Genomic DNA, 457323 nt, shown 5'->3' on the forward strand with positions numbered 1-457323 from the left:
AGTAACTGCAGGAAAGGAACGCAGAGCTTATCCCATTTACAAGTCCGGAAGCAACAGAAATCACTCTAACTACCTCTCCTACTGCCACAGACTCTGACTGTGAGGACAGACATATAAAAAAAAAGTTTGAGAGAGAGAGGTAGATTATGGAAAGCTCAATTCTGAATCTTTATATTTATGTTTGACTTGTTAAACCTTGTGTTACCTTTGCACTTATGGATAAAGGATACATAAAACTAGCGCAAAGTAAAATCCCCACTGTGAAATTTTATTGAGTTCCTATGGAATTTATTTTGCTTAAAAGGAGCCCTCTCTTGTAATCCTGCTTCCCTCCCCTCTATCTGCCAAGAGGAGACAATCTTAAAGTAGGGTGTAATTAGATGAAAGATCATAGCCCTGTTCCATCCTGCCAAGAAGAGAGGAAAGCCATCATTATTTCCTTGGGGAATGTTCTCAAGTCCAATCTCTGCATCCTCATTGGACTGCTTATTTCAGGAAACTTTGTATCTCCCAATGGTTGCGTAGAAAACAAGCATTCTGTTACCAAAGTCAATTAAGGCAGGAGATTTTTATTTATAGATAGTGAGGTACAGTGTGTATCGCTGTGTTATTCACAACAGCTAAGATAGGGAATCAGCTTACATGCCCATCACTGGATGCATGCATAAAGAAAATGTTTTACCCATCATATCTATTTTCCAGTCAGCCTGTGGGCCAAATCTAGCCTGCCATCTCTTTGTATAAATAAAGTTTTATTGGAAAGCAGCCATGAATATTCATCTACATGTTGCTGTTTTCCCACTGCAACAGCAGAATTAAGTAGTTGAGACAGAGGCTAAGGCAGTCACAAGCGAGCCCTTTTCAGAAATAGTTTGCCAATCCTTGTTCTATAATAGTAGAACATACAACTTTAAGTATCTAGAATAGAGACTTCATTTTCCAGCTCCCTGAAGCCATGCCATATGGCTAAAGTGTTGTCAATAAGATGTAAGTGGAAATTGTATACAACTTCATCTAGAACAAGATAATTTGAGAACACGGGCCATGCCCCTGGAAAAATAGGCTGAGGATAGGTGGGTCCCTAACACCATAGAGCATATACTAGACCTGGACATTCTGCCAGTGATATGGGAAAAGGTAACTCCCAACCTGTTAGATGATCAGTATGCTGAGTTTCTGGTCTCACAACAATGAGGAATGAAGTTGTGAACCAAAGGAGGAAGTTAGGAAAGTTTTATTGGGAATTAGGAGAAGAATAGCTCCTAGATTTCCAGGAGGGGGTCTTGAGTGGGAGACCACTGATGCTTTTGTCAGGGATAATTTTTACAGCAAAATCACACTGTGGGTACAATGTGGGTCAAATAACAATCAACCCACAGGTACAGCCACTTAGCTAATATTGACCCAATAAGGAAACGAGTCACATAGCAAGGGTACATGGAAAGGACAGAGGAATTCTAAAGAAGGCAGGAGACTATGGGTCCAGGTATTCTGGTCACCTACCTTTGTCTCTGATGTCTAGCTGGGCCCCCTGGGCCAGCTGGTGCTAATTATAGTACGGTCTCAAGCTGCCATCTCTCTTGCAGGCCTGGGTATTGCATCTCCATCCTGAGGCCCAGCTCTCTTTAAATTTACCTCCAGCCACAATTCTGATGCCTTTATTGTTTTTTTGTCCTGACTGCCTCAAGGGCCCAATCTCTCTGGCTGCATATTAATTTCTGTGTAACTCAACTCTCTATAATACCAGGATTTCTAGATGAGAGGAAAATAAATCCTTATTTTGGATTTTAAGACTCTCACAACTATATACAATCCCAATATGTTAGGGTATGTCCTAAAGCTAATGAGCTTTTGTAATGCCTCTTCCTTCCTCAAACCAAAACACATGATGTCTGCCTTCAAGTCAAAGACATGTTACCAGAGTTATTTAAAATAATTTCAAATATGTGACCCCTCCCTCAACCAGTCTGCAAAAGCATGGTTATGGTGAGGTTCCTTGTTTGCTTCTAACACTTTATTTTTATAAGCTGTTAACTTATCAGTTTATCATCCTGGTCCTTAATTGGATAAGGACAGGATGTTATTTCTTGTAATTATAATGACTAGTAAACAAAGTTGTCATGCCTCAAATAATTGAAAATGCCAAACTCAAAATGTGTATTTTCCTAATGTGTCATTGCAAATTAATAGGCATTTAGGAGGAGGGGGAATCAGGGACACATGGGCTCCAATACAACCTTTCCCTCCAGCTGTTATTGTCTTTTTGCCTTCATTGTTGAGTGATAAAACTGTTCCACACGACAGGAGAGACACTGGTGCCTGGTGACAGTCTTAACAAAATGCCTTTGGATTGACTTAATTAGCACCTGGGAGCCCAGGCGGGACTGGAGGGCTCCCGTCCCCTGTGGCAAGCGGCCCACTGGGTCTCATTCTCTCATTCCCCTCCAGCTTCCTCAGGGCCAACATTTGTCATCTATTCTTGTCATTACTCTTGGCTCACCACTTTCTCTAGGGTTAAAAAGGTGGAAATAGAAGACTTTCTAGAAATACGGCAGTTTATCCAACTATTTTGCTTTCATGTGATGAGAAAATGTTTGAGAATTTGAAGGTGAATCCTCAGTAATAGAAACATGCAAGTGGAACTGTGGAATTGGGGAGAGTGACAGTAGAATTGCTGCCTTTCACCTGCTCACTTTCTAGAGAACTGAGGCCCACAGAAGGGAGGTGTTTTGTCCAAAGTCATGGAAAAATCTAGGCTAGAAAATAAAATCTTCTATTCATAATCCCAGGTTCTTTCCATGAACTGGGCATATTGTTTCAGTCTCGAGCTTTGTCACTTTTTTGTTTTGTTTGTTTTTTGAGACAGTGTCTCACTATGCAGTTCAGGCTGACCTTGAACTCACTGTGTAGCCCAAGCTGGCCTCGAATTAATGGCAATCCTCCTGCCTCAGCCTCTCAAACTTAAAAGACATGTACTCCATACTTCCAACAAAAACTCCTTCTATGAATGGAGATGATACAATGCTTTCTCCCTAAAGTGGGAAACAAGGGTATATATGCCTACTCTTCATCTGTCCTTTAGACTTTGAAACATAGGTCTAAACCAAAATAGTCTGGCAATAAAATGACACAACTAGGATAGGATTGGCACGGCAGAAGCAAAATCTTTATATGTAGATGAAATGATCATCTACAGAGAAAATACTAAGAAATCTCTAGGAGCCCCTAGAACTTGTACTTGAATTTAGCAGAATTAGAAAATGCAAGGTATATATAAAAATTCAGGTCTATGTATACTTGCTATAAATGAAGAACTGGATATTGAAATTTAAAAGTTATGTAGGAGTACAAAGGACCCAGAAAAGCCAAAAACAAAAACAAAAACAAAAACAAAAGCAAAAACAGTGTTGAAAGACGTTTAGCACCCAATTTTAAGACTTCTTCTAAAGCTACAGTAATCAAGGCAGTGTTGGTGTAAGGAAAGACATATAGATCATTGGAATAAAACAGAGAATCTAGAAATAGAACCACACATATATGGTCCACTGAGTTTTGAAAGATTATTTAACATTAGCATTTATAGAATATAAACTTGATTCAAGAGCCGAGGAAGAGATAGTGTCTTCAGCAAATGGCACTAGAACACCTGGTATCCGTATATAAAAAATTAACCTCAACCCTTTTTTTCCATACATGAAAATAAATTGAAGGGATCTATGAACCTGAATAAGAAAGCCTAAAAGTATAAAACTTTAAGAAGAAATTATAAGGGAAAATATTTATGAATTCAGGGTAGGCAAGAACTACCTAGGATACAAAAAACATGATGTATAAAAGAAAAAAATTGATAAATGAGATTCCATCAAAATTTAGAACTTCAAATGACATCACTAAAATGAAAAGTAGTCCTTAAACAGACCATATTTCCAATGCATATAACGTATGACCAGAATATATAAAGAATTCTTAGAGCTCGTTAACAGACAACCCAATTAAAATGTAGACATAAGATGATAAATAGCCATTATAGCACAAGGAATGGTGTGCACCTCTAGAATCAGAAAAATACTAATCAGTACAATAATAAGATTGAATTATACACTCATTAGGGAGATGAAGTCAAAAGTTTTAAAAACCTTGTCATGACTTTTTCTTTTTGTTGGATTCTCCCCGTTTGAGTTTAATTTGTCATGCCCAACAGATTCATTCTGCTGGGTTTCCTGGGGTTGTGATCTTCATTGTCTTTGCCTAGGGTGTTGCATAAAATTTTTTGGAATGCTGGTTTGGTATTTATGAAGCTCCTGAGGTGCTCTTTATCATGAAAGTATCTTATTTCTCCATCCATTATGAAAGATAGTTTTGCAGGGTACATCAATCTGGGTTGGAGGCTGTTTTCCTTTAGGGCTTGAAATACATCACTCCAAGGTCTTCTTGCCTTGAGGGTTTGCATTGAGCAGTCTGCTGTGATTCTGATGGGCTTTCCTTTGTATGTGATTTGTTTCTTTTCTCTCACTGCTTGTAGAATTTTATTCTTCTGTTGGATTTCTGGAATCCTAACTATTATATGCCTATGTGTAGATTTTTTTGATCAAGGCTAGCTGGAGTCCTATACATCTCACTTATCTGTATGTCAAGTTCTTTTCCACTCCTTGGGAAGTTTTCTGGCATCACTTCTGTGAACAGTTTTTTTATGTCATCTGCACTCTCTCCTCTTTCTTCAGTGACTCCAATCAGTCTTATGTTATTCTTCTTTGCATCGTCTAGCAGCTGCTGGATTGATTTCTCGTGTTCCCTTACAATTTTAAAGTGATTTTTCTTTTCCTGGCCACTAATTGCAATCTTTTCTTCTATATTGGAAATTCTATCCTCACATTGGTTCATTCTGCCATGCAGACTTTTGATGGAGTTTTTAATCTCCTAGAAATCTGTTTGTATCTGTTTTATGGATTCCATTTGTTTCTTATGTTGGGATTCCATCATGTTCCTCAGATCCTCTATTTTTTTATCTGTGTCCTCTCTAGATTTATTAATCATGTCTTGCACCATGAGCAAAATTTTTGCTATTATCTGAGTAATTATTTCTGATTTCATTTTTCCCAGATCCTCTTTTGTTGCCAGTTCAGAGAGTCCAGGTGGTTGAGTATCAGAGTGTTCCATCTTGTTTCCCTTTGGGGTTGCTGTAGGTGATCTGGAAGTCTGTTTTTGAGGCTTGTTTATGTGTCTTCTCATTTCCACGGGGTGGGGGGGGGGCATGTGCTTCTGGCACCCACGAGGCTCACCTTCTCTGCCCTAGGAGCTTGGGATGGCAGTTGGGGAGCTTCCTTCTGGGTGCTGGGACCAGCTCAGCTTCTCTGCCCTAGGAGCTTGGGATGGAGGTGGGGAGCTTCCTTCCAGGTGCTGGGACTGGCTCAGCTTCACTTGGTCCTTTGCTATTTTTAAGAAATTTTTGTTTTCTTGGCCACTAATTCCAACTCTGTCTTCTATATCTGATATTCTGTCTTCACATTGGCCCATTCTGCTGTGTAAACTATCAATGGAGTTTTTAATCTCCTGGAAATCTGTTTGCATATGTTTTATCAATTCCATTTGTTTCCTATATTGAGATTCCGTCATGTTCCTCAGCTCCTCTATTTTTTCATCTGTGCCTGCTCTAGAGTTATTAATCATTTCTTGCACTATGGACACAATCTCTGTTGTTGTCTGAGGAAGTTTTTCTGATTTCATTTTTTCTAGATCCCTTTTCTTTGCTGGTTCAGGGAGTCCAGATCATTGAGTATCAGATTGTTCCATCCTGTTTCCCTTTTGTGTTGCCTTAGGTGATCTGGAAGTCTGGTTTTGAGACTTGTTTATGTGTCTTCTCATTTCAACAGACGCAGCCTGCTGTGCCTTTGTTGATGCGAGTTTTTGTTCACCCAGTGGTCTTCAATTCTCAACAAGCCACCAAGAGGCCTTTTCTCTGCTGTTCACCACTTCTCTAATTCCTGGGTTCAGAATGGTGGCCTTCTGGATCCCTGTGTTGCCCTGTTGTCCTGGCAGGGTTCTTGCTGTGGGCTCTGCACACTTGTGGTGGTATCTGGGCATGCCTCTTGCTGGTACCTGTTCCCTTGTGTAGCTGTTTTCTGGGAGGGTCTTTGGCTGTGGGCCATACACTCAAGTCCCTCATGTCTGAGCAGGCTTCTGGCTGGGGTCTGCAGGCACTTACCAATGGTATCTGGGAGGGCCTCTGGCTGGGACCTGATTCCACCTGCTCAGCTCTGGTCCATGCAGGTTTCTCGCTGGGATCTGGGCAAACACTTACAAATGGAATTTGTGTGGGCCTCTGACTGTTGCTTGTGTTCCTGTGGAGCTCTTTTCATGGCGGTACCCTGGCTGGGATCTGCATGACCCCACGCACCTCTGGTCCATGCAGGGTTTTGCTGGGATCTGAATATTTGAAGACATACTATAATCTACAATGTGTTACTTTCTTTTAGAGACAAGGTCTCACTTTGTAGTTCAGGCTGGACTTGAATTCACTATGTAGTCCAGGCTGGCCCTGAACACATGGAGATCCTCCTGCCTAGGCATCCTTAGTGCTGGGATTACAGGAGTGTACCACCACACCCTGCTCTAACATGTATTTTTATTTCTTTGTTCTGACATTTTTGGAGGAGTCTATCCCTTGGTTGCTTCTTGAGAAAGGGTGCATAAGAGCTAAATTTATTCAGACCTTACATGTCCAAGAATATCTTTTTATCTAATGGCAGTGTATTTGGGAATAGAATTTGAGATTAGAAATAATTTTTTTTATAATCTCCACTACTGTTCTCTCTTCTTTACAGTGTCACTATTGAGAAATCCCATGTCATTCTAGTGCTTGTGTGTAACTTTTTTCCTTTAAGGGAAAAAAGTTTATTTTTTGTCTCCTGTCCTGAAATCTTAGTGATATGTCAATGGTTTTATTTTTATTCCTTGTGCTGAACATTTAGTAGGCTCTCTAAATTTGGAAATTCATATCCTTCGATGTAGGAAATTTTCTTGAATTGTTCTTTGATAATTTCCTGCCCTAGAGCTGAACATGGTGTTGTTACGGAAATCTCGGAAAGAAATATACGGAGACACAGAATTCAGATAAAATAATAAAATTTCTTCTCACGAGCAGAAGGGAATGCCAGAAACCAGTCTGGTCAATATCCCCACACCCTTTGTTCAGCATTTTGCTTTTTATATCCTTTTTAGACATTATCTCATCCCTAGTGGTCTTTGATATGTAAATACAATTCCAGTTCCTATTTACAAGTCACAGGCACAAGATAGGCCATATACATTGTAAATTCACCCTGGCCTGGTAACTTTGTTAGGTTAATGAAGTTACTAGTTAGAGTCAGATAATCTTCACCTTAAACGAGGAGATACAGGAAAAGCAAATCTTTTTTTTTTAAATTCTTTTATTGGTACATTGTAGGTATACAACACAATTACATTTCTCATTGGGAATTGTACCTTTACATAATGCATCTTGGTTCTTATTTTTTCCCCATTCCTAGCCCTCCCTTCACGCCCTCCACCCTTCCCTATTTACAAAGACTTTATTTCCATTTTTTCCATTTCTCATCATTTTTCCTTTCCCTTCTTTCCTTTCCCCTACCCCTCCCATTACCCCTACCCCTTTGGACCTTTTCTTCCTATTTTACATTTTCGATTATTCATTCTAATCATTGGTACATTTTAGGTATACAATATAATGACATTCATTGTTGGAAATTTGCACCTTTACATAGTCTCTCTTGGTTCTTATTTTTCACCCTTGCTCAGCCCTCCCTTCAACCCCTCCAGTCCTCCCCATTTACAAAGATTTTGTTCCTATTTTTCCATTTTCTCATATTAATCCCATTCCCTTCTATCCTTTCCCCTAGCCCTCCCACTTCCTTCCCCTTTGCCCCTTTTCTTCCTATTTCACATTACCTATTATACATTTAGTCCTTATTTACACTTTCAGTTTCTCACACCAGAGAAACTATTCGGTATTTGTTCATGTGTGTCCTATTTATTTCACTTAAGAGTATTGGCTCAATGTGCATCCACTTAGCTATAAATGTCTCTAATTTCTCATTTTTTATGGCTGAGTAGTACTCCATTTTATAAAAAAAAACCCCATATTTTCTTGATCCAGTCTCCAGTTGATGGGCATTTGGGCTGTTTCCAAGTTTTAGCTATTACAAACTGTGCTGCTATGAACATGGGCACACATATATCACTGTGGTATGATTCTTTTAATTCTTTGGGGAAGATCCCCAGCAGTGGAATAGTAGGGTCAAATGGGACTTCCAGTCCTAGTTCTTTGAGGTATCTCCATACTGATTTCCACAGTGCTTGCACCAGTCTACACTCCCACCAGCAGTGGAGCAGGGTTCCTCTTTCCCCACAGCCCCACCAGCATTTGTTATTGGTTGATTTCATGATAGCAGCCATTCTTTCTGGGGTGAGGTGGAATCTCAGCATTGTTTTCATTTGCATCTCTCGAATGACCAGTGATGTTGAACATTTTTTCATGTATTTATTTGCTATTTCTACTTCTTTGTCTGAGAAATGTCTGTTCATTTGAGATGCCCATTTTCAGATTGGGTCTTTAAATTTGAGAGGTCTGATCTTTTTAAGTTCTTTATAGATTCGAGATAGTAGGCCTTTGTCTGAGGAAGAGCAGGTGAAGATTTTTTCCCACATTGTGGGTTGTCTCTTCACACTGCTGGTGGTTTCTCTTGCTGTGCAGAAGCTTTTAATAAGAAGAGATCCTACTTGTTGATTGTTTGTGCTAGTTCATGGGCAACTGAGGTTTTGTTCATAAAATCTTTTCCTACACCGATGTCTTCAAGGGTTCTACCTAACCTCTGTTCCAACTGGTTCAGAGTTTCTATTTTAATATTTAGCTCTTTAATCCATTTTGATTTTAGTTTAGTACATGGTGAGAGATACAGGTCTAGTTTTAATCTTTGGCAAGTTGAAGTCCAATTTTTCCAGCACCATTTATTAAAGAGGCGATCTTTTCTCCAGTGAGGGTGTTTGGCTCCTTTATCGAAGATGAGATGGCTGAGTGTGTCTGGTGTTGTTTCTGCATCTTCTAATCTGTTCCACTGGTCCTCAAGTCATTTCTTTGCCAGTACCATGCTGTTTTTATCACAGTAGCTTTGTAGTATAGTTGCATGTTGGGGATTGTGATACCCCCTGCCATGTCTCTGTTATCTAGAATTGCTTTTGCTCTTCTGGGTCTCTTCTTGTTCCAAATGAATTTTTGGATTGTTTTCTCAAGGTCTATAAAGTATGCTGCTGGGATCTCAATTGGAATTGCATTAAATCTATATAGCAGTTTTGGAAGTATGGCCATTTTCACTATATTAATCCTTCCTACCCAGGAGCAGGGGATGTCTGTCCATTTTCTGATATCATCTTCAATCTCTCTTTTCAGAGTGCCATAGTTTTCAGAGAAGAGGTCTTTGATTTCTTTCATTAGGTTGATTCCTAGGTATTTCAGTTTTTTGGATGCTATTGTGAAAGGAATTATTTACCCCATTTCTCTCTCAGTGAGTCTGTCATTGGTGTAGAGGAAAGCTATTGATTTTTGTGTGCTGACCTTGTAACCAGCTACTTGACTCAATTTGGTTATTAAGTCTAGAAGACTTTTGGTGGGAGTTCTTGGGGTCTTCTACATAGAGTATCATGTCATCTGCAAATAATGACAATTTGACTTCTCCATTACCTATCTTTATTCCTTTTATTTCTTTCTCTTGTCTAATTGCCATGGCTAATGTTTCCAGAACTATATTCAACAAGAGTGGTGATAGTGGACATCCTTGTCTTGTTCCTGATTTTAGTGTGAAGGATTTCAGTTTTTGACTATTTAGTATGATATTGGCTGTTGGTTTTTCATAGATGGCTTCTATCGTTTGAGGTAGAGACCATCTATTCCAATTTTTTGTAGGGTTTTTTTTTTTTATCATAAATACATGTTGGATTTTGTCAAATGCTTTTTCTGCATCTATGGAAATAATCATATGGTTTTTGTCCTTGGCTCTATTGATATAGTATATTACATTGATTGATTTTTGTATATTGAACCATCCCTGCATCCCTGGGATGAATCCCACTTGATCAGGGTGTATGATCTTCTTGATGATCTTCTGCATTCTGTTTGCCATTATCTTATTAAGAATTTTTGCATCCATGTTCATTAGTGAGATTGGCCTATAGTTCTCTTTTCCAGTTGGGTGTTTCTCTGCTTTGGGGATCAAGGTGGTGCTTGCTTCCAGGAATGAATTTGGGAGTAATTTCTTTGAAGAGTTTAAAGAGTAGTGGCAGCAGTTCCTCTCTAAATGTCTTGTGGAATTCAGCAGTGAAGCCATCAGGGCCCGGGCTTTTCTTAGTTGATAAGTTTTTAATTACATTTTCAATTTCATTGGTTGATATTGGGTTGTTCAGAATTTTTAGGTCTTCTTCGTTCAACTTTGGTAATTCATATGTATCTAGGAATCTGCCTATTTCTTCTGTGTTGTCCATCTTTTTGGCGTATAGGTTCTGGAAGTAGGTATTGATGATCCTCTGGATTTCAGCTGGGTCTGTTGTCATTTCACCCTTTTCATTCCTAATTGCATGGATTTGGGCCTTTTATTTCCTTTTTCTGACAAGGTTGGCTGAAGGTTTGTCAATTTTGTTGATTCTTTCAAAGAACCAACTCTTGGCTTCATTGATTTTTTTTGTATCATTCTCTTAGTCTCCATTGCATTGATTTCTGCTCTGATCTTTATAATTTCCTCCCTTGTATGAGCTTTGGGGTTGTCCTGCTCTTTTTTCTAGAAGCTTGGGGTTCAGCATCAGGTTGTTTAATTGGGCTCATTCTGTTTTCCTAATATGCATATTCAGGGCTATGAATTTCCCTCATAAAACTGCTTTCATTGTGTCCCATAGATTCCAATAAGTTGTATTGTCATTGTCATTTAATTGAAGGAACTGTCTGATTTCTTCTTTAATTTCCTCTGTGACCCATTGGTTATTCAGAAGTGTGTTGTTCAATTTCCATGTGTTTATGAAATTTTTGAGTTTCTTTTGCTATGGATCTCCAATTTCATCACACTATGGTCTGATAATATACAGGGGATAACTTCAATTCCTTTGCACTTACTTAAACATGTTCTATGTGTGAGTATGTGGTCTATTTTGGAGAATGACCCATGTACAGCTGAGAAGAATGTGTATTCTGATTTTGTGGGGTGGAAGACCCTGTAAACATCTGTTAAGTTCATTTGTTCAAGAGTTCCATTGAGTTCTAGTATTTCATTACTTATCTTTAGTTGATCTATCTATTTGTGACAGTGGGGTGTTGAGGTCCCCCACTACAATTGTATTAGTGCATATATGACTTTTCATGTCCGTTAGTATTTGTTTTATATAGTTGGGTGCACTAGTGTTTGGTGCATAGATATTTATGATTGTCATCTCTTCCTCTTGGATTGTTCCCTTTACAAGGATGTAGTGCCCTTCTTCATCTCTCTTAATCAGTGTTGGTTTGAAATCTACTTGATCTGCCAAGAGGATAGCTACTCCTGCTTTTTTTCAGTTTCCTGTTTCATGCAGTATTGTTTTCCACCCTTTAACTTTCAGTCTATGAGTTTCCTTTTGAATTAAGTGTGTTTCTTGTATGCAGTATATTGTTGGATTTTGCTTCTTGACCCATTCTACCAGTCTATTTCTTTTGATTGGTGAGTTGAGACCATTAACGTTGATGGTTATAACTGAAACGTATTGACTTGTTATTGCCATGACTTTTTCTTTTTGTTGGGTTCTCCCCCTTTCCATTTAATTTCTTGTCATGCCAGATGGGTTCATTCTGCTTTGCTTCCTGGGGTTGTGATCCTCAATGTCTGTTCCCAGGCTATTGTGTAAAATTGTTTGGAGTGCTGGTTTGGTATTCTCAAAGTTCCTAAGGTGCTCTTTGTCATGAAAGTATCTTATTTCTCCATCCATTTTGAAAGATAGTTTTGCAGGGTACATCAATCTGGTTTGGAGGCTGTTTTCCTTTAGGGCTTGAAATACATCACTCCGAGCTCTTCTTGCCTTGAGGGTTTGCATTGAGCAGTCTGCTGTGATTCTGATGGGCTTTCCTTTGTATGTGATTTGTTTCTTTTCTCTCACTGCTTGGAGAACTTTGTTCTTCTGTTGTGTTTCTGGAATCTTAACAATTATATGCCTATGTGTAGATTTTTTTTGATCAAGGCTATTTGGAGTCCTATATGCCTCACTTATCTGTATGGGAAGTTCTTTTCCTCTGCTTGGGAAGTTTTCTGCCATTATTTCTGTGAAGAGATTTTTTTATGTCATCTCCACTCTCTCCTGTTTCTTCATTGAGCCCAATCAGTCTTATGTTATTCTTCTTTGCATCATCAAGCAGCTGCTGGATTGATTTCTCATGTTCCCTTATAATTTTGAAGCAATTTTTCTTTTCCTGGTCACTAATTGCAATCTTATCTTCTATATCTGAAATTCTGTCCTCACATTGGCTCATTCTACTGTGTAAACTTTCAGTGGAGATTTTCATGTCCTGGAAATCTATTTGCATCTGTTTTATGGATTGCATTTGTTTCTTATGTTGGGATTCCATCGTGTTCCTCAGCTCCTCTCTAGATTTATTAATCATGTCTTGCACTAGGGGCACAATTTCTCCTGTTATCTGAGAAATTATTGCTGATTTCATTTTTTCCAGATCCCCTTTTTTTGCCAGTTCAGTGGGTCCAGGTGGTTGAGTATCAGCGTGTTCCATCTTATTTCCCTTTGGGGTTGCTGTAGGTGATCTGGAAGTCTGGTTTTGAGACCTATTTACGTGTTTTCTCATTTTGACTGGGGCAGGGGGCTGTTAGCGCCTGCACGGATTACCTCCTCTGAGCTGGGTGAGGTGGGACAGGAGCCAGGAGCAGCGGTAGGGATGGTGACCCAAAAGCCCTTTCCTGTGGGCTGGGAGCATTGGGAGTGATGGTGGCCAGGAAGCCCCTTCCTCTGGACCAGGAGCAGTGGGATGGCGGCTCAGAAGCCCCTATCTCTGGGCCAGGAGCAGCAGGACAGAAGGTGGCCCAAAAGCCCTTTTTTCTGGGCTGGGAGCAGCAGGAGGGATGGTGACTGGGAAGCCCCTTCCTCTGGACCAGGAGCAGTGGGACGGCGGCTCAGAAGCCCCTACGGTGGGCCAGGAGCAGTGGGACTCAGTACCTTGGTCTGGTGGTCTGGTGTCCTCTGCGTCTTTGTAGTGTGGAACCAGGTGGCTGCCTGTCTGCAGTGGGGTGATTTGGTGTCTTCCGCATGACTCAGGACCTTGGTAGGGTGTGCACACACCTGCCTGTCTTCAGCAGGCTGATTCGGCATGTTCTGTGCCACTTGGGACCTTGGTAGGGCGTGGGCAGACCTGCGTGTCTGCAGCAGGGTGATTTGGCATCTTCTGCATGACTCGGAACCTTGGTAGGGCTGAAAAGCAAATCTTAAAAGAACACATTACTCATTTTGCTTCTACAACTACCTTAATATTCAATCTATTAAGTTATCTAAAACTTTTCCATATCATTCCTCCCTCTGTTTACTTTGGGATAATTCTTCTATCCATTACAAGTTCTATCCAGTTTATTTACATTTTTTAACACTAGCATTTGGTAGTCTTGAGCTGCAGCACTGCGCTACCATATAAATTTTGAAATCCATTGGATGACACAAGGACCAAACATTAATAGTAATATTATAACAAGAAGGGAACTCAGAAGAGTTCCTATCCAAGTTTTTTCATTCTGCCCAAGTAAAATTAATCTCACAGGACAGCTCTCCTATACCAAATTTCTCATCAAGAGCCTTGATCTGATATTTTAGTTTGTCTAGTGATTTTTGTACTACATCAGATTTATTAGCATATTAACAACTCTCTTCTCCAAGAAGTAAGCAAGTCCCTCCTTTTTGGGCTGTGAGCATGTCTATTCTGTAATGACATTACCCAGTGAATCTAGTTGGGTTTCCAAAGCCTGAAGCGTGTCTCGAATTTCCTCAAGATCTTTTTAAACTTCTTGTCCTAATGAAATATATTACTCCTTGTAGCCAAATAAGATCCCATGGGGCTGGCATATACATAGATATAGGATTACATTGACCTTGTTTACAATTATTACAATTACCAGTGGCTCGTCCAACAAGGGAGCTGTTGATCCAAATTTGTGTTTTCTCTTTGCAATATAATTTTTCATTAGAATAGCCCCGCACAGTCAGAAGTTACCCCAGGTCCCCCACAATGTTTTTATCAAAGAATATTGTAAACGGATAGCCTTCCAGTTCCCATTTTACTGTTTTAAAAGTCACATAATGCTCATCAAACTTTTCATAACTAGGCCTAAACACCCGTAGTTCGAAAACAAAGAAACTTAAGGCAGTGGTGATCTGGTACAACACAATAACCCATGTCGGCCTTGTTGGTGCTTCCATTCTTCAGCCATGCATTGACTCAGCAGCCTCTGGAGTGGTGAGAGCAGGGCTTTGAGTGCACTGTCTTTCTCAGCTTTCAGCATCAGCTTTATTGTTACCTTGTGCAATGAAGTCTTTGCCTTTCTGATGTCCTGAACAATATATTACTGTGACTTTGCTAGGTTCCCACACTGCCTCTAGCAACTGTGTAATTTCCTGTTTATTTCTAATTAGCTTCCCTTCTGCCATGAGAAGACCTCACTCTCAGTAAATCATGCCAATGATGTATAATGTAGCAAATGCATAGCAAAAGTATATATATATATATATACCTTTTTTTTACCCTTTGTCCATCGGAGTGCCTGTATGAGTGCCCAGAGCTTAGCACATTGTACCGATGGCCCTGGCTAGGACCACCTCATCCTTCATGGTTACCACATATCCAGCATAATGAACCCCGTCTTCCATGAAGCTGCTCCCATCCGTGAACAGAACGAGGTCAGCTTCAGACAATGGTGTCATTTGCAACTCAGGGTGGCTGCAAAAGAGCTCATCAGTGACACTTAAGCAGTCATGATCAGGGAGGGCTTCTCTCCATGGACAAGAAGGCAGCAGGATTTAAAGTTTTTATAGAAATAACCCACAAGCAGGATTCTCACAGAGAAGGGCTTGATACTGAGTAACCCAATTATTTGAGAGCCAACGATGCTCCCTTGTGTTTAGCAGTTCTAGGACCGGGTGTGGAACCTGCAGTCGGTTCCTGACCTAAAGTCAGCTTGTCTGTTTTTGTGAATCAACAGAACTGAAGTTGCTAAGGCCCAAAAACAATGAGGCCATCCTTTTGATACTGAATCTAAATTCTTAGACAAATATGCCACCAGGTTGATTCCATGGGCCTATTTCTTGGGTCAACACTCCAAGGGCCACCTGGGTTGGGTTTTTTTAGTCACATAAAGAGTAAAAGGCTGCCTAAGTCAATTTTAATTTTTTAAAAGCTTTCTCACATTCTACAGTCCAATGCAGATGATTCTCCTCCCATCCCTTTAGGGCTTCATAAAGGAGTTTAGAGATTTCTGTAAAACCCAGAATCCAAATACTACAGAAGCCTGCTGCCCCAAGAACCTCCCAGCTGCTTCTTGGTTTGGGGTTTAGGGATGGCACTAATAACCTGTTTTTTAATTTCCTAGGCAATGCATGCCCTGTGTTATTTGAAATCCTAAATATTTAACCAACTGTACACAAATCTGGGCTTTTTCCCATGATACCTTACATCCAGTTTTCCTGTAAGTGCAGCAACAACTTTTTGGTGCCTTCCCAGCACTGTTCTTGGGTTGAGCTTCATAACAGTAAGTCAGCCACATATTGCAGTAGGACACAGCTATATTGTTCCATGGGGAAGGCAAGCAAGTCCTTGGCTAGGGCTTCCCCCAAAAGCATGGGTGAGTTTTAAGTCCCTCTGGGAATCTAGTCCAAGTAAACTGAGTCTTTTTCCCATCACTCAGGTCTTCCCATTCAAATGCAAAGATTGGTTGACTAAGGAGAGTGATGAGAAGGCAAAAGAAGGCATCTTTTAAGTCCAAACAAGAAAACCATGCTGCTTCTGGGGGTATCAGACCCAACACAGCATAGGGGTTAGGGACCACTGGGTGCAGCGTTACCGTTCTGTCATTTACAGCCCATAGATCTTGCACTGGCCTATAGTCCCCATCAGGTTTCTGAACAGGCAGCAAAGGGGTGTTCCAAGGTGACGTACGTTCTCTAATAAGTCCCAATTCCTTTAATCTCATGATATGGGGTTTAATTCCAATTCGGGCTTGCCTGGACATTGGGTATTGTTTTACACCAATGGGGCAGAATTGTCTTTTAATTTTATAACTGTGGGTGGATGATTCTTAGCTAAGCCTGGGGGCAATTCCTCTGGAAACATAGTTCTTAATTCTTGCAGAGCCTGGAAAACATCATCCACATTGTAACACTGCCATTCACCCTCTCTTTCAGTTGTTACCCTCATGATGCGATCTCTTCCTGGGTCTACATGCAGAGATGCATTTCCTCATTGGGTGAAAGTTATTGTAGCTCCCAATTTAGGTAATAAATCTCTTCCTAGTAAGGGGCTAGGACATTCTGGCATATACAAGAATTCATGTTTCACTTTATGTCCTCCAATTTCACATGTCCTTTCATAGCAAAACTGGCGCTTTTCTGAAATTCCAGTGGCACCAATCACTTGGATGCACTCTCCGCTCAGAGGGGCAACTGGAGCTGTTACTCCTGAATGTTCCTCCCCACTCTCCACCCTTAAGGACATATTTTGGCCCCTATCTATATATCACCATGGGCACATGGGGGCCTAGCTGCATTGAGCCCAGTCTGTGTCTGTCACTGTCCTCATCACAGGCAACAACGTGCCAGTATCCTTCCTTTCCTTCAAGTCCCACTTTTTCTTTTCCTTGAGCCTTGTCTTTCTTTTTCCTTCTCTTCCTTGGCTCCCATAGCTACTGCTATCTTCCTTCCTGGCTCTCTTTCTCTTTCACTGTCTCTCTATTCTCATACACTTTCTCAGCTAATTGCAACAATTGCGTTATATTCATGCCTTCCTAAGTCTCCTGCCTTTGGATTTTCCTTCTAATGTCTGGTGCTGACTGGGTTACAAAAGTTGTATTAATTAGCTAATGGTTTTCAGGAACAGTAGGATCAAAAGGTGTATACATTCTGTAAACTTTACAGAGCTACTCATAAAATCTCTCAGGGCTCTCATTGGGCTCCTGCTGTGTTTCTAGCATTTTAATCATATTTGTAGGCCTTTTACTTGCAGCCCACATTCCTGCTAATAAGGATGTCTGATACTTTCTCAAGTTTTCCTGTCCTGGTTGGGTATTGGGATCCCAATTGGGCCACACCTTTACTGGGAATTGCTGTTCATATCCAGTATCTGGATTCTGCATAGCATCTGGTATTCTACTGGCATTAACTTTTTAATTTTTCCTAAAACTCTCTGTATATTTTAGAGGTTAACAAAATTCTACAAAGTTTTTCACAGTCTTCCCAATTAGGACAATGGATAGCAAAGATGGAATCAAATAACTGAAGCATTTTGGAGGGGTCTTGGCAGAGAATAAATGACCTTTTTCTCTGGACCAAGCCTCTTTTTTTAATCCTTTTTAAAGTCAAATCTCAAATATCACAGCTTGGTCTGACATATTTGTGCCTTTTTCCAACAGTTTTTTCTAACTCACTATAAAGCAGGTCATATTGTAACCTGTTGGCTCTTAAACCCTTTGAAGATGACCAATGTACACATGTTATAGTAACATATTTAGAATTTAACCCTTTGATAACCAATGTAAACATATTTAAACCTTTTATAACATAGTTGAAACCAACAAACATACATTTTTCTTTTGATAAATCACTTTCATGTATCTTTTGACATACCTAGACCTTCTGGTCTTATATATTTTTTTATCTTTTTAACAAGACAAACATACAAAATTTTTTATATCAAAATTGTATCTCTTTTACTTATAGCTTTTAAATATATATTTTTATCTCACTATAGACCTTTCATCACAAACTAGTCTTTAGCTGTTAAAATTTTAAAGTGTCCCTTTTTTCATTCTCAGATTGTTGCACTTTAAATTTGGTTGGCTGCCAATTGAATGGTAGTAACCTTGAGGGTTTTTTTTTCAACAAAGTGCAGAAAAGAGCAAGTTAACCTTATAATTACAATTGAAGAATTTGCAATGTACAATACTTTAAGCACACCAATTAAACATCAGCTCAAACTGAAACACAGATACATTTATCAATTAACTAAAATTTGTAACCCTTGTAAAATTTCTTACTTTCTCTGGCTTTATGTCCTTCAGAGCTTTTTTTTTTTTTAGCTGTTTTTAATCCATTACTTATTTTTTCTTACTAATTTTTAAAATTTGAGTGTAAGCCTTATTCGATCCTTTCTGAGTCTGACCACAGCACGGTGCTCTGAAGCCAAGCAGTTTTCATGCTTCTGTCCCCACCTCCTCCAAACCTGTGAATTTAGCAACTCAAAAGGAGGGGGAAAGTCTAAATTCTCTCGGTCCGGATCTGAAAGGACTGGTTACTTTTCAGCATCGTCCCCTTTCTGACAGAGGACCAGGATGTTGCTTTTTGCTTCTGGGGCACATATATGAAGCCAAGGAGGCATTCTGTGGCACCATTTGAACCACAAATCAATATAGGGAAATTGATCTGGATGTTCCCATCCAGGGGCAGTGACTGTTAGCCAGATGGACCAGAGGAGACCCTCACCTAGGGATCTCTCAGTTGGCCAAGTTAGGCAAAGCTTGGGCCATTCTAACTCACAAAAGGCTCTTAAATTTTGGGGTTTCATCTTAATACCATAATTTCCAGTAAAACCTTTCTTAAAATTCCTAAGCATGCATTCCAAAACAGTAGGACGAGGTGTTTCTGTCCCCGTGATCGGCTGATCAGAGCGTTGGTGCCTATATGGGTACCCTTGTATGGAGACGCAAGACAAACAAAGGTAGGGGATCACTCGCTTGCCTGCCTGGCTGCGGGCTTCTTGGCCATTTTAAGGTCCATTCAGGCTAAGGTGGGCTGTCATGTAAGCTCACCATTGCGCCTTTGTTAAACGCGACCACACACAAATTCTACAACTCGGGGAGGACTCTTTAAGTGCAAGCGCTTCCTCCCTGTCTAGTTCCTCAGCTCGTTCCACACACTCTCCTGTCCAGAACTCTTTCACTCACACATTTATTCAGAAGTTATCACATTCCCTCCCGGTGACCCCCTAACCTTAACCAAAACAAATGAAAGAAGCTACCTCCCCAAATGGCAAAGTACAAGGGGTGATCAGGCCCCTGTGCTGTATTTGCCCAAAGTTACAGAATACAAATTCACAAGGCGAAACCGAAAGTTAACGACTAGGGGGTTTCCCGGGGTTTCTCACCCAGCAAAGGAAAGAGACAGATGAGACACCAAGAGCAGCAGTCCTCCTTCTGTAGTCTCCTTCTCGGGTTCGGGTAAACCTCCAACGGTGAGCGGGTCTCTGTGTCCTGTTGGGGAGCCTAGGAAATTAGTCCCAGGGGCGCGCCTTTTCTCTTGAGGAGGCAGAGAGCCGTTCCCTCCAGTGGGGTTCGGGCTGATCCCCAAAAGGGCTATTTCATTCCCGATTCCTGGGCAATGCACCAAATGTTACGGAAATCTTGGAAAGAAATACACAGAGACACAGAATTCGGATAAAATAATAAAATTTCTTCTCGGAGTGGACAGGAACTCCAGAAACCAGTCTGGTCCGTATCTGCGCCCCCTTTGTTCAGCATTTCCCTTTTTATATCCTTTTTAGCCATTATCTCATCCTTAGTGGTCTTTGATATGTAAATACAATTCTAGTTCCTATTTACAAGTCACAGACACAAGATAGGCCATATACATTGTAAATTCACCCTGGCCTGTAACTTTGTTAGGTTAATGAAGTTGCTGGTTAGAGTCAGATAGTCTTCACCTTAAACAAGGAGTTATAGGAAAAGCAAATCTTAAAAGAACACATTACTTATTTTGCTTCTACAACTACCTTAATATTCAATCTTTTAAGTTATCTAAAACTTTTCCATATCAGTGTTGTATGCTTGTAATCCCAGATGTAGGTAGTTGTAGGTGGGAAGATATCAAATTCAGGGCCAACTTGACCAACATAGCAAGACTAATCTCAAAAAAAAGAAAAAAGAAATTCCTGCTAATGTTTACTAGCTATAAAATCAACTCAAAAGAGACAATAGACTTAAATGTAAGACTTGAACTATGAAACTACTATAAGAAAACACAACGGAAATGCTTCAGGACATCAGAAGAGGCAAGGATTTCTTTTTTTTTTTTGATAAGTCCCCAAAGACACAGGGAATAAAAGAAAAAATAAATACAATTACTTCAAACTAAAAAGCTTCTACACTGCAAAGGAAACAATCAATACAGTGAAAAAACACCCTACAGAATGGAAGAAAATATTTGCAAACTATACACGTGACAAGGGGTTACTATCCTATGTATATAAGGAACTTAAATACCCAATAGCAAAATAGTTAAAATAAAACAGTTCAATTTAAAATGGGCACTAGACCCAATTAGATATTTCTAAAAAAAAAAAAAGGAAAATATATTTAAAAAGCCAGGTATAGTGGTGAGTACCTATAATCTAAGAGGCAGGAGAATTACTCGAGTCCAAGAGTTTCAATGCATACTGCTGGTGGGAATGTGAATTGGTAAAGCCAATATGGGAAGCAGTGTGGAGGCTCCTCAAAGAATAAATAGTAGAATTATTGTGCTGGTGGAGGTGGGGCTCTGTGGTAGAGCACTTGCCTGACATGTAGAAGATGCTAGGTTCAATCCACAGGACTACAAAAAATGATAATAAATAAAATTTAAATAAAGTAACTATAAAATTACTGTATGATTCAGAAACCCTACTACTGGGTATATATCCAAGGAAATGAAATCATATGTCAGAGAGACAGACATTACATCTCCCAGTATTGGTTATCTACACCTTCAGAGTACTTCATAAATCAGTGAATCATATTTGGGGGAATTCTTAGAATCTTGTTATACCCTCATTTCTTTTTAGAAATGTTTATTTTTTATGCCTCATCCAAAAAATCCTTGCCCTTTCCAATGTCCTGAAACAGTTCCCCTAGGTTTTCTTATAGTACTTGGATAATTTCAGGTCTTATATTTATGTCTATTGTCCATTTTGAATTGATTGTGTAGCTGGTAATTTTTTTTGTTTGTTTTTTGTTTTCATACCGGGATCAAAGTTGGGACCTTGCACTTTTGAGGCAGGTGATGGAACCACTGAGCTAAATCCCTGCCCCTGTAGCTGGTAAATATTAACCATCCCTGCTCAAAGAAATCCCACTCATCAGAACATGGATGAAAACCCCAGAGATAGTGATGTTAAGATAAAAGAACTGGTGGTATGCACTGAATCCATTTGAATATAAAAGTAAGATTAAACAACCAAAGGAATTATGGTTGCCAAAAGCTGTAAATACTGTAAACCCTGACAAAATGGAAATAATATGAGCCACAAAGATTGGGAGGGTAGATGACATATAAAAATATTAATATTTTATTTAGTAGAACAAGTAGTCAATTGACACTATAAATCAAGAAATATGGGCTGTTCTGATTTCCTCTTCTCTTGGTATGTATTTTTTACACATATTCTTTAGGCTGTCTTCTTTGCTATCTTCTCCTTTTATGTCTTTCTTTAAAAAAATGTTCACTAAATATTAATCTACATAAGCTAAATACATAATAAATACAGTTGATGTGAATTTGCAAGTTGTATGGGTTGGTAATTTCTATGAGGATTAGGAATATGTTTCATTCATTTTTGAATGCTCTGAGCACTTGGCATAGGGACTTGAACAAAGAAGATCATCAATAAATTTTTTGAATAAATGAATTAATTTTCTTTGTTTTGTACACATTTTATTGCTAGAATAATGGCTGAGACTAGCTGGAAATATAAGGAAAATGAACCATAATTGGAGAATGTAATAAAGCCTGTCATCCAAGCTGAGACACCTATTATGAATGCTTCTGATGCCTCATTAAAGACATTGTATTGTTTTCAGAATCCATTTCCCTCAGTAAATAATTTCTTCAAACTGTAATCATGTACACTGCCATCAAAATGATCATTTCCAAATGCAGATCTGATCTGCCACTTCTCAGTTTAAAAATCTCCAATAATTGACTTCTGACTATACAGCAAAATCCAGATTTTAAGGATGTTGCTGAAGTTTCTCTATGACCTGCCCTTGGTCTAATACACTCTACACACCAGTGGTGACAAACGTATGGCACACATGTTATAGTATTTTTCTTTGAAGACAAAAGATGATAATGCATGAGTTGTTTTTTTTCTAAACTAAAACCTCAGCTGAGCGTGGTGCATGCCTGCCATTCCAGCACTTGGGAGGCTGAGGCAGGAGGATTACCATGCATTCCAGGACAGCCTGGTCTACATAGTGAGTTCAAGGCCAGCCTGAAGTACAAAGTGAGACCTTGTCTCATATAAAAAAAAGGAAAGGAAAAAATAAACTAAAACTTCAGCATTCAAGTTTAATTGCAGTGCTGGCACTTTGTGATAAATAAGTGGGTTTGGGGTTGCTGCTTGGCATTGTCTTGAAAAGGTTTGCCATTACTACTACACGCTATCCATCGGGACACCTGCTGTTCCTGGAACATGCTATATACAGTTGTGCTTCTGTGTCTTTGCTCATGTTACTTCCTCTCCTCAAAATGTCACTTTTGTTGGGTGATATGTTACATGCTTTAGTCCTGGTTACTTGGAAGGCTGAAGCTGGAGTATTGTTTAAGCCTAGGAGTTTGAGGCCACCCGGGTGAGTTAGCAAACCCTGCCTCAAAAAAATATATAGATGTAGCTCACACCAGAGCCTTTACCTGGCATTGTGCAAGGGCTTGGGTTCAATCCCCAGTATTGCTAAATAATTAATAAATAAGTAGCTATTCCTCATCCCATATCCTTCTCTTCTGCCTTCTTCCATCATTACACTCCATTCCTTACGGTCCAACTCAAATGTTTTATCTTCAAGGCATAAATATCTGTCCCAAGCTTAAATAATGGCATGATTTCTGCTTTTGTAACAGTTTGCTCATGATCCACGTATTGCACTATACCTAATTGTATATACATTTAATATTTTCTCCTTAGGAGCTTCTTGATTTGTGTTTTCTTCCTTCATATTTGGGCTATATCTTATATATTCTAGAAATTTATCATAGGGCCTGACATTAAATGGTCAATATGTGTAGTTTGGTCAGGGATTTAGCTCAGCAGCACAGTGCCTACCTGGCAAGCGCAAGGTCCTGAGTTTGATCCCTGGTACCAAGAAAAAAAAAGGACATGTATTGCTTATATTTTAATGAGGAAAAATACACACTTATTTTGAGTGTAAGAGGACTAAGTTTAAAAATCCTAAGGGTTAGGAGAAGGTAAAAAAGCTATTTCTTAAATGGTCCTGATACAAGGGGAGAGTTGAATATTTCTCCATGGGAAAACTATTCTGTGAAAACTATACATATTGTTTAAATTTAAACAAATATACATCTAACTTAAAGCAAGTATATACCTACTGTTCTTAGAAAGCTGTAAAGTAATCTGAATGTAGATGCTTTTTAGTCAGAGAACAGTGCTCCATTCAAATGTGCAAATCTGTGTGTGGAACAGAATCCTTGCTACTGCCAACACTGATGCAGAAAAGACAGAAACAGTTTCTTTCCTTTCTGTGGCTTCATGACATGTGTGTCAATGGATTATTTCTTTAGAGGTGTGAATGTTCTTGTTTGAGTCCTTGCTATTAGGAGACTAGTCTGAGATCAAAAGGATACAAGAATGTGAGGACAGATATGATCTTTACTGCTTACTAGAGAAATAATTATTCAAAGAGACTGTCCTGGCCTTCATGGGGCTCTTCTGGAACCTATGCATAGAGACTGAATAACTCAATCTTTGTAAAAAAAAAAAAAATGCTGATGTTGGACTATTATTTTAAAATTTAGTCTCCTTGGATTAGAGGTTAAAGTCACACTCAGGTATGGAGGGTGTATTTTCCTCTAAAAGAGTTGATATTTCCATGGTTAATCACCGTAAGAAGAGGTAGCACCTAGGATAGAAAATGGAACTTTGAGGGGACAGGGATTTAGCTCAGTGGCACCAAGCCTGCCTTGCAAGTGCAAGGTCCTGAGTTTGATCCCTGGTACAAAAGAAAAAAAGAGAAAAGAATAGAAAATGGGACTTTGAGAGTGGACCCTAACCTGGGTGAAAAGAATTGTTTTATTCTCTGAGGTTCACAGTGGTTAGGCCACATGGTCTGGGGAACACTTGCTGGAGAGGGGAAGCTGTCTCTAGCCACAGAGGAACAGGCTGAGAGCTTGACAGTAGGCAGGGCTGTATCTAGCTCATGAGGACTTAAGAGCAGCTATATCCTGATTGCAGGTTTTACTTTGGATTATTCTTCCTTTCTAAACATTGTTAAAAGTTACAGCCTAGACTTAGCTGTGCCAGGGGGAGTTTACTAGCTTTCCCAGGCTGAGACAAAAATACAACATTTGCAACTTAAAGGAGGACATGTTTATTTTGACTCACAGTTTCAGTGAGTTTAGTCCATGGCTGGCTGGCTCTGGGGCAGAAACACCATGCATATCCTTGTTTATAGCAGCACAGTTTATAATAGCTGAATCTTGGAAGCAGCTTATGTGTTCATCAATAGATGAATGGATAAAGAAAATATGGCATTTATAAACAATGGAGTATTATTCTTCAATAAAAAGTCATTTGTAGGAAAATGGATGTGCCTTGAAATCATAATGTTACGTGAAATAAATTGGACACAGAAGCTTAAATATCTCGTGATTTCTCTTATATGAGAAACACAAATTACAAATAAAAAGCAGAATAAATGATAGATAATACGAAGAAGGGTGATAGATCTTTCTCAAATTGGAAGGAGTTCAAGAGATGGAGGGAATGAGAGGGGAAGCAAAAGGGGATGAAAAAAGGAATTGAGATGTGTTATGTATATGTTCCAACTCCACACAAGGAATGTAAACAATATGTACTGCAAACATGTACTAATATGGAAAAGAAAAGTTAAAGTTCTTAATTTAAAAAAAAAAAAGATCCGGTGGGGGAAAGCTGCTCATTGTCACAGCAGTGAGGAAGAAGAGAGAGGAAAGAGGAGCCAAGGATAAGAACAAACCCTTCAATGTCACATTTCTAGTGACCCTCCTCTAACAAGGCTCCACCTCCTAACAGCACATTTAGCTTGAACTCATCAGTGGGTCCTCATAATCCAATCAACCTTCAAACAAATGAGATGTCTGAGGGATATTTTAGATCCAAACTATAATATTCTACCCCTACCCCTGGATGCCAAGAGACTCATATCCAACTTATTATGCAAAATGCATTTAGTGCATTTAGTTCCAGCGTTGCTGAAAAGTCCAAGTCTAAAATCTTCTCTGAGACTCAAGATAATTCTCAGCAGTGAGACCCTGTGAAAATCAAAAGCAAAGTTAAATACTTCCAATATAGCATAGTACAGGATAAGCATTACCTGTCCAAAAGGGAGGAACAGGTGAATGGAAAGGAATGAGACCAAAGCAAGACTGAAATCCAAAGGAATGGGATCAAAGCAAGACAGAAAATCCAGCAAAGCAAGTAGTAAATCCTGTAGCTCTATGTCCAACACCCAGGGCAGGTTTCTGTGATATGTTAACTTCAAAGGGCATAGGTAGCCCCTCCCCTATGGCCTTGCAGGTTGCCGTCTACATTGCCTCTCTGCCTCTGCTCACTGACCACAGTTTTCCTCAGCAGAATTTCAGTATTCTTGGCATCTCCAACTTCCTGGGGTCTCCACTACTCTTCCAGCTTCACTTTCACAGCTTCATGCTCTCAGGGTCTCTTTGCTTGGCCTTCCAGGTCTTCCTTTGAAATCTGGGTGCAAGCCTCCATGACCCCATAACTTAACTCTTGCATTTTTCGTGCCTGAAAAACCAGCACTATGTGGATGTCACCAAGATCTCCCACCAACTTGAGCAGTAGCCTGACCCTCCTTGGTTCATGGATGCAGAAGCCTCTGATTGCCCGGATGGCTGAGTAAGGTGAAATGAATCCTGGGAAACTAATTCCCTGGGTGGTCCTTTTGAGCAGAGGGCACAGGGGATCTCTTCTCAAATGAAAGCTTTACAGTTTTGCATCCTTGAGCCTGCAAAGGATGGGGTCTGGCCAATTCCTGAGATGCCTTGAAGCCATCTTTACTATTGTATTTATTGGGCTGGGGATTTAGCTCAGTGGTTCTGCTGCCTGCCTTGCAAAAGCAAGGACCTGAGTTTGGTCCCGATACCAAAAAAAAGAAGAAAAAAAAAAAGATTCTATTATTGTATTTATTATTGAAGCAAAGAAGTTGGCTTTTTTAAAATACTAATCTTTTCAGCAAGGACACTGTCCTTTGCCCCAGCTTCACAAGTACTTTCCTTTCTGGTCAAGCTTTATATCATTCAGCTCTACTTTTTGCTCCTCATTCTCACTGTTAATCTGACTGAAAGCAGCCAGCAGTATGCATGTCACAGCCTACATCTTGTCCCTACATTCTGGTAGGATACTTTGAAATTTCCTCCACAAGATTTACTAGTTCACTGCCCTTAATCAGGTTCCCGAAAAGAATCAGGGGTTGGGGAAAATGTAGACAGTTATTTTGCTAGAATGTAACACAACATGGCCTTTAGGCCAACTTCCAATTGAGTCTTTGTTCCCAGTTGAAACCTCCTGTGCCTGGTCTTTACTGTCCACCTTCCTATCAGCATTCTGGTTTTCTGTAGAATTACCGGTATCATACATGAAGCACTATTCAGAACATTCTAGGGCTTCTCTAGCCTGCATCTCCAAACCTTTCCAAGTTCCTCCTGCAAAACAGTTCTAAAAGTTTCTAACCACATGTCAGGTAGCGTCATAGCAACAACTCCACTCTTTGTACCAATTTTCTGTTTATTCAGTTTTCCAGTCACTGGGACAAAATGCCTGACACCCATAACTTAAAGGAGGAGAGGTTTTGGCTTATAGTTCCAATGGGTTTAGTCCATGGCTGGCTGGATCCAAAGCCAAAACAGCACGGTAGAAGGATGTGGTAGAGGAAAGCTGCTCATTGTCATGGCATCCAGGAAGCAGAGAAAGGAGAGGAGCCAAGGACAAGTATATACCCTGCAATGTCACAGCCCCAGTGACCCATCTCCAACCAGGCCCAACCTCCTAATAGCACATTCAGCTACTGAACATATCAATGGATAAATCCACTGATGAGTATAGCATCCTTACTATCTGATCATATTCCAAACACATTAGACTGGGAAATAGTTTAGATCTAAGCCATAACAGGGAGTCTTTTTTAAAAAATAAATTTTATTTTATTTTATCCTTTTCCCAACAGGTAGTCTTTGATGGGAAGGAACTATTTTGTGATATTCTGGTGAAGACAGGGCAGTGCTCCTTCCTGCCCAAACCCGAGATAATGGTGAAGTTTGCATTGTCTGGAGAGAGAGAGAGAGAGAGAGAGAGAGAGAGAGAGAGAGAGAGAGAGATCAGAGTGGGAGAACAGGAGGCTAGAGGACATCTAAAGCAGACACAGGAGTTCAGTTATTTCAGGCATATATGGGAGACTGTGTCACCCCTGGGGACTCCTTCATTATAGAGAAGGGGGTTGATATCCTAATAATTTGGAAGATATGGGTTCAGAGCCTTTGTAATTTGCAGTTTTATTTTAAATATAGCTTCTAGACACCTGAAAGCTCTGACATTCTAGTTCTTATTGGTACATGAGGCCTTGTATTGAATAAACTTTCAATCCTGAGCATCTTGCTCCACAGACTTGAGAAAAACAAAGGCAAAGTATTCCCCCAGGATATCCCCCCCCCATTAAGTATATTGGTACATTTTAGGTATATAATACAGTTACATTCATCATTGGGATCTTGTACCTTTACATGATGCATCTTGGTTCTTATATTTTCCCCATTCTCCTGTCCTCCCTTCACCCCCTCCACCCTTCCCTACTCTCTCTTGCATTTTGAGGACAGGGTCTCAGTATGCAGCTCAGGCTGGTCTTGTACTCAGCAGGTACCCAAGGCTGGTTTTGAACTTGCAGTGACCCTCCTGCCTCAGCTTCCTGAGTGCTAGGATTACAGGCATGCATCACTATGCCTGCAGTCCCCAGCTGTTCTTTATATGAGCCTTTTTCCTAGTTTCCCTTAGGCTTCTGCTCATGAGCCTTGTTTTAGAGGCATACATTTAGAGACCTGCATTTCTTTCATTATTTTTCCATCTGTTTTTGTCACAAAGTGTACTTACATTTGAGAGGAAGGGAGAATTTCCAGCTGGATCTTATGTACTAACATGGATGAATATTTAACTGGATTTTCAATGAGGTGAGCTTTCAAGTACACATAATTTTCTTAGACTGGGCAGGGGTGCTATTTAACACATTGGCATAGCAGCTACAATCTCCTCACTATTGATTGCATCCATGGTCATACTTTGGAGAAAGATGGTATTCAATTCCTTAGAGCTTTTCTGGACTCATGGTGCTTTGCCTTTTCATTCTAACAGCTGCTGATTTGCATAACCTGTTGAAGACACCTCCTTACCATCACACTCATGGGCTTTCTCTAGCTTCTTGGACAATTTTTCTTGCTCCTGTAGATTTTATGATAAAGAGCAACTTTCACCGATGACAAAAATTTTTTGTCTGAAATCTTTCATTATCTTTTTTCAGAAACACAACAAAGCTGAACTTTATAGATTACTACTTTGGCATGGTAATGATTTTACTGGTCTCCAAGACATTCTTAAAATTCCTAGTTTCTTTAAGATCTTCCCTTGGGATGTACATGCTGTAGAACATCTATTAATTTCATTTATATCTGCTCAACATTTATAGAATACCTTTTATGTTGTAGGCATCATACTGCTTTAGCAGTATGGAACTATAAAGCTCATGCTTAGTTTTATACCTGGAACACTTGATTCACTGGTTCTAGTCCCATAACTAATTCTGCCAGGAACTGTAGGAACCTCCTCCTATGGATACCAAATACCATAAAGAAGGCAGTCAACAAGGTTATTAGGGTTATACAGTAACTGAAGGAGGGAGGGAGAGAGTGGGAGGGAGAGAGAATATGCAAAAACTTGGGAGAAAGGTTGGTATCCAAAGACATTAGGGAAAAATCATATTTTAAAGGTTGGGGTCTAGGAATATGGCACTAACATAAAAACCAAAAAACAAACCACCACTGTCAAGAAAAACAGGTATTTTTTCTGGCCTAATATAGGCTTTAAATTTTTTATATGTTATAAACAACAAAAACAGTTTAAACAAAATAGGAAATTACACATATTTCATTCTTTTAAATAAATACATTTATTACAGTACTATTGTTTTGCATTGACATAGCCTTATTTCCCCCTCCCATTCTGGAGATTAAACCCAGGGCCTTGAATATGCTAGGCAAGCACTCCACCATTTATAAATTGGATGCCCATCCTAATTTATAATCTTTAAGGGGGAATATCACATCTCTTAGTGAAGTTTTGGTAAAGAACTTGAAGTTTTTATATGTGTGTGTGTGGGGGGAGGTCACAAAGAAAAAGAAGTATTTATTTTCTTTGTGATGTATACCTCCAGACATAGCGCATTGCTTTGTTCAGAAAATCTTTTTTTTTTTCTCATTAAGTTTATTGGTACATTTTAGGTATGAGGAAATCTTGAAGACGTGATAATTTTAATTCTAAAGGAGCAAGGCTCTATCGATCGCTTTGCCCCTTACCAGCTTTAGAAGCACACCTTGGTCTCCTTGTCTTCTGAAAAATCGAAGAAAGGAGAAAAGAATGTTAAAGTGCGGGTTTCCCAGGGGCAAAGCTGTGCTGACGAGCCTTCTCTGCAGTCTGACTCGGGCGGCTGGAGGACACCTCCAGCAGGGCGGCCGCCGAACACGCAGTCGCGGCTCCCGAGCTCTGCAGGTGCAGGGACTGCGCTCCCGCGCCCTGCGGGTTCCTCACTCGGTTGCCAGAAGGCAGCAACCACGGTGGCGCGGGGTGCGGGCCTTGGCCCCCAAAACAGGTCAGACTACTCCAGGGCGCCGACAGGATGCAGTAGAGTCTCCACACCTGCGCTGGGGAGGGAAAACAGAGAGCAGCCGAGGGTTTGGGACGCTGGAGGGTAGGTCCGACTCGCCTCAGTTGGGACTGTTTCTCCTGATTGCCTCCCCAGGCCGCCCATCATCGCAGCCCCTATCTTTATTGGCTTTTCTGTCTGCCACTCAGTTCCGCCGCGCTGCTCCCTATTGGTCTCCTCGGGTCGAGGCCCCGCCCTGCGAGCCGGGCCGGGGCGACGAGGAGCTGGGCTGGAGAGCTAAAGCGAGCGCGAGAAAGCAAGAGAGCGCGGCGCCGGCGGCTCTGGAGAAGAAGGCGGAGGGGGAAGAACAGCAGGGGCAGCAGGCAGCGGCGGCGACCGCCCGGGGTGATGGTACAGGCTCCCCGGGCCGGCGCGGGGCTGCCGGGCTGAGGACGCCCGTTCGGGTCTGCAGCGCCGCCGCGTCGCTCCCGGGGCCGGCCCGGGCGAGCGGGCGGGAAGATGCTGAGCAGGCTGATGAGCGGCAGCAGCAGGAGCCTGGAGCGCGAGTACAGCTGCACCGTGCGGCTGCTGGACGACAGCGAGTACACCTGCACCTTCCAGGTTAGCAGCCCGCCCCGCCTGGCCCGCCGGTGGGCGCGCGCCCGCGGTTTCCTCCCGGCCGCCCCGTCGGGCGCGGCCACGCGGCGCTTAGTCTCGCGGCCGGGAGGACGGGGGTTTCTGTCACGGAGCCTCCCGGGCACTTGTGGGTCAGAGCTTCGCGAGGCAGGGCTCACCGCCCCTGCCTCAGTGGCCTATCGAGGGTCCGGCCCGCCGGCCCCGCCTTTGTGTCCCCGAGTCCGGTCGCGTGGGCAGTTCCGGGGGGCGCGAGGCAACAAGTCCGGGAGGCCTGGGGCTGGCGTGATCGGGGAGCAGGGCTGAGCTGAGAAACGCCGGCAGTGTGGTCGTGCTGCCCAGCATTTCTTTCGGGACCTGGGATTTTTGAAAGGGTTTTTGACCCTTGCTCAGACCCCTTGCACGGCGCCTGGGCGGCACGTCAGGAGTAGCTGTCCTCCCCGGGAACGCGGCCACAAAGTAGACTGGAACGGGACCGAGCCCCGTGCCGAGTCCGCCGCCGCCGGGAGCAGCCTGGGCTCGCTGCTCTTTGTGGAGAAACAGATTGAGCTGAACCCGGAGGGCTCTCACCTGATCCCATCCTTGCCTTTGCCGCAAGGAATCAGAGTAGGCTTCACGGCTCGGCTGTGACAGACAAAAACTGCCTTTCTGGGGCCGACCCTCGCCCCCTACCCCCGTTTGTTTGTTTGTTTCTTTATTTATTTTTGCTGACAGTGCTCATAGCGGAAAACAGTGGCGTGCGAGAAAGATGCTGGGTAGTATAGGACAGCAGCTGCGCTGCTGACTTCAGCGCCCCCCCTCCCCCCAACCCCACCAAACAGTTCTGGGCTTGAGAGCTACTGCTTCCAGAAATCCGTGAGGGTTGAGAAAGAGCACAAAATATCTTTTTAAGGGTACTTGAATAGATTGAACTGTCATAAAGAGGCTAGCCACCAAATGAAAGGATTTTTGTAGTTGAGTACGATAGAGAGATGTTATGTATTGTTCCCTGACTGAATGGGTGGCATGCTACTTTTTGTTTCAATTGTGTCATTGCGCCCTGTACATTGTTTTATTCATTTGTTTTGGTGGAGGAGGAGTTGACATCTTTGCCATTTGAGTACATTGTCAAGAGCTTTAAAAAATCTTTATTCTTTTATCTTAAAATTTAAAGCATTTACGTAATAACCTATCAAAGGTATCGTGAGATTCAGACTTCATTAGTCTTAAGAATACTTTAGAAGTATGTGGTGAAAAAAAATTCCTAGAGCAAGTCATTAACTTTTACCAAGATATAGTATACTGTACAAATGAAACACAGTTCACATTACTATTCCACTAGACATGATTGATAACTTTGTGTTTTTTGGGGGGGGGGTTGGTACCGGGGATCGAACTCGGGTCCTTGTGCTTGTGCAGCAAGAGATGAAACCACTGAGCTAAATCCCCGGCCCAACTTTGTGGTTTTAAGGTATTACAAGGCAGTAGTTATTTTTCCCAGTTAGTAGAATGTATGAGATTGTAATGTCATGATAATTTTTTTCATTTGCTATTGAGAAAAAAGTAAGTTAAGCGGGATTTACTGGGTATATGCTTGCTGTATCCTACTATGGTTGTGGTTATCGACCTGCTGCTCTTATTTTACATTATTATAATTTAATGTTATAAAACATTTAAGCATAAAGTCATATGGCCACACAACGGTAAGTATCCATGATTTAGACAATTGTGCATTGTGATTCTTGCTAAGAATCTAAAGAAATACAGGGATTCTAAAATATATATGTAGTGTTATTCTTAGGCACCACTATTTGAATTACTTTGGTTTTCACCCCTGTGAGAAAATACAATAATATGAAATTATTATTCTTTACATATGGCTTTATTTGAGCATTTAGAGATTGAGCTTTTCTGAACTTTTCCTCCTGTACATTTCTGTAGATGTGTGTGTGTGTACGTGAGCACGTGTGCATGTGCTTATTTGTCAAACACTGGGTACAGTCTTTTAAATTAGAATAGAAAGAATGTGTGAGCTACTTATTGGTTCAGTAATATTTCCAACATTTTAAGAATTGCGGTACTGTATTTTTAAAATTTTGTGGTGATGATTTGAACTTTTTTTCCTTAAAGTGTTGTATGCTATGTTTGTGCTCAAATAAAGTGTGTATTTTACAAAGATTTTCATGACTTTTGAGGTAGAGACCCATTTAGGGTATTACAGATTTAGAAATATGTCCCTGGGTTGGAATGATGATGGCCACACTTGGTAAATTTTAGTTGTAGGCAATTCTGTGGAAGTACTGTATTGGTCTAGACTTTCATGCTGGAGCAGATATACTGATCTAGCATTTAGGATACGATTATTAAGGTGGTCAAATCCCCTGTATCTTTTCAGTGATGGTTGCCACAGTTACCAAATCAGCTTTTCATTTTTTCTGATATGCAGATGTATTTGTAGACCATGAAAAATCAAAGTATACATAGGAGGGTTGTAGTATAATTGCTTCCCTGTGAAGAACATTGTTCATAGCTCCCTGACAGTTTTGAAGGTCATTGCTTCATAAATGCAGATCTGGTCCCTATTTTTCACTCATTTGTTTTATTTATGCATATCTACTTTTTAAACTACATTTACTACCTTTATTATTTTGTTTAGGAGAAAATAGGAAAAATTAGAAAAGCAAAAGCTACTTAATCTTTGAACTCAGACTGAATGGAATCATTTAAATGCCTAGGCATGTAATATCCCAAGGAATATATTTTTAATGTTTAAAAGTTTATAAATTATAAAGGATATATATGACAATTATTAGTTGAAAGATATCGAGAAATTATTGATAAAAGCATATTTTTAAAGTGGGAAATATTAATAGCTTTTTTGTGATTAATGAAAGATAAAGCTACTGTAGAAGTGAATTTGATTTTACTGGGGATACATTAAAATAACTAATTCAGCATCTAGGTTAAGATAATTTTTAATAAGCTACTGCCATAAATAAAATGTGTATGCAGAGTCTGTTCCATAGTAGAGCCAGCACTTGGATTTGGTTAGGGTTTACCCACTTAGTAATTTCAGCACCTTGGAGGAGGGAGAGAGAGAGAGAAAATGAATTGAGCTCTGTGCTTGCCGGGCACTGTCCATGTGTCCTTATCTCTTTTCTCCCGCCATAGCCTTATAGATTGATTGTATATCCATCATACCCGATGAAGAAATGGGATTGTGGATTGGTGGGTAGGCCCTTGTTTGTTGAATGGCTAATCATGTGCTTAGGTACTTAGGTATTTTTCTTATACCTAACATCAACCATTTGAGAGATAGTTGGTATTATTTCTATTTTACAGATGAAAAAATAGGTCCAGAGCATCAGAGGAACTTAATCAGTGTTAGGAGCTGGCCCTGCCATATTTAAACATTGGTCTTTTGTCTCTTAATCCTATGATTGTATCCCCTCTCCATTCTGGCTCCCCAAGTCACTTTACCTTTCTTACTTTACTAAAATCATCTATAAGATGGAAACAATACTTATTTCATAGTAAAAAGAAAATTATTTAGAACTATTATAAATAAGGAACATTTAAAAAGACGAATATGCATTGTGACTTATTAATTCAAATAAAAATAGTATTGGAAAATGTTTTACTTTTTTTAGGAAAATAAATTAGGCTAAGTCTTAATTCCCCCTAAAATGATTTCTGATTAATCTCAATGAAATTGCAAACTCTCTGGCTGGGATAGCTTGATTCTTTATTAGGGCCCTTTTTAAAATTCAAGAGTTCACATTTATTTTCCTTGTTTCCTACTAAGTCTTTGGCTTTAGAAATACATTTATTTATTCTTGAACTATGATTTGTCTTTTCTAAGAATTTCTGCTTTATATTTGGTTAAGTAGAATCCCTCAGTAATGCAAAATGGATGTTAGAAAATTAGAATAATTTTATTCATAGAGCAAAACCACAAAGCTATTCTATTTTCATGAATATTGGTTTTTTTAAAAAATTAATTTTAACAGGTAATTGTGCTTCGTAGCCTTACTACAGTAGCATGTCAATTAGACTCTAAGTCTTGAACCAGGACAGTTCCAGAATTCACACTCTAGAATCTTAGAAGCACTTGTATTTTTCTTAATTTCTGTATTAAATATTTAATGTATAAAACTAATGCAAATCTGTGTTTTTGGTAAAGAAAGTAAATTCTAGATATTGTGGTCTATTCTTTTTAGTGTTTAAAGAAGTGTCAGTGGCAACCAAGAGAGATCCAGAAGCATTCACCACAGCAGATTTTACTCATGGGTATTTGTATGAATTTGCATTCTATTAAATGCTTGGACTGAATTGTTAAATGAGGCAGTTCAACCTAATGTATAATAAAAGAGCATGTGTTTTTTGAGTCCTGTTTGTTACATTGCCCAGAAACCCCTTTATTGTAGTTGTGCTCTCATTAATATCAGATGTTTTTAAAAGACATTTTTGTTACACAGTTGTAGTGGTTTATGTATAGGTATGAACATGTTTAAAACAAAATAAACAGGCATTAATTTTAGAAGAGATTTACCAATCATGTAATAATTAATATATTAAAACTCTTAAAATGATCCAAAATATTTTTATGGTAGATTATAATTTAGAATTTGTAAAAGAACACCTATTTCAAAGCCTTACTTACAGTTCAATAAATCCGTTCTGATTTTTTTGCTTGTTGTGTTAACTTCAATGCTAACATTTCTTGTGCCTAAAAACAAACATTTTTAACAACTATATAACTTTTATAATTTCAACCTATCCCATTCCAAATACTTTTCCTCTGCAACCTCTCTCCATGGTGACAAGTATAGAATGTAAATGTAGTATTTATGGAGCCTTTGATGTCTCTGATAAATTTCTGCATTATCATTAGTTAAATTAATGGAGCCCAGTCTGTAAGCATCTATGACTTTTTGGTTTATCCCCTAAAATTTCAAACCTTTCAAGGTTTTTTTTTTTTACCTATTCCTGTCATTTAGAGAGCTTGGTTTTAATGAATACTGTGTAGTGCAATGTTTCGTGGAGCATTAGAAGTCTGCTAGAATTAGAATTTTGAATGTAGGGATCACTATACCCACAGAAGCCTTCTTCACTCCTTTCCCCTAAATCAGTACCACCTGAGATGGGATGTAGACCTCACAGCATCATATCTAATCTTTGCCCCAATAGAAAGTTAACAGTGCTACCCAATCTGTTTCTAGTTATGTCTATTTTAAGCTGTCTTCAACTTTACCAGCCTCACCTATAACATTCTGTCTGATCTGCAGACCCTGGTTTGTGGATCAGCTTCTTGTGGGATACTCTTCCCCCAGGTGTGCCTAGCCAGGGCTTGTACAACACATGTGACTGTCATGGACAATTAGCAGCAACCTTCTGGCTTCTCTTTCTTTCTTGTGTGGTACTCAGGAAGGGATGGTGTTGCTTTTCTGGAGGCAGGGGCAGTCATTGTCCCTCTTGTTTTCTGGCCTTGACTCTTCTGCCTCAGAAAACCTGAATGGTGCTCTTATGTAGCTGAGAAATTTGAAAAGTATTAAATCATCTTCATTCCCATGTTACTGAGTGAATGGTAGTTTCTCTAGAGAGCAAAACACCTAGTCATATATCCATTCTAGCACTGAAGCAGACTATAGACTGTTGACCAATACAATTCTTTGAACTTCTACAAATACTTGAACTATAGGTGGAGTCAAAGGTAGACAGAGAACAGAGAGTCTTTAGTGTTATGGTCTCAAACCCCAGTTTTTCTTTTTTTTTTTTTTTGGTACCGGGGATCAAACTTGGGTCCTTGCGCTTGCGCAGCAGTCGGTGAAACCACTGAGCTAAATCCCCGCTCCTAACCCCAGTTTTTCTGAGACACTAAACCCTAGCTCTAAATCATGTACCCCTGGCCTCCCAAGGCCACCACGTGATCCTTCTTATTGTCAGTATTTTGACCAAGATAGACCACTGTGTTGGTCTTCTACCAATTGTAATTGCTTATTACTTCTAGGGATTTTTTTTTTTTTTTACTTTTGTGATTTTTCCAGCTTCTGTATATTCTACATTTGGAAGACAGAAACTTATAAAAACTCTTAGGTTCAAAAATTGCAGGCTTGGATTAAACACAAACTTAGATGGATCAAGTTCTCTAAAGAGATCCTTCCATGCCATGCTCATACAGGCAAATTAATTGGGCCACATGCTTGGCAACCGCTAAGTTTGTGTACAATAGCTCCATTCACTTGTCTACAGAAAACACCCTGTTGACAGTGATTATAGCTTTCATTTCTCCCCTCCTCTACTCCTGACTCCTTGCATGACCATGACCTCATTTGCTCGTTCATATTTAGAGGCACTTTAGACCACTCCAGAAATGCTTCAGGACTCACTCCTGAATGTTAATGATCATTTCAAAGCTGAGAAAACCATTGCCACCAAGGGAAACCGTTCAGGATCTGGAACAAATCTAGCTGTTCTCATGTTTCTCTCATCATCTTCCTATGTCACAATCCAAGCCATCCTTTCCTTTTGTAGAAATTGGGAACTCTTTCAAAAGCATGGAAGACAGAGGAAGGAATGGGTTAAAGCAATGTTTTGTTTTCCACAGTCTTCTTCAGACATCAACATCAGTATCACCTGACTACTTGTTTGACAGGTAAATTCTTGACCCTACCCCAGACATAGTGAATTAGAAACTAGAGATGGAGCACAGCAGTATGTTTTTTTTTGGTACCGGGGATTGAACTCGGGTGCTTGGGCTTGCGTAGCAGGCGACGAAACCACTGAGCTAGATCCCCGGCCCACACAGCAGTATGTTTTAATAAACTTTCCAGATGATTCTTATGTTTTTCAAGGATTGAGAATCATTACTAATGGAGTATGGCTACAGCAGTAGATATTTTAGTAGATAAAATTGACAGGTCTTGTTGGTTGAATATAGAAGTGAGGGAGAAGAAGCAAAGAACAAACTCCACATTGCTCATTTTATTTCTGTATGGTCTTTTACCTTTTACAAGGTAAAAACTGGGTTTATGATTGGCGTATCTTCCTCTAGTAGCCAGGATTCCAAAGACTCTATGATGGGTTATTATACTAGTTTGATGCTGTTATATTTACCAGTGTGAATTAATTTTTTATCTCCTTATTTAAAAACTATGATTATTTTATGTGTGTATATTGTTTTTAAACAAATTTTTTGCACAACTTAAATCATTGGGGAAAAGGAACAGTAAGTATCCTTGTCATCCAAGAACTTAAAATTAAGGTGAAATTGGCAAACACATAAATAGCAAACCACAGACATCGTGGAACTAGGGGCTAAGACAAAGTGATACCCCCACGGCAGTGCAAATGTGGGAGGGAGCTTGGAAAAAGGGGGAGACCTCAAATCAATACGCATTTCTCAGTGGAGATTAGATTTGAACTAGGTTATGAAGGATTTCCAAAAGCAGAAAATAGATGTGGGGATGGGTAGAGGGTATTCCAGGCTAAACAGCAGGCTGCTTCTGGAGAGAAAATCTGCAGATGTAAAGTCTTTAGGTTTTCCTTTAGTATGTATATTTGACTTGCTTTGGTATAGTTGAATCAAACAACAAAAATGTACTTGCTTAGGGATAATTACTTTCAACAAATTTCAGTCATACTTGACATGTTGAGAAGAGCCAGCCCAAACTAAAAATAAACATATGAAGCTGGTGTTGAATTTAATCTAATTCTATAATGCAAGTTAGGATTCTTCTCAGAACAATGGCATCTTACAACAAAAAAGGTAGATTCAGATTTAAATATTGTGTAGTTGCAGTAGCTATGTATGGATTTTATTTCCAAGAGACTTCTTCTCTTTGGTATCAGTTTAATGATCTGATTAAAAAAAGAGGGTTAGCAAATTCCAACTTTTAGCTGATATTTGAAAATCCTTTGATGGATACACTACAGCCTCAATTGGACATTAACAGTTAAGAAATGTGACCCCTGAGCCCCAAAAGGCACATTTTCAGCCTCTCTGTCCTTAAACCTAAGTGTTCACCGACAATAGTTTCTCTAGAGGATGAGGAATACTTCCCTGGACTCCCCAGGGGTCCCCAGGGACCCTCCCTGCCAGCTCCAAAGTTCCCTGCCCTACACAGGGTGCACTTTGAGCACTCAGCACAATGCCAGGCTAGAGCTTTACGGATGGGCACCTGCAAGAAGGCATTACTTGGCATTCACGCAGTCAGTGTTCAGAGGCATGCCAATGTTAATAGGTTATTTTGCTCTGGAAAAGGAGAAAAAGAAGGGCTAGTCTAAGGACTGATGAATAGGATTACTGACAATAGGAGCACTCTTTTGTTGGAGAGATTAATAAAGGGGCTTGCTCTGAAGTAGTATTATGGGAGCCAAAAAATTTAGCAAAGACTCATAGGTCCAAGACCTGAAAAAAGGGGTACATCAAAATGCTGTGCCCCCAGGCACACTCAAATGTCTGGTTACTTCCATTGAACCTGTAGGAATAAACCAAAACATTGGGAACTCCATAGTCAGGTACTGATACTTTGCAGTCAGGCAAATTATCTTTTACTTCATTACCCCAACTCTGGCACCTCCCCACTTACTTAATTTAACTTAAGGGCCAGTAGTCTGGGCCTCAGCCTAATTCTGAGGATACCTAAGTGGAAAAGCTGGCTTCAGGATTCCTGGAGGATTCCAAATGCTCTAGGCAGGTGCCACTAAGATTTTCATTTTGTTAGATGTGAGCCAAACAGATAAGAATGTTGATCAGAACACAAGAAGGCAGATTCAGTCAATTCACTAAAAGCTCTCACATACTTCTAGGGATAATTTTAGGCTGGAGAAAGCAGCCCAGCCAGTCCTTGTTCAGATTTTTGCCTCTAGAAAAATCCAGACCCTTGAAGTTATTTTTGGAATTGGAGGCTTGTGGATCAGAAGGACTTCATGAACTGGCATAGATGTTTGGAAAGTTTTTTTTTAGAGCCTGAAATTTCATAGCACACAGCTATCTATCAATAGAATATCCCATCAGCTCTTTGAGAGGCCACTCAGAAGCTATTCCATCAAAGAAATTTGACTGTTGATTTGGCTTTTTTTTTTTTTTTTTTTTGGTACTGGGGATCGAACTCGGGACCTTGTGCTTGCATGGCAGGCGGCAGCACCACTGAGCCAAATCCCAGGCCCATGAAATTTGACTGTTGAGAGATAAAATCTGATAAAAAATAGTTCCAGTAGTAGAATGTAACTTCAACTTGTGTCCAGCATCAGGTTCTCAAATTCTTAAATGTGAAGAAGGTAAAATTTAAAAAGTGCATGGGAGTTTGCTTGGTGTAGCTGCAGGATATAAAACTGTGAACCAACTATTGCAATGTCAGATTTTATGTGTAGCATAGCTCATCTGAAAAACCAACACTTTTAGTTTAGTTTTTGATACATTTTGAGTAATTTAGATAAGCTTGTTAAAATGAATAACTACATTACAGAAAACACATCTAAGAATAGTTTTCTAATTTTATGGTAAAGAGATTACTGATACTCTAATTTTTAATATTGGGTATACTAGACAGTGATTATTTTTGAGAAATAAAATGATATACTGTCTTGCTGCAAATTGGGTCTTTCAGGATGTCATTATAAAATATTATGGACTATTTTAAATAATATCTTTACTTTCTGATTGAAAGAAAATGACACAAAGAGTGGAAAACTACTTTGCTTCATTTTCTGAATTATACAATTTTATTTTCTACCAGATTTCCTGACATGATAGCTTTTCTCCCACCTCATCATCTCCTTTGCTTTGTGCTAATTTATACTTTTGGCCACTCATTTAATATAATCCCTTAATGTTATTTCTCATTTATTTAGTGCTGGGGATTGAACTCAGGGCCTCACTTATTCTAAGCATAGACTCTATCACATCCCCAGCCTTCTTATACCATTTCCAGTTGCTGTCACTGCTGACATGGGCTTTTTGGTCATGGTCAGATTCTTTGGTGGTGGTCATTGTTAGGAAAAGAGGAGGAAAAGAAACAAGGGTTATGAGCTCAGCAGCACGGGTTCATTTCAAAACAGAGCTGAGAGGGACCATCCTGGCACTTTGGAAGAGCAGTGCCTCTCGTACAGGCTATGTGGTCTTTTATGAGGTCATTTTAGTGAACGGAAGTTGTGGCTACCTGCCAAGGACAAAGCTTGAGTGATGGCTGTCTAAGGACAAGATTGGAAAAGTAGAGAGGTAATGATTGCTATCAATAGCAGGGCTGAGTAATGATATGAGTCATGGGGTGGGGAGTTTGGAATGATGTCTGGTTAGCCTAGGACGGTGGTGCTCGAATTCCTTCAGTCGTACCTTCTGTTGGTGGTGGTAGGAGGTGTTATGAAAAGGTGTAATGATGATGTAGGTAAATGTATACCAAAGCATACTGTGATGCATGTTTACATTTATTTAACCTAAGAGTGTTATGTATTTCAGTTAACTGGAACTTGAGACATAATGAATGGAAATCTCAGGCGGGGGCTTTAGCTCAGTGGTGCTGCCTTCTGCCTCGAAAGCACAAGGTCCTGAGTTCGATCACGGGTACCCCCCCCCCAAAGGAAATCTGTCTTGTATAAAGTGAAACCTTGGGACACTAACTTAAAGATTCCTGAAGACTTTGTGTTTCAGTTGTACTGGGTTGTTGTTTTTTCAAACGGGATCTCACTATTTTAGTTTAGTCTGGGATTATAGGTGTGCACAACCATGGTCAGTTTGAACTGAGTATTATATATTTATTTCCATTAACTTGTTTTCTCAATTTTTTTTTTTTTTTTTGGTACCAGGGATCAGACTTTGTCCTTGTGCTTGTGAGGCAGGGGCAGAACCACTGAGCTAAATCCCGGCCCCTTACTGTGTCTTTCTTTAGGTCTAGTATTTTGGGGATGAGAAGACATTGGCCATGGCTAGGGAAGTTTTTACTCTGGATAATTTAAATTTATGAGATATCAGACAGAATTACAGTAATTGGTTAAAGGGAGAAGCAAAAGATCAAACCCTGAGATACTGAGGACGGAAGCCAGGTGTGCTGGCTCACCCCTATAATCCTAGTACAATGGTGGGCTGAGGCAGGAGGATCTCAAATTCAAGCCCATCTGGGCAATTTATTGACAGAGTGAGACTCCTTGTCTCAAAATAAAAAATTTAATAAAGGGCTGAGGATATAGTTCAGTGCAAAGGCCCTGGGCTCAGTCCTCAGTACTGCAAAGAAACAGCCCCATCAACAACAAAAAAATTAAAGGTAGAACAACATGACTCAAACATAAACACCTAGAGATCTGGAGAGAGAATTTGGAAAAATAGATTGGGGATAGTGAAAGAATAATGGATATCTATTCTTTGTTGTTGTGGCTCTGTATGATAGTAGAGGCTTAATGGTTTAATGAAGTAGTCTGAGTTTGGCCTCCATGTGAGGTTGATATTTAAAATATTCAGCAATCAGTGGGACATAGTGAGTAGCTCCCTGAGCAAGACAGCCAGAGTGCCTGGAGTTGGGTCTAGGGCCCTCTGCTGGGCCAGACACTGAATATGTTGCATTCTGAGGCTTCCCGTTTGTGCTTGCTGGATGTGCAGTCTAAGTGGTCTAGGTTTTACCCATGTGGGGAACAGCAGATCCATTCCCATCTTTCACAGGATTCCCAAATACAACTCTGTTCATTTTCTCTTTTAAAAAATCCGTCCTTATTTCCCCATTGCCCACTGGATGCCAGTAGCCTTTTAGCATGGCATAGAAGGGCTTCCATGACCTTCCTGCTGTCTTACTTTCTAGCGCTGTGCCATCTTATTCTCCGTATCTATCCGCTCTCACCACAGAGTTCATCAGACTCTCATCACCTCCCAATTCCAGGGAAGACTCCCTCCCTGGTGTTGCTGGGCAGTGCCTTGGGGGCCTTATTATAGCAGTTACCACTTTGAAATGTAAATATTTATTTACTTACATGTCTACTTTTCACTAGACTGAACTGTTTAAAGGGCAGAGATTACATGTTTTATTTTCCTTTCTTTATTCATTTGGTGTTGCTGTGTGTCCAGCTTGGGGCCTCATGTGTGGCCTCATGTACTGTACAACTGTGCTATAACCCCAGGCCCAGATATTATATCTTTGTTGAGTTAGTATGGTGATCGTAGACATGCATGAACAAAAGTATTAGCTCTGAAAAAGATGATTATTAATAATGTAAATCTAATGTTACCTCTAGCTTGAGGTAAATAGATTTAAAAAAGAGATCAGATATTCTGGTTTTGAGAGGTAGAAGGTAGTTAGTGGTGAGGGTTGTGTTACTTGGGGAATATAAAAACCATTGAATTGTATGCTTTAAAGTAGTGAATTTTTCTTTTTTTTTTTTTTTTGCTTTGTAGAACAATGTTTATTCCACACATATTAAGCACCTAGTACAGTGGTTTTCCACCCTGGATGCAGATTATACTGTCAAGGGAAGACTTAAAAACATCAATGTCCTGGCTGCATCCCAGATAAATTAAAATCAATGATCAACATTTTTAAATCCCCAGGTGAATCTAAGGTTCTAATGTTGCAGAAATCTCAGAAAGAAATACAAAGAGACTCAGAATTCGGATAAAATAATAAAATTTCTTCTTGCGAGGGAGCAGGAATGCCAGAAACTGGTCTGGCTAGTATCTGCACCCCTTTGTTCAGCATTTCCCTTTTTATATCCTTTTTAGCCATTATCTCATCCCTAGTGGTCTTTGATGTGTAAATACAATTCCAGTTCCTATTTACAAGTCACAGACATAAGATAGGCACTTATACCTTGTAAATTCACCCTGGCATTGTAACTTTGTTAGGTTAATGAAGTTACCAGTTAGAGTCAGATAATCGTCACCTTAAACAAGGAGTTATGGGAAAAGCAAATCTTAAAAGAACACATTACTTATTTTGCTTCTACCACTACCTTAATATTCAATCTATTAAGTTATCTAAAACTTTTCCGTATCATTCCTCCCTCTGTTTACTTCAGGATAATTCTTCTATCCATTACAAGTTCTATCCAGTTTATCTACATTTCTTAACACTAACATTTGGTAGTCTTGAACTGCAGCACTGCGCTACTGTATAAATTTTGAAATCCATTGGATGACACAAGAACCAAACATTAATAGTAATATTATAACAAGAAGGGGACTCAGAAGAGTTCCTATCCAAGTGTTTTCCATCCTGCCCAAGTAAAATTAATCCCATAGGACAGCTCTCCTATACCAATTTTCTCATCAAAAGCCTTGATCTGATCTTTCAGTTTGCCTAGTGATTCTTGTACTACACCAGATTTATTAGCATATTAACAACTCTCTTTACCAAGAAATAAGCAAGTCCCTCCTTTCTGGGCTGTGAGCAAATCGAGAGCATGCCTATTCTATAATGACATTGGCCATTGACTCTAGTTGGGTTTCTAAAGCCTGAAGTCCGTCTCAGATTTCCTCAAGATCTTTTAAAATTTCTTGTCCTAATGAAATATATTACTCCTTGTAGCCAAATAAGATCCCATGGGGCTGGCATATACATAGATACAGGATTACACTGACCTTGTTTACAATTATTACAATTACCAGTGGCTCGTCCAACAAGGGAGCCGTTGATCCAAACTTGTGTTTTCTCTTTGCAATATAATTTTTCATTAGAATAGCCCCGCACAGTCAGAAGTTACTCCAGGTCCCCCACAATATTTTTATCAAAGAATATTGTAAACGGATAGCCTTCCAGTTCCCATTTTACTGTTTTAAAAGTCACATAATGTTCATCAAACTTTTTATTACTAGGCCTAAACACGCACAGTTCAAAAACAAAGAAACTTAAGGCAGTGGTGATCTGGTACAACACAATAACCCATGTCGGCCTTGTTGGTGCTTCCATTCTTCAGCTGTGCGTTGACTCACCAGCCTCCAGAGTGATGAGAGCAGGGCTTTGAGTGCGTTGTCTTTCTCAGCTTTCAGCATCAGCTTTATTGTTACCTTGTGCAATGAAGTCTTTGCCTTTCTGATGTCCTGAACGATATATATTACTGTGACTTTGCTAGGTTCCCACACTGCCTCTAGCAACTGTATAATTTCCTGTTTATTTTTAATTAGCTTCCCTTCTGCCATGAGAAGACCTTGCTCTCAGTAAATCATGCCATGGATGTGCAGTGTAGCAAATGCGTAGTGAAAGTCCTTATATATATTTACCTTTTTACCCTTTGCCCATCGGAGTGCCTGTATGAGTGCCCAGAGCTTAGCACATTGCACTGACTAAGGAAGGGGCCCTGGCTAGGACCACCTCATCCTTCATGGTTACCGCACATCCAGCATGACAAACCCCATCTTCCACGAAGCTGCCCCCATCCGTGAACAGAACAAGGTCAGCATTGGACAAGGGTGCCATTTGTAGGTCAGGGCAGCTGGAAAAGAGCTCATCAGTGACACTCAAGCAGTCATGATCGGGAGGGCCTGTCTCCGTGGGCAAGAAGGTAGCAGGATTTAAAGCTTTTACAGGAATAAACTGTAAGCAGGGGTTCTCGCAGAGAAGGGCTTGGTACTGAGTAACCCAATAATTTGTGAGCCAACGATGCTCCCTTGTGTTCAGTAGTTCTAGGACTGCGTGTGGAACCTGCACAGTCAGTTCCCGACCTAAAGTCAGCTTGTCTGCTTCTTGGATCAACAGAACTGAAGCTGCTAAGGCCCAAAGACAAGGAGGCCATCCTTTTGCTACTGGATCTAAGTTCTTAGACAAATATGCCACCGGTTGGTTCCCTGGGCCTACTGCTTGGGTCAACACTCCAAGGGCCACATGGTTCTTCTCAGTCACATAAAGAACAAAAGGCTGCTTTACATCCGGTATGCCTAAAGCAAGGGCAGCTGTTAAGGTTGGTTTTAGTCTCTTAAAAGCCTTTTTTTTTCTGTGCCCAAAGTAAATGATTTTTTTCCTTTAGAGCTTTATAAAGAGGTTTAGTGATCTATGCAAAACCAGAAATCCAAATTCTACAGAAGCCTGTTACCCCAAGGAACTCCCTCAGCTGTCTCCCATCTCATTCATCTTCCCTCTTACCCGTTCCTTCTCTCACTGACTCTTTTCACATGCACTTTTTTTAGCCAATCGTAGCAACTGTGTTATATTCATACCCTCCCAAGTTTCTTGTTTTTGAATTTTCTTCTAATATCTTGAGCTGACTGGGTCACAAAGTCGTATTGAGTAACTAACTGATGGTTTTCAGGAACAGCAGGATCAAAAGGTGTATACATTCTGTAAACTTTACAGAGCTACTCATAAAATCTCTCAGGGCTCTCTTTGGGCTCCTGCCATGTTTCTAGCACTTTAATCATATTTGTAGGCCTTTTACTTGCAGCTCATATCCCTGCCAGGAGGGTGGTCTGATAATTGCTTAAACTGTCCTGGCGTCCTGGGGTGTTGGGGTTCCAGTTGGGCCGCTCATTCACTGGAAATTGCTGTTCGTGTCAAGTGTCTGGATTTTGTGTGCCTGCCGGCATTCTAGGAGCATTGATCTTTTTAATTTCTCCTAAAACTCTGCATTTTTAGAGGTTAACAAAGTTTTACAAAGTTCTTTACAGTCCTTCCAGTTAGGACAATGGGTAGCAAAAATGGAATCAAATAAATGAAGCATTTTGGAGTGGTCTTGCGAAAGAATAAATGACTTCCTTTTTTTCTGGACCTAGCCTCCTTTTCCTTTTTTTTAAGTCAAATCTCAAATACCACACCTTGGTCTGACATATTTGTGCCTTTTTCCAACAATCTTTTTTTCTAACTCACTATAAAGGAGGAGGTCATATTGTAACCTGCTGGCTCTTAAACCCTTTGAGGATGACCAATGTACACATATGATAGTAACATATTTAGAATTTAATCCTTTGATGACAACTAATGTAAACATATTCAAACTTTTTATAACAAACTTAAAACCAACAAACATACATATTTTTGATAAATTACTTTCGCGCATCTTTTGACATACCTAGGCCTTCTGGTCTTGTATTTTTTAAAAATCTTTTTAACAAGACAAACATACAAAAACTTTTTATATCAAAATTGTATCTCTTCTACTTAAGCTTTTAAACCTATATATTTTAATCTCACTATAGACCTTTTATCACAAACATCTTTAGCTGTTAAAATTTTAAAGTGTCCCTTTTTTTCATTCTCAGATTGTTACACTTTAAATTTGGTTGGCTGTCAATAGAATGGTAGTAACCTGGAGGTTTTTTTTTTTTTTTTTTTTGTCAACAAAGTACAGAAAAGAGCAAGTTAACCTTATAATTTTTTTTTTTTTTTTGGTACCGGGGATTGAACTCAGGTCCTTGTGCTTGTGCAGCAGGCGGCGAAACCACTGAGCTAAATCCCTGGCCCCAACCTTATAATTATAATTGAAGAATTTGCAATGTACAAAAAATACTTTAAGCACACCAATTAAACATCAACTCAAACTGAAACAGATACATTTATCAATTAACTAAAATTTGTAACTTTTCAAACTGAAACAGATACATTTATCAATTAGCTACAATTTGTAACTTGTAAAATTTCTTACTTTCTCTGGCTTTGTTTTATGTCCATCACAGCTTTTTTAGCTGTTTTCAATCCATTACTTATTTTTTCTTACTAATTTTTAAAATTTGAGTGTAAGCCTTATTCGATCCTTTCTGAGTCTGACCACAGCACGGTGCTCTGAAGCCAAGCAGTTTTCATGCTTCTGTCCCCACCTCCTCCAAACCTGTGAATTTAGCAACTCAAAAGGAGGGGGAAAGTCTAAACTCTCTCGGTCCGGATCTGAAAGGACTGGTTACTTTTCAGCATCGTCCCCTTTCTGACAGAGGACCAGGATGTTGCTTTTTGCTTCTGGGGCACATATATGAAGCCAAGGAGGCATTCTGTGGCACCATTTGAACCATAAATCAATATAGGGAAATTGATCTGGATGTTCCCATCCAGGGGCAGTGACTGTTAGCCAGATGGACCAGAGGAGACCCTCACCTAGGGATCTCCCAGTTGGCCAAGCTAGGCAAAGCTTGGGCCATTCTAACTCACAAAAGGCTCTTAAGTTTTGGGGTTTCATCTTAATACCATAATTTCCAGTAAAACCTTTCTTAAAATTCTTAAGCATGCATTCCAAAACAGTAGGACGAGGTGTTTCTGTCCCCATGATCGGCCGATCAGAGTGTTGGTGTGTGTATGAGTACCCTTGTACGAAGATGCAAGACAGACAAAGGTGGGGGATCACTCGCTCGGCTGCCTGGCTGCTGGCTTCTCAGCCATTGTAAGGTCTGTTCACGCTAAGGTGGGCTGTTGCCTAAGCTCACCATTGTGCCTTTGTTAAACGCGACCACACACAAATTCTACAAATTCTACGAGTCAGGGAGGACTCTTTAAGTGTAAGCCCTTCCTCCTTCTGTCTAGTTCCACAGCTCGTTCCACACACTCTCCTATCCAGAACTCTTTCACTCACGCATTTATTCAGAAGTTATCACATTCCCTCCCGGTGACCCCCTAACCTTAACCAAAACAAATGAAAGAAGCTACCTCCCCAAATGGCAAAGCACAAGGCGTGATCAGGCCCCTGTGCTGTATTTGCCCAAAGTTACAAAATACAAATTCACAAAGAGAAACCAAAAGTTAGTGACTGGGGGCTTCCCAGGGTTTCTCACCCAGCAAAGAAAAGAGACAGACGAGACACCAAGAGCAGCAGTCCTCCTTCTGTCATCTCCGACTCGGGTTCGGGCGATCCTCCGCCAGTGGGCGGGGCTCTGTGTCCTGTTGGGGAGCCTAGGAAATTAGTCCCAGGGGCGCGCCTTTTCTCTGGAGGACACAAAGAGCCGCTCCCTCCGGTGGGGTTCAGGCCGATGCCAAAAAGGGCTATTTCATTCCCAATTCCCGTCCAATGCACCAAATGTTGCAGAAATCTTGGAAAGAAATACACGGAGACACAGAATTTGGGTAAAATAATAAAATTTCTTCTCGCGAGTGGGCGGGAACACCAGAAACAGGTTTGGTCAGTATCCGCTCCCCCTTTGTTCAGCATTTCCCTTTTTATGTCCTTTTTAGCCATTATCTCATCCCTAGTGGTGTTTGATGTGTAAATATAATTGCAGTTCCCATTTACAAGTCACAGACACAAGATAGGCCATATACATTGTAAATTCACCCCAGCATGATAACTTGAAGTTACCGGTTAGGGTTAGATAACCGTCACCTTAAACAAGGAGTTATGGGAAAAGCAAATCTTAAAAGAACACATTACTTATTTTGCTTCTACAACTACCTTAATATTCAATCTATTAAGCTATCTAACACTTTTCCATATCACTAACACTACTCTGCTCCCTGAATACAAGTAAAGTAGGGTCCTTGCTTTCTTTTTTTTTATGGTGAATTTGTATTGATGCCAACATCAGTTTCCCGGTTTTGATGGAGTGGTTACTTCACAAGTTACTGTGAGAGAATCTGGGTGAAGTGTACATGGAATGTCCCTCTACTATTTTTGCACTTTCTTGTATGATTATAATTATTATGTAATACAGTCTTAAAAAGGCAATTAAAGTGCTGGGGATGTAGTTCAGTGGTGCCCCACCTGCCTAGCAAGTACAAGGTCCTGAGTTCAATCCCTGGTACAGCCAAAAAAAGAAAAAAGACAATTAAATGAGCTTTGCTGGCCAAATATATATATTATTAAGTGTAGATTTATGGTTTAGCTTTCTTAATTAGGATCCCATTATTTTTCAGAATTGTATAGGATTGTTTATAAAGAGGTAAACTTAGACGTGACACTCTTTCAATAAAAAGAGTTTAGAAATATCTTGGTAGTATTCTTTTCTGTATCCTTATATTTTCTTTGACTGTTCCTTAAAATATTTCTCTGACATGATTATATTAAAATGAACTGACAACGTATGTGTATCATAACAACATACTGCTATTGTGTCTTAGGGAGTCATTTGAGATAACAGCCATATTATATATTTTAAATTTGTAATTGTGTTACTTGATCCAAACAAATGTGTTCAGTTTTTGCTTTGTTTTATGCTCTGTGATAGGCACTTTGTATGCATCCTTACATTTAATTGGATAGAAAGTGTTATTGTTCTTAATTACAGATGAGCACAGCAAGGTTTAGAGAAGTTAAATAACTTTATATCCCAGGAGTAGTAAAGAAGGGAACTGGAATTTGAGCTCAGGTCTGTGTGACTTCAGAGTTGTTATGACTGTTTTATGAAGTAGGCATACAGCTTAATGGCAAAAACACTGGGGGAGTCAGAAGACTTTTGTTAAATGCCTGACCCTAACTAACTTTGTGATGCTGGGCAGGTAACTTAACCTCAAAGATGCAGTGTAACCTCCCATCTACAAAAAGAGCAGGCTCAAATGAAGGATCTCGCCAGTCCCTTTTAGGGTGGACATCATGTAGTTCCCAAGAAGTTTGTTCATGGCTCAATAAGTGTTTTTCTCTTATGTTCCCTCAGGGAAGGCTATTCTTTATAAATGAAGTTATTCTTTGTTTTGTTTTTTTTTGGTACCAGGGATCCAACTCAGGTCCTTGTGCTTGCAAGGCAGGTGGCAGAAACCACTGAGCTAAATCCCCGGCCCCGAAGTTATTCTTTTTAAAGAAAGAGGTATGAAAGAGAGAGCTTGATGATTGCTTTAGTATGTTATCTGGTCCTCAGTTTTGCAGAACACAAAATACAGTTTTATCTGCTTGATCAACATAGATTGGGTTCTGTGTGATTGATTCATGTTAACCAAATATCAGAATCCCTCTTAATTATAGTTGGGAAAGTTAATATTAATTTCTGCCATTGTAGGCAATGCTTTCAGGATCAAAGACTTTGGAAAATCAAATCAGACAGTTGTTTTGGAAAGCAGAATGCATCAAATTGTTTTGAGGGGTATTCTTCCAGGTTGGGTAAAAGTCTTAAATGATCTCTATTTCATGATAGAATAGAGTTTTAGTAATGGTGTATTTGTCAGATTAATTTTTTCTTTCTCCCTTGGATAGTACTTAATTCAACACTGACAGCTTTTAGTCCATCTCTCATCATCCCTCCACTTTATGAAGAATATTGCACCTGTGCTAATACAACATATTTCAGATATGTGAATTTTCCTCCTCCCACTCCTCCTCCTCCTTCTTTCTCTCCTCCTTCTCCTCTCCCCACTCCTCTTTTCCAACAGGTAAGGGATACACTCTTTACTTTGATTAGACTAAGTATGTCTCAAGATTCAATTCTAAATAGTTTTCCCCCAAAATTATTGAACTTGATTAAATAATTAATTTTATATTGACATTCACTAGTTTGCCTTTAATAAGGAAGCCTTTATGTAACTGATTCTAAATTCCCAGGGGTTCATTTCTGCCATGGTTCTCATATATGACCATATTATCATTCTATAATAGATATTGTTGTATAATCTTGGTGATATACAGAGGATTTGTACTCTGCATATGTTATAGAACTCAGTTAACCTAGTATATTTGAATGATTTTCATTATTCCTTTGCTGTCAAGTTTCCAGATACTGTTTTCTAAATCTCTATGATGTAAACTTGCCTTTTTAAAAGGCTGGATGTGGTTGTACTAGTAGTTTCAGCTCAGGCTGAGGTGGGAGAATGGCTTGGCCCAGGAGTTCAAGGGTACCCTGGGCAATATAGCGAGACCCTCTTTGGGAAAAAAGTCAAGTTGAGGGGGGGTACAATTATACAGTAAAATTTGCTCCTTTTTAGTCTGTAGTTGTCTGAATTTTGACAAATGTATGTAGTTGTATAAGTATCATATACAGAATATTGTGTAAAATTTCCTTGTTCCCCTTTGTGGACAGTCTATTCTTCTTTCTCTAGCTTCTGGCAACAGTAAATCTTTTATTTTTTATTTTTGGGGACTGGGGTTCAAACTCAGGACCTTGCACTTGCCAGGCATCCCCAGCCCTGGCAACAGTAAATCTTGACTTCTGTCCTTATAGTTTTGTCTTTTCTACAGTGTTGTAAATAGAATCATACAATAGGTAATCTTTTGAGTCTGGCTGTTTTCATTTAGCAAAATGACTTTTTTGAGATACAATTTTTATACCATAAAGTTAATCTGTTTAAGGTATATACTTTATAATTTTTAGTATACTTTCAGAGTTTTGCAACAATCAACATAATCTACTTTTAGAACATATGTATCACCTCCAAAATGAAGATTCATTAGCAGTTACTTTCCCTCTCTGATTCCCCTTTCCTAAACTCTCAGTCCTAAGAAGACACAAATTTATATTCTGTCTTTGTAGAGTTACTGACTCTGGACATTTCAGTTAATGCTGTCTTACAATATGTGATATTTTATAACTTAATATATATACAGAGTCCACCAGAAAATGTATACATACTTCAGGAAAAGAAAAACTTGTGTAAATATTTTAATACTAAATTTATTGAGACATCATGAGATTAATACAAGTTACCTTTGGCCTGTACAGTTACAAGAGGTGCTCAGAGTGGTGGCCATGAGCTTCCAGGCATTTATTAGCATGGTGAACTGCTGCTCGGGGAACCTTGATTATCGAGATTGCTGAACATGCATTTTCAGTTTCTTCTCTCAAGGATGGGCAGAGTAGTTTTCTGTGATACATGTTGTGCTCTAAGTCCCCCCACAAAAGGGTAACACTCTCTGTTGAAAAACATCATACTATTTTTCTTTTCCTGAAGTGTGTATACATTTTTTGGCTGACTCCATAAAATTATATAAATTTTGGGGGTGCTGGAGTTTGAAGCCGGACTTCACACATGCTAGGCAAGGGCTTTACCATTGAGCTATATACTCCGCAGCCCAAGCATGATGTTTCTGAGGCTTGTCCATGTAGTCATATGTATTAGTACTTTATTCTTGCCAAATTATCTGTTGTATGGTTATACCACATTTGTTTATTCATCAGTTGGTGAATATTTGCATTTTAAAACTTTTTGGCTATTATAGGTAATGCCATGAACTCCAAGGTTCATGTTTTTGTGTGGAAATATGTTATTTCTTTTGGGTTACTTACATACCTAGGAGTGAAATTACTGGGTCATACGGTAATAACTCTTTAACATTTCCAGCAACTGTGAAACAGTTTTCCACTGCATTTAGATGAGGGTTCTAGTATTTCCTGGGCATTCTTCACTATCGTGTGTGTGTGTGTGTGTGTGTGTTTTATTCTGTTCATTCTAATGAGTATGGGATAGCAGTTCATTGTGGTTTTGATTTGCATTTTCCAAATGACTAAAGATGTTTCGCATCTATTGACATACTTATGAGCCGTTTGTGTATATGTTTTTTATAGTTTTTTTCATTTTGGTTTTTTTGTTTCTCTCTCTCTCTGTCTCTGTCTCTTTCTCTCTTTTTCTTTGTAGCTCAGGCTGGCCTTGAACTCACTGTGTAGTCCAGCTTCAGGCTCCCAAGTGATGAGATTACAGGTATGCCCCACCACACCAGGCTTTGCCATTTGTATATATTTTTAGAGAGAAATGTCTATTAAAATCTTATGCTTTTTTGTTTTTTGACAGTACTGGAGATTGAATTCAGAGCCTTTGTATTGAGTTACATTCCCCATTGAATTGTCTCGGTCTCTTTTGTTGAAGATCAGTTGACCATAAATGTATGAGTTTTATTTCTGGACTCTTAATTTTGATCTACCTTTATTTCAGTACCATACTGTCTTGATTAATTTAGCTTTGCAGTAAGTTTTGAAATAGGAAAGTATGAGTCTACCAACTTTATTTTGCTACAAGATTGTTTTGGCTAATATTGGTCTATAGTGATTCCATATGAATTAGGATAAGCGTGTCAATTTCTGCAAAAAAGCCACATAGAAGTTTGATAGGAATTATATTGAATCTGTAGGTAATTCAGGGAGTGTTGTCATCCTGATAACGTTAAGCCTCCTGATTCATGAACATAGGATGTCTTTTCATTTACTTACTTTTCTGATTTTTTAAACAGTAGTTTGTGGTTTTTTCAGTATGAGCATAGTGCTTTTGTGATTCATTCATGGGAGTGTGTATTAGCAATTTGCTCGTTTTTTGTTGCTGAGTAATATTTCTTTTTAATGACTATCACAATTTGTTAATCTACGAAGGAGTTTATGGTCATTTGTTTTCATTTTGGGGGGCAAATATAAACAAGGCTGAAAAAATGTCACATATGTCAGCAATGACAAACCTTTTAGAGACCAGTGCCCAAACTACAACCCAAAACCCACTTATTTATGGCAAAGTGCCAACACTGCAATTAAACCTGAATACTGAGGCTTTAGTTTAGAAAAAAATAACTTATACATTAACATCTTTTGTCTTAAAAGAGAAACAAATAGCGCGGGCCATAGGTTTGCCATCACTAACATAGGTTTGCATTTCACTTAAGTAAATATCAAGGAATCACTATATATATGTTTGTTTTATTTCTTTTATGTGAAATTGCCAAATGGATTTCCAAAGTAGCTTGTCATTTTGCATTCTAGCAAGCCATACTGTATCTGAAAATTCCAGTTGCTCTACATCCTCACCCTCACCAGTACTTGGTATTTTAAAAAAGCTATTCTGTCTGATGTGAAAAACTAAAAGTATAAATAAAGTTCAAATGCTATAGTTGATAATGTGAAATAGGAAGAAAAGGTCTAAAGGAGTTGGGGAAGTGGGAAGGGTAGGGGAAAGGAAAGAAGGGAAAAGAAAAAATATGATCAAAGGAGAAAATGGAAACGAAGTCTCTGTAAATAGGGAAGGGTGGAGGAGGTGAAGGGAGGGCAGGGGAAGGGGGAAAAAATAAGAACCAAGATACATCATGTAAAAGTACAAGATCCCAGTGATAAATATAACTGTATTCTATACCTAAAATGTACCAATAAACTTAATGATTCAAAAAAGCTATTCTGATAGGTATGTGATGATATTTCATTGAGGTTTTCATGTGCATTTCTCTAATCACTAATGATATTGAATTAGTTTGGATTCATGAAATCTTAGACTTAAAAACATTTTTTTTTTGGTACTGGGGATCAAACACAGGACCTTGTGCTTGCCAGGCAGGTGCGACCCCGCTGCTAAGCTACATCCCCAGCTCCTAAAAAATATTTTTAAAAACTTTTGCAGGACTGGAGTTTGAATCCAGGAGGCACATACCCAGCCCTTTAAAAAAATTTGAAGCAGAGTGTTACTAAGTTGCCTGGGGTGGCAATTTGGGATCCTTTGAGGTGGCCTCCCAAGTAGCTGGGATCACAGGCATGTGTCATCACATGTGGCAATCCTAGACTTTCGAAGTTGGAGGAGACAAGAAAGAGAGAGTTCTTTACCATTTTGTTTGTTTGTTTGTTTGTTTTGAGACGGGTTTTGGTATGTAATTCAGGCTGGCCTTGAACTTACTGTGTAGCCCAGGATGGTCTGGAATTTACAGTAATCCTGCCTCAGCCTCCCAAGTGCTGAGATTATAGCCAGCAAGTCTTGCTTCATTCTTAGTTTTTATATTGTATTCCTCAGACATTTTAACTTTATTTATTTTATTTTTTGCAGTACTAGGAACTGAACCCTGGGCCTTTTCACTTAGCTACATTTCCAGCTCTTTTCAAATTTTTTTGTATTGAGACAGGGTCTTGTTAAATCTCTAAATTGCCAAGGTTGAGTTCGAACTTGTGATGCTTTTTTCTCAGCCCCCCAGAATGCTGGATTACAGGCATTTGCCTCCATGCCAGAGTCCTCAGACATTTCATGGGACCAAGGGCATACTGAGGTGGTGTGATCTGAACACACTCCATAGAAGGGCTCTACTTTTGTCAGTTTTTATTTAGTATTTGAGTTTCCATGAGAAACATTCTTAGAAAAAAGGGTGCATCCACCAGAACAACAACAACAAAGTTTGAAAGCTACTGAACTCAGTTTTTTTTTTTTTAACGGATAAAACTGAGACCGAGAGAAGTAAATTGCTTTACCCAAGGTTGTATAGTGTAGATAAACTCATACAATAGTGTCCTTATTCTTCAGTACGCTACCTTGTCATAACTGTCAAATTCTACTGTTTATTAGCTCCAGGAAGAATTATGTCAAAAAGTCTGCTGATCAAAATTTGTTGAAACCAAGACAGGCATGGTGGCACCTGCTTGTGATCCCAGCCCTCTGAGAAGGCAACAGAGGATAATCTTGAGTTCAAGACCAGCCTAGGCTACATAGTAAGACCCTTTCTCAAACAAACAAAAAAATTTAAAGGGCTGGAGTCATAGCTCAAGGCTCTGGGTTCAGTAGCTAATACCCCAGGAAAAAAATTGTTGAAATCATAAATACTAAAAAGGTTTCTTTTATACTGAAAAATAGTAGATGGATAAAGTAGATGGAACTCACCATTCATGAGTTAGTTGTACTGAAAAGTGAGGCTCATCTTTCTATTAGGAAACCATTTCTAGTGCAAAACCTTGTAAAATTACCTTGCTTGGTTTCTATATACGAAATGTAGCACATCTGTCAGAGGTTATAAATGACAATCCATTATGGAAATAAGTGAAGAATAAGCAGGGATTTGCCACGGGAAGACAGACATTATATGTTATTTTCAGTTTTGACAAACACTGGCTGGGAGTACAGAGAGGCTGGCCATGAACTTAGTAGTCCAAGCAGGTTTATTGGTGGGCCTGAGAGGAACCTGTCTGATCTGGGGGACAGCAGAGAGAAGGGTTATCTTACAGACTTAGGGTTTTAAGGGTTTGGAAGGGGCGGGAGAGTCTCCTGACATGAGACTTTAAGCAGGGGAGTTTTGATTCCCATTTTTGGGTATTCTGGCCATTTTCCCTGGGAAATCAAAAGTTAAATAAACAGAGACTTAGATCTCCTGACATGGTGGGCTTTGGTTGTCCAAATCTTCTGTCCAGTCTCTATCATTTTAGGTTCTAAAGGGGTATAGGGAAATGGGCTGCTCTCTCTGGTCTGGCTGCTTCCTCCTGATGAGGGCTGTGAGGGGCTTCTTGGAGTCGGATTGACTGGAATGTAAGTGCTGTCTTGAGATATTCTTGGGTAGTTGCCCTGGAGATGGCCACCATGCTCTCCTGAAAAAAATCTTTATAAGTAATTTATGCAAGGCAGAAATAACAAGATGAGGACAATAATAATGAGAGACATCAGAAGAGGGAGTAGCCAATGGAGAAGGAGGGGCAAGATGTTTTGTGAGGCAGTGCCTAGGAGTCTTGAGGCTCAGTCTTTGAGCCTCTTGGCTCCATCTCTAACTGTCCCTGATTTATTAGCGAAGTGATATTTTTCTTATAGGAGGGTGCAGATGCCTCCATGACAGGTCGTGAAATAGAGACCTCAGTGATTTTCAAGGATTACCAAGGCTAGAGAATCTACATGGCCTTGGAGGTATCCTGGCTGGTCAGAAACTTCTCTTAGGCCCTCTGCTACCTCCTTTGAGAGATGAGTGAATTCAGACAGGGAGACTCCCAGACCCCTTATTCCAGTAGCCGTTCTGATCAGGACTCCCAGGGTGATTAATAGAGGGGCCAGTTGAACTACACCTTGAACCCTGACAAGGGTAATGGGTGGGACAGGAATAGGAAGGTCAGATGTGGCTATATTGAGAGTGGGAGAAAGGAGGCCCAGTGTGCAGGTTCCTGTCCAGTTTGTGGGGAAACAGACACATATCTAAAAGATGCCAGTATCTAGGGAGAGTCATCTGGAGAGGCCAAATGGAGAAAGGAGGAGGAGATCAGGAGATGGATTGGGGAGAAGGTGGCAGTCAGCCTTGAACATATGCTGTATGGGAAAGGAGGAGCCAAAGGCTGTGACTGTCAAAGGAGAGAGAGGTGAAGCTGGCTGTAGTACTGTAGGGCCTTCCTGGCTGAGAGTGGCACATTTTTGATTTAAGAAGATTTGGCCGTAGGGTGTATCATGATGTTTGCATTCTGGGCCACACCATGAGCTAAGGGGTATCTTTTAGGGATCCTTTCCTTTATCCTGGCAATATTTGGATGTGGTAGAGTTTAGACTGTCTTGAAAAGAAGTGTACCCAGGTATTCATAAGAGGGTTCCTAGATGATTAATATTTCAGTGATCAGAAGGTTGGAGGAGTTGGATTGTAGCTTGACAGGAGGAAAGAGAAGGGGTCAAGTGGAGAAGCAGAGTTTTGTTGTAGGCTGGTGACACAGAGAGCGGTACCGTGGGCCAGGTGTGGTCCTGACTGTGATGGGCCCGTGATGTACCTTTGTGGAGCCAAAGGGTTTTGAGAGTCTTACAGATTCCCTCTAGTCCTTCTGGGAGCCTAATATCAGAACCTTCAGCCAGGGCCATGTCTCTGGGGTTGGCTTTTTCAGAGGCAAATAATCCAGCTAGGGTAGACATCAAGAACTCCAAGAGGGCAGGGATGACTAAATCAGCCATTTGGGCCAGGTGGAGGCAGATCCAGAAAGGGTGCTGTATGGAACTATTTATATTTTTGAGTGATTTTGGCAGCCAGAGTGAGAGTCTTGTTGAAATAAGTGGGGAGAGCTTGGGATAGTGGGGCGGGGGCCGGAAATGAGAATGAAAAAGAGTCAGAAGTAGGTAAGATACATTTTTTTGGACAGACTCTGTATTCAAAATACAGAAATGATTGAACTTGAAAAAAGAAATGAAACTTTAAAAATTCCAATAGTGGTCAATGATTATAATAATTCTATGGGTGGTGTTGGCAGAGTTGACCAACATCTAACAAGCTATCCTGTAATCAAAAAGTGAGGAAAAATATTATTATAAAATATTTATGCACCTTCTGGACCAAACAATATGGAACTCATCTGTTACTTATTCAGAACAAAGGGGTTGAGGGCCGGGGATTTAGCTCAGTGGTTTCGCCGCCTGTTGCGCAAGCACAAGGACCTGAGTTTGATCCCCGGTACCAAAAAAACCCAACAGAACAAAGAGGTTGAAAAAGTCATTTACAATTTAGATTAAATCTAATAGACCAAATAGTTGAGAAATATAGGTTAACATAATAACAACCAGGATGTCCATCATTGATGTCTTCACCATTACATTTAATGGGTAGACATTTTATTGAAATTATAACCACCCACAGGAAAAAAGAAAAGACCAATATGACCGTGTAAAGTGTGTTGCTCAAAGAAAGACAATAATCCAAAAAGAATTTGGAGACTAGGATACTACTGTCCAGGTTGTAACATTGTATTGTGTATTAATGTTTTAAGATGTACCATATATAGAAAAATTATTGACTAAATTTAATAAAATTATCATTTCATATTTCCTATTATCTTATAAAAATTAATGGAAAGGTGCAATTTTTGGTTATCTTGTATTTAAATAATTGGACCGGTAAGTGGTTAAAGAAGTGAAGTGGATCCAGGCTGTAAGTGCCTTAGTTTTGCTGCTGTGGGGTTGTCAAGGGTAACCTGATGGGGACTCTATCATTGGGGTTTTAAACTCTGTGGGGAAGGGTTCTAAGATACACCCAATCTCCAAGGTGCAATGATGAGGTTGAGGAGGGAGGGTCTGTCTCTGTGGAGGATTGTGGGAGTCTGGTGTTGACTCATTCCCATAGGAGGACTCTGAGATTGTTAAGTAGAGGATTGCCTAAGGGAAGGGCAATTTGGGGGTTGAGTCAGGAAAGAGTAAGGCAAGAAGAGGTCTGTCAGAGGAATTCGAAATGACTGAGCATGAGAGAGAGGCATATGTGGGAGAGAGCAGACTTTAAGGAGAGCAAAGGCCAAGAGTTTTATCCAATTTAGCTGATGTTGAAGGGAGAGCTTGGTAAGACTCTGTATGAGGAGACTGTTAGCCTTTTCCACCTGACCAGATGATTGAGGCTTATTAGGAATATGGACTTTCCAGGTGATATTTAGGGCATTGGCTACTTGTTGGGTGATCTGGGAGGTGAATTCAGTCCCATTGTCAGTTTGGATTGAAGAGGGGAGGTCCAAATGGGGTATGGTTTCTGTAAATAAGATAGGAGTAACTGTAGAGGCCCTCTTATTGGAGGTAGGGAAGGCCTTGATCCACCCTGAAAAGGTGTACCAAAACAAGGAGATACTTAAGTTTTTTGATAGGGAACATGTGAGAGAAGTCTATCAGTTCCTGGGAGGAATCCTCTGGCTTAGTGAGTCGGGAAGGGGGAAGATGTTAAATTGGGGGTTAGTGGTCAGAAAATATGACAGTTTGAGGAAATTTTGGTAAGGGTGGCCTTTAGGTCAGGGATGAAGTATATGTGAGACTTTAGGAAGTGGGAGAGGGAGAAGGTTCCTGCATAAACTTGATCGTGAAAGGAAGGAAGAAATTTGTGTTGTATTTGCTCTGAGATAGCAAGTTTCCCATGTGTGAACCACAATGGTCCCTCTTGGATAGCTCCTTTTTCATGAGAGTCTGGAGTTCTTGGGGTGTGAAGGAGGGGATGAGGGGAACAGGAATTGGGGTATGGCTCTCTGTTTGGCTGGTTTGTCTGCCTGATTATTTCCTTAGGTGATCTGTCCAAGATGTTTGTTAAGAAAGATGGAGTGCTGATGTCCTCTGCTATGTTTTACAGCCGCCTAATGGGGGAGTAGTGTGGCCTCCAGGGTCCACTTTGTGTTTTTTTTCAAAACATTTATTGGTACATTTTAGATATACATAATGATAAATTCATCATAGGGAATTTGTACCTGTACACGATATATCTTGCTTCTTCTTTACTTCCCATTCCCCCCTCCCTTTGACCTCACTTCCCCTCCTTATATACAAAGCTTTGTTTCTATTTTTTCCTTCTATTTTCTTTTTTTCTTGTCCCTTCTTTCCTTTCCCCCTCCTCCCTCCCTTGTTCTCCTTCTCATTTGAATATTTTCTTCCCATTGCCCAATATCTGTTTAACATTTTAGTCCTTATTTCCACTTTTGGTTTCTCACACCAGAGAAACAGTGTGGTATTTAAACATGTGTGTCCGATTTATCTCATTTAAGAGTATGGTCTCAAGGTGCATCTATTTAGCTATAAAAGTCTCAAGCTCATCCTTCTTTATGGCAGAATAGTACTCCATTGTATAAAAAAAAACCCCACATCATCTTTGTCCATTTATTGGTTGATGGGCATTTGGGCTTTTCCCAAGATTTAGCTATTACAAATTGTGCCACTATTAAACATGGGTGTGCATATATCACTATGGTACGATGCTTTTAATTCTTTTGGGAAGATACCGGGAAGGGAATAGCTGGGTCAAATGGAACCTCCAGTTTTAGTTCTCTGAGGAATCTCCACACTGATTTCCACAGTGCTTGCACCAGTCTACACTCCCACCAGCAGTGGAGCAGGGTTCCTCTTTCCCCACAGCCCCACCAGCATTTGTTATTGGTTGATTTCATGATAGCAGCCATTCTTTCTGGAGTGAAATGGAATCTCAGTGTTATTTTAATTTGCATCTCTCCAGTGACCAGAGATGCTGAACTTTTTTCATATATTTATTTGCTGTTTCTCCTTCTTCATCTGAGAAGTCTATTCATTTCAGATGTCCATTTTTGGATTGGGTCTTTACACTTGGGGGGATCTGATTTTTTTTTTTAGTTCTTTATGTATTCTAGATAGTAATCCTTTGTCTTCTAGATAGTAATCCTTTGTCTGAGGAACAGCTAGCAAAAATTTTTACCCACATTGTGAGTTGATGGTTTCTTTTGCTGTGTAAAAGCTTTTTTTTATTGGTACTGGGAATCGAACTCGGGACCTTGCACTTGTGAGGCAGGCGGCGGAACCACTGAGCTAAATCCCTGGCCCTGCAAAAGCTTTTTAATAAGATGAGATCCCAGTTGATTCTTTGTGATATTTCCTGTGTGATTGGGGTTTTGTTTATAAAGTCTTTGCCTACACCAATGTCTTTGAAAGTTCTACCTATTCTATCTTCCAGCAGATTGTTTGTTTAATATTTAGATCTTTGATCTATTTCTATTTTAGTTTTGTGCATGGTGAAAGATATTGGTCTAGTTTCAATCTTTGAGCAAGTGGAAACCAGTTTATCCAGTACTATGTATTAAAATGTGTATCTTTCTTCCAATGAAGGTGTTTGACTCCTTTGTCAAAGATAAGGTGGCTGAGCATGTCTGAACTTGTTTCTGCATCTTCTGATCTGTTCTATTGATCCTCAGGTATGTTTTCTTTGCCAGTACCATGTTGTTTTTTTCACAGTAGCTTTGCAGTATAATTTCAAGTCAGGGATTGTGACACCCCCTGCCTTGCCTTTGCTGCTCATGATTGCCTTTGTTGCTCATGTCTCTTCTGGTTCCAAATGAATTTTAGGATTGTTTTCTCTAATTCTGTGAGGTATGCTGTTGGAATTTGATTGGGATTGCTTTGAATCTATATAATAATTTTGGAAGCATGGCCATTTTCACTACTTTGGTTCTTCCTACCCAAGAACAAGGGATATTTTTCCATTTTCCAGTATCCTCTTCGATCTCCATTTTTCAGAGTACTGTAGTTTTCAATACAGAGGTCTTTTACTTTCTTCGTTAGATTGATTCCTAGGTATTTCAGTTTTTTGGATGCTATTGTGAAAAGTGTTGTTTCCCTAATTTCTCTCTCAGTGAGTTTATTATTCATGTACAGGAAGGCTATTTATTTTTGAGTATTGAGTTTGTGTTCAGCTATGCTACTGAATTTGTTTATCAAATCTAGAAGTCTTGGTGGAGTTTTGGGGTCTCCTATGTAGAGTATCATGTCATCTACAAATAATGATAATTTAACTTCTTCCTCTCTTATCCTTATTCTTTTTATTTATTTCTCTTGTCTAATTGCTCTGGCTAATGTTTCCCAAACTATATTGAGTAGGAGTGGTGACAGTGGATGTCCTTGTCTTGTTCCTGATTTTAGAGTGAAAATTTTCAGCTTTTGTCCATTTAGTGTGATGTTGGCTGATGACTGAGATAAAAACCATCTATTCCAATTTTCTGTAGGGTTTTTAAAAATCATGAATGGGCGTTGGACCTTGTCAAAGGCTTTTTCTGCATCTATTGAGAGGATCATATGGTTTTTGTCCTTGGCGCTGTAAATATTGTATATCACATTTACTGTTATTTGTGTATGTTGAACCATCCCTGCATCCCTGGAATCAATCCTACTTGGTCATGGTGTATACCTTTCTTGATGATTTCCTGCGTTATGTTTGGCAGTATCTTACTGAGGATTTTTGTGTCTATGTTCATTAGGGAGATTGGCCTGTAGTTCTCTTTTTTGGTTGGATCATTTCCTGGCTTTGGTAACAGGGTAACTAATGCTTGCTTCCAGGAATGAATTTGGGAGTATTGCTTCTCTTTCCATTTCATTAAAGAGTTTTAGAACTAGTGGCATTAGGTCTTCTTTAAGTTTCTTGCAGAATTCAGCAGTGAATCCATTAGGGCTTGGGCTTTTTTTTGTTGGTAGGTTTTTAAATTATATCTTCAATTTCATTGACTGATATTGGTTTATTTAGAATTTTTATATCTTCTTGATTCACTTTTGGTAATTCATATATATCTAGGAATCTGTCCATTTCTTCTGTATTTTTCATCTTATTAGAGTAGAGGCTCTTGAAATAGGTACTGATGATCTTTTGGATTTCTGCAGGATTTGGTGTGATTTCACCCTTTTCATTCCTACTTGCATGTATTTTTTCCTTTTTTGATAAGGTTGCCTTAGGGTTTGTCAATTTTATTTAATCTTTCAAAGAACCAACTCTTTGATTCATTGATTCTTTGTATTTTTTTCTTTTTGGTACCAGGGATCGAACTCAGGTCCTTGCGCTTGCGCAGCAGGCGGCGAAACCACTGAGCTAAATCCTTGGCCCTGTATTGTTTTCTTAGTCTCCATTGCATTAATTTTTGCTCTGATCTTTATAATTTCCTCCTTCATACGCAGTTTGGGCTTGACTTGCTCTTTGTTTTCTAGAAGCTTGAGGTTCAACATTAGATTGTTTATTTGAACACATTCTGTTTTCCTGTTGTGGGTATTCACTGCTATAAATTTCTCTTGTAGGACTGCTTCCATTGCATTCCATAAATTCTGGTACATTGTATTGACATTATCATTTAATTGTAGAAACTGTCTAATTTCTTCTTTATTTCATTTGGGACCCATTGGTTGTTCAGGAGGGTGTTAATTTCCCTGTGTTTATGAAGTTTTTGTGGTTTCTTTTGCCATTGAATTCCAATTTCTTTTTTTTTTTAAATTCTTTTATTGGTACATTGTAGATATACAACACAATTACATTTCTCTTTGGGAATTGTACCTTTACATAATGCATCTTGGTTCTTATTTTTTCCCCATTCCTAGCCCTCCCTTCACTCCCTCCACCCTTCCCTATTTACAAAGACTTTATTTCCATTTTTTCCATTTCTCATCGTTTTTCCTTTCCCTTCTTTCCTTTTCCCTGCCCCTCCCACTACCCCTACCCCTTTGGACCTTTTCTTCCTATTTTACATTATCGATTATTCATTCTAATCACTGGGTACATTTTAGGCATACAATATAATGACTTTCAGCATTGGAAATTTGCACCTTTACATAGTCTCTCTTGGTTCTTATTTTTCACCCTTGCCCAGCCCTCCCTTCAACCCCTCCAGTCCTCCCTATTTACAAAGATTTTGTTCCTGTTTTTCCATTTTCTCATATTAATCCCATTCCCTTCTATCCTTTCCCCTAGCCCTCCCACTTCCTTCCCCTTTGCCCCTTTTCTTCCTATTTCACATTACCTATTATACATTTAGTCCTTATTTACACTTTCAGTTTCTCACACTAGAGAAACTATTCAGTATTTATTCATGTGTGTCCTATTTATTTCATTTAAGAGTATCACCTCAATGTGCATCCACTTAGCTATAAATGTCTCTAATTTCTCATTTTTTATGGCTGAGTAGTACTCCATTTTATAAAAAAACCCCACATTTTCTTTATCCAGTCTCCAGTTGATGGGCATTTGGGCTTTTTCCAAGTTTTAGCTATTACAAACTGTGCTGGTATGAACATGGGTGCACATATATCACTGTAGTATGATTCTTTTAGTTCTTTGGGGAAGATCCCCAGCAGTGGAATAGTGGAGTCAAATGGGACTTCCAGTCCTAGTTCTTTGAGGTATCTCCATACTGATTTCCACAGTGGTTGCATCAGTCTACACTCCCACCAGCAGTGGAGCAGGGTTTCTCTTTCCCTACAGCCCCGCCAGCATTTGTTATTGGTTGATTTCATGATAGCAGCCATTGAATTCCAATTTCATTGCACTATGGTCTGATAATATGCATGGGATAATTTTAATTCTTTTGAATTTACTTAAGCATGTTCTATGAACTTGTTTTTGAGAATGTCCCATGTGGAGCTGAGAAGAATGTATATTCTGATGTTGTGGGGTATAGACATCTACTAAGTACATTTGTTCAAAAGTTTGGTTCAGTTCTAATATTTCATTATTGATTTTTTGTCTAATTGATCTATTTGTGACAGTGGGATATTGAGGTCCCCCATTACAATTGTATTAGTGCTTATTTGATTTTTCATTTCCATTAATATTTGTTTTGTATAGTTGGGTACACTGCTATTTTGTACATATATACTTAGATTGTTATCTCTTCCTCTTGGATTGTACCTTTTACAAGGATGTAGTGAGTTTCTTTGTCTCTCTTAATCAGTCTTGGCTTGAAATCCACTGTCTGCAAAGAGAATGGCTATCCCTGGTTTTTTCCAGGTTCCTGTTGCATGGAGTGTTGTTTTCCATCCTTTGACTTTCAATCTATTAATTTCTTTTTAAATTAAATGTTTTTCTTGTATGTAGCATATGGTTGGATCTTGCTTCTTAATCCATTCTGCCAGTCTCCCCCCCCATCCCCACCCCCATACTGGGGATCCCAGGACCTTGTGCTTGCCAGGAAAGTGGGGTACCACTGAGCTACATCCCTGGTCCAGTTTGTTTCTTTTGATTGGTGAATTGAGACCATTAACATTGATGGTTATAACTGATATGTATTGATCTATCCCAGTCATGTTATTTTCCTGTTGTTGGCTCCCTTCTTTCCTTCTCTGTTGAGTTTCTTCCCTTGCCTTGTGCATTCATTCTGTTGGGTTCATGAAGTTGTAATCCTTGTTATCTCTTTCTAGAATATCCTTCAGAGTACTTTGGAGTGCTGGTTTGGTGTTCATGAAGTTTCTCAGGTGTTTTCTGTCATGGAAGTATCTTATTTCACCTTTTTTTTTGATACCAGGAATTTCTCTATCAATTTTGAAAGATAGTTTTGTGGGGTATATCAGTCTGGGTTGGAGATTGTTTACCTTCAAAAGGGCTTGAAATACTTCACTCCAAGCCCTCCTTGACTCGAGACGTCTGCTGTGATTCTGATGGGCTTTCCATTATAGGTGATTTGTTTCTTTTCTCTAAAAGCTTTTAATTGTTCTTTTTTTTTTTTTTTTTTTTTGGTTTTTTGAGGCAGGGTCTCTCTTTGTAGTTCAGGCTGGACCTGAACTCACTGTGAACTCACTGGCCTTGAACTCATGGTGGTCCTCCTTCCTCAGCTGGGATTACAGGTATGTGCCGCCACACCTGGCTCTAATACTCTGTTGTTGTGTTAAATTTCTGGGTTCTTGACTATTATATGCCTTGAGGAAGATTTTTTTTTTTTATCATGGCTAATTGGAGTTCTATATGCCTCACATATCTGTATGTCAAATTGTTTCTCCCTGTTTGGGAAGTTTTTTCCATTACCTCTGGAGCAGTTTTTTTTTTTTTTAAGTTTATAAGCATTTTAATTATTTCTTTAAAAAAATTTTTTATTGGTATATTTTAGGTATACAATATAATGACATTCATCATTGGAAATCTGCACCTTTACATAATCTCTCTTGGTTCTTTTTTTTTCCCCCCATTAAGTTTATTGGTACATTTTCGGTATAAAATACAGTTACGTTCATCATTGGGATCTTGTACCATTACATGAGTATCTTGGTTCTTTTTTTATTTCCCCTTCCCTTGCCCTCCCTTCACCCCCTCCACCCTTCCCTTTTTGTAAAGACTTTGTTTCTATTTTTTTCCTTTTCTCATATTTTTTCTTTTCCCTTTTTTCCTTTCCCCTACCCCTCCCACTTCCCCTGCACCTTTAGACCTTTTCTTCCTGTTTCACAATATCAATTATACATTTTTTAAATTACAATATCAAGATCTAGGAGACATTACCACAGATTTTACAGGATTTAAAAGGATATAGAAAGCATATTTCAAAAAGCTGTTTTGAGGGCCAGGGATTTAGCTCAGTGGTTTCGCCGCCTGCTGTGCAAGCGCAAGGACCCGAGTTCAATCCCTGGTCCCCCCCCCCCAAAAAAAAATCTGTTTTGAAATAAATTTGACAACTTCTGAGAAGTACCTTGGAAGACAAATTAATGAAACTTAACTCTAGAGGAAATATAAAATTTGAATAGCACCTATTAAAGAAAGTATATCCCTAGCTTGAAAACCTACCTATATGACAACAGCAGGCTCATAAACATTTTAACTGATAAATTATATCAAACAATTAAAGCAGAAAAAAGAAGGAACACTTCTCCCCTCATTTTAGGAAATCAACATTGTGCTAATCCTAAAACTGGATATTAAGATAATAGAAGAAAAAAGTATGAACATAGATAGAAATTTGTTTAACAAAACAAACTATTAGAAGTCAGATCTGGCAGGATGTAGAAAGTGGTTTTGTTATAGGGATGGCAGTGTTGGTTCAGCACTGGGAGATCTACCCCCAAAAGTCATCATTTTAACAGAGGAAAGGAAAAAGCCATATGATCCTGTCAGTAGTTGGAGAAAAAGTATTGGACTAAATTCTACAGCTGTTCATGGTAAAAGCTATCAAGAGACTAGAAGTAGAACAGAACCTTCTCAACAGATTAAAGACATGTACTCCATACTTCCAGCAAAAATGCCTTATATGAATGGAGAAGATACAATGCTTTCTCCCTAACGTGGGGAACAAGGGCAGATATGCTTACTCTTTATCTGTCCATTAAACTTTGAAACCTAGACCCAACCAAAATAGTCTGGCAATAGAATGATACAACTAGGATAGGATTGGCACGGCAGAAGCAAAATCTTTATATGTAGATGAAATGATCATCTACAGAGAAAATACTAAGGAATCTCTAGGAGCCCCTAGAACTTACACTTGAATTTAGCAGGATTAGAAAACACAAGGTATATATAAAAATTCAGGTCTGTGTATACTTGCTATAAATGAAGAATTGGATATTGAAATTTAAAAGTTATGTAGGAGTACAAAGGACCTAGAAAAGTTAAAAAAAACAAGACAACCCCCCCCTCCAAAACAAAAACAGTGTTGGAAGACATTTAATACCTAATTTTAAGACTTCTTCTAAAGCTACAGCAATCAAGGCAGTGTTGGTGTAAGGAAAGACATATAGATCATTTGGATAAAACAGAGAATCTACAAATAGAACCACACATATATGGTCCACTGAGTTTTGAAAGATTATTTAACATTAGCATTTTATAGAATATAAACTCAATTCAAGAGCCAAGGAAGAGATAGTATCTTCAGCAAATGGCACTAGAACACCTGGTATCCGTATATAAAAAATTAACCTCAACCTTTTATTTCCATACATAAAAATAACTTGAAAGGATCAATGAACCTAAACATGAAAAACTACAACTATAAAACTTTAAGAAGAAATTATAACGGAAAATGTTTATGAATTCAGGGTAGGCAAGAACTACCTGTTATACAAAAGACATGATGTATGAAAGAAAAAACTTGATAAATGAGATTCCATCAAAATTTAGAACTTTAAATGACATCATTAAAATGAAAGTAGTCCTTATACAGACCATATTTCCAATGCATATAACCTATCACCAGAATATATAAAGAATTCTTAGAGCTCATTAATAGACAACCCAATTAGAAAGTAGACATAAGAAGATGATAAATAGCCAGTACAGCACAAGAAAAGGTGTGCAACTCTAGAATCAGAAAAATACTAATCAGTACAATAATAAGATTGAATTACACATTTATTAGGGAGATGAAGTTCAAAGTTTTAAAAGCCTTGTCATGCCTTTTTCTTTTTGTTGGATGATTCTCCCCTTTTGGGTTTAATTTGTCACGCCCAATGGATTCATTCTGCTGGGCTTCCTGGGGTTGTGATCCTCATTGTCTTTTCCTAGGATATTGTCTCAAATTTTTTGGAGTGCCGGTTTGATATTCATGAAGCTCCTAAGGTGCTCTTTATCATGAAAGTATCTTATTTCTCCAACCATTTTGAAAGATAATTTTGCAGGGTACATCAATCTGGGTTGGAGGCTGTTTTCCTTTAGGGCTTGGAATACATCACTCCAAGCTCTTCTTGCCTTGAGGGTTTGCATTGAGCAGTCTGCTGTGATTCTGATGGGCTTTCCTTTGCATGTGATTTGTTTCTTTTCTTTCACTGCTTGTAGAATTTTGTTCTTTTGTTGGATTTCTGGAATCCTAACTATTATATGCCTATCTGTAGATTTTTTTTTATTAAGGCTAGCTGGAGTCCTATATGCCTCACTTATCTGTATGTCAAGTTCTCTTCCCCTGCTTGAGAAGTTTTCTGCCATCACTTCTGTAAACAGTTTTTTTATGTCATCTGCACTCTCTCCTCTTTCTTCATTGACTCCAATCAGTCTTATGTTATTCTTCTTTGCATTGTCTAGCAGCTGCTGGAGTGATTTCTCGTGTTCCTTTATAATTTTAAAGCAATTTTTCTTTTTCTGGTCACTAATTGCAATCTTTTCTTCTATATCTGAAATTCTGTCCTCACATTGGTTCATTCTGCTGCGCAGACTTTCAATGGAGTTTTTAATCTCCTAGAAATCTGTTTGTATCTGTTTTATGGATTCCATTTGTTTCCTATGTTGGGATTCCATCATGTTCCTCAGATCCTCTATTTTTTTATCTGTGTCCTCTCTAGATTTATTAATCATGTCTTGCACCATGAGCAAAATCTTTGCTGTTATCTGAGTAATTATTTCTGATTTCATTTTTCCCAGATTGTCTTTTGTTTCCTGTTCAGAGAGTCCGGGTGGTTGAGTATCAGATTGTTCCATCTCGTTTCCCTTTGTGGTTGCTGTAGGTGATCTGGAAGTCTGTTTCTGAGGTTTGTTCACGTGTCTTCTCATTTCCACGGAGGGGAAAGGTGTTGCTTCTGGCACCCGCATGGCTCACCTTCTGTGCCCTAGGAGCTTGGGATGGCAGTGGGGGAGCTTCCTTCCAGGTTCTGGGACCGGCTCACCTTCTCTGCCCTCTCTTGGTTCTTATTGGAACAATTTTTTTTTTAATGTCATTTGTGCTATCTTCTGCTTTTTCATTGACTCCAATGAAGCTTATGTCATTCTTCTTTGCATCAAGTAGCAACTGCTACATGGTCCCATCCTATTTTTAAGAAATCTTTCTTTTCATGATCGCTCACTGCAATCCTATCTTGTATATCTGATATTCTGTCCTCACATTGGCTCATTTTGTTGCATATACTTTCAATGGAGTTTTTCTTATCTCCTGAATATGTTTGAATCTGTTTCATGAATTCCATTTCTTTCATTTGCTGTGTGGTCATGGTTTCCATCATTTTCCTAAGCTCCTCTATTATTTTTTTTAATCTGTAGCTGCTCTAGAGTCACTAAGCATGTCTTTCATTCTGGTCACTGTCTCTGTAGGTGTATGAGAAATTATTTCTGCTTCGATTTTTTTTTTTATAGCCTTGTTCATCTGGTTTACTCCCACTGTTACCATTTCAGAGAGTCCAGGTGGGTCACTTTCAGATTGTTCCACCTCACTGCCCCTGGATTTGTCTCTCATGAGCTGAAAGTCTGGGGCATGTTGTTTAAGTGTCTTCTCATTTTCTGTTTTTTAAAATTTGAGTTCCTGGATCGATCTTGTAGATTGCTTTTTGTGAGTAGCTTTATTGTTAGTGTTCAGAACCCTTAGGGAATGACTACTTCTCAGACATGTCTTCCTAGTGTAGCTGGCTTTTGGGTTTTGTGTCTGTTGCAAGATCCTACCTCTTCAATTTATTAGGGATGAAAAGTTTCTGAATACTTGGCCCAGCCCCTGGTTCTTTGTCACTGGCTCATAGTATTTTTTAAGACCTTTACACAGTGTCAGTCTTGGTATACCAGGAAGAACAACTGATTAGCACAATTATGTCACCTTGGCTGAAGTGGTACAATCAGCAATAACATCAGCATCAAACAGCCTAGAAAATGACAAAGTGTGGTAGCCATTAATTTACCATCTTTAAGTGTATGAACTAGATTTGTGCTTATATAACAAAATGTAGGGTGAACCAGAACATTTTATGCAATAAATAACCCCTCAATATGGCAATTTTACCCTTTGGGGAGAAAATTTAAAAGGGACTATGGGGAAAAAAATAGAGAAATAGAAGAGATTTGAAGTGAGATTGAAGGAGGAAGGAAGATCATAAAACTTTGGGAAATTGGTTAAGAAGACAGGAGAGAAAGAGAGAAGGAAGAATTAAAAACAATAACAGAATGGAACAACCACAACAAAAAAACTAGAAACCATGTTCACACTCATGTAAAAACAAGAACAAACGATCACAAAAAATGAAATAGAACAAGAACAAAAACCAGAAAAAGAGGAGAAAAGAAAAAAAAAAAGAAGCAAGGAAAAAAATAAAAGAAACAACAACAAAAAAGTCCAAACAAGGAGTGTCTGTGCTGTCACTGGTAGACAATGTGGGCAGACAGAGACCAGATCTGAGTTGTTTAATCCCATCAAGCCAGCCGTAGATTTATGGTAGAGTAGTAGATATCCCAGCAAGCCTGGACTTTTAGTTCCAGTGAATTTCAAGCTGGTTTCTGGCTATGAGGCTGGACCTGGATTTGTTGAGCCAATAGCAGTCCATGTGCCTCCTACCAGCTTGAACTGTGTTCTCTGACCTCCTGCTGACTTGCACTTGGCACCTTTACTGTGACACAGGGCGCTAGTAGATGGAGTTGGCCTGTAGCTATTTTGAGTTCCCAGCTCAGTTGGCCCCTCTCCAAGATGGCTACCACCTGCTCCTCGGTGATGTCTGAACCTGAGTAATTCACTAGCTTCTGCAGTCTACTGTGTCTGCTGCTTTGTTCTGCTGGTGTGTTTCTCCATGGAGGCCTCTGGGGTCATCAGTAGTCACCATGTGTGTGCAGGTTTGTCCTGCCTTACCAGTGCTTTGAGTCCAGATTTTGGGACAAAGCACTGCCCACAACCTCCTTCATTTTTTTTGAAGTCTCTGTCTTCATTCTCCCCTTGGACTTCAGGTCTTGCTTTAGATCCTTCCTGAGTCCTGGGGACCCAATTCCCTCCTTCTCTCCCTTGCACTACTATATTTCAGTGTCAGGACACCAAATCTCAGAGAGGCTCTTTTTCTGCTGCTTGTGACTCTGCCATCTTCCTGGAAGTTGGATGGAGGGGTCCATTTTGTATAAGTGTTTTCTTTGCTGTCAGGAAACTCCTGTCATGCTAGTTTTGGGTGTTCAAGTCTATATAAATGTTGATAGTTTTATCTTTTGTCAGAGTGAGTACTTTGGTAAGAGTTATAAATTCAGCTTGTTATAAAGGGGTACCCAGGGGAGAAGTGCTGCCTCAATGACCTCTTGAGGGGGGAAACATGATTTGTCATCATGGTACCCCTTGGTGGCATATCTTGACTAGAGTGGGCAGCTGTTCATGTATAGTTACTCCCATGAACCAGTCAAGGAATCTTGGGATGTGTTCTGAAGTGACCCAGTAAGAACAGGTGAGGGAGAAGTTGAGGTATTCAATACAGCCATGTTGTGGGTCAGGTTCAGGGGTCTCAGCAGAGGGTAGTAGGATGGCAGGATTAAGGCCAGTAGTCCGGTGGAAGGAGATGGAAGGTTGTATGAATTGGGAGTGTTGAGATTTGGACTCTGGAGGGAGATAGCAAAGTTAGAGCTTGGTGACTAAATAGATTATGTGAATAAGAGACAGAGGGGTTGGTGAAAAGTGAGGGTTTTTTGTTACGGGGGATCAAATCCAGGACCTTGTGATTGCCATGCAGGTGGAGGAACCACTGAGCTAAATCCTGGCCCAAAAGTAAGTTTTTGAACCTTGGGAATTAGAAGACCTGCTGTTGCTAGAACCTGTAGGGGCATGTGGCCATCCTTTTGTAACAGTGTCTAGTTGTTTTTGTATTGCCTGAAGGCTAGGCCAGGAGTCCCAGGGTATATCCCCTTTCGCTAGTTATAAAAAGAAGGAATGATTTTATGGATTTGGGGAGAGAAGCACACTGGCTTTGAGGAATACTTTCTTGAGAGCAAAGAAGGTGACGGGGGCCAGATCAACCTTGGGGACCTTTTCTTGGAAGTCTCCCTGGGGGGCCTCTTAAAGGGGTTTGGTAATTAGTGAGAAGTTGGGTATCCATAGTCAAAAGTAGCTAAGAAGACCCAAAAAGGAGAGGAAGTTTCTCTTGCTGGTCTGGAAAGGGAGTTTTTGGTTTGCCTGCTTTCAATGAGGAGAAATACAATGGGATGTAGGAGTGAGATGAAGACTGAGACAGGAAGCTTGTTGGATGAATTGAGCCCTGAGTTCAGACATTTGGTACCCTCTGTTGGCCAGGAAGTTTAGAAGGGTGATCGTGTGAAAGAGGTCATTGACATATTGGAGTAGGCAACTAAGGGTTAGGCTAAGGTCGTGCAAGTCCTTTTGTAAGGCTTGGCTTCACAAATGAGAACTATCTCTGAACCCCTGGGGCAGGACCGTGCAGTTGAGCTGTTGGGTCTGTAGGGAGACTGTAGACTGACTGGAGTCAGTCCAGGTGAATGAGAAAAGCTGTTGGGAGTCAGAGCCAAGAGATGCTGAAGAAATCATCTTTGAGATCTAGAAGTATATAGCAGGAAGTTCAGGAGGAGTAAAGGAGAAGAGGGTGTATGGGTTAGGACATTTGGGTGGGTTGGGATGATGGCCTTGTTTATTTCCCAAAGGTCTTATGTAAGCTGATATGACCCATCAGGGTTTTTAATGGAAGGATTGGGGTGTTGTGAGGAGAGTGGGTTAGTATGAGCATGTGTGATTTGAGTAAACACACTATGACGGGTTGGAGACCCAGGTGGCTGTCAGGGCTGAGGGGCTATTGGGTGACCATGATCGCTTGAGCAGGATCATTCAGGGCTATTTTTAAGAGTTGGTAGTAGGAGGTGCTAGAAGGATTTTTAGTGTCCCAGACTCTGGGACTGGCCTAGCATTTGGGCCAGTGGAGGGAGAGTGAAGATATTTGGTCTATTGGCAAGATGAGAGAGGGTTGTATAGGGAGCAAGGGAATGTGAAGATAGGGCTCTGTATAGTGCCAAATGTCTCATCCCAGAAGGGATGATGGACAGTGTGGGATAACTAGAAAAGAATGTGTGAAAGAAGAAGTTCCTAGGGAACAGTATAGGGGAGGGGCTTTAAAAAGCCCACAGGGTCAGGAATCTGTCCCAGGACATCTCCTGGGAGCCACTGGAGATCAGAGTCTGAGCTGCTGGAGCAGGATGGAGGTTTTCTGGCAGCCGAGAGGAAGCTTCCTCCTTGGTCGACAGCCAGAAGCCCCCTCCTCGTCAGAAAGAGAATGATTGGGAAGAGTGGGACGCAGATCGAACCTCTCCACCTGTCAAGAGAGGCTGGAGAAGTCGAGTCTGACCCTCTAGGGCATGGCAGTTGCATGGAGCTGGGTTGGGTGTTGGGTGAGATCTGGCGAAGAGACCCTTGCCTGAAGTTGGCGAGGGTGGCGGGAGGCAGGAAAGGGAAGGCCAATTATGAGTTCAGACAGTCAGGTTCCGAGGCCCCTCCCAAGGGTGGAGGGCAGTGAGCTGTTTGAGGGGTGAAGGACTCTCAGGACCCAGGAGTCAGCTCAGGATGAGCTATGCTGCCCCCTCAAGCTCAGGAGTCCAAGCAGATTTATTGGCAAACCTGAGTGGGACCTCTCTGGTCTGGTGGGCAGAAGAGAGAAGGTTCTCTCTTACAGACTTGGGAGGTTTAAGGGGTTGAAAGGGGTGGGAGAGTCACCTGAGAGGAGACTTTAAGCAGGAGACTTTGGTTCCCGTTTTGGTAATCTGTCCTTTGGCAGAGAGTTAGGTCTCCCGATGAGGAGGCCTTTGGTCAGACATCTACTTCTGTTCAGTCTATCACTGGCAGTGGCTCATCAGTGTTGAAAGGGGTAAACTAGAATTCATTAGATGCAATCATAATGGTTAGGATAAGTTACATTTTCTTAAAGAAGGATTCATTTCTGAAATCCTTCATTGTGATTTTTCTAAAACTTGCTGGAGTGTAAAAATAATTCCATATTGACAATTTTGAGATTGACTGGAGGACTGATGAGTGAGCAGTGTATGGTTAAATTGAGCAGAATTTTATTAGAATGCCTTTAGTGGATTTTAGTAGGCATTTTATTTAATAATGGTATTGTGGCAAACAGTAAGTTCTGGCTTTTCTATCAAATGGGATTGTCTCTATCTTGAGCTCTCGCTTACCCTGAACAGGCACCAGTCACAAAGTTGCCTGCTCAGTTCAAACCCTGGGAACACGGCTATAAACCAAAGATAACTTATCAAGAGCCAAGGACTTTCTGCTCTCTACATTCCCCTTCCTTCCGCATCCCTTCCTCCTCCGCTCTGATTCCTCCCGAGCCACCTGAGTTAGCCAGTTGGGACAGATTATGAACCTTCTACCAGCCAATACAAAGAGCTCAGCTACCCCTCCTGCATTAGGGATAAAAGAGCCAATCTTTTTTGTTCCAGCGCTCCATGTGCCCTTCTGCAGAAGTAAACTTTTGTCTTGAGTCCTCTTGGCTGTTGGAGTACATTTTTCTGTCACTGACAATTAGTCTGGAGACCTATTTCTTTTCTTTTTTTGGTACCGGAGATCGAACTCAGGACCTTACACTTGTGGGGCAGGCGCCAGAACCACTGAGCTAAATCCTCAGCCCTGGGGACCTATTTCTAACAGCTTAATGAAGGGAGCATCATATTTGTACTCTGAAAACTTGAATCAAATCTTGGCTTTGCTTCTTGCTACCTTTGTGACCTTCAGTGAGTCACTTTATTTCAGTGAGTGACTTTTTGTATGTGTTTCTGCCCCCCTAAAGGTTACAAGAGATGATACTGATATCTACCTGGCCTAAATTCCCAGAGTTGTATGAGGGTGACCTAGAAAAAAAGAGAAAATGTATATAAAAGTATTTTGTAAATATTAAGGTGGTATTGGTCATAATCTTATTAGTAATAACAATTTTTGGAACTGTGATATATAGTGTTTTTTAAAAGCCAGTTTTTCCTTTCTCATATTTGGCTATGATTTACTTGTATTCTATTGCCCTCTGTCCTATGTCTCTAGTTGTTTGGTGAAATTATGCTTTATCTAGAGTCCTCCTTTTCTTTTAGATAAATGACCCCTTTTGATCTCTGTCCAATGGAAAAGATGGCTGTATGAATTTTCTCCTGTGAGAAACATTAGGGTTTATTTTGTATAAACATTTAGCTTCACAAGTCTGATTTAAAGTATTGAACCTATAAGTAGCATGTAGGTTTTTTTCCTTTGGCATTGAATTTCTTTTTTTTGTGGTTTTCTTTTACTACTGCCTTTCTCTGGGCATCCTTTAGATGTATTTGAAATCTAATATGCTTTTGCCCTGGCCAAATCCAGTGGATTGTCTGTAATATAGCTCATGGTACCTTAATTACAACATACTTTGTGGATATGAATGGCTAGGTCACTCCTCTGCCATTGATGGAGTTAGAATTCTTTGCCAGTCTGCAGTAACTGTGGACAATGGAAACAACTCTTTCTCATCTGCTTGTGAAATGGAAGTATCTTCCTTTTTCTTATATCTATGGCTTATAAGGTTGTTACTTCTAGTGTTATAAAATTGTATGTTTTAGTAGTATTGTAATGAATGGCTCCTTTGGATAACAATCATATAGCATAAAATACTGTTTTATTGTTAGATCTACCTTCATCATTTGAAGCAATATTTTAAAAATAATAGCATATCCTATTTTCTGAAATTAAAGGCTAGTTTTCAAAGAGTTGCTGAATGCAGTTCTAAATTAAAGAAAATAGAAATACTGATATTTCTAATTTATGTAGAATTACTGCTGGCTTATATTCTTATTTTAGAAAACATACTGTATAGTTAAATAAAAATGATGTGCAGTGATAATGTGTTAAAAGCCAGCACATAATCATGTAAGGAGTTATGTCTCCAATAATGACATTCTCAGGTCATTATGTTCACAGCAATCTTTCATTTCCATGCCTGGGAAAGCAGAGCCCAGAAGGGAGTGGATGAAGGTGTCTGTTCCAGTTGAATTATTCTCTGGGAATTCAAAATTTGGTGTAATCAGTCATAGCTAGGGGAAAATTATATCTTGCCTTATAACAATCTCTTTTGCAAAGATATTCTGGTGGCAGCTTTCTCAATGTGCATTACTGTATGCCTCATAGTATATTGAAAACAAAAATCCTAGGTTCCTAAATACAGATTGAAATAATAACCAAAAGCTTGTAATATTGAATACTCAGTGGACCTGTGAATTGGGCACTTTGAACAGTTTGATAAGTGATTTGACTGGAAATAGAATAACTTTTCTAAAATAACATGTAGACTTAATTAGGTGGCAATTATAGTTTATCTTTTATATTTTAAAGTAATATATACATTAAATCACTTTCTAAAATTCCCACCATTCTGTGATAGTTTAGTATATTTTATATTTAGATTGTTACTAAAAAAATATGCACTAATGTATACTTTAAGGAGAGTAGGTTCCTATGCTTGGTAACCTACAATATTTTTCTGGGCTATCAAAATGTCTGCAAATATTTTGTAGGCATATATTTTGTCACCAAGCTATGATAATTCTAGATTTTAATGCTGTAAGTTTTAAAAAAACATGTCAACATGAGTGGATTGTATCAGTAAAAGCAATTATGATGTAGAGTAATATAGATATATTTTGTTAAGAGTAGATCATTTTCTAAGATAAGTTATTGTAAATAGTTTTTCTTTTTTAAAAATTGTGTTTTGAGACAGGATCTCACTAAGTTCCCCAAGCCTCCTGCCTCAGTCTACTGGGTAGCTAGAATTACAGGTGTGTCCCATTACATTCTGATAGGAAGTATTTTTAAATGAACCATCTATAGAACTCTATATCCCTTTGTTAAATGAAGAATTATGTATATATATTAAAGTAATATATAACTCAGTCTAGAGTTTTTATATTATAAGTGTGAATGTATAACCATTTGGATATTTGTGGAATAGACAAAAGCCGGTGGTTTATTCTAAGGGCAAAAGCTTCATTGCTACAAAACATGCATTTTATACAATAATGTATATTTCAGTTTAGCAAGAAGAGAAGATTTTGCTTTCTGTTTTTAGTTTAGTTTAAACCTTTGAACTGAAGGAGACCTGTAGCAGCAGGTGTGTTAGGGTGGAACAGGTCAAAAAATAAATCAAGGTGGGGGATGTGGCTCAGTGGTAGTTCAAGAGTATTAACATTCATTTCAATTTTTTTTTTCTGTACGGGGGAACGAACTCGGGACCTTGCACTTGCCAGGCAGGTGGTGGCACCACTGAGCTAAATCCCCGGGCCTAACATTCATTTCAGTTTGACAGTGAGCAAATATAGGCATGATTCCATCACTAATCCTTGTGAGAACTTAATTTGGTGATCTTCTATATATGAAAGAGTTCTAAACTCTAAAGGACTCTCAGACAATTAAAAATTCTATTGAAGGTTTGGGGCACAGAAGTGACCAGGGTGAAGTCAGAACTAGAAGACAGGGCTGTTGTCGGTGACCCATTACTGAGAGATACCTTAAAACAATAAGAAGACATGAAAAATGGATCCCATAGCTCCCAGATGATGCAAACAAGACTAATACAAGATTAATTGGAAAGAATGAAAATCAGAAGACAGTACAAATGGCATAAAAAACCTATTTACTGAACTGACAGTAGAAAACTTTCCAAATAAGGGAAATGAATTTAGTATACAGATAAGTGAGGCAACTAGAACCCCAAATAGTCACATTTAGAAAAGAAGCTTTCCAACTGGATAAAAAAGCTGTGATTTTTCTATAAAATGGAGTACTACTCAGCCATAAAGAATGAGAAACTAGAGACATTTACAGCTAAATGGATACACATTGAGGTCATACTCTTTAAGTGAAATAAATCGGACATACACGTGTAAATACCGAATAGTTTCTCTGATGTGAAAAGCTAAAAGTGTAAATAAGGTTCAAATGGCGTAATTGATAATGTGAAATTGGAAGAAAAGGTCTAAAGGAGTAGGGGAAGTGGAAACGGTAGGGGAAAGGAGAGAAGGGGAAAGAAAAAATACGAGAAAAGGAAGAAAATGGAAACAAAGTCTCTGTAAATAGGGAAGGGTGGAGGGGGTGAAGGGAGGGTAGGGGAATGGGGAAAAAATAAGAACCAAGATACATCATGGAAAGGTACAAGATCCCAATGATGAATGTAAATGTACTGTATACCTAAAATGTACCAATAAACTTAATGGAAGAAAAAAAAAAAGAAAAGAAGCTCTCCACAAGACATCATGATAAAATCCCAGAAATCCAATACAAGAACAGAATCTTAAAAGCTATTAGAGAAAAGCAACAAATCACTATGAAAGAAAACCCATTAGAATTAGAAAAGATATCTCAACACAGACCAAGAGCTTGAAGTATTTCAAGCTCTAATAGAAAACAATATCCAACCCAGGCTGATATGTCTTGTAAAACTTATCTTTCAAAACTGATAAGTAATGAGATACTGAATGATAAAGAGCAGCTAAGGAAATTCAGGACTATTAAACCAGCGCTCCAAAAAAATCCTTAACGATGCCCTGAATACACCAGGTAAGATGAGCATTTAAGTAGAAGAGAAAGATAGGGGATCAGCAACAGGAAAATAAGTTAATGACAGGAGTATATCAATACCTATCAATAGTAACTCTATTGTGAATGGCCTGTTCCCCAGAGAGAAGACACAGACTGGCAGAATGGGTCAAGAAACAAAATGCAATGGTGTGCTCTATATGAGAAACACATGTAACCCCCCAAAAAACCTCAGACTAAAAATCGAAGGATGGAAACATTATTCCATGCCAGGGGAACCTGAAAAAAACTAGGTATAGCTATCCTATATTCAGAAAAAGTGAACTTTAAGCCAAAACTGATCAAAAGAGATAAAGAAGACCACCACATATTTGGTAAGGGAACAGTCTAACAGGAAGAGACAAGAATTATTAGCATGTATGAGCCAAAGAATGGCATATCTATCTAACTTTATAAAACAAGTACTACTGGATGTAAAAGACCAAATAAAAATAAACACAATTATAGTGGGGACCTCAACACCCCACTATCACAGGTGGGCAGATCAGTGCTTGCTTCAGCAGCACATATACAAGTAGACAGATAAACCAGACCAAAAAAAAATCAACAAAGAAGTATTAGGGTTGAACCAAACCTTTGAACAAATACACTCAGTATCTACAGTGTTCCACCCAACAACAGAATATACACTTTTCAGCAGCGCATAGAACTTTTTCCAAAATAGACCACATACTAGTCGGCAAAACAAGCTTATGTAATATAAAAAGAACTGAAATTATACCATGCATATTATCAGGTCATAGCACAATGAAATTAGATACCAGTAACAAAAGATAAAACAAATCATGCAAGTGAATGAAAATTAAATAGTAAAATCTTAAATAAACAGTGGGTTCCAGAAGAAATCAAGTAAGAAACAAGACAGTTTCTAGAACTGAATGGTGACCCCAGACAACATTCCAGGAGTTATGGGACACAGTGAGAGGCAAGTTCATAGCTGTGAATGCCCACGTCACAAAAACAGAGTGAGCCCAAATACATGATGATACATCTCAAGGTCCTAGAAGAACAAGAACAATCCAAACCCAAAGCTTGTACAAGGAAGGGAATTATAAAGATCAGAATAGAAATTAATGAAATTGAGACCAAAGGGGGGGAAAACAAAGAATTAATGCATTGAAGAGTCAGTTCTTCAAAAGAATAAACAAAATAGATAGACCCAGAGCCAATCTAACCAAAAAAGGAGAGAAAAGACCTAAATAAATGCAATTAGAAGTGAAAAAGGTGAAATCACAATGGACACCGCCAGAAAAAAAATCAACTATTTCTCCAACCTATACACCAATAAATTGGAGAATTCAGAAGTAATGATGGATTCCTAGATACATTGGTTTATGAAAACCAAACCAAGAAGATTAAAAACCCCTGAATAATCTGATAACAGGCAATGAAATTGAGGCAGTAAAAAAAATCTAACAAGTATGAAAAGCCCAGGTGCACATGGGTTCACTGGTGAATTCTGCAAAAATTTCAGGGAAGTTCTAATACCAGATTCCTCAAGCCTTTTAACACATTGATCTTGTGGCAATTTGTATGTCTCACTGCCAGGCAGCTTGAACCATCAATGGTAAATGCTTGACTGTCCCATTGGGCAAGTTTTTATTAAGTTTATTAGTAGGAAGACCTATAAAGTGATTAGATTTGTTTATATCACCAGTGGCACAAGTCGCCTGATGACAGTCATTCATGTACCAATGGTGGCTCAAATTGGTGGGAATGTGTTAATGAAATTGAAAGGGAAGGAATATTCCCTAAGTTATTTCTGGAAGCTACTGTCACCCTGATTCCAAAACCAGACAAGGAGCCAACTGCAAAAGAGAACTATAGACCAACCTCTATAATGAATATAGATGCAGAAATCCTCAACAAGATAATGGCAAACGAATGCAGTGAACCATCAAAAGCATCATACATCATGAACAAGCATCCCAGGGATTCAAGGATGGTCCAACATATGCAAATTAAAAAGTGGAATATACCACATAAACTGAAGCAATGACAGAAATCACACAGTCCTCTCAATAGACACAGAAAAAGCCTTTGTTAAAATCCAACATCCTTTCATGAGAAAGCATTGAAAAAAATAGGCATAGAAAAACCTTATCTCAATCTGATAAAAGGCATTTTTGACAAATCTACTGCCAAAATCATATTAAATGGGGAAAAACTGAAAGCTTTCCCTCTAAAATCATGAACAAGATAAAAATGTCCACTATAACCACTCCTGCACAGCAAAGTACTCAAAACACTAGCAAGAGGGCCAGGGATGTAGCTCGGTGGCACAGTGCCTGGCCGGCAAGTGCGAGGCCCTGGGTTCAATTCCCAGTACCACAAAAGAAAAGTGAAAAAAAAGATCAAAAAAAAAGAAAAAGCCCCTAAAAAAAACACTAGCAAGAACAATTAGGCAAGAAAAAAATTAAAAAGTGATGTATAAAAAAGAAAGAGGTCAAATTGTCATTTATAGTTGATGTGATCTTCTACTGGAATATCCAAGAAATTTACCAAATGTAGCAGGACACAAATCAACACAGAAAAATTAATAGCATTCCTATATAGTAGTAATTAACCCATTGAGAAAGAAATTAGGAAAAAATTTTCATTTAAAATAACATCAAGAAAAACTAAATACTTAGGAATTAACCTAAGGAAGTGAAAGACCTCTACTCAAAAACGGTAGCACCCTGAAAAGGAAATTGAAGAGGACATGAAAAAATGGAAAGATTCCCTGTTCCTGGATTGGCAGAATCAATATAGTCAAAATGGTCATACTTCTCAAACTGATTTACAGATTTAATGCAATCCCAATCAAAATTCCAACTGCATTCTTCACAGAACTAGAGAAAAGTATCCTAAATTTTATATGGAACCAGAATAGACCCAGAATAGCAAAAACAATCCTGGGTAACAGGAGCAAAGCAGGCAATATCACAATCCTGGAGTTGAAGTTATATTACAAAGCTGCAGTGATACATCATGGTACTGACACAAAGAAGACATGAGGATCAGTGGAACAGAGTAGAAGATGCAGAAACCACTCAGTGCATTCAACTATTTGATGATCTTTGACAAATGGGTCAAAAACATACACTGGAGGAAAGATAGCCTCTTTAATAAATGGTGTTGGAAAGACTGGCTATCTACATGCAGAAGTTTGAGTCTAGATCTACACGCAGAACATTGGGTCTAGATCCATATCTTTCACCATGTACTAAACCAAAATCAAAATCATTCAAGGACCTAAATGTAACAACAGAAACACTTAACCTACTAAAAGACAAAATAGGTAAAACTCCTGAAGTCTTAGGCATAGGCAAGGACTTCCTGAATAGAACCAAATTACACAGGAAATAGTACCAAGAATCAACAAATGCAGTCTTATTAAATTAAAAAGCTTATGGACAGCAAAAGAGACAGCCAACAGAGTGGAAAGAATACCTACAGAATGGGAAAAAAATGTTGGCAGCTGCATGCTGTATCAGACACAGGGCACTAATATCTAGAATATATATGGAATTAAAAAAAAATAGGCCTCCCAAAGTAAAAGATCTAATCAAAAAATGAGCAAGTGAAATGAATAGACATTTCATAGATGTACCAATGGCCCATAAGAACATGAAATGTTTAACTTCTCTGGCCATTAGAGAAATGCAAATTAAACAACACTAAGATTACATTTTACCCCAGAAAGAATGGTCATCACCAAAAAATCAAATAATAACAAAAGCTGGCTAGGTTATGTGGAAAAAAGAACCCTTGTGCACTATTGCTGGGAATGCAAACTAGTACAACCACTATGGAAATTAGTATGGAGATTCCTCAAAAGACTAAAACTAGAAATTCCATTTGACCCAGTTATTCTCCTTGTAGGTGTCTTATTGAAAGCATTAGAAGATATCAGGTTACAGTATTATGTGGATACCTGTTTTCACAGTAGCACAATTTATAATAGTGAGATCTTGAAGTGGCTTATGTGTCCCCCAAAGACAACTGGACAAGCACAATGTGCAGTATATTCCTGCAAAGTCACAGTTCAGAGTTTACAGCCTCAGTCATTTGTGAACTTTTCCTTAGAACCTAAGTAATAATTGTTCGTGGAAACCCCTGCAGTTTCTTGAAAACCACAAACATCCTCTGCAATTGTTTTTTTGGCAGAGGTTTGCAAGTAGCCTATCCGAGAGCAATCTTCAGTTTTCCTTGCTGCTGACTGGCTGCTGCCCTGTAACCCATCTGCAACAGATGCACTGGCACTCCCGCGTCATAACAGCTTGCTGTACTTCATGTAAGATTTTGTTCTTAAATCCCTAAAATGCTGCCAAAATGCCCTGCACATTCTAAGGCTTCTGGCAATGAACCTATGTGCCAGAAGTTTCAGATACTCCCAAGAGAAGGCTTAACTACTGGATTTGTTCCGGGAACTAAAAAGTTATGCTGCAGTGGGGTAATAGAAATTTATAGGCATTTTCCTGACCATGTATGACATTTACGGTTTTTCACAATTTGCAGGTGCTCTAGGAACATAACCCCCGTGAATTTTGGGGATCCACTGTATTTACATACAATGGAGTGCTAGTCTGCCATAAAGAAGGATAAACTTAAGTCATTTTCGGGAAAATGCATGTGTCTTGAGATCATAATGTTACATGAAATCAGACACATAACTTAAATATTGTCTGGTTTCTCTTCTATGAGAAACCCAAAGTATAAATAAACAACCAGTAGAAGATAAATAGTAGGAAGTAGGCAGATCTTTTTCACAGGGGAAAGGGATGAAAAGATGGAGGGAGGGAAGGGAAAAGGGATGAAATAAGGAATTAAGATATGTTCTGTACATGTTCCAAGTCCACACTAGGAATGTACACATTATGTATTGCCAATATGTACAAAAAGGGCAGGGGGGAGATGAAGAGATGGATGGATAGGGAGGGAGAAAAGGGAAAGGGGATTTTAAAAAGAATTAAGATATATTTTGTACATATACCAATTCCCCACAATAAATGTAAACATGTACTACAAACATACACTAGAGGGCCGGGGATTTAGCTCAGTGGTTTTGCTGCCTGCTCTGCAAGTGCAAGGACCCGAGTTCGATCCCTGGTACAAAAAAACAAACATACACTAGGAAAAAATAAGTCTAGATTATGGTAATATATTGAGTGCAATTTTAAATTGGTACTGTCTTTCTGAAAAGATTGGCAAGATCACTCCTGTAACTGTACCCCAAGGAAATGATAAAAATGCAAGAATATAGTTTTTATATGAAGATGTTCATTAGAATGTTATTTATAATAGTGAAAAAATTTTAATTCATGTATAAAATAAATTATGGTATGTCAGATAATAGAATAAATAAACATCTATACAAAGACCTGATTTCAGAAGGGTCTGTTTCAGCTTGAGTCCAAATGTCTCTGCAAAGCCTCATGTGGTTATAGGTGGAGCTTTTCAGAGGTAGCTGGATCTACTGGAGTGTGTGATGCTGGGATTAAGTGTGTGATTACTAAATTAGTCCACCGGTTGGTTTGGCATCGTTCTGAGTGTGTGTAATGGGAAGGCCCATCCTGGGTGTGAGTTTTACCCATCTTAATGGCATGTAGCCTGGATAGAATATAAGGAAGAGAGAAAGGGATGCTCTCATTCCCTTGCTGCTTGGTGCCTGCTGCTTTTGCTGTCTTCTTCCTGCCATGGACTATTTCTTCTTTGCCATCCTGCCTTGGAGCCAGCTGATTGTGGACTGAAACTTCTAAAAACTGAGCTACAAAAAAACCTTTCCTGCATTTTTTTTGGTACCAGGGATCGAACATGGGGTCTTACACTTGAGAGGCAGGCGGTGGAACTACTGAGCTAAACCCTTGGCCCAAAACCTTTCCTACTTTAACTTTGGATGTTGGGTATTTTGTCTCAGCAATGAGAAAAGTAACTAAGACAGGGTCTTTTATAAAATTTAGTGTATATTAGCTGAATTAAGCTAAGTAATTCATAAAATCATTGAAAGTATTTCAATTTCCTGGGCTGTTATATTAGATTATCACAGACTTAGTGTCTTAAAACAAGAGACTTTTTGACTGGGGATGTAGCTCAGTGGTAGAGCACTTGCCTAGCATGCATGAGGCCTGGGTTCCATTCCTAGCATCATAAACAAAAAACTCAGAGACTTTTTTTTCTGTCACAATTCTGCAGGGTCTGTGTCTAAAAACCAGTATCGTTGGGTGGAAATCGAGCCAGGCTGGGCTTCCTTCAGAGGCTCCACTAGAGCTTTTTCTAGCACTCTGCAGCCCCAGCCTTCTTTGTCTTGCAGTGATTCTTTGACCATATCTCTCCAGTTTTAGTCACAAAGCCTTTTTCTCTTCTGTACGTAATTTTCCTCTGGCTCTCAGGATATTTGTGATTGTGCCTAGGGCTCATTCAGATAGTTCAGGATAATGTCCCCCACTTCAAGATCCTTAGTCACATCTCTACAGAAAGACCTTTTTTATATTTATAGGTTCCAGAGATTAGACTTGATATCTTTTTGTTTGTTTGTTTTTGGTACCGGGAATCGAACTCGGGTCCTTGTGCTTTTGCGGCAAGCGGCGGAACCACTGAGCTAAATCCCCGGCCCATAGACTTGATATCTTTTGAGGCAATTATTCAGCCAACTATAGAAGGTAGTACATCGGTAGTACATTGTCTCTGAGTGTTAGCATTATGCAAGATTTTAATTTTATTTCCTTTTTTTTGGTACTGGGGATCAGACTTAGGACCTTGCGCTTGCCAGGTAGGCGTGGTGCCACTGAGCTAAATCCCTAATTTTAGTTCTTATAACTTCTGTCTTCTAGGAAGTTTTAGGGAAATAATATTAACTCTATTAGCTTCTCTTAAACTGTATCAGATATGGTTTATTTTAAATTTTTATTGGTCTATGTTTGTTATACATGTTTATACACCTTATGTGGGATTGGTACATGTACCTAACACATCCTAATACCTTTTTTTCCATCCTCTTTCCCTCCCTTTCCTTTCTACCTTCTCTTTCCATCCCTTGATTGCTTCCCATTTGAGAAAGGTCTGTCCTCTTACTTCCTATTATCTTTTATTTTGTTCTTTACTTATAATTTGGGTTTCTCATATAAAAGGAACTATGTGATATTTAAGTTTGTGTGTCTGATTTACTTCACTTTATGGTCTCCAGGTACACTGTTTTGGATTTCTTGAATATCAAGTCAGTCTGCCTAGATATTCAGAAGATATTTAGGAACAATAAAAATAAAGATTTTTCTCCTCTCTAGTTTTTGTTTATTCATTTCTTCCTGGTATTAGGAATTGAACCCAGGGAATTGTGTGTGGTAGGCAAGTGCTGTTCTGCTAAGCTGCACCCTCAGCTCTCCTCCAGTTTAATGTTGGTGGATTTCTTTTGAAATTGTACCCTTCTAGGACATACAGAACCCCACTGTAGTTTTTTCTCCCATGTATTGCTTGTAAAAAATTTTTAACCACTGTATTTTGTAATAATTAACTTTCCCATTTTAATTGATGAAGAACACATAAAAATTTCAAGTAGAACTTCTGATCATTATAAAGTAACAAATGCAAAAAAATCTTAAGGGTCAATGTAGAGTTTACATTGGACTCTGTGAAATACTGAAAATACGTCATAGATTATTACCATTTTCCCTTTTGGACATAGCTATAAAGGACATTTTTATTCCTACATATTCTGACAACTCTAGGTTAAGAACATTAGTAAAATTTATTTTTTGTAATATCTTTGAACAGATACTTTCTCTTTTTAGGGAAAAGTAATATGGCATTTTTGTATGAAATTAATCATTGAATCCAAAATTAAACTTATAAATTTCTTTCTTTAATAAAAACACTTCTTTTGTCAGGTCCTTTAGCTTTTGGACACATTCAGAATTTCTGTGCTTACATCAATGAGCACCCTAATTTACCTTTTATCTTCAACTCTCCATTTTGCCTACTTTTTTTGTTTGGTACAGGGGAGCCTTCACACGGAGCTACATCCCCAGCTCTTTTTAAAAGTGATTTTCTGAGATAGAGTCCTGCTAAGTCACCCAGTTGCTGAGGGTGGGCTTCAATTTGTGATTCTCCTGCTTCAGCCTCCTTGAGTACCGGGATTACAGTTGTGTGCCATCACACCTGGTTCTTTTTTTTAACTTTAGAATGAATTTATTATCCCATTTCATTTTGATGGGCAGATCGTACTCTGGTGAAATTTTAAGATGGGAAAGCTCAGCTGTGTGTTTATAACTTTAGGTGCAAATAGGATCTCATCCATTTCTTTTTGCTCATACATGCCTGTGTTGAAGATGTCTTCATTTATTTCCAAATTTAATTAGGGATTGGGATATCCCAGGTTGCTGCAAGATTGAAATTTTATTACAAGGTATTTGATTAATTCTGTGACTAATGCTGCTTTTGCTACTAGCTGGGCCCTTGTTCTTGCCTGCTCTTTGGATTTCTTGAAGTCTTTTCTTAATAACAGATGAAGGGGAATGTTACCAGCAGTAGGTTTAAGACTACATAAAGAATGGTGAACTTGTAGGTGGAGGGTGGGTTTCGGTTCTTTAGATTACTTTATTTTGTTAAATGTCAAGATAGCTGCTGGAAATTACAGTGAATCTTTTCCAAATGTATCGTATTTTACTATATAACTGTAACATAAGAGAATTTTCTGCTGTAGTCAGTTAAGGTGACATGATCAAGTCCACAATGTCATTTCTGAGTTTTATTGTGTGCTGCAGTATCTGGCTCCCTCCATTTTACATACGTATTGGATAATGCCTACATATTTTATCCAGAATAGTATTACCTCAATAATAATAGCAATAAATGGGCCGAATCGATTTAACTTAGTAAAAGGGTGCACCTGGGGATTTTAACTTTATGTATTATTTTCAATTACAACTAACAAAGATCATTACTTTCTTCTGCTATCCATGTACGTGGAAACTATACTTGAAAAGTGACAACAAAAATCATAAGAGTTAAACAAATGAGTAATTTTGAAAATTTCAAGAAACTTTACAAGGGACACCAGAGTTGGGAATTGGCAGGAATTCTTATTTCCACTGTGAACAGAGGGAAGTGGAAGAGCAAAGGTCAGCCTTTGTATTTAGTCTCCATCAGTGGAGTTAGGTCTGTTTCACAGAAAAGCTGTGGTGATTTTGGTTAACCAGTATTTCCTTTACATATTGAAACATGTATGTTAATTATGACTTTTAATATTCAGAAGCTGAATGGATCATATTGTTTGTAAAGTTTGAGAGCCATGAAAATGGGTTTGGAGAGTGATATTCTCCTGTAGGGTGAATTATTGCAAGATTAAAACTGTCCATAGCTTTGGAGTTGCTGTTGCATTGGGAAACTAGTTGATTTAAGAGAGAAGTTGCCACTGAAATGATAGTTTTTTTACGGCATTGCAGTATAATAATACTGTTAGGCAAAGGTGAAACAAACATTTTTTCCAGAAGTTTCTCCCTGACATGTTTTTCTTGTAATTTTCTTGTGACATTGGGAAAAACCAGTGATGTTATCTTTATTTTTACCAATGTGTCTGCGGGGGTTACTTGAAGAAAAATGAAATATATATATATACATATCTATATCTCAGTATATATCACTTTTTAAAGTAGAATAAAATGTCTTATACAGGAAAGAATACCTTATGTCCTATATATTGGTCAAAGATTTCTACTAGTTAAGCTCCCAGAAAGTAGAGTATAATTATTTTGATAAATTTTTGAGTTTTAAAAGTTTATTGTAAGCCTGGACTACATAGTGAGTTCAAAGCCAGCCTGAACCATGTAGTGAGACCCTGTCTCAAAAACCAAAAACCAAACCAAACAAATGAAAATTTATTGTAGGAAACAACCCAAATATCTGTCAGATGAATTGAAGAATAAATTGTGGTATAGTACATCCATGAAATAGAATACCATGCAGCACTGAAATGGAACAAGCTGCTGATATATTTAATGTGAATGAATCACGAATGTACTATGTTAGGTGAAAGAAGTTTATGTGACACTGTGGATAAAAACAAAAATTAGGAACAGAAATCACACCAGTGATTGTAAAAAACTGAAAATGAGGAGAAGTTGACTACTAATGATGGGAATATTCTCTCTCTTTTTTTTTTTTTTGGTCCTGGGGATCAAACTCGGAACCTTGGGCTTGTGAGGCAGGCGGCGGCACCACTGAGCTCAATCCCCGGCCCTCTCTATCTCTTTTTTTGTTTGTTTGTTTTATTTTGTTATTTTAGGCAGAGTCTCACCACGTAGCTCAGACTGGCCTTGAATTCACTATGTAGCCCAAGCTGGCCTCTAACCTGCAGCAGCCATCATGCCTCAGCTGCCCAAGTGCTGGGATTACAGACAGAGGCCACCATGCCCAGCTCTGGAATATTCTATGTCTTGACTGTGCTTGTGGTTATGTGTCTAATATTTGTCAGAACACATTACATTGGCCCTCCATGGGGCCACATCTATGGGTTTTACATTCATGGATTCAACCAACAGTGGATTGAAAAGAAAACTGCAATTGTATGAATATGTGCAGACTATTTGTCTTGTCATTCACTAAACAATACAGTGTACTTATATAGCATATATATATATATATATATACACTTTTAAATTTCATATAGTCTTTAATATGGTAAAAGAAATCATGCCCACCATGTCCTGTGTGGTCCAATTTATGAGTCTACAATTTATGAGATCCTGTGGTCAGGTAAACTTACTGGAATTCAAGTTCACAGGGCCTAGAGTTTAAGAGGAATGGTGGCAGGGAGGTGATTTCCTAGCAAAGCTGCCTGTGAAAGGAAGTGTTGTGGTTGAGATCCAGAATGTCTTCGAGGAGGCTGTGTTGAAGGCTTGGTTGCCAGGTGATGGGCTTGGAGAAAGGAACTGGATTATGAGGGCTCTAACTATTGATGGAGCCATAATTCCATAGGGTTATTGGGATGTGCTGAAACACCAGATGGGGCCTAGTTAGGGGAAATAGGCCACTGGGGTCCCCAGCCCCTTTCCTGCCCTCCCGTATGCCCCCGTCCTTCTTCCCTTTCTCCCTCTGCTTCCCAGCTGCCATGGAGTGAGCAGCTTTCTTCTACCATACACTTCTGCCATGATCTTCCTGCCTCACCTCAGGCATAAACCAATGGAGTCAGCTGACCATAGACTGAAACCTCTAAAACGATGAGCCCAAATAAACCTTTCCTCCTTTGAGTTGTTATTCTCAGATATTTTGTCACAGCAATGAAAAGCTGACTAATACAAAAGGGGACAGTGGAGAACTGATCAAGTTTTGAGCTGGGGGGTTGGGGAGAGGACTCATGTCCAAAGTGCAGTCAGGGCCCTGGGCCAGCTGCCGGGATACACCTGCCAGGAGGCAGTCATTGGACTCCATACCTGTGAACACAAGATCCTTTTACAAATTGCCTTGGCAGGAGCAAACATAACCCACAAACCGCACACACATGAAAAGTTATCTACTTCTGTGCCCCATTTGAAAAGACTCAGTTTGATGGGCACACTGCTCCCACAGAAAGAACCTGGTAGTTTTATCTTTTCACTTAAAGAGCTAAAACTTGTATGTATTATATACAGCATTTATATTGAGTAGTGTAAATAATTTAGAGATGATTTAAAGTATATGGGAGAATGTACCTATGCAAATAGTATGCCATTTCATATAAAGGGCCCCAGCAACCACAAATTATGGTTTCTTGCAACTACTCCCCACAGATACTGAAGGATGTCTGTATTTTAAAAGGGTGAATTTTACTTTGCTGTAAATTATACCTCATTAAATCTGACTCTCCCTCAAAAGTTAGGTATGCTGAACGGCTCCTCAACAAATATTGATTTGCTCGAATTAGATTAATCTGCTATTTACTGTCTGCTAGCTACTAGCCCATTTTATCTAATTCCTAATGGCAAGCAACAGAAACTGACTTTAAAATTTTTTTTTGAGACAGGGTCTCATTTTGTCGTTCAGGCTGGTCTTGAATTCACTATGCAGCCAAGACTGACATCGAACTTGTGGCAGCCCTCCTGCCTCAGCCTCCTGAATGCTGGGGTTACAGAAATGCACCACTGTGGCCAGCTTTGACTTTGATTGATTTTAACAGGAAGGAACTTTATTGGAAGGACATTGGGTAGCTTAGAAAATGTATAGGAAGGACACAGAAACACCTTGGAAAATGGACAATCAGAAGGCTAGAGCAAAGGGAAGCAATACTCCCAAATTCATTCCTGGAAGCAAGCATTACCTTGATCCCCAAAGCAGAGAAAGACCCAACTGAAAAAGAGAACTATAGGGCAATCTCACTAATGAACACAGATGGAAAAATCCTTAATAAGATAATGGCAAACAGAAGGCTAGAGCACACCCGGGATCCAGAATAACACTACAGAGCCAGTGTGTAGAACACACTGCTCCACTGCTGTGAATTCTGGGCACTGAAACTTTTCCTATCTACTTGTAAGGAAGCAGATACCTACTTGTAAATACCTAAGCGAGTGCCTTTGGATGAGGGGAGAATACCTATGTAAAGAGATGAACTCAAAACATTGCTAAATGACTAATTAGAGTACAGATGCAATGCATAAATAATGTTTACACTTGATAAACCAGTATGGTGATGTCTAATATGATTCTTCACAATTTAATACATCGTATGTTGTAATGGACTTAACACACTCGTGTGAAATAAATATTTTCTGAATTTTGGTGCCTATAATCTTTTGTCGCTTTTGTATGGACCATCATTCTGAACTGTCATAATTTTTGTTGCCACTCCTGTCTCCTAAGTCTTCAGTTAATACTTGATCTCATGGAAACTCTGTGAAGCCCAGCCTGCAAGAGGTTGTGACTTGGGTGCAGAATTCATGGGATAAAATCACTGACAGCTGTGTTGTCACTGCACTAGGAGCAGGCTACATGGACAGGAAGTGCTCATTTGAGGAGGGCTCTATTGCTGGACATGAGAGAGTGAGGCCAATGGGTTGACAGGAAATGGAGTAGCAAGAAATTCAGGCTGGAATTCAGGGTTTGGAGAGTTATGACAATGCTCCAGAAGAAGATGACATGACCGTATTTGAATAAATGTAGATTTTTGTACATGAATATAGATTTTTGTATGTGAATAAATGTAGGTTGCTGTCTGTGAATAAATATAGATTGTTGTACATGAAAAAATAATATATCCCCTGAAAATAATCCCTATTGTGTCTTTTGGAGCAAAAATTAATATAAGACCTTGTCTTATTTTGGGGAAAATAGGGTATAAAAGACCCTTGACCACCTATAAATGGTGCAGTGCCAAGGCTGGGCTCCAAGTAGCAGTTTTCCTGCCTCAGCCTTCTAGAGTGCAGATAAATGTCTGAGGAGAGAGATAGATTTAATATAATTTAAATATTGGACAGTGTCTACATGTATTGAAACATTACATATATTCTATAACTTTGATGATTTTATATATCAATTAAAAATAATTTTAAACATACAAAGAAATATAAAAATGTTTAAAGGCTAGAAAATATAGAAGTGAAAATACAAAAGATTATTTGATAATTGTGAAGAAACTTATCTTAAAAGTTGAGGAAAAAATTGAAAGCAAAATAATACTTCAGCTATGTGAGTAGACAAACCTAAAACCTTCTGTGGGTCGGATAAAGAAATTAAATCTCAGTAAGGTAGTCTGTCAGAATCAGAGTTTGTGATGGTGAAGCTGAGTTTATGTTTTTAAAAAAATAGCTTTACTGAGATATAATTTGTCATCAGTTCATCCTTTAAAGGAATGTAGTTCACTGGTTTTTAGAACATTCAGAATTTTTCCCCTATTAACACTAATTTTTTGAGTATTTTTCTCTCTTTAAAAAGACATTTTAGGGCCAGAAGATATGGCTCAGTGGTACAATTGCTTTCCTTGTATGTGCAAGGCCCTAGGTTTAAACTTTAGCACTACAAAATAAAAACAAACCATTTCATTCAATAGATTACCAGGTTTTGGGGTGTTGGCTTTTCCTTCTGGAACTGGCTTCCAGGTTGTTTTCCTCTAGAACAAAGAATTGAATCAAACAAGCAAAACTGGTGGCGACATTTATGTGAAAAATTAAGTGAAGGTTAGGGAGAAACTGGCTTTGCAAAGTAAACGAGCTGAGTAAAAGAGGGAAAAATAAAATTAAAATATAAAACAAAAGCACACTGTAGGGCACAGGATGGGCTACCATAATGATAGTGGCTTCTGTGTACTTTTATTAGTTTTACACATAGTAGGAACCTTTGAGAACTTCCCCATATGGGCTTGGAGGGAAGTTCTCCTATCTCAATTAGTAGTTGCTCCATTCTCTCCTACTTCCAGTTCCTAGAAAACAGTAATCTTTCTGTTTCTATGAATTTTCCTGCTTTGTGTATTTCTTATAAATGGAATATTCAGTATGTGGTTTTTTATTTGTCTTGTTTCAGTAGCATTGTGTTTCCAAAGAGTTTATCCATACTGTAGCATGTACCAGTGCTTTTATCACTTTTTCCTTTGTGGTATAATATGACCTAAAATTCTGTGTTTTAATAATTTTAAGTGTACAGCTGTGACATGACCTACATCCTCATTGTTGTGCTCCATTCCTTTTTAGTGCCAAATGATAGTCCATTGTATAGATATACCACAGTTTGTTTATTCAGTTAGCATTTGGTAGGCATTAGATTGTTTTCACTTTTGGCCATTATTGTTACTGGAATGTTAGGGCAAAGCCCTGGCTCCAAGGGGTCCCAACAGACTAGGTTCTGCAATCTGTTTCAGAATGTTAATTGAAAAGATGTGCAGTGGTGAAGGTGGGAGAGGAACTTCAGTCAGTATAGCTACACAGGAAAGACAAGGGGACCAGCATGCTCCGCTGCATGGTATGGGGTAGGGTACTTACGTGAGCTTTAGGTATAAATAGAGGACGAACTGGGGCAGAGGGCAACTTGGTTCCCATCATGAGAGTATTGTTCCTGCTTAGGAGTAGAGCCTGTGTTGCCATCATTGTGTAGTTGCTTCAGCTTAGGGGTGATCAATTCTAGAGACTCCACTATTCCTGGAACCCCAGTGATTGCAGGTTTAGGACAAAGACTTGTGGCATTCAAGTGCCACCCTAGGTGGTCAGGAACAGGATGTAAAAGCTGGTAGTTGAAGCCATGCCCAGTGGATTATGCCTGTAATCTCAGCTTCTCCAGGGTGTTGAGGCAGGAGAATCACAAGTTTGAGACCAGCCTGAGGAACTAGTGAGACCCTGTCTCAAAATAAAAAGCTTCAGAGGCATAGCTCAGTGGTAGCACTCTTGCCTCGAATGTGGGAGATCTTGGGTTCCATCTCTAGCACAGGGGAAAAAAACCCCAACCAACCAACCAACCAAACAAACAGAAAACAAGATGTCAGTTGAATGTCTCTGAAAATCTTGAAAATACTTTTCTCTCATCCTGATAGCCTCAGCTTTACAAGACTGTTCCTTAATTAATTTGTCTGCATGCAGCATTAAGCAGGAATCTGAACCAAAATATAAGGAGACAGATAAAAAATGAAGGTAGAGATGCCAAGTTTTAACCATTTTTAATTATCCAATGGTAATTATCCAATAGGGCATCTGCAGGCCCAAATAGTCTGCTTTTTTAAGCAAAAGCACCTTGTGAGTCTTTGTTTCATTAAGAATAATTCTGCTGTGAACATTTGTTTTTCACATTGAATTTTAATCTGAAACATCTCAATTGTGATGTGGAGGAAAGAATTTTGATTTGTATTTTAAGTGTCTCTCTTAGACTGATGAATTAGTGCCACTGTGTCCCTGGGTAATTGTCTCCTTCGCCCCATCCTCAATGTGAGACATCTGTATGGAGTTGAAAGTGTTGTTTAAAGAGTGAGTATGGAGCAGTTGAGACCAAGAGAGTTAAATGATCTCTTCACATGGGTGCAGCTGGGGTTAGATGCTGGCATCTGGAGGAAATGGAAGAAGGGGGAGATGCTTGGGTGGCTCTAGATTGAAATTTGAAGTTAGTCTTTAGGGTTTCCTCAGTCTGCTTTACTTCCCCTTTCTGTTGGACTCCCTGTCTGCTCACAGTCAGCGCTTTCTTGCCCGCCCCCCATAACAATTCCATTAGCTCATTGGCACTTCTGCCTTCACTCTTCCCGTTCGCTTTCCCTCAAAACTACCTCTTCAGTATAATTAATGTTAGCTTGTTTTGTACTCCCAGTAAACCTGTGGTGCTTAATTTGCTTTTTTTCCCTTTTGGTTGGCAGGAGGAGGGGAGTGGTTATTTGTTAACTAAATGAATCTGTAAATGATGGAATGCCTAGAAATTTAGGAGAGGGATTTTGAGCCAGGAGAAGCTTAATTCATACCACTCAGTCTATTGCACTAGGAGAAAGAAAAGAGAGTTCTTACAATGTTTTAAGGAAATGTCTGTACCTAAAAATCCCAGGAGGGAATGGCAGAACATAAGGCTCATAAAGGTGACAGACAGTGCAGTACAAAAGTGGAGAAAGAAATCTCAGATCAACCCCATTTCCTGTGAAAATAATTTTAGTCACAAGTTTGTGGAAGGAGGAGAGCTACGGTGGAGTAAGGGGTTGGTTTGGAACTTGGAACAGTTAGATAAAAGTAGATGCTGTAGACAGAGGAGATGAGGTCAGTCTCATCTCTGATGAAAAAGAAATTGGTCGCCATATGCCATCTCACTGCATTCTTGGGAGTTACTGGTGGTTGTGATTTATACAAGTCATAGATTATTTGTTTAATTGCCATGCGTAACATCAGTGATTACAGATCAAATATGTGTCAAGTTATTTACTTCATTAGAAAACTACTTAATCTTCATAGCATGTATGCTGTTTGATTGCTGTTATTAGAAAATATTACTGGTATAGAAGAATCTTGATGGATTGATGGAACTTTGTGGCATTCTTTGAATCATAGCATTCCTTTTCAGCAACCATTTAATGAAGCAGTACTCTAGATCTTACAACTAGCAGAGTGGAAAGCAAGGTCCTGACCTAAAGAAGCTTATGATTTGGTCGGTGAATATCAAGTGACCATTTCAATAAACTGTGTGTTATATTCAGTGATAGGGCAGGGAACATCGGGAATATGTGGCTCAGGATGACTGGTTGGGGAATGCTTTCTGGAGGAAGTAACAGGTGAACCTTTTTTCATGATAAGGAGCTGAGTGGGGTAATTTAGGGACAGAAACTGGGAGAGATGAAGGACATCATGGATAGAAGAAACAGCATAAGCACAGGTGGAGGCTTCCTACCCTTATCTTTATTGCTAACTCAAGGAAAGACCAATAAGCATACATGGGATATAAAATAGTTTACTCGATTGCACTGACAGAACAAACATATGGTTCACTTATTGGAGATACATTTAACTTGTATGCCACCAAAATGCCATCTAATGAACTACTTGCCTCTTTTGTGTTACTACTATGTGGTATGGTTGGATTGATAAAACTAGTGTATCCCCAACAGGTGAGTAATTTACTTTCTTTTTATAAAATCAAGGCTAGTGAGTTGCTATGATCCTTTTAGATGGCTATATAAGGTTTAAAGGTATTTTTTTAAAACCCCCAATTTAAAGGAAGTTTAATGCACAAGCAGTCAGTAAATAAAATACTTGTATCCTTATATGTAATTATAAAATCTGATTACTTGGTGATGACAGGATTAAAGCTTAAAATTAGCTTGAAAAGCATCATTCAAACATAAATGTCCAACAATAGGTGATGTGTTAATAAATCATGGCAGATAGATCTGTTGAGCTTTACCTGTGAACTTATAGAAGGACATTATGACGTCGAAAGATGCTCACCATATCAAGTATAAAAGCAGAACAAAGAGTATGAATAATATAGATTAACTTTGGTTAAATGCTTATTAACTGGTAAACTGTAGGCTTTAGTAGCCTGGTAGAATAAGACAGGTCCCATTTACATTCTCGAAATGATAATTCATGCTTCCCAAGCCTACCTTTCAGATTCTGTTTCACTCTATTAAACTACCCTAGTCATTTCTATGAGTCTTAAAGGTAGGCATTGTCCACTTTATTCATCTTTGCCGCACCCTAATTTAGAGAAACTGTCCTCATGAGCCTCACTGAAAGTTCCACTGAGAACTGCAGTCCTACCCAGAGAAGTTGCATCTAGAGTCTATCAAAATCCCTAATTTTTGGAGTGATGCGTGCTAGATTCTGCTCAAAGATTGAGAAAATATCTTTCCTCATTAGATCTGGGCTGCTCTTTGTTGCCTGAGACCTGAGGCAACACGAAGTTCATAGACCCACGTAAGAAATCAGGCAACTCTTTTAACTGCTGGTCTTTGTCCTTTATCCACAAGGGTTCCCACGAGGCAGGTCCAAGCAGAAGCCATTTGCTTCCGGTCCCTCCTGGGGGTCTGGGTGAGTGGCCCTCTCCTCTGCCTAATCACCCACACACAAAACCCAAGAGGCCCTCAGGTTCCTACTGTTCTACGCTTAGACTTCAAATACCATTCTTCCTTCTTATTATCTTGGACATCTGTTCATTCTTTTTCCCTCCACTGCCTCTCAGAATCCAAACTTTCATTTCTTACCTGGAGTATATTAATACCCTCCTAGTTATTCCTGCTTCTTTCAGTTTTTCTTCCCTGTGGTTTAGCCGCAACACTCCTGGGGAGTACCAAGGCTAGTCCTAAGGTAAGAATTGAGCCTTGGTATTACCACTCAGTTTTCACCTCACATGCTTTATGTAATTTATACTTTACCTTCACAGACACCTGTGTGTGTGTGGGTGCATAACATAAAGTTTACTATTTTTAAGTTTAGTTTGGTGGCATTAAAAACCCTCAAAATGTTGTGTAACTATCACCACTTTTTATTTTCAGAACATTTTTGTTGTCCCAAGTAGAACATCTGTATTTTTACATGCTGCTCCCTCTGAATAGAATTGCCTTTTTCCTCTACTCCCACCTCTGTTTCTCCTAAGCCTCCCTCATCATGGTTCTAATGCTGCTTCATCTGAGAAGCTTTTCTTGATCTTTTCAGACTTCAATTAGGAGGCTGTGTTTTGTTTTGTTGGGGTTTTTTGTTTGTTTATTTTGTTTGGTTTTTGCTGTCCCATGCTACTGTGGGTACACTTCCTATCATGACACTTACCCAAGATATTTTGATTGTAGGTTTATATGATTGTCTCTTCCTTTAGACTTCGAGATCTTTAAATGAAGAATCTGTCTTGTTTCTCTGCCTCCTTAGTTTCCAGCACTGTGCCTGCTGTGAATAAATGATTGAATTCAGCTTATGAGTTATGTAAATTAGCACTTACTTGCATGCTAGCATTGAATGAAAATCAGGTAACAGGTCTAAAGAAATTTCATAAATATAGAGTCTTCCTCTTCATTATTTCTTCATGGAAATTTGTTTTTGTGATCTACTCTGAGCATGTATTTTCTCAGAAAGTTGCATATAATCTCCCATGTTATTAATTTTAATGAGTGATAGATGGATCAGATGTATACAGTGACTTAGGAGGGCAAAAACTAGGGAGAGTAAAAATGTTACAAAATGCTGAAAGTATATGTGGTTTTAAATATTCAGAATAGTTCGTTTCCAAGGCTCTTATTTGTTAGGTTATGAGAAACAAGAGAAAGAAAGAAATTCAAGTCTTGTTGTTTTGGTGCTAAAGATGCTGAAAAGACATTGGAGCAAGTCAAAGTAGTAGGCAGGGCTTAAGAGCACAGGAATTTCCTTTTCTTCCCTTGTGTTTTCTTCTCTCTCCCTTCTTCCTTCCCTCCCTTTCTTTTTGAGAAAATGGATGGGAACAATTCTTAAAAGACAGAACTGCTACTAAATCTGTTTTGGAGCCTCCAGCTCTTCATAATTAAAGTTCAGTGTTTTCCTTCTGGTTATTCCTCATTCTGATGTGAGAAGCTGAATTTGTCAAGAGATGGGACATGGCCTCTGAAATCCCTAGAGTAAAAATTTGATATATGGACCTATCATCCATGAACTTTTATTTCCTTTTACCTTAAATCAAGTGAAGTAAAATCCTAAGCATACTATTTAAAATCCATTTCAGCCAGCTGCTCAGCTAGAAAGGTCAATCTTCATCACTCTATTTATACTGAATAAACATATTTGTGGCAGCAAGAGATCTAAATCAAGGGGGAAAATGTAGTCCAGTAAGATGATTCAGTTGTCTAATCAGGCATATGACTTGAACATAATTTGAAGAGTCCTTGAAGTTTCTTTTTTTTTAAAGGTCTGAAAGCAGAAATTTGCAATTGAGACAACATGAGTCATGGAGATCTGACTGAAGTTCCTGGCTTTACTTTTTCTTTCAGCTTCTGAATTGTACTCTTTCATTTTCTTTTCTACTTGGAGTTTAGTGAGGAAAGGAAGTGAGCATAGTTTAAAGTGAAATTAGATTTTACATTTGCATAGTATAGAGCTAGTGGTGTTTTGTATTTACAATTTATGATATAAATGACTTTGTAAGAGTTGTTTTTCACAGCACATTTAGAAATTTCTGTTTTAATGTATTGAATAAATAGTAGCTTGGTAATATGATTTACCTGGTTAGGATTTAAAAATCATCACTTCTTTAGATTTTTTTAAAAACTAATTTAAAAATACTGATAAAACAACTTGAGTGCCATTTAAAAATACCTATCTATAAGATTTTAATTTTAATGCCCTGATAATTTAGGGCCACATTATGATAGTTTTAGTCCCCAAAATATGTCATTTAAAAAGGAAGCAGCACCTCTATAGAAGGTTGTTCAACATGAGTCCTTTTTTCTTGGCGTTCTTTTTTTTTTTTTTTTTGTGGTACTGGGGATTGAACTCGGGTCCTTGTGCTTGCGAGGTAGGAGGTGGAACCACTGAGCTAAATCCCCTGCCCTTTCTTGACATTCTTAAAAGCATTTAGTTTAAAGACAATTCCATATTTTCATAAAATCAAACAATCTGCAGATATTTAAAAAGTAGTAATTATAAAGGCCCAATTTCTGTGAGAGAACCTCAGAAATATTGTACAAATATAGAAAATAAGCTGCAGTGATGTGGATTGATTATTCTCGAACATTTAACCTGTGCAGAAAACATTCAGTATAGCTACTTTGGGTTTTTTAAGGTTTTTTTGTTTGTTTTTTGTTTTTTTATGAACTATGTATTTTAAGGGGTTGAGAAGAAGGGAATATGAAGAAAGGAGACTTTATCTAGATAAGTAGGAATTAAAAGTATCTGAAGGTGTCTGGATTTTAGCCCTCATAAAAATAATCAATTCATGTAAACATTGTTTTGTTTAATATGACATAAAAGTTATAGTGACCTTTTTATTTGACAAGATTGACTTATTTTTAAAAACAGAGCAAAAAGATATTGAAGGAAAAATTGATCACTGTTCCATTCCTGATCTCCAATTCCCCAGGTTGCCCTGTCAGAGGCAATACAGTACCATTAACTAGTTTCTTCTGTACTTAGAAAGGGCAGTTTAAAAGATGTATTCTGTGTCTTTATCACAGTTTCATATAGTGGTATAAGTCAAGATGCATATCAAATCCCATTTTCCTACTTCCAAATGGAAAGTTAGAAATAAGATTTAGGTTCAGAAGCAGGAGCAGCTCATCTGACTCTAATAGATATGCCTTGAATTTCATAGATTATATGTATATTCCTGGAAACACATAAAAAATCAGCTGTGTGAATCTCAAACGTTGGACGTATTACCTCCCTGCATTGAACCCAGAGACTTGTATGTATTAGCTTAGTGCTCTACCACTGAACTACATACCCAGCCCCAGACTTAGGTGCTTTAAGAGAATTTTAGACCACTAAAAGCTACTACAAAATCCTGACATTACATATTAAAGCACAATCTTTGATGACTCTATTTATGGTTTAAAAATTTAAGTCTGTTCTTTTTAATATTCACTGTTGAGCACATAGATGAAACAAAAACATTAGTCTTTTCAATACCCTTAAGGCTTTGATTTTTGCCTCAGTGGGCCCACCTTTGTGATACTGATATAGAAAAAAATATAACTCCCAACCTGCTAGGTGTCAGATGTTCTTAGTTTGTGTCTCCTGAAATCAAAGAATGAATTCCAAACGACAAAAGAGGTTAAGAGTACAAAAGGTTTATTGGAGAACAAGAATAACTCCTGAGAGACAGGAGGGGTCCCCAGAGTGGGTTGCCATGGAAGCCACTTCTCTAAGAATGTTTTATAGAGCAAAATCAGGAGGTGGGTACAAAATCAGGAGGTGAGTACAAAGTGGGTCAAACTATAATAAATGTTACATAGTAAGGGTACATGGCAAGAACAAAGGCATTTTGGGAAGGGATGGGTCTGGATGCTCTGGTCACCACCTGGGAAACTGATGCCTATCTGGACTTCCTGGACCAGGTGGTACCAATTATAGTATAACTCCAAGTTACTATTTGTCCCTTAGGGAGGCATGCAGGCCTGGCCATTGCATCTTTCTGTTGAGGCCTGGTCTTCTTTAGATGCGTCTCCAGCCACAATTCTGATGTCTTTATTTTTGTGCTGACTTCCTTGAGAGCCTAGTCTCTTTCTGACTGTTTATTTCTATCTAACTTAGGTGCCTATAACACTGTATTGTTTATCGTGACCAATAAACTTTTTCTTCCCCTCTTTTCTCTAGAGAACAACTTCCTTCATATTCATTATATTTTTTATTGTACCTAGCCAGTGGTCACTCAAAAATATGTTTTAGGATTGGGAATGTAGCTCAAAGGTCAGAGTGCTTGCATAGTATGTTCAGTACCTTGGGTTAGATTCGCAGCACTGGGGAAAAAAAATGTTTTGGGCAACATTAAATTGAAAAATATATTAAGGTTTAGAGATATTTTGAAATTTTGAAAATAATTCCAGGTTAGAGTTTTCTAGACTTACTGACCATGACACACTTTATTATTTATTTATTTATTTTTGGTACCAGGGATCGAACTCGGGACCTTGTGCTTGCGAGGCAGGCAATGGAACCACTGAGCTAAATCCCCAGCTCCATGACACATTTTAAAATGTAAAAATTCATTGAAGAAATACATAAGATACATAATTAGCATTTGAATTTTAAATATAGCAAAATTGTTTTACAGAGGAGGAATGATCAGAATTAGATTTTTTCTTTTTATAGTAGGATCTTAATCTATAAGCAAAACATTAAGAACAGAAAGAATAAAAATTACAAGATAAATTTTAGTTTTATTTGTTTTATAGGTTTTTTGTTTTCAAATCCAATGCAAAAACAGTAAAAATGAAAACAGTGTTTTTGTATTTTATACATATCCATTGTTTACTGCAACAAACCAAACTATCTGATCTTGTAGTAGGTATAACATCAAATCTATTCATTTATTGTTTTGGGAGATTTTTTTTCTTTTTGTCCCAGCATAAACCTATTTCAGAAAAAAAAAATTTTCTAACAAAAGGAAGAACATGAAAGGCAGGCTTGTGATAATCTACTGTTCTTGAAGTAGATAGCTCTACAAATTATAAATTGTGTAGACAGCTCTGAAAACTATAAGTTGTTTAATGTTACTCACCAGTTTTTTAAAAAATCAACTTGTGATCATTATTTTTACATTGAAAAGTTCTGGCTTTTTTCTTGCTTGGGTCAGGTATAGATTGTGGACTAGCCAGAGTACCCCAAGTACAGTAACACAGTTGTGGCTGGGAGACCACTCCCTCTCCTTCACAGGACAACCTCCTTCCCTTGTCCTTAGGAAGCAGAAATAAAAATGACAGAGACCCAGGAAATCTCGAAAGGTTCAGGCCAGAGCACATGCCTGTTAAATCTTGTGGCCTGACCTTCAGTAACCTTTTCCCTCTGGAGTCTTGCTAAAGGGTCACCTGTAGGGGCCATGTGTCATGTATGTGATTTCATCAGAATAGAGTTGGGGACAGGCGTGCATATGATGGTGCCCCTAGATTACTCAGCACCCTATCAGTCTTATCTAGAGACCCAGTGAGAGGCACCCAGGGTGGAGTGCACTTCTTTCAAAATCTGAAAGCCTGATTTATCTGTGTGCTTATTTCCCTGTCACCTGGACAACACTTCCATTTGTGCCACCCTTTTGTTTTTGTTGGCCAGGACCTTCCCTGAGTATACTCTCCCATTATCTTCAATAAATGTAGCTGTTTTTTTTTTTTTTAACCAGCGTGTGTATACTTGCAATTCTTCGCCATATGCCAAAACATGGAAACCATCTCTTGGACATGATGCAGTATCATTTTGTCTGTGGGGAACAACTAAGAGTAATATAAATATTTAACATATAATTAATAAAATTACAAATTTTGAGATAAAATGACAAGCTTCATAAAACAGACCTGCATTTATTGAAATAGTAGTCAGTGCTCATGTAACTGTTAGTATTGACTCTGGGTAAACAACAAACCAAACTTGCACCATGATCAAATATTGTGTTACTGTGTAACATTTCTTTTTTGTTGTTGTTGTTTCCTTCTCTCTCACATTTTAAATATAAACTTTTAGTATATGTGCTGCCAAAGTGAGCTCTTAAATATAAACTTTTAAACCAAAGTGTAATATATAAAGAAAAATACAAATAATAAGTATATAGTATACTCCTGTGAAGTCATGGTTCACTTTGTGGCCTCAGTCTTTCGCGGATTTTTCCTTAGAACCTAACTAATTGTTTGTGGAAATCCCACATATCCTCTGCAGTTGTTTTTTTGGCAGGAGGTTTGCAAGTAGCCAATCTGAGAGCATTATTCACTTCTCCTTGCTGCTGATTGGCTGCCGCCCTGTAACCCATTTCCAGCAGACAGATGAACCTGCATTCCTGCATCACAAGAGGTTGCTGTATTGCGTGTAGCTGTCTCCAGTGTTCTCGGTTTTGTTCTTAAAGCCCTAAGATTCCTGAGATACTGCCAAAATACCCTGCACCTTTTAAGGCTTAATTAATACATTATTTTATGAAATTACATAACTGAGGGAGACATAGCATATTTATGGTTTAAACTATTAAAAATAAGCATTTTATGTGTTTTTCAGACCATATCTGAAATTCAGTTTTTTGCAATTCACAAGTGCTCTAGGAACATAACCTACACACATTTCAGGGGTTCATTGTATTACCAGCACCTGGAGAAGCTTCCCTCATTACACATCTTCTCCCCATCACTGCTTTTTTTCTTTTCCTCAAAGGCAATTAGTATCTTAGTTACTAACACTCGTATTCTTTTGTGTGTTTTTTTCTGAACATAATATTGGTCCAGCTTACTGATGAGAATAGTTCATTTAATTACTGTATGCTACCATTGTGTAGATATACCCCAATTCTAAATCCATTTTTGTTTTTAATGAACTTCAGGGTGTTTTCACTGTGTGTGTGTAAATGGAGTTGTTAGGTTGTACAGTACATTCATATTCATAACAGATGCTACTAAATAGCTTTGCAAAATGGCTGTCCAGGATTTGTTCTTATCAGTCTGTGTATTTAGTACTGTATCCTCACCAACATGATGTTCTCTGTATTTTTAATTTTAGCCATTCTGGTGATTTTATGATGGTATCTTATTTTGGTATTAATTTGCATTTTCTCAAGCCTAATGAAGTTGGACATATTTTCATGTTTTTATTGGTGGTTTTTTTAATATTAGTTTTAGTGTAGTACTGGTTTTTTTTTTCAATTTTTTGTTTTTGAGACAGAGCCTTGAAGTTTCAAGTCTCCTGCCTCAGCTTCCTGAATAGCTGGGATTACAAGTATGCACCACTCCACCTAGCTGGTTTTTTTTTAAAAATAACTCCTTTCCTTTTAAATTTATTTTTATTTATTTATTTTTTGATGGTACTGGGTATTGATTCACATTGAGCTACATCCCTAATTCTTTAAAAAAATTTTTTTGGCAAAAATTTGAGACTATGTCTTGCTAAGTCACTTAGTTTCCCAGGCTGAGTTTGAACTTGTGAGTCTCCTGTCTCAGCCTCCCCAGTAGCTAGGAATATAGTTATGTACTGTGGTGCCCAGCTCTTTTTGGTTTTAAAATTTGTCTCTCTGTCTGTTTCTCTCTCTCTCTCTTTCTCTCCCTCTCTCTCTCCCTCCCTCCCTCCCTCCCTCCCCTGAGGATTGAACTCATGGCCCTTGTACTGAGTTGTATCCCAACCCCTTAAAAAACCAAAAATTTTAAAAATTTGAGACAAGGTCTCAGTAAGTCATTTAATTGCTCAGGCTGGGCTTGAACTTGAAATTTTCCTGCCTCAGCCTCCCAGATTATGAGGATTATAGGCATGTACCATACTATTCACCCACTTAAAGTATGAAATTCAGAGCCTTTTAGCACATTCAGAATTGTGCATCTATCACTACAATCAATTTTAGAACATTTTCTCTACACGAAAATGAAATCTTGCACCCTTCAGCTGTTACCACTTGGTTCCTCCCTTCACTGCCTCCACCACATCTTCTTTCTGTGTCTGTGGATTTGCCTATTTTGGATTTTTCATATGAATAGAATCATACAATATATGATCCTTTTTGACTGTCCAGGTATAAAGAATATTATAGTGGTTACAATAAAGGCTTTACCCATAAAGTGTGGCCTGTTTTGCACTGAAAACAATTCAATAAAATTTAGCAGTATATACCAAGCAGCTTTCATTAGAAGCATCTTATAAATGTGCACTGATTATATGAGGTGTGATGAAAATACAGTGAATATTTAAATTAAAGATGTGTGACAGTAAAAGACACATTGCCATTAATCCCCCCCAAAATACTCCTCCTCATTTAAAACACACTTATCCCATTCTTCTTTCCACTTTCTGAAGCAGTTCTGGAAGTTCTTTTTCACAAGTGTCTTTAATTGTGCAGTCCTAGCTACCTCGGTGTCCTGAATGGGTTAAAAATGTTTATCTTTCATGGTCATTTTTACTTCAGGGATGAATCAGAAGTTGCATGGTACCAGATCTGGTGAATAAGGTGAATGAGGACATACCATGTTTTCATGAGCCCATGTTTCCCTTAGTTGGGACTCAACAGTAGCATTCATTGTATTTTTGCTTTAGAAAGTGACAAGAATGATGTCATAGGTGTGTTCAAAGTACGGGGGAGTTTTTGAGGGGGATTAATGGTAATGTGTCTTTTTAAATTTTTTTAATTATTTATTTTTAAGGTTTCAAGGTTATTAAAGGCGTGAAAAGAAACTTGCTCTGCAGAGCAAGCTTGGGCAAAGTAAAAGTAGGAAAAGCAGTATATTACACTATGGAGTGAGAACAGTCTACTATGAAAAAATACAGTAGCCAGAGTTCAATAGTGACTGTTTTTGTATCTCCCACTCCTCAGGCTGATGTCAGATCTAGGCTGTCCTATCCAAAACTGCTCGAGTTCTCATAAGAAGTCCATATGGAGGGCTTGGAATCTGTTCTGCACACGTGCCCTGGAACTTTGCAATTAACAGGTCATGCCCACTTGCCTAGGCAGTCTGACACATCCTAATCTTCTGGCTCATTTCACCATGACACACACAAATCCCCATAATTCTTTATGAGATGCTGAGGGTATGGAGGTCTTCATGTAGCTATTTCTGGCTAAAAGGGGCTGTAGACCCTACCTACTGGGGATTATGTTCTCTCCAACAACCTTAGGATGTTGTGGCTCCCTGGGTGGGTTGAAGAAATAAAAATGTGTAAAATGACAATGGGAAAAGAGTTAATGACTGTGGAACAGCCTGTTGAGAAAGCTTGGGAATTTTATTATTAGGTTGGGAATGTAGAGCCCCATGTATGAGAAGCAGTAGTTCAGATTTCCACAGTTCCTGTAAATGAGAAAGTATGGTAAAGAGGTGTGTTAGATAAATTATTAAGAGCCCAAGAGCTGTAACCTTAGCAAGATTACCCACATCATGGTTGTAATTTTAAAAAAGAGTGTCAGTGCAGAGGCCCATGTATTTACCTATATCCAGAGCGGTGCTAGAGTCTTGCTTTTTAAGAGGAACTTCAGGTCTTCCAGACATTCACAGGAGTAGCTTTCTTGTTTTGAGTGGTCCCCCCTCCCCAACAATTCAGGTGGGCCTGGCTTTTTCCTAGAAAGGTGAATCCAACTATCTATTTTTCCCACCTTTACTGCAATGGGTCTGGAAAGGATCACAGAAAAGGGACCCTTTCATTTTGGTTTTAATTGGTCTGTAGGAATCCCTTCTTTCCAAATTTTAATGAGCACTTGGTCTCCAGGGAGGTCCTCCTGGGCCAGGAGCTGACAGGATTTTGTTCCCAAACAGTTGAATACATAATTGTACTTGGCCTAGATTAATAAGATATTATAAGAGTCTTCTCATCTTTGGTCTACTACCATATCAGAAAATAGAAAAGGCCTCCCATATAACATCTCAAATGGACTGATATTTATTGGCAATAACTGGAGCCAAGTCTCAAGTCTCTTGGCAACATTTTGTCAGTTCACTTTAGGGTCTGGTTGACTCGCTTGACCTTTCCAGAAAACTGAGGTCTCCATGTAGAATGGAGATCTACTTTATTCCTAAACCTTTGCCACCCCCTGAGTTATTTGAGAGGTTAAAAAAAAAAGGCCTAGTATCACTCTGAAGAGACTAGGGTAGTCTCAATAGGGGAATGATTTCTTTGAGGAGCACTTTTACCACTCTATAGCCCTTTCTGAATGGGTAGGGAAGGTCTCAGTGCAGCCTGTAAAGGTGTCAGTTACAACCAGTATCTGTTTAATCCCCCACATGGTAGCATGTGGGTAATGTCTACTTGCCAGTCCTGTACAGGATATGTCCCTTTCCTCTGTACAGGTTCTAACAAAGAAGGTAGTCTGAGTTTGCTAGGATTATTGTAAGCACAGAGTGGGCAGGCTTTATAGACTTGTCAGTGGTTTCTGCTAGTCCTAGTCCTGTGAAAATTCAAGTGGCCATTTCCTCTGAAGGTTTTTATAGATTTCCACTGCATCCCTTGAGGAAAGACCAGTTTAATAGATTTTCAGGAACTGGAAATAAGGTTAGGATCTTGAGGGGCTGCAAGGCTGCCTTTCTTGCCTCCCTATTAGCCTTTTGATTTTCCAGAGAGACTTTAGATATATCTCTTTGGTGTCCCTTGCCATGAATGACAGTGACTTCTTGGGAAGATAGAGTGCCATTAGGAGTTGTAGAATTTCCTGCTTGTACTTTATAGATGATTGCTTATTAGTCCACAAGCTCCTTTTTTCCCAGATTGCCAAATGGGCATGTAGCACCAGAAAAGCATATTTGGAGTCTGTAGAGATATTTAGCTTTTTGCCTTTCCCTAATATCAATGCCCAAGTAAGAGCTATGAGCTCTGCTTTTTGAGCAGAAGTCCCTGGGTGAAGGAATTTGGCCTTAATGACCTGTTGTGAACTGAAAGCTGCCCAACCTGTCTTTTGATGTTCTTGGACAAAGCTTCTACCATCAGTGAACCACAGCTCCTCAGTGTCTTGAAGGGGCAGGTCATCAAAGAGACAGGATTAAGAGTAGTACAAGTCTTTGTAATAACTTAAGGGATGTCTAGAAGCATGGCCTGGCATAGTCTCAATGGGTAAAGTCCACTTTGGCCTTTGCCAGAATTGGAGAATTGCCTCCAGTTGTGCTAGTAAATCTCTTCCTAGTAAGGGAATAGGACAATGTGGGAAAATTAAAACTCATACTTGAATATTTGACTTTTATGTTGACATGTCAAAAGAGGAGTAAAGAAACTCTGACTAGGGCTCTCCTTGACCCCAATTATGCCTACAGATCTAGAGGAGTATTTTCTAGAGAAAGAAATTAAAACAGAAGTCAAAGGAATTGAAATTGCTTACCCATAACATCCAAGGTCTCTCAGGGTTTCTCACAGGAGACAGAGAGATCCTCATGTGGGAGCATTCGAGGTTGCATCAGACCCCTTCAGTCCTCTTCATCAGAGTGAGGGTTGAGGGTTTTGGCTGGCCTAGCCCCTTTCTGGGAGCAGGAACAGTCAATCTTACATTGCCCTAAGCCAGGCATATCAGCCACCTGACACACAGAGCAGGGCTATGTGTCCAGTGCTCAATATTCTTGCAGGCTTTGGACCTGGGTTTTTTCTTGGACAACTTGGATATGCTTATAGCTTTGCCAGTTGAGAAAGCCATAATTTTGGCCTGACTTTTCTCTTAATCCTTCTCCTTTCATCCTCACATAGATCCCAATGAACACAGAAACCAGTGTCCAGTAATTGGGTCATATTTTAAAATACTGATGGAAACAGGTGGGAGAGACTCCCTTGAGAGACAGGTGGGCATCTGAGAACAGAGATCATGGTAAGCCCCCCAACTGGGGACTCCCTTAACTTCTTGAGAATCAATAAACTCCTAAGGGACCAGGGTGGAGCCCCTTAGGGAGGCTCCCTTAGCCATTTGAACCCAGGAGGTCAGAGTGGAATTCTCTCTGGGGCTCCTATGGAAATAGTAAGTGCTTAAGAGTTCAGGGGAAGCCCCTGGCCTGGGGACTCCCTTAGCCTCTTAAGAAACAGTATACTCCTAAGCTCCTGTAGACTGTGGTCCTTAGACATGTGGAGCCCTCCCAGGGACTCTCTTAGTCACCTGAGAAATGATATCCTTTCCACTTACCCTATAATAAAACTTTGGTACAGTAGTACCTTGTTTCACAAGCTCAGTTCTCTCCATGATTATGGTTGCAGTGCATCCTGGATGAGAGACAAATCAACTTTCCCCATAAGGTCAACATTGAACCTAACAATTAAATTTGATTCAGTTCTCATCCAACTTAGTTTGCTATGAGAATCATAGAAAGAATCAAGTTTCTGAACCAAGGTACCACTGTACTTTAAGGTAGTAATGATAGAAATCTCTTTTTTAAAAACACCTTTAAAAAAACCTTTAAAAGTTCTAAGTACAAGCATGGCTCTACTTTTGGATACTTACAGCCACCTGAGTTGACCTTTACTGGCTGTTCCTTTGTATTGCTCAGGCCATCAGGCATATGTTTCTAAATTACTTGAATTTCAATTAGAGAAAATAAACAGGGAAGGGATCTAACTTTATTCAGAAGAGAACATTGGAGGAGGGCCATATGTTTCTAAAATGAGAGGCTTAGCTCTTATCTACAAGAGTGAGATTTCCTGGTGACCATAAGGCTAGTTTTAAAAAAGAAAGTAAATTCCAAACAGACATGGTGGAACCATGTGACCGACCCATATGATAAAGTGGCTGACTGACATGGCAAAATCCATATGGCCAACCCACAGGATACACCAAAATGGCCAACCCATATGACTCACATTAAGAACCAAAATGGCTGACAAATATGGATAAAAGGTGGAATGGGATGAAAATAGGCCCTGAGAAAGTGACTTACTAAAGATACCCAGAGATAAAAGCCCATCTAAGAGGAAAGCACAGATAAGACTTTGAGCCCAAAAAGGGGTAAACTAGGGTAAGTGGCTACTTAAGCAGGAGACCCAGTTACCAATAATTATTTTTCCCAAAAGAGTGAGAGAGCTAAGCAAAGCATCACAGAGAACAGAAACACAAGGAGAAAAAGGCATACTAAATTGAAAGTCACACACATGGAACCTGAATGATCTGTTCTGCAATTTGCTTATTACCAGTAACAGGCTTTCTGGCAGCTCTTAACAGACTCCACCTGAAGTGAATGACTGAAAATGGGAAAGAGAAGAAAGAAAAGGGCAGATAAACTTAAAGCAGACCTATGGGCTTCTTACTGGCTGAGAAAAGCACAGAGCCCCACCCCCCCAACATAACCAAAAAGGAATCAACCCCTGTGAAGCATGAAAGCCTGGCCTGGAAGAGGGGAGATGAGCAGGGGATTGGAGCTTTGCTAGGGGACAGAGAGGAAAAAGAAAAACTAAACCAGTGCACCCTGGCTTGATTTCAGAGAGTGAAACAAACAAACCAACCTTGCCTCCTAGCTGGGTCTGCCAAATATGTTACCGGGTTTTGGGGTGCTGGAATCTCCTTCTAAAGGTGATTTCTAGGTTCTTTCTGTCCTAAACAAAGAATTGGTCAAGACAAGGGCAAAAGGTAGAAAGGTTTTACATTTATGAAAGGTAGGAAAAGAAATGTGCCCTGCAGAGCAAGTTGAGGCCAAGTAAAAGTAGAAAAAGAAGTACTTTCTGCAGTGTAAGAGTGGACTACTGTGAAAGAAAGAGTAGCCTCCCCCAATTTTTAATTTTTATTAGTACATGTTTGCAGTACACAAGGATTACATGCATCATGGGGCACATATGCATAAACACAACTTAATTTTTTTCTTCTCTCCTTAAAATAATAAATTTTGAAAATTTAAACATTCACTATATATTTTGATCACCCCTTATAAATAAGTTTTATACCTAGACACTATTTTCAAGAAACAAGCATTAAAATCTAAAGTAATCTTAAAGAAAAGGATTTGATTTCCTGATAAACATGTAAGCAAATAATGAAATTAATGATGATTAGTGAAAATTAAAAACTTACTATTGGGCCATTATTTTATTTTATGTTTCCCATTTTTCCAGTTTTAATTGTATTTTTTTAAAGTACACAAAGTCAAATTTATGACCTTAACCATTTTAGGGTATAGTTCAGTGATATTCAGTACATTCATAACACTTTTCAACTATGACCACTCTTTTTCTCTGTTTATGCCTTTTTATCTTGTAAAACTGAAACTTTATACTCATTAAATAACTGCTCCTTTCTCTTTCTCCCTAGCCCCTGGCAACCACTGTTCTGTTGTCTTGTCTTCATGATTCTGACAACTCTAAATATCTGATATAACTGGTATCAATACAATCTTTGTCTTTTTTTGTCTCCCTTATGTCATGTTTCAAGGTTCGTCTAGTTACAACATATGTCAGTTTTATTTTAAAAGCTGAATTTGTTGTATACACCACATTTTGTTTATTCATCCAATAGAGGACAGTTTGGTTACTTCCATGTTTTAGCTATTATGAATAAATGTATTATGAACATGGGTATATAAATGTCTCTCTGAGACCCTGCATTGGTGGATCATATGGTAATTCTGTTTTTAAGCTTTTGAGGAACTGTCATACTGTTTTTCACAGTGGCTGTACCAGTTACATTCCTAGCCATAGTGTACAAGGGTTCAAATTTCTTCACATCCTTACTAACACTTGTTTTTTGATAATAGGTTTGTGTAGTTTTGATTTGCATTTCCTTAATGATTAATGATGACCATCTTTAATATGCTTATTGCAACTTGTGTATCCCTTTTGGAGAAATGTCTATTCAAGTCTGTTGTATTGGGTTGTTTGGGTTTTTTTTTTTTGAGGAGTTTTAGGAGTTCTCCATATATTCTGGATACCAATCCCTTTTAGGCTTTCCTCCCATTCTGTGGGTTGCCTTTTAACTCTGTTGATAGTGTCTTTTGGGGGGGGGGTTGAGACAGGATCTCACTGAGTAGTCCAGGCTGGCCTTGAACTTGCCATGATCCTTCTGCCTCAGCCTCCCGAGTGCTGGGATAACAGATGTGTACCACCACACCCGGCTGATACCGTCTCTTGATGCACAAGTTCTAAACATATCATGAAGTCCAAATTGTTTTTCCTTCCATTGCTTGTGCCATTGGCATCACATCTAAGAAATTATTGGCAAATCCAATGTGATGAAGCTTTTGCCTATATTTTCTCTTAAAAGTGTTACAGTTTTAGGTCTTATAGATAGGTCTTTGATTTACTTTAATTTTTTTCTACCTGGTATTTGATAAGGGTTCAGCTTCATTCTTTTGCACATGGATATCTAGTTTTGCAAGCACCACATGTTGAAGAGACTTACCTTCTTGGCATCCTTGTCAAAAGTCATTTGGTTTTTTGGGGCTGGGGATTTAGCTCAGTGGTTCTGGTGCCTGCCTCGCAAGCTCAAGGGCCCAAGTTCGATCCCCAGTACCAAAAAAAAAAAGATTCCTCTAATATGTCAAGAGGAGTTCTTAAAAGTCATTTGGTTTTTTCATATGGGGTTTTATTTCTGGACTCTATTCTATTCCATTGGTCTCCACATCTGTCTTTCTGCCAATACTATTTTGATTACAGTAGCCTTGTTGCAAGTTTTGAAATGAGGAAGTTTTACCATGAAATGGCCTGATATAGTCCAGGCTGTTATGTACAGTGAGGAAAAAAATTGCCAAGTGTATACCCAGTAGCAAATGGCAAGCAGGTACTTTCATTGAAAATCATAGGAAGTTGTGCTCAGGGCAAGTCTGTGCTGACAAAAGACAAAGAATAGACAGAAAAAGGTGCTGGGATGACAGAAAAGCAAAAGCACAGCACACAGGTCACAGCACACAAAAACAGCAAAAGCAACAATACACAGATAAATCAGGCTTTCAGAATTTAAAGGATATGCACCTCAGCTCAGGGGCCTCCCTCTGAATCTCAAAATGTGATTGACAAGATTGAGTCATTTTAGGGGCTCCAAACACATATGCTTATCTCAGAATTCACTCTGGTCTTAATTGTACATATTTATGAATATGTACATATTTATGAATCCATAATAAGGTAGGTGTAGGGTGAAGATGACTCAAGGCCCTTTTAGAGACTGAATGCCCAAAGTGCAACCCAGAACCCACTTCTTTACTGCAAAGTGCCAACACTACAATTAATAAACCCAATTGTTTGGCTGCTGGGGAAATGCTGGGGCAACTTGGCTTGTGTGCAGACAAAGAGGGCATGTATGCCATATAGGTTTGCCACCACTGGGCTAGATCAAACATGCGTGTGTTCTTACCTTGAGTGTCAGAAATGTCCTAGGTCAGTGATGGCAAACCTTGTAGAAACAAGTACCCAAACTGCAACCCCAAACCTACTTATTTATTGCAAAGTGCCAACTCTGCAATTAAATCTGAATATTGAGGTTTTAGTTTAGAAAAAATAACTCATACATTAACATCTTTTGTCTTAAAAAGGAAATAAATAACATGTGTACCATAGGTTTGCCACCACTGTCCTAGGTTTTTGTTATTTTATTTTCTACCTCTCCTAGGATAGTGGCAGCAGGAATGACTGTAGGGTATTGTTTAGAATTAAATTCAGGGAAGAGAGTGATTTCCTCAGCACCATTGTGCTCATGTAGAAATATGAGTTTTTCAGCTTTTTTGTTCTTTCTTAACGCTTTGGCTATGTGTAGTGTCTCTTGAGATTTCATGAGAATATTAGTATGGGTGTTTCTGTTTCTTTAAAAAAAGTCACTGGGATTTTTTTAAAGGGTTACATTGAATTTGTAGATCATTTTGGGGACAATTAACTTCAATGTATTCCATATTTCAGTCCACAAATATGAGATGTGTTTCTATTTACTTATGTCTTCTTTAATTTCATCACTGGTTTGCAGTTTGCATTGTACAATTTTTAAACCACTTTGGTTAACTTAATTCCTATGTATTTTTCTTATTACTATTATATAGAATTGTTTTGTAATTTCCTCTTCAGAGCATTATTTGTATATAGAAACCCAGTTGATTTTTGCATATTGACTTCATTTCTTACTATTTTGCTGAATTCCCACTATTCTAACAGCATTTTTGTGTATGTGAAATCTTTGGGATTTACTACATATAAGATGATGTTATCTGCAAACAAAAATAACTTTACTTCTTTCTTTTAAATTTAAATAATTTTTATTTTTCTTTCCAAATTGCTCTCTCAAGAAGCTCCGGAACTGTGTTGAATAGAAGATGTGAAAGCAGGCAGGCATCCTTGCCTTGTTTCTCATTGTAGAAGAAAAGCTTTCAGATTTCCACCATTGAGTATGGTGTTTGCTTTGTTTTCTTATTTGCATATAGCTTTTAAAAAAATATTGGGGTAGTTTTCTTCTATTTCTAAATTGCTAAGTGTTTAAGAATCATACCACAGTGATATATGTGCACGAATGTTCACAGCAGCACAGTTTATAATAGCTAAAACTTGGAAGCAGCCCAAATGCTCATCAACTGGAGACTGGATCAAGAAAATGTGTTTTTAAAAATAAAATGGAGTACTACTCAGCCACCAAAAATGAGAAATTAGAGACATTTATTGCTAAATTAGAGATATTTAATGCACATTGAGGCAATACTCTTTAAGTGAAATAAATAGGACACACATGTGTAAATACCAATTAGTTTCTCTAATTTGAGAAACTGAAAGTGTAAATAAGGACTAAGAGTTATAAATGATAATGTGAAATAGGAAGAAAAAGGACAAAGGGGAAGGGGAAGTGGGAGTGATAGGGGAAAGGAAAGAAGGGAATGGAATTAATATGAGAAAATGAAAAAAGGAAACAATGTCTTTGTGAAGAGGGAGGTATGGAGGTGTTGAAGGGAGGGCAGGGGAAGGGGGAAAAAAATAAGAACCAAGAGAGTATGTAAAGGTGCATATTTCCAATGATGAATGTCATTATATTGTACACCTAAAATGTACCAACAAAAGGATATACAAAAGAAAAAATAAAATAAATTGTTAAGTTTTTTTTTGGATACTGGGGATCAAACTCAGGTCCTTGTGCTTGCAAGGCAGGCGGTGAAACCACTGAGCTAAATCCCTGGCCTTAAGTGTTTTTATCATGAGGATTTCTGTCAAATATCTTTTCTATATCAGTTGAGATGATAATGCCTTTTTTTCCCTTTAAGGTTTTGTATTATATTGATTTTTGTATGTTGAACCATCCTTGCATCGCAGGGGGAAAAGTCTCACGTGGTCTTGTGTATAATCCTTTTATTCTGCTGGTGGCTTTTTTTTGCTAGTATTTTGTTGAGAAGTCTTGCATCAATGTTGATATGGGGTATTGCATAATTTTTTTTTTTGTAGTGCCTTTGCCTGGCTTTCTTTGGTATTAGGGTAAGGTTAGCCTCATAGAATGAGAACTGTTTCTCCCTTTAGGTCTGTCAGGTTTTGCTTGCTATATTCTGATGGCTTATTAAATGTATTACTCTTTATAATTGTTATTTTTTTTGCTATATTGAAGCATTAAACATACATAATATCCTTTTTATTTTTTTTGAACTTTTTGCTTTAAAGTCGATTGTTCCCTGATTTTAGTTTATCCATCCCTGCTCTCTTTTGTTGACTGTATCTTCTTTCATTTTTTTTCACTTTCAACTTATTTGTGTCTTTTGATCTAAAATGAATCTCTTGAGAACTCCTACATCTACCTCCAATAAATCTTTCTCATGCCTCTTTTATTGACACATTCTAAAAATTATTTTTCCATGACAGGAGTCAACAAACCTGCATACTTATTTGAAAGGGATTGGTTAAGTTTCTTATGTCAGCCTCGGGGACCCTCCGACCTAGCCTGTGGCAGAGCCATCAGGAAAATATTACCTAATACAAAACCTCACAACACTATTAACCACTTCTTTTCTATTAAGATACAAAAAATAGATAAGACTCACCTCTCCAGGAGGGTAAAACTCAAAGCACTTGACACAATAAAAGACCACAAACTTCATACACCTATAAACCAAAAGACAACCTCAAGTTTCTTTTCAAGAGAAAAAACACCAACCACTTTGGTAAACCAGATAGATAAAATGGTTTGTCCCATTCTAAGTAGATTGTGCCAAAGTCTCACTACTGTCTTGTTTACTGCACTTACTAAAGTAATAGTTGTGCCTGATTCATAAAAAGGGCCAATAGCCAAATACATCCGAGTGCACTGTGGTTTATAAACAGTTGTCTTATGTGTGCTTATCTGCCTCTCTGTCCAATTTGTGCAAATGACTTCTTATAACAACAGCTGCTTTGTTTGAGCTCAACAATTTCATTTTTCTTCTTTTTATTTTTTTGGTTGTTTTTTTTTTTTTTGGTACCGGGGATCGAACTCAGGACCTTGCACTTGCAAGGTAGGCACCTGAACCACTGAGCTAAATCCCCAGCCCTTCTTTTTATTTTTTAAATCATTTAGATAGGTTAAAATATTTATGTCTACAACTTAAGTTGGCTTATAGATAAAATAAGTGTCATTGGAGTTAAAGTTGTGCTTCCACCCAGGTTGCCAGCTAATCAAAATGATGTCAAGACTGATTTTAGAAATGCAATACTTATTGTTGTCCATTTCCAATAACTTCAGTTTTTCATTGGTCAAAAAATAAGTTAATTATTATGATCCAGTTTTCATATGTCATCTAAAAACAAAAATATTCTGTTAAAATAACTAAATAGGGACCCTTTGGGGTTCAGAAAACTGCTAGAGAAGATTCCCCTTGGTGAATAAAAGAGCAGCTGTCTACAAAGATTTATTCCAGACTTTAGTCACGAATGGGACCCCTCCAATAATTTCCATAGTCTTATGGGAGACACACCCCAATAAACATTGCTAAACATATTATTGTAATATGTTTACATTGGTTATCATCAAAAGATCAAGTTTTGTGTGGGTAAAACAATAAGGTTTTCTTATTAAAAGATGTTCTTGGTACAAAACTAAATTAAGAGACAAAGATTTCCATATAGCTGTGACATATTCATTGCTGATTTCATGGTGTACTAAATGTATTTGTGCTTTCTGGATATACAGGTCTTCAAAGATATAAAACTAGGGTTGTTTATGGTAATAAACTTTTCTTTTAGATTCAGATATTTGCCTTTCTCTCACTTGTGCTCCACCTACTTGTGATAAGAGGTACCTGTCAAGCCAATATGAGACCACAAGCCAAATGATAATTTTTAAAAGCTTATGTGATATATATATAATGTATGTGTCACTACATTTAAAGATGATCGGGCACTAAACAGTCCAGACAGTGTCACACACTAAAAATTAAAGGCTAGATATTATAAACTTCTAAGATACGTTCACAGAGTGGTACATTCTTTAATGGCCTCCTATTGAAAAATAACAAATTAGGTGAGAGTTTCTTTGTGTCATTTCATGTCTTGTGATCAGATAGAGATGAACGACTAAAAGGGCCATTCTATATTAAGGTAGACATTTAAATGTGTTTCAAAGATAATGTCATCATGATTGTCATGCTAAGATGCTATACGTGGCTCTTGACCTCAAGTTTTCTCTGTAAAACCTTATAATTTTTATCTGTTAACATTCTACAGGGATTCGACTTCTAAAACAAACATGATTGGTAAAAAAAATAGCAATCTCTCTGGCTATACTTTATATTTCAAAGTGCTTGATCTCCAGATGAGATTATAATAGTTAAACTCATTGCTCCCACTTCAGTACTGAAGCAACTGATCTTCAGGGTATTCAACAATTAAGGTTTAAAGAACAAAGTAAATAGATAGTGGGCTTAAAAGGTTGCCAATATTTTGGCCCTGGCCCACTAAGGTCAACAAAGACCCAAGACATAAAAAAGCCTCTCTACAAGATCCTACAACTTTAGTGAGTCACCCATCCTCCTGAGCAAATAGATTGTTAGACCCAAGGAAAGCAAGAGCCAATCCAGTGTGCCAAAAATGAGAGTCACCAAAGAAGAAAAGTCTTCCATGTTGATAAATTTTAGTTCACATAGGTCTTACTTTAACCCGGTTTTAAATACCCAGCAGGGAAATATATCCAAAAACATATAAAAATAATAATATAAGCTAAACATAAAAGAGGCTCCAATCACTGCCCTTTGCCAATAGTGTTTAGCTACACTTGGAGACAGGTCTAAGAGCTAGCTGGTTACAAATACAATTCTAACCCCTTAAAAAAAATCTAATGTGGCTCCTTCTCCAATCTACCTTTTCATTCTAGTGCTCATGCTTTGGTCATAAGCGCCTTAATCTCTTGATAAAGTTTTGTTTATTCTCGCCTAGAGACTGCCAAACCCCAAGTGATCATACAGATAAAATCTACGATAAAGGCACCAGACAAGCCATCAAACTACTGGTGATGACCATAATTCAATATCAAAACCTGCTTCCATATCCATGGTCCATCAAAAAATCTTCAGAGGACGGCCTTAGCTCCCTTAAATTCCTAAAACAGTCAAGGTGAGGGTTCCTTGGTCTCATATAGGTAAAGCCAATGCTTCTATCCATCCAGAAATAACTACAGAAGACAAAACTTCCTCTTTCAACTCCTATCAGTGATTTTCTGGGACCAAGGCTCTCAGAGGGGAATAATACAGTTAAAAACAAAAGAGCTGAGTCATTCCCTTCCCTTCAGCCATAAACACAACACCATCCTAATTAGCTTAGGAGGTCATGCAGATTGCTGACATCAATAAAGAGAGACAGTGAAAGATACCTAAGACATAGATGTCTTACCATATAAATACTAGAAGCCTGAGTTACAAAGGCCCTTTTTTGCCCTGCTTTGCCCTTCTGCCAGCTGCTGCCCCACCATCTTCAATAAACTTACTACATACTATAAGGTATGTGCTTGACAATTCTTTCTTTGTTATATACAAAAACCTAGACTATTTTTGGCCCAGTCCACTGTAACACTGAGTTGATGGTGTCATACGGATGACTATTCCCAGTCCTGTTTTGGCCCCAAGTGAGTAGCTGTTGCATTTGGTTCTGTGAGTGTGAGGCATTGCCAGGTGCCTAGTCCCTGATGGCCTGGAGCATTAGGACCCCAGGAGGGATGTTTTCAGGAGGCCATTAGAGGTAGGTCTGTCAAGCATTCAGAGAAATAAATCTACTGCAATTTATATATACCCTCCCTGGGATTCTACTCCAGAAATTTTTATTTGAAATCTTAGTAAACCGAAAAGAATAAGAATTTTCTTTATCAGGACAAGTTCAATAATAACTGTGATAGTGGTTTTCTGGCCAATTTTCAACCAGGACCCTGTTCTCTCCTGCCCCACATCTCAACCCTGCACCAAAGATCAGCTTTTCTTACAGAGAAAAGAACAAGCGCAGGCCTCGTCTCTCTTCCCACAGTTTAGAAGGTCTGGATGTTCTGTGGATTTCTTTTAAAAGTGTTTTCTTTGGAGAAAATAAATGGACAGTCTTAAGTATAACACTGTCATTTGTGAGTAATGCAAATGTTCAAATGTCAGTTGCTTTTATGGTAAGATGTGTTTGAAATGCATATAATGATCTAAATGGTGGTGAGATTTTCAAGCTAGTTCATGGAAACCATTTAGCTCAGGGTTACTTTGAAAACAGAAGTTGTAGTTTAGGATCCTTTGGAGTCCCTGAACCATACAGTACTCCTCTGGGGCCAAGACACTGTGTCAGCTAAAGCTCTGAATCACATGGAGTGAAGAGGAAGGGAGAGTCCAGGACACATTATCTCTTCTTTCTACTCATTGATTGACTGCAAGAGTTTCTTTGTCTGTGTTCTGGGCCTGCCCACTATTCATGCCTGGTTGTTACCCAGTAGATAGGAGAGAATTAGAACAGTAAGCTAACAGACTGATAGAATCAGTGGCCTTATTTACAAGTTCTTTTTCCAGAGGAATTTTGAACTGGAAATATTTAGGAATAATTATCAAAATCATTTCTACAGTATAGATATCTTTAACTTGTTAAAAAATTTAATTTTTAAAATTTTAGTTTATTAGTACATACATGTAGTACATAATGTTTACATCTTTTGTGACATATTCTTAACTTTCACAAGGTCCTTGGACTTAAGCAGAAGCTATATTGGGGAAAGGGAGAGGGAAAAGAGGAAAGACAAGGAAGCCTGCTAATGAACTATGAAAAACACTGGGCAGTTATTAATTCTGACTTTGTACTTCATGTTGGGAGCTTGTACAAACCTCATAACCTCTGCTTGCCCGTGTGTGAGAGGCAGAGTTCAGGAGGAACAATTCTAAAGACTATCAGTTCCATAATACTGTGACTACAGAAGTCCAGTGTAGCCACATCTTCTGAGAATTATAAGGCCTTTGTAAAATGTTAATACAGTGTCTCACATTGGCCAATGAGTCTAACTCTTTTTTTTTTTTTTGGTACCGAGGATCAAACCCAGGACATTGCACTTGCGAGGCAGGTGGCAGAACACTGAGCTAAATCCCCAGCCCAAGTCTAACTCTTAATAAACTGAAAAGAATGAGTTGTCTGTCTACAGAACACATTATCAGGACACAAACATCCCACTGTGGAGAGAGACCATAGAGAGCAGAAATTTAAAAAAAAAATTTTTTTTTTTGAGACAAGGTCTCACTTTATAGTCCAGGGCTAGCCTGAACTCACTATGTAGCTCAGGCTGGCCTCCAACTCATGGTGATCCTCCTGCCTCAGCCTTCTAAGTGCTGGGATTCCAGGTGTGCACCATCACACTGGTGGAAATTAAACTTTTGACAGTGAAGATGGATGACCTGGTTTCTAGTTCTCTTTGCCACTAGCTAATCATGGGACTTTGGGCTCTTGAACTCTTTGGGCCTGTTTTGTCCTCTGTAAAGTTTGGATAGGAGTCAGGCAGGAGGATCGTGAGGTCAAGGCCAACTTGGGCAACAGAGTGCAACCCTATCTCAAAAAAAGAGAAAGAAACATTTAGATGGTTGCATTAGGTGGCTTCTACATTATCCTTTGTCTCTCAGATTCTACTCATAACTCTTGGAAAATGATATTAAATACTGAACTTAAGAGCTATGTAATTTAGTCTTCTTTGCTTAGCTCCTATTGGAAAGGAGATAGAACAGAGGGACAGAAAGCTTACTGTATTAGACACTGAAAAGCTCTTGGGAGCTTTCATGGATGTTCATAGTAGCTAGCTACAGTTCTTACATTATAAGTGTTCTATAGTTCCATTTCTCATTTACAATCAAGAAAAAATGTGGGCTGGGGATGCAGCTTAATGGTAGAGCACTTCCTGGCATATGCAGGCCCCTAGGTTCAACCCTCAGCACTGAAAAAAACTGCTTTAGAGTCAAGATAATATCATCTACCATCCAGTAATGCATTCTCATCACTCTCCAGAATTGGCTTTTGCAGTTGAATTTTCATAACAGAAACCTTGGAAAGATTCTTTAAGTAGCAAAATATTTGGTCTATTTTAATGGTTCTTCACAGTCAGTGAAAATTTTTGGCCATATGCTCATCTCTGTCTCACACTATATAGACAGCTGATTCCTTAGTCTCAGGGTGAACAATTTGTATTTGTGAAACAATGAGAATACTAAACAGAAGTAATCTCATAGGTACTCTTTATGAACCCCATAGGAAGGTCAAATGAATAAGTATACCAAAGCTCGCTGCATGAGGATGGCAGAATACTTTCTGCTCTTTAGTTTCAGTGTTGGGTATACTGTCTGTGGTACTTCCTTTATGCCTAGTATCCTATGTTATCTTGGGAGCTAAGTTTTAGAATTCCATTTGGATTTGGACCACATTGTTTACCTTTTTAAAATTATTATTATTTTAGCGAAAAAGTACAGAGTTTGCCCAGTTGTATCCCAGTCCACCTTCTCTTAACTTGAATTTTCAAAGTTTTTAAGAACTCAGTTATTCTTTTAAATTTATCACCCTCCCTAAACATTCACCCAAAAGGGCTTCATTTCTTAGAATTACCAGGTTTTGTTTTTTACCCTGTGAATGACAGATTTTAAAAATTTCTTTGCCACACATTGAAGAGAAACATGTTTTAAACTTGTAAAGTCAATATGGAAATCATACCAGCATGGAGATTCCTCAAAAAACTAAAACTAGAAATTTCGTTTGATTCAGCTGTTTCCTTTCTACATGTCTTCCTGAAAGAATTAAGGAAATCATATTGCAGTGATCTGTGCATACGCATGTTTACAGCAGTACAATTCATAACAGCTAAATCTTGGAAGTGGTCTATATGTCCATCTACCACTGAATGGATAAAGAAAATGTTGTTTTTACATGCAGTGGAGTACTACTACTTTGTCTTAAAGGAAGATAAACGAGTCATTTCTAGGAAAATGGATGAATCTTGAGACAACAATATTAAGTGAAATAAATCAGACACACAAGATTGCATATCACATGCTTTCTCTGATATGAGAAACCCAAAGTAAAAATAAAGAGCAAAATAAAAGATACATAATAAGAAGTAAAAAGATAGATGCTTCTCAAAGCGGAAAGAAAGAGATCAAGAGATGGAAGGAAGGTGGAAGGAAAGAAGGCATAAGGAATGAAAAAAAAAATGGAGATGTGTTAAATACATGTACCAACTCCACAAAAGGAATGTAAATAGTATGTCCTGCAAACAAGTACCAGAAAATAAAAAAGGATGGGTGAAAGGAGGAGGGAGGGAAAGGGGATGAAAATAAGAATGAAGATGTGTTATATACATACACCAACTCCCACAAGGAATGTACCCTTTACAAGGATGTAGTGGCCTTCTTTGTCTCTCTTAATCAATGTTGGTTTGAAATCCACTTGATCTGTAAAGAGGATAGCTGCTCATGCTTTTTTTCAGGTTCCTGTTGCATGGAGTATTGTTTTCCTCCCTTTAACTTTCAATCTATGAGTTTCTTTTTGAATTAAGTGTGTTTCTTATGTGCAGCATATTGTTGGATCTTGCTTGTTGACACATTCTGCCAGTCTATTTCTTTTCATTGGTGAATTGAGACCATTAACATTGATGGTTATAACTGATACATATTGAAATCACTGTCATGACTTTTTCTTTTTGTTGGATTCTCCTCCTTTACATTTAATTTCTTGTTGCGCCCAACAGATTCATTCTGCTGTGCTTCCTGGGGTTGTGATCCTTGTTGTCTTTTCCTAAGAAACTGTCTAAAATTTTTTGGAGTGCTGGTTTGGTATTCATGAAATTCCTAAGGTGCTCTTTGTAATGAAAGTATCTTATTTCTCCATCAACATTGAAAGATTGTTTTGCAGGATACATCAATCTGGGTTGGAGGCTGTTTTCCTTTAGGGCTTGGAATACATGACTCCAAGCTCTTCTTGCCTTGAGGGTTTGTGTTGAAAAGTCTCCTTTGATTGTGATGGGCTTTCCTTTGTATGTGATTTGTTTCTTTTCTCTAACCACTTGTAGAACTTTGTTCTTCTGTTAGGTTTCTGGAATCTTAACTATTATATGCCTATGTGTAGATTTTTTTTGATCAAGGCTAGTTGGAGTCCTATATGCCTCACTTATCCGTAGGTCAAGTTCTTTTCCCCTGCTTGGGAAGTTTTCTGCCATTCTAGGAATAGAGTTTTATGTCATCTCCACTCTGATTATCTCCATAGATGCAGAAAAAGCATTTGACAAAATCCAACATGTATTTATGATAAAAACTCTACAAAAAATTGGAATAGATGGTCTCTACCTCAACCTGAAAAAAGCCATCTATGAAAAACCAACAGCCAATGTCATACTAAATGGTCAGAAACTGAAATCCTTCACACTAAAATCAGGAACAAGACAAGGATGTCCACTATCACCATTCTTGTTCAATATAGTTTTGGAAACATTAGCCATGGCAATTAGACAAGAGAAAGAAATAAAAGGAATAAAGATAGGAAATGAAGAAGTCAAATTGTCATTATTTGCAGATGTCATGATACTCTATATAGAAGACCCCCAGAACTCCACTAGAAGTCTTCTAGACTTAGTAACCAAATTCAGTAAAGTAGCTGGATACACAAAAATCAATAGCTTTCCTGTACATGAACAATAGACTCACTGAGAGAGAAATAGGGCAAACAATTCCTTTCACAATAGCATCCAAAAAACTGAAATACTTAGGAATCAACCTAATGAAAGAAATCAAAGACCTCTTCTCTGAAAACTATAGCACTCTGAAAAGAGAGATTGAAGGGGATATCAGAAAATGGAAAGACATCCCCTGCTCCTGGGTAGGTAGGATCAATATAGTGAAAATGGCCGTACTTCCAAAACTGCTATATAGATTCAATGCAATCCCAATTGAAATCCCAGCAGCTTACTTCATGGACCTTGAAAAAACAATCCAAAAATTCATTTGGAGCAAGAAGAGACCCAGAATACAAAAGCAATTCTAGGCAACAGAGACATGGCAGGGAGTATCACAACCCCCAACTTGAAACTATACTGCAAAGCTACTGTGATAAAAACAGCATGGAATTGGCAAAGAAACAGACCTGAGGACCAGTGGAACAGATTAGAAGATGCAGAAACAACTCCAGACACAGCCATCCCATCTTTGATAAAGGAGCCAAACACCCTCACTGGAGGAAAGATTGCCTCTTTAATAAATGGTGCTGGAAAAATTGGATTTCAACTTGCCAAAGATTAAAACTAGACCTATCTCTCTCACCATGCACTAAACTAAAATCAAAATGGATTAAGAATCTAAATATTAAAATAGAAATGTTGAATTGCCTGAAGCAGAGGTTAGGTATAACTCTTGAAGACATTGGTGTAGGAAAAGATTTTATGAACAAAACCTCAGTTGCCCATGAACTAGCACAAACAATCAACAAGTCAGATCTCTTCTTATTAAAAAGCTTCTGCACAGCAAGAAAAACCACCAGCAGTGTGAAGAGACAACTCACAATGTGGGAAAAAATTTTCACCTTCTGTTCCTCAGACAAAGGTCTACTATCTCTAATTTATAAAGAACTTAAAAAAAAATCAGACCTCCCAAATTTAAAGACTCAATCCAAAAATGGGCATCTGAAATGAACAGACATTTCTCACACAAAGAAGTAGACATGGGAAACATGAAAAAATGTTCAGCATCACTGGTCATTCGAGAGATACAAATGAAAACAATGCTGAGATTCCACCTCACTCCAGAAAGAATGGCTGCTATCATGAAATCTACCAGTAACAAATGCTGGCAGGGCTGTGGGGAAAGAGGAACCCTGCTCCACTGCTCATGGGAGTGTAGTCTGGTGCAACCACTGTGGAAGTCAGTATGGAGATACCTCAAAGAACTAGGACCGGAAGTCCCATTTGACCCAGCTATTCCCCTCCTAGGTATATCCCCCAAAGAATTAAAAGAATCATACCACAGTGATATATGTGCGCCCATGTTCATAGCAGCACAGTTTGTAATAGCTAAAGCTTCGAAACAGCCCAAATGCCCATCAACTGGAGACTGGATCAAGAAAATGTGTTTTTTTTATAAAGTGAAGTACTAAGCCATAAAAAAATGAGAAATTAGAGACATTTATTGCTAAATGGATGCACATTGAGACAATACTCTTAAGTGAATTAAATAGGATACGCGTGTAAATACCGAATAGTTTCTCTAGTATGAGAAAGAGAAAATGTAAATAAGGACTGAAAGGTTTAATTGACAATGTGAAATAGGAAGAAAAAGGCCAAAGGGGAAGGGGAAGTGAGAGGGGTAGGGGAAAGGAAAGAAGGGAATGGAATTAATATGAAGAAAATGAAAAAATGGAAACAAAGTCTTTGTAAGTAGGGAGGGATGGAGGGGTTGGAGGTAGGGCAGAGGAAGGGGAAAAATAAGAACCAAGAGAGATTATGTAAAGGTGCAGATTCCCAATGATGAATGTTATTATATTGTATACCTAAAATGTACCAATAAAATAAAATAAAATTTAAAAAGATTCCTATATAAACTAATTGGCATAAGGAAATGTAGAAGTTGTAACACATTTTTCTCCTTTGGCAAGGTAATAAAAGGATATGCTCTTTGAAGACTATGATGAATTAATATGATTAAAAGTGGAAAATATCAACTAGCTACAAATGATTTCTTATTCTTTTCTCTTTAATTTTATATTTTATCACAGCTAATTTACTAGTTGTATGCCAAAGAAATAAAGCTCTTCTCCAGAATTTGTAGAATGAGAATACTCTAGCCAGTTTTGTAAAAGGGTTCTAGGATATCTAATGTTCTGTTTTAATTAAAATGTTATCTGTATCTGATAAGAATTGTTGTTTCATAGTTTTCCTGGCATGACTTGTCACCACTCTCAAATAAACAGAAATATCCTGGCTGGGCATGGTAATGCACACCTGTAATCCCAGCACTATGGAGGCTGAGACAGGAAGATTATCATGAGTTCAAGCCTAGTCTAGGCTACATAGTGAGTTCAAAGCCACCCTGAACTACATAGCAAGACCCTGTCTCAAAGGCATATATATATATATATATATATATGTGTGTGTGTGTGTGTGTGTGTGTGTGTGTGTGTATTCTAAAACTTTTATGTCTCATCTACAAGCTTATCTCTTTATTTCTTTTTGTTTGCAGTTATTTTTAAAACTTATGCCACAATCACAACACAGAGGAATTATAATATGGTGAAATAAGAAAAATTAGACAGTAGAAATGTGTTTATGTTATAGTTATAAGAGAAAAATCTGTTATGCATAGGAATAAGGACTGGAAAGGAGTATGAAAAAATTGGAAATAGCTAATAATTTCTGTAGAAGAAATAAAACCATTTGGGCTTCTTTTGTTCATAGTAGGCTTGTTTTGACATCTAGATTTTGAAATCCACATTTCCTTTCCTCCACTCGAAAAATATTTATCTCTAGCCTTCTGGCACTGGTCTTGTTTGTAAGCTGTAAAAAATTATTAGGATGAAAACACATCCGTACATTATTCGGCACTATGACCATCTTTGCCCTCACCTAGCAAGTCTCCTAGCTAGGTGCTTATCCTCCCGTACTCTCTTTTTTTGCAGTAGCCAGATGATGCTTTTGAAGTGTGAGTCAGATCATGTGTCTGCTCTGCTCTAACACTGGGACGATTTCTGTCTTGGGCAGTATAAAGACCTGCAGGTTCTCCAGCTTCTATCTTTGGGTCATCTTTCCCACCTTAGTTCTTGTTGCTCTTTACTTTATTTTCTCTATTCCAGCTTTTTTTGCCTTCCTGCTTTTTTTTTTTCATTTTAATCCCTCCTTTTCAATATACCTCAGAAGAGCTCTTATTATTTTCTTCCATATTTTTCAAGAGCCATACCTCATTTTAGGCACTCACTCTCTAGATACTCATAAAAAAAGTATTTTTCAGTTTTTGAATGTTCACTTTAGCCAGGTGATTTTTTTTTCCTCTGTCTTTTGAGGATATTTTTTTAAAATTCAGGTGCTTCAGAGAATTTCTTGACTGTCCACATTGGTTTACTCAGAGATCTTTCCCCTTTCTTCCCCTTCTTTTGTGATAGTGTACATAACAATTTGACTTTTTTCAGCCTTCTTAGGACTTGATTTTTACAAATGTTTTATAATCTTTGGATATTGGCTTTTATCTGCGTTGTTTCTGAACTTTTTGTAATCTATTTTCTTAAATTTTTAATATATATATTTGCTGTGTTAACTTTCCATCACTGTGACAAAATAGCTGAGATAAAAGGCTTAAGGGAGGAGAAGTTTATTTGGACTGTCAGTTGCAGAGGTTTCAGTCCATGGTCAGCTGGCTCCATTGACATTAGGACTGTGGTGAGGCAGAAACATCATGGTGGAAAAATACGGCAGAAGAAAGCTGCTCATTCAGGACAGAGACAGCTAGAGAGGAGGGGCTAGGGATAAATACAGTTTTCAAGGTCTCACTCCCATGACTAGGCCCTATTTCCTAATAGCCTCTTCTGCCGTGAACTCAACAGTATATTAATTCATTGGTGAGGTTTGTGTCCTTATGATTCAGTTAGTTCCCAAAAATCCCATTAGCTTTCCACTAAAGCTTCAAAAGATCTCAACCCTAACATCAGGTATGATCAGTGCTAAGCGTGTGTGTGTGTGTGTGTGGTACTGGAGATTGAACCAAGGGCATTATCACTAAGCTACATCCCCAGCCCTTAAAAAAATTTTTTTTTTTTTGGTACCAGGGATTGAACTCAGGACCTTGCATTTTCCAGTCAGGTGGTGGAACCACTGAGCTAAATCCCCACCAGAAAAATTCTTTTTAAACTTTGAGATGGGATCTCACTAAGTCACTAAGTTGCCCAGGCTGGTCTCAAACTTGCTATCCTCCTGCCTCAGCCTCCCAGAATGCACCCAGCATAATTATTTGAAATTAAGTACTTGAATTTTACATAGGCTTCTTTTTCCAACGTTTTTATTATTTTCATCTTACCATTTTGAAGTGTACAGTTCAGGGGTATTAAGTACATTCTTAGCGCTGTGCAACTGTCACCACCATCCAATCTTTCACTAAAGGTGAAACTATACCCATTCAATAATAATTCCACATTTTATCCTCTCCTCAGTCCCTTGAAACCACCATTAGTCTACCATCTATATGATTTTGACTGTTATAATACCTCTTATAGGAGTAGTTTTAATCTCCTGGAAATCTGTTTGCATCTCTTGTATGGATTTCATTTGTTTCCTATGTTGGGATTCCATCATGTTCCTCACCTCCTCTATTTTTCAATCTGTGTCCTCTCTAGATTTATTAATCATGTCTTGCACTATGGGCACAATCTTTGCTGTTATCTGAGAAATTGTTTCTGATTTCATTTTTTCCAGATTCTTTTTTGTTGCCAGTTCAGGGAGTCCAGGTGGTGGAGTATCAGATTGTTCCATCTCGTTTCCCTTTGGGGTTGCTGTAGGTGATCTGGAAGTCTTTTTTTGAGGCTTATTTATGTGTCTTCTCATTTCCACAGGGGGGGTTGCTGCTGGCACCCAGGCGGTTCACCTCCTCTGCCCTAGGAGTGGACCTCATATAGTAGTAGTACTGTATAATGTTTACCTTTTTTGAGACTACCTTATTTTCTTGAGCATAATGTTGTCAAGGTTCATTTATGTTGTAGCATATGTCAGAATTTCCTTCCTTTTTAATGGCTGGATAATCTGTTGTATGTATCCACTGCAGTTTGCTTATCAATTCACCTGTTGAGAGACATTTGGGTTGCTGCCATGTTTTAACTATTGTGAATAATGCTGCTACAAATATGAGTGTACAAATAAAGATCTCTTTCAGACACTGTTTAGTTGTTTTGGGTATATGCCTAGAAATGGAGTTGCTGGATAACATGGTAATTCTATTTTTAATTTTTTGAAGAATTGCTACACTTTTTTCCATAGTGGCTGTACTATTTTAATTTCCCACCAACAGTGTACAATGGCTCCAGTGTTTCTGTATCCTTGCCAACACTTATTCTTTTCTTTTTTAAAAATTTCTATAATTTAATATGCTAAAATTGAGGAAATAAGCAGGCAAGGGGATGAGAAGTACACATAAGAAAAGTAGTTTTGTGGTTTTCTTCATTTTGATTCTGTTGTTTTCTTGTTTTCAGGAGGAAAGATCTTGACCTCAAAAGTAACAAAATACTTGAGAAGCGAATTTACATCTTCCAGTTTTAAATGGTATTCTTGTACTATTTTCTTAGCAGTCCATGTTTCTGGATAAAGTTCACAATTATTGAGAAGTGTCAAGGCCTCTACAATGGAAATCTTGCCCTTGGGAATGTTCTTAATATCCATACCAAAGTGACGGCCCTTTGGCAATCTGGTTTCCTTTGTCTCTTGCCACGTTTCAGACTGTTTTACCCACAGAGGTGATACAGGATCTTTGGAATCAACATATATATATCTTTTAGTAATGACTGCAGCTTGTCATTTTTCCTAGCAATTTCTCTCTTAATTTCCGGATGGTCGCTCATCTACTCTCGCAGGATGCTGCAGATGGACAGGTGCCTCAGGGCCTCAGACAGCTTCATCTTGCCGATTTGCCATTCTGCCAAGTTCTCTAAGTTGAAATTCCTAATCACCCAAGTCACCACAGCCCCCATACTCTCTATAACTTGATGCACTCAGGTTCTCGACACACATGGGTGACCTCTGGGCGCACCAGCAAGTCTTATTGTTTTCTGGTTGTTTGGTACTAACCTTTTTTGTTGTTGTTTGGTTTTGGTACCAGGGATCTGATCTAATTCGGGACCTTGTGCTTGCAAGGGAGGCCGTGGAACCACTGAGCTAAATCCCTGGCCCCTCCTACTAACCATTTTAATGGGTCTGAGAGGATATCTTATTGTAACTTTGTTTCATGTTGCCCTATTTATTAGTGATGTTTGTCATCTTTTCTCTTTTTTTTCCCCCTTAAGTTTATTGGTACATTTTAGGTATACAATACGCTTACATTTATCATTGGGATCTTGTACCTTTACACGATGTATCTTGGTTCTTATTTTTTCCCCATTACCTGTGCGTCCTTCACCCCCTCCACCCTCCCCTATTTACAAAGACTGTTTCCATTTTTTCCTTTTCTCATAATTTTTCCTTTCTCTTCTTTCCTTTCCCCTTCCCCTCCCACTTCCCCTCATCTTTTCATTATTATTGACCATTATTTCATTATTGACCATTTGTACATATCTTCTTTGGAGAAGTCAAAAGAATTACTTTTTAATACCCATTTGAAGGAAAGTGCAGAGCACCATCTTGGTAATAGTGAGGTTTGGAGACTTTATGAATTGCGATTAAGGAGTTAAGCACATTATGCTAGATCACTTTTTGGTTAGGTCTCTTAAGTTTAGGTAACTATAAGGCTAAATCCTGACTTGGTCAGTTCAGGTCCAGTGGGTCAAAAAAGAAAAATAACTATTTTCTGGCAGTGATATTAATATGAAATCACTAACATACAAATAAGAATTTCTTTTTCATTCTTAACAAAAAATATTATGCCAATGCAGTTTCTGTTTGCCTGAGTCAAGGTTGTAAGTAAGTCTATAAAGCATCATATGTGTGGAAGTTCTAATGAGTGAAAAGTTATGCAAAAGATGCTCTTAGATATTCCCAGTGGGTCCATACAACTGTAAAGCAGTTGCTATCCTATAACTTGTATTAATAGCCCCTCACATTTTGGAGGAAATGGTTCTAGGCTTACAAATTCCTAAACAGGATCACAGTTCTAACAAGGTAATAACATGATGGAAAGATTTTCTCTAGAGCCATTTCATAGAACTTTGAACAAGTTTCATTTGCCTTGGACTGCACTAGACATTGTTCTTTTCTTAGCTATCCAGAGTCACCTGAGACCAGGTTTCCTCTGTGGTATATAAGCTAGGTGGTCGGACTGAGGTATGATCTTTGAAGAAGAGACAAAAGGGAGTATAGGCAGAGCCCTGGGGATAGGATCAAATGTACACTGCCAGGGGGGCTGGGGATTTAGCTCAGTGGTTCCACCACCTGCCTTGCAAGTGTAAGGACCCAAGTTTGATCCCTGGTACCAAAAAAACCAAAACCAAAAAACACACATACACATCGGGCCAGGGATTTAGCTCAGGGGTTCCGCTGCCTGCTTTGCAAGCACAAGATCCCGAGTTTCATCCCCAGTACCACCAAAAAAAAGAAAACTTGAAAGAAAACCTGCACTGCCAGGGTAGGGAGGAAGGCTGCCAAGGTAGTAGAGCTGTCCCAGTCTAATGGGCAAACCCTGTTGCCTCCAGGGTTTGGAAGGGATGCCAGTCTCTCCTGGCCTCACCTAACACAGCAGCATAGACAGTGATAGTGAGAAGTAGTAGCAACACACTAAAGTGGGGTAGATTTGAGGGAGAGTGAGTGGTTCTGGTATTAGCGTAGTCCATCTAGAGGTAATGCCATTGGTGCAGGAAAGAGGAATCTTATTACTCACCCAGGATGGCGCAAGCTCTCTTGGCATGTTTCAGAAGGGAGAAACGTGTGTGGGTAAGGGCACTGGCTAAGAGAGGCCTTAGTTGACATCATGGACATTGTGGAACTTTGGTTGATCTGCCCCAAGCTGGCATCCTATGGGGAACACCTGTCATAGGAGTTTGATTCATTTGTTTCTTGCTGGAGTTTAGCCATAGGAAGTCATTAACTTGGGGAACTGCTGCAAGTCAGAGCTTCTTCAGTGACCTTTCTGCTGGTAGAAGCACAGTGGCTTTGAAAATTAGAGAGGGAAAGGTTCTACCTTCTGTTCTGGGATCTAATTAGGTCTATATTTGGGGGGTGGATTTGAGCATCACTCCAAGTTTATCCTATGGTATCTCTTGGTGCCTTTAGAAATGACTTTAAGGTATCTTTCTTTGTTTGAAGTTAATGAGATACAGAAGTGGAAACTAAGTTGTAATATCATCTGGGGACTTTAGAGCATCTCTATGGGTTACTTTCACTTTTTGTTTAAATTAAAAAGTGTCTTTGAGGTATGGATGACAGGGAAAAGACCCAGTCAGAGGAATTGCTATCACTCCTCAATGAGGTTCTGCAGAAAGAGAACATAGTTGTTGCTGTAGCTCTGTAGCCCTGGGGATAATACCATGATTCTTTTGCTTATTACATTTTTGGAACAATGATTCTTGCACTATGTAGAATTTGACAGTAAATAACAGTGGTTGGCTATTAGGGCTATGAAATGTTTATGAAGTGTATAAAACCGAATTTTGACTTCTGAGGCAGGATTCCTAACAGTTCCCTCCCTCCCTTCCTTCTTTTTTTCTTTTTTTTTTGTACTGGGAAGTGAACATTTAGGACTTCATCCTAAGCACATTCTGTACCATTGAGCTACACTCAATCCTGATAGAGTTTCTTGAATCGACTTTTTAAAGTCTCATGTAAGTAAAGATTCTCTCTGTTCATTTTAGATTGGGAGAAAAAAGAGCATCCTATACATTCTTTCCAGTATAATTGACACTATGATCTTTAAGGACTATTTGGATTAAAATTAGCCTGTAGTCTCTGTCTTTTTATTATTATCTCTTTCACAATAGGATTTGCCTGAGATTTTATAATGTAGAAATGTTTTATTGCCCAATGCCATAGACTTTAGACCTCTATTAATGTTCTACTTTCAGCTGCTGTTTGGTTAACACTGCCTCTTTTCTTCAAAAGTAACTCCTGTGTGCCTTCTGTCCCCAGAAATCTCGCAAAAAAATACTCGGAGACACAGAATTTGGGCAAAATAATAAAATTTCTACTTACAAGTGGGTGGGACCACCAGAAACCCATCTGGTTAATATCTGTGCGCCCCTTTGTTCAGCGTTTCCCATTTCATGTCCTTTTTAGCCATTATCTCATCCCTAGTGGTCTTTGATGTATAAATACAATTTCAGTTCCTATTTACAAGTCAAAGAAACAAGATAGGCCATATACATTGTAAATTCACCCAGCCATTGCAGCTTTGTTAGGTTAATGAAGTTACTGGTTAAAGAGTCAGATAATTCATCACTTTAAACAACAAGAATCACAGAAAAAGCAAATCTTAAAGGAACACATTACTTATTTTGCTTCTACAACTACCTTAATATTCAATCTACTAAGTTATCTAAAACTTTTCCCTATCATTCCTCCCTCTGTTTACTTCAGGATAATTCTTCTATCCATTACAAGTTCTATCCAGTTTATCTACATTTCTTAACAGTAGCATTTGGTAGTCTTGAGCTGCAGCAATGTGCTGCTGTATAAATTTTGAAATCCATTGGATGACATAAGGACTAAACATTAATATTAATAGTATAACAAGAAGGGGACTCAGAAGAGGTCCTACCCAAGTTTTTCCATCCTGCCCAAGTAAAATTAATTCCATGGGATGGCCCTCCTATACCAAATTCCTCATCAAAAGCCTTGATCCTATCTTTCAGTTTGTCTAGTGATTCTTGTACTATACCAGATTTATTAGCATAATAACACTCTTCACCAAGAAATAAGCAAGTCCCTCCTTTCTGGGCTGTGAGCAAATCGAGAGCACGCCTATTCTGTAATACAGCGTTGGCCAGTGACTCTAGTTGGATTTCTAAAGCCTGAAGTGCGTCTCAAATTTCCTCAAGATCTTTTAAAATTTCTTGTCCTAATGAAATATATTACTCCTTGTAGCCAAATAAGATCCCATGGGGCTGGCATATACATAGATACAGGATTACATTGACCTTGTTTATAATTGCTACAATTACCAGTGCCTCATCCAACAAGGGAGCCGTTGATCCAAACTTGTGTTTTCTCTTTGCAATATAATTTTTCATTAGAATAGTCCCCCACAGTCAGAAGTTACCCGAGGTCCCCCATAATGTTCTTTTTGGCAGGCATCAAAGAATATTGTAAACGGATAGCCTTCCAGTTCCCATTTTACCATTTTAAAAGTCACATATTGTTCATCAAACTTTTCATTACTAGGCCTAAACACCCACAGTTCGAAAACAAAGAAACTTAAGGCAGTGGTGATCTGGCACAACACAATAATCCATGTCATCCTTGTTAGTGCTTCCATTCTTCAGCTGTGTGTTGACTCATCAGCCTCTGGAGTGGTGAGAATAGGGCTTTGAGGGCTTTGTCTTTCTTGGCTTTCAGCATCAGATTTAGTGTTACCTTGTGTAACGAAATCTTTGCCTTTCTAATGTCCTGAACAATGTATTACTGTGACTTTGCTAGGTTCCCACACTGCCTCTAGCAACTGTATAATTTCCTGTTTATTTTTTTAAAATAACTTTATTATCAAACACACATACACACATACAAAAAATTAAAACCATTCAAAGAAGAATAATGCAAGGGGAATAAAAGTACAATGATATTCAAATACAGTAGAACTCAACCAAAATAAGACTGAAAAGCACTTAAACATTTTTCCATATAACTTAAAAAAGCATCTTAAGCACCAAGAAGACACCAGAGGATGTGATTAGTTTCAGAAAGATCCCCAAAACCAACATTGAACAAATAATGATCTGGAAAAAAACTCCAGTTAGTTAGCAGACTCCACGTAAGCCAAACTTCTCCCTAATTTAAATTTTGATAAAGTCATATGACACGCAATGGAAACACAATCTGAGAAATATGTTATTAGGCCATTTCATCTGTATGTATCCTTAATTACATTCTCATTTTCTCACACTAGAGAAACTATTTGGTATTTACACATGTGTGTCCTATTTATTTCACTTAAGAGGATGGCCTCACTATGCATCCATTTAGCTATAAATGTCTCTAGTTTCTCATTCTTTATGGCTGAGTAGTACTCCATTTTTATAAACAAAAAAAACACATCTTCTTTATCCAGTTTCCAGTTGATGGGCACTTGGGCTGTTTCCAAGCTTTTGCTATTACGAACTGTGCAGCTGTAAACATGGGTGCACATATATCGCACAGGTAATGGTGAAAAAAATAACCAAGATATATCATGTACAGGTACAAACACCCAATGATAAGTGTAAACGAATTGTATACCTAAAATGTACCAATAAAAGAAGTAAAAAAATAAAGATTCTTTTAATTTTTTTGTGAAGATACCCAGCAGGGGAATAGCTGGGTCAAATGGGACCTCTAAGCCTAGTTCTTTGAGGTATCTTCATACTGATTTCCACAGTGGTTGCACCAGTCTGCACTCCCACCAACAATGGAGAAGGGTTCCTTTCTCCCCACACCCCCACCAGCATTTGTTATTAGATGATTTCTTAATAGCAGCCATTCTTTCTGGGGTGAGGTGGAATCTCAGTGTTGTTTTCATCTGCATCTCTCGAATAACCAGTGATGTTGAACATTTTTTCATATATTTATTTGCTGCTTTTACTTCTTTGAGAAATGTCTGTTCATTTCAGATGCCCATTTTTGAATTGGGCCTTTGAATTTGGGGGGTCTGATTTTTTTCAGTTCTTTATATATTCTTGTTTAAGGTACAGTTGCTGAAAATTTTTTCCCACATTGTAGGTTGTCTCTTAGCTCTGTTGGTGGTTTTTCTTGCGGTGCAGAAGCTTTTTAATAAGGTAAGATCCCAGTTGTTGATTCTTTGTGCAAGTTCCCATGCCACTGAGGTTTTGTTCATAAAGTCTTTTCCCGTATCAATATCTTCAAGAGTTCTACCTAACTTATCTTCCAGCAAATTTAGTGTTTCTGTCCTAATATTTAAATCTTTAATCCACTTGTATCTTAATTTAGTGCATGATGATAGACAGGGTCAAGTTTTAATCTTTGGCACGTTGAAATCCAGTTTTCCAACACCATTTATTAAATAGGCTACCCTCCAATGAGGGTGGTTGCCTTCTTTGTCAAAGATGAGGTGGCTTAACACATCTGTAGTTGTTTCTGTATCTTCTAATTATTCCACTGATCCTCAGGTCTGTTTCTTTGCTAATACCATGCTGTTTTTATCACAGTAGCTTTGTAGTATAGTTTCAAGTTGGTGATTGTAATACCCCCAGCTATATCTCTGTTGCCTAAAGTTTCTTTTGCTATTCTAGGTGTCTTCTGGTTCCAAATGAATTTTTGGATTATTTTCTGTAGTTCTGTGAAATATATTGTTGAAATTTCAATCAGGATTGCATTAAACCCATAGAATGGTTTTCAAAGTATGACCATTTTCACTATATTGGTTCTTCCTATCCAGGAACAAGGAATGTGTTTTTATTTTATTATATCCTCCTCAATCTCCTTTCTAAAAGTGCTATAGTTTTCAGTGTAGAGGTCTTTTGCTTCCTTTGTTAGATTGACTCCTAGATATTTCATTTTTTTGGATGATATTGTAAAAGGAATTGTTTCCCTAATTTCTCTCTCAGTGAGTCTATTATTTTTATATAAAAAGGCTATTGTTGTTTGAGTGTTGACCTTATATCCAGGTACTCTACTGAATCTGTCAATTAAATATTAAGTATACTAGAGGAATAAACTGTAAGCAGGGGTTCTCACAGAGAAGGGCACTGCGTAACCTGATTATTTGAGAGCCATTGATGCCCTCTTACGTTCAACAGTTTCAAGACTGCATGTGGAACCTGCACAGTCAGTTCCTGACCTAAAGTCAACTTGTCTGCTTCTTGGATTAATAAAACTGAGGCACCAAGGCCCTAAGGCAAGGAGGCCACCCTTTTGCTACTGGATCTAAATTCTTAGACAATTATGCCACTGGTTGGTTCCCTGGGCCTACTGCTTGGGTTAATACTCCAAGGGCCATGTGGTTCTTCTTAGTCACATATAGAACAAAAGACTGCTTTACATCTGGTATGCCTAAAGCAGAGGCAGCTGCTAAGGTCAGTTTTAGTTTTTTAAAAGCTTTTTTTTCTTCTATAGACCAAAGTAAATGATTTTTTTCTTTTCCCTTTAGGACTTCATAAAGAGGTTTAGTGATCTCTGCAAAATGAGGAATCCAAATTCTACAGAAGCCTGTTACCCCAAGAAACTCCCTCAGCTGTCTCTTATCTCATTCATCTTCCCTCTTAGCCCATTCCTTCTCTCTTGCTGACTCTGTATTCATGTACACTTTCCTATCCAATCGTAGCAACTGTGTTATGTTCATACCCTCCCAAGTTTCTTGCTTTTGAATTTTCCTTCTAATATCTTGAGCTGACTGGGTCACAAAGTCGTATTGAGTAACTAACTGATGGTTATCAGGAAAAGCAGGATCAAAAGGTGTATACATTCTGTAAACTTTACAGAGCTACTCATAAAATCTCTCAGGGCTCTCTTTGGGCTCCTGCCATGTTTCTAGCACTTTAATCATATTTGTAGGCCTTTTACTTGCAGCTCATATCCCTGCCAGGAGGGTGGTCTGATAATTGCTTAAGCTGTCCTGGCGTCCTGGGGTGTTGGGGTTCCAGTTGGGCCGCTCATTCACTGGAAATTGCTGTTCGTGTCAAGCGTCTGGATTTTGTGTGCCTGCCGGCATTCTAGGAGCATTGATCTTTTTAATTTCTCCTAAAACTCTGCATTTTTAGAGGTTAACAAAGTTTTACAAAGTTCTTTACAGTCCTTCCAGTTAGGACAATGGGTAGCAAAGATGGAATCAAATAATTGAAGCATTTTGGAAGGGTCTTGGGAAAGAATAAATGACTTCCTTTTTTTCTGGACCTAGCCTCCTTTTCCTTTTTTAAGTCAAATCTCAAATACCACACCTTGGTCTGACATATTTGTGCCTTTTCCCAACAGTCATTTTTTCTAACTCACTATAAAGGAGGAGGTCATATTGTAACCTGTTGGCTCTTAAACCCTTTGAAGATGACCAATGTACACATATGATAGTAACATATTTAGAATTTAACCCTTTGATGACAACCAATGTAAACATATTCAAACTTTTCATAACAAACTTGAAACCAACAAAGAAACATATGTATTTTCTTGATCACTTTTGCACATCTTTTGACATACCTAGGCCTTCTGGTCTTGTGTATTTCTTTTTACTTTTTTAGCAAGACAAACACAAAATTTCTATATCAAAATTGTATCTCTTTTACTTATAGCTTTTTAATATTCTTTATCTCACTTACTATAGACCTTTTATCACAAACTAGTCTTTAGCTGTTAAAATTTTAAAGTGTCCCTTTTTTCATTCTCAGATTGTTACACTTTAAATTTGGTTGGCTGCCAATAGAATGGTAGTAACCTTGAGGGTTTTTTTTAATCAACAAAGTACAGAAAAGTGCAAGTTAATCCTTTAATTACAATTGAAGAATTTGCAATGTACAAGATATACTTTAAGCACACCAATTAAACATCAACTCAAACACATACATTTATCAATCAGCTAAAATTTGTAACTTTTCAAACTGAAACAGATACATTTATTAATTAGCTAAAATTTGTAACTTGTAAAATTTCTTGCTTTCTCTGGCTTTGTTTTATGTCCTTCAGAGCTTTTTTAGCTGTTTTCAATCCATTACTTATTTTTTCTTTTCAATTTGAGTGTAAGCCCTATTCGATCCTCTCTGAGTCTGACCACAGCACGTACCCTCTGATGCTCTAGAGCCAAGCAGTTTTGATGCTTCTGTCCCCACCTCCTTCAAACCTGTGAATTTAGCAACTCAAAAGAAGGGGGAAAGTCTAATTTCTCTTGGTCCAGATCTGAAAGGACTGGTTTCTTTCCAGCATCATCCTCTTTCTGACAGAGCTATTGCTTTTTGCTTCCACGCGCACATATGAAGCCAAGGAGGTGTTCTGTGGCACCATTTGAGCCATAAATCAATATAGGGAAATTGATCTGGATGTTCTCGTCCAGGGGCGGTGACTGTTAGCCAGATGGACCAGAGGAGACCCTCACCTAGGGATCTCTCAGTTGGCCAAGTTAGGCAAAGCTTGGGCCATTCTAACTCAAAAAAGGCTCTTAAGTTTTGGGATTTCATCTTAATACCATTTTAGGTGTTGCCTTTATATAATTGTATACTTTCTTTTTACAACAAACTTTTATCAGTTTTCTCAATGTGCTATGTTTCTTTTTATATTTAATACATTCCAGTAAGCACATGTTTAGTTTTTAAATCTACTTTTGCTCTGAGACAGTTTTTAAATCATCACAGATGAGCTTTTTTTTTCTTTTTTTGGTTTCTAGGGTTTGAACCCAGGTCCTTCCACCTACTAGGCAAGTGCTCTAGTACTGAACTCCAGCCCTTTTTGACTATTTTGAGACAGATTCTTGCTAAGTTGACTAAGCTGGACTCAAATTTGTGGTTCTCCTGCCTCAACTTCCAGAGCAACTGGGATTGCAGATGTGGGCAACCATGCACAGCTTCTTTATTTCTTAAAGAAAAAGAAATCGATCATAGAAATACACAGAGAATGTGAGGCAATATATGGATCCACATTTTCTGTACTAATTTTTACTTATCGCAACAATTCCTAAATGATGATTCCTTTCCCTAACATTGAGTTGCTATTGATTTCTAGCTTGTTATATATTAAACAACACCAAATAAACATCTATCATATTCCTGGAGTGTCTTTTCCCTAAGCCTATACCATGTCATTTTGATTAATGTTCACTGCATGATAGCCACAGTGATTCTTGCTAATTTTTGGGGTTTTTTTTTGCAGTACCAGGGATCGAACTCAGGACCTTGCACTTGAAAGGCAGGCACGATGCCACTGAGCTAAATTCCCAGCCCCTTGCTAACTAATTTTATATTTACTTTATCAAGCTGATAATCACTGAAAATAGAAAAGGAGTTCAATTAGTATCACATTGAATTTATTTTTACAATAGGATTAGGTAATCTACCACTGAGTTATATCCTCAGCCCTGAATTAAATTTATTTTTTATTTTGATGTTTTATCTTTGCAATGCTTAATCTTATCTACTTAAAGCATAGCTTTTTTTTCTTTTCTTTTTTCTTTTGGTACCGGGGATCAAACTCAGGACCTTGTGCTTGCAAGCCAGGCGGTGGCACCACTGAGCTAAATCCCCGACCCGAAGCATAGCTTTTTATTTCTTTTTTTTATTTTTTTGTACTGGGGATTGAACTCAGCACCTTGAGCTTACAAGGTAGGCACTGGAATCACTGAGCTAAATCCCCGGCCTGCAAAGCATTTTAATTTATGTCTTCCTTTATCATTAACGATTTGCCGCTTTCCTTAAATAAATTTTATCTTACATTTTTAAAAAAATGTCTGAATATTTCCTTTTATTAATGGAATTTTAAGTTTTCACTACATCTTCTACTTATATGTCACTATAGTTGAGGAATCCAATTTGAATAAATTTATTTTATATCCCATAATGACTAGTATGGTGTGACTAGACTTTTCAACTGTCCCATTAGGAGCATTTAAAAATAAAATCTCCCTCAGACCTGCAGATATCCATGAAAGAACCATCAAAGTGTAGAACTTACTGAGGAAAGGTCTGGAAGAAAGAAACAAAGGAAGGGAATTAGAGATGTTTTTAAATAGCCTTACAAATTCAGTTGTGATATAGGAGGTAGGGTGTGGCAGAGCTGGCTGGGGAAGTAAGTGAGACCTGCCAATTACAAGATCTCAGGGCAGCGCCAGATAATTTCCAGCACTGTGTATATGGAGCTTCTCTCGGCTCCCAGGAAATCTGGATGGCACAAAATAGACAAGGCTCCAGGAAGATCCCACTACGGTGACTCCTCACAGTAGTCCACCCTGAGTCTTTTAGAGGCAGGATACACTTTCAGTTTTGCTTTTATCCCTTACAGACTCAACCGGTTTTTGGCTGGTTGTAACTCAAGTTGGTTGTAAGTCAGTACAGCTGAGATCTGGGTGTTTACCTAATTAACCCAAGTTGTTCATATGTCAGGCTGGTCATAACTTGAGGGTCCACTTATATTTATACTGTGTATTTCTCATTAAGAGAAGTTATATGATATTTAAGCTTGTGTGTCTGATTTATTTCACTTAGGGTTAGAGCAGAGTAGTACTACATTAATATATACCACATTTTCCTTATCCATTCATCTGTTTTGTTTTTTGGGGTTTTTTGTTTTTATGGTACCGAGGATCAAACTCAGGACCATGCACTTGCGAGGTAGGCATAGTGCCACTGAGCTAAATCCCTGGCCACTCCATTCATCTGTTGATGGACATGTAGGCTGCTTCCAAGATTTAGCTATTATGAGTTCTCTTGCTACAAACATGGGTGTGCGTGTAACTCTTGCCAGGTATATACCTGAAAAGGGAATAGGTGGGTCAAAGGGAATTTATAGTTTTAGTTTTTTGAGGACTCTTCACACTGATTGTCATAGTGGTTGTTCTGGTTTACTTTCCCACCAACCACATAGAAGGGTTCATTTTCCCCCACAGCCTCACCAGCATTTTGGGGTTTTTTTTTGGTGGGGCGGGCAGGGTCTCACTATGTAGTTCAGCCTGGCCTTGAATTCGTGGCAACCTTCCTGCCTCATCCTACCAAGTGCTGAGATTATAGGCATGCACCACCATGCCCCACTACCAGCATGTTTGTTTTTTTTCTTGATGATAGCCATTCTTTCTGGAATAAGATAGAATCTCAATGTTATTTTAATTTATATTTCTCTGTTGGCTAGAGATGTTGAACATTTTTTTAATGTAATGACTATTTGTACTTCTTCTGTGAAGTGTCTGTTCATTTCAATTGCCCTTTTTTTACTAGGTCTTTTATTCTGGGTGGTCTAATCTTTTTGAGTTCTTTATATATCTTAGGTATTAGTTCTCTATCTGAGGAGTAGACGGCACAAATTTTTCTCATTCCATAGGTTGTCTCTTCACTCTGTTGGTGTTTTCCTTTGCTGTGCCGAAGTTTTTTAATTTGGTATAATCCCATTTGCTGATTCTTGATGTTTTTTCTTGTACAGCTGGGGTTCTGTTCAGAAAGTCCTTACACGTGCCAATGTCTTCAAAGATTTTACCAATTTTAAATATCCAGGTCTTTGACCTATTTTGATTTTATTTGGGTGCAGGGTGATACATAAAGGCCTAGAGTGAATCTTCTGCATGTGTGTAACCAGTTTTTCCAGCACCATTTGTTAAAGAGACTTCCTTCAGCTTGTGCTTTTGGCCCTGTTGTCGAAGATCAGATGACTTAACATGCTTTGAGTTGTTTCTATGCCTTCTATTCTGTTCCATTGATCTGTATGTCTATTTTTGTATTTGTACCATGCCATTTTTATCACCATAGCTTTGTATTATAGGTTGAAATCTGGGATTGTGATGCCTCCTGCTTTGTTTAGTTGCTTGGGATTACTTTTAGTATTCGAGTCTCTTCTGGTTCTATATAAATTTCAAGATTGTTTTTCTTTAGTTCTGGAATACTGTTGGTATTTTGATTAGGATTGCATTTACATCAGTTTTGGTAGTCTGGCCATTTTGACAATATTGGTTCTGTTTATCCAGGAACAGGGGATGTCTTTCCATTTTCTGATGTTCTCTTTGGTCTTATTTTTTAGTGTACTATAGTTTTTAGTATATAACTTTCACTTCCTTGGTTAGGTTAATTCCTAAGTACTTAAATTTCTGGAAGCTATTGTGAATGGTATTGTTTTCCTAGTTCCTTTCCTACTAATTTCATTATTGGTGTACAGGAATACTATTGATTATGTGTTGATTTTGTATCTTGCTACACTGCTGAATTTGGTTGTTCTAGGAATATTTGCAAGGAATTTTTTGGGATGTCTATGTAAAGGGTCATGTCATCTGCATATAATGATGGTTGAAATTCTTCCTTTCCTCTACATATTCTTTTTATTTCTTTCTCTTGCCTGATTGCTCTGGCTAATGTCTTAAGTACTATGTTGAACCAGAGTGGTGAGAGTGGAAATCCTTGTCTTGTTCCTGATTTGAGAAGGAAGGCTTTCAGTTTTTCTCCATATAATATTATGCTGTCAGTGGGTTTGTCACAAATGGCTTTAGGCCCTTCTATACCTTCTATACCTTTCTTCAGGATTTTTACCATGAATTTTTACCATGAATGGATGTTGGATTTTGTCAAAAGTTTTTTCTTCATCTGTTGACATGATCGTGTGATTTTTGTCCTTTTTTCTCTTTATGTGATGTATTACATTTATTGATTTGTGTATGTTAAACCGTCCTTGCATCCCTGTGATAAAGCCTACTTGGTCATGATGTATGATCTTTGTGATGATTTGTTGCATTCTGTTTGTCCTTATCTTCTTGAAGATTTTCACATCTGTATTCATTGAAGAGATTAGCCTGTAGCTCTCTTTTTCAGTTGGGTCTTTGTCTGGTTTTGGTATCAGGGTAATGCTAGCTTCCAGGAATGACTTTGGAAGTACTCCTTCCCTTTCAATTTCATTAGAGAGTTTGAGAAGTATTACCATTAGATCTTTCCTGAAGGTCTTGTATACTGCAATGATGAATCCATCAGGTCCTTCATTTTTGAGGTGTAGCAGTCAGTTATTCAGTGGGGTTTGCTCTGTTTTCCTAATCTGAACATTCATAGTAGTATCCTTACCTCTTAGGACTGCTTTCATTGTGGCCCATACGTTCTGGTATGTTGTACAGGCATTATCTTTTGATTCTAGGAATTGCTTAACTTTTCCTTGATTTCTTCCATGACCCATTGAGTATTAAGGAATGTGCTACTCAATGTCCGTGAGTTTGCATAATTTCTGTGGTTTCTTTTCTAGTTTCAGTGCACTTTATCTGATACTATATGTGGGATAATTTGAATTATTTTATATTTAAGCAAGCTGTGTGTGGTAGGATAGAACACTGTAGATAATCTGTTAAATCCATTTGTTCGATATAGTTCTGCTCTGATATTTCTTTGTTGATTTTTTTTTTTTTGTCTAGTTGCTTTGTGAAAGTGGTGTAATGAGGTTTCCCACTATGACTGTATTGGTGTTTATTTGATCTTTTGTGTCCAGAAGTGTTTTGTGAAGTCAGATGCATGGATATTTGGTGCCTATATATTTATAATTGTTATGTGTTTTTGTTGAAGTAAGTATTCCCTGAACTAACATGTAGTGACCTTTGCTTCTTTTGATCAGCTTTGACTGGAAGTCCACTTTGGCTGACTGTACTTCGAAATCCCCATTTTAAATATCATTTACATTGAGAGTTTTCCCTGAAAGTTACTTACTTATTCCTTCCATGGCATTATTTTTCTGTCATTGATTCCTTTCTTTTTCCTTTTTGTTTAACTTTTCACTGCAGTTATCTCTAGGATATCCTTTGACAGTTTTCTGAAGTGATGGTTTGTTGCTCATGAATTTCTTAAGGTCTTTGTCATGGAATGTTGCTTTGCTTTGTCCATCAATTTTAAGGACAGGATATCTTAGTTTTGCAGGATATATTAGTCTGGGTTGAAAGTTGTTTTCTTTTAGGACTTGAAATACATCACTCCAAGCTCTCTCGACCTTTAAAGTTTGTATTGAGAAGCCTGCTGTAATCCTAATGGGTTTATCTTTTTTGAGACAGGGTCTCACCCTATAGTTCAGACTGGGCTTGGATTCACTATGTAGCCCAGATTGGCCTCAAACTCTCTGGGATCCTCCTGCCTCAGCCTCTCCAGTGCTGGGATTATAGGCATGTGCCACCACACCTGGCAGGTTTACCTTTGTAAGTGATTTTAAAAAAAAACTTCTCTCTGACAGCTTTTAAGATTCTGTCCTTGTGTTAGACTTGTGACATTTTGACTATGATGTGTTTCTTCTGTTGTAATTATTTGGGATTTTATATGCCTCACTTACCTGTACATTGTGCAAGCAGCTGGTTCCTTCTTTAACTCTTTAGCCAGTTAATGAAAGTATATCATGTTGGCAACATTGTGTCCATCTGGCATATATATACCCCTTTGTGAAAAGGTTTAAAAGGTACCTTTCCTTTGGTTGTTATAACCCTGTAGTCAGGGTGCAAGCTATCCCAATTGTTAAGCTAAAGACATATATTCTAAAACATTCTTCCATCTCCCATGATAAATCATCTCTCTTTCTTTCTGGCATGCCTCCTGGTTAGCACCCATCCTGAGCCACTATTACATCAAGGAAGGCTGGCAATCAAATGAGGTCAGTGGGACAGGACCTGTCATTAACCAGCACTAACATGGGCCAGGTACTCACGTTAGCTGGCCCTGATCATTGGCTATTTATTAGCATAATCCAGGAAAAGAACCTGCGCTTCTGTACCTGGCATACTCTTTCATCCTGATAAATGCCTCAGAACCCCATCTGCTCTTTATTCAATTGTTTGGAACTCAGTAAGACTGTACCTACCCTCAAAGCAGTTTTTTCCAACACATATTTAGGACTCACATTTCCTATGATCTGATTTCACCTGCTTTCTTTCCTTGGAAAAGTCTCCAAAGTTTGTAATCTTACTATTCTTCCTTTCACTGAAAATTTGAATTTATTCTTATAAAGTGCTTTCTTCTATTTGAGTGGATTTAGGGTGGGATGGGGTTTAGATACTGTATATCCAAATGGTCTATTATCTCAATTCAGCCTTAGCTTTTATTATTTTACATCATTGTACCTGTAGTGTTGTATATATCACTGTTGTATGCATGACTGACTCAAACTGTTATTAAAGGTGGAGGGAAAGAAAAACTAAAAAGGATCAAGTTGTGATATGAATATGTATCAGTTTCCCATGATTAATGTATATATTATGTATCATAAATTTGTAATTAAGGAAAAATCAAAATGTACAAAAAATGATATCCGAACATTATTGATAGTTTTCTTTACTAGAAAGAAACACATTGCCAGTGCAAGTATATTAAAAAGTATAGTATGTTAAGTTGATTTTGCACGTCACTCCTAGATTTAAAGGAATAAAATATAATGTGACATAAATGTCTGAGTAGTCCAGATCACTACTGTTTCATGAAGATACAAGTTAATATTGATAACAAAATTTATTATGTTTATATTATACATAATGTATATAGTTTTGGTATATCTTTTTATGAAAAGAGTATATTGCACTTCTGTAATTTGGGTTATGTTCCAGTATTTTATGTTTTTTAACATCAGAAGCACCTTTCAGAATTGCTTAGCAGTTCAAACTGGTGAACTCCAGGCCAAATTCAGGCTATAGGCATGTTTTTATTTAGACATCATAAGATTAGCTCACTCCATTTTTAAAAATTGAATTTACTGCAGTGTTTAAAAGTCAAAGCTATTTTACAAAGAGACCCTGATTTCCAGCTTCTCTTGAAAACTCAGATTTAACAACAGTGGATCCACATTCCTTTATAGAAATAGATGCTTAGAGCTGAGTAGTGGCTGTCCTTGTTAGCTGGCTCTTCACCATAATCATCATCCCCTATTCTCTTGAGCCAGACTGCTTTTCTCTTATGGTTTCATCCTTGATCCTACAGGCATTTGAGTATGTGACCTCTGTAGTCTTTATAACTATTATTTTAAATTAGTATGAAATATTTATGGAGCAAGTATACTTAAAGTAGAGTGGTACTAAATTAGTTTTTTTTCTTTTTCAGGAACCTACATGGAATTCTGTGATTTTCAATTTTATAAACATATTTTTCCATATTGATGTTATAATGTAGAGTCAGAAATGAGAAGTTACATGGCTCTTGATAAATATGCAGTGTTTTCTCAGTAGAAATAGCTAATGTTGAAGTTAGAATGAGGAGTCAATAGAAAAGTGAGAAGAAATGCTGGGTTTCCACCCACAGGGTCTCACAATGTCCTTGTGGAGATCACATGATTTTAGGTCTGGTTGTTGTTGTTGTTGTTGTTTGCTAATCTAATTAGTACTCAAAAAGTGGCTTAGTGAACAGAGACTCCTCCTTCATAAAGAAACCAAGGAGTGTTGAAGGAGCTTTCATTATACCTCAGTGAAAACTGACATATGAAGCTACCTTTAGAATATAGAGCATCGAGTGTGGAAAGCATGATGTCTGCTAAGTCAGTATCTGTTAGACCCTGGTATGTAAATGTTTCCAAATTCATCTTCTTTGGAGGCCCCTTTCTCTTTATAAAAAATCCACTGTATTGCCATCTTCTGTTGACGTATACTTCACACAAATTTCAGTAACATCATGCTACAACTTTAAGCCATTTTTGCTGAGCTACCTAATCACCATATCAGATTTGGTGTAGAGAAACCCAAATGGCCATTTTATGTTGGATGACTTTTACAAATAGTAATTTTATCCATTATGTGTTTACCCTTTCCAGATTGATGTATAGTTTTCCCTTCCAAATTCTGGGTATACTTTGTTCTTATGTGTTCCAGATGGCATTTGTTGACTGTTTCATAGTTCTTCACAGAAAGTTTACATATGGTATTTTATCCCATCTAGTCCCTGTAGCATTCATCTGAGAGGATCTCATGATACCCATTTTTAAAAATGGAGAAACTGGTTTTAAGAATTATTAGAGTATTCAAGTGACTTGTTCAAGGTCAAACTCTAGTAAGGAATGGATTCTGGAATTAAATTAAAATTTTCTGAATTCAAGGCCATGTTCTTAAAATAAGCAGTAGCCTAGAGTCCAGGACATCAGGTTGAGTCAGAGGATGCCCTCGGTCAAAATCTAGAAGGCAGCATAGGTTCTCTGCTGGGAAAGCAGTGTTCTAATTGGGTCTTAGTGGCACAGGACGTTTCAAGATGGGCTCTGCAAGATGTAGTTGTAGTCTCTTTGTAACTTGTGAGTTCTGCAAGTTGGATACATTCTCTTTTTTTAAATTCTTTTATTGGTACATTACATTTCTCATTGGGAACTGTACCTTTACATGCTGCATCTTGGTTCTTATTTTTTCCCCATTCCCAGTCCTCCCTTCACGCCCTCCACCCTTCCCTATTTACAAAGACTTTATTTCCATTTTTTCCATTTCTCATCATTTTTCCTTTCCCTTCTTCCCTTTCCCTTGCCCCTCCCACTACCCCTACCCCTTTGGACCTTTTCTTCCTATTTTACATTATCAATTATTCATTCTAATCATTGGTACATTTTAGGTGTACAATATAATGACGTTCATCATTGGAAATTTGCACCTTTACATAGTCTCTCTTGGTTCTTGTTTTTCCCCCTTCCCCTGCCCTCCCTTCAACCCCTCCATTCCTCCCTATTTACCAAGTCTTTGTTTCCATTTTTCCATTTTCTCATATTAATTTCAATCCCTTCTTTCCTTTCCCCTACCCCTCCCACTTCCCCTTCCCCTTTGCCCCTTTTCTTCCCATTTCACATTATCTATTATACCTTTTAGTCCTTATTTACACTTTCAGTTTCTCACACTAGAGAAAATATTCGGTATTTACACATGTGTCCTGGTTATTTCACTGAAGAGTATCACCTCAATGTGAATCCATTTAGCAATAAATGTCTCTAATTTGTCATTTTTGATGGCTGAGTAGGACTCCATTTTATTTAAAAAACCACATCTGTTTTATGGATTCAATTTGTTTTCTATGTTGGCATTCCATCATTTTCCTCAGGTCCTCTATTTTTTTATCTGTGTCCTCTCTAGATTTATTAATCTTGTCTTGCACTATGGGCACAATCTTTACTGTTATGTGAGAAATTATTTCTGATTTCAGTTTTTCCAGATCCTCTTTCGTTGCTAGTTCAGGGAGTCCAGGTGGTTGAGTATCAGATTGTTCCATCTTGTTTCCCTTTAGGGTTGCTTTAGGTGATCTGGAAGTCTGATTCTGAGGCTTGTTTGCGTGTCTTCTCATTTCGCCGGGAGTGGGGTGGGGGGGTGGGGCAGTGTTCCTGGCGCCCGCGTATCTCACCTCCTCTGTGCTGGTAACTGGGGCACACCTACCTGGAAGTCTCCTCTGGGCTGGGAGCCGTGGCATGCCGACCCGGAGGCCTCCTCTGTGCTGAGAGCTGTCGGATACATTCTGATCCCATCTGGGGCAGCTGCAAAAAAGAGGGCAAAAGTTAAAAAGAGAGTTGTCATAGAATCATTCTTCTAAGACCCCTCTCATCTGTCTAAACAGAAAGACACTAATGAGTCTTAACGTTATTGCTCTACTTCTTGAAAGAGTTCCAATCGGGTAATAAAGAGCAAGTATTTTGGAATTTAAAGAAAGTTGAAACCTATCTCTCTGTGTCTAGTGACCTTGAAATTTAAAGAAGCTAAGAAAATCTTTCAAATTTTTTGGTGTGTTTAATTTTCAATTTTTATTTTTTATTAGCACATGTCTGTAATACACGATGATTACATTCATTGTAGGGAGTTGGTATATGTACATAACACATCTTATTCTTTTTGCATCCCCATCTCCTCTCCTCCCTCCTCCTTCTCTCCTCCTTTCTCCATCTCTTGATGCCCTTCCCATTTGCAAAAGATCTATCTCCCTAATTCCTATTATCTATCTTTTATTTTGCACTTAAGTCTATTCTTTGGGTTTCTCAAATAAGAGAAAACGTGTGATGTCTAAGCTTGTGTGTTTGATTTATTTCACTTTAAATTATGGTCTCAAGGTAGATCTGCTTTCCTACAAATGATTCAGGTTTATCTTTGTGGCAGAATAGTAGTACTCCATTGTGTGTAAATACCACATTTTCTTTATCCATTTATCTGTATCAATATATAGGCCACTTACAAGATTTTGCTATTATGAATTATACTACTCTAACATGAGTATTGGTGCATTTTAGCTGAATTAGTGGCTATTCTGTATATATATGTCATAACTTCACTAATCTCTTGCAGTATAATTATCATCTCAGTAGTTGAAATCCCTGTAGAGATAGACAGTTGTTTTCTGTAAAGCTAAAATGAAGAGTAGATTTATAGAGAATATGCTTTAGTCAGTGCTGACAAGCATACCACTCACTATCCTTTGTTTGTTTTTGTTGTTTGGAGACAAGATGTCACTATATAGTTCAGGCTGTCCTTGAACTCACTGTTATAGCCCACACTGGCCTCAAACAGCAATCCTCCTGCCTCAGCCTCCTGAGTGCTGAGGTTACAGAAGTGTACCACCATGCCCAGCTCTAGAACTCCTCTTTTTGTTAGTCTTTCTGTAGCCTGAGAATTGCTGTTACAAAGGGATGCATACCCAGTCAGTACCCCAAAGATACTCCTAGTAGTTGCACCAAAATATTCATAGGAGCTGTTTATAAACAAGATAAAACTTGATGATTGAGAGGAAATAAATTGATTAAGCCCTTATAGGAGCAATTTATCACTCTGGAATACCTTAGGCAATTGCTGAACATGTATGATGGAAGGAAGCTTTTTGATTATCAAAACCATCAAATCATTTGCTTTATTCTTTTTGGATCAGTGAAATATACGAGTGGGTAATGGAGTCTGTCCAAGAAAAAATGAGCTGTCTTTGTGCTGGCACTGTCACTACTGCAGATGGAAGTCCAGATGTGCAGGGCAATAACCACCCATCAGGTTTATATATATAGAAACACAAATGGACATATACATATGTGTGTTCTTCCTATACACGTATACATGAGAGCTAAAATAAGAAAGAAAAGATTTTTGCATGGAAAGACCTAAAAATCACAGTGAGTTGCATTCCTGGAAGTAGTATTTTAAGTGAAAATGATTGCTGAATTTAATTTGGTTTTCCCTTAAAAGTAACATTGTAGGGCCCAGGGATTTAGCTCAGTGGTTCCGCTGCCTGCCTTGCAAGTGCAAGGTCCCGAGTTTGATCCCTGGTACCAAAAAAAAAAAAAGGTAACATTGTAATAGAGTTTATATGCTTGACTAGGAAAGAGATACCTGAGTCTTTGTTCAATTGGCTATAAATAATATTTAATCAGCTATTAATGACAGAAAAGGACAATAATAGCCAAGTAGTATTCAAAGATAATACATTTTTTCTCATTTAGTTTCTCAAACTATTATCTTCATTTTGCAAATGAGAAAACTGAAATTGAGAGAGTTTCAGTAATCTGAAGAAGATCGTATGACCAGAAAGTAGTAGAGCATGGATTCATTGAAAGGATTAGGAAATGCTAACCCTTGAGAGTTTCAAGTCCAGAAATATGAGAAGCAATAAAAATATTGAAGCTAGAGAGGGATTATAATAGTAAAGAGATGATTTGTGCTTTTGCTATATTAAAAGTAATCATGAGTAGTTGCCAGAGGATTGTATGAACCATTTACTTTGTTGAATAGCAGTAAATTAATGAGCGACCACATTTTAAAATATATGAAGTCCTGCATAAAGGCAGCATTAAAGAATCTGCCTTGCCTGAATAAGAGTGGAGATAACTTGGAGCATCATAGCAGATAAATACTTTCTCATTAACATTGCACTCTGTAGTCCAAACTTTTTCTTCCTTCATGATAACATCAGGCACTAAATCTGTAAAATAGATTAGAAGAGCTCCAGAAATTATGAAATATTTAAAAGCGAATATAAACACAAAGTATTAAAAATTAATCAAGTTGGGATGGATTTATTCCTATGTTGTAGAAACCTAGAGAGAGTAGAAACCATAAAACATCAGATAATATACAAAAATCATAACTTTTCTTGATCATATCACATAGCTGAGCTTTTAAGGCAGTCAACAAGATGGAAAACTAGGAAGGATAAAGGCCAGTGATGGTGAACCTTTTAGAGCTTTCAATAACAAATAGGTGTGGCATGGGTGCCATATGTTTGCCACCACTGATATAGGCATATCCAAGGAGAGACTAGATGCAACCACTGGCTCACTAGTGACAAAGTATGAGAGGAAGGTAAAAACCAGCCTACAAACAATTCAGCTGAAATTTTAAACAATGGTTAAAGGTTAAATGTGGGCTAAGAAGACAGTCTAGGACAAGTAGGAATTTTTCATATTCAAGGACCCTACCTGGGAAAGACTGGGGACAGGATAGGAGATCAGAGAAATTGTCCTGCATATTTGCTCCTAGAGAGGAGAGTAGCTACTGCTGTGGGAAAGACAGAAAGTTATACCTGTACCTTGCTATAAGGTAAAAGGTCTTAAGCCATTTGGGCAAGGGCAGCAAACTCTTTTGAAACTCATAGGTGGAAACACATTATACCTGGGAAAAGAGAAAATAACATACTCTACCAATGGGAGAGGGAGGGGAAACCATCCAGATTTAGACCATCAGGGGTCTCTCCTATGTGGTAACCAGTGTTCAATTTTTAAAAATCATGAGACACAGAAAAGAGCAAGAAAGACCAGCCTACCATCAAGAGACAAAGCAATCAACAGAATAAGACAGGCATAAGTAGGAAATTTGAAATGACTACGATTAGTATGTTAAAAGCATTAGAGAAGTGGTAGAGGTATTGCTCAGTGGTAGAGTGCTTACCTAGCATACTTTAGGTCCTTGGTTGATCAGTTTGGAGGGTGAGGAGAGGGAAGGAGGGAGAGAGAGAGAGAGGACAAAGCCTCCCACAAACAGGAATTTTCAGCAAAGAGATGTAAACTAAGAAAGAATTATGAAAACGATAAGCATGGAAACATGTAAAACACAGTAATAGTGATGAAGAGTGACTTTTTTAAAAATAAAGAATGACCCTATGGGCCAGGGATTTAGCTCAGTGGTTTCACTGCCTGCTGCGCAAGCGAAAGGACCGGAGTTCAATCCCTGGTACCAAAAAAAAAAAAAAGAATCCCCTAAGGGGTCATGAGTAGACTTGCCACAGATGAAGAAAGAATTGGTAAACATGAAGATAATCAATAGAAATTACTGAAATTATGTGACAGCAAATACTGGATTAAAAACCTGCAAAACAGAACTGAGCATGTAAAAGTTCTGAAACAATATTAAAAGAACTAATGTAGTACCATAAATATAATTTGAAATCCAGAAGAAAAAGGTGGGGGAGGAACAAAAGAAATGTTGAATGAGATCATGGCTGAAAGATCATGTCATTTCAAAAATAATGAAATGAAAGATGTCAAATTATGGGTCCAAGAAGCTTAGGAAAATCCAAAGAAGATAAATGCCAAACACGAGTCCCTGGTCCATATGCCTACCTGGAGATGAGATGTCATATTGAAATTCCTGAAAATCAAAGATAATTTGAAAATCTTGAGGAAAATGAAGAAAGACACATTACGCACAGAGGAGCAAAGATGTGCATTGTGGTAAAGTTCTTATTGGAAACCTTGCAAGCCAAAGACAACAAGTGACACCTTTAATGTGCTGAAAAGAAGAAAACAAAATTGTCAACCCAGAACTCTGTGACCAGTGGAAATGTCTTCCAAAATGAAAGGGAAAAATGGCAGATATTATACTATAGTATGTGTATTTTTCCATAGTAAAAGAAAGGAGAAGTTAAGATATTTCAAGAACAAGTAGTATGAAAAGAATGCAAAGAACAATGTCACTGATACTTCAGAATTAACATGATGAGGCATATTTCAGAAACTAAAAGAAATTCAAGGAACATAATCATTAAGGATAATAAGACACAGGCTTACTAAGGTTAAAAATAACAATAGCACATAATAGTACAATAGTACTAATAGTTTTGTACTGCTGTTGTACTAATAGTACTATCAATAACCTTAATGTCATTTATTGAGTACATGTTATGGACCAGCTACTAATCTGAATGCTTTACATCTGGCATCAGCAAACTTTTTTTAATAAAATGCAGGAGAGTAAATATTTTTGGCTTTACAGACTATGTATAATTTCTTTTACAAATACAAAAACCAGTTTTGAGGGCTGTTCAAAAACAGACTGCTGGCTGAATTTGGGTTACAATTTATCTAGATCTTGAGGGGGATTTTTGGTGTTTGTTTGTTTTTTTAATCTCAGCACTTTAGTAAAATTCAAACCAGTTGGATATTTCTGAACAGTTTTATAGAAAAGGCCAAGGGCATATGTCAAGTGAGAATTGCTTGTCATATTTCCATGGCTTTTGTTCCGATAGAAAGGATGACAACAAAATCAAAGAACTAATTTAAATCATCTATAATTTTACTAACCTAACACAATAGGCAGATCCACATTACTTTCCAGTCCTGATCTTCATGCAGCATATTTTAAGGACACTAATTATTAATGTATTTTCAGCGCATAAAAATAGCCTCGGCATTCCTATTTTTAAAATCTCATTAACATTTTTATAATCTAATACAATGTTTAAAAATTTACCAGTTGAATTCTAATCATGGAGCTTCATCAGAGATGTAGCTTTCCTCCTCTAATCACATAATGTTTGAATACCGTTTTTTAGCCAATGATCACAAAGCAAGAGAAAATAGAGTTCCAAAGGGGAAGAGGTGTGTAAAAAAGGAACAAACAAATTGCAGTGGGAAAAGGTGAGAGCCGAGTGGGATAGAATTGTCAGAATGGTGCGTTTCATACCCCAAAATAAGTTTTTATGTAAGGATTTGTTCAAACTGTTAGCCCTCTGTGTCATTCTTATTTTTTTTATTTTTATTTTTATTTTTGGTACCGGGGATCAAACTTGGGTCCTTCCGCTTGTGAGGCAGGTGGCGGAATCACTGAGCTAAATCCCCAGGCCCTTCATTCTTATTTTTTGGTTTTGTTTGTGCAGAATTACTTTTGTCTTCTTTTGTTATTTTTTCGAAGACTGGTGCTATTTACATGTTATTGCCACTCATCCTTTTCTTTCTTCCTTGTCCCTAGCAATTTTCTCTATCTATGGTTAAGGTTGTATTTCCCTTCAGCTCTTCATATCTTTTCATTAGTCCATCAACTTCCTTAAATACTTGAACTTTGCACATGAATGAAAATGTATTTTATAATTTAAGAAACAAAAGCTCTCTACTGTACTATTATGTTGTGGTCTGAGGCCCTTAGGCTCCCTGAGATCCATTCAGAGAGTTCTTGGAGCCATGGCTATTTTCATAATAATGCTAAGCATTATTAACCTTTCTTATTTTGCTTGAATTAATACATACTTTGCGGCTGTTTTCTCTAAGAAAATTTGTTCTTCCAGGGCTTCTGCCTGTTTTTTAGGAGAAACTATTTCTGACATTTGCTTACTAAAAAGCTACCTGTTGTAACAGAGTCTAAGTTGCTAAATTACCCAGGCTGGACTCTAACTTGTGATCCTCCTGCCTCTCAGAGTGACTGAATTACAGGCCTGAGCTGCAGGACCAGCAAAACGTTACAGTGTTCCAAGATTTGCTGGGTAATCCAAGGATCTTCCTGCTAATGAGGATGTATAAGAAGTGTAGAACCTATTAGTGCTTCCTTCCTTCTCTCTTGGGACTCACCGCTGTGACGTTTGGGAATCGTTCTCTTTGTTCAGCCCGACTCTCGCCCTGTAATTTTTAGGGTTGGAATGGTACTGATAACTGTAAGCACGTTTGTAGTCATCCTTACCACTTCTTTGGCTTGGTGTAGAGCGGAGGAGATGTTGCAGAGAAGCCTGGACGCAGGCCAGCAGAGAAGGACTGACACGGACAGTGCTCTACAGGATTCTGTGGAGACAGCCAGCATCTCCCTGTGACTCTATAGTGAACTGTGATATCGGGACCTGCCAACACATTGAAGCATTTTAAGTATTTTTTTTAAGTACTAATAAAATTTGCCTTTAAAAAAATACATACTTTGCAAATTTCTCAGTTTAACTTTTTAATATGGTAAAATTTTTTTGGGCAGTATTGGGAATCGAACTCAGGACCTTGCACTTGTGAGGCAGGTGCAGTGCCACTGAGCTAAATCCCTGGCCCTTAATATGATAATATTATTATTATTATTTTTTGTTACCGGGGATCGAACTCAGGACTGTGCGCTTGCACAGCAGGTGCCGCAGCCACTGAGTTGAATCCCCAGCCCCAATATAGTACTGTTAACATACCACATATATAATTCACATAAACCAAAGCTCTTTGAAGCTCTCAATCATTTTTATTAAACTTTTTTTTATTAGTACATATTTGTCTTACATATTGATCACATTCATCGTAGGGAATTTGTACGTGTGCATAATATATCTTACTTTTCCCCCATCCCCCTACTCTTCCTTCAGCCCTTCTTTCCCTCCTCATTTACAAAAGCTGTTTCCATTTTTTCCTTCCATTCTCTTTTTTTCCTTTTCCCTTTCTTGCCTTCCCTTTCTTCCCTCCCTTGTTCCCCTTCCCATTTGAACATGTTCTTCATACTTCCTAATATCTCTTGTCTATTATGCCCCCTATTTAGAGAAACAATGTGATACTTAAACTTGTGTGTCCAATTTATTTCACTTAATATTATGGTCTTGAGGTGCATCAATTTTCCTACAAATGACTCGTTTATCCTTCTTTATGGCAGAGTAGTACTCCATTATATATAAATAACCCCATTTTATTTATCCATTTATCTGTTGATGGGTATATGAGCTGTTTCCAAGATTTAGCTATTATAAATTATGCTGCCATAAACATGGATATGCATATATCACTGTGACATGATGTTTTTGCTTTTTCAGGAAGATACCCAGAAAGGGAACAGCTAGGTCAAATGGAACCTCTAGTTTTAGTTTTTGAGGAATCTCCATATTGATTTCTTTAGTGGTTGTACCAGTTTACATTCCTACCAGCAATGAAGAAGGGTTTCTTTATTTCTACAGCCTTGCCAGCATTTATTATTGGTTGATATCTTGATGATAACCATTCTTAATGGAGTGAGATGGAATGTCAATGTTGTTTTAATTTGCATTTCTTAGGGGCTAGGGATTTAGCTCAGTGGTTTCGCTGCCTGCTGCATAAGCACGAGGACCCAAGTTCAATCCCTGGTACCAAAAAAAAAAACCACATTAATTTGCATTCTCGAGTGACCAGTGATACTGAATATTTTTTCATATATTTATTTGCTATTTCTACTTCTTCATCTGAGAAATATCTATTCATTTCAGATGCCCATTTTTGGATTGGGTCTTTAAATTTGGGAAATCTGATACTTTTGAGTTCTTTATATATTCTAGATGTTAGTCCTTTGTCAAGCAGCAAGAACAAAACCCACATTGGAAGCAAAAGGAAGTGCAGAGTATGCAAACAGACACAAGCAGATCTGTTACTGCAGGTAGGGTGGATCCCAGGGAGCAGAGGCGAGGCTAGGGTCAGCGACTGGGCCAGATCAGAGATCTTTTTTGGCTTTTAAAAGTTTGGAATCTTATGTATAAAAAGAGAGCATATATGCAATTTAATTCCTTTTAATAGGTAAGTAATTTAATTTATTAAAATATTGCTTATTGAATGTCAGGTGCATTTCTAAAAAAATCTCCATATATTAACATTTTACATGCATCTTCATTTGACCTAGGAAAAACTAAAGCTCAGAGCTAAGAAAGTTGGATGTGGTGGCAGATATATGTAATCCCAGCACTTTGGGAAGCTGAAGCAGGAGGGTCAAGCTCAGCAACCTAACAATTTAGCAACCTCGTTAGACCCTGTCTTTAAGTTAGATAGAACGATAGATAGACAGACAGACAGACAGATAAGCAGGCAAGCTGGGGATGTACATCAGTGTGAAGGTTCTGGGCTCAATCCTAGTACTAGGGGGAAGATAATTAAGAATACACTTAAAAGGTGAAATGGTATTCACCTGGCTCCAGAGTCAGTGCTCATGTACTATGGTACCTCTCAGTATGAAAGGAAAGACAAAACTGGGGAAAAGTTTCGGAGATGAACAGCTAGTCACAAAACGTCTTCAGAGTAAAAACTACCCTTGCAAATGGGCTAAAAACTGTTGAGTTGTGCATTTTGAAAGGGCTGAAGTTCTGGTTATGTGAGCTATATCTCAGTGAAGCTATCGTGGTTTTGTTTTTATTTGGAAAATCCACGTGATTTTATGATCCTATGATGAGAATTCTAAAGGCTTTATAGATACAACTCAGATAATAAAAGTAAAAGTCTGACTTTTATATAACAATAAAGCCCATCTATTAACATTTGGTGATAGACAGCAAATGGGTTCTTAATAGACTTCTGTGAGTATGACCTCTTGGGAACTTCAAATGCAGGTTAGAAGGCACATGTGTGAATCAGGTCAGTTCTGTATTTGGCTATATTCAAATATTTCTGCAGTGAATATGTATAAATTGTTTGTTCCTTATTTTGATGTGGCTTTGTCTTTCTGTCTACTTTTCTACCACCTCTTGACCTCTCAGTGGATTGTTTTCTGTTGTCAGTATGATTTGTGTTTTTGCTTTATAATCAAAGGATTAATGTCTTTCTCATTGTATTCTTATAAATATTGATTTCTCCTATGCCCTTGATGGGCCTTATGATAAGTAATAAAATAGGTAGAAAAGTAAATTTTGGGCCTTTGATTGAAAAGCATTTTCTAAGCTTATGGTCTTTCTTAGGAAAACATTTAAATTTATTTTTCTGTGAAACAGACTATAACCATAGATTTTAAAACATAGTAGCACACTTAATAGGAAGGAATTGTGTGGCAAATATTCACCACTTGGTTCCAATGAGCAGTAATAATGATGAGTTTTCTTGTTAAAGCTAACAAATATAAAAAGTATTTCATTTTCTAAAAGGCTAAAGTGAAAAATATTCGACCCAAAAGCAATATAAGCAGGAAATGAAGAATGATAGGCAATAGATAAATGATGAGAATATATTAAATCCTTTAAGTTCTCAACTCAGTAATAACTGACAAAACATGTTATCAAATCTCCATCTGTTTTTGTGGCAGCCATTTAAATCTGATCGTTATCAACTAGTACCCTTGCTGCGAGAGTTAACTGATCGTGTCAGTTTGCGTAAGAAGGACCCAGCTGAAGTAGATCGGCCTGGTTCTGGGTGTGGTTGAAGGGATTTACTGGAGACAGGAGACCCACCATAGGTGTAAGTGGCACCAACCAATATGCTGGCTGCCAGAGTGAAATAAAAGAGGACTAAAGAAGCAAGGCTGCTTCTGTTTCTTTTGAGAAGTGCCACTCTTCACTTTTGCCTTGGGCATCTTCTCCTGGCTGCCAGCACAGACCCTTCAGCTTCCCAGCACAGAGCCTTTGGCCTTCCAGGGAGGACTCGCATGGGACACCACCGTGAGCGCCAGGCCTCCAGCTGCATCGTTCTGTGCAGACACACCTTTTGTGCTCTTCCACACCTGACTGCTACTTCTTTCTGAGAGCTCTCTTCTGACTTAAACTCAAGTGATATTTATTGGCTTTCTCTGTATTTTCAACTTTTGCAGCACGTAAACTTGTTTTTTGCCTTTCAGCTGATTTATATTTGTCTCTTGCAATAGACTACAGAGCCTCACTCTCTGGTTGGAGTATTCTTTCAAGTATGTATATGCCTGTGCATGAGCAGCTAGATACTGTTTGTGTTTAGATCTTGTGTTCCAGAGAGGTGGACATGCCCAAGAGGTGGAGAGTACCTACAAAGAAAGGATAATGATGCCAAGTAGGTGACTCCTACCATAGACTGTAATATTGTAATGACCATACAGAGCTGGGCGAGGTGGTACACTTCTGTAATCCCAGCTACTCGAGAGGTGGAGGCAGGACGATCAGAAGCTTGAGGCCAGCTTGGACAACTTAGTGAGACTGCATCTCAGAAACACAAACAAACAATAAGGGCTGGGGTAGTAGTTCAGTAGCGTGACTTGCCTAGCATATGTGAGGCCCCGGGTTCAATCCATAGTACCGCCCCCACCCCCATTCAATTACAAGGCTTTCGTTGAGTCGGTAGTACAAACTATTTCAGTCCTGCAGTTTCTGGAGTTTCCAGACATTAGAGAACTCAAAGTCATGTTTGGAGTAGATTTCTGGGCCCACTCCAAATCTGTGATTTTAAACTCTCTTAAAGTGGGGCCCAGGATTCTACATTTAAAAAATAATCACATACTTCTGGTGTGGCTGGTTCAGGCATCATTGTTGGAGGAAACAGTGGCATAACCACCTCTCTTTTAGTTATAGACTACATCCCTAGAGAATAAGGAGGAAGTAATAGTAATTTGCAAAATATAGCGTGAGTTTCACAGGCCCTAGAATCGTATCTGTTTCTGAAATAACATCAGTACAGTACATATTTATGTTTGTTCATCCATTCCTTGGGAATAAATATTTATTTTCATTTATTATAGCAACGATCTGGAAGAAGTAGGCACATCAGTTCTATCAGTTTATTTCCACTCCACAGGAACTTCAGATCATCTGTAAGAGGCCTAGAATCCAGAGGCACTGAGGGAATTAGCAAAAATAAGAAGTAAGTAGGCTAGTTAATGAGGTTATGGTATTAGTGTTGTTTTCCATTGTTTAAGGTACTCCTTTATGCCTATTTTTGGGGGGACACATTCACCCTGTAATACTTCTACTATCCACAAGCTTTCTTTTTGCTCCCCTTTCTAGGGGAAAGCTCCTCAGAATTATCTGACTAGCTGCCAGGACACAGAGCTGGGTTCTCCAGCTTAGCATGGTGAGGCTGAAAGAACTATTTTGTTTCTAGCTGCAGGAGCTACTTCTCCTACTTAGGCCCTTTAGTCTAATGAATAGAAAGAAATTCAGAAAATCAGCATTCTTTTTGTATAACAACTTCTTCTGGAGGTGGAGAAAAAAAATTTTATGTGCAGAAGCAAAGCTTTCAGTGGTTCACATTTGCCTTGGGAGATACCACCTCCATCATCGTGTCTCAGTGATGGTGGTTATTTTCTGTTAACAAAATACGAGAGCTTGAGTTGGGGTGTAACTCGGTGGTAGAGTGCACAAGGCCCTGGATTCCGTTCCCAGCACAAAAAACAAAACATACCCATCCCCAGAAGAGCCAGTGCAAGTCAGCTTGGGTCCGGGTAAAGTCACTAAAATGAATAATGTAGAAGTCATTTTTAGTTTAGAGGAGCAACTTGTCAACAGTTTGTATTTTTAAATGTGAACTAAGAGGCAGAAGTATATTGTATTTACAGAGTATGTGTTGCTTTGTTGGTGATCTTAATGCACCTAAGAGTGGTTTGATATACCCTAATTATTTCTAGTACTATGGACTCCGCTTGCTGGTAGGTGACAGTGTGTTTAGGATGCAAAGTTGTGATTAAGGAGTTACCAGATACAGTCAGGATGACTAGATGTCAACTCTTGAGTACAAGTTCACCTTTAACCTTTTTCCTTCTGTGTTCTATCCTTTTAAAAAAAAGACTTTTGAATGTGTTCTCACTTTCTAACTGGGTTCCTGGGGCCACTAGACTCAAAGAGTGTGTGTGTAGGGAGGCAGGTGTTCCAGAGCGTTAATGTTAAATATTCTAAATTAAATCAGAGAGAGGAGAGAAGGCCAAACAAAACAAAACAAAACAAAACAAAAAAGAGCTGCTTAACCGGAATAGTTTGATTATACTCATGATGGGATTATCTTTTTATATGTTGTGGAAATCCTTGTAAATTCAAGGTTGTTTAGATGTATTTCTAAATCCAGAAATAGTTGTATAGATGCCTCTGTAGCAAGCTTGAAACCAGCCCAGGGCTGACCTCTCTTTGATAGTTTCAAGTAGACAATAAAAGATGATGCTTTGTATCTTGGATATTGGTGAGTGCTGGCAACAATCTTCAACTCTCTTCAGGGAGTCAGGATGCCAAGCCAATTCTGAGGGAAGAATAGTGATGGTATAAGTCAAAATCCGGACCGAGAACCCCAAATTTGCTTTTTCTTCCCATTCTTCCAAAGTGAGGATTGCAATTTTTTCACTTTCTTTTAATAGTGTTTCTTCCTTTCTCTCTTTCTTGTTTTTGTTTGTTTTGTTTTGTTTTCTGATTGTGATGTGATGGGATTCCGTGTCAGAGAGTACAGTACTTTGGATTCCCAAGAGGTCATGGTAGGTACCCTTGCTACTGAAAATGGGGTCCCTGAACCAGTAACGTCAGCATCAGGCAGCTTGTTGGTATTCCGTAATCTCAGGCCTCACCCCAGAGCTACTGAAGCAGAATCTGTATTTTAACAAGACCTTGAGGTTATTTGTATACATGGGAAATTCTGAGCATAGGGAATTATGGCTTTGAATTTTTACAGGTCATGAGCACACTGATTTTGAGATCTTTTGATCATTAAAACCTCTGATGATCATTAAAATGGCTGTGAACTTAACAGGACTTAGTAGAACTGCAACATCTTGGTATAAGGGAGGTGTATATATGTGGGGGTGATTGGCTTTGATCCAGGAACTATATAACTCCCAGCATAAAAAGCTTCTGATGGTACTGTCCTTAATTTGTGAATCTGGAAAAATAATGTCATTTTAAAAAATATTTGACTACTGTCCTGATAAACATGTCTAGTAAAGTACTTTTAGTGTGAATAGCAAATAATTGATTTTAGAAACTCAAAAGGTAATTTTTAGTAAACATTTATTTTGCATGAAGATTGTAGATGTTGAGTACAGGTTACTTTATCCAACTCTAGGTGAAGGGAGACTTCAGGCTCTGGAAGAAGCTACCTGCTAATTGCTTTTACGCTTGTATCTCCTTTTGTATGGAGTGGTGAACAATCAAGTGACAAGAATCTTGAAAGACTGAAGCTTGGACTGTTGTTGTTTGTTTTGTTACCATGAACTTTTGGGAGTATGACATTTCTTTTCTGGCTGCTCTAGGCATCTGGCTCCTGCTTATGCATAGACCCACACGGTCAAGCCAGGTCTCTGCTGCTGTAGGTCTTTTCTTCTGCACTTTAAGATTACATTTTACATCAGGATGCAGTACATATGTCATTCAAAGACCTTTCTGCACCTTCCGGAGCACAAGGACTCCTGGAGTTTGCCATGATTGCATACAAATTTTTAAAAAGTCAAATACATGTATAAAACAGTTTGTCATGCTATTGTTGGAGGAAAACAAGAACAAGTGAAATCTTTTGTTCAGGAGGAATATTTTGGCCTAATCTCTCTGAAGCTGAGTAAACACAATTCATCCATGTACCCATCTGGGCACACAGTAGTAGTCCTTCTCTCCTCAGAAGGAGCTTGCACACATTAGACAAGTTGCTCACCTGAATCTCTAGGACATAGAGAGATGGTTCCTGTCTATGTGTATTTGTGTATGTGCATTATTGTGTATCATTATGTAGTGTTGAAGTTAGAGCCTTCCTGTGGGCTACATTGCTTTCTTTAGAGAACCTCTCTATAGTCAGTTTGAGTAGTACCTTCTATGTCTTCCAGGGTTAGTATAGGTGTCAGGTTGATAGACATTGATCTCCCTTCTTGTCTGCCTACCCTGGAAACCTTCATAACCACATCATTCTAGGTGAGTTCAAGTCTCACCCAAGTTAAGTGTGTGGCCCAGACTGCTTCCCTAATGTCTCCAAGAAGACAGATGTAGAGGGAAAGTGAGACCTTGCTAAAGGCATTTCAGAATATTTTTTACTGAGATTGCAATTCCTACCAGATGAGGACAGCTGTTCTTTTTTGTATGTAAATTAACTCTGTCCTCACTCTTCATCCCTGGTAAAGTGGTTGTAGTCATCAGAAGAATTGGTTTGTTAATTTCAGAGAAAAAAAATGGTTTTATTAAATTTCTTGTTCTCTTATTACTTTTTGTGGAAAGAAACACATATATTCTACATGTCCTATAAGCTAAAATGATAGCATTATGATTTTGCATCATTACATCATTTGATTAACTGTTATCAGTAAATTTAGGAACAAACTCATGCCATTTATTTTCTGCATTTGTTGATTCACTGCCATGCTCTTTGTATTTTGCACTTTGGTGCATGGAACATCATCAGCATGCGATGTGGTGAAGGATTACATACTATCAGTCTTCTTCTCATACCGATTTGCTTGCTTTTGGTATTACAAGGTGCATGGTAGAGCTGTGTAATGACTATAATACACCATGAGGCCTATTTATGGTTTATAAAATGGGCTAAGCAAGGACTGGTCTCTTGTAAATTCTTTTGTACAAAATTTATTCCAAAGATGCTTACTATTAGATCTATCCTTCAGTAATAGTCTGGAGAATTTGCTTTAGATTTCATATCAATGGGCTTATACCACTTTGGTTGTTTTAAATTGCTTATACAGCAATTCTGTATTTGTGATTATGTTGGCCACCTGAGTTGGAATGATGGACATCATTTATTCTCACACTCAGGATGACATATTTGGATTGAGGTGGGCTGTCCATAGTAGGCCATGCCTGGTCAGTGATGCCTTTGAGTACAGTATACAGATGGAAGAGCTTTGGGCAAGAATGGAGAAAAGACAGGAACAGTTCCATTACTCCTGGGTTTCCAGTTGGCTATGCCAGCAGGGAACAAGGTAGTTCAACTCTGGGAAATCAGAGAGCCTTGCTGCAGGAAGTATATTTGAAGATGAGCCAGAAAAATTTAATGGAAGTCAGAAAATGCAAACAAGGGAAAAGAGATAAAGGTGGACCAGAGCCTCATTTAGCACCAACTAACAGGGTCTCCTTTTGGGGTATGAAACTTGGGGTCATTCTTAAAGTCATGCTAAACAGAAACTATAAGGATGTTCGTTACACGTATAGAGTTGTGGGCTCCTGGAATTATGTTTACAAGTGTTCCAGGTAACTCTACAGTTGGGTAATTTTGGGAAATATTTTGGTGCTGGCTTCTATTTATTGGCATTGGGTGGGACTCATTGTTGGTTGACTGACCCCAGGGGTCTATAGAGTAATGTACAGTGAGCCACTGAGTCATCGTAATACTGTCTGTATGGATAGAATACTTAACTAATGCTTTCTAAAGAGGCCATTCCAGTGTGTCCCTCAATGAGATTTCCTACAACTTTCAGTCCAAGTAAAATTTGTTGGAAAACTTGGTCTAATTAACAAGATGAGTAAGTTCTCTGAACTCAATGCCCTTTTATCTTTGAAAGTGTCATTTGGAATATTGATGTACATTCATTAGGAACTCACTGAATAAATATTAGCTATAAAATGAAACAGGAACCATGGGCTTTGGATTTACATTATAGACATAAAGCATTTAAATATGTTTGGCCTAGCATATTTTTCTGTGATAAAAAGATGTTAAATACAATGGAAAATAAAACCCTTAGATTTCTGTACACTGATACTAAATAACTTGTGCATAGCAGGAGCATGGTAAACACTGGAGGAATTCCACACACAGGTAATTGGGAATTCTGTGACTCAGTAAGACATTTTGTCTTCATTAGATTGGCTGGTTATAGGTGTCTGAAAGGAACGAGAGTTAGTCTTAGCAGAAAGGAAGGTTTATTGTAAGGAAATAGAGGTTGTCAGACCCAAGAACAAGACTGGGCCCTAGGGAGACTGGAACTAGGAAACAAATGGAAAGTCAGCACAGGATGAGGAATAGTCATTCTCCTCCTCTTCTTCTTTTGTTTGCACATCAGGCTTCTTTCTTATCTGTATACAGACCAGATTTCTCTATTCCACAGTCATTTGATAAAAAATGCTTAATAGAAGGTGTATACGTACCTGAAACTAACCCCTAGATATGTACTCCCTACCTAATTTATATATTTCTGTGCTGGATACTTTAAATAATCAAAAAGGGAACAGCGAATAGAGCAAATACACAACTACTATAATGGAAAATAAAAGTTCCAGAAGATCATTATAGGCAGAAATAATATTAGGGTTAGGAGGTTTGCCAAAGACTTTATGAAGAACCTTTCACTTGAGATGGTCCTTAAATATAAATTGAGTTTGGGAGGTTGAGACTGGGGAAAGGAAAGGATTTGAGATACAGAAGTTAGAATAAATGGAAAAAGGGGTGTTGCAAAATTTAAGATATATAAAACCTATTTAACTAAAACAGAAGTCATGGGCATAGTCAGAGATTAATCCAGAGAGGGTCACCTAACTCCTCTCTTCTGATGGGCAGGATGAGGCAGTTGCACTTAATTCCATTGTCCATTAATGGATTTTGGACAGAGTACATCATTAGAATGTAAGTACCACAGCAGAGTAGAGACCAGTAGGAAAATACAGCCTCTGGGACCTGGAATCAAGACAGCCACAAAACAATAACCTGTGAAGCCAAAAACAGAAGTAGATCTCCCTCTAAGGGAGGGAGCTTATAGGAAAACTGGACACTACAGAGAAGCTGAAGAAATGGAGCACAGTCAGAGAAAAGAACAAAGTGGAAAGCTCACTCTGGCTCCCAGGGAGGGAGACCTGGCTCTGCTGACACAGAGTAGCTCAGAAAGGGTCAGAAGCTCGAAGGAGAAATGACAGATTATGCCGGCAGTGCCAGCCCCAAGGAAATCTGGTGGCTGTTATAAACTTCAAAAACACTGTGGGGTTTTACTCTGAAAGTGACTCCTCCCACAAGGCAGGCCAGAGTTGGAGAAGAAAGTCTGCCATGTATGAGAGCATTTCATCAGGAGCCATTCTGGGAAGGGATTAATTGTTAGCCACAGCTTGCTAATACAGAACAACATTTCAGAGTTTCTGCTGTCACCCTATCACAATGACTTCATGGAAAATAGCCACAAGAGACAGTTTCAGAGAAGGTGTGAGCTAGACATACCTGTCCCTCAAGAAATTTAAGCTCAGGCCTGGAAAGACACAGGGTCCTCATCCTTCCTAGTTAGAAGCCAGGCTTGTCTTATGTGGCTTTCAGAGAGGGATTGGATCTGAAAGTGCTGGCTTTAAGTCTAGCAGTGTGCTTGGACACTTCCCCTCCCCACTCCTTGCACCCTACAGAGAACTCAGAGGTCTGTTTGTTTTCCCCGTCTACCAAGGTGAGCAACAATAGGACTTGGCTTGGATGGTTCCCGTAGTCTGAGGTGTATGAACAGAGGGAACTCCAGAGCAAGGGGCACCTCACAAACCCATAGGCCATAAAGGTAGGCAGAGAAAGCCATGACCCGGTGCCCACAAGGAAACATGGAAATGAGCTACTAGACTGCTCCAGCCCTAGGATGGAAATTGTGGATCAACCATATCACTTGGGAAAGGCAGGGCAGAATCCAGCATTCACACATGAAAATGTGAAAAATGTGGAAACAAAATATTGTAGGTCTTAGCTGTGCCTCGTTGTCCCTCCCCCGTATTTGGTGAATTCCAATACTGTCTAGGAATCAGACTCAGTTCAATTTAGAAAGCATTTATGCCCCCCCCAAAACAAAAGATTCAGTCAAAAAATGGGCAGTTAGCTCTCCAGAGTGCCACCCTCATGAGTGGATTAATGCCAGCCATCATATAGACTGGTCAGTTTAAACCTGAGCTCTGTCTCAGTGGTCACTTGCCAAGAAGGCCATCACCAAATGTACCCTTTGAGCTTAGGCTTCCTCACCTCCAGATCCATGAGCTGAATAAACATCTATGGCTATTAAAGAAAAAAAAGGCAATCAAAATAAAGACACTTATCAGAAAAAGAAATACAAATGGCCAGTAAGTACATGAGAAATGTTCACTATTTTTGGCCATTAGCTAAATGCAAATTAAAACAATAATGAGATTCCATTATATTCCAGAAAGAATGGCTAGTGTCAAAAAATCAAATAATAACAATTGCTGGCAAGGCTGTGGTGGGGGAGGGGACTGCTTCTACATTATTGGTGAGAATGAATCACTATTGAAACCAGTTTGGAGATACCTCAACAAACTAAATCTAGAAATTTCATTTGATCCAGCTATTCCCCTTTTACATTATCTTCCCAAAAGAGTTAAGGAAATCATATTACACTGACACCTGCATACTCATGTTTATAGCAGCACAGTTCATAATAGCTAAATCTTAGAGGAGACTGTCTGCTCAGGCAGCACACAGTTCTAAAGAAAAGCAAAAACTATCAGATAGGAAAAACAATTCCTGTGAAAGAAGGAAATTAAGGTAAGAATTAGCATTGGTCTTGAGATTATATTCTTTCTCAAAAATGTTTCTGGAAAGAGGTATTTAGTGAAACAACCACTATGTTCAGAATGGCATTGGTTGCACTTTGAGACTCTTTCAGTTACTGATTCCCATTTTTCCCATCACAAAATCTTATTTACATTAATATGCTGTGGTTTATCTTCTAAATTTTTTTGTGTTTATAAAAGAGCTAAATTAATCAAGAAAGACTTCTATAAGGACTACATAATGGGTTCTACCTTTGGCGCTGATGATAACTCACAAGTATCTTGAGGAATTTATAATCCTGGTTGAAGGAACAGGCTATACATGCACATGTATTTATGTGCATATATATATATATGAATAGACACGAATTATATAATATTATGAACATACACCAAGTGCCACATAAGCTTGACTTCTTAGGGTTTATTTCATGAATGAATTAAAAACCACCAACCAGGTACACCACATTTATTCTCCTGAAAAAAAAAATACTAAGAATTTCTTAAAGATCTCACTGAGAGAAAATCTTTTGACAAATTAAATAGAACACAATTATTAATACCTTATAATTGCTATAAATTGAACCTGAATGCTTTGAAGAATGGAACAGGTTCTTTGATTTATGTTGCAACTGTATTACATGGTGCTCTTTATTTAAGGTCCCAAGACTGGTTAGGTAGTGTCAAATTGCCCATTTTCTCAGATCCCGTATTTGTATTCTTTAGCAATGGAAAGAATTTAGTAGTCATGAAGGATTCATAGTGATCTTTTATAAATTCAAATCATAGATGGTAGTCATAATCATCTTCTTTAGTAATGTATACAGTAAGATTTAATTTAAACAGGTACATCTTCAGAAGAAAATTGCAGTTACTTATTTCTTTGGTAATTCCGAGAAGGTTTCCACAGCAAGTCTTTGATTTTTTTTTTTTAAAGTGAGTTGGCTTGAACTGGCTATTGTGGCTAAATATTGTAAATGTTGAAATATAATTACAAATCAAAATACAAAATCTGTATACATAATTGTTATAATCAGTAACTGTTTAGTCACTTTTCCTGTCACTGGGACAATATACCCAAGACCCTCAATTTAAAGGAGGAGAGTTTCGTTTTAGCTCATGATTTCATAGTGTTTACTCTGTGAGTGTCTGTGAGAGACTTAGCAGGAGGCAGGGATGGGGGCCCAAAGGCCACACTCACAGTGACTCAGCTCCTTCAATCAGCCTTCGCCTTCTAACTACCCACTGAGTTAGGTATTCATCAGTGATGGTGCAGTATCTCCATGATGTGATTACCTTCCGAATGTCTCATCTCTGAACACATGAGATTTTTGGGTTCCCTCAAATCCAATAACTATACTGGTGCCAGACTAGCACCTCTAAAATGTATGTAGGTCAGGTTACTTTCCTATTTTAAATCCTGCTGTACCACTCTATGGTCTACAGCAAAAGGCCAAACTCCTTAATTTGATTTGAGACCCTTTTTTTGGTTTCTCTTGACATGTGAGGCCCATTATAAAGACCAGGTCTGTACCTCCACTATCCACAGAGTTAATTTCAGACCATTTGCTTAATCTTCTGTTTTTTGCTTAATTTTTCTATTTTGGCCTTTGAAAAGTTTCCCTGTTTTGTTGAACGCTTAGCTATGTCTTTAAAAGGATGCCTGCTATATTTTACTGTGAATGTTTTCTGTGTTTTGTTTTGTTTGTCAAAAGAGGGTTTTTAAATTTATCTGTTCCAGCCGGGGATTTAGCTCAATGGTGCCGCTGCCTGCCTCACAAGTGCAAGGTCCAGAGTTTGATCCCCGGTACCAAAAAAAAAAAGTTATCTGTTCCACTGTAGTGCCAGAAATATAGCCTCTCTTTATATATTTCTTGCCTTGTCTCCTATTTCTCTTCATATCTCCTGTCTTTACCCTTCACTGTTATATAGGACTCCTCCGGGGCTAGAACCGGATTTAATCCATCTTTATATTCCTAGGGTCAGCAATATAGTGGTTTATATAATATCTGTCTAATGAATATTCTCTAAACTGAAATGTTTATTTATAATACATGGTCACCTTTAAAAATTCACAACAAGCTAATTGCTATAGTTTTTAAAGAAGAATCTATATAAATGCCTGCTGCCTGAAGTTGCTGCATATAGGAACATTTCCCGGTGGCCATATTAGATTTCCATGGGTAAATCCCTTTGTGATGAGATCATAAGCATCTTCCCATCCTGAGCCCTGGGTGTGGTTTATGCATGCTGTTTGCCCAGATTGTGGATTGTAGTTAAAATCTTTTAGCAGAATTATAAGTATAATTCCTCATGGGAATGATGGCCTCTGAGTTTTGTAACTTAGGGAAATATTCTTGAGTTGCTGTCAGTTTTTTCACTAGAGAAATAGCAAATAAAACATCTTACATTTCTATAGTTCTTTAAAAATTTTTCAAATACAGTGAACCCTTTGACTTATGAATTCAATTCATTAATGAAGTCTGGTTGTAACTCAAGTTGGTTGTAACTCAAGATTATTTTTCCCTATAAGAAATAATGGAGATACCCATACTGTGTTGCAAACCTCCCAAAGCACCCTTAACTAACCTTTTCACAATAAAAGAGGGTTGTATAATGGGCATAATTTACCAGAAACACCAATAATTTTCCTAGCGTATTCACCAAAAAGTTATAAAATGTGCCTAGTTTACCAGAAACAAAAATTTCATACTTTACTTACCATTCAAGTTAACATCTTTGGCTTGCAGGAAGGGAGGATAAAATGGAAGATGGTTATTGTTTGGAAGGAGAGTTCATAGCTCACTAGGACCTACTTCTGGCTCACTAGGTCTCAACCTTTTCAGAACTAAAAACTGATCTAAGGCTGTCTGTTTCTGTCTTTTCTTTAACACTGTTTGGTAGCATGACATGACATTGTCATTAAGCAATTGAATGTAATGATTGGTTTTTTCTACAAATATTTGTATCTCTGTCCATTTTTTCAGGATTTCCTTTATTTCAGAAGAGCTTTGCTGCACTGATTGTTGATACTCCCCCTCTCTTCAGAAAGCTCCTTAGCTGCCATTCTCTGTTGCTCAGCCAGAACTGCTGAAGTTCCTCTGTAGACAGTTCTTCTGAGTGTTCCTCCACCAGCTCCTCAACATCACCATTGTTTACCTGCAAGCCTATGGACACTGCTAAAGTGACCATGTCATCAACCACAGGGTCAGTTGAAAGCTCAGACTCCTCTACACAGCCTTCAAAGTCTCTCTCCTGTATATAGGCAGATCTCAGTGTCCTTAGAGAGACATTGGCCTAGGATTTCTCAACTAACCCCACACAAGAAAGGATATTGTAATGTTCCTTCCAGAAGAACTCTTTAAGGGCTAAATCTGTGTCTGAGGCCATCTGGAAGCACTTCAGGAACAGTTCCTTGGTGTATAGCTTCTTCAATCTGTTGGTCCATAGGCTGCAGTAGAGTAGTTGTATTAGGTGGGAGGAACTGGACTGAGAACCATGTGAATTCTTCAGCCAATTCTTCTGAATCTCCTGGGTGAGCAGGAGCATTGTTCATGATGAGGAGAGCTTTGAGTGGTAAACCTTTGTCCTCTAGATATTTCTTAACAGTAGGACAGAAAGCCTCCCTGATCCACTCAAGAAAAAGTACTTATTACTTTTTTTTGTGTTAGATTTTTTTTGTGTTTTGTGTTTTTTGTGTTTTGTGTTAGATCTCCAAATGACTCCTAGCCTATTCTTCATGACTTTATACTTTCTGAACACTCTAGGGGTCTCAGTGATAAATCAAGAGAGGCTTTATCTTACGGTCACCACACACATTGGAACATAGCAGTAAGGTTAGCCTATCCTTCATAGGCTTGTTGGCTGGTATTTTCCTCTCTTCCTGGGTAAAGTATGCTCTCCTGGGCATTTTTCTGCCAGAAAAGGCAAGTTTCATAACAGTTGAAAACTAGATGAGAGCAAAAGCCGTTCTCTGTGTCATCATTTTGAAGTGGCATTTGTAATTTTCAGCAGCCCTTTTATCAGCACTGGCTGCTTCACTATGCCTAATTATGCTGTGAACACCAGTTCTTCCTTTAGAATTGTGAAACCACCCCTTACTGGCACAAAATGTTTCACCATTATCTTACCTTGATGGATTATCCTTTATGAGATCTGCATTTATAGCTCTAGCCTTTTCACAGATTATAGACTCGGGTTATAACCTGCCATCTACCTGCCTTTCATTCATTCACACTAGTAACAGTCTTTCCACCTCATCTAACACTGTTGACCATGACTTACTGATTCGAGTAACACCTTAGCAACACTAGCTTCCTTATGCAAATCTGTGTAAGATCGTGGAGGTGGTGGATTTCCACATGCTGTACGTATCAGTGAGGTTGGTCACATGAGCACCACTCTCGTGTTTCTCCACAATTTCCTTTTTCTTTTCAATTTCTTCTTAACCTTCTTTTCCTTCCTTAGCTTCTTTTCTAGCTTTTTGGGGGCCATTTTGATAGCAGTTCTCATAGCAATTATATAAAGCACTGATGGAAATTACTTCCACAAACATGTGTTATCTAGGCTCAGACTGACACTTGCGTATGCTTATATATGCTTATCTGGCTCCTGAGTCTTTGTTTACTATCACACAAGTGGCGGCATTCAAGTTGTAACTCAAGACTTTGGTCGTAAGTTAAAACTAAAATTCTGGTCATAACCTAAGGTGTTCATACGTGAGGCCGATCCTAACGTGAGGGTCCACTGTTCATACCATATATTTTACCTCTTCAAGGTGTAAAATTTAATAGAAAAAAGGCTAAAGGATAATTGGCTAGGAGAAGTGACAAGACTGACAGAAGTGTGGTACATTTTTCCAGCATTACAAAATCTATCTTGTGAATAATGCAGAAAAAGGTCTAAGTCTACATTTATAGCTAAGTGGATGCACATTGAGGCGATACTCTTAAGTGAAATAAATAGGACACACATGTATAAATACTGAATAGTTTCTCTGGTGTGAGAAACTGAAAGTGTAAATAAGGACTAAAAGGTATAATAGGTAATGTGAAATAGGAAGAAAAGGGGCAAAGGGGAAGGAAGTAGGAGGGCTAGAGGAAAGGATAGAAGGGAATGGGATTAATATGAGAAAATGGAAAAATAGGAACAAAATCTCTGTAAATAGGGAGGAATGGAGGGGTTGAAGGGAGGGCTGGGCAAGGGTGAAAAATAAGAACCAAGAGAGATTATGTAAAGGTGCAAATTTCCAATGCTGAAAGTCAGTATATTGCATACCTAAAAGGTACCAATGATTAGAATGAATAATCAGTAATGCAAAATAGGAAGAAAAGGTCCAAAGGGGTAGGGGTAGTGGGAGGGGCAGGGGAAAGGAAAGAAGGGAAAGGAAAAATGATGAGAAATGGAAAAAATGGAAATAAAGTCTTTGTAAATAGGGAAAGGTGGAGGGGGTGAAGGGAGGGCTAGGAATGGGGAAAAAATAAGAACCAAGATGCATTATGTAAAGGTACAATTCCCAATGAGAAATGTAATTGTGTTGTATACCTACAATGTACCAGTAAAAAAATTTAATACAAAAAAAAAAGTCCAAGTCTGCACTGTGTTGTCCCAGAGATGAGAATCAGAAAGTTGCAAGGACATAGATGTATACTAACATTTATTTCTCAATTCACATCAGAAGCATTTCTGAAAGTTTGTGTTAGTTGGAAATGAAGTGGGCTACCTTGAGATTTCTTAAAACTCTCTTTCAATAACAGTACTGAAACAGGAATGAGATAGCTGCTCTTGGGGAATTCTGTAATGGCAATTTAGGCATCTTCGGACCATGAGAAGCTGATTTTATGAAATCTAGAGAAAACAAAAAGAGAAAGTGAACTGTGTGCTGCAGAACAGTGGATATGTATAATGTAAAGATGTATGCATTGTCATCTTCTTGAAATTTAGGGGTCAAAACATAAAATTTTAGAGCAGTGAAGGACTTCATTGATCGTTCTATGTTCCACATTACATAGATGGGGACACTCAGATGCAGCTGTTCCTCATATTGCTGAAGATCAGATCGTCAGTTGGGGCAAAACTGGCACTAGAATACAAATTGTTTCAAAACAAAGGAACTGTTCATTTAAAAATTAAGGTAAAATTAGGATAAAATAAAAATAATTCACCGAATGTAAGAAGACCTAAGACTAGGTTATGGCCGGATCCTTAATGTATTATTAATGAATGCTAGGTATGTTCAGGATAACTTCCTAACCTTTGAGGACAAGATCAAAAACTGTGAATGACATGCTGTACCACAAAGCTTACCTTCATGCCATTGTTAGACAGTCTTGAACTGAATAACCCATTGATCTGACACAGCATGGCCTTTTAAACTGTGTTCCGTGTCTTTATGTTCTTTTCTGTCTTTTGCCTTTATTGTTTTTTAATGTGCTGTTTTCATAGTTTTTCCCCACTGGTCTTGCTTTATTCCAGGTCTACCTTTATCTCGGTGTCTTGACTGTTTAACACAAATGACAAATGAATTAAACAATGACACAATCAAAACTTTTTTTTTTTTTTGTCCCAGGGATCTAACTCGGGTCCTTGTCCTTCGGCAGCAGGGGGCGAAACCACTGAGCTAAATCCCCGGCCCCCACAATCAAAACTTTAAACATCAATAATGTAAAACTTTAAAGAACAATGGAATAAAAGCAGAGAGGGAAAAATCCTGGGCTCAGCTACAAAGGAGCATATTAGCCAATTAGAGTCATGAGCCATGGCAGTGCTGTCCTCTAAATTTATGTGCATAGCATTAAAATATCACAGTGATTGATAACCATGTAAGACTGGCAGGAGAAAATGAAGTCTAATCTTGATCATTTTGTTTTGTGTTTTGGTTCTGGAGATTGAGCTAGGCCTTTGAGCATGGTAGGCAAACGCTTTACCACTGAGCTTCCCACTCAGCCCTGTTTTTGCATATTTTAAGTATATGAAATAGATTATCTTGCTTAAAGTGGATGCATTTGGTGTATTGGGAGCATCTGGATTTGCCTGTGTTCTCTGTGAGATTGCATGTCTTACTCTTCTCCAGAGTATCTTGAAGACATCAAGGGATTTTTGCATATTTCCACTTCTGTTTTCATTGTTTTTTAATCACATGAACTATCGTGTGATAGTTATATATGTCTGCTGAGGCCCAAAGTTAAAAGAAGAGCATTTTATTCTGCCACTTAAAGCATACAATCAGAAAGTCTTTGAGAAGCCTGTTATAGATTGAACACTTTCAGTGAGCCATTTGCAGAGTATCTCCAGCCACAAAATCCCATGAAATTTAGTTTTATAATTGCATCACACTCCTCTTACTGTTGTTGGAATCAGAATTCATTTGGGAAAACAATTACACTAACTTAATTGTCAAACTTTATCTCTCCTTTCTTCGGTACACCTGCAAAGTGCTTATCATAATAGGAATTATGCTCATTCCAAGGAGAAGCTATCCTTATGAGTTAGCCAATTAGCCAGTGTTCTATAGCTTATCATTCATCCCCAAGCCCATGAATTTTTTTCCCTCTAAGTACCAACACTTATTTGTAAGCTTACAAATTAAAATGTATGCATTCCTTTGCTTGACACTGCAGAATATGACCTTAGGCTATGCTTTTGGAAAGTGATTATAAATGTCTGGCCTTTTAAAAAAGACTGTATGCAAAAATTGATTTTTAAAAAAATTTAAAGAAACTCATCTCAGTGTTTCTTAGCATATGAAGCAGAGTAATTTTCAACGGGAATAAAGAACACTAGAATGAGATTTGTACAAAGCAGCGCGTGATTAGCTGTCCATTATGGACAAAATCATCGTGATAAAACACTTGGTCCCTTCAGAGAAGAGGAATGATTGTCACACAGCAGAACCCTTGCCCACCTGGCATAGTCCAGTAAATGAGGGGAAGGTATTTCACCCCCAGAAAAGTCACCCTAGAGTACTTTAAACAATATACCTGTTTGGTTTTGCCACTGCACACTTATTCTTGATTAGAGTACATTTGGAGGAGATTTGCTTCAACCTTGAACTTTACTTTTCCTCTCTGTTTCAGTGTGAGCTCATGAGGGGAAGGAACCTTCACACTGAGCTCCATCCCCTTTTTAAATTTTTTCTTTTCTCACTTAAGTTGCCCAGGCAAGGCTTGAACTCCCATTCCTTCTGCCTCAGTCTCCCGGATTGCTGGGATTACAGGGATGCACCACCACTCCCAGCTAGACTTTGTTTTATAGAGTTCACACGAATAAGAAAAAGTTTGTGTGAAACATTGAACAATCTTAAGAATGGCCGTTTTTGAAAATAAAAGAAAATCAAAGAATTCATTTTTTTAAAAAAGACCAAGTTTCAAGATAATTTCAACGCTGATTGCCGTTTCTGGTATCCCAGGAGGCTTTAGGAGGTGGGTGTTGACATTTTGGGCGCACTTTCTTCCCTTGCTGTCTTCAGAGCTGTCTATATGCAGCAGATGGACCAGATTGGGGCACAGCTGACCTGTTAATTCCCACTATTTCCATTATTAGAAGTGTTCACTGGCTGTGTGGCAATTCACATCAGCTACCAAAATGGCCAAAATTAATAGATTTTAATTGCTTTATAAGCTATTTATGGCCCTAAAATGCAGACAGAATGTCAGTTCAGAATTTTATTTGCAGGAGGTATAAATCAGCTTGAGGAATAATTTTTAAATACATGCTAATAATTCTTTTTATTAATCCTCTGAGTTCCTAAGCACAGAGAAAGACTTTCACGGGATTTCAGTAAATATGAAATGTTTTATAAAATGAAAGAATGGATCATAGTTCATTTTTGTGTGTGGAAAAATACGAGGGGCATCTTGGTGTTTATTATTACTGTGTTGTTGTGACACGCCACCAAACAGTCTCTGTTTCTTGGAGTAGACAGTCCTGGATCACCTCAAGAACCACAATGTTGTTTTGGTCTTTTGTGTGTATAACAGCGAATTTTGTGGTAATGTATAGACTTTCCCAAGTTCATAGCTGAGGATTTTAAGCATTCAGAAAAGCCATGAAATTAAAGGAGCGAAAATCCAGGGCAAGCTGTTCAAAACTAATCAGTAGGAAATTATGTAAACTTAATTAACTAGGGCATCAAGGGAAGGACTGTGGAGTGTAATGAAATATTTTAGGAATGAGGCAAAGCATCCAAACTAATACAGGGTTAGTTGAAGTGGTCCCAAAAGGAAGGGAAGAAATGTCTTCCCTGCCTAGGGAGGACTGCTTGACCTTGTGCCTTACTTTTGGCTGTGAAACTCGGTGCCAGGACTCTCAGGCGATAGGTGTACAAGCAGAGTCTAGAGCTGAATGGATCAAAATAAGAGAAAGTTCTGGCTTGCACTGCTTATTGGATGGTGTTCAGATAGTAAAATGGAGACTGAAATATGCACATTACAGTTCAGCTGCAAACCTCTGACCTTTTGTTAGCAAATGAGCCAAAATGATTAGCTAGGATTTAGAGGAAATCTATAAATTTGAGATCTAGGTAGACCAGATGGAGAAAGACTTAAAAATTCTTTTCTAGGGCTCAGGCAAGTTCAATTTAAAATATATTTATGCCCCCCATAAAAGATCCAATAAAAAATGGGCACATTGAAATAGTTCATGCAAATATATTTTTTAAAAGATTTTTAAAGCATTCATTGAAAGATCAGTGTGTAGATTTTGTTTTAAAAGACTTGAATCTATTCATAATAACTAAATCTTGAAAGCAGCCTATATGTTTATGAACAGATGAATAGATTTTTTAAATGTGGTATTTATATACAATGGAGTATTACTCTGCCATAAAGGATAAATGAGTCATTTGTAGAAAAATGGATATTCCTTGATACCATCATATCAAATGAAATAAATCAGACACACAAGTTTAAATATCATATGGTTTCACTTGTATGAGAAATCCAAAATATAAACAGCAAAATAAAAGATAATAAAAAATAGGGAAATGGATCTTTTGCAAAAGGGAAGAGGGAGAAACTAGAACTAAGATATATCATGTACAGGTACAAATTCTCAGTGATGAATGTGATCATAATGTATACCTAAAATGTACCAATAAAGTTAATTTTGTTTTGTTTTTTGGTACCAGGAGTTGAACTCAGGACCTTGCGCTTGCGAGGTAGGCAGTGGAACCACTGAGCTAAATCCCCGGCCCTCAATAACGTTAATTTTTTTTAAAAAGGAAAGGGGGACCAAGAGGTGGAGGGGGGAGGGAAAGAGGGTGAAAAAACCCGAGATTGTTACGGATGTGTAACAACTCCCCACAATGAATGTGATCATCATGCACTGCAAACATACACAATAAAAAAATTAAAACTGAACAAAAGACATGAAAGCCTCCTTCAAAAATGTGTGTGATAGTTCTTAATTGATGTACATATTAAGTGTCTGGGAATGGTTTATGTGTGTGAAAATGTTATTTCCCAAAAATCAGAGGATTTAGGAACGTGCTAAGTGCTGAGCTGTTACTGCCCTAGGCCAACATTCTATTCTAACAATACCAGAATGAATTGAAGTTCGAGTCACTAAAGTTTGCTTTTTAATCCTTGTCACCATGGGCCATATATTTATCATAAAACAGCATGTGGCATTGTTTTAGAGAACTATATACATAGGAATTTCAAACTCTAGAGGTTCCTGGACGACTCCTCAGAGTAATTTGAGGAATTTAGATAGTGTCGGTTTTGTCATGGGCCTGTGGAAATAGCAGGCTCTCATAACTGCAGCTATAATAGATTCATAAAGGATTCTTTGTTCTTTTAGCATAAAGTAACTCCAAACTATGTTTGCTGCTTTTCTCTTTCCAGACAAGACTCCTGGACTTGACTGTGGTTCTTAGAAAACTTGGTTCCAAGAAAATAACTTAAAGAAAAGTAGTGGGTCTTACTGATTAAAAGTGGCTAAGGGCACAACAGTGGAATCAGACCTAGATTCAGGTCCCAGCTCTACCACTACTTCAGCTTAAAGGTGGGGATAACCAGAGTACCTAGCCTTATAGCAATAGGATGAGGGTTGAATGAGATAATTTCTGAATAGTGCTTATTCAGTCTGGCAAAAAATGAGTACCTATTAAACATGACAATTATTACTATTACTGATGATTTCTTCTCTAGTATCTATTGTTTTAGAAATGTAATAAAAAAATTTTTGAGGTATTGGGGCTCAAACCTGGGGTATCCCATATAACCACTTTACCTTTGAGCTATACCCCCAGTCTAAGAAGAAAATTTCAATTACTTTTATCCTCCCACACCAAAGATAGTCATTAACATTATTAGTATATTACTTTGTATTCTTTTTGTGTGTGTATATGTGTGTGTACATGAATGTTGTTTTGCACATAGTAACTGCTCAGTAAAGATCTGATATTGTCCTTTTAAAAATTAGCTACATAACCTTCTTTGTTGAGCATGGCACAGTTTCATAACCTAATCTGTGTTGTTGGACTTTTAGGTTTTCTATTAGAAACAGAAAGGTTTTTGTATTTTGAATACTTTTGAGGTAAACATCTGTATTTATAATTTTTAAAATGTATTTGCTTATTTCTTTAACATAAATGCCTATAAGTAGTATTACTGGGTCAGGGGCTATTAACCTTGTAAAGTTTTTTGTGCAATATAAAGTTGTAGTGAGTAGAGTATTACCTTTCAAATTTTACCAATACATCAAAAATGGTCTTTTAAAGCTTCTTTCTGTGACCTCTTAGAATTTTGATTTTTTTTTTGACCATTAGCACGATTGCACATTTCCCTATGTATTTAAGAATATTCTAAAGAATTTTATCTCTTTGTAATGATTTTTCCCTGAAATAAACAAAACCTTAAGCTCCTCTACTAATATTTCCTATCCAGTGTGGTACACTGTAGTTTATGAAAAAAAAAGAATGCTAAATAACTGCTTTGACTGTCCTGAGTGGAGAGGTTTCACTGATTGACATGAACATTAAGCCATGATAGGCAAGGACAGTTTGTTTCTAAAATGTGCTCAGTTGTCCATTGACATGGTTATGTCGTAACCTGTCACCTTTGGCTTAAAAATCTCCCTAGGGAAAGCATTCTGGGAGAGTGAGCAGAAGAAATATTTTCTGAGGAAAGTATTCAGGCAAGAGTATTGCAATTTCAGACATGACAACATTTCCCTACAGCAGTATACATTCAAGAACAAATCTGTGCTTGCCAAGCAGATGAATCTGGCATTTCTGAGGACGTGTGATGGGTGAACTGAGGTCGGGGTTGACAGTGGTGGGCCATCTGACATTTCTGGGCATCTCAGTCTGAAAGAGGACACGTTAAACCCAGAGACCAGGAAACCTCTGTATCTGTTCATAGAGCTTTTCATTTTTCTGTCTTTTCCTTCTGCCTGTCAGGACTAGTGATTTCACAAGCTCCTGCTCTTATGTCAGGGAAATGGCTAATTGAATTTGAGTAGGTTTTTTTTTTTTTTGGTACTGGGGATCAAATTCAGGACCTTGTGCTTGCAAGGCAGGTGCCGGAACCACTGAGCTAAATCCCCAACCCCTTGAGTGGTTTTTTGTTTGTTAATTTGTTTTGTTTTTAGTTTGGATCATTCTTTCCTATGTGAAACTTCTGTAGAAGAAATGGATCACATAGAGGGCATGCTTGGGAAGCGATTCAGTGCTTCCATGGATACATGCACCTGTGTTTCCTTTGGTATGTTGCAACCCAAGTGAAAGAAAAGTACTGTCTAAAATAAGGAGACAGTGTTCTATATTTATCCCATCATCTATTTGCAATGGAATTTTTTATTATATGTATAAAAGTGGTTGGGGGCAGGACTCAAATTAAAAGGGAAACATTTATTTTGTTATGGAAATAAGAGGCCTAACAAACTTATATCTTCCTTTTTTATTTTTGTGTTTTACGTCCTCCTTTAATATGTATAATGGACATCATTTAAGGTTAAACAGCATCTTGTTGGAAACAGTTTGTTTATTTTCTATTAAAATTGACGTGAGTTTAGAATCTGCAGTTGAGATCTATTTGGCTAAGACCTCATTTCCCATCTAAGACTTTAAAATTATTGGTCTCTGAGCCAAGAAGATGGACCTGCTTATGATGCCTCTGTATCAAATCAGCAATGTGTAGAAACCTCCAGGCCTGTGTGATTATTTTAGAGATCTGCTATGGAGAGTGAAGAAGTAAACATCATCCTTTGTCTAGTATTCAAAGCCAAAGAATCGTCCTTTCACCACAGGAGTCACTTGTACTGAGTTGGCCTGTGAAAGAAGGGCTCTGAGATTCCTGCTGCTCACCCTAAGCTCCCAGCCCTGGCTTCAGCTGTAGCTCAAAGGGCCCTGTGAAATGTCAGCCTAGGAAATGCCTGGGTATGGCACAAAAGCGGACCCTGTTATGAACAACAGACAGAAGGTGCTGTATTATACCCTTTGAAAAGACATTTTAAAAGTTTGTACTATGAACTGACTTCTCCATTAACAAACAAATAGTCCCTCTTGTGGAAGCTGGAAGGTACCGAAGGAATCATTCTTTTCATTTCATTGTGCCCATGGACTTCGCAGTGATATTCCTGTAACCCTTAGGCCTTGTACATATTGCCACACATATTAGCTGGAATAATAACTTAGTGATACAGCTCTGTGATTTCCAATATATCCCCTGCCAAAGATCTCTCTCTCTCTCTTTTTTTTTTAACCATGGCTTCCATGTTTTGAAACAGTTACTGGGCCGGGGATTTAGCTCAGTGGTTCCGCTGCCTGCCTTGTGAGCGCAAGAACCCAAGTTCGATCCCTGGTACCAAAAAAAAAAATACAGTTACTATTCTGCGTTGATTAAGTAATAATTCATTTGTTTCCTCTCTTTATTGACCAAAGCCAGTGAGGAATTCTGATTAATATGAAAAATCATGGTTTATTGGTACCATAATTTCAACTCATAAGAAAATCTGACATTGTCTTGAGGTTAACAAATAAGCTCTTTGAAATAAAAATAACTTCCAGCCTTATTATTGTTTTTTGAGAGGCTTGTATGAGTCTGACTAACTCATACTAATTCAGACTAACTCTTGTCTAAACCACACATTTTATAGAGAAACATGCTAATTCTTAAAAAGTGTTAAGGTGGAAGACTTATTTGCAAAGCCAAACCAGTGTTGACTCACATTTCCCATTCTAGAAAAAATTTACATCTTTTAGTATTTCACTACATATATAACATACTCATGTACAAAATCTGCTTCTTTATTATTAATGCTGGATTTTTTAAAAGCTTAAGATTTTCTTAAGAATTCTAATTGTACAAACAAAGCAAAAACTTGTCTGTCTTCTAGTCTGGAGTCTAGTTATGATGGTATAGGAGAGGGCTTGAAGAGGATGTTCTAGAATGAGACCCTTTTTTAAGGATAGGTACATTTTGCATCCCCCCCCCCATTAACTTTATTGGTACATTTTAGGTATACAATACAGTTACATTCATCATTGGGATCTTGTACCATTACATGAGTCTCTTGGTTCTTATTTTTTTTCCCCTTCCCCTGCCCTCCCTTCACCCCCTCCACCCTTCCCTATTTGCAAAGACCTTCTTTCCATTTTCTTCCTATTCTCATATTTTTTCCTTTCCCTTTTTTCCCTTCCCCTGCCCCTCCCAATTCCCCTGCTTCTAGACCTTTTTTTCCTGTCACACAATATCAGTTATTCATTTTTTAAATTACAATGTTAAGATCTAGGAGACATTACCACAGATTTTACAGAATTTAAAAGGATATAGAAAGCATATTACAAAAATCTTTTTTGAAATAAATTTGATGGAAGACAAATTAATGAAACTAACTCTGGAGGAAATATAAAATTTGAATAGCACCTATTAAAGAAAGTATATTCCTAGCTTCAAAACCTACCTATATGACAGCAGGCTCATAAACATTTTAACTGATAAATTATATCAAACAATTAAAGCAGAAAAAAGAAGGAACTCTTCTCCCCTCATTTTAGGAAATCAACATCGTGCTAATCCTAAAACTGGATAAAGATAATAGAAGAAAAAAGTATGAACATAGATAGAAATTTGTTTAACAAAACAAACTATTAGAAGTCAGATCTGGCAGGATGTAGAAAGTGGTTTTGTTATAGGGATGGCAGTGTTGGTTCAGCATTGGAAGATCCACCCCCAAAAGTCATCATTTTAACAGAGGAAAGGAAAAAGCCATATGATCCTGTCAGTAGTTGGAGAAAAAGTATTGGACTAAATTCTACGGCTGCTCATGGTAAAAGCTATCAAGAGACTAGAAGTAGAACAGAACCTTCTCAACAGATTAAAGACATGTACTCCATATTTCCAGCGAGAACGCCTTATATGAATGGAGAAGATACAATGCTTTATCCCTAAGGTGGGGAACAAGGGCAGATATGCTTACTCTTTATCTGTCCATTAAACTTTGAAACCTAGTCCCCACCAAAATAGTCTGGCAATAAAATGACACAACTAGGATAGGGTTGACACGGCAGAAGCAAAATCTTTATATGTAGATGAAATGATCATCTACAGAGAAAATACTAAGAAATCTCTAGGAGCCCCTAGAACTTGTATTTGAATTTAGCAGGATTAGAAAACACAAGGTATATATAAAAATTCAGGTCTATGTATACTTGCTATAAATGAAGAATTGGATATTGTAATTTAATAGTTATGTAGGAGTACAAAGGACCTAGAAAAGTTAAAAACAAAAACAAAAACAGTGTTGGAAGACATTTAGTACCTAATTTTAAGACTTCTCTTAAAGCTACAGTAATCAAGGCAGTGTTGGTGTAAGGAAAGACATATAGATCATTGGAATTAAACAGAGTATCTAGAAATAGAACCACACATATATGGTCCACTGAGTTTTGAAAGATTATTTAACATTAGCATTTTATAAAATATAAACTCAATTCAAGAGCCCAGGAAGAGATAGTGTTTTCAGTAAGCAGCACTAGAACACTTGGTATCTGTATATAAAAAATTAACCTCAACCCTTTTTTTCCATACATGAAAATAACTTGAAGGGATCTATGAACCTAAATAAGAAAGCCTAAAACTATGAAACTTTAAGAAGAAATTATAAGGGAAAATATTTATGAATTCAGGGTAGGCAAGAACCACCTAGGATACAAAAGACATGATGTATAAAAGGAAAAAATTGATAAATGAGATTCCATCAAAATTTAGAACTTTAAATGACATCATTAAAATGAAAAGTAGTCCTTAAACAGACCATATTTACAATGCATATAACCTATGACCAGAATATATAAAGAACACTTACAGCTCATTAATAGACAACCCAATTAAAATGTAGACATAAGAAGATGATAAATAGCCATTATAGCACAAGGAATGGTGTGAAACACTAGAATCAGAAAAATGCTAATCAGTACAATAATAAGACTGAATTATACACTCATTAGGAAAATGAAGTTACAAGTTTTAAAAGCTTTGTCTTGAGTTTTTGTTTTTGTTGTATTCTCCCCCTTTGTGTTTAATTTGTCACGCCCAATGGATTCATTCTGCTGGGTTTCCTGGGGTTGTGATCCTCATTGTCTTTTCCTAGGGTATTGCCTAAAATTTTTTGGAGTGCTGGTTTGGTATTCATGAAGTTCCTGAGGTGCTCTTTATCATGAAAATATCTTATTTCTCCATCCATTTTGAAAGATAGTTTTGCAGGGTACATCAATCTGGGTTGGAGGCTGTTTTCCTTTAGGGCTTGAAATACATCACTCCAAGCTCTTCTTGCCTTGAGGGTTTGCATTGAGCAGTCTGCTGTGATTCTGATGGGCTTTCCTTTGTATGTGATTTGTTTCTTTTCTCTCACTGCTTGTAGAATTTTGTTCTTCTGTTGGATTTCTAATCTAATTTCTAATTTCTAATCCTAACTATTATATGTCTATCTGTAGATTTTTTTTGATTAAGGCTAGCTGGAGTCCTATATGCCTCACTTATCTGTATGTCAAGTTCTTTTCCCCTCCTTGGGAAGTTTTCTGCCATCACTTCTGTGAACAGTTTTTTTATGTCATCTGCACTCTCTCCTCTTTCTTCATTGACTCCAATCAGTCTTATGTTATTCTTCTTTGCATCATCTAGCAGCTGCTCGATTGATTTCTCGTGTTCCCTTACAATTTTAAAGCAATTTTTCTTTTCCTCCTCACTAATTGCCATCTTATCTTCTATATGTGAAATTCTGTCCTCACATTGGTTCATTCTGCTGCGCGGACTTTCAATGGAGTTTTTAATCTCTTGGAAATCTGTATCTGTTTTATGGATTCCATTTGTTTCCTATGTTGGGATTCCATCGTGTTCCTCAGATCCTCTATTTTTTTATCTGTGTCCTCTCCAGATTTATTAATCATGTCTTGCACCATTAGCAAAATCTTTGCTGTTATCTGAGTAATTATTTCTGATTTCATTTTTCCCAGATCCTCTTTTGTTGCCAGTTCAGAGAGTCCAGGTGGTTGAGTATCAGATTGTTCCATCTCATTTCCTTTTGAGGTTGCTGTGGGTGATCTGGAAGTCTGTTTTTGAGGCTTGTTTATGTGTTTTCTCATTTCCACGGGGGGAGGGGTGCTTCTGGCGCCCACGCAGCTCAGCTTCTCTTTCCTAGGATCTTGGGATGGCAGTGGGGGAGCTTCCTTCTGGGTTCTGAGACCGACTCACCCTCTCTGCCCTAGGAGCCTGGGATGGATGCGGGGAGCTTCCTTCCGGGTGCTGGGACCGGCTGAGCTTCTCTCCACAACTTTTTTAAAGACTAAGCCTCTGGAAGCCTCAATGGCTGTTACTGTTTGTCTACTTTAAGCTCATATTGAAACTTATATTATCTTCCAAATGCCTTGAAACTTGTCCCAGAAATCTGCCCCTGGATTTTTGCTCAGGGAGTCAGAATTACGTAACCGTGATATCAAGAGAACCTGGCATGTCTAGGTTATGGGAATTGGGGGAAAAGCAAACTGATAAAATCATACCTGTACATCACATAGAGTGCAGAGATGGGAAAGACATAGGATTTCCTCTGATATATCTTTGTCAAGAGCTGAAAACTGTTGGTAGATACTGCTGCAAGTCTTCTGAGCTACTCAGAAGCAATAGTTACCACAAGTGAAAGTTAGGTGCTAAATGGCAGGACAGAATGTTGCAGTTGGGAAGTTTTTATTGTATACTAGATACTACATCTAGGTAAGTGAAGGAAGAGAAACGTGAAGCAGTTCCTCCCTGTTCACTGAGCTTGTGTTTTTAAAGGGATGTAAAGTACCAGTTCATAAGGGCCTGTCAGTTTCTCTTTCAGGTTCAGGCCCTTTATCCAAGTAGTCATAGATTCACATTTGAAGAAAATATTGGTATTCCTGGGATCTTTTCTTCTTTCATGTAATGAAATGGCTCCTGATCTGATCTCTTTTTAAATTATCTTCATAGCATTATCATTTCTTTTAGTTGTACTCTTGTTTCTTTATAGAATGAAATTTCTATGGGCCTAGATCTTCAGATTGTCTGCAACCTAAAAAAATAAACGTGCCATTCAGTTGAGGATTTAATGATTTTTGCTCCTAAATATTTCAACTTAAATTTTAAATGAAAATATTTCTATGATGTACCTTTTTAAACAATATGCTTATCTTGGTTTGATCTTTTCTTGATTCAGGTCACGTTTGGGAACTGTTTTGGGTTGTGAGTGTATATGGTGCAGGGCATGAAGCTTGCTGATTTAGTTGGCTGCTGTGTAGTTCTGTTTGGTCACAGCTGTTTCTCCCCTGGGCCCTTTGTATCCCGTAGGTTGGCAGGCTTCTGCGTACTTGCTAAGGACTGTGTCTGTAGGTGGTCTTGTATGCTCTCCCGTCTTCAAGGGCCATTCATAAGCCTGTGACTCATTGGTGGCAGGCGGAAGCATGAATTCCTTTCCTTCTTCCTCATCTGTAACTGGCTTTCTTCTGTACCAATGTCTGCCACTTGCATCCTTGCTGCCTGCTCTGTCACCATTTCCAGTCTCTGCCTTTGCATCCAGTCTCTATGGCAGAAGGACAGCTCTCTCTGTTTACCTTCCTGTCTTTCCCTTGTCCTTTTTCTTCCCCTTTCTGCTTAGAGAGATGTTGTCAGTAAATCTGTGGCAGGATTTTTCTACAAACAGCCATCTTATCAGCCTGCAGCTCTTTAGCACTGTTAAGCTGTGTTTTGTAGTCAGGTGGTCTCTGGCTAGCTCTTAACCTTAAAGAAAAAGGTGCTTCTGAATTTGAAGCCAGGGACTTGTCAGGAGACTTAGCTCTGTATAAATGAAATTTTAACTCTCTGTCTCCTAGAGGATGATGACCCATAGTAAGAGAATCTTTTTTTAAATAAAGATGGATAATTTTTTTTTTAATGGGGGGGGGGGTTTGGTCTGTATTTTATTTTATTTTTTTAATTTTCTTTTCCATTCAGTTTATTGGTACATTTATGTATACAGTACAGTTACATTCATCATTGGGATCTTGCACCTTTACATGACGTACCTTGATTCTTATTTTTTCCTCTTCCCCTGCCCTCGCTTTACCCCCTCCACCCTTCCCTGTATACAAAGACTTTGTTCCCCTTTTCTTCCTTTTCTAATATTTTTTCGTTGCCTTCTTTCATTTAGCCTACCCCTCCCACTTCCCCTACTCCTTTAGACCTTTTCTTCCTATTTCACAATATCAACTATACATTTTGCTACTTATTTACACTTTTAGTTTTCCACACCAGAGAAATGATTTGATATTTACACATATGTGTCCTATTTATTTCACTTAAGATTATGGCCTCAATAAGCATCCACATAACTATAAATGTCTCTAGTTTTTCATTGTTCATGGCTGAGTAATATTCCATTTTATTAACAAACCACATCTTCTTTATCCAGTCTCCAGATGATGGACAATTGGGTTGTTTCCAAGTTTTAAGCTATTACAAACTGTACCACTATAAACATGGATGAGCATATATCACTGAGGTATGATTCTTTTAATTCTTTTGGGAAGATACCCAGCAGAGGAATAGTTGGGTCAAATGAGACCTCTAATCCTAGTTTTTTGAGATATCTCCATACTGCTTTCCACAGTGGTTGCACCAGTGTGCACTCCCAACAATAATGGAGAAGGGTTCCTTTCTCCCCACAACCCCACCAGCATTTGTTATTGGTTGATTTCTTGATAGCAGCCATTCTTTCTGGGGTGAGGTGTAATCTCAGTGTTGTTTTCATCTGCATCTCTGGAATGACCAGTGGTGTTGAACATTTTTTCATATGTTTATTTGCTGCTTTTACTTCTTTGTCTGAGAAATGTCTGTTCATTTCAGATGCCTATTTTTGAATTGGGTCTTTATATTTGGGGGTTCTGATTGTTTTGAGTTCTTTATATATTCTAGATAGTAGACTTTGTCTGATGAACAACTGGTAAAAATTTCTTCCCACATTGTAGGTTGTCTCTTAGCTGTTTTGGTGGTTTTGCTTGCAGTGAAAAAGCTTGCCCCACATTAAGTTTATTGGTACATTTTAGGTATAAAATATGGTTACATTCATCATTGGGATCTTGTACCATTACATGAGTACCTTGGTTCTTACTTTTTTTCCCCTTCCCGTGCCCTCCCTTCACCCCCTTCACCCTTCCCTATTTACAAAGACTTTGTTTCCATTTTCTTCCTCTTCTCATATTTTTTCTTTTCCCTTCTTTCCTTTCCCCTATCCCTCCCACTTCCCCTGCTCCTTTAGACCTTTTCTTCCTATTACACAATATCAATTATACACTTTAAATTACAGTATCAAGATCTAGGAGACATTACCACAGATTTTACAGAATTTAAAAGGATATAGAAAGCATATTACAAAAATCTTTTTTGAAATAAATTTGACAACTTCTAAGAAGTACCTTGGAAGACAAATTAATGAAACTAACTCTAGAGGAAGTATAAAATTTGAATAGCACCTATTAAAGAAAGTATATTCCTAGCTTGAAAACCTACCTATATGACAACAGCAGGCTCATAAACATTTTAACTGATAAACTATATCAAACAAAGCAGAAAAAAGAAGGAACACTTCTCCCCTCATTTTAGGAAATCAACATTGTGCTAATCCTAAAACTGGATAAATATAATAGAAGAAAAAAGTATGAACATAGATAGAAATTTGTTTAACAAAAACTATTAGAAGTCAGATCTGGCAGGATGTAGAAAGTGGTTTTGTTATAGGGATGGCAGTGTTGGTTCAGCATTGGAAGATCCACCCCCAAAAGTCATCATTTTAACAGAGGAAAGGAAAAAGCCATATGATCCTGTCAGTAGTTGGAGAAAAAGTATTGGACTAAATTCTACAGCTGTTCATGGTAAAAGCTATCAGGAGACTAGAAGTAGAACAGAAACTTCTCAACAGATTAAAGACATGTACTCCATGCTTCCAGTGAGAACGCCTTATATGAATGGAGAAGATACAATGCTTTCTCCTTAAGGTGGGGAACAAGGGCAGATATGCTTACTCTTTATCTGTCCATTAAACTTTGAAACCTAGTCCCCACCAAAATAGTCTGGCAATAAAATGACACAACTAGGATAGGATTGGCACGGCAGAAGCAAAATCTTTATATGTAGATGAAATGATCATCTACAGACAAAATACTAAGAACTCTCTAGGAGTCCCTAGAACTTGTATTTGAATTTAGCAGGATTAGAAAACACAAGGTATATGTAAAAATTCAGGTCTAAGTATACTTGCTCTGAATGAAGAATTGGATATTGAAATTTAAAAGTTATGTAGGAGTACAAAGGACCTAGAAAAGTAAAAAAAAGAAAAGAAAACATTGTTGGAAGACATTTAGTACCTAATTTTAAGACTTCCTCTAAAGCTACAGTAATCAAGGCAGTGCTGGCTTAAGGAAAGACATATAGATCAATGGAATAAAACAGAGAATTTAGAAATAGAACCACACACATATATGGTCCACTGAGTTTTGAAAGCTTATTTAACATTAGCATTTTATAGAACATAAACTCAATTCAAGAGCAGAGGAAAAGATAGTGTTTTCAGCAAATGGCACGAGAACACCTGGTGTCCGTATATAAAAAATTAACCTCAACCCTTTATTTCCATACATAAAAATAACTTGAAAGGATCAATGAACCTAAACATGAAAAACTACAACTATAAAACTTTAAGAAGAAATTATAAGGGAAAATGTTTATGAATTTAGGGTAGGCAAGAACATGGTAGGATACAAAAAACATGATGTATAAAAGAAAAAAATTGATAAATGAGATTCCATCAAAATTTAGAACTTTAAATGACATCATTAAAATGAAAAGTAGTCCTTAAACAGTCCATATTTACAATGCATATAACCTATGACCAGAATATATAAAGAATTCTTAGAGCTCATTAATAGACAACCCAGTTAAAAAGTAGACACTAGTAGATGATAAATAGCCAGTACAGCACAAGGAAAGGTGTGCAACACTAGAATCAGAAAAATACTAATCAGTACAATAACAAGATTGAGTTAAACACTCATTAGGGAGATGAAGTTACAAGTTTTAAAAGTCTTGTCATGACTTTTTCTTTTTGTTGGATTTTCCCCCTTTGCATTTAATTTGTCACACCCAACAAATTCATTCTGCTGGGTTTCCTGGGGTTGTGATCCTCATTGTCTTTCCTTAGGATATTGTCTAAAATTTTTTGGAGTGCCAGTTTGATGTTCATGAAGTTCCTAAGGTGCTCTTTATCATGAAAATATCTTATTTTTTCATCAATTTTGAAAGATAGTTTTGCAGGGTACATCAATCTGGGTTGGAGGCTGTTTTCCTTTAGGGCTTGAAATACGTCACTCCAAGCTCTTCTTGCCTTGAGGGTTTGTATTGAGAAGTCTGCTGTGATTCTGATGGGCTTTCCTTTGTATGTGACTCACTGCTTTTAAATTTTGTTCTTTTGTTGGGTTTCTGGAATCCTAACTATTATATGCTTATGTGTTGATCAAGGCTAATTGGAGTCCTGTATCCTTCGCTTATCTGTATGTCAAATTCTTTTCCCCTCCTTGGGAAGTTTTCTGCCATCACTTCTGTGAACAGTTTTTTTATGTCATCTGCACTCTCTCCTCTTTCTTCATTGACTCCAATCAGTCTTATGTTATTCTTCTTTGCATTGTCTAGCAGCTGCTGGATTGATTTCTTGTGGTCCCTTACAATTTTGGAGCAATTTTTCTTTTCCTGGTCACTAATTGCCATCTTATCTTCTATATCTGAGATTCTGTCCTCACATTGGTTCATTCTGCTGCATAGACTTTCAGTGGAGTTTTTAATCTGGAAATCTGTTTGTATCTGTTTTATGGATTCCATTTGTTTCCTATGTTGGGATTCCATCATGTTCCTCAGATCCTCTATTTTTTTATCTGTTTCCTCTCTAGATTTATTAATCATGTCTTTCACTATGAGCTGCTGTTATCTGAGAAATTACTTCTGATTTCATTTTTTCCAGATCCTCTTTTGTTGCCAGTTCAGGGAGTCTAGGTGGTTGAGTATCAGGTTGTTCCATCTTGTTTCCCTTTGGGGTTGCTGTAGGTGATCTGGAAGTCATTTTTGAGGCTTGTTTATGTGTCTTCTCATGTCCATGGCAGAGGGGGGGAATGTGTGCTGCTGGCGCCTGCACGGCTCACCCCCTCTGCCCTGGGAGCAGTGGAATGGTGGCGCGGGAGCCTCCTCCTCAGCGCAGGGATTGGCTTACCTCCTCTGCCGTGGGAGCCGTGGAATGGCAGCCCGAGAGCCTCCTCCTGGGTGCAGGGATTGGCTCACCTCCTCTGGCCTGGGAGTGGTGGAATCAGTGCAGAAGCTTTTAAATAAGATGAGATCCCAGTTGTTGATCCTTTGTCCTACTGAGGATTTGTTCCTGTGCTACTGAGGATTTGTTCATAAAGTCTTTTCCTGTGCCAGTTGTTGATTCTTTGTGCTACTGAGGATTTGTTCATAAAGTCTTTTCCTATGCCAATGTCTTTGAGAGTTCTACCTAACTTATCCTCCAACAAGTTTAGTGTTTCTGTTTTAATAGTATCACAATCCCCAAGTTGAAACTGTACTATAAAGCTACTGTGATAAAAACATCATGGTACTGGCAAAGAAACAGACCCAAGGATCAGTGGAATAGATTAGAAGATGCAGAAACAACTCCAGACATACTCAGCTACCTCATCTTTGACAAAGGAGCCAACCATCCTCACTGGAGAGAAGATACCCTCTTTAATAAATGGTGTTGGAAAAACTGGATTTCAACTTGCCAAAGATTAAAACTAGACCCCTATCTTTTACCATGCACTAAACTAAAATCAAAGTGGTTTAAAGATCTAAATATTAAAACAGAAACACTAATTTGGTTTTTATATTTATTGTCCTCTTTAAAGGGCTCCCATTGTTTGATCAGTCTTCCAGTATACAGCAGCATATTTGATTGATATTCACTAGTGTTTGAGGCCCAGAGAAAATTCTAGCTGTTCTGTGAAGCTTTCCATGTACTCTTATGTCTCTATCACATAGGACAGTAACCAGCACAGAATAGGCTCATGAAATGTGTTTGTGAATAAATGAACAAATAGTTTTGATATTTTTTCTAAGACCTTTTCTGGTTCCAATACTATGATTCTATAGAGACAGAGAAGTGTCCCACTAGATAAGTATTGTTCACTGTGTAAGAAATAGTGACAGTGTCTTTTGTTGAGATGGAAACTGGTATGTTAAAAGTGGCATCTCCCAGAGATCAGAGTAAAAGTGTTTGCTGCTCTCTATAATATCCTTCCTGGGCTCTTCCTCAAAGTGACTTGAACATCATTTTGATTGTGGAAATGGAGAAAACTGTTGTGTACAGAGAAGTGGCTATAGAAGCAGTGATACCCAAGTAGTAACAAGTACATCTATGCTTTAGCTCCTATAAAAGGGACCAAGAATATGGCTGGTTTTAGGGCTGAAGAAAGAAATACCATATACAATATAAGTCTACAGCATCTTGTATTATCATAACATAGTAAGTGCTCTAAAGAAACACAATGGTAGGATTCGTTAAAGAAACATTGGAGCCAACTGAAAGAGTTCCCAATGGTCATAGCTAGAACATTTGAGCAGTAAAATAAACAATACTGTTTTATATTGTATAAAAATATGCGTGAGTCCATACTGATATGAACCAATTATTTATTAAATTAATAAATGAAGGGTAGAAAATTATAATAGGGAGAATAGACAATTCTTTCATTCACAATAATCCTAAACAATTTATGTAACTCCTTTACCCTCAAACAGGCAAAGTATAACTCCCCACTCCTAGGTGTGGGCTGCTTTTACTGGCTTCTTTCCACACCATACAGTGTGTGAGAGGGAAAAAAAGTAACCTTATGCTGGAAAATCCTGATAAACACTACTTTAGTCAGGTGAGGAAGATTAACATTATCAGCATCATATAATTTCACAGTACGTACCCTGGCATGATGGGATGATTGTGGCAATTTACATCTGTAGTCTTCCTCTCTGAAATCTATAACCCCTGCCCAGTTAAGAGGAAAGCATCAGAGGAATCCCAGCTGAGAGACAGTCTACAAAATACCTGACCAGTATTCCTCAAAACTACCCAGATCATAAAAACTAGGAAAATCTAAAGATCAGTCATAATCAAGAAAAAAAAAACTAAAGAAAAATGTAATGTGGTAGTTTGGAAAAACTACAAACACTGAGAAATGGCTGGTAATTAATAGTCTGTGATATTATTAAGGCAAATTAAAGTTTATACTGTTAGGGAAAGAAAACAAATTTCTTTTGGAGTGTCTAATATTTTATCTCATTTATATCACTGTGATCTTAAGAAAAGGAAATACAACATAATTCCTTTCTAAATTTGGTACCAGAAAACAGACCTTTGTAATTCAACTCATATTTTGTGATGCATATTAAGGACTTGCTTGTTGCATATAGCCATAATGTTTCAGGGATATGATTTGGCACATGTTAACTCAAATTCATGAAATAGCTGTATAAATGTTACATGAATTCCATTATATTTTATATGTAGTGCATATCTTTAACAAATCTATTGGGTAGAATTTCATTAAAATTCAACCTTAAAAATGTTATGTGGGATCTTAGAAGGACATTAGGTTAAAACTAAGGAAATGTCAATAAAGTATGAATGTTATTTAAAATATGACATTGGTAATCTGTGTCAGTCTTTAATTGCCACAAATGCATTATACTAATATATTAATAAGGGAAGAAACTGGGTATGAGATATATGGGAATTCTGGATGCTATCTCCACAACTTTCCTACATCTTTAAAACTCTCCTAAAATTTTTTAAAAAGTGCTTTCATAAAAGTCCTGAATACATAAACTAATGAGGAGATGAAGGAAGAAAGAAAGCAGTTAAATGAGAATCTGGAATTTCAGGGTCAATGAGAAATAGTCATTTTAGGATGTGTTTGCTTTTTAAGTTTACTTACCTCATTTGCGGTAAATAAAAAGAAAGTTTTTCTAAATTCAAGGAAAAAAAAATCATCAGATATGCCTCCAGTATAACTTCTTCAACATTTTTTTGTTTCTAGTATTTTGAGTTTCTTTTACTTGAGTTGAAATAGTCTAAATATAACCACCTCGGTTTTTTTGCACACTGCTAAAGATGAGAAGAAACCATTTATAGGGAGACTAGAGTAGCTGGCATTCCAGACCAAGGTAGTTAACAATTGATAAGTATCCCTATTTATCTGGCACTAAAAAGAAAGTATTGATACACACAACAAGGATGGACTGTGAAAACATCATGGTAAGTAAAGGAACCAAAGGACTACATAATGTATAATTCCATTTATATGAATTACCCAGAATAGGCAACTCCATAGAGACAAAAAGTACATTACAGTTGCCAGAGGCTGATAGGGTTAGGGGAAAGATTAGGAGAATTGGGAATTAGCTGGAAATCATATGGACTTCTTTTAGGACAGACAAAATGTTGTGATGTTTGCAAAACTCTGTGAATATATTTTTCTTTAAAAATTGAATCATACATTTACACGGTGAATTTTATGTTATATGAACGTCTGTATAATGAAGTATATTGGTATTTATGGTAGGGCAAGGGCCACTCCACAAACACATAACATTTAAAACTTCCCAGAGGCCCAGGGACATGGCTATATTCTGGATCTGCAGTGCCCCAAAGGGCTATGTGTTAAAGATGTGGCCCCCAGCTTGGCGCTACTAGCAGGTGGTAGAAATTTTAGGAGGTAGGCCTACTGGGAGGTCTTCAGGCCATTATTAGCATGCCTTGAAAGGGGAGTGTAGGGCCCTACCTAGTCTCTTCCTCTTTCCCTTTTTCATTTTTTAGCCATGTGTTGCACAGCTTTGTTCTACCATGCACTCCCACCATGACATACTGCCTTACAGCCTCAACCAAGATGGGGCGAGTAGATCATGGACTGGAACCTCTGAAGCTGTGAGCCAAATAAATCTTTTCTCTGAGATAAGTTAATTATCTCAGGTATTTGTCATAGTAATGTAAAGCTCTCATTAAACTGAAGGATAGGGCTGGGGATTTAGCTCAGGGGTTCCACCACCTGCCTCGCAAGCACAAGGTCCCGAGTTCAATCTCTGATTTCCGATACCAAAAAAACAAAAACAAAAAACTGAAGGACAAATCTTACTCATGCTAAAGATTACCCGTATCTAGCCTATGATTGTTTTTCTTTTGTGTGGGAGGGTGCTGGCATGGTCTGTTAATTGACCATTTGAAGCTTTGACAGTTTTTTTACTGTTTGATAGTTGTATGTATTGTTTGCTAAAAGAATGTCCTCCCAGTAAAAATGGTACCAGCATGCTAGATAGACATCTATACCAAAATATGAATAAATACCTTCTAAGAATTGTTCCAGCTGATAGGAGTGTGGAGATGTTTTAGGATAATCTTTTGTCAGGCTTTGTTGATGCTCTAGTGCTTGGTATTTTTTTTAATAGTACATGTTTGTAGTACATAATGCTTACATTCCTTGTGTCAAGTTGGTACATGTACGTAACACATCATTTTTGTTGGGTTTTTTAATTATAATTATAATTTTAACTTTTTGGTTGTATTTTTGAGATATTGTCTCACTATGTAGCCCAGGCTGGCCATAATCTCAATGTGGTCCTCCTGCCCCAGCCACCCATTACAGGTGTCCACCACCAAGCCTGGCTCGTGACACATCTTAATTCCTTTTTTCATCCCTTTTCCCTCACCTTCCTCTGGCTTCCCTCCATCTTTTGATCCCCTTCCCATTAGAGAAAGATCTATCTCCCTGCTTTCTATTATCTATGTTTTATTTTACTCTTCATTTCGATTTTGGGGTTTCTCATATGAGAGAAACCATGCAATGTTTACACTTGTGTGCCTTATTTATTTCACTTAGCATTATGGTCTCAGGGTGCATCCATTTTCCTAAAAATGACTCAGATTTATCTTTACAGCAAAATAGTCCTCTACTGAGTGTAAATACCACATTTTCTTTATCCATTCATTTGTTGATGGACAGATAAACCACTTCCAAGATTTAGCTATTATGAATTGTGCCTCTATAAACATAGGTATGCATGTATCATTGTAATATGATGTCTTTAACTCTTTCTGACAGATACCTAGAGGAGGAATAGTTGGGTCAAATGAAATTTCTAGTTTGGGTTTTTTGAGGCCTCTCCAGACTGATTTTCATAGTGTTTATACTAGTTTACATTCCCACCAACAATGTAGATGGGTTCCTTTTACCCACAGCGTCACTAGTGTTTGTTATAATTTGATTTCTTGATGGTGGGTTTTCTTTCTAGGGTAAGATGGAATCTCAGTGTTGTTTCAATTTGCATTTCTCTAATGGCTGGACATGTTGAGCATTTCTTCATGCATCTATTGGACATTTGTGCTTCTTCTGTGACGTGTCTATTTCTCTTGCTCAGTTTTTGATTGAGTCTTTTATTGGGGGTGGGTCAAAGTTTTTTGAGTTCTTTATATATTCTAGATATTAGTCCCTTGTCTGAAAAATAGCTGGCAAAAATTTTTCCCAGTATGTAAGTTTTCTTTGCACTCTGTTGACTATTTCTTTTGCTTTTTAATCTTTTTATCAGATTAAAGTTCCTGTGCAGCTTGGATTGTGTTCAGAAAGTCTTTGTCTACAGCTATGATATAAAGAGTTTTGCCTATTTTGTCTTCTGGGGGGTTGTTTCTGTTTTAACATTTAGTTCTTCGATCCACTTTTATTTTAGTTTAGTGCATGGTGAGGGATATGGGTCTAGATCAATCTTCTGCATGTGGGTAGCCAGTTTTCTGAACACCATTTATGAAAAAGGCTATCTTTCCTAAGGTAAGTTTTTGGCTCCTGTGTAAAAGATCAAAGAGTTGAATATGCTTGGGGTTGTTTCTGCATCCTCTGTTCTGTTGCAGTGATACTCATGTCTGTTTTTGTGCCAGTACCATGCTGTTTTTATCACAGTAGCTTTGTAATATAACTTCAAGTCTGGTCTTGTGATGCTTCCCAATTTGCTCTTGTTATATGCTATTCTGGTTCCATATGAATTTTAGGATTGTTTTCTCTAGTTCTGTGAAGAATGCTGTTGGTATTTTGGTTGGAATTGTGTTAAATCCTCATATCAATTTTGGAAGTATGACCATTTTGACAATATTGATTCTGCCTATCCAGGAGTAGGGCATAGTGTTCCATTTTCTGATGTCCTCTGCCAGTTCCATTTTCCCAGTGCTGTAGTTTTTGTGGCAGAAGTCTTTCTCTTCCCTAGTTAGGTAAATTTCTAAGTATTTAATTTTCCTTGGTGGTATTATGAATGATACTTTTTCTTAATTTCTTTCTCAATGAGTTCATTATTAGTATGCAGGAATGTTGTTGGTTTTTATGTGTTTATTTTGTATCCTACTGCAAGAATTTGGTTATTAATTCTAAGAGTCTTTTGGTGGATTTTTGGGGGAGTTTTAGATAGAGGATCATATCATCTGCAAATAATGGTACTTTGGCTTCCTTTTCTATATGCATCCCTTTTATTTCTTTTTCTTGCCTCATTGCCCTTTCTAATATTTCAAGTACTATGTTGAGCACAAGTGGTGATAGTGGACATCCTTTTCTTGTTCCTGATTTTACTGAGAAAGTTTTCACTTTTTCCTATTTATTATGATGATGGCATAAATAGCTTTTATCTGAGCCAGGTGTGGTGATGCATGCATGTAATCACAGGACTTGGGAGGCTGAAGCAGGAAGATCGCCACAAGTTCAAGGCCAGCCTGGGCTACATAGCGAGACTCTGTCTCAAAAAAAACCCAAAAATAAATGAATAAATGAATGAATGAATGGTTTTTATCAGATTGAGGTAAGGTCCTTCTATATCTATTTTCTTGGTATTTTATCATAAAATGATGTTTGATTTTGTCAGAGATGTTTTATGCATCTGTTGGAATGATCTTGTGATTTTTGTCCTCGCTTCTGTTTATGTGATATCTTACATTTATTTGCAAAATAGTTGTTAATAATCTTTGTGATTTCAGCAGTGTCCATTGCGATTTCACCTTTTTCATTTTTTGTTTTGTTTTTTTAATTGTTTTCACTGTTTAAGGAATTTTTATTAAAGCAAGAATTTTATAATCCAAATTATGTTTTCTTGCTCCGTTATCAATTGTGCTACTTAAAACAGAACTGATATCCTGAGCTATTCCACAGTAAAAAATTACAAAATTTAAAAAAGAATGCTTAAAATTTTGTTCTTTGCTTTTGTTCTGTTTTTGTTCTTTTCCCAGGGTCTATAAAATATTAGTTTGTTTTTATATTTTACTAGTTTATAGGGTTTTTCTTTTAATCAATAATCTAGGACTAGCATTGTTTGCTAGACCTGGGAGTTTCTTGGTACATAAGGTTCAAAGTTTCCTTTCCTTTTTTTTATTTTTTCAATTTTTTTATAATATTTAAAGTTTTTCCATAGTTAGATATTTTTCTTTAGTGCAGCAGGAGTTTCTTTTCATGGTCACTGATCAATTTAATCTTTTCATGGTCACTGATCAATTTAAACAGTGGCACTGTTAGCTGCTGTTTGGGTAGCCTCTTTAGCTTGTTGGGCTTATAGTACAACAACAGCTTCATCAATCTTAGAATGGAGAGACTCTGGAGACAAGCATGTGAAGAAATTCTGAATTATCAATCTCCAACAACTTGCCAGTGATTTTACCAGCAAGAGTAGAGTGCATGGCTTGAAAAATGGAAGCAGCCATTCACCTAACATTTGCTTTTGCTCTGGAAGGGGGCCAGATGCTAACATGGAAGCAGTCAAAGGTTCCTGGTTTTGTACATGAACAGCAGGCTGTTGCATGGTCACCTGTGGCTGTGCATTAAGATGCTACTGAGGGTTGCAGCCTCTCACTACATATTTATACTGGGGAATGGTGCAGACAACAGAAGTAGCTGCAGCAGCTGCAGGACATGGACCCATTGTCTGTGTTGATGTGTTTGCAACATGCTATGTTAACGTGACTTGTGGAACCTGTGAAGAAGCAGGTCTCATAGTACTAAATGGTGGTCTAGGAGCAGCTGGGTGGGTAGCACCAGGCACGTTCTGGAAGGGATGAGTTCTGGCACCCTGAGCGGTCCAGAAGGACTTGGTCTTAAGTTGAGCAGTTTAGGAGGACAGCATGCAGCACAGTTCTCAGTATGTGGGATAGCTGGCATGAAGTAACCTTAAGGAGAAAATGGCTGGTATGAGTTGACTACAGGGTTTAGCATAGCTTGTACACTTTTGAAGAGCCAAATCTTTGATTCATTGATTTGCTTGTGTGTGTGTGTGTGTGTGTGTGTGTGTGTGTGTGTGTGTGTGTGAAGTTTTTTGGTCCCCATTGATTTCTGTTCTAATCTTTATAATTTCCTTCCTTTTACTAGTTTTGGGTTTAAAATGTTCTTGTTTTTCTAGGACCTTTAAGTGCATTGTTGGGTTATTTATTTGGCCTCACTCTGTTTTTCTAATGTGGGCATTCACAGCTGTAAACTTCCCTCTTGGGAATGTTTTCATCGTGTCCCATAAGTTCTGGTATGTTGTAGTGGCATTACCATTTAGCTCTAGAAATTATTTTATTTTTCCCTTGAGCTCTTTTGTAAGTCATTGTTGCTTTAAGAGTATATTGTTTAGTTTCCATCCATTTGCATTAATCTCTGTGTTTTCTTTTGTTGTTCATTTTAAATTTCACTGCACTATGATAAGATAGATATGCATGGTATAACTTCACTTCTTTTACATTTACTTAAGCTTCCTTTATTGGTTAGTATGCGGTCTGTTTTGGAGAAAGTTTGATGTGCTGCTGAAAAGAATGTATTCTATTGTTTGGTGAAACACTCTGTAGATATCTATTGCATTCATTTGTTCAAAGGTTTTTTTCAACTTTGATATTTCTAAGTTGATTTTTTTTGTATAGTTGATCTATTTATGACTGTGAAATATTGAGGTTCCCCACTAATTGTGTTTATGCTTATCTGCTCTTTTACATCTAATAATACTTTTTTTAGTGAATCTGGGTGCATTGTTGTTTGGTGCATATATGTGAATAATTGTTATCTCTTCCTGTTCAGTTGTTCACTTAACCAGTAGGTAGTGACTTTCTTTGCCTCTTTTGATCAGTTTTGGCTTGAAGTCCAGTTTGTCTGAATATAAAATAGCTACACTTGATTTTTTTGCATGTTCCTGTTGCATAGAATGTAGTTTTCTATCCTTCGATTTTTCAGTCTGTGAGTTTATTTTTGGGTTAAACGTGTTTCTTGTGTACACCATAGCATTGGATTTTGTTTCTTGATCCATTCTGCCAGTCTATGTCTCTTGATTGGGGAATTGAGACCATTCACATTGAGAGTTATGGTGGACCCTTGACTTACAAACTCAGTTTATTCTCAAGGGCTGGTTGTAACTCAAGTTGATCAATTGAATGCTCAGGCTCCTCTACACAGCCTTCAAAGTCTCTCTCCTGTATACAGGCAGATCTCAGTGTCCTTAGAGAGACATTGGCCCAGGATTTCTCAATTAACCCCACAGAAGAAAGGATGTTGTAATGTTCCTTCCAGAACTCCTTAAAGGTTAAATTTTTATCTGAGACCATCTGGAAGCACAAGCATCTGGTATTTGGTTTGTAACACAAGCCTTTGATTATAAGTTAAAACTAAAGTTTGAGCCATAACCATAGTTGTTTGTATATCATGCCAGTTGTAACTTGAGAGTCCCCAGTATTACTAATAGGTATTTACTGTTCCTGTCATTACCTTGTTTTCTTTTTGCCGATTCCTTCTCTTTTCCATCTACTAACTGTTCACCCTATCTGGTTTATTCATTCTATTATCATTTTCAGCTTCACTGTCTCCTTTTTTTTCCCCTTAAATTCTTTTATTGGTACATTTTAGGTATACAGTACATTTACATTTATCATTGGGATCTTGTACCATTACATGAGTACCTTGGTTCTTATTTTTTCCCCATTCCCTGCCCTCCCTTCACCACCTCCACCCTTCCCTATTTACAAAGACTTCATTTCCATCTTTTCCATTTCTCATAATTTTTCCTTTCCCTTCTTTCCTTTTTTTCTTTTCCCCTACCCCTCCCACTTCCCCTACTCCTTTGGAACTTTTCTTCCTATTTCACATTATCAATTATTCATTTTAATCATTGGTATATTTTAGGTATACTTTCATCATTGGAAATTTGCACCTTTACATAATCTCTCTTGGTTCTTATTTTTCCCCTTCCCCTGCCCTCCAACCCCTCCGTCCCTCCCTACTTACAAACACTTTGTTTCCATTTTTTCATTTTCTCATATTAATTCCATTCCCTTCTTTCCTTTCCCCTACCCCTCCCACTTCCCCTTTGCCCCTTTTCTTCCTATTTCACATTATCTATTATACCTTTTAGTGCTTATTTACACTTTCAGTTTCTCACACTAGAGAAACTATTCAGTATTTACACATGTGTGTCCTATTTATTTCACTTAAGAGTATTGCCTCAATGTGCATCCATTTAGCTATAAATGTCTCTAATTTCTCATTTTTTTATGGCTGAGTGGTACTCCATTTTATTTAAAAACCACATTTTCTTTATCCAGTCTCCAGTTGATGGGCATTTGGGCTGCTTCCAAGTTTTAGCTATTACAAATTGTGCTGCTATGAACATGGGTGTAGATATATCACTGTGGTATGCTTCTTTTGATTCTTTGGGGAAGATACCCAGCAGGGGAATAGCTGGGTCAAATGGGACTTCCAGTCCTAGTTCTTTGAGGTATCTCCATACTGATTTCCATAGTGGTTGCACCAGTCTACACTCCCAGCAGCAGTGGAGCAGGGTTCCTCTTTCCCCACAGCCCCGCCAGCATTTGTTATTGGTTGATTTCATGATAGCAGCCATTCTTTGTGGAGTGAGGTGGAATCTCAGCATTGTTTTCAGTATCATACTAAATGGTCAAAAACTGAAATCCTTCACACTAAGATCAGGAACAAGACAAGGATGTCCACTGTCACCACTCTTGTTCAATATAGTTTCGGAAACATTAGCCAGGGCAATTTGACAAGAGAAAGAAATAAAATGAATAAAGATAAGAAATAAAAAAGTCAAATTGTCATTGTTTGCAGATGACGTGATACTCTATTATATAGAAGACCCCAAGAACTCCACCAAAAGTCTTCTAGACTTAATAACCAAATTCAGTAGAGTAGCTGGACACAAGGTCAACACACAAAAATCAATAGCTTTCCTCTACACAAACAACTGACTCACTGAAACAGAAATAGAGCAAACAATTCCTTTCACAATAGGATCCAAAAACTGAAATACCTAGGAATCAACCTAACGAAAGAAATCAAAGACCTTTTCTCTGAAAGCTATAGCACTCTGAAAAGAGAGATTGAAAATGATATCAGAAAATGGACAGACATCCCCTGCTCCTGGGTAGGAAGGATCAACCTAGTGAAAATGGCCATACTTCCAAAACTGCTATATAGATTCAATGCAATCCCAATTGAAATCCCAGCAGCATACTTCATCACCTTGAGAAAACAATCCAAAAATTCATTTGGAACAAGAAGAGACCCAGAATAGCCAAAACAATTCTAGGTAACTGAGACATGGCAGGGGGTATCACAATCCCCAACTGGAAACTACACTACAGAGCTATTTACACTACAAACAATTAAAGTGATAAAAACAGCATGGTACTGGCAAAAAAACCAGACCTGAGGACCAGTGGAACAGATTTGAAGATGCAGAAACAACTCCACACACTCTCAGCCATCTCATCTTCAATAAAGGAGCCAAACACCCTCGCTGGAGGAAAGATAGCCTCTTTAATAAATGGTGCTGGAAAAATTGGGTTTCAACTTGCCAAAGATTAAAAGTAGACATATATTTCTCACCACGTACTATACTAAAATTGAAATGGATTAAATGTTAAAATAGAAATATTGAACCGGCTGGAACAGAGGTTAGGTAGTACTCTTGAAGACATTGGTGTAGGAAAAGATTTTATGAACAGAACCTCAGTTGCCCGTGAACTAGCACAAACAATCAACAAGTGGGATCTCTTTTTATTAAAAAGCTCCTGCACAGCAAGAGAAACTACCAGCAGTGTGAAGAGACAACCCACAATGTAGGAAAAGAATCTTCACCTGCTGTTCCTCAGACAAAACCCTACTATCTTGAATCTATAAAGAACCTAAAAAGATCAGACCTACCAAATTAAAAAACCCAGTCCAAAAATGGGTATCTGAAATGAACAGACATTTCTCAGACAAAGAAGTAGAAATAGCAAATAAACATATGAAAAAATGTTCAACATCACTGGTCATTCGAGGGATGTAAAGGAAAACAACGCTGAGATTCACTGTCTCTTTTTAAGGCAGTGGTGGTGAACCTGTGGCACACATGCTGCAGTGGGCTGTTTGTATCATTGAAAACTCAAAACGGTTCAACGGTTCACCATCACTGTTCTGGGGTGTCACTGAGGGGATGGAGAACCAAAGAATGAAAAAGCAAATTTTGAAAAATTAATCAATGGGATATGAAAAGTAGGAGAGAAAAGTGAATTGGAGGTCTTTATTGTAGAGTAAAAGAAATTAATGTTATACAACAGTCACAGGAAAGAATGACCAGGAAAAAGAAGAAAGAAAAAAAAATATGAACAGGGAGCAAAATACCAGAAATAAAATAGAGTAAAAGCAGTACAAAGGAGAAAAGAGAAAACAAACTAAAAGAAGAAAAATTAGAGTGAAAAAATCTAACCCCCCAAATGCCCAATGAAGGAAAGATAAAAATAATAAAGTTAAAAAGATGAGTCAAAGAAAAAATTCCTGTGTCTTACAATGAGTGCTTTCTTTCCAAGATCTGTAGTCTTAGGATCCAGCCTGTCAGAATTTTCTCTGCCTAGCTTTAGGACCTACAGGCTTTTGAGGCTCTGTCCCGGCTCCATAGGCCCCTTTGTCCATTCATCCCTCTGGTGTCTGCAGGATATAATAGGCCTCTAGATGGGGGTTCAGCTGGACTGTTGGACTTAATGGTAATGTCCACAGGTTCGGGTTACTTTCTTCTCTGCCCCAGCATTGTCCTTGTCCAGGATCAGGGTTGGATAGTCCTTGCCTCTCTGCCCAATGCCAAGGGGATGCAAAGTGGTGGAATGTCTCATCCTTGCATTGGAGAGGGGTCTCGAGAGTGGGGGAGCATGTCCTTTGCTGGCCTGCTTATTCGAACTTGGATAGGGAGGGGTAGTGGGCCTGCTTATTTGCACCGAGGCAGGGTCACTCCCTGTCCAGTGAGGGGCTGCTTGCTCCTGTTGGGGAAGAATGTGCTTACCTCCTGCAAGCTTGCTTGCTGGAGTGAAGGGAGGGGCCTAGTTCTTGGTATTTTAGAATCCAGGAAAATTGAACTTAGTTCACCTTAATACAACTTCCAAATGTATTAAATTTATGTACTGTATTGTTCTTGATAATTTGTAAACACTAAAAATGTTAAATCATAACAACTACTTAGAAAAACTATAGTGCACGTTGCTGTTTTTGGAAAAATAATAACCCCAATATTGTATTTCAATTCCAGAGCCAACAGAATGTGTGGCAGAGTAAGGTAGCAAACACCAGGAAAGATGCTCTATGAAGTAAAATTGGAAATTTAAATTTAGATTATCCTCTCCAGTCAGTATTTTTGTCTGTAGCACATTGAACTCTTCTATTTATCTTGAAGTGGCTTTCCTAACTAGATGTTGACTTAACCTTAAACTATAAATCAAAATGAATACTATATGGAAATGTTCTTGTAGCAATCAAGCTCATAATACACTTTCCATCATTTGTCTTAAAAATTATTTTTGCAGAATGTGTGAGTTATCTACTTCTACTCATGATGTGATCTTATTAGCTAGCCATTTGTAGCTATTTTTATTTCCTCTTTTTTATTTTCTTAATACTTCTCTCCTACTTGTTCTCTATTTAGAACTAAATTAAAGATGCCAAGCTTTTTTTTGAGGGACATTTTAAAAGGAAGACTAAGGCACCTCCTTCCCGTCTTCAATGAAAGAATGTATTCATTTATTCTGACGTTGTTGAGTACCTACTTTACTTTTCCAGATGTGTATGCATATTTCAGTGTTGGTGGTTCTAAAATAATCAAGATTATTTCAAAGCTGATGTCTGAAGTAAAGTTTAATGTAACATCTCAGTGCTCTGAATGATGATAGCAGCAAAGCGACTGCACCATTGTAGCCAAAAAAAAAAAAAGAATAACTCCATTAAACTCTTTGTGACAGAGTGCAAGTGACAACAGACCTTGTTCAAGTCCTAATCTTTTTTTTTTTTTGGTACTGAGGATCGAACTTGAGACTTTGCTCTTGCGAGGCAGGTGGTGGAACCACTGAGCTAAATCCCCGCCCTCAAGGCCTAATCTTGAGTTGAAGAGCACCTGTGTTTCCATTGGTTTGACAGTGCTTTGACCTGATGCCAGAGCCAGCTGTTCTCCTGTTCAGGTTATAATAGCATTTATTCACATGTCAAAGAGAGAGTGATGGAGGTGGAGAGGAAGGGGGACTAAGAAGAACTGAGAAGTGCTGCGTACATATATTGACTCCCCATGATGAATGCAGTCATTATGTACTACAAACATGTACTAATAAAAAAATTGGGGAGGGGCGGGGCCCAGGGATTTAGCTCAGGGGCGCCACGCCTGCCTCGAAAGCGCAAGTTCCTGAGTTCGATCCCTGGTACCAAAAGAATTTTTTTTAAGAGAGTAAGTGACAGATATTATGTTTCTGCCTTCTGCCCTGTCCTTTCACTCTGAATGCCCTTCCTGACCTTTCAATCTCCATTTTATTTCTCCTCTTTCTACATTACCTTCTGCTAACAGATAATCATTATTACTAGTTTTATTATCATTGACGTTTATTAACAGATCATCTGGTCTTCCATGTTGGGCTTAAAGAGTACATATATGTATATATCCTAACATAGGCGTACACATAGTAAACTTTTTATTTCACTTTCCCCTCTTTTTGCTATTTTAATTGATTCACTGTGATTGATGTGAATTGATTAACCATTTGGTATGAATTATTTAAGGATAGTTCGGAATACAAAATAGACCAGAAGTGGAAGTGAATGTCATAACTTACTAGCCATTTCTCTTGTTAGAATACACAGACAGGAAAGTAAGTCCTTGCCATAAATTCCATGTCCAAAAGTCTAAGGTTAAACTGGGAAATATCTAGGACAAATGATGGAATTTACTAGTTATTCAGTCATGCCACCTGTAATCACATTGGAGGGGAACTTCCTGGACACGCCTGACTAAGTAACTCAGGGTAGACTAAACCCTACCTAACAGGATTTTGTAAGTTACTGAGCACGACTACACTTTACCTTGGATTAGACATTTAGCTATTTTCCCCCCAGTAACCAGTGAGTGTAATCTTGCGAAGAAAGTCAGATTAGTGCTAACCAAAATGAAGTCATTTTTATCTCCACATTTGAGTTGCATTTTTATCATAGTTTTATGAAGGAGCAGTCAGGGAAAGTATAGTCCTCAAAGGAATATAAGACAGAATGTTCAGCGAAGTAGATAAACATAAAGTGTGTGGTATTGAGAAAGCAAAGAGGGTGAGAAGTTTTTATATATTGTGGTAATGTCCAATACTTCCTGTTTTAGTCAGCATTTTATTATTGTAACAGATACCTAAGAAAATTGATTTACAAGTTTAAAAAGGTTTATAATTGCTTGTGGTTTTAGAAATTGAAGTCTGTGATCAGTTGACTCTTGCTTTGGGCCTGTGTTGAGGCAGCAAGCACATCATAGTGGGTACATGTCATGGGACAAAATGCTGAGAGAGAGAGAGGGAGAGAGGGAGAGCTGGGGGCTAAGCCTTTAACACTTTTAAGACCCACCCTACAGTACTCAATTCTTTTTTTTTTTTTTTTGGTACTGGGGATTGAACTCGGGACCTTGCGCTACTGAGGCAGGCATACTTCTCAATTCTTAAGCAAAATCAAGATTGAAATACATTCAGTTTAGCTATAACTGTGTGATTAGTGAAGTTTTCTAGAACCTTTTAGTGACATGGTGGAGCAGGGCAGCCTGGCAGAAATAAAACAGCGAATCAGAGTCAGGAAGAAAATAAGAACTGCCCACCAGCACCACTTCTGATAACCACTGTCCTGGAAACACATGCATGAAACAAAACAAACACGTACAGGGCCAGGGATTTAGCTCAGAGGCACCGCTCCTGCCTCACAAGCACAAGGTCCTGAGTTTAATTCCCGGGGCCGGGGGATGGGTAGAAAGGTTACAAAGAAATGAAAATGTCATTAGCCTCAGATGAGATACATATTTTTGATTTTGTTAAAGAAATCCAAGAAAATCTACAGACTATTGGATACAAGACTGTTTTTTAAGATCAGAGGATGTAGAATGGGGACAAGTGGGTCTAATTAACAGACTTTATCTCTGGAGGAGGCAAAAAAAAATGCAATCAAAACTTTAGAGCAGTTCAGCCTTAGGAAAAATGACCCATCTTTCGCTGACACTAGCTCAAAGGTTGTTATGTCTGAAACCACAGAGTTTGGAGTAGGCATTTATAGTGGTATTCTAATTCCACTGACAAGTGCTCTCTGACTACATGTTAGAGGCAATGCTCATTAAGCGTTGTGCCTTTAATTTTTGTGACATGTGACGCACTTTCTCTGGCCAGAGGCTTCACTTAAATCAGCATACATTTCTCACTTAGTTTATCTGAGCAGTGCCTTTACAAAGATTTACTGTGGGGAAGATTTGTCAGGAACATGTGTATAATGTTTTTTGAATCATTCTTTTAGTTGGCTGTAAATCAGAATAATAGCCTCTCGGCTGATGAATAAAATGTGTCAGACATACCTCACCTTCTTAAGATGCTTCAGAATGGCACAAGGTTGTTAATTTTTCATGATAAATAAACAAAATATAAAGCATTATAGATCTTTAAAAATGGTTCAATTGGCAGTTGGTGCAGAAAAAAATAGGTACCAAATTCTAATGAGACACGCATCCATGTAATTGCACATCACTGACAAATCCAAAAATGTCTCCTACTTCTGGTATTTCTGTAGTCCCCTACAAAATTAGTGGGCAAATCATAACAGACATTCTTTGGACAAGAAAATCAACTATTCCTCATGATGTAGAACACATTTTGATGCCTTCAAACAAATGCCAGAACTCAACAAAAGACATTCTAGCAAATGCCAGAGTAGCTCTCAGCCAGTAGTCTGTGCCCTTAGCTCATAGCCAGTCAGCCACAGGCAAAACCTAAGGGGTTTCTTCTTTACACGACCAGTGTAACACTTGGGACAGTGCTCTAAATGTGTAAGAGTGCAGAGTTTGAGTTCCGACCAGACCTAAGTAGTGTGCAGCTTCTTCCAAGGTTGATTCAGTTCCTTAGTGATTCCTTAAGAGTCCCTGTGCCCTTCTGTCTACAAAACATGGTAAAACAACAAACATTTTTAAACTGCAGATTATGTAGAGTGTCTTCTGGTTATAGGCTTCATATCATAATTTAGCCAGGCCAAGATTAGTCACCTCTGATAGCCAAAAGTTTCATGGTGTCAGATCTGGTCGATAAGGTAGATGAGAACACCACAGTGTTTTTACCAGCCTGCCTTTCCATTGGATGACACTCAGCAGCAGCAGTCACCGTATTTTTATCACACCTCATAAAGACACAAAAGAGGACTTCCAGAACTGCTTCAGACAGTGGCAAGATTGATGGGATAAGTGTGTTCAAAGTAGGATGGAGCACTTTGAAGGGGATTAATGGCAATGCGTCTTACTGTAACAAATTTTTTAAAATGTAAACATTTACTATACGTTTTGAACACACCAAGTATGAAAGAGGAGATCAAGACACAGATTTCTAACTTGGGGAGAGGGAAAATACATTGCTAGTTACAAGCACCCAGTTTGCTAAGATCTAGAGTGCGCCTGATACAGACCTCATCAGTATTCAACTGGGCTTCTTAAATCCTCTTTTCCCTCAGCTCTCCTATCAGACTGACCCAAAGCCTGGAGAAGGACCTAAATTAGCTAATGTCCCTGAGGATTTGACATGGCAATTGGGACAGGGACCTTGGGCAAGTCTTGTATTTCCCTGCTCAAGATGAAATGTTTTCCTAAGATAGATGGGCACCACCCCAAAGGAGTATGAAAAAAGTGCATTGCTTTCTTTTTGTAATCCCCTAGTATGAAAGTAACTGATGCAGAAACAGGTGCCAATGCAGGAGACCAATGAGAGGAATAGAACTCAGTTTTCCAGTCTTTGGAAGCCTGTGAATGTGAGTGTGGGCCCAGTGGACCTTGGAGTATGATACACAGGTATTATTTGCTTGGGGTAATAAACCAGGTATGTAAGCAGTTAATAATTCTAAATAGAAGGCCTGAAAAAAATGAATTACTTTCTGAAAACAGAGGGTTGAATGAAAAGTACTCATCCCTATATGATCAGTGACCTTTTAAGATTCCATTATAATAAATTATATCACTGTACTTTTCAGGTAGACAAAATCCAGTTAGACACCATTGACATTTGATTATCAAAACTGAGATCATTTTCGTGCCCAGACTATTGCCAGGAAACAAGAGCTAACAATATCAACTCTGAAATCTGACTGAATTTCAGAACCCCATATGATGAGGAGCACTCCTGGAGTCTTTTCTGGCTGCCAGTATTCCGTATGCTATGTCTGTGGCCTCTTTTATTTTCCCATATAAGGGAAAACTTATAGTTACATCAATGAAATGAACCATCACTAAATATCATTAAACATTTAATAAATATCAGACATTGTGCATGGTTCCAAACAGAAGTGATCTGACTTAATTTTGCACTTAATTTTAAACACTTTGCACCCATTTTATGGAAGAAGCTTGATTTACAGTTATAATAATTTATGCAAAATAATCCAGTTAATTTCAGCGTCAGAGTTTGAGCTCAGAGAGTTTGACTACAGTGCCTTTGATTTCCACTGTCCTTTCTCTTTCCACTTTTGAATTTAACTCAGAACTAAAACCTTTTTTAAAATGTATTGCTTTATTAGTGCATGTTGGCAGTACATAATGTTTGCATTCTTTGTGTGGACTTAGTGCATGCACCTAGCATCACACAGGTTCATTTCTTTTTTCATCCCCTTTCCCTCCCCTCCCACTCTCTCCGTCTCTTGATCCCTTTGCCATTTGAGAAGAATCTGTCTCCCTACTTCCTATTACCTGTCTTTTACTTTCTCTTTATTTATACATTGGATTTCTCATATAAGAGAAACCATGTGATATTTAAGCTTCTGTATCTGATTTATTTCACTTAATATTATGGGCTCAAGGTGCATCCATGTTCCTACAAATGACTTATCCCTTATAGCAGAGTAGTACTCCATTGTGTATAAATACTGTACCACATTTTCTTTACCCATTCATTTGTTGATGAGAACAGGCTGTTTCCAAGATTTAGCTATTATAAATTGTGCTGCTATAAACATGGGTATGTACATATCACTGTAATATGATGTCTTTAACTCTTTTAGGATGATACCTAGAAAGAGAATAGCTGAGTCAAGTGGACTTTCTAGTTTTAATTTTTTTAGGAATCTCCATACTGATTTCCATAGTGGCTGTATTAGTTTACATTCCAAACAACAGTGTAGAAAAGGATTCCTTTTTCCCTCACAGTCTGGCCAGAATTTGTTATTATTTGATTTCTTGATGGCCATTCTTTCTGGAGTGAGATGGAATATCAGTGTAGTTTTGATGTGCATTTCTCTAATGGTCAATGATGTTGAGGATATCTTCATTCATTTATTGGCCATTTGTACTTCTATTCAAATGACGTGTCTATTTCAGTTACCCTTTTTTTTTTTTTGGTACCAGGGATTGAACTCGGGACCTTGCGCTTGCAAGGTAGGTGACAGATCAGTTACCCATTTTTTGATTGGTCTTTTATTTTGGGGAGTCAAATTTTTTTGAGTTCTTTACAGTATTCTAGATATTAGTGCCCTTTCTGAGGAATAGCTAACAAAGATTTTTCCCCCATTCTGCAGGTAGTCTTTTCACTCTGCTGCCTGTTTCTTTTACTATGCAGAAGCTTGTTAATGTTATATGGTCCCATTTGTTGATTCTCAGTACTATTTCCTATACAACCGTGGTTCTGATCAAAAAGTTCTTGCCTATGCCTATGACCTAAAGAGTTTAATCTATTTTGTCTTCCAGCAGGTTAAGTGTTTCTTTTAACAATTAGTTCTTTGATCCATTTTGATTTTAGTTTAATATATGGTGAGAGACATGGGTCTAGATTAAATCTTCTGGATGTGGTTAGCTAGTTTTCCCAACACCATTTATTAAAGAGGCTATCTTTCCTCAATATGTGTTTTTGATTCTTTGTCAAGAATCAGCTACAAAAGTTGAATTGGTTGGGGTTGTTTCTGCATCCTCTGTTCTGTTGCAGTGATCCTCGTGAATGTTTTAGGCCAGTAGCATGGTGTTTTTATCACTGTAGCTTTGTAATGTAGCTTCAAGTCCTCCTGCTTTACTTTCCTTACCCAGGATTGCTTTTGCTCTTTGGGCCTCTTCTGGTTCCATATGAACTTTAGGATTGTTTTCTCTAGTTCTGTCAGGAATGCTGTTGATATTTTGATAGGGATTGCATTAAATCTGTGTATCAATTTTGGAAGTACAGCCATTTTGATTATATTGTTTCTGCCTATTCTGGAACAAGGGATAACTTTCCATTTTCCTATCTCCTCTTCCATTTTCTTTTTCAGAGTACTGTCATTTTCACTGTAGTAAAACCATGTTTTACCTACTAGAATTGTTGACTGGTATAGTTCTCTAAGGAAGAAACTCTTACAAAATGTGAATAAATAATGAGATAAATGGAAGTACTGAATGTACACAATTAAACCTTTAATACTCAAAAATGTGAAGCATACAGCTCACTCATGGCCTATTAAGAAAAAGAAACTGGCATAAAAACTGTTCTTTATAGGGCCAGGGATTTAGCTCAGTGGTTCCAGTGCCTGCCTTGCAAGTGCAAGGTCCCAAGTTCGATCCCCAGTACCAAAAAAAACCCTGTTCTTTATTATTGAGACTCTTCTTAAAAGAGAATTTGTCTTATCATCAGTTTGAAAAGCTTCAGTGATCTAATTTCTGGCCTGCTTGAGTATTAAAATAACTTCCAAAGGACTTTGTCAGGAAACATTCACATCTGGCCATGTAATCTGTATAGCTAGAATGGAGTAATCATTCATGAGAAAACAAAGTATTAAGTTTCTCTAATGTTTTTGTGATATTCAGGTAATCTTAAAGCAGATCACCATAATTGGGGAATACAGTGGAAACAGACACAGCTCCAATTACTGGACTACGTGAAAGAGGGTAAAAGAGCAGTAATATTTTAATGGACTGAATATTTATAGCACCCTAAAATTCATATGCTGAAACCTAATCCCCGTGTGATGAGAGATGGACCTTTTAAGGGGTGATTAGGTCTTGAGAATGAAGCCATTATGCTGGGGACTCGTGACTTTATAAAAAACAAAACGAGAGTCCTCCCCTTCTTCCATGTGAGGACATAGCTAGAAGCCATCATGTGTAAACCAGGTATAGGGCCCTCATTCATCACCTGTGCCTGCTGGCGTCTTGATCTTAGGACTTCCCAGCCTTAGAATCATGAGAAATAAATTTCCTGTTGTTTCTGTGTCACCCAGGTTATGGCATTTTGTTTTAGCAACCTGAAAAAGACTAAGAAAAACTTTATTAATTTTGTTATTATATTTTCATAGAGAAATGACAGTTACCATAATAGACAGGTTTTTTTGTGTTTTAAGAGGATACTGAGAAGAACGTTATATTCCTGCACTTTTCAGAGGATTCAAAGACAACTCTCATTTAACTACCCCTAGAATAATTGCTTCTTTTAGCCAAGGCATGTAGGTGACTCTGTGGCATGCTCCACCCAAGCAGGCAGAAGTCCCGAGCACGCCTCACGGGGCCCTAACCACTCTGTCAGGACTTCTGATTCGGAGGCGCAGCCAGATACTCTCCTTCATCTCCTTAGGGCTTCTCTCGCTCTGATTTTCTTATCCTGATCTCACTAGGAAAACTTGCTTTAGTGACCTCCTACAGTGAACCCTTGACTTAAAAACTCAATTTGTTCCTGAGGGCTGGTTGTAACTCAGGTTGGTCAATTGAAGAAGGCTCAGGCTCCTCTACACAGCCTTCAAAGTCTCTCTCCTGTACACAGGCAGATCTCAGTGTCCTTAGAGAGACACTGGCCCAGGATTTCTCAATCAGCCCTGCACAGAAAAGGATGCTGTAATGTTTCTTCCAGAACTCTTGAAGGGTTAAATCTGTATCTGAGACCATCTGGAAGCACAAGCAGCCAGCATTCAGTAACTCAAGACTTTGGTTGTAAGTTAAAAACTAAAATTCCAACCATAACCCAAGTTATTTGTATGTCAGGCCAGTCGTAACTCAAGAGTCCACTGTATTTAGTTCTAGGCCATTGTTCTCTCTCCCACCTGTCCCAGACTTTGCACTCTGTTCAGTGTCTCTCATCCTGCCCTTCACTCCACCTCCCTTCCACGTGACCTCCGGTGTCCTGACGGAGCTTCAGAGCCTCCTTTGGATTTTTGTCTGCTGTGCTGTTCTCCTTCTCCTCACCTACTCTTTGTGAGCAGCATCTGCAGTATGACTGAGCTTTGCTGAGACGTGGCATCACCTTTGATTAAAGCTTTTCTCTAGGAATACTTAGCAAATGAGACATGCTTGCTTTTTCCTAGCTTAGGGTTTTCCTTTTCACAAAGCCTAAGGATGAAGCGTATGAGAAACTAGAAATTTCACAGAGTCAATCTGTGTTTGTCTCATTCATTCTGGACTTTGGAGTCATTAACACATTCTGCATTCCTGTAAAATAGTACTGAATCATATCATAAATCTTATCAGTAACACTAGGCTTTTTCAATTATGCCTTCTGCAGCTGCTCAAATAAACAGGGTTTGGAGTGTAACTTAGTGGTAGAGCACAAAGCCCTAGGTTCAATCCTCAGAACCCCTTCATCCTGTCCCAAAAAGTAAGAAACAGTTGCAGGGGGAATCTGGATTTGTAAATAAATTGGTTCTCTGTATCTGCCCTTCTTCATACCGACTCTGGATATGGGATTTTATTGCATAAATCGTATTACAGCACCAATTTCCCTGGCCTGCCCACTCCACCTTACTTTTTTAAAATCAGTGTTGTGATAATTACATATGTTCATTCCCATCTAGCCTGTCTAAAATTATGCCAGTAATCCAATTAAGGAAGTACAGACTTAAAATAAGCATCACCTGTCAATTTTTTTGTTTCCCATGTTCAGGTCTCCTTAAGAGCATCAGGCTATCAAGGCAAAGTAGTCATGATTTATTCATTCATTTTATTCATTCCAAGAAACATTAGTGGCTGGAGTGTAAAAATGAATAAAATGTAGTCCCTGATCATGATGAATTTTCTAATCCAGAGAATTAGTTCATTAATTCATTTGGTGTGTACTGAGCATATCTTTGGTGTTCTCACTTACTAGAACCACCCATGGATCCTGTCAAAGGTAGTATTGCTCAGCCCCCTCCCTAGCCCTACAGGATTAGAATCTTCAAGCTTCTGTTCTATTTTAAGGCATAACAGGTAATCTTGGTATACTGCTAGGTGTGAGAAGCACAGGAGGTTTTTTGGGGTTGGTTGGTTGGTTTGCTTTTTGTGTAAGTTACAGTGGTTCAGTCAGCCTTTGTCCCCACTGCAATCCTGTATAACCTTGTATATCAGTTACCGTACCCTCTCTGTCCTGTCTCCTGTGATGTTCCATTTACTAATCCTAGTCAAAACAATACCCATAGGATGACCCTAAAGTTATGGTGGAGTAGGTTAAGGTCAAGTTGCTCTAAATGCTATAGTCACACATCATCCAATCTGGTTTCATAACACTACCTCTTTTCTATCATGACTGTGAGATTGAAATACTGAACAGCTATTTTCCTGAGGCAAAAGGATGCAGCAATATTTAGAGAGCTTTGAAATAGAGAACCAAATATAAATTAAATATGGTGGTAGGAGTCATTTCATAAATGTTACAAGCTTAATTTGGAAATGAAGTGGGGATTGTGTTGGCTTGATGCCAAAAAGAAGCTGGCATTGCCTTCTTAATTTAGTCTGTGTGGTATTTCCATTGCAGCTTTGCCAGTTGATCGATTTCCCTTCACCATAGCCTCTTGTTCATTGCTTCATTCAGTGAATACTTACTAGATACCCACTGATACAAACACTGTTAGGTAGAGTGGCATATGAGAATGGTTCAGTCTATTTCTTGCTTTCTTTTTTTTTTTGGTACTGGGGATCGAACTCAGGTCCTTGCGCTTGGGAGGCAGGTGGCAGAACCACTGAGCTAAATCCCCGGCCCTGGTTTAGTCTATTTCTTTGAGCCTTCCTCAAAGAAAATGTAGTTCCTACATTTTATTAGTATTTTAATGACCTTCATCTTGAGCTTCTATTCCCTGATCAACAGGAGAGATGAGTTGCCTGGAGGGAGGAGAGAGGAAGAGGGTGAAAAAAGAATTAAGATGTGCTGTGTACATGTACCCCCCGTGATGAATGTAACCATTATGTACTACAAACATGTACTAATAAAATGGGGGAGGGTACCAGGGATCAAACTCAGGGTCTTGTGCTTGCCAGGCAGGTGCAGCACCACTGAACTACATCCCCAGCCCTTAATAAAATTTGTTTAAAGTTTAAATTGACCCAATAATTCAAACAGTCCCTTGAGGTCATGTCATAGATAGCCCCAGTCTGGGGTTCAGCATCCCTCATGCACTTACATGCTGCTGTTCTGCTGCCATTTGTGGCCAGACTCTGTGACTGTAAGCTACTTGATCAGAACCCAGTAGTCCTCTGGCCAGCTGGGCCTCCTTTTGGCTAGTACTAGCTGCACACCTCTGATTCTTTGCTGCATCTGCCGTCTAGTTCACTTCATGGTAACCTCTCATTGCCCATCCCTTATGGAAAGTGTGGGAACACAGGAGATCCGGAATCAGAGTGTTCTCTACCATCCCTGCTACAACCCTGAGTCTGTGTCAACTGTGGCTCTGCCCTTTATTGTGCTGCAGGCCCCTGAGAGTTGACTTCTCTGAAGACCCAAACACGAATAGAGAACAGGCTCTCAGCCTTTGCTTTCATCCTCACCTTCTTTCTAAGATGAGGAAATCAAGGCTGCTCAGCTGTACTTCCATTATCTCCCCAAATCTAAAGGACTGGCTTTTTCCTGCACTATATCTTCCTCCTGTCATAGCCCTAGTGTGGCTATTATAGTTAAATGGAGTATCTTTTCTATATTCTTTTGTGTATACTTGTTGGTTGATATAGCAAAGGGAGGGAATAAAGGATTTTGAAAAATTCTGTGTTAAGCTAACTACTTGGCCCACAGGATACCATCTTCTTCAGGTCATAAACTTTACTATCATCTGCATTTGTTTATTTTCCTTTCCTGTTGCCGTGTGATGTGAATACCTCCTATGAGAGGAGCACACATCTTTGCCCCGTTTTGCTTTTTGGCTTAGATGTATGACTTTCTTTGGCCGATGATACGTGAACAGACCTCGTGTAAGTCACGTCTGAGCAGAAGTTTCCAGTCAGTGCAGGCTTCCACCAGCCCTCTTTTTCTGTTCCTTCTGCTGTAAGAGTGACGTGACCAAAGCAGGAACTGCTTCTTCAGCATGGGTCACAGAATGAAAACAGCTGTAACAGCTGGCCTGCTTTTGACCTGCAGGTAAACACACTGTCGGGAATAAAATCGTCTTGCTACACACACTGATAGTCGAGGTTATTTCTTATTATAGCAAAGCTGACAAGTATACCCATAATATCTTACATAGCAAAAGCTAATCATCTCTCCTTTCCTCTTTGCATTTCTTCCCTCATTGTAATATCTCCCCAAGCCGCTGGATGCCTTGCACTGAATAGGTTATGCATTCAGAAAGGCAAAAGAAACAAATCACCTTAATTCTTTTCAAAATATTACCATGTTACACAACAAGAGGAATTTCATGTGGAAAGTATTTTAACTTGTTTTGGACCTCGTTTTGGTTTTTACGGTGTGTATGTTTGACTTTTGCCATAAAAGAAAGATATGATCATCACTAGTGAAATAAATGGTAGTGTATGCTATGTATTCAGCACATCCAGGTGAACATTAGAAAGTGGTTATTAATTAAAGGGTAGAAAGTATCATTTTACCATTCTGGCACTGTTAAAGAAACACAAGAGACATCGCTTCTCAGCCTTTTAGCTAAGATCAAGTGTAAAGAAACACAAGAGAAAAAGGGTGCACTGACCTCATTCAATAGATGGTAAATGCTGAGTTGGGATCCCAGGATCATGGTCCACTGTTTCTGGCCAACTCTAGGATCCTTCTATCTTTGTGTGTATGTAAGAGATTTAGCTCAATTTTTCAAAAGCCAAGGATTCTTCTTGCTATTTTAAATTTCATTATATTTTAGGATTTTGTAGGCTTGTAAAACAGATTTAGTGGAATACACCTGCTGCTTATTTGCTTATGTCAGAAAAGAACAAAAGAACTGGTAGACAATGGGGAAGGAACTGTTGGCTTGTGATTATTTTAGCGACATTTATGCACATGTAGTAATCACCATGAGCAAAATAAATTTTGGAAAAGTAAAACAATAGCTTTTTTCCTTTCAAAATGTTTAGGATTCCTCTGGATTTGAGTGGTTGGAATTTCTTGGCTGATAGAGTTCATTTCTGGTTTTGTATCCAGAAATGCCCACCATTTTCTATTTTAAGAAAAGCATTTTACCTGGGTCAAACTTGGGATTTGCTGAAACAAAAATAACACTTCTGACTTTAAGTACTTTGTTGTGATGGACAGCTGCAGCTGGATTTGGTAACATTTATAAGTCAGTTTCTGTCATCATCAAATAAATTATAAACTGTCAATAAAAACCATAAGGCCTAATAATTTTTAAGTGATCATGAACTAAAAATATGGAAAGAGAAAAGGAAGCTAGAGAGAAAGGGAAAAATTCAGTTCTGTATCCTCATATATTCTAATACAAATACTGTTTTAAATTACAGAGTAGATATGACAAAGGTAGGTAATAAGCGAAATGCTTTTTGTTTAAGACAGAACATACCGAATGAAATTTATTTGTTTCGTGGTCATTCGAGAGATGCAGATGAAAAGAACACTGAGAATCCACTTCACCCCAGAAAGCATGGCTGCTATCAAGAAATCAACCAACAACAAATGCTGATGGGGTTGTGGGGAGAAAGGAACCCTTCTCCATTGGTGGTGGGAATGCAGACTGGTGCAGCCACTGTGGAAATCAGTATGGAGATACCTCAAAAAACTAGGATTAAAGGTCCCATTTGACCTAGCTATTCCTCTACTGGGTATCTTCCCAAAAGAATTAAAAGAATCATACCACAGCAATACATGCACACCCATGTTTATAGCGGCATAGCTTGTAATAGCTAAAACTGGAAACAGCCTAATTGCCCATCAACTGGAGACTGGATTAAGATGTGGTTTTTTTAATAAAATGAAGTACTACTCAGCCATAAAGAATGAGAAACTAGAGACATTTGTAGCTAAATGGATGCACAATGAGGCCATGCTCTTAAGTGAAATAAATAGGACAAACGTGTAAATACCAAATCATTTCTCTGGTGTGGAAAACTAAAAGTGTAAATAAGGATCAAAATGCATGATTGATAGGGACTGGGGATTTAGCTCAGTGGTTCTGGTGCCTGCCTTGCAAACGCAAGGTCCCGAGTTCAATCCCTGGTACCAAAAAAAAAAAATGTGTGATTGATAATTGAAATAGGAAGAAAAGGTCTAAAGGAGTAGGGGAAGTGGGAGGGGTATGGGAAAGGAAAGAAGGGAAAAGAAAAAAACATGAGAAAAGGAAAAAATGGAAACAAAGTCTTTGTAAATAGGGAAGGGTGGAGGGGGTGAAGGGAGGGCAGGGAATGGGGAAGAAATAAGAACCAAGACACATCATGTAAAGGTACAAGATCCCAATGATGAATGTAACTGTATTGTATACCTAAAATGTACCAGTAAACAATAAAAAAAAATTTTGTTTCATAAAAGAAAAAAATGAATGAATTAGGCTGGCCACCATTGCCAGGGCCTGTATAAGTAGGGCTAATGGGAGAAGATGTGGGTTTTCTGGGTCAGATTTTCAAACCAATCCTTTTTAACAAAGAAAGTCATACTTTTCTGGTTCCCAGAAAGGTAGGAAATAAAGCAGCCAATAAGCCTGGCCCTCCAAAATAACAGACCCCTCTCCTGTCACTCATTGGGCATTTGTATGTGTTTGCACACATGTGCACGCGCGTGCGCGCGTGTGTGTGTGTGTGTGTGTGTGTGTGTGTGTGTGTGTGTGTGTGTGTAGTGCTGGGGGTTGAACCCTGGGCCTTCACATTGAGTTACATCCCCATCCCTTTTTATTTATGTATGTATGTATGTATTTATTTATTTATTTTGAGACCGAGTCTTGCTAGGTCATCCAGGCTGGGCTGACACTTGTAGTACACCACCTGCTTCAGCCTCCTGGAGTCCAGGAGCCAGCACCACACCTGGCTGTTTGCTTTCTTTATGTCAGTCACATTTAATATCACTCACTGTTCTAACGCTCCTAGCTCCTGATAATTCTTCTGCTGAACCCTCTGTACCAGATTTTATTCCAAAGCACTCCATATTTACATTTAGAATACTAATTAAGACATGAGCTATCTTTTAGTGCTTAGGATACTGTCATAACCCAAAATATGGATGCTAACTTCTGATTCTGGTTTTCATGTGTAATTTTTTTCTGTATGATAATTTTTAAATTTTTAATTGACAATAATTGTATTTATTGGATACTCAGTGATAATTTAGTACATGTATACAGTGTATAATTATCAAATCAAGATAATTAGCATTTGTATCTCCTTATTTCCTTGTATTTGGAGCTTTCAAACGCCTCTCTTCTATTCTTTGTTTTATAAAATACATGATAGGTTATTGCAAATCACATTTACCCTACGAAAGACTGGAACTTTTTCCTCCTGTCCATCTGTAGTTTGGCCCCCATTATCCAACCTTCTTCTATGCACTCTCCCCACCCTTCCTAGTATCTAATAATCACTGTTCTATTCCATTCTTTGACATAAACTTTTTTAGTTTCCACATATGAGTGAGAACATGTGGTATTTGTCTTCATGTCTGGTTTATTGCATTTAATAAAATATCCTCCAGTTCTATTTTTGCCACAAATAACAGGATTTCATTCTCTTTATGGGTAATATTCCATTGTGTGTAAGTACTACATTTTCTTTTTCCATTTGTCTCCTATGGACACCTTGTTTGATTCCACATCTTGACTATTATGAATACTGTGGAAAGACAGGTATCTCTTTAATATGATTTAATTCTTTGGGCATTCCAAAATGTGGGACAGCAGGATTGTATGGCAGATTAGTTTTTTGCTTATTGGTTTGTTTTTTGTTTTGGGTTTTTTGTTTTTTTGTTTTTGTTTTTCAAGATAGGGTCTCAGTATGTAATTCAGACTGACCTTGAACTCACTATGTAGCCCAGGCTGGCCTCAAATTCATGGTGATTCTCCTGCCTCAGCCTCTTAGATGCTGATATTACAGATATGCACCACCACACCCAGCAACCAATTTATTTTTTTGAGGAAAGCCATACTCTTCTCCATAATCCCTATACTAATTTACATTTCCATCAACAATGTATGGATTCCCTTGTCTTTTTATCTGTGATCCTTAACTGTTTGTGTCAACCTGAGTAAGAAACACCCAATTAAATTGGACCAGCATGGTCCTGGGTGTAGTTGAAGGGATTTACTCAAGATTTACTGGGATTTAGTGGGTGTGACAGCAACCAATAGGCTTGCCACCAAGAAAATGAAGAAGGAAGGGTCCCTTGTGTTTCTTCAGAGAAGCTCCAGTCTTCACCTTTACCTTGTCTTCCAGTTTAGACTCTTCAGCCTCCAGCATGGCGCTTCAGCTTTCTGTCACACACCCTTTAGCGTCCTGCTACCCGTGTGCTCAGGCCACTGCAGTGAGCTCAGGCCTTCAACTGGATCCTTTGGATCTCCAGTGCAAAGACAGACCTTTTGCACTTTTCCACACTTGACTCTGTGGGCAGCTACTGTAAGCCAGTCTTGTAAATCTTATATATTTATATATCTTCCAATTAAATCTTTCTTTAGAGAGCACTGACTGTTACATTATCCTCACCAGCATCAGTTGTTTTCCTTCCTTCACTTGATCTTAGCCAAAAGGCCAAGAAGCGATTGTTTTTCTTTCTTTCTGATTGGGATGAGATGATCTCATCTGAATATGACTTATTCAGTTGTCCCAATATTTTGAATGAATAGATTGCATAGATATTCATCCATATATACTCTGCCTCTTGCTTGGTTTGCTAGCATGCTCTTCTTCCTTTCTAACTTCCTCTGAGGTCCATTGAAATGGCATTTTCTCTTTGTCCACTCTCTCCTGGACCCTACTAGTTCCCTCTCCTATCTCTGCATTCTAATAGCATTGAATTAATTACATTTCTCATAGGGGGTTTTATGATATTTTGCTTTATGTTATGATTACTTGTACATGTATCTCCCCTGATAATGATGATGGTGACAGCAGCTGATTACTAGCCATTGGGCATTTTACCACTATGAGTTAAATATTATTAGCCCACTTCTACAATCTAGAAAATTAAGACCAAAAAGATCAGAGGCTAAGTTAGGGCATGGTCATGTAGATAAATGTGATAAAGTTGGCATTTAAAACCTAACCTGGTAAACTGCAGAACCCAAACTTCCAGCTGTTATTCCATTATTCAGTTATTAATTTCTTAAGGATATGGGTTAAGGGTGAATTGAAGAAACTCACATTTACTGAATGGCTTATCTATGCCTGATTCCTGACCAGGAGTTGGCAAGTATATTGTTTTATCATATGAAATAGATATTTCCATTTCCATTTTATAAGGAACTAGTATTCATCATAAAGTTATAAAAGCAAATAATAGATTTTGAGAAGATATTTGGATTTTTTTGTTTTCTTTGTTTTTTGTACCGGGGATCAAATTCAGGACCTTGCACTTGTAAGGCAGGCACCAGAACCACTGAGCTAAATCCCTGGCCCCTTGAGAAGACATTTGTAGTGCATGTAATTCGCAAAGATTTGAGAGCTAGATTTTTTTTTTTTCTGTGCTAAGGATTTAACCCAGGACCTTTCCACTGACCTATGTCTCCAGACCCTTTTTATTTTTTATTTTGACACAAAGTCTTGCTAAATTGCTAAGTAGCCCTGGCGGGGCTCAAATTTGCAGTCCTCCTGCCTCAGCTCCCCAGAATACTAGGATTACAGGGTGTGCATTACCACTTTTGGCCAAGATATTTTTTAAATCCTGTAAATCAATAAGGAAAAAATTCCTCATTTTAAAAAATAAGCTAAAGGCATGAACAGGGAGTTTGCTGGTTACCCTTAAATTGCAATATGCAAAAACATAAAATGATAACCCTAGCAAGTACTAAAATATCCCATAGTGATGGGAAATATTCAAATGCCTGATGTCTAGTGTTGGCAAATAAGAATATTTCTCCACTGCTGAGCACAAAAGAAAATGGTACCACTCTGGAGAGCATTCTAGTGATGTGAAAATGTCACACTCTGTGACCCAGCAATTCCATCTCTCAATATGTATCCCAGAGAAATTCTCCGGAAGATATTTTCAGTACCAGTGTGATGTGAGGGGTGAATAAATTGTGGCATGTTTATACAGAGGAAATCCATACAGGATTAAAACTAATGATCAGCCAGGCATCTGTTATTTGTTTTCTGTACTTTTCTCAATGATCGAAATATTTAATAATGTAAAACAAAAAATGAGACAAAGAAAACCTAGATTCCAAACATGTGTAGTGTATTGTAACATTTAATGCATGTTTGTTTAGTTAAAGCATGTGTATACCCCATGTAGCAGCCACAGTGTTCAGAGTGCTCACCTATCCCTAGGTGCATAGACATTTCACACCCTCCCCGCCTCAGCCACCTGGTGAGGCTGCTGCTGTCAGAGCGGTGTGGAGGGGAAGCAAGGCTCAAGGAGGCTGAGTACTTCTTTCTTTATGTCATGCTGATTCTTACAAACCCACTGAATACAGTATTGTATTATCTTTGTGTCTTGGATGCATTAATGCTCATAACTTACAATAAGTTAATTACATTCTCAAGAGTCCATTTTAATAATAGTTAGAAAGTGAAATCTAAATACTGTAAATTTTATATTCTTAAAGACTTCCCTGTTTGCAAATTCCCCTTATAATTTCATTTTTAGACTATCTGGTGGGAATGTGTGAGGACCTTAAATTACGTCCAGCTTACTTTAAAAGATGCTTTAAAAATTCACTCTAAGACCAAGCATAGTGGTACATGCCTATAATTCAAGCTACTTGGGAACCTGAGGCAGGAGGATCACAAGATCAAGATCAGCCTGTGCAACTCTGCCAGACCCCACTTTAAAATAAAATAAAAGAAGATAGGGATGTGCCTTAGTGGTAGAGTGCTTGCCTAGCATGTGTGAGGCCCTGGGCTCAATCCTCAGTACTATCAAACAAGAAGAAATACATTTATAGTATAGTTTTTTAAATCTAGATGTTAAAAAGTAAGGGAGGAGCTTATTTCTGAAAAAGAAAAAAATGAAAAGATGCTGTACTGTAACAGTATCTTGCTCCTCACAAGAAATCAGGCTCAGAGTGCCTTGGAGTGGCTGGTCTGTTGCCTCTACTCAGCACAGCTCTGTTCTGTCCATGGTGTTGGCTTTCTTGTCCCGCCATTGAGCCTCTGCACATGCTGTTTTCTCTGAGTGAAATGGTTTCTCAGCCTCGTAGCTCAGGACACCTTTGTCAGATCATCACTGTTACTACCTCATTTGCAGGTTCCTATGACAACCTCCAAAGGAGAGGTACTAGGGACCCCAGGAAATTTATGGAACATGAGAACGCCCTTGGATATCTGTTTCTAGAGGGTAATTACACTTACAAGGTAGAAATATCTCTTATAGGACCCTCAACTCAACCTAGCACTGTACACAATTGATGAGGCTCAAAGACAGGAGCTTTTTATGCCCTACCGCCATTTCTGCACAGCTGCAGACCTAGCAGGTGATTCCTGAACCTCTGACAGCTCTCACTGTATTCCCCCACATTTCTTGTCTCTGTAATTTGCACCCCCTCGCATTCTTTTCAAATTCACCATCTTCATGAAGTGTAATCTCCAAGATCATTTTTCTAATCCCTCAAAACCATTCTATAACAAACACATATGGCCCAGAACTGGGTAACACTGATCCAGTGGTGGTAAACCTATGGCACATATGTTAATTGTGTTTTTCTTTTAAGGGAAAAGATGTTAATGTAATGAGCTGTTTCTTCAGAACTAAAACTTCAGTATTCAGGTTTAATTGCACTGTTGGCACTTTGCCATAAGTGGGTTTGGAGTTGCAGTTGGTACTCAGTCTCTGAAAGGTTTGCCATCACTGCACTGATTGATAGTTGTCTATAGTAGAAAACATAGACCACTCAAAAGAGATGGAGTCAGGATGGCTCTTTCATTTCACCTATGACCCTCAGCTGTTTTTCTTCCTCCCTTCCCTCGTAGACATTCTGGAACCAACCTATCTTGGTTTACAAAATTTGATTCTTAAATTTTCAGTAATATTGTTAGATTTTTTTCCTTTAAAACTATCCAAGCATGAAGATATTTATTATTATCCACCTTCATTTTAAAATTTTGTTATAATATACATAAAGTTCATTTTAACCACTTGTAAGTGTTTATTTCAGTTTAAAAACATTCACATTGTTGCAGGGCCACACTACTACCCATCTCAAAAAATTTTCTATCATCCTAAACTAGAACTCTGTATCCATTAGAAAAATAACTCATTACTCTTTAACACAGCCCTTGGTAAGCACTATTCTACTTTCTGTCTGTAAGAATTTGACTACTCACATGTAATTGGAATCGTACCATATTTGTCCTTTTGTGTCTGGCATATTTCACTTCGTATAGTGTTTTCCAGGTTCCTCTCTCTTGTAGCATTATCAGAATTTCATTCTCTATTAAAACTGAAAATATTGCATTGTATGGATGTATCACAGTTTGGTTCTCCCTTCATCAATGGACATCTGGCCACTATGAACAAGAGTACATAGTTATTTGTTTCAGTCCCTGTTTTCAATTCTTTGGGGTATGTACATAGAATTGGAATTGCTCTATCTTATAATTATTTTTTAATTTATTAGTCTATGTTTGAAGTACATAATGACTACTTTCATTGTAGTATTTGGTACATGTGCATGGCACATCTTAACTCTTCTTTAAATCCTCTTTTCCTTCCTCCCTCTTTCCTCCATCGTTCCCTATTCTGATCCCCTTCCCATTTGCAAAAGATCTATCTCCCTGTTTCTTTTTATGTATCTTTTGTTTACTTCTTTCTTTATTCATTGGTTTTCTTGAGTGAGAGAAACCATGTGGTATTTAAGCTTGTGTGTCTGATTTATTTTACTTAACATTATGGTTTCAAGGTGCATCCATTTTCCTACAAACGATTCAAATTTATCTTTCTTTATATCAGAGTATAATCATACCCCATTATGTATAAATACCACATTTTCTTTATCCAGTTGTCCATTGATGGACGTACAGGTCACTTTTGAGATTTAGCTGTTATGATTTGGGCACTATAAAATTGATATGCATGTATTATTTTAATATGATATCTTTAAATCTTCTGGGAAGATACCTACTAAGGCAGTAGCTGGGTCAAATGGAATTTCTCTTCTGTGTTTTGAGCAATCGCTTTACTAATTCCTATAGCAGTTGTACTTGCATTCCCACCTCACATTGCTGCACAGATAGTCAACAGAATTCTTTTTCTTATATGTTGGCCACCTTTCCATGGAATCTCTTATCTTTGGTAAATTTGTCATATTTTGAATTTTTTGGTCAGCTCTTCTAATTTTTTTATTTGTTTCCCTCATATCCACATTGGTCAATTTGTGTGTTAGTTCTATCAACTTTTGTCTTGTGTGCTCTTTGAACTCCTCAAGTTTCTTTAGTTCTCCTTTAATCATATTATACAGCTCACTGCCTGATACTTGCTTTCCTCTGCATCAGTGCCCTGGATCTTTGTTTAATTTTTGAGGAGCCACCAGACTGTTTTTGATAGCCACTGTACCATTTTATATTCTAACAGCAATGTCTTAGAGTTCCAGTTTCTCCACATCCTTCCCTACATTTGTTATTCTCTTTTTTTCTTTTTAAGTTAGATAATAGCCATCCTGTTTGGTGTGAGATAGTATCTCAGTATGGTTCTCATTTGCATTTACCTAATGATTGGTGATGTTGGTCATCTTTTCATGTGCTTACTGGCCTTTTGCATAACTTCTTGGGAGAAATATCATATTCAGGTCCTTTGCCCATTTGTTTAAATTGGATTGTCATTATTGTTGAGTTGTAGGTATTCTTTATATATTCTGGATATTACTATATTATTAGATATGTGATTTGTAAATATTTTTTCCCATTCCATGAGTCACATTTTATGAACTGGTTTTAAAGCTCAAAAATTATTTAAAATTAAATTATACTAATTTGCATTAATTTATATTAGACTTATATTAAAACAAATATTCAAAACTAATCATTTTATTATTATCTATGTGCTTGAGGTTATTTACATCTATTATATTTGAATAGCAAAAATATGTAATTGTATACTACTGCCTTTTCCCCCTACTCTAACCTCAATAATTTCAAGTTGATAACATGAAATTGGCCATAGTAGGACTATTTACACCTTTGAAATTGGCAAACACTGTAGATCAGGGCATGACTTGATGGTTTGTTGATTGTTTATACTTGAGAAAATGATGGGAAAATGTTAATAATCCATTGTATATAGCCATTACATTGTGAATAACACACCAAAAAAAATGAGAATATACTCTTCTAGCATTTGAAATTTAGCAGAGAAATCACTCATATCATTGACAGATGAGTGAAGTTCCCACATTTAATGCTTTTGCTTCACTTTTGTTTGTTAAAGGAGACTGTTAACTCATACCTTTATAGTGCACCTGGCTAGAAGGAGACTGTTAACTCATACCTTTATAGTGCACCTGTTGAAGAATAGCACTGAGGAAGTATCCTCTGCTCTTACTCATCTCTATAAATGAAGCATCCAGAAAAATAAATGGCTTGTTGAACAAATGAAGATACATAATTTCTCACTGTCTCAATTTCTCATCTGTAAAATGAGGGCAGCAGACCTTAAATTGCTACTGCACTGGGGTGAGGGAGAAGCAAAAGTGACAATAAAGCCAAAAGCACTTTATGAACAAGCACCATGAAACAAAAATGAGGTGATCTTAATATGTATTTGGGGTGTGATATGATCACCTATGTTAAGTATTTTTTCATATGTTGGTTGAAGGGCTCTTAAATGAGATAAGGATTTTTATTCAGAACATTTGTTTCTTCCAAAGAAAACATTCATTTTTATTTCTTTAAACATTTTGCAGTCTCTTTGTTACCCTGGTTCAATGCTGGTTGCTTTAAAAATTACTAAAGAAATAGATTCCTTGCACTCAAAGAAAATGTGATCTGCTCATAATGGTAACTTACATAAAACATTTAGAGAATAGAAAAAATTAAGTGGTAAATGTTTGATATTATACACTATGCCAAGGATTTTGTTATTTTTTTCTTCATAGGTAGCCAAAGATATTTTGACTAGCCTTTCTGAGGATTTTTTAAAAATCCTTTTTGAATGTTTTTAAATATGACAGATTTTCTTTTCCAGGGCATCTTGGATGTTGTTAGATCATCATCAGTAAATATAGAGTAGATGATCGCTGAGTGTACTAGTTGTTCTAGTAAGAATATTAACTCTAAAACTTGAAAAACTGAGTGAAATTCACCCTGTCAGGGAAAAATACAATGACAGATATATTACAAACACCTACCTGAAACAGCTGTCCACCATCCCTGTCCCTCTTGTCTGCTTTAATATGCCAACAGTTATTTCCCCAGAAATAACTAATGTCAGTAAAACCCAAACATGGAGGACAAGGAGACAGTGCTGACTTGGGACATACAAGGCAAAGGGCTTTATTAAACCAAGCCAGAAGGAAGAATCGAAAGGGAAAGGATCAGGGCTGTGGAAGTCTGGGGTTTCCCGTCCTGCTCTACCTTACCTTTTAGGTCAGACTAGAATTCTTAGGAGTGCAGCTGCTCACTTATGCCTGTGAATTTGACCCTAAACCAGCAAACAGTTTGAGAAGGTAGCGACAGGCCATTTTGGATGCATATTCCCTAAAGTAGCAGTTTTTTCCTTTCAAGGCTCCATACACAAGGGCTCCTATCAGATTTCCATTCTGTGAGTTAATGATTCACATGCCCGGACTTAATCGTCCCTGTTACTCTACGCAGACAGCCATGAAGAGTAGCTCCATGCTTTGTTGAAGGAGCTACCCCCCCACTTAGTACCTACATCCCACTGAGCCGTGGAACAGATTCATGCTTACAGTTTAACTGTTCCTTTGAGACAAAAATGGTATTTTATATTTATATATCCCATTTATATTAACTTTTGTCAAAAGTGCCTTTTGAAGTTTATTTCCATGAAGCCTCAGTATAATCCCTTGATCTAAACCATATTAAATACTTTGATGCCAGCCTGCACTTTGAACAAATACTTAAAGTAGAAAATATTAACTTAATTAATCCTGCTACCTAAAATATTCTCAGATAAAGTATTGATTTAAATGCTAATATAGATATACAGGGTTCCACTTTCTCACTGCTCATTTCTTATACACAAAAATGGATAAACATTTAGCCTTTCCTATACAGGAAGATTACAGCAGGGTTTGAAATCCATGGTAAACTTCCCTAGGGCTTTGTGCTATTAGAGCAGTGACTTTCCTAAAATCTGTACTTAATAGATGTGCAATTGATTTATTAGTATACTCTGTTTAAGAGTTGTACTAATTAATGTGCTAAATAAATAGTCAAGTGTAATCAAGATGGTAGAAAATAGAACCTGAAGGTGGGAGTAATGGTGTGTCCCTGTCATCCCAGCTGCTTGAGAGGCTAAGGCAGGAGGATTACTTGACCCCAAGAATTCATGTTACAGGAAATAATACCAGAGATGAAATATCAAATATTATATCCCTCAACCTGTTAACTGTATGACAGGTCGAGTTCATGTTCTCTAGAAATTGAAGAATGAGTCCTAGGGACAGCGGAGGTTGTGAGTAGGAAGATACCGATGGATAGGAAAGCTCCTGAGGACAGGAGGGGTCCCAAGTGGGTAGCCCAGGGAACCCCATTTTACGAGGAGCTTTACAGGGTGAAACCCATGTGAGTACAACGTGGACCGCAGCCATGAACACCCAATAAGTACAGTCACTTACTAAGACAGTATAATAAGTACAGTCACCTAGGTAACGGTGTTCCAATTGGGAAACAAGTTACACAGCCAACATGGAAGGAACGAACAGATTCTCCTAGGAGGTGGTGGGTCCAGAGGTCTCTGGTCACCCACTGGGGTGGGTGATGTCTATCTAGGGTTCATTGGGCCCAGTGTTTGTTCTTTGAGGAAGTACGTAGATCTGGTCATCTTGTCCTTATCTTGAGGCCTGCTTTTCAGCCAATGTGTCTCCAGCACAGCTGTGGTGTTTCACCTTTGTCCTGACCCTCTGGAGGACCTAGCCCTATCTGACTGCCTAAATATTTCTACCTAGCTCATCTATCTATAATATTCAGAGCCAGGTTGGCAACCCAGTAAGACCCCATTTCTTGGGCCAGGGATTTATCTCGGTGCCATGCCTGCCTTGCAAGTACAAGGTCCTGAGTTTGACCCCCAATACCAAAAAAGAAAAAAAAGAGCCCATTTCTTAAAATAATAATCAAAATAATAAATTTTTTACAAGAAAATCTGGAAGGCCTTAGTGAGGTGCGGTAACACATACCTGTCATCCCAGCAGTCTGGAGGCTGAGGCAAGGGTAGTGCAAGTTAAAGCCCAGCCTGGGCAATGTAACAACTTAGTGAGACCGTGTCTCAAAAAAAATTTTTTTTTATTTTTTGAAAGGGCTTGGGATGTATTTCAGTAGAAGACCCTGGGTTCAATCCCTAGTGCTGCCCTCCCAACCCCTACTTCCCTTCACAACACTCAAAAAAAAATCCTGGAGGGTCTTAACAGTCTACAAAGTATCTTCAATACATGAACTCATTTGATCTTCTCAAAAATTCTATGAAGCACTGAAGGCATTACTACTATCATTCCTTGTTACCCAGTTTATAAAGTAATGAAACCATATTTGAGCCTAAGTCTTCAGACTCCAGAGCCTGTGGAGTATCCATAATATTATGTTGTATCTTTATGACCTATTTCAGGTTATAATAAATGCATTGTTTTGCATGTGTAAATACATCATCTACATTGTACATATTCTAATGGTCCCTTGATAAAATACTTAAGCAGGGGCTGAGGATGTAGCTCAGAGGTGGAGTGCTTGAGTAGCATATGTGAGGCCCTGGGTTGAATCCCCATTACCACAAAAAAACTAGACCAATATAACAAATTCCTGCTGGATTGCTTGGTTCTATTGGTCTAAACATTCTGGAATAGCCTCTAGTGGTTTTCCACTTTCAGACCAAATCTAACACCTTCTGTCACCTCTCTGGGTGTGCAGATGTTGCTGTTTAATTGAATTGCTCCGTGGGGGATGAGTCAACCAGGGGACCCCTTAGCATAGCTGATAAGCACCTTGCCTTCTAGGGGAAGAGGAACAGTGCTTATTTCTGTCCCATGATCTAGTGGAAACCAAGATGTTTGGAGCCTTCTCCTCGTATAGGCACTCCCTGGATCTGGTTACTTTCTTCTGGCGGGGAGGGGATGTCTAGGAATTGAACCCAGGGCCTTACCCAAGCTAGGCCCTACCACTGAGCCACACCACCAGACCCCTAGTTCTTTGAGTATCATATTCTGAATTTTACTCTGTACTCTACCAAGACAGTAGGTTAATGCACATATAAATTAATCTTTCATTTACTTAAAAGAATAATCCAGCAATAAAAGGAGGAAATGACAGCTGCCCCGACCCTTGAATACTGGGCAAAGGCAAACCATCACAAATGCATAATCCTTCAATAGGATAGAACTTTGCCCACTTAACAAACATTTCCCCCAGTATCTCTTTGTGCTCGCAAAGCATGAAAGGAAGCATATATTTTTGGCAGTTCAGTCCTGAAGTTTGTGTCTGAAAAAATATTGCAGTTTATACACAAAAGATCCAAATGACATTTGTCTGGGCAAAGCCATTTCTGAAATTAAAAAGAATGACCTTATTTCACTTAGTGAAATGAGATACTGTATGCTCTTTAATGGAACCCATTTTCTTAGGCCAGTGCTGTCAAAAACAGATGTGTTTTATATTCTTCTTTATGATCAGAAGAAAATACATTCTTAAAATATTTTCTGTAAGATTTATTGTTTCTCATAGTGCCTATTCCTAGGTGGTGAACTGGCACAAGGATTAGCGTAAGTTATTTTCTTTTTGAGGGGAAAACAGTGATCAAGACATAATTGAAGATAGTACTATGATTTTTATACTATTTAATAAACAATACCCTTATTCTTTTCCTCTTGTTCCATAATCTTTAAGAAAGCTTATAGTTTTCAAGGTTTAAACATGTCATCATGTGCATAGTATGTGTCTGTGCTGTTTGTTTTGTTAACACTTATATGTCCCTTAGGAGGTCCCAGCCACTGTTAAATTGTTTAATCCTGCTAACAACCCTTCTGGTAGGCCTTCTTAGTATCGCCGTTTACTGGAACATAGTACCTGGTGTGACATTTCATGGCTAACAAGTGAGGAGTGTCCTTGCACTCCACTACCATGCTGTGCATCGAGGGAAGAGCAGCCTTAGATAAACTTGCACGGGAAGACTCCTGTTTAAAATATTGTCCCTGGGGCCCGGGATTTAGCTCAGTGGTTCCGCTGCCTGCCTCGCGAGAGCAAGGACCCAAGTTTGATCCCTGGTACCAAAAATAAATAAATAAAATAAAAAATAAAATATTGGCCCTGCTTTTCCCCTTTTACAGCTGCTACCTTGCTCTCTTCTCACTGCAGTATCTGTCCTCTTCTTACTCCATCAGGCTGATGTCGAACGTGGATGACTGGATCAGCTGGAGTTGTTGAAGGTATCCCCAAACTCTTCCTTCTCATCTCTTTCTTTCACTCCTCTAACTTCTTGTTTTGTTTTGATACCAGGGATCGAACTCCGGACCTTGCGCTTGGGAGGCAGGCACCGGAACCACTGAGCTAAATCCCCGGCCCCTCTTTCACTCCTCTAACTTCTTGATAGAACCTCCCCGGTGAAAGTAAAAAAATGCTAAGTAACTGATACTTTATTTGAGATTACTTTCATAGCTTGGAGAGAAATTCTCATTCAGTCACCAAAGTTAAAGGATGAACCGTAGGACAGATTGTTCCTGGCAAGCTAGAACTCAGAAGATATTTTAAAAACAAAAACCACTTTTCTATATGGTAGTTTTAATTACTTACTTTTAGAACAGCATGGGCCTATTCTATATTTGTTGATTTATTAAATCATTTATTCACTGTTTAAAAAGCACCACATACGAAGTATTATATATAATACCAGGCACCAGGGATACAAATTGCCACCAGGGATCAAGTCCACAGCTTGACCTTAAAACTTAGCATTAAATGTATGAAAAAGTGTTCATGCATTTCCATGTACCACAGTATCCAATGAAATTTGGGGATGTACTTTTTCATAACTTAGGTATTGACAGTAAAGACATTATTGTTTGTTTGTTTTCCAGTTCAGGAGATCAAGTCCAGGGCCTTGGGCGTGGTAGCCAAGTACTTCCCTTCTGAACTACACCCAGACATTAATAATGACATTCTTGACCAGCTATTTGAAAAAAGTTTAAAAGTTAAATAAGCAAGCTGAACAATACTGATTTTTTAAAGATTAATGTTTGCTTTTATTATAAGAATTAACTCTTTTTTGTTCTGGGCTGGGGGTTGAACCTAAGGCCTCAGTAGCTCTACTACAGAGCCACACCTCCAGCCAGGGAGTAAACTTTTTTTTCCCCATTCAGTTTATTGGTGCATTTTAGGTATACAATACAGTTCCATTCATCATTGGAATCTTGTACCTTCACATGATGCATCTTGGTTCTTATTTTTTCCCCCTCCCCCTGCCCTCCCTTCACCCCCTCCACCCTTCCCTATTTGCAAAGACTTTGTGTCCATTTTTTCCTTTTCTCATATTTTTTCTTTTTCCTTCTTTCCTTTCCCCAACCCCTCCCACTTCCCCCACCCCTCCCACTTCCCCCACTCCTTTAGAGCTTCTCTTCCTATTTCACATTGTCAATTATACATTTTGAATCTTATTTACACTTTCAGTTTCTCACACCAGAGAAACTATTTGGTATTTACACGTGTGTCCTATTTACTTCACTTAAGAGTATCTCCTCAATGTGCATCCATTAGCTATAAATGTCTCTAGTTTCTCATTCTTTATGGCTGAGTAGTACTCCATTTTATAGAAAAACCATATCTTCTTTATCCATTCTCCGTTTGATGGGCATTTGGGCTGCTTCCAAGTTTTAGCTATTACAAACTGTGCTGCCGTAAACATGGGTGCACATATATCACTGTGGTATGATTCTTTTAATTCTTTGGGGAAGATACCAGCAGGGAAATATCTCTTTTTATTAACTCTATAAAATTCTTTACCCCAGTCACTAATGCATTCCTACCCTTCCTTTTATTCCAGCCCTCCTTTTTTTTTATAACTGAGAATGCTTCTCTATTTCCCTATTCTCACTAGTAATCTAAGGTTAAGTCCTAGACAAAAAAACAAAATGGAGAAATATAAATAATATTTTCTTTGAGGGGAAGGGAAAGAGTACAAAGTAACATAAGGAATTCTTTTTAATTTCTTTGTGTGTATCCTTTTATTGGTACATTTTAGGTGTACAATATAATGACCTTCATCATTGGAAATTTTCAGCTTTACATAATCTCTCTTGGTACTTATTTTTTCCCCTTTCCCTGCCCTCCCTTCAACCCCTCTATCCCCAGGGAGTAAACTTTTTAAGATTATAATAACTTACCCCTGGATTTAGTTCAGTGGTTCAACAGCCTGCCTCACAGGTGCAAGGACCTGAGTTCGATCCTCAGCACCCCCAAAAAAAGGAGAGAAAGAATATAATAACTTGCGAGTAACCAATAGAGTTTTAGCTAAACCCAAAAGATTATTATGTAAAATCCAGATTATACTTATATACCTTGCAAGTACACATTTTATTAATTCAGGCCAGCAAATGTCATTAGTAGGCATATCCTATAATTCCCTATTCCCCACACTTGTTAATATACTGTCTGTTCGGTGCAGATATTTGGGGAGTCAGCCACCAGTTTCAAAAGAGGTGTATCAGAATGTTTTTCTCTCTCGTCTATGAATAGAATGGTTGGTCTTAATTTGCTAGGGAAACTTTATCATTTAATGCCATATTCTGCTACAGACATGAAATGACTAAATACATTTGAGTTCTAAAAGGTTTCTCACTAAATCTAATCATGATATGTAATTTTGCAAAGGGTAGGAGTGTCAAAAGAATGCTGCCATCTGTACTGTTTAGGAAGACTTCGTCTCTGCAATGCCCAGGAAGGCTGGAAGTGCCATTTATCTACTGGTGTACATATACATTCTTGTTTGGGGGGGGGGTGGTACCAGGGATTGAACTCAGGACCTTGCGCTTGGGAGGAAGTTGCTAAATCCCCAGCTGATACGCATTCTTGATATGTCACTGACCTCCACCCAGTCTGCTTCTGGTTCAGCCTCCTGTGATGCTAGGTGTTATCCAGAGGCTCAAGACCCAGTCTCAATAGTTCATTAGGAGCAGGTACAGTCTGGAATGAGTCTTCTGCTTTCTATCCTGGCTGGCAGTCAGTAGTTTTATTTGAAGTTTTGGAATTCCGCTTAAGCATCAGACTTGAGGCAGCCTCCCTGACTATATATACCATGTGAAGCTGGTCTGCCTTCCTAGTTCCTCTGTTCTTATCCTTGAAGGATCGAGCCTCTGACCTTCTTTTGTAATTCTTACCTGCAGGCCCTACTGCTCACCCTTCTTGAGAATCTTATGTGGACTTTCTGACAAACATTCCAGGCTCCATCCAATACTGAGAGCTGTTGCCATATCAAAGACTTAACAGAGGACCCCAGACTACATAGCCAGTTATTCCCCATTACTTACCCTCCACTTTAAGTAAGCTGGTTTCAATGTAATCATGTACTGTACTAATAAAAATAAAAATTCTGTAAGAGTGAGCTGGTTTCACTGGGTGTGGTGGCACACACCTATAATCCCAGCACTCAGGAGGCTGAAGCAGGAGGATCGCTGTGAGTTCAAGGCCAGCCTGGGCTACATAATGAGTTCAAAATCAGTCTGAACTACATAAAGAGACCCTGTTTTTTTTAAAAAAAAAAAAAAAAAGTAAACTGGTTCCTAAGTGACCTCAGTACTAGCATAGGTATTTCTGTGTTTTAATCTCACCCATCCTTGGAAAACCTTCTTTCTTTTCCTTCCCTTCCGTGTCATATTAAAAACATTTTAATATCATCCCTGCTTTGAGTCTCCAGTGATCTCTACCTCTTTCCAGTTTCCTAGTGCACTTGTAGATGTTACCATACCACCTAGCACTCCGCAGATGTTATTCTTTCATGACTTCATCTATGTCAGTCTTGATTCTCCTAATGAGATTGTAAACTCCTGTGAGGCCAAATATTTCAGATGCTACTTTTGTATTCCCATTGTCTCTATCAATAATAAATATTTTTAAAATAAGTAATCTTTGACAGTAATATCCCTGACATAATAAAAAAGAAAGATACACTTTATTGAGTCTTTAATATAGATATATATAAATATGATACCATGTATATTATCCCATTTTGTTCTCACAGCAGCTCTGTGAAATATGGTAACTATTATTATAGCCCTTTTGCAATTTGACACTCATAGAAATTACTGCTGAATGGTAGAAGGCAAGGGGGTCTGTCTGACTTCACAGTCCAGGAAAGTCAACCACTACATTTCACTGTATTTGTATATTTTTCCTTGGGGAACAAAATTTGCACAAGCAATAACCATTTTAGGAGCCTGGAGTTTCTTAGGGGAATTTACTCATTACTTTGATCAATATTTATCAGTGTCTATTGAATCTTTAAAATGAAGTGTCTTTATAAACTTGTACAAGGCGGTGAAAGTGGATAGATGGTGACTCCAGGAGGGAAAACAGGAGCCAAGCAGGAAAGACAGACAGATTTAGAAAATAGCCTATTTTCCAGTCTTTTAACCCATGCACTTGTAACCTGATATCTGCTCCTCCTACCAGAAGCCTAGTAAAAGTGCCTCAAGGTCCCACTGGCATTTCCTCAAGTTCCACATTCTGGGACCTCGAGTAGCACCTCCTATTGTGACACCCTGCTCCCTTCTGAGACTCTTCCTTCCTTTGATCACTGTCTGCTGATTCTCAGATGATTGCTCTGACACTACCTTCTTTGATATTGTCTGATGCTTTTTTTTTGTCCTAAATGCAAAGATCTCCTAAGGTTCTGCTCCTGAACCTCCTTTCTCCTTCACTCTCCCATTGGACAGTGCCATCCCTTTTCGTGGTGTTAGCTCTTGTTAGTCTGCAGAACACGCTCACAACCACAGCTTTGACTATACAGACCTCTCCCCAGGGCCTTCAGTCCCAGATTTCCAACAGCCTGTCAGATAGCTTCACAACCAGTGTGTCCAGCACCACTCATCATAAATCCCGTCACACTCCCTTCTGTTCCTCCGGAGCCTGGGGACACTGTTCCTGGATCGCATCAACAGCCAGCGGTCCCTGCACCTGTGGGTTTATGCACCAGATGTCTCTTGGCTCGCTCAGCCTTCATTGCCACAGATTCACTGCTGCCTGATTGTTGTCTCCAGAGAGCAGCCCGGATCCTCAGTTCTCTACTCAGAACTTAAAGATGTAAAGTGTTAGTGAGGAAAAAAGGGAGGACAATAAAAAGAAGGCTCCTAAACCAAGCACCCAAACCCCAACCTTCTTTCCTTCCTTCATTGATCTACCACACACACAGCCAAGAAACCCACTGCCACTAGCCAAATGCTCCATCTCTTTTAAGCACATCTGTATTTGCTCTCATTTTCATTTGCATTGCAGTTATTGGTGTCCTTGTTTTACCTCTAATACTAGAGATCACTGTCATCCTGTTCACCTTATTGTCTATCCCCACTGTGCCTAGCACTGTGTTCTAACACATAAAGGTTCCCAATGAAGTATTGTCTTAAACATTGAATAATGAAGTATGAACTTGCCAGACATAAAAGGTAGATGTATGAGACCTTGTCTCAAACAAATGAAAAAAAAGGTCCCCATAGTATTCTTGTTTGGTTGACTTCCTTTCTGTTTATTTCTGTGCCTTAGTCCATTCTTTTGTCAGGAATCTGGTTTTGGGGGTCTGATTTAGGCAAGAGGCTGTTGTAGGGCCTCATCTCTAAGGTTAATCATCACCATGACCTTCTAGATCTTGAGGTCTCCAATTGTTTCCAGGCAACTCACTGTATTCTGTAATTACCTTGGTCTTTTGCAGAGTGGGGAAAGAAGGCAACTTCCCCTTCTGAGTATTTCTGGCAATTCATAGCCAACCCATCCATGGCAGAATAATCCTTCAGCAGAACAGATGCAGCAAGCATCAAAGACTGACTCTGTCTTCAGCCACAGCCTTCCCAGCCTTTTCTTATAAATATAAGTGATTCTTCAGGGTCAACATGACATAAAAATTGCATGGTAAAAAATCAAAATCTCTTTGAAGTTTATAATATGCTCTTAGTGACGAGTTGCCTTTATACTCTGTGTAATATACTCGGGTTCCAGAAAAATATAGCATAGCTCCACAAGGTTTAGGTAGGTTTTTATTTTGTTTTATTTGGGCTCTGGTTTTGATTTTTGATACAGGGCCTCACTGTATTGAGTGACAAGTGCTGTTGAAGAAGGAAATGGAGAATAGGGCAAAGGGGCAGGGGATTCTAAGGTTGAAACTTGTAGTACCCAGTACTATATCAAATGCATTAGTAGTCAGAATGGGCCTGATGGAAGAGGTGAGATCGAGCCCTTGAAAGAAGCAAAGGAAAAGTTTTGGCAGAAGCATCATAACAAAGGGCTTAAATGAGAATGTGGCTAAAGTGAGTGACAGAGCAAGGAAGCCAGTGTGGCTGGAGTAGAGTATGATGATGGATAACTTTCTGATAGCAGAAAGCTCTACAAGGCCTCATCAAGTAGGGCCCTTTTTGACCATTTAAATGACTCTGGCTTTTATTCTTAAGTGGAATAGTGAGTCATTGCAGGGTTTTGGCAGAGGAGTGACTTACATGTTCAAAGGACCATTTGACTGCTATGCTGACAGCAGACTGATGGGCAAGGGTTGAGGCAAGTCTGTGTCCACAGCAGTGGTGGATAGACTAGGTAGTTGGTAGTAATGGAGATGGTAGGAAATAATCAGATTGTGATCCAGTGGGATTTTTGTTAACATATTAGAGTTTAATAAACATAATTAAAATTTTCTCTAAGTAATAGGCATATTTTGATTAACTTGAATTTTTAACTGTCATATAAAAATTTATCTGTTCAGTTTATTGGCTTTTTTTATTCTGCTTTGAGTAATACAGTTCTCCCACACAATGGGAAAATCTGTAATGATAATTATAAAAGTACTGTAATGGTTCGCGTTTGCAGAGTACCTGTTATGTGCTGGACACTATTGCTCTAAGTGCTTTACCTGTGTTGCTCATTTAGTCCTTACAACAGACCTGTGATGTCAGTGATATTGCAACTCACATTTTATAGATACGGAAACTGAAGTGCAGAGAGGATAGACAATTTGGATGAGGTCACATGGTTGGTGAATATTTGGATCAGTTCCAGACCCCACTCTCTACTGGCTGCTCTCTTTATATCTAGCTCTTTGTTCTATATACTACATGTCAGTTCTCTTCCAATTTTTCTAACATTATCAAAGGAACTTTCACAGCTATTCTTTTTTACTCTTTTACCCCTTGTTTTTCCTTATTGAGAAAAAAAGAATTTCTGTTTGAGTAAGTTCCAGCAACAAAACATGATCCAGTCTCTAGAGTGAAAGGGCATTTCCAGAAACTCTACTGTTTAGAAGGAATTTAGGGGTCAGTAGGATTTCTTGACAGATGAGGTGTAGAGAGAGAGAGAAAGAGAGGGAAGAAGAGAGTAAAGGGTGGGAGAAGGTGAGGGAGAGGGACAGAATTCAAGGAAGATTCTTGGATTTTTGACCTAAGCAAGTAGGTGGAGTTGCTGTCAATTGAAAAAGAAAAAGGGCATAGATGGATCCCATTTGGAACAAAAGAGCAAGAGTCCTGTCTTCTACTATCATATAACTTTGAAACTACACTGGGTGTATTCTAGGGTTCAGCATATTAGTGAGGACAATAGGAGGCAGGTCTTCTGATTTAAAAAAAGGGAGTGACAGGTTTAGAAAGGTGGAAGACTGAAACAAACCCTTGATGTTGGATGAGAATTAGAGACATCGTTGTGAACTCATGGTTAATACATATGTATAGAAATTGATATAAATATACATTCTCAAGCATATTTTCTTATCTCCATCACTGAGAAGGCCTGAATGGAATACCCATTACCTCTGGTAACAATGAGATTAGGATAAAGGTTTAGGCTGAAGAAATCCAATCTCGAGTGTACATTTTTTAAATGGCATTTAATGCTATGAGAGTTGGCAGGATAATAAGGGCTTGAATTTAGGAAGAATAGAACCAAGAACTAAGCCCTAGATCAATCCAGTGTTAAATTCTTCATTTATATCTCCCTCAATCATGTTCTTCACGTTACTTTTAGTCACCTGTCCAAGAATTTGTGATGAAGAACTTGGGATTTAGGGCCGGGGATTTAGCTCAGTGGTTCCAGCGCCTGCCTCACAAGCACAAGGTCCCGAGTTCAATCCCCAGTACCAAAAAGAACTTGGGATTTATTTAAAAGAAGCATGTGAAAAACAGTCAAGGGATGCAGTTATCTTACATGTGTTGCTTGTCTCCAGCGTTTAATGACTCCTTAATTTTTTCAGAAGTTTTGGTGTCCATTTGCCAGCAGGCTATTGCCACAGAGCCTGTGTTTTAGAAAGCAAAGTCATCTCACAGGGCAGATAGCAGCTGGGTAGAGGGAGGCCTGCCGTCTCACAGCAGGGCAGAACATTAGGATTCAAACAGTTTTCCATTCAAATCACAGCGAAATTTCTTGGTGTGAAATTAGCTTATCTCACTAGCTCATCTCATTAGTTTCCTTATGGAAAATAGTGGGGCTGCCTGGGATAGAAACCTCTGGCCAACCATTTTTAGAGCTAAAAGAGCACCCTTTGTTTTCTGTGTAGTGCTCATGCCTTACTATCTGCAGTGTGAAGGGCACTGGAGTTGGCATATTTGCACTTAATTTGAGTGAGCTAGAGACTAATAGTTAGAATGATAAATTCCTTTTCCCCTGGATCATATATGCATTGCCTCTGATCAATCTGCTTGTTTGAAACTAATGCCAAAGGTAAAGTGTAATGTTGGTTCTTACCTTTGACAGGAAACCAGAAATAGAACCATTGTTCACCTGCATAGAGATTTCTCATCAGAGAACTCCATTTGTCCATTGATACCTTCGCTGTGCCCTGGAAATTATTTCTCTATACATCTTCCAGGAAACAACAGTCTATAACCAACCAATAACTAATAACTCTTACCCTTTTGTTCCCCTGAAGAATTGGGGTAGACAATACCTCTTGCCTTGAGGGTTTGTGCTGAGAAGTCTGCTGTGATTCTGATGGGCTTTCCTTTGTATGTGATTTGTTTCTTTTCTCTTACTGCTTATAGAACTTTGTTCTTCTGTTGGGTTTCTGGAATCTTAACAATTGTATGCCTATGTGTAGTTTGGGGTTTTTTTTTATCAAGGCTAGTTGGAATCCTATATGCCTCACTTATCTGTATGTCAAATTCTTTTCCCGTGCTTGGGAAGTTTTCTGCCATTACTTCTGTGAACAGTTTTTTTAATGTCATCTGCACTCTCTCCTGTTACTTCATTGACTCCAATCAGTCTTATGTTATTCTTCTTTACATCGTCTAGCAGCTGCTGGATTGATTTCTCATGGTCCATTACAATTTGGAAGCAATTTTTCTTTTCCTGGTCACTAATTGCAATCTTATGTTCAATATCTGAAATTCTGTTTTCACATTTGCTCATTCTGTTATGTAGACTTTCAATGGAGTTTTTAATCTCTTGGAATTTCATTTGCATCTGTTTTATCGATTCCGTTTTTTTTCCTATGTTGGGATTCCATCGTGTTCCTCAGCTCCTCTCTAGATTTATTCATCATGTCTTCCACTATGAGCACAATCTCTGCTGTTATGTGAGAAATGATTTCTGATTTCATTTTTTCCAGATCCTCTTTTGTTGCCAGTTCAGGTTGTTGAGTAGCAGAGTGTTCCATCTCATTTCCCTTTTGGGTTGCCTTAGGTGATCTGGAAGTCTGGTTCTAAGACTTGTAAGTTTACGTGTCTTCTCATTGCAACAGGGGTGGGGGGATGGGGGGGCATGTGTACTGTTGGCCTCCATGCAGCTCACCTCCTCTGCACTGGAAGTGGTGGTTCCGTGGCCCGGAAGCCTCCTCTGGGCTGGGAATGGTATTATGGCAGCCTCAAAGCCTCTTCTGTGCTGGGAGAGGTGGTACGGCAGCCTGGAAACCTCCTCTGCACTCAGAAATGGTTTTTCTTGAGAAATCTCACTGGTAGAATCTTTGACTGTGACTGGGGAGAAGAGTGGACAAAAATGTGACAAAAAGAAAGGCTGGCTTTAGAAACTTAGAGCAAAGATCTGTAAAACATAGCAGTTCAAGTATGATGAGAACTAGATGAAGCTTGAGATTACCCTGCAGGCCTTTGTCTTCATAGGGGTCTTTTCCCTCATATCACAGCTGCAATCTTTTGGTAAGGTACATCTATATGCCTCTCCCCTTGAAAGCTGGAAATTAGTCCTCTTCTTTTGCTTTCTACTGATCATGACTATACATTCTAGTTCAGTGGTTTTCATATTGGCCCCACATTGAAATTATTAAAACCAGCCTTATAAAAAAAAAAAAAGACTAAAATCCATACAATTAAAGGGCCAGGGATTTAGCTCAGTGGTTTCACTGCCTGCTCCACAAGTGGAAGGACCCAAGTTCAATCCCCGGTACCAAAAATAAAATAAAATAAAATCCATACAATTAAGAATGAAAAGAGTGAAATTGCAAAAGATCCTGCAGAAATCCAGAAGATCAATACCTACTTCAAGAACCTGTACTCTCATAAGGTGGAAAATGCAAAAGAAATGGATAGATTCCTAGGTACATATGAATTAGCAAAGGTGAATCAGAAAGATAGGAAAATTACAAATAGCCCAATATTAGTCAATGAAATTGAAGTAATTTAAAAACTACCAACAAAGAAAAGCCCAGGTCCTGGTGGATTCACTGCTGAATTCTAGAAGAAATTTAGAGAAGATCTAATCCTACTGCTCCTCAAACTCTTTAATGAAATTGAAAGGGAAATAATACTCCCAAAGTCATTCCTGGGAGCAAGCATTACCCTGATTCCAAAACCAGAGAAGGATCCAACCAAAAGAGAACTACAGGCCAATCTCTTTCATGAACATAGATGCAAAAATCCTCAATAAGATACTGGCAAACAGAATGCAGCAAATCATCGAGAAAGTTATACACTAGGACCAAATAGGGTTCATCCAAGGGATACAGGGATGGTTCATCATATCCCCGTCAATAAATGTAATACTACACTACATTAACAGCACCAATGACAAGAGCCACATGATCATCTCAATAGACACAGAAAAAGCATTTAACAAAGTCCAACACCCACTCATGATAAAAACCCTACAAAAAATTTAGAATAGGCAGACTTTATTTCAATCTGATAAAAGCTACCAATGACAAACCAACAGCCAACATCACAATAAATGAACAGAAACTGAAAGCTTTCACCCTAAAATCAGTAACAATACAAGGATGTCCACTATCACCACTCTTACTCTCACAGTTCTGGATTTATTAGGCAGAGCAGTTAGATAAGAGAAAAAGAATAAGGATGAGAAAGGAAAAAGTTAAATTGTCATTATTTGCAGATGTCAAGATACTATACATGAAAGACCCCAAAAATTCCACCAAAAGACTTTTAGGTTTAATAACCAAGTTCAGTAGTATAGCAGGATACAAAGTTACACACTGAAAAATTAACAGCATTCTTATACACAAATAACAAACTCACTGAGACAGAGATTAGGGAAACAATACCTTTCACAGTAGCATCCAACAAATGAAATACTTAGGAATTAATCTAATGAAGGACATAGAAGACCTTTACATTGAAAACTACATTACTCTGAAGAAGGAGATGGAAGAGGATATCAGGAAATGGAAAGATATCTCTTGTTCTTGGGTAGGCAGAACCAATATAATAAAAATGACCATACTTCCAAAATTGTTATAAACATTTAATGCAGTCACAATCAAAATATTAATAGCATACCTCACAAAACTAGAGAAAACAATCCTAAAGTTCATTTGGAACCAGAAAGAACCTAGAATAGCAAAAGCAATTCTGGACAAAAAAGGTAAGGCAGGGAGCATCACAATCCATGACTTGTAATTATGGTACAAAGCTACTGTGATAAAAACAGCACAGTACTGGCAACAACAACAAAAAACAGACTCAAGGTACAATGGAAGAGAGTAGAAGATGCAGAAATGCAGAAACAACTCCAAACACACTCAGCTAGCTTATCTTTGACAAATGATCCAAACACCTTCACTGGAAAAAAAGATAGCCACTTTAATACATGGTGCTGGGAAAACTGGTTTTCCTCATGCCAGAGATTAAACTTAGACCCATATCTCACCATCCACTAATCTAAAATTGAAATGAGTCAAAAATCTAAACATTGAAACAGAAACCTAATCTGCTGATAGATAGAATAGCTAAAAGTTTTGGAGACAAAGATATAGGCAAAGACTATGAACAAAACTCCAGTAAGAATCAACAACTGGGATCACATCAAACTAAAAATCTTTTGCACAGCAAAAGAAACCACCAACAGGGCTGGGGATTTAGCTCAGTGGTGCCGCACATGCCTGGAAAGCACAAGGTCCTGAGTTTGATCCCTGGTACTGAAGAAAAAAAAAAAGAAACCACCAACAGAGTTAAGAGACAATGCACACGATGGGAAAAAAATTTTTACCAGCTACTTATCAGACAAAGGACTAATATCTATAGTATATAAAGAACTCAAAAAAACCAGTTGCCGTGAATTTTAAGACCCAATCCAAAAATGGGCCTCTGAAATGAATAGACATTTCTCAGATGAAGAGTTACAAACAGCAAATAAATATATTAAAAAATATTCAACGTCACTCATCATTTGAGAAGTGCAAATTAAAAGAACACAGATTCCTCACTGCATCAAGAAATAAACCAATAATAATGGGCTGGGGATTTAGTTCAGTGGTATTGGTGCCTGCCTGGCAAGTGCAAGGTCCTGAGTTTGATCCCCAGTACCAGAAGAAAAAAGAAAGAAATCAATAACAAATGCTGGTGGTCCTGGGGGGGGGGGGAGAACAATTCTCCACTGAATTGGTGGGAATGTAGACTACTGCAACCACATGGAAATCAGTGTGTAGATTCAATTAAAATTAGAGGTTCCACTAGACCCAGGTATTCCTCTCTTAGGTATCTTCCTGAAAGAGTTAAAAGCATCATACCACAGTGATATATGCACAACCATGTTAATAGCCACACAGTTTATAAGAGCTAAATCTTGGGGAAAGCCCAGATGCCCATCAACAGATGAATGGATTTTTTAAATGTGGTTTTTATGTAAAATGGAGTACTACACTGTCATAAAGATAAACTTGAGACATTTATAGCTAAATGGATGCACCTTGAGAACATAATCTGAAGTGAAATAAACCAGACACACATGTTTAAAAGTCATATTGTTACTCAATGAGAAACACAAGGGTAAATAAGGACCAAAATGGATGATAGATATAGGGAAGTAGGAGGAGAATGTTCAAATGGGAAGGGGAACAAGGGACAGGGGAAGGAGAGGGGAAGAGAGGGAATCGGGATTTTAAAAAACTTTTTAAATGATAGGAAAACAATAGAAACAATTTCTTTTTTTTTAGAAACAAATTTTTGTAAAAGGAAAGGGAAGAAAGATTGAAGGGAAGGGAAGGGAATGGGGAGAAAAAGAATGAAGATATATTATGTCCAGGTACAAATTCTCTATGATGAATGTGATCATTATATTTCAAAAGTATAGCAATAAAATTAATTCAAAAATCAATACATTTATGATGGCAAACCTCAATACCCCACAACAACAAATAGATCAACTAAACAAAAAAAAATTAGCAACAACAATAATCAGAGTTGAACCAAACCTTGAACAAATGAACTTAGTAGATATCTACAGTGTTCCACCCAATAACAACAGAATACACATTCTTTTCAACAGCACACAGTAATTTCTCCAAAATAGAACACATACCAGCTAATAAAGTATGTTAAAGTAACTGCAAAAGAATCAAAATTTTACCATGTATTTTATCAGATCATAGTGCAATGAAACTACAAATCAGCCACAGAAACTATGCAAACATATGGAAATTCAACAGCACATTCTTGAATAATCCATAGGTCACAGAATTAACAAAGAAATAATAGAGTTCCTAGAATTATATGGTAAACCATATCAGAATTTTTGGGACACAATGAAATAGATTCTATGAGGGAAGTTTGTAGCTATGAATGCCCCCATCAGAAAAACAGAATAAGTCCAAACAACCTAATGATGCATCTCAAGGTCCTAGAAAAACAAGAACAATCCAAACCCAGAGCTTGTACAAGGAAGGGAATTATTAAGGTCAGAGTAGAAATCAATGAAATGGAGATGTTTTTTAAAAAAATCAATGAATCAAAAAGCTGCTTCCTTGAAAAAATAAAATAGACAACCCCTTAGCTAACCTACAAAAAAAAGGAAAGAAATGACACAAATCAATGCATCTAGAAATTAAAAGGGTAAAATTACAATGGATACCACTGAGATGCAGAAGATTATTAGCAAGAACATCACAAACCTGTATTCCAAAAAATTGGAACTCTGAAGAAACTGAAAGATTCCTAGATACATGTAAATTACCAAAATAAACCAAGAAGACTTAAAAATCTTGACTAATCCAGTAACAGGCACAATGATATTGAAGCAGTAATTAAAACTTACCCACTACAAAAAGCCCAAGACCTGATGGATTCACTGTTGAATTCTATAAATCTGGTCTACAGCCATACCATGCTGAATGTGCCCAATCTCATCTGAATTCTACAAATCTTCAGGAAAGATCTAACACCAATACTCCTCAAGAATCCAACCAAAATGCTTCGCAAGCAAGCAACAAGGTCCTGAGTTTGATCCCCAGTACCAAAAAAAAGAATCCAAGAAAGAAACCAAGAAAGGGATATACAGGCCAATCTCTAATGAAAGTAGATGCAGAAATCCTCAACAAGATACTGGCAAACAGGATGCAACAAATCATCAAAAAGACCATAAACCATAACCAAGTATGCTTCATCCCAGGAATGGAAGGATGGTTCGACATATGCAAATCAGTATGTGTAATCCAGCATATAAACAGAAGCAAGGCAAAAATCACATGATTACCTCAATTGATGTAGAAAAAGCCTTTGACAAAATCCAACACCCATTCATGATAAACCCTAAAGAAAATAAGTTTTAAAGAACCTTATCTCAATATGATAAAAGCCATTTATGACCAATATACTCCCAACATCATATTAAATTGGGATAAAACTGAAGCTTTCTCTCTAAAATCAAGAGTGAGATAAGAATGTCCATTATCACCATTGCTATTCAACATAGTCCTTGAAATATTAGCCGTAGGCATCATGCAAGAGAAACAAATAAAAGAATATGTGTAGGAAAGGACAAAGTCAAAGTATCATTATTTGGAGATGACATGATACTCTACATTAAAGACCCAAAAAATTCCACCAAAAGACTTCCAGAATTAATAACCAAATTCAGCAATGTAGCAGGATACTAAAGAAACATACAAACATCATTATTGTTCCTATACAGTAATAATAAATCACTGACAAATTAAGAAATAATACCATTCATAATAGCATCAAGAAAAATTAAATACTTAGGTATTAACCTAACCAAGGAAATGAAAGATCTCTGAATGAAAATGAAAATTACATGAAAAAGGAAATCGAGGAGGACATGAGAAAGTGGAAAGATATCTTTGTTCATTGATAGGTAGAACCAATATAATTAACATGGGGTGCAGTGACACCTTGGTTGTCTAACTCAACTTGTTTCAAATTCATGTTTGAACTCTGAAAAATTCAAGAACTGAACATACTTTTTTCATAAGAAATAGTGGAAAACCAAATTTAACAAATTTCACAATGGTTTATTTTTTTAACTCTATCATGGTTCTCATAGTTATTCTCTTAGCTTTACTGCCAGTATCACTAACTTTCTTTGGAGCCTTGGTTACAATATTTCACTCAAGTGCAAAAGAAAAAATACAATGACAAATGTCTGAACACATGCAAACACTATGTGTTGTCTGGGCAAGAGTGGCACATAGACTGAAGCATCACCCTTGTGTCTGCAGCAGACCATGATGAATGACTCACTCTCAGCCTGTACAGGTTTTTTCAAGTTGGATTTTCCATTCAACTGTTGAGCAAAGTTATGAACACATAACTTTCAAATTTTGCTCTTCCAGTAGTGAAAAGTTTAAGTGTGGAGCCGTGTGACAACTGAAGTATTGCTGTATTTCCAAAAGTGATATACTGTATAGATTTAATGCAGTCTGTCAAAATACCAATGCTGTTTCTCACAGATCTAGAGAAAACAATTCAAACAGAATCAGAGGAGATCCAGAATAGCATAAGCAATCCTGGGCAACAAAAGCAAGCAGGATGCATCACAATCCCAGGCTTAAAGTTATACTATAAAGCTACTATGATTGAAACAGCATAGTACTCAGAAAAACAGACATATGGTTCAATGGAACAGAATAGAGGAAGCAAAATCAATCCCAGGCACATTCAGCTATTTCTCTTTGGAAAAAGGGGCCATTGGAGATAGCCTCTTTAATAAATGGTGCTGGGAAAATTGAATATCTACATACACAATATTGAATCTAGACTCATATCTCTCCATGTACTAAATTGAAATAAAAATAGTTTAAAGATCTAAATGTTAAAACAAACAATCTATTGGAAATTAGATTATATAAAACTTTTGAAGACATAGGCGTAGACAAGGACTATTTGAACAGAACTCCAATGGCACAAGAAATAATACTGAGAAACAATAAATGAGATCATATCAAATTTAAAAGCTGCACAGCAAAGGAAACAATCAACAGAGTTAAACAACCTACAGAATGTGAAAAAATTCAGCCAGCTATTCCTTGGACAAAGGACTAACATATAGAATATATAAAGAATTTAAAAAATAGGATGCCCCCCCCAAATAAAAGATCCAGTCCAAAGATGGACAACTGAAATGAATAGAGTTCTCAGAAAAAGTACAAATTGCCAATAAATACATGAAAAAATGTTCAACGTCACTGACCATTAGGAAAATGCTAATTAAAACTACATTGATGTACCATCTTACCCCAGAAAGAATGGCTAGCATAAAAACATCAAATAATATCAACTGCTGGTGAGGATGTAGGGGAAAAGAACTCTATGACATGGTTGGTAGGAATATAAACTAGTGCAACCACTATGGAAATCAGTGTGGAGATTCCTCAGAAAACTAAAAATATGCCGGGTGTGGTGGCACATGCCTATTATCCCAGCACTCAGGAGGCTGAGGCAGGAGGGTTGCCTTGAGTTCGAGGTTAACCTGGGCTACATAGTTCAAGGCCAGTCTGAACTACATAGTGAGATCCTGTCTCAGATAAAAGAAATTCCTAAAAATAGAAATTCCATTTGACCCAGCTGTCACCCTTGTAAGTATCTTCTCAAAAGAGTGAAAGTCATCATATTACAAGGATATATGCAAACCCATGTTTATAGCAGCACAGTTTTTAATAGCCAGATCTTGGAAACAGTGTATATGTCCCTCAACAGATGAATGAATATATAAAATGTGGTATTTACATACAATGGAGTACTATTGTGCCATAAAGAAGGATAAACTTGAGGCCTTCATAGGAAATGGATGCAACATCAGAACATAATGTTAAATAAGTCAGACACATAAGCGTACACATTGCATGGTTTCTCTCATACGAGAAACTCAAAAAATATAGAGAGAGAGAGGGAGAGAGAGAGCACAAAATAGAAAATTCATAAATAGGACGTAGGAGAAGTTCAAACAATTCCCCAAATTATCTGTTCTGTTGTCTCAAAAATATTTTTAAGATACATGCTAATTTGCTTCATTTATACTACTAGTTTCTTTTTGTTCATTGAAAAGAAAGTTTTGTTCTTATATTTGATTCTTGTTTGTAAAAGAGAGCCTTTTTTCTATGACTTGTACTCTGAGTAACATTTTGGCCATTCTTTTAGGATCATAATGCACAGTATATTAACTATTGTTATTTTCTAATTATTTTATTTTATTATGAGTGCTTTTTATATTTTCTCTATTAGTATCTACTTGTATTACATTAAAATAAAAATATTAAAATTTAAAAAGAAACAGAGAAGCAATTCAACAACATCAAGAACAACAAAAAATCTGGAAAGCAAATAAATGACTAAAATTATAAATGTAACTGAGACTGAAATTAATTTTTAAAAAACCAAACAGATATTCTGTAGCTTACAGCTGTAGTGAATGAAATGAAAAACACAGTAAGAGCACCAGTAACAGAACTGATCAAGCAGAGGAATCTGTGAGCTCAGAGACAGGTTATTTAAAAATATACACTCCCAGGAGAAAACGAGAGTGAAGAAAATTTACAGAATTAATGGGACAACAACCAAAGAACAATATTTGAGTTACAAGATTCAAAGAAAAAGAAGGAAAGATGTCAAAAGCTTATTTTTTAAAAATAACTGAAAATTTCCAAATCAGGGCAAAGATATAAATATCCAGGTACAGGAAGGTCAGAATCAATCCAAACAATACTAGACATTATAATCAAACTATCAAAAATCAAAGGCAAGAGGGCTGGGGATGCTCAGAGGCACACACAGTGCCTGCTTGGCAAGGACGAGGTCCTGAGTTCAATCCCCAGTACAAAAACAACAACAACAAAAATCAAAGGCAAGGAAAGGGTCCTGAAAGTAGGGGGAAAAAAAAAAAAATATGTATATATATATATATATATATATATATATGAATTTCAAATAAACCAGTAACAAGTAAGGTGACTGAATTGGTAATGAAAAGTCTCTCATGAAAGAAAACTCCAAGACCTGTTGGCTTCACTGCAGAATTCTATAAAACATTTAAAGAATACTTACCCTTCTCAAACTGTTCCCAAAAGCTGAAGAAGAAATAACTTCCAAACTCATTTTACAAAACCAGCATTATCCTGTTACCAACATCCCTGATGAATATGGATTTGAAAATTCTTAATAAAAGACTAGCAAACCAAATTCAACAGCACATCAAAAGGATCATTCATATTCATTAAAAGATTAATTCCCATTCAAATTAGATTTGTCTCAGTAATGTAAGACATGCTTGTGTTTAGGGTTCCTTGGTGACTCCATTGGATGGGTAGGATTGGGAGCCTTAGTTCTAGATCTGTATTATCTCCTAACTACTAACTACATAGGAATATTTAAATTTAATTAAAATTAAATGAGACTTAAAAGTCAGTTGCATTAGCCACTTTTCAAGTGAAGCACAGTGGTAAGTAGCTTTCGTATTAGTGTAGATAGAACATTTCCATTATCACAAAGTATTGTTGGCCACACAGTAAAAGCCAGAGCAACTCTATGCAACAAATACTCCCAAAGGAGAAGTTTTATTTCTGAAAACTGTTACAGTATCTTAGTTAAGAGAAATCAAATTTGATCTAAGGGGAGATCACATTATAATAGCTAACTGTTTTATTTCGGTTCATAATAGTTATTTTATTTCAGACAACCTTGTTCCCCCATCCTTCTAGTAGAATCTTCTTTGGGAATGTAAAAGAAGGATTTTGTTGATTAGTATTGACCTAGTTTTCAAAAAGGAAGAAGCCTGTATAAAAAGTTGTGTAAGTAGAGTAGGGAGAAAGCTAAAGCAACTTTTTAAATTCTAAGTGTTTGCTGACATCTGTTTATTAATGTTAACATTATAGACAAACACTATCTCTGAGCTATCCCCAAATCCAAGTTTTCTTTTTTTAAGAATTCACAACCTTTCCCTCAAATGTATAATTGGATACCCTCAGCAATGTCCAACCAAAAGTGAATATTTCTGATGTAGGGGCAGTTCTCAAGTCTAAAACTCCAAGTAAGATTAAAACAAAACTAAAAGAAAAAAATTGCAATTCTTTCAAGAGATTTATCAGTGGAGAATGTTTGTACTCTTATCTCTAAATCCTCATAATTTATTATTTTAAGTCCAAAGTAAATGAAAATATTATATATCCCCATTATATGTCAGTATTTTAAAAACAGAAGATACCTTGTTCTCAAGTAACAGTTTAATTAGCTCCTGTGTGTCTCATTCTGTATCTTGTTGTGTGCTTTATAATTCAAGAGTTGTCAGTACTGGAGAGAGCTCATATGGTCGTATTTGCCCTCCTTGTTAATACCTTGTCCTGAGAGGATGTTAATAAGCCTGGCTTGGTGGTGTGTTTTTATCGTGGTGATTCTTGTGGCAAACCCAAGCAGGTCTTCTGAGTGCACAGACCACAGCAGCAGCAGCGGCAACAAGGACCTGTCCCAAGCGTGCAGGGCTCATTTGTATGGAGATACTGATGCTATGGTGCCTGCATACACCGAAGCCACTGCATCCTCCACTCAGAACCTCACTGAAAACAGGAGGTTCTGTAGCTTCGCTTTCCTATCAGGCCCACTCCATAATCTAATTAATGCCCATTAATTCAGGAGGCTCTGGGAGAAAGGGCTGAACATACAAAGCAGAGAACCATTTAAGTACAGCACTCTGAAATAATTGGCAGCTTGGGGTAAGATAAAGTTCCACAGTGGTGAAAATTGTAGCATTGTAGCTTTGCAGAGACCTTTGCAGGTCATCAAGTCCATTTCCCTTGCCTGTTTTCAAAACTTAGACCATTCCACATGGATCAGAACTAAATCTGCATTTTAGGACTTCCAGAAAGTAAATTACACAGTTCTCTTTGAAACCTGTTCTGATATATAATTCCTCCTTTACTGTAAGTTCCTTTTTAAATTAGCCTAGCTCAGTGATGGCGAACCTTTTACAGACAGAGTGCCAAACTGCAATCCAAAGCCCACTTACTTATCGAAAAGTACCAACACTGCAATTAAACCTGAATACTGAGGTTTTAGATTAGGAAAAACAGCTCTACATTAACATCTTTTATCTTAAAAGAAAACAGGCTAACACACATGCTGTAGGTTCACCACCACTGGCCTCAATCCATCATGTTGTAGTTGAAATTAGTTTGTCTGCTCAGTCTTTCATAAAGATGTATAATGACTAGTCAGTGTCTCATATGTCAGACTTACTGAAGGTCAACCAATTTTTCCCATGGCTGAAATCTGTTGCCTGAAACACTTTTTTGTATGACAAATTTTTGCAGTTTTTTATTTGTTATTGCTATCTTAATCTTCTAGTTCTCATTATAAAGCCTCTGCTGGACCCAGTGTTGTAGAACTATCTGATAATTACTTAATTTTTTCCCCATTAACTTTATTGGTACATTTTAGGTATAAAATACAGTTACATTCATCATTGGGATCTTGTACCATTACATGAGAATCTTGGTTCTTATTTTTTTTCCTCTTCCCTTGCCCTCCCTTCACCCCCTCCACCCCTCCCTATTTGCAAAGACCTTGTTTCCATTTGTTTCCTCTTCTCATATTTTTTCCTTTCTCTTTTTTCCCTTCCCCTACCCCTCCCAATTCCCCTGCTCTTTTAGACCTTTTCTTCCTGTTACACAATATCAGTTATACATTTTTTAAATTACGATATCAAGATCTAGGAGACATTTACCACAGATTTTACACAATTTAAAAGGATATAGAAAGCATATTACAAAAATCTTTTTTGAAATAAATTTGACAACTTCTAAGAAGTACCTCGGAAGACAAATTAAGGAAACTAACTCTGGAGGAAATAAAAAATTTGAATAGCACCTATTAAAGAAAGTATATTCCTAGCTTGAAAACCTGCCTATATGACAACAGCAGGCTCATAAACATTTTAACTGATAAATTATATCAAACAATTAAAGCAGAAAAAAGAAGGAACACTTCTCCCCTCATTTTAGGAACTCAACATCGTGCTAATCCTAAAACTGGATAAAGATAATAGAAGAAAAAAGTATGAACATAGATAGAAATTTGTTTAACAAAACAAACTATTAGAAGTCAGATCTGGCAGGATGTAGAAAGTGGTTTTGTTATAGGGATGGCAGTGTTGGTTCAGCATTGGAAGATCCACCCCCAAAAGTCATCATTTTAACAGAGGAAAGGAAAAAGCCATATGATCCTGTCAGTAGTTAGAGAAAAAGTATTGGACTAAATTCTATAGCTGTTCGTGGTAAAAGCTGTCAGGAGACTAGAAGTATAACAGAACCTTCTCAACAGATTAAAGACATGTACTCCATACTTCCAGCGAGAACACCTTATATGTATGGAGAAGACACAATGCTTTCTCCTTAAGGTGGGGAACAAGGGCAGATATGCTTACTCTTTATCTGTCCATTAAACTTTGAAACCTAGGCCCCACCAAAATAGTCTGGCAATAAAACGACACAACTAGGATAGGATTGGCACGGCAGAAGCAAAAACTTTATATGTAGATGAAATGATCATCTACAGAGAAAATACTAAGAAATCTCTAGGATCCCCTAGAACTTGTATTTGAATTTAGCAGGATTAGAAAACACAAGGTATATATAAAAATTCAGGTCTGTGTATACTTGCTATAAATGAAGATTTGGATATTGAAATTTAAAAGTTATGTAGGAGTACAAAGGACCTAGAAAAGTTAAAAACAAAAACAAAAACAGTGTTGGAAGACATTTAGTACCTAATTTTAAGACTTCTTTTAAAGCTACAGTAATCAAGGCAGTGTTGGTGTAAGGAAAGACATATAGATCATTTGAATAAAACAGAGAATCTAGAAATAGAACCACACATATATGGTCCACTGAGTTTTGAAAGATTATTTAACATTAGCATTTTATAGAATATAAACTCAATTCAAGAGCCCAGGAAGAGGTAGTGTTTTCAGCAAGCAGCACTAGAACACTTGGTATCTGTATATAAAAAATTAACCTCAACCCTTTTTTTCCATACATGAAAATAACTTGAAGGAATCTGTGAACCTAAATAAGAAAGCCTAAAAGTATAAAACTTTAAGAAGAAATTATAAGGGAAAATATTTATGAATTCAAGGTAGGCAAGAACTACCTAGGATACAAAAAATATGATGTATAAAAGAAAAAAATTGATAAATGAGATTCCATCAAAATTTAGAACTTTAAATGACATCATTAAAATGAAAAGTAGTCCTTAAACAGACCATATTTCCAATGCATATAACCTATGACCAGAATATATCAAGAATTCTTAGAGCTCATTAATAGACAACCCAATTAAAATGTAGACATAAGAATATGATAAATAGCCATTATAGCACAAGGAATGGTGTGCAACTCTAGAATCAGAAAAATACTAATCAGTACAATAATAAGATTAAATTATACACTTGTTAGGGAGATGAAGTTCAAAGTTTTAAAAGCCTTGTCATGACTTTTTCTTTTTGTTGGATTCTCCCCCTTTGTGTTTAATTTGTCACGCCCAATGGATTCATTCTGCTGGGTTTCCTGGAGTTGTGATCCTCATTGTCTTTTCCTAGGGTATTGCCTAAAATTTTTTGGAGTGCTGGTTTGGTATTCATGAAGTTCCTGAGGTGCTCTTTATCATGAAAATATCTTATTTCTCCATCCATTTTGAAAGATAGTTTTGCAGGGTACATCAATCTGGGTTGGAGGCTGTTTTCCTTTAGGGCTTGGAATATGTCACTCCAAGCTCTTCTTGCCTTGAGGGTTTGCGCTGAGCAGTCTCCTGTGATTCTGATGGGCTTTCCTTTGTGTGTGATTTATTTCTTTTCTCTTAATGCTTATAGAACTTTGTTCTTCTGTTGGGTTTCTGGAATCTTAACAATTGTGTGCCTATGTGTAGTTTTTTTTAATCAAGGATGGTTGGAGTCCTATATGCCTCACTTATCTGTATGTCAATTTCTTTTCTCCTGCTTGGGAAGTTTTCTGCCATTACTTCTGTGAACAGTTTTTTTAATGTCATCTGCCATCTCTCCTGTTTCTTCATTGGTCATTCGAGAGATGCAAATGAAAACAATGTGAGATTCCACCTCACTCCAGAAAGAATGGCTGCTATCATGAAATCAACCAACAACAAATGCTGGCAGGGCTGTGGGGAAAGAGGAACCCTGCTCCACTACTGGTCGGAGTGTAGACTGATGCAACCACTGTGGAAATCAGTATGCAGATACCTCAAAGAAGCAGGACTGGAAGTCCCATTTGACCCAGCTATTCCCCTGCTGGGTATCTTCCCCAAAGAATTAAAAGAAGCATAGCACAGTGATATATCTACACCCATGTTCATAACAGCACAATTTGTAATAGCTAAAACTTGGAAGCAGTTCAATTGCCCATCAACTGGATACTTTTTTTTTTTTTTTTTTTTGGTACCGGGGATTGAACTCAGGTCCTTAGCTTGCGAGGCATGTGGTGGAACCACTGAGCTAAATCCCCGGCCCAAATACTGGATAAAGAAAATGTGTTTTTTTTATAATATGGAGTAGTACTCAGCAATAAAAATTGAGAAATTAGAGTCATTTATAGCTAAATGAATGCACATTGAGGCAATACTCTTAAGTGAAATAAATAGGACACACATGTATAAATACCGAATAGTTTCTCTGGTGTGAGAAACTGAAAGTGTAAATAAGGACTAAAAGGTATAATAGATAATGTGAAATAGGAAGAAAAGGGGCAAAGGAGAAAGGGAAGTGGGAGGGGTAGGGGAAAGGAAAGAAGGGAATGGAATATGAGAAAATGAAAAAATGGAAACAAAGTCTTTGTAAATAGGGAGGGATGGAGGGGTTGAAGGGAGGGCAGGGGAAGGGGGAAAAATAAGAACCAAGAGAGATTATGTAAAGGTGCAAATTTCCAATGATGAATGTCATTATATTGTATACCTAAAATGTACCAATAAAATAAAATTTAAAAGTTAAAAAAAAAAAAACAGAATTGCCCATTTTCTGAAGGGCTTCTTTGATACTGAAAGAAGAGTCCTCTATTACAAGAGATAGTTGAGGTCCTGTTTATACTTAAGCAGGGGTGATTTTTATTGACTTACAGAAGCACTTAAGTGTTAAATGTGGTGAATTAGCTTTGATTTTTGTTTCTTTTGGAAGCATATTTTGTAGGGCTATTTATTAAAAGCCATTTGATACTACATTACAAATAAATAAGCATCTTGGGAAATTATACTTATACTAATTAAATTTATAGACTAGTATTTCAAAGTGGCAACTGGGGGGATTCAAATGGAACATCTGGGATTCTGAGCAGTACATTGGACTAAGAATTCAACTATAATCTAATATATTCCAGTTCTCTTACCCTACAGACTCTTTTCTCCAATTGGCAATTAGTTTTATTCTTGAAGTCTTGATTTTCACAAAATTGCCCATTCTATCCTGCTTTTTTCTTTTAAGTATTCCCAAATAAGAAACGTTCTGCCTTATGTCCCTATTTGGCCATTTTGGAATACATCACCACTTTATCTATCATTTGTAAAGAATAGTGGATAAAGGTGAGCCGTAATCACTCTGGCAGGAGATTGAACCCAGGGAGCATTAAGCACACCCCTAATACTGCCCTGGCTGGCCTCAAACTTCTGATCCTCCTACCTCAGCTTCCCAATCATTTTCTATGTTATATTTAAGAAATATTTGCCCAGCCAGGTGTAGTGGCATATGCTTATAATCTTAGAAAGCTAAGGCAGGAGAACTGACAAGTGTATTAGCTATTTTCCTGTTGCTAGGACAGAATACCCAACACCTGCAACTTAAAAGAGAAAAGGTTTATCTTGGCTCACAATTTTCAGAGGAGTCAGTCTGTGATTGGCTGTTTCCCAGGTGGAAGCAGCATGGCAGAAGGGTCTGGTACAGAAAAACTACTCAACTCAAGGTAGCCATGAAGCAGAGAAAATGGAGGAGCCAGAGACAAGGAAACACCCTTCCAGGTCACACCCAGTGACCCCTCTTCAGCCAGGCCCCATTTGCCTAGGTCTTTCATTTCTCTCAGTAACATTATATGGTTTCCATTGTTAATTGCTAGAGTTTTTAATATTTGTAATCACTTGCATGTAAAGTGGTAACTCATTGTATCTTTAACAGATGCTTGATCACCAGTGAGACTGAACATCTTTCAATGTTTATTGATCCTTCAGCTTCCTCTTTTTGGATCCCTTACATATTGGCCCTGCATTTTATTTACCAAGTATATCCCTGTTGGGATGATCTTAATGGTTTCTTATTTTTCATCTGTTTTGCTTGTTTGTTTTTATTAATAATTGAGGTGCTTCTCTCTTTTTAGCTCGTAATTGCTGAAATAATTTAAATATTGAAGCAACCACCTCTGTGCATGTTTTCATTCCTTATCAATTTTATCCTCTCCTATTTTCTGCCAGTAGGAAGTTCTGATCTTTCTGGTGTGCCCTGACATTTTCTAGCTTGGATGAATTTTGAGAGCTCTGACTTGAGAGCAAAGCATGACATCCCTCACTCATCAGTACCCCTTGAGCAATGCCTACTTTATCTCTCTGTTCATCTAATCTGTTCGTATCCCTCATGGTTCACCGTGCTGGATGTTCTGTGATTCTGTTCCAGCTAACCACATTAGAAGAGACAGACAATTCCGCATCACTGGGCAGAGTGTGATTAGCCCAGGGTTCTCACCTTTGAGCCAGTGGGCACCTTGGCAAATTGCTCAGCAACACCAGGGGATGGTTATCAGAAGATACAAGAGCCTTGCTCTGTAAACTTGCTTTAAGCAATAAAAAACATCTGGATATAATAAATTTTCATGAAATAAGTTATTAATTTTGATTAAGCCTTTGATTTCTGTGGGCTACAATATAGGTTTTCTCTGATTCCTAAGTCAGAGCTACATGTATCAGTTTATATCTTATAGAATGTTCCTCATGCATATTAGAATTTGTGAAGTGTTAAATTTTGCTTTTCTACACTTTAAACACTTGTTGAAAACCTACTGCATACCAAGCCCTGTGTCAGGGACAAGGACTATAAAGATGACTAAGGCATGGCCCTTCCCCAGAAAAATGTACATAAGCCAGAGTGTAGGTAGGAGATAACTAACTCCAGTACTTTCTTCTCAAAGAGAGAAAGAAAAGGGAAAGTGGAGGCAATAATACCGTTTACTTGTACAAACCTGGCCAGGAAGATGGAGGTAGAAAGTTAAGTACCTGGGACAGTTGATTTTGGGCAACTGTATAGGAGGCCAAACCGAAAGAGACTGAAAGAAGCCAGTAGTCAGGGATTGCTGCAATCCCAAACTTGCTCGTGCTATTTTTTCCTAGAATGCTTTCCAAGACCTTTCCATTTGGCCAGTTCCCACTCTTACAGGTTTGTCTTAGATTTTACTTGCATTGAGAAAGCTTTCTTTCTTGCCTACTACTTTTTTCTTTTCTGTTGTTCTTGTGGTGGTGGTGGTGGTGGTGGTGGTGGTATGTCACTGTGTTTCCCAGGCTGGCCTTGAACTACTGAGCGCAAGCGGTTCTACTGCCTCAACCTTTTCGAGAAGCTTGGACTACAGGCATGTGTCACAGTTCCCAGCTTGCGCCTCCCACTTCACCTGAGGAACCCCTCTTCTGTGCTCTCAAGCACCCTGCCACTTGCCCCTGCTGGTCCACTTGTCATATTATAATGAAAGTGGCTCTTTGTCTTCTCCTAGTAGATCACAGACTCATCTTACCCTGTCCTCAGCTTACACACCAGTCGAATGTGTTCCTTTTCCATTCTCATTTATCACACTGTTATATATGCTACCTAAACAACTGAATTAAATTAAAATCTTTTTAGGAAAAAAGACACCCCACTGGCTGAAGAAATACTCCTAGCAGTGAGCTACAGAAATAGGCAAAAGATTCAATCAAAAAATGAGCAAGTGAAACAAAAAAACACTTCTCAGAAGTACAAATGGTCAGTAAGTACATGTAGAAATGTATTGGCCTTTAGAGAAATACAAATTAAGGCAACACTGAGATTCCATCTTACCCCAGAAAAAATGGCCATCATCAAAAATCAAGTAATACCAATGCTGGAGAGGCTACAGGGGGAAAAGGAACCCTTCTACATTGTTGGTTGGAATGTAAATTAGTACAGCCTCCATGGAAATCAATATGGAGATTCCTCAAAAAAACCCAAACTAGGGCTGGGCATTTAGCTCAGTGGTTCCAGTGCCTGTCTCACAAGTGCAAGGTCTGGAGTTGGCGATCCCTGGTACCAAAAAAAAAACAACAAACCCAAACTAAGCAAGGCGTGGTGATGCATGCCTATAATCCCAGCACTTCGGAGTCTGAGGCCAGAGGATTGCCACAAGATCGAGGCCATCTTGGACTACATAGTGAGTTCAAGACCAACCTGAACTACACAGTGAATTCCTGTCTCAAAAAACAAAAGCAAATAAACAAACAAAACCCAAACTAGAAATTTGATTCTACACAGCTGTTTCTTTTCTATGGTATCCTCCCAAAAAGAGTTAAAGAGATCAAAAAAAAAAAAAAAAGAGTTAAAGAGATCATATTACAGTGATACATGCTCACCCATGTTTATAATTTATAACAGCTAAATCTTGGAAGCAACCTGTATGTCCATTGTCAGATGAACGGATAAAGAAAATGTGGTATTCATACACAATTGAGTACTACTCTACCATAAAGAAGGATAAACTTTGAGTCATTTGTAGGAAAATGGATGCACCTTGAGACCATAATGTTAGGTGAAGTAAGACACACAAGTCTAAGTATTACATAGTTTTTCTTATATGAGAAACTCAAAATATAAATAAAGAGACAAATAAAAGTTAGATAGTAAGAAGTAGGGAGATAGAGCTTTCTGAAACAGGCAGAGGATCAAGAGATGGAGGGATAGGGAGGGGAAGGGAATAAAAGAGTGAAGATGTGTCATGCACATGTAAACTCCACAGAAGGAGTGGAAACATTATGTACTTCCAACATGGACTAATTAAAAAATTTTTTAAACTCAAAAAAAAGAAATAGGTGGGATAAATGCTACCTCCAAGAGAGTGAGATACCCTAGATACTGTTCCCACTGAAGCAGAAGGAAGGCTGAGCAGATACAGTTCCTTTGACTCAAGGGCCATTTTCTGCCTCCAGCCCATAGACCGCGGGAGAGAGAGATTTCAAAGGTAAAGAATAGCAGCACAGAGCAGTTACTACAGGAAGTTGTCAGAAGTACTGGCAATGCTGAGCCGCTTCAGGCCAGCAACCTGGGCTGTCTTCTGATGTTTCTGGGAGTAGAGATTTACCTTAAAAGAAACCTCCACCTGGTTTTAGTTTTAATTTTAGAAGTCTGTCTCATTTATCAATCACACAGTATAGTAATTATAGAAAATTAAACACAGAATGAAATTCCCTCCCTACACTTTCCTTCTTTCTTTCTTGATTTGTATTTTATCACCCAGGTCACTCGTGTGACTTTGTGTCTGTAGCAGTCTGCTTTGACTTCACTCTCGTGTGTGATCCAGATTCCTCACCAGCTAAAGGGCGTGTTGTCACAAGTTCCTGCAGAGCCCCTGAAAAAAGACCCCCCCCATAGGGAAGGGGTGGAAGAAAAGCCCGTTGGCAGATTTCATAATAAACACAGGTCAAGGAAAGCAGAAGAAATGAAATGATACAGCTCCAGCCACAGTACGTCTGCAGCAGTTGCGGTGGTGTGTGTCCGTAGGCTCAGCTCCTTGACAGGCAGAGGCTAAGGCTAGGGGGCCACTTGAGCCCCGTAGTTGAAGCCCTGCCTGGACAGCATCTCAAAAAAAGTGTTTTGGGCCGGGGATGTAGCTCAGTGGTTCCACCACCTGCCTCACAAGTGCAAGGTCCTGAGTTTGATCCCCAGTACCAAAAAAAAAAAGTTTTTATAACCATTATAGTTATTACGTCCTGCAAATCTTAGGACTGAAGGATAATATCATTCACACTTGGCTCAGAATCCTTAATGATTAAATTATCAAGAATCAAGGCCATTTAAACCTCTCATTGGTATGTCTGTATGAAGCTAAAACTGTATCCTTCCCTCTATATATTAAAGCCTCTAGATATAATCAAATCTAACTCACCCACAGTCCTGTCTCACTCTATGAAATGTAAAGTTTCATGAACTTCAGGAATATATTTAGAATAAAAAGGCAATTTATAGGAATTTGGTGTAAATGAAGATTTTTTTTCAGTCTTTAAGTCATAAAAACAAAAGTCTAAATAGTTCTTCCTGTAAACAATGTAGGAATAAGTGTGAAATGTTAATGTTCTTAGGAAAAGAAGTCTTTGTAATGAAGAAAATATGTGTTAAAAAGAATACATTTTGCAGGAAGCAGGAAGTAGGCCAGAGAAGTGCAGCGATGGTACCGGCCCAGGTGGGAGGGCTCCTCAGCTTGGAGCCAGGCCCCTTGGAGGAGCTTGCCAAGCTGGAGTATCTGGCCTTGGTGTCCAAGGTTTGCACGGAGCTGGACAACCATTTGGGGACCAACAACAAGGATCTAGCTGAATTTGTGATTAGTCTGGCTGAGAACAATACCACCATAGATACTTTTAAGGCTTCCCTGGTCACAGATGGTGTGGAATTCATGGATTCTCTGGTCAGCAACCTGCTGTGCCTCATCCAGAGCATGCAGCCCCCAGCAAAGCCATCCATGGGCAAAGATCCCATGGTGAAGCCCAAAAGCCTGAAGGAGCTGTGCCCGGGGCTGTGCCCACCCAAAAACCCCACCCCACCACCTTCGGGACCATGCTGGATGAGGACCACATAAAGGTCACCGCAGACATCCTGAGAGAGCTGGAGGCCCTGATGCCCAGCACCGCAGTGGCCAGGAGAAACCGAGCAACACAGAGCACTGGGCAGGGTGAAGAAGAAAGAGCAGAGCCGGGGCTGAGACTGGGACTGGGACCCAAACAGAGACGGAGACCGCAGGTGCAGAGACTGGTCCTGCCCTTGGTGGTCTCATTCCCGGGTCTCGGTGAGGAATAAAGGGAAGTCCAGACACTGGTCCAGGAACAGGAGCCAGAGCCCAGCCCACCCCCAAGGACCTGAAGGACCCCTAGGACAAGTATGGGGAGAGGAGCCTGGCCAGGTGGTGGGCCAAGCACATGGACAGCCCCCTGCCCTAGGAGCCAGCCATTGGCTACATCTGCACAGACAAGGTCAGCAGCATCCTGCAGTTCAGGTGCTTTGTGCAGCTGGAGGGGCTGAGGAAGCAGTGGGAAGGCCTGGTGCACATTTCCAAGTTTCGTGGCCAACCTGGCAGACATGGTGAGCAAAGACCAGTGGGCCAAGGTCAGTGTGCTGTCCTTCACTGGGACCCAAACCAGCCTGAGCATGAAGGACATGGATCAGTAGCAGAGAGGATCTGTAGCGGAGGGGGCGGCAGCAGCGGTGGTGGTGCAACCTGGTCCAGGAGACCCGCGAGGAGACCTCCATGCGGAACCGGACAGACCCAGCCACCTGTTGCTCGTAGGCACCCCTAAGATGGAGGATGACTCACTGGAGTACAAGTGCCTCACGCCCATCTCAGACCCCAAGAAGTGGGAGATCAAGCAGATGATTGCGGCCAATGTCCTCTCCAGAGGAGTTTCCAGACTTCGATGAGGAGACAGGCATCCTCCCACAGGTGGACGGTGAGGAAGATGAGGACCTGGAGATCGAACTGGTGGAGGAGGAGCCCCCGTTCCTGCAGGGCCACATGAAGCAGAGCACAGACCGAGCCCCGTCAAGATGGTCAAGAACCCAGACAGCTCCCTGTCGCAGAGCCCGCTGGCCAAGGAGCGGCCAGAGCTGAAGCAGGCACAGCAGAAGAAGACCAAGATGGACTCTGTCCCCACAGGCCTTGACAAGCACTGGGTCAACCCCCTGCACAACCCCCGGACAGGAAGATCACGGCCAACCTGCAGGGGATTGGAGTGATGCCCAGCCACATCTCACAGTGGAAGAAGCACAAGCTCGGGGGCAACAAGGCATCCTATGGCAAGAAGACGCAGCTGTCCATAGTGGAGCAGCGGGCCATCCATGACAATCAGATCCTCCTCATCATCAAAGAGACCAGGTCCAGGAAGACCACACAGATCGCCCAGTATCTGGCCAAGGCCGGCTACACGTCCCAGGGCAAGATCGGCTGCACCCAGCCCAGGCGCATGGTCTCCATGTTGGTGGCCAAGAGGGTGTTGGAGGAGTTCGGCTGCCACTTGGGTCAAGAGGTGGGCTACATCATTCGGTTTGAGGACTGCAGCAGCCCAGAGACCGGCATCAGGTACATGACAGACAGCATGCTGCTCTGTGAGTGCCTGGTGGACCCCGACCTGATACAGTACGCCATCATCATGCTGGACAAGGCCCATGAGAGGACCATCCACACTGACATGCTCTTCAGGTTGCTGAAGAAGATCATCCAGAAGCGGCGGGACATAAAGCTGATCATCACCTCAGCCACACTGGATGCAGTGACGTTCTCCCAGTACTTCTGCAAAGCCTGCATCTTCACCATCGTGGGGTGCACATACCCTGTGGAGATCCTGTACACCAAGGAGCCTGAGACCGACTACCTGGATGCCAGCCTGATCACCGCCATTTGGATCCACCTCACCAAGCTGCCAGGTAACAAACATCCTGGTCTTCCTGACTGAGCAGGAGGAGTTCAGCACTGCCTGCGAGATCCTGTAGGAGAGGATGAAGTCGCTGGCCCCCGATGACCCGGAACTGATCATCCTGCCCGTGTACTCCGCCCTGCCCAGCGAGGTGCAGACCCAGATCTTCAACTTGGCCCCACTGGGCAGCAGGAAGGTGGTGATGACCACCAACATCGCGGAGACCTCGCTGACCATCGACGGCATCTACTACATGGTGGACCCCGGCTTTGTAAAGCAGAAGGTCTACGACTCCAAGACAGGCATCAACCAGCTCATGGTGATGCCCATCTCTCAGGCCCAGGTGAAACAGCACATGGGCAGGGCCGGCCACACGGGCCACGGGAAGTGCTACCGGCTGTACACGGAGCACACCTACCCCCACGAGATGCTCGTCACCAACGTACCCGAGATCCAGAGGACCAACCTGGCCAGCACCATGCTGTCCCTCAAGGCCATGGGCATCAGCCACCTGCTGTCCTTCGACTTCATAGACTGCACCCCTCCCGGTGGAGACTCTCCTGATGGCCATGCAGCAGCTCTACATCCTGGGGACCTTGGACGACCAGGGCCTACTCACCAGCCTGGGCCCACAGGATTGCTCAGTTCCCGCTGGGGCCCATGCTGTGCAAGATGCTCATCATGTCAGTGCACCTGGGCTGCAGCGAGGAGATGCTGACCATCGTGTCCATGCTGTCCAGGCAGAACATCTTCTATCGGCCCAAGGACAAACAAGCCCTTGCCAACCAGAAGAAGGCCACGTTCCACCAGACCCAGGGTGGCCACCTCAGGCTGCTGGCAGGTGTACAACTCCTGGAATAACAAGTTCTCCCAGCCCTGGTGCTACGATAACTTCCTCCAGGCTTGGGGGACATCCGCAAGCAGATGCTGGGCATCATGGACAGGCACAGCTGGACGTGGTGTCGTGCGGCGATGCACAGTGCGTGGTGAGGAAGACCATCTGCAGCGGCTTCTTCTGCAACGTGGCCAAGAACGACCCTCAGGAGGGCTACGGCATGCTCCTCAACCAGCAGGTGGTCTACATCCACCCCTCCAGCACCCTCTTCAACCGGCAGCCTGAGTGGGTGGTGTACCACGAGCTAGTGCTGACCACGAAGGAGTACATGCACAAGGTCACGTCGACCCGCGCTGGCCAAAGCTCTGAGACCCCACCACGCTCAGCAAGCAAAAGAAGCAGCGGTGCCTGGAGCCCCTGTACAACGACTGGAGTCTGGACAATCTGTTGGGCCTTCCAGCGGTATTGAGGTTACAGCCCGGGCCCTGAGCCCTCAGTCCTGCAAGGTGGAGCCCAGCATGGGCGTGGCTGGAACCGCAGCGCCCGCCCCCCCCCCCGCGTGGGCGGTCACTCTGTATCGCCTCCCTGGAGGAGCCAGGGGGCGAAGGGAGCCCCGATGCTGTCCACGTCCTCCCCTCCCAGTCCTCCCTGCTCTTCCACGTCATCCCCAGAAATATTTCTTGTCTGAAGGAAATGAGAACGGCCGCCTCTGCCTGTGCCTTGAGCTGAGAAGATGCCATACCAGATCACAGCAAAATAAGCAGCAGTTGCCATGGACACTCAAGTGCTTCCATCCCCTGGGAAACAGTGCAGAGAAGGGGGGTCATCGTTTTCCCCCATAAGGGGTTACTGGTATATTCTTCTAGCAATTACTTGGCTTCCTGGCCTCAAACTAATTTGCACTGAAGAAGTACAGGGGAAACAAATACCAACACGCCAACAACCTGGGAAGAACTTGTCCAGAGACTGAGCACCCCAACCTTCACAGCTTCCACCCAGGAACTGCGTCCTGACTCCCCAGCTTTGTGAGCGGGGGAAAACTAGCAGATACATTCCTGTCTCTCTCAACTGCAGGGAGACAGTTTTTATATGGGCACACAAGCACTTCCCTGGACTTCTGTCCCCAGCAGAAGAGCAGAGGGAACTTAAAATTTGCAGTTGCCTATTTCTCCCAGAAAATATATTCTTTCAATGCCCAAAATTAATAATAACACATTTTTTTCTTTGACATACAGAGAAAGAAACAATTTCCTTTAGACTAACCAGTAGTATCACCCTCCATATCCATACACATTCATGCGTGATAGTATAACACAGATAGACAACACGGCAGTCTATTAAAATCACCTTAAGGAAAGCTATGTGTGCTCACAAACAATGACCATCAACCTTCTAACTGAAACACAGGAGTTAAGAGAACAAAACAAAATATATTTTGTTTTACTGTACCAGAGATACGTTGGGGGAATCTAAGGGCGGGGGAGGAAAAGAGGTTGGGGGATGTAGCTCAGTGGTGTGGCGCCTGCCTGGCAAGCTTAAGGTCCTGAGTTTGATCCCTGGTACCACAAAAAAGAAAGAAAGAAATTTCCAAGAAATTCTTCTGAGAAAAGGGGTCAACTGTTTTTACTTCTCACTTTCTCACATCTTGGTGAGTAAAGAAGTACTCTCTGGGGCAGCATATGCCCTCCCAGCTTCTCAGGCTGAAGATAGGAATATTCATGTGTAAGGAACACAACTGACTGAATTTTCAAAAGTATCATCTGGGGCTGGGGATTTAGCTCAGTGATGCTGCCGCCTGCCTCGCAAGCACAATGTCCTGAGTTCGATCCCCGGTACCAAAAAAAAAAAAGTATCATCTGGGCCTTAGACAACTCAGGATATGACTGGGGAGGGGGGTGCTTCAAATAATTAGGGGTGATAGACACATGACATTTTATCATATTATTCTCTCTTTTTGTTCATGCTTGAAATTTTCCATGAAAAAAAAAAATGTAAAATTATGCCCCTTTAAATGAAAACAAACCCTCCATTCTGGGAGACTAGTGTGGTGAACAGCAAGTGCGGAGGCTGTGGAACCACAAGCCTGTTACCTACAGGTCTCAGTCATCAAATGCACGAAGAGTGTGGCCTTGTGTTAGTTACTACAATTCCAACAGCTGAAAAGTAGAAACAGTGCTAAATTCATCTACCTAGTGGAGTGTGTTATGAGAATAAATGAATAAATATTTCTGTAAACACAGTACCACCTGTAAAATGACACATACAGCGAAATCATTTTTATTGAACTATAAACCTATCCAAAGTTACTTGTGCTTTATTTTCCTCTAATTTCCACTTAAATGAGCTGCAACCAGAAGTAAGTCTGTATCTTTCTAAATCTACAGCATTAGAATGAAACATCCTCCTTGCTCCTTTTGCTTCCCTTGGGTATCTTAGCTGCTTCTACAGTCCGCTCCTAACTTCTATGTGCCTCCACTCTGCCCCATTGCAAACATTCTGCTGCCTACTGCTAGAGAAACCTGTTTTGTTTTATTTGTTTTGTTTTGGAGGTGGTAAGTTCGTGCTGGACAAGGGCTCTACCTCCGAGCTATATGCCCAGCCTTGGGGAAATCTTCTATATCACCACTTGGATAATGAGACTCCCTTGCTCAAAAACATTCCAGTATTCCCTCTGCCCATGGAATGGAAACCAATGTGCTTAGCCCACCCCTCGTAATATCCAGCATCCTTTTCTCTGTTACCTTTCCAGCTACTCCACAGGCATTCATGTTCTCAAGCCTTCTGCCCAGGCCACAGGTTTTCTCTTTGAGGTTTTTGTTACCCATTTCTCCTCTTGGAATGCAGTAACTGTATTCTCCCTGTCATGATTTTAACAGTCCCTAAAATCAACGGAAATCCTCCTCCTCCTCTAAGGAATCTTTCTAAACCTTTCCAGACCACTTAGCCTCTCCCTTTTCTTAAGTATGAATGATTTGGCAATTAATCATGTATTCTTTTGTGCTATTACTTTTATTATTATATTAAATATGTTATTATATTATTATCCCTATTCTTCCCTGTTCCCTAGCCTATCCAATTAAATGATAAACTATTAAAAGACAAGAGTTGTGATTTTTGTATCTTTCTGCCCTAAGGCCCAGACCTGGGCACATGACAGGCACTTTTATTAACATTTGTGGGGAAATATTACCTAAACTGAGTTGGAATGTTTTAGCCCCTGAGAGCCATAGCAAGCACATAAACATGACTGTTATTTGCATTTCTTTGGATCAGAAAAATTAGGACTTTAAAAAGTTTATTTTACATAGTATCATATAATGTTACAGTGGGAAATTAAGTTCAGTCTTAGGTGCTACACAGTGCTGAATTCAAGTCCCAACTTAACACTCATTGCTTATGTGAAATCCTGGCAGTTGACCTCTTTGTTCCTTAGATTTCTGAGTCACAAAATGGAAATACAGCAATAACATTTGGTTCTCACAGATAGGTACAACTGATGTATCGTCAACAAAAGACCAATATTATCTTAGTGCACAATAGAGTTTTGGTGTTTTGTTTTGTTTTGTTTTGTTGGTACCGGGGATCGAACTTGGGTCTTTGTGCTTGCGAAGCAGGCACAATAGGGTTTTGACAGGTCATCAATGCGAGTAACTATGGTTCTAACTATTGGGGTTCATACTACAGTAAATATAGAGCAGAGTCAGGAAAAGTCTCTGCCCACTTCTCCAAACCCTGCCTTTGTACTCTGTCTTTGATCTTATTTATGGCCTTAGTCCAAAAGGGTTTTAAACTAAATACAGCTAGATTTCTAATTGTCAATTTAAAAAGTACTGGGTGAGCTCCCTTCATGCCTTTTAGATCCTCCCCTCAATCCAAACCATAGCTCCATCATTTCCTCTTTCTTTGCTTGCTCTGTATTTCACAGCAGCCCAAATTGTGCTTCATTTTCCTGCGGTAGTCTTGTTGAGTTTGCCATTTATTTAGTGACAGAAGGTTGCCTCTTTTAGACAAGACTCAAAGCAGTGATACAGAAGGACTTCAGCCATAAAGCACAATGTTGTCAATTCTTGAGAACATAAACAGTAGTGAGAATGCAAGGTCAAAAGAGAAGGTTCATCATCTGGAGCTGGCCTTTATATAATATCTCCTCCTTGTAGGGCAAGCTTGTGGTTATGTGCTTGCTTACACATAAGAAAAAAGCACCAGCATGTGACAGAAGCCAGAATCTAATGCTAAAATTGAAAAGCCTCGTTATGAGAGGATTTTATTATTATGGGCATTTATTAGAATATTTAAAGCTATGTTGTTTTCATGCTTGAAAAAAATAAATGACACAAAAGCCTTAGTTATCAAAAAATAAGCAGGAAAAAATGGAACCATGAGATTATTATATTTTGTATATAAAGACTTTTGATTATGTGAGTCTGATTCACTGTTCAGGGCACCATTTCTTCGATGGATCCTTTTGTGACTAATCTTAAAGTTTATAACCAGTGAATAGTCATTTTATCCTGTTGTTATAACAAAAGTTATATTCACAAATACTTTTAAAACCACAATTCAAAACAAGTTAGGTTTTTTTCAAACATGAGGTTAGAATTCACTTTATCTACTTTTGCTACTCAGCCTTAAATCATAGAAGAGACTCATTCTAAATTACAGGAGGTTTTTTTCCACTTCTCATCATTGTTGAGCTGTTTATCTTTTATTGATTATAAAACAGACCTAAGGAGAGCTGGTTTTTTCCATTATACGGACCTAATTTTTTAAAAGTAGTCATTTTACTGAAGAAGTTTAGTAAACATGAATGCAGATAGCTTGATTTTTCAGTCATAACTCACAATAAGCAATAAACCTTTACTAACCAGACCCCTTAAAGGGGAGAAGCAGTACTGACTAAATCCACTTACTGTACTTGCTAGCCTTTTAATATGCAAGAATATCCAGAAAAAATCTCAGAGATGCCAAGAATCTCAATATAGAAAATCCTGTTGTCAGTGGAGTCCTCTTGAAACCCCAGAAGCAGCCATATGTGTGGATCTGATTCGCACATCCAGAGGATGGAGTGTTAGCCCTGGTAGGGGCTCGTAATCTTCTGCTCTAGAGACACAAAGTGGCTGACATCCCAGCTCTTGGGTCTCTTCTCCCAGTTCATTGTGTTCATTACCCTATTCACTAAGTTTCTTATCTCCACTATTAAAATCAGTTGTGATCATTTTCAAGCACATAATGTCAGCTTTGCTAATGCCATTTCAATTCCATTTGATTTCTTTGGAGCTACCAGGACTGTATTTGGTTTATTTTTAAAGTCAAGCGGCTTTTTAAGCATTAAAATATTTTCTCTTCAAAACCTAAAAAGCTCTTTATTTAGTACATGATGAATATTTGAGTAGTGTTAAATTTATCATTCTGGCAGTACTCACATTGTACTTGTCATTAATTGTGACTCATCAAAGAATGTTTTGATTTTGATTCCTTGGTTAACAGATGGCTCTGTTTAGCAGAATTGAGGCAGTGAGCTATGATGCCCAAGGAGAGAGACTTCTTATATAATTAGCCACTGGAGTCTTTTGAATTTGTGAGAGAGCACGGTAGTTGGAGGGTGGAGGGAGGGGGCTGGGCTTTGTACTGAGTGAGGGAAGGCGTCTTTTCTGGCCAGTTCAGAGCATGGATAGAAGAGTTGATGTTAGTGCTGGTGTACCCCGTGTGAGCTGCAATGACGAAGAGCAGCAGAGCCACAAAGTTGAATACTAGAATGTTTCTCTTCCTGTGGAGTCTGTCACCCTGGTCACTATAGTGACAGAGATCGCCACACAGGACAGAACTGGAGCTCTAGCCAAAGTTGTAGTAATAAGAATTCAATCATGGAGTTTACAGTGACAAACCCTCACTGGAAAAGCAGCTAGGGATGCAGCTCAGAGCGCTTGTTGGGCATGAGCAAGGTCCTGGGTTCCATCCCTCTCACCAACACCTCCCCCAAACAATTGCCTCTCTCAGAGCCAATAGAAATGCCTCCCCCCTTTTCTTTCAGCTTTTGTGGTTTTGTTTGTTTGTTGTTGCTTGTCCCTCCCTTCCTAGACTATTTTTCCTTACCTCTGCCCTTCAGTGTTAGCACCTCAGCCTCCCTCAGGACATGACTCTGAAATAACAGTTGCTGTACTGTGTTACTCATGCACCTGCTGCGGGAGTAGCTTTTCTGATAGGTGCACCTTACTGTGTTCCTAAGTGGGTCATTCCTCGGCATGACGGTGCCTCTTCAGTTTACTTAAGAAGGAGACATACATTGTGTCATTAATGAGACCAAGAGAAATGTGCAGGACCAAATACTCTAGAAATAATGGAAACAATCACAAATAGTTTAATATTTAGCCTCTCTGAACCTTAGTTCTTCATCTGTAAAATTGGCTAATAATAACTCCATATACATTGTGAAGATATATGAGAGGAAATAAAATTAGCACTGCATGTCTGTATTTAGGAGGAAAAGCAAAGTAAGTAAGCAAGACTATGCTGACTCACTTACTAGCACAAATAAACACAGAAAAATAGGAGTCAAAGCCCACTAGAATTTAATTAATGATCAATGAAAAGAGATTTTTTTGTTGTTGTTCTTGTTTGTTTGTTGTACTGGTGATTGAACCCAGGGCCTCGCACATGCTGAGCATGTGCTCTGCCACAAACCTAGCTAAGAAGAGACTTTTAAAAAGTTGTTTGTGAAGAGCACAGCCTTCAAAATCAAAGTGATAATGTTTTCACTACACGTCACTTGGATGTTATTTCAGTTTGGGGATGCATGACTTTCAAGCACTGAGAAAAAATCAAATGAAGTAATACAAATGACTTCATGACTTCTGAGAAGCAGTGGGGAGAAATGAGGATTTGGAGAGAACTAGATTTGAGCACCTGCTTAACATTTTCTGGCCACATAACTAGAAATTAGCATAGATACTTTAGTAGGAAACACATGACCCCATTCAGTTTCCACATCTGTAAAAAAATGTTAAGAATAATTGTTAGACTTTTTAGAATATTTATGAATATGCACTTTTAAAACCCATTATATGAATAAGCTTTTTAAGGAGAGAATGGAGAAAGATATTTACTCCTCTCAGAAAGACTGAGTTAATTGCCTCTAGATATTACAGATAAAAGAATAAATAAAGGACAGAGGATGGTAGTTCTTCCCATTTACAGATGATAGAATTATAAAAAATTAAAGTACAGGGCCGGGGATTTAGCTCAGTGGCACTGCGCCTGCCCTGCAAGCGCAAGGTCCTGACTTTGATCGCCGGTACCAAAAACGAAAAAGTGCAGTATGACCAATCTGGCAGAGAACAAAGAGTCTAAATATTAACAGTGGTCAGCTCTTGCTGGACATTAACAGTCCCCTCTTCGTCTTTTTTTTTTTGGTACTGGGGATTGAACTCGGGACCTTGCACTGGTGAGGCAGGTGGCAGAACCACTGAGCTAAATCCCTGGCCCTGCTCTTACATCTTTTGAAGTTTATAGACTCATGATTTCCAAGCTTTTGGGACAGACAGACACACAAGGAAAGTGCTGTGTAGCATCTGTGACAGTTGAAGATGATTCAGACTTCATTTTCTGTGCTGCCTTGGAATGTTGCAAAGTGAAGGTTAAGAACCCCAACAAGGCATTTACATTTAGGGATGTTTAGGTGGATCCATGACCCAGGAGCAGGGTCACAGACTGCCTGAGTTTTTGAGATTGTTCTATTCAATCTCTTTCTTTGGTTGAGCAGATGTTTATAAGTAGCTAAGATGTTAAATACGTTGAGGCAAAAATGTGTCATCTTACATTGTGTTTTATTTTATATTTTTATTATCTCCATTCTTTACCGGTAAAGGTTTGCAGTACAGGATGATTGCGTTTGTCGTGGTAAGTCGGTACATGGACATAACACTTTGAATTCTTTTTGAGTCCTGTTCCCCTTCCATCCTCCCTGCTCCCTCCAACTCTTGTTCCCCTTCCCATTTGCAAAAGTTCCATTTCCAGTTTTTCTTCAATTCTTTTTCTAAATCCCATTTCCTTTCCTTCCTGCCCCTGCTTCCATCTCTTCTTCCCCTTACCTTCAGAAAAAGATCACCCTCTTCCAGTTATCTTTTATTTGCCCTTTATTTATATTTTGGGTTTCTCATATAAGAGAAACCATGCGATATTTAAACTTGTGTGTCTGATTTATTTCACTTAATATTATGGTCCACATGCATCCATTTACCTGTGAATGCTCGAGTTCATCCTTCCTTATGGCAGAGTAGAAGGCCATTGTGTGTAAATACCACATTTTCTTTATCCATTAATTTGTTGAATGACCCTATATAGGCTGTTTCCAAGATTTAGCTATTGTAAATTGTGCTGCTAGAAATATGGATATGCATGTATCACTGTAATGTGATATCTTAAACTCTTTTGGAAGATACGTAGAAGGGGAATAGCTTCTTGGATCAAATGGAATTTCTAGTTTTAGTTTTTTGAAGAATCTCCATACTGACCACTAGAGTGGTTGTACTAGTTTATATTCCCACCAACAATGTAAAAGGGTTTTTTCCCCACAGCCTTGCCACCATTTGTTATTATTTAATTTCTTGATAATGGTCATTCCTTGTGGGATAGAGTAGTATCTCAGTGTTGTTTTAATTTGCATTTTTCTAATGGCCAGCAATGCCAAACATCTTTCGTGTATTTATTGGCCTTCTGTACTTCTATGTGTCTGTTCATTTCACTCACCCATTTTTTGATTGGGTATTTTACTTGGGGAGGTCTAATTTTTTGAGTTATTTATATATTCTAGATGTTAGTCCTCTATCTGAGGAATAGCTAGCAAAATTGTTTCCCATTCTGTAGGTTTTCTCTTCAGTCTGTTGGTTGTTTCCTGACATTGTGTTATTTTCCCGCTATTGATTCCCTTTTTCTTCTACTTAATTGCTCACCGTACCTGCTTCATTCTGTTGGAGCTAGGTTGTCTTTTCTAGGATATCCTTCACAAATTTTTGGAGTGCTGGTTTGGTCGTCATGAATTTCTTTGGAGCTCTTTATTATGAAGATATCTTATTTCTCCACCAATTTTGAAGGATAATTTGGCAGGTTCTCTGTGTCTGAGTTGGATTATTTTCTTTTAGGGCTTACAACACTTCACTCCAAGCTCTCCTTGCCTTTAAGTTTTGTGTTGAGAAGTCTGCTGTAATTCTGATGGGTTTTCCTTTATGTATAATTCATTCCTTTTCTCTAACCACTTTTAAGATTCTCTTCTTGTTGTATTTCTGATATTTTAATGTGTTTTGAGGTGGTTCTTTTCTGATCATGGTTATTTGGGGTTCTATATGCCCCCCTAGTTGTATGTTAAATTCTTTTTCCATGTGTGGAAAGTTTTCTTTTACTTCTGTAAACAAGTTTTTTATGCCCTTTGTGCTGTCTTCTGATTTTTCATTAATTCCAATTAATCTTAGATTAGTCTTGCATCGTTTTACAGCTGTTGGTTTCATTTGCATGTTGTCTCATTTTAAGGTATCTCGTTAATTGATCTTGATCACCAATCACAGTCCTGTTTTCTAGAACTGACCCTGTCCTTCCACTGATCACTTCCACTGCCCGTACTTTCAATAGAATTTTTAATCTCCTTGATTTCTATTTGGAACTTTTTTATGGACTCTTAATAGAAAAGAATTAGAGTGAAGCTGGGAAGTCATGATTTGCATCTCTTTCTTTAGCCCCACTAGTTTCTTATTAATGTCTTCTCTATACGTATTGATCATTTCTTTCATGAGGATCATTATCTATTTAATTGTATCTTCTCCGAGTTTGCCAAACACCTTATTGTTCTATTTTGTTACCTGAACTATTACCCTTTCAGATATTTCTGGTGTGTTTAGCTTTTGATTTCTTCCCCCCTGTGCCCCCTGGATTGGTTTGGGGAGAGTTCAGAGTTGGGGGAGGTATTTTGTTGCCTTGTTTTCTCATGTTTCTATTTTTCGTTTGTTTTCCATGCTAAGGTTTGTAGATTGACTATAGTGGGTAGCTTTGTCTCTAGCATAGAGACCTCTTTAGTTAACACCTACTTTTCAAAGATGTCTTGTGTGTAGCTAACTCTTGGTCTTTGCCTCTGTCCCAGAATCTAGCCACCTTCATTTATTTGACAGGAGAGGTTGTAGCTTATTTGATCCAGTACCCAATTTTTCAGGAATGAGCCTCAGTACTGTTTATCACCCCCAGGCAATCTAGATATTACCATACAGAGAAAAACCAGTTGATAGCAACAAATATGTTACCTTGGCTAAAGTAGTAAAAATAGTAGCCTCAAAGACAGACTGGATATTAACTGTAAGAGCCAATAATATATCACCTTTAACCACAGAAATGAGATCTAAAGTTACGGTATAAACCCTAAAACCAGGTATCGATCTACAGTAACTATCTGCTCAATAGAACAACATTCCCTCCATTAAACATATAAATGTTCAACTGTAATAAGATATAATTAATTATCTGTAGATTCATAAAGCTTAATGGTTATATTAGTAAGCACAGAAGTTGCAGGAAATGGGAGCATGAAGAAAGTATAATTTGAAAATTAAGTAATGAAAGATGGAAAAAGAGTGATAAAAGTGAAATAAAGGATCCTATTAAGCAGTAAAAGGAAAATTAGTAATATTAGTTAAAAGTAACCCAAAAACCATCAAAGAAAAGGATAATAATAAGAAAGTAAACTAAAGGAAAAAAAGAAAATAAAGGAACAAATTAAAAGTATGAAAAAAGGAGAGAGAAAAAAGACCTAATCAAACAAAGATGATGGTAATAATAATAATAATAATAATAATAATAATAATAATAATAATGAAATGGGGATAAATCTCCAAACACCACCAAAAGAAAAAACAACAGAGGAGAAAAAAGTTGGGTCAAGAGAAGAAAGAAAAAATTCCTGTGTATTTCCAAGTGAATGGTTTCCTTGTAGAACCTGCAATCTTTGGAATCCAGTAAGTCCCAGGCCTCTCCACCCCACTTTATAGCCTGTGGGTTTGTGAGGTCCCCCCTCTGCTCAGAAGGTCCCCCATCTGTAAGTGCCAGTCCAAGTCACCCGTCCAAGCCAAGATACGTCCCTACCATCGTTGGTACACGAGAGGAAGTCCTCAGACCACTGGCCTCCTCTGGAGGTAGGCAGCAGGGCAGAGGCTAAGCAGACTGCTGGACTCAGTGCCATCATCTTCAGATCCGGCTGCCAATGAAAGCCACTGTTGAACCTGCCTCCCATCACAGAATCTGGGCCTCATCTCCTTCCTGGCCTGAGCTGGAATTTCTCAGGGGATCTGAGAGAATCTGTGTCTATCCCTCACTCTCTCCCAGTCTGATTCCCATGGCAGTCTCTCACCAATCACTGAGGTAGAGCAACACGTCCGTCCTGGGGTGACGCTGCAGTATAGGTGTTCTGTGGCTCATCCCCACATGATCAGCCCCTTCCCAACATGGTGCCTGATTAAACTCTCTGTAGCAGTATGGCTGGCTGTTGTGGCGTGGCTCTAGATGTCCCCGCAAAGCCTCATGCAGTCACTTTCAAAGGTAGCTAAATCTGGAATGTGTGATGCTAGGATTAAGGCCATGTGATTAGTAAGCCGCGACACGTGAGTGATTGGTTTGGCACCACCCTCCCCCCAGTAGTCTGAATAAGATAAAAGGACCAGAATGATACATTAGGGTCTCTTGTTGCTCTTGCTCCCTTCTGGCCACCATGAACTGTTTCTCCTCTGGAAGGCCTGCCTGCCACACCACCCGCCTTGGAGCCGGCTGATTATGGACTGAAACCTCTACGAACTGTAAGCCAAATAAACCCTTCCCCTCTAACTTTGGGTGTTGGGTATTTTGTCACAGCAACAAAAGAAAAGTAACTAAGACACTGGTCCTGCACAAAATTTCTTCTCCAATTCTACCCTGTCATGAAGAAGTCATTCTCAGGGTAAAACCTCATGCTGTTTTTTCAGTTTGCACCAGCTGTGGGCTTTTTTTGGGTCTTGTACTGTTTGCCCATCTGTTATTTCTCCCTGAAGGAGCTGACTCTTCAGGGGGGCTTATCTCTTCTCCAGGGCCCAGGTCTCTTCCTCTGTCAGGACAGGTGTTTGGTAGTCACCTCTGCAACCCTGTGCTGAGGGGAACCAGGGTGCAGAGCTAGCTTGTAGTTGGTGATTTGATGTCCTCCTTGAGGACGGGTAAGGTTATGTGTATTTTAATTGGTTTGATTTTATTTATACTTTACATCTCCACAAAGTAGCTGAATTTAAAAAGAAGTAAATGAGAAGAAAAATTCTGATTTTCCTTCAGATGAGCATTTTGAGAGCTGACTTAGTACCTTCAATATTTGAAGTGACTGAGGGGAAAAAAATTGTGTCTGGATTAAAACATTAAAAATAGAAACACTGGGCCGGGGATTTAGCTCAGTGGTTTCGCTGCCTGCTGCTCAAGCACAAGGACCTGAGTTCAATCCCCGGTACCAAAAAAAAAAAAAAAAATAGAAACATTGCTGGAGATTTAGCTCAGTGGTTCTGCTGCCTGCCTCGAAAGTGCAAGGACCCAAGTTCGATCCCCCGTACCAAAAAAAAAAAAAATAGAAACATAGGGCTGGGGATTTAGCTCAGTGGTTTTGTTGCCTGCTGCGCAAGCACAAGGACCTGAGTTCAATCCCCAGTACAAAAAAAAAAAAAAAAATAGAAACATAAGTTCCAAGATTAAGTCTCTTGAGTTGCTTGACATTTGAAGTAATTCCTCAAAGTAATTTCCTTTGTAAAGGTTTATGAATTTATGAGATAATACCTTATGCTGCCTAGAAATTACTGTGTCAATTAAGAATAAACAGGATTACAGAAAACCAAGCATTTTTGAAAATGGATCTATGCTGTGTGATTAAATCATATTCACATTACTCAGTAAAGTCCTGAGTGTGAGCCTGCCCTTGTTTTTATTCACATTTTGGTAAGTACAGCTATGAGAGGTTTTGTAAATTGTTCTTTTTTGCGCATATTGGTGAATATGCTGGTCAGCGATTCATCGCTGTGACAAAAGACCTGACGTAAACAGCTTTCAAGGCAGAAGGCCATGGTAGAGGAGAGCTGCTCACCTCATGGCATCCAGGAAGTAGAGAGAGTCAGAGGAAGCCAAAGAGAAAGGGCCAGGGGCAAGACACAGCCCCCAGGTACTGTCCGAGACCCACTCCCTTCAGCTAGACACTCCCTCCTGAATCATTACCTCAGTAGATTAATTCACAGGTGGGTTAGAGCCCCAGGATCCAGTCATCTCTCTAGAGCCCACCTCTGAACGTCACTGCATCGGAGCCCTTAATATGTGAGTCTTTGGGAAACACTCCGTATTTAAATCATAATGGGATCACTCCTCGGCCTTTTAGCTAAGATCAAGTGTAAATCATAATGCGTACCTCGCCATACATCTTTGACTTATCCATGGGCAACTCCCCACCAGCATCTGAACCCCAAATGGATTCTCCATTATCCATGTGAAATTCTGAAAAGACTTTTGTTCTCTTGGACCAACGAGAACCATGCCTTAGGAAACAGGTCTCCGGAGTTGCTACCTTATTGTTGATGATAATTAGAGGTAATCCAGTAGAAAACATATAACTTAGGGAAGAATAATTATTCCTTTATTATAAGGTACTTCCCCTAGAGATTAATAGTTCGTGAAATGTATTAAGAAGTTGTATCCTAAACAAAAACTAACTTCATTTAGGTTTAATGCTACACTACACACACACACAAAATGGTCCTTTTCACAAAGTAGCCGCCTGCCTTTCATCATTTTCTCCATAAAACCATATGTACCAACAAATTTTCAGGTATTCACTGTAGAAACCTCACAAAATCAACAAGAAATTCCTCATGATAACTGGATCCCCACTGGTTTTCTTTTCTTGGTCAAATGCTGAGTATTTTTTGGTTTATGATGATAACTTTTTTTTTTTTTTTTTTGGTACTGGGGATCGAACTCAGGTCCTTCTGCTTTCAAGGCAGGTGGTGGAACCACTGAGCTAAATCCCCGGCAATGATAACTTTATTTTAAGCCTCAGAGAGCAGTTGACTTGGCTTTGATCTAATGATACCAAGCAGCTGTCAAAGCATGTTTCCCCTCCACAGGAGAAGACTATCCCTGGGGAGGGGACACATAACCTGTGCACATCTTTCAAGATGTCTCTCTGGGTACCAGGTCAGGAAATGTCTTTCCAAGGGTAGAAAGGGATCTGTGTCTGGCATTCTGATTATACCCTTATGCATAATGGACAGGTGGTGTTAAAGAGTTGAGACTTTGAGAAAATTCTTGTTATTTAATTTGCATTTGCACCTAAACCTGAGGACAAATTTTGTTTTGCTGTGATTTAGCAAAATACACCAAAGCAAATTAACCTACTCATAGTAAGATGCCATTTCTTTTAAGTTCCAGAATCAGAGGGTTGATTTGCAGTGGAAATAGGAGGTATAGTTCTTTTAGATATAATAATTATAATAGCTTCCATATTCTGATTATTTACTGTGTGAAATACTTAACTATTACCACATAGAGATATTCACTAAATAACTGTTAAATGAAGTGTTAGGTGCTGTGTAAGCTCTTTATATCATTTATCTCATTTAATCTTACATGAAGACACATGTATATCTTCATGATACAGATGATGAAACTGAAACTTAGGAAGGTTAAATAACCTGTCTAATGTCACACAGCTAGTGAACAAGCAGCCAAGATTCCATACCGACTCACTCCAAAGTCTGCATATCGTCTTGGAGCGCACTGTCTCTTTTTTTTGTAATCTCTTCAGATTGTCATTTATTTCAGACTCTTCCACTGCCCTGCCATACTCTCCTTGTCAGATAGACTCAACTGGAAATTTGATTGATCTCGATGCTTTCTAACCCTAACCCTGTTGTCCTAGAGATACACCACTTTATCGAGGAAGTAGTCTTCCATTATTCACACAGCATCTTAAATTATACCATTCCCAGAAAGCCTTCCCTGTATATTTGGCATTTTCCCAGAGACTCTAATGTGCCCAGTTGCCTTTTTCTTTATTCATTATTTAAATATTTATTATTCCCTCTCCAATTTTAGGACCACCTTTTAGGTTTAGTCAACGTTTTGGAACTGTAGAGGTTTAGAACTAGGCAAAAGCTCAGCAGTCTGACCTCTTGGTCAGTGTGTCCCATCTTCCCTACACCACACCCTTGAAAGATGAAGGTGCTGCCTCTCTATCAAGATGGTCACTCAGGGTACTCAAGACTGCCTGGGAGAAAACGAGGAACTGTGAGGCACCCTGTGCAGAGTGGGGGGTGGGGGGCCCCTGTTTGGCCAGCATTTGGGGCCCTCACTGTGGTCAAGGCATTGTGGCCATGGCATGAGTGGGTAAACACAAGTGGGACGCAGCCCTTGCCCTAAGAAGCCTACTTTAGGGGGCTGTGAGAGAAAGAGCCAACTGCAGAAATACCTGTTTGAAAAAAGGGGGCTCCTCCGGGAGGATGAGGCAGGGGAATGACAAATTCAAGTCCAGCCTGGTCAATTTAGCAACTTGGTGAGACCCTTTCTCAAAATTACAAAGAGCTGAGTATGTAGCTCAGTGCAGAGGTCTTGTGTTTAACCCTAGCACTGAAGGGTGGGGAAAGTTTAATGCTCCAAGCACCTAAAGGAAGGAAAGATGGCTATTGGAAGGAAATATAAGAGTAGCCTGAGTAACATAGAAACATGGAGAGACCCCATTACCCCCATCTCAAAAAATGAAACAAGCCAGGTATGGCAGTGCACACCTATAATCCTGGTACCTTGGAAGGCTGAGGCAGGAAGATCATAATCTCAAGTGCCACTCAGGCAACTTAGACTCTGTCTTAAAATGAAAAGGCCCAGGGATGTAGCTCAGTGGTAGGGTGTCCTTGGGTTCAACCCCCAGTATCACACACACACACACACAAAAAGTCCGCATGAAGAAAGGCCAGCTTCTTCTTAAGCCTTACAGGATGGTGGAATCAGGTTTATTAAAGGTCAAAGAGTGTTTCCTCTTAGACACGGCTGTTTCAAGTCAAGAGAAGTAGATGTGGCAAGTGCCAAGCTGTGTAGAAAGAATTGCTACAGAAAAAAAAAAAAGAAGAATTGCTACAGAAATGCTAAGTACAGTGTCACAGTAGTTACGGAGATGTGGCAAACTAGGATGAGTCAGCCCTCTTCCCCTACATACACTGTCATCTACACATTTTGGGATTGGGTAATAGGGGAGTAAAAGCCAACCTAGTTACCTTTGCTGAATCATTCTTGTGCCTACCCATCTGACTTATGTCCCCCGCTCTTGCTTTGTTCTCTCATTCACCCATATATTAGGGGTAGGAAAGCACACAGAAACAACTACAGAATGTGGGACCTGTAAGTCCAGCCGTTGAGTCAGTCTCATGATGCCTCAGTGGCCAGGGACAGCATCAAGGGCACTGATGAGGGCGCCCAGCTGCTCTGGGCCTCAGCCTTCTGCAGGTGTTGCTTCTGGGTTAAGTGTGCCGGCAGAGACGTCTGGCCGGGGAGAATACCTGGAGCAATCTGCAGCTCCACACCAGGCCCCAGGGCAGAGACAAGGGGTGCGAAAATGGAATAACCCTTTCCCTGATGACATTTCACTCCATCTGGGCACGACAAGACTTGGCTGAGTAGCTGTCTTCCACTCTCATGTGGCTCAGCTCTGCCAAAGTTCTTCTGTAATGATCATTCCACCCAGGTTGCACAGAGCTTTTTCATAAAATGAGTCCTCAGATAAATGTCAGGAAGCCTGGAAGCTGGCCTCAACCGTATCACAAACTTTAAGCAAGTCCATTAACCTTATGAATTATTTTTTTTCTTCATTTATAAAATAGGAAAAATACCCATCCTCCTTGCCTCTCCATTTTGTGTCTGAGGCTATAAAATCACAATAGTACTGAGAATCCCCCTTGAAGGGTTAAAATGTGCTAAGCATTATTACTAGGTTGTTACTATCAACACACCTAAGTGCAGATAACACCACCAACAAGGTAACAGGTAAAGATGCAATGTGGAAACTTGCTAAGTGCTCTTTATGTTTACACACGAGTGTAAATTATAGTGAAGGTGCGAGATGATTGTTGTTGTGGGAACCAGTTGTGAGGAACAGGACAGGAAGCTGTGAAGAAGGACCCGTGGGCTGAGTGAGCAAGTGGCCTGTGGAAGCTGACCACACAGAACAAGGGCAGCAGTGTGGAATGAAGGGCAGATGTTCTCCACGTGGGTTTTCCTATTGCCATCCAACAAAATCTTCCTCTCACTGCTGATCATCTTCTTGTTGTAGAAGAGGAGTGACACTTCCTCCCCAATTCTGTCCCTTCCCCACCCACCAAAAATGGCGCCATGCTTGAGAAAAGGCAGCTTAGTCTGCTCTCTGTTGCAGTAACAATGTCTGAGACTGGCAGTTTATAAAGAAGAGATTTACTTTAGCTCCTGGTTCTGAAGTCCATGAGCTTGGCACCAGCTACTTCTTGGCTTCTGGTGAGGGCTTCATGCTGCTGCATGTGGGTGGAAAAGAGAAAAGGAGAAGGGCGTTTATATGTAAGGAGCACATTTGCTAGAGAGAGTCCAAGGAAGACTGACCTGACCGTGCCCGCATTATCGGAGGGAATCCCAGAATGCAGTCGTCAAGGGCCTCAAGAGGCAGCAGACACACTCCCTCCCCACACTCTGCCTTGGCAGGCTCTTTGCAGCTCTGCTTCCCTGGGAAAGCCCTGAGAGCCCTTGAGCAGGTGCCCAGACTGTGCTGCCACATCTTCCCAACTGACGGACCTAGAGGGGCATCCCCGTGCTGGGGTCTTGGGTTCCATAGCCCCGAGGAACAGCTCTAGGCTTTTTCTTCTCCTGGTCCAAAGCAGAGCTTCCAATAAAGAAGTCATTTAGGGAACCACAGGACAGACCCCAGTAGAGGCGGCTCCCCAGCAGGAGGGCCGAGGCCCGAGGCCCGTCTCTGCAACTCAGACGATGTCTCACAGCCAGGTTTGGCCTTTCTCAGCTGTGCCTTTTTTTTCATTCTGCTTTCTGCTGATGTACAATTTTCCTAAAGGAACCAAACAAACTATTTTAGTCTGTGTCCCCCTCATTTCCTGCTTACTTCCTTCTCTGGATTAACTGTCCTTGGATTCCAGCAAAGCTGTCTTCTGCAACCTCTGGCTGAACACAGCTGCACACAAGCCACACACATCCCTCAGCCATCCCAGCTAACGAGAGCCCAGCTCAGAGCAGCAGTTCCCCTTCTTTTCATGTAACATTTTCTCAAGAAATCTCAGGCGAGTCTGCAGTACCAGAGCCTCGGTCCCCCAAACATACGCTCGACATGAAGGCTGCTCTCCCAAACTATCCAAAATACACAGTGCACTGAGAGTCTGCTAGGGTGTTACTGGTTTGCAATACCCCGATAAGGAGATTTCATTCCCTCCTTGCTGGCAGCTTTATATAGAGTAATTACATAAGTACTGCTATGACACTGGGCGGAATCTCATTAGAGCTGTATACGGAACAGTTGAGTTGTGGTAAAGAATATTCATTTGATTTCTGTTGACTATAATCCGTATAGCAGAACATTGGCCTGAGCATAAGTGCAGGTGTTACTCTGGCCTCCTGATATAACATGTATTTACTGAATCTTTACTTATGTGAACCATGAGAAAAAGGCAGCTCCATATTTTCCCACCTGGTGAGGAAGTTGCTCACTGTGCCTAGCAGATTGTTGTTGGATTTTCACCCTTCCTGACAGAGCCCCTTGGTCAGTTTAGGTGAGACGCTTTGTGGCAGTTTAACCCCATGGCAACTCTGAAAAACACAGATGCACACACAGGCTCCTGCCCGAAAGAATGGCCCCCATAACCTTCGGCTTAGCATCATTTTCCAGGCAATATGGGCAAGAAGCCTGGCCAGAGTAGAATCTGTCACAGATTGCTGTTCCTTTATTTCCAAAGAGTAGAAGGTGTGTTCTTGTTTACTCTAAGATTGTTTTGGTAATGACGTGTGAATTGTCCCTTCACCCATACTGAATATCACTCACCACAGCAGATAAGAGCCATTCTAAATAGCTGGCTAAGATAGCATCCTAATATAATAGTCAAAAGCATGGAGAGGCAATAGCATGTCATACATTTATACTACCATTTTACTCTGTTTCTTAGGTACTTTCTTTATTGCTTAAGACACAATACCTGACACACACAAATTAAAGAAGGAAAGGTTCTAGAGCATTTTGGTTCACAGTTTGTAGAGGTTTCAGTCCGTAGTCATCTGGCTCCAAGGCAGGGCAGCATGGCAGAGGGGACTTGTTTATGGCCTGCCTGTCAGGTAGCAGAGAGAGGGATCAAGGGAGGAGGTGGGAGATAGGCCTTTCCAGGCCACACTCCCAGTGACCCCCCTCCCACCAGGCTTCATCTCCCAACATCTCATACAACTATACTCATCAGTGGACTACCCACTGGTGGGTACACACTCCCATGATCCAGTCATCTCCCACAAGCCCACCTCGGAGCACAGGAGGCTTTTTGGGGACATCTAGGTATGATTTCACAGCACCCTGCTTGCACACACATCATCTCACCTGACGCATGGAAGACTCTAACCGATTTTTAACCAGAGCACAAACTGTTTACTAGTTGTCACTTAAGAGTGCCGTCAATTGTTTTATCTTTAAAGAATTTTTCATTTTACAAAAAATACTACATCATAAAACATTTAGTAAGAGAAAATTCCTCTTGACCTAACTTGAGCACCTCAATGTACTGATAAAATCCGTTGTTCTTATTTCCTATATTCTTTTTACTTAGGCACTGTTGTACACTTAATCATGATGCCACCAGTTTCTAAAGTACTTTACCTCTGTAGGTCTTCTGCCTGCTCCACCTGAGTTTTATCTGGCATTATACCATGACTAAAGGAAAGAATCCAAGATTAATCAACCTCTGTTTTTACAAAGGACATTATACTGAAGACTGTGTATCCCAGTTATTAAAATTCAGAGCCACTTTTTCTGTAATGAAAGTACCAAAATGATGGTGGGGGAAGTACTGAACTATTAAACACCCAGCATCCCTCTGGTTATTAAAACAGTGGAACAAGCCAGCTGGAGTGAGCCACCTGAGAAACTAGAGATGGCTCTCAATGGTGAGGTTGTCCCAGCTGTGCCCTGTGGTTGAAGCTCTCTTTATCATCTCAGGATGCCAGGTCCCAAGCTGAGCCCATGCTGGGCACTTGACTCTGTCTAATAATAGTACTTGACTTCTGCCTGTGTTTTAGGAACCACGGGTGAGACCAAGCTTCAGAGAGGTTCAGTTGATAGCTCTCTCAATGCATCCCTCCCCAAAGGAATGGCTCTGTGTGTGTGTGTGTGCGCGCGCGCGTGTGCATGCATGCATGTGTGTGTGCTGAGGAGGGAGTACAGAATCCTCACCCTCAAGGATCTGTCAACAGCTTTCACCCTAGTGTGATTTGAGCATGCATGTTAATCTATGTGAATACATATTTTCAAGCATGAACCCAATTTCCTACCCAGACTAAGATTTGTTCCCCCTTTTCTTGAAGAGAATGGCAGTGGGTTTAGGATTTCACTGAAGGAAACATTTGTTCCTCCTTTTTCCTTCTCTGATCCCTCCTGCATTCCTCCAGCCTTCCCCTTCTAGAAGCCTAACTGGCCCTCTAAACGGGTTTCCAAGTGGGTTTCTTCAAAGGCTGCACCAAGCCTGGGAAAGCTGTGACCTCTGAGCTATGGGCCTACATTTGTAACCACAGCCTGCTCAGATACCTAGCATTCTTACACATCAAGAAGTAGATGGAGAAACTAAGGCATGCTTGCATTGAGCAGCTCATCCAACATGATGACAATACAAATTCCAAAGCTTCTGGCTGCCCGCCAAGTGCTTTTTCAAGCCATGGAGTCTCTATGCAGCAGGCAAATGTCTTCTTTTTCTCTTTTATCCTCTTCTTCTTCTTCTTTTTTAAGTAAACAGAGCTCTCCAGAGTACACTTACTCTCCAAATATGTACATGGCAGGATGTGAGAGATCACTTCTGCCTGTAATAGATGCCTTGTGTCCAAGATATTTTCCTGAGTACTGTGCTTTTCAATTTAGGACTCCTAATACATGATTAATGTGTGTCTAAACAGTCACTGCGTAATCGGCCTGCTTCACCTTAGGGACCCCAGTGAGTATACAAAGCAGACTTACAAAAAACACCATTAGCGTGTGCAGAATGCTCCAACCGCTCTAGTGTTATACAAAGCTTGAACATCCCAAGATTTATGTGTTGCCTGTCTAGTCCTACAGTTTCCACTGATCTGCTATGGCTTTCAGAGAACAGATCCCAGAATCAATTAAGTATTTTTTTAGCATCTTCAAAGCAAGGCCCTATGAGTTCCAGAAGGGAAAACTGGAGGTGGGCCCTGCCTTCAGGGAGATCACAGTCTAGTAGAATACAGAATATGTTTGAGAGAAATTACATCAGAGTAGAAAGTTAGGAGGCCTTAAGGCTGATTCAGAAAAGGGAGGGAAAGCCCTTCTCCTTTCCGGCAGCCTCCTGTGGACAGTGTGAGTGCAGATGAGAGTGGGTGGACTGAAGGGAAGAAGAGGGGCTGAGGGCTGGCCAGCCTTTCATTCACACCCGCCGCCAAGGCAGGAGCCTCGCGCTGTGAGCCTCACTGAGCTCTTTCACTGTGAGCTTCACCCACCAACCGGTAGAGCCATTTTTTCTTGTATGCCTGTAAAGTAGAAGTTTCCCCTGAAAAGTTCCCCAAATTCTAGATTTTGATTCACAAAAAAATGTGATTTGAACCTACTGAGCCATGGACAGATGCCAGGCAGGAAAGAGAGGAAGCTGGCTCTGGACATTTCGGTCATTTTCATTCATCTCATTCACAACCTCCCAGGGTCCTTAGGAGATCTGTCTGTGACTCTCAGAATCCGATCCTTTAAAGAGGGACAAGGACTCTTGCTCTGAGAAATGTTACTTGGGCACCGTACAGACCTGTCCTTTCCTGACAACTCTTAGAACTGGTGACATAGAAATAGAGCCTGAAAAAAAAAATGGGAACTTGACTTGAAGAGATCTCATACATGGGGAGAATTCTGGTATGCTGTGTGCATTTGTACATGCTGCAGCCTCTGTGTGGAAACTGTTTAAGAAGTTAGGCTCATAACTCAATCAAAAATGGGCAAGTGCAATCGCCTCTCGGCCTTTTGGCTAACATCAGGTGTAAAAATGGGCAAGTGCAATGAATAGACATTTTGCAGAAGGACAAATAGCCAATAAGTACATGAAGAAATGGTTAACCTTGTTGGCCATTACAGAAATGCAAATTAAAACAACACTGAGATTCCATCTTACCCCAGAACAAATGTCCGTCTTCAAGAAATCAAATGACAACAAATGCTGGTGAGGCTGTAGGGTGGGAAAGGATCCCTTTTACACTGGTGGTAGGAATGTAAACTAGTACCACCACTATGGAAATCAATATGGAGATTCCTCGAAAACCTAAAACTGGAAATTCCATTTGACCCAGCTGTTCCCCTTCTAGGTATCTTCCCAAAAGAGTTAAAACATATTACAGTGATACTTGTTTACCCACATTCATAGTAGCACAATTCATAATAGCTAAATATTGGAAGTGGCCTACATGCCCATCAACAGATGAATGGATAAAGAAAATACAGTATTTATAAACAATGAAGTACTACTGTGCCATAAAGATAAACTTGAGTCGTTTGTAGAAAAATGTTAAGTGAAATAAATCAGACACACAAGCTTAAATATCACATGGCTTCTCTTATATGAGAAACCCAGAGTGAAAATAAAGAGCAAAGTAGAAGATAGATAATCAGAGGTATGGAGATAGATCATTTTCAAAGGGGAGGGATATCAAGAGATGGAGGGGGAAAACGGAGGCAAAAGATAAGGGATGAAAGGAAAGGAATTGGAATGGGTTGTGTATGTGCACCAGCTCCACACAAGGAATGGAAACATCATGTACTGCAGACATGAACGAAAAAATGGGAGGGGATCAAGAGTTGGGGAGAGAGAAAGAGAACCAAAAAGGAATTAGGATGTGTTGGGCACATGTACCAACTTCCCACAGGAATGGAAACATACACTACGTATATGTACTAGTAAATTAAAATTAGAAAATAAAAAAGAAGTTAGGCTTGTATTTGCTACATGATTCAGCCACCAAATTATTAAAATGTTCCCCTTGAGGATTATTTGACATTTAGTAAAAATTGTAATATACTGGAATAAATATGTCAAAAATCCAGATGTTTAATTTTTTGTTATTCATATTTGAGTTTAGAAGAAAGGATGGCTTTGGGTAGGTTTTATTTTCCATGGCTTAAAATAATGGTGAGTGGTAGAGACTAGCACTGATGAGGATTTATTCTTCTCTTGTCCTAACAGACGCCCCAAGCAGCAGCCAGGTGTGAGAGAGAGTGTAGTACACTTTCAATCCCCGTTTACCTCGTCAGCTTGGTTATTTTTCTAATACTATTTTGGAAAATGCTATATGGCACACTGATTATACATTCAGGTGCTGTAGTTAAACTGCTGGGGTTCAGTTCCCAACTGAGTCATGTGCTGAGGAAGACCCCTGCCTTCTCTGCGCATTGGTTTCCCCATTTGCTACTGAGCACAGTGAAAGTCCCTGCGGCATGAGGCTGCTGTGCAGTTAAATGCTGGCACACGGGCAGCACTCGGCCAGCATTCGCTTACTTCCCCTCCACCCTGCCCCTCCTACGCAGCGTCTCCTCCACCCAAGGTAGCCCTGTCAGCAGGGCTACTTGTTAGCTGTTGCTAATATCTAAAGTAAAAAAATTTAAGCACTGGAGGGATGTGAAATGTGGTAGGGTTTGAGTTATCTGTTAATTTTTAGATGTCTCAGCTGCCTCTGCCTCAGTACTAAGCGAATTAAATTTAGGAAGCTCGAAACATTCCCAGGACTTTGTGCTGTTTGTCTGCCCTAACATGCAATTGCGCTTTCTTCCTGGGTGGCACTTCTCCTTTGCTTTTCTGACTGTTACCACCTCTGCCCGTGCTGCAAATTACCCATTTCCCTGCTGCCTTCTCCATCCTCTTTCTTTGCCCATTCTTCTGTTTCTCGTGCCTTCCTATTCCTTCGAACTTTTTTAAAACCAGAATCATAGCAACCATCATTTAAAAACCAAATTTTGAAGTTCAAGTGGATTTTCTTTTGTAAATTGCTTTTGCTAAAATGCCTAAACCATATAGGAAGACTGTTGCACTGTCAGTTTTTTTGCCTAACTTGAAATTATCAGCATGAAATTAAGAAGATAGTCTCTAGTCCGGCCGGGCAGTGGAGGGAGCTGTGTACGTTGAAGGACGTCAGCTGCGCAATTTGTGGCTCTGGCGAGATTGAAATCATGGCAGGTCCAGAACCCAACGCCCAGTACCAGTTCACTGGCATCAAAAAATATTTCAACTCTTACACTCTCACAGGTAGAATGAATTGTGTACTGGCCACATATGGAGGCATTGCTCTGACGATCTCGTATTTCAAGTTAAGGTCTAAAAAAACAAAAACGCCAGCTGTGAAAGCAACGTAAGTGTGTTGGGAATCAAACCCAGGGCATTGTGCATGCTAGGATTTTACAGTATCTGATTTAATCTGTGAAGTTCCCGTGCCTGGAAGAGCTGTCACTCATCATGTAATACTCAGTTTGTACAATAAATTATGAACCTGGAAAAAAAGAAAAGAAGATAGTCTCTAAATACGTGGAGTTTGAAACCCAGAGTAAATGGAAATTTTTGTAGCCGCACATGGCTTTTTGTAATCTACCCAAAATACGTTTTCTAATATTCTCCACACTTACTCTCACACCCAGGGTATAAATCCAGCACTCATCCCTGTATAATGCTGAAAAAAAATGACCCATACAAGACATTTATTCCAGGAAATTAAATTTTAAAGGCTGTCATGCAACAAAATACAAGTTATTTTAGTACCAGTGTTCATTAAATACTGTCCAAATGATAACTATTCAAGTGATAACTTTAAAAGTAGTCCCATGTGCAGCTTTCCTTTTGGACCAGTTCATCCAAAATAAACAATATTTGGGGATTGAAAAGCTTGTACTTTTTAAGTTTATGGGTAAACTGCCAAGAGGTAGTTTATGATTTGAAACGTTACCCAGTTAATAAAACTGTCACAAGACTTCTAAAGTATCTGCTTTAATTAACTTTTGTAAATAAATTAGCCAAATCATTCAGAGTGTATCCATCTTTAAAAATGAGCTTGGAGTGTTTGAGCAGCTGACAGGAGGAGTGAGGGACAGAAGCTGAGAGGAGACCTTCTAGAGGGACAGGAATAAGAGAGTCCAAGACTCCCTGGCCCAGCTAGCAGGACTCTACCTGTAAACCTCCCCTCCTCCGCCCAGCCCCAAAACCTCCCTCCCAGGCACAGCCCAGCCCTCTCTCTCAAGACGGACGTATTTCTCATGTTTCCCGATGCAGTTTACACTGACAGATTAAAGACACCCCAGAGGCTGTATATTGGGTAGAAACAGAATGAACAGTGACTCTGATCCTGAGCTTCCTCATTTGAGAAAGGGAGAACATTAAAAATAATGTGTGTAGGGCTGGGGATTTAGCTCAGCAGCACCGAGCCTGCCTTGCAAGTGCAAGGTCCTGAGTTCGATCCCGGCACCAAAAATAATAATAGTAATAATGTGTGTAAATCAAATGTCTGGCACATAAAATTCAGACTCCGCCATCCTAAAGCACACCCCTTCCCTTCCTGTGTTATTTCCACGTGTATATAAGTATATAAATATGACCAGAGGAAGCGCCCATTTCCTGGATGTACACACAGTCCAGACCGCTGTGAGGAAGGAGGTGGTGCTGGTCAGTGAGTCTGTCTTTGTGGTGAGGAGAGATGGGTACAGCTGCAGATGTGGAGCAGTCAGCAGCTTGACCTTAAAACAGCAAGAGAGCAGGGAGGCGCGATGCGCCTGGAGGAGGAAGACTGTGACTTCGGGAAAGAGTCTAAGGGTGGGGGAGTTTCTCTCCCGGCCATGCAGTGGATCTCTGTCTCCACACCCTAAGAAGCCAGCCCAAAGGAGCATCACGCTTCAGCAGTGCAGACTGTGTCCCAGAGTGGCACAAGACTTTTTTGGCATAAGATTAGGTCCCCGGTACCTACTTCCATTCGTAATGACATTGTCATGTGACAGGTGAAAGCAATCGAGTCTTTCTCAGTAGTGATTCAAATCAGCTTCCCTCTGCTTACAACTGACTGTGACTTTGACTTTTGCTGAAAACTTTCAAGCTCTTTATATTTCAAGAAAATTTTTTAATTTTTAAAATGACACCCAAAGTTTTAAGAAAGAAATTTTTTTTTGGTACGGGGGATTGAACTCGAGACCTTGTACTTTTGAGGCAGGCAGTGGAACCACTGAGGTAATTCCCCAGCCTTAAGGAATTTTTAAAGAATGCAAGTGTCTTCTTTCTGTAATGACCAGGTACTTCCTTTCACCACTGTTTTTTGGTACCAGGGATTGAACTTGGGTCCTTGCACTTGCACAGCAGGCGGCAAAACCACTGAGCTAAATCCCTGGCCCTGGGTACTTGCTTTTGAACCAACTTTTCCGAGATAACTATAGATAAGATTAGATACAGTCTAAAAAGCAGCCACTGAGGTGGGATAAAAAGCAGAAACTGAAGTAGGGTTTCCTCCTGAAGAAGGAAGTAGCACCTGGTTGAGCTTCCCAGGCATTTCTGTCTTTTAGCTTCAGGGCATGTCCTAGGGACATCATACTAGATGGTTAAAACTCAGAAACCCGGCTTCAGTCAGACCCACAGAAGTCAGAGTTTGGGACAGCCAAACCAGCTAGAAAGTGAGGAGGAAAGTTCTAAAAAGGAGACAGCCAGACAGGAGCTCCAAATTCTATGCATAAATTTTCCCCAGATCTATCTCCAGCTGAGCCTTTAACTATCCATTCTTGAAACAGTCTCCCAGCTAAGTATAAAAGAACTGAGAATTGTGAATAATGTTTCTATTTTTCCAGGGAGCACCGCATTATAAAAATGATGAAAAAACAATTTTTGTTTTATTAAACACTTAATTTGGAAAATATTATTTTCATAAGTACCTGGAACTTTGTCAACCAAAAGCTCTCAAGAGTTCCCATCTGTGACAGTGTTGTTTCAGACTGGCTTACTGAGTGTCTTCTAGATGCAAGCTGTTTTCTGAGGAATTTAAATATCACTGGAAAACTAACCCAAACATAAATGAAGCTATTGAATAACATAAGGTCACACTGAATATCAAAAGAACCTCCATATATACTCTGTGCTCTGAAATAAAAGACTATTTCCCTGGATCAGTGCCATTTGCTCTCACTCAGTGTTGAAGGTTAGTTGTAGCTTTGACAAGTAGAGACAGAAGAAAATATTGGAAGCAGAGGAAACAGCCAAACTAATGGTAAGAGGTGGGAAATTATTTGGAGAATGTGTGAAGAAGCCAGATTTGACTAAAATAATGAGTTTGTGGCCCCTTGGAAGAAGAAAGGGAAGTAACCAATTGGACATGGCATTGAAAAAATAAGGAAATGATTAATTTACACATGGAGATTCCCCAAGTGTAATGTAAAGAAGTCTGTACTTGCACAAGGACACGAGTTTGATCCCTGGTACCAAAAAAAAATAAAGAAGTCTATACTTGACCATGGGTGGAAAGAGAGGCAATGATGACCAGATGTGGTGAGGAAAGGTTTCATGGTCCAAGTGGGACTCTTGCCCTGAAGGAGAGGGTACATTTGTTTTCTAGGGCTAATGTAACAAGCTCCAAACAACAGAAATGTATTCTCTCACAGTTCTGGAGGCTGGGCGTTTAACACAACGGTGTCAGCAGCACTGCACTTCCTCTGGGTCCCAGGGGGAGATTACCCCTTGCCTCTCCCCAGCTCCTGGTGGGTGTTGGCGATCCTAGGCCTTTTTATAAGGACCCTAATCACTGGTCTTAGGGCCCACTGTAGTCCAATAATCACTTCATTTTAACTAATGATATCTGTAGACTTCATTTCCAAATAAGCACATATTCTGAGGTTCCAAGTGAACATGAATTCGGGGGAATACCAGTCCATGTAGTACAGCAGTAAATTAAAAGTGCTGTGAAATACCCGCGCTCTTAAAGTTCTAGGTCTGCTTAATCCTTGATAGTAACATTCTCTCTCATAGAACACAGTTCAAAAAGTATATTTTGTGCTATTATTTATACTTACTCATGACTTATTTACACTTTTTTTTTTTTTTTTTGGTACGGGGATGGAACTCGGTTCCTTGTGCTTGCGCAGCAGGTGGTGGAAACCACTGAGCTAAATGCCCGGCCCGATTTGTTTACATTTTGATATTTATATTTGTTGTCTGTCTTAGTTACTTTCTTGTCATTGAGTCACAATATCTGACACTGGCAAGGAGATTTATTTTGGCTTGCAGTTTGTAGATGTTTTAGTCCATCGTCATCTGACTCCAAGGCAGGACAGCATGGCAGAGGAGCAGAGGAGAAACTGTTTACCTCATGGCATCTAGGGAGCCAGGAGAGCCAAGGGAGAAGTCAGGGAGGGAGTTAAACCCCCAGTGACCCACCTCTTCCAACCAGATCTCACCTCCTAACAGCAAGGTGTCCGTGAGCCCCCATAATCCAATCACCTTCCAAAAGCCCCACCTTTAAACACAGAGGCCTTAGGGAGATATCTAGATATAAACCATAACATTGTTATTGAAGGCATTACATGCTTCCTGACATTATAAACATCTAAAATTACGATATCACTATGTAATTTTGGACCTCTCCCTGTCTCTCCTCATTATTCCAAAAGAGTAAAGTCAAATGTATCTGAGAGAAGAAGAGGTTTATAAAGTCCTTGACAAATGTTTTCTAAAGCAAAACCATACCATTAAGCAAAGCTATATTTAGATTTTCAAAGCTTCATAAACTATGAAAAACAAGTTGTTGAAACTCATGTGTTACGGTTTGGGTCTAAGATGTCTCCCCAAAGCCTCATGCAGTCATAGGTGGCTGAATGTAGAGTGTGTGATGCTGGGATTAAGGGCATGCGATTACTAAACCAGTATGCTGCTTGGTTTGGTACCGCTCTAATCCCAGTAGCCTGGAAAAGATAAAAGGTGCAGAAAGACACTGTTAAGGTTCCCTTGTTGCTTTTGCTATAGTGTGGATGCAATGAACTCTTTCTCCTCTGCAATGCCCCTCTGCCATGTGCTACTCTGCCTTGGAGCCAGCTGATTATGCACTGAAATCTCTGTGAACTGTGAGCTAAATAAATCCTTTCCCCTTTAACTCTGGGTGTTGAGTATTTTGTATTTTTGGTATTTTTGGCCTCTCAGCACAGAGAGAAAAATAACTAAGACATCATGTGTTTCAGCATTGCTGCAGTTGGAAATATCTGCATCTCAGCAGTAGCCCTTGTGTAGATGGCTCTAGAAGACGGGGCGGGGCGGGGGGGGGGGGCGCAGATGTCTGTCACTGAGATATTAGTTGAAATTCCACATTCTTGACCTTCGTACATTCTTAAATTGTGGATTCCTAGTGGCCATAATTTATAAAAAGCATAGAACACATTCCTAATCATAGATCAGAGATAATTAAGATTTAATTTAACCCGAAATCACCAGAGATGAAACATCCTCTCTCTCCATCAACTTCTATCTCTATAGTGGCAGGCTTTTTCTGACAGTACCCTTTAGGTAGAGAAAATGTAAATGAAACTTTAGGATTCAGCTTAAAAGTGGAAACATTGGGCCGGGGATTTAGCTCAGTGGTTCCGGTGCCTGCCCCGCAAGAACAAGGTTCTGAGTTCGATCCCTGGTACCAAAAAAAAAAAAAGTGGAAACATTTTACAGCTGTCATGGCTAAGTTGAAAATAAATACGAGCACCAGTAATTCCCTTAATATTTTTCTGGAATAAGAATCTTAGAAGAAAGCTGGGCATAGTGGTACACACATATAATCCCAGCGTTTGGGAAACTGAGGCAGGGAGATCACTGTGAGTTGGAGGACAGCCCGGGCTGCATAGTGAGACCTGTCTCAAAAAAAAAAAACTCAGAATCTTAGAGGCACAAAAATAATGTCTCTGAAGCTCCTGCTGATGGGCTAATTCTTCAGATGTATTATATTTCACGTCCAGAATTGACTCTCTTTGGTATAGAAAGGATCACTAATACTCAAAACTTGAAGTTATTACTGAAACTCAGCTGAGTCAATAGAAGCATCTCTTTAGTTTTCTGTGCAGAATTAATTTCACTTCTATTGTCCATTCTGGGAAAAGAGAATTTAGAATTGTATTTGTTAAGCATAATTTATTACTTTTATTTTTACAGCTTTTATTCAGTCAGGATTCATTTCTTGAGAGGCCACTGTGTTTTAAGTACTGTATTGACCATGCCAGAAAGAGTAAAACAAGATCTCTGTCTCCCCCACCATCCATGATGAATTAATTGATTATTACTATGTATCAAGAAGCAGTTACAGCATGTTGAGAGGGGATGCCCAGAATATTACAGAAGCTCACAGGAAAACACCTAAAACTTGTTGTAAAGAAATGTACAGGTTTCTGTTTACACAGATATGATTTCTATATTTTGATAATTGACTTCTGTTATGGCTTGTATCTAGATGTCCCCCCCAAACCTCATGTGGCATAGGTGGGATTTTTGGAGGTGGCTGGATCTATGGTGTTCTGATGCTAGGATCAAGAATGTGATGCTGGAAAAAAAAATGTGATGCTGGTATTGATTCACGGTGCAATGCCAGGATTAAGGCTGCCCCACCATGGGTGTAAGTGCTACCTGCTCTAAGGGTGGGTAGCCTGCATAGGGTACAAGGGACAGAAAGAGGGTCATTGCTTATCACTTACTGCTTTGCTGCCTTCTGCCTGCCATGTACTGTTTCTCCTTTGTGACACCCGTCTACCATGCCACCCTGCCTTGGAGCCAGCCAATCATGGACTGTAACCTCTACAAACTGTGGTACAAATAAACCTTTCCTCCTTTAACTTTTGACCTTGGGTATTTCATCTCAGCAATGAGAAAAGTAACTTAAGACAACTTCAGTATTGGGTTCCTACAAAAAGGAAATGGATTCTAGCAAACATTTTTAAATGATAGGATTTGCCAAAGCAGTGTACTCTAAAAATAAATCAATGTAATGACTGAAATTGTAATTATTTCCTTAATTAATTTAGTGGTCAGTGCCTTTAAAAGAATTAATGACCCATCCACAAAGTCATCACAGTAACACTCAATTTAAAGATAGCTTTTCTTTTTTTTTTTTCTTTCTTTTTTTTTTTTTTGGTACTGGGGATTGAATTGGGGGCCTTGCGCTTTTGAGGCAGGCATCAGAACCACTGAGCTATATATCCCCGGCTCATAAAGATAGCTTTTTAAAATATTTTCCCAGTCTCTTTGCTGAACCAAAATTATGCAAGTTTCCCTCCATTTTTAATTTTCCTTCACTGCCTTTGTTGGCTGGTCACTTAAGTGCTGTTTATTCTGCCATCTGAATATTTCTTTATCCATCACATTTTTATCCTCATTGCCATTATCTCATTGTCCCCAACTTGCCTAGATTGTTACAGTGATTTCTTAACTGGTCTCCCAACCTCAACTTATACTCTCTTCCAGTCCTCCTCCCTCCAGCATGAAATCTATTCCAATATCTTTCCTACTTAGTCCTTCCACCCCTACCATCAACTACAATATCAAGTCCTCATGGCACACCTGGTCCGTCACCATCTGGCCTTTGTCTGATTCTCCATATTGATTTCCTCCTTGTGCCAGGTCAGTGCGTTGAAATTCCTAGAATATACCCTGCCTTGTTCATACTGTTCCCACTGCTCATCCACTACTGGGCCAGTAGCTCCTGTGCATCTTTCAAGACAGTGTGTGAATCACCTACTCTGTGGTGTCTTTCTGGCATTCTCACTCCCGCTAGGATGTCCCTGTACCCCGTATACCTATTAGGACAAAATCCATCTTTTGTAATTTGAGAAAGATTCTCTTCCTACCCCCAAATAAGGTTTACCCTCTAGTTAATAGAAAGTCAAGGAATCACACCATTATTTCTCATCTCTAGAATGTCCTTGGACTGGAAGAATGGGTATAAGTAATAGGGCCTCAAAGGAATTCTTACTTGGAGTGTAGGGCTGACTTGAATACACTAAGGAGGCTGCTCCAGAACTTGTTCCATTGGCTCTGCATCATACAAGATCTGATCCCTCATGCTTTTTAGGTAAACATCTTTGATAGATTAGAAAGACCACCTCAGAGAACAACACCCAAGATACTCTAGCTGAGAAGAAAAACCCACACAGCAACTTGCCAATGATGCATCTTTTTGTTGAGGCAACAGCTTTTCTTTCTACTCTGGAACTGATGATTTCCTTTGGCCCATATGTGCCGTGCTGCAGACTAAGATCTGGAGCATACCAAGGAAGAACAGGATTCATTGCAGCCTTTGAAGGATACAGAAAGGGTGACATAGCCTCGTGTTACACCTGCCTCATCAGCTGTCCAGTCTGGAGAATTTGGAATGGGTTACCAGCTGATATCTAATCTCTAGAATTTGATACTTTCTAATTTTTTTAAATGCCTAAAAGAAAAAAATAAGTCTGGCTTTAAGTGCTGCTCATTTCTTCATAATCTTCAAATATTGTTAGCAAATATTGTTAGTGATTTCCTGTTAGGTATTGAAGACGTCCCCCTTTGTGAGCCCTCCTGAAGAAGCCCAGCATCTGTACTGTTTCCAACAGGAGCCATCTCCCAGTTGAAGCAGGCCAACAGTGCCCAGGTCTAAAGGATCCATGAATTGAGAAAAGAATTTAAAAATGTGCTGTGTATATTCCAGCAATGGGCTATAAATGTGTATGGCTATACATTTGAAGAATTAGAGAATTGTAAAGCCAACCCAAAGCTGCATAGCAGGATGGAGTTGTAAGTTGCTTCTAAAGGGCCATATGAGAAAATTGAAGAATGGGTACCATATTTAGCAACTAGAAAGGTATGCTTTGGAACAAAGTAGGCCTGGATTTGAGTTCCACACACAAGTTGTGTAGTCTGAGGCATGACACATAACTTCACTATACCTTAGTTTCCTCTATAAAATAAGCTTAATAGAAACCTTCCTTGTGAAATAGTTAGCATTAGAGATAATTCTTATAGAATGCTTTGCACATGGTTAGCCCTTTAGAAATGGTAGTTATGGTTCTGGGTTTTAAGAGTGATGTGATGACTCTGATGTTTCACCCTGATCCCCACTGGGAGTGCTGTTGGCAATGGTGTATGAACGTAACTGCGCAAGGAAAATGTATAGAAGGCCTGGCTGTCTTGGCTTAATTTGAAACAACTCTGAAGGGCCATTCTAGCTCCTGATGTGATGACTCTGATGTTTCACCCTGATCCCCACTGGGAGTGCTGTTGGCAATGGTGTATGAACGTAACTGCGCAAGGAAAATGTATAGAAGGCCTGGCTGTCTTGGCTTAATTTGAAACAACTCTGAAGGGCCATTCTAGCTCCAGAGTGCCCCATGGTTTGGGCAGGTCAGTGGTAGGCCTACACATCAGCCCAGCTTTTCTGCCCACTCCATCCTCCATAGATATTGACGCCAAGAGCACTTCTATGTAGTTCTGGCTGGCCTTGAACTTGCAGCAGTCCTCCTGCCTCAGCCTCCCAAGTAATGAGATTAAGGGCATGCACCACTGCACCCACCTCCAAGAACACTTCTTAATAAACATCCTGCATGCTCAATTCTATCCTTCTGTCCACTTCTAGGAATTTAACCTGTAACAATAACAGTGGAAGTAACCAACCCCATTGTCACTACCTAATTACCTATTTATCTGAGGTTAGCACAAAAGCCCAGAGATTCTATGGCACCTTGGCCAGGTTTTAGGATATCAAGAAAAGCATCAGGGGGCAGAGGATTTAGCTCAGTGATTCCAGCGCCTGCCTCAAAAGCGCAATACCCGAGTTCTATCCCTTGTACCAAAAAAAAAAAGCATCAGGAAAATTGGGAGGGAAAGAAGAAATCCCTAGAGATGTGTGGGACTTGCCCACAGAAAGGCATTTGATTATTTCCAGAAGTTAAAAACATCCAAATTCTGTTCCACATAAGCTCAGGAGCACAGAAGTGTTTTTCAGCATCAACTTCCCAAAAAGAACGTACCTGTGAGATTCACACCATAATTAAGCGAATGTAATGATCACTTTTTTCCAGTACTGAGCTCTTCATTCCTTCCCAGTGGCAAGGGCCCAGTTACAGACCTTCCTGGAAGCACTGCTGTTTTCCTTCCCCGTGACTATGTGTTTGTGGCATAAGCAGTCACTTCAGAGCTGGGCTACATTGCAGGCATTTTTGTGGGAACTCAATGGAGTTCAGGCTGGAGCGCTGTATCTCACACAGCTTCTCTCCCCTCCCCTCCCAAGTACAGCCTATGAAATTAGAATCAAATTAGATAGAGGTTACACTTAGCAGACCAACCCTGAAATTAATTTCTAGGGAAAAATTAGACTATTATTTAGATAGGGATGCCATCTCCACCTTGATCCTTCTCTGTTCTTTCCTACACTGGTTTCCCTGGGTAATAAGAGCTGAAGACCCAGGAGGAAGGAAATCATCAGATAAGATCAACTATTGCCAGTTTGCCTGGTCCTAGTCTTTAGTAAATTAATCAACAGATACTTCCTGATGATCATATTCTAGGCACTGGGCTGTAAACCATGAATACACACACTGGTTATTGTACTTCCATCCCTCTCAGAAGAAAGCAGAAATAAACAGGAGAGGGTTAGCAAGAGAACAGTTAGGCAATATATAGTGAGTGCCATGAGATAAAAAATTTTCCCACATGTTCTTTGGATATCTCTAAACCCCATATCTCTGTAACCTTGAGGTCGCTCAGATAGTACCTTGCCCAAGGCCATTAGTAGATACATTTGAGGGTTTTTCCATCTCTTTTCATCATTTTATGGCCTTCATATGACACAGTATTCAAGTGGCAGCAGATATGCAAGATCTTTTCAGGGGTAACATCTCAGCTAGTGTTGTATGGGCCTCAGCAGAGCCTTGGTCTCAGTGATTACAGCCTTGCTGGGTAGCGGCCACAGAAATGAGAGATGTGCCAATGGCCTTGGGCCTGCTTGGTCAAGCCTCCTGCTCTACCCACACCAAGTGCAAAACCTGCAGGAAGAGCAGCCACACACTTCCAAAAGTCTGGCTTCCTCTGTTTGCTCTCCCCACCACACTGCAAAGCCCAGACCATGGTTCTGGGCACTGGGGACAGCTCATCCCCACCTCATACCAATGCAGAGATGTGTTTCTGAGCCCATGAATCATGTGTAGACCCCAAGTGACATCTGTTGCAGCTCAGCCACTGACCTATCACACCTAGGAGAACCCTCAAGAAATTAGCAAATGTAGGGAACCAAGGGCACACCCTCAGGTCTACCTCAGCCCAGGTCCAGAGGCTCTGTCTTTGATTAAGTCCAGGATGGTGCCAGGATGAGGTTGGAACGAGCATTCTGTCAGTCCCAATCTCTTCTGTTGTAACAGGGAACAGTTTTCAGTCTTCTCTTTCTGGATTGCACCCAGGCAGGGCCTTTGCACTGAGCTACGTACCCAACAATTTTGGGGTTTTTTTTAAATTATTATTATGAGACAGGATCTTGCCAAGTTGCTAATTTTGCCAGGCTGGGCTTAAATTTGGAATCCTCCCAGTTATGGGCTTTGCCTATAGGCATGCACCACCATGCGCAGCTGAGTTCTAATTCTTAGATACGGGGGGATAAAAATAAAACTTCATTCCCTACCTTCACCCTTGCCAGATTTTTATACCTAAAGACCTCCCATGCAGAAATACAAGGGCCCCACTGTCACCTGGGTTATGGTCTAGGACAGTGGTGATGAACCTATGGCACAAGTGCTGCAGCATGCTGTTTGCATCATTGAAAGCTCTGTTCTTTTTCTTTTAATGTATTTGTTGCTTTTTCTAAACCAAAACTTCAGTATTCAGATTTAATTGCAGTGTTGGCATTTTGTGATAAATAAGTGGGTTTTGCTGGGTGTGGTGGTGCACACCTGTAATCCTAGCACTCAGGAGGCTGAGAGAGGAGGATCACTGGAAGTTCAAGGCCAGCCTGAACCACATAGTGAGACCCTGTCTCAAAAAAATAATTAAATAAATAAATAAAGACCACCACTCCCAGCATAGTGCAGGAGGCTTCTGGGGCCAACATACCAGCACTCCCAGCACAGAGGAGGTGAGTGGCACAGGCGCCAGCAGCACCCTCCCCCTGCCCCCATCGAAATGAGAAGACACATAAACAAGTCTCAAAACCAGATGTGCAGATCACCTACAGCAACACCAAAGGGAAACGAGATGGAACACTCTGATACTCAACAACCTGGACTCCCTGAACTGGCAACGAAAGAGGATCTGGAAAAAATGAAATCAGAAATCATTTCTCAGATAACAGCAGAGATTGTGCCCATAGTGCAAGACATGATTAATACATCTAGAGAGGAACTGAGGAACATGATGCAATCCCAACATAGGAAACAAATGGAATTCATAAAACAGATGCAAACAGATTTGCAGGAGATTAAAAACTCCATTGAAAGTTTACGCAGCAGAATGAGCCAATGTGAGGACAGAATTTCAGATATAAAAGATAAGATCACAGTTAGTGACCAGGAAAAGAAAAATTGCTTTAAAATTGTAAGAGACCATGAGAAATCAATCCAGCAGCTGCTAGATGGTGCAAAGAAGAATAACATAAGGCTGATTGGAGTCAATGAAGAAACAGGAGAGAGTGCAAATGACATAAAAAAATTGTTCACAGAAGTAATGGCAGAAAACTTCCCAAGCAGGGGAAAAGAAATTGACATACAGATAAGTGAAGCATATAGGACTCCAGCTAGCCTTGATCAAAAAGAACTACACATACGCATATAATTGTTAAGATTCCAGAAACCCAACAGAAGAACAAAGTTCTACAAGCAGTGAGAGAAGAGAAATAAATAACATACAAAGAAAAGCCCATCAGAATCACATCAGACTTCTAAGCACAAACCCTCAAGGGAAGAAGAGCTTGGAGTGATGTATGCCAAGCCCTAAAGGAAAACAACCTCCAACCTAGATTGATGTACCCTGCAAAACTATCTTTCAAAATTGATGGAGAAATAAGATACTTTCATGACAAAGAGCACCTTAGGAACTTCATGAATACCAAACCAGTAATCCAAAAAACTTTAGTCAATATCCTAGGAGCAGACAATGAGGATCACAACCCCAGGAAGCCCAGCAGAATGAATCCATTGAGGGCAACAAGAAATTAAATGCAAAGGGGGAGAATCCAACAAAAAGAAAATGTCATGACAATTATAAGTCAATACATATCAGTTATAACCATCAATGTTAATGGTCTCAATTCACCAATCAAAAGAAATGGACTGGCAGAATGGGTCAAGAAGCACGATCCAACAATATGTTGCATACAAGAAACAAACTTAATTCAAAAAGAAACTCATAGACTGAAAGTTAAAGGGTGGAAAACAATACTCCATGTGACAGGAACCAAAAAAAAAGCAGGAATAGCTATCCTCCTTGCAGATCAAGTGGATTTCAAACTGAAACTGATTAAGAGAAACAAAGAAGGACACTACATTCTTGTAAAGGGAACAATCCAAGAGGAAGAGATGACAACCATAAATATCTATGCACCAAACACTAGTGCACCCAACTATATAAAACAAATACTAATGGACATGAAAAATCAAGCACTAATACAATAGTAGTGTGGGACATTAATAACCCACTGTCACAAATAGATAGATCAACTAGACAAAAATAAGCAACAAAATACTAGAACTCAATCAAACTCTTGAACAAATGAACTTAACAGATGTTCACAGAGTGTTCCACCCCACAAAATCAGAATACACATTCTTTTCAGTTGCACATGGGTCATTCTCCAAAATAGACCACGTACTTGCTCATAGAACATATTTAAGTAAGTGCAAAGGAATTGAAGTTAGCCCTTTTATATTATCAGACCATACTGCAGTGAAATTGGAGATCAACAGTGAAAGAAACCACAAAAATTTCATAAACACATGGAAATTGAACAACACACTTCTGAAAAACCAATGGGTCACAGAGGAAATTAAAGAAGAAAGCAGACAGTTCCTTCAATTAAATGACAATGACAATACAACATATCAGAATCTATGGAACACAATGAAAGCAGTCTTACGAGGGAAATTCATAGCAGTGAATACTCACATTAGGAAAACAGAACGAGCCCAATTAAACAGCCTGATGCTGAACCTCAAGATTCTAGAAAAAGAAGAGCAGGACAAACCCCAAAGCTCATACAAGGGAGGAAATTATAAAGATCAGAGCAGAAATCAATGCAATGGAGATTGAGAACGATACAAAAAATTAATGAAGCCAAGAGTTGGTTCTTTAAAAGAATCAACAAAATTGACAAACCCTTAGCCAACCTTATCAGAAAAAGGAAAGAAAAGGCCCAAATCCATGCAATTAGGAATGAAAAGGATGAAATTACAACGGACCCAGCAGAAATCCAGAGGATCGTCAATACCTACTTCCAGAACCTATACGCCAAAAAGATGGAAAACACAGCAGAAATGGACAGATTCCTAGACACGAATGAATTACCAAAGTTGAATGAAGAAGACCTAAAAATTCTAAACAACCCAATATCAATCAATGAAATAGAAAACATAATTAAAAACTTACCAACTAAGAAAAGCCCAGGTCCTGATGGCTTCACCGCTGAATTCTACAAGACATTTAGAGAGGAACTACTGCCACTACTGTTTAAACTCTTCAATGAAATTGAAAGGGAAGCAATACTCCCGAATTCATTCCTGGAAGCAAGCATCACCTTGATCCCCAAAGCAGAGAAAGACCCAACCGAAAAAGAAAACTATAGGGCAATCTCACTAAGGAACATAGATGCAAAAATCCTTAATAAGATACTGGCAAACAGAATGCAGAAGATCATCAAGAAGATCATACATCCTGACCAAGTGGGATTTATCCCAGGGATGCAGGGATGTTTCTACATACACAAATCAATACATGTAATACACTATATCAATTGAGCCAAGGACGAAAACCATATGATCATCTCAATAAATGCAGAAAAAGTATTTGACAACATCCAACACACATTTATGATAAAAACCCTAGAAAAAATTGGAATAGACACTCTACCTCAATCTGATAAAAGCCATCTATGGGGGCCAGGGATTTAGCTCAGTGGTTCTGCTGCCTGCCTCGAAAGCGCAAGGTCCCGAGTTCGATCCCTGGTACCAAAAAAAAAAAAAGGAAAAAAAAGCCATCTATGAAAAACCAACAGCCAATATCATACTAACTGGTCAAAAACTAAAATCCTTCACACTAAAATCAGGAACAAGACAAGGATGTCCACTATCACCACTCCTGTTCAATATAGTTTTGCAATCAGTAGCCATTAGACAAGAGAAAGAAATAAAAGTAATAAAGATAGGAAATGAAGAAATCAAATTGTCATTATTTGCAGATGACATGATACTGTATATAGAAGACCCCAAGAACTCCACCAAAAGTCTTCTAGACTTAATAACCAAATTCAGCAGAGTAGCTGGATACAAGGTCAACACACAAAAATCAATAGCTTTCCTGTATTAGAACAACAGACTCCCTGAAAGAGAAATGGAACAAACAATTCCTTTCACAATAGCATCCAAAAAACTGAAATATCTAGGAATCAACCTAACAAAAGAAATCAAAGACCTCTTCTCTGAAAACTATAGCACTCTGAAAAGAGAGGTTGAAAATGATATCAGAAAATGGAAAGAAATCCCCTGCTCCTGGGTAGAAAGGATTAATATAGTGAAAATGGCCATACTTCCAAAACTGCTATATAGAGTCAATGGAATCCCAATTCAAATCCCAGCAGCATACTTCATGGACCTTGAGAAAATAATCCAAAAATTCATTTGGAATAAGAGACCTGTAATAGAAAAAGCAATTCTGGGCAATAAAGGCAAGATAGAGGGTATCACAATCTCCAACTTGAAACTATACTACAAAGCTACTGTGATAAAAACAGCATGGTACTGGCAAAGAAACAGACTTGAGGACCAGTGGAACAGATTAGAAGATGCAGAAACAACTCCACTTCATCTTTGACAAAGGAGCCAAACACCCTCACTGGAGGAAAGATAGCCTCTTTAATAAATGGTGCTGGGAAAATTGGGTTTCAACTTGCCAAAGATTAAAACTAGACCTGTATCTCTCACCATGCACTAAACTAAAATCAAAATGGATTAAAAATCTACATATTAAAATAGAAACTCTGAACCAGTTGGAACAGAGGTTAGGTAGAACCCTTGAAGACATCGGTGTAGGAAAAGATTTTATGAACAAAACCTCAGTTGCCCATGAACTAGCACAAACAATCAACAAGTGGGATCTCTTTTTACTAAAAGTCTTCTGCACAGCAAGAGAAACCACCAACAGAGTGAAGAGACAACCCACAATGTGGGAGAAAATTTTCACCTGTTGTTCCACAGAGAAAGATCTACTATCTAGAATCTATAAAGAACTTTCAAAAATCAGACCTCCCAAATTTAAAGATCCAATCCAAAAATGGGCCTCTGAAATGAACAGACATTTCTCACACAAAGAAGTAGAAATAGCAAATAAACATATGAAAAAATGTTCAACATCACTGGTCATTAGAGAGATGCAAATGAAAACAATGCTGAGATTCCATCTCACCCCAGAAAGAATGGCTGCCATAATGAAATCAACCAATAACAAATGCTGGCAGGGCTGTGGGGAAAGAGGAACCCTGCTCCACTGCTGGTGGGAGTGTAGACTGGGGCAACCACTGTGGAAATCAGTATGGAGATCCCTCAAAGAACTAGGACCGGAAGTCCCATTTGACCCAGCTATTCCCCTGCTCGGTATCTTTCCCAAAGAATTAAAAGAATCATACCACAGGGCCGGGATTTAATTCAGTGGTTCCACCACCTGCCCCACAAGTGCAAGGACCCAAGTTCGATCCCTGGTGCCAAAAAAAAAAAAAAAAAAAGAATAAGAATCATACCACAATGATATATGTACACCCATGTTCACAGCAGCACAGTTTGTAATAGCTAAAACTTGGAAACAGCCCAAATGCCCACCAACTGGAGACTGGATAAAGAAAATGTGGTGTTTTTTTTTTAATGGACTACTAGTCAGTCATAAAAAATGAAAAACTTGAGACATTTATAATTAAATGGATGCACATTGAGGTGATACTCTTAAGTGAAATAAATAGGACACACATGTGTAAATACTGAATAGTTTCTCTAGTGTGAGTAACTGAAAGTGTAAATAAGGACTAAAAGGTATAATAGATGATGTGAAATAGGAAGAAAAGGGGCAAAGAGGAAGGGGAAGTGGGATGGGTAGGGGAAAGGAAAGTAGGTAATGGAATTAATATGAGAAAATGAAAAAATGGAAACAAAGTCTTTGCAAATAGGGAGGGATGGAGGGTTTGAAGGGAGGGCAGTGGAAGCGGGGATAAAATGAGCAAGAGAGAGTATGTAAAGGTGCAAATTTCCAATGATGAATGTCATTATATTGTATACCTAAAATGTACCAATAAAATACGAAAATGTTTTTAAAAAAGAAATAGAAATATCACCAACAATGGTAAAAAATAAATAAGTGGATTTTGGTTATACTTTGGGTATTCAGTCTCTACAAAGCTTACAATCACAGGTCTAGGAAGTAGTAGCCTAGGACAACAAAGGGTGGTATTAGCCTCAGGATCCACTTTGAGAAGTCTTTCCAGCCATCCTCATGGTGATAGACCAGAGTTGGGTTCTGGATGATATAACAGGATTCCCCATCACTCTCAGTGCAAAGTAAAATGACCAGACTCATAGCAGGGTGACAGTCCCACATAATGGCACTCACTGGCTCAGGCCTGCCAGAAGCAGTTTCTAGAGCTGGAGGGACTCTGTTTAGTTACCTTCCATTTACTTTGAGTAATAGCTGTGAGTTTTATTCAATTAATTAACTAGCCATACATGTTTCAGATATCTATCTTGTTAAAGCTACTTGATTACCTTTTTAAAAAATGTTTTACCTTCTTAATCATTGTGTCTTGGTTACTTTCCTCTTTGCTGAAACAAAAATACTTGACACTCGCAAGTTAAATGAGGAGAGGTTCATTATGGTTCATAGTTTGTAGAAGTGTTAGTCCACAGTCGAATGGCTCCAAGGCAGGGCAGCATGGCATAGGGGCATCACTGAAGAGAAACAGTCCATGGCAGATCCGACAGGAGGCAGAGAAGCAGCCAGCCCCTTTTTTCTGGCTCTTTATAGTCCATCTAGGCTGTAAGCCTATTGATTGGTGCCACACACACCAGGGTGCGGTTTCCATTATCCACACACCCTTAATCCCAGTATCACACACACATGATCCAGTCACCTCCCAGAAGACCCACCATGAGGGCATGAGTCATTAGGGGTCATCTAGACACAAGCCTTAACACCTTGTTTAAGAGAACATGGACCCTGGTCAACTAATAGAAACAGAAATTTTGAGGATGTGAGGAGACAAGAGACCATTTAGAAGGCAGGAAACAGGCACAGAGAGGGAAAATGACTTGCTCTTAAGAATGCCTTTCCTTATATCACTTCCCTCCTGCCCGAAACTCCCTACCACATGTTGAATTTACAGGACTTGCCTGCCTGGAGTGGCACTATATGTTTGGGACAGATAATATAGAGGGGAACTACCCCTCCACAGACACCAGCTGGGTCCTCTCCAGGGACGGGCAGGCCATTACACCAAGAAGACAGTCTAGGAAGATGGCAAGGGTGTGAACAGCAGAGAGAACAGCAGAGAAACAGCTTCTCCAAGATTTGGTGTCCAAATGCTAAAATATGACAACATGAGAAAGAAAAGAAGGGAAGTGGGTCCCTGGGACCCAGCAAGGACCTGAAGTGAGAATTAAAGGCTACAGGGAGAGGAAAGCGAGAGACTTCAACACAGAAGAAGGACGTGGCAAAAGGTGCTTTTGCTCTGAGCCCCGACTCACTGTGTGGGAGGGGTGACTTGAAACTCCAGACACACTGTGACTACTGGTGACCCCAGGTGCCTCCATGGAGAAATGGAACAGAGGAATAGATGCAGCAGATTCAAGTTCAGTTATCCCCCAGGAGAGGGCAATTGGCTGGTAGCCATCTTGGTGAGGGGCCAACTGAGCTTGGAACTCAGATCAGCTGCAGTCTGGCTCCATCTAGCACCTCCCAGTGTCAGGGTGTGGTAGAACCAAGATCAAGTCAGCAGAAAATCAAAGAGAAAGTTGAAGCCACCAGGAGGCACATGGACTCTTGCAGGCTGAACAAATAGAGTTCCAGCCTCACAGCCAAAAGCCAGCCTGAGCTTCAGAACTAAAGGTGCAGGCTTGCTAGTATTATCCACTACTCCACCATCAATCTATGGCTGGCTTGCTAAGATTAATCTACATGGACCTGGGCTCTGTCTACCCACTCTGTCTACCACTGACATCAGAGAGGCACCCTGAAGTGGACACTTTTTTCTTCTTTTTTCCCCCTCTTTGGTTTCTTTCTTTCTTCTCTCCTTTCTTTCTTTTTTCCTTGATTTTTTTTTTATATTTTTATATGAGTGTGAACTCTGTTCCTAGTTTGTTGTTGTTATTCTGTTCTGGTCTTCATTTTATTTCTTTTTTTAAATTACAAATTAAGATTTTATTTTAAAAGTTTTCATTTTTAGAAATAAAGCTTTAAAAAACAAAAGTTTCCAAAACAAGTAATTCTGTTATATCCTATCTTAATTGTTTGGAAGTATTCTATAAACTCCAAATAAGTCAATAAAAAATTTTCAAATCTTATAGCACAAAAAGAAAACCACATTAATCACTAAATACTTTTGGATTTTCCTTACTCCTCCCAGGTTGAATTCACATATATAAAAACTGATGTCCATTTACATTGTGACTCTCAAATCTTCAACAGTCAAGTAATTATACAGTTTGTTATATGCAAAGTATATATTTCATATTTACTTGCCTTAGAAAGCAGAATGGAGAATAATTACTGTAATGTTTAAGAAAATGCTATTGTAAAAATGTTAATTATGTACTTCCCTATTTTAAAATATATACATAGCTTTTTAGATGTAAATCTTTTGAAGGTTATTTTTGAAAGGATGTCAGGTGACTAGTTTATTTCAGATTTAGTGAAAAATAATTTGTCAGTAATCTCAAAAATCCAAGCCAGGAGAGGATCATTTTCTTTCTTTTTTCTCGATGTGATCAGTTTCATTCTTAAGGAAGGCTTGATGCAGTAATGGGATCAAAGTTTGTGAACTGTCAGCTAAAGACACCTCCTCCAATGTAGACGGTTTCATTCAATCCATGTTCTACCAACTTTATATCTTCTAGATCATCTTTTATAATGCTAATCAAGTGGCTAAGGCCTTCCTCTTGTTTCAAATGCTGCTTGATTTTGTGTAACAGATATGCATCTTTATGATATCTTTCTTCATATTTGACTGCTTCCAAAATGGTTCTGCATCCTAATTTGGGACATCAGTTCATTTAGTTGGCCCTTGAACTGACTAGGTGTAGTTAATTCAGACTGAATTGTATCTAGCTGAACTTGCAACTGCTCTTCATCAGCTTGGATGGCATAACCACTCTTCCTTTGAATTTCCTGTTTGATTAGGACCTGTAAGGTTCTGTGGGAAAGATCCATGAGTTTCCTCTTGTATTGTGCACTTTTGGCCATACCTGTAGTTTAATTCTTTTGTAGCTCACTAATATCTTCAGATATGATATCTAATCTGGTCTGATGCTGCTTAGTCATCTGATCGTGAACTTTCAGTCTTCAGAGTTCTTTTATACCCACAGTCGGTACAGGAATTAACTTTTCAGAATCAGGGTTGTCCACCTTGGCTTGTTCCCAAATAATAGGATCAACACCAGCAGGAGGATTCTGTAAAAGCTGCTTTATCTGTGCAGAAGAATGTTCTGTTCTAGTCATAGAAAGGGTTACAACAAGTTGCTATAGTTGTGTTTTAATATTGGCTTGTTCAAAATGGGCATATAGTGTTGTAGCTGGAACTCTTCTTGAGGTACCATTTGGAGAATGCTCAACAATGTAAATGACAACTTCTGTCCTTAAACTGGCAAAAAAGATTTTCTTGTGTGAATTTCACTGGTAGAACATTATTGTTGAAATATCCTTTTCCTGTTCCCCAGAAAGCCTGCGGTTGATTCTATTTTGCTAAAATAGCATCTCTCTCATCTCCCAATAGTGTTGGAGCAGAAAGAGCACTCACAGTATTTATCAGCAGAATGGATTGGGTAGCAGCTTATGTAGGCTGACTGAAGAGACAACCTAATGTAGATTGTTGCTGTTGGTGGTGCTGTGTATTAAATCCTCCAAATCCCAATCCAGTTCCCAAATCAGCACCAGTTCCCATTGTTCCACAAATCTAGTTCATACAGATAAAGGTGGGAAACTAATGGTTACCACAGTTTGTTATTTTCTAGGCTGTGTTTGATGCTATTGTTACTACTGATTGTACTACTTTAGCCAACATGACATAGTTGTTCTCATCAGTTGTTATTTCTGGTATGCCAAGAGTGAGACTGCCTAAGGATCATAAACAATACTATAAGCCAGTAAAAGGGGCTAGGCTAAATAGGCAGCAACTTCTCATCCCCAATAAATTGAAGAGGTAGGATCTTCCAACAGACTCAAAACTCAAAAGCCAGCTACACCTGGAATACATCTCTGAGAAGTCATTTCTTAAGGATTCTCAATACTAGCAATAAAGCTACTTGCCATAAACAATTTACAAATGTCAACCTAGGAATTAAAATTTTTTAAATAGAAAATGAGAAGGCATGGAAACAAGATGCAACCTCAGACTTCTGGCTCACCAAAGGCAAACCCAGAGAGCAGTGAAGTGGAAAAAGTTGAAAGTAACCCACCTGGACTCTCTGAAGTGATAACAACAGAAGTTTCAAAAAAAATGAATGGGGCTGTAGAAAAAAATCAAATTAGAAATAATTTCTCGGATAACCACAGAGATAGTGACCATAATGAAGGATATAGTTAGTGAATCTAGAGCAGATCCAGATTTTTTAAAATAGAGAAGGCCAGGAATTTACCTCAATCATGCCACCACCTGCTTCGCAAGGGCAAGGTCCTGAGTTCGATCCCCACTACCCCCCCCCCAAAAAAAAAAGAGCTTAGGAAAATGATGAAAACCAAAAACAACCAGTAAAGGAAAGAAATAGAATCTGTGAAATGGATTCAAACAGATATCCAGGAGATTAAAAATTCCACTGAAAGTATACACCATAGAATGAGCCAGTGTGAGGACAGAATATCAAATACAGAAAACAAGATTGTGGTTAGTGATCATGAAAAGAAAGATGTCTTAAAAATAGCAAAGGACCAAGAAAAATCAATCCAGCAGCTGCTAGATTATGCAAAGAAGAATAACATAAGATTGATCAGAGTCAATGAAAAAGCAGGAAATAGCTCAAACAACATAAAAAACTTGTTCATAGAAGTAATGGCAGAAAACTCTCCAAGCATGGAAAAAGAATTTTACATAAAGATAATTGAGGCATATAGAACTCCAGTTAGCCATAATCAAAAATAAAATTACACCAAGATGTGCAATAGTCAAGATTCCAGAAATTCAACATAAGAACAGAATAATAAAAACTGTTAGAGAAAAGAAATAAATCACCTGTAAAGGAAAGCTCATCAGAATCACAGCAGACTTCTCAACACAAACCCTCATTCAAGGAGAACTTGAAGTAAAGTATTTCAAGCCCTAAAATAAAATAACCTCCAATCCAGATTGATGTACCCCCACAAACTATCTTTCAAGATTGAGGGGGAAAAAAAAGATTGAGGGGGAAATAAGATACTTTTATGACAAAGAACACCTAAAGATATTCATGACCACCAAACTAGCACTCCAAAGTGTTCTGAAGGGCTTTCTAGAAAGAGATAACAGGGACTATAACTCCATGAACCCAAAAAGAATGAATCCACCGGGCAAAGCAAGAAATCAAACAGAGAGGGGGAAAAAAGGGGAAATAACAGGAAAATAACATGATAAGGATAAGTCAATACATGTCAGTTATAACCATCAATGTAAGTGGTCTCAGTTCACCAATCAAAAGAAACAGATTGGCAGAATGGATCAAGAAGAAAGATCTAACAATATACTGCATACAAGAAATACATTTGGGCTGGGGATTTAGCTCAGTGGTTTCGCCGCCTGCTGCGTAAGCACAAGGACCCGAGTTCGATCCCCGGTACCCCCCCCAAAAAAAAGAAACAAAGAAAACAATATTCCATGCAACAGGAACCCGGAAAAAAAGCAGGGGTAGCTATTCTATTTGCAGACAAAGTGGATTTCAAGCCAAAACTGATTAAGAGAGACAAAGAAGGTTACTACATCCTGGTAAAGGAAACAATCCAAGAGGAAGAGATAACAATCCTAAATATATATGCACCAAATAGCAGTGCACCCAATATATAAAACAAATACTAGGGCGGGTAGCATTCACACCCTCAATCCTAGTGCCCTTCAGCCTAGCATTGTACCTTGAATCAGTTCCAGAAAAAGCTCCACCTATGACCACTTGAGGCTTTGGGGGATGTCTAGACATAAGCATAACACTATCTCTATCCTAGGCTTCTGCTAATACGGTTGCTGCATGTGTGGAAGCTTCTTTGGCCATTAAAACTCATGCGAACTGATCACAGTGCAGTAGCCAGCTTGGACCAAAGTAAAATGTGTAGAGGAAAGTAATCACAGTATGCAACTGTCTCATGCTATTCCGTTTCAGTTGCTGGGGGGACAGTTAATAGTACAGGATCTGCTGTGTGGGTCAGAGCTGAACATGTTTCCTCCACTCCCAGAACCTTAAATATGAGTTTAGGTTTTTCCCACTTTCTGAAGGCTAGTAAGGAAGTAGTTGATAGGGCTCTGCCCGAAGAGACAATAGCTAAAAAAAAAACAAAAACGACAATACTCAATGTTGGGCCGGGGATGTAGCTCAGTGGTTCGGCCGCCTGCTGTGCAAGCGCAAGGACCCGAGTTCGATCCCTGTTCCCCCAAAAAAAGAGAGAGGCAATAGCTGCTGGAGTTCTTTGAAAGACTAGTTTGTGGCCCACCATTCAGAAGGGCCAGCGTGATTCCTAGTATCTGTCCTGGAATAGCCCTTTTCAGTTGGGGACCAAGGAGTGTGGACATGGGGCCACTGCTTTGGGAACATGTTACGTGAGGAAACACGAGGCTACCAGAAAGGAGGAGGGATATTCCTCCTTCAGTTGAGCTGTCTACCACTCGTCCTGCAGCTTCTAAAAGGATAAGCTTGGGCCGGGGATGTAGCTCAGTGGTTCCCCGACCTGCCTCAAGCCCAAGGTCCTGAGTTCAATCCCCAGTACTAAAAAAAAAATTAAAAAATAAAAGGATAAGCTTTTTACAACAGTGCTGAGAGATTTAGTATCCTGCCCTAGTTCTCCTTCAACAGTGTAGGGCAGTGATGGTGAACGTTTTAGATCTTTCAGTGATAGAAACAGCCTGCTGCAGCACGCATGCCGTGGGTTCACCACCGTGGGTATAGGTTGAGCCAACAAAAGAAGAGGTGAGGTGTAAACCTTTAGTGAAAGTCTTAAAAACATCCTCATTCTTGAAGGGCCAGGCCTTTCTGTGATTACTCATGGCCTTAGGCCTTGGCATAGGTGAGTCCTGTGGAATTTATAAGACAGCCTCAATTTGGATACAAAGTTAGATGTGTACCCTCCAGAGATGGTCATCTGAGCTGAGTGGCAGGGACCTCTGTGGACAGGTCCAGAGATGGATGCTTTGCAGGCTTCAAATGTTTGGATAATTCTCTGCAACTCATTCTCCTCCCTGCTTATCCTGGATAGCCAGGCAGCTCTCTGAAGCAAAAGTTGTGCTTTATAAACAGCCTGAAAGACACATTGTGCAACCATTCCAACCTCTACCTTAATCCATTGGTTCATGAATTTATTCAAGAAATAATCATTGAGTACTACCTGTTTCAGGCATGTGCTAAGTTCTGGAGGAGGGATCGTTTCCTCAGAAAAATCACAGTCTTGAAAAGTAAACAAGTCAACAAGATAATTACAAAGCGTTGTAAGTGCTGTGAAGGACATAAAGCCATGCAGAAGGGCCATTTTGCAGAAAGACCTTTCTGCAGAGGGACATGTGGGTTGAGGCCTCCAGGGCAGGAGTGCCTGGTGTGAGCTGTAGAAACACCATTCAGGGCAAGGGAATATGAAGTGCCAGAGGCAAGAGAGCTGTGCTGTGTTCAAAGACAGAAAAGCTGTGGCCAGCGTGCAGTAAGGAGGAGGATGTAGGATGAGTTCAAAGGGAAGGCAGAACCCAGGCTATGTGGGGTGTTACTAGCCAGGATTGGAGTTAGGACTTTATTCTGACAGCAGTGGGAAGGGAAGGCATAATGGTGTTAAGCAGAAGTGAACAGGGTAATTAAAGGTCACTGTGTGTTCACTGCCACATTGTGTCCAATAGGTGAGAAACACTTTGCTGGTGTTGGACCGGGTACATAACTTCAGGTTCATCACCGTGGTATATAGCAGGTAAAATCTCTGAGGCAGGACTAGGGATGTGGCTCAGTGGTAGAGCACTTTCCTCCTATGGGTGAGCCCTGGGCTCCATCTTCAGCAATGCAAAAAAACCCGAAAACAACAACAACAACAACCTGAAGTATATCTATATGTACTAAATGTAAGGGGAAAAAAGAAACAGGATAGAGTATAAAGGTAAAATACAAATGGGGGCTGCGAGTATGCCTCAATGGTAAACATTTGCCTAGCATGTGCCAATCCTTGGGTTTGATCCTCATCACTGAAAAAATAATTAAAAATAGATTTTTCTGGTACTGGAGATCAAACTCAGGACAATGCACTTGCAAGGCAGGTGTGGCACCACTGAGCTAAATCCCCAGCCCACAAATAGATTTTTAAAATTTTTTGTTAGTACATGTTTGCAGCACATAACGATTATACTTATCGTGGAAGTTGGTACATGTATATAACACATCTTAATTATTTTTTTAGAGGCAATATCCATGTATGCAGTTTTGCTTGTGTATAAAATGTATGCACTGGAAACTGGCAGCAGATTGCTTCTGAGGAGAGGAACTAAGTCCACGGGAAGGCTAGAAAGAAGGGAGATTGACTCTCATTGTGCAGTCTTTGGTGCACTGGAGTAGCTTACAGTGTGCCTGTATTACTTACCTGGAAAAGACTTTATAGCTACATTGTGATCGCTCTTGCTGCTGCATGAAGAACGGACTGCGGAGGGCAAGAGCAGGAGCAGAAAACCCACGGGAAGGCCCTGGCAGTGGTCCATCTGGGAGGTGCTCGTGGCTTCACCTGTGGGGTTCCTAATGGGAGTGAAAGAAGTGAACAAATCCAGGACGTGTGTGTGTGTGTGTGTGTGCGTTTTACTAGAGACTGAACTTGAACCCAGGGCCTGTAATATATAGCCCTCAGGTTGGCTGGTTGGCTGGTTTGTTTGTTTTGACAGGGTCTCACCAGGTCACTAAGTTGCCCATAGAGGACTCGATTTTGGCACTAAGGCGTGTGCCACCATGCCTAGCTTCAGTATGCAGATCAGAGGCAGAGCTCATTGGATATGCTGTAATTGCTACTGCGTTCCGCATGGATGTTCCCTATTCCCACTGGTGTAAGAAAGGTTTGTACATTAGAGATTGGATCTGACTTACGTGACTCAACGCTGAATTCTCTGACATCTCTGCGAGTTTCTGGGCTCTTTCCAGCTAAAACCTCAGAAGGCAGAGTATGTCTAATGCATCACAGTAACAAGGACACAGTGATGGACATGTGCCCCCTTCATCCCCACAGCTGTACACCATTTCAATGAGTATAAAAACAAAGTCACACTGAAGAAGACTGTTCATTTCTCAGTGGAGCATGCTTTCTTTGCAGAGAGATGCCAAGGGCCAGTACCTGTTTGACCTTCTTTGCCACCACCTGAACCTACTTGAGAAAGACTACTTTGGCATACGCTTTGTGGACCCAGATAAGCAGCGGGTAAGTCAAAAGTCAAAGCAATAAGGGAGCCGAGGCTTAGTAACCCTAAAGCCTTGAACCTTCGAATTTAGGGTTCATTTCATGAGTGAGGCACCAGCCAGTCCTTGAAGCTAGACCCAGAAGGCACCTTAGCTACAGCTCACCCAGAGAAGCCTACCCTGTTACAGATGTAGAAATGGCAGCCTAAGGAACATAAGGGATTTGCCCAAAGTTGGAGTTGGAGGCTTAGGAGAGAGGCCGCCATTGGGAACCCAGAGCCTAAGGGAGTCTCTTCTGCCCCACTTCTAGTAAATGAGCGTAACCATGTTGTCACAGTTACTGAGGTGCCACCCCCATCTCGGCAGAACAGAAACAGCCAAACTGTCAGGCCTTTCAGCACCTTGCTAATCCCGTGATTCTTACTCTGGGCTACATTACACAGGCAGCACTGCAGCTACTGGGCCCTGACAAGGACTGTGATGGTTCAGATGCAGACAGGAAGAAGTCTAGGGCCAGGGATTTAGCTCAGTGGCAACACACCTGCCTCACAAGGGCAAAGTTCTGAGTTCGATCCCCGGTACCAAAAAAGAAGAAGTCTGCACCCTCAGTTCCCTACTTCATCTCAGCTCCACCTCCCCAGTTGGCTCCTCCATGCCGTGGTCTGCCCAGATGGGCAGCGCTCCAACACATGTGCCCTTTTCCTTCTCAGCGCTTTACCTCTGTAGTCCTCTTGCCTGGAACACGCTTCTCCTCGCTTCACACTGCACATCTTCCTTCTGGCTAGCTCCTTTTCATGTTTAAGGTCTTACCTGAGACAGTTACCTTCTTCGGGAGCCTTCCCTAATCATACTCGGTATTAGGGGCCCTCCTCTGCAACCTGCATGCCTCTGACACCCTGTCCTGGTGCTTCTCACACCGTGCTGTGACCTCCTGTGCTCCCCGCGGGTAAGTTCCGTGAGAGGGTGGGCTTGGTCTCATTCACCACCATCTCCCACCTAACTAGCACAGGACCCGGGATGTAGCTGATGTTCAGTAAGCATTTGCTGAAGGAATAAATGACTGAAGTGAATGGTTTATAGTGCCTTATTCCTACCTCTTTTTGACTGGCTTGCAGACACCTGCAGTTTCTATGATTTGGGCTCATTCTCCCTTTGCAGTCTCCCTTTGGCATCTCCCTTGAAGCAGGACAATTTGCAGATGCATTCAGGCCACTGTGACTCAATTCTCTGTACCCCTGCTTGCCACTCATGGTCATCTGCCACTCTCCAAAAGCCTTAGCATCATGTATTCTAGAGGATTTTCCTCAAAGCTCCAAACATGGGGTTAGTTTCTGTTGTCACTGGGGCCCTTGGGCCCAGAGGGCTCAGCATTTCAGCAGGGCTTGGGGTTGCAGATGTGCCACTTACCATGTCAGAGTCAAGAGCTGTTTGTCCAATGTTGCTCTGATCCTCTTGGTTTTCCAGGGTCTTCCAGGCTTGTGTATCAAACACATGAACTTTAAGGGAGGTTCTAAAGGACCATATCCCTTTCCTTTGACTAGCACTGCTCCCACCCTCCACAGACGTATTTCCCAGCCCAGCAGAGCTCTGAGCAGCATCAGTGTTTGGAAGTAGTGGCTAAGTAGTCACTTCACAGAGGCTCCACTCTGTTGATTGTATCAGTGCTTACTAGAGAAGCAGATCTAATGCAAGGTATACAAATATATAAGAATTTACAAGATTGGCTTAGAATGGCTGCCCTCAGAGTCAGGTGTGGAAGACTGCGAAAGGTCTGTCTGCACGCTGGAGATCTGGAGGATCTGACTGAAGGCCTGGAGCTCAGTGTAGTGTCCCATGTGAGTCCGTATCAGCAGGCCAAAGGGTCTGTGTTGAAAGCCAGGCGGTGATGTCCAAGGTGAAGGTGGGGTTGGAGGTCCTCTGAAGAAACAGCAACGAGCCTTCCTTTTTCACTTCCCTTTCATACTATTCTGGTGACAATCCCCCTAGGATGGGTGTCCACACCCAGGACCATGCTGAGCCAGTTTAGTGGGTCACTTCTTAGTCGAGTTGACACAGTCACTTAATGATCACATCTGCTTAGGTCTAAACCTTAGTTCAAGGCCACAGGTGCTTTCATAACAGAAAGCTCCATATCCTCCCCTGCTCCAGGCACCCACTCACTATAAAATAGTGGGGTGTTTTCACAAATGGAATGTGGGTGTCTGGTCTGAACTTTCCTTAAAAAGGTTACCCCAAGATCTCATCTCCCAGAGGTGGCGGTATATGGAGGAAAAAGGGTTAAATGTGTCTGCTGATGAATTTTGAGTTCGTTTGGACTGTGTGTGCGAATAAGAGCACACGTGAAGATGATAAGGATTAAAAGGAAAGGGAGCTAGAGAGAGAGAGAGAGTAAGAGGAGAAGTAAACATGTTGGGAGTGCCTGCTGTGTGTCACGCTCTGCAGTGAGCACAGACATCCAGCTGATGTCTATTGAGCACTGAGTTGTGTCTGGCACTAAGCTAAGAGCTTCACATATGTTCTTCACATAACCATTAAGGCCAATGAGGTGAATATCCACAATTATAATAGCCATCTCCAGGGTCCGGGGATTTAGCTCAGTGGTTCCGCCGCCTGCCTCGAAAGTGCAAGGTCCCGAGTTCGATCCCCGGTACCAAATATATATATATATATGTATATATACCATCTCCAAATAAGTAAATAAAATCTCAGACCAGTTAATTAACTTGCTTAACCAAAATAAATGGCAAAGGCAGTCTTATGTCAGTCTTGTCTGACTCCAGAGGCTGCCTGGTTTTGAAGATTCCATGCTGAAGTCACATCTGATAGCCTCTGAGAGCTGAGGTCTGAGACACTGTTGGAGGGTTGGAGGGGAGTGGACCTGTAAAGAGCTGTCCTAGAACCAGTGGCCCATTGTGCTAAGGGAGAAGGTGAGTTCCCCAGCCCCCCAGAATATACGCTAAACCTCCTCCTCCCGGGGCTCTGAGTAGTGTGAACCAGAGTCACATCCATCTGCACCACCCACTTGCTCTGCAGGTGGCTTCCAGTGTCTGGAACTCTCCGGGACTCTCCTGGAGAAGTTCCCCTGCCCCCGCCCCTGAGCTCTGGTCGGACTGGGGCCTGGCCTCCTTTCAGCTCTCCCTTCTGCCCTTTCAAGTTCCCACAGGCTGAAGGTTGTGCCACTTGAGCCCATTCACCAAATATAGGAGGAAGCCCTTCGCCCCATGTCACTAGTTTGCTAGTGAAGAATCACCAGATTTTACCAGACAGCTGTAAACAGCAACTCTGGCCCTCACTATATTCTTGGGATCCTCTCAAGACTTCTCTACTAGATTCCTAAAATCCTTTGGACAAACTGACAGCCTTCCATTCCCTAATTTCCTCCAGCCCTGATCCTTTCTGGAGCTCTCCCTAAAGTACAAACTAGTCTTCTCTCCAGCCTTTTTGCCATTCAGCACCACCTGCCCTCTGCTGACAATGCATTGCACACTCACTCCTCTAATTTCTGTCTTCCTTTGTTTATTTCTTTTAATCTATCAGCCTAAAGGCCAGGGACATTGTGTTTACTGAGTCCCTGACACCTGTCAAGTTCCTCTCCCTGTACACAATTCCGAAATGCTCAGAGCAGGCAGACTCCTCCGCCTTCACAGCCACAACCTGGAGCTCGGCCGTTTCTGCGCAATTTCATCTCTTGCCTTTGCTTCCCTGCGAAGCGAAGCCGCGGTGGGCCGTGTAATGTGAGAAGGACCTGTTAACCACACTGAGTGGCTATAATGAGTTGCCAGCCTCGTGGGAACTTAGATCAGAGGAAGCCAGAGCGCACAATGTCAGCCCAGATTATCCATGTGGAGCTGACCGAAGAACTGGCTCTTAGTGGGTCCATTAGCTGCATGACCCATGGTCCAGCCCAGAAGGTGAGCTGGCAATTGAGGGAGCCCAGGATGCTGTCTGCATGGCCTTGGTTACCTTCCTGCTGGGGCAGGCCTCTGCCAAGGAATTCTGTGAAGTAGAAGTAGCCGGGAAAGAGAGCATCGTGGGCCAGGTCCCTTTATGCACTCGACGCCCCCATGTTAAGAACAAGTGTAGGCACTGGTGACTGGTGAATAAGACAGGTTCCTGCCCTCTCAGAGCTTTCATCTAGGAGCTTTAAGCCACTTCCAGGCAATCAACCCCCAAATAATAGCAGTTTAGCTCTCTGCAGATTGACAGTTACCTGCTTAGTGTAAAAGCAACAAACATCAATATTGAGTTTTACGGGGCCGGGGATTTAGCTCAGTGGTTTTTGCTGCCTCCTGCTCAAGCACAAGGACCCGAGTTCGATCCCTGGTACCAAAAAAAAAAGAAAAGAAAAAAACTGAGAAACAAATGTAGAATGGCTTCCTTCCCCTGAACTTAAGTGCCATGGGGGAACATGTATTGCTACTATGTTCTGCCTCTAAAAACCCAAGGGGAACAGGAACTATCCTGCACATTGGTTGTAGTTAATTATCTTATGAAACTTAGACTTCACATATCCCTTGTGTGCCAAGGAATCCAGAGTAAGTGTTCTCTGACACAAGGGTTGGCAATCTGTGATACTCAGAATAAAAATGGAAGCATACACCAGCCATCTCTGCCTTGTCTCCATTCATACAAGTTCTCTCAATACGTGCTGAAGTTTCTACTGATGGCCTCTATCCCACTTCTTTGCAAAAAAAAAAAAAAAAAGTTGGCACATAACACAATACACACCACCCATTTAACTCAGTTTTTCCTGCTCAAGCCAGAGGGATCTTTGTCCCCACTACACGTCTGTGCAGTCATTCGTCCCTGGTTTTGTGCCAGACCCATGGCTCAGAACTCCGGCACCCTGCGTTAGGAGGCAGCATTTCCAGGGAAGCCCAGGAGTGGCATCTGAAGCTGGAACAATTCCCCCCTTCATAGCTGACTCCACAGGGAGCTTATTTCAGAAAATCATACCACTCTTTACTCTCCAAATCTATATTGCACAAGATTTTGAGTTCTGCCCTAGGCTGCAATCTGCCTAGTTATTTAAATTGGATAAAACAAGTTACATCTGACACTGCTCCTCATCGTGGCTTTCATGTTCCATATTCTGTTTCAGCATTGGTTGGAGTTCACGAAGTCTGTGGTGAAGCAACTGAGATGTAAGTATTCTCTATGAAGACCGGAGCCTCACCCCTAGGGAGGGTGGGACGAAGCCTCCCCGAGTACAAAGTCTTGGTCTACATATGGGATGCTCCACTGTTCTGAGTTGGCCCCCAGCCTGGGAGGATTTTCTTCTGGTGGTTGGGAGGCCCAGTCATCCCCTAGGAGAGGGTCTCCCCTGACGGGTATCACTTTTTCTCTGCAGCGCAGCCTCCATTCACCATGTGCTTCCGTGTGAAATTTTACCCTGCAGACCCTGCTGCCCTGAAAGAAGAAATCACCAGGTGAGATTGAAACGTACTGCCTCCAGGACAGGAGGACAGGAAAAGGGGTTGTAACCTCTTAGATCCTCTGAGCTAGAAGCTCCTGTTTTAGGCAAGGAACTGTTTCTAAGTGGCGCCTACCTTGTCTGTCATACTCAAGTGCTTCCGTTGCTCACCCCTCAGTGGAACAACAGGAGCAGCCTGTGCTGTGGTCCTCCAAGTCTGCAGACTTCATCTCTAACTGCTCACTCTACAAGGGACCTGGAGTAACTAATTAATCAGAAACAATTTTTCTCTTACCTGACACATAGCTGCTATGGACATTTTTAGAGAGGGCTGTGTTGCTGCTTATTTGGGGGATTGCAGACAGACTTCAGTGGCCTAGCACAGGTGCCTGAGAAATGCTGAGGAATGGCAGGCTGGGGAATACTAAAGAATCTGAACCCAAATGGGCAAGCTCTGGTGTACTGTTGGATCACATCTGTGGTAAGTTCTAAGTTGTAGGGATCTGTGTGCTCTGTGATGGGTAGACAGCTGTGTGGCAAGAATCCTATGTGGTTCAGTGCCCCTGAGGATGAGAAAAGCCTCTGTGCCACAGCCATCCCTCAGGAAGGTCAGTGAGCAGAGCTTCAGGGCTTCCCCAGGGCTCTACATGTCTGAGTGCATTCACCCTGACATACCGCAGCTCTCTATAACTGAACCCCTTATTTTGCATAAGCAAAACCTTGATGTGACCTTGCAGTGGGCAGGGCCATGGGTGCAGAGGTGATGCTGGGGAGTCCTGGAGACAGCACTGCCAGCTCTCACCCCTCTCTCCAACCTCAGAGGTGGCACAGATGGGAGTGAGGCTGTCATAGGACTGTTCATTGTCCTATAAGACTCTGAGATCTGGATCCTGAACCCCTTGCTTAGGAAAATCCCAAAGAAGGGAGAGAAGAAGGGGAATAAGGATAAAAGAACATGGGATCTTCATTTCCATTCCGAAGAGCATGTCATTGGCTGTATATCAGGTGAAAGGAACCATATAGTCTCTGAGGGAAACCAGGAAATGGAAAAGAGGGCAAGAAACAGAAATGAGTAGTGCAAAGAAGCAAGACAGAAAGGAAAGGGGCTTTTGGGCATGGGCTCCAACGTCAGTCGAAGGGCATCTTCCTCCATGGTGTCAGAAGGATCAGGAAGGCTATTTCCTGCAGATGTTCAGGGCAGAGCACACCCACCTACTTTGAAGCACCAAGGACTGTGAGCAAGGGCTAGACCCAACCTCGTGGTCCTTACCAGGTGGAGGAATTACAGAAGTAAGGGCAGAGCCCTGGAGTCACCTTGTAGCAGGCAGGCCAAAGCAAACGCTCCCACTTTGTTGCTGAAAACCCATCCATACGAATGACTGGCCCTCTAGCTTCAGGCAGGTAAATGGGGGGTTACGCACTGTGGTTAATAACTCACACAGAGAGTTCTGTCCGCTGGTGACCCCAGTGTTTACCTTAGCCTGAGCCCCTCGTTCTCTATTAAAAGTGCCAGTGCAGGCCAGGGACTTAGCTCAGTGCTTCCGCTGACTGCCTCGAAAGCGCAGGATCCCAAGTTCGATCCCCGGTACCAAAAAGTAAAAAAAATAAAAGTGCCAATGCCAGGGTAGCCACAGAGGTCTGTGCTCCTGTCTGCACGTCAGAACAGACTCAGTGCATTGTTTTGTTGAGAGCCTCGCCTGCCACCTCCTCACCAAGCCAGCGGTGGGACTGAAAGGGGCTGACCTAATGCCCCTCCGCAAGCTGTCAGTGATCGCACCCCAACACACGGCTTTCTAATGCGACCAAAGGGGGAAAGTGTTGTTATCTTGGCCTTTAGGAGGGAGATCTCTTCAATTTTCTTTTTTTTTCTCTCTCTTCAATTTTCTAAATCAGCTGTCACTACTTTATATTAATGCTTAGATGCTTGTACCAGAGAAGCATTTCAGACACTGATATTCAGGTCCAACTTGTATTACTTCTTGGCTGTACAGCTTGTACATAAGATAGTTAACCTCTCTGATACTCACTTATAAAATGGGGTTAGTCATATCTACCCCTTAGAATTGATGGGAGAATTAACCACTATACTAGGCCTTACACTTCTTTTTTTTCCCCTTCTCTGCTTTTGATTTTTTTGAGACAGCATCTCACTATAGCAGTATGGTAGTTGAGGCTGGCCTCAAAACTCTCAGCAGTCTTCCTCCCTCAGCCTTCCAAACACTGGGATCACAGGCAGGCACCACCACGCCCAGCTAGGTCTTACACTTCTTGACACATCCACTGAGCCTCACACTGAGCAAAGACTCCGTGGGTCTGCTGCCAGGTAGATTACATGGTCCATGTAAGCACAGCACGGGACCAGGACCAGGCTCTTACCAAGTCGGCACAGCTGAAGTTTAGTGACAAGCACATGAGCTGCCCTCCATGCGCATGCATTTGTGCAATCTTTCTGCTACACTGTTGGCCTCAGCAACCTTCTGTCTAGAGCACAATGTCTCAGCTTTGATAGTGGTATGATCTTCGGGGTGCCTGGGCCTTATTTCTTGTTTCAATGTCTCCCTGTCCCTGGGGCATCCTGTGAGGCCTTGGAATTGCTGTGTCTCCTCATGCACAGCTTCACCAATGCTAAGAGAGTAGGTACCTGCGCCAGCCTCATCTGATACCCATAGTCCATTCCTGGCTCAGCCCTTCACCCCGCCCTACTGCCAAACTAATTTAGCTGTCGAATATGTTTTTCCCTGGTAATATTGGTCCTAAATTTCAGCACTGTCTCTGCCCTTCCTAAAAAGCCAAGCTGAGAGAAGAGTGTGAATGAAGTAGGAACAAAGAACTATGCTTCAATTTATCTCTTGCATTCTTCTCAGAGGATAAATTTAGTCTACGGCCAAACCAGCCTGAATGCGCCCAATGTCATCTCAGAGGATAAATTTAGTTTCCAAATCCTGATTAATTTCTTTTGTCATCTTTAAGGTAATAAATAGATTCTCTTGTCTAGGCTGGAGACAAGGCCAAGATGGGAGGTTAAAAAGAAAATGGGAGGTTAGACACAGGGCTCAGCTTTTAACGATGACTGCAGGTAAATGAGCTCTTTGAAAGGACCAAGTGATGGAAGGAAATGGAGCACAGGTGGAGCCCTCTCTATGAGGAAGCCAAGTGTCCAACGCCACCAATGCTCAGAAGAGTTACTGGAAACCACGCATGTGTCACTCATTAGCAAATGGAGGCACTAGGTCATCTAGTGCTTCAGGGAAGTTCATTTGGGCCCAAGTTAGGAAAAAATAAACTAGCAAACTTTTCCTGTGATATCCTGCCAGACAGTAAGTACTGTAGGCTTTGGGCCATGCAGTCTCTGCGGGGCTGTTCCCTTCTGGCATGGTGTGAATGCAGCCTGGACAGTACACAAAGGAGTGCTCCAGGAAAACCTGGTTTCATTGGAATTTGTGCCATGGACCACTGTTTGCCAATCCTCAGGCTAAGAAATCAGAAAGATCTAGGTTTAAATCTCAGATCATTCTTTAGTTGTTGATAGGGCAAGCAGTAATACCTCTAAGCTCTCAGTTTCCTCAGTTGTCCCTGAAAACAGGGACAAAAATGGCAGTGACTCCACAGAGTCATTGTCAGGATTAAATGGCAGGCTTTGTGTGAAGCAGTTAATTGGGGCACACAGCACAGACCCAGTAAATGTAAGTTATCATCATTTTGATTTATTATTTTGTTACGTCCTCCCAGAATGTTAGCTGCACAAGAGCAGGAACTGTGTTCTTTTCCCTGTTACATTATTCTCAGCACTAATGATAGTGCCTCACACACACAGTGTCAGAACTGGATGGAGGGATGGGTGGATAGGTGGGTGAGTGGGTGGGTTGGAGGGTGGATGGATAAGCACAGGATATCTAGGCTTTCTAGAAAAATATGTATTAAGAAGTCAAAGCTGGGTGTGGTGGCACAGGCCTGTAATCTCAGCACTCGGGAAGCTGAGGCAGGAGGATCTGAGGCAGGAGGATCGCTCTGAGTTCGAGAACTGCCTGAACTACAGTGAGACCCTGTCTCAAAAAAAAGGTAAATAAAATATAGTCTCTGACTCTAAAGAGCTTGCAGTCTAGTCTGAGGGAGGAAGACATACTAAACATAATGATAAAGAAATGGACAGTAGGAAATAGAGGAAGCCAATGAGGAATCTACTGGAGGAAAAGTGGAGCCAAAGGATCTTCTCCAAGAAACTCTCCAGGGGCCTCCAGTGCTTTCCAGAGCTCCAAACCTTTTATTCTAGAAACATCTGTGGCTTTAGCCCCACCATCTAATATCAAAAAGCAACGTGCCAAAGCCACAGAAGAGCTCAGGTTTTTCTTGGCTGTCTTTCAGCCTCTCACCCATTCTGAACCATTTCACACTCCCATGCATTTAGGACAACACTACCCTTAAAACAAAAATGGCAGCCAGGCAGGGTGGTCCACACCTGTAATCCAAGCACTCTGGGAGACTGAGGCAGGAAGACCCCAAGTGCAAGCCCAGCCTGGGCGACTTAGTGACTTAGCAAGACCCTGTCTCCACTTTTTAAAAAAAGAAGAGACTTGGGATGTAGCTCAGTGCGAAGGCCCTGGGTTCAATCCCCAGTACTGCAAACTTAAAAGCTATATATATTTTTTTTAAAGGAGATGAAGCAAAGCCTTTTTGAGGCCAGAAGAAGGTAAAGGAAGTTACAAAGAAAAGAGTTTCTTTAAGAGCAAGTTTGTTACCTTAAATCTGATTTCTCCTGTGGGCCTGTAACATTTCCCTCTGATGGCGAGTAGTCCTGCCTTGCTTAGGAGGCCTCCTTGACAGCTGCCTGGATTACCACGAGGTCGGAGAGCACAGACCCTGAACTCTGATTGCTGTGTGACCACAGACAAGTCACACCTCTGGACTTCTGTCTCCTCGGCCATAAATGGGAGAATTGGGCTCTGTGGCTCCTGTCTTGGGCCAGCAGGTGGATCCCTCACAGGGTGGCACAGTGCCAGGTGACAGACCTCAGGCAGCAGAGTCTCCCTAGGTCCATGGGTGGTGAGGTGGTGCCAGGGCCCCACGAGCAGGTGTGAGCACGCAGTGAGCTGTATGGGATGCAGTCACATGAGGAGTGTCAGCTCCAAGTCACTGGTCACCTCCTTACTGAACAGAAACTCAGTGGAGGCCACTGTGGCAGAAAGCAAAGAGGAGCCTTGGGCCCTTCCGGCCCGTGCAGCTGTTGGCAGATCCTTTCATGAACTCATTCCTCTTGTCCTCTAGACCATGGTTTGTTTCTTCAGGACTGGGCTTGCCCTCCTTCCCTTTCCCTCTCCATTTGCTATACCTTGCTTAAGAAGCCATGTGGCTTACCCTTCAGTTCCCTGCTGCTGTCCTATCCCCAGGAGGGCTCCCTGAAGGAGCCCTCGCAGCCCTGGTGAGGATCTTTGTTTCCATTCCAGCTCCCGAGGCCTCTACTGTGCACCTCATTAAAGGAGGCCCTCTAAGGGCAGTGGTTCCCCATGAGGGGCGCGCCCCCTTGAGGTGGGGAGCACCCCTGCACAGACTCTGCCCCACTGCCCCAGGGGAGGGTCTCCCCTGACACACTGAGATCACCCCTGAATTTTGGACAGTCAAGTTGAAGGGCATGGGAAGAGTGAGGCTTGAGTCCAGGCCCTGAGAGCCTCAGTAAGGGCAAAGGTTGGCATCTACATCCTGCCAAAGCCTGAGGAAGGTAGGAGTTGGAACAGTGTGAGGCAGAGAAGTGCACACTCGCTTGCTCCCACACACCGTGTGGCATTTCAGTGTGGGAAGCAAAGTGAAGACAAGCTGGAGTTGGTAGATCCATCTTAATTATTCACTCTGCATGACGTCTTTTTTCCTCCAGTTTTTCTTGGCAAGCACTGGGGCAGAGTGGGTTTGATGGGGGCATGGGAAGTGCTCTCATTAACTTCCACAGTACCATACTCACCCTCCCTCTAGATTGCTGTGCTTAGAATGCTTTTGAACTTTCTGAGGACAGTGCTGCTTAACTTTTCTCCATCTACAAATCCCTGGGGAGTCTCAGGAAAGAGCGCAGATAGCATGGCCTCATGTTCTGCATCTCCAGAAAGCACCCAGGGGGCGCTGATTCTGCTGCAATGTCGGCCACACTGAGCCCCAAGGTCTGAGGAGAGGAGGGCTGAGCTGCTCCTCCATTCTGATTGTGAATTGCTCAGCTATCTGAGCCCAAAGCTGTTGGTGTCTCCTGCTAGTAGTCCTTCCTCCCACCTCCTGGAGGCTACACCATCAGTAGTGTTATTTCTCTGGGCATGTTACATGATTGAGTACACATGAGTCCTGTTTTATTCTTTAAGGTAAAAACAGAAGCAGGCTGGGCATGCCTATAATTCCAGAACTCAGGAGGCTGAGGCAAGAGGATCTGAGTTCAAGGCCAGCCTGAGCTACATGTGAGACCTTGCTTCAAAAAGTCAAAAATTGGGCTGGGGATTTAGCTCAGTGGTTCCACTGCCTGCCTCACAAGCTCAAGGTCCCAAGTTTGATCTCCGGCACCAAAAAAATGGTCAAAATTTTTAAAAATATATAAAAGAAGCTATGAAAACCTCCATTTGCCTAAGAAGGGCCTGGTTTCTTTTAGTTCAGACGAGTGGAATTTAAGGGAATTTTACTATATTCCCATTACTTCCCTAGGGAAGCTACAGCTGTCTGTCTATAGGCTGTCTACCAAAGTGACATAAAGCATAGCTTCAAGCAACAAGTATTCATTCTGTCACAGTTTTGTTTATTTATTTGTTCATTCATTCATTTGTTCTCTTCAGTTTTTATGTATCAGTACATGTTTGCAGTCCATACTGATTACATTCCTCATGGAGAGTTGGTCCATGTACACAGCACATCTCACTGTTCTTCATCCCCTTCTCCTCCCCTTTCCCCTCCTTCCATCTCTTGGGCCCATTTCCATTTGCAAAAGATCAATCTCCCTATTTCCTATTATCTTTTATTTTGCTCTTTATTTATATTTTGTTTTTTATGTAAGAGAAACCACATGATATTTAAACTTGTGTCTTACTCATTTCACTTAACATTATGGTCCCAAGATGCATCCATTTTTCTACAAATGACTCAAAGTTTATCCTTTTCATGGCACAGTACTCCATTGTGTGTAAATACCAAATTTTCTCTACCCATTCATCTGTTGATGGACATATAGGCCACTTCTAAGATTTAGCTGTTATAAATTATGCTGCTATAAACATGGGTATGCATGTATCACTATAATAAGATGTCTTTTACTCAAGAAGATACCTAGATGGGGGATAGCTGAGTTAAATGGAATTTCTAGTTTAAGTCTTTTGAGGAATCTCCATACTGATTTCCATAGTGGTGGTACTAGTTTACATTCATACCAACAACATAGAAGGGTTCCTCCCCCCGGCCCCCGCATCCTCACCAGCATTTGTTATTATTTTATTTCTTGATAATAGCCATTCTTTCTGGAGTGAGATGGACTCTCAGTATTGTTTTAATTTGCATTTCTCTAATGGCCAGAGATGCTGAACATTTTTTCATATAGCTGTTGCTCATTTGTACTTATTCTGCAAAGTGTCTGTTCATTTCACTTGCCCATTTTTTGATTCTTTTATTTTGGAGGGGTTCTAATTTTTTTTACTTTTTTTTTTTGAGACTGGGTCTCGCTGTGTAGATCAGGTTGGCCTCAAACTCACTATGTAGCCCAGACTGCCCTTGAACTCACAGGGATCCTCCTGCCTCAGCCTCCCAAGTGCTGGGATTATAGGCGTGCACCACCACGCCCAGCTTTGACTTCTTTATACATATAAGATATCAGTCCTCTGTTTGAAGAGTAGTTTTAAAAAAACTTTTCCCATTCTGTAAGTTGTTTCTTCATTCTGTTGATTATTTCCTTTGCTCTGCAAAAGCTTTTTAACTTGATATGATCCTATTTGTTGATTCTTGATATTATTGAGTTTCTGTACAGAGAGTTCTTGCCTATGCCTATGTCTTCAAGAGTTGTACCCATTTTATCTCCAGCAGGTTTCTGTTTTAACGTTTAGTCCTTTGATCCATTTTGATTTTAGGTTAGTACATGGTAAGATATTTAGGTCTAGATTCAATCTTCTGCATGTGGAAAGCCAGTTCTCCCAGCACAATTTATTAAAGAGGCTATCCTTCCTTCAGTATATGTTTTTGACCCCTTTGTCAAAGATCAGATAGCTGAATGTGCCTGGGATTTTTTTCTGCATCCTCTATTCTGTCCATTGATCTACATCTCTGTTTTTGTGCCAGTACCATGCTACGTTTGTCACTGTAGCTTTGTAATATAACTTGAAATTCAGAATGTGATGCTTCCTCCTTTGCTCTTGTTACCCAGGATTGCTTTTGCTATTCTGGGTCTCTTCTAGTTCCATATGAATTTTAGGATTGTTTCCTCTAGTTCTTTGAGGAACGATGTTGGTATTTTGATGGCTATTTATTAAATCTGTATGACAGTTTTGGAAATATGACCATTTTGACTCTTGGTTCTACCTAGCCAGGAACAGGGGATATCTTTCCATTTTCTGATGTTCTCTTTGATTTCCCTTTTCAGAGTGCTGTAGTTTTCACTGTAGAGGTCTTTCATTTCCTTGGTTAGGTTAATTCCTAAGTGTTTAATTTTTCTGGATGTTATTGTGAGTGGTACTGCTTTCCTAATTTTTCTTTACCTCAGAGTCTGTGTGATTGGGAATTCAGGAGCAGCTGACTGCGTGGTTTGTTTTGGGGTGACTCATGAGCCTGGCTGTGACTGCAGTTGTCTCAAGGGTTGACTGGGGTCGAGGATTCACTTCCTGTATCGTGCACTTTTGTGGCTGCTGGCAGAAGACCTCAGTTCCTTGCTGGCTGTTGGCAAAAGGCATCTACTCCTCACTACACAGACCTTCCTGTTGGGCAACCTCAGCATCCTCAAGCAGAGTGCAAGTCCAAAAGAAGAGTTAACACGAAAGAAGCCACAGTCACACTGCAGCCAGGTCTCAGAAGGAGACACTCACCTCTGTGAGAAGCAAGTCAGGTGATGCAGAGCACTTGGCTCTGAGTAGCTCAGAAACCAGGGACGGTGCCACGGTGCCATGGAGCCTTGGTAAAGAAGGCCCAAGAGGTTGGCAGCTGTCATCAAGGCCCAGCAAACAGTGAGGCAGTGACAGCAGCTGGCAGAGCTGCAGCGAGCAGGCTAATGTGGAAGAAGGGAAATGTGGAAGTCATCACTTGACAAGTTTTATTAATGAGTCTATGAAGCTCAGGAATAGTGAAGCTGCAGTTGAAAAAAAATAAAAGAAAGAGTGTATGCTAATATCAAACCAGAATACTACTTATAGAATATTGGGCAATTTGTGTGAAGGAGGAAAGGAGAGAACAGAATTTGAAACAGAAGAACGAAGACATAAAAATGGAGTTAAGAATTAATCTGTAATCAGAAAGCACCATGCTAAGTAATTACTAATCTACTTATGTGTATTTGTATATTTTGCTAGGGCTGGGGATTTAGCTCAGTGGTTCCTCCCCCAGCATCGCAAGCAGAAGGTCTTGAGTTTGATCCCCGGTACCAAAAAAAAAAAAATGATTTGTATATTTTGCTAAACTTGCATGCATTATTTGTTTAATAGAAGAAAACATATACAGGGTAAAGAAGTGCCTTCCAAGGAAAATGTTAAAATCAGGAATCTCATTCTGCTTCCACAAGTGGAAGTCCGCACAGACTGGGGAAATCTGCAAGGCATACATATCCCTGCTCCAAGGAGGAGTCCAGGTGTTCCGAATCAGAGGTCACACGTGGGAGGGAGGGGAGAAGGAGGAGAAGGAAGAGGAGGAGGAGGTGGAGGAAGAAGAGAAGGAAGAAGAAGAGAGGGGAGGGGATGGGACCGTATAGGAGGGAAGAGAGACAGAAGCAAGCCACTAAATCCTTGCCACAACCCAAAGCCCAACCAATTCCTGAGATGAGGAGGATCAGGGAATTTGGGGACATATTTGAAATCACAGATGGTCCCCGGCCAAGGAGCCACCACAGGAGGGGACCCATTCAAGGGCTTGATGTGCCTCAGAGTCTCACAGGTCTGCTCTTCCTAAGGGACTCTGAGATTATGACCATGAAAGATCATACTTTTAATGAAGATGTTTCACCATGGAGAGTCACCAGTCCCATTCCACCAGGACTGGGTCCATCTGACGGCAGGGTCAGGAGGGTGGAATAATGCAGGGACTAAGAGCCAAGTTCATGGGCCCAACAGTGCTGAATTGGAATCTAGGCTGTGCTACTTACTCATCTGCCCATGAGAAAATCACAAGAGCCTCCACTTTATCTGCAAAAGTGGGCATAATAATAGTGCCTATCTCCAAGCTTTACGATAGAATTAAATGGAATCTTAAATGTAAAATGTGTAAAAGCAGACTGGCAGGCAGGAAGTGCTTCCCACATGCCAGCTACCTCTCATCCTTGATACCCTGCCTCCATCTGAGGTGAGCTTTCTGTATTTGAAGAGATGCTGGCCCAGGTTTCTGGTGAAGTTTTGTGCTTCGTTCACCAGCGCCTCTTCTTAGACATTGGCCACATTTGGAGAGGTCTGGTTGACTTCTGCCACAGTTGCAGGGTATTTCCATTTAGGGACAGGCTCCCTTGAGAGCTGAGGCCAAACTGGTTCTTGGGCCAGTTCCTTCTGCTGCTGTTCTACTCCAGAGACCAGGGCAACAGGAGGTCCAGTTTGCCCACTTCTGATGGCACTGGACAGACTAGGGCTGGTTCCTTCCAAACCCTGGCACTGGGGCCGCTGCTTTTACCAAGAAGTGCCATTTCTATTTTGAGCTCCAGAAGGAAACTGACAAGTTTCCTTGAATTGAACCTCAAATCAGTTCAAAGCAAAAAGTAATACGAAGAGTCTCTTGGGAAATGGAAAATGTATTTGTTTTACAGTATGTTTTGAGAATTTTCTTAATGACAAAAAGATTTTTATAGGCTTATATTACATATTTATGTCTTTAAAGCAATCAAAGAAATCCTTTCTGGTGTGCTGTCTGTTTTCTCTCCAGGTATCTAGTCTTCCTGCAGATCAAAAGGGATCTCTATCATGGCCGCCTCCTCTGTAAAACATCTGACGCTGCCTTGTTAGCAGCTTATATCCTTCAAGGTAATAACTTTTGACAAGATAAATTTGCTTTCCATGCTAAGTACTGATTATATTATTTCAGTTACCACAGATGGCTACTTCTTGCATCTGAACAGTATCTAACTTGAAGCAGAGTCCAAGTTAAAGGATTTTGTCTAGATTCCCTAGGGCTAGAAAGCACTGAGCACTAAATCCTCAGTCTTACCTGAGACCTCATTACCAGCCCCTGAAAGTCTTTCTGACTCTGGGTGGGACTTGCCCTGTGCCCTTGGTTGGTAACATCACTGATACTCCAGAGAGTGATCGAAGTCAATTTGGTCCTAGCCTCTCATGCTAACCTCTAAGATGTGAAGATTGTGGCATTCTGGTATCTGTTTCAGAGACTTATCAGAGTGCTCACTCAGTGCTGAAAAACTTTCAGAGTTTTCACAGTTCCTAATGTGCCAATAAGGGAGAGGTGTACGTTGCACGGCTGATGCCCAGGTTGACTTTCTCCTGCAAAGCAGTGGAGAGAGGCACACCTTCACGTGTCTCTTCCTGCTTTCATCAAATGCTGAGGATGCTTCAGCGCCACTTCCTAAACTTCTTAGTCCTTACCTAAAAATTTCATTACCACTACAGCATTCTGAGCCAAAGCCCTAAGATCATGAAGTTTTTGTCAAAGAATCTAAACTCTTATTTGGAAATCTGTGAACGCCCATGTTTGTGAAGAGAAACGGTTTGCCAATAAGAAAGGAAGGTCCTTTTGGCAGGAAAAAATATCACAACTGTATTAAGAATGAGAAAGTCAGTCCTTGCCATTTTGACTTCTGAGACTCTTATTTTTAAAATCAATAAAATGGGAAATTTGGCTGCTGCTTGATAGTTTTAAGGTCCCAAAAGATGCCCCTTTTCTTTATAAAGAGAAGGCCTCATTGATCTAACTACAACTTTAAACTCTAGTTCTTTCTTCAGTTTTGCCCTAATAATCACATTAAATTCTTCTCATTTTTTTCTTTAAATAAAAACTTGATGCTCAACATTGATGTTTTCCAGTTGGTGCTTTCTAAATAAAATAAAAATAACTCCAAGGTTCAAACTTACTCAAGATTTCAGGGGAAAGGGTCTAGTCTCTTGCTAAACAATAAAAATTCTCACATAATTTGGATGGCATCATAAGTAGATTTGTAATTTTTTTTAAAAAGCACAAGCCACAAGCCTTTATCCGTGAGAAGAAGGTGTGCTCGCCTCCTGACACTTATTCCTGCTGCATCTGAGGCACTGTGGCTCCCTGGGGAAGGACAGAGGGTAGCCACAAAGCAGCTGGGCCTGCCTCCTCCATCACAACCAGCAAGTGCCCTGCACAGCGCTTCCCATGGGAAGCTGGCTGCTGACCTGAGCTTGCACTATGGGACAGGTCGTGGCCCCTGGCCCCTCCCGGAGGCCCCTGACTGAGACCCCCAGCTGTGTTAGGGGTGAGCACCCTCTGTGAATGGCTGAGAAATCAGCCTCCGACCCTGGTGCTCCTGGACTCAGCGACAGTGACTAGTTATAGCAGCCTTCCGAGTCTGAGTCACCTGCAGGGTCCCGGCACCTGCTCGGCCTTCAGTGAATATTCAAATGTGTTCATCTGGGTTGATTCAGTCAGAGGGTGGAGTTCTCTTGGATCATGACTCATTCATCAACTTGCTTTGTCCCTGCTAAAATCCTGAACATCAGATTTAGACTTCTGACATGGCTCAGAGCCAGGAGGTTCTGTCTCACAGATCAAGCTCACTGCTTCCTCCTACCACCTAGGCCCTTGTCCCTGGCCCTTGTCTCAGGATTGAGCTTGAGGACCATAGTGCAGGCTTCTGCTCTTTAATTGCAATTTTTTTTGTGGTAACCTCAGCAAACAAGTCAGCTCTTCTGGCTCATGGTTTAAATTTGTGCACAGCGGGGAGCACAAAGGAGGACGTGCTCTGGAGGGCCGGCCCTCTGCTCAGAATCATGTCCTCACTGACCCTGACTTGTGCTGTGGATGCTGCTCTGTGTGTCACTCTTGTGTCCCTTTGCCAGAGGTGATTTACCTGTCTCCACAATTGTTTTCTTCTGCATTACTTTTGAAAGCGGAGATTGGAGATTACGACCCAGGAAAACACCCTGAAGGCTACAGTTCCAAGTTCCAGTTTTTTCCTAAACATTCAGAGAAGCTGGAAAGGAAAATTGCTGAGATTCACAAGACAGAACTCAGGTGCGTGACAGTCCACTTCAGGCCCAGGACACTGAGCTACTGCCCTGTGCTGTGTCCTCTGCTCGTACAGTCACTGACACAGCATGATGTCCCCGGCTTCCTGACCCTGGAATGCGCCTGTTCAGTACCCACTGAGGAGCACACCCCAGCTGTGTGGGCTCATTCTCATGAAGGGTGGTTAAGGCCGTGGTGTAGAATAAGAGAGAACTTGTATTGCAGGGAAAACTGAGAGGGACTGGCCTCTCAGAGATGTTTGCTTCACTAAGAGATGCGGAGAAAAGCATGAACTAGGGAGAAGGAAAGGGAAGACATAAAGGAAAAACAGAGGCTAAGGGTATAGCTCAGTGGCAGAGCACTTACCCGGCATGCAAAAAGCCCTGGGTTCAATTCCAAGAACAGAGGGATGGGGAAGGGGCTGGAGATGTATCTCACTGGTAGAACACTCATTTAGCATGGGTAAAACCCCTGGGTTCAATCCCCAGCACCACAAAAACAGAGGGAGAGAGAAAGAGAAAGAAGCAAAGCTGAGTGGGGTCATAACAAGTGGCAGGCATCTGTATCAGTCTGTCAGGTGGAGGTGGCTTCTGGTTAAAGGCACCACCCAGGGCTGGCTGGCCACAACCTAGAGGTGCAGGTGCCCTGAAAGCATGACAGCTTGGGGACGGTGTCTTCAGCACCACACGCCCACCTGTACCCCCTGACCCTGGGGGAGGTGGCCTCAAGCAGGGAAGCTCGTCCTCCCCAGCTTCTTAGTCTGCCCAGAATGTGCAGGCTACCACGGAACAGCACTCGTGCAGCCCTTCAGCCACATGAGGCAGGCGGTCCACAGAGACAGATTTCACAGGGCAGTCAGAGGCTCCCCAGGCTCCACCCTGTCACCGCTCTGGAGCACAGCCTCCCCTGAACACCCTCCACCTGGTACAGGGGCCACAGGTTCCTGCAGTGGAGTGTTGTGAAATAAATCGTCATGTCATCATTCTATTCTTTTTCTCATCTTTGGGAATAGTTGTGTATTTACTATTCTAAGGAAGGACTGCTTAATTCTTGGGGCCGGGGATTTCACTCAGTGGTTCCACCACCTGCCTCGCTTGCGAGGTCCCAAGCGCGATCCCCGGTACCAAAAAAAAAGGGAAGGACTGCGACCAGGGATGGGACTGTTTCTAATAATAACACTGAACTTAAACTAGTCCCTCCCCAAAATAAAAGCCTTCAGGGAGACACGAAGGTTTTAGGAGTGTGGCAGCCAGCTCAGCCTTTGGAAATGGACCCCGACCATCACTGGGCGGGGCAGGTCTCTGACCAGAGGGGAGTGGAGGCCCCATCAGAGTGGAAGCCCGGGTACTTGCACACCTCTCCCAGACCGGGAAAGCAGGCCCCACTGGTCCCTCCTATCACGGCGAGGAAACAGTGACCCCTTGTGGCAAAAATCAGACCAAAGCTGGACCTGTATAGGGTCTCCTGGTTCAGAGCAGCCTACCACACACACCTGTAGTCCCAGCACACAGGAAGCTGAGGGAGGGGGATCACTGTGAGTTCCAGGCCATTCTGAACTATGTCATGAGACCGTGTTTCAAAAGACAAAGGACGGGGTGGTGCAGCCCTCCTAGCTCAAGGCAGGTGTTCCCCTAAGAAATGCTTTGATGGCCCTGGAGATTTGGGCACACTTCGGGGGGAACTGAGCCCATAGGGCACACCACCCTCCAACAGGGCCCCTGGAAGACACTGTGGTGCTCTAGACTCACGGGCTGTGCCCTCTCCCTGCAGCACAGCATTCCCAGGACCTCCAGATCTGGGGCTCACTGGCAGATTCGTGTCAGTAGGAATTAAGACCCAACTCATAGCTTTACCTTCAATGTGTAAAAGCCTGTCTGTGTCTCCTCTCTTGACACTGAGGGCCCAGGCTGTGTGCTGCGTCCTTGGCATGTCTTCCAGCAGGTGGCACAGAGGATGGTATGTGATTGAGGCCACCTCAGAGGACACAGAAGAGCTAGGCCTGCTTTGCTCTTGGTGCTCTTGTCTTCCTGCATGTCACTGGGGGCAGATGATAAAGTCAGAAATGAGCAGTTTCCGATCCTGCCCACAGCTGGCACCGCTGCTGACCTGCCCTTCTGCCTTCCAGGGCCCTGCACCCTGAAACCCAGAGGCATGTTTGTCACCACTGTCGCTGAGGCAGCCAGGAAGGCAAGGCAATGGCCTCTCAGATGGCTGGGCGGCTTATTGCCCTCTGTGCCTGCACTCCCTTAGGGTCAAGGAGCAGGGCAGGAGGCACCAGAAAGGCATCCTGGCCCCCTCTTGCATTCTAGTCTCTGCCAGATCACAGATAAGATGTCTGTGGGCTTCAACCATAGATTTTGTTTGTTCCGGTCTGGAATTGTGAAGCCTCACAAAATCAGTATTTCTGGCTTGTTTAAAAGCATGTTATCCAGCAGTGCCAGGCCCTGCATGCTCCTTTGACTGGTCTCAGAGCTGAGGAGCAGCTGTGCTCTAGCAAACTGCACTCCCCGGCATGCTGCAGTCCCCTCTGCTCCCTGTTGCACACGCTCAGCCTAGGCAATTCCTTTGGTGGCCTCCTTCTGACGACATGTGGATTCTGACCCTAGATTTGAGGCTCTGCAGCTGGTCTCAGAACCCAGTAGGGAGCACACTCTGGAGAAGTGGTGGGGTGTGGCCCCTAATAAAGTTTACCTCAGGAGACTCCTGGGAATTCAAAGCCCTAAAATCATCCATTTCTTTATTCCAGCGGTCAAACACCAGCAACATCCGAGCTGAACTTCTTAAGAAAAGCACAGACGTTGGAGACCTATGGAGTGGATCCTCACCCCTGTAAGGTGAGAGTGTCTGAGAGGAGCCAGGGTGCGGGCCACAGCCCCTTCAGTGTCTGTGGGAATGGCTCCTCCAGTAACGGATACCAGAGAAAATGTCGCACGTTGAGAACTTCTGTGCTGCATAACTTCATGGTACCGTATCAGTGTGAGAGGGTCCAAGGCAAGGTCCATCTAAATAACAAATCCAAAAACCAGGGTCCACTTTGGCAGCCATAGGTAATTTTGTGGAAATGAAGAGGAGGAATATAGAGGGCACCCCACGGAGAATGACTGAACACCACTGGATAACTGCTCACTCTTCCCACCCGTAATCTAGTGCAATCCCCAAAGTGGCTTTTATTGACTGCAGTGGCATAAATCGCCATGCAGAGCTGCAGCAAGGTCATAGTTAATTCTATGACGTGCCTCAGAGCAGGAGGCAGGAGCCAATCAGGAAAACCAACCCCAGAGCAAACCTCATAATTACTCACGTGTGTCTGGCACTAGCAGCCCTGGTCACTGCCAAGCAGCCAAGACCGTGGCCTCTCCCTGGCTCCCTGGCCACGTCATGCCACTGCACCTCCCATCCCTATTGCTTTGACACCTCTGATCTCTGCCTCAGTTTTTCTCCACATTCCTTTCTTTCCTTCCACTACCGGAGAGGCTGGGCTGCCACAAGTAAAACCCACTCTCTGCCTGGTCCGAAGGAGACAGTACCAGGTGGGAGCCGGACACCACCAACCTCTTCTATCTGATAGGAGAGGGGGCACTGCCAGTTTGAAGGAAGAATTAGAAGAATTGGTGCGTTCTTTTCCCAGGGCTGCTGTAATCTGACTGGGGGCCTCAACACAGCTTTGTTGTCTCTGATCTGGAGGCTAGGAGTGTGACACCCAGGTGCCGTCGGGGTGGGTGGGTCTGAGGCTCTGAGGAGAGGATCTGTCCTCTCCCTGGGTCTCCACGTTGTCTTCCCTGTGTTCTTATCTGTGTACAGATCGTCCCACTTACAAGGACACCAGCTGTCCTGGAGTAAGGCCCACACCACTGACCTGGGTTTAACGTCATTAAAGTTAATATGATCTCTGTAAAGAGCCTGTTTCCAGATAAGGTCACATTCAGAGGGACGGGGGATTTCAGCATGGGAATTCAACAGGGACACAATTTGAGCCATAACAAATAGAATAAAAACTAAGGAGGACAGTGGTATGGGAGCAAAGCGAGCAAAGCAGTGTCTCCCTTGGCCTGCGGGTGAGCTAACAGTGATTCGGCCTTACCTAGGGTTTGACATGAGCCTTGAGGACATGCCGCATTCAGAGGCCCTGCTCATCTTCCCTACCCCACAGCTGCCTGCCCACCAGCACAGTCCACTACCAGATAACTCAGAGTGTCTGAGGCCAGAAATGCCGGAAAACACATCCATCCCTGTTTCTACCAAGGAATTAACATATTGATACTTACAAATTAGCAAAGCTCCCTAAATGATGTCCCCAAAACAGAAGTAATTTGAACCACTCCATCAATTACTGACACTCCTGGAAGTAAAGAAAGTGAGGAGAGTTTGGGAGGCAGCTAGCCCTGCCCTGCAGCCCTGGGCTCCACTTACTGGGGCCTTTTAAGGCTTCTGAGCCTTACTCTCCTTACCAGTGATTAAGTACACAGTAGGTATTCAACAACTGCTCCCATAACTAACGGTGCCAGATCACCTCTTTGGGTCCAAACCTGCCCGGTCCCCTTGAGGCCACACATGCAGAAAGGGTGGGAGGCCCTGGGCAGGGCTACAGCACACACGGGTGGGCAGGCAGTGAAGTGAGCATGACAACCCACCGAGGTAGGTAGGAGTCTCTGCTGTTGCCCATGGGTGTCTGGAAACCAAGGGTTGTGGCAGCCAGCCTGGTAGCCAGCCCAGATCCACATGTACCCCGAACTGTGGGCTCCCAACTCAGCCACGACTGGTGAGTTTGTCCATCACTGGGCCCAGGGAGCTGGAGAGGAGGCAGCCTTCGTGCCTTGTGTGGGGGCCAGTCCCCTGTATCACAGCACCAACCCTGGCCCACTTTCCACAGCAGGCCCCATGGGGTTCTTCCTTCTGGTGTCTCTCACCGAATCCTCCTCAGCCAGCCTCGGGGGTGGATGTTATACTCCCAGGATTATAAATGAGAAGGCCCTGGATGGCAGGCTTAAATTGCTTCCTGTGGGTGTGTGTCCTACAAAGGACAGACACTCCCAAGGAGACACCCTGGAGAGAAGGTGAGAGCAGTCACCTCATGGGCCTCCACTCCTTGTCCTGGGGCTCTCCTCACTCACAACCTCTGGCAACGGCTTCCTCCTCCCTCCCCTCCCGAGCAGGCAGAGCAGTGAGGGAGTCTTTCCTCTTATCACTAAGCAGAGTCACTTCAGTGATGTGCCGTCAAGTGCTTCCCTTAATGTTGTTACAGTGCATACGGTGCAATAAATACTGATGATTTCTATTAACAGAGAGACAATTACTGGGCTCAGAGAATCTGGGGCGCACAGCCCTAGGGAAGACAGAGAAGGAGGAATCATTCTGATAATTAAATGAGAGTGCACTGCTGCTGGACTGTGTTCTCCTGTACGGATTAAGAAGCTGCAGTCGGTCCTAATGCTGATGGTTTCTTTTGCCCAGAGTGTCCTTACCTGGTCCCAGAACCAAGAGGAGGAACTCAGCAAACCCAGTAGGGGCAACTGGAAGTGCCCAGCTCCTCACTTGTATGAGACTGTCCAGAACTCTGCCTCTTAGGCCCCCAGACCCACCCATACAGCTGTGGAGAGAAGAGGTCCATTACTGGTCTGTCCCCTGGCCCTGACCATTACTGCCCACTCAGGAGCTGCTGTTCCTTCCAAGCTGGTGCTGAGGCTGGTTATCTGCCTGATCTCCTGCAGCCTGGTGCTGTGGCCAACTGACAGGGTGACCTGTTCAGGTTCAAGGAGTAGTTACTCCATCACAGACATCAGCCTGCAGCAGCCTTTATTAGGAGTTTCAAAGGTCCCACCATTGAAAGCCTGAACACACCTGGCACTTCATACCTGATCTCAGTTCATCTTTATCACATCAGTACCAAGATATTCTTGTCCTTCTCTGAGGCTTTGAAGGCGGAGTTAATAAAGGCCATGATGGGGAGGAGGTGACATGCGCAAAGTCTGCAGTCACTGACAAGGACAGTGTTCAGAGTCACAACCAGAGTGTCAGAGTCTCAGAGCTATGCTTTTCAGTTACTGCTCATGGTCTTCCTTCTGGAGAGGTGACATTTATTTAGGAACTAAGCATGGCTGGCTGCCAATTTGATACAGCGAAGACACAGACCTGTAAGGTTTCTGTAATCATCATATAAAATTTAACGTAAGTTTACCAACATGCCCACTTTGTACAGACCAGAAGAAAACTGGTTTCAGCAGAATCTAGGTTAGATCACAAAAATAAAATTGCACTGTTTGTTCCTCTGCCCTTAAAGTAAAATCATTATTTTCATCATTCAGCCCCTCATCTCCTTTCTAAATAAGAATACTGTCAGAGGGCCAGGGATTTAGCTCAGTGGTTCCGCCACCTGCCTCACAAGCACAAGGTCCCGAGTTCAATCCCTGGTACCAAAAAAAAGAACCTTGTCCGGTGTGTTGGCACTTGGGTGGCTGAAGCAGGAGGATCACTGTGAGATCAAGGCCAGCATGGGCTACTTAACAAGACTCTGTCTCAAAAAACAAACAAAAAAGAGCCCCTTGCGCCATCTTGACAAGTTGCCCCTGACTTCAAGAGGAATAGGACAGAAGGAGAGGCAACTCTTCCACCTTGGGGGAGCCCCTCTTGGCTGTGCTGTAGGGAGGGCAGCAGACTCACTGCTGAAATGAAGAACTTGACCTAAGCCTCGCAGATGACAAGTTTCCACTAAGAACTTCATTTCTCAGTTGTCATGGGGTCACACCACTGCCTCTTCATTTGCATTTTGTTTCTCCTGGCCATGTATTTGGAAAGGGTGATTTTCAGGACAACTTGAGGTTCCCAACCAAAAGCTTTTTCAGAAATGGGCATGTGGAATCATTTCCCATGCTTTCAAGTCTGATAAAGGCTTCACCCGCCAAGACTGAACCAGCTGTGTCATGCCCCAGAGAGGCCACAAAATGACCGGGAGGCTTGCCTGGCAAGAGTGCCATGGTCCCGACTCTCAGGAGACGGAAAGCTGCTTTGTTTGTATCTGGAGGTAGAAACATGGGGACTGGGCAGAAGTGGCCAGAGGTTCCTGCTTCTAGGAACCAGTCAGTGCTTTGATCTCCAGAACCCCTTTTCTGAGCAGAATAATGGTCCTGGGAGTCCCTGTGGCGGTGCTGTGTTAATGCAGGTTGAGTTTGATGATGAGCTTCGTGTGAGCCCATGGAAGAAAAGCAGCAAACCAACCCCTCTCCAAGAACACCGCTGCCAGTCCCCACAGTGAGGCCCGGGCAGTCTTCTAAAACCAGATGGCAGTAATTCTCCAGGTATATGCTACTGCCTAGTTTTACAGATGAGGAAACGGAGGTTTGGAGAAGTTAGGTAAGTCACAGGACATAGTAAGAAACAGAGATGGGATCCTAGTCAAAACGGAAGCTCCTTCCACAAAGGTAAAAATGTCAGAACTTTTTCTTAACTCACAACTGGAGAAGTGAACCAGATGCTTCCTACTCTTGCTGGATGTAGAGGGAGGCTATGCTCTCCCTCTGACCCTGTCCAGACCCATGTTTATCCCACCCCAGGTCCACTGCAGGCTCAGTCCTGTGGGCCCTGGTCTCATGAGGATGGGAAGGGGACGGGGGAAAGACAGACCCCGCCTTGGAATGATGGAAGGAAGGCCTGAAGAACAGGTGACCCTGCACCTGGCACTCCCTCCACCCTCGCTGTCACACGACTTGTCACCTTGCATACAGACCCCGGAGCAGGCTCACACTGGGAACAGGAGGTTAGGAGAAACTGGGAACCCCAGAGGGGTCAGAGTGGCCCTCTGCTCTTGCTTCCATGCTGGTACAGATGTGAGATTTCTCCATGACTCCAGGTCCACCTGTCATCACTGCTGAGCCTCACAGGACACAGCCAAGCAGCCAGCATTCTGCTGCCCTCAGCTCCACCACTGCCCAGGTTCTGGGGTCTTTCTGGGGTCTTACTCTGGCCTTCATCTGCACCTGGTTTGGAGAGTTGCCTCTTCATGTGACTGGGCCAGGATTGCAGAGGTACCATTGTTACTTATTGGAGTGCTATGGTTTCTCAATGGGCTTTCTACCCAGTTCAGCCCGATCCAGGGCTCCCCTCAACTCCAGTCCTGCCTGCACCAGGAGGCCGCCCTGAGGCGTTTAGATGATGCACCCAGCCCTGCTCTTCCCTCTGCTTTGGCCAGAGGGAGGCCAGGACCTGGATGACTCAAAGGCCTCAGCTTCTGGTCCCTCCTCCTGCACTCACTTCAGCCTGCTAGTCAGCCAGTCCTTCTCCATGGCACCATAACACTGACTGACTCCTCCTGTCTTATTCTCCCCTCTCACACTCATTTCCTAACTAGCACGATTTAAATCTGTCAACATCAGGGAAAAAATGGTAGACTGTTAGGTCTCTTGATACAAAGGATTTGTATTAAATTCAACAAACTTGGCAGTTACAACATTAACATATCCATTAATGTTATTGGGAGCCTACTGGCCATAACTTAGGAAATAGGTAAGGCCAACCCTAATTTTATGAGGAGTCTAAAACCTGGGGAAATTAAGGGGCTTGTCCTTGGTCACAAGGTATGTGACACAGCCAGACTGGACCCTCCCAGAGCCCATGGCACTGTGGCTGTACGCAGAAGCCCTTCTCTGTGCACCCCTCACTGTGGCTCACAGACGTCCTTCTGCCCCAACCCACTGTCATACCTCCTCAGTCTAATCCAGTTGTCCCCACCCTGGAACCTGTCTCTTGTCTTTCTAAGCCTACAATTTCAGGACTTCCTTGGGTCCAGCCTGACAGTGTGCAGAACTCCTCCCAGGCCCACCTCTGTCTGGGGCAGTCTGCCTCCTTCACCCGCCTCTCCTGGCCACTCTGCCCAGAACCCACCCTGCTCTGACCCACACCTCTACCAGGCCTGCCAGCCTGGCCCTGGGACCTCTCAGCAGGAACAGTGTTTGTGTGCAGTGCCTGGTACTCAGATATTAATAGCTACCACCAGGCACTGATGACAAGCAGGAGGCCCAGACCTGTGGCTTCATAGCTTCTCCATCCCAGTTATTTTAAGTGTTTTGCTGTGCCCGTGGTTATATGACATTGAGGTTGCAGCGAAGAGTCTGGATCTCAGATCTTGACAGACCCTGAGGAAAGGACAGTGGTAACCAGATATTAATGAAAATGTTTACAAAATGTGCTTTTAGTTCACTCCCTGCACCCAGGTATTCTTACAAACCTGACTCCAAGAGGCAACTCTGAGGCAGCTCTGCATTGTTCCCTGAAGCGAGTCCCATGGGCATAGGACTAGTCAGGCTGAGGACCCATGCCAGTGTGCAAGGAAGGCAAGTAGGCGAGGAAAGCAGGTACCTGGGTTCACAGCACCATGAGCTACAGCCTGGGAGACTCCCTGGCACACCCGGCCAACTTCACAGCAGCTTCCTGGCCATTTCCATCACTGCTCAGATGTGGCAGATTCTCTCCCCGACACCCCATAACAAAGGAAGCCCCCTGAGCAGGCATATCCTGCAATCCATCTCTGCCTTCTGGGGCCTGTTTCCCCACTTGTGGGAAGTGTGGCCTGTCTTCTGGGGTCCTCTCCTGCCTGGCTCAGCAGCCCTGCTGCTCCCCGAACCTCAGAGACAGTGGTGCCTGTTCCACTCGGCCAGCTGCTGCTGAGTTCTTCACTTCCCTGAGGAAGCCCAGTGTCAGGACCGTCACCCACTCTGCTCTTTAATACTCTGCTCTTTCTACTCTGCTTTTTGAGGTATAACTCATATATCATAAAATTTACGCTTTTAGAGTGCAAGCCAGTGGCCTTTCGTGTATTCACAGTTATATGCAACCATCACTGCTAATTTTGGAACATTTTCAGACCCTCGCCCAAAGGTGCCCATTAGCAGTCACTGTGCCCTTAGCAGTCACTGCCCATCTCTCTCCTCTAGCCCCTGGCAACCAGTAATCATTCTGTCTCTGTGGCTTTGCCTGTTCTGGACATCATATATAAATAGCATTATTCCACTTGCAATGTTTGGTAACTGGCTTCTTTCACTTGGCATGATGTGAGCAAAGACCCTAAATGTACCATGCAGCAGGACTTCATTCCTTTTTACTGCGAAATGACGTTCTGTTGTACCGCAGCATCACACTTTCTTGTTCACTGATCAGTTGACAGACACTGTGGTAGGCAGCAAGGTGAGTCAGGTGTCTCCGCTGCTTGGCTACTGTGAACGTGTGTGCACGAGTTTCTGTGTAGAGACACACGTTTTCTGTTCTCTGGGGAACACACCAGGAGTGGAATTGGGGGTCACAGGTGGTAGCTCTGTTTAATAACATGAAGAACCTCCAAGCTGCTGCAAAGTGACTGTGCCACTTTACAGTCCCACCAGCAATGCATGAGCTTGGTGTCATTGTCATCTATGACTGAGGATAAGGCCTTTGGAGCTCAGTAAGTATTTTGCCTATTGTCACATAGCTGGGGAATGGCAAGGCATGCTTGAGAAGCCCTGCCCTTCACTCTGTGACCGACTAACAGGTGGTGACCTGCCTCCCTCGCACACAGCCGAGTGTCTCACCCTGTCCCCTCTGTGCCCACATCATCCCAATGAGAAGTCTTTCTGTGTTGCAGGATGTGTCAGGAAATGCTGCATTTCTGGCCTTCACTCCTTTTGGGTTTGTCGTTCTTCAAGGAAACAAGAGGGTCCATTTCATTAAATGGTGAGCATCTTCATTTCCAAAACAGGTGCTTTACCCCCATGACCTGGGTGGGCTGTGGTCCCCATGTCCTTTGTCTGTGATTAGGAATTACGGTTCGGAGCACTCAGCCGAGCTTGGGTTGACAATGGTGCCTGATAGAGGTAGTAGTCTCTTCTTAGCCATCTTGTTCTCCCAAAATGATATCCCCAAGAGCCAACAGCCTCTCCAGAGGGAGTGTAGAGGCCTGGTTTCTGGGGAGGCCCCGAGCTGGAACCCATATGAGGGAGGCAAAGTTCCCAGGAGAGCTGAGTCCTTGGGGCCATCACCTGCCAAGTGCTGTGGCCAGGCATCTTCAAAGTTAGCCCAGCCCCTTCCCTACTCTGCTGACCAGGAGCAGCTCACACACAGTGGCCCCTGCACCCGCCACACTGCAAAGCTCCCTCCTCAGTCCCACACCCACTGTGGCTCTCAGGTCTGCAGGAGCTCAGATGCTGCTGCCTCACCCCCACCCTCTCCCCACTCCCACTCTGGTGGCCAAGAGCCTGCCTTGACTGTGAGACAACTTCTTTTGCCCACCTTTTTTTCTTTCTGTTTTTGCTTGAGGTCTGTTCTACTGTATGGCTGGGCATAGGCTCCAGTTTGTGGACTGACATTTAAATATCCTAGAAATGATGGCTGACCTACACAGACATCTGTCGGCCTCACCGGAACACTTTGCATATTCTCAGCCCTCCATTTCTTCTGGGGCCTCTGCCTGTCATGTCTAAGCTGGTGGCGTCCCTCTGTCTGGAAAGACTACTTAGTGCCTTTACTTCTCCAGCAACTCTGTGAGGAGGCTGAGTACAGCACTGCTTTTTGGTAAACTCTCTCTGGGTGCTGCAGGCCTCTCTTCCTCTGCCTTCCTTGGCTCCCACTGAGCTGACAAGCAGAACCCAGCTGCCGTTCCAACCCATACTGTTCTTGTGAAGAATGGCAATAAAATGACCAACCATGTGCTATAGAAATTGTGCCTCAGACTTGCAGAGCTGGGCTCCCTCCCCAAGGCAGCTGCTGCCATGGCACTGCCTAGCCAACTTGTTTTGGAGGCTCCCCGGGCCACATCACTCTGCTCTCTGGGTGAAGACATGAAGGCCTGTGTTCTCCTGTGCAACAAACTTCTTTTCTGAAAAAGATGATAAGCAGGATTTGGCCACCATTCTCCTCACATGGGTCATTTTCTGCCTGGGTACATCAAGGGTATGTGACAGTCCTTAGAGGGCCTCACTGTGGCCAGGGCAGCTTCTCAGGAGGTCCCTGATGGGGGCGTGATTAGCTAGAGAGCAGTAGGGTGCACTTGCTGCAGGCCCTTGCAATGCCTAAGTTACTTCTGCCCCTCCGGAAACCACAGCACTCCCCTACTTCCCAGGCCCATTCTTTCTTCTTCAGGAAGTCTCTTCTTTGCCAGTCTCAACTTTATAATAATAGCTATAAGCCAAACCTCTCTTCCAGAAAAAGACTTAAGTTTTTATCTGCTTTCAGAGCCTCAGTGATCTGTGTGGTTGCCTACATATTAACCGCTGGACATGTACTGTATTCCCCGTGAATGTGAGACTGATGGTTGGTTGACTGAGAGGGAGTCAAACAGGGAGGGAAGACCGTATGGTTGACAGCTCAGAACTGGTGTGGTCAGAAGCTGTGAACTGTCATCCCGACCCGGCCATGGTTTCCAAAACCACAAAGAAAAGAGGTTTTCTTGTCCCGTGCATTTTGTCCAGCAGTAAATTTGGTACATGGTTACTGCCTCTCTACCACTTACCAGGGTATCGAGGAACCTCCCCAGAAACTATAAAGACTCATCAAGGGAGGCAGAGAAGAATGATCACCTCCTTAGAGGTCTCAGATGAACAGAAAAATAAGAATTCCCACAAGAGCATTGTGGTGCTGTTGAGGGCAGCCATGCTGGGCAGATAGGGGAGCTGAGGGGTGGCGGACTCTGAGGCCTGCTTCTCTGGCTCTCTGGGGCATCCACTGTGGGCCACAGTCCCTTCCATGTTGTAAATGTCACCAAGGCTGAGAACAGTGCATGAAGGTGAGGTCTGGGTTGTACCATGTACAGTAACCCTGTCACTTCTGATTTGTGTCTGTCCCTCGGGTGACGTACCCCAGTATCCTGTTTGCCTCTTTTACTGCAGCCATTCACTGGGCTGGTGGCTTCAAGGATTTTTCTACAATAACCCCTAAGCCCCTTTCCTGGTCAGTACGCTGCATGACTGTTCATGTAATCTGTTCTCTCTTTGGTATGTTGCCCCTCCCTGAGATTGTTTGACATCTGTCTGCATTGAACTGCATTTTCCATCTAGTGGCAGTCACCTCAAAGACTCAGCTCCCTCAGAGCCTGGTTGCATTGTACTTCATTATTTGGTGTATCTTGAACTTTGGCCTCATCAGCTACCTGTGGCATCTTACATCTGATAGTCCCATCCAGATAATGCACCTGTGTTATGAGCCAAATCCTGAAATGACCCCAAACACTACCTAGACTCACTTCCCATGCAAATGTCTCCCTTTTACAGCCACTGTTGATGAGCCTGAAACCCTCCTATCACCCTATTACTATAGTGTGATTAACCAGAACACTGTGAATTGAACTGTTCCAACAACTGTTCTCTAAGGCCACTGCGCTGTCTTGTTTTGGTTCTAATTTTGGCTACAATTGTGTCTGTGCCTGGAGCCCCTTCCAGCTGGGATGGGCTATGCATCTGTAAGACTTACCTGTGAGGAAGAGCCCTACAGTGAGGCAATAGGTGCTCTCTTTGTGCTTCTAGGAACGAGGTGACCAAGCTGAAATTTGAAGGAAAGACTTTCTATTTATATGTAAGTCAGAAAGAGGTGAGTGCTGGCTTCCTTCTCTTTGGGGAGGACTGGGCCACTATAGCGGCTCCTGGTGGCCAGAACCAAGTCTGAGGGGTCCAGGTAGAGCTCAGCCACAACTAGTTCAGGATCAAGAGGTGAGAGAAGAAGGGGTGGAAGGTCCCAGAGCAAGGACTCCTCAGGGATGCTGATGATACCCAGAGGTTCACTGAGAGGTCCCTACCTCTAGAACTGTAGTCCAAAGTCAGATTCTTTGCTGGGCGTGGTGGTGCACACCTGTGACTCCAGCACTCGGAAGGCTGAGGCAGATCACCACGTGTTCAAAGCCAGCCTATGCTACATAGTGAGTTCAAGACCAGCCTGAACTGCAGAGCAAGACCCTGTCTTAAAAAACAAAAACAAAACAAAGTCAGATTCTTTTTCTTCCATATGGAAATAAATTCTAGAGGCAAGTGCCACTTCTTACTAAGGGCTCTCCTGGTCTAGCCTGTGCCCCCCAAGTCTTAGTCTGGCTGGACTGGTCAGGAGGTGATACCCCAGAGAGAGGGTCCTTCCCTCCAGCTGGCCCACAGCTGCACAGGGGCCTCCAGCAGCTCAAGGGCCCATGTCCTGGGCTGCTTTACCTTTACTTCTTCAACCACACTCAGCCATTTCTATGTGGAATTTTTGCAGGAAAAGAAAATTATTCTCACATATTTTGCTCCGACTCCAGAAGCCTGCAAGCACCTCTGGAAATGTGGAATCGAGAACCAAGCCTTCTACAAGTGAGTGGACACAGATGATGGGCACCGTCTGTCCAGGGCAAAGTCCCAGAAGCTGCTTTTAGAGGGAGGACAGGCAACCCTTGAGAAACCTTGGAAAGGAGACAAAGATGGGATGATAGAGCTGTCTTTCTAGGAAACCCCAGACCACTTGCTAGCTCTCTGGGCCCCTGAGGGTACACAGCCCAGCTCTGGGGGTGCATTTCTGCTAAGCTACCTTGAGATGTCCTTCAACAGTCCCCCAGTGGCAGAGAAATTCTGGTCTTTTTTGGAATAAGGCTTGGGCCAGAAAAGGCCAATAGTGTCTGATTTGAATCAAGGTGTCCTGAAAACCATTCAGAGCCTTGGAAGGTGTAAAACACAGCAGTTCCTTAATGGACCAGGTAAAGCCCAAAGCAGCACCCTGGCCTAGACCCAAGCCCTAGGCTTGGACAGATTTGGGTCTGCCATTGGTGCCAGCCCCTCCTGATGTGTCACCACCAAAGGTGTTGCCAGTGCAAGCCAAGTGGCAGAACCTTGGCTAGTGTGGCTGGAGGTGGGCAAGAGCTTGACTGATACTGAGAAATTGGGTTGGGGGCAAAGACAAAACTTGCATACAACAGATTCATGAAGTACAAGAGGCTTCCATGTTCAATTTTCTTTGATTAAGAAAGGGGTTATATGGGCTGGGGATTTAACTCAGTGGACGCCACCTGCCTTGCAAGCGCAAGGTCCAGAGTTCGATCCCCGGTACCCGAAAAAAAAAAAATGCATTAGGGAGGCCAGGATTTAGCTCAATGGCACCATACCTGCCTCACAAGCACAAAGTTGTGAGTTTGATTCCCCGGTACCAAAAAAAAAGCATTGGGGGGGCCAGGGATTTAGCGCAGTGGTGCTGCCACCTGCCTCACGAGTACAAGGTCCTGAGTTTGATCCCCAGTACCAAAAAAAAAAAAAAAAAAAAAGGCATTAGGGAGCAAAGAAATGGCCCATAGAGAAACTAGAGTGAGGCCAAGTAACATTCTTCACTAAACCTCTTGGTCTTGTTTCAAACATGAAATAATGGATCATATGTCTGTAAGGTGCTTCTTGCTGGGTGTAGTGAGAGGCTGAGGCAGGAGGGCCGTAAGTTCAATGCCAGCCTGGGCAACTCACCAAGGCCCTATCTCAAAAATTTAAAAATTTAAATGTAGCAAAATTTAAAAATTTACATGTGGATGTAGCTCAGCAGTAAACTACTTGTCTAGTATGCATGAGGTCCTGGATCCAGTCCCCTATAGTGGAAGAGAAAACAGTTTGTTTCTTAAGGAAGATAGGTCTGCTCCCCATGACTTGGATCGTGGAGAGATCCGACGTTCCCTGAGCTGACTGGCACCATGCTCCTCGGAGGAACAGGCACTGCTACCCACTGGCTGCTCCAGAATTCCAGCCAGGAACCCAGGTTGTTTTTTGGGCAGGTCCACTTGACACTAGCTGCAAGGGTGAACAACAGCCCACACTCATTCTGACCTAAGTGGCTTCCTTCTTCCTCTTATGAGGACACCCCAGAGAGACTGTAGCATGGTCAGATCTCCCTCCTGCTTAGTCCCAGCTGTCCAGAGAAAGCCAATGAAATATTTTTTATCTTACTGCCACCTCCCTTTTGCCTATGAGGACAAAGCCTAGGTTTGGCCAGTTATGTGCACCTAGAGAAAGCAGCTTGAGATACAAACACCTACTGTGGGGCTGAGGCAACACCCTAGGGTGTGGCTCCTATGGTTTCCTCAGTAGACAGGAGCTGGCTGCACACTGAGCTCCCCTGTCCTGGGGACAGTACATTTGTCTCTGCTAAAATGGACTAATCCAAAGGGAAACAACCTCTCAGTCTCTGCCTTTTCATGCCTCCAGCACCTTATTTATGGACTTTATTTTTCCATCTGCATCATGAGAATGGAAGTTAGCTTCCAAATCTGTGACCAAACTCAGTTTCTGAGTCTTTTCAAGACCAATCAGCCCTGCTGGAAACTGAGGCTTCCAATGTTCCATTGCTTCCAATGGCCTCCTTCATATCTAAAGGTCAAAAGCTTCTACCCTACACTGATTCTTTGGTAGCAGCTACTTTGACTTTGTCTCCAGTCCTTCCTTTGTCCTTGTGCCTTGAAGGGACCTGGATCTGACTGTAGAATATGTTCAGGCAAAGGGCCAGTAGGTTGGGTCCACACAGAGCCTCGAGACAGCAGGGGCTGGTGTCTCCTAGGAGCTGTTCCAAGATTTCCAGGGACTGCTTCCTAAGTACTCACTTCCAACTCAGGGCAAAAGTTTCAGACCCCCTCAGTCCATGACTGGATCAGTCCGTGAGTACCTGGAGGTGTTGTAGGTGAGTCCCATCTTGGGAGATCTCTCTGGGCAGCTCTGCTCAAGCTTACCAGATAGAACACTGGCATCAAATACTGGGACTGGAAGGGACCCCTAAAGTCAAGTACTCCCAGCTTCATTTTACAGAGAAGAAGACTGAGACCAAGAGACATCACATGCTAATAAATGGCCTGGCTGGGAACACATGGGTGGTGTTGTTACTCCCCTTACCATTAGCCCTAGCATCTGTTCTCAGTCCCCCTGGTCAATCCCCAAGGGTCTTCTTGGGGATCCTTCACTGTCCTGTCATTATAGTGGGCTTCCAGGTGACTGTCCCAAGTGCTGAGATGGGAGGGCCACTGGCTGGCCGTGTGCAGTCTCATCCTGAGTCAGACAGGCATGGGCTACAACGAGCCTTCTTGAAGTTTCCTAAGTAGTCTTTGTTTGGTTTTTTAGTACCGGGATTGACCTCGGGACCTTGCGCTTGCAAGGCAGGTGCCGGAACCACTGAGCTAAATCCCGGGCCCCCTAAGTAGTCTTTGAAAGGAGCAGATATTCTGCCTTGGTGACAGATGCAGGGCTGGGTGCAGGCCATTGGTCATACTGACTTTGCCTTGCTGCAGGCTGGAGAAGTCAAGCCAAGTCCGCACAGTGTCCAGCAGCAATTTATTCTTTAAAGGGAGCCGGTTCCGATACAGGTAAATAGTGACAGTAAGTAACCATTATGGACCTATTTTCAGACTTCTCTGAAGAACAGTCACTAAGTGGACCTCATCCTAGAGGACAAAGAAATGGGAACTGTCAGAAAAGCTGGAGCTTCCGTCCAGCTCTCCCATCTTGCTCTTTCCTTCCCTACAGCCGTTTGTCTGTAGGGTTTTGTATGTGTCTCATTTCCTCTTTCCATTACAAAAGTACCAAGAACCCTAACAATTCTTTTCACGTCTCACTGTCTAAAGGGTTTTGATTTTGATGCTGTTATTTGAAATATGTTAGACAGGGAAGAATCATTGCTAAATGAGAATGGAGGATCCCAGAGACTATTCTAAGATAACTCATGCCACTTTAGAACCCTTTACCCCAGGAAGCAAGGCTTTTTGAGTGACCACAGCACTGGGGAAGGGGTGAGCCAAAGAGGCCATTTCCCAACTGGGCCACAGCATCTGAGATGTTGGCAAGGAGCCCAGTCCTGTAACACTGACTCATTTTTGCTGCTTCTTTTTATACTACTACTTACAGTGGCCGAGTTGCAAAGGAAGTAATGGAATCAAGTGCCAAGATCAAACGGGAGCCACCAGAAATACACAGGTAGGCCACCAGGCTTCCTGAAAAGCTAGCTCCAGCTCAGATTCCAGAAACACAAAAGATCTAGCAATCTGAGTTCTGTGAAGTTCCTGGCTACAGTGACTACCAGAAGAGTCAGGAGTAGGGTAGGTAAAGAAACCTGTCTCTGCTGGCAGTGTGGGGAGAGGTTTTTGATCCATGACAGTAATCGAAGAAGGGAGGGCAGGCAATCTGCAGACAGTGCACCAGCCCTAGGTGCCCTGCACTCAGTGATTCCTTTCTGCCTCACACATCTCAACACTGACCAAATCCCATGGAGGATGTGAGAAGGTAGCAGTGTTCATTGTGACATCCTTACCGATTTGCCTCATGGGGTCTAAAACAATTTCAGGATTCATGCCTCATGTATACACATAAGTCATACACTCCCAGAAGCCTACCTCCTGGATGGAACCTGGTAAAGCTCAGAAAGAACATGACTGGCCAAAAGGCTCAGGTCTGCTGAGTGACCTCCACCTTGGAATAAAAGTTTTACTGACCACCCTCTACACACAGCCCCACTCGGCAGCCTCTGCTGGAAGCCAGGGGAGGCTGCCAGGATCCATCTGTGACAGGTTCAGGAGTTCTGCTCACCTTGGAGCTCTACTCCCAGTGGTCCTGCCCCAGACCAGTGACACTGTTGCCACACTTAGAGGTCCAGACAGAAGCCAGGCATGCGCCTGTCATCCCAGCACTCTGGGAGGCTGAGGGAGGAGGATCACAAATTCAAGCCCAGCCTGGGAAACTTAGCAAGACCTTGCCTAAAAATTTAAAAACAATTTTAGAAAGGGCTAGGGCCAGGGATTTAGCTCAGTGGTTCCACTGCCTGCCTCGCAAGCGGAAGGACACGAGTTCATTCCCTGGTACAAAAAAAAAAAAAAAGAAAGGGCTGGAGATGTGGCTCAGTGCAAAGCCCATGGGTTTCATCCCCAGTACCACCCAAAAGAAAAAAAAAATCAGTCTTGGATAAGAGGAGGTGAAGTTAAACGTCTCTGTCTGGGATCCAGGGGCCAAAAGCAAAGAGAAAGTACTAAAGATTAAAAAAAGAAAAGAAAAGGACCCAAACAATACAGCCGTTCCCTGTGCCCTGAGTGACCTGGGCTCTTTTTCTCTCACCTTAGAGCGGGGATGGTGCCCAGCCGGAGCTGCCCCTCCATCACCCATGGCCCTCGGCTTAGCAGCGTCCCCAGGACCCGCAGAAGAGCTGTCCACATCTCCATCATGGAAGGTGAGCCCGAGCACCTGGGGATGGTGCTGGGTCCTCCTCGGGGACCAGAGGACACTAATATGCATTAGGGACAAGAACAAGTCTTTGGCGAAAGACCCCAGTGTGAAGTGTAAGCTTTTGACCCTTTGACCCCATGAATGAGAAATTTGGGCTCCTGTAGCTGCCACCAGCTTGTCCTTCAGCTGTAGAAATCGGTGTCATCTCTTTCCACCCTGCCCACTCACGGGGAGAAGGGGGTCTGAGAAGTCAGGAATTGTATGCACCGTCACTGACCCGGATGCCCTGTGGCTGTGGCAGGCTACCTCATCCTCAGGCCTGTAGCAGACATACTCGGAATGTGGCCCTCTTCTGTCAGGTGTAGAGTTCACTGCTTTCCTTCTCAAAGATGGTGTTTTTTTTAAGACTTCTCAGACGCTACCACACAGCAGGAAAAAGCAGGATTGCTTCAGACCCCTCCGCTGGGATCAGGGGAGTGGGGGGCTGGGAAGGGAGGCCCTCTGCCTTTGCTTTGGGAATCTTGTCACTGAAAATGGGAACTGCTGTGCATGGTGGTGCACACCTGTGACCCCAGCACTTGGGAGGCTGAGCCAGGAGGATCGACATGAGTTTGAGGCCAGCCTGGGCCGCACAGGGAGACCCTATCTTAACCCTTCACCTCACAAAAAAGAAAATTCAAACTGCTCAGAACAGGAAAGATATTACTCTGTTGTTCCCTGAAAGGATCTCTGGTGAGGATTTAGGGTTTGAGTATGCGTCACTATGCACGACACGTGAGTATGGGTGACTTGCCAACACCACATACCTCCAAATATCTAGAGCACAAGAGGCCTGGCTAGATAACCACTACTGGGTTTTAATCATTTCTTGAGCATTTTAGTTGTTCCATTTATAAAACAGGGCTATCTTCCTTGCCTACCCCAGGAGTGGCAAGAAAACTAATTATATGCAAATTACTTTTTCTTTTTTTGAGACGAGTCTGTGTTGTCCGGGCTAATCTCAAACTCATGAGCCCAAGTAATCCTGCCCCAGCCTCCCGAGTAGCGGGGACTGCAGGCAATGGGCCACCATCCCAGCTATGTGAAGCACTTTAAAGCACTCATCAGGCAAACAGAAAGCACAGTGCTGACCCCGCACTGGGCCAAAGTCCTTGCTGCAGCTGAGATAGGAGCTCTGCTGTGCACATGCCAAAGCACCTGCCGCCCACTGGAATGCAGTGTGCACGCAGAAGGCCTTGACCCCGAGGAATCTGGCAGCCTCCTGTGCCTCCTCCCCCTCATTGGCCCTCTCCCTGGGGTGCACTTCTTGGGGAAGTGGATGTCTTCTCTCTTGAGGAAACTTCTCCCCTCTTTGTGGCCTTCTTCTCATCCACCCCGAGGCCGAAGCCAGTAGGTCACTCTGGGGCCTTTTACAGAAAGCTGGACGGCTGTCTTGGAAGGTTTGCCCTGGGGAAGGCGACACGCACGCAGGTCTAAAGTAGGCAAACAGCCCAGAGGAGAAGACTTCGGCTGTCCCAGTGGGCACTGCTCTGGAGCAGCTGCCAAGCAGTGTTAGCAGAACAACTCTGAGGTGGGAGGAAAGCCCAGGTTCCCCAGGACAAGCGTTACCCTGCTGTTTCCCACCACGACTCTTCCCTGTAGCCAGGATGCCAGGGCAGAACCTCTGCCTGTTTCCCTCCTGACAGCTCTGGTGCAGCAGCCTCCCACACTCCTCACATTCGGATAGAGGCTCAGCAGCCCAGCCAAGCATGGACCCTGGTCACTGAGCCCAGCAGGACCCAGCTGCTCAGGAGGGAAGGAAGGAACAGCTACAGCAGGAAGGACCCTCGCAGCGTTAGGGCAAAGAGAGGAACATCTTGTTTAGATGGGAAAATGTAAGATTTCAGTAGTTAAATGGCCTCATCAGCACAGGGCTACTGAGCCTATGAAAATAAAGAACTATTTTCCATGAGGCAAGAGTTCAGATGTTCCGTCTCTCAAATGGGGCTTAGCCATGTGCTGCTCATACCTGTCATCTCAGCACTGAGAGGCTGAGACAGGCAGATCACAAGTTCGAGTCCTACATGGACAATTTAGTAAGACCCTGTCTCAAAAAATAAAATACTAAAACAAGCTAGGTCTGAGGATGTAGCTTAGTGGTAGAGAGCCCCTGGGTTCAATCCCCAGTACCAACAAGGAAAAAGTTCTAACTTTGTTAATGCAGCTGACTCTGACTGGCAAGGGAGGACCATGAAGGGACAAGCTGGCATCCCAGGACACAGGCCAGCGGAGCCCAGGGAGCGCCCTTTTGGACAGGCCATGCTCCATCAGAGACTGTCTTTCCTAGAGCCCACAATGCAGTATCAGGAAGGCTTCAGAGTAGCTTTATCTGCTATCTCAAGAAAAGACAGTAAAACTTACACAAACATTAACACCGTGTTACAGTACATAAAGCCATGTCATCCCAATGAGACTTAAAAAAAGAGACTATGAACTGATTAGCCTGACTCTGCCCCCAGGGCTGCCAAGATGACTCCACTCACGGAGACCTGACCCTCAGCACCTGTAGAGCCGCCTCCCATACTTTACTAGTGTGTGACGTCCTTGTGTGTGCCCTGGATAAAGGCTAACGTCCTTGTGGCTTTACATCCTGGGTTTTCTGGGTAAATCTTGATTCCTCTACCTTCTGGGACTTATCCCTGCCCTCTCTGTCCCTCAATGAGAGGTTGGGCCCATATACAGGCCTCAGGGAAAGAGCTGCAGGCCAAGAAGCATTGCTTTTTATGGCTCTAAGCACTTGTGACTGAATGCAGGCCTCTGATAACAGCAGCCTCTCAGCTGCTCCTTCCTCACAGCTCAGCCTGATGGGACATTCAGGGAGCCAGTGTCCAGCCAACACAGGACACTGCTGAGGCCTGGCATCAGTGACAATCCTTTGTCTCTGGGTAGCTTCAGTCCTTTTTCTGTCTACACTCCTGTGCTTGCTGGTTTCCCTGAAGAGATCATCTGGTTTAGACTGAAGAAGTTTATCTGCCTTCCTGAGCCACCATGGGGAAAAGTCTGATTAAGATTCACACCCGAGTGCCCGTCCAGATCCGGCTGACCAACTACTGCCTTCGGCCCCTGTATGTGCGTGTCCTGAGGATGGGGCTCCGGCTCCGGGGTAGGGTCCTGATGACTGTGCCCCCTGACCCAGCACGAGCCACCTCTGGACAGGGGAGTCAGCTGGAGCACCTCCCAGGTAAAGGGGACACCACTGTGCTCTGTTGCGCCCCTCACCTCATCTACCCCAGACTAACAGATGAGGCTCGGCAGGGCTGGTGGTGGTTTCTGCGGGTGGGTAGACTCCATATCTTGCTCAGGACAAGCCCAAGGTGTGTGGTACGAGAGCCACGCAGGTGAGGTCTGCTGTTGAGGGGGTAGAAGACTAACATTTACTGAGGGATTGTAGCAGTCAGGCCTTCTACTGACAATGCACACACCTATCTATCCATTATCTTGACTGAGAAGACCAGCAATGCAGTGAATGTAACTTCTGGTGACCCTCTCCATTACCTGATCCCCTCTGATGTCACAACACCACACCTCTCCTTCCCCAGCCAACTCACAGCTTACTTGTAGGCCAAACCAAGTTTGCATTGCAGTTGCTGCTGGCAGCAGTTCTTCCATACACTGGATGACCCAGCAGTCAGAGGCATCCCTATAAGGGGCCAGGTCTTTGAGAGGATGAGGTGGCCCAGGCTAAGATTCCAGAGAAAAGGGAGCAGAAGAGTGCTTAGGAAGTCAGCCAAGAGCAATACACCATGACCAAGACCTTAATGTTCATGTTATCAATGACCCATGACTCCTCCAAGGTATGTATTTCTCCTGTCCCATGTGCCAGTGGGGGCATCAGGGAAGAAAACAAGAGGTCAAAGGAGCATCAAAAGCTCTGAAACAAGGAACAGGGCTCTTATTTCAAGTTATTTCACAAGTTTCTTGGGCAAGCTGAGACCTAAATGGAAGAGGCAGGTGCCGGCTGTGAACTGAGTCTTTCTGACCTACTGCTTATTCCCCAGAATCCAGCTCTGCACTGCGGACAGTCTACAATTCAGACTCCCTTTCAAATGGAGGCTAAAACCAAGTGCCAAGGCCAAGACATTAAAGGCAGAAAAAACCGAATCTTGAACAAATTAGGCCAAAGCCATAAGCAAAAATCAAAAAACAAGAACACTGGGCCAGGGATTTAGCTCAGTGGTTCCAGCGCCTGCCTTACAAGTGCAAGGTCCCGAGTTCAATCCCTGGTACCAAAAAAAAAAAAAATCAAAAAACAAGAACACTTACAAAATGATCAGTCTGATTTCTGCGGCTTCCCTTGTCCTGTTTTTGATGTCAAAATGGAGGGTGGCAGCCACTTGTACTGGTCAAGTAGGGTGTGCAGGAGGATTTCAAGTCAAAAAGAATGGGTGCTACTGGACAGCAGAGTATGCCAGGGGGCTTGAAAGCCTATTCATGTGCCTTTTGCCTTTCCAGGTCTTGAATCCCTACGGGACAGTGCCCATTCTACCCCAGTGCGATCGTCTTCCCATGGGGACAACTTCCTGCCTCATGTGAGGAGTAGCCGAGCAGACAGCAACGAGCGAGTAGCTGTGATTTCGGACGAGGCCTACAGCCCTGCAGACAGTGTGCTGCCCACTCCTGTGGCAGAGCACAGCCTGGAGCTGATGCTGCTCTCCCGGCAGATCAATGGAGCCACCTGTAGCATCGAAGAGGAGAAGGAGTCCGAGGCCAGCACCCCAACTACAACAGAGGCGGAGACGCTGGGAAGAGAGCTGAGGGCCCTGTGTCAGGGGCATGGCAGGCCGGAGGAGGAACAGGTGAATAAGTTTGTTTTAAGTGTCCTCCGTTTGCTCCTTGTGACCATGGGACTCCTCTTTGTTTTGCTCCTCCTCCTGATCATCCTTACCGAGTCTGACCTTGACATTGCCTTTTTCCGAGATATCCGCCAGACCCCTGAGTTTGAACAATTCCACTATCAATACTTTTGTCCCCTCAGGCGATGGTTTGCCTGCAAAATCCGCTCAGTGGTGAGCCTGCTCATTGACACCTGAGAAGGCATGACTTCTCCCAATAACTAGCCAGGTGGACGCAGGACCCCGGCTATCCTCCCAGCAATGGGCCCATCGCGGAACCATCGGCACACACACCACGTCCTCCCATGCATCAGAGCCCACTACAGCCTAGGAGGGGTCTTCCCAGGAGGAGGAAGGGATAGGCGCAGGCCCTGTCCACACAAACTGGGAAAACTCATTTCCTCCAGAGGTCCTCTCAAGAAAGACTCAGCAACTTTTGTTTCTCATCTTTCGATTTGCAGGATTTTTGGTTTTGACTTTTGATTTTTCATAGATGTTATTTTGAAAGTATCAAATAAAAATAATTTATTTTACTATTACTCATTATCAGTGTCACCTAGCAGATGGGATGCTAACTGAAGACCAGAGCGCCGTTGTCCTCTGTGTTTTGCAGCAGCTTTCCTGCTGGTGCTCAGGTTCGGAGAGACGCGGGCCTGCAGCCGGAGTGGGGCAGGCCAGGGGTCTGCATGGTGGAGACTGCTTAGGTTTTCTTGCGAGAGAGCTTTTTTTAAAAAAAAATCCATGTGGAATGATTAAATGGAAAGTTGCTTCTTATGATGGTCTGAGTTGGATTTTCTTTTCCTTTTGTTTTTTCAAATCTGAGCGAAGTGGGCATCTGAAGGGACCACCGCCAAGCCAGCAGCAGAAGGGGTAGGGTAAGTCTGTCCCCTTAGACTAGAGCCTAGTGGGCCTCACCTTGTTGTGAAAAAGGCTTCTGTGATGTTTCCTGAAGAACCTCAAGACTTGAGAGAGTTCCAGGGCGGGAAATGAATTCAGTGGTGCCAGAGGGCGCCATCAGATATATTGGACAAAGTAGTTACCAGATGCCAGAGCTAAGTGATCTGAAAATGCTGGGATGCAGAGAGCAGTACTTATTTTGTACACAATGTGCCCCCTAAGAAAACCCTCTCAATTTATATTTTAACAGCAAAATGTTATTTTCTTACCTATTCATACTTTGTTTTTACTTTATGGATTAAGAAAACACAGCCTGATGAACAAAGTGATGCAAGAAATTGATCCTGAGACTAGAAACCATCAGAAAATAAGATTCTAAGATCAACACACAGCCTTGGAAGGGACCAAGAGATGCTACAAAATACAGAAGGTGACTGTGGCAGAGACCAACACTTAGATGGAGAAATGCTGCCCCTAGGGTCACCCTCTGCACTGGGAAGTTCTAGGACTATACTTGCCATCATAGCTGAGGGAAGAAAACCTTGGGAGTTCACAGAAGCATAGGGACACTAGGGGTGGGTGTGAGGGCAAGCTCCCTCGGCCTGAGCTCTGCAGCACTTAAAACCGATCACACACAAAGTCTTGTTTTCATCTCAGGGAGAAATTTCTGTGTCATCTGGGCCTGAGGACTTACTTAAGGGTGGTCAGTGGATACTTGAAGTCCACACAGCAGCAGAGTAGCTAACACCACTATGATGATGGACAGGCCCAAATACAGAGCAGGATACGTTACCTGCAGATCTGATCTCCCCTAATTTGTTGGGAAGATGGCAGAGCCATGTCCATGTCCAGACTATGACAGCCATGGCCAAATTGGGGGTGGGGGTCATTTTAAAGATAGCAAAGTTACCTTTTTCATCTAGAGGTCAGCAAACTTCTCCTGGAAAATGTCACATAATAAATATTTCAGTTTTGTGGGCCATACTCTGTTACAACTACTCAATTCTACCATCATAGCACAAAAACAGCCACAGATAAAGCATACATGAAAGAACAAGGCTGTGTTCCAATAAAGCTCAATAAAAATAGAAGTAGGCTGAATTTGGCCTACAGGCTGTAATAAGCCAACCCTGATGGAGACAATAAAACTGACCATATGTTAGCAGAAGAAGGTCACCTCTGCTCGATTTCTGGCATATGTTAAAGACCCACAAGGGTTCCCAGTGGAGGTGCTGGGGCTGCTTGTTTACAGGGTGCTCAAACAACAAACCAGCAAAGATACCAGAAGCCAAGATGAGCCAGATGAAGTACTAGAATACTAAAATGTGGCAAATCTAAGAATGTAGGTGGGCCTCTCTGATCACCCTCATACCAGCAACAATTTGGGCAGAATCACAAACATCTACTTACCAAGTAACAAGAAAAATCAAGGGAGACCCTTGTGAAGATAAAGGATCACTTAAAACCAACTAGCCACTGCCACTTGTCATCTGCATAGCAAAGGCTTTATTTGGCACAGGACTAAAGTGAAAAATAACCAAGAGATGAAAAGGCTGTCTGGAGATGGGGCTGGTGGCATCATGGATCTCCACTGTCTTGTGCAGCACAGCACATGACCTAGTGTAGTGCTCCTACCTCAGTCTGTAGAGCTCAGTCTCCAAAGTGAGCAATCGCCATGCCTCTGACCTGGCCTGTCCCCGTGGGAGAGATGCATAGCTCTGCCTGGTGTGCTTCTTGTGTCAAGTTCTGACAGTACGGTACAGTGGTCCATGCCATTCCAGCAACCCAGCAGAAATGCTGGGAACATGTTTTTCCTAGGGCTTATTCCACAAAATATGGACAGAGAAATTTCCTTCAGTTTGTTTCTCAAATAGTGTTTGAATAACAAACCTTTGTTGGCGACTAGTCTTTTTTGGTATCTACTCACTATTAAAAGTTGTTCCACGGGCCGGGGATTTAGCTCAGTGGTTCCACTGCCTGCCTCGCAAGCGCAAGGTCCCGAGTTTGATCCCCCGAACCAAAAAAAAAAAAAAAAAAAGTTGTTTCAGTTTTTAATCCGGTTTTACTATGTTCTATTGTCTCTTCGTTTTCTCTCAAAGTTAGTTTTATCTCACTGTAGAAAAAGCAATGGTTTCCGTCCTGTGCTCTGTCAGAGGAAATAACTCTTACTGAAGAATAGTGTACCACATCTTTAAGCAATAGAGGGTAAACTACCTGCAAATGTGAATTTCTTAGTTTCATTTACAAATATATAGTTGTTAACCTTTCGTGTGCCAAAAATTCTTAAGTTACATTTCCCTTCAAAACAATGTACTTTTTTCTACATATGCAGTATGTAGTTAGCATAAAATCACTGGTGCCAGGAAGATTATTTTTAAACTTAAATAAATATTTAAATACCATGGAGAGTGGGCTCTTTTTTTAACCTACAGCTTGTCTCGCTTTATCAAAAGTTACTAGCTAGCTCAGGAGCACAGTACCAGCCTGACAAGTGCAAGGTCCTGAGTTTGATTCCCGGTACAAAAAAAAAAAAAAAGTTATAGCACACAGATGAATGGGTACCAGTGGGATTCACTCAGCCAACTGCTGTTCACAATTGGGGTCATATCAAACTTTGCTTCTGTCTGTCCTCAGCCCCCCCCCATAAATACTGTTAGAAACCGAGAAGCTACAAATAGAGAATGATTTTAAAGATGAATTGGGCCGGGGATTTAGCTCAGTGGTTCCAGTGCCTGCCTCACAAGCGCAAGGTCCCGAGTTTGATCCCCAGTACCAAAAAAAAAAAAAAAAGATGAATTGGAACCCCTTTTGTATTATAGTCATGCGGTCTTATGTATGATAAACAGTTGAATAATTTGTCCTCAGACTCTTTACTATGTTTTTAAATTAATTTAAGAAAAATGTAAACATAGTAAAAATCTTCCTATGCAATTAACCTGATCCAGGTTGGTAGGTATAGTGAGTATAAATTTAGTCAAATGTGTAAGAAGGAAAACATTCGAGTTCCATCAGCATAGGCTTCAAATAACTCTGAAAGTAAAAACTGGAGGTTGAACATAAAAAAAAAATAAAACAAAATAAAGATGAATTGGACCTCATTTTTCTGAGAAGGAAAACCAAAAAGTTTAAGTGATTTTTCCTGAGATCACGCAGAAGTGTTTGCTGCTGAAGGGGATTTAAATTTCTGTATCCAAAACCCCAAAATCCCTGCTTTCCTGGAGGGCTCTCTGTGGCCAGAATACTGCAACAGGACTGAACAGCTCAGGCCCTCGCCTAACCAAGGGTCTGTCCATCCACACAAAGTGAGAACTGTCTACTCTCTCCTTAAAGTCAGTGTCATAAGGTGGCCCTCACACAACTCCAGCAGAGCGCAAGCTTACACAGAGGCCACGCTGAAGCACAGGTTTATCCCACAGAGAGGGAGCAGTCATAATCCACACAGAATTAGAGTCCACAAAGCTGTAAGCGTCTGCAGAAGTGCCTTTCATAAGGATAGCGGTGCAAGGATATCCTAAGGGAGACAATTTTCCTTTATGTGTTTTCTAGATTTACATAATTGTACCATTATAAAACTTATTACTATGAAGTAAGTCCCTACTCATTCTCTTTCCTCCTGCATTCAAGAAGATATTACTCTATTAAGTGACACTGGCTAAAAATAGCAGAGTTTATGAAGCTGCAATGGCAAAAGAAACCACAAAAGTGAGAAACATCGAGAACTTGCTAATGTTTATTGAAGAGGCCAAGCACTTACTGCCAAGTATGGTACTAATCGGAGAGTAGTTTTCAGCATCTTAAAAAGGACAATTCCCAGCTAAGCATGGCAGCACACTCCTATAATCCTGGTACTCTTAAGAGGCTGAGGCAGGAGGGTCATAAGCTCCAGCCCCGCCTAGGCATCTCAGCAACTTACTGAGACCATCTCAAAATAAAAAGGGCTGCTGCCATAAAGAAAGATAAACCTGAGGCACGCATAGGTGAATGGATGCAACTTGAGACCATAATATCAAGTGAAATCCGACACATAAGCTTAAATGTCACATGGTTTCTCATATAAGAAACTCAAAATCTATATCTATAGATCTGTATTTATAGATCTATAGATAAAGGGAGGGAGGAGGGAGGGCAAAATAGAAGATAGGTAAATAAGAAGTAGGGAGATCTTTTTCAAATGGGTGGGATAATGAGATGGAGGGACAGGGGAGGGAAGGGAAGGAAAAAAGAACTGAAGGGGGGAAAATTTATGAAAATAGAGCTTTTGTAAATGGGAAGGGGACCAAGAGTTGGAAGAAGCAGGGAGAGAAGGGAACAGTAGGACATGGAAAAAAAGAATTAAGATGTATTATGTCCATGTACCAACTTCCCACGATAAAAGTGATCATTATGTACTACAAAGAATTACTAATTATAAAAATGTTTAAATGAAATATTGGTAATAAAAATGAAAAAATAAAATAAGGACTCACGGGCTGGGGATTTAGCTCAGTGGTTCTGCCACCTGCCTCGCAAGCGCAAGGTACCGAGTTTGATCCCCGGTACAAAAAAAAAATTCCCACAGAACTAACCACTCTAAAACCTGTGAAATTAATTAGTGCAGAAAAGGAAAGGAGTTTAAGCCTCTTGAGATGATTTAAGGGTCTCCCAGGCAGGGATGTAGCTCAGAGGTAGAATGCTTGCCTCAATGCCCTGGGTTCAATCACCAGTAACACCAAAATAAATAAATACACACACAATTCAGTCTTGCTTAGATGGACTTCCTATTTCATAATCTTTCTATGGTACTTACCAATTCCTGGATCACATCAACTAGAAAATAAAGAATGCTCACTTCTTATAAACACCCACAACCTGTTAGTAAACATCTCAGAACACTTAGATTTTTAATTACAGAGAAGAAAATTACTTACGAAAATTTATTCTTCAAGAAAATAACCACTCTATTTCTGTGATATACAACTATGAAAAGATAATGTTTCTTTTAATTCAAACACAGCGCATACGCTTTTTACAAATCTTTCAGTAGTGCTCTTGACAGTGAGCAACCGAGAAGCTGACCAATGTCACACACAGTATTAGCCACTGCTTTTGCAGCTCCCCTTCCCAATAACAGACACTGAAATTACCATAAATTCTGGGAAGAGACAATTTCAGAAATATCCAAAGTGCTGGATATTTCAGAACATTTCCCCAAAATATGAGTAGAAATAAAAGTATTCACTTAACAGGCTGCTGAATCTCCTTTGGAGAGGTGAAAGACAGGGACACTAAGGCAATAGCTTTCACTTTTAACAAAAAATACATTTTAAATCAGAAATACATAAACATATACCTACATGTATGTGCATAGGAAACTATGTTTCACCAAACAATACTTATTCTAATTATGTTTTCTGATTTTTTGTGGGTTGTTCGTTTGTTGTTTTTTTTTTTGAGACAGGGTAGGGTCTTGCTATGTATTTCAGGCTGGCCTTGAACTCACTATGTAGTCCAGGCTGGCCTCCAACTCACAGAGATCCTCCTGCCTCAGTCCCCCGAGTGTGTGCCACCACACCCAACTTTCCTTTCCTTTTTTTTTTTTTTCCTTTCCTTTTTAAGACCAACTCTACAGAGCTAAGCCCCTAGTCTGGAGCACTGTTGACAGGCAAGCTGATGCTGGGAATAAAGGGGTCTGAACCAGTGCCACCAAACCCTAGCACCACAGGCTGGGTCTTGGCAGCACCCACAGGTCCTGCCCCAGTGAGCCAGAGACAGCCTCACCTGAGGACCTTATGCAAGATTTCACTGAGAGGCTGGGTGCAGAAAGACATTCTAAGATATGAAAACGAAGTTTCAAAATCACTGAGTTAAAGGCACCTTTTAGGGCCCCTTCCAGTATAAGGGTCTAGAAATAAATAATTCACTTGAAACTGTAAACTAAGCCGATCTACCTGTATATCACTATAGGATCAAAACCATATCATTAGATTACCAAAATGTTAATCATTCAAAGCTTTACAATTTGTCATGCTAGTTTCTTAACATGCTGCCTAATGAACAGTGCTGAAGCCCTAATTCCCTGCCCATCCCAGAGACAGCCTCTAAAGCCTCCTGCTTTACTAAACGTACGTTCTGCCTGGAGCTTTGTTTTTTGGGTTTGGTTTTTTTGGTACCAGGGATTGAACTGGAGACCTTGCGCTTTCGAGGCAGGTGACAGAACCACTGAGCTAAATCCCCAGCCCTTGTTTGGGGTTTTTTTATAGTTCTAGGGATTGAACCTAGGCAGGGCGTCTGCATTAAGCCACATTCCCAACACTTTATTTTTTATTTTGAGACAGTCTTGCTAAGTTGCCCAGCCTGGGCTAAAACTTGCAATCCTCCTGCCTCAACCTCCCAGAGTCCTGAGATTACAAGCATTACCACCACGCCCAGCCATGGTTCTTATTCATAAAGCAACTGTATATTTCCTAAATGTAACATATGACCAAGTACAACATGAAGCCACAGGAATCCCAGGTTCCTCTGACAGTGATCAATCTAAACAAACAGTGAACCTACCCCAGGACTCAGCAGCTTCCTGGCTTCATGAAAACGTGCAGCCGCCCACTGGAATTCCCCCCAGCCAGGACATAGCGGGTTGGGTGCATGGCATTGATGGAGCACACAGAGCCAAGGCACTCCCCAAGGAGGGAGTGCACCCCTTTTCCTGTCTCATGGAAGACCTCCACACGTCGCGGATGGACCATGCTGCCAACAATGATGCAGTCTTCCTGCTTAGGGTCCCACACAGCCTGGAACCTGGTCAGCCACCGCCCAGTGACAGTGTTGTGCCTAGCAGGAGAAAACGGTGTTTTGTTAAAAGTAAATGGTAAATAACTCAAGGCTGAAGGTAAAGACCGTGCCCTAAATGCTAGTTTTCTCTTAATGAGAAGTTTCCACTGTCCTCACTTTGTCCTCATGCAAGACAAAAGCTCAGAAGAGAGGTGATATCTCCCATCTCTGGGCCTCACTGGTTTGCTCAGAGGGCAGATGATCACAAAAGTATCCATCATAATGGATTTGGTTTTGGTCTGGTTTTTTGTTTTTTGAGGCAGAGTATCACTGTAGTCCTGGCTGGCCTTCAACTCACCATGTAGTCCAAGCTGGCTTTGAACTCCCAAGTGCTGAGATTGCAGGTTTGTGCCACCACGCCCCGCAATAAGATAGATACCTCTCTTGCTCACTGCTCCCAGCTCAATGCATAGAGGATTTTTTTTGTGGGAAATCCCTCTTTTTTATAAACACATCCAAAGAGAAGCCCTAACAATAAGAAATCCCCTGCTAGGTTGTTAATTTAACAAGATGTGCTATTTCCCTATCTGTATTCCCCGATAACATTTTATATTTCACACATTTTATATTCAACACAAGTTTAATACTGGGCAGGGGATTTAGCTCAGTGGTTCTGCTGCCTGCCTCGCAAGCACAAGGTCCCAAGTTCAATCCCTGATACAAAAAAAAAACAAACATATATATATATATATCATCTAGGACTCTGGAGACAAATGAAAATGACAACATCCTGAAATGTGTGGGACATAGCAAGAGCAGTAAAGATAGAAAAGCTAAAGTAGTAAATGCTTACATTAAAAAAGACAAAAAGATCTCACATTAACCAACTATAGAGCTCAGAGAATTACAAAAAGAACAAACTAAACCAAAAGTTAGCAGAAGGTAGAAAAGAAATAAACACTAGCACTGAAACAAATGAAAAACAATTTTTAAAAAATCAGGTAAACTAAGAGCTGGCTTTTTGGAAAGATCAGCAAAATTGACAAACCCTTAGATAAACATAAAAAAGAAAATTCAGGGGCCTGGGATTTAGCTCAGTGGCAACGTGCCTGCCTCACAAGTGCAAAGTCCTGAGTTCACTGCCCGGTACCAAAAAGAAAAAAGAAAATTCAAATAACTGAAATCAATGAGAGAACATTACAACTGATGCTACAGAAATAAAAAGAATTCTAAGAAATACTATGAAGAATTATATACAAAATGGATAACCTAGAAGAAATGAGCAAATTTTTTTCTGGAAATACAACTTACCAAGACTTGTTCCTGAATAAACAGAAAATCTACACACTTATAATTAGTAAGGAGCTTGAAGCATAATCAAACCTCCCAACTGATGAATGTAATCATTACGTACTATAAACATAAACACCTAACAAAAATTAACACACACACACACACCCAAAGCCCAGGGCATGATGGCTTCCCTGAAGAATTCTACCAAATGCCGGTAAAAATCAGCAGCAATGCTCCTCAAATACTTGCAAGCAACTGAGGAGGGAGCACTAGCACACTCATTCTCCAAGGCCAGCATTAGCTCTGATCCCAAAGCCAAACAAGGACACCAGAGGAAAACTACAGATCATTGCCCTCAATGAATACTGATACAAAAATCCTCAACAAAATAAGAGCAAACCAAATTCAACACCACATTCAAGGGATTATGCACTGTGATCAAACAGGATGATTTATTTTAACAAAAACCAACATAACATACCATGCTAGCAGAAGAAAGGACAAAGAGCACACAGTCATTCCAAAGGAGGATCTAAAACATTTGACAAAATTCACCACCCCTTCATGATAAAAACACTCCACAAGCCTGGTGCAATGGCTCATGCCTGTAATCCTAACTACTCAGGAAGCTGAGGTAGGAGGCTCATAAATTCAAAGCCAGCCCAAGCAACTTAGTGAGATCCTATCTCAAAATAAAAATTGGGGGAAAAAAAGGGGCAGAGGTATAGCTCAGTGGTAGAGCTCTTGCCCAACATATGTGAGGCCCTAGGTTCTATCCTCAGTATCACCAAAAAAACAAAAAAGAAGCCCTAGAATACAAAGTAACTATCTCAATATAATAAAGGCTATATAAGAAAAGCCCATACACAACTGGCTGGGCATGGTAGCACATGACTGAGGCAGGAGGATCACCGTTGAGTACAAGGGCATCCTGGACCATATGTAAGACCCTGTCTCAAAAAAAAAAAAGGAAAAAGAAATTAAAAGAAAAGCCCACAACTAATACATTAAGTGGTGAAAGACTGAAATATTTTTCTCTAAGATCAGGAATAGGCAAAGTTGCCCTCTTTTACCACTTATATTCAATACAGTACTGAAATCCAAGCCAGAACAATTAGACAAAATAAAATGAAGGAAAATTATCTCTGCAAATGACACAGTATTTCTTCTTCTTTTTTTTTTTTTTGGTACCGGGGATCGAACTCGGGTCCTTGTGCTTGCGCAGCAGTGGCGAAACCACTGAGCTAAATCCCCAGCCCATGACACAGTATTTCATGTAGAAAACCCTAAAGATTCCACACATTAAAAAAAAAAAATTAATAAATAATTTCAGCAGTTACAGGATACAGAAATCAGTGTGTTTAAAATACAGGCCAAAAAATAAAATAAAATACAGGCCACTGTATTCTCTCTTGCACATGGCCCACCCTCACGTGGTGGGGTGTAACTTATTTTCCTACTTTTTCACTTGGCCCAAACTTGCTCTGCAGAGCCTGTCCCACCTTTAATAAAACTTTGCTACTGTTTGTGCTTGTCTTGACCCATTTTTTACTAAGGACAGAAAGAACCTAGAAACCACCTCCAGGAGGAGATGCCAGCAACCCAAAAGCCAGTAACATATCTGTCACAGCCAACCAGGAGGTAAGGTCCTTTTGGGCACATTTTTTTGTTTGTTTCTCTCTGAAATCTATGGTGGAGGTGTAACTCGAGCAGTTTGGGATAGGACAGCCTAGACCTGACATCGGCCTGAGGAGTGGATGATACAAAAAGGACAGTCCACAGGGAACTCTGGCCACTGTGTTCTCTGTTCCATGGTGGTCCACCTCACACTGTAGAGTTTACTTCTTTTCTTACTTTTACTTGGCCCAAATTTGCTCTGCTGAACCTGTTTCTTGTCCTACGTTTAATAAAATTTTGCTATCAAAAAAAAATTAAAAAGCAATAAAAAAAGACAATAAAAAACAGGAGATAAATCTTTTGCAAAAGGGAAGGCAATCAAGAGAGAAGAGGATGAAAAAAGAATTAAAATGTGCTACATACATGTACCAACTCCTCAATGTATGGTAAACATGCACAAATAAAAATTAATTTTTTTAAAAAATCAGTATATTTAAACCAAGTGTGGTGGCATCTACCTGTGGTTCAAGCTCCAGAATGGGGTGGGAGTAAGGGATGGGGACAGAACAGACCTCACACACATGCCCAGGAGCAGATGCAAGAGGGTAATCAAAGGAAGCAGGGAGGGAGAGAAGCCACGAAACCCCAGAAGAAATAGGCACAAATACACAGAGCTCCAAAGCGGCTTCTCTACAAGTGAGCATTTACAATCTTCTTTTTTTTTTGGTACTGGGGATCAAACTCTGGTCCTTGCACTTGTGAGGCAGGTGGCAGAACCACTGAGCTAAATCCCTGGCCCTGCAATCTTCTTTAATAAGGTAACCTGAGTAATTCAGGTCAGAATAAGTCATTAACCTTAACCAAAAATAACTTCCACCTGCAAAGAGTACAGGCTAAGAGAGACTACAGCTCTTTATAAACACACGGAATCTGGAGGCAAGAGCTCTTCCACAGGAAACAGGCAAGCAAGGTCACTTACAAGGTATGGTCAAAAGATACATGCGGTGAACCAGAGATTTAGCTCAGTGGTTTCGCCACCTGCCTCGCAAGCACAAGGACCCGAGTTTGATCCCCGGTACCAAAAAAAAAGATACATGAGGTTTAAGTTTTTTAAAAATGCATTGCTGTAGCTGGGGATGTAGCTCAGCAGCGCTGCACCTGCCTGGCAAGTGCAAGGTCCTGAGTTCGATTCCTGTTACCGAAAAAAAGAAAAAAATTTAAAAGGGCCGGGGATTTAGCTCAGTGGCGCTGCGCCTGCCTCACAAGTGCAAGGTCCTGAGTTCTACCCCCAGTACCGCAAAAAAAAAAAAAATAAATAATGTATTGCTATAAAAGATATACTACCATTAATCCTCCTCAATCCTCCCCCTCATTTTGAACAGACTTCCCATCGTCATTTTCTGAAGCAGTGCTAGTTCTCTTTCCTGAGTGTCATTACACTATTGTGGCTGCCTTGATGTCCTGAATTGATTCAAAAGGTTGACTTTTAACTAGATGTAATGGCGCACACCTGTAATCCTAGCACTCATGAGGGTAAGGCAGGAGGATTGCTCAAGTGCAAGGTCAGCCTGGTCTACATCGTAATTTCAAGGCCAGCCAGAATTACATAGCAAGACCTTGTCTCAAAAACAAACCAAAACGTTGATTTTTCATGGTTATTTTGACTTTGAGGAAGAGCGAGAAGTCATAAGGTGCCAGCTCTTGTGAATAAGGTGGATGAAGACATACCATAATGTTTTTACAAGCCAGCCTTTCTGTTGCTTAGCAGCAGCAGCAGCATCCACTGAATATTTGATAAAACTTCGCAGACACTCAGGAAAGAGGACCCTATATGCTGGCCAGAGGAGGTGTCACAATGGAAAAGCTCAGAGAAGACTCGCCAGAAACACAGTTGTTATTTCTTTGCTCTCGCTCTCTCTCTCTCTCTTTTCTTGCCATTCCTTTTCTTCAATTCTTCTTTCTGTATCACTACTATTTTAATTTTTTCCTTGTTTCTCCTATGTTTTAAATTCTTCAAGGTTTTTCTTTCCCTATATTCTGTTCTCTCTGTCTTTCCTATCTTCTCTCACATTAACCTTCTGTCCTCCCTATTCTATTCTTTTTGCTCTTCCCTATCTTACCTGTCCCCTTGTCTTCCTGTGCCTCTTCTCCACCTTTCAGGTGCACAAATATATCAGCAGGTTCTGACAAACTTGCAGCTTTCCTCAATCCTGAATTACACCTCCCTTATCCTATATCCCACCCCCACCCCCAACATCATCTTAAAACTCTTTCCCTTAACTCCAACTAAAAAAGACCTCCAACAGCATCTGACCCCCCATACAATATTTTTACATATCATTACTACTACTATCTACCTCACCTCCTACTGACTTATACTCCTTTCACCCATCCCTCTATGTCTTCCCTTCCCTTCCCATTTTTTTCTCCGATACTGCAGACTAACTGCTAATAACAATACAGTATAGACCAAGGGTGGCAAATCTATACCACTTGTGCTGCAGCTGGCTATTTGTTATCATCAGAAGCTCTAAAAGGTTCACCATCACTGGTTTAGACTCAAAGCCATGAACACATCACTGGAAGGCAGAATCTAACTAAAAAGATCTTCACACCAACTACAATCTCTCCTGACTCTACTTGACCTCAACCCTCAGCACCAAAAAACAAAAAAAGGACCATGGAAAAAAGGTCCCCCTAGTCTCCTAGCTCTCCTGGGGCAGATCCAAGGGAACCAATGCAAAGGAAAGCAAACACCAAGAAGTCGAGTTGGACAAACTGATTAAGGAAGAGGAAAAAATTTGACAAGTTCAAAGAGGACACAAGCCAAAAACTAACAACAGACACACAAAATGAACAATGTGGATATGGAAGAAACCAAAAATTGGGAGAGCTGGCCAAAATGTTTCAAAACATGAATGACAGGGCCGGGTATTTAGCTCAGTGGTTCTGCTGCCTGCTGCCCAAGCACAAGGTCCTGAGTTCGATCCCTGGTACCAAAGAAAAAAACCATGAATGACAAATTTACCAAGGATACAGACTCCACAAAAAGGTGTCAGAAAGAAATACTGGAGATAAAAAATTATATAGAATTCATAAACTGCAGAAATGACCGATGTGAAGACAGTTTCTGAAATCGAGAATAAAATGGTAAATTACAAACTACTCAGAGAAACCTTAAAAACAATAAGAACAAGAAAAATTCACCCAACAGCTACTAGACGCTAAGACCAAACTAAGGCCTACTGGAGTCAAAAAACTAGAAGCTAGCATACATGGGGCCGTCTGCTTCCACCCCTCCCCACACCATAACCACTCGGCGCGGCGAGAGGGGCGAGGAGGCCGGCGCTGGTGCTGCCCTTGCCCCTCTCCCGGCCTACCCCACTGCCCCACTCCCCCGGTGAGGGTATATATTCTGGGCGGGCTCAGGACACCGATGAGCGGCCTAGCCAAGGGATGGGGAGCTGGAGCTCGAGCCGGGCGGAAAGGAAGTCGCGCCGAGGGAGGTTCACAGGTGCAAAAATCACACTCCTGCTTTCACAGAGCTTAGCCACCAGAGCACTATGAATGGTTGCGGTTTTGTGTGTGGTTTTTTGGTACCAGGGATCGAACTCTGGACCCTGCGCTTGCAAGACAGGCACAGCACCACTGAGCTAAATTCCCGGCCCAGAGCACTATGAATGCTAATGACCTCAAACTCAAGTTGTCCAAAGCTGGGCAGGAACACCTGCTGCAGTTCTGGAATGAACTGGAAGAAGCACAACAGGTAGAACTTTATGCGGAGCTTCAGGCCATGAACTTTTGAAAAGCTGAATTTCTTTTTCCAAAAGGCTATTCAAGGATTTAACCAGTCTTTTCACCAAGAGAAAGTAGAGGCACGAATGAAACCGTGTTGGGCAGTGCCACTAGGGACCAAGATCAGCTCCAGGCCTGGGAAAGTGAAGGACTTTTCCAGATTTCTCAGAACAAAGTAGTTCTCCTTCTAGCTGGTGGGCAGGGGACAAGACTTGGAGTTGCATATCCCAAGAAGATGTATGATGTTGGTTTACCATCCCATAAGACACTTTTTTAGATTGAAGCAGAGCATATCCTAAAGTTACAACTGTTAGCTGAAAATATTATGGCAACAAATGCATCATTCCATGGTATATAATAACCAGTGGCAGAACAATGGAAGCAACAAAGGATTTCTTCACAAAGCTTTGTTGTACTTTGGTTTAAAAAAAAGAGAATGTTGGGCCGGGGATTGAGCTCAGTGGTTTTGCCACCTGCTGCGCAAGCGCAAGGACTGGAGTTCAATCCCTGGTACCAAAAAAAAAAAGAGAATGTAATCTTTTTTTAGCAGGGAATGCTACCTGCTATGAGGTTTTTTTGCTTTGTTTTGTTTTGTTTTGTTTTGTTTTGTTTTTTGGTACCGGGGATCGAACTCGGGACCTTGCACTTGCGAGGCAGGTGACAGAACCACTGAACTAAATCCCCAGCCCTGCTATGAGTTTTGATGGGAAAATTATTTTGGAAGAGAAGAACAAAGTTTCTGTGGCCCCAGGTGGAAATGGGGGTCTTTATTGGGCTCTTGCAGCCCAGAATATTAGGGAAGATATGGAACAAAGAGGCATTTGGTGCATTCATGTCTATTGTGTGGACAATATGTTGGTAAAAGTGGCAGACCCACGATTTATTGGATTTTGCATTCAGAAAGGAGCAGACTGTGGGGCAAAGGTGGTAGAGAAGACGAACCCTACTGAACCAGTTGGAGTGGTTTGCTGAGTGCATGGCATGTACCAGGTGTAAAATACAGTGAAATTTCCCCGACCAAAGCTCAAAAATGAAGCTCAGATGGATAACTGTTGTTTAATGTGGGCAACACTGCTAATCATTTCTTCACCGTACCATTTCTGAGAGATGTTGTCAGTGTTTATGAACCTCTACTCAGCTAGAGTACCATGTGGCTCAAAAGAAGATTTCATATGTGGATTCCCAGGGGGAGTTAATTAAGCCAGAAAAGCCAAACAGAATAAAGATAGAAAAATTTGTCTTTGACATCTTCCAGTTTGCAAAGAAGTTTGTGGTGTATGAAGTATTATGGAAGATGAGTTTTCCCCGCTAAAGAATGCAGACAGTCAGAATGGGAAGGACAACCCTACGACTACAAAGGCATGCTTTGATGTCCCTTCATCCTTGCTGGGTCCTCAATGCAAGGGGCCACTTCATAGATGAAAATGGTTCTCGCCTTCCAGCAATTCCCCGCTTGAAGGATACCAATGATGTACCAATTCAGTATGAAATCTCTCATTTCCTATGCTGGAGAAGGACTAGAAAGTTATGTGGCAGATAAAGAATTTCAGGCCCCTTTAATCACTGATGAGAATGGAGTCCATGAGCTGGTGAAAAATGGAATATGAACCATATACCAAGTTCTGCTACAACAAGGGATAGCTTTTTATCTTTCATAGACCAACTGTGAACCTACAGGACCTGTCCTGGAAGACTGAAGTTTGAACAGTCACAGGGTTTCATTTTGCTTGTTGAACTCTTACAACTACTACAAACCTCCCAAAATCCAAATGACTGAACTTCAGACAGCATTTTTATGATTCTCAATTCATTGAAGGTCTTATTTATATTTTTCAATTGTCTGATTTATTTCCAAGTCAAGGAAAACATTAGCCATCTAGCAAATTTCTTATAGCTTAAATATAGTCAGGATGTTCAACATCACTTTACTTGGAGCTAGAAGCTTTTGTTTTTGAAATTGTACATAGTAATAATATGTCATTGTACATGTCAGAAAGTTTCTATGGTACTAAAAGTTTGTTTTATCAAGAATTAAACATTTTAAGAAAAAAATTGGATAGTAAAATAAACTTACCTTCTTTAAAACAAGAGAAGCTGGCATACATGGAATAAAAGAAATCTGTTTACAGAAATCGTAACAGAAGACTTTCCAAGTATGAGGAAAGATTTCAACATACAGGTAAACATGGCATATAGAAAACCAACTAACTATGATGACAAAAGAAGCTCCCCTAACACATCTTAATCAAAATCCCAGATATCCAACAAAAAGAATCTTAAAAGCTGCCAGAGAAAAACAACAAATCACTTATAAAGGTAAACTCATCAGGATTATAGCAGACTTCTTTTTTGGGGTTTTAAAAGCAGGGTCTCCTTTTGTAGTTCAGGCTGCCCTGAACTCACTATGTTCCAGGCTGGCCTCAAACTTTCAGCAATCGTCCTGCCTCAGTCTCCCAAGTGCTGGGATTGCAGGCATGTGCCACCATGCCAAGCTATAGCAGACTTCTTGCCGATGTCTCTAACATAAATTTTAAAGCCCAAGAGAGACTAAAGTGAAGTATTTCTTTTTTCTGTTTGTTTTTATGTTTTTTTGTTTTTTGAGATGGGGTCTTGCTTTGTAGTTCAGGTTGTCCTTGAACTCACTATGTAGCCCAGGCTAACCTCGAACTCCCAGTGATCCTCCTGCCTCAGCTACAGGCGTGTACCACCAAGCCCAGTTGTGAAGTATTTCAAGCCCTAAAAGCAAACAACTTCCAAACTAGATTAAAATATACCACAAAACTTTCTCTCAAAATAGAGAGAGAGATAAGGGCCTTCTAAAAGAACGCCTTAAGAGATATGTGTACACCAAACCAGTACTCAAAAAAATATTCAAGAATATCCTTGACAGAGACACAAAGCCAAAAAGTCAGATGGAATGAATACATCAAACAAAGCAGAGTTACAGAAAGAAAAATAAAGAGGTCAACAGAAAAATAATGCAATGACATGAATAAATCAATACTTTCAGTAATAACTCTCAATGTAAATGGCCTCAACTCCCCAATTACAATTGACAAACCAGACAAAAAAGCAGAATCCAACAGCCTGTTGCATTCAAGAAACTCATTAATCCAAAAAGAAATTCACAGACTAAAAATCAAAGGATAGGAAACAGTATTTCATCAGTAAAGGGGTCTAAGAGCCAGCGGGTTATAACTGCTATTCCAGTCCCTTAAGTTTCTAGACATGGCTCTCTCCCCAATCTGTTTTCCCATTCTAGTGCTTATCCTCTGATTATTTATGCTTAAATTGTTTATTCTTGCCTAGGGGCTGCCAAACTCCAAGAAATCATTCAGATGGAACCAATGACAAACGTGCCAGATTCCTTTTATGGGGATCCACCAGATCAACCTTATAAAGAAAGTTCATAACTACTAAACTACAACATAACTTCTATCTGAGGCCCATTAGATTAGCTCTCCAGAGAGGGCCCCTGACTGTGGTCTCCCCTACATTGACCTTTCTCAGCCCAAAGCAGTTAGACAGAAACTATGCCCTTTCTCCCCTAACTATAGTTAGGGACACTTCTTCAGAAGGGGGAATACTGTAAACAGCTAAGTTAGTTGGATATATTACAGTCAGACAGGGCCAGGCCCGGGGGGTGGGGGTGTTGGTATTAATATAGAAGACAACTGAGGCCCATTACTGAAGGCCAGAATTCAGAAAGGAGGAACTAGGGCTAGGGATTTAGTTCAGTAGTTCCATCGCCTGCCTCACAAGGGCAAGGTCTCAAGTTTGATCCCCAAAAGTGCAAGGTCTTGAGATCAATCCCCAGTACCAAAAAAAAAAAAGAAAAAAGAGGAACTACTATACTCACATACTTCCCCTAGGGATGAACAGCAGTGACTGATAGGCTAAATAACCATCAGTCACCTTGGGTGGGGACCAAAACCTCCTTATCCCATTTCTTCTGAGAAATCCTTATTTGTTCCATATATGCTTGCTATGACTTGGTTCCTCATTTGATCCCCATTTAATTAATATTACCTAAGTGACTATACTTGTAATCTTATTGGTTGATCACAGTTTTGTCCCACCTCATGATTTCCCATTGGATCAATATTACCTAAGTGAGGCTGGGAATTTAGCTCAGTGGTTCCATTACCTGCCTTGCAAGCGCAAGGTCCCGAGTTCGATCCCCAGCACAAATAAATAAATAAATAAATAAATAAATAAATAAATAAATAAATAAATAAATAAATATATTACCTAAGCAATTGTACTTGTAATCTTATTACTTGACTGTAGTTTTGTCCCACATTATACCTTCCTCACCTTCTGGCTTTGCTCAATAAAACACCTTTGAAAAATCAGGGTGGGCAGGCAACCCACTTTCCAGGTCCCTCTTCTGTCTCTCTTAGACAGAAGCTTTCTTTTACTTTTATTTTTGTTTTGTTTTGTTTTTTGATACCAGAGTTCGAACTCAGGACCTTGCGCTTGAGAGGCAGGTAGTGGCACCACTGAGCTAAATCCCCGGCCCCTAGACAGAAGCTTTCTTTTTCTCAATAAATTCTTCCTACTCTTAAAAAAAAACGAAAAGAAAAAAAGAAAGAAAAGAAATGAGTATTGCATGTACCAAGACCCCAAAAGCATGCAGACAGGGATAGCAATTTTATTTTCAAAGTAAACTTCAAGTTAAAATTTATCAGAAGAGGCAAAGCCATTCACTACATACTAGTTTAGAGAATAATAATTCAACAAGAAGAAATAACACTTGTAAATATATATATGAAACAAATATTGGAGTACCTAACTTCATAAAACAAATACTGCTCAACATAAATGATCAAATAAACACCAACACAATCATAGTGAATGACCTCAATATCCTACTTTCACAAACAGAAAGATCAACTAAACCATAATTCTACAAAGAGGGGCCAGGGATTTAGCTCAGTGGTTCTGCTGCTCGCCTTGCAAGCGCAAGGACCTGAGTTCGATCCCCAGTACCAAAAAAAAAAAAAAAAAATTCTACAAAGAAATATCAGAGCTGAACCACACTTTTGAACAATGGACTTAACAGATAAACTACAGTGTTGTACCCTTCTACAACAGAGTACACATTCTTCTCAGGAGCACACAGAACTTTCTCCAAAATAAACTATATACTACTAATCCACCAAATCTGCTTACATATATGCAAAAGAATCAAAATCACCCCATGTATATTATCAGACCACTGTGTATTGAAACTAGAAATCAATCACAAACCACAGAAAATGCATAAGCACCTGGAGACTTAATAACACACTCATGAACAATCAATGGATGACAGAAAAAAATCAAGGAAGAAATTAAACAATTTCTGAAATCAAATGACAATACCAGTACATATAAACCAGAACCTATGGAATACAATAAAAGCTTATTGCAGTCAATGCTCACATTAGAAAACAGCTCAAATAAATAACGATAAACCTCAAGATACTCAAAAAGCAGCAACAATCCAAACAAAAACCTAGTTTAAGAAGGGAAATCATAAAGATCAGAGGAGAAATTAATGAAATTGAGACTTTAAAAGAAAATCAACAAATCAAAGAACTGGTTCTTTGAAAGAATAAAAATAGAAAAACTCCCAAACTTACCAAAAGAGAGAGAAAAAAAACTCACAACAATGCAATAGAAATGAAAAAGGCAGGCCAGGGATTTAGCTCAGTGGTGGTGAGCCTCCTTTGCAAGCACAAGGTCCTGAGTTCAATCCCCAGTACCAGAGGGAAAAAAAAAAAATGAAAAAGGCAAAAATCACAATGGACACCACCTAAATCCAGAAGATCATTAGTAACTACTATAAATATCTGCACTCCAACAAACTTGAAAATCTTGAAGAAATGGAGAGATTTCTAGATGCATACAAATTATCAAAACTGAACCAAGAAGACACAAAAATTCTGAACAATTCAATAATAAGCAATGAAATTGAGGCAGTGATAAAAAGCCTATCAACTAAGAAAAGCCCAGGACCTTATGGATTCACTGCGCAGTTGTACAAGATATTTAAGGAGGTCACAATACCAATATTCCTCAAACTTTAACAAAACCAGTAGAGAAGGAGTGCTTCTAAATTCATTTCTGGAACCCAGCATCATTTTGATCCCAAAACCAGACACAGACCCAACTAAAAAAAGAAAACTAAAGATCAATCTCTTTAATGAACACAGATGGAAAAATTCTCAATAAGGTATTGGCAAATAGAATGCAACAAATCATCAAAAAGATCATACATCATGACCAAGTAGGTTTCATCCCAGGAATGCAGGGATGGTTCAATAAATGTAATACAACAAATCTACAGATCCAAGGACAAAAACTACACGATCATATCAACAAATGCAGAAAAAGCTTTTGATAAAATCCAACACTCATTTATAATAAAATTCCTGAAAAAAAATAGGTATAAAAGAACTTCACCTCAATCTGATAAAGGCCATTTATGATAAACCAACAGCCAACATCATATTAAGTGGGGAAATACTGTAACTTTCCCTCTAAAATCAGTATCAAAACAAGGATGTCCACTATCACCACTCCTGTACAACACAGTATTTAAAATATTAGCCATACCAATCAAGCAAGAGAAAGAAATGAAGGGGAAATAAAAGGGAGAAAAAAATATATATATGAAAGAAGTCAAATTACTGTATCATGTCCTCTATCTAGAAAACTCAAAAACTTCCACCAAAAGACTCCTACAATAACCAAAATCAGCAGTGTAGAAGAATACAAAATCAACACACAAAAAAATCAATAGCATTCCTAGACACCAATAATGAACTCACTGAGAAAGAAACTAGGAAAATAGCATTCACAATAGGGTCAAGAAAAATTAAATACTTAAGAATTAAACCTAAACCTTAAAATACTCTAAAATTAACCTAAATAAACCTAACCTTAAATAAACCTAAGGACGTGAAAGACCTCTACAACAAAAACTATAATTACAAAAAAAAAAACCTAGAAAAAACTAATGAATCAAAGAGTTGTTTTTTCAAAGGAATAAATAAAATCGATAAACCCTTAGCCAACCTTATCAAAAAAAAGGAAGAAAAGGCTCAAATCCACGCAATCAAGAATGAAAAAGCTGAAGTCACAACAGATCCAGGAGAAATCCAAAGCATCATCAATATCTACTTCAAGAACCTGTACTCTAATAAAATGGAAAACACAGAAGAAATGGACAGATTCCTAGATACATATGAATTACCAAAGTTAAATGAAGAAGATATAGAAATTCTAAACACCCCAATTACAATGAGTAAAATTGAAAATGTAATAAAAAATTTACCAACAAAGAAAAGCCCAGGTCCTGATGGCTTCATTGCTGAATTCTACAAGACATTTAAAGAAGAACTATCACCATTACTCTTTAAACTCATCAAGGAAATTGAAAGGGAAGCAAAACTTCCAAATTCATTCCTGGAAGCAAGTATTACTTTGATTCCAAAACCAGGGAAAGACACAACTCAAAAAGAGAACTACAGGGCAATCTCCCTAATGAATATTGATGTAAAAATCCTCAACAAGATACTGGCAAACAGAATACAAAGGGTCATCAAGAAGATCATGCACCCTGACCAAGTCAGATTTATCCCAGGGATGCAAGGAGGGTTCAACATTCATAAATCAATAAACGTAATACAGTATATTAACAGAGTCAAGGACAAAAACCATATGACCATCTCAATAGATGCAGAAAAGGCATTCGACAAAATCCAACATCCATTCATGATAAAAACCCTACAGAAAATTGGAATAGGAGGTCTTTATCTCAACTTAAGGCTATCTATGGAAAACCAACAGCCAATATCATACTAAATGGTCAAAAACTGAAAATTTTCATGCTAAAATCAGGAACAAGACAAGGATGGCCACTATTACCACTCCTGTTTAATGCTGTTCTTGAAACATTAGCCACAGCAATTAGAAAAGAGAAAGAAATAAAAGGAATAAAAATAGGAAAGGAAGAAGTTAAACTGTCATTATTTGCTGATGATATGATACTTTACATAGAAGACCCAAAATACTCGGCCAAAAGACTTCTAGACCTAATTGATAGATTCAGTAGAGTAGCTGGATATAAGGTCAACACTCAAAAAAACAATAGCCTTTTTATATCCAAATAATAGACTCACTGAGAGAGAAATTAGGGAAACAATTCCTTTTACAATAGCATCCAAAAAAATGAAGTATCTAGGAGTCAATCTAACAAAAGAAGCAAAAGACCTCTACAATGAAAACTATAGCACTTTGAAAAAGGAGATTGAGGAGGATATAAGAAAATGGAAAGACATCCCTTGTTCCTGGGTAGGAAGAACCAATATAGTGAAAATGGCCATACTTCCAAAACTATGATACTGGTTTAATGCAATGCCAATTCAAATTCCAACAATGTATTTCACAGAAAAAAACAAACAAACTAGTACTTTCAAAAAGGAGATCTAAGAGGACATAAGAAAATGGAGATATTCCCTGTTCCTGTATAGAGAGAAGCAATACAGTCAAAATGGCCATACTTTCAAAACATGTATACATATTTAACTTAGTCCTAATCAAAACACATCATAACGGGCCAGGGATTTAGCTCAGTCGTTTCACCGCTTGCTGCGCAAGCGCAAGGACCCAAGTTTGATCCCCAGTAACAAAAAAACCCCAAACAAACAAGCAAAAAAATACATCATGACCAAGTAGGTTTTATCCCAAGAATGCAGGGATCATTCAATATATGCAAATCAATAAATGTAACATACCAAATCTACAAATCCAAGGACAAAAACCACATGATCATATCAATAGATGCAGAAAAAAGCTTTCCTCACAAAAGTAGAGAAAACAATCTTAAAATTCATATGAAACCAGAAAGTCCCAGAATAGCAAAAGCAATCCAGGTTAACAAGAGCAAAGCAGAAGGCATCACAATACCTGACTTCAAAGCTACAATGATAAAAACAGCATGGTACTGGCACAAAAACAGACATGCCAATCAAGGGAATAGTGCTGGGAAAACTGGCTATCCATATGCAGAAGATTAAGCCAGGCCCATATCTCTCACCATCTACTAAACTAAAATAAAAGTAGATCAAAAATCTAAATAAGAGAAACTATCTACAGGAAGACAAAATAGGTAAAACTCTTAAAGTCATAGATGTAGGCAAGAACTTTCTAAACAGAACTCAAATTGCACAAAAAAATAACAGCCAGAAGATGGCAGAGTGGTGAGCAGCAGAAAAAATGCCTCTCTGAAATTTGGTGTCCTGACACTGGAATACAGCATCACAAGGAGGAGAAGAAAGAGAGAAGTGGGTCCCGGGACCCAGGAAGGATCTGAGGCGAGAACTGAAGTCCACAGAGAGAGTAAAGAGAGAGACATTAATGAAAAGGAAGGAGGTAGCAAGCAGCACTCTCTCCCAGAACCCCAATACTTGGCAAGGGAACAGAGGGCTGAACCTGTGAATCCACAGCAACTACTGGCGACCCCAGAGGCCTCCATGGAGAAACGCATTTGTGGAACGGAGCAGTGGACACAGAGGACAGTCGTGACTGGTGAGTTATCCAGGTTCAAATGTCGCCCAGGAGAGGGTGACTGGCTGGTAGCCATCTTGCAGAGGGCCCTACTGAGCTCAGAACTACAACAGCTGTGAGTGAACTCCATCTAGTGGCTCCAGGGGCCTCAGTGCAGGTGCTGAGTTCAAGTCGGCAAGAGGCCAGGGAGCAGAATTCAACCCAGGAGGAAACACATAGACTGCTGTAGGATCAAGGAATCCAGTTCCAGCCTCACAGCCAGAAACCAGCCTGAACTTCAGAGGAACAAAATGGGCAGGCTGGCTGGGATTATCTACTACCCCACTGTCAAGCTGCGGTTGGTTTGCTGAGATTAATCAATTTACCTCTGGACTCTGTTTACCCACACTGCCTACCAGTGAGAGCAGAGACATACCTTGAATTGGACGTTTTTGGGTTTGTTTTCTTTATTTTGGGGTTTTTTCCTTTTCTTTCTTGCTTTTTTTCCTCCTTTCTGGTTCTTGGTTTGTTTTATTATTATTGTTGTTGCTGTTGTTGTTGTAACACAGTTTCTAGTTTTTTGTTGTTGTTGTCCTGTTGTTTTTGCTTTTATTTTTTCCTTTTCTCGTTCTCACCTGTCTTCTTCACCAGTCTTCTAAAGTTTGCCCTCCAGCCTTGCTTCTGATTTCTTCCTCTTCTACTTCTGTTTTTATCCCTAGCCCCTTTTTTTTTGGTACCGGGGATCAAACTCAAGGCAGGCGCTTACAAGGAAGGCGACAGAACCACTGAGCCCCAGCCCCAACCCTAGCCCCTTTTAAATCTTCTCTAAAAGTAAAATTGCCATATTAAGGGCTTATTTATTGCACACAACTTTCAGATTCATTCTAGATTTTGTAATATAACCACAAATCTAGTGCATATGCTTAAAGGCAGCAAATTAATAGTTGCTGTAATTTGTCATTTTCTAGGCTGTATTTGATGTTATTGTTATTGTTGATTGTACTACTTTAGCCAAGGTGACTTAATTGTGCTAATCAGTCGTTTCTCCTGGTATACCAAGACTGAGATTACCTAAGATTCTTAAAGGAAAAAACACCTGTAGGCCAGTGCCAAAGAACTGGCAGCTGGGACAAGTAGGCAGAAACTTCTCATCACCAATAAATAGAAGAGGTAGGATCTTCCAACAGACTCAAAACTCAAAAGCCAGCTATACCTGGAAGACACTTCTGAGAAGTAGTCATTTCACAAGGGTTCTGAATACTAACAATAAAACTACTCACCATAAGCAATTTACAGGCATCAACCCACTCGCTAATGAACATAGATGCAAAAATCCTCAATAAGATACTGGCAAACAGAAAGCAGATCGTCAAGAAGATCATACACCCTGACCAAGTGGGATTCATCCCAGAGATGCAGGTTCAACATACTCAAGTCAAGAAATGTATTACACTATATCAACAAAGCCAATGACAAAAACTATATGATCATCTCAATAGACGGCAGAAAAAGCATTTGACAAGGTCAACTCCCATTCATGATAAAAATCCTACAGAAAATTGGTATAGATGGTCTTTATCTCAATCTGATAAGAACCATCTACATAAAACAAACTAAAAGTCAACATCAGAGAAGATGCCAAAAACTCCACCAAGACTTTTAGATTTGATAACCAAATTCAGTGGCATAGCTGGATACAAAGTCAACATTCAAAAGTCAATAGCCTTTGGGCTGGGGATTTAGCTCAGTGGCATTGTGCCTGCCTCACAAGTGCAAGATCATGAGTTCTATCCCTGGGACCAAAAAAAAAAAGTCAACAGCCTTCCTATATACAAATAACAGACTCAAACTCACAGAGACAGAAATTAAGAGAAACAATCCTTTTCACAATAGCAGGCAAAAAAATGAAATACCTAGGAATCAATCTAATGAAGGAAATAAAAGACCTCTACATTGAAAATTACAGTACTCTGAAAAAGGAGATTGAACAGGATATCATAAAATGGAAAGATATCTCTTGTTCTTGAATAGGAAGAAACAATATAGTGAAAATGGCCATACTTCCAAAATTGTTATACAGATTCAATACAATCCAATTCAAAATCTCAACAGAATATCTCACAGAATTAGAAAAAACAATCCTAAAATTCACTTGGAACCAGAAGAGACCTAGAATAGCAGAGGCAATTCTGGGCAACAAAAGCAAAGCAAGGGGTATCACAATCCCTGACTTTAAATTATACTACAAAGCTACAGTGATAAAAACAGCATGGTACTGGGGGAAAAAACAGACCTGAGGATCAATGGAACAGACTAGAGGATGCAGAAACAACTCCAAACGTACTCAACTACCTCATCTTTTTTTTTTTGGTATGGGGATTGAACTCAGGATCTTGGGCTTGCAAGGGAGTCATGTTGCCACTGAGCTAAATCCCAACCCTACAACTACCTTATCTTTGACAAAGGAGCCAAACATCTTCACTGGAAGAAAGATAGCCTCTTTTAAAAATGCTGCTGGAGGGCTGGGAGTGGTGTGGGTAAGCTGGCCAGCATGGGGCTGGGGCAGGCGGGGGCGGGGCAAAAGGGCGCGACAGGAGGAAGGCGTGAGGGTGCCTGCGGCTGGCTGGGCGCTCTGGGAAGTCAGCACGGGCAGCTGTGACTTCACCTATTAGCCCCGATGTCTTTCCGGGGAGCCCGGTGGAGTTAAACAGCCCACAATGGGCGCCCTGGGGCGCCTACAGCCTGACCTCCACCCAGGTTTAATAGTTTCATAGGAACTTCATTAAATCAATTACTTAGTGAGCACATCAAAAAAAAAAAATGCTGCTGGAAAAACTGGCTTTCCACATGCCAAAGATTGAAACTAGACCCATATCTTTCACCACGCACTAAACTAAAATCAAAATGGATCAAAGCTCTAAATATTAAAACAGAAACACGTAATCTGCTGGAAGAGGGAATAGGTACAATGCTTGAGGACATAGGAGTAGGTAAAGACTTCATGAACAAAGCCCAGACCAGCGCAAGAACTACTACAAAGAATCAACAACTGGAACCTCATCTTATTTGTTTTTGGTTTTTTTTTTTTGGTACCGGGGATCAAACTCCAGTCCTTGCGCTTGCGCAGCAGGCATCGAAACCACTGAGCTAAATCCCGAGCCCAAGAAACCTCATCTTATTAAAAAGCTTTTGTAGAGCCAGGGATTTAGCTCAGTGGTTCTGGCGCCTGCCTCGCAAGCTGAGGACCCGAGTTCGATTCCCGGTACCAAAAAAAAATAAATAAAAAAAATAAAAAGCTTTTGTACACCAAGAGAAACCACCAACAGAGTGAAGAGACAACCCACAGAGTGGGAAAAACTTTTTACCAGCTATTCAGATAAAGGACTATTATCTGGAATATATAAAGAACTCAAAAAAATCAAACCCCCAAATTTAAAGACCCAATCCAAAAATGAGCATCTGAAATAAAGACAATTCTCAGATGAAGAATTAGAAATGGCAAATATATGAAAAAAATGTTCAACATCACTGGTCATTTGAGAGATGCAAATTAAAACAATGCTGAGATTCCAGAAAGAATGGCTACTATTAAGAAACCAACCAATAACAAATGCTGGCGGGGCTGTGGGGAAAGAGGAACCCTGCTCCACTGCTAGTGGGAGTGCAGACTGGTGCAACCACTGTGGAAATCAGTATGGAGATACCTCAAAGAACTAAAACTAGAGGTTCCATTTGACCCAGCCTACACCTCTTCTTGCTATCTTCCTGAAAGAATTAAAAGCATCATACCACAGCAATATATGCACACCTATGTTTAGAGAAGAAAAGTTTGTAATAGCTAAATCTTGGAAACAGCCCAAATGCCCATCAACTGACGAATGGATAAAGAACATGTGCTTTTTAATACAATGGAGTAGTATTCTGCCATAAAGAAGGATGAGCTTAGGGCCAGGGATTTAGCTCAGTGGTGCCACTGCCTGCCTTGCAAGCGCAAGGTACTGAGTTCAATCCCTGGTACCAAAAAAAAAAACAAAAAAACCTCAGATCCCCAAATTTAAAGACTCAATCCAAAAATGGGAATCTGAAATGACAAGACATTTCTCAGATGAAGTAGAAACAGCAAATAAATATATGAAAAAAATGTTCAACATCACTGGTCATTCAGGAGATGCAAATTAAAACAATGCTGAGATTCCACCTCAGTCTAGAGAGAATGGCTATCAAGAAATCAACAAATAACAGGCTGAGGATTTAGCTCAGTGGTTCCGCCACCTGCCTTGCAAGGGCAAAGACCCGAGTTCGATCCCCAGTACCAAAAAAAACAAACGAAAGAAATCAACCAATAACAAATGCTGGCAGGGCTGTGGGGAAAAAGGAACCCCACTGTTGGTGGGAGTGTGGACTGGTGCAACCACTGTGGAAATCAGTGCGGAGACTCCTCAAAAACTAAAACTAGAGGTTCCATTCGATCCAGATATTCCCCTTCTTGGTATCTTCCTGAAATTAAAAGCATCATACCACAGTGATATATGCACTCCCATGTTTATAGTGACACAGTTTGTACTAGCTAAATCTTGGAAATAATCCAACTGCCCATCAACCAACCAGTGAATAAAGATGTGGTTTTTTTATACAATGGAGTACGACTCTGCCATAAAGAAGGATAAGCTTGAGACATTTCTTTTTTTTTTTTTTTGGTACCAGGGACTGAGCTCGGGGTCTTTTGCCTGCGAAGCAGGCAGCGGCACCACTGAGCTAAATCCCCGACCCAGCCCAAGACATTTCTACCTAAATGGATGCACCTTGAGACCACGCTCTTTTCTGTTTTCAGTGCTGGGGATCAAACTCAGGACCTTGCTCTTTCCAGACAGGTGCGGCACCACTGAGCTACATCCCAAGCCTGAGACCATACTATTCAGTGAAATAAATAGGACTCACATATGTAAATACTCCATTGTTTCTGTGGTATTAAAAAGTAAATAAGGACCAAAATGTATAATAGATATTGGGAAATGGGAAGAAAAATGTGCAAATGAGAAGGGGAATAAGGGAGGAGGAGCAAAGAAGGGCCAAGCAAAAAAGAGAACAGAAGGAAAAAATGGAAAGAAAGATTTTGTAAATAAGGAGGAGAAGAGGGGTCAAAGAAGGGGGTGCAAAAAAAAGAACCAAGATATATCATGTATAGGTACAAATTCCCTACAATGAATGTGATCATTATGTATATCTAAAATGTAGCAATTAATGTTTTGCAAAAAAAATACACGAAAGAACAATGAATCAAAAAGTTGCTTGTTCTTTAAAAGGATGGGAAGACATCCTGGGAATAGGGGCAGACAGGGAGAGAAGTAAAAAGGATCAGAATGTGATACGTGTATGTACCAATTCACCCACAATTAATGTATTTACTATGTATCACTAACAGATATACTGATAAAAAAGAGGAAAAATAGAATCAGGCCTATTCCATCTCTTTGACGTCATCATATGTGGAAGCATACCTGATGGAGGTGAGGAGAGGCATCTGGGAAGACACACAACTGCTGTCAAAGATCCTGCAAAACAGATCAAGAATAGAGTAATGTTGAGCCCAGGGATTTAGCTCAGTGGTTCCACCACTTGCCTTGCAAGTGCAAGGACCCGAGTTTGATCCCTGGTACCAAAAAAAAAAAAAAAAAGAATAGAGTTACGTACTCTTTATTATTCCATAAAAATTTTCAGAAATAACATACATTTATGTAAGAAGACACTCACTGGTTTGTGGCGATCAGACTCTAACCTCAACTAATATATTTAATAAAACTTATAAGGTACATTACAAAATTCAGCACTTATAGTTTAAAATGGACAATTTATTTAAATACTCTTACTCCAAACTTAAAATGAACATTCCAAAGTAACAGTCAGGACTATACAACTCTATTCAGATACACAGTAATACAGAACATATATAAAGAGTGTGGTCTGAAAATGGAAAGTCATCTACAAGTTCAGTGCATGTGCCAAATGTGATTTTTCCCGAGACTCATCAGTTGAGAGTCTGACAGTGACAGAACTGAAGTAAACAAGTAACTCTTGAGAAAAAGGAAACTGCACAGATCGAAAGGAACACAGGGATGCCGTTCCTTCCATGGTGACTGACTTCGTTTTTCAGTGACACTCTCAGCCACTGTGGAACTAACTGGGCACCAGGTACACACTGCAGACCAGGCCCTTCCCAACAGGAAAGTCCAAGCAGAAATGAGGGGACATTCAGAGCCTGGCCTAAGGTATACATTCAACAGGTACTTGTGAATGAATAATAAATGCATTCCAAATTCACTTAAGGCAAAACTCTGAAACTGAGAAAAGTTAGCAATTTTAAACAAAATTGGAAATTCTAGAAGAAAACAAAATCATTTTCCATTGTGGCTGCATTAACATTTTCTACCTTGTTTTCCCTTTTCAAGAGAGGGCATCTTGCTGTATCTCCCTCCCCCTCCCCCTCCCTCTCCCTCAACTCACTATGTGGCCTAGGCTGATCCTCCTGCCTCATCCTCCGAAAGGCTGGGACCACAGTCATGTGCCACCATGCCTGACTCACATCTCTTAAAATTCACATTATTTTCTACTTTTTCTTCAACTGATTTTAAAAATCAACTTTTAGGAAGTAACTATACAAAGTAATCAAAGCTAACCCCGCTACCAAAATACCCAAAAAACCCAAAAAAACCCAAAAACAACAACAACAAAAAATGTCCAAACATGCATATAACAGTCTGGGCCAGAGATTTAGCACAGTGTTTCTGCCACCTGCCTCACAAGTGCATGGTACTGAGTTCAATCTCCGGTACCAAAAAAAAAAACTAATGAGAAGTCATTAAGCACAGGTCACTGGGCTCTCCCCCTATGCAGGAGACTGAATGTAGACACACCTCTCTCACCATACACTAAACTAAAATCAAAATGGATCAAAGACCTAAATAATAAAAAAGAATCTTCTGGAAGATAAAATAGGTAAAACTCTTGAAGACAAAAACATAGGCAAGGACTTTCTGAACAGAACCCCAGATGCACAAGAAACAGCATCAAGAATCTACAAATGGGACTATGGCTGTAATGGTGGGGCACGTCTATAATCCCAGCACTCAAGAGGCTGCAGCAGGAGGATCACTGCAAGTCCAAAGTCAGCCTGGACCGCATGGCAAGTTCAAGGAGGCCTGAACTACACAGTGATACCGTCTCAAAAAAAAAAAAGGGGGCCAGGGATTTAGCTCAGTGATTCTCCCACCTGCCTCGCAAGCACAAGGACCTGAGTTCGATTCCCGATACCAAAAAAAAAAAGGAATTGGGTCAGGGATTTAACTCAGTGGTGCCGCCTCCTGCCTCACAAGTGCAAGGTCCTGAGTTCGATCCCCAGTACAAAAAAAAAAAAAAAAAAAAGGAATTATATCAAATTTAAAAGCTTCCTGGTCACTTTTTTTTTTTTGGTACTGGGGATCAAATTCGGGTCCTTGCACTTGCACAGTAGGAGGTGAAACCACTGAGCTAAATCCCCCGCCCTTGGTCACTATAAAGTGGTTGACAGAGTATGTCTAGGTTCAGTTCCCTTTAGTTTTTCCATATTTAAAATGATAAAATTTTGATTATGTGTCAACTATATGAATATTTTTGACATAACCTAACAGATCTATACTTAATATTGTCATTTAATGTTTTTTAAAAATTATATGAAGAACACCTTTTTAGGCAGCCAAGGAGAGTGTTGTGCATCAAAAGAATAGTTGATATACCAACAGAGCTATTTTACTATATTTAATAGCTCTTAGCTCACACGTGTGATGGCTTCATGCAGTGATTTTATGCAATACTGAATAAAATCTTCTGAAGATTAAGCTGTGAAATGTATCCTTCTTCATCTAGTTTTTGTAGTACAAGATACCATCTTCCTACTTTTCTTAACTTTGTATTCATAATTATTTTTCTGCATGATACCTGATCCAATAAGCCTTCACCAAATATGTGCAATAGACACAAACTTTTAAATAGTACACTGTACTGTGTGTCAGGAGGCTGAGGCAGAAGGATCGCCACAAGTGCAAAGCCAGCCTGGGCTACCTAGTAAGTTCAGGGCCAGCCTGAACTACAAAGCGAGACCCTGTCTCAAAAAATCAAAAAAAAAAGCACACAGTGTGTTAAGACTATTTCTATATTTAATGTCATTCCTGATTTAGCTTTACTTTTTTTTTTTTTGGTACCGGGGATTGAACTTGTTACCGTATGCTTGCATAGCAGGTGCCGGAACCACTGAGCTAAATCCCTGGCCCTAGCTTTACTTGTTTGTAGTGTTTTTAGAAAATAGCTATGTAACTTATTGAGCATTATTTTGGTGTTACTGTATAAACATCATGATAAATATTAAATTCTTATTTATCTTATATTGCAAAAAAAAAGCTTCTTGGGCCAGGGATTTAGCTCAGTGGTGCCACTGCCTGCCTCACAAGCACAAGGTCCTGAGTTCGATCCCCAGTACCAAAAAAAAAACAAAAAAGCCTCTTCACATCAAAAGAAACAGCCAACAGAGTGAAAAAATAACTTACAGAATGGGAAAATAATTTTTCCAGGCAGCTATTCCTTGGACAAAGGATTAATATCTATAATATAATTTATATAAAGAACTAAAAAAAATTAGACTCCCCAAAAGAAAAAGCCCAATCAGGCTGTGGATTTAGCTCAGTGGTTCCAGCGCCTGCCTCAAAAGCTCAAGGTCCTGAGTTCGATCCCTGGTACAAAAATAAATAAATAAATAAATAAAATGAATAAAATAAAAAAATAAAAGACCCAATCAAAAAATGGACAACCAAAATAAAGATACTTCTCAAAAGTAGTAAAAACAGCCAATAAATACATGAAAAAATGTTCATCATTGCAGGCCATTAGTGAAATGTAAGCTGTAATGTAAATGTAATGGGGAAAAACTGGTGGGAATATAAAGTAGTACAACCATATAAACATAGTACAACTATGAAAATCACTATGGAGACACCTCAAAAAGGTAATAGCCGGGTGCCGTGGCACACACCCGTAATCCCAGCACTCAGGAAGGTGAGGCAGGAGGATCACTACAAGTTTGAGGCCATCCTGTGCTACATAATGAGTTCAAGGCCAACCTGAAATACATAGCAAGACCATTTCTGAAAGAAAGAGAGGGGAGTGGGGAGAAAAAAGGAAGAACAAAAGAAAGGAGTCCCACCTATTCTCCTTCTAGGTATTGTCCCCAAAGAGTTAAAGACATCATATTACAATGATACATGTACACCATGTTGATATCAACACAACTCATAATAACTAAATCTTGGAAGCAGCTTATATGTCCATCAACAGATGAATGGGTAAAGAAAATGTGGCATTTACACACAATGGAGTACTATTCCCCTACAAAGAAGGATAAATTTGAGTCATCTGTAGGAAAATCAATGCACCTTAAAGCCATAATGTTAAGTAAAATAAATCAAACACACAAGCATAAATATTGCATGATTTGGGCCAGAAATTTAGCTCAGTGGTTCCAGTGCCTGCCTCGAAAGCGCAAGGTCCTGAGTTCAAGCCCCGGTACCAAAAAAAAAACCCCAATAATAGGAAACAGAGAGACAGATCTTTTATAAATGGGAAGGGGATCAAGAGCTGGATGAGAGGTAGGGGAAGGGGATGTAAAAAGAATCAAGATGTGTTATACGTGTTATGTACATGTACCAAATTCACATAATGAATGTAATCACTGCTGGGGATTTAGCTCAGTGGCACCATGGCTGCCTTGCAAGCACAAGGTCCTGAGTTCAATCCCCAGTACAAAAAAAAAATATATAATCATTATGTACTGAAAACATGGACTAATAGAAATAAAAATTAAATATATATATATATATATATATATATATATATATATATAAATATTTTTTAAAAGTACAGGTCAGGCCAGGATTTAGCTCAGTGGTTCCGGCACCTGCCTTGAAAGCTCAAAAACCTGAGTTCGATCCCTGGTACCAAAAAAAAAAAAGTACAGGTCAGCCAGGTGTGCTGGCTCACATCTGTAATCCAAGCACTCAGGAGGGTGAGACAGGAGGACTGCCTCAAATTCAAGGCCACCCTGAGCTACATAGTGACATAGTGTTCAAGGACAACCTGAACTGCATAGCAAGGCCCTGTCTCAAAAAAACCAGGTCACTGGTCTTTGGGAACCTAGATATGGCTGCAAAGCAGTAACACTACCAATTAAATAGGAAAAGCAGTAAGCAAAGTTTCTTGTTTACTGACAGCTACAGACTCAAAACATGTCGCCTTCTCAGTTTACCTCAGCTTACAATCCGCACATGTGGACACAACTCTGTTACCAGTAACAGGTGAGAAGTAGGCGGAAGCAATGCTCTTTGTGTGCTCAGTCAGAGAGACCAAAGGCTGGCTTCTCCGGGGATTCAGGTACCTGGCGTCATAAACATGGGTATCCCTGTGGTAGGGAAATAACAATCAATATCACCACAGTGCATGCAGTGAGCTACAGGACAGGACTGAACATAAGCTAGACACTCAAAAATATCTGCCACACTGAAGGACATTTTAGACAGAACTCTAATCTTTTTAGAGCAACTTCATTTATTTTTTCTGGTACCGGGCATCGAACTTGGGACCTTGCGCTTGCAAGGCAGGCGCTGGAACCACTGAGCTAAATCCCCGGCCCTAAAATTAGGACCAAACTTCATTTATTTTTAAGTAATTTTTTTCTGCACAAATGATTCACTGAGATATTTTTCCACCCAATACTTTCTTACCAATAAAACACTAGCTGGGCCTGGTGGCGCACACCTGTAATCCCAGCACTCGGGAGGCTGAGGCAGGAGGCTCGCTCCAAGTTCAAGGCCAGCCTGGGAGACATAGTGAGTTCAAAGCCAACCTGAACTACACAGCGAGTCCCTGTGTAGTTACTTAGCTCAACAAACCAAAAAACAAAACAAAACAAAACCAATAAAACAATAAATATTCAAAATCATCAGTCTTGTGTTTTTTCCTATTATGATCTGATAAGACTTTTAAATGTTTTTCTAGAGGTTTTCTGATTATTTGTAACAATAACTAAAGTAACAACAAGTATTGGACTCATTTAGAAGATTAAACCATTCCACAGACCCAAAAAGTAAATAGTCTGCTGGCTTGCATATAATGTACAAATGTTACAAAAAGATTTTCTTTTCTTCCCTTATCTCTTCCGTGATGCACTGATTATTCAATAATGTATTATTTAATCTCCAAGTGTTTGCCTATTCAGAAACCCTCTAAACTTCTGTAATAATTTTATAAACACTGGTATAGATACAAGGTAAAATATTTAGAAAACTCCAAAACTGTAACAGCTCCATGTAAACCAGCAGATATACAAGTAAGTTTCTAGTTGGTTTTTTAATCTTTCCAAGGAAAAAAACACCACTGGCCAAGTTATGGATCATATATAACTTTTTCCTTTTTTATAATTTTATGTTTTCTCAGAAAACTTAAAAGTAAATGAACATAATGCCAAGGGAAACAAAAATGTACATTCTTTTCAGTTCTTTCAATATTCATTAAATCTAAAAGAGCTAGGCTTGGTGGTGCACGCTTGTAATCCCAGCACTTAGTAGGCTCAAGCAGGAGAATCGCCGTGAGTTTGAGGCTAGATTGGCTACATAGTGAGTTTAAGACCAGCCTAAACTACAAAGTGAGACCCTGTCTCAAAAAATAAATAAAAATCCAAAAGAATTTCTCCTTTATAAAAAAATCACACTCAAGCCAGGGATTTAGCTAAGTGGTTCTGGTGCCTGCCGCACAAGCGCAAGGTTCCAAGTTCAATCCCCAGTACAAAAAAAAAAAATCACACTCAGGACAGGGTTTTAGCTCAGTTGTTCTGCTGCCTGCCTCGCAAGCGCAAGGTCCTGAGTTCGATAACCAGTACCAAGAAAAAAAAATCACACTCAAACTGGGCATAGTGGTTCATACCCTGTATTTCCAGCACTCAGGAGGCAGAGGCAGAAGGACTGCTGAGTTCAAGCCCAGCCTGGGCTACATAGTGAGTTCAAGGTCAGCCTGAACTACATAGCAAGATCTTATCTCAAAAAAAAAAATCACACTCAAAAGAAGCCTCCATCAGTGTAAAAAGGAAAATTATTTGGCATTTGTGTATTACAAAAGTCATATGTCTTTGACAACCAAACTAAACTATATTTTCTGAAGAACATACCTCAGTCCTGCAGTGATGAAATACTGTCGGTGCACGGGGTGCATATGAACAGTTCTTATCTTTGTCATAGAAGAATTAATAAGTTTCTCATAAGAAGTCCCAGGTGTCCGTCTATCCACCAGTGACAGGGCCCCATCCCAGTGTCCTACTAGTAAAGTAGCAGCACTCTCTGCCAAGAAGTCGAAGGAGGATAAGCTCCTGCTTTCATTTCTGTACACCTGAGGGTGTGAGTAACAGTTAGCTGTGTGACACTTTTCCCTTAAGAAAAGTTGCTGCATAAGCTCTTGGCAGCAGTTATAAAGCACTTTATCCAGATGTCCTCACTTATCTTCCCGTCTTCCACACAGGAAGCAGGGGGCAAACTGAAAACCAAGGCAGTGTTCATCTGTGAGGCTTACCTCCAATCAAATGCCCCACCTACTCACATCAAGGCTTCAAATCTCAAAACCAATAACCCTCTGTCCCAGACCTACCCTGCAAAACTCACTAGGGAGTGAAGTAAAATAATGAATTGAAATCATATCTTAATATAGCAGGTGACTTTGCCAACCAAGTCCAAAACAGCTTGATGAATGTTCAACTGTTCTTGTAGTAGATTAAAATTCTTGACAGTTAAGCAGGCTGAATCTATCAAAAAAATTTTTTTTTTGGTACTGGGGATAGAACTCGGGACCTTGCACTTGTGAGGCAGGTGCCAGAACTACTAAGCTAAATCCCCAGCCCAATCAAAATATTTAATGCTTATAGTCTTTTACCTAATAATTTCAGTAAAAGAAATGGATGAAGATGTCTGCTACAAGAAAGCTTGCAATAGCAACAAGAAGCCACCAAGACAGATCTGGTAAATGAATGATATTAACTCTCCACTCTGAAATATCATGCAATGCTGAAAACAATGAGGCAGTATGATCTTACTACCTCTCCAAGATATACTATTAAATGAAAAAGAGCAAAACGCAAAAGACTTATATGGTATAAATCCATTAGAACAAAGAAAGGGAGGAAATGGTCTGTGTTTGTAAAGATATGGTATGCACTTTCTGGAGGCACACTCAAGATACACAACGGTTACTTCTGCAGCTTGGGAACTGCCAGAGAATAGATTTATTCTGCATATCCCACTGACTGTAAATATTTTATCAAAAGTATGTATTATGGCTATAATACTTAATCATGTATTAAGCCACAATGATATCATTATGGGTTTCAGGGCTCACACACTGAAAGGACAAAAAACAAATGCTTCTACCAAGTAAGAACAAATGCTATTCTAATTGTTGAATCATGAATTGCTACTGCTTTTTGTTTTGATAACAAGTAGTATAAATTGAAATTAACAAATTAATCTCTAAAGCATCACAACACCCAAAAAAGCTCAATATATACAAATAATACTTCAAGTATTTTGGTCCGTATGTAAAAATATTTAAGAGCAAGGGCTTTGGAGTCAGACAAATTCTAATGCAAATTTTAGTTCTACCACTTCTTTTTTTTTTTTTTTTTTTTGAAACAGGGTCTCGCTGTGTAGTTCAAACTGGGCTTGAACTCACTATCTAAACCAAAGTGGCCTTGAACTCACAGTGATCCTCGTGACTCAGCCTCCCGAGTCCTGAGATTATGAGTGTGCGCCACCATGCCCAGCAAACACCAGTATGTTCTTGAGCAAGCTAATAAACCTCTCTGCCTCAGCTTTACATCTGATAAATGGGGATAAAATTACCTATTTCACAGTGTCATGAGGCTTAGTACTAATTATAAAGTACATTCGTAATTTCACCTAGCATAAGGTAACTGTTCAATCAGCAGTATCAGAAACAAATTACTGATACACACAACAACACAGATGAATCTTAAAAGCATTGTGACAAGTGAAAGAGGCAGACACAAAACCCTACACATCAGAAAAGCCAGACACTGGGAAAGACAATCATAGGCACAATATCACATCAGCGGTTGCCAAGGCTGCAGACAGAGGGGGAGACCGACTACAAAGGGTCATGATAGAATTCCGTGGGGAGAGGGAAACTCCTCGTGTCTTCATTGTGCTTATGGTTATATAGATGCAAACGCCAAAACCCATGAAACTGCGCACCTAAAAAGGTAAATTTTACTATATAAAACTTAAGCTTCAATAAACCTGACCTCTAAAAAAGTAGAAAAGTTTTACGACTCAATAGAAAAGATTAAAAACCCAATTAAAACAAAGGCAAAGGTTCTAAACAGATGCTTCTGTAAAGAAAGAACATAAGGAAGGACACTCAGCAACAGCACCAGCCATCATTAGGGAAATGCAAATCAAAACCACAGCAAGGCACCACTGCAACCCACAGGACAGCCACCCTCCCAGCAAAAACAGTCATCGCAAAGCTGTGAACAGACATGAACCCTCACACATGAACGATGGGTATGTAAATGGTGCCGATGATTGGGGGAAATTTGGCAGTCCCTCAAGATGCTAAATATTGCTGGGCATAGTGGCATACATTTGTAATCCCTGAGGCAGGAGGACCACCTCAAGTTAAAGCCCAGCCTGGGCTACAGAGTGAGCTCAAGGCCAGCCTTAATTACACAGCTAGATCCTGGCTCAAAAAACTCAAGTTACCACTTGATACATGAATGTTCACACCTGCATTATTTGGAACAGTTGAAAACAGCCAAGCATGGTAGCTCATACCTTTAATCCTAGTACTTGGGAGGCTAAGACAGGAGGATGGCTTCAAGTTTGAGGCCAGCTGAGGTACAGAGTAAGTTCAAGGCCAGCCTGAAGTACATAGTGAGACCTTGTCTCAAAAAAAAAAGAGGGCTAAGGGCATAGTGCACAGAGCACATGCTTAGTATGTATGTGTGAGGGATGTGTGAGGGCCTGGGTTCTATCCCTACTATTGCAAGGAAGGACAGAGGATGGAAGGACACAGATAGACATGAGAGAGAAAGGCAGAGAAAAAGAGAAAGGGAGAGAAAGAGAACACACTGTACTATAATTATTAGAATAACTTTTAAAGCCCTTTTAAAAATAATTATGCTCCAGGTGTGGTAGCTCATGCCTATAATCCCAGCATTAAGAAGGCTGAGACATGTGGATTGCCATGTGTTCCAGGCCAGCCTGGGCTACACAGTGAGTTCAAAGCCAGCCTGAACTACACAACAAGACCCTATCTCAAAAAGTAAACAAATTTAAATAAATAAATAAATAAATAAGCAAGCAAGCATCATCTATACAAGGAATATTTAGAACAGATATCGGAATGTGTTAGTTTTGAGTACTGGCTTATGTAAAATTAAGGCATAAAATTAGATCATCAGGGCTGGGCATTTAGCTCAGTGGTTCCACCACCTGCCTTGCAAGCACAAGGTCCCAAGTTTGATCCCCAGTACCAAAAAAAAGAAAAAAAATTAGATCATCAACTAGTATTTATAATGCAACTTCAATGATGAGTTGCTCCCTTCACTGTATGCCACATACAAATTGCTCTATACTGCATATCTCCAAAAACTTTAAAACCTCATTCAAAATAAGATAAAAAATGAAAATATACAGCTAACCTATGCTAAGTTTCACAAAGATTAAAATCCATGTATGGGCCGGGGATTTAGCTCAGTGGTTTCGCCTGCTGCGCAAGTGCAAGGACCCAAGTTCGATCCCTGGTACCCAAAAAAAAGAAAAAAAAAAAAATTCATGTAGTTTTAAAAGTTCAACTTAAAAGAATTCTTTTACTGAGGAAATCTGATATAATTACACAAATCTGGAAGCTCATCTCAAATGTTACTATTAAACACTAGACATTTAAATAATAAGCCAGGCATGCTAGCGCATGCCTTTTATCCCAGCTCTCAGAAGGCTGAGGTAGGAGGATCTCTGTGAGTTTGAAGCCACCCTGAGCTATACAGTGAGACCCTATCTCAAAAACTAATAAAAAACAAAAAACAAAAAGAATTAAATCAATAAATAATAGACCAAAATATAAGCAATAGAATCTAAAAGATTCTTCAGGCCTTGAAAGCTTCCACCCATCCCACCAGATATCGAATGGATTAGATTAACAGTCTGGTGACTGAGGCAAGACAGGTAGTCATGAATATGATGCCCAGATCCTCCAATTATTCTGAAATAGACTGGAACTTAATCTTCATGGCATGAGTTAAACCTGCCAGGAAAAGCCCTTATCCTCAAGAGATTCTGAATAAAACCCCTTGGGTATCCACTTCTTGGCACAGTAGAATTACATGACAGCCATGGCAGTTTTCAATTCCCATTTCAACAGATGAAAATAGCTGAGCTAATGTCTTCAGCATTATAATATACATGCGCGCGCGCACGCGCGCACGCACGCACGCGCGCACACACACACACACACACGAGTCCACCAAAAAAAAGTATACACACATCAAAAGAGAAAAAATAGTATGACTTTTTTCAACAGATGGTGCTACCTTCGTATGGGGGACCCTAAAGGATGCTGTATATTGCAGAAAACCCACTACACTGCTGGCCCTTAGAGAAAAAATTGAAAATGCATGTGCCACAATCTCAATGACCAAGGTTACCCAAGCAGCAGTTCACCATACTAATAAATGTCTGGAAGCTCATGGCCACCACTTTGACCATCTCTTGCAGTTGTACAGGCCAAAGGTGGTAACTTGTATCAATCTCATGGTGTCTCAATAATTTAGTATTACAGTATTTATATATGTTTTTCCTTTCCTGAAATGTATTCATTTTGGGGGGGGTGTGTGTGTATGTATGTGTATTTGTATATCTTATAAGACATGTTAAATCTGGGTTGAAGATATGGTTCAATCCCTAGCACAAGGGGAAGCTGGGCATGGTGGCACATGCCTATAATCCCAGTACTTAGAGCCTGAGGCAGGAGGATCACAGGGAGCTCAAGGGCAGCCTTGGCTACATAGTGAATTAAAGCCCAACCTAAACTACATAACAAGACTCTGCCTCAAAAAAACAAAACAACAAAAACAAAAAGAGGTAGAAAAGAGAAGGAATGGTGGTGGGAGAGGGGAAGAGGAGGAGGAAGAGAGGGAGAGAAGGGGGGAAGAGAGAGGGAGGAAGAGGAGAAGAAGAAGAACAAGAGAAGGAAGAGGAAGAAAAGGAGATGACATGTTAAGGCCTGGCTTAAAGATAATGGAAAATCAAATTTTATACTTTCTGTGTTATATAATAGACTAAATTTCTCAGGTATATAATACCATTGCTAATGAATTTCTCTATTATCTTTTTTGTCATGTTTAAGAATCATCCCCACAAAAGTGATCTCTACAAAGAGGAGAAATCATGAATAGGATTTTTCCAAGTGAAAATGTCCTAGGCTTAATCCTACAAATAGTAAAGTTACTTTATTTAAAACTTGCCTGAAAAAAATTAATTAGAATAACCAAGTGTTGTGGTACATGCCTCTAGTCCCAGCTAATCAGGAGGCTGAGGCAGGAAAATTGTCTGAGGCCCCAACACTATATCTCTTCTACCAATATGACTGATAATAATAACTCATATGGCATCTAACAGAGAATTCAGAATCTCAGCTGACACTGGCATACAAACACATGAAAATTTACCTCATCAAAGACAGCCCTAGAGAAATCCCCACATCGCAATGTGCCATCGTAACTCAGGGACAGGAGATGGGCCGGGTTGTCAGGTGAGAAGTAAAGACAGCTAATGGGCTGACTGTGGGGATAGAAAACGTAAGTCCCATCTTCTTTATGTTGCTGAGTCTGAAAGAAAGTTGGAGATTCTAAGATGGTATCATTAAGTTATTTATTGTTGTTGTTTTGGGGTTTTTTTGGTACCAGGGATCAAACTCGGGACCTTTTGCCTTCAAGGCAGGTGGCGGCACCACTGAGCTAAATCCCCAGCCCTCAAATTATTTAGATTGGGATTACATCTAGTCTCTTCTTAATCTATAACTACACTCACTCTCACATTCAGATAGTCAGAACTAGGAACTTCATATTGATATGAAATTTTTTTCTAATTTTCAGTCCTACAATACAAGTCACATTTAGTGTCCAGCTTTTTCCAACTGGCAAACTAGATTCTTTTTACAGCAAAACCAAAACAAAACACTGCATATGTGGGTGTGATGGCAGACACCTGTATTTCCAGCTATTCGGGCAGCTGAGGCAAGAGGATCATATGAGCCCTGGAGTTCAAGGCCAGCCTGAGCGACGCAAAAGAACCCCTCTCCAAAGCTAAATAATAAAATAAATCACTGCTTATTATGACACAACATAATGAAATGCTTGAGAAATGAGAAATCCACCTTATTTCAAATGAACCATAATTTCTTCCTGAAAATGTATCAATAGCATTACCACTTTGCTTTCTAAGATTAAGGCTTCTATATATCAATATATTATTCTCAGTATCATTTCTTTTCTTTTTCTTTCCCTGAGACATAGTCTCATTATGTGACCTAGGCTGGCTTCGAACTCATGATCCTCATACCTCAGCTTCCCAAGTTCCTGGATCTCCAGGCATGCACCACCAATGCCTGGCAGCATCATCATTTTCATAAGGTATTCTGCACAAAGTGGCAGTTTTAGAAGTATTTCGCCCTCTAAATACACCATGAAAGTGCATCTGTCTGACTTCATCATAGCGTCGCCGTTCTTAGACCTACCGCTGGATAATCAACTCCTGGAAGCGGAGTTCCATATGGACAGATCAGAGCAGCTGTCATCTCCACATCTGTCCTGATCGGCCATGAAACAGCCGAGCAATTTCCTTTTCTTTTTTTAATTTTAAAATTGAGAAGTATTTTTAGAAGAAGAGACACAATGGAAAAGGAAAAAATTACAATGACACACTTGTTTTTGGTACTGAGTTTCAGACCCAGGGTCTCACACATGCTAGGCAAACACTCTGCACTGAGCTAGGTCCCAGGCCTTTTTAAATTTTATTCTTATTTTGAGATAGGGTCTTGCTAAGTTGTCCAGGCTGGGCTCAAATTCACAACCCATCTCAAGAGCCTCAGCCTCCCAGAGTGCGGGGATTATACCACACACAACCATGCCTGGCTTCATGCACTCTTTTATCTACACAGAGTCAATGACTGTTATCATCTCAGTATTTCTTTATACCACTCATTTTCTAGGAAAACTAAACTATAAAGAACTCAAATGATACAGGAAAATGCAAAAAATTACATTTTTTGGTTTTTGTCTTTTCCAGTCCTTGGGATGAAACTAGCTTCAACTCACCTTTGTTTCTCATCTCCATTAAATGTCCTTACAGCATGTGTATGTCTATGTCCTACTTCCCTGACTAGAAAATAAATTCATACAGGATTAGCTTGATTTCTTTCAATTTTCTAACCACTGAAAGCCCTTACTGAAGTACGATATGCATAGTGAACTGGATGCAGTAAGTGTCAGACTCATCAAGATGACCTGGATCTTGGGCCGGAGATTTAGCTCAGTGGTTTTGCTGCCTGCTGTACAAGCACAAGGACCCAAGTTCAATCCCCAGTACAAAAAAAAAGATGACCTGGACCATTCTGAGCAGATCTCTAGGAAGGCATTCCAATTCAGCTCACAGACTGCATCTTAGTCCACATGGGCTGCTATAACAAAATCCCATAACAGTAGAAATGTATTTCTCAGGTCTGGGGGCTAGGCGATCCAAAATCAAGACACTGGCTGAGTCAGTGTCTATGGAGGGCCATCCTCATTTGGTGGAAGGAGCAAGGGATCTCCTTGGGCTTCTTTCACAAAGGTACTAATCCCTTTCATGAACTAATTACCTGAAAGACCACACACCTAATAGCATCACCTCACTGCATAGGCATTCAACATATAAATTCTGGGGGGACACATATTCACTTCATAGCAGACCATATTTTAAACATAATTGAGAAACTGGTTTTTCACATTTTCACTTAAAGTCTCCTGGCAATTGATTTATGCCCAGATGGCTAAAGATATCATCCAAACTAAAAATGTTAAAGTTCTATAAAACAAATTTAAATGTCTTCAAATTCAAAAATTTGGGATCATAAAACACAAAAGTAAAATCTCAACCATTTATAAATAAATGTCTCTAGCCTATTGCCTTGTAAGATTATTTGGTTCGCCAGGGATTTAGCTCAGTGGCACTGCGCCTGCCTGGCAAGCGCAAGGTCCTGAGTTCGATCCCTGGTACTGAAAGGAATAAAAAAAAGGGGGAAAAAAAAAAAAGATTATTTGGTTCGATCAAACCTCAATATCTTCAAGGAGGAATAATAACTTACCAAATCCCAAAGTCCAATTTGCCCCGATTTGGACCCAGCTGCTACCAGAATTCTAGTTTCTGATGGATGGAGAGCCACAGAGGATATCGAGCCTTTGGTAACTTTATGAACAGTATCTTCACTAATGACCATGCCATTTAAATTGGTTTTGTAGCTATGAAAATTTAAAAATTAAATTTTAAAAGTAAAATCAATCTCAACAGTCAATATAAATAAAAAATAATTCAAAAGGAAAAACCACAATTAGTAAATACACAGTGAGAAATATTCAAACTCCTGATAAGAAAGGAAATTAAGTTAAACAATGATGTACTATTTTTCAATTATAAAATTTCCTTTGAGGGGCCGGGGATTTAGCTCAGTGGTTCCGGCGCCTGCCTCGCAAGAGGAAGAAGGTCCTGAGTTCTATCCCTGGTATCAAAAAAAAAAAAAAAAAAAAAATTTCCTTTGATAATTTTAATGATATCAAAAACTAATAGGCTACAATTCAGGAGGCTGAAGCAGGATGATCACCATGAGTTTGAAGCCAGCCTGGGCTACACTGTGAGTTCAAGGCCAACCTCAACTGCATATTGAGACCCTGCCTCAAGTGAAAAAAAAAAACATAAATAAGAGACTACAGTAAAATGGGCTGGGGATGTAGCTCAGTAGAGAACTTGGCTAGACCACACAAAGCCCTGGGTTTGATCCCTAACACTACAAAAAAACTAACTAGAAACTCACAAATACTCACATATATTGCTAGTGATAGAGTACGTTCATATAAGATTTTTGGAAGGAAAAAAAAAGATTGTTGGAAAACAACTTGATAATGTGTACCAAAAGTCATAAAAATGTCCACAATACTTGGCTTATCAGCCCTATCTTTGGACAATTCACTATCACAGACACACACATATATATGCATACAAACACACAAAGTTAAATAGAAAATAACCTCAAAATGAGATATACAAATAGCAAAGAATATAAGTGAAAACTAAGGAGATTTGGGGCCAGAGATTTAGCTCAGTGGCACTGTGCCAGCCTTGCAAATGCAAGGTCCTGAGTTCTATCCCCAGTACCAGAAAAAAAAAGAAAAGAAAACTAAGGACATTTGAATAAAATATGGACTTTAGTTAATAGTAATATATCAGTACTGGTTGATTAGTTATGACAAATATACTATATTAATGCAAGACGTTAACAGAGAAAATCAAATGTGGGGTATATGCAAATTCTCTGTACTATCACTGCAATGTTCTATAATTTAGAACAATTTTATATAATTTTAATTCTAAAATTAAAAGTTAATTTAAAAATTTTTGGCCAGTGTTGGGGTGCCCACCTGTAGTCCCAACACTCTGGAGGCTGAGCCAGGAGGATCACAAGTTCAAGGCCAGCCTGGTCTACATAGTGAGTTCAAGGTCAGCTGGAACTACATAGCAAGACCCCGTCTCAAACCGCCCCCCACAAAAACAAAAAAATTTTAAAGAAAATAGCCTCCAATCCAAACTGTGGTACCCTGCAAAACTATCTTTCAAACTTGATGGAGAAATAAGATACTTTCATGACAAAGAGCACCTTGGGAATTTCATGAATACCAAAGCAGCACTCCAAAAAGTTTTAGACAATATCCTAGGAAAAGACAACAAGGATCACAACCCAGGAAGGCCAGCAGAATGAATCCACTGGGCACGACAAGAAATTAAATGCAAAGGGGGAGACTGGCAGAAGGGGTCAAGAAGCAAGATCTAACAATATGCTGCATACAAGAAACACACTTAATACAAAAAGAAACTCACAGACTGAAAGTTAAAGGGTGGAAAAACAATACTCCATGCAACAGGAACCCCAAAAAAAGCAGGAGTAGCTATCTTCTTTGCAGATCAAATGGATTTCAAACCAACACTATTAAGAGAGACAAAGAAAGACACTACATCCTTGTAAAGGGAACAATCCAAGAGGAAGAGAAGACAATCTTATATATGTATGCACCAAATACTAGTGCACCCAACTATATAAAACAAATACTAAGGGACGTGACAAGTCAAATAAGCACTAATACAATAGTAATAGGGGACCTCAATAACACACTGTCACAAATACATAGATCCACTAGACAGAAAATAAACAACAAAATACTAGAACTCAATCAAACTCTTGAAGAAATGAATTTAACAGATGTTTAGAGAGTGTTCCACCCCACAAAATCAGAATACACATTCTTTCAGCTGCACATGGGCTGTCCAAAATAGACCACATACTCGCTCACAGAACATGGTTAAGTGCAAAGGAATTGAAGTTATCGCCTATATATTATCAGACCATAGTGTGATGAAATTGGAGATCAAAAGCAAAAGAAACCACAAGAATTTCATAAACACATGGAAATGGAACAACACACTTCTGAATAACCAATGGGTCACAGAGGAAATTAAAGAAGAAATCAGACAGTTTCTACAATTAAATGACAATGACAATATAACATATCGGAATCTATGGGACTCAATGAAAGCAGTCTTACAAGGGAAATTCATAGCAGTGGATACCCATAATAGGAAAACAGAGTGAGCCCAATTAAACAACCTGATGGTGAACCTCAAGACTCTAGAAAAAGAAGAGCAGGACAAACCCAAAGCTCATACAAGGGAGGAAATTATAAAGATCAGAGCAGAAATCAATGCAATGGAGACTAAGAGAACACCACAAAAAATCAATGAAGCAAACAGTTGGTTCTTTGAAAGAATAAACAAAATTGACAAACCCTTAGTCAACCTTATCAGAAAAAGGAAAGCAAAGGCCCAAATCCATGCAATTAGGAATGAAGAGGAATTACAACGGACCCAGCAGAAATCCAGAGGATCATCAATACCTAACTTCAAGAACCTATACACCAGTAAGATGGAAAACAGAAGAAATGGACAGATTCCTAGATACATATGAATTACCAAAATTGAATGAAGACCTAATCATTCTAAACAACCCAGTATCAATCAATAAATTTGAAAACATAATTAACAACTTAACAACTAAGAAAAGCCCAGGTCCTGATGGTTTCACCGCTGAATTCTACAAGACATTTAAAGAGGAACTACTGCCACTACTGTTTAAACTCTTCAATGAAATTGAAATGGAAGCAATACTCCCAAATTCATTCCTGGAAGCAAGCATCACCTTGATCCCCAAAGCAGAGAAAGACCCAACCAAAAAAGAGAACTATAGGCCATTCTCACTAAGGAACATAGATGCAAAAATCCTTAATAAGTTACTGGCAAATAGAATGCAGAAAATCATCAAGAAGATCATACACCCTGATCAAGTGGGATTCATCCCAGGGATGCAGGGATGGTTCAACATATGCAAATCAATAAATAAATACACTATGTCAATTGAGCCAAGGCAAAAAACCATATGATCATCTCAATAGATGCAGAAAAAGCATTTGACAAAATCCAACACACGTCTATGATAAAAACCCTACAAAGGGCCGGGGATTTAGCTCAGTGGTTTCTCTGCCTGCTGCACAAGCGCAAGGACCCGAGTTCAATCCCCAGTACCAAAAAAAAAAAAAAAAAAAAAAAAATCCTACAAAAAATTGGAATACACGGTCTCTACCTCAATCTGATAAAAGCCATCTATGAAAAACCAACAGCCAATATCATGCTAAATGGTCAAAAACTGAAATCCTTCACACTCAAATCAGGAACAAGACAAGGATGTCCACTATCACCACTCCCGTTCAACATAGTCTTGGAAACATTAGCCACGGCAATTAGACAAGAGAAAGAAATAAAAGTAATAAAGGCAGGAAATGAAGGGCCAGGGATTTAGCTCAGTGGTTTCGCCACCTGTTGCACAAGCACAAGGACCAGAGTTCGATCCCCGGTACCAAACAAAAAAAAGATAGGAAATGAAGATATCAAATTGTCATTATTGGCAGATGACATGATACTCTATGTAGAAGACCCCAAAAACTCCACCAAAAGTCTTCTAGACTTAATAACCAAATTCAGTAGAGTAGCTGCATACAAGGTCAACACACAAAAATCAATAGCTTTCCTCTACACGAACAACAGACTCCCCGAGAGAGAAATGGGACAAACAATTCCTTTCACAATAGCACCCAAAAACCTGAAATACCTTGGAATCAACCTAACAAAAGAAATCAAAAACCTCTTCTCTGAAAACTATAGCACTCTGAAAGACAGATTGAAGATGATATCAGAAAATGGAAAGACATCTCTTGCTCCTGGGTAGGAAGAATCAACATACTGATAATGGCCATTCTTCCAAAACTGCTATATAGATTCAATGCAATCCCAATTGAAATCCCAGCAGCATACTTCATCACCTTGAGAAAACAATCCAAAAATTCATTTGGAACAAGAAGAGACCCAGAATAGCAAAAGCAATTCTAAGCAACAGAGACATGGCAGGGGGGATCATAACCCCCAACTTGAAACTATACTGCAAAGGTACTGTAATAAAAACAGCATGGTACTGGCAAAGAAACAGACCTGAGGACCAGTGGAACAGATTAGAAGATGCAGAAACAACTCCAGACACACTCAGCCACCTCATCTTAGGGCCAGGGATTTAGCTCAGTGGTTTCCCCACCTGCTGCTCAGCCACCTCATCTTCAACAAAGGAGCCAAACACCCTCACTGGAGGAAAGATAGCCTCTAATAAATGGTGCTGGAAAAATTGGGTTTCAACTTGCTAAAGATTAAAACTAGACCTATATCTCTCACCATGCACTAAACTAAAATCAAAATGGATTAAAGATCTAAATATTAAAACAGAAACGCTGAACCGGTTGAACAGAGGTAGAACTCTTAAAGACATTGGTGTAGGAAAAGTTTATGAACAAAACCTCAGTTGCCCATGAACTAGCACAAACAATCAACAAATGGGATCTCTTCTTATTAAAAAGCTTCTGCAAGGAAGAGAAACCACCAACAGTGTGAAGAGACAACATACAATGTGGGAAAAAATTTTCACCTGCTGTTCTTCAGACAAAGGTCTACTATCTAGAATCTATAAAGAACTTAAAAAAAACAGACCTCCCAAATTTAAAGACCCAATACAAAAATGGGCATCTGAAAAGAACAGACATTTCTCAAAGAAGTAAAAATAGCAAATAAACATATGAAAAAATGTTCAACGTTGATCACTGGTCATTCAAGAGATGCAAATGAAAACAACGCTGAGATTCACCTCACCCCAGAAAGAATGGCTGCTATCATGAAATCAACCAATAACAAATGCTGGTGGGGCTGTGGGGAAAGAGGAACATTGCTCCACTGCTGGTGGGAGTGTAGACTGATGCAACCACTGTGGAAATCAATATGGAGATACCTAAAAGAGCTAGGACTGGAAGTCCCATTTGACCCAGCTATTCCCCTGATGGGATTCTTCCCAAAAGAATTAAAAGAATCATATCACAGTGATATATGTGCACCCATGTTCATAGCAGCACAATTTGTAACAGCTAAAACTTGGAAGCAGTTCAATTGCCCATCAACTGGAGACTAGATAAAGAAAATGTGGTTTTTTTATAAAATGGAACACTATTCAGCCATAAAAAATGAGAAATCAGAGATATTTATAGCTAAATGGATGCACATTGAGGCGATACTCTTAAGTGAAATAAATAGGACACACATGTGTAAATACCAAATAGTTTCTCTAGTGTAAGAAACTGAAAGTGTAAATAAGGACTAAAAGGTAGAGTAGATAATGTGAAATAGGAAGAAAAGGGGCAAAGGGGAAGGGGAAGTGGTAGAGGTAGGGGAAAGAAAAGAAAGGAATGGAATTAATATGAGAAAATGAAAAAATGGAAACAAAGTCTTTGTAAATAGGGAGGAACTGAGGCGTTGAAGGGTGGAGAGGGGAATGGAGAAAAAATAAGAACCAAGAGAGATTATGTAAAGGTGCAAATTTCCAATGATGAATGTCATTATATTGTATACCTAAAATGTACCAATAAAATTTTTAAAAATAAATAAACAAAAAATAAATAAAAATAAAAGATTTTGGTAACATACAAAAAGAAGAAAAGCATAATGCAAAATTTTATATGTATAACATAACAAAGTAAAAACATGAATTTGTAGGGACAGATAGGGGGAAGTAGGCAATACAGGGCATGACCTGGGTGGCTGACATGAAAGAGATGATCACACACTTACATCGCATGATGTACTTTGGGAGGTTGCCCTCTGTTGTGCCCCCAGACCCCAAGAACATTTGCTAATCCCAGAAACAAAGGCTAAGACCCTGGTTGGCCTAGATTATACTAATCAGTAAAATAATTATTTTTAGGAATCAGCTTACTTTTTCTCTCTCTCCCCCCATCCCCGTACCGGGGATCAAACTCAGGACCTTGTGCTTGTGAGGCAGGCAGTGGCACCACTGAGCCAAATCCCCAGCAAGGAATTAGCTTACTTCTTTAAGTACAGACAAGCCAAAAAAACACTATATTGAGCAGCTCAGCTTGGGCTTCTTTCTCCCTGTCAAACAGCTCACTTATTGTTCGGCAGTCCTCACTTTTGCATTATAATTAAACTTCTGCTTCACTTTACTTTCGTTTTTTTTGAGTTCCTCATTTCTCACCAGAGGGATCTTCAGTTTTGAGTCAGCCTCACCTCACCTTCTGCATTCTCCTAGCCTCCCAGACCTTGCCTGACACAACAAATTCATCCATTTATTCAACATTTAGTGAATATATAGTATGTGCCAGACAGATTCTGGTTACTGAGACAAAATCTCTGCCCTCATGAAGTATATATCCTAATGGTATTGTATATGGCAACACCATAAGGAAATAAAAACAAAAACAAAAATTGCTCAGGAAAATATCAGAGGGAATTTTTTCACCTCACTTTCAAAATTTCCTATAATAGTACATAGCTTTTATAATTTTTTTTTTTTTTGTACTGGGGATCGAACTCGGGTCCTTGCGCTTGTGCAGCAGGAGGCGAAACCACTGAGCTAAATCCCCAGCCCTATAGCTTTTATAATTCAAACATCTCAAAAAATATAGAACTGCCAGGTGCAGTAGCTCATGCCTATAATCCCCACACTTTGGTAGGCTAAAGCAGGATTATAAATTCAGACCCTACCTGGGAAATTATCAAGACCCTATCTCAAAATTTTAAAAACTAAAAACAAAAAGGGCTGGAGATGTAATGCCTTGTTGAAGACCCTGGGTTCCATCCCCAGTACCACAAAGGGGAAAAAAAAAGTAAAACAAAGGTCAAAAATGTAAAACAAATGAAAGGAATTTTAACTTACCTTTTAAGGCTAGATAATTCCTTCTCCATCTTCTTACTTGTCTGAAACATTGGGAAAGACCAACGCACTAAGTTAAAATATACACAAATGAAAATCTCCTTTTGTAAAGGCTGTAAGCCCTCCTACATCATACCTTATTCATTTCCGCCCATGTCTGCAGAAATCCTTTAAATAGTTCATGGTTGTCATCTGCATTTTCAGGAATCATTTCTAAAGGCCCAGGAGGTAATAAAGGCTGTAATCAAAAATAAAAATTTTACAGTTTGTCTTTTATCCTAAAATATAAATGCAGGAAGGGTACTGTATTTATCTGTCTTTTCACTATTTTACTTTCAATACCAACAACCTATGATGTGGTGTTGAATAATAAAGTGTCAACAGGGCCAGGGATTTAGCACAGTGGTGCTGCTACCTGCCTCGCAAGCATAAGGTCCTGAGTTCAATCCCCAGTACCAAAAAATAATAATAATGTCAACAAATAATACCAACAAAAGATATCAAATGCAAACAAGGATGCAAAGAAAGAGGAACTTTCATACACTGTTGTTAAGAATATAAATTAGTATAGTCATTATGGGAAATAGGATGAAGAATCCTCAAAAAATTAGAAACACAACTACCATATCCAGCTGTCTCATTCCTGGGCTTATATTCATAGGAAATGATACCAGTATGTTGAAATGGTACCTGCACTCCCATGTTCACTATAGCACGATTCACAATAGCCAAGGTATAAGTGCAAGGACCCGAGTTCGATCCCGGTACCAAAAAACAAACAAAAAAAACCCCCACAAACACAATAGCCAAGGTACGTAATCAACCAAATGCTCAATAAACAAATGAATATGGAGGGCTGGGGATTTAGCTCAGTGGCACCATGCCTGCCTTGTAAGCACAAGGTCCTGAGTTCAATCCCCAGTACTGGGGAAAAAAAAAAATTAATGTGAAGAAAGGAAAATGTGTTGTATATACAATACTTCTACAGAAGGAAAAAAAACCCAGAAGGAAATTCTCTCCTTTGCAGCAACATGGATGAAACCAGAGGGCACTGTGTTAACTGAAATAAATCTCACACAGAAAGACAAATACTGCATCTTCCCATTTATATGTGGAATCTAAAGTTGATTTCAGAGAAGGAGCCTGGGAAGAGAGTGGAAGAGGAAGGGAAGGACACAGCATGGGTAATGGGTATAGGGTATAGCTGGATCCGTGGAGTAACTTCTTATGGTCTACAGCAACAAATGACAATAATTAACTGAATATTTCAAAACAGCCAGCAGAAAAGATTTTAATGTTCCCCACACAAAGAAATGTGTGTGAGGTGATAGATGAGTCAATTACCCTAAATCTGATCATCACACATTGTGTACATGTATTGAAACATCACGCTGTACCCGCTAAATATACACAGTAACCATGTCAGAAGGGCTGGAGATTTAGCTCAGTGGTTCCGCCGCCTGCCTCGAAAGTGCAAGGTCCCAAGGTTCGGTACCAAAAGAAAAAGACGTTGTGGTAAGTATTTCAGTTTAAATGTATGTTAATAAAAAATGCCATACGTACATATTTATACACATATATACATCCATACATATATATGTATATATATTGTCATTCTATGCCAAGACATTCTAAAGTACAGTTTACAAACTATTAAAGGGTTGTGAAATCCTTTTGTTACTAGGAATCAAACCCAGGGGCACTCTACCACTGAGCTACATCCTTGGCCCTTTCATGGTTTTTTTTTTTTTGAGACAGGGTTGCACTATGTATTTCAGCCTGACCTAGTAGACCAGGCTGGCCCCAAACTCATAGCAATCCTCCTGCCTCAGCCTCCCAGGTGCTGGGATTATAGGCATGAGCCAACACACATGGCACCCTAGCCCTTTTGATATTTTTGTGGGGAATAACTGAATTTTAATCTCAGCTCTGCCATTCATCATGTGATTATAAACTACTTATTTTTTAAATTTATTTTTATTAGTACATATTTGCCATAATGACATTCATCACAGAAAATTTGTACTTGTGCATAATGTCTTTTTGTCCCATAACCCTTCTCTCCCTTCAACCCTTCTTCCTCTCCCCATTTACAAAAGCTTTGTTTCTATTTTTCCTTCCATTCTTTTTTTAAATCCTTTTTCCCTTCTTTCCCTTACCCCTGCCCCCTCTCTTATTCCCTTTCCTATTTGAATGTGTTCTTCCTACTTCCCAATATCTATCCTTCATTTTGTTCCTTATTTACCCATTGGATTGTCTTTATGAGAATGGTTTTTTTTGTTTTTGTTTTTGGTACCAGGGATTTTATGAAAATGTTTTATGAGAAACAATCCAATATTTAAACTTCTGTGTCTGATTTATTTCATTTAACATCATGGTCTCCAGGTGCATCCATTCACCTAAAAATGACTCATGTATGCTTTATGGCAACGTAGTACTCCATTGTATATACATAACCACATTTTCTTTTTCCATTTATCTGCTGATGGGCATATGGGCTGTTTCCAAGATTTAGCTATTATGAATTGCACTGCTATAAACATGAGTATGCATATATCACTGAAGTATGATGCTTTTAACTCTTTCAAAAAGAAAAAAAATAAAATGTATTAGAAAGATACCTAAAAGGGGCACAGCTGGGTCAAATGGAATCTCTAGTTTTAGTTTTTTGAGGAATCTCCATACTGATTTCCATAGTGGTCATACCAATTTACACTCCCACCAGCAATGGAGAAGGGTTTTTTTTTCCCACACAGCCTTGCCAGCATTTGTTGTTGCTTGCTTTCTTGATGATAATCATTCTTTCTGGGCTGAGATGGACTCTCAATGTTGTTTTAATTCCATTTCTCAAATGGCCAGTGATGTTGAGCACTTTTTCATATATTTGCTATTTGTACTTCACTGAAGTGTCTATTCATTTCAGATGCTCATTTTTGAATTAGGTCTATAAATTTGATTTTTTTTAAGTTCTTTATATATTCTAGATTTTAGTCCTTTGTCTGAAGAGTAGCTGGTAAAAATTTTTTCCCATTCTGTGGGTTATTTCTTCACTCTACTGGTGGTTTCTTTCACTGTACATAATATTTTATTTTGAGACAGGGTCTCACTAAGTTGTCCACAGGACTCAAACTTGCAATCCTCCTGCCTCAGCCTCACAAGTGTTGGGATTACAGTATCCACCACACCTGGCTTATAAAATCATTGTAATACATATTTCATAACCAGCAATTTGTTTTTAGTGAATGAGAATAAGACAGAAAGAAACACTGGGCATGGTGGTACATGCCCATAATCCCAGCACTTGGGAGGTTGAGGCAAGAAGACTTCTGTGAATTTGAGGCCAGCCAGGGCTACATAGTGAGTTCAAAGCCAGTCTGAACTACATAACAAGACCCTCTCTCAAAAATCAAACCAAGGGCTAGGAATGTAGCTCAGAAGCACTGCACCTGCCTGCCAAGTGCAGGGTGCTAAGTTTGATCCCCCCGGGGGGGGGGGGGGGGCCTCAAAGCCGGGCGTGGTGGCACATGCCTGTAATCCCAGCACTCAGGAGGCTGAGGCAAGAGGATCTGAGGCAAGAGGATTGCTGAGAGCTCGAGGCCATCCTGGGGTAACTAGTGAGTTCAAGGCTAGTCTGAACTACATAATGAGACCTTGTCTCAAAAAACAAAACAAAAAGGGGATTTAGCTCAGTGGTTCCGCAGCCTGCCTCACAAGCACAAAGTCCCAAGTTCGATCCCCAGTACCATTTAAAAAAAAAAAAAAACTGGGGCTTAGAAAGGTTAAATAATTATTTACCTACAACCCCAGAACTTCAGAAAAAGAATCCAACCTAGGCTTTAAGACTGAAATCTTACTAAACCAAATAACATGCAAGTATTAAATTAATTAAATATAAAGCAAACAAGATTTAAATAATCTTTAGCTTCAAATACTTTAAATTTTTCAGCATTTTGTTAAGTTACTATATTTGATTTGCACTTTTTCTTACATTTTCATTTTCTACTAATATTGGTGCTGTTGGAGGTGCTGGTATTGAGATTTCTGAAGGATTGACTTTCAGCAATCGCATTGACCTTCTACATCCAATCTCATTTTCTCTCTTCTTAGGCTTCTTTCTAAAGTAGAGAAAAATTCATGTTATGCTGTACTGATAAAACATTAAAATGAATTTAACAATATTAAGGAGATAATGTCAAGGAATGGGCCCCACAGGTATAGTCACACATTGATGCACATACATTGATTACATTGATATATTTATGATTTTTTTTTTTTGGTAGCGGGGATCAAACTTGGGACCTTCTGCTTGCAAGGCAGGCGCCAGAACCACTGAGCTAAATCCCCAGCCCGATTAATTGATATATATATACATGGCCACATTCATTTTAATGAAAAAAATGTACAAAAAGCCAAACCTAAATGTTCAGCATGAAGAGACAAGAGACATTAAACAGATTATGGCATTATTATATAAGAGAATGCTATGCAGCCATAAAAAAGAAATATAGCCAGGCATGGTGGCATGCACCTATAATCCCAGCTCCTGGGTTTGATTTGAGAGAGAGATCGATCTACCACTGAGGTACAACTGCACATCTTTTTTTTATTCTGAGATCATCTCAATTGCCCAGGCTGGCCTCAAACTTGTGATTCTGCCTCAGCTTCCTGAGTAGCTGAGATTATTGGCATGTGCTACCATGTCCAAGCTGCTCCACATTCTCTGATGTAAATGAGAACTGTAAAGTTATTAAAAAATAGTGTTCCCTCAGAGATCCGATTGCAATGAAGATTAAATTACAGTTTATGATCTGCTACTAAGGTTCACTACACCAAACCAATTTTTAAAATTACAACACATGAGCCAGGGCTGGGGATTTAGCTCAGTGGTTTCGCCGCCTGCTGTGCAAGCGCAAGGACCTGAGTTTTATCCACGGTACCAAAAAAAAGTAAGGCAAATGAGCCAAATAAACCACTCTTCCTTTACAATACATAAAAAAAAATTAAACTATAAAACAATCCAGCAAAATAGCATGACATAGCCAATGTAAACTAAACATTTACCTTTTGAATTTAGGAGGCTGTCTCTTCTTTATCATTTCACGGAGCCTTGCAGCTGACTGAAAAGTACACAGAAAATATATATATGTATGCTACCTTATAGCTACAGAGCTTACATTTTAAAATATTTTATTAACCTACTCACAGGAGGAGTAAGTAGTATCTTCATTTTAATTAGAAACTTCACACAAACCTCAGACAACTGAAGAGAAGCAAAAAACTTCGCATTTTCTGATATGTTCTTCAGTCTCTTCTTTTCATAATGTGACAGTCCTGAAAAATCATCCTGTAAAATTATATCAAAGAGATTCCATTACTTTACATAATACACAGCAAACACACCTCACAAAACTAGGTGTTTCATTCTCTGTATGTATCCACTCCTTCAAATTACACCCCTTTCATTCATTTCATGTGATCTTACTCGGCAGCAGCCATCTATCTGTGCTGCACTGGATAGTGAGAGTCTACACTGGGGATAATCACTAGATATGTATATGGCTCCCCAATTATAAGAAGTGGTTCATTATCAGGAGTCACATGGTGGAACCTTATATCTAATTTTTTCCTCATGGCCACTGATTATACTATTATTCAAAAGTTCTGTTTTTACTAAACAAAAATATTTCCACCAATGTGGTGGTACATGCCTGTAATCCCAGCACTCTGGGAGACCAATGCAGGAAGATCACAAGTTCAAGCCCAGCCTGGGTGACTCAGTGAAACCCTGTCTCAAAATAAAAACTAGAAAACAGCAGGGGATGTAGCTCAGTGTGAAGGCCTTTGGCTCAACTCACAGCACTGAAATTAAACAAAAGAGGACAAATAAATTTGTCACTACTTCCTGCTAACATAACACTAAATTAATTTGAAATATCCTCAGAAATATGAGGAAACAGCATGCCACAGTTTGAACTTGTCCCCCTACTCTGTCTTTAGAAATTTAATCCCCAAATTCATGTTCATGGTATTTGGATGAACAACCTTTGGGAAGTGAATAGAGCTCAACCCTCTTGGTAGTCCTCGTTTAACAACCAAGTTTTGTTCCTGCAACTAAGTCAAGTAAATTGGTCTCTAAAGGAGGAATCATATATAGTATGTACATTACAATATTCAGGACAAAGAAATGGCCAAAGGAAACTCCAACTTGATGACTTTGCTTTTGTTTGTATAACTTACATGCAGTATTGTAATGTACAACTGAACATAAAACTATAGTGCTGTACTATACGGTACAATCAGCAAAAATTATAGTACTGTATAAATAAGGTATACTGTGCAAAAAAAAGACACTGAGGCTCTATAAACAAGATGTACAAGGACTGTACCAAAAAGAAAAAACACAGGTCATAAGCCTGAACAGCCATTGACCAGGTAGATCAATAAGTGAGGAAGATCGGTAATCCAGTCATAGATCAACAGGACAATGGGTTCTCAAGTGGGTAACTGTCATAAACTTGCACACACTCTCTCTGGCATACGTGCTCTGCCTTGCCATGTGACAATGCACTAGGAAAACCCTCACTGTATGCTAAGCAAAGGCCAGTGCTGAGCTGTTGCATTCCCAGACCATGAGCTAAATAAACTTCTCCTCTTTATAAATTACTTAAGATGTCATATCACATACAGTACTATGGTATCCTTCCCGGTAATGCAAAACCTTAGCCTAATCATGAGAAAGTAACAAACCCAAAAATAAAAGACATTATCCAAAATAACTGTGTAGTATTCTTCAGATCTAACACAGACTGAGAGACTATGGAGATCGATCCAGGTAGCAGAACAGAAAAATAATAACTGGAAAATTTGGTGAAGTCCTAATAAGTCCTATATTTCCATTATCAGTTAATTTCTTCATTTGACAAATATGCTACGGTTATGCAAGATATTAACCAAAGGGCGGGCTGGGTGAAAAATATACAGGAATTGTTATTTTATTTTTCCACCTCTTCTATAAACCTAAAATCAACTCAAAATCTTAGAAAAAAACAAAACAAAAAAATCAGCTGCCATCCCCACATAATGATATATGCCTGTAATCCCAGCACTCTGGGAGGAGGATGAGGCAGGAAGATCGAAGTTCAAGTCTAGCCTGGACAATTTAGTCACTTAGCAAAATTGTCTAAAATAAAAAACAGCGGGCCGGGGATTTAGCTCAGTGGCGCTGTGCCTGCCTCACAAGTGCAAGGTCCTGGGTTTGATTCCCGGTACTAGAAAAAAAAAAATAGGTCATGCATGGTGGCACACGCCTGTAATCCTAACACTTGGGAGGCTAAAGCAGGACTGCCAGTTCAACCAGCCTGGGCTATATAGTAAGTTCAAGGCCAGTCTGAACTACACAGCGAGACCATGTCTCAAATATACAAAAAAATGAATCCCTCCAGGTAATCCAATAGGCTAAATTTTTTTTGGGGGGGGGGGGTATTTTTAAAAGCTGATATAAAAATTGTATATATTTACCATGAACAACTTGATATTTTCAAATATATACACACTATGGTATGGCTAGTCAAGCTAATTAGCACATGCATAACCTTGCATAGTTAACATTCTTTGTGGCAAGAGTAATTATCTTCTTTCTCGGCAATTTTCAAATATGCAACACATGTTGATATTAACATATAGTTGCTATGTTGTACAACAAAGGAAACTGTATCCTTTGACCAACATTTTACCAATCTCTATTCCTTCTCCATCCCAGTCCCTGGTAACCTACTATTCTATTCAGCTTCTTTGCGTTCAACTTTAGATTCCATATATATGTGAGATTGCATGGTATTTATCTTTCTGTGCTTGATGTATTTCGTTTAGCTTCATGGCCTCCAGGTTCAATCTTCTGTTGATTATTTATTTAGATGTTTCATCTTGCTGTGTATTCAGATTTTTTTGGTGGAAACGTTGGTACTCTGCCACTGAGCTATGGGCCAGGTCACCCTATTTTCTTTTAAGACAGTGTCTTGTTAAGTTGCCCAGGTACTTGTGATCCTCCTGATTCCATCTCCCAAAGTGCTGGGATTACAGGCATGCACCAGCACACCAAGCTGGGAATTTAACTCTAATCCCTTCACATAATTGATAGGGTCCAGCCCAAATTCTACCAAAATAATAATAACCAAGCTTTTAGATTTCTGAGCAGGTTTTTTTCCCCCACTACAATAGCCCTGACTATAGCTAATTGTTCTTGAAGTGTAGTTTGCTTTGTCTTTGTTGTTGTTATCCTTTGGAAATTCCTTTTGCTAAAGAAACATGAGCGCAGCATTGCCTGATCCACTGAACTGGCTGCTTCCCTTGTCGTTGGTCCGGTTTTCCCACTATTAACAGGTGGGGAAAACCTCGCACTCAAGTCCAGCAGGTCGCTCAGCTCTTTGTCGGTCCATATAGCGGCCATGCGCTGTTGAGGGGGGTTCATCTTCGGCCCCTTCTCGCAGGTCCAGCCTCCGGCGAAAGTTCCCTCGGGCCGCGCGCAAGACGACTCAAACGCCGCCTTCCTCCCGGCAGGCTGCGGTGCCCCCACAGAACTTCTGGGTTTCCTCAGCCGGACATTTTTTTCGCTGAGGGGTCTCAGCACCGCGCTCCGTTGTTCATCCCAGATCCCTCCGCGGCCGCGCTCGGTTAACCCCAGCGTGCCCGGCGCCCCGATGGTCTAAATTTTCAGAGTGGCTAATCCTATCCAATCTTCTCGATGAGTACAAGAGGAACAGGTTTACTACGAGTGCCCATGCCTAGAAACTAGGCATCCAACCCTTGATCTAAGGCACTTATGACTGACCCAATGCTCTCTTCCATTGGTCCTGGTTCTTACTTCTAGGACAATAAAGCAAAAATCAAATTCCTATTTCATAACAACTTTTCTATTAACATACCTCCCTTTCCCTAACTTTATTTTGTTTCCTTAGTTTCATCACTTTGGGGTGGGGGGGGGGGGGGTGCCAGAATCGAACTCCGGTCCTTGCGCTTGCACAGCAGACGACGAAACCACTGAGCTAAATCCCCGGCCCTCCATCAACTTTTTGTCACATCGTATGATTTTATCTTGTCCTGTATAAAAGTTGTCACAATATTCCTGGAAGCCTGTAGAAGCCAAAAGAATTAGATACCAGCTGAGCCTGGTGGGCCATACTGTAATGCAAGCACTCTTCAAGGTTAAAGCAGGAGGATCACAAGTTTGAGCCCAGCCTGGGCAACTTAACAAGACCCTGTTTCAAAATAAAAATTAAAAAATAGAAAGGGACTGGGATTGTGGCTCAGTACAAAGGCCTTAAGCTCAATACCCAGTATCACAAAAAATAAAAAAATAAAAAAATTAATTTATGTGATAAAATACTTTCATTCCACTAGAGACTCTTGACAAATCTCAAAACAATAAGAAAACTTGGAACAAACTACTAATTAAACTCTTACCATGCCTGGTGTGTTGTCTTCATCGCTGCTCTCCAAGTCAGCACTCAGAACGGTAGCAGCTGAAGGACTCTTGTGTCCTGACTTGTTGCTTTCAGTATGAACATCTAAGGACAATTTTTGCAGAGTGGATTCTGCCTTAGAAGGGATGGCTTTCATCTTTGGAGTTAAAATTTCTTCACAAGTTTTCTTTAGTTCACTCTTCTGACATACCATCGTGTAGTTGGAATTCTTTTCTGATAGAGATTTGGAGTGCTTGGGTTGCTCTAGCTTGTAATCACTGAGTGAGAAGGGGGTAAGATAAACCTTAGCTGTTTTTCCTAAAACTGTAGTTTGTACTGGTCTCAGAGATGCATAAGTGACATCTTGATTTTCTTTAAATTCATTCACCTATTCAGGTCAATAAAGGAAAACAGCATTAGAATCCCAGGTCCAAATCCTTTTCCATAGGGTCCTTAACGGGCCTGTGTAAACAAATTAACTCCTGTTTCCTACTGACATCAATCAAGTGGATGGTCTGTAAGGAAACCTTTCCCCTCCCAAACCTAGATGCATCACTTATTAACCGGAATGAAATCACTGATTCTACTGGGCACACCGATTGCCCAGGTGGACCTGCCAAATCTATAGTAATAATGACTAGCACCGGGCAGGGCCTGGTAGTGCAGCACACTGGGAGGCTGAAGCCCGGACTAGGCGACTCAGGGACTTAGTGAGACCTTGTCTCAAAATTTAAAGTAAATAAAAAAACGCGCTGGGATGTAGCTCAAGGTGAAGGCCCTGGGTTCAATCCCCAGTACCAAAAAAAAAAAACAGACCTAGCCTTAGAAGGTGACTGGCTGGAGAAGGGAGGGCCCAGTGGGAACCGACCGCTATCTCTGGCGTTAGGGAGAGCCAGCCTCCGCGCTGAGGGCCTCATTTTCTGTGGACAACAGCGCGGGCCTCGCAGAAACCTCCCGAGGACGAGACGCAGCCGCCTCACCTGCGCCTCGGCCCGCACCCCGGAGCCCGCCTCCCCTTCGCAGTCCGCACCAGGCCGCGACATCTCCCCGCCAGGGACTGCCGGGTCTTCCCGCCAAGAGTGCGCGGGGGCCGGCGGGAGAGGGCGGGGCGACTCCGCGTGGGCGGGGCGGGCGAGGTCCACGCCTGGGGGAGGGGCGTGGCCTAATCCGCTGCCCGAGTGAATCAAGTGGCTGGCGACAGCTGTACGGGGTCTTGCTCCGACACACTGACGCGTGCTTGTAAGGAGAAAACCGCCGTGCAGTGTAACCCCGGAAAAGACTGAAGACACAGCTGCTGATGGGAGAAGGAAATCAGCCAACATGCACTTCACCCGCCCAACCCCCGGAGAAGCACGTCCCGTGACCACCGGGCTACCTTCTGAGGCAGGGGCCATGTTGGCTGAGTTTCGATTTTTCTTTTGCGATACTCGGGATTGAACCCAGGGCACTGACCTACATCCTCACACCTTTTTTTTTTTTGGTACCTGGGATCGAACTCTGGATCTTGCGCTTGCGAGGCAGGCGGCGGCACCACTGAGCCAAATCCCCGGCCCACACTTTTTTATTTTTTGAGACAGGGTCTCACTAAGTAGTTAAATTGCCCAGGCTAGACTTGAATTTGCAGTTTTCCTACCTCAGCCTCCCAGGTACTGGGAGTACAGGAAGGTGCCACCAGGCCGGGCTAACAAGTACTATCTAGTCTCTCTAGCTTCCTTGATTCTAAATTGACTCCCCTTTAAACCTTGCTTGAGACCTACCAATTTCATTTCTTGGCGGGGGGGGGGGGGGGGAACAGTTTTGGAATTAAGGTTAAATTAATTAATTTGATAATATTAGTAGCACCTTGAAGGCCTTCCAGGACCTGGTACCCATGGAACTTCCTCGACTTAAAAAATTACTCATCGATGGGTGCGGTGATGCACACCTGTAATCCCAGCACTCAAGAGGCTGATTGCCGTGAGTTCGAGGCAAGCCTGGGTTACATAGTTCAAGACCAGCCTGAACTAACAGCAAGACCCTTTCTCAAAAAACTTTAATAATAATAATAAATTACTAATTAAACATTTTGCGTAGAGGGGCCGGGGATTTAGCTCAGTGGTTTCGCCGCCTGCTGCGCAAGCGCATGGACCCGAGTTCGATCACCGGTACCAAAAAAAAAAAAACCAAACAAACAAACAGTTTGCGTAGGGCCGGGGATTTACCTCAGTAGTGGTGCCGCCGCCGCCTGCCTCGCAAGCGCAAGGTCCTGAGTTCGATCCCTGGTATCACAAAAGTAAAAACATTTTGCATATTATCCCATATATACTATACTGTTTCCGGCCTTCAAGACTTGTCATGGCTAGCCCTTCTCCCCCCTACCACACAGTACTTACACAGTTCTTTCTAGCTGAGTGTGGTGGCATACACCTGTTCAAGGCCAGCCTGTAATACAAAGTGACACTTTGTCTCGGAAAAAAAAAAGTCATTTCTATAATCAAGTATGTTTTGACTTCTATTTCACCAATTTCTTCACACAACCCAGGTATAAGTTGGGGCTGCTCCTGCTATTCGACAAGTTCTTGACGACTTCAAATTCAAATTTCTTGAGCCAAAACAATACATCTCCATAATCCTTTTGGAGCCCTAAAAACAGTAAACACAAGTACTCAGTCATTAAGAAACTAAATACACTTTACAACCATGAATGCATTTTAAATTTTTTTTTTTTTTTTTTTTTTAGTACCAGAGCTCTAACTCGGGGGCCTTGTGCCTGCAAGGCAGGCGGCGGCACCACTGAGCTAAATCCCCGGCCCCCGTTAATGCATTTTAATAGGTAGCTTCCAGATAATGAAAGAACATGAAAGTTGAAAGTTGGATGCTAGGCCCACCGTGTTCTCTGTGGTACGTGGCCCACCCTCACGCTGTAGGATGTAACTTTTTTCCTACTCCCCCTCCACACGCCCCGCCCAGGTACTGGGATCGAACTCAAGATCTTGCGCTTGCAAGGCAGGAGCGGTGCCAGTGAGCTAAGCCTCCAGCCCTTCTTTTCCTACTTTTACTTGGCCAAAATTTGCTCTACAGCGCCTGTTTCTTTTCCTCAATAAATATAAAACTTTTCTATCATTTAAAAAAAAAAAAAAACGAGGGCCAGGGATTTAGTTCAGCAGCACTGCGCATGCCTTACAAGCGCACGGTCCTGAGTTCAATACCCGGTACCACTAAAAAAAAAAGGGAATGGGGGGGGTATCCCTGGTTTAAATCACAACCACCTGCCCTCCTTGGGCAACTACCAAATGCCACAACCCAGCTCACAGCAGCCTCATCAAATGAACTAATTAAGAAGGTTTTTTTGTTTTCTGAATTGTTTTGCATGTTTTTTTGTTGTTGTTGTTTGGTACCAGGAATCGAACTCAGGACCCTGAGCTTGCAAGGCAGGCGCCGGAACCACTGAACTAAATCCCCGGCCGTTTTCTGGGAATGTTTTGTTTTGTTTTTGAGAAAGGGTCTTGCTTTGTAGCCCAGGCTGGCCTCGAACTCACAGCAATTCTCTTCCCTCAGCCTCCCTAGTGCTGGGATTACAGGCATACGCCAGCACGCTCGGCCCAGGAAGATTTTTTTTTTCCGGTACCGGGGATCAAACTCAGGACCTTGTGCTTGGCAGGCAGGTACGGTGCCACTGAGCTAAATCCCTGGACCCCCTAGGAAGAATTTTTTTTTTCTTGGTACCAGGGACCTAGGAAGAATTTCATTCCATCAAATCCTGAGCTTTCAACAGTCTGGACAAACAGTCCCTCACTACTTCCTCAGGTGTTTGTTTTGTTTTGTTTTTACTGTTGTTTTTATAGTATTGGGGATTAAATCCGGGACCTCACACATGAAAGTGTTATAGCACTGAGCCAGGTCCCCCTCCCTTTTTTATTATTTTTAAATTTTGAGACAGCATTGCCATAAATTGTTCAGACCGGCAGAGAATTTGTGATCCGCCTGCCTCATTCAGCCTCCCCAGTAATTGAGATTACAGGCATGCATCTGCCTCTCCTTAGTTTTGCTGTTTTCTTTTGCTTTGCTTCAGTACTGAGATTAGAAATCGGGAAGGCTGAGGTACATCTCCAGCCACCCCCCCCCACCCCCACCCCCCCGTACCGGGGATCGAACTCAGGACCTTGAGCTTGCGAGGCAGGCGCGAGAACCACTGAGCTAAATCCCCGGCCCAGCCTTTTTTATTTTTAATTTTGAGACAGGATCTCACTAAGTTGCTGAGGCGGGACTGAATTTGATTGTCCTGTTTTAGGACACCCGGAGTGTTGTGATTATACAGGCCTGCGCCACCACGTCCGATTTAACATGTGAAATCTTTTCATTTGAACCCTAGTTGCCTCAAAGCCTGGCAATGTCCCACCAGCGAGACAGGACGCGAAGGCCCCAGAGAACACCAACAACAGAGCCGACCTTACCGTAGCCCAGTGCGAAAGTCCTCCGACGTCCCACAATCCTCTAGTCACGTACTTCCGGCTTCTCTAGCTCTGCCCTACGTGGTTTCTATCCGTCGCGCAGCGGTGTCCGGCGCACCTACGGGGGAGGAGTTTTTCATTTTCCTAGGTGTTCAGCGTTTGGAATCCATCAAGTTAAGAGACTCGTCGCCGCTGCCGTCAACATGTCTGTCCCAAGCTCACTCATGAAGCAACCTCCCATTCAGTCTACGGCCGGAGCCGTCCCGGTCCGCAATGAGAAAGGTAGTGTTCACCCCTGGTCCAGGCAGATCTTCCCTCCTCCGCCTCGGAACTCCCCACCTTCCCTGCGTGCTGCTCCAACCCCGCCACTCCGAGACATACCTTCAGTTCCCTATGCCTTCCCATCCGGAGCTTCTCCCGGAGGGGGCACCTGCTTGCATCTGATCGTGTTCCTGGGGCCTGTCTGCTCTTATATACAGCAAGCACCCCTCTTTCCTTGACCTCTACAAATTCCTTAGACAAGTATAAATAAGCCTGTTTGCAGGGCGCTGTGCGGGATGCAGCTCTTTTTTTGTTATCCGTAGCAGTCTGTGCTGCTTTCATAACTCTTAACGCTCTTGTACAGTACTTATATGTTTATCTCCAACTACTAGATCAATAAGTTCTTGCTCTCCATGAGGCGGGCACCATGTCTTCAACTTTTTATCCTTTTCAAACAGCACAGTGGCCGTTTATTAAATTGGATACAGACTTGTTTAAGGCAGTGCCTCAATTTTTTAAAAAATTCATATTCTAGTGGGTGTAAGACATGCAGAAAGAGGCCCATCCCAAGCAAAGAAGAGATGATTGCCTCAGATTGGGGTAATCAAGGAAAACTTCTTAAAGAAAGTGGCATATAATTTGATCCCCAAAGGGCAGGAGAGATTTCAGTGAGTGCAGACGGAACATACCTGTTTAAGAAGTCAGATCAAAGCCGGGAATGGTGGCGCACACCTGTATTCCCAGCACGTGAGACTGGGGCAGGAGGATTGCCTATAGTTGAGACCAGCCTGAATTACAGAATTACCGAGGGAGGCCCTGTCTCAACAAGAAAAGTCAGATCAAGAGTTTTTTCAGTAAGGATGATGGAAGAAAATAGCAATGATTTTTCTTTTTTTTCAATATACTGTATCTGTCCTTATTAGTTTGCCCTTTTTTGGTTTGGTTTGGTTTTTTTTCTTTAGGCGCTGGAAGATGTAACCCAGAGCCTCCTGAGACAAAGTGCTTTACCGCTGAGCTACACCCCAGCTCTTCCTTTTTTTTTTTTTACTCAACATGACTTCTGAGAATTATTGTTTGGATGCATATCGATCTAATTCATTAATTTTAACTGCCTATAAACTTATGAATTTCATTGTTTAATTAAACTACAGTATAGTTTATTCCCTATTGATGGGCAGTTGTTCCTGTGTTGTTTTTCACCTGTTACAGAAGTACTGCAATTTTCCTTTTTTTTTTTTTTTTTTTTTTAGGTACTAGGGATTGAATCTGGGGCCTTCACCCTGAGCTGCATCCCCCTCCCATTTTTTATTTTGAGACAGGGTCTCTTTAATTTGCCCAGGTTGGGATCAAACTTGCAATCCTGTCTCAAGCTCCTAGTGTGCCACATTTAAATGTGTCTGGTCAGTGCACTTGTGTGAGAATTTTTTAAGGGGAGACTTAAGTTCATAAACTTTTCTGTTACTAGTTGCTTTCCAAAGTAAGTTGTAAGAGGATAAGGGTTTCTATTTCCAATATATTCACTCATACAGTTGTTTGTATCAGATTTGTAAATGTTTGCACAATCTAAGAGGTATGAAATGTTAGGCCGTTTTTTAATTTGTGCTTCCCTAATTACTAGTGATATAGGGATCTTCATGTGTTTATATATTTCAAATCTGTAATATCCCCCCCCCCCATTTTTTGGCTTATCTTTAACTTTCTTTTTTAATGGTGGCAAAGTTTTATTAAAGGTAGGAAAAGAAATGGACTCTGCAGAGTAAGTTTGGGCCAAATAAAAGTAGGAAAAGGAGCACACCCTACAGTGTGAGGGTGGGCCACTGCAAGAGGGAACATAGTGAATTTTAATTATTGAAGTCTTCTGCTACACATTTTAGTTATAGTGTCATCAGATTTACCAGCTTTGTCTTGTATGGTTCACAGGTATGAAATCATAGGTAGTCAGGTTTAAAAGATTTTTCCGTCTTCTTTTTTTTTTTGTACCGGGGATCGAACTGGGGTCCTTGCGCTTATGCAGCAGGCGGTGAAACCACTGAGCTAAATCCCCAGCCCTCCGTCTTCTAATTGGTATATATTAAATAGGATTGAACACACAAATAAGATAGACTGCAAATTGAAAAGTTTACAGTCTAATAGGAAATATAAATATTTAAGACGTATTTTTCACCTTTAGCCTTTAATCAATCTAGAATTATTTCTTCTATATGGTGGAAGTTAGAGGTCTAATTTGACTACTTACTATATTGTTCATCAATTGTCTCGCCTCTGTTGATTGATGTCCCCCCCACACTGAGGATCGGCGCCACTGAGCTACATCCCCAGTCCTGTTTATTTTTTTAAGAATCAGCCTGGCCCTGAACGCCTGGGCTCAAGCAATACTCCTTCCTCAGCCTACCAGCCCAGACCACAGCACCCAGCTCCCACTGCTTGTAAAACAGAATGCTTTCATTTTTTATCACTAATACAGGTTGAACACCCAGTCCTAAAATCCAAAATTAGCTCCAACGTGATGTTCATAAAGATTCCGATTTGCGATTTTCTGATTAGGGATGCTTAACTGATAAAGTCAATGCAAATATTCCAAAATTTAAAAAAAAAACAAAAAACCTCCAAAGCCTGAGATACTTGTGGTCCCAGGTAAGCATTTTGGATATGAAATAGTCAGCCTACATAATATTTGCCACCAGGTGAGGTAGTGCACTCTTGTAATCCCAGCACTCAAGAGGCTAAAGCAGGAGGATCACCATGAGTTTGAGGCCAACCTGGGCTTGTCTCAAAAAATAGTAAATTTTTTTTTTTTTTTTTTTTGCTATATCTATTGTTAAGATTATATGACTTTGGGGGGTGGGGTTACTGGGGATCAAATTCTCAGGACTGTGTGCTTGCAAGGCCCACCTGGTGCCACTGAGCTTAATCCCCGGCCCCATGACTTGTTTTGTTTTGTTTTGTTTTTACCGGGGATCGAACTCAGGTCCTTGAGCTTGCAAGGCAGACGGTGGAACCACTGAGCTAAATCCCCAGCCCTAAACAATTTTTTTTTTTTGGTACTGGGAATCAAACTCAGGTCCTTGCGCTTGTGCAACAGGCAGCGAAACGACTGAGCTAAATCCCTGGCTGAGGAATAACTTTTTAAAATAGCATATTGCTCCTGCGCTGCCTGTCAATTTTCTATTCTTGAAATCCTGGGTTTAATCTTGTAAGATTGTGATAATTGGGTTTTGTGTGTGTGTGTTTGTTTTCAGGATTTGGGATTAGTTTTCATGTTAATTTTTGCATTGCTGAGATAAATTTGCTATTCTTCAGTATTTTTGTATATATGCTCATAAGTGAAATCCACCCAAAGGTTTCCTTTGAACTATCCATTTTGGTTATAAGTTTTTTGGGGTTTTTGGGGGGATTTTTTGTTTTTTGGTACTGGGGATCGAACTTGGGTCCTTGTGCTTGTGAGGCAAGCAGTGGAACCACTGAGCTAAATCCCCGGCCCTGGTTATAAGTTTACTCATCCTTTAAAATGAGTTGGTGAATCTTTACTCTCTATTCACTGCATTTCTTTTTTCTTTCTTTCTTTTTTTTTTTCTCCTTTGGTAGTACTAGAGATTGAACTCAGGGCTTTTACACTGAGCTACAACCCCAGCCGTCTTTTGAATTTTTAAATTTTGTGACAGGATCTCACTAAGTCTCTTAAGTTGCAGGGCTTGAACTTTTTTCTTTTTGAACTTTTTTTTTTCTGAGACAGAATCTCACTATGTAGCCCAGGCTGGCCTCGAACTCACAGCATTCTCCTGCCTCCGTCTTCCAGAGTGCTGGGATTACAAGTGTGCACCACCACATCCAACTTAGAATTGTTTGTATTTGTAAAAGAGGTAATCTATTCTTGCAGATTTGATAACACAAAAGCTGAAGAAAAAGAAACCTATTTCTATATAAATGAGCTATATGATAACATAAAGGCTGCCATGGAAATTACAAATGGAAGTAAAAGAACAACTGGGCACTTCTTTAGATTAAATCACTCTTTCAATATGCTGTTAAAAATTGTTGCAAGGCAGGCACTGAGCTAAATCTCTAACCCCTAAGAGCTTTTTTGACAATTTCACTGCTCATCTCCCTCCACTTCGTCATACGAAAGGTAAGCCTCGGTGTCTTTATTGTTGCTGTTCACAAGAATGCCTCCCAGGCCCTGGCCTTTGTAGGAAAGCTCATTAGATAGAGAGGTGGTTGGATAATGCTCTCTTCTCCTACTTCACCACCTGTCTACCAGGAATACAGACCCTGCCTGCAGAGGCCAAGGATTGAAAGACTGTGGGAAAGAGGCTACTGAAACATAAGAAATTATCTTTCTTGCCCAGGTGAGATTTCAATGGAGAAAGTGAAGGTAAAACGTTATGTGTCTGGAAAGAGGCCAGATTATGCGCCTATGGAGTCATCAGATGAGGAAGATGAAGAATTTCAGTTCATTAAGAAAGCCAAAGAACAAGAAGCAGAGCCTGAAGAGCAAGAGGAGGATTCATCTAGTGATCCCCGGCTGCGGCGTTTACAGAATCGGATTAGCGAAGATGTAGAGGAGAGGTAATGACTACAGTTATGTTTCCCTGGACCTGAATGTCTGCAGATTAATTAACAACAGCAGCAGCAATAATAGTAGACACCTTAACAGTGCTCACTGTGTGCCAAGTACATGGTTCTAAGTACATTTACTATTTCTTGTGCACACAACACACTTATAAAATAGGTACTACTGTTCCCACTTTACAAATGAGGAAACCAAGGTATAAAGGGTAAGAAAAGTAGCATGACTTAGAGAGACCCTTAGAGAGGTCTGGGGATGTAGTTCTATGCAAAGGCCCTCGGTTCGGTCCCTAGAACCACCAAAAAAATCCCTCTATAGGATGGGGATATAGCTCAGTGGTAATGTTTCCCTAGTATGCAGAAAGCTCTGGGTTCCATCCCTGTGTCCCTGCCCTCTGTGTTCGCTGTGTACCCTTAGATGGTGCCTGCGCATTTGTTTGATGTTTTAGAATTAATTTAACCACTTTCTCTGACACTTTGGTTTAGTTTCTTTAATTTGGACCTCAATTTCTCCATCACAAGACTTCGGGATTAGTGGAGGGAAATGGTACACTACACCACCAGGGTTCTCTGAAACTAAGGAAATGTTAATGTTCCTTAATTTGTGTGACGTGGTGTTACACTTGGAGATCCTGTTTTTTAGATTGGCTCGTCATCGGAAAATAGTGGAACCTGAGGTGGTAGGAGAAAGTGACTCAGAAGTAGAAGGAGATGCTTGGCGCATGGAACGAGAAGACAGCAGTGAAGAAGAAGAGGAAGAAATTGATGATGAGGTGTGGTAAAGGAAAGTTTTTTAAATGCAGAGTTTTTTCTGCATATAAGAAAAATTGGAGAGCCAGAGATGTAGGTCAGTGGTGTAATACCCGCCTGGCAAGCAGAAGGCCCTGAGTTTGATTCCCGGTACCAGAAAAAAAAAAAAAAAATGGGGGCCATGGTCATTCATTGAACCCATAAAGGCACAAATCACTGCTTTTGGCAGAACTCTAATCACATGCCATGTTTGCGGGGGATAGGATTGAAAATAAAATAGTGCTAAACTGTACTTACATCAGAATTTGTTGGGTTTGATGAAAGAACAATGAAAAGTCATCTTAGGGCCAGGGATTTAGCTCAGTGGTTCCACCACCTGCCCCGCAAATGCAAGGACCCAAGTTCGATCCCCGGTACCAAAAAAAAAAAAAAACAAAAAAACAAAAACTCATCTTAGGGCTGGGAGTGTGATTGAGTGTAGAGGCACAATCCTCTGCACCATGATAAAGGCCATCTGAGAGCACGGTCCACTGAAATAACTGGCTTCAATGTTTACGTGGACAGGAAATAGAACGGCGCCGTGGCATGATGCGTCAGCGAGCACAGGAGAGAAAAAATGAAGAGATGGAAGTCATGGAGGTGGAAGATGAGGGGCGTTCTGGAGAAGAGTCGGAATCCGAGTCTGAGTATGAAGAGTACACAGACAGTGAGGATGAGATGGAGCCGCGCCTTAAGCCGGTCTTTATTCGGAAGTAGGTGTCTCACACACCAGGTCAGAATCCACATAGTTACTCTCCAGGGCAACAGTTACAGCCTCTTTCTACCCTGTGTTCTGAAGTGCAGGCCCAGAGTGAAAGTGCCTGATGCCTTCACCCTGCAGCACAGATGCTAAGGAGTAACTTGTTAGCAGAAAGCCTGAGTCTGTTTTCACGGCTCCCTTTTTGGTTAAGAGCACATATCTGCCCAAGGCTGTATAGTTCAAGAACAAAATTAAGCTTGAAGAACAAAATCCTGTTTCTTTCCTAATGGCTAGAAATACCAGCATGTTCCTCCTTACCTAGACTTTTCTCAAAGATGAATGGACCCCAAAGACCTGGGATGGACTAGGTACAGTGGCACATGTTTGTGATCCCAGCACTCTGACAGGCTGAGGCAGGAGGATTGCAAGTTCAAGCCCAACCTAGACATCTTGGCAACTTAGCAAGACCTGTCTCAAAAAATACCAAAAATAAATAAATAAAAATTTTAAAAGGGCTGGGGTTTATAGCTCAATGTGTAGGCCCTGGGTCTAATCTCCAGCGCCCCAAATACATACGTACATACCTGGAATAAGTCCTATTTTGGGCTGTTTGCAAATAATAGAACCAAAGATTGTTTGGCTTTGTCTAATTTGGATGAGACGAGATCTAAAGAGATGAAGAGCTGTATTCTAAGGCTTTGGACAGTTAACAGCACTTCTGTGATGCAGGAAAGATCGAGTGACAGTCCAAGAGCGTGAGACGGAGGCACTGAAGCAGAAGGAGCTGGAGCAGGAAGCCAGACGCATGGCAGAGGAGAGGCGCAAGTACACACTCAAGGTGCAGGCGTCTGGAGGCTTGAGCGGGAGGAGTGCTGTCCTCAGGCTGGTCCACAGATGTGAAGAAGTCCGACAACTGAATTGTGCTCCTTCTCCAGATTGTAGAAGAGGAAACCAAGAAAGAGCTGGAGGAGAACAAGCGGTCGCTGGCGGCGCTGGACGCTCTCAATACTGACGATGAAAATGACGAGGAGGAGTATGAGGCATGGAAAGTTCGAGAGCTGAAGAGAATCAAGCGAGACAGAGAAGACAGAGAAGCGTGAGTGAGGGTAGCCTGCAGGGAAGGAGGCTTCTGGGAGGGGCTCTGAGTTCTATTTTTGCTTTTTATGTTTTGCTTGCTAACTCGGTATTTTTCATAGTGCTGGAGGTCAAGACCAGGGCTTCATTGCTGCCAGGCACTCAACCACTGAGCCTCAGCTCCAGAGCCATCCCTGGTTCTGTGTGTGTTAGTTTTGTTTTTGTGAAACTGGGGACCAAAGCTAAGGAGGTGGAATTGTGTTATTGTCAGGTAATTGGGCCTTTCCAAAGATAGGAGGATACTAATAAGTGGTTCTACTCACTGGACAGGCTTGAAAAGGAGAAAGCAGAAATTGAACGCATGAGAAACCTTACTGAGGAGGAGAGGAGAGCTGAGCTTCGTGCAAATGGCAAAGTCATTACCAACAAAGCTGTGAAGGGCAAATACAAGTTTTTACAGAAGTATTATCACCGGGGTGCCTTCTTCATGGTGAGTGAATCAAAACATTGCACAGTAGAAATAACTCCGAAGCTTCAAATACTTTCTCCCCTGGAATGAAAATAAACTGTTCCAAGTGTTCACTTCCAATGCCAGGGGTCAGGTTCCTCGTTGACTTTTTGCTAGGAGGAATATAAACGCAAAGAAAAGCATTAGCAACTGGATTTTGGAAGCAGCAGCCACAACTGTTCTGTTTTGGCCTCAGCTCTCTGAAAGAGGAAATGATGTAATAGAAGAATTGAGGGAGGGCCAGGGATTTAGCTCAGTGGCACCACGCCTGCCTCGCAAGGGCAAGGTCCTGAGTTCAATCCCTGGTACCACAAAAAAAAAACAAAAGAGGGCTGGGGATTTAGCCCAGTGGTTCTGTCGCCTGCCTCACAAGCGGAAGGACCCGAGTTCAATCCCCAGTACCAAAAAATAAAAAAAATTAAAAAAAAAGAATTGAGGGAATGAAATGGTATCTTTATAGATACTAAACCAATTTAGGTTTCCAAAAATATTTACAAATCATTGTTTAATAGACAAATGAGTTTTGGTTACATAAAAATGAACTTCTGTTGGGCTTGGTGGCACATGCCTGTAATGCCAGCACACAAGGAGGCTGAGGCAGGAGGAGTGCTGTGAGTTTGAGGCCAGCCTGGGCTACAGAGCAAAATGCAGTCTCCAGAAACAAACGAAAAAGTCAAAAAGTAACTAAGGTCAAAATAACAGTTTGTTGGGCCGGGGATTTAACTCAGTGGTTTCGCCGCCTGCTGTGCAAGCACAAGGACCACAGTTCAGTCCCCAGTACCAAAAAAAATTTTTTTAATTAAAAAAAATAATAGTTTGTTAAGCCTATCTAAAGTGACATTGACTACTAAATTATTTGAATTAATATCAGTAAGAAGTCTTTTAAAAGGTAATGAAAGAATTGACTACATTTATTACTCTTTTCAGTACTGGGGATTGAACTCAGGACCTTGCTCTTACAAGGCAGGTGCAGGGCCACTGAGCTACATCCCGGGCCCTTTGCATTTATTACCCTTGATAACATGGTTTCTTAAATGATTTTCTAATGTTAACAGAGTTTATATCAAAATCTGTACTAGCTTTTCCAAGTGTTACGTACTAAACCCTAAATATCCCCACTGCTACTAAATTCCTGTCCTTCACTGCAAATTCTGGTAAATTTTTTTTTTCATTACTGGGAATCAAACTCAGGACCTTACGCCTGCAAGGCAGGTGTGTTGCCACTAAGTTAAATCCCCGGCAATTCTGGTAAAATTTAAAAACTTCAATGGAAGTTCCCTTCCTATCCTCCAAAATCAATGTGTCTACCTGATCAGTATAAAATGTTGGGTTATTAGGGCTGGGAATTTAGCTCAGTGGTGCCGCACCTGCCTCACAACCACAAGGTCCTGAGTTCAGTCCCCAGTACCAAAAAAAAAAAAGTTTGTTTGTTGTTTTTGAGCACATACGGTTTTCGAGAATCAGTGGAGATGGTGATGCTTCCTGTACTGCTTCAGAGTTATAGAGGTCTTTTTGCTTAAGCATTTCAGCAGCTTTAATAATTAAGTTTCTTAGCAGTGCATTGTTGGCTAAGATACATAAAGAAGGTGGTGTGAGAGTCCTTGGATACATGTATTCAAATACATGATTGAATTCTGATTCTTCTCCTCTGGACAAGGAAATTGAAATGCCTTTAGGGATTAAATGAGGGATTTTCAAGCCCTAAAGAAAAAAATAGATCTCACAAAAGTGTTTAATGGTCCAGCCTTTAAACCTTTCTCCTGGAAGGGAAAAGAATACTCCAAAAGTGTGGTTAAGGGACTCAGCTTTTCTATGCATGCTTTTAACCAGATAGTGCTATTCTTTTTTTTTCTTTTTTTTTTGTACCGGGGATTGAACTCAGGTCCTTGTGCTTGCGCAGCAGGCAGCAAAACCACTGAGCTAAATCCCCGGCCAGAGAGTGCTATTCTTAATTCTTTTAGCATGTATGTTTGTAATGTAAGCAACATGTTGACTTAAATCTAGTCTCTGTAGTTATTTCATATTTCACTGAGTGACTTTTTGTGAATTTACTATGTAAAAGTCACTGTTTACCACTGCTAGAGGATAGAGAATCCTTGCTTTCAAAAGACTTACAGCTGGGGATTTAGCTCAGGGATTCTGCCGCCTGCCTCACAAGCACAAGGTCCCAAGTTCGATCCCCAGTAGCAAAAAAAAAAATTTAAAAAAAGAATCAAAAGACTTACAATCTAGGACCAGGTATGTATCTCAGTGGCATCGAGCTGGCCTCACAAGCACAAGGTCCTGAGCTCTATCCAGCAGGAGTGCAGGCAGATGTTATAAGCTGTACAGAGAAGCAGCAGGGAACACTAACAAAAAGTAGGTGAAGGCTATATTTGGCCTCATACAGAGTTGTGTTTAAGAAAGTAGAGGTCCACTGAAGTTTTTGTTTCTTTTTTTTGTTCTGTTTTTTGAGATAGGATCTGGCTATGTAGCCCAGGCTGGCTGCAAACTCATGGCAGTCCTCCTGCCTCAGCCTCCCGAATGCTGGAATTACAAGTGTGTACCACCATGCCTGGCTCCACTGAAGTTTTCATTTGTTTGTTTTTGGTACCAGGAGTCAAACTCAGGACCTTGCCCTGGCCTGGCAGTTACAGTGCTGCTGAGCTACATCCCTGGCCCTCCTCTCAAATTTTTGAGCAAGGCAGAGATATAATGATAATTGCATTTTAGAAAGATTAATACATTAAGACACTAATTAGAAACATTAATTTCTGATTGTAGGGAAAATTATAATTCAGGTGATGAGAATTTACAAGGTGGCAGTTGAATAAACACAGAAGTTACTCAGATTTGAATCTAGTTATTGTAATTGAGATAATTTGGTCCTACTTACAAAAAAGTTAAATCAGAAGAGGCTGATTTCGAAAGGTTGAGATGTTTTTCACACTACATGTGTTTAAAGTACCAATAGCCAGGGATTTAGCTCAGTGGTTTCGTCGCCTGCTGCACAAGCGCAAGGACCCGAGTTTGATCCCCGGTACCAAAAAATAAATAAATAAAGTACCAATAAAATACCTAAGTTAAGATATGTAAATGGCAGAATAGGAGTAAAGACGTGAGAATCCTGTAGCATTGGAATCATGTGGGGAGGGAATAGCATCATGAGTGCAGAGAATAGAGCCACCCTCACAAAGAATCTGCGCTCAGAGAGGAGAAACAGTGCAACTGGGAAGGGAATACCACCTCTACTAGACGGGAGCTCTTGAAGAAAGGCCCAGTACCCTCTGCTTCCTAGTATTCTCTGGCAGAGTTTAATAAACTAATGGTTTGCATATATGGGAAATAGACCCACAAGACTGATAAGATGATTTTCTACAGGATGAAGATGAAGAAGTATACAAGAGGGATTTCAGTGCACCTACCCTGGAAGATCATTTCAACAAAACTATTCTTCCTAAAGTCATGCAGGTATGTGAATCTTTGATAACATGGGGGGCCCAGAACATAATGTACTGAGGCTGAGGCTAGGGTGTGGTGTGCTGGGTGGTATAACTCATCCTTTCTTCCCTCAGGTCAAGAACTTTGGGCGTTCTGGACGTACCAAATACACCCACCTTGTTGACCAAGACACTACCTCCTTTGACTCAGCATGGGGCCAAGAAAGTGCACAGAATACAAAGTTCTTTAAACAAAAGGCAGCAGGGGTACGCGATGTATTTGAGCGGCCATCTGCCAAGAAGCGGAAAACTACCTAAGATTCAGCCACTTCTTCTAACTGTGGGATACAAGGGGGGGTCTCACTATCTGGCCCTTGATTTTCTTTTTCTGTTATGTACATGGTCCTGTATCCAGCTGACTGGACTTACTGGCATACTTGCATTCCTGGGTGGCCCTGTTTTTGAAGGTGCTTTTTGAGATTTGGACTCATACTGAGAAACTCATTTAAAAAAAGCGCTATTCAGGTAGGATTAGAGGTTTCCCAGTTAAAACCATTTCTGAGAAATCCTAGATTTCTCCACTATGGCTTCCCATATTTACTTGGGACTGTTAAGTTTCTTTTTCCAGCCCCTTAGCTTGAGTCAGAAATGTGGGCATGTAAGTGGACAGTGTGTTACTTCTACCTTAGGGTTAGGAGGAATACCAGGAAATCTAAGATATTTGAAACATGTTTTGCATTTTTGGTTAGAGTCAACTTTTCTAAGTAAACATATTTTTGATTCATCTGTGTGTGTGTCAAGAAATAAAGGAATCAAAAAAATAAATAAAAGAATTTTTTAAAAATAAATAAAAGAATTGCATACCAGGAAGTTAATTTTTTTTAAATTTTATACCCAAATTATAGAATCTTTATTGCTTTAAAGTAATGTACCAAAACAACACTAAAATTCCATCCTACTCCAAAAAGAATGGCAATCCTTAAGAAATAAAAAAACAACAAATACTGACATGGCTGTGGTTATAAAGGAACTCTCCTACATTGTTGGTGAAAATATAAACTAGTACAACTGTTGTGGGGATCAGTCTGGAGAGTTCTCAAACAACTAAAATTAGAAATTCCATATGGCCCAGCTATCCCCCTTCTAGGAATCTTCCCCAAAGAGCTTAAGACCTCATACTGCACAGATATGTGCATACCAGTGTTTTTAACAATGCTAAATCCTGGAAACAGCCTGTGTACCCATCAAGAGGCAACTGGATAGGGGCTGGGGATTTAGCTCAGTGGTTCCACTGCCTGCCTCGAAAGCACAAGGTCCCAAGTTTGATCCCTGGTACCAAAAAAAAAAAAAAAGAGGCAACTGGATAAACATACTGCAGTATCTTAAGTATAATGGAATACTACTCCACTATAAAGGATAAATTTGAGACATTTATAGAAAAATGAACACACCTAGAAAATACAAAGTTGAGTGAAATAAATCAGACACACAAACTATCATCTCATGATACTGTATCATCTCATTTGAGCAAGGCAAAGTACAAACAGAAAAAGGAAGGATTGGACAAGACAAGGGGATGTAACTCTTGCAGATGGGAAGGAGTCCAGGGGACCAAGGGCAAGGGATGAGAGGGAGGGAATGGGGAAGTAGGTAGAGTGAAAACAGGCCAGGTACACAGTGCTAATGAGCTCAGTGAACATGGACATTGTATGCTGCAAACATGAACTAAGATCAACAATATCAACAAGAATGAAAAGGGGGAAGGAGAACTAGAAGAGGAGGGCAGGAACACGAGGGAAGGGGATTAAAGGAAACAAGCTGTGTTATGTACAAGTACCAGCTCCCCAAGGTGATTGTGAAATGCATGTACTGGAAACATGTAATCATAAAATACATTTTTTTAAATTTAAAAAAGTGATGTACAAAAAAATACACCATGTAGAACTTAACAGATCCATAAACAATCCAAATTAAATATTTCAATATTTGAGATGCTAGGATAATCCAATTAATGAGTTCTGTCTTCATTGGTTACTTTGACCTCATAAGCTTATTTCCCACAAACTGTAATTTAAAGATACTGTTTTGTGTAAAGAGATAATTACTTCTGTTACATTTTCTGAGTCCTTAAATATCTGAGATTTTTCTGGGTGTGGTGGTGTATATCTATGATCTCAGCACTCAGGAGGCTGAGGTAGGTGGATTGCCATAAATTTGAGGCCAGCCTGGGCTGCCTAGTGAGTTCAAATCTAGCCTGAACTACATAGCAAGACCCTGACTAAAAAAAAAAAAAATCTCAGATTACATAAATATCTGTGATTTCTCTCTCTTGTTTTGTTATAATGTTAAACACAAAACGATAAGAGTACCTAGGGTCACTTTCTTGTAATTCTACTAATCACTATTTCAAATTTCCTAGACATCTATGCATTCATAATACCAAATCAACCACAAAGAGCACTGTGAATAATATTCCTAATCCATGTTTATTTTTCTAAATTCATCCTCTTTTTACTTCTAAGAGGCAAAGTGCTGTATAATAAATTAAATAAGTTTTAAATTTAGAAGGTATCTAGGAAAGGGGGCTTCCCCTTTCTTCTTGTACAGCCATCCCCAATACTCACCAACGTATACCCGCCCCACTTCCCACACCCATTTTTATAATTTTTCCTCTTGGTGGATAAAAAGATTTGAAGATATTTCTCTTACCTAAAGAAATTGCTGGGCCAGGGATTTAGCTCAGTGGTGCCATGCATGTCTCGAAAGCGCGTGATCCTGAGTTTGATCCCTGGTACCACAAAAAAAAAAAAAAATGCCATTGTTGAAAAATAGGTACAGGGGGCCGGGGATTTAGCTCAGTGGTTCTGCCGCCTGCCTCGCAAGCTCAAGGATCTGAGTTCGATCCCTGGTACCAAAAAAAAAAAAAGAGATAGAGAATATTCCCATCAGAGAGAGAGAGAGAGAATGAATGAACCAGGGTCTTTGCACATCCTTAAAACACCCCACTGGAAAAATCACTCTTAAGCCAGGTGTGGGGGCACACACCTGTAATCCCCAAACTGGAGAGCCTGAGGCCAGCTGAGCTGCATGGCAAGACCCTGTCTCCAAAAAAAGCACAAATAGTGATTGAGGTGATAAAATAAAGATGAAGTATTAGTCACTGTTGTGGTACAAGGCCTACTAAGGCCTTGATTTTTTTCGGTTTAGGCACAGTATTAGTGATTGAAACCAGAGGGTATCTATCATTAAACTACATCCCCAGTCCTTTTAAAAAATTTTCTATTCTGGAGATTGGGTGGGGAGGTAGTCATGGGATAACACCAGGCAACAGCTCCTGGAAACACTGGCCAGTGCTGGAGGCACAGATCCCACTAGCAATCGTTCTTTAATAGTGCTTTATGAGGGAGAAAATCAAAACCCCCAGGGAATTTTAAAGCAATCCACAAGCCTCTGCCCCAGCTACCATGGAAGCATCTCCAAGAGCACAGCTCTGGTAGGAACCAGGATTTAAGTCTTCACAGGAAGCAAAAGATAGAGGGAAAAGGTCTAAGAAGGCTCAACTGTGCCAAGTTTTCAACTGTCATTCATGAAAAGGCACTGCACCAAGATTCAACTCTCAACGGCTTTTTTTTTTTTGGTACCCGGGATCGAACTCGGGACCTTGTACTTGCTAGGCAGGTGGAGGAACCACTGAGGTAAATCGCCAACCCCTTGGCGGCTTTGATACAGGACCCAGCTTCTCTGATTCCAACAGCAGACTGCAACATAATAAATGTGAACATTGTGGCACTGAGATTCAGAACTCTTGAAGAGTCTGCAGTAAAGACCCACTGGAAGAATTTCATTATAGATACAACACCCCAGGACAATATTACTTTCAGTTATAGCAGAAGAGGTACCTTTATCCAGTCCTGCTCTTTAGATGAAAATAAAAATTCTGGGGCCGGGGATTTAGCTCAGTGGTTCCGGCGCCTGCCTCGCAAGTGCAAGGTCCCAAGTTCAATCCCCGGTACCAAAAAAAAAGAAAAAAGAAAATAAAACTTCTGCACCTCCTTGTTCAAAACCAAAACAGCTTATGTTCCCAGAGAGTGAATTCACAATCCTTTCAAGACAAATGTGAGCCTGGAAAAAGAAATCTGGACTTTTATGACCTGCTACACAGGTCCTGCAATCCTCTCTCCCCATTTCCAGTCCTGCAAGATTTCTGGAAGCAAATCCTTATGTGACTTCAACAGCATTGAAAAAACAGAATCTAAGATTTTAAACTCAGCTTTGGATCATGCCCTAAAGACAGTAACCAGTGGCCCAGGGATTTAGCTCAGTGGTTCCGCTGCCTGCCTTGCAAGCACAAGGTCCCGAGTTTGATCCCTGGTACAAAAAAAAAGACAGGAACCATTTTGGGAAAAACTACTGATCAAATAATTAAAGCAATTGCAGAAGACATCAAAGCACAGAGATGGAGGAATTGACTCAAATACTAGTTTGACCTAAGGCAACCAAGTTTAAAAAGAAAAAATATGTGAAAAAGACTTGATCAACACCCTCCCCAAAAGTACTGTACTTGTTACACAATTTAGAAAAATGTCTTTTCAGAGAAAATACTGAAAGTATAAAAGGGTAACACAAAATTTAAATGGGGAAAAAGAAAAAAAGGATTTCTGAAAGCCAAAAGAAACTAAACGAAAACAATAAAATTTACTTTTACCTATTACTCTGGAAAAAACTAAAGTTTGTCAGTGAAGATGGGGGAAGGAACTACTCTCATATACTATCAGTGAAGTATAAATTGATGGAACCTTTTTGGAAGGAAATTTGTTAACACAGATGCTCCTTGGCTTATGAGATTTATATCCCAATGAACCTATAAGTAAGTTGAAAATACCTTAAGTGGAAATTCATTTAATAAACCTAACCTACTCCACATCATTGCTCAGCAAAACAAAACAAAATTTTTCTATTCTGGAGCTGGTCACGGTGGTGCATACCTGCAATCCCAGGACTCTGGGAATCTGAGGCAGGATTGCCATGAGGCCAGCCTAGAATATGTGGCAAGACCCTGTCTCACAAGGAAAAAAAAATATTCTGAGACAAGATCTCACTAAAATGCCCTAAACTGGACTTGTGACCTCTTGCCTCAGCCTTCCTAATAACTGGGACTGCAGGTATGTGACACTACACCCAGCTAAGGCTTTGATATTCTTTTAGGAAACAATGGATCACACTTTTTTTTCCTTAAATTCTTTTATTGGTACATTTTAGGTATACAATATGTTTACATTTATCACTGGGAGCTTGTACCTGTACATGATGTATCTTTGTTCTTATTTTTTCCCCATTCCCTGCCCTCCCTTCACCCCCTCCACCCTTCCCTATTTACAAAGACTTTGTTTACATTTTTTCCTTTTTTAAAAATTTTTTTATTTTTGGAACTGGGGATCAAACTCGGGTCCTTGCGCTTGCGAGGCAGGCGCCAGAACCACTGAGCTAAATCCCCAGCCTATTTTTTTTTTTTTTTTTAGTGCTCTGCAGTTCTCTGCAATTTTATTTCCCTCCCCACCGAGTATATTCAAAGTAGTCAATAGAAATCTTCCATGGCAGCCAAAAGATTTGTGATTCAAAGATTTACTAAGGTACTCTATGCATTCTACCTATACAGAAACACCTAGTAATTATTACAATTGGTTTATGCAGGAATAACATTTTTTGGTGTTAAAATTATTAAACATCATGCTTACTGCACAGCGACTCTCCATAATGAATCTGATCTTCACAATGATTTACCACACACTTTAAATTACTAATTAAATAACTGAAAAACGTACTGAGCCAAACTAAATTTAAATGAGCTATAAAAAAGCCCCTCAAAACATCATATACACCTCTATTTCAAAACTACCTTTGCTAGCTAGCCCCTTTCCCCAAGTTTTAGCCTGAAAAAAACAGTAAAATCTACACAAAATTTTATTGCAATCATACAAGGGTTACATTAGGTCAAGTACAACAAATACTATGATGCAATTTTACATTAAACTACAGTTCAAAGCACAAATTTACACACTCGGAATACACCAAACGTATCTAAGGAAGCCACGCTAGTCTTCCACTGACATCTGCCGTATCTGGGTGGAAGGTGCTAACTTTACAAGACTTTTGGACACGAAGCCTCAGTATAAAAACTGTGCACTTGTATGTAAACGGTTGAGGGGAACCCAGGTCGTGGGCTTCCATCTCCACTAAGTCATCCATTTTGTTGCATATTTTATATTCAAAGCTTAAAGGGTAGGACACACTGTTAGGTTTAATCTGGACACATTATCTAAATTTCCCGTCACCCCCAGTGAATTCTAGATGAAAGCTGATTTCGTCTGGTCCCATAGCTATTGACTTTTGTTTCTGAGAGAATGGACAGAGTGAGATTGTTTGGATTGTTTCCACCCTGGAATGTAGACCAGACCAGTGCAGCCTGAAAGCTCAGATCTAAAGGGGCACGGGGCCTGCTCAAGCCTCCGTGGGAAAGCCGTCGTCCTGGCTCAGCTGAAGGCACGAAGACACAAAGAAGAAGTTCTTCATCATGGTGTCCGAGGTGACACCTGCATCCTGCATCTCATACCAGTCACTGAATGACATCGTGTAATACACAGCTGGCCTCGGAGCATCCTTGCAGACGCTTCCTGCAGCGAGGCTGCGCCCATGTTGGCAAAGATCAGCCAGTCACCCACATGCGGCTCGGGCAGCAGGCAACTCTCTACAACCCGATCCAGCTCATCACAGGATGGACCCAAAGGCTGCTTGCAAACAGAGGCTCATCTTCCTTATATTTCTTGTGAACCTGTGGAATGGTGTTCAAGTCCTCAGTTTACTTGCAAAAGAACCATACACACCATCATTCATATCATACACAAAGGCTGGTTCATCGCTCCTGGCTTTTTCTACTCCAGAGGGGAATTTCTCATTTTTAACAACTTTCTTTGCAATGATATTAACCACAAGTGTAAATGCAGAAGACACATAGTAGCTTCCAGGTTCTGAAATGATCTTTATCCCAGAGCCTTCAGGAAAGTAGACATCCAACAGAGGCCCGGCCCTATTTTTTCCTTTTTTTATAATTTTTCCTTTCCCTTTCCCCTCCCACTTCCCCTCCCCCTTTGGACCTTTTCTTCCTATTTCAAATTATCAATTATACATTTTAATAATTTTAATCCTTTCAGTTTCTCACACCAGAGAAACAATTCGGTATTCACATGTGTGTCCTGTTTATTTCACTTGAGTATGGCCTCAATATGCAACAATGGATCACACTTGTTTGTCTACTCTGAGGAAAGTAATTAACCAGGCTTTTGCATACTTACTAGCTCATCAATTCTTACAACTTATCAGGTAGGCATTTCATACAAAACAAACTCAGCAAGTGTGGCCTGGCCAAAAGTGATCAACATTCACAGCAAAATTACTGTCTTCTCTCAACAGGAAATAGAATATAGAATGTGTTACGGTACAGAATTCAAATCTTTCATATATCAATTCTCCCTGCCTCTCATTTAATTAAGTTTAAAAATAACCTTTGGCTGGGCACAGTGGTGCACACTTGTAATCCCAGAACTAGGGAGGCTGAGAAAGGAGGATTGCTGTGAGTTTGAGGATAGCCTGGGCTTCACAGTGAGCTCAAGATAAGGCTAAATAAACTACATAGCAAGATCCTCCAAAAAAAAAAAGAGAGGGAGAGAAAGAAAATTAAAAATAACCTTTGAGCCAGGCAAGGCAGTGCACACCTGGAATTGCAGGTTTAACTTTTTTGGTACCGGGGATCAAACTCAGGACCTTGCGCTTTCGAGGCAGGTGTCGGTGGGAACACTGAGCTACATCCCTGGCCCTTGAATTGCAGGTTTAAGCCTCCCCGGGTGCCTTAGGGAGACCTTGTCTCAAAATGAAAAAAAAGAACCAGCAATGTACCTCAGTGTCTTTGATATACATATTATTGCCATGTTCCCAAGTCTAGCATTAACTCTGGTGCCCTACGGACTGGCTGGCAACCTGTATCTATTCACTGTGGCTCATAGGAAGGTGCTGGCTTTTCAACTGTTCCTAAGGTATCGTGGAGACACAGGTCATTGGGTGCAGTAACTCTGGTGAGACTTCAAAAGTACTCTGAACACAGCTGAAGGCCAGACTCATATCTAGAATGTGCATCTGGACACAAAGGACCTTTCCATAATGAACACAGGTTTAGTAAGAGTTGTGGGAGGAAGGAGCATTTAAGTTACTTACTCTCCAACATATAAATTCCTACAACAAAATATATAAAGCATTTGATCTAAATAAACAAAACTGCAAAAGAAAATGAAAAAAATCTTTATTGCAATAAGTTAGCACAGGAGTCCTGTCAGAAAGCACGAATCAGTTGGTTAGGGCAATGAGTGCCTCCACCACATTGCCCATGTGTTCCCGCAAGCTCCTTTCCGCAGCTGCTCGGGAGATCTCCATCTCTGTCATCTGCAAGACAAGGATCCACCACGTTACCTCGGCCTCCTTTCTGGCATTAATGTGCCACCAAACTTCTGACTCCATCTATATAAGCAAACAATCCAAAGTAAACAAAACAACCTCCCCTGCACATGAACTATTTATTAAAAGCTCTGCTACTCACTATCAACTCCAGATCTTCCTTCTTGATAGTGACCTTTGCCAGTTCTTTCTCCCTGCAAAATGTTATGTACATCAGTCCTCATATTCCACCTCCACAAGTTCTTGCTGCCTTGCAAGTAAGCGAATCTTGATGAACAAAGAATTTCAACTAACATCCTTGTGCTTCCCCCTGGAGGCTGTAAGCGGCAGGTATCACCAGGAGGCGCTGCTTACATTAACAAGTCGTAAACCCCCATCTGCGGGAATTGGGGAGAGGTCAGAAACGGACAAAGGCCTAACAATGGCCTATACTTCTGTTAAGGGCTGGAACAGGGTCTGGAGACTTACCGCTCCTGTCGGGCCTTCTGCTCCCGGGACCGCCTGTCTCCGATGACGGACATGGCCTACGGAAACACAGGTCTCGTCACCACGCTTCTGCTCACAACTTCTGATCACGCAACAGCCGGTCCCTGGCGGCTCTTCGCACACTCGGACCACGCGTCAGCACATCTCCACCAGGCTAGTCCTGGAGCAGCGGTCCTCCTGCCCCCGGGCCCTGGGACCCGCACCCCAGCCAGAGCGCGGGCTTCCAGACAGCGCAGACGCTCCTGCAACCTCACCGTCTCCAAGTTGGAGCTCTGGATCTCCTTCTCTTCCGCATAGTCGGTGACTCGCTCCAGGTCCGCCGCACCGCTGTCATGCTTCCGCGGCTTCTCCGGGGGCCGCTCCGGGCAGCTGGTCTCGGTTTCCAACTCCAGCTCCACGTCTCCCTCGGTGGCCATGTCTATCTCGCCCCGCCCAGCCGCGCTGTCGGCAACTTCCGGGGCTTCACTTCCGCCCGGGCAGGGGCGGGGCCGAGTTCTAGAAGCTTCAGCGAGGATGACGGCGCTTGAGCAGTGCAGCGTTTTCCGCAAGGCCTCCCCGCCCCGCGCTGTCCCCGCTCCAGACCACCCTGGCCTTCCCAGCTCACCTAGGGGAGCTTCCCCCAGACACACCAGGGAATTCGTCCAGCCGGACCAAGTGCTAACCCTAAACCCATTAGGACCTAATTCCGGCCGCTGTGCAAACCCCCTCCGGGAAACCACCCGCAGGGGCAGCTGTCCCGGGAGCGTGGGCAGCAGTGGCCGCCTCGTCAGCTCCCCAGCTGGCGGCCCTAGGCCTGATGGGGCAACGACAGCGAGCGCAGGGCTGGGCTGACACCGCAGAAGACGGGCAGCACGGTGCGTGCTGTGAGGGAGCTTGGCGAACGGGTCTAAACGCTCCCTAACGTGAGGGCCGCCTCGCGAGCGGGGAACATGAAGTGGCTGAGGCTGCCGAGCAGCACCTGCAGGGGCCGGTGAAGCCAGAGCTCCTCCACTGCCCTGCCGGTTCTGGGCCAGATGTTTAGCTAGGGGAAGGCTGACAGCTCAAGCTTGCGCTTAAGCCCTTAGGTCGGACGTGGCCCTGTGGATCCTTGAGTGGACGGAAGAGGAAGGGAATTCGGCCTCCTAAGTTAACCAGGCAGCCATTAATGTGCACCTGTCCTCCGCTAATCTCCACCTGGCTGCCCTGTAGCTTACTGTCCCCAGGGGTCCGGCTCTGCGCCTGCTCCTTGTACCAGCTACTGCCACTGCAGCTGGCCCTGCGTCTACTCGATGCCACCAGGTCTACATTCTCTGCTTAGGAACCTCAGCAGTCTGGAGCTGCCTCCTGCTGTCAGGGACAATGGTGGAAAGGCCCCGGGGCAAGGGGACAGGGTCAGGTGGGAGGGGCGGGTTGCAAGGTGGAAATGGAACCAGGAGACACCGGACAGAGAGGATTCAGATGGGGCAGGAGGCGCAGGAGGGGCCGTACCTCTGCAGGCACTGAGGCCGGTCTCGCACACGCCCTCCAGATCCAGAGGCTCTCAGCGCCGTGCGCCCGCCTCTCTGACCGCTCTGCCTGTCCTGGGCTTAGTGGTTCTGGGGCTGTTTACCGAGCATGTGCAGGAATGGCCACGCCACCAGCCCGAAGGCACAGGTGCAGGTTGGTGTGTACTCTCGGTGGGGAGGGAACAGGGCAAAGCACACATGAGCTGGGTAATGGAAATTCTGGCTGAAGCAACAGCACTGTGAAAGACAGAAAACAGGTTTAAGTCCCTGCTTCCGTTGTACTTGCTGTACTCACTATGTTGACCATGAACCAGACATTTATCCTCGGGGTACCCAGGGCAGAAAGAACAATGAAGTTATTATATGCAAGCTCTCGGTAAAAGGGAACACACTGCCTAGATGGTATTTAGGTTTCTTGAGTGACAATGTGAAATAAAAGTGCAATGGGCCTGTTCCCAGACCCATTCGCTTGACCTTTGTTCTCCTTTCCTTGTAGCTCTTTTCTGTCTTCTTTCCTCATTTCTGTGCTTTCCTTCCCCCTCACCTTTGTCTTGTCAGTTGGGGTTTTTGCTTTTTGTTTTTGTAGTACTGGAGACTGGGCCTCGCACATGCTAAGCAAGCACTCTACCACTGAGCCCTTTTTGAGCAGGGTCTTGCTGAGTTCATCAGGCTGGCCTCAAGCGTGTGGTCTTGCCTCAGTCTCCTGAGCAGCATGTGATTACTACAGGTGTGTTCCACTCTATTGGGCTGAGTCTGGTTCTGTCGCTATCCAGCTTCTGGCTCAAGCTGGTGTGCCTTCTGCATTCTTGATGAACATCTCTTTCCAAGTCATCTCACACCTCTATCAGAAGGAATAGTTAAAGGGCTTGCAACGTAAGAGTGGGCAGGAAGAGCGGCAGCAACATATGTAACAGCTACTGGTGCCCACCTTGCAGCCTGGCATTACATTGGCATTTGTGGTGGCTTCACATTCATTCTACTGCAGCTAGTGTTTATCACAGCCTTTTCACACTCCTGCAACAAGAACTGGTAAGGGGCACACAACCCTGAAAGCTCTTCCAAGGGAGGCTGTCCAGCACTACAGGATGGAAGTTGGCTGAGCAAAGGGCATGGCCAGTTGTTGGTAACAGTTTCCCACTGAGCAGTGTCAAAAAGTTCAGGAGTGTGGTAACTGACTAATCACGTCCATCAACAATGGGTATGACCAAAGAGCTGGAGCTTCAAGCCATTTCCCCCACCTCCTCAGGCAAGCAGGTATACCCCAAGACTTCAGCTGGTCCCTACTGTACTGCTGGCCAGCCTGCAATTCTACAGCATGTGGGTGTGGGAGCTGTGCTTCTGTTCTGCCACTACACACGGCCAGCCAGCTGCCTGCCCAACAAGATGCTGCTCAGTCTGCACCTCTGCTTTTGTGGCCCTCCTCTCCTTCCCCTCCATCGCTTCCTGCATCCGCCGGACTGGGTACACAGCCTAAGTCAGCAATGGCAAACATTTCAGAGCTTTCAATGAGACAAACAGCCTGCTGTGGCAGGTGTGGTTTGCCACCAATGCCCTAAGGCATTCTAAGTTTGGGAAGCCTTTCAGCAAATGTCACTGGGCTTTCTAACCTCAATTATCTAATAAAAGAATCTCTGTTTTCCCCAAGGGACGGGGAGGCAAAAGTGCAGGTGGGGGTGAGAGTACAGAAAATCACCACCTAAATAAAATAATGATACCTATTCTCCCCAGAGCAACCCCACAAATGGCCTTCTAACAACAGGCTTCTGTCATCAGCTGCTATACCACATATCTGACCTATATTCTAGACAATGTACAGCTTTCCTGCAAATACCCAACTCCCTATTCTAAATATTTCTCTTTCTCCTCCCCAGTACTCAAGGACAGACTCACACCATGGGCCTGCCTGGCCCAAGCAGAATGGAACACCAAACACCAGATACCTCACTAGCAGTGTGGAGTGCTGGCAGCATGTATGCTTGTGTGCTGTTTGCTTGGTGTGTAAAGATACCACCAGAAGGGATGATGTCCAGGACCAGGAGGGCCGGTCAGGAGAATGTCTAGGACCATGGTTCATTTAAACTTTAGAGTAAGACTAGAAGAAAGGCTCCCAATGAACAGGGACAATTCCTAAAAATAGCACTTTGTCAGAGGATCCCTATTAGATGATGGGGGTGGGGAGAATGACCTGAGAATTTAAAATTTGTAGATTTTAGGGCCTTCACATGAAGAGATTCCTAAACCTTTGCTGAAAGGGGGCTCAGGGAACACAGTACCCTCCTGAGGATTACAAGTGTGGACTAATCAACAATAAATGCCCCCAAACAACCCTTACTATTTGACTCAACCAGCTTTAGAACTTTTTTCTCAGCACTGGGCTCTTGTGGATCATCAAGGTTTACAGCTGTGTTCCAGGTGAGGCTTAAGAGCTCAATGGTCCCAACACCCTCCCCTCCAACACACACAAAGACACACACACCCACACCCTACCAACCTCTACCCACAATGCTCAGATGCTAGCTATTACCTTTTATTGAGTACCCACAATGTGCTAGGCACTGTGCTAGATAATTTACATACATATTCTCATTTAATTTAGTCCTCACAACAACCCTGTGAGGTAGGTATTTGCTCCATTTTACAAATGGAGAGGCATAAAAGATTAAACATCTTACCAAAATTTGCATAGCCAGTTATATGCTGGAGCTAGAATTTGAACCCAGGTGTGCCTCCACTTCTTACACTAGACAAATCTTTTCAAAGAGGAGTTTCCTACGTCAACACTCTCCGGGTTCCTTAGAAGCCATTCTGTAACATGCTGTCTTGTTTTGCAGAAGCCCTCACTCTGTTTCTGCTGCCCCCAAACAGTGGAGCCAGAGGACAGTGTCAAGTGATGAGTCTTTAGAACTGGTAGGACTCTGTATAGAGCGCCAAAGAGCCCTCAAGAGGCTAAATGAAAATAGGTGGGGAGGAAGGAAGCAACACTGCTTTCCACCAGCCCTCCCTTCTCTCCAGAGCAAAGCAGGGCAGCCAGACAGCTGACCAAGAAACCCCACCAGCCAGCTCCTCCAGTCCGAGACCAGCATCTCTCCTACAGCTATTCTGCCTTCCACTCTGTCTTCCTTGCTTGTCATGGTTACCCTTACCAACTGTTTCAGGTAGGAGCCAAGTGGCCTTGAGATAGTCTCCTGAAATCCTGACTATTTAAGGGGAAGAACAATTCAAGGCCACTCTAAGAGTTCTCGGGTGAGTCTGCCGTGATTGTGGGGTACATAAGGACAATCTAAGGTCCCACATATTCTCTACTCAGTCTTTGGTTCCACAGTTATAAGGAAGCAGACCTAGAAAAGACATTCGTTCACCAAGGGTAACCAGACTACCTTCTGGGTCAAGACTGTCTCATGCTGGGCCTGTGTCCTCCTCTACCTGGGAATGCTACTGGCATCACTGTTGGTCCTCCATCCAAGAGCCCCAGCCACCTCTTCAAGTAACACTGCCATTGCTTTAGTATTGCCAGACAACAGCCCCTCACACCTTTTTTTTCAATAAACTGGGATATACCCCCTGTTCAGCCTACTTTAATATTCCAAGGATATAAAAGGGAGTTACCTCACCTTAGGCTTAAATCAATACTACGGCTGAACTGAAACTCTAACGCCCTGGGCAGTTTCTGATTCACTGCAGCTTCTGTTTACATCTTCATCATAGTCCAAAAGCCTAACTCCCAAATCAGCAGCTCAGGAACCACTGATGATCTGAGCAGACAGTGTGGCACCAGCCCTTTCCTGGCTCCTAAACTGGAGGTGGGGTTGGGGAGAGACCAACAGGGACTGAAGACTTGGATCTGTCCTTGCAGATAAAAAAGAAAATAAGCTGTACAACTCTGGGCACAAGGGTAGAAGCCCAGAACCACAGAACAAATGAGGGCACAGCAAGAAAGGAATACAGAAGCTACCCCAGGTTTTAACCCTGATCTTAAGGTCAAAGTAAGCCAGACGACAAATAACCACCCTCATTCCAGGATGAATGACAGAACAGAAGAGAATGTGACACCTGAGAGCAGCCGACCATGGAAACTCAGGGAGCAGCAGGGGTTGTTTTTTTGGCCAACTTTCAAGCAGACAAACTGAGGAAAAATAAAGAAGAGAGGAGGTATAAACTTAGGTTTTGGTGCCTTCCCTCTTTGGCCCTCACCTCCATCCTTGGGATGGTGTTCAAAGTCTGGGTTGGCGACAAAAATCACAAAAAAGAAATCTCTTTGGTTCTCAGAGGAATCTTCTAACACATAACCAGAGTACTCTGTCATAGTACAGGCTTCTCTGTGATGTTCACTCATTGAAGTCTACATAACCACAATCTCTTTAGGAGTCTAAAGAGCTCTCCCCTTATGATGGGAAAGGACAGTCACTCTTCCATCCCCATCCCCCCAAGTCCCCAGTCAAACCAGGCGCTCAAGGAATTACAAAGCTACTTTTAATACTTTGGGGTTTGCCCCACAGGAGTAAAAAACACTGGGAAGGGGTAACCTCTTCACCCCCAGGAGTGGCCCAGGGGGAGAGAGGCTACCTGAGGGGAAGGAAGCACAAAAGGGACCCGCTGCAGACTCAGGGCAAAGGGAGTGCCATCAGTGTTGGGACCTGTGACCACTACAGGAGGAAACTTGAGCATGGTGGGACTGGCTCCAGGCACACAGGCGAAGGGCAAGAGGGTTGGACACGAAGCCACAAAGCTACTTGGGTTCCTCCTTCTTCTCGTTTGCCTTTTTCTGCTTCTGCTGCATGATCTCCGAGTCCCTGAGGGTAGAGATGATGGGGCACTGGGAGGTACCAGAGGGCAAAAAGGACAAGATGCAGGGGGATGAAGGGCACAAAGGACAAGATGGAAGTGGATGGGACAAAGTTCAGCATGTGACTGCTGTATTCCCACCCTATGAGAACAAGAGAAACAGCTGAGGCTCAAAAGGCAATCAGTCCCCATCTGGCTGTTGCCCAAGGGGTCAAAGTCTGGCCATGTAAGGTCCAACGCTCACTACTCTGTGCTGAGTACCACACCCAGCAATACTATTGAGAAAATCGGGAGAAGGGAGGAGAAATGAACTACAAGAAGGGCCAAAAGTACTGACTATCATAAGCACAACTGTACTTGAAATGTGAAGCTCCCTGCCCTTGCTCTTAAGGTCACACCCAGGGGCACTCAGAAATCAGACCGAGGGCAGGCATCCATCCCAGTCCCTTCCTGTAAGACTATGACCTAACAATTTGAAGGGTGGGGAGGAAATAAAACCTTAGAGGAAGCAATGCACTCTGCCCCTCACGACTAGTTCAGTGTTAAGCCCTGAGGTCGCGCTCTTTCCTAGTCCAACCCTTGGTCTACCCCAGGTCTCCCGTCCAGTCCCGTCCCCTCCCCTCCCCTCCCTGGGGCTACCTCTGCTTGCGGGCTGCAGCAGAAAGCCCGTCATCTCGGCGTTTCCCCTTAACCGAGTCGCTCTGCTTTTTCATATTCTTCTGGCGGGCAAGCTCACGCTGGTTACCGCCTAAAGAGAAAGGGTGAAAAGTGAGACGGCGGGCCGCTCTCGACACACGGCGGCGACCCGTCCCAAACTGAAGCTCGGTACCCGCCCGTCTAGGGGGAGGGGAGGACAGAGCGAGGCTCCCCGGGGCAGGTCGGAACCCTGGGCAAAAGGAGGGCGGCCCGGCCAAGATGCCCCTGGAGGCGTGTTCCGAGTTCTGGGGCGGTGTGGGGTCCCGCCAGCCCGTACGGAGTGTGCCGCGGGTCCCCAAGAGAGATGGGAGGGCTGGAGCCAGAAGCTCGTGTCCTAACACGGGCACGGGGCCCCACAGCGCCAGAGGTCCTGAAGGCCACGACTAACGGTGGGGGGGTCGGGAGAGGGCGACGGGCAGAGGCTCGATTTCCGGGCTCCGAGCGTGAGGGCAATTGCACAGCGCTCCCAGAAGAAGGTCTTGCTAGGAAAACTAAGACGAGGCCAAGGCGGGGGACTCGGCGGTCGAGACTAAGATGAACGGAAAGAAAAGGGCGAAAAGGGGCTTCAGTGCTCACGGGTCATGGCGACGGCAGCGGCTCCGGCCTGCCTCCGTTGCGTCCCCTCGTTCCGTCCGACGTCGCAGGCCCCGCCCCTTCTCGAAACGTAACTAAGGCGTCCTTCTCCTCCCCGCCCCTCACGACCGAGAGCCGACTCCCATTGGACAGAACGAGTCACGTGGGGCCCAAATCCTAGCGTCTGCCGGCCTATCCAGAGAGGCGGTTCGCGGGCGGAGTGGGGCGGAGTGGGGCGGAGTGGGGCGGGGCCTGAAAAAAACTAGGCCGGGTCATGTGGCGGGGCGGTGGAGGGTGCGGCTGGCGATGTGGCGCTCCACCGGCCGGAACACGTGACCCGACGAGTGCCCTCAGCCGGGACCTTAGGGGTGAAAAGCTCGCTGGGAGGAGCGCTGCGGGGGGCGGGGCTTCGCCAGTCGGGGTGCTCAGTCTGGCTCTGTGTCGCCGGGACCCGCGAGCTGAGCTTGGCCCTCGCGCAACTAGGGGCAGCCTGAAGCCTTCTATTCAGGGCTCGCATGAAAGCATACAGAGCACAGTTTCCTCATACCCCTCTGCCAGTGTCACTGTTCCCTCCTAAATCACTCGGCACAGACAAACCCGCCCTGCACATTGACTCAGAAAAACTTTCTTCTGGTGCTAGGGCTTGAACCCAGCATTCCTGCATACACTTACCGTGCCACTGATTTGCACTTCCTGCCTGGTACACAAATCTAAGTGTAAGGATGCAGTTCCTTCGAGGTATTGGAGGACCCTGAAATCAGACTGAAGTTCGGCCTGAGATTTGAGGACACACATGCTATAGACAGGCAAGTTAGGCATACAATAGCAGGCAGGGAGAGGCACTGGACCCATATGGAGCCAAGATAGCCAGGCCTGGGTCAGATAAGCTCGAAGCTGAGGTCAAGAATTAATAGAAACCAACAAGGCTTGGTGGCACATGCCTGTAATCCCAGCACTCAGCAGGCTGAGACAGAAGCATCACTTCGAATTTGACGCCAGCTTTTCTGAACTACACAGGTAGACCCTGTCTCAGAAAACCAAAAACTGGGCCAAGGATGTAGCTCAGCGGTCCCACGCCTGCCTCAAAAGCGCAAGGTCCTGAGTTTGATCCCAAGTACGGTGGAAAAAACAAAACAAAACAAAAACAACAACCCCAAAAACTCCTAGAAAGAGTCCCGTGGCAGCCCACCTCCAGGTCCCACTCCCCCATTATTGGGAGCTATTTCTCTCTTAATAAACACTCTTCCTGTCTACTTCCCATGTCCTAGATTCAATCTTTGACTTGGTGAGACAGGGGTGCAGGTTACCCCATTATAATACCTTGTCCTGCTTTCCTCAGAAGTTTCCTTACTGCATTCCCCACCAACCCACAGCCTGGTTAGACAGTGGAATTGCCCCGGAAGCTACAAGTAAACTCATTCTCATTTTCAGTTCAATTTATTTTGTGTGAATAAAACTTCCTACCAACAAATTCAAGCCTAGCCTGGGGAACTTAGGGACTTAGGGAAATCTTGTCTCAAAATTCAAAACAACTTTTTTGTTGTTGTTGTTAAATTATTTTATTGGTACATTTTAGGTATACAACACAATTACATTTCTCACTGGGAATTGTACCTTTACATAATGCATCTTGGTTCTTATTTTTTCCCTATTCCTAGCCCTCCCTTCACACCCTCCACTCTTCCCTATTTACAAAGACTTTATTTCCATTTTTTCCATTTCTCAGCATTTTTCCTTTCCCTTCTTTCCTTTCCCCTGCCCCTCCCACTACCCCTACCCCTTTGGACCTTTTCTTTCTATTTTGAATTATCAATTATTCATTCTAATCATTGGTACATTTTAGGTATACAATATAATGACTTTCAGCATTGGAAATTTGCACCTTTACATAGTCTCTCTTGGTTCTTATTTTTCACCCTTGCCCAGCCCTCCCTTCAACCCCTCCAGTCCTCCCTATTTACAAAGATTTTGTTCCTATTTTTCCATTTTCTCATATTAATCCCATTCCCCTCTATCCTTTCCCCTAGCCCTCCCACTTCCTTCCCCTTTGCCCCTTTTCTTCCTATTTCACATTACCTATTATACATTTAGTCCTTATTTACACTTTCAGTTTCTCACACCAGAGAAACTATTCAGTATTTATACATGTGTGTCCTTTTTATTTCACTTAAGAGTATAGCCTCAATGTGCATCCACTTAGCTATAAATGTCTCTAATTTCTCTCAAAACTTTTTTTTGGTATGGGAGAGTGGGGAGGGATTGAACTTGGGACCTTGTGCTTTCGAGACAGGCAGTGGAACCACTGAGCTAAAATCCCCGGCCCCAGAAACAATTTTTTTTTTTTTTAAGACATGGTTTCACTATATAGTTCATGCAGACCTTTATTTCACCGTGTAGCCCAAACTGGCCTGGAACTCACAGTGATCCTCCTCCTGCAACAGCCTCCCAAGTGCTGGGATAATAGGCATATGCTATCACACCCAGCTTCAAAATTTAACAAAATTTAAAAGGGCTGTTGACTTAACTCAGTGTGAAGACCCTGGGTTCAATCTCCAGTACCAAAGAAACAAAAAACTCCTAGAAGACTACAAGAATTCACTGGATATGAGAGAATTGCTAAGGGCTGAGTGTAGGAGCATGAAATTTGAGGCCAGGCTGGGCTGTATAGTGAGTTCAAGTCTAGCCTTAACTATGTAGAGGACCCTGTCTCAGAAAGGGGGTGGGGGGGTGGGAAGAGAATTGTTAGCCCACACTGTCACGAAGCTGTAATCTCAGCATGTAGGGATACTTAGGCAGTTTTGGTGCAGAATTCCAAGAGACAGGAGAGACTATTGGGAATCAGGAGAATTTATTTAAGGTGAACACTAGCTCAACAGACTACTGTCCAAAGGAAGAGCATTGAATAAAGAAA

General features: G+C 40.4%; 6 protein-coding genes and 7 pseudogenes across 31 annotated transcripts; 6 read left to right on the plus strand and 7 right to left on the minus strand.

The window, feature by feature from the left end:
* The first annotated feature begins 30393 nt into the window (after positions 1-30393).
* On the plus strand, positions 30394-364338 carry Frmd5 (FERM domain containing 5). Of its 11 annotated transcripts, XM_087207470.1 has the most exons (17): positions 30408-30767; positions 53144-53206; positions 318196-318300; positions 323380-323422; positions 323629-323707; positions 334744-334841; positions 336909-337032; positions 339773-339860; positions 347633-347721; positions 350505-350568; positions 351223-351314; positions 354248-354322; positions 354861-354929; positions 356066-356172; positions 360660-361003; positions 361868-361914; positions 362240-364338. In XM_087207470.1, exons 1-17 carry the CDS (start codon positions 30666-30668, stop codon positions 362313-362315), a joined length of 1665 nt encoding a protein of 554 aa, XP_087063596.1. In that variant the 5' UTR covers positions 30408-30665; the 3' UTR covers positions 362316-364338. The 11 variants fall into 11 exon arrangements, 10 of the variants coding, with proteins under 10 accessions (XP_021097547.1, XP_087063596.1, XP_087063598.1 ...); XM_087207472.1 differs by having other exon boundaries at positions 30409-30767; positions 350505-350553; positions 361183-364338; XM_087207471.1 differs by having other exon boundaries at positions 30410-30767; positions 361183-364338.
* Positions 130602-131189, minus strand: LOC101698566 (NADH dehydrogenase [ubiquinone] 1 alpha subcomplex assembly factor 4 pseudogene; annotated as a pseudogene).
* Positions 200249-201244, minus strand: LOC147828995 (polyadenylate-binding protein 1 pseudogene; annotated as a pseudogene).
* Positions 256784-267545, plus strand: LOC106010781 (ATP-dependent RNA helicase DHX8 pseudogene; annotated as a pseudogene).
* LOC101698929 (ATP synthase F(0) complex subunit k, mitochondrial pseudogene) lies at positions 291377-291808 on the plus strand (annotated as a pseudogene).
* LOC106010780 (nucleoporin p54 pseudogene) lies at positions 310965-312372 on the minus strand (annotated as a pseudogene).
* Positions 323651-426710, minus strand: Wdr76 (WD repeat domain 76). 12 transcript variants are annotated; one of them, XM_087207466.1, is made up of 15 exons: positions 426576-426710; positions 424515-424764; positions 424344-424400; positions 422144-422420; positions 417936-418028; positions 417746-417801; positions 416673-416799; positions 412821-412922; positions 412688-412728; positions 405410-405563; positions 402735-402893; positions 397167-397384; positions 395253-395405; positions 390424-390477; positions 366836-368743 (listed from the first exon to the last, which is right to left on the minus strand). In XM_087207466.1, the coding sequence occupies exons 4-15, from the start codon at positions 422354-422356 to the stop codon at positions 368479-368481; spliced, it is 1635 nt and encodes a 544-aa protein (XP_087063592.1). In that variant the 5' UTR covers positions 422357-422420; positions 424344-424400; positions 424515-424764; positions 426576-426710; the 3' UTR covers positions 366836-368478. The 12 variants fall into 12 exon arrangements, 10 of the variants coding, with proteins under 10 accessions (XP_087063590.1, XP_087063589.1, XP_087063592.1 ...); XM_021241883.2 differs by having other exon boundaries at positions 422144-422530; XM_087207467.1 differs by lacking the exon at positions 424344-424400.
* Positions 375091-377185, plus strand: LOC101696690 (UDP-N-acetylhexosamine pyrophosphorylase-like; annotated as a pseudogene).
* Mfap1 (microfibril associated protein 1) lies at positions 426674-438897 on the plus strand. Its single transcript, XM_004861709.4, has 9 exons — positions 426674-426854; positions 431180-431399; positions 432043-432172; positions 432714-432901; positions 433618-433726; positions 433824-433984; positions 434293-434452; positions 437831-437920; positions 438025-438897. Exons 1-9 carry the CDS (start codon positions 426776-426778, stop codon positions 438205-438207), a joined length of 1320 nt encoding a protein of 439 aa, XP_004861766.1. The 5' UTR covers positions 426674-426775; the 3' UTR covers positions 438208-438897.
* A 4479-nt stretch (positions 438898-443376) lies between these two features.
* LOC147828996 (antizyme inhibitor 1 pseudogene) lies at positions 443377-445059 on the minus strand (annotated as a pseudogene).
* Positions 445060-446222: 1163 nt separating this feature from the next.
* Hypk (huntingtin interacting protein K) lies at positions 446223-449252 on the minus strand. Of its 3 annotated transcripts, XM_087207474.1 has the most exons (5): positions 448345-449252; positions 447132-447379; positions 446860-446915; positions 446534-446637; positions 446223-446379 (listed from the first exon to the last, which is right to left on the minus strand). In XM_087207474.1, exons 2-5 carry the CDS (start codon positions 447291-447293, stop codon positions 446270-446272), a joined length of 432 nt encoding a protein of 143 aa, XP_087063600.1. In that variant the 5' UTR covers positions 447294-447379; positions 448345-449252; the 3' UTR covers positions 446223-446269. The 3 variants fall into 3 exon arrangements, with proteins under 3 accessions (XP_087063600.1, XP_021097428.2, XP_087063602.1); XM_021241769.2 differs by lacking the exon at positions 448345-449252 and having other exon boundaries at positions 446534-446585; positions 447132-447387; XM_087207476.1 differs by lacking the exons at positions 446223-446379; positions 448345-449252 and having other exon boundaries at positions 446526-446637; positions 447132-447427.
* Positions 447391-453129, plus strand: Serinc4 (serine incorporator 4). Its single transcript, XM_087207294.1, is given in 14 exon segments — positions 447391-447444; positions 448066-448354; positions 448447-448515; positions 449240-449390; positions 449608-449642; positions 449645-449677; positions 449680-449777; positions 449779-449822; positions 450218-450416; positions 451318-451425; positions 451427-451470; positions 451472-451516; positions 451684-451711; positions 451713-453129. Coding segments are annotated over 14 exon segments (1392 nt in total). The 3' UTR covers positions 451908-453129.
* Positions 452815-454533, minus strand: Serf2 (small EDRK-rich factor 2). 3 transcript variants are annotated; one of them, XM_013078448.3, is made up of 3 exons: positions 454416-454533; positions 453783-453891; positions 452815-453174 (listed from the first exon to the last, which is right to left on the minus strand). In XM_013078448.3, the coding sequence occupies exons 1-3, from the start codon at positions 454420-454422 to the stop codon at positions 452889-452891; spliced, it is 402 nt and encodes a 133-aa protein (XP_012933902.1). In that variant the 5' UTR covers positions 454423-454533; the 3' UTR covers positions 452815-452888. The 3 variants fall into 3 exon arrangements, with proteins under 3 accessions (XP_012933902.1, XP_004861761.1, XP_021097427.1); XM_004861704.4 differs by having other exon boundaries at positions 452815-453151; positions 454416-454509; XM_021241768.2 differs by having other exon boundaries at positions 452815-453151; positions 454228-454437.
* Positions 454534-457323: the final 2790 nt, after the last annotated feature.

The sequence above is a fragment of the Heterocephalus glaber genome, unplaced genomic scaffold (genome assembly GCF_053883595.1).
Source record: "Heterocephalus glaber isolate CG9 unplaced genomic scaffold, H.glaber_assembly_v1.0 deba00000809, whole genome shotgun sequence".
Taxonomy (NCBI): Eukaryota; Metazoa; Chordata; class Mammalia; order Rodentia; family Bathyergidae; genus Heterocephalus; species Heterocephalus glaber.

Excerpts from the sequence above, each read along its gene's own strand:
- Frmd5 (XM_087207473.1), top strand. The coding sequence starts at position 30,666 with ATGCTGAGCAGGCTGATGAGCGGCAGCAGCAGGAGCCTGGAGCGCGAG. Across the intron at positions 334,842-336,908 it reads AGCAGCTTATATCCTTCAAG|CGGAGATTGGAGATTACGAC; the intron begins GTAATAACTTTT and ends TACTTTTGAAAG. Across the intron at positions 356,173-360,659 it reads CCACATCTCCATCATGGAAG|GTCTTGAATCCCTACGGGAC; the intron begins GTGAGCCCGAGC and ends TTGCCTTTCCAG.
- Wdr76 (XM_021241883.2), bottom strand. The coding sequence starts at position 424,607 with ATGACTTTTTTTTTTCCGAGACAAAGTGTCACTTTGTATTACAGGCTG. Across the intron at positions 418,029-422,143 it reads AAGACAACACACCAGGCATG|GATGATTTTTCAGGACTGTC; the intron begins GTAAGAGTTTAA and ends ATAATTTTACAG. Across the intron at positions 390,478-395,252 it reads TGTGCGGATTGTAAGCTGAG|GATCTTTGACAGCAGTTGTG; the intron begins GTAAACTGAGAA and ends TCTGTTTTGCAG.
- Mfap1 (XM_004861709.4), top strand. The coding sequence starts at position 426,776 with ATGTCTGTCCCAAGCTCACTCATGAAGCAACCTCCCATTCAGTCTACG. Across the intron at positions 434,453-437,830 it reads ACCGGGGTGCCTTCTTCATG|GATGAAGATGAAGAAGTATA; the intron begins GTGAGTGAATCA and ends GATTTTCTACAG. Across the intron at positions 437,921-438,024 it reads TTCTTCCTAAAGTCATGCAG|GTCAAGAACTTTGGGCGTTC; the intron begins GTATGTGAATCT and ends TTCTTCCCTCAG.
- Hypk (XM_087207474.1), bottom strand. The coding sequence starts at position 447,293 with ATGGCCACCGAGGGAGACGTGGAGCTGGAGTTGGAAACCGAGACCAGC. Across the intron at positions 446,916-447,131 it reads AGAGCTCCAACTTGGAGACG|GCCATGTCCGTCATCGGAGA; the intron begins GTGAGGTTGCAG and ends GTGTTTCCGTAG. Across the intron at positions 446,380-446,533 it reads AGGAAGATCTGGAGTTGATA|ATGACAGAGATGGAGATCTC; the intron begins GTGAGTAGCAGA and ends CTTGTCTTGCAG.
- Serf2 (XM_013078448.3), bottom strand. Across the intron at positions 453,175-453,782 it reads GCTGCAGCCCGCAAGCAGAG|TGCCCCATCATCTCTACCCT; the intron begins GTAGCCCCAGGG and ends GGTACCTCCCAG.